The sequence below is a fragment of the Ranitomeya variabilis genome, chromosome 4 (genome assembly GCF_051348905.1).
Source record: "Ranitomeya variabilis isolate aRanVar5 chromosome 4, aRanVar5.hap1, whole genome shotgun sequence".
Taxonomy (NCBI): domain Eukaryota; kingdom Metazoa; phylum Chordata; class Amphibia; order Anura; family Dendrobatidae; genus Ranitomeya; species Ranitomeya variabilis.
The window spans coordinates 636373428-636913251 of NC_135235.1; the positions used below are offsets into that span (position 1 = coordinate 636373428).

General features: G+C 44.5%; 6 protein-coding genes, 1 long non-coding RNA gene and 1 pseudogene across 10 annotated transcripts; 7 read left to right on the forward strand and 1 right to left on the reverse strand.

The window, feature by feature from the left end:
- Nucleotides 1-18296: 18296 nt before the first annotated feature.
- LOC143768151 (uncharacterized) lies at nucleotides 18297-123212 on the reverse strand. The gene is given in 14 exon segments (XM_077256838.1): nucleotides 18297-20472; nucleotides 27197-27287; nucleotides 27944-28041; nucleotides 28125-28248; nucleotides 28331-28510; nucleotides 28640-28786; nucleotides 57855-58513; nucleotides 104141-104818; nucleotides 106562-106652; nucleotides 114292-114389; nucleotides 114473-114596; nucleotides 114680-114859; nucleotides 114989-115138; nucleotides 122924-123212. Coding segments are annotated over 13 exon segments (3300 nt in total). The 5' UTR covers nucleotides 115067-115138; nucleotides 122924-123212; the 3' UTR covers nucleotides 18297-19720.
- On the forward strand, nucleotides 40524-49367 carry LOC143767335 (uncharacterized). Its single transcript, XR_013213696.1, has 3 exons — nucleotides 40524-41202; nucleotides 47270-47412; nucleotides 49069-49367. It is a non-coding gene; the product is annotated as an uncharacterized LOC143767335 (long non-coding RNA).
- Nucleotides 123213-123358: 146 nt separating the features above from the next.
- Nucleotides 123359-128308, forward strand: LOC143767321 (oocyte zinc finger protein XlCOF29-like). Its single transcript, XM_077255562.1, has 5 exons — nucleotides 123359-123416; nucleotides 123641-123790; nucleotides 123920-124099; nucleotides 125286-126464; nucleotides 126551-128308. The coding sequence occupies exons 1-4, from the start codon at nucleotides 123390-123392 to the stop codon at nucleotides 125298-125300; spliced, it is 372 nt and encodes a 123-aa protein (XP_077111677.1). The 5' UTR covers nucleotides 123359-123389; the 3' UTR covers nucleotides 125301-126464; nucleotides 126551-128308.
- A 17781-nt stretch (nucleotides 128309-146089) lies between these two features.
- LOC143767264 (uncharacterized) lies at nucleotides 146090-165551 on the forward strand. Its single transcript, XM_077255470.1, has 8 exons — nucleotides 146090-146146; nucleotides 146417-146478; nucleotides 155608-155758; nucleotides 158751-158930; nucleotides 159013-159136; nucleotides 159220-159317; nucleotides 159690-159780; nucleotides 162134-165551. The coding sequence occupies exons 3-8, from the start codon at nucleotides 155681-155683 to the stop codon at nucleotides 163351-163353; spliced, it is 1791 nt and encodes a 596-aa protein (XP_077111585.1). The 5' UTR covers nucleotides 146090-146146; nucleotides 146417-146478; nucleotides 155608-155680; the 3' UTR covers nucleotides 163354-165551.
- Nucleotides 165552-185233: 19682 nt separating this feature from the next.
- Nucleotides 185234-391817, forward strand: LOC143767207 (uncharacterized). 3 transcript variants are annotated; one of them, XM_077255344.1, is made up of 20 exons: nucleotides 185234-185287; nucleotides 185515-185664; nucleotides 185794-185973; nucleotides 186057-186180; nucleotides 213845-213942; nucleotides 216214-216363; nucleotides 216493-216672; nucleotides 216756-216879; nucleotides 216963-217060; nucleotides 223299-223588; nucleotides 239639-239695; nucleotides 239802-239940; nucleotides 240026-240324; nucleotides 240690-240888; nucleotides 242471-242575; nucleotides 242668-242804; nucleotides 242879-243085; nucleotides 250821-250904; nucleotides 252079-252326; nucleotides 252468-253308. In XM_077255344.1, exons 1-20 carry the CDS (start codon nucleotides 185261-185263, stop codon nucleotides 253052-253054), a joined length of 3483 nt encoding a protein of 1160 aa, XP_077111459.1. In that variant the 5' UTR covers nucleotides 185234-185260; the 3' UTR covers nucleotides 253055-253308. The 3 variants fall into 3 exon arrangements, with proteins under 3 accessions (XP_077111459.1, XP_077111461.1, XP_077111460.1); XM_077255345.1 differs by lacking the exons at nucleotides 185234-185287; nucleotides 185515-185664; nucleotides 185794-185973; nucleotides 186057-186180 and adding exons at nucleotides 212788-212875; nucleotides 213100-213249; nucleotides 213379-213558; nucleotides 213642-213765; XM_077255346.1 differs by lacking the exons at nucleotides 216493-216672; nucleotides 216756-216879; nucleotides 216963-217060; ... (9 more) ...; nucleotides 252079-252326; nucleotides 252468-253308 and adding exons at nucleotides 366478-366657; nucleotides 366741-366864; nucleotides 366948-367045; nucleotides 368209-368299; nucleotides 387111-391817.
- LOC143767212 (uncharacterized) lies at nucleotides 280309-319713 on the forward strand (annotated as a pseudogene). The gene is made up of 10 exons (XR_013213685.1): nucleotides 280309-280448; nucleotides 280578-280757; nucleotides 280841-280964; nucleotides 281049-281146; nucleotides 288921-289070; nucleotides 289200-289379; nucleotides 289463-289586; nucleotides 289670-289767; nucleotides 296465-296555; nucleotides 316287-319713. The product of XR_013213685.1 is annotated as an uncharacterized LOC143767212 (transcript).
- A 41654-nt stretch (nucleotides 391818-433471) lies between the features above and the next one.
- On the forward strand, nucleotides 433472-449288 carry LOC143767286 (uncharacterized). Its single transcript, XM_077255503.1, has 7 exons — nucleotides 433472-433638; nucleotides 433844-433993; nucleotides 434123-434302; nucleotides 434385-434508; nucleotides 434592-434689; nucleotides 435241-435331; nucleotides 445960-449288. The coding sequence occupies exons 1-7, from the start codon at nucleotides 433612-433614 to the stop codon at nucleotides 446787-446789; spliced, it is 1500 nt and encodes a 499-aa protein (XP_077111618.1). The 5' UTR covers nucleotides 433472-433611; the 3' UTR covers nucleotides 446790-449288.
- A 42294-nt stretch (nucleotides 449289-491582) lies between these two features.
- Nucleotides 491583-503979, forward strand: LOC143767246 (uncharacterized). Its single transcript, XM_077255443.1, has 7 exons — nucleotides 491583-491636; nucleotides 493741-493890; nucleotides 494020-494199; nucleotides 494282-494405; nucleotides 494489-494586; nucleotides 495121-495211; nucleotides 501991-503979. The coding sequence occupies exons 2-7, from the start codon at nucleotides 493819-493821 to the stop codon at nucleotides 503427-503429; spliced, it is 2004 nt and encodes a 667-aa protein (XP_077111558.1). The 5' UTR covers nucleotides 491583-491636; nucleotides 493741-493818; the 3' UTR covers nucleotides 503430-503979.
- The last annotated feature ends 35845 nt before the right edge of the window (nucleotides 503980-539824 follow it).

Genomic DNA, 539824 nt, shown 5'->3' on the forward strand with positions numbered 1-539824 from the left:
TGTGGGTGGTACTGTGTGTGGGCAGAGAAGATGTGCGGGGCTGTGTGCGCGTGTTCGTGTGTGTCTGTGTGTGTGTGCATGGGTGTTCGGGGGTCTGCGAGTGTGTGCGCGGCTGTGTCAGGCAACGTCCGATGAGACTACTAGTCCCATCCAGCTATGGAACAAATGGAGAAGAAAATCCAGCTTCCAAAAATATCAAAATTTATTGAAGATAAAATCCAAGATCCAAAAACATGGTTCACAGGAGAAGAAATGGCAGCATGCTACATGTTTCGAACACTAAGTTCTTTTTCAAAGCTGCTCACCATGCACCAGAATGAGGTTTAAATAACAGCTGTGACTCATCACAGTGAATCAATCCACCACCTGATGCAACAGTGAATATATACAATAAAAACGCAATAATATCACAAAAAAACAAAACACAGAAAAAATGTATAATGTGCACATATAAAAAAAACATATAATATAATAGAACAATGTAAATCTCTCAGTAATGAAACATAATTTCCTTGCGAGCATTTAAACCCATGGGATAGCAAGTGTTAAGGCAAAACATCCAATAAGCTTCACGCGTCATTAGCCGTCTTTTCAGATCTCCTCCTCTGGGTGTCATTCCAAGCTTCTCAATACCAACAACCCGAAGGAATGCAGTGTTTCTTTGGTGACTGGTGATAAAATACTTGGAGGCATAAGACACAGAGCGGTTATTATTAGTGAGAACAATAATATCAGTAATATGTTCTGAGATACGTGTCTTTAACATGCGAGTAGTGCAGCCTATGTAGCTTAATTTACATTTAATGCATGTTATCATATAAACTACATTCTTGCTATTACAATTAATAAATTGCTGAATTTTATGTTCTTGTTTATCACTGCTATCAGAAAAAGAATGCGTAACAGCAGAGTGGGCACATGTGCGACATTTGGAAGCGCCGCAATGATAAAAACCTCTATGATGTAGCCATGTGTGGGAGTTTTTACCAGACTTAAAAAGGCTGGGTGAGAGAATGTCAGACAAAGTAGTGGCTTTTTTTGCAATCACCTGACAGCCAGAAGACAAAATTTCAGAGAGGATCTCATCCTCGTATAAAATGGGAATGTTTTTCAAAATAAGAGACTTTATGTCGTTGTACTGAGGGCTATATTTAATAGAGCAAAAAGTTTTTTGATTGATATAATTTATTCTCCTTATTTTTTGGTAACAGCATATCGCTGCGTTTTTTTTGTTGTACTATGTTTTTAGCTCTATCAAGAGCCCACTTGGAATAGCCTCTTTTATCCAATTTTCTACAACACAAGTCAGTCTCTTGCTTTAAGATACTAGTATCATTACAATTCCTAGTTATTCTAGTGAGCTCACCCACTGGTATAGACTTTATTGTATGTCCAGGATGGCTACTGGACGCATGTAAAATGCTGTTGCCAGATAATGGTTTATGAAATGTAGAGGTAGTAATAACATGGCACACAGTGTCAAGTCCAAAAAAGAAATCACATGTGGATTATGACTGCATGTAAAGCGAAGATTGAAATCATTAGAATTAAGATGGATGAGAAGCTCTGGTATGGCAGATACATCGCCACTCCATATAATGAGTAAATCGTCGATGTATCTACCATACCAGAATATGTCCATAAGAAATGGGTTACAATCAGAATAAAGAAACAATTCCTCCCAGTATGACATAACCAAATTTGCAACGGATGGTGAATGTTTACCTCCCATGGAAACCCCTTGGCATTGGAGGAAAAACTGCTGATCAAAGGAAAAGTAATTATGAGTCATTAGGAAAAAGATAACCTGTATGATATAATTGCACAAATCGCTAGTGTAATTACTGTACTTATGCAGATGAAATTCAAGTGCTTGAATGACAATATTTTGTGGAATACAGGTATACAATGAAATGACATCACAACTTATCCATTGAAATCCATCACGCCAAACAGTATTGGAGAGCTGATGCAACACATCTCTTGAGTCTCTCAGGAAACCTGGCACTCTCACAACCAATGGCTGTAGAAGGGAGTCCACCCATTGACTTAGATGTTCTGTTAGAGAACCCATCCCTGATAATATAGGGCGCATCGGTGGAGGTGTAATACCTTTGTGTACCTTGGGTAAACCATATATTGTAGGTATAATGGGACAATCAACCTTTAGGTACTCGATATGTGCTCTGGTTAGAACACCCAATGCTGCACCATCATCAATCAAGCTGAACAGTTCCTTTTTATAAGCCGATGTGGGATCTGAAGGCAGTTTTCTATACGTTGTGCTGTCACTCAAAAGATTATACATTTGGTCTTTGTAAGTCAATGTGTCCATGACAACAATCAGGCCACCTTTGTCTGCCTTCTTTATAGTGATTTCATCCATCTTTTTAATTTCTTGGAGAGCCTTACGCTGTTTCCAATTTAAATTGCCTTTGTATGTTTTCTGTTGGACATATGTGTCTAGAGATCTCAAATCTCGTTCAATGACAGCTTGAAATCTGTCCATACAGTCCACTCTTGATTGAATGGGGTAGAATGATGGATTTTTTGTAATAAATTGGTCAGCTTGATTTACATCCCGAATTGAGGATGCACTAGAATCACTCAGATCATTCAGATTTTTCAGAAGGCATTGTTCATTAAACATAAGGTCACAAAATTCATTACTGACAACAGAAATATCCACACCGGCAGTTGATTCCTGTTTAAAAAAATGTCTTTTGACTGTCAAATTACGAATAAATCTATTGATATCCATCAATGTGTGAAATAAATCAAAACGTTGGTCCGGTGCATATTTAAGTCCCAAGGACAACACTTGCAATTGTTCAACTGAGAGATCACAGCTAGAAATATTTAAAATGTTAGAAAAATCACCTGAAAAAGATGTTACTTTCTGTTGCGGGTAGCCATGCGAGAATTTCCTGCGTTGTTTGCGGCCCCCGCGCCTCTTGCGTTTTTTGAATTGAATCTTCTTGGTCTACGGTAGTAGGTATTAGTATTGTCCATACTTTGATTGATATTTTCATTACCACCAGTTTCAATAGACCCATTATTCATAGAATCCATGTCTGAGGAGCTGAAAGAAACTCGGCGCTCAGATATATCAGAAGAATTAGTACGTTTCAGGATTGGGCGAGGGCTTTTATGTGCTTTTTGCCATCTGCCCCATTCATATACCTGATTTGTTTGATAATCTCTTAAGTCACGTTGAAATTTATTTTTCTTGCGACTCATGATTAAATCTTCTGATTTCGATAGAGATATTTTAATATTTTTTAATTCCTCATTAAATTTGATGGTGTCTTTATTTACCAAGCTAGTTTTAATGTCATTGATTTCTGACTGAATATTTTTCAGCTTAGTGTCCTCATATTTCATAATTAGTTGCATTAGCTGGATAGAGCAATTGCTTAGGATCATGTTCCATTCTTGCACAAACTGCTGTGAATATGTGGTGGTGGGAATTTTTTTTAATGCGCAATCCTCTAGGGATCATTTCTTTTTGAACATGATTATCCAGTGTAGTAAAATCCCACCACACTTTCATTTCATTTATCATCAGTTTTTCAAGCTTACTAACGTCTGTGCTGAAAAGGTCTGACTCAGACCCATCAATTGTGGAGGATAGATCCATTGAGAACAACTGAGCCGCTTTGCGAGCTCTTTCTGGACTTTCATTCATTTTGTAAAGATATTTCCAAAATACCCACAAACAAAAAAAAGGAAACAAAGAAAAATATATGCCTTAGAGCACAAAAATGTAAAACAAAGCAAACACTTGTTTTTACAGGCTCATGGTGTGCACGGTTTCCAAAACTGGACTATGACAAAAGTAAAAAAAAAAAAAAATTGACAAAACCAGCTCACCTACTAGGCATTTGTTGTGGGGAAGCCCGGATAACGTGCAGTCTTCACGTAAGGCAATGGAACAAATGGAGAAGAAAATCCAGCTTCCAAAAATATCAAAATTTATTGAAGATAAAATCCAAGATCCAAAAACATGGTTCACAGGAGAAGAAATGGCAGCATGCTACATGTTTCGAACACTAAGTTCTTTTTCAAAGCTGCTCACCATGCACCAGAATGAGGTTTAAATAACAGCTGTGACTCATCACAGTGAATCAATCCACCACCTGATGCAACAGTGAATATATACAATAAAAACGCAATAATATCACAAAAAAACAAAACACAGAAAAAATGTATAATGTGCACATATAAAAAAACATATAATATAATAGAACAATGTAAATCTCTCAGTAATGAAACATAATTTCCTTGCGAGCATTTAAACCCATGGGATAGCAAGTGTTAAGGCAAAACATCCAATAAGCTTCACGCGTCATTAGCCGTCTTTTCAGATCTCCTCCTCTGGGTGTCATTCCAAGCTTCTCAATACCAACAACACGAAGGAATGCAGTGTTTCTTTGGTGACTGGTGATAAAATGCTTGGAGGCATAAGACACAGAGCGGTTATTATTAGTGAGAACAATAATATCAGTAATATGTTCTGAGATACGTGTCTTTAACATGCGAGTAGTGCAGCCTATGTAGCTTAATTTACATTTAATGCATGTTATCATATAAACTACATTCTTGCTATTACAATTAATAAATTGCTGAATTTTATGTTCTTGTTTATCACTGCTATCAGAAAAAGAATGCGTAACAGCAGAGTGGGCACATGTGCGACATTTGGAAGCGCCGCAATGATAAAAACCTCTATGAGGTCCATCCAGCTATGCCTGCTACAGTGACAGCTAGCCGATGATGGGACAGTAGTAATCCCATCATCCGGCTACTGTGCAAAAAAAAACCAAAAACACATACACACATATACAAACAGTACATACAACATACAATACATACTCACCATACACCTAGTCCCCAAAGCCTTCGATCACCTGGAAAAAAAATAAAAAGACCAACAGTATACTCTCTGAACCGATGTAATCCATGTAATAACGAGTGTCCCACGACGATCTCCCATAGAGAGCTGTCACATCGGCAGACATGACCGCTCTTCAGGGGCTTTGGTGATACAGTGACAGGAGGTAATCCTCAACCTCTGCACTGTATCCCTCCACCGTGAGTATAGTATAGTTCATACTGTCACTTGCGGCACTGCTGCATGGGAAAATGATCACGCAGCGTTGCCGTAAAGTGAGAGCCTGAACTCAGGTAACCTCTTCAGTGATGCACTGCAGAAGCCATTGTCTCCTGTCAGTGCATCGCAGGAGGTCTATAGAGCAGTGACATCTCCTGATGTGACTGCTCTATAGGGGAGATCATCGTGGGGCACTCGTTATTAAATGGACTGCGTCTTACCAGGGAATATTTGTGGTGGTTTATTATTTTTTCTTTTTTTCAGGAGATCGAGGGCGTCGCATGGAATTAGGCATACAATAAAGATGGCAAAACTGTGTAGTGTTTTATTTCATTAAAACACTTTATTCTGGCTGTGTCTTTGTTTATTTAACCCTTTCACAACTATAGGATTAGTAACGGACAGGTGTCTTACTGACGCCTCGCCATTACTAAGCCGGCTTGATGTCACCTTACAATTCAAAGGTGGTATCAACCCCCCAACTATTACCCCATATGCCATATAGGGTAGTGGGAAGAGAGAGGCTAAGTGCCGGAATTGTCGCATCTTAGAGATGCACCATTTCTGGGGCAGCTGTGTGCTGGTGTTTGTAGCCAGGGGGGCCAATATCCATGGTCACTTCCTAGGATATGAATACCAGCCAGCAGCTGTCTGCATAGCCTTTTCTGGCTATTAATTATAGGGGGACCCCATGTCCTTTTTTATTTGGGGGGTCCTCCTATTTTAATGGCCAGTGAAGGCTAAATATACAGCTGCGGGCTGATATTCATAGCCTGGGAAGCTCCATGGGTATTTACCCCTTCCCAGGCTACAAACATCAGCCCCCTGTCGCTGGCTTTCCCTCTCTGGTGCAGAAAATAGCGCAGGAGCACACGCCTTTTTTTTTTTTTTTTAAATTAGACAGATATTGCGCTTAAGGCCGGGGTCACAGTTGCGAGAAACTCTCGCATCAATACCCAGCACTGCTGCGAGCAGCTGCATGTATTTCTATGTAGCTGAACGCTCCGGTCTGAGTGTCGGTGGCTGTGCCGGGCATTGAGGTGTGAGACTCGTGCGAGTTTCTCGCAAGTGTGACCACGGCCTAAAGGTACCGTCACACTAAACTATATCGCTAGCGATCCGTGACGTTGCAGCGTCCTGGATAGCGATATCGTTGAGTTTGACACGCAGCAGCGATCTGGATCCTGCTGTGATATCGCTGGTCGTTGCTGAAAGTTCAGAACTTTATTTGGTCGTCAGATCGTCGTGTGTTATGGTTACCCCAATGACCAGGGGAATAAAGATACAAAACGGACTAGCTCTCGGGTGATGGAAACTAAGGTCGACCGTGACCTGAACCTGACCCAACACTTACAGTAGCCGGGGGATGTACCTACGATGCCCTAGACACCACGCGCCAGCCGGAGATCTAACTACCCCTATAAGAGGAATATACAGGCCTGCCTTACCTCCAGTGAGGAACCCCAAAAGATGATAGTAGGCCCCCACAGATATTGACGGTGAGTTCAGAGGAAATGACATACGTAGGATGAACAGCAGATTTAGCACAGTGAGGTCCGCTTACTAGATAGCAGAAGGACAGGAAAGTGTTACTTCACGGTCGACCTAAAAATCACTATTCAAAAACACCATCCAGAAATTACTTTAAACTCCAGTGACAACTCATGCCACTGGAGTAGTAATTTTCTGTCCACAAGAGCTTCCAGCACTGAAGAGTCACATTGCAGATAGCTGGACAAAAATAGCAAAACAAGAAACAAAATTCAACTTAGCTGAACTGGAACTTGAGGCAGGTGAATGCAACAGAATGCTACCAGCACATTGTTGGCCGGCATGTGACTAACAGCCAAGCAGCCTTAAATAGGAAACTCCCCTAGAGGGTGGCGACAGGTAATCAGAGATGGAGGAAGGCACATAAGAGACACTACCATAACAGACCACCGGGGGAGCCCACAAACCGAATTCACAACAGTACCCCCCCCTTAAGGAGGGGGCACCGAACCCTCACCAGAACCACCAGGGCGACCTGGATGAGCACTATGAAATGCACGAACCAAATCGGGAGCATGAACATCGGATGCTGTCACCCAAGAATTATCCTCCTGGCCATAACCTTTCCACTTAACCAGATACTGAAGTTTCCGTCTGGAAACACGGGAGTCCAAGATCTTTTCCACCACATACTCCAATTCACCCTCAACCAACACAGGAGCAGGTGGATCAGCAGAAGGAACAACCGGTACCTCATACCTCCGCAATAATGACCGATGGAAAACATTATGGATATTAAAAGATGCTGGGAGGTCCAAACGAAAGGACACAGGATTAAGAACCTCCAGAATCCTATAAGGGCCGATAAACCGAGGCTTAAACTTAGGAGACGAGACCTTCATAGGAACAAATCGAGAAGACAGCCACACCAGGTCCCCAACACAAAGACGAGGACCAATACGCCGATGACGATTAGTGAACTGTTGAGTCTTCTCCTGGGACAACTTCAGATTGTCCACAACCTGTCCCCAAATCTGATGCATCCTATCAACCACAGCATCCACTCCAGGACAATCCGAAGACTCCAATTGACCGGACGAAAACCGAGGGTGAAACCCTGAATTACAAAAAAATGGAGAAACCAAAGTGGCAGAACTAGCCCGATTGTTAAGGGCAAACTCTGCCAATGGCAAAAAGTCAAGCCAATCATCCTGATCAGCGGACACAAAACACCTCAAGTAAGTCTCCAAGGTCTGATTAGTACGCTCAGTCTGGCCATTAGTCTGAGGATGGAATGCAGACGAAAAAGACAAATCGATACCCATCCTGGCACAGAACGTCCGCCAAAATCTAGACACAAACTGAGTACCCCTGTCAGACACTATATTCTCAGGAATACCATGCAAACGCACCACATTCTGAAAAAATAGAGGAACCAACTCAGAGGAAGAGGGCAATTTGGGTAAAGGTACCAAATGAACCATCTTGGAAAAACGGTCACAAATCACCCAGATGACAGACATCCTACGAGAAACCGGAAGGTCAGAAATAAAGTCCATAGAGATGTGCGTCCAAGGCCTCTTAGGAATAGGCAAGGGCAACAACAACCCACTGGCCCTAGAACAGCAGGGCTTGGCCCGAGCACAAACATCACAAGACTGCACAAACATGCGCACATCTCGAGACAAAGAAGGCCACCAGAAGGACCTAGACACCAAATCCCTGGTGCCAAAAATTCCAGGATGACCTGTCAACGCGGAAGAATGAACCTCCGAGATAACTCTACTGGTCCAATCATCAGGGACAAACAGTCTACCAAGCGGACAGCGATCAGGCCTATCCACCTGAAACTCCTGCAAAGAACGCCGCAGGTCTGGGGAGACAGCTGACAATATCACCCCATCCTTCAGGATGCCGGTAGGTTCGGAATCACCAGGCGAGTCAGGCTCAAAACTCCTAGAGAGGGCATCCGCCTTCACATTCTTGGACCCAGGCAGATATGACACCACAAAGTTAAATCGGGAGAAAAACAACGACCAGCGCGCCTGTCTAGGATTCAGACGCCTGGCCGACTCAAGATAAATTAGATTCTTGTGGTCAGTGAGGACCACCACCTGGTGTCTAGCACCCTCAAGCCAATGACGCCACTCCTCAAACGCCCACTTCATGGCCAGAAGTTCCCGATTTCCCACATCATAATTTCGCTCAGCGGGCGAAAACTTTCGGGAGAAAAACGCACATGGTCTCATTACTGAGCAGTCAGGATCTTTCTGCGACAAAACTGCACCTGCTCCGATCTCCGAAGCATCCACCTCAACCTGGAACGGAAGTAACACATCAGGTTGGCGCAACACAGGAGCGGAAGAAAAGCGGCGCTTAAGCTCTTGAAAGGCCTCCACAGCCGCAGAGGACCAATTAGCAACATCAGCACCCTTTTTGGTCAAATCAGTCAAAGGTTTAGCAATGGCAGAAAAACCCGCTATAAATCGGCGATAGAAATTAGCAAAACCCAAGAACTTTTGCAGACTCTTCAAAGAAGTAGGTTGCATCCAATCACAAATAGCCTGGACCTTGACAGGGTCCATCTCCATAGATGAAGGGGAAAAAATATATCCCAAAAAGGAAATTCTCTGAACTCCAAAACTACACTTTGAGCCCTTTACAAAAAGAGAATTAGCTCGCAAAACCTGAAAAACTCTCCTGACCTGTTGAACGTGAGATTCCCAGTCCTCCGAAAAAACAAGAATATCATCCAAATACACAATCATAAACTTATCCAGATATTCACGGAAAATATCGTGCATAAAGGACTGAAAAACGGAAGGGGCATTTGCGAGACCGAAAGGCATTACCAAATACTCAAAATGGCCTTCAGGCGTATTAAATGCGGTCTTCCACTCATCCCCCTGCTTAATCCGCACCAAATTATACGCACCACGTAGATCGATCTTAGTGAACCACTTAGCCCCCTTTATACGAGCAAACAGATCAGTCAGTAAAGGTAACGGGTACTGGTATTTAACTGTAATCTTATTCAAAAGTCGATAGTCGATACAAGGTCTCAATGAACCATCCTTTTTACCTACAAAGAAAAATCCTGCCCCTAGTGGAGACAACGAGGGGCGAATATGACCCTTTTCCAAGGATTCTCTGATATACTCCCGCATAGCAGTATGTTCAGGTACAGACAAATTAAACAAGCGACCCTTAGGAAACTTACTACCAGGGATCAATTCAATAGCGCAGTCACACTCTCTGTGGGGAGGGAGAGAATCAACTTTAGGCTCTTGAAAGACATCATAAAAATCTGACAGAAATGCTGGGATCTCAGAGGGAGTAGATGAAGAAATAGGAACCAAAGGTGCATCCCCATGAATACCCCGACATCCCCAGCTCAACACAGACATAGATTTCCAGTCCAAGACGGGATTATGAATCTGTAACCATGGTAATCCAAGCACTAAGACATCATGTAGGTTATATAATACAAGGAAACGAATAATCTCCTGATGGTCTGGGGTAAGACGCATAGTCACTTGTGTCCAATATTGTGGTTTATTGCTAGCCAAAGGTGTAGAATCAATACCCTTCAGGGGAATAGAAACTTCCAACGGCTCCAAATCAAACCCACAACGCTTGGCAAAGGACCAATCCATGAGACTCAGAGCGGCGCCAGAATCCACATAAGCATTCACAGTCACAGATGATAAGGTACAAATCAATGTCACGGACAAAAGAAATTTTGACTGCAAGGTACCTGTAGAAAAAGATTTATCAACCTTTTTATCAACCTTATTTATACGTTTAGAGCATGCTGATATAACATGAGCTGGATCTCCACAGTAGAAGCACAATCCATTTTTGCGCCTGTAATTTTGACGTTCGCCTCTAGACAAAACACGATCGCATTGCATATGCTCTAATGCCTTTTCAGAGGTCACCGCCAAATGGTGCACAGGTCTTTGCTCAGAAGACACCGCCATATGGTGCACAGGTTTTTGCTCAGAAGATACCGCCATATGGTGCACAGATTTTTCCTCAGAAGACCCCGCCATATGGTGCACAGATTTGCGCTCCCGCAAACGCCGATCAATCTGGATAGCCAATTTCATGGCATCATTCAGACCTGTAGGCACAGGGAACCCCACCATGACATCCTTCACGGCATCAGAGAGACCTTCTCTGAAATTAGCTGCTAAAGCGCACTCATTCCATTTAGTAAGCACCGACCATTTACGGAATTTCTGGCAGTATATCTCAGCTTCATCTTGCCCTTGGGAAAGAGCTATCAAGGCTTTCTCAGCCAAAATCTCCAAATTAGGTTCTTCATAAAGCAACCCCAAAGCCTGAAAAAACGCATCTACATTTAACAACGCAGGATCCCCTGGCGATAATGCAAATGCCCAACTTTGTGGGTCGCCGCGCAGTAGAGAGATAACAATTTTAACTTGTTGAGTCTGATCACCAGCAGAGTGAGATCTCAGAGACAAAAACAATTTGCAATTTTCTCTGAAACTCAAAAACCGGGATCTGTCTCCGGTAAAGTATTCAGGCAGAGGAATCTTAGGTTCAGACATTGGAGCACGTATAACAAAATCTTGTAGGTTCTGTACTTTTGTCGCAAGGTTATTCAAACCTGCAACTAAACTCTGTGGATCCATGTTTCAAATGGGTGTAACCCAAGCATTCAGAGGTTAAGAGGAGAGGAGAAAAAAAAAGGCTGAAGACTGCAGTTTAAGCAAGGAATACAAATGATCAAACTAAGGTGCACTTTCAAACACAGAAAAAAAAAAAAAAAAAACCTTTTCTCCTCCTTCCTGCTTTAGTGCATATTTTAACACATAGATTTTTTACAGGCCGGCCAAACTGTTATGGTTACCCCAATGACCAGGGGAATAAAGATACAAAACGGACTAGCTCTCGGGTGATGGAAACTAAGGTCGACCGTGACCTGAACCTGACCCAACACTTACAGTAGCCGGGGGATGTACCTACGATGCCCTAGACACCACGCGCCAGCCGGAGATCTAACTACCCCTATAAGAGGAATATACAGGCCTGCCTTACCTCCAGTGAGGAACCCCAAAAGATGATAGTAGGCCCCCACAGATATTGACGGTGAGTTCAGAGGAAATGACATACGTAGGATGAACAGCAGATTTAGCACAGTGAGGTCCGCTTACTAGATAGCAGAAGGACAGGAAAGAGTTACTTCACGGTCGACCTAAAAATCACTATTCAAAAACACCATCCAGAAATTACTTTAAACTCCAGTGACAACTCATGCCACTGGAGTAGTAATTTTCTGTCCACAAGAGCTTCCAGCACTGAAGAGTCACATTGCAGATAGCTGGACAAAAATAGCAAAACAAGAAACAAAATTCAACTTAGCTGAACTGGAACTTGAGGCAGGTGAATGCAACAGAATGCTACTGATACATTGTTGGCCGGCATGTGACTAACAGCCAAGCAGCCTTAAATAGGAAACTCCCCTAGAGGGTGGCGACAGGTAATCAGAGATGGAGGAAGGCACATAAGAGACACTACCATAACAGACCACCGGGGGAGCCCACAAACCGAATTCACAACAGTCGTGTATCGTCGTCTTTGACACCAAAAGCAACGATGCCAGCGATGTTTTACAATGGTAACCAGGGTAAATATCGGGTTACTAAGCGCAGGGCCGCGCTTAGTAACCCGATGTTTACCCTGGTTACCAGCGTAAAAGTAAAAAAAAAAAAAAACACTACATACTTACCTTCCGCTGTCTGTCCCCCGGCGTTCTGCTTCTCTGCACTGTGTAAGCACAGCGGCCGGAAAGCAGAGCGGTGACGTCACCGCTGTGCCCTGCTTTCCGGCTGGCGCTTACACAGTGCAGAGAAGCACAGCGCCGGGGGACAGACAGCGGAATGTGAGTATGTAGTGTTTGTTTTTTTTACATTTTACACTGGTAACCAGGGTAAACATCGGGTTACTAAGCGCGGCCCTGCGCTTAGCAACCCGATGTTTACCCTGGTTACCCGGGGACCTCGGCATCGTTGGTCGCTGGAGAGCGGTCTGTGTGACAGCTCTCCAGCGACCAAACAGCGACGCTGCAGCGATCGGAATTGTTGTCTGTATCGCTGCAGCGTCGCTAAGTGTGACGGTACCTTAACGCAGATTTTGTGTGTGTCTTTATTTAACTCTTTATGTACCATTTTATTATGTTTATTACAAAACATCTTGGCTTGGTATTATCTATAGATCTATCTATAGATAGATATATCTATAGATAGCTGGATAGATATATCTGGAGATAGATCAATAGATAGATGATAGATAGATCTATAGATAGATCTATAGTAATCCAAAAAACAGGATGTATCTATCTATAGATCAATCTATCATCTATTTGTGTGTAAACATTATTGTTCAATCGAGTATGTTAATGAAGAGGTTGGACAAGAAATGACATCACAATTCTTTTTTTTCTTTGTTAAATAATAGATCTTTATTTAGCTTACAAAAACGCACACAAATCCGCATAAAAAACGCATCAAATCCGTGCAGATTTTTTCCTGCGTTTTCTGCCAAGAGATAGAGTCTGAACAGAAAATGCCACAGGCAAATCTGCAACGTGTGCGCATACCCTTAACAGGTTTTATATAGATATTTATAGCAACAGTAGATACTCCACGAAGGGAGTGAGGGGGTGTAAATATACAGGCCTACAGTGTGAATATAGCAAAACAGTAATACAACAGGTGAAATAACGGATTAATTTATTAGTCTCCGGTTCTGGGACGATGGTGGCTGGAAAATCCCACGATGGCACAGTAGGTGGCGCGAGGAGTCCCTGAGCCGGTTCCGGTGTAGCACTGTCTCTGTACAATGGCATAGTATCCTGGTCTTCTTTCACATGGCCTGGAGATCCTGGAACGGAGTTGTCACAGGGTCCTTCTCCGGTATCACACAATCAACAGAGCAAGAGAATAGTGAGCAACTCCAAAGACCTTTATTTAGGCAAAAATACAAAAGGTCCATATACGATCCACCACACAAAAGATAAAATAGTCCAGAACACGAATGCAGTTCAGTAACAGGATAAAAGACCAACAATCCAGCAGCCAGAGGATAACATAGTCCATATACTCTTCTTTCTCTCTGAGATGCTGTGAACACATCATTCCACACAGGACTTATCTGTCTCTCACCTCCCTGATATTTTAAAAGTCCCCCTCCTCATTCACAGGTCAGGAGGGGGAAGGTCTCAGGGTCTTTGTTTCAACAAGCTAAGTCAACAGGTCATTAGCAAATTAGCAAACAATACAGTGCTGTAGGGGCTGATATCAGATGGCAGCAACAGCCATTCATCAATTAGCAAATAACTCCTTCTACAAGAGAACACCATGAAAATAAGTAAAATAGAAATATACACAAAAATGATACCCACATAGCATATCACACCATCACAGGAGTGTTAGTCGGTGGTGGGTCCGCTGCACAGCTGATGATGTACAAAGTCCCGGAATAGAGGCCGCGAGCTCACCGCTGCGAGCCCCATGCAAGGCCAGATCAAAGCTCCCAAAAGAGACGGCGGGAGTAAGATGCACTAACCGGTTAGCATTGTTAGGGTTGGGGTATAGCAGGGGGGTCACTCTAAGGAGAGGCACAGACTGTATGTGCGGGGGAAGGCATGCTGCAGAGCGGTTTATACATAAACACAATCCAATCGTGGATTAACCACCTCAAAAAACAGCATTACCTAACAAGCACCATACTCATAGTAGGTGAAAAAGAGGCATAGGCAAATATAAAAACATATCTACTTTATTGACAATTAATAAAACAAACAAGACAAGGATATTCATACAAGACTGATAGCAGGCAGAACAGGACCATATAATAACATACTAATGGGTAATCAAAGCCATCAAAATAAATCACCATATCATGTTTAAATCAGCCAATAAAGAGGTAAACATGCACAACTTTCATGCACTCTGTATAGATTATTACAAAAAGGGATTTTTATATAAAGCTTCCCACAGAACGAATTGTTACTTATATCTGATGGGAGCCAAAAAATCTCAAGATTAAATCTCCAACATAATAGTACTAGAAGGTGTCTAGTGCATCTAAGATAAAGTGCTCTTTCATATCCTCATTCCCAATGGCAATATTGACTCTCCCAAGCAGCATAACAATATTTAAAGGTGTCTAGTGCATCTAGAGTAAAATGCCACGACCTATCACTATTTTCAGTGGCAAATAGCACCAATCATAATTGACTAAGTCCTAAACGGCATATTACTTACATCAGTATGCTTTCCCGTCTGCGTGCTCCTCAGTCACCCCGACAGCGCCGTTTCGCCTCTGTGGCTTCCTCAAAATAGGGGCATATGTGTACGCTGTAAAAGGCATATGCCCTTATACCCCCGTCCACAGCTGAATCTTAATGTCGGCGTGTCCGGCATGTAATTGCGCATGCGCCGATGACGGACTTCCCCAGAGACAAATAGTGACCTCCTATCCTCCGCGCCTGGAACGCAAAGCGTGACACGCTCTGCGTCACCTAATTGAGCGGAGGAGGAGAGCACGGGGTTGTCCCCAATGGCGCATGCGTCAGCCGGGCAGCGAGATCTTACAATATACTACAGGCAATACTAAAAACGCATGGACAGTGGGCATTTTACAATGTGAACAAATAATACAAGAATCCCTAGCGTGAAGATGAACTAATAACCAAAACATAATATATATATACTTCTAAATAAATAATAGTGAACTGTGTTTGAATCCAATAAATTACAAACCTCATCAATATTATAAATACATTAATATAATAACAGTGGCAAAATAATAAATATACATAATATATAATCAATAAAGTGATACCGTGCCTATAATTCATATCATAATTATATAAACAACCAAATTACAAACCACATCCATATTATGAATAAAGCATACATAAAAAAATAGAAATGATCAGTATACATAACATATAATCAATAAAGTGATTCCGTGCCTATAATTCATGTCATACTTATATACCCAATACAAGGTACCCTACTATGACATCCATAATAAATATAATAAAATATATCAGTGAAATTATATAATAAATAAAATCCATAAAGTGATACTATGACTAAAAAAATACATATCATGATTATACACCCAAAAACAAGATACCACATTATGACATACTGTAATAAATAATATTTAAAAATGTCCCACTGGATTTATAACACACAGAATACATAATAAAAGAATTTAATTATTATATTCTTGTACAGATTGGATATCAGCTCAGGGAAGAATTCATTTCAATTAATCTTCACTTTTATTATTTCTTTATTATACAGAAATCCCTTTCCTCTATACGCATTACTTCCCTCAGATACGAATCCACCTAAAGCTAGAAATAAAATCAAAATCTCGCTGCCCGGCTGACGCATGCGCCATTGGGGACAACCCCGTGCTCTCCTCCTCCGCTCAATTAGGTGACGCAGAGCGTGTCACGCTTTGCGTTCCAGGCGCGGAGGATAGGAGGTCACTATTTGTCTCTGGGGAAGTCCGTCATCGGCGCATGCGCAATTACATGCCGGACACGCCGACATTAAGATTCAGCTGTGGACGGGGGTATAAGGGCATATGCCTTTTACAGCGTACACATATGCCCCTATTTTGAGGAAGCCACAGAGGCGAAACGGCGCTGTCGGGGTGACTGAGGAGCACGCAGACGGGAAAACATACTGATGTAAGTAATATGCCGTTTAGGACTTAGTCAATTATGATTGGTGCTATTTGCCACTGAAAATAGTGATAGGTCGTGGCATTTTACTCTAGATGCACTAGACACCTTTAAATATTGTCATGCTGCTTGGGAGAGTCAATATTGCCATTGGGAATGAGGATATGAAAGAGCACTTTATCTTAGATGCACTAGACACCTTCTAGTACTATTATGTTGGAGATTTAATCTTGAGATTTTTTGGCTCCCATCAGATATAAGTAACAATTCGTTCTGTGGGAAGCTTTATATAAAAATCCCTTTTTGTAATAATCTATACAGAGTGCATGAAAGTTGTGCATGTTTACCTCTTTATTGGCTGATTTAAACATGATATGGTGATTTATTTTGATGGCTTTGATTACCCATTAGTATGTTATTATATGGTCCTGTTCTGCCTGCTATCAGTCTTGTATGAATATCCTTGTCTTGTTTGTTTTATTAATTGTCAATAAAGTAGATATGTTTTTATATTTGCCTATGCCTCTTTTTCACCTACTATGAGTATGGTGCTTGTTAGGTAATGCTGCAGAGCGGGCCTGACAATTGGCGTCCGTCAGCAGAGAGGGAGTCAACCTTCTCAAGAAGCACATGCTGTGTCCCCGCCAAAAGCACGTGCAGTCTCTTTTATATAACCCCTGCCCCCAGCAGTCAGGTGCAAAGGTCTACTCCAGTCAGAAAGTGCTTCCCCCGGCAACATTGGTGACAGTCCCGACAGTTCCGGCCCAGACACGCAAGAGGGACCACTATTCTGGTCCATCTTCCTACAGCTGCACTCCTAAGAAAGTGGGTAATACTTGCTAGAGAGTCTGTGAAAGGGCACCCGAATGTCTGCAGTGTGTTCTTTTTCTTAGTTTTATAGCCCAGGCGAGGTCTCTGTTCAGTCCAGGGACAGGAGATAGGAAACACATGTCCTTACTCCTCCATAGCCAGGCCACGCTCCCATGAATAATTCCTTTTTTACCCCTAAAATGTTGTTTAAGCCTCAAGTTTTTACATTTTTAAAAGGGTTAGTAGGAAAAAATGGACCTCACAGTTTGTTGCGCAATTTCTCCTGAGTGCGCCAATACCGTTTATGTAATCAGAAAATACTTTTCCGGCACAGTGCTAATCTCAGAAGGGAAGGACCCACTAGTCACATTGACAGTGCCCCTGAGGTGCAGGAAAAGCAAAATTCCCCCATAAATGACCCCAAAACTATTTTATGGAAAAAAGACTTGTTTTTGCATCTCTATATTCTGAGTCCTATAACGATGTTATTTCTTCACTGACGCAGTTGTATGCTGGGTTGTTTTTTGGTGGGACAATAACACTTTTTCAGAGATACCATTTTTATTTACCCTTTTTATTTACATTTGACTTTTATTGCAATTTTTTCCACTTTTTTGGTGGTATGATGAAAAAGCAGGTTTTTTTGCCACTTTTTAAAAATAATTTTATTTACCGAGTTCACTGAAAGGGTTAAATAGTTTGACAGTTTTATAGGTCAGTCAAAAATTAGAAAAAATTGCCTACAGCACTCACATTGGACACTCAGGAACCCGGTTTTTCATACCTACAAGAAGATGCACAGCCCCAAACTACAAAGAGCTCGCTTGGAAAAAAGTGGAAAATAAGTAATAGACAGCTTGGGTGATGCAAATAAATCTTTTATTCTGCCATACGAGGTGCAACGATTCAACCAAATACAAGTCTTTGTTAAGCATACAAAATGGTGCAGACAGCTGGTTTAAATAACACTAGTAATCAAAAGAAAACCAATGAGAACATGTGAAACCGCTCCCCCACTGCAGTGTGTGTGTGTGTGTGTGTGTGTGTGTGTGTGTGTGTGTGTGTGTGTGTGTGTGTGTGTGTGTGTGTATATATATATATATATATATATATATATACACACACATACATATATACAAATATATATATATATACACATAGATAGATCTATCTATCTATCGCAGAACCTAAGTGTCGCAAAACTGTGCCATGTCCCAACCTTTCCAATGGTGTATCCGCATGTTTGTTGACCAGCCAACAATATAGCCAATGCAGAGACCCCTATGAGAAAGCAAATGTGAAAAGAGCGTCGGGGGGTCCCCTGGGAGATTGCACTCATATTAGTACTTTATTATGGAGAAGTCTCATTAATCATGACCTCTATATACACACATGTACATTGCTGGGAAACAATTTATGCATCCAGTTAGTAAATATTATGTGATATGCATGACATAAGCCATATTATACAGTATGCACATACACTTTATTTCATCTTGATAATAGATATCTTCACAGGTTGTATAAGATTAGTGATACCAACCATCAGGTATATCGAACTATTTTTCGATTCTTCATGTCATGATGAAAGTTTTGATTTATATTTTTGAATTTGAGAACTTTTTTGCTCTAGGGTGACATTATTCCTTCTTTATGTTCACCTCTTTATTATTTATGTTTAAATATTATATACTTGTCAGCACTTCTTCTTCGAACGTTATCCATGAATTTGATATAAAAGGGATACTGTGGTAATTACATAATGAAACTATGTACAACCTAGTTAATTTCTCTGTGAATTTCTTAATAGATTGATATCGATCGTGGCATTTAGGGGGTTGAAATGTCCAGGGCAGTGTGAGCATCGCTCATGGCACCGACAGCTGAGACTCGGCTTTCATTTAATCCGGTAGTTTACAGCAAGCGTGCGGACAATGTTACTGTGCCTGCATGATCGTCATGATGTAAATTTACGCCATTTTGCGGGAACCCTTTCCCGACCATGACGTAAATATATGTCAAATGCTGTGAAGGAGTTAATAATTGTTGCATGTGTATTATTTGGATACTAATTGCTTTTCAATAACAAATGGTCCTTGCCAATTGTATACATTTTCTAATAATCCTTTTGTGCTCTAAAATGCTTTCACTTTCATTTTTAGACAAGTGACTTTAGTAGAATATAACTTGAGTTTTTCCTTGTAAAAAGTATCAATAAAGTGTCTACTGCCCTTTATGAATTTGCTGATGTCTAAGATTTGTTCTCTGAATAAAACATTTTCCATAATTTGAACATGAAAATGTTTTTTCCCTTTATGAGTTCTCTGATGTCTAGCAAGATCTGACTTCTTGATAAAACAATTTACACATTCTAAACCTGAAAATAGCTTCTCTCCGGTGTCTTTTCTAATGTCTAAAAAGACCTGATTTATTGGTAAAATATTTGCATCACTCCGAACATGAAAATGGTTTCTTGAATATGACTTCTCCCATGTGTGAACTCTCTGATGTGAAATTAGATATGCTTTCCAATTAAAACATTTCCCACATTAAAGACATGAAAATTACTACTCCCCTGTGTGAATTCTCTGATGCGTAACAAGATTTGCTTTATAATTAAAACATTTTCCACATTCTAAACATGAAAATGACTTCTCACTCGTGTGAATTATCTGATGTGCAACAAGATTTGCTTTCCAATTAAAACATTTCCCACATTCTGAACATGAAAATGGCTTCTCACCTGTGTGAATTCTCTGATGTGCAACAAGACTTGCTTTCCAAATAAAGCGTTTCCCACAGTCCAAACATGAAAATCGCTTTTCCCCTGTGTGAGTTCTCTGATGTCTAACAAGTTTGAATTTTTCACTAAAACATTTCCCACATTCTAAACATGAAAATGGCTTCTCTCCTGTGTGAATTCTCTGATGTGTAACAAAATTTGTTTTTTGACTAAAACATTTCCCACATTCTGAACAAAAATAGGGCTTCTCCCCTGTGTGAGTTCTCTGATGTCTAGTAAGATTTGCTTTCCAGTTAAAATTTTTCCCACACTCTGAACATGAAAATGACTTCTCCCTTATGTGAGCTATTTGTTGTTTAACAGCTCTCCTGTGATTTTTCTTTTGTTTAATAGTCTTTGATGAAGCAGAAGAAAGGACTCCTTGAATAGGATCAGATGATATATCTTTGCTGTGAAGAGCTGGAAGTGTATCTAGGATAATGGTATGTTCTTCACATGTATCGGGTGTGATAACATGATCATCTGCTATGAAATTTGAAAATATCAGATTTCCCTCTGAACTCCCGGTACAGACATCTGCAAAGAAAAAGACTGATTTTATTATTTTTCATTAAGAGTGTCCTAAAATGATATTCATATTTATATTATATATTTTAAAACATATTCTTGCAACTTGTAATGCAATTCAATTAACATCTGACTAAAACAGTAGCCCAAGAAGTAGGGACTATTCGATTATGATGATAGGCCACGAGGTGGTTGCCTTTCAATTTTTCACTGTGGAAGATGTCTTCTCCATATGTTTATATTTCAGTGTGCACCTCACCAATCTTTTCCAGTTACATATTCAGTGGAGTCTTATAAAAAAGGCCTTAGGCATCATTCACGCTTCCTTTTTTGGTCATATTTGACAAATTACTTTTTTCAGAGACCGATGCATTTTCGGTACATGTGTAAGGTTTTACAATCTTGGTATCAACTGTTCTTTTTCCTTCTTAAAAAAATATATATATATATATATATATATATATATATATAAAATAAATAAATGTGCAGCATTTACATGATATGCGGATGGCATCTGAGTGCCTGGGTGGCATCCATTTTTTCCTCTCAGAGGTGCATTGGTAAAAAATGGGTGAATTTCATCTGTAAATCTGATCACAAATGGTCATGTCTGCTTGCCTTCTGGTGTTCAGCGATAGGCTGGGTTCAGGCTTGTGATCTAAAGTTTAACTCATCTGTTCCATGTTAAAAACAGAATTCATGCCCAAAACAGATCTGCTGCACAACTGATACAAATGAAACCAAGAGTGGCCTCACCCATGATTATGGGGTTTATTATGATTCCTTTTTTAGAATAAAAAAAACTAAGTTCTGTATGATGCATTTTTTTTTTCAATTCTAAAAACCTACATGGATAACAACAATTTCACCAACTTTATTCACACTAATTACAGATTAGTACCGTAATTAAAAACTAATATGTTCACTGTATTAAACAGGTTGTTACGATTACATGGTCATAAAATATGTCCATGTTTAATTGTTTTGCGCATTTATTTTCACAAGTAACTTTGTGGGAAAAACATCTCTGACAGTAACTTTTCAGCACTTGTAATAATATACTGGCATGTAGAGATAGATCTGTATGGATCAGTATATTACGCTTGCAAAGAAAAATGCTATTGAGATTCTAGGGTTGAGGAAATTCTCTATGACATAAAGGTGCAACCTATGGTGACTGTCTATCAGTGGAGTAACTAGAGTCCTATGGGCCCAGTTGCAAAATTTGGTCAAATCAATGGACCCCTGTAACAAGGTTATCCTTCCAGGCCAGTATCCTGTAATAGAGTCCCACATCATTTAGTAATACAATAAAAAATACAGTCATGACCAAAAGTGTTGGCACCATTGAAATTGTTTCAGAAAACAAGTATTTCTCACAGAAAATTATTGCAATTACACAAAATTGGAATATTGGACATAATTTAACCAAAACCTCCAAAATGGGACAGACAAAATTGTTTATATCTTTCCAAAATTGTTGGCAAACGACTTTATTTCAAGCATGTGATGCTCATCCAAACTAACCTGTGTCTTGTAACAGGTGTGGGCAATGTGAATCTTTGCATTCTGTGTCTGTGTGCCACACTAAGCATAGTGAACCAAAAGAGGAGTAGAGAACTGTCTGAGGACTTGAGAACCACTATTGTTTAACAATCTCAAAGTTACAAGTTCATTTGCAGAGATCTTTGGCCCTTTGTGCATGGTGCGCAACATAATCAAGAAGTTTAAAACCCATGGCACTATAGCTCATCTCCCTGAACATGGAAGGCAGAGAAAAATTGATGAAAGATTGCAACACAGTATTGTCTGAATGGGGGATAAGCAGCCCCAATCAAGTTCCAAAGAAATTCAAGCTGTCCTGTGGGCTCAGGGTGCATCAGTGACAGCATGAACTATCTGTCAAAATTTGAATAAAATATGCCAGGAGACCCAGGAGGAGCCCACTGCTGACACCGACATAAAAAAGCTAGACTGCAGTTTACCAAAATGTATGTGAGTAAGGCTGGTTTCACACTTGCGTTTTTGTCTGCAGCGTTTTTTGCACAAAAAACGCATGCGTTTTTTCCCCCTATACTTAACATTGAAAACGCATGCGGTTTTTTTGTACGCGTTTGGTCGCGTTTTCAAACGCATGCGTTTTTTTTCTGCATGCGTTCTTTTTCAAAAATGCAACCTGTAGTATTTTTTTGCGCGTTTTTTTTGCCGCGAAAAAACGCATGCGTTTTTTCGCGGCAAAAAAATGCATTGCTGTCTATGTAAACGCATGCGTTTTTAAGCACATGCGTTTGTTTGCGTTAAAAACGCATGCGTTTTTATAGAAAAAACCCAGAAAACAGACTGAAAAGCCACCCACCACCATCAAGGTGATAAAGGGATCCAAACCCTAACCCTAACTCTACCCCTAACCTCACCCCTAACCGTTTAATGAACCTTTTTGTGACAGTCATAGTGCCACGTATTTAAGTGCCACGTATCACTTATTTTAGTGCCACGTATTTCAATGCCACGTATTTCAGTGCCACGTATCACGTATTTCAGTACCACGTATTCAGTGCCACGTATTTCAGTGCCACGTACCACGTATTCAGTGCCACGTACCACGTATTTCAGTGCCACGTATTTCAGTGCCACGTATCACGTATTTCAGTACCACGTATTCAGTGCCACGTATTTCAGTGCCACGTACCACGTATTTCAGTGCCACGTATTTCAGTGCCACGTATCACGTATTTCAGTACCACGTATTCAGTGCCACGTATTTCAGTGCCACGTATCACGTATTTCAGTACCACGTATTCAGTGCCACGTATTTCAGTGCCACGTACCACGTATTCAGTGCCACGTACCACGTATTTCAGTGCCACGTATTTCAGTGCCACGTATCACGTATTTCAGTGCCACGTATTTCAGTGCCACGTATTTCAGTTACGTTTAGGGGTTAGGGGTAGGGTTAGAGTGACCAGGACATTCTTCTAATAAAAAGCTACCCCTAACCCTAACTAATTCTACTATTAGTGGATTTTCTAGTTGATTTTTTCATGGGAAAAAAAAACAAAAACGCATGCGTCTAAAAAACGCGGCGTTTTGCCGCGATTACATGCGTTTTTTCACCACATGCGTTTTTTCAAAAACGCATGCAGATCAAAACGCAAGTGTGAAACCAGCCTAAGCCAAATTCCTTCTGAGAAAGCGTCTTGTGGACAGATGAGTCCAAGATAGGGCTTTTTGGTAAAGAACTTCATTCATTCTACTGCTTACTGAAAAAACGAATGAGGTCTAGAAAGAAAAGAACACAGTACCTACAGTCAAATATGGTGAAGGTTCAAAGATGATTTGGGTTTGTCTTGCTGTATTTGGCACTGAGTGCCTTGACAGTCTGCAAGGTATCATGGAATCTGAAGATTACCAAAATAATTTGGGTTGCAATGTAGTGCCCAGTATCAGAAAGTTTGGTTTACATCCTAGGTTATGGTTCTTACAGCAGGGCAATAACCCCAACTATACTTCAAGAAGAACTCAGAAATGGATTGAAATAAATTGCTGCAGAGTTCTGAAGCAGTCAGCAATGAGTCCGGATCTAAATCTCATTGAACACCGGTGGAGAGACCTTAAAATTGCTGATAGAAGAAGGCACCCTTCCAGTAGGAGATACCTGGAGCAGTTTGCAATGGAAGATTGGTCCAAAATTCCAGTTGAGAGGTGTAAGAAGCTTGTTGATGGTTATAAGAAGTGATTGATTAACGCTATTCCAAAGCGTGTGCAATCAAATATTAAGTTAAGGGTGCCAACAATTTTGTCTGGCCCATTTTTGGAGTTTTGTGTGAAATGATGTCCAATTTGCCTTTTTTTTATCTGGTTTTTTTTGTGCTGTTCGAATACACACAAAGGACATAAACGTGTAATTGCCATAATTTTCTGGGTGAAATACTTCACTTTCTGGAACAACTTCAAGGGTGCCAACACGTTAGTCTATGACGGTAAAAAAAAAGAGGCTGAAAAAAGAAAGCAATTGCGAAGAGGGGAAGGAGACATGTGATGAAAGAATAGGGCAGGCAGCAAATGGAAGTAGAGTCATGGGCTGCATGCAATGGGCATGCCGACATCACCTACTGGCCTCTGATAGGCTGACGGCCACTATAGCTATTGCAGCACAAAGAGCTGGTGGTTCTAGGAGCCACAGCACATTTCAGCTGAATGTGCAGGTGAGAACAGCTGGGCTGGCGTTGGCAAGCCCCTCTAGTGCACAAGGCCGACCGCAGTCACACCCTTTGTGACCACAATCCTTACGCCTCTGCTGATAATATTTCTGTCTTCAATATCAGGAGTCCTAAGTTAGTATCCCCATTACTAACAAGCTTCAAAAGTATATTTAGATACATGCACTAAGCACAGAGTTCAGTTTCAAACAGTACTGTGAATACAGAAGTACCATATATACCCGAGTATAAGCTGAGATTTTAAGCCCATTTTTTTTAAACTGAAAGTGCCCCTCTCGGCTTATACTCGAGTATACACTGTGTGCAGAATTATTAGGCAAGTTGTATTTTGATCACATGATACTTTTTATACATGTTGTCCTAATCCAAGCTGTTCAGGCTTGAAAGCCAATTACCAATTAATTAAATCGGGTGATGTGCATCTCTGTAATGAGGAGGGGTGTTGTCTAATGACATCAAAACCCTATATAAGGTGTGCGTAATTATTAGGCAACTTCCTTTCCTTTGGCAAAATGGGTCAGAAGAGAGATTTGACGGGCTCTGAAAAGTCCAAAATTGTGAGATGTCTTGCAGAGGGATGCAGCAGTCTTGAAATTGTCAAACTTTTGAAGCGTGATCACCGAACAATTAAGCGTTTCATGGCAAATAGCCAACAGGGTCGCAAGAAGCGTGTTGGGCAAAAAAGGCACATCTCTTTGAAATATTTTAGATTTCGTTTCTTGAACCCCTTTCTCCCATATAGCAAATTAAGTATCAATCTCTGTTTTAAAACATTCCATCTCCCTGACCAACATTTCTGATTTCAATATCACTTGGGTCTTCTCAATTTCTTCCTCAAGCTCCTCTATATTTTTCTCATTCATTTATATCAACAATTCCATCAACATTTTTGAACAGGCGTTACAAGCTTCCTCCCATTTTGCTTTAATTGATTCATCTTCAACTGGAAAAGATGGTAATACCCGCACCTTTAGGCCTCTTGGAATCAGATTTTTCTGGAGATAATTTTCCATAACATTTTTTTTATTCCAGCAAACTCTTAGGGCTTGTGCACACGCTGCGGATTCCACTGCGGAATTTTCCGCAGCGGAATTGATAAATCCGCAGTGCAAAACCGCTGCGGTTTTTACTGCGGATTTATCGCGGTTTCTAGTGCGGTTTCCGCTGCGGGTTTACACCTGCAGTTTTCTATTGGAGGTGTAAACCCGCAGCGGAATATGCACAAAGAATTGACATGCTGCGGAATATAAGCCGCTGCGTTTCCACGCGTTTTTTTCCGCAGCATGTGCACTGCGGATTTAGTTTCCCGTAGGTTTACATTGTACTGTAAACTTATGGGAAACCGCTGCGGACCCGTAGGTTGCAGAAACGCTGCGGTTCCGCAGCATGTGCACATACCCTTAACCTTTTCCTTAATAAAAATGTAAAAGAGTTTTTTGTCTCCTGAACTTGCACATTTTCTGATGTCTTTTCATGTACCTCCTCACTTTTAAAAATCAAACTTGCTTGAGAAAGCCAAGGAGTCCCTTGCTCTAATATCCATGACGCCCCTCCAAAAAATTCCCAAACTGAGGCACACCGCTGGACGCACCCCGGAGCACGTTTCGCCGCTCTATAGCCTTGCTTTCTCAAGGGGAGGTGAATATTCATCACCTTAATGAGTGGTACCACCTGACCGCTCACACAGGACGAGCTGCCGGCGCTGAGAGCAGGCATCGCGGGAGTTGGGTGAGTATTTCTCTTTAAGCGGGCGGGAGGTGACACCAAACTTTAATTTAACCAAAAAAAACAAAAACTTGATCTTTCATCCCTTCTCTCCTGCTAGCGCTGCTTTCAGCCGAGCAGGAGAGAAGGAATGAATGCCGGCTTCAGCACCACACGCAGGGGACAGCGCTTACTGTAGCGCTGTCTCTCCTACCGCGGTACGTGCACACGGAGGAGAGTGCACACTGTTCTCCGTGTGCGGGACGCTTTGCGGACCGTGCTGCCGGAGAAAAATGGACATGTCTACGTGTTTTCAACACGGACACACGGTCCGTGAAAACACGCAGGCAAGTGCATAGACCCATTCATTTGAATGGGTCTACGTGTGTCAGTGTCTCCGGTATGTGAGAAAACTGTCACTACACGTACCGGAGACACTGACGTGTGAAAGAGGCCTAAGATAGCCAAATCTAAAAACCCCACTCGAACTTTCAAAAATATTAAGCTTTAATATTTATGAGTCTCTTGGGTTGATTGAGAACATAGTTGTTGATCAATAATAAAAATAATCCTCTGAAATACAACTTGCCTAATAATTCTGCACACAGTGTATACGGTATATATTTTTCAAAGGCCCAGAAGAATGTTATAGCTGTGGAGGAGAGACGTCTGTGTATAATAGTGTATTCCTTTTTTAACTGCTAAATCTTTGCTTATAAAATCTATTATTAAAAATTCTCTGTGAACATAACTCAAGCCAGTGAATGAGTAAAATCTGTAACAGTCTGCATTTAATGGTCACTACTCACCTGTACGGTTAGCTATAGGAATCTCCTCTTTACACCACTCATCACCCCTCACATATGTCTCCATAGTATTTTCACATTTCACATATTTACCCTAAAAAATAAAAATTGTAAAATTCACAGACAGATAAAGACGTTTGGTGAAATGATGTTGAAGAACGGAAAACATCAAACAGCTGCAGGAAGAGACCTGCAGCAAAAAAGATCATCAATTAACCACAAATGATAGCGAAATTACCACATAGCTGCAGGTCTGTATAAATCCAACCAGTCCTCTCCACCAAGTATAAAACATACACCGAATGGCCACATTACTAAAGACACCCATCTAGTAGGGTGCTGGATCTACTAACACTTAGCATGTTAAAGGAGGCAGAAGTCAAGAGATTCAAAGAATCCGGAAACGTAAAAAGGCCTAGAGTAGGGTTCTTAGTGGAGTGACAGGCCACACAACTGCACCAATTCAAAAAATTATTTAACATTAATTTGAATGTTGTTCATTTCTGTATTAAAATAAGGCCTCCTAAGGCCAAGATCTTGAACCTTAAAGAGACCCTTCTATCCTTTATGACAACAGAACCCCCCCTAAGGCTAGGAGTTTCAGTTTCATATAGAGAAGCTCCAATCATAAAACGGCCGATGTCTCTAATTAGTTGGGTATTTAGTGTATAATACTGGTGGATAAAACAAGACCTTCACAGCCTTCTACTCATCATAGGGGAGATCTCATCATATCTTCTCTCCATCTACCTGATAATCCTGAGGAACATCGAGATCTTCTTGTTTACAGTCCTGTGGAAGAAGAGGACGGGGACATCTCTCTGGTGTTGTCCTCCTACTGGATAGAACTGGAGGAAACACATACAGGGACTGAATTCATTCTTTACATACAGATAATTATAGGCCGTGTGTATTTAGTCCTGTCTATTACCTGGTGATGTGAGGGGCTGGGGAACCTCCATCATGACGTCCTTGTACAGATCTTTGTGTCCTTCTAAATACTCCCACTCCTCCATGGAGAAATAGACGGTGACATCCTGACACCTTATAGGAACCTGACACATACAATGATACCGTCATCCCCCGATCCCTCCATAGCGTTACTGTATAATGTCCCAGCATTCCCAGCAGTGTCACCTCTCCAGTCAGCAGCTCAATCATCTTGTAGGTGAGTTCTAGGATCTTCTGGTCATTGATATTCTCATGTATCAGGGGGTGAGGTGGAGGCCCCGTGATTGGGCTCAGGGGTCTTCCCCATCCCTCAGACACAGGGTCCTGACAGCGCTCACTAGAGGTCTTCTTCACTACTGTGTAATCCTGGTTATGGAGAGACACATTAATAAACCTCACTACAGACATTCCCAGAGTCCTCACCTCTCCAGTTCTGTCCGTCTGTTATTCCCATAGATAAGAATGATGTAATGTGACGTCATCAGAATCTCTCACCTCTCCAGTAAGCCGGAAGAGGATCTCTAGGGTGAGGTGTAATATCCTCTCCGCCATCTTGTCCCTGTCCCTCTCCATCCTTGTAGGGTCACTCAGGAGAATTCTCTTATATAGAAGATCTCCACTGAGAGGATCCGATATTGTAGGGACCTGAATGGGGAGAAGATGACGATGTAACATCATCAAGATCCAATGTAAGAAACCTCCGGAGCTGTTACCGGCGTCACATGATCACTACATCCAGTCACGGCCCCGTCCTGCCCCCGGTATAACACACAGTCCCATTATAGTCACATACAGAGATTTATCACAGGCTCAGCACTGAGGGGGTTAATGTCCCCTGCACCCAGTAATGGGGAATCTCCAGCACCTACCTCCACCTGCAGAGCCGCACACCACATATATGGCTGTTCTGTGCGCACAGGACCTGTGATGAGGTCACAGGAGGGGAGGAGTCAGGGGTCACATGATCAAGGGCCTCAGTGTCTGCAGGACTCTGCTGTGCTGGTTGCAGGGCCGGACTGGGACTAAAATTCAGCCCTGGCATTTGAAGTTACACAGGCCCACTTGTCACATGGTGACTGTATAATATCTTTGTACACTTGTAGGCAGGGCCGGTTTTAGGCAAAGTTTAAAATGGGTCCCCAAATGCTAACATATTGCACATCACACAGAAGCCTTTCTGTTGTATTTACATACGCTGAGTTCAGGCCGCTAAACGAGTTTGATCGACAATACTGAAGTTGTTCAATGCTTGTTTCCCGGCCTCTTTCCACCAGCTGAGGAATAATGATGAGACAGAACGATCACTAATAGATCACCATACAGTATCATGTTTTCAGCAGCACATCTACAGTTTACACTGGCAATGTGCTGCTGACAACAAGGCTTTTTGTTCCAGCAAAAACAATCCGAATATGCAGCATTTTACTTGTTTAGTAAAATACACCCCATAGTCCTCCATATATTATAATGTGCTCCATAGTCCTCCATATAGTATAATACACTCCCTATAGTCCTCCATATATTAAAATACACTGCTCAGTCCTCCACATAGTATAATACACTCCTCATAGTCCTCCATATAGCATAATACAATCCTCATAGTCCTCCATATAGCATAATACAATCCTCATAGTGCTCCATATAGTATAATGCACCGCCACAGTCATCCATGTAGTACAATTCACTTCCCATAGTATAATGCACCCCATAGTTCTTCATATAGTATAACGTATTCCCCATAGTCCTCGATACAGTATAATGCAGCCACCCCAGAGTATAATGCAGCCACCCCAGAGTATAATGCAGCCACCCCAGAGTATAATGCAGCCACCCCACAGAGTATAATGCAGCCACCCCACAGAGTATAATGCAGCCACCCCAGAGTATGTAACCCCCATAGAATATAATACAGCCCACCTCCCCATAATATATAATGTAGCCCCCCATAGAATATAATGCAGCCCCCCATAGTATATAACGCAGCCTCCCCCATAGAATATAATATACCCCCACAATAGTATATAACACAGCCACATAGTACATAACATGGCCTCCCCCATAGAATATAATATACTCCCCATAGTATATAGCAAAGCCCGCATATTATATAGCACAAACCGCATAGTATACAGCACAGCCTGCATAATATAGCACAGCCCGCGTAGTAGATAACACAGCCCACACAGCAGTATTCAGCACAGACCACACAGTAGTATACAGCACAGCCCACGTAGAAGTATACAGCACAGTCCACACAGTAGTATACAGCACAGCCCACAGAGTAATATATACAGCACAGCCCACAAAGTAATATATACAGCACAGCCCACAAAGTAATATATACAGCACAGCCCACAGAGAACTATATACAGCACAGCCCACAGAGAACTATATACAGCACAGCCCACAGAGAACTATATACAGCACAGCCCAGAGTACTATATAAAGCACAGCCCAGAGAGTACTATATACAGCACAGCCCAGATAGTACTATATACAGCACAGCCCAGAGAGTACTATATACAGCACAGCCCACAGAGTACTATATACAGCACAGCCCACAGAGTACTATACACAGCACAGCCCACAGAGTACTATATACAGCACAGCCCAGAGTACTATATACAGCACAGCCCACAGAGTACTATATACAGCACAGCCCACAGAGTACTATATACAGCACAGCCCACAGAGAACTATATACAGCACACAGTAGTATACAGCACAGAGCACAGCCCACAGAGAACTATATACAGCCCACAGTAGTATACAGCACAGAGCACAGCCCACAGAGAACTATATACAGCCCACAGCAGTATACAGCACAGAGCACAGCCCACAGAGAACTATATACAGCCCACAGCAGTATACAGCACAGAGCACAGCCCACAGAGAACTATATACAGCCCACAGTAGTATACAGCACAGAGCACAGCCCACAGAGAGCTATATACAGCCCACAGTAGTATACAGCACAGAGCACAGCCCACAGAGTACTATATACAGACCACAGTAGTATACAGCACAGAGCACAGCCCACAGAGTACTATATATAGCACAGAGCACACAGTAGTATACAGCACAGAGCACAGCCCACAGAGAGCTATATACAGCCCACAGTAGTATGCAGCACAGAGCACAGCCCACAGAGAACTATATACAGCCCACAGCAGTATACAGCACAGAGCACAGCCCACAGAGAACTATATACAGCCCACAGAGTACTATATACAGCCCACAGTAGTATACAGCACAGAGCACAGCCCACAGAGAACTATATACAGCCCACAGTAGTATACAGCACAGAGCACAGCCCACAGAGAACTATATACAGCCCACAGCAGTATACAGCACAGAGCACAGCCCACAGAGAACTATATACAGCCCACAGTAGTATACAGCACAGAGCACAGCCCACAGAGTACTATATATAGCACACAGCCCACGGTAGTATACAGCACAGAGCACAGCCCACAGAGAACTATATACAGCCTACAGCAGTATACAGCACAGAGCACAGCCCACAGAGTACTATATACAGCCCACAGTAGTATACAGCACAGAGCACAGCCCACAGAGTACTATATATAGCACACAGCCCACCGTAGTATACAGCACAGAGCACAGCCCACAGAGTACTATATATAGCACAGAGCACACAGTAGTATACAGCACAGAGCACAGCCCACAGAGAGCTATATACAGCCCACAGTAGTATACAGCACAGAGCACAGCCCACAGAGAACTATATACAGCCCACAGCAGTATACAGCACAGAGCACAGCCCACAGAGAACTATATACAGCCCACAGTGGTATACAGCACAGAGCACAGCCCACAGAGAACTATATACAGCCCACAGCAGTATACAGCACAGAGCACAGCCCACAGAGAACTATATACAGCCCACAGCAGTATACAGCACAGAGCACAGCCCACAGAGAACTATATACAGCCCACAGCAGTATACAGCACAGAGCACAGCCCACAGAGAACTATATACAGCCCACAGCAGTATACAGCACAGAGCACAGCCCACAGAGAACTATATACAGCCCACAGTAGTATACAGCACAGAGCACAGCCCACAGAGAACTATATACAGCCCACAGCAGTATACAGCACAGAGCACAGCCCACAGAGAACTATATACAGCCCACAGTAGTATACAGCACAGAGCACAGCCCACAGAGAACTATATACAGCCCACAGCAGTATACAGCACAGAGCACAGCCCACAGAGAACTATATACAGCCCACAGCAGTATACAGCACAGAGCACAGCCCACAGAGAACTATATACAGCCCACAGCAGTATACAGCACAGAGCACAGCCCACAGAGAACTATATACAGCCCACAGCAGTATACAGCACAGAGCACAGCCCACAGAGAACTATATACAGCGCACAGTAGTATACAGCACAGAGCACAGCCCACAGAGAACTATATACAGCCCACATCTCTTCTCTTCCTCCCCTCCCCTCCTCCGAGAATGGCCCCACAGTCCAGAAAAAAAAAAAAACTCTCCTCACCTCTCCTCGTGCCCAGCGTTGCTTCCTGGTTCCTGCTCCTGTCTCAGCAGCTGCAGTCTGCCCGGGACACAGCAGGTGTGCGATGATATGACATCATCGCGCACCCGCAGTGTCAGAGGCAGAGCGGGGAATGATGGGAGAGGAGCGTCTGTAGACGCTCTCTCCTCCATCATTGCATTCAACTGTACCGGCGTCTATACGCCGGTATAGTTGAATGCGACGGCGGGGGCGGCGGATTGAGCGGCCCACCACTGGCACCGGCCCTTCTGGCATTTGCCAGAAGTGCCCTATGGCCAGTCCGGCCCTGGCTGGTTGTCATGGTGCTGGATGAGGGGAAGTTTCTGTGTGGGGTCAGGAGGGGTTTACAGGGTGGATGTAGCAGAGCCGTGTGTGTACGACGTGTACGGAGCGGAGCTGTGCGTTTTTGATGTGTACGGAGCACAACCGTGTGTTTAAGTGAGCAGAGCTTATGTGTATAATGCGTGCAGTGAGCCGTGTGTGTATAATAATGTGTGAGTACTACGTGTATTGAGCTGATGGGCTAGTAAGGACCCAGCAGTTATGGTGAACATCAGCACAAATGACAAAGTTAGTGGTAGGTGGAGGGTCCTATTATTTCAGGGAATTAGGCCAGGTTCACATTGCGTTAACAGCAGCCCGTTCAACGCATGCGTTAACGGGCTGCTGTTAACGCAAGGGCCGATATGTCGTCGCGCTAGCGCAGATAGAGCTAGCAGATGCTCTATCTGCGCTAGCGGTGACGGACCCGGAAACGCTGCAGCCCACGTCCCAGGGTCCGTCACTCACTGACAGCACATCGCTAGCGCACGTCTAACGGACGCCAAAAACATAATGTGAACCTGGCCTTAGGCTGAAAGCTTAAAAACAATGTGTCAACACAATTTTGTAGTGTGTGTGTGTGTGTGTGTGTGTGTGTGTGTGTGTGTGTGTGTGTGTGTGTGTGTGTGTGTGTGTGTGTGTGTGTGTGTGTGTGTGTGTGTGTGTGTTATACTCTGTGGGGATTGCATTATACTCTTATCAAGGACTACAGGGAGTGCATTATACTATATGTATTGTATGGGACCTGCATTATACTGTATCGAAGACTATCTGTCCCCATCATTCTTGGTCTAATGAAACTCAGAAACAAGCGTCGAATGACTTCAATATTGATTGTCGATCACATGTTAAGTGGCCAGTGTGGTAGTCGTGGCGGGGGGCTGTTGTGTTCCACACCCTGTCACCCATCATAGAAAACAATGTCCGGTCTGATGTGTGGTGTGGGAGTATTGTACAAAACTCACGTTTTGCACAAAAAGAAAAAAAAGAGCATGAACCGCACCTCCAAAAATCATACGTTGATCTAAAGCCCCTAGGCAAAAATTTATAACTGAACATGAAGTTTTCAGTTTAACATTCTGATCAGACTGCATGAAGCCCACTGCCACGTCACGTAGTGGGTCCTAACGCCCTAACGGAGCGGAGCCGTGCGGCGACCACCGCCAAAGCGGCAATGCACCAGCAGGGGGCAGACGGCCTGTTGCCCCACAGTACCCATGCTGCAAGACTGAGCCCCCATGACTCCAGACCGCACCGCCCCACCAGCACAAAGCCACAGCAACAATGGCTGCCACACAGCACCAGCACCAAAATGAAAGGAGCACTGAAACTCACCTTCCTCCAGCTCTTCAGTGAGAGCCAAAATGGGCTAGACTCCTTACTTTGCAGTCTCCTGCAAATTAAAATCACCTGTGCCAAATGGGAGGAGTGCTGGTCCAAGAAAGAGACTAGAACATGCTTTGCACAAAAAGAAAAAAAAAGAGCATGGACCGCACCGCCAAAAATCATACGTTTATCTAAATCCACTAAGCAAAAATTTATATAACTGAACATGAGGTTTTCAGTTTAAGGCCGGGGTCACACTAGCGTATTGCAATATGCAATATGCTAATGACCCTCGGGTCCTGCTCTGTTGCGAGCAGGAGCCGAGTGTTATGTGTCTGTGCTCCGAACCTCTCGCAGAGACCGGATCGGAGCACAGCTGCGGAGGAGGCGGAGAAATTAATTCCTCCATCTCCTCCATTGCCGGGGTTCGCGTTTAACGCACATCACTCTGATGATATCCGAGTGGTGTGTGCTGTCTCACTCGCACCCATAGGCTTATATGGGTGCGAGTGAGCCGACTGTCGGCCAAGTGTCCGTGAAAATCGCAGCATGCTGCAATTGTCTCGGACCGAGGACAACGTCCGACAAAAAATCGGCTGTGGGATCTGCCCCCTAGCTTAACATTGGTCCAAGTGCAATGCGATTTTTAATCGCATTGCACTCGTCCGTTTAAGTCACCAGTGTGACCCCGGCCTAACATTCTGATCAGACTGTATGAAGCCCATTGCCACGTCACGGCAAACCTCGTAGAGGGTCCTACCTCCCTAACGAAGCGGAGCCGTGCGGCGACCACCACCAAAGAGACAATGCACCAGCAGGGCAGACGGCCTGTTGCCCCACGCACGTTTGAGTTCGCAGATCCTGCTGATTCCATAGTCCCGTCTCCGGACGATATCACACTGAGGAACAGTCAGCATATTCTGCTTTAACAGTGTAACTTTGCTTGATAACAAATAATCCATGGCAGTTTCAGTACAGCACAAGTTCATGTTTTAAGCCTGAGCTTTCCCTCTTAATGCTGGCTCCTGTAGCCTCTGAGATGCTTGTCCTGGCTCTGCGGTCCCATGTTCAGCCTGAGGTTTCCTTCTCAATGCTGGCTCCTCTAGCCTCTGAGATGCTTGTCCTGGCTCTGCAGTCCCACATTCAGCCTGAGTTTTCCCTCTCAATGCTGGCTCCTCTAGCCTCTGAGATGCTTGTCCTGACTCTGCAGTCCCATATTCAGCATGAGTTTTCCCTCTCAATGCTGGCTCCTCTAGCCTCTGAGATGCTTGTCCTGGCTCTGCAGTCCCACATTCAGCCTGAGTTTTCCCTCTCAATGCTGGCTCCTCTAGCCTCTGAGATGCTTGTCCTGACTCTCCAGTCCCATATTCAGCCTGAGTTTTCCCTCTCAATACTGGCTCCTCTAGCCTCTGAGATGCTTGTCCTGGCGCTGGGGTACCCATATTCATATGCTCATTTTCCGGTACTGGTTCCCACTCTGGCTCCCCTTCACTGGGAGATGAAAAAGGTTCTTCTGTGCTGATTCGAGCCATAGGCCCCGGATTCTCTAAGGCAGGTGCAGCACCCCAAATGACCGGTTGCTGCAGTGATGTTGTTTTTCCTTTGGGAAGGTAGTGTCATGCTCCGAGGCAATGGAGTTCTCTTCACCAGGTAAGGCACACACATTCAACACATTCTGAATCCAAGCCAGGAGGGGGAGCTCAAGACCCGGATTCAGGGGAGCTTCCCTATGCTATATGTATCCTGATCTGGAGGAGGAGCTAGAACAGTCTGGGAGAGAAACAAGTAGAAGGAAGTCTGGAACTGAGTGCAGACAGAGAGGCCTGGCAGCCACAAGGGAGCTGCAACCTCTGGAAGGAGGAAGGACCTGAAGGGTTGTTGTATGTGGAGTATCCATAGAGCTGAAGCGTAGTAGCCGGGAACCTGGAGCCCGAGGCTTTTGTGGGACTCTAGGACACAGAGCAGAACCGGAGGGCACGACACTCCACGTTACCTGCCCGCACCACTCCTGAGACGCAGCAGCACCTGAGGAGCCTGGGGCATGTTAGAGTCCTTGTAAAAAGGCTCAAGCTGCCCGTCGTGCAGGTACCCAGGACAGGGGGAAACTGGAGGATCGTGTAGGAAGCTTCAGGCAGCAGGGATCTCACCTTTAATGGCACTAGTTGGAAAAGGCTCATGGACCTCTACTGGAGAAGAGTACCCTCTATTGCCTCTGAGCCGGCTGGACCACCATCACCCGTGCCTGGTACCCTGGACTGTGGCCAGAAACTTGCAGTAAACCAGATAAAGACTTACAACTTGTCTCCTCCATTTATTCATCGGCATTCCATCATCTCTGCCACACACTATAGGACCCCTGGGGACCCCGCTTCACCTGTGGGAAGTGTAACACACGTGCTGCCTCAACATCCCCTAAGGGACCCCTTCAAAGCAGCGTCGGTCCTACTACTGACTGAACTCCACAGGTGGCGTCACGACAAACTTTGAACATTTTCCCTTTTAACTTTGAGCTCCAGGGCGACGGACCAGGTCGCAGCCACCGTGACATTCCCTTTAGCAGCCGACCAGACCTGGTACCGAGTACCCCACTGCCCTGACTTGGCAACTCACAGGGGTCCCCAACCTGTAGCTTGGGAGCCACATGTGGTTCGCGGTCCCATGAATTGTGGCTTGCGACTGTCTGCCAGCTTGGTGCATTGTATCCAGATTTAGTAAACTGGTCTGAAGTGCAGATCTCAAAATGGTGAACTTTGTGAGTAGCCCTGCAGAGAAGAGCAGATCTGGGTATACATCTACTGGTTTCGGGGGTTTAGAGATAATTTAAGTATGGTATGCTGGAGACAGGATGATACTACCGGTCAGAGGAGGTGCTTCAAGCTGGATGTGACTGTGTTGAGAGTGTGTGATGGACGAATGCTGAATGGGAGTTTGGTGGGAACCCCTGGATCTTGGTATACTGCGTCAGGGTGATTTGTGTGGAAAAGATTTGGTTATCATTATACCAGTAATGGTTGCTTTGGTTGCTATTAAAGTGAGGTGGGACAGTAACTGGATTTGGCTCACGACCCTCTTGCAGAGCTAAATGTGGCTCTCAAGGTCAGAAAGGTTGGGGACCACTGCTCTAAGGCATACTATCGGACGATGTGGCTGCCGACTGCATTCTACTTTTCCCAAGCGTTCTGTGCCTTTCATTCACCAACACTTTCTTAATGTTACAACTGTTATACACTACTATACACTTCCCCCACTGACTGACTGAGAATCAGGAAGTGTCCCACTGACAAACTCACTCTTACCCCTACCAACTTGGAAATTCCCTATTTTAGCTATTCCTACACTGGCACCCTAGTTTGGCTGACTCTGTTGCGCCACGCAATTTTCACTTTTCGAGCCTCAAGCCCTCAATCACAAATCCTTCCAATGGTTCTTCTTGAGGCAGCTTTCTAGAGCCGCTCCTCCTGGCTTAGGCTTTGCTACTTTGTAAGAAAGTCCTTACTGCGAGGTGGAAGAGGCGGAAAGACACTGTAGACAATTCTTCCTTTTTAAGCCAAAGCTGCACCTAGATCACGCGAAGTCATTATTGCCCTCTACTCCTCTTTGGTCAGACCTGGAATACAGTGTTTAGTTTTGGGTACCACATTTTAAAAAAGACATCAACAAACTGGAGCAAGTTCAGAGAAGAGCAACCAGACTGGTGACCGGTCTGCAGACCAAGTCCTATGAGGAACGTTTACAGGATTTGGGAATGTTTAGCTTGCAAAAAAGAAGACTGAGAGGAGACTTAATAGCTGTCTACAAATATCTCAAGGGCTGTCACATTGTAGAAGGATCATCTTTAGCGCTGCAGAATATATTTGCGCTATATTAAATTATTATTATTATCTTTATTCTAATAAAGGAAACAACAAGGAAAGACTAGAAGCAATGGGATGAAACTGAATGGGAGGAGACACAGATTAGATATTAGAACTTTTTGACTGTGAGGGTGATCAATGAGTGGAACAGGCTGCCACGATAGGTGGTGAGTTGTCCTTCCATGGAAGTCTTCAAACAGAGGCTGGACAGACATCTGCCTGTGATGATTTAGTGAGTCCTGCTTTGAGCAGGGGGTTGGACCAGATGACTCAGGAGGTCCCTTCCAACTCTATCATTCTATGATTCTTTCTTTTTAAGCCAAGGCTGAAGTGTATTCAGAAATACACAACAGAACAGTTCACAAAATTCAATGACACAGAGCATGCAGGCACGCACAGGTGACCAGATAAGCAAAGTAATGCAGGCACGCACAGGTGACCAGATAAGCAAAGTAATGCTGGGATATATGGTGGTGGTCTGATGGTGTGACCTGGCGGTAGACTTGCATTGTTGTGGCTTCAAACAACAGTATCAGGGGCCTTTTTATACATCGTTTATACAAGGAAAGCTGCACCTTGCAGAAAAGGAACTATACATGATGATAACTTCATACTGCAGAGAAAAACATGTGTTTTAGAACAAAGAATATAATGACTCAATGTGACAACATTCATGAATATTTCCCCGAACTACATTAAAAACTATAAATCTCCATGTTCCTCTTAGCCAATTTCATTACTCTTATAACTCTTCACACACTGAGAGCTCTTGATTCTGCTTTCTATCTTAATTTAACTTATATACTACTCAGGAGTAGAGATGGTCGAACCCGAACAGTAAAGTTCGGCGTCTGTACCGAACACCTACTGTTCAGGCCCGGACACTGAACACGGACTTCACCAGGAAGTCCGTGTTACTGTTCGGGTTTGGCTGCCTGAACACCGGGTGTTTGTCATGCTGTCATGTGCATGACAGCGTGGCAAGCCCCACTTCTGATCGGTGGTGAAATCATCCCCTCCAGTGAGAGAGTCGCGGTTCCCACGCTGTCGAAAGACAGCGTGAGTACTCAGCTGTAGTAGGAGGTATAAAGTTTACCTCTGGTCACTGGTGTCACCTGATGGGACTACAGGTCCCATCATCCAACACCTGCTGCCGCTAATAACAGTGAAAGCAGGAGCAGATGAAGGGGGTATTAATCTATTCATCAGCCACTCCTGCTCTGTAAATAAATAATTAAAAAAAAAACCCTGTATTTTTGCTAACCAGCCAGGCAAAACTCACAGCTGGGGGCTGCAACCCTCAGCTGTCAGCTTCAACAAGGCTGGTTATCAAGAATAGAGGGGTCCCCATGCAGTTTTTTTAAATTATTTAAATGATTTAAAAAACGGTGTGGGGTCCCCCCATTTTTGACAACCAACCTTGCTAAAGCAGACAGCTGGGGATTGGTATTCTCAGGTTGGAACGGGGCCATGGATATTGGCTCCCCAGCCAAAAAATAGCAGCCCGCAGCTGCCCAGAGAAAAGGCACATCGATTAGATGCGCAAATTCTGGCGCTTTGCCCTGCTCTTCCCATTTGCCCTGTAGCAGTGGCAAGTGGGGTTCATATTTGTGGGGTTAATGTCACCTTTGTATTGTCAGGTGATATCAAGCCCACGGCTTAGTTATGGAGAGACGTCTATAAGACACCTATCCATTGCTAATCCTATAGTTGTATGGTAAATAAAGACACAGCCAGAATAAAGTCCTTTATTTGAAATAATACTAAACGGTTTTCCATTTTTATTTAAATGCCTAATTCCACCAAAGCCCTTGTTCTCCTTTATTAAAACTAAAATAAAAAAACAGCAATATACCATACCTGTCCGTCATTCTGTCCCACGCTGTAATCCATGTCTGGGGGATAAACAGTTTTCAACCTGGATGGTGCTAAGATGCGGCGATCCAGGCTGAGAACCACTGGTGAATGAGCTGCTGCAAGTGCAGCCTCAGAGACTGGTTGTGATGTGATCGAGGTTACTTCTGGTCAGTAAGGCTCTGTTCCCAGCCGAATTGAACTGCTGTGACTTCGGTGACATGCCTTCTATCACCGTGAGAGTTTTTCTCACAGTGCTAGCGGGGATCTCATCGAAGTCACCGCAGTTCAGTACGGCGGGGAACGCAGCCTCAGCGACGTCACCGCTAGTCACTGAGGCTGCGCAGTTCTGTCACCAGTGGTTCTCAGCCTGGATGGTCGCATTTTAATACCATCCAGGTTGAAAACTTTCTCCCTCATGCATGGGACAGAACGACAGACAGGTATGGTATATTGTTGTTTCATTATTTTTGGTTTATTACTGGAGATCGAGGGCTTCTCCTTGTCTGTAATTTGAATATCAAGTACGACTCCCTATTTAATAGATTTCTTCTCATATCTCCACCTCTAAACGGATAACCACTTTTTCTATACCTATAACCAGACAAGGATTCCGCAAGGTCTGAATGTGCGACAAGACCTCATACTCCAGTACAATTTATAACATGGTTTTTTTCTTGTTTTTTTTTTCTTTTTTCTTCTTTCCGTGTTTGATATTTTTTTCAGTCTGGATATGCATTGCTATAAGAGTCTGTCTCATTCATGATATTGATTATTTTGTGTCTGCATGTTGTCTTCTCATGATTTATTGTTTTTATTTTATATGGTACATGCATGTTGTTGAAGTGCTTTCACAAAGAGTTAAATCTGCTCACCTTGTGATTTAATTAACAATTAGCACTGTTTGCTCTAAGAAAGCCTCCAGTCTGACAACCAATACTAACCATGATTAAGACTGGACTGTCAAAACGCATCTGTTGATAGCTCTCTGTGATCTATATGGTTTTGCTGTATTGTGCCTGTTTTTATGAATTTTTTCCATTAAAGACGAAGTTTTATATTTTTCTACACTGGAGTATCATTTTTCTTCATTCTTTGGATCTTGCTCGCCCAAGTCCAGGCTGTTCCGTGCGTGGAAAGAGATGCAAATGGTGAGGTGACTTTTCCTGTTCCATATTCCTTTTTTTATACATAACTTTTGGATAGCGTTTAGCATTTGTCAACACAACTTGCTTTGGTGAATTAGACAAAACTATAAGAAAAACATGCAACTTCCAATTCACAGACTTTTTATTTTGAGATGATGTTCTGTTCCCATACCTTTGTTATAAGCGCGGGTTTGCTCCTGTATCTACGCAGTAAGCTCAGTTTTATGTTAATACTCAAGAAAAAAGAAGTGTGTACAAAAAATGGCCAGGATCACCATGAATGAATATCAAATATTAGAAGCAATTCATTTTATTAAAGCATGATTACACAGGATCACACAAACAAGGTACAAAGCGCATGTTAAAAACAATTAAAAACCATTGAAGGTATAAACCATAACACCTGAAGGACCGGTTAGGTACCTTACAGCTATCTCCACTGTGTGCACCAGACATTCCAAAATAATGCAACATTGAACAAATGAAGATCAACCAATAGTCTAAATGAAGTAAATTACCCAAAACAACAGACAGAATATTCCAGTCCAGTGGCTAAAGCTGCACTGAGAGAACCTTAATAGATCAAATGCAAAACAATGAGCTCAGTTGAACTATAGGTTTAAATATAAGGACTATAGCATATGGTAGAAGCCATTTAGGAGTAAAAGAAGAAGGCAGCAAAAAAGCCTGTAGATGTATGCGGAGATACAAATACCCGGTCACAGCATGGAGAGAGGAACCCTACGCATATCGCCCTAAGCATGACTTCCTCAGGGGAAAGAGTCTTTTATGCAAGTAAGCTCAGTTCTGGTATTGTATATATGTAGATATGTAGCAAGCTTTTTCTGTTATTTATGCAGTAAGTTTGGTTCTATTCCCATATCTATGTAGTAAGCTTGGTTCTGTTGCTGTATCTACGTAGCTAAGTTTGTTGTTCCCATTTTCACTATGAAAGGAGTGATGTAGTGATTTGGACTCTAAGGCTACTTTCACACTAGCGTCGGTATGGGGCCGTCGCACTGCGTTGGCCCGACGTACCGACGCATACTGTGCAAGCGCCGCACAACGGGGGCAGCGGATGCTGTTTTTCCACGCATCCGCTGCCACATTGTGAGGTGCGGGGAGGTGGGGGCGGAAATGGCGGACCGTCGGCACAAAAAAATGTTACATTAAACGTTTTTTGCTGCCAGCGGTCCGCCACAACACTACGCAACCGTCGCACGACGGTTGCGACGTGTGTCAATATGTCGCAATGCGTCGCTAATGTTAGTCTATGGTGAAAAAAACGCATCCTGCAGACGACTTTGCAGGATGCGTTTTTTCGCCAAAACGACGCATTGCGACGTATGCAAAAAAACGCTAGTGTGAAAGTAGCCTAAGAGGCATCCCTAGTGGCAGTATTTATATATGCTAGAATACAGTTTCCTCTTCACTGTCTTTAAAATATTGGAGGTATGCTTTTCTGTGACTGTGCTTACACACCACAACTCTGCTTAAGGCCTGTCCCACACGTCCAGATAATTCCGGTACCGGAAAAATCGGTACCGGAGTTATCCGTGTCCGTGAGCTCACGTGGCACATCAGTGTGGCACACGTGCGGCAGCCGTGTGCCGCCCGTGTGCCCACTGGGTACCACACGGACCGGGCAGGAGACAGCGCTACAGTAAGCGCTGTCCCCTGCTTTGGGTGCTGAAGCCGCCATTCATTTCTTCTCTCCAGCAGCGTTCGCTGGAGAGAAGAAATGAAAAATCATTGTATTTTGGGTTTTTTTGCGGTAGAAATAAAGATCTTTGTTTACCCCCCCCCTCCCACCCCCTGTGCACCCGACCGCTGGAAAGAAAATACTCACCCGGCTCCCTCGAAGCGTCCTCTCCGCGCCGCAGCTTCTCCTGCATGAGCGGTCACGTGGTGCCGCCCATTACAGTCATGAATATGCGGCTCCACCTCCCTCTGCTGGAGAGAAGAAATGAATGGGGGCTTCAGCACCACGCTGGGGGGACAGCGCTTACTGTAGCACTGTCTCCTGCACGGCACAACGACGGCACACGGACAGCATCCGTGTGCGGTACGTGTTTTACACGGACCCATTGACTTTAATGGGTCCATGTGATCCGTGCGCTCCCACGAACACTGACATGTCTCCGTGTTTTGCACGCGGACACACGGTCTGCGAAAACACGCTGACATGTGTAGAGACACATTGATTTTAATGTGTCTACGTGTGTCAGTGTCTCCGGTACGTGAAAAAACTGACACCTCACGTACCGGAATCACTGACGTGTGAAACTGGCCTAACCATGCTAAATTTTACAATTTTGACCAGTGTCACTTTATGTGGTAAAAACTCTGTGATTCTGAGATTTTTTTCATGATGATAAATTTAAGCCGATATTTTTTGTGTTTATTGGTGAAAAGATCCGAATTTTGGAAAAAATGTTTAAAGTTTTGCAATTTTCAAACTTTAAATTTTTATGCCCTTGAACCAGATAGTTATATCACAAAAAATAGTGGTAGCACATATCTACTTAACATAAGTATCATTTCTGAAACAATTTTTTTTGTCATGAAGTTAGAAAGGTTTAAAGTTGATCAGCAATTTCTCAATTTTCCAACAAAATTTACAAAACCAATCTTTGTAGGGACCACCTCACATTTGAAGTGACTTTGAGGGGCCAATATGACAAAAAATACCCAGAAGTGAAACCATTTTAAAACTTCACCCCTCAAAGTGCTCAAAACCACATTCAAGAAGTTTATTAACCCTTCAGGTGCTTCACAGGAATTAAAGCAATGTGGAAGGAAAAATAAGCATTTTACTTTTTTCCCCACAAAAATGTTGGTTTAGCTGCAAATTTTGCATTTTCACAAGGGTAACAGGAGAAAATGGACCATATAATTTGTTGCGCAATTTCTTAATAAGCCAGTACCCCATATGTGGTGGAAAACTACTGTTTGTTAGAAGGGAAGGAGCGGCATTCGATTTTTGGAGTACCAAATTGACTGAAATAAATTGCAGATGCCATGATGCGTTTGCAGAGCCCCTGATGTGCCTAAACAGTGGAAAACCCGTCGGCTATGTGCACAGGAAAAGTGGTGCACAATTTTCTGCACAAAATCCGCATCTCCTGGCAGAATCCGCAGCCGCGGATTTGCCGCGGTTTTTATGCGGATTTTGTGCTGAATTGATGCGGATTTTGTGCGGATTTTCTGGAGTTTTTGCCACTGCGGATTTCTATCATGGAGGGGTCCAGAAACGCTGCAGATCTGCACAAAAGAAGTGACATGCACTTCTTTTAAATCCGCAGCAATCCCGCACTGATTTTTCTGCACCATCTGCACAAATTTTTTTTTTCCATTGATTTACATTGTACTGTAAATCTGAGTGCGGATCTGCAGCGTTTCTGCGTGGAAAAATCTGCTGCGGATCCGCAGCAAATCTGCATCGTGTGCACATAGCCAAGGTGACCTAATTTTAAAGACTATACCCCTCAAGGAACATATCTAGAGGTGTGGTGAGCACTTTGATCCCACAAGTGCTTTACAGAATTTTATAACATTGAGCTGTGAAAATATAAAAATACATTTTTCCCTAAAAAATGTTGGTTTTGCCCAAATTTTCCATTTTCATAAGAGTAATAGGACAAAACGGACAATAAAATTTGTTGTGCAATTTCTCCTGAGTACACCGATACCCAGGGTCGGACAGGCCTGGTGGGATATTGGGGAAATGCCCGGTGAAAGAGAGAATAGGTCGCGGGGGCCCTTTAACCCATTACTTGCCAAATTAAAATTTTTACAAGTACGGATTTTTCAGAAAAGAGCGTCCCAATATTCATTTAAAAATGACAATGACATGATTTCCTATTTTGAAAACATTCACTTTACAAACACAACACAAAAAAATTGGACCTAATTATAAAAATTACAAAATCTTAGTTGCTAGAAGCTAAAGATTAGGCATCCCAAAAAAAGGACATTGGTAGATAATGGGTTAAAAGCAAGTCCAAAGTTTTTGCAGAGCCTGACGCACGTACCTTGAGCTCTGACTCTGACCACAGCGAAGCTCCCACTGCCTCACATGGTCAGGATTCAGGAGGATGGACGTTGACATTCTTTGTGGGCAGTGACACACACCACGCTCTGCTTTCCCGCTGTCTTTCTCTGTTGCTGGCTATAGCAGTGGTGTAAGGTGACACACGGTGTGCTCTCTCGTCTCCCGCAGTCCTGCCCTGTAATGTCGGCTGTGTGGTGGCACCCTCCCTGGAGGCGCCGGCTACAGCTCTCTCACCCTGCTTGGGCTGCTGCCTGCTTCTAAAGTGTGAATAAAATAAATTCTGGGTGAGTGTTCCCAAATGTGTATGTAAATGAATATATGTATATTCCTGTATGTGTATGTATATGCCTGTGTGTGTATCTATATGCCTGTATGTGTATATACCTGTATGTATATGCCTGTATGTGTATGTATATGCCTGTATGTGTACACACTTGCGAGAAACTCGCACGAGTCTCACGTCTCAATACCCGGCACTGCTACCGGAGCGCTCATCTGCATAGAAATACATGAAGTCGCACACTCCGGTCCCGAGTGCCGGCAGCAGTGCCGGGTATTGAGACGCAAGACTCGTGCAAGTTTCTCGTAAGTGTGACCCCAGCCTATGCCTGTACACAGTATGTGTCACGGGTGTGTCAGATGCTGCAGACAATCGCTCTGCATCTGGCTGCAGAAGGTCTCTGCGTTTGGCTTTGCAGACACCTTCTTAATCCTTCTGACTCTTGTACCCAGTGGCAACCTCCCTCTGGCTCTAATTGACACACCTGGATCTGGGTGTTTATAGACTCCCAGTCTGCTTCTGGGAATCGCTGGTGATATTCACATTTCTCACTTGTGAAGGCTTGTAGCTATAGTAGTCCGCTATCTTCCTCTGGTGCTGTTGAAGGACGTCTGGTGTTTCCTCTCTGAGTTTTCTCAAGATAAGTGTTCCCATTGTTCATCTGCATATGCATTTCTGTGTGTGTGTGTCTTTGTTCATGCCGCTGTGTTTGCATATGCATATGCATTTCTGTGTGTGTATGTCTTTGAGTGTTTGCATGTCTCTGTGTGTCTGCATATGCATTTCTGTGCGTACATGCGTCTGGTGTTTTTATGTGTGCATTTCTGTGTGTGTATGTCTTTGAGTGTCTGCATGTGATTGTGTGTGCTTGTCTCCCTGGGTGTGCTTGTATATGTCTACATGTGCATTTCTGTATATATGTGTCTTCACACTTGTGTATGCATGCTTCCCTGCTTGTGTGTGTGTGCTCACGTGTCCACATTTCTGTGTGTGTCTGAGCGTGAATTTCTGTGTGTGTGAGCATGACTGCGTGCATGTTTGTGTGCATTTTTGTGTGTGTAAGTGCACTGCACTTGCTTGCGTGTATATGTGTGTGCCCCATTTCGGCAAGTGTGTGTGTCTGCGGGTGCATGCCTGCGAGTCTTCGTGTGTATATGTGTGCTTCTGCATGTCTATGTGTTTTTGTGCTCTTCCAAAGATTTATTCTAATTGGGGAGAGTTGGAGGAGACATTTTAGGAGACAGTATCTGGAGAATGTGTGAAGAAACAGTATGGTGAAAGAGGGGAGGGGGGAATGGGTGTGGGAAAAAAAAGTTGGATGCATGAGGAGACATTATGGAGAGTGGGAGGAATGTATGAGGAGACAGCATGGGGAGAAAAGTGTGAGAGGACACAGAACAGAGACTAGGTAGTGTGGGGAGAGGCATATAGATGAGGCAGTATGGGGGACAGTGTGCGGGCACTGCAAGGACAGATCAGTATGCTGAAGAGAGGTAGTGTGATGAGGGAGCACATTATAGAGACTGGACAGTATAGGGGAGACACCGTGTGAGAGGACAGCGTGAAGAGGAGACCCAGTATAGAAAATAGAGAACAGTGTGGAGGGCATGTACCATAAGAGGGTAAGTGTGGGGTTCATATTTTTTGCAGGGGGCATTGTGAGAGTTAGTAGTCTATACAGCGGCTTGGTGTAGATATTTTTAATCAGGAGAATTATAATGACTGCTATTTTTAAGGGCATAGTGTGGGGATGTGCTGCAGAAGAGATGGAGATGGAGGTCTGCGGAGAACAGCTGTGTATGAGAAGAGTCATCATGGAGTCTGGACAAGATGTAGATGAAAAGAAAGACAGCGACTCTAATCAGAGAAGACATCACAGGTAAGATACCTCGATGTAAATGTTTATATGTGATTCTGCCTGCATCTCTTCAGTGCTGTGGTTCCTGTAAGGTCCACAGTCTGATGATGACTGATGACAACAACTCCCAGCATCTCGATTGTTAAGGACATACTGGGAGTTGTAGGTTCATGTGATACAAACGTATATGGGGCTGATCTGACATTGCAATTGATGTGCCACGTACTGATGGTGGTTCAGATGTTGTATCCATGTACTGGCATGTTTGTGCGTGCCTGTGTATCTGGAATTATATGTATTTTTGAAAGATGCATGTATGTAACAATGCATTGTGGTGTGTAAAAACATTCATATGTTCACATGTACTAAATATATTAGGGCTCTTTCACATGTGTTAGGGAATTCCATTTGTCTTTCCATGTTTAGGAACAGACAAGTGAAATATGCTAACATTGACATAGCTGTTACTGTAAGGAGCGGGTTCATGAGCTGAGCCTGCTCCATACCTGGCAGATGTCAATGTGATGAGATATCTGCATGTAACAGCAGACAGGTGTCTTGAATTTTTGGACATCTGGATTGAGGCCTCGGACACTGGAATCATCAAAACTGACGTATATAGAAAACCGACGGCTACAAATTCGTATCTCCAGGCTGATTCTGCACATCTTGCCAGTACTGTCCGCGGCATCCCTATAGGTCAGTTCTTAAGGGCTAAGAAAATCTGCTCTGATCAATTGAGTTATGACAAACAAAGTATAGAACTGACCAGGAGATTTGAAAATCGAGGATATAGCCGCAGGATGATAAAAAGAGGACAAAGGAGGGCGGAAGCAGTTTCTCGTAATGATCTTTTGTATAATAATCAGCCTAAGAAGAAGGAGGATAATAAACAAGTAAGATTCATCTCTACATTCAATGGCCAATGGCGTAATGTGCAAGAGGCAATTCAACAACACTGGAAAGTGTTGTTTACTGATCCCATTCTGAGAAAGATTTTACCGACATCTCCCCAATGTGTCGCAAGACGTTCTGCCAATTTTAAAGACCTATTAGTGCATAGTCACTACGAGTCAAAAGGAGCTCCGGGTACTAAACCTTTATCTTGGGGCTTTTTCCCATGTGGCTTATGCAAAGCCTGTGGGAATTTGGATAAATCCAAAAAATTTGGTAATTTTGATGGATCACGACAATTTGACATTCGTAGGCATCTTACCTGCATGTCCAGAGGGGTTGTCTATCATGCTCTCTGCCCATGTGGGAAAGTATATATAGGCCTGACCACGAGAGAACTAAAAATTCGGGTCAGAGAACATGTCTTAGACATAGAAAAAGCTGCTACAGCAAAGGATGATGTTTTGTTAAAAACACTCCCGAGGCACTTTAAAAGGTATCATAAGTGCAATCCTCGTGGCCTGCGAATAAAAGCTATTGATCAGGTGGACTTGGGAGTGAGGGGTGGAGACATTAAGAAATCCTTGGCGAAACTTGAATGCCGCTGGATATACCGTTTAGGCACTTTAAGTCCGGCTGGACCTTATGAGAATATGGGTTTTTCTGCATTTTTATGATTGGCATCCTTTTTAGTAAAGGGTAGGGGAGTTAATTTAGAACTGATATTTATATATTTATATAAGCTGATTTTAACATTTTTCTTTTCATTTTCATCATTTTTAGCCCTATTTATGTGAGTCGTTGTCCATATTAATGGAAGGGTATAAGAAGACAAATGGATCAATCTTCTGGTCATTATATTACTATTTTCGTGCCCTATGGAGGAAGAAGGAAATATGAAGGAGGATTCTAGGACTTATTATCCATTTTTTTCATATCCGTTTTTTTTATTTATATCCGGTTTTTTATGTATAATTGTATTACGGGATTAGATATGTGTGTATAATGGATGTTTTTACAGGAAATGATAGAGTCTTTTATGTATGTGTATATCTTAATGTATAGGTTTTGGCACAGCAATAATATTTATTTTTGCACTGTATTATGGTAATTTTTAATGTTATTATAATATCGGAATAATTAGTTCACAATTATAGCCTTATATCTATAGCGATAAGCACTAATTGCACTTTAGGCATTTCTAATTGCACTTTCTAGAAGGTACTAAAATGAAATGGTATGGAATGTTATATTATTTATATTATATATTTATATATTATTTTATACGTACATATGCACTTTATACACATAGATTTGCTTTTTTCAGGAGGTACCAAAATGATATGGAATATTATAGTATCAATTGCACTGTATTTATATATTTATGCACTGTTTATGCACATTTCTCGTAATATGAGATATTGCGGCAGTAAATTAGCACAAGTGCAATTTAATACAGTAGGGATATACACATATGGAAGAGGCACAAAGCATTATAGAATTTTATTGACACTAATATAGCCGCTATGTTGAGATTCTTAATGAAGAACATCACTTGTTTTATTTCCTTTTCTTTCTCCTCTTTTAATTTTTCTTCTCCCTTATGGCGCTGTTCTGTACATAAATCCTTTTCAAAGTGCCGGTGGGCAGTGCGCATGCGTGCCGGCCCCGGGCTCCGTCACTTCCGGTAGACGCTTTCACACTGACACTGACACGCAAATGATAGCGTGCGGGTCATTGAGCGTCGGCCTGAAGGGATGACGTAGGAGACGGGGAGGACACGTAATGCGCCGCTTGGCCTGACCGGCGCTAGGCATTTCTGATAGGACACGGCCCATATAAATACACGGCCTCCCCTCACCTTGACATGCCCCCGGAAGAAGCTGGCGGCGAAACACGCGTCGGGGTGAGGGGACGCCAGGACCATCCACGCTATAGGTAAATACACTGCTTAAAATTTAAAGTCTAGAATGTTACATGTTATGTTATAGCCCATCATGCTCCAGGCCTTACTGCACTTTAATACAGAGAGGTAGCGTCTGCAGATATTGGCCTGTATGTTAATTATAACACAGGCTTTTCATGCTACTGATAACACAGGCTTTTTATGCTACTGATAGTGCATGTTCTGGGACTTACAAGTGTTTGGGACTTTCTTTATGTGAATACCTTGTGTGGGGAATTTTTCTTTATGTATACCTGGCGTCCTCGAGACGGTATTTTGCTTTTTATTGTGGTTTTTTATATATTGTCACATGTGACTTAATAAAAATATTGATTTTATACATATATACTTTTTTGTGGGATCTCTTCTTTGTCCCTGGAATGAACTAGATGGGATTTGGTTGTATAAGTTATTTGAAGTGCCCCCTTTAATTTTTTAGGACTTTAGTTGATTTATAATGTAACAGCAGTGATCAGAGCTTGCCTTGATTGCTGCTGTTTTAGGTATTTAAATGCCCTTGTCAATAAGTGACAGCGCCATTTAGATGGCCAGTCCCTGCACTCACCAGCTCCCATCAGCCCCCTGGGACCCAGTTGTGGGTTGCTTATGAGTGTCACATGTTGCTGCCATGTTAATCATTTAATAAAACCCAGCCTGAGGTCGGGCTACTTGGACGATGTCACAATCACAGTGCCGGGACGCTATTACAGCATTTTCACTTTGTAGTTAGGGGTGACCCTGTCACAGGAAGAGACTGGCAGAAGGGAGAATAAAGCTTAATTTTCTGCCTGTAGCCAATGCCTTTCCATTATGCCAGCTAACCAGGTTTTAAACCCCATTTACTTGCAGATTAACCCTATATCTGCAGATAAATAGCGTTTCTGAAGGTGGCAAGTTGCCCTTAAAGAGACTCTGTCAGTACAGAATGACTGTTCAAACTAAGTCCTGCTGCTCGGTGCTTCACGGCAGGGCCCATCATGAAAATTCACCTCCCCACCTGTTTGTATTCCATCATTCTCCAGCCCTCACTAATTTGATTGACAGCTCTGGCTTCATAGAGTTAGAGAAGGATGGAGAACAAGCAGGTGGGAAGGTGAATATAAATGATTGTCCGCCATGATAATCTGAGCTTCTCTGCCTTGTTTGAATAGTCATTCTGTGCTGACAGAGAACCTTTAAAGAGGTGTCCAATACACCTGAAGGATTTCACTCGGACTCATAACATTGTATATAATGCACCCAGCATTATACATGAATATATCAGTATAATGTCGGCAGAGCGAATCCACTGTGGGATATAAGCAGCGGGCATCCCGCAGTGGACTCGCTAGTGTGAAATTACCATAAAGTTGTTATCCAGGGATTTTGTTACAGGGAATCTGTCACTGATTTCATAGTGTCCTAACTAAGGGTAACAGACTAGTGACAGATCCCCATAGCAGAATGCCAGGTCACTTAGTTGTACCACAAATCTTGTATTGGAAGCTCCAGCACACAATGATGAGTCCTGAATATTCATGAGTTCCTGACTTTCTCTGCCCCCCGCTAATTAAGTTTTTAAAAAACATACCTGTAAATCAGGGGCCGGGTGTAGAGAAAGCCAGGAGCTCAGGAACATCAGGACTCATCATTTGCTGCTGCCAGAAACTTATTTTCCTAATGAGGTATATTACAAATATGTTTAACATCCCTGTCCTTATATTATATAACTGTTATACTGTGAAGCGCTGCGGAATATGTTGGAGCTATATAAATAAAGATTATTATTATTATTAGCGTGGGCATTTAGAGTTAGTTCCCTTGGTGGGCCCTAGGTACCCCAGTCCGACCCTACCGATACCCCATATGTGGTGGAAAACTACTGTTTGGGTACACAGCAGTGCTCGGAAGTGAATGAGAGCCAACTGAGTTCTGGAACTCATTTTAGGCTGGAATAGATTGCAGAAGCCATGTCACATTTGAAGAGCCCCTGACATGCCAAAACAGAAGAAACCTTCAAAAGTGATCCCATTATATAAACCTCAGCGAATTCATCTAGGGTTGTAGTGAGCATTTTTAACCTTCAGGCAATTCACAGAATAGTATAACATTAGGCCGAGCAAATGGAATATTACCAATTTTTCCATTAAAATGTTGCTTTGGTCCCAAGTTTTAATTTTTCAAAATGGATAATAGGAGCAAATGAATGGCACAATTTGTTATGCAAATTCTCCTGAGTGCATCGATACGCCGATATCGATACGATATGTGGGCAAAAGCTACTTTCGAGGCACAGTGCAAAGCTCAGAAAGGAGTAAGTGCCATATTGGAGTTCAGATTTTAATAGAATGCTAAAAGGGTGCCATGTCACATTGACAGAGCTCCTGAGGTGCCAGAACAGCAGAAACCCTCGATAAGTGACCCCATTTTACAAACTACACCCCACCCCCCAATTAATTCATCTAGTGGTGCAATGAGCATGTTGATACCATATACGACTCACAGAATTTTATATCATTGGGCAGTGAAGAAAGTATAATAAATATTTACCACTAAATGCTGTTTTAGTCCCAAGTTTTTAATCTTTAGAAGGGCTAATAGTAAAAAATGGACGTCACTGTTTGTTGTGCATTATTTCCTGAGTGCGCCAATACCCTACATGTAATCGGGAAATACTTTTCAGGCACAGTGCAAATTTCAGAACGGAAGGACCCACTGGAAGAGCCCATGAGGTGCCAGAACAGCAGAACCCCCCATATATGACCCCATTTTACAAACTACACCTCAATGAATTAATCTAAGGGTACAGTGAGCATATTGACACCATGAATGTGCCACAGAATTTTATACCAGCAGTGAAGAAAAAATAATTAAATTTTTACCACAAATATTTTGTTGTAGCCCCAAATTTTTCATTTTCACATGGGGAAATGGGGAAATATATCACCAAAATTTGTTACACAATTTCTGCTGATCGTGGCAAGACCTCATATGTGGCTGTACAGTTCTGCTTAGCTAACACGGCAAGAGGCGGGAAGGAAGGCACGCTATTTGACTTTTGGAGAACAAATTATTGTAGAATCGTTAGCGGACTCCATATATAGAGCCACTAAGTGCCAGAAGAGCAGGATCCCCCCTCCAGTGACCCCATTTTGGAGATTACACCCCTCTAGGAATTTATCTACAGGTGTAGTGATGATGTTAACTCCATGGTAGCAGTGGATGTTGGCGAGGGAAAATTGCAAATCTGCTAGTCTAGTTACCAGTACATTGTAGTGCTCATACATTGTGCCCAGCTTGTGCTTCTGGAGACATGCACCCAAAAATGAAGCGAGCTCTAATCGCTATAGAAATGCCAAATATGTGGACGCTAAATGTGATTTAAGCACACTGGGGCTCAGAAGGGATTGGGAGTGTAAAATTTACTGGATTTCTTTTGGGGGGCGAAGAGCCATAGGGCTTTCCCAGAGCCTTTGTACTAACAGTACTATGGTAGTGAGGCAGTGACTGGTATCATATGTAGGGGTCAGTGTGTGTTCCCCCCAGGAGGTGCACAGAGGCATATTGAGGCCATGGGAGTGCTTTGCAGTTACAGGCATAGCTGTGATTGCAACGCAAAATAAAAGTAAATGTTGATCTTGGGCAAGCTATGTGCTCAGGGAGATATAAGTAAAACCTGCTCTGGGCTTTTGTGTGTTTTGAAACAGACTACAGATGGTAGTTGTGCAGTCCGTTTCATTTCCGGCCTGGGTTTTCTATGTGGCCCATGGCCACAGATTCCAGTTAAAAACCCTGCAGTAAAGGGTTTGGGTGTGTCAGGGTCAGTGTCAGTTTTGATTTTGCCAGAGTGCAGAGCAGAATACTGCAGAGCTCCACCTGTGTGAGGCAACACAGGCAAGTGGAGCAAAACAGCCAAGGTAGCTGAAATGCCTGGCACCCACAGCATACACAGGGGTGTAGCCACCCATGGCAACCAGTCTCGGAGGTGGATTGGCGTGTTTATTTGGCTGCAATCTGACGGACTATCTTGTTTCCCGGGTGCCATCCGGAGGATATCGTGTGCTGTTTTGCTGTGAGCTGAGCATTAAAGAGACTTTTGTTTTGAACTTTGCTGGGTCACTGCCTCATCACTGCTCAGTGTGGATACCGCTGCATCACATGGTATATTTCCATTAACAAATAATGGACCATTTTGGATCACATTTATCCTGTGCTCTACACTGAGCTCTTTCATCGGAGTAGACATCGCCGAAAGACATGATTCAAATGAAACCCCCGAGGGAGCCATTTACTATAATGAGGCAGCAGATATTCTCTGTACTCCTATTAAGAAAATTCTAGAAATATTTTACAGATACAAGTAGATTGAAGGTAGTGGCATCATGTGACAATTCCAGCTGTGACATCATGTGACATTCTATCTGACTATATAAATTTGGACAATACAAGAAGAAACTCCCAAGTCATATAAGAAAAATAAAAAAAAATGGAGTGCGGACTTCATAAATAAGAAAAGTAAATTTTATTAATCACAATCAATAATTAAAAAGAATATACACTCACCGGCCACTTTATTAGGTACACCTGTCCAACTTCTTGTTAACACTTAATTTCTAATCAGCCAATCACATGGCGGCAACTCAGTGCATTTAGGCATGTAGACATGGTCAAGACAATCTCCTGCAGTTCAAACCGAGCATCAGTATGGGGAAGAAAGGTGATTTGAGTGCCTTTGAACGTGGCATGGTTGTTGGTGCCAGAAGGGCTGGTCTGAGTATTTCAGAAACTGCTGATCTACTGGGATTTTCACGCACAACCATCTCTAGGGTTTACAGAGAATGGTCCGAAAAAGAAAAAAAATCCAGTGAGCGGCAGTTCTGTGGGCGGAAATGCCTTGTTGATGCCAGAGGTCAGAGGAGAATGGGCAGACTGGTTCGAGCTGATAGAAAGGCAACAGTGACTCAAATCGCCACCCGTTACAACCAAGGTAGGCCTAAGAGCATCTCTGAACGCACAGTGCGTCGAACTTTGAGGCAGATGGGCTACAGCAGCAGAAGACCACACTGGGTACCACTCCTTTCAGCTAAGAACAGGAAACTGAGGCTACAATTTGTACAAGCTCATCGAAATTGGACAGTAGAAGATTGGAAAAACGTTGCTTGGTCTGATGTGTCTCGATTTCTGCTGCGACATTCGGATGGTAGGGTCAGAATTTGGCGTAAACAACATGAAAGCATGGATCCATCCTGCCTTGTATGGAGCATCTTTGGGATGTGCAGCCGACAAATCTGCGGCAACTGTGTGATGCCATCATGTCAATATGGACCAAAATCTCTGAGGAATGCTTCCAGCACCTTGTTGAATCTATGCCACGAAGAATTGAGGCAGTTCTGAAGGCAAAAGGGGGTCCAACCCGTTACTAGCATGGTGTACCTAATAAAGTGGCCGGTGAGTGTATAAGAGGTGTACATAAAGAAGGAAACATGAAAATTGTATGCTCAGATATACCGGGTCTATCACATGGGAGTGCCTATTGACATTTACTATAGTAGTGATCCTATGGGGAAGTATCTACAAGCGAGTCAGACAAATATATATACGGTGCATCCATAACATATTGCACAAGCAGTGTAAATGCGTGACTCATATAAGTGTAACCCATATGATAACTAAATCCCCATGCTCACAGTGCCATGGTTATCGTTATCACCTGACCGCACATTACCTGATCATGTGTGACATATCACCATAGAGATAGCGGTGACATGACGACAAGGTCCTATAATATCAAAATAAAAAATATATACAAAATAAAAGATAAAAGAAAAAAGGAAGGGAAAGAACCAGCAGAAGAAGAAAAGAAAAAAATACATTTAATTGTCATGCAAGTAAAAGAGAAATGAGGGGAGACAAAAAAGATGCGGATATCAAACCAACCCACAGTACTACATACTTCAAGTCATCCCGTCTCGCTAATGTCCCATAAATGGTGTTCTAAAATTAAAAAACAAACCATTAAAAACATACGAATGTAAGAAGCAAGCCAGGATATACAAATAGCATTATAATAAACATTCAAGAATATTATATCCCTTTGGATAAAGAGAATGCTATTCATTCTGGATGCGGGGATACCAAATATGAATTGCTTTTCAATAACAAATGGTTATTGGTAACTGTATACATTTTCTAATAATCATTTAGTGCTCTATTTAGTGCTTTATTTATGTAGCACCATTGATTCCATGGTGCTGTACATGAGAAGGGGTTACATACAAATTACAGATATCACTTCCAGTAAGCAAACTAACAATTACAGACTGATACAGAGGGGTGACGACCCTGCCCTTGCGGGCTTACATTCTACAGGATGGTGGGCATGGAGACAATAGGTTGCTTTCCCTTTCATTTTTAGACAAGTGACTTTACTAGAATATATCTTGAATTTTTCCTTGTAAAATATCAATAAAATGGCTACATCCCTTCATGAATTCTCTGATGTCTAACAAGATTTGTTCTCTGAATAAAACATTTTCCACAATTTAAACATGAAAATGGCTTCTTTCCTGTGTGTCTTTTCTAGTGTCTAAAAAGACCTGTTTTATTAGTAAAATATTTGCATGACTCTGAACATGAAAATGGTTTCTCCCCCTTGTGATGTGCAACTAAAACCAATTTCCTCCCCCTTGTGATATGCAACTAAAACCAATTTCTTTAAAAAAAAGTCCCACAATCTGAACATGAATATGACTTCTCCCTTGTGTGAACTCCCTGATGTGAAACTAGGTACCGTATATACCTGAGTATAAGCCGATCCGAGTATAAGCCGAGGCACATAATTTTCCCACGGAAAACTGGGTAAGCTTATTGACTTGAGTATAAGCCGGGTATGCATTGTCCCCCTCATCCCTGTCCTGCTATGTGTGGCTCCCCCTGCTGTATGTATGGCTCGGCATCCTCCCCCATACTCCCCCGTGTATGCATGGCTCCCCCATACTCCCCCGTGTATGAATGGCTCCCCTGTGTATGCGTGGCTCCCCGTACTCCCCCCGTGTATGCATGGCTCCCCCGTACTCCCCTGTGTATGTATGGCTCCCCCCGTACTTATACAAGTATGCATGGCCCCCCGTACTCCCTCGTGTATACATGGCTCCCCCGTGCTCTCCCATGTATGCATGGCTCCCCCATCCTCCCCTTGTATGCATGGCATGGCTCGGCTCCCCTGCCCTCCCCCATCATACTCGCCCGCTCCTGGCGCGGTCTCTGCACTTCCCTGCTTCTCCGTTGTCCCAGGGCCAGCAGCTTCTTCCTGTGCGGAGCGGTCATGTGGTACCACTCATTAAGGTAATGAATATGCGCTCCATGCCTATGGGAGTGGAGACGAGTACATATTCATTACCTTAATGAGCGGTACAACGTGACCGCTCTGCGCAGGAAGAAACTGCCGGTGCCCGGACAACAGAGATGCAAGGATGGAAATCCAGCGACGGAGGGTGAGTACTGATGTCTGACTCGTGTATAAGTAGAGGGGGACATTTTCAGCACAAAAAATGTGCTGAAAATCTCGACTTATACACGAGTATATATGGTATGTTTTCTGATTAAAACATTTCCCACAATTTAAACATGAAAACTACTACTCCACTGTGTGAATTCTCTGATGTGTAACAAGATTTGCTTTTTAATTAAAACATTTCCCACATTCTGAACATGAATATGACTTCTCCCCTGTGTGAATTTTTTGATGTGCAACAAGATTTGCTTTACAATTAAAACATTTTCCACATTCTGAACATGAAAAAGGCTTCTCCCCTGTGTGAATTCTCTGATGTGGAACAAGATTTGCTTTCCAAATAAAACATTTCCCACATTCTGAACATGAAAATCGCTTTTCCCCTGTGTGAGTTCTCTGATGTATAAAAAGATTTGTTTTACGATTAAAACATTTCCCACATTCCGAACATGAAAAAGGCTTCTCGCCTGTGTGAATTCTCTGATGTGTAACAAAATTTATTTTTTGACTAAAATATTTCCCGCATTCTGAGCATGAAAATGGCTTCTCCCTTATGTGAGCTATTTGTTGTTTAACAGCTTTTCTGTGATATTTCGTTTGTTTAATGGTCTTTGATGAAGCAGAAGAAAGGACTCCTTCAGCAGTATCAGATGATAGATATTTGCTGTGAAGAGCTGGATGTGTATCTAGGATATTGGCATGTTCTTCACATGTATCGGGTGTGATAACATGACCATGTGCTATAAAATTTGAAAATATTAGATTTCCCTCTGAACTCCTGGTACAGTCATCTGCAAAGAAAAAGACTGATTTTATTATTTTTGTTTGTCTTAAAATTATATTAATATTTATATTATACTGTATATTTTATAATATATGCTTACAACTCAGGCTGGTTTCACATTTGCGGTTGTGTCGGCAGCGTTTATGCCGCATACTTCCGCATGCGTCGTCTTTTCAGATCTTTAACATTAGGGACGCAGGTACATGCGATTCGATGCTCAGTGTCATGCAGGCCTGCAATGCTGCTTACATGCAGGCTATGCAGCAGAGTCGGTATTTTCAGCAGCCAGTGGTGGCATTTGCACCTGTGCCAACAATGGCACGCTTGACCTCAATGCTGAGCTCTGCTGCATACCACTGCACAGCCACCACCATTCCAAGCACTGCCGGACACCACTACAGTGCCACCACCATGCCGAGTGCTGTTGGACAGCCCACCGCCACCACCATTTCAACTGCTGCTCCTGCTTGGACATCCTCCACTGCCACCAGCATGCAGCAGCAGCACCTGGACCATGACAGGTCGGCCACCATCACCAGGTCCCATCTGCAGCAGCAGCACCAGGACCCTTGTATGGCCTTCACCAGCACCAGCAATCAGCAGCAGCACACGGATCCTGGCATGGCCTTCGCCACCACCAGCATGCAGCAGCAGCACACGGACCCTGGCATGCCCTTCACCACCACCAGCATGCAGGAGCAGCACACGGACCATGACAGGCCAGCCACCATCACCGGGCCACAGGAAATGAGCACACCGAGGCTCCCAGACCACAGCGTCGATCCCAAAAAGGGAAAAAATAGAAACTGCGGACTATCGCAATCCCTCCCCCCTCACCTCCCAATGTGTCTGTGATGTCAGGTTAATCTCGCCTTTTCAGTGTGTCTGTCCCATCCCATGCCTCCAGTACCATCCCTGAACTCCCTGACCCCAATACTTTAATCGCCCCTTCTCCTGCAACTCCTGCGTCGTCTTCAGCCAGCCAGGCCTCACAGTTATATACCCCCCAGTTCCGTCACTCTACCCCAAGCCGCTGCAGTTAAAAAAAAAAAATTATGTTAAAAATAAATGTATTTCTTTTTCACAAAATACTGTTTGGTTCTTTGTGTATTTCGCTGCCGGCAACACACACCGTGCGCCTACTAAACACACTTTGCCGTACACTTTGTGTTTTTTACACCTCATAGCTCCAGGAGTGAGTCAAGTAGAACACTGCAGCTTTGCTTCTTGCGTTTGGTATGGAGCTATGAGTTGTCATACACTAATATGACTTGTATTTTGTCCATAATCTCTTCAGTCTGCTTAATCTATGTGACGCAGAGTGAAGAGACAATGGAGGTAATACAGGGCATATCTATACTCACCTGAGCAGCTGTCAGAAATAGTGAATTCAGGATGCTCAAAACCCTGCATCCTGAACTCACTATTTCTGACACCTGACCTGGTGAGTATAGATCTGCTTTGTATAACCTCCATTTTTGCTTTAGTCAACATAATCTATTTCACACAAACTGAAGAGACGATGGAGGTCATACAAGGCATATCTATACTCACCTGGAAAGGTGTCAGAAATAATGAATTCTTGATGCTGGGTTTTGTGCATTATGAAATCATTATTTCTGACATCTGACCTGGTGAGTATAGATCTGCTTTGTATTATACCTCCATCTTCTCAGTCTGCGTGCAATAGATACAATGCAGAGGAGATGCAGGATGTAATGACATCAACTACCATACCATTGACATCATAAGTGGTTTTTAGAGGAAAGACATAGGAGACTCTGTACAGGTATAAAAACATGTTGATTATTAACAACAAACATTAGTAACATTTAAAACATGACTGGTACAGACCCAAACCCAACAGAAAATTTTACACAATATCATCTTGCCATGCCACACGTCCAATGTCAGAAACAAAGTAGGCAGCAAATTGGCCATGTGGGCAACTTTAACAGTTGTCCACAGAGGGTGATGCTGGTAATCTGGCAATGGGTTTGCAACAGGTTCATCCAGTTCAATGTTGGGTCGCTCCTTAGCCATTATGTAATTGTGGAGAACCACACAGGCTTTGACAACCTCATCAACGGTCTCCATTTTTAGATTAATGGCTGTCCCAAAAATGCACCATTTTGACACAAGAATCTCAAAGGTACACTCAACTGTTCTTCGGTCCCTGGTCAGTCTCTAGTTATAAATCCTTTTAGTGTGGTTCAAGTCCCGACTGGAATATGGCTTCAGTAGGTTTTCACACATCTGAAAGGCCTCATCCCCAACCATAACAAAAGGCATTGGTGGGCCTTGAGTGTTGGGGAGAGGTCGTGGTAGGGGAAAATTAAAATTTTTGCCATACAAACGTCGGCCCATATCCGAGTTCTTGAAAGTCTGGGAGTCATTGCCACGGCCAAAAGCTCCAATGTCCACGGCGATAAAGCGACAGTCCGCATCTGCTATTGCCATGAGCACTACTGAAAAATATTTCTTGTAGTTAAAGTATTCCGATCCAGATCTGGAGGGTTTGGTAATCCGTATGTGCTTTCCATCCACTGCTCCTAAACAGTTGGGGAAATTACACTCTCCAGAATTTGTCGGCAATTTCCATCCACATGTCCGCGGTGGGTAGGGGGATAAATTCATCCCGGAAAACGTTTCACAAAGCCCGGCAGGTGTCCGCAACTATTCCAGAAAAGGTGGAAATTCCAAGCCGGTACTGAAAATGGAGCGATGATAGCCAGGAATCTGAAAAAAATAAATAAATAAAACAAATTACGAATAATTCTATTTATGATGGGGTTTTGCTAAACACATAAAGGAAAATACAAATAATACATGGCAGAACAATAATAATTATGACAGGCGTTTGTTTAGAATTATTACGTACCTTAATGTGACCAGGAGGCGTTCCTCTGCAGGAATCGCTCTACAGAGTGTGAGGCAGTGACCCCTGTTACTGCTAGGGGGTGCTGTATGTGCTCTGCAGAATGTGCATGGAAGCATAGTGAGGCCATGAGGGCGTACTACAGACACAGGTGTGGCTGTAATTAGAATAGTGAAGCAGTGACTGATTAAAAAGCCCTGTAGTAGTGGCAGAGGTGTCAGTGTGTTCTTGGAAGCAGACAGGGCAGTTGTCTGCAGAGCTCTCTCTGTGTGGAGTAACACAGAGGCTAAAGGAACCAGAGAGACTGACACCCTGCGTCTTGGGCTGTCTTATGTGTACCCAGCTGCACTCCAGAGGATAAAGAATGCAGTGCACTGAGTGAGTACAGAGACTTGTTACCGGCATGCGGTCACCCATGGAAACTGGACAGAGGGAAGTTCGGCCTGTGTATTGACTGCATCATATAGCCATGCATTATTAATGGACTGTATGAAGAAGCTGTATACTATATTGACTGTGTGAAGTAACACAATAAAAGAATGTTTTGTTTGAACTTGCTTGGGTCACTTCATGGTCCTACCGCTGCATCACAGGAGCTTGGTGTCCCGACTCCGGATTGCTCCTTGGACACGACCAAGCAAATTCCAAAAGGTCTCTTGAGACATCCTGGTATTTTCCTCCCAAGACCTCCTACTCTCCTCCACACTTATTCATTCCTCACACAACCGCCTCCAAGATTTCTCCCGAATATCCCCCATCCTCTGGAATTCCATGCCTCAACACGTCCGATTATCCACCACCTTGGATCCTTCAGGCGGAACCTGAAAACCCATCTCTTCAAGAAAGCCTACAGCCTGCAATAACCATTCTGCCGCCTCGCCATCGCCAGAGCCGCCGCCTTGCCCCCTACCTTCTGCCTCTTCCCCACTATCCCATAGAATGTAAGTCCGCAAGGAAAGGGTCCTCTCCCCTCTGTACCAGTCTGTCACTGTAAACTTGTATACTGTAAACGATATCTATAACTCTGTATGTAACCCCTCTCTCATGTACAGCACCATGGAATTAATGGTGCTATATAAATGAATAATAATAGTAATATTCCGGGAATTTGTCCGGGTTGGCATTAAGCTCGCCATAAAGCGTGTGATAGGCGCCACTGCTCTCCCAGAGTTCAATAATGGGGTGTCTCCAATAACGCTGACGCCGTGTTCTTCTCTGTCTTTCTCGATTTCTTTGTTGCTCACAAGCAAACGCATAGGCAAGAAACAGCTTTATACTTAAATCCAGGTTGAAATAAAAGCTCTCCATGCGAAGATCCATCGTGACACAGGATACAGTAGCAAAGCTGTGAAGATTTCCGCTGTCCAAGAGTCTATATAAAGACATCCCATAACACACGTCCACTGTTGTCCCATTGGCGGTGTCTGTTTATCTACATTTTTCTCAAGTAAAATTTTCCACCATGCGCACAAAAAATGCAAGCGCACGAAAAACGCATGAAAAAGCATGTAAATGCTGCATTTTTTTGACCACATGCGTAAGCTTATGCATCTAAAAAACGCTGCGCTTGTACGCATTTGCATGCTGTTTATCGTGCATTTCACGTTGCGGCATAAACGCTGCAGATTCTACCGCAAATGTGAAACTAGCCTCACACAGTAGCCCAAGAAACAGAGACTAATCGATTATGTTGTTAGGACACTAGGTTGTTTTCTTTCAGTTTTTCACTGTTGAAGCTGTCTTCTCTGTAGGTTTATATTTAAATGTGCCCCTCACCAATCTTTTCCAGTTACATGTTCAGTGGAGTCCAATAAAGGAGGCCTTAGTCCTCAATCACACATACTTTTTTGGTCATATGTGAAGAAAATGACTTTTTCAGCGAGCCAGATGTATTTGCTGGAAAACGGGAAAAAAATTCCAAATGCAGTGAAATTGCCATTATGATTCTCCAGGTCATTACGAGTTCGTTGATGCCAAACATGTATAGTTTCTTTTTTAAGTGGCAAAAAAAAAACAAAATTTGTAAATGGGATTGGTCTAGGTTCGAATAGGTTTCCTTTTTTAGAATAAAAAAAAAGTTCTGTATGATGCATTTTTTTTTTCATTCTACATGGTGAGTAGTGTTGAGCATTCCGATACTGCAAGTATCGGGTATCGGCCGATACTTGCTGTATCGGAATTCCGATACCGAGATCCGATATTTTTGTGATATCGGGTATCGGTATCGAAACAACATTAATGTAAAAATGTGTAAAAGAGAGAATTAAAATAAAAAATATTGCTATACTCACCTCTCCGACGCAGCCTGCACCTTACCGAGGGAAGCGGCAGCGTTCTTTGTTTAAAATTCGCGCTTTTCTTTCCTTTACGTGAGTCCCGGCTTGTGATTGGTTGCGTGCCGCCCATGTGACCGGGACGCAACCAATCACAGCAAGCCGTGACGTAATTTCAGGTCCTTCAGGATTTTAAAATTACGTTCCGGCGTTGTGATTGGTTGCGTCGCAGTCACATGGGAGACGCAACCAATCACAGCAAGCCGTGACGTAATTTCAGGTCCTTAAGGATTTTAAAATTACGTCCCGGCTTTGTGATTGGTCCGCGTCCCGGCAACATGGCCGCCATTAACCAATCACAAGCCGTGACGTCACGGGAGGCTGGACACGCGCGCTTTTTAAAATGGGCGCGTGTCCAGCCTCCCGTGACGTCACGGCTTGTGATTGGTTGCGCCGCGGTCAACCAATCACAAGCCGGGAGGCTGGACACGCGCCCATTTTAAAATTTTAAAATGCGCGCGTGTCCAGCCTCCCGGCTTGTGATTGGTTGACCGCGGCGCAACCAATCACAAGCCGGGACGTCACGGGAGGCTGGACACGCGCCCATTTTAAAAAGCGCGCGTGTCCAGCCTCCCGTGACGTCACGGCTTGTGATTGGTTAATGGCGGCCATGTTGCCGGGACGCGGACCAACCACAGCAAGCCGTGACGTAATTTCGTCACGGCTTGCTGTGATTGGTCCGCGTCCCGGCAACATGGCGCCGTGACCAATCATAAGCCGGGACGTCACTGGAGGCTGGACACGCGCGCTTTTTAAAATGGGCGCGTGTCCAGCCTCCCGTGACGTCCCGGCTTGTGATTGGTTAATGGCGGCCATGTTGCCGGGACGCGGACCAATCACAGCAAGCCGTGACGTAATTTCGTCACGGCTTGCTGTGATTGGTCCGCGTCCCGGCAACATGGCCGCCCTGACCAATCACAAGCCGGGACTTCACGTAACCAAGTAAAAGCGCGAATTTTAAACAAACAACGCTGCCGGTTCCCTCGCTGAGGTCCAGGCTGCGTCGGAGGGTGAGTATAGCGATATTTTTTATTTTAATTCTTTCTTTTACACATTTATATGGATCCCAGGGCCTGAAGGAGAGTTTCCTCTCCTTCAGACCCTGGGAACCATCAGGAATACCGTCCGATACTTGAGTCCCATTGACTTGTATTGGTATCGGGTATCGGTATCGGATTGGATCCGATACTTTGCCGGTATCGGCCGATACTTTCCGATACCGATACTTTCAAGTATCGGACGGTATCGCTCAACACTAATGGTGAGCCATTTATATGGATACACCTAAATAAAATGGGAATGGTTGGTGATATCAACTTCCTGTTTGTGGCACATTAGTATATGGTAGGGGGAAAACTTTTCAAGATGGGTGGTGAGTAGGGTTGAGCGACTTTCATTTTTTTAAGATCGAGTAGGGTTTTGGGAAACCCGATTTTGTCCAGAGTCGAGTCGAGTGCAGTCGGCCGATTATCGCTAAAAGTCGGGGATCGACCGAAACACGAAACCCAATGCAAGTCAATGGGGAAGCATAGTCGGCAGTGAGTGGAGGCCAGGAAAACACCTACAGTGCCCATTTTAATGCCAAAAACATCCATTCTTGTTTCTGAAGCTTGCCAATCTTAATTAACTGTATAATAATAGTTGGGCATAGGGAATTGGGGGAAAGTTGTGGGGGGAGTAGGGCTGGCTCAAGTTTTTCGTGGGCCCAGGAAATGCGGACTACGTCACGGCGGTGTTGCAGGGAAAGGTAAGTATTTAAACGTTGCAAGTGCTGTGATCCTGAGCAAGCAGGGGGGGGCCCACTCGTTCGCATTGGCACTGGCACAGGGCCCCTCAAAGTACGGCGGTGTGTTTGCATGGCGGGGGCGCCTCCCACCAGCAGCGACACTTTTGCGTACTCTGAGGGGCCCTGTGCCAGTGACGTCGCCAACGAGTATGCCCCCCCACCTGATGAAGGAACCTGCACTTTCATCTGCACCTTCCTCTTTGTCCCTGTGTAAGGTGGTATAACATGCGGGAAGGGGAACCTTACTTTCAGCAGGGTCAGATTCTGGCTGTGTAGAGTACAAGGGGAATGTAGTGGTCTAGGTCAATGTACCAGCAGACTCATTTAGCAGTGGCTGGGCAATGGGCAGGATGAGGAGGAAACAGATATAGGGCCAAAGAATAAAGTAGGCTAAATGCAGTTCAAAATTGGTAACAGGACTAAACAGGCGGCATTGCTTTGTTCAGTGGAGTAGCAAACCCAAGAGCAGCAGACACTGTTTCAAGGGCCTAACCACACTAGTAGGCCAAATGCAGTTTAATATCTGATAGTATAGGGCGAAAGCCAGAATGTGGAAGCTCAGCTTTGTTCAGTTGAGGACAACACCAGGGAGGGGCAGACACCTTTAGTAGGCCGGAAAAGCCTATTGCATTTTTTAAAATGGTAATTTGGAGCAGAAGGTTGAAGCTCAGCTTTATTTAGTTGAGGACAACACCAGGCAGGGGCACACAGACAGACACCTTTAGTAGGCCGGAAAAGCCTATTGCATTTTTTAAAATGGTAATTTGGAGCAGAAGGTTGCAGCTCAGCTTTATTTAGTTGAGGGCAACACCAGGGAGGGGCAGAAGCCGTTAGTAGGCCCTAACCACCATTTTGTTTTTTAAAAACCACTTAATGAGAGCCGGAAGGTTGAAGCTCAGCTTTATTCAGTTGAGGACAACACCAGGCAGGGGCACACAGACAGACACCTTTAGTAGGCCGGAAAAGCCTATTGCATTTTTTAAAATGGTAATTTGGAGCAGAAGGTTGAAGCTCAGCTTTATTTAGTTGAGGGCAACACCAGGCAGGGGCACACAGACAGACATCTTTAAGTAGGCCGGAAAAGCCTATTGCATTTTTTAAAATGGTAATTTGGAGCAGAAGGTTGAAGCTCAGCTTTATTCAGTTGAGGACAACACCAGGCAGGGGCACACAGACAGACACCTTTAGTAGGCCGGAAAAGCCTATTGCATTTTTTAAAATGGTAATTTGGAGCAGAAGGTTGAAGCTCAGCTTTATTTAGTTGAGGGCAACACCAGGGAGGGGCAGAAGCCGTTAGTAGGCCCTAACCACCATTTTGTTTTTTAAAAACCACTTAATGAGAGCCGGAAGGTTGAAGCTCAGCTTTATTCAGTTGAGGACAACACCAGGCAGGGGCACACAGACAGACACCTTTAGTAGGCCGGAAAAGCCTATTGCATTTTTTAAAATGGTAATTTGGAGCAGAAGGTTGAAGCTCAGCTTTATTCAGTTGAGGACAACACCAGGCAGGGGCACACAGACAGACACCTTTAGTAGGCCGGAAAAGCCTATTGCATTTTTTAAAATGGTAATTTGGAGCAGAAGGTTGAAGCTCAGCTTTATTTAGTTGAGGACAACACCAGGCAGGGGCACACAGACAGACACCTTTAGTATGCCGGAAAAGCCTATTGCATTTTTTAAAATGGTAATTTGGAGCAGAAGGTTGAAGCTCAGCTTTATTTAGTTGAGGACAACACCAGGCAGGGGCACACAGACAGACACCTTTAGTAGGCCGGAAAAGCCTATTGCATTTTTTAAAATGGTAATTTGGAGCAGAAGGTTGAAGCTCAGCTTTATTTAGTTGAGGGCAACACCAGGGAGGGGCAGAAGCCGTTAGTAGGCCCTAACCAAAGTTGAAGGCCAAATGCAGTTTAATTTCTGATACTATAGGCCGAAAGCCAGAAGGTGGAAGCTCCGATTTAGACAGTGGAGGACAATTTGAATTAGGGACTGCAGACAGACTTAGTAGGCTGTCCCCTGTGGACCATGCATCCAACACATTAACCCATTGCGCCGTAATGGACACGTAATCTTCCGTGGCCATGCCTACAGGTCCATGCGTCTGTTGTCAGGTGCACCTTTGTACTCACAGATTGCCAGAGTGCATGGACAATGCGGTCTTCTACATGCTGGTGGAGGGTTGGGATGGCTTTTCTCGCAAAAGAAGTGTCGACTGGTTAGCTTGTAGCGTGGTACAGCGTAGTCCATCATGGCCTTATTAATAGAAAATAAAATATATAACTAGGCTCTATGAACTTTTAAATAGGTTCCAGGGGTACACGGGCAGCATTGGTGTGGTCAGTGGAGGAGTATTGCAAGTAGGGGCTGCAGACAGGCTATCAAAGGCCTAAAATACCAAACAGTAGGCACTCATGGCAGTTTTACATCGGTTACATGGATACACAGGCAGGCACTCCAGGCAGCATTGTGGTCAGTGGAGGAGTATTGCAAGTAGGGGCCGCAGACAGGCTATCAAAGGCCTAAAATAACAAACAATAGGCTCATTGCAGTTTTACAGCGGTTACATGGATACACAGGCAGCTAGGTGGTGAGTGGAGGAGTATTTAAAGTAAGGACCGCAGACAGGCTATCAAAGGCCTAACATAACAAACAATAGGCTCATGGCAGTTTTACAGCGGTTACATGGATAGACGGGCAGGCAGCTTGGTGGTGAGTGGAGGAGTATTTAAAGTAGGGACCGCAGACAGGCTATCAAAGGCCTAACATAACAAACAATAGGCTCATGGCAGTTTTACAGCGGTTACATGGATACACGGGCAGGCAGCTTGGTGGTGAGTGGAGGAGTATTTAAAGTAGGGACCGCAGACAGGCTTCAAAGGCCTAACATAAGAAAATGGGCTGGCTGTAGGCACTTTATAATTGGTTCCAGGGGTACACGGGCAGCAGTGGTCTGGTCAGTGGAGGACTAGTGGAAGGAGGGACCGCAGACAGGCTTCAAAGGCCTAACATAAAAAAATGGGCTGGCTGTAGGCACTTTATAATTGGTTCCAGGGGTACACGGGCAGCAGTGGTCTGGCCAGTGGAGGACTAGTGGAAGGAGGGACCGCAGACAGGCTTCAAAGGCCTAACATAAAAAAATGGGCTGGCTGTAGGCACTTTATAATTGGTTCCAGGGGTACACGGGCAGCAGTGGTCTGGCCAGTGGAGGACTAGTGGAAGGAGGGACCGCAGACAGGCTTCAAAGGCCTAACATAAAAAAATGGGCTGGCTGTAGGCACTTTATAATTGGTTCCAGGGGTACACGGGCAGCAGTGGTCTGGTCAGTGGAGGACTAGTGGAAGGAGGGACCGCAGACAGGCTTCAAAGGCCTAACATAAAAAAATGGGCTGGCTGTAGGCACTTTATAATTGGTTCCAGGGGTACACGGGCAGCAGTGGTCTGGTCAGTGGAGGACTAGTGGAAGGAGGGACCGCAGACAGGCTTCAAAGGCCTAACATAAAAAAATGGGCTGGCTGTAGGCACTTTATAATTGGTTCCAGGGGTACACGGGCAGCAGTGGTCTGGTCAGTGGAGGACTAGTGGAAGGAGGGACCGCAGACAGGCTTCAAAGGCCTAACATAAAAAAATGGGCTGGCTGTAGGCACTTTATAATTGGTTCCAGGGGTACACGGGCAGCAGTGGTCTGGCCAGTGGAGGACTAGTGGAAGGAGGGACCGCAGACAGGCTTCAAAGGCCTAACATAAAAAAATGGGCTGGCTGTAGGCACTTTATAATTGGTTCCAGGGGTACACGGGCAGCAGTGGTCTGGTCAGTGGAGGACTAGTGGAAGGAGGGACCGCAGACAGGCTTCAAAGGCCTAACATAAAAAAATGGGCTGGCTGTAGGCACTTTATAATTGGTTCCAGGGGTACACGGGCAGCAGTGGTCTGGTCAGTGGAGGACTAGTGGAAGGAGGGACCGCAGACAGGCTTCAAAGGCCTAAAATAACAAACAATAGGCTCATGGCAGTTTTACAGCGGTTACATGGATACACGGGCAGCTTGGTGGTGAGTGGAGGAGTAGTGCAAGGAGTGTCTGTCCCAGTACTCCCAAAATATAAATAGATGTTAATGTCTCGCAAAGCAACCAAAACAAAAAAAAAGGTGGCATACTTAGGTACAGGGGTGGGCTCATCTGCTGAGTTTCTGACATAGTAATTTGGCAGTAACTATTTAATGGTGCCAATATAGGACACAGACACAGACTACTTTAAGTTGCATCATAGATGTCTACAAATTTGTATTGTCAGTGCCAGACATTGAATGATGTCAGCGAATAGACTAAAGATTGGTGGAGCTGTGCGACATAATTTTGCATGTGGTAGAGCACATTTTGAGCTGGGGTAGGGGGGAACTCTCTAGAGGCCGGCGGGACCGCCCCAGGGCCCCTCATGTTACAACGGTGTGTCTGACGTTGGGTGCGCACCACCACCGCCAGAGACACTACATTGTACTATGAGGGACCCAGTAGCAATGCCGTCAACCAAAAGCGAGCACACCCACCTCTTCAGACAAACAGCAGTCTCACGGGTGCTTGCGCCAAGTCGCGATACCACGGCCCCGTGTGGGGAGTTTGGCCATTTAGGGAGGTGTAAACATGTCGTATGCTGTACAATCAGCTGCAGCAAATTAGACATTAGAAAAGTAATTCACAGGCAAGAGCCTTTCATAGGAAAGCTAGGTGTCGGCCGGGCAAGGTGGGGCAAAAGATTTCGAAATCCAGTTGTGGTTCATTTTAATGAATGTTAGATCGTCAACATTTTGGGTAGCCAGACGAGTCCTTTTTTCGGTAATATTGAACCTGCAGCACTGAATACTCTTTCTGATAGGACACTTGCTGCCGGGCAAGCAAGCTCCTGCAATGCATATTCTGCCAATTCTGGCCAGGTGTCTAATTTGGAGGCCCAGTAATCAAATGGGAATGACGGTTGAGGGAGAACATCGATAAGGGATGAAAAATAGTTAGTAACCATACTGGACAAATGTTGTCTCCTGTCACTTTCAATTGATGCAGCAGTACCTGTCCTGTCTGCGGTCATAGCAAAATCACTCCACAACCTGGTCAGAAAACCCCTCTGTCCAACGCCACTTCTGATGTGTGCACCCCTAACACTCCTAGTCTGCTGCCCCCTGGAGCTCGTGTGAGAACGATCACGTGCGCTGTGTGCTGGGAATGCCTGAAGCAAACGGTCAACAAGAGTTGATTGTTTGGTTGCTAATATTAGTTCCAAGTTCTCATGTGGCATCATATTTTGCAATTTGCCTTTATAGCGTGGATCAAGGAGGCAGGCCAACCAGTAATCGTCATCGTTCATCATTTTCGTAATGCGTGTGTCCCTTTTTAGGATACGTAAGGCATAATCCGCCATGTGGGCCAAAGTTCCAGTTGTCAAATCTCCGGTTGTGATTGGTTGAGGGGCAGTTGCAGGCAAATCTACGTCACTTGTGTCCCTCAAAAAACCAGAACCCGGCCGTGACACGCAACCAATTTCCTGTGCCCCCGGGAAAGGTTCGGCATTAAAAATATACTCATCCCCATCATCCTCCTCGTCCTCCACCTCCTCTTCGCCCGCTACCTCGTCCTGTACACTGCCCTGACCAGACAATGGCTGACTGTCATCAAGGCTTTCCTCTTCCTCTGGTGCAGACGCCTGCTCCTTTATGTGCGTCAAACTTTGCATCAGCAGACGCATTAGGGGGATGCTCATGCTTATTACGGCGTTGTCTGCACTAACCAGCCGTGTGCATTCCTCAAAACACTAAAGGACTTGACACATGTCTTGTATCTTAGACCACTGCACACCTGGCAACTCCATGTCTGCCATCCTACTGCCTGCCCGTGTATCCTCCCACAAATAAATAACAGCACGCCTCTGTTCGCACAGTCTCTGAAGCATGTGCAGTGTTGAGTTCCACCTTGTTGCAACGTCTATGATTAGGCGATGCTGGGGAAGGTTCAAAGACCGCTGATAGGTCTGCATACGGCTGGCGTGTACAGGCGAACGTCGGATATGTGAGCAAAGTGCACGCACTTTGAGGAGCAGGTCGGAGAACCCAGGATAAGTTTTCAATAAGCACTGCACCACCAGGTTTAAGGTGTGAGCCAGGCAAGGAATGTGTTTCAGTTGGGAAAGGGAGATGGCAGCCATGAAATTCCTTCCGTTATCACTCACTACCTTGCCTGCCTCAAGATCTACTGTGCCCAGCCACGACTGCGTTTCTTGTTGCAAGAACTCGGACAGAACTTCCGCGGTGTGTCTGTTGTCGCCCAAGCACTTCATAGCCAATACAGCCTGCTGACGCTTGGCAGTAGCTGGCCCATAATGGGACAACTGGTGTGCAACAGTGTCATCTGCCGATGGAGTGGTTGGCAGACTGCGTTCTGTGGAAGAGCTGTAGCTTCTGCAGGAGGACGAGGAGGAGGAGGAGGAGGGGGTGCGAACGCCTACAGCCAACTGTTTCCTAGACCGTGGGCTAGGCACAACTGTCCCTAAATTGATGTCGCCTGTGGACCCTGCATCCACCACATTCACCCAGTGTGCCGTGATGGACACATAACGTCCCTGGCCATGCCTACTGGTCCATGCATCTGTAGTCAGGTGCACCTTTGTACTCACAGATTGCCTGAGTGCATGGACGATGCGCTGTTTAACATGCTGGTGCAGGGCTGGGATGGCTTTTCTGGAAAAAAAGTGTCGACTGGGTAGCTCGTATCGTGGTTCAGCGTACTCCATCAGGGCTTTGAAAGCTTCGCTTTCAACTAACCGGTAGGGCATCATCTCTAACGAGATTAGTCTAGCTATGTGGGCGTTAAAACCCTGTGTACGCGGATGCGAGGATAAGTACTTCCTTTTTCTAACCAGAGTCTCATGTAGGGTGAGCTGGACTGGAGAGCTGGAGATCGTGGAACTTTCGGGTGTGCCGGTGTACATGGCAGACTGAGAGACGGTTGGAGACGGTATTGTTTCCGCCGGTGCCCTAGATGCAATATTTCCTCCTACAAAACTGGTGGTTCCCTGACCCTGACTGCTTTTGGCTGGCAAAGAAACCTGCACAGATACTGCCGGTGGTGCAGAAAATGGTGGCCTTACAGTGACGGAAGGGATGTTGCGTTGCTGACTAGCTTCATTGGCCGAGGGTGCTACAACCTTGAGGGACGTTTGGTAGTTAGTCCAGGCTTGAAAATGCATGGTGGTTAAGTGTCTATGCATGCAACTAGTATTTAGACTTTTCAGATTCTGACCTCTGCTTAAGCTAGTTGAACATTTTTGACAGATGACTTTGCGCTGATCAGTTGGATGTTGTTTAAAAAAATGCCAGACTGCACTCTTCCTAGACTCGGATCCCTTTTCAGGGATTGCAGACTGAGCTTTAACCGGATGGCAACGCTGTGCTCCAACAGGTTTTGGCTTTGACACGCGTTTTGGGCCAGATACGGGCCCGGCAGATGGAACCTGTTGCGATGTTGATGCCTGCTGCGGCCCCTCCTCCACCTCCGCTTCTGAACTACTGCCGCCTGCACCCTGTTCCCCCAATGGCTGCCAATCGGGGTCAATAACTGGGTCATCTATTACCTCCTCTTCGAGCTCGTGTGCAACTTCGTCTGTGTCACTGTGTCGGTCGGTGGTATAGCGTTCGTGGCGGGGCAACATAGTCTCATCAGGGTCTGATTGTGGATCTGTACCCTGAGAGGGCAATGTGGTGGTCTGAGTCAAAGGAGCAGCATAGTACTCTGGCTGTGGCTGTGCATCAGTGCACTCCATGTCAGAATATACTTGTAATGGGCATGGCCTGTTAAATGTTTCACTTTCTAAGCCAGGGACGGTATGTGTAAAGAGCTCCATGGAGTGACCCGTTGTGTCGCCTGCTGCATCCTTCTCTCTTGTTGTAGTTTTTGCTGAGGAGGACAAGGAAGCGACTTGTCCCTGACCGTGAACATCCACAAGCGACGCGCTGCTTTTACATTTACCAGTTTCGGAAGAGGAGGCAAAAGAGCTAGAGGCTGAGTCTGCAATGTAAGCCAAAACTTGCTGTTGCTGCTCCGCCTTTAAAAGCGGTTTTCCTACTCCCAGAAAAGAGAGCGTTCGAGGCCTTGTGTAGCCTGACGACGAAACTGGCTCCACAGCTCCAGACTTAGGTGGAATATTTTTATCCCCACGACCACCTGATGCTCCACTACCACTACCATCATTACCAGCTGACAATGAACGCCCACGACGACCTCTTGCACCAGACTTCCTCATTGTTTTAAAATCTTAACCAAAGTAACTTTATTTGTTGCTGTCAAACAACTTACACGGTGAGCTATAACTTCAGTATGATTTCAATATCCCTTAACAGGTTGGTGAGACCACAAGGAAAATCAGGCACAATGTTACACACTCTGTTTTCTGTGGCACAAAATCACAGAGATGACACACACGCAGGACTGTCACTCAAGCACTAATGTCAATATTAATCTCCCACCTAATTTATTTTTTTTTTTTTCTCAGGGAGACTTTAGAAACCAAATAATATAAAAAAAAAAAAAAGGCTTTCTATGGCCCACAATTAGAGAGAGAGAGGTGGCACACCCAGGAGTCAAGACTGGCGCACAAGCTGAAAGGGCAATATTACTCTCCCACTGTTTTTTTATGTTTTTTTTTTTTTTTTCAGGGAGACTTTAGAAACCAAATAATATTAAAAAAACCAAAAAAAAAATAGCCTTTCTATGGCCCACTGAATGAGAGAGAGAGGTGGCACACCCAGGAGTCAAGACTGGCACACAAGCTGAAAGGGCAATATTACTCTCCCACTGTTTTTTTATGTTTTTTTTTTTTTTTTCAGGGAGACTTTAGAAACCAAATAATATTAAAAAAAACCCCAAAAAAATAGGCTTTCTATGGCCCACTGAATGAGAGAGAGAGGTGGCACACCCAGGAGTCAAGACTGGCACACAAGCTGAAAGGGCAATATTACTCTCCCACTGTTTTTTTATGTATTTTTTGTTTTTTTAAGGGAGACTTTAGAAACCCAATAATATTTAAAAAAAAAAAAAAAAAAAAAAAAGGCTTTCTATGGCCCACTGAATGAGAGAGAGAGGTGGCACACCCAGGAGTCAAGACTGGCACACAAGCTGAAAGGGCAATATTACTCTCCCACTGTTTTTTTATGTATTTTTTGTTTTTTAAGGGAGACTTTAGAAACCCAATAATATTTTAAAAAATAAATAAATAGGCTTTCTATGGCCCACTGAATGAGAGGGAGAGAGGTGGCACACCCAGGAGTCAAGACTGGCACACAAGCTGAAAGGGCAATATTACTCTCCCACTGTTTTTTTATTTATTTATTTTTTTTTTAAGGGAGACTTTAGAAACCCAATAATATTTAAAAAAAAAAATAAATAGGCTTTCTATGGCCCACTGAATGAGAGGGAGAGAGGTGGCACACCCAGGAGTCAAGACTGGCACACAAGCTGAAAGGGCAATATTACTCTCCCACTGTTTTTTTATTTATTTATTTTTTTTTTCAGGGAGACTTTAGAAACCAAATAATAAGAAAAAAAATAAATAAATAAATAGGCTTTCTATAGCCCACTGAATGAGAGATAGCACACACAGCAGTGGCACACAAGCCCTGACTGAGGCCAATATTTTTCTCCCACTGATTGATGTAGTGTTTTTGTGTTGAGGTAGATTTTAGAACACAAATCAAGGAAAAAAAAAAAAAATGCTTTCTATGGCCCACTGAATGAGAGAGAGGTGGCACACCCAGGAGTCAAGACTGGCACACAAGCTGAAAGGGCAATATTACTCTCCCACTGTTTTTTTATTTATTTATTTTTTTTTTCAGGGAGACTTTAGAAACCAAATAATAAGAAAAAAAATAAATAAATAAATAGGCTTTCTATAGCCCACTGAATGAGAGATAGCACACACAGCAGTGGCACACAAGCCCTGACTGAGGCCAATATTTTTCTCCCACTGATTGATGTAGTGTTTTTGTGTTGAGGTAGATTTTAGAACACAAATCAAGGAAAAAAAAAAAAAATGCTTTCTATGGCCCACTGAATGAGAGAGAGGTGGCACACCCAGGAGTCAAGACTGGCACACAAGCTGAAAGGGCAATATTACTCTCCCACTGTTTTTTTATGTATTTTTTGTTTTTTAAGGGAGACTTTAGAAACCCAATAATATTTAAAAAAAAAAAAAAATAGGCTTTCTATGGCCCACTGAATGAGAGGGAGAGAGGTGGCACACCCAGGAGTCAAGACTGGCACACAAGCTGAAAGGGCAATATTACTCTCCCACTGTTTTTTTATGTATTTTTTGTTTTTTAAGGGAGACTTTAGAAACCCAATAATATTTAAAAAAAAAAAAAAATAGGCTTTCTATGGCCCACTGAATGAGAGGGAGAGAGGTGGCACACCCAGGAGTCAAGACTGGCACACAAGCTGAAAGGGCAATATTACTCTCCCACTGTTTTTTTATGTATTTTTTGTTTTTTAAGGGAGACTTTAGAAACCCAATAATATTTAAAAAAAAAAATAAATAGGCTTTCTATGGCCCACTGAATGAGAGGGAGAGAGGTGGCACACCCAGGAGTCAAGACTGGCACACAAGCTGAAAGGGCAATATTACTCTCCCACTGTTTTTTTATGTATTTTTTGTTTTTTAAGGGAGACTTTAGAAACCAAATAATATTAAAAAAAATAAAAAAATAAATAGGCTTGCTATAGCCCACTGAATGAGAGATAGCACACACAGCAGTGACACACAAGCCCTGACTGAGGCCAATATTTTTCTCCCACTGATTGATGTAGTGTTTTTGTGTTGAGGTAGAATTTAGAACACAAATCACGGAAAAAATAAATAGGCTTTCTATGGCCCACTCAGTGAGAGATGGCACACACAGGGATGGCACTGTAGCAGAAATGCCAATCTTAATCTCCCACAAAAAAAACAAAAAAAAAACAGGGACTGTCCTACAATTACTATCTCCCTGCAGTAATCTAAGCCAGGTATGGCAGGCAGCAATAGGAGTGGACTGATGCACAAATTAAATAAAAAGTGTGGACAAACAAAAAAGATAGCTGTGCAGAAAGGAAGGAACAAGAGGATATGTGCTTTGAAAAAAGCAGTTGGTTTGCACAGTGGCGTACACACAGCAATACAGCTATCACGGAGCCTTCTAGGGCAGCCCAATGAGCTACAGCGCTGAGGGGAAAAAAAAAAAAAATAGCTTCCACAGTCCCTGCACACCGAAGGTGGTGTTGGACAGTGCAAATCGCTGCAGCACAAGCGGTTTGGTGGTTAGTGGACCCTGCCTAACGCTCTCCCTGCTTCTGACGAAGCGGCAGCAACCTGTCCCTAAGCTCAGATCAGCAGCAGTAAGATGGCGGTCGGCGGGAACGCCCCTTTATAGCCCCTGTGACGCCGCAGACAGCAAGCCAATCACTGCAATGCCCTTCTCTAAGATGGTGGGGACCAGGATCTATGTCATCACGCTGCCCACACTCTGCGTTCACCTTCATTGGCTGAGAAATGGCGCTTTTCGCGTCATTGAAACGCGACTTTGGCGCGAAAGTCGCGTACCGCATGGCCGACAAGCACAGGGGTCGGATCGGGTTTCATGAGACGCCGACTTAGCCAAAAGTCGGCGACTTTTGAAAATGATCGACCCGTTTCGCTCAACCCTAGTGGTGAGCATGGCACTGTGGCACCCCAGGAGTACGGATGCCACAATGGTATTGCCTTCCTCACGCGGGAGGTGATGTCATGCCTGGAAACAAGGAGGGATCCCTTAATCAGGCAATACTTACATGCAACACCGTCCTGACTCCAGATTAGAAGGGGAGCTCTAAAACCGGTTTCAGGAGAACTTCCCTATAAAATTCTGGCCTGGGGGAGCGGTTAGACAATCTGCTAGGGACAGTGAGAGGAGAGGCAAAGCACAGGAGCCTGGGATCTGGAGCTGCGACTGGGCTCACCCCAGAGGAAAGTGCCAAGAGACCAGACACTGGGGTTCATGGTGGTGTGGGAATTGCAGACCCAGTCACTGAACCCAGAGGGCAGGAGATTACAAGTTTACTGTCCCATCTAACACCGGCAGGTACCACAGCAAGTCAGGAGCCTGGGGCTGCCAGAGAGAGGACAGTGCCCATGAAAGGTTCAGGCTGTCAGCCATACAGGTTGAGAATACAGACACTGAGAGGACTCGTGCAGTACTTCAGGCAGCAAGGGTCAGATACACAGCGCAGAGGGAAGGCCTCCAAACCTACCTGGCTAAGTGGGTCCCAAGCTGTTTCCAGGCCGGCCGGACCCCACCATCACCTGTTACCTGTACCCTGGACTGTACCTGTAGTCTACCAGTAAAAGGTAAAGGAAACTGATATCCCTGTGTCCTGCAATTATTTCCTGCACCCCACCGTCAATCATCCCTCTTACCAACTACACCGGGAGCCCTGGGGCACAAGCTCTACCTCTGGGGAGCTATACCAACTCTGCTGCAATACCATCAGCGGATCCCTTTAAGCAGTGTCGGGCCCCCCCTGGCCGAATAGCACAGGTGGCATCACGAACATAATACATTAGACTTTATTCCCATTTCCATTAACCCCTTTTTACTGGATGCCCAGGAAAGAGCGCGAAAGGAAGATGCGCTCCATGCTCTGCGGTGTGCTGATGAAAAGCAGGAGGCCCCAGGCTTGAGAAACGGAAGGAGCACCGTCCAGATCGCCGGTGGAGCAGCCACTCACACAGATAACGGAACGCAGGGCCTGGCTGAGGTTAACTAGGGCAGAAGGAACATGTCCAGCCCGGGTGGAGATGCAGCGCCAGCGGCAGACGCAGCCCCCATAGCGCTGCAAGATTCAGTGGCAGATACAGCCGCAGCCCCCATAGTAGAGCAGAATCCGGCAGCAGGTGCAGCCGCAGCCTCCAGGGTGCAGCAAGATCTGGCAAACGCTGACGCAGTGCCCACAATGCTCGGACCTGACACCCATAATGTGGTGGTGCACCATCTTGGGTGTCAGGTCTGAGCTGTCCTACATGAACAGTTTCCTGGAAAGTGGATTGGTCATCGTGGGCCAGTTGAATGGCCACCAAGGTCTCCCGATCTGACCCCCTTAGACTTTTATCTTTGGGCAGGGCTGCCACTAGGAATTTCAGGGCCCCATACTAGCAAAATTTTCAGGGCCCCCTTGAGACTCAGCCCAGGCTCCACCTCAGCTCAGCCTCCACCCCTCGAACTGTTCACAGTCCCACAGCTCTCTATTTGAAAAGCTCCACTTCTCACCAATCACACATTAACAGTTCCCATCACCAGATCACACATATAGCTAGCAGCTTTTGTTTTGGCCAAAAGATTTTTCTAATCTGCCACCATGACAAGGTAGACTCTTATGGCTGGGCCCTACTCTACAATAACCTATTAAAAATTTGTTAAAATATGCAATACAATTTAGGTATATTTTTATTTATTTTTCAATTTTTAAAATGACCAATATCACATCCAAAGGGGCAAATACCACACCATGACCAGACACCATATTACCACCACATAGTGACCTATAATACCACATACAAGGAACAAATACTGCCACACCATGTCCAGATCACATATTACCACCACAATCACCGAATAATAGCACATACACGGAACAAATACCACCGCACCATGTCCAGATCACATATTACCATCACATGGTGACCAATAATACCACATACAGGGAACAAATATCACCACACCATGATCAGACAACATATATTAACACCACAGTGACTAAATAATAGCACATAAAACAAACAAATACCGCCACACCATGGCCGGACAATATATTACCTACCACATAGCGACTGAATACTGCAATACTGATCATTAATAAAAAAAAACACAATACTATCATCATAAGTGCCATTATACACAAGAGATCTGTACTTAGTATGCAGTGTCTGTGTACAGGTAACACACTGACTCACCAGTGACATCTTTAGGTGAAGTCCTTCAGCCTCGCTTTCCATCTTCATCCAGCACAGACCGCCATCACGTCTTCCAGCCAGGACTCATCTCTGCAGGAAATAACAGTTATCTAGAGCTCCACTTGCAGAACACATTGCTTAATTTTTTCCTGACTTCCGCACTACACCAGATGAAGAAAAAAAGGCGACCTAGTGTCGCTCTGCACACTAACAGGACCGCCCCCCCATTTAAAACAGTATCCTCAAAAAATAAAATAAATACATCACGGCAGTAATAATATCCCTTAATTAGCCCCTATGGTAATAATATCCCCCATCCTGGCCCCGTGTATCTCATTCCTGGCTCCAGCCATATGTTCTCACATCCTGCCCTCATGAGTATCCATTCTGCCCCCATATGATCTCCCAATCCTGCCCCATCTGTCCCATGATCCTGACCCATCTGTCCCATGATCCTGCCGCCCCATCTGTCTCCATCGTATCCATTCTGCCCCGTGATCCTGCACCATGTGTCTCCATCTTGCACCATGATTCTGCACCATCTGTCTCCATCCTGCACCATATTCCTGCCCTTTATAACTGCCACATTTGTCTCCATCATGTTCCCCGTGTCTCCCAGCCTGCCACCCTGTGTCTCAGATCCTGCTCCCGTGTCTCACATTCTGCCGTGTCTCACATCCTGCCCCCTGTCTCACATTCTGCCCCGTGTCGCACATCCTGTCCCACTGTCTCACATTCTGCCCCCCGTGTCTCACATTCTGCCCCCCATGTCTCACATTCTGCCCCGTGTCTCACATTCTGCCCCTGTCTCACATTCTGCCGTGTCTCACATTCTGCCGTGTCTCACATCCTGCCCCATCTCACATTCTGCCCCGTGTCTCACATTATGCCCCGTGTCTCACATTCTACCCCATGTCTCACATTCTACCCCGTGTCTCACATTCTGCCCCCTGTGTCTCACATTCTGACCCGTGTCTCACATTCTGCCCCCTGTCTCACATTCTGCCCCCTGTCTCACATTCTGCCCCCTGTCTCACATTCTGCCCCCTGTCTCACATTCTGCCCCTGTGTCTCACATTCTGCCCCATGTGTCTCACATCCTGCCCCGTGTCTCACATTCTACCCCCTGTGTCTCACATTCTACCCCATGTCTTACATTCTGCACCGTGTCTCACATTCTGCCCCGTGTCTCACATTCTGCCTCGTGTCTCACATTCTACCCCCTGTTCTCACATTCTGCCCCCTGTGTCACATATTCTGCCCCGTGTCTCACATTCTGCCCCGTTTCACATTCTGCCCCCTGTCTCACATCCTGCCCCCTGTCTCACATCCTGCCCCGTGTCTCACATTCTACCCCGTGTCTCACATTCTACCCTGTGCCTCACATTCTGCCCCGTGTCTCACATTCTGCCCCGTCTCACATTGTGCCCCATGTCTCATATTCTGCCCCGTCTCACATTCTGCCCTGTCTCACATTCTGCCCAATGTGTCTCACATCCTGCCCCCTGTGTCTCACATCCTGCCCCATGTCTCACATCCTGCCCCGTGTCTCACATCCTGCACCCCTGCGTCTCACATTCTGCCGTGTCACACATTCTGCCTCGTGTCACATTCTGCCCGTGTCTCACATTCTGCCCCGTGTCACACATTCTGCCCCGTGACACAAATCCTGCCCCCATGTCACACATTCTGCCCCGTGTCATACATTCTGCCCCCTGTGTCTCACATCCTGCCCCATGTCTCACATCCTGCCCCCGTGTCTCACATTCTGCCCCGTGTCTCACATTCTGCCCACCCGTGTAGTTTCCATCCGGCCCCCTGTGTTGTTTTCATTCCTGCCCCCTGTGTTTTCATTCCTGCCCTCTTGTCTCCCATCCTGCCCTCATGTCTTCATCATGCCTCGGGCTTGCCGCATTCAGTAAAAATTTAAAAAACACCTTTCTTCTTACCTGGCCGCTGTCCAGCGCCAACGTACATCCCAGGCATTTCAGCGCGGAATCGCCGGCGAATGACAATGACGTCATACGCCTGTGACGCATGCGCTGACATCAGCTGTTGGCCTCCGATTGGCTGGTGGCTTTAATTATTGCCTTGCGGGCCTGCAAGGCAATAGAGGAGACTGAACCTGCATCTGACACTACTGACAGAAGCCTGTTGCTGCTGGGGCCCGGGCTCGATGGGCAGATGAGACGGGGCCCGATGCGGGCCCCCTCTGCCCACTGGGCCCCATACGCCAGTCAGGGCAGTAATGCCCTGATGGTGGCCCTGTCTTTGGAGTCATCTGAAGGCAGTTGTCTATGCTGTGAAGATACGAGATGTGCAGCATCTGAAACAACGGCTACTAGAAGCCTGTGTTATCATTTCTTCTGCGGTGTTGCTATCTGTGTCAAGAGTGGGAGAAGAGGTTTGCACTGACAATCCAACACAATTGGCAGCACTTTGAACACATTTTAGAGAATGTCAGAGAATGGGTAAAATCTGTAACTCTCTATATTTAATTGAATATGAATGACCACAATGGCGCTCCTGACTAGCCTCTTAAACCAGCTGCAGCTAATAAAACCAATCCAATTGTCACTAAAAATGAAATAAAATATTAAATTGCGAACCTGTGCTTAGGAAAACGTATTGGGATTATCAAAGTGCAAATCAGGAGGTACTGAATTTACATTTAGGAAAATATATCCACCTGCATTGGAACTCTAGCTATATGTGTGCGCTCTGAAGCCTGACATTTTCAATAAATATACATGCCTAATTGTATTCTTGCATGAAGGAACTGTAAGGCTACTAACCCTATTCTGTGCAAACTATCACTATAGGTTGAGTGGTGTCTATACATATTACTCTAGAATGCCTGTCAGGGGGAGCACTTAGATAATCCCAATACCTCCTCCTAAGCACAGGTTGTTTTTTCCGCAGCATGTCAATTCTTTGTGCGGATCTGCAGCATTTCTGCACCCATTGACTTGTATTGAGTCGGGCACTTCCGCAGCAAAACCACAGATATAAAAAAGATCTGCGGTTTAGCTGTCGGTGAAATGCTGCAGGTCGGGAGGGGGGAAGAGTGTGGGCGGAGTGTGGGCCGAGACTGTGCGTGTGTGTGCGGGGTCTGTGCAGGACCGTCGGGGGTCTGTGCGGGCTGCCAGGGGTCTGTACAGGCCTGTCGGGGGTCTGTGCGGGCCTGTTGGGGGTCTGTGCGGGCCTGCCGGGTGTCTGTGTAGGCCTGCCGGGGGTCTGTGTGGGCCTGCCGGGGGTCTGTGCAGGCCTGACGGGGGTCTGTGTGGGCCTGCCGGGGGACTGTGTGGGCCTGCCGGGGGTATGTGCGGGCCTCTTGGGGGTCTGTCCGGGCCTGCTGGGGGTCTGTGCAGGCCTGCTGGGGGTCTGTGTGGGTCTGCCGGGGATCTGTGTGGGCCGCCGGGGGTCTGTGCGGGCCTGTCGGTGGTCTGTGCGGGCCTCTCAGGGGTCAGTGCGGGCCTCTCGGGGGTCTGTGCGGGCCTCTCAGGGGTCTTTGTGTGTGTGTGCAGGCATCGTCCGATGGGACAACAAGTCCTATCGGGCTATGCCTGCTACAATGACAGTGATTGACACATTAGACAATGATGGGACAGTAGTAGTCCCATCATCCGGCTAATGTGTTGAATGTAAAAAAACCCCACAAACATACATACTACATACAACATACTACATACATACATACTACATACATACATACTACATACATACTATACATACAACATACATACATACAACATACATACATACAACATACATACTACATACAACATACATACAACATACTGCATACATACAACACACATACAACATACATACTACATACATACATACACCATACTACATACATACATACAACATACATACTACATACAACATACAACATACTACATACAAACATACTACATACATACTACATACATACAACATACTACATACAATACATTCATACATTACATACAACATATATGTAAAACATATAGTACATATAACATAGAGTACATACTCACCATCACTTGTCACTTTGTTCCCCGAAGCCAGTGTCACCTGTAAAAAATATTAAAATAATAAACAAACAATATACTCCCTGATCTGCAGAAATCCAATAAAAATGAGTGTCCCATGACGATGTCCCGTGGAGAGCAACAGCATCAGCTGATGCAACCGCTCTCCAGGTGTCAAGTCGGACACTGTCCAGACCAGGTCGTCTGACAGACAGCGGTAATTCCGCGTTTGACCACTGTTTGCTCATTGGCGTCGGCTAGTTTTCGTCTGGCTGCTCCGGGGTTAATTTATCTGATCCTCGGATTGGAAGCTGGGCCATGCCCATTTCCTTTAAATGGTTCTCCTGATCTTTGGGCGCGCCGATTATAGCTTCTGTCTTATCCATAGTTATCTCGGTCCGGAGTGGAGAGCTGGTTGTTGGAGAATCGTGCTGGTGGTGTATTTTCCTTTGTCTTATTTACTCCTTCCTATATTTGCATTTATTTTGCCCTGCACCTTTATAGTGTATTCCTGATTGACTGCGGCGTGGTGTATATTTTCCTTTATCCTTGTTTGTTATAACTGTGGGTATTGGTCTATTGCATTCACTGGGTGGTGGGCAGTGGTGTTCAGTCTAGGGCTGAATCAAGAGTTAGGGTGAGGGTGGAGGCCTGAACATGCACACCTTCAGTGTAAACTTCAGGTAGAGGGTCAGACAGGGTTTCCCTAGTCTGAGGGAAATTGCAGGGGCCCGGGTTATTAGCTCTCGCCCTCCTTGTATCCCTGTGACATTATAATCGGCCTAACAAAAAAAAAGGGGGTTCCTTTTTTTTTCTTTTCTCTGTGTTTTGTCATGGATCCCATGACTTCTATAACCCGCCAGTTGGAGGCGCTGTCCCTACAGGTCACTGAGTTGAAGGGAGCAGTGCAGCAACAGGGACTAGCAGTATCTAATATACAGGCTGGAGCGACAGGAGGAGTTAATGAGCCCAAGTTTCCTTTGCCTGAAAAATTTGCTGGGGAACGCAGTAAATTTGTTACTTTTCGTGAAGCTTGCAAACTGTATTTCCGTATGCGCCCGATCTCCTCTGGTAATGAGGCTCAACATGTGGGCCTGGTGTTGTCATTATTAAGCGGGGATCCCCAAACATGGGCATTTTCGTTGCCGTCTGATTCTGTTGCATTTAACTCAGTGGAGAGTTTCTTTTCTGGTCTAGGACACATTTACGACGATCTAGACAGAATGGCTCTAGCAGAATCTAAGTTACGCACTATTTGCCAGGGGGAGCGTGTTGCAGAGGATTACTGTTCTGAATTTCGCCGCTGGGCGGTTGACACTCAGTGGAATGAGCCAGCATTGAGGAGTCACTTTATTCATGGAGTTTCTAATAGGGTTAAAAAAGCCCTTCTGATGTATGAGACTCCTGCTTCATTAGATTCCGCTATGAGTCTTGTTGTCCGCATTGATCGCCATTTGCGTCAGGGGAATCATGAGACGCCGCCTGTGGGTGAAGGTTTAGTTTCACGTGAGGTTGCTGCAGGTGAGCCCACGGAATCTATGCAAATCGCAGAGGTGTCACATGTTAAGAATCGTACCCCTGTACTCAGGAAGCAGGGAGCCTGTTTTTTTCTGCGGTAAAACTGGTCATTTTATTAATATCTGTCCTCTGCTGTTAAAGAAAAATGCAACGGCGGAAAACTTCTGAGCTCAGAGGGTGTGGAGGAGTCCAATCTGAGCTTATGTATATCCTCCATGATGATTTCTCAGTGCATGCTCCCTGCAAAAGTTGTTGTTGCTGGCAGATACCAATCACTATTTTTGTGGATAGTGGTTCCGCCACAAATATCATTGATGAGGAGTTTGCGCGCACTGCTGGTTTTAAGATTGAAAAACTGCCTCATCCTATCCGTGTGGTCACCATCAATTCTGCTCCTCTTCCACAGGGGGAGATTACTGAGTTCGTGGCTGAGGTTAAACTTCACATTGGGGTTCGTCATTTCGAGCAGGTCACATGTAAGGTGCTCAAGAGTCTTCCGGCACAATTGGTTCTGGGTTTTCCATGGTTGTCTACACACAACCCGGCGATTGACTGGAAAACTCAGGACATAATCCAGTGGAGTGATTTCTGTCAGGAGTATTGCCTGGCCACATGTGTGTCCGCTGTGACTTCAAGCGTTCCTGAGTCACTTCAGGATTATGCGGATGTGTTCTCTGAGAAGGGTTGTTCAGAGTTGCCGCCACATCGCTCCTATGACTGTTCTATCAGGTTTAAACCAGGGGCCAAGTTGCCTAAAGCAAGGATGTTCAACATCTCCGGTCCGGAGAGACAAGCGCTCAAGGATTACATTTCTGAAAGTTTGAGCAAAGGGCACATAAGGCCGTCATCCTCGCCGGTGGCAGCAGGGTTCTTCTTCGTGAAGAAGAAAGATGGCGGATTACGCCCGTGTTTGGATTTCAGGGAGTTGAACCAGATTACGGTTCGTGATCCATACCCTATGCCACTGATACCTGACTTGTTCAACCAGGTGGCAGGTGCTAAGTGGTTTACCAAGCTTGACCTCAGGGGGGCGTACAACCTCATAAGAGTCCATCAAGGTGATGAGTGGAAGACGGCTTTTAATACCCCTGAGGGTCATTTTGAAAATTTGGTGATGCCTTTTGGGTTAACTAACGCACCTGCAGTGTTCCAACATTTCATCAATGATGTGTTCTCGCATGTTTTGGGGAAATTCGTTATCGTGTACCTAGATGACATCCTCATATATTCTTGCGACCGTGATGCTCATTTAGATCATGTCAGGCAGGTGTTACAGCTTCTCAGAGAGAATAAGCTGTATGCTAAACTTGAGAAATGTGTATTTTTTGCTCAAGAGTTGCCGTTCTTGGGTTATATTGTGTCTGCTTCTGGTTTTAAAATGGATGCCGCTAAGGTGCAAGCGGTGCTGCATTGGGAACGTCCTGATAACCTGAAAGCTAGGGTTGAGCGACCTTCACTTTTATAGGATCGGGTCGGGTTTCACGAAACCCGACTTTTTCAAAAGTCGGGTCGAGTGAAATCGGCCGATCCTATAAAAAAGTCGGGGTCGGGGTCGGCCGAAACTCGAAACCCAATGCAGTGCATTGGGTTTCCAATGGTTCCCAGGGTCTGAAGGAGCGGAAACTCTCCTTCAGGCCCTGGGATCCATATTTAAGTGTAAAATAAAGAATTAAAATAAAAAATATCGCTATACTTACACTCTGACGGGCCCTGGTACTAACCGGGAACCTGCCTTCCTTAGAATCAGCCTTCCAGGACCTCGCGGTGACGTCGCGGCTTGTGATTGGTGCGCGGCCGCCCATGTGACCGTGACGTCACCGGAGGTCCTGGAAGGGCTGATTCTTAGGAAGGAAGGCTGCCGGAACGAAGCCGAGGGTGAGTATATACCTATTAGGTATATACTCACTCTTGGACACGCCCTGCGTCGTTCCGGCAGCCTTCCTTCCTAAGAATCAGCCCTTCCAGGACCTCCGGTGACGTCACGGTCACATGGGCGGCCGCGCACCAATCACAAGCCGCGACGTCACCGCGACGTCACCGCGACGTCACCGCGAGGTCCTGGAAGGCTGATTCTAAGGAAGGAAGGTTCCCGGTTAGTACCAGGGCCCGTCAGAGGGTAAGTATAGCAATATTTTTTATTTTAATTCTTTATTTTACATTTAAATCTGAATTCCGATACCAATTCCCGATATCTTAAACATATCGGGAATCGGTATCGGAATTCCGATTCCAGATTCAGAAGATCGCCGACTTCATGGCCGACCCCACACAGGGGTCGGGTCGGGTTTCATGAAACCCGACTTTGCCAAAAGTCGGCGACTTCTGAAAATTGCCGACCCGTTTCGCTCAACCCTACTGAAAGCACTTCAGCTGTTCCTTGGGTTTTCTAACTACTATAGGAAATTTATCAAGGATTTTTCTATCATTGCTAAACCGCTAACTGACATGACTAAAAAGGGTACCAATTTCTCCGTTTGGCCTGAGGCTGCTGTTTGCGCATTTGAATTTCTCAAGAACAGTTTTGTTTCAGCCCCCATTCTTGTGCAGCCAGACGTATCTAAACCCTTTGTCGTGGAAGTTGATGCGTCTGAGGTTGGTGTGGGGGCGGTACTATCTCAAGGCTCATCCTTGAGTGGTTTGCGTCCGTGCGCCTATTTCTCCAAAAAACTGTCGTCCGCTGAACGTAACTACGATATCGGCAACAGGGAGTTGTTGGCTATTAAGTTATCCTTTGAGGAATGGCGACACTTCTTGGAGGGGTCGGTACATCAGGTCACTGTTATTACCGACCATAAGAATCTGCTGTATTTGGAGTCTGCCAAGCGTCTGTCTCCCAGGCAGGCTCGCTGGGCATTGTTTTTCACGCGGTTCAACTTTGTTGTCACTTACAGACCAGGGTCTAAAAACACTAAGGCGGATGCTCTGTCCAGGTCTTTTCCGGGGGGAGAACCTCGGGAAGATCCAGTACCCATCCTCCAAAAGGGTGTTGTGGTTTCGGCTCTCACTATCGAGGTTGAGGCTGAGATTGCCGAGGCTCAGGAGGAGGTACCATCTGAGCTTCCCATGAACAAATCTTTTGTACCGCTTCATCTCCGCCTAAAGGTGTTGGCGGAGCATCATGATACTGTCCTGGCTGGCCACCCAGGGGTTAGAGGTACTTTGGAGTTGGTGTCACGTCGGTTTTGGTGGCCCAAAATCCGACAGGACGTGGTCTCATATGTGTCAGCTTGCACCACGTGCGCTAGGGCGAAGACGCCCCGCTCCCGTCCTGTTGGCACACTACTTCCTCTGGAGGTACCTAGTAAGCCATGGATGGAAATCTCCATGGATTTCATCACTGATTTGCCTCCCTCAGCTGGGAACACGGTCATTTTGGTGATTGTGGATCGGTTTTCAAAAATGTCGCACTTTGTGTCTTTGCCTTCTTTACCTAACGCTAAGAATCTTGCTCAGGTGTTTGTGCAGGAGGTGGTCAGGCTTCATGGAGTTCCGTCTGACATCGTGTCAGATAGGGGTACTCAGTTTGTAGCAAAATTTTGGAAAGCATTTTGCTCACGGCTGGGGATCAAGTTGTCTCATTCGTCTGCGTTTCATCCCCAGTCAAATGGTCAGACCGAGCGTATGAACCAAAATTTGGAGCAGTACTTGCGCTGCTTTGTCTCTGATAACCAGGAGGAGTGGTCTACCTTTCTTCCTTTGGCTGAGTTTGCCATCAATAATCACCGCCAGGAGTCGTCTGGGGAGTCTCCGTTTTTTTGTGTTTACGGGCTACATCCTCAGTTTTGTACGTTGAGTCAGAGAGGCTCTTCCGGCGTTCCGGAGGAAGACCAGTTAGGAACACAATTGTCATCAGTCTGGAGGAGAGTGAAACAGCACCTGTTGAGTGTGGGTGCTAGGTACAAGCGTGTGGCTGACAGTAGGCGTGTGCCAGGTCCGGGCCTGAGTGTGGATGACTGGGTGTGGTTATCCACAAAAAACATAAGACTCAAGATACCATCCCTTAAATTGGGTCCACGGTTTATTGGTCCATTTAGGGTCACCGCTGTCATTAACCCAGTAGCGTACCGACTGGAGCTTCCTACGGTGTATAAAATACACAACGTGTTCCACAGGTCTCTTCTTAAGAAGGTGGTGGGTTCTGTGGACGCGGCGCCTATGCCACCTCCAGTCTTGGTGGATGGTAACCTAGAATTTGAAGTCTCCAGGGTGGTTGACTCTCGTGTGGTGCGCCGCACTTTACAATATTTGGTACACTGGCGTGGTTATGGGCCTGAGGAGAGGTCCTGGGTACGAGCCTCGGACATTCATGCGGATCGGCTGGTCAGGTGTTTTCATCGTCGCCATCCGGACAAGCCGGGTCCTATAAGCTGTGAGGGCCCTGGGGTCCCTCGTAGAAGGCGGGGTACTGTCATGTCGGACACTGTCCAGACCAGGTCGTCTGACAGACAGCGGTAATTCAGCGTTTGACCACTGTTTGCTCATTGGCGTCGGCTTGTTTTCGTCTGGCTGCTCCGGGGTTAATTTATCTGATCCTCGGATTGGAAGCTGGGCCATGCCCATTTCCTTTAAATGGTTCTCCTGATCTTTGGGCGTTGCCGATTATAGCTTCTGTCTTATCCGTAGTTATCTCGGTCCGGAGTGGAGAGCTGGTTGTTGGAGAATCGTTGCTGGTGGTGTATTTTCCTTTGTCTTATTTACTCCTTCCTATATTTGTATTTATTTTGCCCTGCACCTTTATAGTGTATTCCTGATTGACTGCGGCGTGGTGTATATTTTCCTTTATCCTTGTTTGTTATAACTGTGGGTATTGGTCTATTACATTCACTGGGTGGTGGGCGGTGGTGTTCAGTCTAGGGCTGAATCAGGAGTTAGGGTGAGGGTGGAGGCCTGAACATGCACACCTTCAGTGTAAACTTCAGGTAGAGGGTCAGATAGGGTTTCCCTAGTCTGAGGGAAATTGCAGGGGCCCGGGTTATTAGCTCTCGCCCTCCTTGTATCCCCGTGACATTAGGGGTTCCAGGAATACAATGACGAAAGATATCCTTCTGCATTGTATTCCTCCGCCACTGTAAATAGTCCCTAGTCTCACTTCTGGCACTGCTGTGTGAGAAAGTTCCCACGCAGCAATGCCATAAAGTGAGACCCTGAACTGAGGTAACCTCAGTGATACACTGCAGGAGCCACTGTCTCCTGTCAGAGTGTCATTGGAGGTCTATAGAATGGTGACATCACCTGATGTCACTGTTATGTACGGGAGATCGTCGTGGGACACACGTTATTAATTGGACTGCGTCGGACAGGGAGTATACGGTTTATTATTTTACGTTTTTTGCAGGCGATCAAGTATGGTAAGTATGGTTAAATTAAGAATGATAAAATACTTTTTTCTGGATGTGTCTTTATTTTTTTTAACTCTTTCACTACTCTAGGATTAATAATGGATAGACGTCTTATTGACGCCTCTCCAATATTAACCGGGCTTACTGTCACCTTACAATAGCAAGGTGACATTAACCCCTTATTACCCCATATCCCACCGCTACTTGGGAGTGGGAAGAGAGGGGCTAAGTGCCAGAATTGGCGCATCTTACAGAATTATTTGTAGCCGGGGGCAATATCCATGGCCCCTCTCTAGGCTATGAATATCAGCCCGCAGCTGTCTGCATAGCCTTTCTGGCTATAAAATATAGGGGGAACCCATGTCATTTTTTTTTGGGTCCCCATATTTTAATAGCCAGTAAAGGCTATGCAGACAGCTGCAGGCTGATATTCATAGCCTAGAGAGGGGCCATGGGTATTACCCCCTTTCCAGGCTACAAATATTGGCCCCCGGCCGTCGGCTTTCCCCCACTGGCGCAGAAAATTGCATGGGAGCCCACACTATTTTTTTTTTATTTAATTAATATCTATGGATATATTGATCTATAGATATATTTATAGATAGATATATCTATAGATACATAGATGTATCTATCTATCCATATATCTGGCTGTTTGTTTTTTTCTCATAGAGTTGTATTAGCGCCGGATTGCGCCTGATGGTCACACGTTTCATCCGTTTTTTGCCGGATCCTTCAGAAAAGCTGTTTCTGGCAGATGGAGAAAACGTACAGAAGAACGGTTTTTCTGTCTGGTGAAAAAACGAACAGCGACGGATCCGGCAAAAAATGTATGAAACTGAGATATGAAATGAAGAATCCGGCCTCCGAATCCGGTTTTTCATGCATTTTTTCTATTGAAATCATGCACATCTTTCATTCTCTCTCTCTAAAAAAAAACTGGATCAGTTGCACCAGTTTTTCACTATTTGCAATAGATCCGTTTTTTCAAAAATTCGCCGGATCCTGCCTGATGGATAGATGTAGATAGATATATGGATAGTTAGGCTACTTTCACACATCAGTTTGTTTCAGTCAGGCAGAATCCAGTGAATTTGTGGAAAAAACTGATCCGTTGCAAATAGTGAAAAACAGATGTAACTGATCTGTTTTTTAGAGAGAACGGAAAATGTGCATGATTTCAATGGAAAAAAATTCATGAAAAAACAGATTTGGATTCATCATTTCACATCTGTTTCATACATTTTTTGCCGGATCCGTCGCTGTGCGTTTTTTCACCGTACAGAAAAAAATTTCCTCTGTATGTTATCTCCGTCCGGCGGACGGCAAAAAACGGACGAAACATGTGGCCATCTGGCGCAATCCGGTCGCTAATACAACTCTGAGAAAAAAATGGTTCCGGTGAAAAAAAATGGATCCGCTTTTTTCAAAACTCGCCGATTTGTTCCTGATGGCAAAAACCTGATGTGCAAAAGTAGCCTAACTATCAGTAAATCTATCTACATCTATCTCATTCCTTCTGTCTATCTATGTATCTATGTACGTATCTATCTATCTATCTGTCTATCTATGTGTGTAATGGAGTGTGGGTTGGACAAATGTAAAAGAGGAGGTTGGACAAGACATGACATCACAAATCTTTTTTTTGTTCAATAATACAGTACATCTTTATTTAGCTTTCAAAAACGCATACAAAACCAGGTCAGGCTTGTGCGGCAGGCAGTTGCCAGGTGCTACTCCAGGGTGGTGTCTGGCTGTGGCTACTGATCCCACTTGGAGAACAGGAACACTAGGACAGGTGTGGGCATCAGGCAGGACTAGCAGATGAGCATGGATGAAACTCAGACGAGTAGGCTGGCATGGCTGAGACTCAGGGCTGGCAGAGACACAGGACTGGCAGGAACGGCAGAGACACAGGGCTGGCAGGCACGGCAGAGACACAGGGCTGGCAGGAACGGCAGAGACACAGGGCTGGCAGGAATGGCAGAGACACAGTGCAGGTTGGTGTGGCGTATGAAGGAACAGGTAGGGACCTGTTCACACAGGAGGTGCAGGTACGGATATGAAGTATGAAGGAACAGGTTGGGACCTGTTCACACAGGAGATGCAGGTATGGTAACAAGCCAGCAGGAAAGGACTATGAAGGAACAGGTTGGGACCTGTTCACACAGGAAGAGAACTGCAAGGCTGCGGATAGGAGCGGTAGAGCAGCAAGAGATAGCGCAGCAGCAAAAGCTAAGCAGAGCGTAACTGCAAGGAATGCGGAGATGAGCTGCAGCAAGAGATTTCTGCAGCAGCAGGAGCGGAGCAGAGTAGAACGGAGCAGAACAGCAGGAGTGCGGAGCAGAGGCAATGCCACAGAGAGACAAGGGTAGAATCACAAAGTGCAGAGCCAAGAGCGGAGTGAAGAAAGAGTGCAGAGCCAAGAGCAGAGTGAAGGCACAGAGTGCAGAGCCAAGAGCAAAGCAAAGGCACAGAGTGCAGAGCCAAGAGCAAAGCAAAGGCACAGAGTGCAGAGACAAGAGCAGAGCAAGTCCCAGAGTGCAGAGCAAAGTCACAGTTTGCAGAGTAAGAAGCAAAGCAAGGTCGCAGAGTGCGGAGCCGAGAGCAGAGCAGAGAGGCACTTCAGGGAAAGAAACCACAGGCAAGGAGACAGAGGTAGGACAAAGTTCAGACAAGGTAATGGAACAAGACAAGGTATAAGAACAAAGACACAGGGACCAGGATATTCTGCCTCCTGGAGGGCGGACAGACCAAAACAAGGCAAAGCAAGGACACAGACACTGAGACCAGGAGATGCAGCCTCCTGGAGGGCAGACCAGGAAGAACAAGGCAAAGCTAAGGAGTAGAGCCTCCAGAGAAGGATAAACACAGAGCAAGGCCTGGCAGCTCAGAAGCAAAATACTAACTGAGTTAACACATTGCACAGGCCCAGTCCACAGGGTGGAGGTGTCCTAAATACTGGAGGCCTCTTGGTAATTGGTCAGGAACAGATTAGACAGGTGCGCCCTGATTCTATAAGAACCAGAGAGTTCTGGCGCCGCCCCCCTATGCACACAGCCATGAAGCATGCAGAGAGCAGAGGCACAGAATATGGAGCTGGCAACAAACAGAAACCACAACATGATCTGGAGCAGTGGGTAAGATAGTGCGAGAGATGAGAGGCCATGCCATGATGCCAGCAGAGTTGTTACAATTTCTAAACATTTGATATGTTTAAAAGAACTGAAAATGCTCATTTGTTGAATTTGCAGCACATTCACTGCACATTCACTGAACAAAAAAGCTATATAACTCCAAAACATCCTAACAGGCCAAGTTACATGTTAACATAGGACCCCTTCTTTGATATCACCTTCACAATTCTTGCATCCATTGAACTTGTGAGTTTTTGGAGAGTTTCTGCTTATATTTCTTTGCATGAAGTCAGAATAGCCTCCCAGAGCTGCTGTTTTGATGTGAACTGCCTCCCACCCTCATAGATCTTTTGCTTGATGATACTCCAAAGGTTCTCTATAAGGTTGAGGTCAGGGGATGATGGTGGCCACTCCATAAGTTTATCTCATATTATGCCCATAGCAGCCAATGACTCAGAGGTATTCTTTGCAGCATGAGATGGTGCATTGTCATGCATGAAGATGATTTTGCACCTGAAGGCACGTTGCCTGCTTTTTATACCATGGAAGAAAGTTGTCAGTCAGAATCTCTATATACTTTGCAGAGATCATTTTGACAGGAACCTTAAAGGGTCCTACCAGCTGTTTCCCCATGATTCCGGCCCAAAACATGACTCCTCCACCTCCTTCCTGACGTCTCAGCCTTGTTTAGATATGGTGGCCATCCACCGTCTATCCACTACTCCATCCATCTGGAACATGCAGGGTTGCTCGACACTCATCAGTAAGCAAGACTGTTTGAAAATTAGTCTTCATGTATGTCTGGGCCCACTGCAACCATTTCTGCTAGTGAACACTTTTTAAGGGTAGCCGAATATTAAGTTTATGAACCAAAGCAAGCCTTTGAAGGATCCTACACCTTGAGGTTCGAGGGACTCCAGAGGCACCAGCAGCTTCAAATATCTGTTTGCTGGTTTGTAATGGCTTTTTAGCAGCTACTCTCTTATTCCGATAAATTTGCCTGGCAGAAACCTTCCTCATTATGCTTTTATCAGCACAAACACATCTGTGCTCAGATTCAGCCACAAATCTCTTAACAGTACGATGATCACGCTTAAGTTTTCTGGAAATATCTAATGTTTTCATCCCTTGACTAAGGCATTGCACTATTTGATGCTTTTCTGCAGCAGAGAAATCCTTTTTCTTTCCCATGATACTTGAAAACTGTGGCCTGCTTAATAATGTGGAACATCATTTTTAAGTAGTTTTCCTTTAATTAGAATCACCTGGAAAACTAATTATTACATGTGTTTGTTTAAGATTGATTTCAGTGATCCATTGAGCCCTGAGACACAATTCCGTCCATGAGTTTATTTGAAAAACAAAACAATTAAATCTTTATGACATTAAAATCCAATTTGCATAATAATTTGGAACACGGTGTAGTTTAAACTGTATCCATTGGCAAAGTGGGAGCCAATGAAGAGATGTGCAGAGCGGAAAGGCAGGAGTAGAGTGGGGAGAGGTGGATTAATCAGGCAGCAGTGTTAAGGATGGACTGGAAATGTAATTTTCATTGTTCCCATTGAATGCATATGACTTTCTATAATTTTATTACACTTTTTGTGAGGTTAAATTAACAAAAAAATAGTACAGTGATGATCAAAAGTTTAACAATGTTTTTAATTTTTGACTTTCAAGCTCCATATTTCACCATCCACAACAGTTTCGAATGTGAGACTACCATCATTTTATAGACAATCATCTTGACTACACTACCGTTCAAAAGTTTAGGGTGACCCAGACAATTTTGTGTTTTCCATGAAAACTCATACTTTTATTAATCAAATGAGTTGCCGAATGAATTTAAAATCTAGTCCAGACATTGACAAGGTTCGAAAAAAAGATTTGTATTTGAAACAATAATTTTCCCCTTCAAACTTTGCTTTCGTCAAAGAATGCTCCCTTTGGCATTCTAGCAGTTAATTTGCTGAGGTAATCTGGAGAAATTTCACCCCATGCATTCAGAAGCCCCTCCCACAAGTTAGTTTGGATTGATGGGCACTTTTTGCGAAACATATGGTCAAGCTTCTCCCACAACAGCTTAATGGGGTTGTGATCTGGTGACTGCCCTGGCCACTCCATTACAGACAGAATACCAGCAGCCTGCTTCTTCCCTAAATAGTTCTTGCATAATTTGGAGGTGTGGTTTGGGTCATTGTCCTGTTGTAGGATGAAATTGGCTCCAATCAAGCGCTGTCCACAGGGTATGGCATGGCATTGCAAAATGGAGTGATAGCCTTCCTTATTCAATATCCCTTTTACCTTGTACAAATCTCAGACACTCTTCCAGCATCTTTTCAGTTGTTCTACGTCTCACAAATTTTCTCCTGTGTGATCCAAACACCTCAAACTTGGATTCATCTGTCCATAACACTTTTTTCCAATCTTCCTCTGTCCAATGTCTGTGTTCTTTTGACCATATTAATCTTTTCCTTTTATTAGCCAGTCTCAGATATGGCTTTTTCTTTGCCACCCTGCCCTGAAGGCCAGCATCCCGGAGTCGCCTCTTCACTGTAGACACTGACACTGGCGTTTTGCGTGTACTATTTAATGAAGCTGCCAGTTGAAGGCCTGTGTGGCGTCGATTTCTCAAACTACAGACTAATGTACTTGTCTTGTTGCTCAGTTGTGCAGCAGGCCTACCACTTCTCTTTCAACTCTGGTTAGAGCCAGTTTGTGCTCTCCTCTGAAGGGAGCAGTACACACCGTTGTAAGAAAACTTCAGTTTCTTGGCAACTTCTCGCATGGAATAAATAGCCTTAATTTCTAAGAACAAGAATAGACTGTCGAGTTTGACATGAAAGTTCTTTTTTTCTGGCCATTTTGAGAGTTTAATGGAACCAACAAATGTAATGCTCCAGATTCTCAACTAGCTCAAAGGAAGGTCAGGTTTATAGGTTTTCTAATCAGCCAAACTGTTTTCAGCTGTGCTAACATACTTGCACAAGAGTTTTCAAGGGTATTCTAACCATCCATTAGCCTTCTTACACAGTTAGCAAACACAAAGTACCATAAGAACACTGGAGTGATGGTTTTCAGCTAGAATAGTCATTAGCCACATTAACAACGCATAGAGTGTATTTCTGAATCATTTAATGTTAGCTTCAGTGGAATAAACTGTACTTTTCTTTAAAAAAATAAGGAAGTTTCTAAGTGACCCAAAACTTTTGAATGGTAGTGTACATCATACATAAATTTTACTTGCAAGAATTTATAATATGATAAGTTTTGCAGATTCTTGCCATGTCACTGCATTGATTCTTCCCGTGTACCAGAAAATACAACTTGTTCTCATGTTCCATAATAGCTCAATGTTTTATTAGGTTGATTCCCAAGCGAAAGGTCACTGGTTCAAATCAAAGAGCAATCATGAATAAGATTTTTAAAGAAAATAAAACAGCATCATCCAGCTCATCGATAGCTGTCTCGGCCAAGAAAATTGCTAAACTGCATCATGTCAGTGCTGTGACAGTTGTAAGAATATGAAATGAAGTCTGTTCAAAAGCAAAGAGGTGGACGTCCTGGCAAAATATCAGTGTTGCAGCAGCACAAAAACCTTGAGATTGGAGAAGAAATGGTTCAAGGACAATGAAGTAGAGGTTCTGGATTGGCCCCCACAGTCCCCAGACTTCAACCCGATGGAACACTTGTGGGTATACTTGAAGAAAAAACTGCATACATACCCAAGTGACTTGACCAATATGCACCAACTTTGGGAACATGACCTGGGATCAGACTTTGGTCGAGACATGTTTGAATCTGAATGAAAGCAAGTACAGAAGGATTCAGGCAGTGATGAAAGCCAAAGGTGGATTTACAAAATAGTAACATTAAAAATTCTTATGAGCAAAACAGTAACAATGCAGCGACATGACAAGTATCTGCATATGCTAAATAGCTCCAAGTCAAATTTATGTATGAGATGGCTAAGAGTATTGTCTATGAAATGATGGTAGTCTCACATTTGAAACAGAAGTGAGATATGGAGCCTGAAAGTCAAAAGTTCAAAACATTGCTTGTCACTGTAATTCTGGAAAATGTGTATTTTTTCTTTAAACACCACTCACCATTCAGTATAATTAACATGACACTTTTTTGTCAGCTGATAATGAGAAAACAAAACTCATTTGGATTTTATTTGTTTTCCACTTTTTTATTAGTTTTTTCCTCATAATTTTTAGAAACTCATAGCTGTTTTCTGTAGACAGAGTTGTGTGCGGGCTTATTTTTTCAGGACAGGCTTTAGGTTTAAATGGTGCCAATTTGCTGTACAATATTACTTTTTGATAACTTTTTATGAAAATTCTTGCGTCGGGAGATAAACATGCAATTCTGGCATTCATTTTTGTATTTTTTTGCATTCTCCATGCGCGATAATCCATGTGAAACACTTTTCGAATGATTGACACATAGGTGAGTATTTTAGAATCTGCTTTTTGATAACAGACGTTTATTGGCAATTACAGACATTTAATACTCTACCATACCTCCCAACTTTTGAAGATGGGAAAGAGGGACAAAGTTTGCGGCAAATTTTAGGCAACGCCTCTGACCACACTCATTCATTATTAGCCACACCCATATCCACGTACCAACCACACCCATTTAGCACTGCTGATCACACTGTTTCATATACAATAATTATAAACAAAAAAATATGGCCACACAGTGCTCCATACTGTATAATGGCCACACATGATGCCCCATACTGTATAATGACTGCACATGATGCCCCATACTGTATAATGACTGCACATGATGCTCCATACTGTATAATGACTGCACATGATGCTCCATACTGTATAATGACCGCACATGATGCTCCATACCGTATAATGACCGCACATGATGCTCCATAATGTATAATGGCCACACATGATGCTCCATACTGTATAATGACCTCACATGATGCTCCATACCGTATAATGACCACACATGATGCTCCATACCGTATAATGACCGCACATGATGCTCCATAATGTATAATGGCCACACATGATGCTCCATACTGTATAATGACCTCACATGATGCTCCATACTGTATATTGGCTGCACATGATGCTCCATACTGTATACTGGCTGCACATGATACTCCATACTGTATAATGACCGCACATGATGCTCCATACTGTATAATGACCGCACATGATGCTCCATAATGTATAATGGCCACACATGATGCTCCATACTGTATAATGACCTCACATGATGCTCCATACTGTATATTGGCTGCACATGATGCTCCATACTGTATACTGGCTGCACATGATACTCCATACTGTATAATGACCGCACATGATGCTCCATACTGTATAATGGCCACACATGATGCTCCATACTGTATAATGACCGCACATGATGCTCCATACTGTATAATGACCGCACATGATGCTCCATACTGTATAATGGCCACACATGATGCCCCATACTGTATAATGACTGCACATGATGCCCCATACTGTATAATGACTGTACATGATGCTCCATACCGTATAATGGCCGCACATGATGCTCCATACTGTACAATGACCGCACATCATGCTCCATACCGTATAATGACCGCACATGATGCTCCATACCGTATAATGACCGCACATGATGCTCCATACTGTATAATGACCGCACATGATGCTCCATACTGTATAATGACCGCACATGATGCTCCATACTGTATAATGGCTGCACATGATACTTCGTACCATATAATGGCCACACATAGCTACTCCGACACACGCGGCTGCGCTCCGTACACTTTGCACACGGCTCCGCTCCGTACACACGCGCTCCGCTCCAGACACCTCGTACACACACTGCTCCGCTCCAGACACCTCGCGCACACACGGCTCCGCTCCGCACACCTCGCGCGCACACACACGGCTCCGCTCCGCACACCTCGCGCGCACACACGGCTCCGCTCCGCACACCTCGCGCGCACACACGGCTCCGCTCTGCACACCTCGCGCGCACACACGGCTCCGCTCCGCACACCTCGCACACACACGGCTCCGCTCCGTACACCTCGCACACACACGGCTCCGCTCCGCACACCTCGCACACACTGCTCCGCTCCGCACACCTCGCACACACACGGCTCCGCTCCGCACACCTCGCACACACGGCTCCGGTCCGCACACCTCGCACACACACGGCTCTGCTCCGCACACCTCGTACACACACGGCTCCGCTCCGCACACCTCGTACACACACCTCGTACACACACGGCTCCGCTCCGCACACCTCGTACACACTCGGCTCCGCTCCGCACACCTCGTACACACTCGGCTCCGCTCCGCACACCTCGTACACACTCGGCTCCGCTCCGCACACCTCGTACACACTCGGCTCCGCTCCCCACACCTCGTACGCACACGGCTCCGCTCCGCACACCTCGTACGCACACGGCTCCGCTCCGCACACCTCGTACGCACACGGCTCCGCTCCGCACACCTCGTACGCACACGGCTCCGCACACCTTGTACGCACACGGCTCCGCTCCGCACACCTCGTACACACTCGGCTCCGCTCCGCACACCTCGTACACACACGGCTCCGCTCCGCACACCTCGTACACACACGGCTCCGCTCCGCACACCTCGTACACACTCGGCTCCGCTCCGCACACCTCGTACACACTCGGCTCCGCTCCGCACACCTCGTACACACACGGCTCCGCACACCTCGTACACACGGCTCCGCTCCGCACACCTCGTACACACTCGGCTCTGCTCCACACTGTACACCTCCTGACCCCATACAAGGCATTACTTACCTCCTGCAGGACCATGTGGCAAGGTGGCAGCAAGTCCTGCAATCCACGGAGGTCCCGATCTGCCGATCATGTGACCGCTGACTCCTCCCCTCCTGTGACCTCATCACAGGTCCTGTGCGCAGAAAGCAGGCAGCCATACGGAAGGGTAAGGAAGGGCCCGGGGCATGGGTTAACTATACAAGGGGGCGTGTCGGTCCTGCTGTCTGTGCCGCGGGATTAGAGTGTCCCGTGCGGGAGTGCGGGGCAGAGGCTGAAAACCGGGACAATCCCGCACAATGAGGGACGGTTGGGAGCTATGCTCTACATTGCTGTCCTGTTGGTCTTGTATGACGTGTTACTTTAGATTGAGTGTAACTGCTGTACATTTTCTGATATAATTTATTGATAAGATGATTCATTACCTTCATGACTGAGTAATTTTCAGTTTTTGTACTTTCAATTTTTATTACCCTTCTTATAAAAGTCATAATTTTTTCATCAACATAGCCATATGAGGGGTATTTTTTGTGGGTCAATATTAAACTTGTTGTCATGTTCCTGGGTTCTAACATTTGAGTTTGTGGTTTGTGGTCGGCTTCTCTGTACGCTGAGCCACAGCAGACACACCTTTTCTCTAGGTGTTCAGGTTCTGTTTTTCTGGCTGCAGCCTCTTTAGCAGAACACTGGTGTTTTCATTGGTATGCCCTATCACCTTTCAGGTGCAGCTTTATATTCTTTCCCCCTAGTAGCATTTAGTCTCATTTGGATGTTAAGCCATTCTACTATAGTTTATAGCCAGTCAGTGAAATTCCAGCTAGGGTTAATCTCTTTGCTCTTTCCATTCTTTGCTCTGCACTTATCTTCTGTTTCTTTTAGAAAATAGGCGGCATATTATCTAACAGTACACACCTTATTTTGTATTTCGTGGTTTATTTTACTCACTCTGGAATCTTTCATTTTTTTCAGCACTTTCCCTTTTGTAGATAATTCACACTTTGCTCTGCCCTCCAGTTCCTTAGGGCTCTTTCACACGTCCTGATATTTCCGGTACCGGAAAAAAACGGTACCGGAGATATCCGTGTCCGTATGTCCGTGTGCTCAAGTGGCACATACGTGCGGCATCCGTGGGCTGCCCGTGTGCCGCCTGAGGACCACACGGACCGTGCAGGAGAGACAGCGCTACACTAAGCGCTGTCCCCCCCGCATGTGGTGCTGAAGGCAGAATTCATCTCTTCTCCCCCAGCGTTCGTTGGAGAGAAGAGATGAAAGATCTTTTTTTTTTTTTTTTGGGGGGGGGAATAAAGTTTGCATGTGCGTCCGCGTCCCCCCCCCCCCCCCCTCAGTGCGCCGCCTGGCCCCTTGCTGCAGAAATACTCACCCGGCCAGCTCCTGCGATGTCTCCTCTGTCCTCTCAGCGCCGGCAGCTTCTCCTGTGTGAGCGGTCACGTGGGAGCGCTCATTACAGTCAGTGAATATTCCCTGACTGTAATGAGCGGTACCACGTGACCGCTCACACAGGAGAAGCTGCCAGCGCGGAGAGGACAGAGGAGACATCGCGGGAGCTAGGTAAGTATTTCTGCGGCAAGGGACCAGGCGGCGCACTGAGGGGGGGGGGGGACACATGGAAACTTTATTTTTCACAAAAAAAAAAAAACTTGATCTTTCATCTCTTCTCTCCGGAGGGGGAGAAGAGATGAATTCCGCCTTCAGCACCACAGCGGGGGGACAGCGCTTAGTGTAGCGCTGTCTCTCCTGCGGGCGGTACGTGCACACGGAGGAGAGTGCACACTGTTCTCCGTGTGCACGTGTGCTGTCCGTATTGTGGTCCGTGCTGCCGGTAGAAAACGGACATGTCGACGTGTTTTCAGCACGGACATACGGTCCGTGTGAAAACACGCACATGTGCATAGACCCATTCATTTAAATGGGTCTACGTGTGTCAGTGTCTCCGGTACGTGAGAAAACTGTCACTACACGTACCGGAGACACTGACGTGTGAAAGAGGCCTTAGGAGGAGTGTAAAGCCCTTTCAGGACTTTGTAAGGACTTTCAGGCAGTGTAAGTCAAAGACTTCTAGTCTGTGGCTAGGGCTATATCTGCTCACGCAGGAACCACTGGGGACTGTTGGGTCCGGAACTCTAGTCTTTACATGAATCGGCAAGGTCAGTTCCTCTTTGTAGCTTTACATATCATCCCAAGTGAGTAGCTACACTAGCATAACACTTGTATAGTTCTTTTTTTTTATTTAAGTGGATATTTAAAAAAAAATAAAAAAAAAAAAAAAATTTGTTACCATTTGCTGAGAACCATAACATTTTATTGATACAAATTTGAGATATGTACAATGTTTTTGTCACTTTGTTGCATTGTTTTAGAGAAGTGCAGATAAAAATATAATTATAGCAATTCAATTTTTTATGGCATTATTTGCATTATTATAATGCAATAATTTGATAGCTCAGACTTTTATGGATGCAGTGATATCAAATATGCTTATTGTTTTATTTAAAACCAGGAGAATGGAGAGGACCATGAATTTTATTTTGTTCTGTAAACATTTTTTTTTACTTTATTTTGAACCTGTGATCATTTGATCACTTACTCTATATACCTGCAGTATAACTGATGCTCTCCTATGAAGCTCAGCAATAAGCCATATGATGGCAGCGATAGGGGCTAATGGCACCCTATGATTTCATCATTAGCAAATTCCATTGATTGAGTGAGACATATACCGTATTTTCCGGCGTATAAGACGACTTTTTAACCCCTGAAAATCTTCTTAAAAGTCAGGGGTCGTCTTATACGCCGGGAATCGCCTTGTACGCCGGGTGTATATGGTGGGTGGGGGGGAGGGAGTGGTCCTGATGACGACGAGGGGGCGTCTCACAGGAAAGTGAGTATCCCCCATTACCTTATTGTAGCGCTGCAGCGTGGGGTCTCTGTGCTGGGAGCGGCGGCTGCTGTGCTGTGGGGCGGCGGCTCCTCTTCTGCAGTGTGGGGCCTCTGGTGCTGTGGGGCGGCGGCGGCGTATCTTCATGCAGTCGGGGCTCCTCCGGCATCTCCTTAAAGCTGGAGGCCCCGCCGGCAACTCCATCGGTGCCTCCGGGAAAATGGCCGCTGCTCAGATTCAGATCTCGTGTCCCGAGATTTCGGGACGAGATCTGAATCTGAGCATGCGCAGCCCCCAGCGGCCATTTTCCCGGAGGCCACCGCATCGCACCTATTGAGCTGCCTCCGGGAAAATGGCCGCTGCTCAGATTCAGATCTCGTCTCCCGAGATCTCGCGACGAGATCTGAATCTGAGCAGCGGCCATTTTCCCGGAGGCCCCCGCATTGCAGCGATGGAGTTGCCGGCGGGGCCTCCAGGCTTTAAGGAGATGCCGGAGGAGCCCCGACTGCATAAAGATACGCCGCCGCCGCCACCCCACAGCACAGAGGCCCCACACTGCAGAAGAGGAGCCGCCGCACCACAGCACAGCAGCCGCCGCTCCCAGCACAGAGACCCCACGCTGCAGCGCTACGATAAGGTAATGGGGATACTCACTTTCCTGTGAGACGCCCCCTCGTCGTCATCAGGATCACTCCCCCCCCCCCAAAAGGCACATATTCACCGGCCCTATAAGACGACATAGGGTGTATAAGAAGACCCCCGACTTTTAAGAAGATTTTATATTTTAACTGGTAAAGTTGGGGGGTCGTCTTATACGCCCAGTTGTCTTATACGCCGGAAAATACGGTAATTGGTTAAATAGTAGCGATCAGATCTAGCACTGGTTGCTGTTCTTCCAATAAGATGCTGGCTGTTTGACACAGGATGTACTATTAAGAGATTAAAATAAAAATGTAATAGCTATATCGCTGTGATTTTTCTGATGAGCAATAAGATGTGCTTTTTCTATAAAACATTTCTCACATTCTGAACATGAATATGGCCTCTCCCCTGTGTGACTTCTGTGATGTCTAACAAGATGTGTTTTTTGGTTAAAACATTTGCCACATTCTGAGCATGAATATGGCTTCTCCCCTGTGTGAATTCTCTGATGTCTAGCTAGATCTGATTTCCATTTAAAGCATTTCCAACATTCTGAACATAGAAATCCTTTCTCCGCCGTATGACTTCTCTGATGTGCAACAAGATTTGATTTCTTATTAAAACATTTCCCACATTCTGAACATGAATATGGCTTCTCCCCTGTGTGAATTGTTTCATGTGTAACAAGATTACATTTCTTATTAAAACATTTTCCACATACTGAACATGAATACGGCTTCTCCGCTTTATGACCACTTTTATGTTCAACACCTAGTCTGTTATTTATGTTTTGCTCAACAATACTTGATGAGTCAGAAGATAAAACCTGTAGAATATGATAATATGATGAATTGTTACTCTGAAGGACTGGTGATATATCTGGAATAATGGCATAATCTTCATATGTATTTGTGACACCATGATCACCTGCTTCGTAATCTGAAAATATCAGCTGTCCCTCTAAGCTCATGGTACAGTTATCTGCAAAGAACAAAATTGATTTTATTAGTTTTCAATAACAGTGCCTAGAATTAATATTATTAATGATAATACATGTTATATATTTTACAAAATTTCTATATAAATATTTATATACAAATTGTAGTAAGATTCAATTATCAACTGTTTTACCTCTTCTTAATTAGCGACTTAATATATTCTGTTTTGCAATTTTAAAATATTTTACATTTTTCCGTCAACATAGGTAAATGAGGATGAAGGAGACCATTAATTTTATCATACAATGTATTGAAAAATGATGGGGAATGTAAATGGGGCGAAGTGGTGAATAAAAGCAATTCCGCCATTGTTTTGGGGATTTGTTTTTACAGCATACATTATGCAGTAAAATTAACCTAGCAACATGATTATTTGAGGACAGGACTAGAAACATTGAATTGTTTTGTAAGCGAAGCTCTATAAGTGCTTGTTTTTTTATAGCCAATTTTGTGATAAATACAACATTTTAAATGCTTTATATTGCATTTTTTGGGGAAACATGGCTACCAAAATTAGCAATTTGTGCATTTATATTTTATGCTTTACAGAGTTTAATGTGTACTAATTCATTTTATATATCATACTTTAACAGACATGACTATCCCAAATATGTATGTTTTTTCTTTATTTTTGAATTGGGAAAACATTTATATTATTTTTCTTTTTTAAACACTATTTTGTTTGTTTTATTTATACCCCCTAAGGGACTTGGACATGCACATTCATCCTCTTCCTCCAGATCACCAGGAATTTGATATTCAACAGATTACTGATTCTAGAAGGGTCAGAGGTTCTCTACAAAATTGAGTTAGCTGGATGGGCTGTTGAGAAAGGAGATCAGAGAAAAGATCCCAGGTTCTGTCAATGTTGACCACTTAACATAGAGGTTTCATTGGAAAATCTTCAGACCCTTGTCCAGAGGAGGTTCCACGGGCAATAAAATGCTTTTCCGGTTTGCAACATGTTCTTTTTAAAAGGGTTTTCCACTACTCAGACAACTCATCAATTAGTATATTTCCCCCTTGTATAATAAAAATAAAAGTGCTCATCCATCTTTCCATCAGCTCCGACCAGCTTCCTTGTCCCTGCTTAAGAAAAGCATCTCCACAGCATGATGCTGCCACCACCATGTTTGACGGTTGGAATCGTGTTTTCAGGGTGATGTGCAGTATTAGTTTTCCATCACACATTTTGCATTTAGCCCAAAAGGTTCTACTTTTGTCTCATCTGACCACAGCACCTTCTTCCATATGCTAGCTGTGTCCTCTACATGGCATGTTGACCAAAGTAGAACTTTTGGCTCTTCCTTAGCAAAAGATCAGAAATAATTAACCTCTCACACATAGAATCATGCTCCCTTCTCTGTGGATTCGCACCATCACATAAAGATTTACAGATTATTTCTGACCCCCTTGCCTGTCCCTTTGTCTCCCTTCACGTTAGCCTTCCAATGATTCACTTTATTCATGCAGGAAATATAAAAATACACACAGACACCATCACTGAGCTTGATACCATTGTGGAATTTTTGGTATTTTCTACATTACTGTGATTGCTACTACAACATATTATATATATTATAGTTTAAAGTTAGAATATATCGGGGCCAGAGAATTTCTGCCATAAAAACACTGTAACATTCCCTAAAATATACACCACATAATTATGCCAGCCAGTGACTAAGTTGAATCTGTAACTTCTTTGCATTTGGTGATTACTTCTCACCTGTGTGGTTATATGTAGGAATTTCCTCTTTACAGCGCCCATAATCCCTCACATATGACGCTGTAGTATTAATATGGGGCAGATCTTTACCCTGTAACAAAGATTGTAAAAGTCACAGATGGATGGAGAAGTCACAAGAAGAATACAGATCATAAATGAACATGATGACTAAACATGACAACAGTAACTGCACATAACTGCAGGCCTCCTGTATAAATCCGACCTGTTGGCTCCTAATTCTAACCAGCAGTCTCCATAACCAGAAAATCGTGAGAAGATTCAGACAACATCTAATGTCTAATCAACTTTATCCTGTCATCTCCAATAGGTATAAAACATAAACTATATGGCCAATGCTATGCTATGCCAATCTCTATGCTAGAGACACTCATCTAGCAGTGTGTAGGATCTCCATGGGCATTTAGAACGTCAGACAGGATAGTAACGAGGTTTTATTATTATTTTCTCACCCTAAGTTTATTATAACTTGAGGTCTGGAACATAATAATAAACAATTCAATTAGCATCAAATGATTTGAATTTGACAGTTCCAGCCAGTAGCGTAGCTATCGGAGGGGGCAGAGCGTGCGGGCGCCCCGGGCCCGGTGCTCTGAGGGGGCCCACCCGGAGCTACGCTACTGTAACTGTATCAGCGCGTACAATTACATTCTGCGGCAGAGCAGGGAGAATCGATCTCCCTGCTCTGCCGCTATGGGGCCCCTGAGCAGGCGGGAGGGCCGGTGCCAGCAGTGGTCCCCCGCCATCATCGGAAGATCAGCTGTGCTGGCATTTAGCCGATACAGCTGATCGCATTGATGGGAGAAGGAGCGCTGCGCTCATTCTCCCATCATCCCCTGTCAGTGTCGGCGTCTGACGTCGCCGACACTGACAGCGGGCACGATGACGTCACTGTCCGGTGCCCACTGTCAGGAGATCAGCGGGAGCAGCGCAGGAACCAGGAAGAAGAGAAGTAAGTATTTATTTATTTTTTATGGGTGCCTCTTATTACAGGAGCTGCCTATGGGGGGCTGCCTTATTACAGGGTCTGCCTATGGGGGGGCTGCCTTATGACAGGGTCTGCCTATGGAGGGGCTGCCTTATTACAGGGTCTGCCTATGGGGGGCTGCCTTATTACAGGGTCTGCCTATGCGGGGGCTGCCTTATTACAGGGTCACACTCTGGGGGCTGCCATATTACAGAGTCTGACTATGGGGGGCTGCCTTATTACAGGGTCTGCCTACGGGAAGGCTGCCTTATTACAGGGTCAGACTATGGTGCCTGCCTCATTACAGGGTCTGCCTATGGAGGGGCGGCCTTATTACAGAGTCTGACAATGGGGCGCTGCCTTATTACAGGGTCTGACTATGGGGGCTGCCTTATTACAGAGTCTGACTATGGGGGCTGCCTTATTACAGGGTCTGACTATGGGGGTTGCCTTATTACACCTTACCACACCTTATCACACCTCACCACTTGTTCACTTGACCCCATCCCATCCCACCTCCTCCCCAACCTCACCACCACACTAATCCCATCCCTAACCCATCTCTTCAACCTTTCACTAACTTCTGGTACCTTCCCCTCTGCCTTCAAACATGCCACAATCACACCTATCCTCAAAAAGCCATCCCTTGACCCAAGCGCTATGTCCAGCTATCGCCCCATATCTTTGCTCCCATTTGCTTCCAAACTCCTTGAGCAGCACGTCCATGCTGAACTTTCCTCTCACTTTGCATCTAACTCTCTCTTCGACAACCTACAATCTGGCTTCCGTCCCCACCATTCCACTGAGACTTCCCTGACCAAAATTACTAACGACTTACTTACAGCCAAAGCTAACAGACAATTCTTTATACTCCTCCTCCTAGACCTGTCCTCTGCCTTCGACACAGTTGACCACTGCCTCCTACTACAGATCCTCTCTTCCTTTGGGGTCAAAGACCTTGCCCTATCTTGGATCTCCTCATACCTTGACAACCGCACATTTAGCGTTTCTTACTCCCATACTACCTCTTCATCTCCCCCCTCTGTTGGAGTCCTCCAAGGCTCTGTCCTAGGACCCTTACTCTTTTCAATCTATACACTCGGCCTGGGACAACTCATAAGGTCCTATGGCTTCCAGTACCATCTATATGCCGATGACACTCAGATCTACCTCTCGGGCCCAGATGTCACCTCTCTGCTCTCCAGTATCCCAGAGTGTCTATCAGCGATATCCTCCTTCTTCTCCTCTCGCTTCCTCAAGCTCAATGTGGACAAATCTGAACTCATTATCTTTCCTCCATCACGCATATCTTCCCTACCTGATCTATCTATCAAAATAAATGAAATCACACTTTCCCCTGTCCCCAAAATCCACTGCCTCGGAGTAACCCTTGACTCTGCCCTGTCCTTCAAACCGCACATCCAAGCTCTCGCCACCTCCTGTCGCCTCCAGCTCAAAAATATTTCCAGAATCCGTCCTTTCCTCAACCCACACTCTACCAAAATGCTCGTGCATGCCCTAATCATCTCCCGCCTCGACTACTGCAACATACTCCTTTGTGGCCTACCTTCTAACACTCTCGCACTTCTCCAGTCCATCCTTAACTCTGCTGCCCGACTAATTAATCTCTCTTCTCGCTACACTCCTGCTTCCCCTCTTTGTAAATCCCTTCACTGGCTCCCAATTTCCCAGCGTATCCAGTTTAAATTACTAACACTGACCTACAAAGCCATCCATAACCTTTCTCCTCCGTATATTTCCACACTAATCTCTCAATATCTTCCCTCACGTAATCTCTGGTCCTCCCAAGACCTTCTCCTCTCCTCCACGCTTATTCGTTCCTCACCCGATCGTCTCCAAGACTTCTCCCGAATATCACCCATCCTCTGGAATTCAGTGCCCCAGCACTTCCGGTTAGCCACTACTTTTGGATCATTCAAAGGAAACCTGAAAACCCACCTCTTCAAAGAAGCTTACAGCCTGTAAAGACCACACGGCCACCTCAACACCATTGGAGCTACTGCAACCCTCGACCTACTGTCTCCTTAATCCTGTAGAATGTAAGCCCGCAAGGGCAGGGTCCTCTCCCCTCTGTACCAGTCTATCATTGTTAGTTTTGTTTGCTGTAAGTGATATTTGTATTTTGATGTAATCCCTTCTCATGTACAGCACCATGGAATCAATGGTGCTATATAAATAAATAATAATAATTACAGTTTCTGACTATGGGGCTGCCTTATTACAGGGTCTGACTATAAGGGCTGCCTTATTACAGGGTCTGCCTATAGCGGTGCTGCCTTATTACAGGATCTGACTATGAGGGTGCTGCCTTATTACAGGGTCTGACTATGGGGGTGCTGCCTTATTACAGGGTCTGACCATGGGGGGCTGCCTTATTACAGGGTCTGACTATGGGGGTGCTGCCTTATTACAGGGTCTGACTATAGGGCTGCTGTCTTATTACAGGGTCTGACTATGGGGGTGCTGCCTTATTACAGGGTCTGCATAAAGGGTTGTTGCCTTATTACAGGGTCTGCCTATATGGGGGTGCTGCCTTATTACAGGGTCTGCCTATGGGGGCTGCCTTATTACAGGGTCTGCCTATAGGGGTGCGGCCTTATTACAGGGTCTGCTGTTATGACCTGGTGGTTAAGAGGCCACACTGAAATGACCTGGTGGCTAAAACGCAACATGGGACGAGCTCTGAGGAGGTGGTATCTCTACTGACCGCAGTCCCTAATCCTAACAACAACACTAGTAATAGCCGTGGGATGTTCCTGACTCTCCCTAGACACCTCTTCACAGCCTAAGAATTAACTACCCCTAAAGAAGGAAATAGAAAGCTATCTTGCCTCAGAGAAAACCCCAAAAGGAAAGATAGCCCCCCACAAATATTGACTGTGAGTGGAGAGGGAAATGACATACACAGAAATGAAATTAGTTTTCAGCAAAGGAGGCCAATACTAAACTTGATAGACAGAGAGAAAAGGATACTGTGCGGTCAGTATTAAAAACTACAAAAATCCACGCAGAGTTTACAAAAATGAACTCCATACCGACTCATGGTGTGGAGGGGCAAATCTGCTACCCCAGAACTTCCAGCTAGCCTGAATATGACATAGCGACAAGCTGGACAAAATGAGACATATTTGCAAAGCAATAGAGTCCAAAGCAAATGGACAAACAAGAACTAGCAGAAACTTATCTTTTGCTGACAAGGACAGGCCATATGAGAAATCCAAGGAGAGAACAAAATCCAACCTAAGACAATGACAGCTGGCATGAACTAAAGCCCAGAGCAGATTTAAATAACAAACCCAGGCAAGGCGATCAGTGAATGCAGCTGCTACAGCCACCTAAAGGAGCAGCAGTTCCACTCGAAACCACCAGAGGGAGCCCAAGGGCAGAACTCACAAAAATACCATTAGCAACCACAGGAGGGAGCTCCAGAACGGAATTCACAACAGTCTGCCTATGGGGGGCTGCCTTATTACAGGGTCTGACTATGGGGGCTGCCTTACTACAGGGTCTGACTATGGGGGCTGCCTTATTACAGGGTCTGACTATGGGGGTGCTGCCTAATTACAGGGTCTGACTATGGGGTGCTGCCTTATTACAGGGTCTGACTATGGGGGTGCTGCCTTATTACAGGGTCTGACCATGGGGGGCTGCCTTATTACAGGGTCTGACTCTGGGGGTGCTGCCTTATTACAGGGTCTGCCTATAGGGTTGTTGCCTTATTACAGGGTCTGACTATGGGGGTGCTGCCTTATTACAGGGTCTGCCTATAGGGTTGTTGCCTTATTACAGGGTCTGCCTATATGGGGGTGCTGCCTTATTACAGGGTCTGACTATGGGGGTGCTGCCTTATTACAGGGTCTAAGACTAAATTTAATACACCGCACACTCTAAAAGTATCATATGAAAAAAGTGAATTTATTGAAGTGCTTTTAGATATACTATTCAACAATGCAAAGTTGCGACCAGAAGTCAAACTGACAACGTTTCGACTCTTCCCGAGTCTTTGTCAAGAGGTCGCTTAGCAAGGTGAATAGTGGTGTGGTACGAAAGATATCCTTGTAGCGTATAGATAATCTTGCATAATATTTAATTTATAATAGACGGATAGCCCTGCTTAGTGGTACTGTAGATACAATCTGTCAGAGCCGGTAAGGGTACTTTATGGTATAGTAGAGGCCCAGAATCAATTGCGATAGTCCTATTGTGCCACAGGATAAAATCTTGCGTTGCTGTTAATGTGGGACTATTATAAGATTTCTCTGACAATAAATAGGTAGCATTAGCTACAATGAGGTTACAGATGGAAGACCTCTTATAGTGCACCTAGTAAGAGACTCCACCTGAGGGTACTCTGGTCGTGGCAGGGACAGGACTGTCCAGTTAACAGGGGGGCTGGAGGTAAGGGGCCTCTGATGGCGCTTGTGGTATCAGCGGCGCTCCTGCGCCTTGCTGTGTGGGCAGGTCGCAGGAGCGCCGCTGATACCACAAGCGCCATCAGAGGCCCCTTACCTCCAGCCCCCCTGTTAACTGGACAGTCCTGTCCCTGCCACGACCAGAGTACCCTCAGGTGGAGTCTCTTACTAGGTGCACTATAAGAGGTCTTCCATCTGTAACCTCATTGTAGCTAATGCTACCTATTTATTGTCAGAGAAATCTTATAATAGTCCCACATTAACAGCAACGCAAGATTTTATCCTGTGGCACAATAGGACTATCGCAATTGATTCTGGGCCTCTACTATACCATAAAGTACCCTTACCGGCTCTGACAGATTGTATCTACAGTACCACTAAGCAGGGCTATCCGTCTATTATAAATTAAATATTATGCAAGATTATCTATACGCTACAAGGATATCTTTCGTACCACACCACTATTCACCTTGCTAAGCGACCTCTTGACAAAGACTCGGGAAGAGTCGAAACGTTGTCAGTTTGACTTCTGGTCGCAACTTTGCATTGTTGAATAGTATATCTAAAAGCACTTCAATAAATTCACTTTTTTCATATGATACTTTTAGAGTGTGCGGTGTATTAAATTTAGTCTTAGTGTTTGGGACACTCCAGTCCTCTACACCAGCACCTCGCCTTATCTTAACCCTAGTGCACACCAATCTTTTCTTCATTTATTACAGGGTCTGACATGGGGGTGCTGCCTTATTACAGGGTCTGCCTATAGGGGTGCCTCCTTATTACAAGGTCTACCTATGGGGGGCTGCCTTATTACAGGGTCTGACTATGGGCGCTGCCTTATTACAGGGTCTGACTATGGGGGCTGCCTTATTACAGGGTCTGACTTTGGGGGCTGCCTTATTACAGGGTCTGCCTATAGGGGTGCCACCTTATTACAGGGTCTGCCTATGGGGGGCTGCCTTAGTACAGGGTCTGACTATGGGGGCTGCCTTATTACAGGGTCTGACTATGGGGGTGCTGCCTTATTACAGGGTCTGACTATGGGGGCTGCCTTATTACAGGGTCTGACTATAGGGGTGCTGCCTTATTACAGGGTCTGACTATGGGGGTGCTGCCTTATTACAGGGTCTGCCTATGGGGGGCTGCCTTATTACAGGGTCTGACTATAGGGGTGCTGCCTTATTACAGGGTCTGACTATGGGGGTGCTGCCTTATTATAGGGTCTGCCTATAGGGTTGTTGCCTTATTACAGGGTCTGCCTATATGGGGGTGCTGCCTTTTTACAGGGTCTGCCTATGGGGGCTGCCTAATGCTATAGAGTCTGCCTATAGGTAGTGCATTATACTATATTGTGGACTATTTGGTGCATTATGCTACTATATATGGAGACTAGCTTGGGAGCCATCATACAGTATGGAGATTACAGTGGGGGTCATTATACATTGTTGGAGCCATCAAACAGTTTGAAGGCTACTAAGAAGTCAGTATAGTGTGTGGGTGGTGCTATACAGTGAGGGAGCATCATGCTGTGTATTGGAGAGCAGTACAGGGGGGGAGACTGGGGACATTATTAAATGTAAAGTGGGCACTTATTGTTATAGGGGAACTTAGGTTACTGTGGCTATCAAAGGGTACACAGCGCAATATTACTTTCTAGGGGGCAAAATATAGGCACTGTTTTCTAGGGCACTTGCACTTGCACCTGGCATTACTATATTATAGAGGGTTGCTTTAGAATTTAGAGGGCACAGAGAATCACACAGCAGGTGCAGTAATAGGGACACATACGGCAGCAGCGGCTCAGTATTGGGGTATCAGGGGCAGTAATAGGGTCACTTACGGCAGCAGCAGCTCAGTATTGGGGTATCAGGGGCAGTAATAGGGACACATTTGGTTTTTTTTACTTTTACGATGGTAACCAGGGTAAACATCGGGTTACTAAGCGCGGCCCTGCGCTTAGTAACCTGATGTTTACCCTGGTTACCCGGGGCCTTCGGCATCGTTGGTCGCTGGAGAGCGGTCTGTGTGACAGCTCCCCAGCGACCACACAACGACTTTCCAACGATCACGGCCAGGTCGTATCGCTGGTCGTGATCGTTGGAAAGTTGCAGAGTGTGACAGTACCCTTAGGTAAATTCTAATCACCTGAAACCGATTCATTCATCTCTAAACACTTGTGTATAAAACAAGACTGAGCTAATTATTGGCTATTCAGTGTATAATACTGGTGGATAAAACAAGGCTAAACACAAGACCTTCACAGCCGTCTACACATCATGGGGGAGATCTCATGACACCTTCTCTCCATCTACCTGATGATACTGGGGAACACTGAAATTTTCTTGTTTACAGTCCTGTGGAAGAAGAGGATGGGGACATCTCTCTGGTGTTGTCCTCTGACTGGATACAACTGTAGGAAACACATACAGGGACTGAATTCATTCTTTACATACAGATAATTATAGGCCGTGTGTATTTAGTCCTGTCTATTACCTGGTGATGTGAGGGGCTGGGGAACCTCCATCATGACGTCCTTGTACAGATCTTTGTGTCCTTCTAAATACTCCCACTCCTCCATGGAGAAATAGATGGTGACATCCTCACACCTTATAGGAACCTGACACATACAATGATACCGTCATCACTCCAATCACTCCATAGCGTTACTGTAAAATGTCCCAGCATTCCCAGCAGTGTCACCTCTCCAGTCAGCAGCTCAATCATCTTGTAGGCGAGTTCTAGGATCTTTTGGTCATCGATGTCATCATGTATCACGGGAGAAGGCGAAGTACCTGTGACTGGGTTCAGGGGTCTTCCCCATCCCTCAGACACAAGGGTCTGACAGCGCTCACTAGAGGTCTTCTTCACTACTGTGTAATCCTGGTTATGGAGAGACACATTAATAAATCTCACTACAGACATTTCCAGAGTCCTCACCTCTCCAGTTCTGTCCATCTGTTACTCCCATAGATAAGAATGATGTAATGTGACGTCACCAGAATCTCTCACCTCTCCAGTAAGCCGGAAGAGGATCTCTAGGGTGAGGTGTAATATCCTCTCCGCCATCTTGTCCCTGTCCCTATCCATCCTTGTAGGGTCACTCAGGAGAATTCTCTTATATAGAAGATCTCCACCGAGAGGATCCGATATTGTAGGGACCTGAAAAGGGAGAAGAGGACAATGTAACATCATAAAGATCCCAAGGAAGAAATCTCCAGAGCTGTTACCAACTTCATGTGATCACTACATCCCGTCCTGCCACAGTATAACACACAATCCAATGTAATATTTCAAGAAAACAAGACCCAAAGTTATAAAGTGCAGGGAACATCCACAGAGATCGGGATGGCAGAATGCAGGATGGCAGCAACAGTTAATGATAGAACATTAATATCTCTTGATAGTGACAAAATGGAGCAACGACCATAGTGGAGACTGTACAGTAACCGAGCAGCGAGCCACGTCAAGAGAAAAAAGTGATCCAATCTAATCCAGTACAGAGAGATAACACTGTTATACAGCTAAATTGGTTAAGAGATGAAAACTGTTGAACTTAATTACTCTTGCTGTGCTGAAAACAAATATGATGCTTATATTTGCTGACTGGCTTTAATTTTCAAGATTCAAATGAGGTTTTAATTACTTATGACACCTTTCATGCAGGCTTATAAAAAAATTATGTATCTATTGTTTCATCTTCATTATTGCATTGTTAGTAGCATACCTCCCAACTTTAGGGGAAGGGAAAGAGGGACAAAGTCAGCAGCGCGCGTAGCGCGCCGCGGCAAATTTTAGGCCACACCCATTTCACAACTAGCCACGCCCCAACCACACCCATTTAGCACTTCTGATCACAATGTTTCGTTAACAATAATTATGAACAAAAAAATATGGCCACACACGACGCTCCATACTGTACAATGCAGCACAGCCCCATAGAATATAATGCAGCACAGCCCCATAGAATATAATGCCGCACAGCCCCATAGAATATAATGCAGCACAGCCCCATAGAATATAATGCAGCACAGCCCCATAGAATATAATGCAGCACAGGCCCATAGAATGGAATGCAGCACAGCCCCATAGAATATAATGCAGTACAGCCCCATAGAATATAATGCAGCACAGCCCCATAGAAAATCTCGCAGTACGGATGCCATACGGATTACATACGGAGGATGCCATGCGCAAAATACGCTGACACACCCTGACTACGGATCAATATTTTGGGGACATTTCTCCGTATTACGCCCGTAGTACGGCCGTATAATACGTGGCGTATTGTCTTACGCCGAGTGTGACGCCGGCCTTAGGCTGGTATAATTATTATAGGGGCCAAGTCCCTTTTGTATATATATGCAGCACTCATGTTACTTCGACAGCGCTGCAGCCAATCAGCGACTCATGCCGTCAACTCTGGGTGAGAAACTGAGTTAAGTGATTGGCTGCAGACAATAACAGACACTAGGAGCAGCGGCGGCAACTCAGAGGTGGACCTGGGGAGAGGGAGTAACACACACAGTGAGGCCGGGGGACGGGCGAGGGCCCCTTTTATCATAGTGGAGCGACAGCTCGTACACGGTCGGCTGCAGGTCTTTTCTACCGTCCAGACCTCCACTTGCTGTCAGTGAAGACTGATTTCCCTTTTAATCATCCAGAAGCTGAAAACAGCAGCGGTTCCGTTACAACTGCATCCAGTGCGATCATTTCCCCTGCACTGACACATTGTAGCAAACAGTCAGCCTGCTACAGCTGGAGGAGATTCAGGTCTCCAGTCACTGACAGCAAGCAGAGTGGTGAACAACACGTGCAGACATGATGCGGCAGCATCCCAGATCTCCGGGCCTGCTGGCACCTGTAGTCCCACCAGAGCCACGCATGCCCAGCCCTGAGCCTCACCTCCCGGCCGTTCTCCTGCCCCACCAGCCCGGCCGCCGCCTGCTTGGCCATCCCGCTCTCATCCAGGCCGAGGCCCTTGACATGGCTGTGGGTGGCGATGCGCTGAGTCTTCGTGGTGCTCTTCACCTCCTCGATCTTCATGGTGCCGGGAGCGGACGGCGGAGCTGGGGTCAGTGCGTGCAGCTCCTCACAGCGTGCGCGGGAATGTGCGCCCGCCCCGTACAGCGGGTTACCATGATGCGGTTACCAAGGCCGCAGCAAGAAACGCCCACCGAACCGACATGCTGCGTCCTGATTGGTTGCTATGGCTTGGATTCCGCACACTGAGATTGGACAATTAAAATGCCAATCTGTAATTTCAGTCAGCAACTTCCGCTTCCCGAGTGGGCGGGGCTGCTTCACCGGCGGCCGCAAATTCGGGATTTTAAATGCCCGAAGCGGGACAGCGGGACCCCGGTGCCAAAGCGGGACTGTCCCGCTGAAATCGGGACGGTTGGGAGGTATGTTAGTAGCTAGTCTATTAAATTATCTATTTAGTCTATTAAGCCTTCAGTATTCTATCATCTTAGGGTGACTAATAAAAAAATGCCAAATCAGTTACAATGACGTAATCTTAATTACAATTGCATCACTTACTTTTGTTAATTTTTTTAGCATATTGACATGTTTCTATATGCTTTTTTCAGATATGCCTCTTTCTTGAATTAACAAAGCAGATAGTTTTTGTTACATATACAGAGAAGTCACTTTTGTGTCACAAAGGCGAAAGTTGACTACCATGATAAGGAAAGCCTACAACCTGTATTTTGGCTGCTGAATAGGTGATCAGGACAAAATTTGGGCTTCATACATATGCCGCAAAAGATGCGCATCATATTTTATCCAGTGCTTGCATGGAAAGAGGCAATCTATGCGTTTTAAAGTCCCAATTATCTGGAGAGAGCCAACCGATCACACTATCAAATGCTATTTCTGCATGGTGCCCCTCATTAGGAAAGGAGTTTCAACGAAGAAGAGGTGGACTTTACAGTATCCAAACATTTCATCTGCAATACGCCCAGTACTAGATACAGAAGAATTGCAGGATCCCAAAGCACCAGAAATATTTTCAGTTGAGTCAAGTGAGGAAGAAGAGGGTGCTTGGTGTCATGAAACATCTTCCTCTCCCGACCCAGACTTTCTGTCAGCAACCTCAACTGAAACACACCTTATAAAACAAAGTGAACTGAATGATCTTGTTGGAGATTTGGATCTGCACAAGAGTAAGGGTACTGTCACACTCTGCAACTTTCCAACGATCACGACCAGCGATACGACCTGGCCGTGATCGTTGGAAAGTCGTTGTGTGGTCGCTGGACAGCTGTCACACAGACCGCTCTCCAGCGACCAACGATGCCGAAGGCCCCGGGTAACCAGGGTAAACATCGGGTTACTAAGCGCAGGGCCGATGTTTACCCTGGTTACCAGTGTAAAAGTAAAAAACAAACAAACCGTACATACTCACATTCCGGTGTCCTTCAGGTCCCTTGCCGTCTGCTTCCCGCTCTGACTGAGTGCCGCCGTAAAGTGAAAGCAGATCACACGGTGACGTCACCGCTGTGCTCTGTACTGCCTTACGGCCGGGAGTCAGTCAGAGCGGGAAGCAGACGGCAAGGGACCTGAAGGACACCGGAATGTGAGTATGTACGTTTTTTTTTTTTTCTACTTTTACGCTGGTAACCACGGTAAACATCGGGTTACTAAGAGCGGCCCTGCGCTTAGTAACCCGATGTTTACCCTGGTTACAAGCGAACGCATCGCTGGATCGCTGTCACACACAACGATCCAGCGATGACAGCGGGAGATCCAGCGACGAAATAAAGTTCCAAACGATCTGCTACGACGCACGATTCTCAGCAGGGTCCCTGATCGCTGCTGCGTGTTAGACACAGCGATATCGTATGGATATCGCTGGAACGTCACAGATCGTACCGTCGTAGCGATCAAAGTGCCACTGTGTGACAGTACCCTAAGACTGAGCTCTTAGGTTCCAGACTACATCAGTGAAATCTCCTAGTGGGCGGTTTGGATTTCTTTGTTCTGTAACCGAGATAAAGATCTTGTGCAATACTTTTTCATGAAGGGCAATCTTGTTGAATACAACAACATCGTCAGTCTATCTTAGTCTCTGAAAATAAATCATAATCCAGAGGAATATAGGCTCTTCATTGATTCGACCAAAACAAGCCTAAAAGTCAGCTTACTGTATAATGGCAACGTGCTACCTTCAATTCCAGTCAGTTGTCCAGTCCACATGAAAGAAACCTATGAGAACATGGGACAGCTGTTGAGGTGCATGAACTATAACCTACATTTATGGTCCATCTGTGGTGACTTAAAGGTGGTCGCCCTCTCACTTGGTCTCCAGGGTAGACACACAAAGTGCTGGTTTCTGTGTGAGTGGGAGAGTCGTTCAAGAGAATATCACTACATTAAAAGAGGCTGGCCTCTCCGACATTTACTTCAGCCAGGGAGTAAAAATGTCCTGTATTCAGTACTTGTTGACCCACGCAAGATTTTGTTACCACCATTGCATATAAGGTTGGGCCTAATGATCAACTTTCTAAAGGCAAGGGATAAAAATGCAAAAGCATGCAAGTATTTCATTGATAAATTTCAAAGGTTGAGTGAAGCAAACATAAAGGAAGGAGTCTTTATTGGACTTCAGCTTTATAAGTTTTTTCAAGATGAGGAGTTTTTCCTTTTGTTGCAGGACAAAAAAAAGACTGCATGGATAACATTCGCATTAGTTGTGACTAGTTTTATTGGAAACTCAAGAGCAGATAACTATGAAGAGTTGGTGGAAAATCTCCTGAAAACATATAAGTATCTTGGCTGTAACATGTCCTTAAAGCACAGTGAGAGATTTCACCAAGATATTGCGGCTATGGATAAAAGATATCAAGGAAATTGGAATCCATCAATGCTTGAAGATTACTGTTGGACAATTCTAAGAGATAATCCAAATCAGGAGTACAAGACACACGCAAAAGTTGTCACTGAAATAGGACCAAATTTTGTAGTGCAATTTCTGTAACTGTATATAATTCACAATTCTGTTTAGACATGTTTTAGTTATTTGAATTGTTGCTATATTTAGGTCTATAAATAAATATAGGAAAATTGGCATAACAAAATATATACCATCTTTATATTTGCAAAAATAATAATGTTTCAAAGTACTGAAACTTTTATGCATTAATTGTATGTAGAAGCAATAGGAAAACTCTTTAATATCGTAGAAACAAGAGCCAACTAAATTTTCATTGTCAAATTTGAATTCAGGAGGTCAAAATCATTAAGAAATAGCTCATTCCATACCTGAACACGACAACTTTTGAAAATATGTAGAACAGTGTATTCTGATATAGCGACACAGAAGGGAACACGTTCTGGCCTGTGCCCAGTAATGCGGAATCTCCACATACCTCCCCTTGGAGAGCCACCACTAGATTTTTTGGCTTTAGCATAATTCTAGTGTGCTAGAGGACTTGGGTCCCCTTGTCCACTAGGATTTAGCTTTCTTATGTAGGGCAGGTTACAGTGATGATTGAATATTTGGGAACCTTCAGAATTTTCCATATTTCTGTATAGATTTGACCTAAAACTACACAAGATCTTCACACAAGTGATAAAACTAGTGTAGGGATTCACTTTCAGTCCGCAGGTAAAGTAATGTTCACACATGCACGGTGTTTCTTGTCTAAACAGGAAGGTTTATTAACTCCATAAGCTTCCAGCAGAAAGTAATAACAAAGCTTCCATACAGCAGTATTAGAAAATCAAGCAGTTCAGCTGCACAATATTCAAAGTACAATACTCAGCCTCTAGCAGACTCTAAACAACATACACAGGTCCTCCAAATTGCATCCACAAATTCAAATACCAGAGGTGTTTGCTCCTCTACTTCCAGACAAGGAATCAATAACTCAGCTGCCCTTTTAAACCAGCTGCACCTCCTTGACTGGAAGGTGGGAATAACCCATCTCAACTAATCATTCCTAAAAAACCTGGGCCCATATATTGGCCCTATTAACCCTCTCAATACCTCCTATCCAGCATTCTGCCAGCTACGTGTCTACACCAAGCAAAGTGAAGAAAATAAAAATAATAACTCAACAATATTAGAATTCTTATTGAGGAAAATAATCCAATATGACATTTGTGATCCTTTAGGATGAGTAGATACATAATTTGAAGGTGTAATTAGAATCTGATGTTTCCACTCAATGAGAGGACAACCTGGTGTGAATGAGGGACCTTTTTATTTTAAGAACAGGTATCTCTCAAAGTCTGATCTTTACAAAGTGTTTGTGGAAGTTTATGGTAGCATTGAAATGAGGCGATTGCAGAGTAACTCGGACGAAAAGTTGCTCATACTCATCGGATTGGAAATAGTTACCAAGCTATCTCTAAAGAGTTTGGACTCCACCAATCAACATTCAGACAGACTGTGTACTAAAGATGGATATTCAAGACCATTATTACCCTCTTCAGACTAGGGCATACATAAAAATCATGGAGCCCCATAGCCAAAGTCCTACTTAAGCCCCTCCACAAGCCCCCCGCCCCCCTGGAAAAAAAAAATGGATGGAGTAGGCAGGGTCATACCTTCAAACTTTTAAAACCAGGAATTGCACCATGTATTGCACCAGGTACAGTACAGTATGCCAATACTGAAGCCCTTTGGTCTTCTCACCCACTACTATACCCCTATAATGGCCGTTATAGAGAATAATGTCAGCAAAAATGCCCCTTCCATATTGCATGATACCCCCTCAGTGAATTCCCACAACAATTTCATTCCACATGCATGGTATAATGACAGCACAGTGCTCCCTACAAATTATGATGCTGCCACAGTAATCCCAAAACAGTAAAATATCTTCCACAACATGATGCCCATAAAGTGCCCTCGGCACAGTATAATGAATCCACAGATCCCCTATATATAGCATATACCCCACAGGCAGTATGAAGGCCCCCACAGTGCCACACACAGAATGATATCTCCCACAGTCAGTGTGAAGGCCCGTTACAGAACCCGCACACAATGTAATGTCTTCCACAAATCCCATGGCAGTGTGAGGGCCCCTTCACAAAGTATAATGTCAGCCATAGCCCCCCAAAAGTATGGAGACTCACACACAATATGATGTCCCCTACAACCACAACATGTAGTATGAGGCCTACCAGAATCCTCCCTACGCACAATATCATATCCCCCACATATCTGACCGGCAGTGTGAGGCGCCACACACAGCCCCTCACATAACATGAGAGCCCACACAGCCCCACACACGGTATGTTGTTCCCCACAGATCCCACAAGCAGTTTCCCCCAAAGTATGAAGGCTCTCAGACACAATACTAAGTTTCCTACATCCCCAGCATTCAGTATGAGAGGGTGGTAGGATTGTAAGGAGAAAGCTACTGGTCATTGCTGCCCAACTGCAGTTTGCTAAATTGTACCAGCCAGGAGGCTATGAATAATGTTTAGTGAACAGAGAAAACCAAAACAAAACTTTAAAGTTTATATGAGAAGAGTTATGTTTGGAGAAAGAAAAACACTGCATTACAGCATAGCAACCTCATATCGTCTGAGAAATACGATGGTGGTGGTACCATGGTTTGGGCCTGTTTCGCTGCATCTGGGCCAAGATGGCTTGCTGTCACTGATGGAACAATAAATTCTGAATATAGTAAGTAAATTCTATAGGAAAACTGGATATCTGCCCAGAAACTGAATCTCAAAGGAATGTGTATCAGGCAGTAAGACAATAATCAAAGGCACAAAAATTGATCTACAAAGGATTAAGAACAACGATAAAGTTTTGAAATGGCCAAGTCACAGTCCTGACCTTAGTCCTATAGAAATGTCGAAGGAAATGAAGCCAGCACTTCACGGGAGAAAACTTCCAGTATAACAGAGGTGAAGCTGTTTTGTAGGGAGGAATTAGCTAAATTTCCTCTAAAATTATGTGCAGGACTAATCAGCAATTACCAGGAATGGATCCACACCAGATACTGAGAGGAACAGGTCACGTACTTCTGCCACTCACAGACGAGGGACATTAGATCATCTTCTGAAATAAAATGAATTACAAAGTCTAATATATTTTACTCATTTCTTCTATTTGGTTCTGTTTATTCTGAAGACTTGTGGGAAAATCTGACGTATTGTTAAGTCAAATTAATTAAGCAATAATTGACAATTCTGAAGGGTTCACAAACTTTACGCATCACTGTATATCCTAGTGGTCAGAGAGACCCGGGCCTGTAGCCCTCTAGAATTCAGCCATTTACCCCTCTGTCACACAGTCCCCTGCTCCCTCATTACCTGTCACCAGTGCAGACTTCATCTTTTGCATGTGGTCACTTCCTGCAAATTCTAGATTGACTCCCCCCTCCATGTGACTGATCACATGACCGTGACCTCATCCCAGGTCCTGTGCACAGAACAGCCATATATGTGGTGTGCGGCTCTGCAGGTGGAGGTAGGTGCTGGAGATTCCCCATTACTGGGCGCAGGGGGCATTAACCCCCTCAGTGCTGAGCCTGTGATAAATCTCTGTATGTGACTATAATGGGACTGTGTGTTATACCGGGGGCAGGACGGGGCCATGACTGGATGTAGTGATCATGTGACTCCGGTAACAGCTCCGGAGGTTTCTTACATGGGATCTTTATGATGTTACATCGTCATCTTCTCCCCATTCAGGTCCCTACAATATCGGATCCTCTCAGTGGAGATCTTCTATATAAGAGAATTCTCCTGAGTGACCCTACAAGGATGGAGAGGGACAGGGACAAGATGGTGGAGAGGATATTACACCTCACCCTAGAGATCCTCTTCCGGCTTACTGGAGAGGTGAGAGATTCTGATGACGTCACATTACATCATTCTTATCTATGGGAATAACAGATGGACAGAACTGGAGAGGTGAGGACTCTGGGAATGTCTGTAGTGAGATTTATTAATGCGTCTCTCCATAACCAGGATTACACAGTAGTGAAGAAGACCTCTAGTGAGCGCTGTCAGGACCCTGTGTCTGAGGGATGGGGAAGACCCCTGAGCCCAATCACAGGGCCTCCACCTCACCCCCTGATACATGAGGACATCAATGACCAGAAGATCCTAGAACTCACCTACAAGATGATTGAGCTGCTGACTGGAGAGGTGACACTGCTGGGAATGCTGGGACATTATACAGTAATGCTATGGAGGGATCGGGGGATGACTGTATCATTGTATGTGTCAGGTTCCCATAAAGTTATAGAAAAAACGTGTGCACTACTGTGTATATGGTGCTAAGGTAGGTTCCCACACCTTAATATAATCAAGAAAAAAAACCTAGCACTCAACTTTGATGCGTTTTGTGAAATTTCCAAATAGAGCCTCGCATCGTATCCCATTCATCCATTCGTACCACCCATACGCTTATATTCTGCACAGGTCCATACGAAGACACTGGCATCTACTAACAGAAGCCTACTCTACCATTCAGGAATTCAATAATCCATTCCTTCCTTGCTTTAAGCGCCCTCCTAATCTAAAGGATGCATTAGTCAGGGCTGATGTAGGATCCAATAAATTATCCTCAAAACAACGCTTTCTACAGAATCCCCGCACAGGAACATTTCCATGCCTTAACTGCTCACAGTGCCACAATGTCCTCAAGGGTTCCACTTTTCATCATCCTCGTTCTGGGAAAATATTCCACATTCCAGATTATTTCACTTGTACCTCCTCATGGGTAATCTACCTGATTAAATGCCCATGTGGCCTCCTATACATAGGAGAGACCACACAACCTATACGCGATCGGATTTCCAAACACAAATCCACAATTCGCTGTAAACAACTTCTACTTCCCATCCCATCACATTTCAACACTCAGGGTCACAACGTCTCACAGTTACGTTTCCAGGTGATTGAACACATCCCCCCTATGAGACGAGGTGGAGATCGGGTAGCTCGCTTAAAGCGTAGAGAGGCCTTCTGGATCCACACTTTAGAGACCCTCCACCCCTTGGGTCTCAATAGGGAGTACGATCTGGCCTCATTTATCTGACAATTAGCTCAATGTTTTGTATAACATCATTTATCCATAATTGAACGGACATTAGTGATCTCAATGATAGAGATTGGTGACCAAATATATTTGATGTATTATTTTTCTCCCAGTGACTGCTTTCTATGTTTTTACCCCTTACATATTATAAGTTTGACAGTATTTATCATGTGTACCATTATCCCGGATTACCCTGTAAGTTCTCTCACAGGTAGTATTTGTACTGTTATACACTTGCATTTTTGCGCTATATGTGCCATATCCTTAATCCATATCTCTGTCTATTACTAGAGCCGTCTGTATTGAAGTCACTGCTACCACTCTATGACTGCACTGGATCAAGCTCTTTCACCACCTCTAGCACACGTATGGCTGAATCCGGCACTGAATATGGCATGTACAGCGGAGTCCTGTCTCCACTCACTGGATCTCCGTTTAGGCACCACCCCCTCTCTCCATTCACGTCGGTACTATCGGCTGTCTCAACCAGCGGAACCTATTTGACCGCAGCATGTTCCCTTGCACAGGAACACTGCGGCACGTCACTTCCGCCGTCCCTTACCATGCAGGCACAACAGGCTGCACAGCCACGCACTGGCTTTGATGGACACTTCCTCATTATGAGGTCACTTCCGGTTTTACGAGCGCTGTTTGTATTGGAGCAGAACATCATTAGGACATTCCCCGGGCTTATTTAACAGCGGTCAGTACACCCCCACATCAGACCAGCGGCGGACACCGCGTCTGATCACTGCACATGTTGCCAGGTCTCCAACAGGTAATTAACTCTTGAGCTATGTCACACCATTCCTATTCAGCTCCTTTGTTTTAGCGCTCACCCCATGTATGCTCTCCTTTTGTCCATAGTATTCATACCAGCCCAGCGCTTTGGTAAGGTACTCATTCAGGGTATACTTCACACCTCAGCACCTTTAAGTCACTAATCCACCTTTATGTGACCCACAGGCGCTGCATGTTTATGTGCCCTGAGACTCCTTTTGTCTCTTTATGCCCAAGCCACAGTTAAGTACGGTACGTGTCTCACATCTTCATTTTCTATTGTCTCATGGACTGATAAGTGCCTCAATAGTCGTTGGTTCCTCTTCAGCATGTCTATATGTTTTCTCATGCGACCCGTGATCACATGGATGCTGTACTATTTTCTAGTTACAAATTTTGTATATACTTTTGTTGTTCACATTATTTGTTATATTGTTATTTTGGTTTTTTTCCACTGGTAGTTACTGATGAAGGTCCGTATGAGGGACCGAAACGTTTGTTGGGTACTACAATAAAATTTCACAAAACGCATCAAAGTTGAGTGCTAGGTTTTTTTTCTTGATTAGGTTCCCATAAAGTGTCAGGATGTCGCCGTCTATTTCTCCATGGAGGAGTGGGAGTATTTAGAAGGACACAAAGATCTGTACAAGGACGTCATGATGGAGGTTCCCCAGCCCCTCACATCACCAGGTAATAGACAGGACTAAATCCAAACGGCTTATAACTTATCTGTATGTAAAAAAAATGAACTCAGTCCCTGAATGTGTTTCCTACAGCTCTATCCAGTAAGAGGACAACACCAGAGATATCCCCGTCCCCTTCTTCCAAAGGTCTGTACACTAGAAAATACCAGGTAGATGGAGAGAAGGTGTCATGAAATTTTCCCAATGACTTGCAGAAGGCTATGAAGGTCTTCTGAATACACTTAATGGCTAGTTAATTACAGATATTCGCCCTTTTATGATTGAAGCTTCTCTATATGAAAAGGAGATGTTTTATACTTGATGGAGATGACAGGATAAACCTGATCATAGACATTAGATTTTGTTTGGATCTTCTCTCTTTTCTGGTGATGGAGACTGCTGGTTGGAATTAGGAGCCGACAGGATGAATATATACTGGAGACCTGCAGCTATTTGATCTTTTCTGTTATTCAAAATCCTTTCCCTAAACGTCTTTATCTGTCTGTGAATTTTACAATATTTGTTTTAGGGTAAAGATGTCAAATGTATTAATACTACAGAGACATATGTGAGGGGTGATGAGCGGTGTAAAGAGGAGATTCCTACAGATAACTGCACAGGTGAGTAGTGACCAGTAAATGCAGAGAGTTACAGATTCAATGGCTCGTGGAATCATATGCTGATTTCTTTTAGGGCATTTTCATACAAAGTTTTTAATAGAGATTTTATACTTAAAGATTTATCAGTTATACAAAGAATACACTATTTTACCCAGACATATATCCTCCAAAGCCATAGCATGATTGTATGCCATTGCAAAGTATATACTTCTTATATATTTTCTTTTCAAGCATAATATACTGGTCTATACAGATATTTCTCTACATGCCAGTATATTATAAGTGCTGAACAGTTATTGTCTAAGATTTTTCCAGATAAAGTTACTATTGAAAATAAAGGTGCAAATCAATCACAGTAAACATTGAAATATTTTGTGATTCTGTAATTGTAACACAACCTGTTAAATACAGTTACCATATTATTTTTGGACATCTGTAATTGGTACAATTGTTTTTATCCATTTTGGCTTTTAGAATGGTAAAAAAAAGCACAACAAGCAGAACTTAAAAAAAAAAAAAAAAAAATCAAACATAGTAGAACCTAGACCAACCCCATAATGATCAGTGAGACCACTATTGGTTCCATTTCCATCAGATTTGCAGCAGATAAGTTTTGGTCATGAATTCTGTTTTTAAAATGGAATAGATGAATGAAACGCTACAACACAATTGTGATCCCAGCCTACGACTGACCACCAGAAAAATAGTAAATATGACTGTGTCACGACCGACAAGGTAATGTCTGGCTAACGACACAACTTACTCCTACAACGGGATGGAATGGGTGAGGAAGGCCCTATCCGTAGGGAATGAGGGATGGGGACACCTGAACTTCAACCTGAGCATGTCCATAAACTTCCTTAAAGCCCTAAGCTGCCGTCACGTGCCTAGTCCCTGATTATCACCTCACTAATGGCTGGCTAGTGCACTCACCACTGCAGATTATAAAAAAAACAGGGAGAGTGACAAACCACAAGACAGACAGATAGAGGCGAATTTATACTTAACAACTGTCTCTGCTGCAAAGCACCACATAGCAGAGGGTAAGGCACCAGGACAACGAACTCCATGAAAACAGCGGACTCACTACTGCAACCAGAGAGCTCTGTACTCCAGGCTTGGTCAACATAGAATGCTCTATCACTGACAATCAGCTGATGAGTCATGTGGCTCTTTAAAGAATGGTGGGAGTGGTCACCACCCACATCAGCTGACTAGCAACAAAGCAGCTGCCAGCAAGGGGAAACTGACATTAACCCTTGCTGGCCGAAATGAAAAAAGCGAGATTTAAATGATGGCAGAACCAGAGCTGCCACGAATCCAAAACAGAATTGTGACAGGCTGTTTTTGATCCGATTTACAGAACAAACTAATTCATTTTTACCAATGGGTCTATGAATAAAAATGGATAGCACTCAAATAGCACTTAAGTGCTGTCCATTTGTCACTCAGCAGATGATATGAGAAGGTTGAAAAAGCATTTATATACAGTATATTTTTTAGTAAGTAAAAACAAAAAAACACATAATAACCAGATAGTAAAACTGACACATGACCAAAAATGGATCTGACTCCCTGAAAAAAAGTAATTTTTTTATCACATATCACTACAGGAAATAAGTATGTTTTATTAAGGCCTAAGGCCACGTTTGTGATACTCCACTGAACAAGTAAGTGGAAAAGATTGGTGAGGGTCACATTGATATATGAACCTATGGAGAAGACAATTTCAACTGTAAAACATTGAAAGAAAACAATTTTTGGGCTACTCTTTTAGTCAGTTGGTAATTAAATTACATTACAAGCTTTAAAATATATAATGTAAATAATAATATAATTTTAAGGAACTCTTAACCCCTTAGTGACAGAGCCAATTTGGTACTTAATGACCGAGCCAATTTTTACAATTCTGACCAGTGTCACTTTAAGAGGTTATAACTCTGGAACGCTTTATCGGATCCTGCTGATTCTGAGACTGTTTTTTCGTGACATATTGTACTTCAAGATAGTGGTAACATTTCTTCGATATTACTTGCGATTATTTATGAAAAAAATGGAAATATGGCGAAAATTTTTAAAATTTTGCAATTTTCAAACTTTGTATTTTTATGCCCTTAAATCAGAGAGATATGTCACAAAAAATAGTTCATAAATAACATTTCCCACATGTCTACTTTACATCAACACAATTTTGGAAATAATTTTTTTTTTGTTAGGGAGTAATAAGGGTTAAAAGTTGACCAGCAATTTCTCATTTTTACAACACCATGTTTTTTTTAGGGACCACATCACCTTTGAAGTCATTTTGAGGGGTCTATATGATAGAAAATAACCAAGTGTTACACCATTCTAAAAACTGCACCCCTCAAGCTGCTCAAAACCACATTCAAGAAGTTTATTAACCCTTTACGTACTTCACAGGAACTGAAACAATGTGGAAGAAAAAAATGAACATTTAACTTTTTTTTGCAAACATTTTACTTCAGAACCATTTTTTTCAATTTTCACAAGTGTAAAAACAGAAATGTAACCACAAATTTTGTTGTGCAATTTTTCCAGAGTACGCCGATACCCCATATGTGGAGGTAAACCACTGTTTGGGCGCACCGCAGAGCTTGGAAGTGAAGGAGCACCTTTGACTGTTTCAATGCAGAATTGGCTGGAATTGAGATCGGACGCCATGTCGCGTTTGGAGAGCCCCTAATGTGCCTAAACAGTGGAAACCCCCCACAAGTGACACCATTTTGGAAACTAGACCCCTTAAGGAACTTATCTAGATGTGTGGTGAGCACTTTGAACCCCCAAGTGCTTCACAGAAGTTTATAACGTAGAGCCGTGAAAATAAAAAATCGCATTTTTTCTACAAAAATGATTTTTTGCCCCCAAATTTTTATTTTCACAAGGGTAACAGGAGAAATTAGACCACAAAAGATGTTGTGCAATTTCTCCTGAGTACGTCGATACCCCATATGTGGGGGTAAACCACTGTTTGGGCGCACCGCAGAGCTTGGAAGAGAAGGAGTGTCGTTTTACTTTTTCAATGTAGAATTGGCTGGAATTGAGATCGGACACCATGTCACGTTTGGAGAGCCGCTGATGTGCCTAAACAGTGGAGACCCCGCACAAATGACACCATTTTGGAAACTAGACCCCTTAAAGAACTTATCTAGATGTGTGGTGAGCACTTTAAACCCCCAGGTGCTTCACAGAAGTTTATAACGTAGAGCCGTGAAAATAAAAAAATCGCATTTTTTCTACAAAAATGATTTTTTGCCTCCAAATTTTTATTTTACCAAGGGTAACAGGAGAAAATGGACCCCAGAAGTTGTTGTACAATTTGTCTTGAGTACGCCGACACCCCATATGTGGGGGTAAACCACTGTTTGGGCGCATGGCTGAGCTCGGAAGCAAAGGAGCGCCATTTGACTTTTCAATGCAAAATTGACTGGAATTGAGATCGGACGCCATGTCGCGTTTGGAGAGCCCCTGATGTGCCTAAACAGTAGAAACCCCCCAAAAGTGACCCCATTTTGGAACCTAGACCGCCCATGGAATTTATCTAGATGTGTAGTGAGAACTTTGAATGCCCAAGTGCATCACAGAAGTTTATAATGCAGAGTCGTAAAAATAAAAAATATATTTTTTTTAACAATAAAGATTTTTTAGCCCCCAAGTTTTTGTCCTGAGTATGCTGGTACCCCATATGTGGGGGTAAACCACTGTTTGGGCGCATGGCAGAGCTCGGAAGGGAAGGAGCGCCATTTTGGAATGCAGACTTTGATAGAATTGTCTGCGGGCGTTATGTTGCGTTTGCAGACCCCTAATGTACCTAAACAGTAGAAACCCCCCACAAGTGACCCCATTTTGAAAACTAGACCCCCCAAGGAACTTATCTAGATATGTGGTGAGAACTTTGAATGCCCAAATGCTTCACAGAAGTTTATAATGCAGAGTAGTGAAAATAGAAAATATTTTTTTTTTCCACAAAAAAGATTTTTTAGCCCCCAAGTTTTTATTTTCACAAGGGTAACAAGAGAAATTGGATGCCGATACTTGTTCTCCAATTTGTCCTGAGTATGCTGGTACCCCATATGTGGGGGTAAACCACTGTTTTGGCACACGGCAGAGCTCGGAAGAGAAGGAGCGCCATTTTGGAATTCAGACTTTGATAGAATTGTCTGTGGGTGTTATGTTGTGTTTGCAGAGCCCCTGATGTACCTAAACAGTAGAAACCCCCCACAAGTGACCAAATTTTGGAAACTAGACCCCCTAAGGAACCTATCTAGATATGTGGTGAGAACTTTGAATGCTCAAGTGCTTCACAGAAGTTTATAATGCAGAGTAGCGAAAATAAAAAAATATTTTTTTTTCCCACAAAAAAGATTTTTAGCCCCCAAGTTTTTATTTTCACAAGGGTAACAGGAGAAATTGGACCCCAAAAGTTGTTGTCCAATTTATCCCGAGTACGCTGATGCCCCATATGTGGGGGTAAACCACTGTTTGGGCGCACGGCAAAGATCAGAAGGGAGGGAGCACCAATTGACTTTTTTAGCGCAAAATTGGCTGTCGTGTTTGGAGACCCCCTGATGTACCTAAACAGTGGAAACCCCCAAATTATAACTCCAACCCTAACTCCAACACACCCCTAACCCTAATCTCAACTCAATCCATAATCCTAATCACAACCCTAATGATAATCACAACCCTAACCCCAAAACAGCCCTAATCTCAACCCTAACCATAACCCTAATCAAAACCCTAAATCCAACACACCCCTAACCCTAATCCCAACCCCAATCCCAACCCTAACCCTAATCCCAACCCTAATCCCAAACGTAACCCTAATCCCAAACGTAACCTAATCCAAACCCTAACCCTAATCCCAACTCTAACCCTAACTTTAGCCCCAACCCTAACCCTAACTTTAGCCCCAACCCTAACCATAACTTTAGCCCCGTCGTCACAAAAAAAGTTCAATGTAACCTTTTTTTTGTACGTCGTGTCTGCCATTTCCGCGCATGTGTGGCCGTAACTCTGCCCCCTCCTCCCCAGGACATAGACTGGGCAGCGGATGCTTTGAAAAACTGCATCCGCTGCCCACGTTGTGCACAATTTTCACAACATGCGACGGTACGTCTGGCCGACGCATTGCGACCGCCCCGTAGAGACGCAAGTGTGAAAGAAGCCTAAGGCTACTTTCACACTAGCGTCGTACTCGGCCCATCGCAGTGTGTCGGGCCGACGTACCGACGCTAGCGTTGTAAGCGCCGCACAACAGATGCAGCGGATGCTGTTTTTTCAACGCATCCGCTGCTCCATTGTGAGGTGCGGGGAGGCGGGGGCGGAGTTCAGAAATGGCGGACACGTCGCACAAAAAAGTTACATGTAGCTTTTTTTGTGCCGACGGTCCGCCAAAGCATGACGCATCTGTCGCACGATGGATGCGACGTGTGGCAATCCGTCACAATGCGTCGCTAATGCAAGCCAATGGAGGAAAAACGCATCCTGCAAGCACTTTTGCAGGATGCGTTTTTTCTCCAACTACGCATTGCGACGGAACCCAAAAAACGCTAGTGTGAAAGTAGCCTAACCCTAACCCTAGCCCTAACCCTAAATTTAGCCCCAACCCTAACCCTAACCCTAGCCCTAACCCTAGCCCTAACCCTAAATTTAGCCCCAACCCTAACCCTAGCCCTAACCCTAGCCCTAACCCTAACCCTAATTTTAGCCCCAACTCGTCTCTCCTGCCGGCCGACAGATGGCAGCAGATGGCGGGCGCACTGCACATGCGCCCGCCATGAGGAAAAAGCCGGCCGGCAGGAGGAGACAGAAGAGGACCCAGGGACACCGGGTGAGTATGATAGGGTCCCCGAATCCCCCTATTTCTCTGTCCTCTGATGTGCGATCACATCAGAGAACAGAGAATTACAGATCGCTTTTTTTTTTTTTTTTTGCGGTCGCCGGTAAACTGTCAATTACCGGCGATCGCAAAACAGGGGTCGGTGCAAACCGACCCCGATCATGTTCTTTGGGGTCTCGGCTACCCCCGGCAGCCGAGACCCCAAAGATCTTCCGGGCGGCGGGCGCACTGCCCATGCGCCCGCCATTTTTTCCCGGAAAAAAAATGGCGGCGCCCATGGGGGAGCCACGAGGAGCACCGGGGGAGATAGGTGAGTATTGGGGGCTATCGGGGGCCATCGGGGACCCTATTTCTCTGTCCTCCGATGTGCGATCACATCGGAGGACAGAGAAATTAAATGGCAAATCGCGTTTTTTTTTTTTTTGTTGCGACCGCCGGTAAACGGTTAATTACCGGCGATCGCAACTCGGGGGTCGGTAAAAACCCCCCGAATCATGTTCTCTGGGGTCTCGGCTACCCTCGGCAACCAAGACCCCAGAGAAAATCCGACTCTGGGGGGCGCTATTCACTTTTTTAAGTACCCTTAGCGGCCGCCGTTAAAAGGCGTATCGGCGGTCGTTAAGGGGTTAAATAAAAATAATAAAATCAGTTTTATTCTTGGCAGATGAATGTACCAGTAGCTCAGAGGGAAATCTGATATTTTCATATTTTACAACAGATGATCATGTTATTCCACCAGATTCATGTGAAGCACATGCCGTTATTCTAGATATACATAAAACTCTTCACAGCAAATATCTATCTGCTGATCCTATTCAAGAAGTCCTTTCTTCTGCTTCATCAAAAACCATTATACAAAAGAAAAGTCAAACAAAAGCTGTTAAACAACAAATAGCACACATAGAGGAGAAACCGTTTTCATGTTCAGAAGGTGGGAAATATTTTACAGAAAAATCACATCTTGCTATACATCAGAGAAGTCACACAAGGAAAAAGCCATTTTTATGTTCAGAATGTGGAAAATATTTTAATCAGAAATCAAATCTTGCTAGACATTGGAAAGTCACATGGGGAAAAGCCCTATTCTTGTTCAGAATGTGGGAAATGTTTTAGTCAAAAAACAAATTTTGTTACACATCAGAAAATTCACACAAGGAATAAGCCACTTTCATGTTCGGAATGTGGGCAATGTTTTAATAGGAAAGCAAGTCTTGTTGCCCATCAGAGAATTCACACAGGGAAAAAGCCATTTTCATGTCCAGTATGTGGGAAATGCTATTGTAGGAAAGCAAGTCTTGTTGCACATCAGAGAATTCACACAGGGTAGAGGCCATTTTCATGTTCAGAATGTGGGAAATGTTAAAGCGATAAATCCAATCTTGTTAGACATCAGAAAATTCACACAGGGTAGAAGTCATTTTCATGTTAGCAATGTGGAAAAAGCTTTAATTTTAAAACAAATTTTGTTATACATCAAAGACTTCATACAGGGGAGAAGCCATTTTCTTGTTCAGAATGTGGGAGACAATATAGCGAGAAATCCAGTCTTGGTAAACATCAAAGAATTCACACAGGAGAAAAGCTATTTTCATGTTCAGAATGTGGGAAATATTTTTATACAAAAACTAGTCTTAACCATCAGGGAATTCATACAGGGGAAAAACCATATTCATGTTCAGAATGTGGGAAATGTTTTAGTTGGAAAGCAAGTCTTATTAAACATCATTTCATCACTTCATACAGGGGAGTAGTCATTTTCATGTTTCGAATGTGGGAAATGCTTAAATTGGAAAACATATTTAGTTTCACAACAGATAATTCACACAAGGGAGAAGCCATATTCTTGTTCAGATTGAGAGACATTTTTAAAACAGAGAATTCACACAGGGGAGAAGCCATTTTCATGTTCAGTATGTGGGAAATGTTTTAGTTGGAAAACAAGTATTATTAAACATCAGACAATTCATACAGGGGAGTAGTCATTTTCATGTTTCAAATGTGGGAAATGTTTAAATTGGAAAACAAATTTAGCTTCACAACAGAGAATTCACACAAGGGAGAAGCCATATTCATGTTCAGATTGAGAGACATTTTTAAAACAGAAATCAGTTTTAGTTGCCCCTCAGAGAGCTCACATAGGGGAGAAACCATTTCCATGTTCAGAGTATTATAAATATTTTACTGATAAAACAGGACTTTGTAGACACTAGAAAAGTCACACATCAGAGAAGCCATTTTCATGTTTAGAGTGTGAAAAATGTTTTATTGAGAAGTCACATCTTGCTACACATCAGAGAACTTACATAGGAAAACAAAATATTTGCACGTACAAATTGTGAGAAATGTTTTGATATATTTGGAAAAAATTTTTTTGTAGACATCAGAGAACTCATGAAGTGAAGTTGCCTTTTTATTGATACTTTGTACAAGAATAAATTCAGGTTATATTCCAGTAAATTCACATGTATAAAATTGATTGGAACGCAATTTATAGCACTAAATGTTAATAGAAAATGTAAACAATTACCAAAGATTATTTGTTATCAACATAATACACATGCATAATATCAAGAGGGTTGTGGCACATAGGTGCCATCACGGAAAAACATACCTCCAATCTTTTAACCCCTTACCGACTTTGGACATACCCCATAAGTCATGGAAGGGAATGACTTACCGACCTTGGACGTACTGGGTACGTCATGGCAATTTTGTTCACACGGGAGTTGTGGGTGATCACTGTATGATGGCAACATTTACAAGGCATGGAAAGAGAGGGGGCTCCCTCTCCCATCCGATTGGTGTCCTGCGACGTCATTGCGATGTCCCAATCGTTGCCATGGTGACCCGAGGTTGATATGACGACATCCCAGTCACCAGGCTATGGGAAGAGGGACTAAGTAAAAAAGTAGAAATAAATCGTAAAAATATAATAAAATAAGAAAATTATATATATATATATATATATATATATATATATATATATTTGTACTCATAAATTTGTAATTTTATGTAAAAAAAAGTACACACTTGGTATCAACGCGTCTGTAACGACCGCCCATAAAACTGTCAAGGTACCGTCTCACTATACGATTTGCCAATGATCACGACCTGCGATACGACCTGGCCGTGATCGTTGGTAAGCCGTTGTGTGGTCGCTGGGGAGCTGTCACACAGACCGCTCTCCAGCGACCAACGATGCCGAGGTTCGCTGGTAACCAGGGTAAACATCGGGTTACTAAGCCCAGGGCCGCGCTTAGTAACCCGATGTTTACCGTGGTTACCAGCGTAAAAGTAAAAAAAAACAAACCGTACATACTCACCATCTGATGTCCGTCAGGTCCCTTGCCGTCCGCTTCCCGCTCTGACTGAGTGCCGCCGTACAGTGAGAGCAGAGTGCAGCGGTGACGTCACCGCTGTGATCTGCTCTCACTTTCCGGCCGGCAGACAGTCAGAGCGGGAAGCGGACGGCAAGGGACCTGACGGACATCAGATGGTGAGTATGTACGGTTTGTTTTTTTTAACTTTTACGCTGGTAACCACGGTAAACATCGGGTTACTAAGCGCGGCCCTGCGCTTAGTAACCCGATGTTTACCCTGGTTACAAGCGATCGCATCGCTGGATCGCTGTCACACACAACGATCCAGCGATGGAAGCGGGAGATCCAGCGACGAAAGAAAGTTTCAAACGATCTGCTACGACATACGATTCTCAGCAGGGTCCCTGATCGCAGTAGCGTGTCAGACACAGCGATATCGTATGGATATCGCTGGAACGTCACGGATCGTACCGTCGTAGCGATGAAAATGCCACTGTGTGACGGTACCCTTACACTCGTTAAGCTCGTTAAGCTCTTCAGTGCACACTGTAAAAAAAAAATGGAACAAAATACTATTCTTTTTCATCATACTGCCAAACAAAAGGTGGAATAAAACATGATCAAAAGGACAAATGTAAATGAAAATGGTATGGCTGAAAATGACATCTTGTCTCGTAAAAAACAAGCCACCATACAGCTCCATCAGTGGAAAAATAAAAAAGTTATAGCTCTCACAATAAAGTAATGCACTAATAATTATTTTTTCTATAAAATAGTTTTTATTGTGTAAATGCACTAAAGCATAAAAAAATGATATAAATGTGGTGTCGCTGTAATCGTACTAACCGAAGAATAACGCTGCCTTATCAGTTTCACCACACTCAGAACGGCATAAAATAAAACAAGTGATCAAAAAACAATAAAGTCATCTAATCACTTACAGCTGTGCTCAAACGTTTACATACCCAAGCAGAATTTTTGCTTTCCTTGGACTTTTTCGAGAGAATGATAACACCAAACCTTTTTCTCCACTCACGGTTAGTGGTTGGGTGAAGACATTTATTGTCAAACTCCTGTGTTTTCTCTTTTTAAATCATAATGACAACCCAAAACATCCAAATGACCCTGATCAAAAGTTCACATACCCTGGTGATTTAGGCCTGATAACATGCACAGAAGTTGACACAAATGGGTTTGAATGGCTACTAAAGGTAACATCCTCACCAGTGACGTGTTTGCTTGTAATCAGTGTGTGTGTGCACAAAAGCTGAGTGAGTTTCTGGGATCCAGACAGAGATTCTTGCATTTTTCATCCAGCCACTGACGTTTCTGGATTGTGATTCATGGGGAAAGCAAAAGAATTGTCAACGGATCTATGGGAAAAGGTATTTGAACTGTATAAAACAGGAAAGAGATACAAAACGATATCCAAGGAATTGATCATGCCAGTCAACAGCATTCAAACTCTGATTAACAAATGTAAAATCAGGGGCTCTGTAAAAACAAAACCACGGTCAGGTAGACCAACAAAAATGTTATCCCCAACTGCAAGGAAAATTATTCGGGATGCAAAGAAAAACCCACAAATAACATCAGCTGAAATTCAGGACTCTCTGAAAACTAGCGGTGTGGCTGTTTCAAGATGCAAAATAAGGAAGCACTTGAACAAAAATGGGCTGCATGGTTGAGTCACCAGAAGAAAGCCATTACTGCGCAAATGCCACCAAGTATCTAGCCTACAATACGCAAAACAGCACAGAGACAAGTGTTAAAGCTTCTAGAACAAGGTGATTTGGAGTGATGAGACCAAAATTTAACTTTTTTGCCACAACCATACACGTTATGTTTGGAGAGAGGTCAACAAGGTCTATGATGAAAGGAACATGATTCTCCCGCCAGGGCCGTGGGGTACCTGGTACCGGGTCCGGTGTTCACAGGGGGATGTCATCGTGGTGACCCGGTCAGTGGCCCTAGGCGCCCATGTAAAAAGGGGAAATTAAATAAAGTTTATGTTCGTGACGCCACCTGTGGTGTTCAGTCAGTGGGGACCGACGCTGCTTTAAGGGGTCCACTGGGGTGATGTTATGGCATCTAGATGGTAAAACTTCCCACAGGTGAAGTATATCCCCAGGGATCCCGGTGTGTAGATGGAAGATGGTGAATGGTGCAGTAAAGAACGAGGACACAGGCTTGCAGTCTCTTTTCCTGGTTTACTGAAGACTTCAGGCAGTCACAGTCCAGGGCACCAGATCACAGGGCAGGCAGGGCCTGGCCGGTTTGGAAGCGAATCCAGAGTTCCCTTTACCAGGTGGATTTAAAAGCCTTCCTCTAGCGTGGTGGTGTCGTAGTCCCTTACTGTCTATGGCTTCAGATAAGGTCCTCACATTTCTTCTCTCTGTCCCCCTTACAGGATAGGACAATGTGTGTGTATGACAGGTAACTCGAGCCTTTTTCAGGGACTCTATCATGCCCCGGGCTCTATGTGTTACTGTGTCTTCAGGTGTGTGTGTGGTGGACAGGAAACTTGCAGTTAGCTGTCCTGCTGGTTTCTGATGTAAGTCTTAGAGTCTTAGTGGTCTGGCTACTGGTTATCTGCGCTTTGCCAGGGAGACAGTCTGCTCGCTGCTGTCCTCCCCCTGGTGTCACTCTCCTGTGCTTTGCTCTCCTGCACGCTCACTGAACAATGTTCGGCTTTCTGTATGTCTCTTTCTTTTGGAGCTGTAGTACTTGCAGCCCCTTTGTACCTTCTTCCTGCCTCAGACTGCTCCAGACAGCTTCCTGGCACTATTTGTCTAACTTTCCCTCCAAAACAACAATATACAGTACAGACCAAAAGTTTGGACACACCTTCTCATTTAAAGATTTTTCTGTATTTTCATGACTATGAAAATTGTAAATTCACACTGAAGGCATCAAAACTATGAATTAACACAATTGGAATTATATACTTAACAAAAAAGTGTGAAACAACTGAAAATATGTGTTATATCCTAGGTTCTTCAAAGTAGCCACCTTTTGCTTTGCACACTCTTAGCATTCTCTTGATGAGCTTCAAGAGGTAGTCACCGGAAATGGTCTTCCAACAATCTTGAAGGCGTTCCCAGAGATGCTTAGCACTTGTTGGCCCTTTTGTCTTCACTCTGTGGTCCAGCTCACCCCAAACCATCTCAACTGGGTTCAGATCTGGTGACTGTGGAGGCCAGGTCATCTGGCGTAGCACCCCATCACTCTCCTTCTTGGTCAAATAGCCGTTACACAGCCTGGAGGTGTGTTTGTGGTCATTGTCCTGTTGGATGGTCCAATTAAACGCAAACCGGATGGAACAGCATGCCACTGCAAGATGCTGTGGAAGCCCTGCTAGTTCAGTATGCCTTCAATTTTGAATAAATCCAACAGTGTCACCAGCAAAGCACACCCACACCATCACACCTCCTCCTCCATGCTTCACGGTGGGAACCAGGCATGTAGAGTCCAAACTTTTGGTCTGTACTGTATATGCATATGAAGGGGAGTCACCTAGGAATGGGATCAAAAGCTCCCCCTTGTGGCCTGGAGTGTGAACATGTGTGTATTGTGGTTACCTGATAAAAGATATCCTTCATCGCTTTCAAATGTAACATCACTCTCCCCGTGAGGAAAGCAATGTTACTGTGACAACCAGGCCCTGGGGCGCCACAAACACCATTCCTGCTGTAAAGCACGGAGGTGGACTGCTCATGTTTTGGGTATGTGTGAGCTACAAAGGCATAGTAAACTTGGTCAAAGTTGAAGGAAAGATGAATGCAGCACGTTATCAGCAAATACTGGAGGCAAATTTACACTCATCAGTTTGGAAGCTGTGCATGGGACATACTTGGACGTTAGAACATGACAACGATCCAAAACACAAGGCGAAGTCGACCTTTCATTGGCTACAGCAGAAGAAAGTGAAGGTTCTGGAGTGGCCATATCAGTCTCCTGACCTCAATATCATTGAGCCACTCTGGGGAGATCTCAAGCGCGCAGTTCATACTAGACAGCCGAGGAATTTACAGGAACTGGAGGCTTTTTGCCAAGAAGAGTCGGCAGCTTTACCATCTGAGAAAATAAAGAACCTCATCCACAATTACCACAGAAGACTTTAAGCTGTTTTTGATGTTAGAGGGGGCAATACATGGTATTAAGAAATGGGGTATGTGAACTTTTGATCAGAGTCATTTGGATGTTTTGGGTTGTCATTATGATTTAAAAAGAGAAAACACAGTAGTTTGACAATGAATGGCTTCACCCAACCACTAACCATGAGTGGAGAAAAAGTTTTGGTGTTATCATTCATATTCTCTGAAAAAAGGCCAGGAAAGCAAAAATTCTGTGGGGGTATGTAAACTTTTGAGCACAACTGTATATACAATATACTAGCTATTGAACCCGTTCTACGCCCGGGTGGCGAGCATTTATATTGGTATATGGTCTCCATCCTGGTATGTGCTGCTCCCATCTTGCTCTCCCATCCTGTCATGTGCTGCTCCATCCTGCGCCCCCATCCTGTCATGTGGTGCTCCCATCCTGCGCCCCCATCCTGTCATGTGCTGCTCCATCCTGCATCCCCATCCTGTCATGTGCTCCCATCCTGCGCCCCCATCCTGTAATGTTCTCCCATCCTGCGCCCCAATCCTGTCATGTGCTGTTCCATCCTGCGCCCCCATCCTGTCATGCTGTTCCATCCTGCGCCCCATCCTATCATGTGCTGCTCCATCCTGCGTCTCCATCCTGTCATGTGCTCCCATCCTGCGCCCCCATCCTGTGATATGCTGCTCCATCCTACACCCCCATCCTGTCATGTGTGTGCGCCCCCATTCTGTCATCTGCTGCTCCCATCCTGTGCCCCCATTCTGTCATGTGCTGCTCCCATCCTGTGCCCCCATTCTGTCATGTGCTCCCATCCTGCGCCCCATCCAGTCATGTGCTCCCATCCTGCACCCCCATCCTGTCATGTGTGCGCCCCCATTCTGTCATGTGCTGCTGCCATTGTGCGCATTCTGTCATGTGCTGCTCCCATCCTGCGCCCCCATTCTGTCATGTGGTGCTCCCATCCGGCGCCCCCATTCTGTCATGTGCTGCTCCCATCCTGTGCCCTGTTGTGAACTCTATTTTTGGGCTCCCTCTAGTGGTCACAAGCGGTACTGTGTAGTGTTGTCTTTCTGCAGGTTGGCTGCATCAGCTGGTTCGTTATCCTTGGCTGGTTTCCTATTTAGCTCACCTGGATACTCAGTTCCTTGCCTGCTATCAATGTATTCAGTGCTCTTCAGATTCCTTGTGACTACCTTGCTCCCAGTCTCTCCAAGACAAGCTAAGTTTTTGTTTGTTAATTTTTTGATTATCAGCATTCATCATGTTTCTTGTCCAGCTTGCAAAAATGTGATTTCCTCGCTTGCTGGTTGCTCTAGGGGACTGAGTTTCTCCCCCCACACCGTTAGTTGGTGCGGGGGTTCTTGAAATCTCAGAGTGGATATTTTGGAAGGGTTTTTTACTGACCGCATAGATTCCCTTTTCTATTTTCTGCTATCTAGTATTAGTGGGCCTCATTTGCTGAATCTGCTTTCACCCCTGTGTATGTGCCTTCCTCTTACCTCACCGTTATTATTTGTTGGGGGCTTCTATATCTTTGGGGATTATTTCTCTGGAGGCAAGAGAGGTCTTTCTTTCTCTCTAGGGGTAGTTAGTTCCTCAGGCTGGCTCGAGAAGGCTAGAATTTTTAGGCACGTTCACCAGCTACTTCTAGTGTGTTTGGATAGGTTCAGATTTGCGGTCAGTCCAGTTTGCCACCTCCCTAGAGCTTGTCCTATGTTTGTTACTTAGCTGGAGTAATTTGTGATCCTCAACCACTAAGGATCATAACAGTGCCCCCATTCTGTTGTAATGTACTGCACCCATTCTGCCTTTTCCTGTTTCCATTCTGCCATATGTTGTTCTCATCTTTCTCTCTCCGGCTCTACTGCCCGAGTGCGGCTGTGCTGAGTGCGGGCGGCTGTGCGTGGCTGTGCTGAGTGCGGGCGGCTGTGCGTGGCTGTGCTGAGTGCGGGCGGCTGTGCGTGGCGGTGCTGAGTGCAGGCGGCTGTGCTGAGTGCGGGCGGCTGTGCGTGGCTGTGCTGAGTGCCGGCGGCTGTGCTGAGTGCCGGCGGCTGTGCTGAGTGCCGGCGGCTGTGATGAGTGCGGGCGGCTGTGCGTGTCGGTGCTGAGTGTGGGCGGCTGTGCGTGGCGGTGCTGAGTGCGGGCGGCTGTGCGGGGTGGTGCTGAGAGTGCGGGCGGCTGTGTGTGGCGGTGGTGAATGCGGGCGGCTGTGCGTGGTGTGGCGGTGGTGACTGCGGGCGGCTGTGTGTGGAGGTGGTGAGTGCGGGCGGCTGTGCGTGGCGGTGGTGAGTGCGGGCGGCTGTGCGTGGGGATGCTGAGTGCGGGCGGCTGTGCGTGGCGGTGCTGAGTGCGGGCGGCTGTGCGTGGCGGTGCTGAGTGCGGGCGGCTGTGCGTGGCGGTGCTGAATGCGGGCAGCTGTGCGTGGCGGTGCTGAGTGCGGGCGGCTGTGCGTGGCGGTGCTGAGTGCGGGCGGCTGTGCGTGGCGGTGCTGAGTGCGGGCGGCTGTGCATGGCGGTGGGGAGTGCGGGCGGCTGTGCATGACGGTGGGGAGTGCGGGCGGCTGTGCGTGGCTGTGGGGAGTGCGGGCGGCTGTGTGTGCTGGTGCTGAGTGCGGGCTGCTGTGCGTGGCGGTGCTGAGTGCGGGCGGCTGTGCAAGGTGGTGGTGAGTGCGGGCGGCTGTGCATGGCGGTGGTAAGTGCGGGCGGCTGTGCGGGGTGGTGCTGAGAGTGCGGGCGGCTATGCGTGGTGGTGGTGAGTGCGGGCGGCTGTGCGGGGTGGTGCTGAGAGTGCGGGCGGCTGTGCGTGGCGGTGGTGAGTGCGGGCGGCTGTGCGTGGCGTGGCGGTGGTGACTGCGGGCGGCTGTGTGTGGCGGTGGTGAGTGCGGGCGGCTGTGCGTGGTGGTGGTGAGTGCGGGCGGTGCTGAGAGTGCGGGCGGCTGTGCGTGGCGGTGGTGAGTGCGAGCGGCTGTGCGTGGCGGTAATGAGTGCGGGCGGCTGTGCGGGGTGGTGCTGAGAGTGTGGGCGGCTGTGCGTGGCGGTGGTGAGTGCTGGCGGCTGTGCGGGGCGGTGGTGAGTGTGGGCGGCTGTGCGTGGCGTGGCGGTGGTGACTGCGGGCGGCTGTGTGTGGTGGTGGTGAGTGCGGGCGGCTGTGCGTGGCGGTGGTGATTGCGGGCGGTGCTGAGAGTGCGGGCGGCTGTGCGTGGCGGTGCTGAGTGCGGGCGGCTGTGCGTGGCAGTGCTGAGTGCGGGCAACTGTGCGTGGCGGTGCTGAGTGCGGGCGGCTGTGCATGGCGGTGCTGAGTGCGGGCAGCTGTGCGTGGCGGAGCTGAGTGCGGGCGGCTGTGCGTGGCGGTGGTGAGTGTGGGCGGCTGTGCGTGGCGGTGGTGAGTGCGGGCGGCTGTGCGTGGCGGTGGTGAGTGCGGGCGGCTGTGCGTGGCGGTGGTGAGTGCGGGCAGCTGTGCGGGGTGGTGCTGAGAGTGCGGGCGGTTGTGCTGGGCGCTGAGTGCTGGGCGCCTGAGCAGGCGGAGAGACCGGCGCGCTGTGGGGGTCAAGTGCCGGAGTCGCCGCTTGCTCAGGCCCCCGGCACTTGCTATATTTACCTGTCCTCCGTTCCACTGCTGCGCGCCTCTCTGTCTTCCGGGGTCCTCTGTCTGTGACTGTTCAGTCAGAGGGCGGCGCGCATTAAGTGCGTCATCGCGCCCTCTGAACTGAATATCGCAGGCAGAGGAGGTGAGGACGGAGTAGCGCTCATCGGTGGAACGGAGGACAGGTAAATATTGCATACTCACCCTCCCGGCACTTCCCTGCTTTTCCGTTGGAGATCGCGGTGTGCGTTCAGTGCTTACGCATACCGCGATCTCCTGGGAGCGTCGCTCTGTGGGGTCCAGACTGCGCCGGCGCTTGCGCAGTCTATAAAGGCTTCGGACAGAGTGACGCTCTCAGCGTTATATTATAGATAAGGGGCCCATATAATGTTCCATACAGTATATATATATATATAGGCTCAAACATTTCTCCATACAATATAATGGCCCTATATATTGCTCCATACAGTATAATGTCCCAATATATTGCTCCATACAGTATAAAATCCCCATATATTGCTCCATACAGTATAATCACCCATATATTGCTCCATACAGTATAACGTCCCCATATATTGCTCCATAGAGTATAATGTCCCCATATATTACTCCATACAGTATAATGAGCCCCATATATTTCTCCATAAAGTATAAAGGCCCCATATATTGCTCCATACAGTATAATGGGCCCCATATATTGTTCCATACACAAAAATGGTGCCCATATATTACACTATACAGTATAAGGGCCTCATATATTGCTCCATATAGTATAATCGGCCCATATATAATGTCCCAATATATTACTCCATACAGTATAGTGGGCCCCATATATTGCACCATAAATTATAGAGGCCCCATCTATTGCTCCATACAGTATAATGGCACCATATTGCGCCTTTCACCACAGGTCCGGTCTCTTCAGCATCTTCTGATCCTCTGCTGTGCTCAGCACAGAGGGCGCGCTGTAGTGACATCATTGCGCCCTCTGTCCTGAGATGTCAGAGTCAGAAGATGCTAAAGACACTGGAGCTGCAGGAATTCGGGGAATGAGGAGAGGTATTTGAAGGGGGACCTGGCTGCATCACAGTACAGCAGACATGGAGCAGTTCGCTGTGCACGGCCATGTCTGGTCTGTTATACTCACATGATGCAGCAGGCGGCTGGCCCTGTACAGCGGTGGAGGAGCGGGCAGGGGGACATCTGCCTCACTTTCCCTGCATGTGTTCCGGGGTGTATTGCAGTGCCTGCTTACAATTTTTGGAAGCCCTTACAAAAGTGCATATGCTTTACCAGTCTAGGAGTCCCACTGCTTCCAAATGGGAAAAATGTTTTCTGAGGCCATCCTCTATGTGTATTTCAGGGTGTATTGCAATCCCCATTGTTAGGCCTTGCACTTACTGACTTACTGCATAGGCTTCACCAGTCTACGAGTCCCACTCCTTACAAATGGGAAACATTTTCAGAAATCTCATCCACACGATTCCTTATTCTTTTTTTCTCTTTACTGAAATGGAAAACTGCTGCATTTTTGAAAGAAGGAGCAATTTTTTGGCCCTTTGAAAGCAATGAGAGTGCAAAAACATTTTTTTTTATTTGCCTTATATACAAATCAGTATACTGGAAATAATGTTTCCTAGCCTTTTTTCCTGTAAAATCTATTTTATCTTTGGTTTGGTATGTTTTATTATTCATCCGTAATACTCTGAACAATTGCATTGTTCCCAGCAGCAACCTGGGAGTCAGAGATGCGTCAAGGTGTTCCACCTCAGTGATTTTCCTGCTCTCCCAGACATCCTGAGAGGGCCCGCCTGAAAAATGCTTGAGTTTCCCACTGACTTCCATTGTGCTCGTTACGCGAGACGGGTACTCATTACGGAATTACGAGTAACGAGCATCCAAGCATTTTAGTGCTCGCTCATCACTGCTGGTGATGTGTTCAAAATGTACTTCACCTTCTGCATGTCAGAAGAACAATGGTGCCTGTGTCCGATAACATCGAATTTCCACAGAAGAAGCGAAATTAATCCAAGCGTTGAAATCTTGTCCAAGTGAACAGACTATTTTTTGGGAGGAGCCATTGTAGAAATCTGATGTGTGTCATGTGACCCCCTGACTCCTCCCCTCCTGTGACCTTATCACAGGTCCTGTGCCCACAGAACAGCCATATATGTGGTGTGCGGCTCTGGAGGTGGAGGTAGGTGCTGGAGATTCCCCATTACTTGGCGCAGGGGACATTAACCCCTCAGTTGCGCACCATTTGATTAGCATGACCAAATTTTATTATCCATAAAAAAAGTCACTTTCTCTCTGAGCATTGTAACAGAGAGTTAGGAATTGTAGTTTTAAAAAATTACTTGAAGTGATGTTGTTCGGCATATTTGATACCTTAATCCTGTATTTGTCAGGTGTCAACGTATGTGTTTCCCTTCCCTCTGTGTTTTTACTGCCCTCTCTACATTTTCAGGCCTGTTGATCCTAAAGGCGACCTGATGAATTTCAAGACTTTACCTCCTCTCTCCAGCCTTGGTGAGTCTACATTGGCATACCTACTCCTTTTGTATCCACCGTGATTAGATGCATCCCACTCAACGTCAAAGGCCTTATCTCAAATGTTAAGCGATGTTTGACCTTAACTGAAATCTGATCCCTAAAAGCAGACATTGTGCTCCTTCAGGAAACTCACTTTAATAAATTAGGTTACTTTAATTTTGCTCTCCATCATTTCCCCACAATTTTCTCTGCCACACAAGGTAGGAAAAAAGTTGGTGTAGCCATTCTTTTTTTGAAGAACGTGCCCTATACAAGTTATCTCCTCTTATTTGGATCCTGATGGAAGATTCATAATATTGGAAGGCACTCTTAGAGGGAATCCTCTTATACTGTGCAACATATATGCTCCTACTACTGCCCAAATCAAATTTCTCAACCAAGGTATTCTTGAGATTTCACGTCTCCCACCTGCAGCCATAATCTTAGAAGGGAATTTTAATATGATGGTCTCCAAAACTATGGACAGATCTGCCTTGTCTGCTAACCCACCATCTCCATCCCAAATTCATATTTCTAGGGAATGTTATAAGCTCATTAGGAAATACTGTCTATATGACTTATGGAGAATTAATTATCCAGGAGACAGGTTGCTCTCCTTTTTTTCACCACCTCATAGTACCCATACGTGTATAGATGACTTTTTCGGGAACACCCCTATGCTTTGTATACTAACAGGTGTGGGAATGGGACCCATAACATGGTCGACGGTGCCCCAATAGAAATTTCACTAAAGATCTCTTCATTATATACCCGATCCTACTACTGGAGACTTAATGAGACATTATTAAAAAAGCCTCATCTCAGAGAGGAGCTTCGCTTTAATTTAAAAGAATTCTTTGAACTTAATGTAGGTTCAGTTTAATCAGAAACAACATTATGGGAAGCTCACAAAGCAGTCTTGACAGGATAATGTATAGCCATGAGCTCTAGACGTAAGAGAGACTTGAAAATTGAAACAAGCTTTGACTTCGGAATTAAGGCCTCTTGAAGCAAATATGATCTCTAGTACTTCCAGAATAACACTTAAACGACTTCTAGACATTAGGGCTCAATTAAAAAAAACTTAACTTTGAAATGTGTAGACAAACTTCTCTATACACAACAAAGATATTATGGAAAAGCCAATAAACCCCACATGCTACTAGCTAAACAACTTAGGGATCATACAGAACAGGCTACCCCTCATGCCTTATGTGAGGGGCAATTATTTATTCAGGGGCTGAGCATAGGAGATATTTTTTATTTATGGAGTAGTGTAATGAAATGTTTATTTTTAATGGCACCATGTTGGTATGTGCTGCTGAAGAGGTAGAAAAAGGAAGTCTGCAGAGACTAGCTCTGGTCCTGAAATCTTATCATGGCATCTCTGCTATATGGAGACAAAAGGGATAGGAGCGAGAAGATTTAATCTATAAAGGATCTGGATGTAAATGTTTATTTGTGATACTGCCTGTGTCTCATCAGCACTGTATTTTCTATAAGGTCCACAGTCTGATGATGGTTGGTAACAACAACTCCCAGTATATCCTTACCATTTTTATGGACATACTGGGAATTGAAGGTTTATGCCATACAAATGTATAAGGTGCTGACTTGACATTACAATTAGAGATGAGCCACCTCCCTAGTGTTCGGGTTCGGTTCGTCGAACAGGGACGTGTTCGATGAACTGTTCGTCGAACGTTCGATGAACACCGTCGAACCCCATTGAAACCAATGGCAGGCAAACACAAACACATACAAACACAAGGAAAACACATAGAAAACACCTTAAAAGGTGTCCAAAATCTGACAAACTGCTCAGAAGACACAACAAACACATGGAAAAGTCACAACTACATATAGTCATATGAAAAGAAAAGAGGTGGGGGAGTAAAAGGAGGAGGAGACACAGATATAGGCATGTCATGCCCTTCTAAAATCAAGAAAGGCTGGAGTAAAAATCTAAACTCACTCTACCAACACCCAGACGTCTTGACAAAAAAAATAAAAAAAGAAATATCTTTAGGTAGAATGGCAGCGAGTCCATCCAGAACACTTTCCTTAGAAGACGTAGTGGCACCCTCGTTGGAGTTGTGCCAAAAAATGAACCCAATACATTCAGACTAATCCACCATTTGTCATATCCAAGGGACAGGTCAGTAAACGACAACATCGACGCGGAACTAAGTACAGTAGTATGTACTGTACCTCCTTTGACGAGGCAATCAGGCGGGTCAAGAAGTTGGTAAGGGGCACCCTAATGGCCAAAACAGACATTGAGGGGGCGTTCCGGTTACTACCTGTGCCTCCAAATAGTGTCCTCCCATTGGGCGGCTTCTGTGAAGGAGCATACTACATAGATCGCTGTTTGCCCATGGGGTGCTCCATATCCTGCTCACTATTTGAGGCGTTTAGTTGCTTCCTCAAATGTGTCATCATGAAAGTTTGTAAGGCGGCACATATTATCCATTACCTCGACTTCTTATGCCTGGGCCCAAAAAATTCGCCACAGTGTGAACGTGGTAGTCCACCTGTGCCTGTGAGAAGAAGAGAGCTGGAGGGAGAGTGGACACCCCAGAGCCGAGGGGTTAGATTGAGAAAGAAAGAAGGCGGTGTAGCTTGCTTCATGGGTGAGGTACTCTGCTGAGTAGCAGAAATTGCTACTAGGCCCAAAAGGATTTCCTGGGCCAGATGCCATTACAAAATAGTAGTTAGATAAACAGGCGGTGTAGCTTGCTTCATGGGTGGGGTACGCTGCTGAGTAGCACCAAATTCTACTAGGCCCAAAAGGATTTCCTGGGCCAGGTGCCGTTAAAAATAGCACTTAGGTAAACAGGCGGTGTAGCTTGCTTCATGGGTGGGGTACACTGCTGAGTAGCACTAAATTCTACTAGGCCCAAAAGGATTTCCTGGACTAGATGCTGTTACAAAATAGTAGTTAGGTAAACAGGCGGTGTAGCTTGCTTCATGGGTGAAGTGCGCTGCTGAGTAGCACCAAATTCTACTAGGCCCAAAAGGATTTCCTGGGCCGGATGCCGTTAAAAATAGTACTTAGGTAAACAGGCGGTGTAGCTTGCTTCATGGGTGGGGTACTGTGCTGAGTAGCACAAAATGCTATTAGGTACAAAACGATTTCCTGGGCTAGATGCAGTTAAAAATTAGTAGTTAGGTAAACAGGCGGTGTAGCTTGCTTCACGGGTGGTGTACGCTGCTGAGTAGCACTAAATTCTACTAGGCCCAAAAGGATTTCCTGGGCTAGATGCCGTTACAAAATAATAGTTAGGTAAACAGGCGGTGTAGCTTGCTTCATGAGTTGGGTACGCTGCTGAGTAGCACTAAATTCTACTAGGCCCAAAAGGATTTCCTGGGCCAGATGCTGTTAAAAATAGTACTTAGGTAAACAGGCGGTGGGTGGCTGGGCTACTCTGCTGACTAGCAGACACTGAAGCTTTGGAGCCGACCTTTGAATCCCAGGCCATAGTATGAGTAAACAACTCTGCAGACGACCCCACCCACCTGGAATTGACGATGGCAATGTCATGTAAAACTCGGCAAGGGGACTAAATAAAACAGTCTCCATTTTGTTCAAAAAATTCGGCCACAGACACCACTTAAGTGGCATCAATTTCGCCAGAGTTTTTTAAAACGGTCGGTGAGGTGATTTTCAAAAATCATCAAGCTTTTAGTCTCCCCAAGATGACACAGGGGTAGAAAAGTCCTTGCGGATCCAGGATTTGTTCATCTTGATGAACTTTAGTCTGTCTACATTGTCTCTGGACAGCCGCGTGCGCTTATCTGTCAGCACACCACCAGCAGCGCTGAACACACGTTCAGAGAGAACGCTGGCTGCGGGGCACGACAAGATCTCCAAGGTGTGAGTGGCGAGCTCAGGCCATTTTTCAAGATTGGAAGCCCAAAATGAGCAAGGGTCCAGTTCCACAGTCATGGCATCGATGTTAACTTGGAGATACTCTTGTACCATCCTCTCTAGGCGTTGGCTGTGCGTCATACTTCTTGTCTCCTGTGGCCTTGCAAAGGATGGTCTAAAAAAATCTTGAAACGATTGGAAAAAATTGCTGTTACCACCAGATACGATGTTACTGTTACGGTTAGAGTGATGACTCGATAGTCCCACAGTTGGCAAGTTAGAACTCAGCGATTGACTACGTGCACCACTGGTGTTTTGTGGAAAAGCAGATGTTAGATTCTGTAACAGTCTCTGCTGATACTCCTGCATGCGTAAATCCCTTTCTATGGCAATTTTTTCGCCAAATTTGCTTTTGTACCGGGGATCCAAGAGTGTGGCAACCCAGTAGTCGGCATTACTTTGGATTCTGACAATCCGAGGGTCATGTTGCAGGTAGTGCAGCAAGAAGGCACTCATGTGTCTTGCGCATCCAGGAGGACCAAGTCCTTGTTGTCTTGGTGGTGGCGAGGTGAGAATCATGCTTCATTCGTCTGCCCTCTCCCCCCAACCTCGCACAACAGAAATTTCATGAAGGTCTCCCTCATCTGATGAGTCTTCCATGCCCAGCGCCAGTTCGTCCTCCACTTCTTCCTCGCCTCCTGCACCTTCCTCAACAGTTTGGCTGCTACCATGCGCCCTCGGTAATTCCTCTCCCCAGCCTCCAATGCCAGCCACCTTGGTGCTGCCAACCTTCTTGACCTTGGAGATATGATCCCTTCCGCATACGACTCCTCCTGTTCCTCCTCCTCCTCTTGTTCCACCACCTGACTCCGAACACTGTGTAAGGTGTGCTCCAGCATGTAAATCACCGGAATGGTCATGCTGATAATGGCATTGTCAGCACTAAACATCTTCGTTGCTATTTCAAAACTGCAGAAGGGTGCATAGGTCCCTGATCTGAGACCACTCCTGCAGCGCCCCACCTCTTGAGCTCATTGGCCCAGGCTATACGTCATAACGTATTGCACCAGGGCTCGTCGGACAGTGCAGACACTGCTACTAGGCCCAAAACTATTAACTGGATTAAATGCAGTAAAAATCGAGATACACAGGCGGTATAGTTTGTTTCACAGGCTGGCTACTCTGCTGACGTGCAGACACTGCTCCTAGGCCCTAAACTATTAACTGGATTAGATGCAGTGAAAATAGCGATACACAGGCGGTGTAGTTAGTTTCACAGGCGGGCTACTATGCTGACGTGCAGACACTGCTACTAAGCCCAAAACCCCAAAACGATTTACTGGATTAGATGCAGTAAAAATTGAGATACACAGGCGGTGTAGCTAGCTTCACAGGCGGGCTACTCTGCTGACGTGCAGACACTGCTCCTAGGCCCCAAACCCCAAAACGATTTACTGGGTTAGATGCAGTAAAAAATGAGATACACAGGCGGTGTAGCTAGCTTCACAAGTGGGCTACTCAGATGACTATCAGACAATGCTACTAGCCCAAAAGGATTGGCTGAGCTAGATTACACCAAATGCTGTGACTAACACTTGCACAGCACTGGCTCAGACCTGCCTGGCAAACAGTGCTATGAACTGCTGCAACCTACCCTGAAAAGGGCTGATATTACAACTAGACCCGACTCCTCCCGACTCCCTAAACCTATCTCTCTGACAATTTGCTCCAAAAAAACACTCTTAGTCTGTATAGCGCCCACAGCAGCAGCGGTGCCGTCTAACACTAAGCTGCAGCAGTGAGCAGCTCAGATCTATCCCCGCCGCCCACTATACACTGAAACAGTCCATTAACAATGATAAACAGTTTTAATGTGCAAATCAAGCTAGGCTTTTGGTGAACGAACAGTTATCGAACAGAAACTCGAACAGCCGAATTTTAAGCAAATTGTTCGGGTTCGTGGAACGAATCAAACACCGCCCAAAACAGCTCGAATTTGAAATTGGCGAACAGTTCGACTCGAACACCGCTCATCTCTAATTACAATTGATTGCTGTACTAAGATTGTGTACTGGTGGTGTTTCATTCGCTGCATTCATGTACTGATGTAGTCTGGTGCTGCAATTATGTACTGAAGGTGGTTCTGGCACTGCAGTCATGTGCTGATGGTGGTTCAGATGCTGCATTCATGTGCCGACAGTGGTTCTGATCTTGTACACATATAGCAATTAGTGATGAGCGAATATACTCGTTACTCAAGATTTCCCGAGCACGCTTGGGTGTCCTCCGAGTATTTTTTAGTGCTCGGAGATTTAGTTTTTATTGCCGCAGCTGAATGATTTACATCTGTTAGCCAGCATAAGTACATGTGGGGGTTGCCTGGTTGCTAGGGAATCCCCACATGTACTTATGCTGGCTAAGAGATGTAAATCATTCACCTGTGGCAATAAAAACTAAATCTCCGAGCACTTAAAAACACTCGGAGAAATCTCGAGTAACGAATATATTCACTCATCACTAATAGCAATCCATAACGTATTGCATGGCTATGTTAACCTTAAGTGTCAAAACTTAAAGATTTGAGATTATGATTAGGATTTGTCAAGTTTCTTCTCCAAAACCTCAATTTAAGTTAGCATGTGTTGACACTGATTTTTTTTAAAACAGAAACTGAGCAGAATCTCTGAATCCTTTTTAAATACTCAATTTGGTTTTGATGATGTATTAATGTAATCATGGTGGTTCTGGTGATGTATTCATGTAAATACCCCTTTAAAAAATTGCGGCAGTTGGGATCAGTTCAGTATGGCAATACTGCTCTCTTGGACCCAAAAATATTGTGCACCCTTGATATAGTGGTTATTTGTCCCTGGTACCTTCAGTTTTGGTGATGCTGAATTCAGTGTAGGTGACCATTATACTGTAAGTGGGTCATTATTTATGCAGATCCAAAGCTGGGTTAATAGGATCACTACCTGTACACCTCGCTGGGAACAGGTACCTGAAGCAGGTTATCTGATGAAGACCAGACATGGATTATGAATACATAGTAAATAAGACATAGATGTCAGTGTTGGATATCTACTGTATTTGGGCCGCAAGACGTTTCCCTGTTTGCCTCCACTGGTATATAGGTGTCAAACGCAGGGGCATCAATGCTTTGGCTTTATGCAGCCACTAAGTCTGTACTGCATAGCTGAGACAAGGTAAAACAATATTTAATTCATTTTTTTCTATTATAAATCTAGTTTTTCAGAATCCATGGTTAAATCCGTGATCAGGGAGCATATTCAAATCTGTGCATAAAATTGCCAAAGGTTTGGTAGTTGGTATCCCACATCACATCTGAGTCATGTGAGTCATGAGTAAGTGGTGTTCATGACTAACTGGTGGCAGCGATAGTGGTGGTCTTGGCAGTGACTGAGACGTCAATGAAGTTTACGGAAGATTTATTTAGATTTTTTTTTTCACTCGTATAGCACCGTTAATTCCACAGTGCTTTACAAATATTATCGCACTGTCCCCATTGGGGCTCACAATCTAGATTCCCTATCAGTTTTTGGAGTGTGGGAGGAAACTGGAGTACCCGAAGAAAATTCAAACTCCTTCAAGCATGAATCTTTAAGCAACTTATTCAGCTGCTGATTCCGAGAAAAATACTGCTTGTTAACCCCTTCAAGACCTACGACGTATCGGTAGATTATAGGTTGTGTATTCCCCTTTGATGCAGGCTCCGGCACTGAGCTCGCATCTTTTCAGGCAGATGACAGCTGATTTGATCAGCTGTCATAAGCCCCTAGCAGCCGCGGGTGGAATAGTGATACACCCACGGCTGCTTGCATGATAAATGCCGCTGTTAACTTGTGAGCGCCCTGGAAGTGCATCATAAGACCCACCCATCGACTAAGGCTACTTTCACACTAGCGTTGGTACGGGGCCGTCGCGCTGCGTCAGCCCGACGTACCTACGCATACTGTGCAAGCGCCGCACAACGGGGGGGCAGCGGATGCTGTTTTTCCACGCATCCGCTGCCCCATTGTGAGGTGCGGGGAGGTGGGGGCGGAGTTCCGGCCGCGCATGCGCTGTCAGAAATGGCGGACCGTCGGCACCAAAAAACGTTACATGTAACGTTTTTTGCTGCCGGCGGTCCACCACAACATGACACAACCGTCGCACGACGGTTGCAACGTGTGTCAATACGTCGCAATGCATCGCTAATGTTAGTCTATGGGGAAAAAACGCATCCTGAAGACGACTTTGCAGGATGCGTTTTTCGCCAAAACGACGCATTGCGACGTATGCAAAAAAACGCTAGTGTGAAAGTAGCCTAATCTGTCACATGAGTGCAGACAACCAGGGGTCTGTAGAAGACCCCTGCGCTTGTCAGTTTTGATCTGCTATGAACGCCAGCCTGTGATTTTTGCTTAAGCCCTGCTATGTGTAGCACAAGCGATGAGAATATCACAGCTTCAAGACTCATAAGGAAACTATTGAAACAAGTAAAAAGTGTAAAAAAAAAAGTTGTAAAAAATATAAAAGTTTTGGTATCGCTGCTTTCAGAAAAGATCTACCATAAGATAAAAAGAATTAATCCAAATGGTGTGATGAGAAGAAAAAAAATCAAACCACCAGAATTTTTCAGTCCCTTTTTTAAAAAAACAACAAAAAAAACCCCTTGGATTATTTTTCCATCATTTAAATAAAAAAATAACCTATACATGTTTGGTATCTGGTATCTGCGAACTCGTAATGACCTGGAGAATCATAATGGCAGGTCAGATTTAGCATTTAGTGAACATGATTAAAAAAAAAAAAGCAATTGTGGAATTGCGCTTTTTTTTTTTTTTTTGCAATTTCACAGCACTTGGAATTTTGTTTCCCATTCTCCAGTTCAGTATATGGTAAAATCAATGGTGTCATACGACTATATTGATGAAAAAAAAAAAATTTGACCTGGGAACAAGGGGAGCAAAAAAAAAATAAAAATGCAAAAACGGAAGGCTGCACAAAATAAAACAATAGTAATACTCACGTGGAAGAATCCTCTCATCTCCCATTTGAACAATACCTGGGTCCTTTGTCAGCCTTTGTAAATTGTGATCTAATATATAATTCCTGCATCCAATGAATGGCCTAGATAGTGCCAGTCCTTATGAGAAAAGAGTCCTTCAAGTTTCTCCTTATTATCTCCAGTAATTGTAATATTTAAATGGAATCTTTATGATTTTACATCGGCTTATGTTCACCTCATTCAGGACCCAACAATATCGGATCATCTCAGTGGAGATCTCCTATTTGAGGAAATTTTCTTGATTGACCCGTTTAAAAATGGATTTCGACAAGAACAAGATGGCGGAGAGGATATTACACCTCACCCTAGAGATCCTCTTCCGGCTTACTGGAGAGGTGAGAGATTCTGATGATGTCACATTACATCATTCTTATCTATGGTAATAACAGATGGACAGAACTGGAGAGGTGAGTTTAAGGCAGCCAAGGCGGTAGTCATGGCAATGAGCTGTAATGTTTCCACACCCTGGCGCCTCCCAAGTGAACCATAATGTCCCTTCTGCGGTGTGTGCAACGTATGCAGCAGAACACTCACTTTTATTGTCAGAGTCCCTTCGCTTCTGTCACCCAGTCTTCAGCTCCATGGGGCCTCACAAAAATCTCTGGAGACAGTGTCCATTCTTAACAAGTTAACTTTACTTGACAGTAGGGTTTTCAATACAAATACGACACAATGTATACCAGGTACGGACTGGGGCTGAAATTCAGCCCTGGCATTTTAAATCACACAGGCCCATGTTGTCCCTGTCCCCATGAACCAGATGGGATGTATTACTAATATTACCCTGGATGTAGATTTTTTACAAGACAAATATGTCTAATGATACCCGTGGCCTACTGGGGTAAGTGGCAGAGTCAGTGACTTTGTGCTCCATCACAGCTCTTAACAGTATGGGTGTCTTGAGAACACCGATTCTGTTAACAACATAACAGACAAAGCAGCCCATGACTAGACAGGCCCTTCTGGCATTTGCCAGAATTGCCAGATGGCCAGTCCGGCCCTGGTGTATACAGAGTGTCATTTCCTAAGCCTTCCCTGCCTTCCCGGCAACCTCTGTTCTTCCTGGCAATCACTGCCTCTCTTCTGGCAATCCTTGCCTCTTTCCAGCAATCACTGCTCTTTCCTGGACAATCCCTATCCTGTTCCAGCAATCACTGCTCTTTCCTGGGCAATCCCTGTCCTGTTCCAGCAATCACTGCTCTTTCCTGGACAATCCCTGTTCTGTTCCAGTAATTACTGCTCTTTCCGGACAATCTCTGTCCTGTCTGTGCCTTTAGGTCCACCAGCTTCTTGCCATTCACCTGGTCCGTCTTTGAATTAAAGGGTAACAGGCTCAGCGTCTCAGCTTTACATAATCCCTGCAGTAAGCTTCGGATCCTCCTTGGAACGGTTCTGTTTATGCTGGTGACCGCCTGCACCACACTCAGCCTGTGGCCCCTTCTTTCTGAAGCAACCTTATCCCCACAGCTGTCAGACTGTCCCTGTTCACTGCTACATCTCAACTTGCCCTGGGAATGGCTGCCTAGGCTCTGCTCACTTACCAGGAAGTGTCTTCTCTATATCGCCACTGCTATGCACTACACTATTCTGTAACTTCTCCCAGTCTGGAAAACCCCTATGCTGCCTTTACCTAAGCTAAGGCCGGGGTTCACATTAGCGTTTCATTCCGCAGCATGGTGCTGTACCTCCGCATGTGTCCTGCATACCTATCTTTAACATTGTGTACGCAGGGACATGCGTTGTATGCGGATGTGTTCGCGTTCGTCGTTTTTAAGTGCCCTCCGAACACAACATGTTGCATTTTCTTGCATTCGGCGGGCACGTCAAAACGACGCATGCGGACGCATCCGCATACAATGCAGGTCCCTGTGTACACAATGTTAAAGATAGGTATGCAGGATGCATGCAGAAGTAGGCGGAGCTTAAAGAAAGAAGTCCGCAGCACCACGCTGCGGACTGAAACGCTAATGTGAACCTATCCTAATACTCTTATTCCCTATCTCTAGTATGCACCACTAATCTAGTCCCACTATTGTCCCTAAGCTTGTAAACAGTCCATATCAAATACCGTATTTTTCGGACTATAAGGGTATGTGTCCACGTTCAGGATTGCATCAGGATTTGGTCAGGGTTTTTCATCAGTATTTGTAAGCCAAAACCAGGAGTGGGTGATAAATGCAGAAGTGGTGCATATGTTTCTGTTATACTTTTCCTCTAATTGTTCCACTCCTGGTTTTGGCTTACAAAAACTGATGAAAAATCCTGACCAAATCCTGATGCAATCCTGAACGTGGACACATACCCTTAGACACACTTTTTTCCCCAGACATTTTTTTGGGAAATCGGATCAGAGTGCGTCTTATAGTTGGAATATACTTACAAATACCCTGGCGGCGGTCCCGGTCCGATGCTGCCACCTCACTTCCCCGGCTGGTGCGGCTCTCTGTTGCGGCGGTGGCCTGTTGGGCGGCGGCGGTGCTTTGTGGGATGGGGGTGGCGGTGACGGTGGTCTGTGGGGCGGCGGGACTACGCCGGCATTTCCGGAATGCCCGGAGGCCCGCGCAGATCCATTCCTGCGATGCGGTGGCCTCCGGGACAATGGTCGCTGGGGCAGTGCATGCTCAGATTCAGACCTCGGCAACGAGATCTCGTCTCCCGAAATCTCGGGACGAGATCTCGTTGCCAAGATCTGAATCTGAGCATGCGCCCCCCCCCCTGGCGGCCATTTTCCCGAAGGCCACCGCATCGCAGGAATGGATCTGCGTGGGCCTCCAGACATTCCCGAAATGCCGGTGGAGCCCCGCCGCCCCATCCCACAGAGAACCGCCACCGCAGCCCCACAGGCCACCGCAGTCCCACAGAGCACCCCAGCCCCGCAGCGCACCTGTCGCAAAATGCTGGCGGAGCCCCGCCACACCACAGAGCAACACCACAGAGCAGCATCATCGCACCAGCCTGGGATGAGATTTCCCAGAGGTCACTGCACCATCCTGGACCACCGAACAACCCCTGTGACCACTCTTCCACCTGTGCCGAAACCCCTCCCCGGTAAGCTGAATTTGGACTGTTAGACGAACCCCCATTTGACACTTTTTTTTCCCTATTTTCCTTCTGAAAATTTGGGGTGCGTCTTACGGTCCGGTGCGTCTTATAGTCTGAAAAATACAGCAACATTACAAGAACATATTAGCATAGGTAAACAGCAAGGTGCCACACGTAATCCATATGAACAGGGTCCAAAGAGGAGGCATGCGACAGCCTTGGTTACCTTCTTACATGAGGATAATGTCTGTAGTGAGATTTATTAATGTGTCTCTCCATAAACAGGATTATACAGTTGTGAAGAAGACCTCTAGTGAGCATTGTCATGACCCTGTGTCTGAGGGATTGGAAAGACCCCAGTGCCCATTCATGGGGCCTCCAGCTCACCCACTGATTAATTATGACATTAATGACCAGAGGATCCTAGAACTCACCTTCCAGATGATTGAGCTGCTGACTGGAGAGGTGACACTGCTGGGAATGCTGGGACATTATACAGTAACACTATGAAGGGATCGAGGGATGACAGTATCATTGTATGTGTCAGGTTCCTATAAGGTGTCAGGATGTCGCCATCTATTTCTCCATGGAGGAGTGGGAGTACTTAGAAGGACACAAAGATCTGTACAAGGACGTCATGATGGAGGTTCCCCAGCCCCTCACATCACCAGGTAATAGACAGGACTAAATACACACGGCCTATAATTATCTGTATGTAAAGAATGAATTCAGCCTCTGTATTTGTTTCCTTCAGTTCTATCCAGTGAGAGGACAACACCAGAGAAATGTCCCCGTCCTCTTCTTCCAAAGGTCTGTAAGAAAGAAAAGGCCAACATTTCTCTGGATCATCAGGTAGATGGAGAGAAGGTGTCATGATATTTCCTCAGTGATTTGTAGAAGGCTATGAAGGTCTTGTGCTGAGTTGTGTTTTATCCACTGAACTGCCGATTAATTCAAGATTTTTGATCCTTTTATGATTGGATGTTCTTTATATGAAAAGGAGATGTTTTATATTTGCTGGAGATGCTAGGATGAAGCTGATCATAGATATTACATGTTGCCTGGATCTTTACAGTTTTCTGGTTATGGAGATTGCTGGTTAGCATTAGGAGCTGATTGTTTGGATTTATATAGGAGACCTGCAGCTATTAGTTATTTCCTGTTCTTCAAAATAATTTCATTAAACATCTTTGTCTGTCTGATTTTTTTTTTTTTAATTTTTAGGGTAAAGATGTGAAAAGTATTAATCCTACAGAGATACATATGAGGAATGATGAGCGGTGTACAGTGGAGATTACTACAGGTAACCACACTGGTGAGTAGTGACCACTAAACGCCAAGTTACAGATTCTACTCACTCAGTGGCTAGTGGAATCATATGCTGATTTTTTTTTTAGGGCATTTTCATAGAGAGTTTTTAATGTAGATTTTATATGTAAAGATTTAGCAGTTATACAAAGAATAAACTATTTTACACAGAAGTCTCTCCTCCGCAGCCATAGCAGGCTTCTAGGCTATTACAAAGTGTATACTTCTGTATTCACAGTACTGTTTAAAACTGGACTCTGAGGTAAGTAGATGTCTCCAAGGGTATGTGTCCACGTTCAGGATTGCTTCAGGATTTGGTCAGGATTTTATGCAGGTAAAATCCTGACCAAATATGCACCTGAGGTCACTGGCAGGTCACCTGCGTTGTCCTTGAGTTTTTTCTGCAATGTAAGGACATGCTGCGTTCTTAAAAGACGCGCCGCATGTGAGTTTTCTCGGGTGTGCCGCATGCGTCTTTTACTGCATAGTGGAGACGGGATTTCATGAAATCCCATCCATTATGCTGTAACATCTGGACGCTGCGTTTTTTATGCATGCTGCTCAATGCTGCGTCAAGAACGCAGCGTTTCCTGAACGTGGACACATACCCTAAGGGTATGTGCACACGTCAGGATTTTGTCAGGATTTTGTCAGGATTTTGTCAGGCTTTTCCCTCAGGTTTTGTAGCCAAAACCAGGAGTGGGTGATAAATGCAGAAGTGGTGCATATGTTTCTATTATACTTTTCCTCTAATTGTTCCACTCCTGGTTTTGGCTACAAATCCTGATGAAAAATCCTGACAAAATCCTGACAAAATCCTGACAAAATCCTGACGTGTGCACATAGCCTCATAGTGATGAGCGAGTTTTCTCGTTGCTCGGGTTTTCCTGAGCACGCTTGGGTGGTCTCTGAATATTTGTGAGTGCTCTGAGATTTGGTTTTCATCGCCGCAGCTGCATGATTTGCGGCTGCTAGACAGCTTGAATATATGTGGGGATTCTCTAGCAACCAAGCAAACCCCCACATGTATTCAGGCTGGCTAGCAGCCATAAATCATGCAGCTGCGTCAACAATAACTAAATCTCCAAGCAGTCACAAATACTCGGAGACCACCCGAGATTGCTCGGGAAAACCCGAGCAATGAGTATACTCGCTCATCACTAATCTCTAAACATACTTTTGAAACTTGTCTGTAGTGGGGAATATCAACTTGGAACTCCTGATATGGAAAGCTGAAATAATACAATTTCATCAGCCAAACACCTCAATAGCATTCTTCTTTGCAAGCATAATATACTGGTCCATACAGATATATCGTTACATGTCAGTTTCTTATAAGTGCTGAAAAGTTATTGTCAATTTTGTTTCCCACAGTTACTTTTGACAATAAAGGTGCAAAACAATTACAGTAAGCATGGACATATTTTGTGACCCTGTAATTGTAACAATCTGTTCAATATAGTGAATATATTATTTTTCGACATCAGTAATTTGTGTGAATAAAACTGGTGCAACTGTCTTTATCCATGTAGGGTTTTAGAATGATAAAAAAAAATGCATTGTACAGAGCTTTATTTTTCATTCTAAATAAGGACATAATAGAACCTAGAAAGACCTCATAGTGATAGTGAGGCCACTCTTTGTTCCATGTGCATCAATTGTGCAGCAGATCAGATTTGGTCATGAATTCTGTTTCTAAAATGGAACAGACAAATAAAACTCTGGAGCACAAGTGTTAACCCAGCCTACGACTACCATCAAAAGGAAAGTAGATGTGATTTTGATCAGATTTACAGAAAAAATTCACTCATTATTACCAATTGGTCTCTAAAAAAACCTATATACTACCCAGATGCCATCCATGTGTCATCTAAGTGCTGTCCATTTTTCATTCAACAGTTGATGCGACAAGCTTTGAAAAATCTTCATATACTTTTTTTTTTTAAATAAAAAGAAAAACAGATGATACCCAGATTGTAAAAACTGACACATGGACACAAAATAGATGTGAGTTGCTGAAAAGGGTAATTGTTCTCACATATAACCAAAAAGTATGTGTGATTGAGGCCTAAGGCCTCCTTCATGAGACTCCACTTAAAATGTAACTGGAAAAGATTGGTTAGGGGCATATTGAAATATGAACCAATAGAGAAGACAACTTCATTACTGAAGAACTGACAGAAAACAACCTAGCAACCTGAGATGATCGATTAGTCCTTGCTTTATTGGCTACTGTTTTGGTCACTTGGTAATTGAATTGTATTGCAAGTTGTAAGGAAATGTTATAAAATATATAAAGATTAGTATAATTTTAAGGTGGTTTTTATGAAAAATAATAAAATCAGTCTCCTTTTTGACAGATGACTATACTGGGAGTTCAGAGAGAAATCTGATATTTTCAGATTTTATAGCAGATGATCGTGCTATCACACTCGATACATGTGAAGAACATACCATTATCCTAGATACACATCCAGTTCTTCACAGCAAAGATCCATCATCTGATCCTATTAAGGAGATCGTTTCTGCTTCATCAAACATCACTATACAAAAGAAAAGTCACAGAAGAACTGTTAAACAGCAAATGGCACACATAAGGAAGAAGCCATTTTCATGTTCAGAATGTCAGAAATGTTTTACAGCAAAATGGCATCTTGTTACACATCAGAGAATTCACACCGGAGAGAAGCCGTTTCCTTGTTCAGAATGTGGGAAATGTTATAGTGAGAAAGCTAAACTTGTTACACACTTGAGAATTCACACAGGGGAAAAGCCTTTTTCATGTTCGGAATGTGGGAAATGTTTTAATTGGAAATCAAATCTTATTATACATCAAAGAATTCATACAGGGGAGAAGCCATTTTCTTGTTCAGAATGTGGGAAATGTTATAGGGAGAAAGCCAAACTTATTAATCATCAGCGAATTCACACAGGGGAGAAGCCATTTTCTTGTTCAGAATGTGGGAAATTTTATAGTGAGAAATCCACACTTATTAAACATCAGAGAATTCACAGAGCGGAAAAGCCATTTTCATGTTTGGAAAGTGGGAAATGTTTTAATTTGAAAACAAATCTTGTTACTCATCAGAGAATTCACACGGGTGAGAAGCCGTTTTCTTGTTCAGAATGTGGGAAATGTTTTAATCCGAAATTTCACATAAATGACAAAACATTTTCTTGTTCAGAATGTGAGAAACATAAAAAATACAACCTTGTTAACCATCACAGAACTCACTCAGGGGAGAAGCCATTTTCATGTTCAGAATGTGGGAAATTTTTTAATTTGAAAAAAAGCCTTGCTGCACATCAGAGAATACACACAGGGGAGAAGCCATTTTCATGTTCAGAATGTGGAAAATGTTTTACTCAGAAATCAAATCTTGTTCCTCACGTGAGAAGTCACACGGGGGTAAAACCATTTTCATGTTCGGAATGTGGGAAATGTTATACTAGTAAAGCAAATCTTGTTAAACATCAGAGAATTCACACAGAAGAGAAGCAATTTTCATGTTCAGAATGTGGTAAATATTTTAATAGTAAATCAAATCTTGAAACACATCAGATATTTCACAAAAGGTAAAAGACATATTCAGATTCAGATTGTAGGAAACTTTTTAAACAGCTCTGTTTTAGTTGTACTCACATTGGGGAGAAACAATTTCCATGATCAGAGTGTTGTAAATACAGTTAGGTCCAGAAATATTTTGAATTTAAATGAAACAACTGAGATGCAATTGAAGTGTAGACTTTCAAGTTTATTTACAGAGGTTGAAGAAAAAATCCTGTCAAATGTGGAGGAAGTGCAACCATTTTGTTATGTTAGAGTAGCAACTCACTCGGGAAAAATAGGTAACAAACTAAAAACTGTGACTTGCCCTGCCGATTCCTGTACAGGCTAGAGATCCATACTCACAGTCTGTAATGGTTCCTGCATGAGGTATAGCCCTAACCCCACACTAGAAGATAGCAGCTCGGACCTATGCTGCCTGAAAGGCTGTTGAGTGTTTCACGTTCCTTCTAAAGAACCGGCGGTCAGAGCAGATTGTATATTACCTATAAAAGGGAAAGTGCGCTGAAAAAAGGAAGGATTCCACAGTGAGTAAAGAAAACCACGAATGCAAAATAAAGTCTAAAGTTTGTACTGTTAGTTTATATGCCGCCTACTTCCTAAAAAGAAACTGAAGGAAGGTGCAGTGTAAACAGTAGCTGAAATTTCACTGACTGGCTTTAACCAACAACAGAATGGCTGAACATCAACATGAAACTATCACCCGCAAGGGGAAAGAAATTAAAGCCGCACCTGAAAGGTGATGGGGCAGACAAACAAAAACACCTGTGTTATGCTAAACAGATTGCACCCAAAATAACTGAACCTAAACACCTTAAGAAAGGTTGTATCTGCTCTGGCTCTGTGGAAAGAGAATCCAACCACAAAACACAGGCTCAAAGGTTCGAACCCAGGCGCATGACATATTTTTCTACAAAGTCTCCTCATTTAATAAATAACATGTAAATTTTTAATACTTTGTAGAAAATCATTTGCAGCAGTAACTGCCTGAGGTCTGGAATGCAAGGACTTCACCAAACGCTGGGTTTACTCCTTTGTGTGCTTTGCCAGGCCTTTACTTCAGCTGATTTCAGTTGTTGCTTGTTTGTGGATTTTTCTGCCTTAAGTTTTATTTTAAGCATGTGGGTTGAGATCTGGTGATTGACTTGGTCATTGGAGAATATTCCACTTCTTTGCCTTAAAAAAAATTCTGGATTGTCCTAGCAGTATGTTTTTGGCCCTGTGAAGCGCCGTCCATTCAACCTTGCTGCATTTGATGGAATCTGAGCAGAAAATATAGCCTTATACATTTCAGAATTCATCCAACTGCTTTTTTCTTCAGTCATATCATCAATAAACACTAGTGACCCAGTGCCATTGGAAGCCATGCATTGCGATGCCATCACCCTGCCCTACCATGTTTTACAGAGGATGTGGTGTGCTTTAGATCATGAACCCTTCCAAGCCTTCACCATACTTTCTTCTTTCGATCATTATAATACAGGTTGACCTTAGCTTCATGTATCCAAAGAATGCTTTTCCAGAACTGAGCTGGATTATTTAGATTTTTTTTTTGCAAAGTCTAATCTGGCCTTTCTACTTTTAAGGCTGACTAATGGTTTGCACCTTGTGGCATCCCCTTTGTATTTGCTTTCGTGAAGTCTTCTCTTTATGGTAGACTTAGATAGTGAAACACCTAGTTGCTGGAGAGCATTCTTCACTTGGATGGATGTTGTGAAGGTTTTTCTTCACCATGGAAAGGATTCTGCAGTCATCTACTACTGTTGACTTTAGTGGACATCCAGGCCTTTTTGTCACCGATGCATGCTTTATTTTTTTGCAGACTGTACCAAACTGTTGATTTACACACTCTTAACATTTCTGCTATCTCTCCTTTGACTGCCTAGAAAAATGGAGAATACAGAGTCCCTTTTACTAAATACAAAAATTTTTTTAGTGAAAAAGTACTTTAAAAACTTAGATATCGAGGAAATGTACAAAGAGTCAATAAAAAGAGCCCTGTTGCAGGGCAAGAATTACTGTCTATCCATAAAAGAGCAAGGGAAATTTAAGTTTGAGGCTTACTCAATAGTAATAGTGGAAAATAGTGCCATTAGTGATGCTCCTTAGTGTACCAATCACTACAATACTCCTTTCATGGTGTCCATAGATTAGGATACCCCTCCTCATAGTAGGAAATGCCTAAAGATGCCCCTTCTAGTATGATGTCCCCATAACACTGGTCAACAGCATTTTTGGTGCCAAAGATATTTCATCGAATTTAGGGTATTTTTGGGGTGCTGATTCTGAATATGTCATCAGTTTTGCCAGATTGGCTCAAGTTTTTGAGATTTTTGGTATCTTATTTATAGCACTTGTTGGTAAATGCGACGCATCATCTCATTAATTTCTTTGGATTAGTACTTGAACTGAGCAGTTCTCAATATAGTTTTGTGTTAATTAGTGTTCTAAAAGTTTGTTCATAGCTTGATTTTTGCACTAACTTTATGTTGTTGTCTGTTTTCCAGTGAAAAGCATGAACTCATCAAGAAGAAGTTGTCTTAACGATCCAGACTCATTCTGTTACATTTGTGGTGAATACACACTGCCAAAACATAGAAGAAACATAACAGACTTCGTAAAAAAAGTGTATTTTGCCTATTTTGGGGTTATGCTTGGGGACCAAGACAAGTTTTGGGCACCACACATAGTGTGCAAAGCATGTATCGAATTATTACGAAAATGGAGCAAAGGACAAAGAAAAAGCTTCAAATTTGGTGTTCCAATGGTGTGGAGAGAGCCAAAAAATCATCATGATGACTGTTATTTATGGTAAACACTGGTACAGGCACATCTTCACAATGAGGGACAGGCCTTCTTGCAGATTCCATGTTACTCCCATTTTCGTTTCTTATGCTTATTGAATCCTTGCACTTGCACTGCACAGAAATAACAGTCATCATGATGATTTTTTGGCTCTCTCCACACCATTGGAACACCAAATTTGAAGCTTTTTCTTTGTCCTTTGCTCCATTTTCGTAATAATTCGATACATGCTTTGCACACTATGTGTGGTGCCCAAAACTTGTCTTGGTCCCCAAGCATAACCCCAAAATAGGCAAAATACACTTTTTTTACGAAGTCTGTTATGTTTCTTCTATGTTTTGGCAGTGTGTATTCACCACAAATGTAACAGAATGAGTCTGGATCGTTAAGACAACTTCTTCTTGATGAGTTCATGCTTTTCACTGGAAAACAGACAACAACATAAAGTTAGTGCAAAAATCAAGCTATGAACAAACTTTTAGAACACTAATTAACACAAAACTATATTGAGAACTGCTCAGTTCAAGTACTAATCCAAAGAAATTAATGAGATGATGCGTCGCATTTACCAACAAGTGCTATAAATAAGATACCAAAAACTTGAGCCAATCTGGCAAAACTGATAGCATATTCAGAATCAGCACCCCAAAAATACCCCAAATTCATTAAAATATTTTGGACACCAGAAAAAATTTTTTTTTTTGTTGACCTGTGTAATCAATTACCTTACATGTTCTGCCCCTACAGTTTTCACCACCGTTTGATGCCCCACTCCCCTCCATGGTTTATTTTCCCACACACTGTGATGCTCTCACAATGGATGTTGATGAAGAAAATAGTCAATATAGCTATTATAATCTATAAATTGACAATATTGCTCATTTCTAAGTTTAGCTGTAGAAATGTTTTGATAAGTTTACCTAGGACGCAGACTTCTTGCCTGTTACTGCAGTGCAATGTTGACTCGCTTATAAGCATGAGAACAGTATGTTCTATTCATCATAAAAGGATGCTTGAAAATGTGAAATTGTTTATGCATCACTTCATTATTTCGATTGTTGATAATAAGCAAAATTATTTTGGTTTGGGTGTATGCAAAAGCTTCATGGCTGTAAGCCAGAATTTTGACTTTAAGGGACTCTGTCACCGGTTTTTTTGGTACAAAATCTGAAAGCAGCATAGAGATAGAAACACTGTTTCAAGAGATGGGAGAATTAATCTGTTGCTAGCTCTACATTTAAAAAAAAATCAGTTTTTATAAGTAGGAGATAGTTATTAGAGGGCCAGTAAAACTTCTACCATATAGTCATCCATATTCTTGAGCTCTGATTGGCCGCTCTCTGCCTATACACAGTGTAAATAGAAAGCTGTCAGTCACTGCTGTGGGTGGGGATATACAGAGCTCAGCATTCAGAGAAGTGGTAGATTTGCAGCAGATTTGATTTGATCAAAACTGCAGTACCCAGAAAAGTAAATGATTACTGTAATTGGGGTCTATCTTCTTATCATATTGCTCGCAGATTGGGTAGCAAACTCCTGGTGGCCGATTTCCTTAAAATACTGCACTTTTTAGATAAGACAAGACCTTTCAAAATGGGGTCTTCTTGCGCACATATTTTTCTCTTTTGTATATGTATTTTTTTATTGTAACTTTTATTCTAAATAAATATTGTTTTATTCAAATCGCCTATGAAGTCTGGATCTTTGTTAGTGGAGCGCCCCCAGACGCAGGCAGGGCCGCGGGGTACTCGATACTGGGCCTCTCTATCTCAGTTCTGGGGTTGTCACGGTGGCTAAACCCGGTCCGTGACCCTGCTAAGGGGCGTCCAATGAAAGGTGTGATGATGGTGCGTGGTGCAGGTCGCGATGAAAAACGAGGACACAGGGTTGCAGTCTCTTTACCTCTTTACTGAAGGCTTCAGGATCCTCAATCCAGAGTACTGCTAACAGGGCTGGCTGAGACCGGCCGGTCCGAAGGCACATCCAGAGTTCCCTTTGCAAGTGGAAATCAGTGCCTACCTTCTAGCGCCTGTGTGTTGTAGTACCTCCCTGCTGAGCACCACGGGATAGTCTTCACAACTGTTGTGTCTGTTTCTGATGTTCTTTCTCACAACTCGTATCTGTTCTGATGTTCTTCTGCGTCCCCCAGATGATATGGATAGGACGCACCCGTATGACGGGTAGGCTTGGAGTTCTTCCGGGACCCTAGCGTCGCCCCTCTCCCACAATTGCCCCCTATGTCTTCTTAGGTGATTTAGGTGAGACAGCCAACCTAAAATTAACTGTCCTGCCGCTGTTTGAAGTATTGCTTGGAGCCTAATACTTCCTCGGCGTTCCAGCCACCGGCTACGCGCCTCAGTAGGATGTTGCCTCGATCTTACGGCACGACTCCTACTGGCTTTATCTCCTTTTTGCTGCGATCTCGTTTCTCACTTCTCCACAATAAACCTCGCTTCTTTTCCTTTCTTAGGATGCCACCGCATTCAAGTGCAGGCTCGGCTCCGTAACGTTCTGTTCTGTTCGCTAGGTCACTGTCAGGATCCCACCCCTGACAGAGACCCCCCTGAATCTTCCCCCGCAACACCCTCTGCCACAGGATGTTGCCTGGATCCAACCCAGTCAGCTTCTGACTAACTTCCTATCCAGCCCCCAGTTTTACCAGATTGTGAGGAGTGGCCTAATGCATAGAATTCTTTGCTCCCCCTGGTGGCCAGAATGTGAAGTGTAAAGTGTGACTGTGATACCTGGTCAGGTGAACTCCTTAAGTGCCATCAGACGTACCATCACTCCCCTTAGCGGCGGAGCGTCAGTACTGCAACGACCAGGACTCTGGGGCGCTGCACTAGTAATACACATTTTCATAACGATGCCCCCACAGTCTCATCATGCACTGTGATGCCCCATACAGTGTCCCTCACATACATTGATACCCCCACAGAGTGAAACTCATACACATTATGATGACAATCCAGTGCCCACAATAAGGTATAAGGATGATACAATGTCACAATACAGTAAGGCCACCACAGTGCCCCCCAATACAGTATGAGGCCTCCACCTTTCTCTCCATTGCAGTATGACGCCTATATAGTAGGATGCCCTCACAGCGAGTCAAGATAGGCATCAGGTTTATTTAAAAAAATAGATATATCTCAAAGTCTTCTCTTCACAGCACATTTCTAGAAGTGTATCGTGACAAGAACAAAAGAGATTTCTGAAGATCTCAAAAGAAGAGTTGCTGATACTTATAGTTTTGTAACCTTTTCCAAACTGATCTCTAAAGAGTTTGGACTCCACCAATCTACAGTCAAATTTTTAATAAAAGATCGAAATGTAAGACCAATATTATACTCTCCAGGTATTAGTGTACATAAAAATCATAACAAAAGTTCTAAATGGGGCCCCCTCCACAAACCCCTAAAAAAAATATATTCACCGGGGTAGGCAGGGTCCTACCTCCTAACTTTTAAAATCAGGGAGCGGTAGGCACATAGTAGCTATGCCAATACTGAAGCCCCCTATAGTGTGCTCACTACCATAACCCTTGCATGGCTCTTATAGTGTATAATACCCTCAAAAATGCCTCTCCCATAGGGCATGAATCCCCTACATTGAATTCCCACAATTTTACTCCAAAGTCGCCCAACACGCACAGTGTGGACACTACAGTGCTTCCAACAACTTATGATGCTGCAACAGTAACCCCAACACAGTATAATACCACCCAATGCATGAGGCTCCTAAAGTGCCCACCACACAGTATGATGGCCCCACAGCTCTCCTATATGTAGCATGAGGCCTGCACAGCCCCCTATGCACAGTGTGATGGTTCCCACAGGCAGTAAAAAGGCCCCCACACACAATATATCTCCTATAGATCCCACCGGCAGTGTAAGGGCCACAACACACAGTCCCCAATAAAGTATGAGTGCTCCAAACACTATATCTTGTTTCCTAGGTATTATGAGGGCTCCTATACACAGTATAATGTCACCCACAAAGTATGAGGCCCTGCACAGCCTCACATGTAATGTCCTGCAGAGATCCCACAACACACAGTATAAAGTTGCCCACATCCCCTCACAAAGTAGGAGAGTCCTCAGACCCAATCCAAAGTCTTCTAGAGCCCAACATTCAGTATGATGGCCTCCACAACCTCCTATACAGTATGTGGTCTTCCACACATAATAAGATGACCCTACAGCCCTACATGCAGTGATACCTCAGCAACGTATGAGATCCCCAACATACAGTTTGATAGCCCTGCAGCGCCCAATTCCCCCTACACACACACACACTCACAATGGTGTACATAGTAGTATTGTAAGAAGAATGCCACTTGTCATTGCTGCCCATCTGCAGATTGCCAGCTGTATAAGCCAGACGCCTATTGGAAGAATGTTTTGTAGACAAACGAGACCAAAATAGAGCTTTTTAGTTTATATGAGAAGAGTTATGTTCAGAGAAAGAAAAATGATGCTACTTTACAGCATAAAAAATCTAATTCCATCTGAGAAATAAAATGGCGTTAGTACCAGTTTTTCTGCATCTGAGCCAGGACAGCGTGCCATCAATGAATTATGAATTTTATCAGTGAATTCTAATGGAAAATGTCATGACATCTTTCCAGAAACTGAATTTCAAGAGAATGTAGCTCTAGCTGCAAGACAACAACTCAAAAGTGCACAAATCATTCTATAAAAGAAGAATAAAAATAACATTTTGGAATAGCAAGTCAAAGTTTTCATCTGAATCCTATAAAAATGTTGTAGAAGGGAATGAAGCGAGCACTTCATGGGAGAAAACACCAATGTAACAGAGGTGAAGCTGTTTTATAGGGAAGAATTGGCTAAAATTCCTCCAAGCCGACGTGCAGGACTAATCCACAATTACTGGAAGCGTTTAGATGCAGTTATTGCTGCACAAGTCGGTCACACCAGATACGGAGAGCAAAGGTTTACAAAGTTTTGCCACTCACATATGTGAGAGCAGGAATAATTTATCCAGACTCCATTTTGGTTATTCTACATGCATTTCCTCTTATGTGAAATAGCATCTGAGCCAGTATGTATGTTTTGAAATAAGGAGTTTCAGGATTTATTTTGTCTTAGAGACGAGATAACACATAGCAAAATAAAAAGTAAGAGGTACCAAACTCTTCAGCTGCATGTAGACAGTATTAACTTTAGCCAATGAGATGCATGTATGCTAATGCCATCTGAGCAAAATATATTGCTACAATGTATGTCCTGAATATGCCTATATAAACACTGACCTATGATGTAATAAAGAGAGATCTGCCATGATGCTCAATGTATAAGTGTGGCTCTTCCGTGCACGTTTTTACATTTTACAATTTAATTTAGAGCAGGTAGTGATGCCACTTAGTGTGCCAATCACTACATCGTGTCCATAGATTATGATGCCCCTACACATAGTGTAACACCGCCTAAATATGCCCCTTATTGTATGTTGTACCCATAGTAATTTACCTTACACATTTTGCACGTACAGTTTTCAGCACATGCACAGATATGTGCCCCTATGGTTTATTTCCCCATACAATATGATGCTCTCACAGTGCCAAGATTGCTTAGTTAATTATTTTTGTTCTTCTAAGTATGAATGGGTACTGCACTGCTCATTTCTATATTTATCTGCAAAAGTATTTTGACCAAGGATGCAGACTTCTTTTCTGTAACTGACTCGCTTAGAACGGTGAGAACAGTATGTTGATCTATTTTGCTTAAAACGATCCTTGAAAACTTAGCATTGTTCATGCATCGCTTCATTGTTTCAATTGTTGATAATGTGTAAAATTATTTCGCTTGGGTGTGCGGAGAAGTTTCATGTCCGTGAGACAGAAATTTGACATAAAGGGAATTTGCACCAGGCACAAGATGTGACAGCAGCATAGAGATAGAAACACTGATTCAAGAGATGGGAGAATTACTGAGCTGCTTGCTCTAGATTTTAGAAAATGATGGTTTTATCAGCAGGAGGGCTAGTAAACCGGCTATCAAGTAGTAATCCATATTTTAGAGCTCTGATTGGCAGAGAGCTAAATAGAAATAAACAGTAAGCTGTAAATAAGTGTTGTGTTTGGGGTTATACAGAGCTCAGCATTCAGAGAACTAGTAGATCTACAGCAGAGAAAACAGTGACTTTATCAGAAATGCAGCAAAGTAAATGACACATCACTGGAATCGGTATTCCCCTTATATATCATTCTGCTCTCAGATTGGGTAGCAAGAACTTTTTGACAAATTGCCTTTAAATTCTGCACTCTTTAAATAACAGTGCAGACCTTTCACCATGGGGTTTCCGTACGCATATATTTTTGCTATCTCTTTTGTATATGTTTCCCTTTTTAATTGTAACTTTTATTCTAAATATGTTTTGTTTTATTCAAATCTCCTCTGAAGACTGGATCTTTGGAAGAAATAAAAATGTTCATATCAATGCCTGTAATAATTATAGGGGATAACTCAGGAGACTCTTTGCGTGGAACAAGACAACTACAGGACACAGTTTTATAAGTGGTAAAGTCTATATTATGACACGGTGATGCAAACAGGTGCAGTGAGAAACTCAAGTCCACAACACTTGGTGCAAATAATAAACGCAGCTTAGCAGTCTATAGGAAACTTCAGAGCAAAATGCAATCAAGCAGAAAGTCTATGAAGCAGTTATTCTTGTGGATACTTGACAAGAATAAATCCTTGTCTTAGTCCAGACACAGATAGATATGCTTATAGGCAGTTCAAATCATATCTTAGCTCAACCAGGGAGGCCTAGTTAATAGTCTCAGGTTAATGCAAAGCAGCAGCAGCTTACATGTCCAGCAAATGCAGGTGGAAGTAAACACGAGCAGCAGATGAAGGAGGATTACTGGAAACTGGTGTATGCAGCAGGAACTCAGAGCAGAGAAGCAGGATCACTACACAGGTTCACAGGAGCAGGTGTATAGCCAGGGAGTAATCAGAGATCAGGAGCTGGATGCAAGGCAGAATACTCTAGCACAGCCTGAAGGCTGGGGTGGAGTTTTATAGCAGGAAGACACAGTGCACATGAGACCAAAGACGCCATCTTGGAAAAGGGCAGTAATGCACAAAAGGTAAAAAATGTTCAGAGACCTGACATTACTCCCTCCTTAGAAGCGGCCTCAGGACGATCCTGGACCTGGTTTCTCAGGGAATCTCTGATGAAAACGAGAAATCTTCTGTTGGGCATTGATGTTTTCCACAGGTTCCCAAGAGTCTTCCTCAGGGGGATATCCCTGCCATCTTATCAGATATTGGAGCCGATTCCTGCGTATCCTGGAATCAATAATTTCCTCCACCACAAATTGTTCTTGCCCATCAATCACCACAGGCTGCGGAGGTGGCAAAACACGTCCCTGGAAGGTATTAGGAGATACAGGCTTTAGTAAAGATACATGAAAAACTCGGTGTACCTTCATTATCCTAGGCAGCTTCAGCCGGCAGGCCACAGAGCTCACAATATCGTTGATCTTGAAAGGGCCAATGAATTTCTGTCCAAGTTTTTGTGAAGGAATGTTTAACTTCAGATTCTTAGTTGCTAACCACACGGAATCTCCTACCTTGAACATGGGTGCAGGTTTATGGAATCTATCAGACGATCTCTTATAACGTTCTGGAGCTGTGGTCAGGGATTCCTTCAGAACCTCCAGATTTTGTCTCATTGCAGTCAGCCTTTCCTCCACTGCCGGAAGTGGAGAATTAATTGGAGACCTAGGTAAAATACACGGATGATAACCCAGATTGGCAAAGAAAGGTGTAAATTTAGTGGAGGCGCTCTGAGAATTATTATATGAAAATTCGGCTAACGGCAACAACTCCAACCAATCATCCTGGAGATGGCTGACATAGCATCTTAGATATTGTTCCAGCATCTGGTTGGTACGCTCAGTCTGACCATTTGTCTGGGGATGGTAAGCAGAAGAGAGACAGACATTAATATTGAGTGCAGAGCAAAACCCCTTCCAGAATCTTGAAGTGAACTGTACTCCACGGTCAGAGATGATCTCATCCGGAACCCAGTGCAACCAAAAGACATTCTGTATAACCAAGTTCACTGTATGTTTAGCTGATGGGAGGCCGGTGCACGGAACAAAATGAGCAGCTTTAGTCAGGCAATCAACTACCACCATGATTGTAATCATGCCCCCTGATGTAGGCAGCTCCACAATAAAGTCCATTGATATAGACCCCCAAGGGCGCGACGGAACAGGTAATGGTTGTAGAAAACCCGTAGGTGCCACATGAGGAGTCTTGTAACGGGCACATACCTCGCAAGAGAGAACATAGTCCTTGGTATCCTTCAGGCAAGTAGGCCACCAGAAGAATCGGCTCAGGAGCTCTTGTGTCTTCTGTACTCCCCTGTGACCAGCCAACTTGGAGTCATGTACCAACTTGAGGATCTGCAGACGGACGACCTCCGGGACGTAGATACGTCAATCTCTGAACCACATGCCACCCTTAACCCCTTCATGACCCAGCCTATTTTGACCTTAATGACCTGGCCGTTTTTTTTTGCAATTCTGACCAGTGTCCCTTTATGAGGTAATAACTCCAGAACGCTTCAATGGATCCTAGCGGTTCTGAGACTGTTTTTTCGTGACATATTGGGCTTCATGTTAGTGGTAAATTTAGGTCGATAATTTCTGCATTTATTTGTGAAAAAAAAAGAAATTTGGCGAAAATTTTGAAAATTTTGCAATTTTCACATTTTGAATTTTTATTCTGTTAAACCAGAGAGTTATGTAACACAAAATAGTTAATAAATAACATTTCCTACATGTCTACTTTACATCAGCACAATTTTGGAAACAAAATTTTTTTTTGCTACGAAGTTATAAGGGTTAAAATTTGACCAGTGATTTCTCATTTTTACAACAAAATTTACAAAACCATTTTTCTTAGGGACCACCTCACATTTGAAGTCAGTTTGAGGGTTTTATATGGCTGAAAATACCCAAAAGTGACACCATTCTAAAAACTGCACCCCTCAAGGTGCTCAAAACCACATTCAAGAAGTTTATTAACCCTTCAGGTGTTTCACAGCAGCAGAAGCAACATGGAAGGAAAAAGTGAACATTTAACTTTTTAGTCACAAAAATGATCTTTTAGCAACAATTTTTTTATTTTCCCAAGGGTAAAAGGAGAAACTGGACCACAAAAGTTGTTGTCCAATTTGTCCTGAGTACGCTGATACCTCATATGTGGGGGTAAACCACTGTTTGGGGGCACGGCAGGGCTCGGAAGCGAAGGAGCGCCATTTGACTTTTTGAATGAAAAATTGGCTCCAATCTTTAGCGGACACCATGTCGCGTTTGGAGAGCCCCCGTGTGCCTAAACATTGGAGCTCCCCCACAAGTGACCCCATTTTGGAAACTAGACGCCCCAAGGAACTTATCTAGATGCATAGTGAGCACTTTAATCCCCCAGGTGCTTCACAAATTGATCCGTAAAAATGAAAAAGTACTTTTTTTTCACAAAAAAATTCTTTTAGCCTCAATTTTTTCATTTTCACATGGGCAACAGGATAAAATGGATCATAAAATTTGTTGGGCAATTTCTCCTGAGTACACCGATACCTCATATGTGGGGGTAAACCACTGTTTGGGTGCACGGCAAGGCTCGGAAGGGAAGGAGCGCCATTTGACTTTTTGAATGAAAAATTATCTCTATCGTTAGCGGACACCATGTCGCGTTTGGAGAGACCCTGTGTGCCTAAACAGTAGAAACTCCCCACAAGTGACCCCATTTTGGAAACTAGACCCCCAAAGGAACTAATCTAGATGTGTGGTGAGCACTTTGAACCCCCAAGTGCTTCACAGAAGTTTATAACGCAGAGCCGTGAAAATAAAAAATCATTTTTCTTTCCGCAAAAATAATTTTTTAGCCTGCAATTTTTTATTTTCCCAAGGGTTACAGGAGAAATTGGACCCCAAAAGTTGTTGTCCAGTTTCTCCTGAGTACGCTGGTACCCCATATGTGGGGGTAAACCACTGTTTGGGCACACGTCGGGGCTCGGAAGGGAGAGAGCACCATTTGACTTTTTCAACGCAAGATTGTCTGGAATCAATAGTGGCGCCATGTCGCGTTTGGAGACCCCCTGATGTGCCTAAACAGTGGAAACCCCTCAATTCTAACTCCAACACTAACCCCAACACACTCCTAACCCTAATCCCAACCCTAACCCCAACACACCCCTAACCCTAGTCTTAACCCTAATTCCAACCCTAACTCTAATTCCAACCCTAACCCTAAGGCTATGTGCCCACGTTGCGGATTTGTGTACGGATTTTTCCGCACTGTTTTTGAAAAATCTGCAGGTAAAACGCACTGCGCTTTACCTGCTGATTTACCGCGGATTTCCAGTGTTTTTTTGTGTGGATTTCACCTGAGGATTCCTATTATGGAGCAGGTGTAAAACGCTGCAAAATCCGCACAAAGAATTGACATGCTGCGGAAAGTACAACGCAGTGTTTCCGCGCTGTATTTTCCGCACCATGGGCACAGCGGATTTGGTTTTCCATAGGTTTACGTGGTACTGTAAACGTGATGGAAAACTGCTACGAATCCGCAGCGACCAATCCGCCAAATCTGCACCATGTGCACATAGCCTAATTCTAACCCTAATTCCAACCCTAGCCCTAATTCTAACCCTAACTCTAACGCTAGTTGTAACCCTAACCCTAATTCTAACCCTAATTCTAACCCTAACCCTAAGTGCAACCCTATCCCTAAGTGCAACCCTAAGTGCAGCCCTAAGTGCAGCCCTATCCCTAAGTGCAGCCCTATCCCTAAGTGCAGCCCTATCCCTAAGTGCAACCCTATCCCTAAGTGCAACCCTATCCCTAAGTGCAACCCTAAGTGCAACCCTATCCCTAAGTGCAACCCTAAGTGCAACCCTATCCCTAAGTGCAACCCTAAGTGCATCCCTAAGTGCAACCCTATCCCTAAGTGCAACCCTATCCCTAAGTGCAACCCTAAGTGCAACCCTATCCCTAAGTGCAACCCTAAGTGCAACTGTAAGTGCAACCCTAGCCCTAAGTGCAACCCTAAGTGCATACCTAAGTGCAACACTATCCCTAAGTGCAACCCTAAGTGCATCCCTAAGTGCAACCCTATCCCTAAGTGCAACCCTATCCCTAAGTGTAACACTATCCCTAAGTGCAACCCTATCCCTAAGTGCAACCCTAAGTACATCCCTAAGTGCAACACTATCCCTAAGTGCAACCCTATCCCTAAGTGCAACCCTAAGTGCATCCCTAAGTGCAACCCTAAGTGCTTCCCTAAGTGCAACCCTATCCCTAAGTGCAACCCTAAGTGCAACCCTATCCCTAAGTGCAACCCTAAGTGCAACCGTAAGTGCAACCCTATCCCTAAGTGCAACCCTAAGTGCATCCCTAAGTGCAACACTATCCCTAAGTGCAACCCTAAGTGCATCCCTAAGTGCATCCCTAAGTGCATCCCTAAGTGCAACCCTAAGTGCATCCCTAAGTGCAACCCTATCCCTAAGTGCAACCCTAAGTGTATCCCTAAGTGCAACCCTAAGTGCAACCCTAAGTGCATCCCTAAATGCAACCCTAAGTGCAACCCTAAGTGCATCCCTAAGTGCATCCCTAAGTGCAACCCTACCCCTAACCCTACCCCTACCCCTAACCCTACCCCTAATCCTAACAGAAAAACAAAAATAAATATATTTTCAGTATTTTATTATTGGTCCTACCTATGGGGGTGATAAAGGGGGGGTTATTTACTATTTTTTTTATTTTGATCGCTGTGATAGAACCTATCGCAGCGATCAAAATGTGCAAAGAACGAATCTGCCGCCCGGCAGATTCGGCCGGCGCACTGCGCATGCGCCCGCCATTTTCCAAGATGGCGGTGCCCATGCGAGAAGACCGAGGACACCGGGAGGGACACCGGGACTAGGTAAGTATGGGGGGGGGTGCGATCGGACAGCGGGGGGGCAGAGGGGAGGGCGGGGGAGGGTCGGATGGGAGAGGAAGGCGCTTAGGACAGGACGGAGGGGTACGGAACACTGACGGCGGCTGCAGATCGCCACCGTCAGTCGGTGGGGTGGGCAGATCGGGGTCTCCAGCCATGGCAGATGCTATTGCAGCATCGGCCATGGTTGGATTGTAATATTTCACCATTTTCATAGGTGAAATATTACAAATTGCTCTGATTGGCTGTTGCATTTTCAACAGCCAATCAGAGCGATCGTAGCTACGGGGGGGCGAAGCCACCCCCCCTGGGCTAAAGTACCACTCCCCCCTGTCCCTGCATGTCGGGTGAAATTGGAGTTAACCCTTTCACCCGGCCTGCAGGGACGCGATCATTCTGTGACACAGCATATGCGTCACAGGTCGGATTGGCACCGACTTTCATGACGCATACGCTGTGTCACAGGTTGGGAAGGGGTTAAAGACAAGATTAATATCCACAGGTGGGTTGGCCAGAAATACATCACCTTCATAGGCCTCCCTGCACTCCTTCCACAAGTCCTGATCGTGGATAACCCCGATGAAATTGGCATCAGATAGAATGGTCTTGGACGGGGCTCCAGCATCCGCAGCATGGATTCGGGATAAAGCATCAGCCTTCCCATTACGAGAACCTGGACGGTACGAGATAACAAAGTTAAATTGATTTAAAAATAAGTTCCAACAAGCCTGACAAGGAGAAAGACATCTAGCGGATCTAAGGAACTCTAGATTGTGATGGTCAGTTAGCACTATGATCTGTTGTGCAGCTCCTTGCAGATGATGCCTCCATTCCTTGAAAGCCGCAATAATAGCCAGCAATTCCTTGTCTCCCACATTGTAATTCTTCTCTGCTGAGGTTAGTCTACGGGAAAAGAAAGCACAAGGATATAGCAGACCCTTCTCTCCAGTTCTTTGGGAGAGAATAGCCCCCAAAGCATTATCAGAAGCATCCACCTCCACAATGAAAGGAAGTGTTGGATCTGGGTTTATCAACAACGGTGCTGATGTGAAACAGATCTTAAGCCGAACAAAAGCTTCTTGAGCCTGTGATGACCACTTAAAGGGCTTTTCCTTCTTTGTCAAGGAAGTAATGGGACGGACAATATCAGAAAAATTTCGAATGAAGCGTCTGTAGAAATTTGCAAAACCAATAAAACGTTGGACCACCTTAACGTTCTTGGGTACCGGCCAATCAAGGATAGCCTGAATCTTACCAGATTCCATGTTCAGCCCCTGGGGAGAGATGATATAACCTAAGAACTGTATCTCAGAACGATGGAACTCACATTTCTCTGGCTTAATATACAGATGGTTCTCTTTCAGACGTCTTAAAACAGTTTTGACATGTTGTTCATGTTCCTGTAGAGAGTCAGAAAAGATTAGTATATCGTCCAAATAGATCACCAAAAACTGGTCCAACAAATCTCTGAAAATGTCATTAGCAAGGTGTTGAAATGTTGCAGAGGCGTTACAAAGCCTGAAGGGCATCACAAGAGATTCAAAGTGTCCATACCGGCATCTGAATGCTGTCTTCCACTCATCCTCTGGACGAATACGCACCAAATTATAAGCCCCACGAAGATCCAGTTTAGAGAACACCTTAGTATGGCGGACTCTTTCCAGTAATTCGGGAATCAGAGGCAAAGGGTAATGGTTTCATACGGTTACCTTATTGAGTTCTCGATAGTCAACACAGGGTCTCAGGGTCCCATCCTTCTTCTTTACAAAAAAGATAGGTGCCCTTGCTGGTGAGGAAGAAGGACGTATGAAGCCTTTGGCCAGATTTTCATCAATATACTCTTTTAAGGCTTGAAGCTCAGGTGCCGCCAAAGGGTATACGTTACCAAAAGGAATGGCTGCTCCAGGAAGCAGCTCAATGGGACAGTCATAATGCCTGTGTGGAGGAAGCTGATCTGTATTCTTCTTGTCACAGATGTCAGAGAACTCTTTATAAGCTGGAGGTAAAGAAAATACCTGTACATGTGGTTCCGTAGTTGTGGACTCAGGGACAGCTTCTGTTAACGCTGAGTTGCTCCTTGTTGGGAGGATAATCTCCTTGGTCTCCCAGTTGATAATTGGGTTCTGAGAACGCAATCAAGGAATGCCTAAAATCACAGGAAAATGAGGAGAAGAAATTAGCAAGAAAGAAAGTTGCTCCTGATGATTAGGCTCCAACAAAATTTCAAGGGGTACGGTCTCCTGATCCACAGGCCCAGAGATTAAAGGTGACCCATCCACTGTTTCCATGGTAATTGGAGAGGCTCTTTGCTGAATTTTAATACCATGTTCCTTGGCAAAAGCAATATCCATGAAATTGCCACCTGCACCAGAGTCAATCATAGCTGAACTGGAAATCCACTGTCCTGAACACAGGATCTTAATAGGGAGGGACAGTGAGAGTTATTTTCCTTCAGCTCCTTGGGGGGTGAAGTCATAGAAAGTGAATGGAATACAGCGTTTAAAGGCAGGCTACATTCAGAGATGTCAGATTCATCATCAAAGTTGTCATACTCCCCTACTGCTGCTAGCACCTTGTTAGGCCATCTAGGACACTTAGGACAATTGATCAAGAAGTGGTCAGACTGCCCGCAGTAGAAACATAGACTTTCATGAAGGCGATGCTCCCGGCACTCATTGATCTCGCGCCTCTGAACGGAATCAATTTGCATGGGCACCTCCTCCACCTCCCGAGAGGTTTTACCTGCAGGCTCTTTGGAAGGAAGGGAAAAGTTAGACACACGGTTATATGCAGCAAATTTCTCCTGCCTACGCTCAGTAAGGCGAATGTCTATGCGCACACAATGCTGTATAAATGTCTCTAGCTCTTGTGGTGACTCAGAGCGGGCTAGTTCATCTTTTACAATACTAGACAGACCCCTTTTAAAAATAGGCTATTGTTCATAACTGTCCCAATTGGTATCTACCGCCAATCTCCTGAATTCAGTGGCATACTCAATAACAGAACGTTTAGCCTGGCGTAAAGACAACAAAGCAGATTCAGTGGTTGCATGACGATTAGGGTCATCAAACATTAATGCCATAGCGGCCAAGAAATCATCCAAGTCATTTAACTGTGGGTCACAAGACTCAATCATCGGATTCGCCCAGGCAAGCGCTCGTGAGGTCAGTAGCATTATTACACACAATACTTTGGATCTATCAGTAGGAAAACGGTCAGCATGCACATCAAAATATAGCATACATTGATTCACAAAGCCACGAAATTTGTCGCGATCACCATTAAATCTGAATGGGGGCAACTTAGGCGGGCTAGCTGGTGGCGGTTGCCCAGAGGGTAAAGTCACTTGTGCAGCTATTTGAGTGCTTATGTCCTGAAAAGCCCGTCCATACTGGGACTCTATGCCAGCAAGTTTGTTTTCCTGGGCTGCCATGCGGTTGCTCAAGTCCTGCAAAGTCTGTCCAAACACTTGTTGATTGAGTTCAAAGCTTCCAAACTTCTTTTGCAGACCTTCCACATCTTTCTGCAGTGATCTAATTATGGAAAACACCTGCTCTAATCTGCTTTCTGCAGTCATTGTTCCAGCAGTCTCCTTTTTTTTTTTAGGCTAGAGTATCCTGTAATAATTATAGGGGATAACTCAGGAGACTCTTTGCGTGGAACAAGACAACTACAGGACACAGTTTTATAAGTGGTAAAGTCTATATTATCACATGGTGATTCAAACAGGTGCAGAGAGAAACTCAAGTCCACAACACTTAATGTAAATATTAAACGCTGCTTAGCAGTCTATAGGAAACTTCAGAGGAAAATGCAATCAAGCAGAAAGTCTATGAAGCACAGTTATTCTTGAGGATACTTGACACAAATAAATCCTTGTCTTAGTCCAGACACAGATAGATATGCTTATAGGCAGTTCAAATCATATCTTAGCTCAACCAGGGAGGCCTGGTTAATAGTCTCAGGTTAATGCAAAGCAGCAGCAGCTTACATGTCCAGCAAATGCAGGTGGAAGTAAACACGAGCAGCAGATGAAGAAGGATTACTGGAAACTTGTGTATGCAGCAGGAACTCAGAGCAGAGTAGCAGGATCACCACACAGGTTCACAGGAGCAGGTGTATAGCCAGGGAGTAATCAGAGATCAGGAGCTGGATGCAAGGCAGAATACTCTAGCACAGACTGAAGGCTGGGGTGGAGTTTTATAGCAGGAAGACACAGTGCACATGAGACCAAAGATGTCATCTTGGAAAAGGGCAGTAATGCACAAAAGGTAAAAAATGTTCAGAGACCTGACAATGCCCCCACAGTCTCCTCACATACAAGTGCTTCTTACAAAATTAGAATATAATCAAAAAGTTAAGTTATTTCAGTTCTTCAATGCAAAAAGTGAAATTCATATATTATATAGGGTCATTACAGAGTGATCTATTTCAAGTGTTTATTTCTGTTAATGTTGATGATTATGGCTTACAGCCAATGAAACCCCAAAGTCATTATCTCAGTAAATTAGAATACTTTAACTCCTTTGCGACATGCGCCGTACTAGTTCGGCACATGTTGCTTACCTCCCTTTGATGTGGGCTCCTGCGGTGAGCCCGCATCTTTCCCGAGACATGTCAGCTGTTTTGAACTGCTGACATGTGCCCGCAATCGCGATTCACCCTCAGCTATTAACCCGTTATATGCCGCTGTCAAACTCTGACAGCAGCATTTAATGCGTGCTTCTGATCATCGGGCCAGAAATCCGCCCACCAGTGACCCCCGTCATGTGATCGTGGGTCACCGGTGGGTTGGTATGAAAACCAGAGGTCTCCTGGAGACCTCTATGTTTGTCACTGCCGGCTTGCTGTGAACACTGCCCAGTGGTCGGCGCTCATAGCAAGTGAGTAATTCAGCTACATATAGGTGATCTATCACCTATATGTAGCAGAGCCAATCGGGTTATGGCAGCTTTTAGTCTCCCATGGAGACTATTGAAGCATGCCAAAAGTAAAAAAAGAAAAAAAAGTTTTTAAAACAATAAAAAATATATAAAAGCTTAAATCACCCCCCTTTTGCCCCATTCAAAATAAAACAATAAAAAAAAATTAAACCTACATATACTTGGTATTACCGAGTTCAGAATCGCCCTATCTATCAATAAAAACAAAGGATTAACCTGATCAGTAAATGGCATAACGAGAAAAAGGTAAAACGCCAGAATGACTTCTTTTTGGTCACCGTGACGTTGCATTAAAATGCAATAACTGGCCATCAAAAGATTGTATCTGCACCAAAATGGTATCATTAAAAACATCAGCTCAGCACGCAAAAAATAAGCCCTCGCCTAACCAGAGATCACGAAAAACGGAAACGCTGCGGGTATCGGAAAATGGCCCTTTTTTTTTTTGTCTCAAAGTTTGGAATTTTTTTTTCAACACTTAGATAAAAAGAGCCACAATTTTACCCCACACACACAGTATGGTGACACAACAGGGCTTCCAACAACTTATGATGCTGCCACAGTAACCCCAACACAATATTAAACCTCCCACAACATTATTCCCTTTAAGTGCCCATCGCACAGTATGATGGCCCAACAGCTCCCTTACATGTAGCATGATTACCAGACAGTTCCCTATACACAGTATGATGGGGACGTTCAACCATCAAAAAAATTCTATCAAGTTTCTTGATTCAAAACTAATGGATATAGAGTATGAAGTGATTCTAGCTTCCACTTATAGGGAAAAAAAATGCAAGAAATACAATTCTACATGCTTACACTATCCTTGTAGGTGAACTCACTAGGGCCAAATGTAATTGCAGTACTGAACAATTGTATTGTCACGAATCAAAACAGATTGAACAAAGACTAATATAAAAGGCGTTAAAAAAATAGATGCTGGATAGAGCTAATAAAATGATGCATAAAAAACTACCGTAGATTTAAAACACCTGATTCTCTCACCAACAACATTACAGAACAAACCTCTAGAATTTTAGCTTTACAGCATAGCAACCAGTTTTCTAAAATCAAAAACATTTCTCAAAAATCTTCCTATTTTGGAAATAGATGAGAATACTGGAAGAATATTACATGAAGGAGTTTGTGTGGTGCCTAGACGAGCTCTATCATTGGGCCAGAGTATGTCACCCAGTTCTCTAATTACTCTAAGAGCCAAAACCAATTAGTTATCTACCAAAGGTTTCTTTTAAGTGTGGATCTAAAGGTAGCGATAGTTGTGCATATGCCAAAAAACTGTCAAACATTTAGCAACTCCAGAGATGGTACACACTTTCAAATCAAATAATTTATGAATTGTCATTCAACATTTGTGGTTTACATCGTAGAATGCTCAGAATGTAACCTAAAATATGTAGGCACTACATGTCGATTAAAAATTCACTACCAAGAGCATCTGTATGATATCAATAACTACAAAAATACCAACAAAAGAATATCACAAGCTTCAAAACAATGTAGTAATCGCATAATTGCAATACATCATCCTTGAAAGTATATGCTAAAGAACATTACCATGTTTCATAATGTCCATTACTTCTATTTTCATCAGTGCTTTGTTCAGTCATGGGTTATCCCATTATCCCCTTATCTTCCCCCGCCTATGCCCCCCTATGTAATCTTACCTCTCCCCCTCTCTGACCACCATCTACTAACATTCTCTTCCCTATCTTCTTCACCTGCCCCCATGTCCAGCAGCTAGATCACTCCCATAGGAGCTTCACACACTTATCCGACACTCCAACTCTACTCTACTGCTGTCCTCCATATCTTCACTCCACGATGCAGACAATGTTTTCTACAATGCTACACCCACATCAGCTATTGACTCAGTTGTCCCCAAATCAATAGACAGACCTGACACACCAACCTCACTAAAAAGCTTTGGCAATTGTCCTGGGTTGCAGAGCGGCAGTGAAAGAAAACACATTCACAGGAAGACTGACAACCTCAAGCAGTTATTTACATCCACCCTGTAAACCCCTCCTGGCCCCACACAGAAACTTCCCCTCATCCAGCACCATGACAACCAGCACAGCAGAGTCCTCAGGCCCCTGATCATGTGACCCCTGACTCCTCCCCTCCTGTGACCTCATCCCAGGTCCTGTGTCCACAGAACAGCCATATATGTGGTGTGCGGCTCTGCAGGTGGAGGTAGGTGCTGGAGATTCCCCATTACTGGGCGGGGCAGGGGACATTAACCCCCTCAGTGCTGAGCCTGTGATACATCTCTGTATGTGACTATAATGGGACTGTGTGTTATACCGGGGGCAGGACGGGGCCATGACTGGATGTAGTGATCATGTGACGCTGGTAACAGCTCCGGAGGTTTCTTACATGGGATCTTTATGATGTTCCATCGTCATCTTCTCCCCATTCAGGTCCCTACAATATCGGATCCTCTCAGTGGAGATCTTCTATATAAGAGAATTCTCCGGAGTGACCCTACAAGGATGGATAGGGACAGGGACAAGATGGCGGAGAGGATATTACACCTCACCCTAGAGATCCTCTTCCGGCTTACTGGAGAGGTGAGAGATTCTGATGACGTCACATTACATCATTCTTATCTATGGGAATAACAGATGGACACAACTGGAGAGGTGAGGACTCTGGGAATGTCTGTAGTGAGGTTTATTAATGTGTCTCTCCACAACCAGGATTACACAGTAGTGAAGAAGACCTCTAGTGAGCGCTGTCAGGCCCCTGTGTCTGAGGGATGGGGAAGACCCCTGAGCCCAATCACAGGGCCTCCACCTCACCCCCTGATACATGAGGACATCAATGACCAGAAGATCCTAGAACTCACCTACAAGATGATTGAGCTGCTGACTGGAGAGGTGACACTGCTGGGAATGCTGGGACATTATACAGTAACGCTATGGAGGGATCGGGGGGATGACTGTATAATTGTGTGTGTCAGGTTCCTATAAGGTGTCAGGATGTCGCCGTCTATTTCTCCATGGAGGAGTGGGAGTATTTAGAAGAACACAAAGATCTGTACAAGGACGTCATGATGGAGGTTCCCCAGCCCCTCACATCACCAGGTAATAGACAGGACTAAATACACACGGCCTATAATTATCTGTATGTAAAGAATGAATTCAGTTCCTGTATGTGTTTCCTACAGTTCTATCCAGTAAGAGGACAACACCAGGGAGATGTCCCCGTCCTCTTCATCCACAGGACTGTAAACAAGAAGATCTCGATGTTCCTCAGGATCATCAGGTAGATGGAGAGAAGGTGTCATGAGATCTCCCCTATGATGTGTAGAAGGCTGTGAAGGTTTTGGGCTTATTCGTATTTTATCCACCAGTTTTATACACTGAACGGGCAATTTAGAGACATCGGCCTTTTCTTGATAGGAGCTTCTATGTTTGGATATTAGACCAAAGACCCTATTGTGCAGCATAAAACAAAGAGTTTAGTTTCAGTGTGAATTCACATTAGTATGGCAAAATAGATCAAGCTGAGTGACTTCCAATGTGGCTCTGTCTTTAGGACTAGATTAGCCAGGGACTGTTTTGCAGAACTGGGATTTTTACATACAAACGTGATAAATGTATTCTAAGGGTGTTCTGATCGAGAGAAAGCATTAAATGGATAGAGATCCTGAGGACGTAACCAACTCGTGGGGAAGGGATAAAGAATTGTTCCGGTGATCAGATGCTGCACAGTCATGCAAATTAGCACTGGTGTCCAACTAATTCTCCATAAATACTTGTCGTTACTTAGCTCCAATGGTTATTTTACAGCAGGCGACTAGTTTCAGTGCTATGACTGTGTAAAGGAAATAGGAAAAAAAAATTCAGTTATCTAAAGAGCTCAAATATTATATCACTGAACAGCGGAAACATTGGTCAGACGAAGCTAGTTTTTTAGTGCACCATACTGATGGAAGGGTCAGAATTTGGTGCACGCAGGCTTCTACAGTTCAGGCTGGTGGTGGTGAAATACATTTATATGAAAAAGTTTGGGCACCCCTATTAATCTTAAGCTTAATGTTTTATAAAAATGTTTTTTTTTTTGCAACAGCTATTTCAGTTTCATATATCTAATAACTGTTGGACACAGTAATGTTTCTGCCTTGAAATGAGGTTTATTGTACTAGCAGAAAATGTGCAATCTGCATTCAAACACAATTTGACAGGTGCATAGGTATGGGCACCCTTATCATTTTCTTGTTTTAAATACTCCTACCTACTTTGTACTGACTTACTAAAGCATTTTTTTTTGTTTTGTAACCTCTTTGAGCTTTGAACTTCATAGCCAGGTGTAGGCAATCATGAGAAAAGCTACTTAAAGTGGCCACTTGCAAGTTGTTCTCCTGTTTGAATCTCCTCTGAAGAGTGGCATCATGGGCTCCTCAAAACAACTGTCAAATGATCTGGAAACAAAGATTATTCAACATAGTTGTTCAGGGGAAGGATACAAAAAGCTGTCTCAGAGATTTAACCTGTCAATTTCCACTGTGAGGAACATAGTAAGGAAATGGAAGAACACAGGTACAGTTCTTGTTAAGGCCAGAGGTGGCAGGCCAAGAAAAACATCAGAAAGGCAGAGAAGAAGAATGGTGAGATCAGTCAAGGACAATCCTCAGACCACCTCCAGAGAGCTGCAGCATCAACTTGCTGCAGATGGTGTCACTGTGCATTGGTCAACTATACAATGCATTTTGCACAAGGAGAAGCTGTATGGGAGAGTGATGCGAAAGAAGCCGTTTCTGCAAGCACGCCACAAACAGAGTCGGCTGAGGTATGCAAAAGCACATTTGGAGAAGCCAATTTCTTTTTTGAAGAAGGTCCTGTGGACTGATGAAACCAAGATTGAGTTGTTTGGTCATACAACCAGATGTAAATCATTCAGCTGCTGCAAGGAAAACTAAATCTCCGAGCACTAAAAAATACTCGGAGGACCCCCGAGCGTGCTCGAGAAATCTCGAGTAACGAGTATATTCGCTCATCACTAATGATAGTGGTAAAATATATTTGATATGACCTATGTTTATTTGTGAAAAAAATCATAAATTTGGTGAAAATTTTTAAACTTAATTTTTTTCCTTTTGGTTGATCAGCTCACTCAGCTGTACACACAGGTAGACACAAGAACACTGTCTCTTTAAGAACTTCGTTTAGTTTATTATATGAAAAATAAAGATGTGGGCACCACCATAGATAACAGACCAATTACCGGGGGGTGCTACTAATGCGCCTAAGACATGAAATGCACAAAAAAACAGAAGAAGCGCAAATAATGTGCAGACACAACCCGTAAATAGTGAAAAAAGGCTTTATTGAAAAGACAAAGTGCTTGAAGTCATAAAAACATTAACAACATATAAAAAGCATACCCAAGTCTACACCCCTTTTATATAGGGGGATGTGTTCAAGCAGGCTCAAAAGGGAATAAATAGCCCCAAACGGTTTAGCTACTCCAGTGAGTAAAAATCATCCAATGTATGTGCAAAGTACAACCAAGAGCTCAAAATGTAGGGAACCCTTTTACATATAATGACCATATTGCACATAATGAGCGTACATTTTAGGTGCACATAATAAGAGTACCTGCACAATAGAGAAAACTCTATGGGTCAAACATAGATCAATAATAGAAAGACGTAGGTGTCCCACATTAGGCCCGTGGTATATATAGATTTCCCTTTGTCAGGACTTCCCCTGACGAAGCTACTTTGATTAGTGACACGCGTTGGGACCAGGCAGGCTCTCTTACTCCAGTGAGTGGCAAGTATAATCTATATATTTTTCTTTAATGGCACATACCACGGGCTTAATGTGGGACGCCTACGTCTATTTACGGGTTGTGTGTGCATGTTATTTGCGCTTCTTCTCTTTTTTTTGTTTATTATATGTTGCATAAACCAAGGTGAAGTAACACTGGAGTTAGCCTCTCCAGTCACACTGAACAATGACTGCCTCTAGAGGCTGACTATTTAAGCTTCAGACCACACCCTGGTAGACAACCTCCCACCCGCTCTATGGTTGCCCACAAAAACCCAACTCCAACAAAATAGCTACTTAAGCCCTTGCAACACTTAATATGCTGGAGTAAAAACTTCTGGGTTTTACATCACTGAAGCCTTTAGCCTCAGCAAAACATACCTCCAGTCTAGCACCTTGCCATGGACTTTATCACAGACCTTAAATCAGAGAATCATGTCACACAAATTAGTTAATAACATTTCCCACATGTCTACTTTACATCAGCATTATTTGTTAAACAAACTTTTTTTTGTGTTATGAAGTTATAAGGGTTAAAATTTGACCAGTAATTTCTAATTTTTACAACAAAATTTACAAAACCATTTTTTTATGGACCACATCACATTTGAAGTGACTTTGAGGGGCCAATATGACAGAAAATACCCAAATGTGATACCGCCCTAAAACTTTTATACCTCTAGGTGCTCAAAACCACATTCAAGAAGTTTATTAACCGTTCAATTGCTTCACAGGAATTAATGGAGTGTGGAAACAAATAATAAATATTTAAACTTTTTTTCACACAAATTTTCCTTTAGACCCAACTTTTTTTTTACCTTCACAAGGATAACAAGAGAAAATGGACCATACAATTTGTTGTGCAATTCTTCCTGAGCATTTCGATACCCAATATGTGGGGGAAAACCACTGTTTGGGCGCACGGCAGGGCTCGGAAGGGAAGGAGCTTTTTGAATGTAAAATTTGCTGGCTTAATTAGCGGACGCCATGTCGTTTTTGGAGTGTAACTGATGTGTCTAAAGAGTGGAAACCCCCAACAAATGACAGCATTTTGGAAACTAGACCCCCTCAGATAACTTATCTAGATTTGCGGTGAGCACTTTGAAACTCCTGGTGCCTCACAGAAGTTTATAACTTTGAGCGGTAAAAATAAAAAATAAAAATCACATTTTTCCCACAAAAATGTTTTTTTACTTCCAAATTTTGCATTTTCATAAAGGTAACAGAAAAATGGACGCCAAAATTTGCTGTGCAATTTCTCCTGAGTGCAACGATACCCGATACGTGGTCTAAAATTATTTTTGGGGCACAGTGCAAATCTCAGAAGGGAAATAGCGCCATATTACAGTGCAAAGTTTGCTGCAATAGTTTCAGGGTACCATGTCATATTGGCAGAGCCCCTGAGGTGCCAGAACAGCAGAACCCCCACCCATAAGTGACCCCATTTTAACAATTAAACCTCTCAATGAATTAATCTAGGGCTGCAGTGATTATAATGACACCACAGGTGTGTCACAGAATTTTATACCACTGGGCACTGAAGAAAAAAAATTTACATTTTTACCACAAATATTTTGTGTTAGCCCCAGATTTTCCATTGACAATGGCATCAGAGGGGTTAAACGTCAATGATTGGTGCTTGCACCGATCAAGGGCGTTGCTGTAGGGCATCAGCTGTCACATAGAGCTGACACTAGCACCCGATCGTGGTGGCTCTCAGCGTGAACCCGCGTGATTGCGTCGTTTACCTATATGGCGGTTTGCTGAAATGCAGCTCCCGTAGCAGTGTTTTAAAGCATAAAAGCGTGCTGTTACCTTATTTAATTTGCAGCAACTGTGAGAAGCTATTCGTCATGGGCCAATATTCCCTGCGTAACCTTTCATCACCTGGTTGAATGTATGAACAGACATAATGCTGAGGTTCTGAAGGGTAAAGGAGATCGAACGTGTTACTGGATGGGTGTCTCTAATAATGTGGTCATTCAGTGTATATTTTATACTTGATGAAGATGACCGGATCAGACAATAGATCTTGTCTGGATGTTCTTGCATATTTTCTGTTTAGAATTAGGAGCCAGCAGATTGGATTTATACAGGAGACCTACACCTATTTAATCTTTTTTATTCTTTAAAATCATTTCACCAAATGTCCTAATTTGTTTGCAATTTTTACAATTTATATTTTAGGGTGAAGATCTGCCCCATATTAATACTACAGAGACATATGTGAGGGGTGATGAGCGGTGTAAAGAGGAGATTCCTACAGATAACCGCACAGGTGAGTAGTGACCACTAAATGGAGAGAAGTCACAGGTTCTACTCCATATGTTTAAGTTTTTAGGGTATTGTCACACAGATATTTTACATGGATTTAACGCATAAAGATTTAGCATAAATACTGTATTGTACATAACCTTGTACAGATGTCTCTCCTTCTGAGCCATAACAAGTTTTTGGGTTGTTACAAAGTATACTGATCAAAAAAATAAAGGGAACAATTAAACAACACAATGTAACGCTTAGTCAATCACACTTCTGTGAAATCAACCTGTCCAGTTGTTCACCGATTGTGAATCAAATTCTCTTGCTGTTGTGCAAATGGAACAGACAACATGTAGAAATTATAGGCAATTAGCAAGACAACCCCTATAAAGAAGTGGTTCTGCAGGTGATGACCACAGACCATTTCTGTGTTCTTATCCATTTTGGCTGTTGTTTTGGTCACTTTTGCATTTTGTCATTGCTCTCACCCCTAGAGGTAGCATGAGGTGGTGTCTACAACCTACAGAAGTTGCTCAGATAGTGCAGCTCATCCAGGATGGCAAATTAATGCGAGCTGTGGCAAGAAGGGTAGCTGTGTCTGTCAACACAGTGTCCAGAGTATGGAACAGATACCAGGAGACAGGCCAGTACACTAGGAGATGTGAAGGGGGCCGTAAGAGGGCAACAACCCAGCAGCAGGACCGCTATCTCCTTTGTGCAAGGAGGAACAGGAGCAGCAGTGCTAGAGCCCTGCAAAATTACCGCCAACAGGCCAGTAATATCATGTGTCTCCTCAAACTGTCAGAAACAGACTCCATGAGGGTAGTATGAGGGCCACACTAACACAAGTGGGTGTTGTGCTTACAGCCAAACACCGTGCATGGCGATTGGCATTTGCCAGAGAACACGAAGATTGGCAGATTCGATATTGGCACCCTGGGCTCTTCACAGATGAGAGCAGGTTCACACTGAGCACGTGACAGAGTCTGGAGACTTTGTGGAGAACCTTCTTTTGCCTGCAACATCCTCCAACAAGACTGGTTTGGCAGTGGGTTAGGTATGGTCTGGGGAGGCTTTTCTTTGGAGAACCGCACAAACCTCCATGTACTAGCCAGCGGTACGTACCCTGACTGCCATTAGGTACTGGGATGAGATCCTCAGACCCATAGTGAGACCATAAGCAGGAGCAATGGCCCTGGGTTCCTTCTGATGCATAACAATGCTAGGCCTTATGTGGCTAAAGTGTATTAGCAGTTCCTGCATGATGAAGGCATTGATGCTATGGACTGGCCTGCCCTTTCTTCAGACCTGAATTCAACTGAGCACATCTTGGACATCGTTCCATTCACCAACGTCAAATTGCACTACATAATGTCCAGGAGTTTACTGATGGTTCAATCCAGGTCTGGGAGGAGATCCCTCAGGAGAGCAGCCACTGCCTCATCAGGACCATGCCGAGGCATTGTAGGTAGGTCATATGGGCACGTGAATGCCACACACACTGCTGAGCATCATTTCCTTGTCTTGCGGCATTTCCCCTGAAGTTGAACTAGCCTGTAATTTGATTTTCCATTTTGATTTTGAGTATCAATCCAAAGCCAGACCTCCATGCGCTATTAATTTTGATTTACATTGATCATTTTTATGTTTTATTGTTCTCAACGCATTATACTATGCAATGAATAAAGATTTGCAACTGGAATATTTTGTTCAGTGAAATCTAAGATTTTAAATTTTCGTGTTCCCCTTATTTTTTTGAGCTGTGTATATACTTCTGTATTCACAGTACTGTTTATAGCTGGGCTTAGTGTATTTCTCTAGTGGTAGTTATAGAGGTCTGGGAGTGTATGAGGTGGACACATAATGGTACTGACTTACAGGCACTTTTAAGATTTTCCACTGGAAAATTCACAATAAGAGATTGGTGACAGGCACACTAAAACATGAACCTAGTAGTTAGGTTGAACAGAGAAAAAAGCATCTGAAATCATGATCTAGTGACCTAACATGATAAGCTGTAAGTCTCTGCTTTGAGGTATATTGCTGCTGCCATTGTCTTAATTTTTTTTGGGAATCAGATACATTTTTATTAATTAACAAACTATAAACATCAGACAAAGTCAAATTGTCAAAAGTGAACAAGTACAGATACTACAAAATATCTCCCTCCCCCTTCCCCCTATTAATGTACACAAACAGCATTTTAACAGTAATATACAGTACATTAATATAACATACTTTCTGGGTTCATGACCTAGGACTTTCCAAAGTCTGTCTCCCACCAGCTTCGTACAATCTGTCTGGCGTCCTAAATACTGTATGGAGTACATATATTTGTGAAAGTCTGGCCGGCTCGCTTAGTGACACTTTGGGTATATATTCCAATATTTCCTCCAACTTATCCTCCTCTATCCTTCCCACCTCTACTTCCCATTTCTCCTTTGCTTTGATCGGGTATCTTTGTAAGAAGGTAAACAGTAGGTCCCTGTAAATATTCGACACAACTCCTCTTATTCCCTCTTTTACACATATATAATCTACAAGGATATCCGTTTGGACCGACATATCAACCACTCTGTGCTATGTAAGCATGATGAAACTGTCGATACTGAAACTTACAGACCTCCGGTAACCCATAGGTCTCCTGTAATTTCTCAGAGGATAACAGACCTTGCCCATCCCGTAGTCATTGTTTTAATTGATAATTCTTCTTACAATTTGTTTAAAAAAATTATAAAAGTATATTAATATATTATTAGTAACACAATTATTTTGCAAGGAAATGTTGAAAAAATAATTCCATTTTACTTATGGCAGATGACAATTTTGTCACACCAGGTAAACATGAAGATCCTGCCATTATCCTTGGTATACCTCCAGATCTTAACAACAAAAAGCTATCATCGGAGCCATTTCAACAGATCCTATACTCTGATTCATTTCAAACTGTTAATGCTAATAAAAATGGCGGAAAGGATGTTGAACATCAAAGAACCCTCACAAGAAAGAAGCCATTTTCATGTTTAGAATGTGGAAAATGTTTCATTCAGAAACCACACCTTGTTGAACATCACAGAATTCACACAGGAGAAAAACCATTTTCATGTTTAGAATGTGGAAAACATTTTAATTGGAAAGCAAATCTTGTTAAACATCAGAGAATTCACACAGGGGAGAAGCCATTTTCATGTTCAGAATGTGGAAAATGTTTTCTAGAGAAATCACATCTGGTTACACATCAGATATTTCACACAGGTGAGAAGCCATATTTATGTTTAGAATGTGGGAAATGTTTCGCTCAAAAATCAGACCTTGTTAGACATCAAAGAATTCACACAGGGGAAAAGCCATTTTCATGTTCGGAATGTGGAAAGTGTTTTAATCAGAAATCAATTCTTGTTACACATCAGAAAATTCATACAGGGAAAAACCATGTTCAGAATGTGGGAAATGTTTTATAGAGAAATAACACATTTTAAAACATCAGAATTTTCAAAAAGGGGAAAGGCCATATTTATGTTTAGAATGTGGGAAATGTTTCACTCAAAAAGCAGACATCGTTAGACGTAAGAAAACTCACACAGGTGAGAAGCCATTTTCATGCCACTAATATGTGAAACTATTTAACCAGAAATTGGCTTTGGTGGCACATTAAAAAATGTAATATGGGAGAAGGCATATTCGTGTGCAGAGAATTTGCAAAGCCAAATGTCAAAGAAAATACACTTTAAATTAGCCATTTGTTTGACCAAGAAAAAAGACTCTCGTCTACATGAGAAGGGAAAAGTAATTTAGAGTACTAAATAATGATCATGAAATCAATGCCATTACTAATAATGTCCAGCTCACCATGGTCGACATACTTGGAGACTCGGAGCACGGAACCGCTGTGTCAGGGCACGGAAGAATCAAGAAAATGATGAGGAATCCAGCTCAACGAGATAGTGAAAAAAACCTTTTCTTTATTCACTTGGAAAATGTGTTCAGTGGAGGATAAAAACATCAGCAATTACAGAGAATAAAATGCAATATCAACGCGTTTCTGGTGACCAAGCTCCCTTAGTGCATGATATAGTGTGATATGAGTGGCGCTGCAGAAATAAAGATCAATTCGCCAATGGTAAAGTAACTTTTTTTTATTCCACAACATATTTTGACACTGGTCTGGCATCTTTCTCAAGTGTAAAACTAATTGTATAATAATAATTTTATTTACAGTATATAGCAGCATATTCCGCCGCACTTTATAATTAATCAGGGACATGTACAGACAATAAAAACAATACAAAGGTTGTTACACCCGAGAGACCTGTCCAAGCCTCAGCCTTGCCGTCCTCCCCAGAGTTATGCACATTGACCAGGTGAAGATGGCCAAGCATTGTCAGAAGGCCCAATGTGTCATGGGAAGGTGCTTCTATTGTGGCAGTCCACTCCTGCCCAGGGAGACCAGGAAACTCCGGAGCCTAGGGTCTGTTGGAGAGGTCACTCTGGGTGAGAATCACTCCTCTCCATAACTGACGTTGTCAGTATCCGTTTCCTGTGGTAACATCCATTTTGGACCAGTAACAAATACTGATTCAATATCTACAGGATCTATTGGTGATTTTTTTGGTGGATGGAAAACCTCTTTTCGAGACTACTCTTTTCATGACCGAGCCTCTGGAACTTCGTAAAGGAATGCTACACTCGGAGAAGATTCCTCTCTTATGTGCTGTCGGGTTTGTCTCACCCTCTGCTTCTCAGTCTGCCATGGCTGCGAAAACATGAGCCTGATTGGGATTGGAAATATGGAGAGGTACTTCTTTGGGGACAGGAGTGCCTCGAGAGATGTCTATTTCCCATTCGTTCTGCTCAACATCTGGTTTCTTCATCTAATTTATCTGGCTTGCTTGTGGTATATTGGATGTATGCTAATGTCATTGACAAAAAGGAACCTGAGACGCTACCACCTCATAGGCCATATGACTGCCCTATCGACCTTATACCAGGCACTTCTCCCTGAGGCGGAATCTACCCCCTGTACCAGGCTGAGATCTGGGCCATGTCCAAGCATATTAAAGACAATCTTGCCAGGGGATTTATCCAGAAGTCTTCTTCCTGGCTGGAGCAGGATTCTTTGTAAAGAAAAAGGACGGTTCACTTTGACTCTATATCGATTTATTGGGGTCGTAACCAAATTATGATCAAGAATAAATATCCTCTTCCTCTCATTTCTAAGTTATTGATGGCCTTAAAGGTTCCAAAGACTTTATGAATCTCGACCTCCAAGGAGGGGGACAACCTGCTCCGAATATGCCGTGGAGATAAATGGAACATGGCCTTTAATACCCACAATGGCCACTATGGGTATTGTGTAATGCCATTTGGACTCCGCAGTGCCCCTTCAGTCTGTCAAGAACTGGTGAATGGCATCTTCCGAGATCTCTATATATGTGTGGTAGTTTACTTAAACGATATTGTGGTGTTCTCTCCCGATCTGCTTTCACACCAAAGGGATGTTTGCCAGGTTCTGCAGAGACGGTTTCTCAGATTTGCAAATTACTACCACCACATTCCGTATTATTCCGCATTTTTCCTCTCAGACTGCTCCTATTTCTGCATGGGGCCAATCCTAAGATATGTCAGAGTCAGAGAACGCCTTTGTGTCTGAAACAGTCCTTCTCAGTTTCTGTGCTGCATTATCTAGACAATAACAAGCAGTTCTTTCTGGAGGTGGATGCTGCTTCATCAGGGGTCAGAGCCGTTCTTACCCAGAAATCTTCTTACGACTGCATGGTGACCTGCGGCTTCTTTTTCAAAATCTTCTCCGCTCTAGAACGCAACTACTCTGGCTTTGGACGAGGGGCGATTCTTGCTTAAAGGAGCGATGCATCCGGTGGTTATCTACACTGTCCACAAGAATCTAGTCTATCTGCAGTGCGCACAGCGGCTTAATCCATGACAAGCCTGGTGGTCTCTGTTCTTCTCCCGCTTCAACGTTACTCTCTATTTTCATCCAGCTAATAAGAACGCCAAGGCTAATGCACTCTCTAGATCTTTTTCTGTCTTCCGACCAGGAGGAGGAGCCTCAGTACATCATTGAGCCCTCCAAAATAATTAAGGTCACTCTGTGCCGGAGCTGCGGCAAGAAGACAAGAGGACGTCATCTGATGAAGATAGGAGGCGCTGGAGCGGTCTGCGACGCCCATCGGACCCGGACCGCAGCGGGACCGCCCCTGGGTGAGTATAATATAACCTTTATTTCAAATCTTTCAGGTTACATCGGGGGCTTATCTACAGCATTACAAAATGCTGTAGATAAGCCCCTGATGCCGGTGGCAGCAGCTCATATACGATTTTGGGGGTGACAGACTCCCTTTAATCTGCAATACCTGGTCATTGGATTGAGGATAGTAGGCCGAAGAGAAATCCAAAGTGACATGCAGTAGCTTGCAGTTGGCCCTCCAGAAGTGAGAAGCAAACTGGATGCCTCTATCTGAGACAGTATTTAGCAGTAGACTATGGAGGCGGAAAATATGTAGAATAAACCTATATGCGAGCACTGGAGCAGATGGGAGAACTGACAGTGGAGTGAAATGAGCCATCTTGGAGAAATGATTCACAACCACCCAAATGACGGTACACCCTTCCGATACTGGAAGATCAGTGATGAAATCCATTGCAATATGCTGCCAGGGAGCAGAAGGTATGGGCAAAGGAAGTAGCCGACCAGTCAGAAGCTGTTTCAGAGTTTTGTTCTGGGCTCAAGAGGGACAAGCAGAGACTAAATCTGCAATATCCTTGGCAGGGTCAGCCACAAATAATGTTGGGAATTGAGAAGTGTTTTCTTCTGTCCAGCATTCAGCAACATAAGTTTTTCCGGAAGGTAGCCAAGTCAATTCCAACAGGTGTACTTTGTCTGCCGTTTTGAGGGCAGAGCAAAGTACTGCAGTGCGCTGGCGCCGGGCCTCTCTGACCTTTCCCGGCGCCTGCGCACTGCAGTACTTTGCTCAGGTGCTGAGGGGGGCTCTGCCGACATTTTGAGAAAGGCCAGAGCCCCCCGGCAGTTCATCCATGCTTTCCTGTGCGACGGACTTTGGGAAAATGGCCGCCGGGAGGCGGTGCCTGCACAGATAGAGATCTCAGCACCAAGATCTTGGGAGATGAGATTTCAGCGCTGAGATCTCATCTCTCGAGATCTTGGTCCCGAGATCTCCATCTGCGCATGTGCCGCCTCCCGGCGGCCATTTTCCCGAAGTCCGTTGCAAAGGAAAGCATGGACGAACTGCCGGGGGGCTCTAGCCTTTCTCTAAATGTCGGCAGAGCCTCCCCGCAGCACCAGAAACACAAGCATCCCCGGAGACACCCCCTGCAGCACAGGAGCCCCCCGCATTACAGGACACCTGCACACCCCCTCATCCCAGCCTGCAGCAACGCTCCACTCCTGCCTCCTCTAGCAGCGACCTTGGGACTCCCCTTCACCTCAGCCACCACCCCCAGTAAGCAATAAGACGCATGGATTATAAGCAGCACCACCAATTTATTAAAAAAAAAGTTGTTTTCCTCAAAATTTGGGGTGCATCTTATAATCCGGAGCGTCTTACAAAGCAAAAAATATATAGCCCATATATTCTCCTGGCTCCAATAATATATACACTTGAAACTAGAAGTTTACATACACTATATAAAAAGACACATATGCATGTTTTTCTCAATATCTGACATGAAATCAGAATAAATCTTTCCCGTTTTAGCTCAATTAAGACTACCATAATTATTAATATTTGTCAAATACCGGAATAATGAGAGGGAATGTTTTAAGACATTTTTATTACTGCAAAGTCTTTTTATCTGGTTTCAGGTGTGATTTTCAAATTGTCCACACTTGTTACTTGCCACAGGTGAGTTTGACAAGCATCATACATTTGAAACCAAGTTGTCTAAAGGGAGTTTAGACAACGCGCAGTAATGCTTTTCGGCTTTGCCCACAGTTGGGCAAAGCATACTGCGCGTACGCGAACGAAGATTGCATCGCGCACGCGCGAACTATGGAGGACAAGTAATCTAATTCTCGAACATATTGCGGACAACAGGGACAGATGGGGTGGAGAAATGAAGATTAAACGCCGCCCATGGGACCGGAAAAAAGGCATTTACATATCCCGCCAATTTGAGGTGACAGGTTCCCTTTAACCCACAATTTTAGAAAGGTGCAAACAATTTTGTTCCGCCCATTTTGGGGGTTTTGTGTGAAATTATGGCCAATTTGTTTTTTTCTCTGTTTTTTTTGTGTGTTATTCCAATACACATAAAAGGAACTAAACGTGTATAACAAAAAATATGTAATTGCAATAATTTTTGGAGAGAAATACATAATTTTCTGGAACAATTTCAAGGATGCCAACACTTTTCGGCCATGACTGTATAAATATGTTTATATATTTCTCCTTTGTTAGAATTATATATATGTATGTGTGTGTGTGTGTGTTTATATATGTGTTTTAATAAAACAGTTTGAGAACTACGGGCTGAATTTTCATTTCTACAATTTAAATTTTGGTGTGAGATTAGTGAAGAGTAACTGCGGGTTGGATTTGTATCAGGGTGTGTACACACATTGCGATTTGTTGGGGAAACAATCTGCAGCAAAGTCCTCACATGTAGAGCTGCACTAAATCGTTCAGGTCTCGCTGACAATTTCTTTTATGTCTTCAGCAACAACCTTTAAAGAAAAAACAAAACAAAAAACTGATACTCGCTTACACGACTTGGCTTTTCATGTGACCCATACAGTCTGATTAGTTGTCCAGGTCATAACATTTTTTTGGACACCTTGTTTTTTTTTTTTTTTAAAGAGACATAAGTTGCTTTTTGCTGAGGATCTGACTGCTGGTGTCCCTACTGTTCCATAGGAGAGGCTCGGGCAGAGGTCACATTACATATTTTACAGAGGGGTAAAAGTACTCCTCTTACAAATTTTGAGGAGTATTTTTTAGCCAAGGAGTACATAATTTGCAGTAACTCATATTTAGAGTACATGGATAGGATTACAATTGGTGGAGAAAGGTTGAACTTGATGGAACTAGGTCTTTTTTTCAACCTATGCAACTATGTATCCATAATACAGTTTCATCTCATCAATAGTATCAAGCATGAGTAGAGAAAACTTGTTTTCACCGGACAACCCCATTATTACCTATCCTATCCAGCAGAATGTGGCCCTTGTCATCCATCCTATCTGGCAGAATGCAGAACTTATCATCTATTCTATCTGGCAAAGTGCAGCATGTATCACCCTATCTGACAGAATGCGGCACGTATCACCCATCCTATCTGGCAGAATGCGTTACGTATCTCCTGTCTGGCAGAATGTGGCACTTCTCACTAATCCTATCTGGCAGAATGCGGCACTCATCACCTATCTTATCTGGCAGAATGCAGCACTAATCACCCATCCTATCCGGCAGAATGCGCCACTTATCATCCATCCTATCTGGTGAAGTGTGGCGCGTATCACCCTATGTGGCAGAATGTGTCACGTGTCACCCATCCTATCTGGCAGAATGCGTTACGTATCGCCTATCTGGCGGAATGTGGCACTTCCCACTTATCCTATCTGTCAGAATGCTGCACTTATTACCTTTCCTATCTGGCAGAATGCAGCCCTGATCATCCATTCTGTCTGGCAGAATGCAGCCCTCATCACCCATCCTATATGGGAGAATGTGGCACTTATCATCCATCCTGTCTGGCAGAATGTGGCACTTATCATCCATCCTGTCTGGCACAATGTGGTACTTATCACCCATCCTGTCTGGTAGAATGTGGTTGTCATGATCCAGGTCGGGATTTACTTCTTGCTTCTCTTTCCCTGGCCTGGTCATGGAGGGGTTTTCTTTTCTGCCTCTCTTTGGTTCTTGGGTGTCTATTTATTGGTGCTATTTCTGGTTGCCTGTGTCAGTGATTGTTCATGCTTCCAGGATAGAGCAGCTGACCCATATACCCTGGTGATCCTTCTGCTCTTCCCTATCCCTGACTTAGTGTTCGTCTGGTGGTTTTCTTTACAGTGTATGACTCGGCCTGATCTCTGTACCCCACCTCTTGCTTTCCATCTCTGATACCTCGTTCCCCGACCGGATTTGACTTCTGGCTTGTACCCTGACTCCGTCTTATGTCTCTTGTTTTGGATACCGCTCTCCCATTTGGCTCTGATTTCTGGCTTGTCTCTGACTTCGTTTATTGCTGTTACCTCTGGTACTTCTGCTCCTGACAGTTTCTGACTCTGCTCGTCTGACCACTTTTCCTACCTGTGACACCTGTGCGGCTGTTCAGTGTTGCTACACTGTGAGTGTGCAACCTCTCTTCCCTCACCAACACCCCCTGGTGCAGGTTGCGCTAAACTGCACTGCAGCAGCATCACAGTGGCACTTATCATCCATCATATCTGGCAGAATGTGGCACTCATCACCTATCCTATCTGGGAGAGTGCGGCACTTATCGCCCATCCTGTCTGGCAGAATGCGGCACTCATCACCTATCCTATCAGGCAGAATGCACATACTCTGTCTGACCTCCATTCTTGCTCTATGGGGATCTGAAACGATGCACTCTTGTTTTTTTTTCGGCAGCCACATTGATATTGAGAGGAGTAATGGTCAGACATCCAGCCTGCTGCTCTATTCCAAGACAGGGATAAAGATTCACCATTTTCCCAATCAGGGCGGGTCGGACACTCAGTGATCAGCAAATTATCACCTATCTCATGGATAGGTGATATCTTGTTTTCACTACACAAACCATAAAAACCCAATCCCTACAATCATTACAATCATTTGGCTGACCGTTTTCTCTCCACTGTCACATACAGAAATGCTTAGCCAAACCTTCTTGTGTTCTCTATTAGGCTACTTTCACACTTCCGTCTTTAGTCCTCCGTCGCAATCCGTCATTATGGGCAAAAAACGGATCCTGCAAATGTGCTTGCAGGATGCGTTTTTTGCCCATAGACTAGTATAAGCGACGGATTGAGACGGATGGGCACACGTCGCATCCGTTGTGCGATGGATGCGTCGTGTTTTGGCAGACGCGACGCACAAAAAAAGTTCAATAACTTTTTTTGTGCGACGTGTCCGCCATTTCCGACCGCGCATGCGCAGCCGGAACTCCGCCCCCTCCTCCCCGCTCATCACAATGGGCAGCGGATGCGTTGTAAAACTGCATCCGCTGCCCACGTTGTGCTAAATTTAGCTCAACGTCCGTCGGTACGTCGAGCTGACTGTTTGCGACGGCCCCATACCGACGGAAGTGTGAATGAAGCCTTAAGGTACCGTCACATTAAGCAACGCTGCAGCGATATCGACAACTATGCCGATCGCTGCAGCGTCGCTGTGTGGTCGCTGGAGAGCTGTCACACAGACAGCTCTCCAGCGCCCAACGATGCCGAAGTCCCCGGGTAACCAGGGTAAACATCGGGTTACTAAGCGCAAGGCCGCGCTTAGTAACCCGATGTTTACCCTGGTTACCATTGTAAATGTAAAAAAAAAACAGTACATACTCACCTTCTGATGTCCGTCAGGTCCCTGGCCGTCTGCTTCCCGCACTGACTGTGAGCTCCGGCCGGCCGTAAAGTAAAAGCAGAGCACAGCTGTGACATCACATTGTAAAACATTGCTGGCATCGTTGCTTTTGTTGTCAAACACGATGATACACGCCGATCTGACGACCAAATAAAGTTCTGGACTTTCAGCAACGACCAGCGATATCACAGCAGGATCCAGATCGTGCTGCGTGTCAAATACAACGATATCGCTATCCAGGACGCTGCAACGTCACGGATCGCTATCGTTATCGTTGCAAAGTCGTTTAGTGTGAAGGTACCTTTAGAGAGCAGATGTCAAGTTCCTCTTCTGGTGGCTTATCTTCTTCTTTTGTTAAGTAAATACATGTACAATAAGCTGCACACACTCTGTACTAATTGTATATGTCACTGACATCTATATACCTATCTATTCTATTTGAATTTACTGTCTATAATCCATCTATTCTAACCTGTCGGCTCCTGCTGTGATTTTACACTATGAGGCTGCTGAATTGCCAGGTTTTCTTCTATCTATCTATGTAAAATATGTACAATATATATATATATATATATATATATATATATATATATATATATATATATACTAGATGGTGGCCTGATTCTAACGCATCGGGTATTCTAGAATATGCATGTCCACGTAGTATATTGCCCAGTGACGTAGTATATTGCCCAGTGACGTAGTATATTGCACAGCCAACAGCCACGTAGTATATTGCCCAGTAGCGTAGTATATTGCCCAGTGGCGTAGTATATTGCACAGCCAACAGCCACGTAGTATATTGCCCAGTTACGTAGTATATTGCCCAGCCACGTAGTAGATTGCCCAGCGATGTAGTATATTGCCCAGCGACGTAGTATATTGCCCAGAGACGTAGTATATTGCCCAGCGACGTAGTATATTGCCCAGCGACGTAGTATATTGCCCAGTGACGTAGTATATTGCCCAGTGACGTAGTATATTGCCCATTAACTTGGCACACACGTGATGAAATGCAAGTGAGGTTTAATTCAGGAGAGTACATACAATAGACGTTTCGGTCATAGACCTTCATCAATGTGACACTCAGGACGAGCGGTGGATACCGCGTCCAGACACCATACCTGCAGTGCCACATTTTGGCGTTTATACTGAGCTGTACCTGATGACTAAACGGGGTTAATCTCCTAAAATCCATTTACAAGTTATCTCTTTAAGAGAGGTACATTGATGAAGGTCTATGACCGAAACGTCTATTGTATGTACTCTCCTGAATTAAACCTCACTTGCATTTCATCACATGTGTGCCAAGTTAATCTATAACGATATATGGTTTGGGCACCTACTTGTGCACCACCCTTAATAGTAGTGCCTACGGCTATCTTTCATGTAGTATATTGCCCAGTGACGTAGTATATTGCCCAGCCACGTAGTATATTGCCCAGCCACGTAGTATATTGCCCAGCGACGTAGTATATTGCCCAGCGACGTAGTATATTGCCCAGCGACGTAGTATATTGCCCAGCCACGTAGTATATTGCCCAGCCACGTAGTATATTGCCCAGCGACGTAGTATATTGCCCAGCCACGTAGTATATTGCCCAGCCACGTAGTATATTGCCCAGCGACGTAGTATATTGCCCAGCGAAGTAGTATATTGCCCAATGACGTAGTATATTGCCCAGTGACGTAGTATATTGCCCAGTGACGTAGTATATTGCCCAGTGACGTAGTATATTGCCCAGTGACGTAGTATATTGCCCAGTTACGTAGTATATTGCCCAGTGACGTAGTATACAGCACAGAGCCACGTAGTATATTGCACAGCGACGTAGTATACAGCCACGTAGTATATTGCCCAGTGACGAAGTATATTGCCCAGTGATGTAGTATATTGCCCAGCCACGTAGTATATTGCCCAGTGACGTAGTATATTGCCCAGTGACGTAGTATATTGCCCAGTGACGTAGTATATTGCCCAGCCACGTAGTATATTGCCCAGTTACGTAGTATATTGCCCAGTGATGTAGTATATTGCCCAGCCACGTAGTATATTGCCCAGTGACGTAGTATATTGCCCAGTGACGTAGTATATTGCCCAGCCACGTAGTATATTGCCCAGTTACGTAGTATATTGCCCAGTGACGTAGTATATTGCCCAGTGACGTAGTATACAGCACAGAGCCACGTAGTATATTGCACAGCGACGTAGTATACAGCACAGAGCCACGTAGTATATTGCCCAGCCACGTAGTATATTGCCCAGCCACGTATGTCACAGGTTAAACAATAAAAAATAAACATATACTCACCTTCTGAGGGGCCCCTTGTAGTTCTGTCGCTTGTGTTTGGTTCAGGCGGCAGCTTCCGGTCCGAGGGTGTGATGACGTCGTGGTCACATGACTGTGATGTCATGGCAGGTCCTTCTCGTGCAGGCGCGCAGGGCCTGTGATGACGTCGCGGTCACATGATCGTGACGTCATGGCAGGTCCTTGTCGCACACCAACCTTAGCACCGGAACCTGCCGCTTGCATGGACCGGTCACCGAAGCGTCGGAAAGGCGGCGGAAGGTGAGTATATAATAATTTGTTATTTTTTTTTTTATTTATTTTTAACATTAGATGTTTTTACTATTGAGGCTGCATAGGCAGCCTCAATAGTAAAAACTTGGTCACACAGGGTTAATAGCGGCGGTAAGCCTGGAGTCACACTAGTGAGTTTTACGGATGTAAGAGCGCAGAAAATACGTCCGTAAAACTCGCCAAACAAACGGCACAATTATTCTCAATGGGGCTGCTCCTATCAGCCGTACATTACGCATCCGTAATATACGGTCTTGTACGGCCGTAGAAAATCGCAGCGTGCTGCGATTGTCAGCGTATTGCGCAAAAAATACGTCAATTAAAGTCTATGGGGGCGAGAAAAATACGGATTCCACACGGACCAGCAGTGTGACTTGCGAGAAATTCGCAGCGGTGTTAGTGAAAAGCCGGTAATTCAATTGTCGGCTTTTCATTTCTCCTTCCCAAACCCGACAGGATATGAGACATGGTTTACATACAGTAAACCATCTCATATCCCCCTTTTTTTTGCATATTCCACACTACTAATGTTAGTAGTGTGTATGTGCAAAATTTGGGCGCTGTAGCTGCTAAAATAAAGGGTTAAATGGCGGAAAAAAATTGGCGTGGGCTCCCGCGCAATTTTCTCCGCCAGAGTGGTAAAGCCAGTGACTGAGGGCAGATATTAATAGCCAGGAGAGGGTCCATGGTTATTGGCCCCCCCTGGCTACAAACATCTGCCCCCAGCCACCCCAGAAAAGGCACATCTGGAAGATGCGCCTATTCTGGCACTTGGCCACTCTCTTCCCACTCCCGTGTAGCGGTGGGATATGGGGTAATGAAGGGTTAATGCCACCTTGCTATTGTAAGGTGACATTAAGCCGGGTTAATAATGGAGAGGCGTCAATTATGACACCTATCCATTATTAATCCAATTGTATGAAAGGGTTAAAAAACACACACATTATTAAAAAGTATTTTAATGAAATAAACACACAGGTTGTTTTAATATTTTATTGCTCTCTCAATCCACCGGAAGACCCTCGCTTGGCAAAATAATAAACCCACAATATACATACCCTCTGATGAACTGTCACGTCCCACGAAGTAATCATCTGAAGGGGTTAACTCATTTTACAGGCAGGAGCTGCGCTAAAGCACTCGCTCGTGTCTGTAATCCCCGGCAAATGAAGGAAAGCTGAGTGATCTGTACTTACATTGAGTCGTGGTGAGGCGCCCTCTGGTGGATGTTCTCATGAACTGGAGCCTTAGAAAAGTTCCCACGCTCGAGTTCATATGAGTTCATCCACCAGAGGGCGCATCACCGCGACTCAATGTAAGTACAGATAACTCAGCTTTCCTTCATTCGCCGGGGATTACAGACACGAGCGAGTGCTTTAGCGCAGCTCCTGCCTGTAAAATGAGTTAACCCCTTCAGATGGATTACTTCGTGGGACGTGACAGTTCATCAGAGAGTATGTATATTGTGGGTTTATTATTTTGCCAAGCGAGGGTCTTCCAGTGGATTGAGAGAGCAATAAAATATTAAAACAACCTGTGTGTTTATTTCATTAAAATACTTTTTAATAATGTGTGTGTGTGTTTTTTAACCCTTTCATACAATTGGATTAATAATGGATAGGTGACATAATTGACGCCTCTCCATTATTAACCCGGCTTAATGTCACCTTACAATAGCAAGGTGGCATTAACCCTTCATTACCCCATATCCCACCGCTACACGGGAGTGGGAAGAGAGTGGCCAAGTGCCAGAATAGGCGCATCTTCCAGATGTGCCTTTTCTGGGGTGGCTGGGGGCAGATGTTTGTAGCCGGGGGGGCCAATAACCATGGACCCTCTCCTGGCAATTAATATCTGCCCTCAGTCACTGGCTTTACCACTCTGGCGGAGAAAATTGCGCGGGAGCCCACGCCAATTTTTTCCGCAATTTAATCCTTTATTTTAGCAGCTACAGCGCCCAAATTTTGCACATACACACTACTAACATTAGTAGTGTGGAATATGCAAAAAACAGGGGGATATGAGATGGTTTACTGTATGTAAACCATGTCTCATATCATGTCGGGTTTGGGAAGGAGAAATGAAAAGCCGGCAATTGAATTACCGGCTTTTCACATATATCGCGCAGAATTAAATATAAATACAGAATATATATATATGTGTCTCAATGACATATATATATATATATATATATACAGTCCATGAGACAAGAGTCAGACGGCACTAGAAGCGTGCAAAATTTCTCAGTCTTGAGTAGATTAACCACTGTTGTGCAGGGAACACGAGCTGATTGGGTATATGGTGCTCAGCATGGAATAATATACTAGATATTCATATAAAGTAAAAGACAAATGCGGCACTCACCCTTTAGTTGCTATGCTTGCGTGTTCTTTATTGGATAAGAAAAAATTAATCACAAACGTCCATTAGGACTACAGATGAGCGAGAGGGTGCGGGAGTGTGGACGACGGCCGTTTCGCACCAAATGTGCTTCGACGGGTCCTGGACCCGTCGAAGCACATTTGGTGCGAAACGGCCGTCGTCCACACTCCCGCACCCTCTCGCTCATCTGTAGTCCTAATGGACGTTTGTGATTAATTTTTTCTTATCCAATAAAGAACACGCAAGCATAGCAACTAAAGGGTGAGTGCCGCATTTGTCTTTTACTTTATATGAATATATATATATATACTGTATATATGTTTTTCCGAACATTTGAGCACATAAATCCATTAGATGTCGGTTTTGCAAGCCTGCGAGAAAATATCGCAGTACGGATGCCATACGGATTACATACGGAGGATGCCATGCGCAAAATACGCTGACACACCCTGCCTACGGATGACATACGGATCACTATTTTGGGGACTTTTCTGCGTATTACGGCCGTAAAAAACGGACCGTATTTTTATACGCTGAGTGTGAGGCCGGCCTAACGGAGTGAGTTACCTGCGGCATAACGTGGTCCGTTACCGCTGGCATTAACCCTGTGTGAGCCGTGACTGCGGGGAGTATGGAGCGGGCGCCGGGCACTGACTGCAGGGGAGTAGGGAGGGACTAATCGGACTGTGCCCGTCGCTGATTGGTCACGGCAGCCATGACAGGCAGCTGGCGAGACCAATCAGCGAATGAATATCCGTGACGGAAGTTGCCGACAGAAAGACGGAAGTACCCCTTAGACAATTATATACTGTATATAGATGTGTGTGTGTCACTGACTTCTATATATCTATTTATTCTATGTGTATATATCTATTCTAATCTAACCTGTCAGGCTGCCGTCACACTATCAGTATTTGGTCAGTATTTTACATCAGTATTTGTAAGCCAAAACCAGGAGTGGAACAATTAGAGGAAAAGTATAATAGAAACATATGCACCACTTCTGTATTATCACCCACTCCTGGTTTTGGCTTACAAATACTGAGGTAAAATACTGACCAAATACTGCTAGTGTGACGGCAGCCTCACTCTGTGATTTTCCTGTATGCAGCAGATGAATTGCCGGCTTCTCAAAGGACACCGGTGCTGAAAAATCAGACAGCACTCGCATCATCCGAGTGCTGTGCGATTTTTTTTTCCACAATCATACTTTTTCCACAAAAATGATCTTTTCACCCCCAAGTTTAATTTTTGCAAGGGTAACAGGACCGCTCCTGGCACTTAGTGCCGGGTGTCAGCTTTGACAATCAGCTGACACCCGGCCGTGATCAGCGTGCTCCGCCAGGGAGCGCCGCTGATCGCATGTGACGTACTATTCTGTCCATGGGAATTAAGTCCCAGGTCACATGGACGGAATAGTACGTCAGATGGCAGAGAGGGGTTAAAAATGATTTACTTCAAAGAATCATTTGTGATCCCATGCGGTAATATATGTATACTTTTTTTTTCTACACGCCCTGCCCAATAGCTGTGGTATGATCAGATCAGTACACAGCAGGGGCACATTTAAAAGATTATCTCAGCACAGGAACATTAAGGGCTTGTTCACACTTTGCAGATTTTGCTGCGGATTTTTCCGCAGCGGATTTGGAAAAACCGCAGTGCAAAAACCGCTGCGGTTTTCACTGCGGATTTTCCTGCGTTTTCATCTGCGGATTCCTCTGCGGGTTTTCAACAGCACTTTCCTATTGGTGCATGTTGAAAACCGCTGCGGAATCCGCAGAAAGAAGTTACATGCTCCTTCTTTTTTTCTGCAGCAATTCCTCGCGGTTTTTAAAGGGATTTTCCGCAATGTGGGCACAGCGGTTTTTGTTTTCCATAGGGTAACATTGTACTGTACCCTGCATGGAAAACTGCTGCGGATCCGCAGCAAAAAACGCAAAGTGTGAACATAGCCTTAATATGAACACATCCAATTGTGGAAGAAGTTATTATTATTCCAAGCTCTATTGATTAAATTATTTTGTTCATGGAGAACCCCTTTAATTCCCAAAGGCGATCTGGTCTGTAAGGAATCAATCCACCATGTTCAGGAGTATCCTCCGATGAGCTCTTCCGTGACAAGGTTTGTTAACTTGTTCAATAACCTTAATTTTGCATGAGGTTATATCTCCACGAGTCATGATGCAGTTATGACCACCAGGTCCAGAATTAAAACACTAATAGGGAACCTGGTCCTTTAGTCCACTAGGATTTAGTTATCTTATACAGAGCAGGCTAAATCTCTAAATCTCAGTGGGCAAAATGACCTGGTCCTTTAGAGCAGACTAAATCCTAGTGTACAGAAAAACCTGCTCCTTTAGCTCACTATGTCTAGTATTAAATCACTCACAGGTGCCTGGTCCTTTAGCCGACTGGGATTTACCTTTCTCATAGAGAGCAGTCTAAATCCAAGTGGTCAGAAGGTCCTGGTCCTTTAGAGCGGCCTAAATCCTAGTGTACAGAAGGTCTAGTATTAAAATACTCACAGGTACGTGGTCCTTTAGTCCACTGGGATTTACCTTTCTCATAGAGAGCAGGCTAAATCTTAATGGGCAGAAGGACCTGGTCCTTTAGCCAACTAGCTCTAGCAGTAAAACAGTCACAAGGACTTGGTCCTTTAGCCCACTGGGATTTAAGGTTCTCAGAGAGAGCAGGTTAGATCCTAGTGGGCAGAAGGACAGGCCCAGTATTAAAGCACTCACAGGGATCTGGTCCTTTGATCCACTGGGATTTATCTTTCTTATATCAAGCAGGCTAAAACCAAAACTTTGTGGTAGAACAAATGGTGTAATTCAAAAGTACAATTTGTTTCTCAAAATATAAGCCCTCAACGGCTACGTGGATGCAAAAATAAAAAAAAGTTATGGCTCTTGAAAGAAGGGGAGGAAAAAAAAAGGAAAATCGCCAGAGAGTTAAGGGGTTAAAACACACCTAAACACCTGCATAGAAAAAATGCGTCGTCTGATCCACAAAAGTGATAACCGGTAAATGAAATGTGACGTGGATGTGATCAGTGCAGGATATTGTAGAAAAGGAAATTTAAAGATAACATTTTGGTGAATGAATCTCGGTGATCCGACTCCAGGTCTCGTCCGCAGCTCAGTATTACTGCGAGATATAATATGGAGGATCCGGATATATAACTATTTACAGTAAGTGTCTGTCGGCCATTAGCATGTTACATAAGGAAAGGTCCTGGTCCATCTGCCCACTGGGGGTCAGTCACAACCCCACATATATGGCCGTTTGGTGGGAGACAGGGAAATCCTAATGGACAGCAGGACCTGGTGCTTTAGCCACAACCTGAGGAAGAGACCCCTCCCCTTCCTGTGACATCATCCCCTCACATGGACACATATGCATGACGTCAGCAGAGGTCCTTTAGCTCATTTGGATATAGCCTCTATTCTATACAGCTCTGGCAAAATTTAGAGACCACTGCAAAATGTTCAGTTTGTCTGATTTTTCTCTTCATAGGTATATTTTTGAGTAAAATCTAAATTATTCTTTTATTCTATAAACTTCTGACAACATGTCTCCGAAGTTCCAAGCAATACATTTTGTATTTTTTTCTGACAAAGAAAAATGGTCAAAATAAAAAAAAAAACAAATAATGCAAAGAAAACAAGTTCATAATCATTTACAAACAACAATACCAAAGTTTTTAGGAAGAGTTAAGAAATCAATATTTTGTGGAATAACCATGATTTTTAACCCCTTACTGACATCGGACGCACTAATACGCCGATGTCAGTATCCCCTGCTTGGATGTGGGCTCTGGCGGTGAGCCCACCTCAAAGCCAGGACATGTTAGCTGTTTTGAACAGCTGACATGTGCCCGCATTAGGCGTGGGTGGAATCGCGATCCACCCGCCTCTATTAACTAGTTAAATGCCGCTGACAGCGGCATTTAACTAGCGCATCAGGCCATCGGGCCAGAAATGAAGACCTCTATGGTTGTTGATGCCAGATTGCTGTGAGTGCCACCCTGTGGTCGGCGCTCATAGCAATGATGTAATTCACCTACATAGGAGCGATATGATGATCGCTCCCATGTAGCTGAGCCAATCGAGTTATGCCAGCTTCTAGCCTCCCATGGAGGCTATTGAAGCATGGCAAAGGTAAAAAAAAAAAAGTTTTAAAAAATATGAAAAAAATAAAAAAAAATATAAAAGTTCAAATCACCCCCCTTTCACCCCATTCAAAAAAAAAAACAATAATAAAAAAAATCAAACATACATATATTTTGTATCGCCGCGTTCAGAATCGCCTTATCTGTCAATAAAAAAATGGATTAACCTGATCGCTAAACAGCGTAGCGAGAAAAAATTTCAAAATTCCAGAATTACGGTTTTTTTTTGGTCGCTGCGACATTGCATTAAAATGCAATAACAAACAATCAAAAGAACGTATCTGCGTGAAATTGTATCATTAAAAACGCCAGCTCGATTCGCAAAAAACAATCCCTCATCCGACCCCAGATCACAAATAATGGAAACCCTATGGGTATCGGAATATTGCACAATATTTTTTTTTACCACTGAGATAAAAAATAACCTAGTCAGGTGTCTATGAACTCATAATGACCTGGAGAATCATAATATCAGGTCAGTTTTAGCATATAGTGAACCTAGCAAAAAAGCCAAACAAAAAACAAGTGTGGGATTGCACTTTTTTTGCAATTTCACCGCATTAGGAATTTTTTTCCCGTTTTCTAGTACAAGACATGGTAAAACCAATAATATCGTTCAAAAGTACAACTTGTCCCGCAAAAAACAAGCCCTCACATGGCCAAATTGACGGAAAAATAAAAAAAGTTATGGCTCTGGGAAGGAGGGGAGCGTATAACGAAAATGCAAAACTGAAAAAAGGTCCGGTCATGAAGGGGTTATTCACAGCTTTCATGCTTTCCACCAGTCTTTCACACTGCTTTTGGCGCAAAAAGGTAAGCAGTTCTTCTTTGTTTCAGCTAGGCATTAAAAGGCATCAACCACTAAGGACTCTCAATTCTAAATATTTTTCTGTCTCCTGGCTAACACGGAACCAAGATTATATATCTTTACTATATCAGAAAGTAATGTGTATCATGTGACCCCCTGACTCCTCCCCTCCTGTGACCTCATCCCAGGTCCTGTGCGCACAGAACAGCCATATATGTGGTGTGCGGCTCTGCAGGTGGAGGTAGGTGCTGGAGATTCCCCATTACTGGGCGCAGGGGACATTAACCCCCTCAGTGCTGAGCCTGTGATACATCTCTGTATGTGACTATAATGGGACTGTGTGTTATACCGGGGGCAGGACGGGGCCATGACTGGATGTAGTGATCATGTGACGCCGGTAACAGCTCCGGAGGTTTCTTACATGGGATCTTTATGACGTGACATCGTCATCTTCTCCCCATTCAGGTCCCTACAATATCGGATCCTCTCAGTGGAGAACTTCTATATAAGAGAATTCTCCTGAGTGACCCTACAAGGATGGATAGGGACAGGGACAAGATGGCGGAGAGGATATTACACCTCACCCTAGAGATCCTCTTCCGGCTTACTGGAGAGGTGAGAGATTCTGATGACGTCACATTACATCATTCTTATCTATGGGAATAACAGATGGACAGAACTGGAGAGGTGAGGACTCTGGAAATGTCTGTAGTGAGATTTATTAATGTGTCTCTCCATAACCAGGATTACACAGTAGTGAAGAAGACCTCTAGTGAGCGCTGTCAGGCCCCTGTGTCTGAGGGATGGGGAAGACCCCTGAGCCCAATCACGGAGCCTCCACCTCACCCCCTGATACATGAGGACATCAATGACCAGAAGATCCTAGAACTCACCTACAAGATGATTGAGCTGCTGACTGGAGAGGTGACACTGCTGGGAATGCTGGGACATTATACTGTAACACTATGGAGGGATCGGGGGGATGACGATGTGATTGTATGTGTCAGGTTCCTATAAGGTGTCAGGATGTCACCGTCTGTTTCTCCATGGAGGAGTGGGAGTATTTAGAAGGACACAAAGATCTGTACCAGGACATCATGATGGAGGTTCCCCAGCCCCTCGCATCACCAGGTAATAGGACTAAATACACACGGCCTATAATTATCTGTATGTAAAGAATGAATTCAGTCCCTGTATGTGTTTCCTCCAGTTCTATCCAGTGAGAGGATAACACCAGAGAGATGTCCCCGTCCTCTTCTTCCACAGGACTGTAAACAAGAAGATTCCAATGTTCCTCAGGATTATCAGGTAGATGGAGAGAAGGTGTCATGAGATCTCCCCTATAATATGTAGAAAGCTGTGAAGGTCTTGTGTTCAGTCAAGTTTTATCCACCAGTATTATACACCAAATGGCCAATTTATTAGACACATCGACCTTTTCTTGATAGGATCATCTATGTTTGGATATTAGACCAAAGACCCTGGAGTGCAGCCTAAAATGAAGAGATTAGTTTCAGTGTAAATCCAGATTTGTAGGGAAAATCAAGCAAAATGAGCGACTGTGAATGTGGCATTGGCATTAGAACTAGTGATGAGTGAATTTGTTCAGAAAACGAATGCCAAACATAAATTCGGGACGAATATGGCACATTTGGATTCGTGATCGGAAACACAAGCAAAATTGTATAAAATCTGTAACAAGTAAAAGTGCAGGGAAATATTTGCGTTGCCACAAAAGTATTACTTTAGCAACGAAAATGGTGGTGTATCATGAGCGTTTGGCACGTGTTTGAAGAGGGGAGGGGGTTTGCAGAGCTCAGAGGCATGGTGTTCGTGTAAACAGTCATTTGTTCCCCCCTAACTTTATGTGTGCACATAGCCGCTAGCCAATCAGGGCACAGGAAACACCCACAATGTCTTGACACAACTGTTTGTGTCATTAGCTGCTGAAATCACATGTCCCTCTCCATATAAAAAGCGGACATCTTATTTTAGCGCCATTTTTACACTGTAATATGGCAGAAAGGCTGCTCCTGATGTTGGTACTGTTAGCAGCAAAAGTTTAGCTAGTTAGTTAGGTGGTTATAGATCAGCCAGACAGTGTAGCTAGATAGTGTCCACTGTGGCTGTTCATTTACTTTCCAACACTTTTTTTTACTTTGACCATTACAGAGGTCCACAGACAAAGCCAGCAGGGCACATGTCCTACAAGTGTGTTGTGCACTCTTTTTGTGCTGTGGTCATATGAAACTATCTGCAGACCTAATGCACATTAAAAAAAAATTATAATTTTTCAGTTGCAAAAAGTTAGATAACCCGCGGTATCCCACTTTGTCATTTTGTTGGGTTGAAATTAAGCTGTAGAGGCCTGATCCAGAGGCCACAAAAACTCTTCTGTTCCTAGTGTCATACAGTATGGAATCTGACTTTCAAATAGTTGCTAGCATCTAGTGTGTTATAGAGGCCTGATACAGAGGCCACCAAAAAATTATTCAGTTCTTAGTGTCATACCGTAGGGGACATCTCACATTCAAATAGTTTGTAGCATCTAGCGTGTTATAGAGGCCTGATACAGAGGCCACAAAAATGTATTCAGTTCTTAGTGTCATATAGTAGGGAACCTGACTTTTAAATAGTTTGTAGTGTGAGACAGTGACTGGTGTCCCCTAGGATGCTCTCAGAAGCGTATTAGATCCACTGGAGTGCCTTGTGGTCACAGCCGGATGCCTGTGAGTCACAAGGCAGAATAAAAGTAAGCATGAACCTGGTCAAGTTATGTGGCCAAGGAATTGTTCAGGAAAACCCGGTATGGGCTTTTATTTTTGAAACGGACTGCAGGAAGGTAGTGGGGCCGGTCCGTTTCCTCTAGGTCGGACCTTAAAAGTGGCCCATGGCCACAGATTCCAGTTTAGAGAAAAAACCTGCAGAAAGAGTTTGGGTGTGTCAGTTTGGAGTTTGCAACCTGTAAAGCAGTTGGCTCTGCAGAAACTCTGTCTGTGTGAGGTAGCACAGGACCAGCAGAGCAAACTCCTGACACCTTGCAGTGTGATGCGGTGGTGCACTTGCCCTCGGCAACCGGACACATTTATGAACAGTTTTGTCTCCTGGCTGCGATGCGGAGGATACCGAGTGCTGTACACTGCGTGAGTTTTGACAATTAAGCACGTTTTGTTGTAAACTTTTCCTGTGGTCTCTGTCTGTCACACTGACCCAACCCCGCTGCACTACAGTAGCATATCTTCTTTGTCATACAGGCCTCATACACACTCAAGCAATTCTTTTTTTCTGTGACTAACCGAAACGTCACCATGCCATTGGGCAATAAAGTCCACATTTACCACATTTTTTGTGCAGTTTTCTCATTTTTTTTTACTATATCGCAAAAAGGACACTAGGATCTGTGTTTGAAAAGTGCTGAGCCTGTGATAAAACTCTGTGACTATAATGGGATTGTGTGTTGTATCGGGGGCAGGACGGGGCCATGACTGGATGTAGTGATCATGTGATGCCGGTAACAGCTCCGGAGATTTCTTACATGGGATCTTTATGATGTTCCATCGTCATCTTCTCCCCATTCAGGTCCCTACAATATCGGATCCTCTCAGTGGAGATTTTCTATATAAGAGAATTCTCCTGAATGACCCTACAAGGATGGATAGGGACAGGGACAAGATGGCGGAGAGGATATTACACCTCACCCTAGAGATCCTCTTCCGGCTTACTGGAGAGGTGAGAGATTCTGATGACGTCACATTACATCATTCTTATCTATGGGAATAACAGATGGACAGAACTGGAGAGGTGAGGACTCTGGAAATGTCTGTAGTGAGATTTATTAATGTGTCTCTCCATAACCAGGATTACACAGTAGTGAAGAAGACCTCTAGTGAGCACTGTCAGGACCCTGTGTCTGAGGGATGGGGAAGACCCCTGAGCCCAATCACGGGGCCTCCACCTCACCCCCTGATACATGAGGACATCAATGACCAGAAGATCCTAGAACTCACCTACAAGATGATTGAGCTGCTGACTGGAGAGGTGACACTGCTGGGAATGCTGGGACATTATACAGTAACGCTATGGAGGGATTGGGGGGATGACGGTATCATTGTATGTGTCAGGTTCCTATAAGGTGTCAGGATGTCACCGTCTATCTCTCCATGGAGGAGTGGGAGTATCTAGAAGGACACAAAGATCTGTACCAGGACGTCATGATGGAGGTTCCCCAGCCCCTCACATCACCAGGTAATAGACAGGACTAAATACACACGGCCTACAATTATCTGTATGTAAAGAATGAATTCAGTCCTTGTATGTGTTTCCTCCAGTTTTATCCAGTGAGAGGACAACACCAGAGAGATGTCCCCGTCCTCTTCTACCACAGGACTCTAAACAAGAAGATCCCAATGTTCCTCAGGATCATCAGGTAGATGGAGAGAAGATGTCATGAGATCTCCCCTATAATATGTAGAAAGCTGTGAAGGTCTTGTGTTCAGTCAAGTTTTATCCACCAGAATTATACACCAAATGGCCAATTTATTAGAGACATCGGCCTTTTCTTGATAGGATCATCTATGTTTGGATATTAGACCAAAGACCCTGGAGTGCAGCCTAAAACGAAGAGATTAGTTTCAGTGTAAATCCAGATTTGTAGGGAAAATCAAGCAAAATGAGCGACTGTGCATGTGGCATTGGCATTAGAACTAGTGATGATTGAATTTGTTCAGAACACGATCGTGAAACATAAATTCGGGACGAATATGGCACATTTGGATTCGTGATCGGAAACACAAGCAAAATTGTATAAAATCTGTAACATTCAGTAGAAATGCGGGGAAATATTTGCGTTGCCACAAAAGTATTTTCAGCAATTTAGCAAAGATAATAGTGGTGTATCATAAGCGTTTGGCACGTGTTTGAAGAGGGGAGGGGGTTTGCAGAGCTCAGAGGCATGGTGTTCTTGTAAACAGTCATTTTTTCCCCCCTAACTTTATGTGTGCACATTGCGGCTAGCCAATCAGGGCCCAGAAAACACCCACAATGTCCTGACACAACTGTTTGTGTCATTGGCTGCTGAAATCACATGTCCCTCTCCATATAAAAAGCGGACATCTTGTTTTAGCGCCATTTTTACACTGTAATAGCGCAGAAAGGCTGCTCCTGATGTTGGTACTGTTAGCAGCAAAATTTTAGCTAGTCAGTTAGATGGTTGTATGTCAGCCAGACAGTGTAGCTAGATAATGTCCACTGTGGCTGTAAATCTACTTTCCAACACCTTTTTTTACTTTGACCATTACAGAGGTCCACAGACAAAGCCAGCAGGGTTGTGCACTCTTTTTGTGCTGTGGTCATATGAAACTGTCTGCAGACCTAAGGCACATTAAAAAAAAAAATTATAATTTTCAGTTGCAAAAAGTTAGACAACCCGCTATATCCCACTTTGTCATTTTGTTGGGTTGAAATTAAGCTGTAGAGGCCTGATCCAGAGGCCACAAAAAACTCTTCTGTTCTAGTGTCATACAGTATGGAATCTGACTTTCAAATAGTTGCTAGCATCTAGTGTGTTATAGAGGCCTGATATAGAGGCCACCAAAAAATTATTCAGTTCTTAGTGTCATACCGTAGGGGACAGCTCACATTCAAATAGTTTGTAGCATCTAGCGTGTTATAGAGGCCTGATACAGAGGCCACAAAAGAATTATTCTGTTCCTAGTGTCATATAGTAGGGGACCTGACTTTTAAATAGTTTGTAGTGTGAGGCAGTAACTGGTGTCCCTCAAGATGCCCTCAGAAGCGTATTAGATCCAATGAAGTGCCTTGTGGTCACAGCAGGATGCCTGTGAGTCACAAGGCAGAATAAAAGTAAGCATGAAGCTGGTCAAGTTATGTGGCCCAGGAATTGTTCAGGAAAACCAGGTATGGGATTTTATTTTTGAAACGGACTGCAGGAAGGTATTGGGGCCGGTCTGTTTCCGCTAGGTCGGACCTTAAAAGTGGCCCATGGCCACAGATTCCAGTTTAGAGAAAAAACCTGCAGGATGGGTTTGGGTGTGTCAGTTTGGAGTTTGCAACCTGTAAAGCAGTTGGCTCTGCAGAAACTCTGTCTGTGTGAGGCCGGTTTCGCATGTCAGTGCCTCCGGTACGTGTTGTGACAGTTTTCTCTCTTACCGGAGACACTGACACACGTAGATCCATTCAAATAAATGGGTGTATGCAGATGTCAGCGTGTTTTCACAGACCGTGTGTCCGTGTGCAAACACGCTGACATGTCCGTTTTTGTGCAGCTGCACGGATCACACGGACCCATACAAGTCAATGGGTCCGTGTAAATACCTATCGCACACGGATGCCGTCCGTGTGCTTTTTTTTTTTAAGTCATAGGGTTAAAATTGAAAAAAATTGTTTCAATACATCGACAGCACACGGATGTACCACGTGAGGACATGGATATCTCTGGTACCGATTTTTCCGGTATAGGAAATATCTGGATGTGTGAAACCGGCCTGAGGTAGCACAGAACCAGCAGAGCAAACTCCTGGCACCCTGCAGTGTGACGCGGTGGTGCAGTTGCCCTCGACAACCGGACACATTTATGAACTGTTTTGTCTCCTGGCTGCCATTCGGAGAATACCGAGTGCTGTACACTGCGTGAGTTTTGACAATTAAATACATTTTGTGGTAAACTTTTCCTGTGGCCACTGTCTGTCACACTGACCCAACCCCGCTGCACTACAGTAGCATATCTTTTTACTATATCACAAAAAGGACACTTGGATTGGTGTTTGAAATGGTGTTGCACTATTGTAAGGTAATCTTTGGTGCTGCTCCAATGTGTGTATATGTGTGTATATATATATATATATATATATATATATATATATATATATATATATATATATATATATATATATATATATATATATGTGTGTGTATATATATATATATATATATATATATAGATCAAAAAAGAAGCAGCACTCCATTTTTCAAAAAGGTGCAGGATTTATTCAAATCCACATGTCAGTGCGACGTTTCAGCTCTATTGAGCTTTTCTCAAGCAATGGCTTGAGAAAAGCTCAATAGAGCTGAAACGTCGCACTGACATGTGGATTTGAATAAATCCTGCACCTTTTTGAAAAATGGAGTGCTGCTTCTTTTTTGATCTATATTGAGTGAGGACGACCAGTGGACGGGTTGCCTGGAGGCTTTGCACCTAGAGATAAGTTGTACCAGTGTGCTGTTCCTTTTTTTATATTTATATATATATACTAGCTGTACTACCCGGCTTCGCCCGGGTTAATGACTGCTGTTAGCAAAATAGAATGTGTTAACAAAAATTTATTCTGCACACAAAAACCACAAAACAAATAGATAGAAATGTAATTATTAAAAGGCAAAAACTAAGCAAATAGAAGCATTTCACAACATATATTAGCTTTGTTATACTGAGAATGTCTTTGTTGCCTATATTAACCAATCAGAGCTCAGGTTAATTAACTGTAGCAAAATAGAAGCTGAGCTGTGATTGGTTGCTATTGGCAGCCTGATAAATCCCCAGCCAACAGGAAGCCCTCCCCCCTGGCAGTATATATTAGCTCACACATACACATAATAGACAGGTCATGTGACTGACAGCTGCCGTATTTCCTATATGGTACATTTGTTGCTCTTGTAGTTTGCTTATTAATCAGATTTTTATTTTTGAAGGACAATACCAGACTTGTGTGTGTTTTAGGGCGAGTTTTATGTGTCAAGTTGTGTGTGTTGAGTTGCGTGTGGCGACATGCATGTAGCGACTTTTGTGAGATGAGTTTTGTGTGGCGACATGCGTGTAGCAACATTTTGTGTGTTGAGTTGCATGTGACAGGTTAGTGTAGCAAGTTGTGTGCAGCAAGATTTGTGCATGGCGAGTTTTGCGCGTGGCGAGTTTTATGTGTGGTGCATTTTGAGTATGTGCAAGTTTTGTGTGAGGCAACTTTTGCATGTGGTGCAACTTTTGTACATGTGGCAATTTTTCTGTGTGTGCAAGTTTTGCATGAGGTGAGTTTTCCATGAGGTGAGTTTTGCACGTGTGGCGAGTTTTGCGTGAGCCTAGTTTTGCATATGGCGAGTTTTGCATGTAGCGAGTTTTGAGTGGTGACTTTTGTGTTTCGACTTTTATGTGGCGAGGTTGGTGTGTGTGTGTGGTGAAATGTGTGCTGAGGGTGGTATATGTGTTCAAGCACGTGGTAGTGTGTGGCGCATTTTGTGTTTGTGTTCATATCCCCGTGTGTGGTGAGTATCCCATGTCGGGGCCCCACCTTAGCAACTGTACGGTATATACTCTTTGTCGCCATCGCTCTCATTCTTTAAGTCCTCATTGTTCACATCTGGCAGCTGTCAATTTTCCTCCAACACTTTTCCCTTCACTTTTTCCCCATTATGTAGATAGGAGCAAAATTGTTTGGTGAATTGGAACGCGCGGGGTTAAAATTTCACCTCACAACATAGCCTATGACGCTCTCGGGGTCCAGACGTGTGACTGTGCAAAATTTTGTGGCTGTAGCTGCGACGGTACAGATGCCAATCCCGGACATACACACATACATACATACACACATTCAGCTTTATATATTAGATATACCTGTATGTAATCTCCTGTATATAGTATATACCTGTGTGTCATCTCACCTATATATAGTATATATCTGTGTGTCATCTCCTGTATATAGTATATACCTGTATGTCATCTCCTCCTATACATAGCATATACCTGTGTCATCTCCTCCTGTATATACTATATACCTGTAGGTAATCTGCTCCTGTATATAGTATATACCTGTGTGTCATCTCCTCCTGTATATAGTATATACCTGTATGTCATCTCCTCCTGTATGTAGTATGTACCTGTATGTCATCTCCTCCTCTATATAGTATATACCTGTGTGTCATCTCTCCTGTATATAGTATATATCTGTGTGTCATCTCCTCCTGTATATAGTATATACCTGTGTGTCATCTCCCCTGTAAATAGTATATACCTGTGTGTCATCTCCTGTATATAGTATATAGCTGTATGCCATCTCCTCCTGTATTAGCCCTCGTTCACACGTTATTTGGTCAGTATTTTTACCTCAGTATTTGTAAGCTAAAATGGCAGCCTGATAAATCCCCAGCCAACAGTAAGCCCACCCCCTGGCAGTATATATTAGCTCACACATACACATAATAGACTGGTCATGTGACTGACAGCTGCCGGATTCCTATATGGTACATTTGTTGCTCTTGTAGTTTGTCTGCTTATTAATCAGATTTTTATTTTTGAAGGATACCAGACTTGTGTGTGTTTTAGGGCGAGTTTCGTGTGTCAAGTTGTGTGTGTTGAGTTGCGTGTGGCGACATGCATGTAGGGACTTTTGTGAGATGAGTTTTGTGTGGCGACATGCGTGTAGCAACTTTTTGTGTGTCGAGTTGCATGTGACAGGTTAGTGTAGCAAGTTGTGTGCAGCAAGTTTTGCGCATGGCGAGTTTTGCGCGTGGCGAGTTTTATGTGTGGTGCCTTTTGAGTATGTGCAAGTTTTGTGTGAGGCAACTTTTGCATGTGTTGCAACTTTTGTGCATGTGGCAATTTTTCTGCGTGTGGCAATTTTTCTGCGTGTGCAAGTTTTGCGTGTGGCGAGTTTTGCACGTGTGGCGAGTTTTGCATGTGGAGAGTTTTGCGCGTGGCGAGTTTTGAGCGGCGACTTTTGTGTTTCTACTTTTATGTGGCGAGGTTGGTGTATGTGTGGTGAAATGTGCACTGAGGGTGGTATATGTGTTCGAGCACGTGGTAGTGTGTGGCGCATTTTGTGTGTGTGTTCATATCCCCGTGGTGGTGTGATTATCCCATGTTGGGGCCCCACCTTAGCAACTGTACAGTATATACTCTTTGGTGCCATCGCTGTCATTCTTTAAGTCCCCCTTGTTCACATCTGGCAGCTGTTAATTTGCCTCCAACACTTTTCCTTTCATTTTTTCCCCATTATGTAGATAGGGGCAAAATTGTTTGGTGACTTGGAAAGCGCGGGGTTAAAATTTCACCTCACAATATAGCTTTGACGCTCTCAGGGTCCAGACGTGTGACTGTGCAAAATTTTGTGCCTGTAGCTGCGACGCCTCCAACACTTTTCCTTTCACTTTTTCCCCATTATGTAGATAGGGGCAAAATTGTTTGGTGAATTGGAAAGCGCGGGGTTAAAATTTCACCTCACAACATAGCCTATGACGCTCTCGGGGTCCACACGTGTGACTGTGCAAAATTTTGTGGCTGTAGCTGCTACGGTTCAGATGCCAATCCCGGACATACATACATACATACATACATACACACACACACACATTCAGCTTTATATATTAGATATATATATATATATATATATATATATATATATATATATATATATATATATATATTGTATTATACACACACATCTACATTTGAGTTTTTTAGTTTTACATCTTTGTTTGCTGGCAATTAGCCAAATACACAAGTCCTTCAGCAGCCTTATCTCATGGGTTAAATTACCAAACAAACCTTATAGTTTTTCAAATGCTTCTTCAGTGTATATAATGTAGCCTACAGTAGTCAAAATATCACTCTATTCAGGTTCTTGAAGGAGCAGCTTACTATTTCTTACTATTATTAGAAAATGACGTCTTCTGGAAAGCCAGGCCTTCTTCTCTGCAAGAGATGTCTGAAGTTTTACAAAAACCTGCGCAAGCACCTCAACAATGTATGCCTGAAAACCTCTAAGGCAGAGATCAGCAATGAAGTCAAGAATGCGAAAAGGAACATGCACAGGGTGGCCCAGTCCCTGTCTGTTGTGCCTTATGACAGTCTCAATTTCGGAAACAGCCAATTTACAAATGCCCAGGACTTCTTCACAGAATTTTTGGAAAGTCGTGGTTGCATTGTGACAGGAAAACCTTCTGAAAGGTATGTAGATCTTTCTTCATAATATTTCAGGGTTTTCTAACATTTACCTATTGACTACCTATCCCAATTTTACGCATGTAATTTGATTTTTAGCTATATAGATATTTTTATGCAATATATATCTTAGTTGAGTGCCATCAAAATTTCTGACAGACATGCCAACACAGTGCCAAAAAGTCTACCCCTACCCATCTAAGTAAGCTTCACACTTTATACTTTTATTTTTCTGTCAATATAGACATATAAGTGCTTGTTTTGTTTTTTTTTCATGGGACGAGTTGCACTTTTACCGCATATTGTGCTGTAAAATGGGGAAAAAATTCTAACTGTGGTAAAATAGCAAAAAAAGTGCTATTACACAATTTGTGTGTGTGTTTTTTTTTTTAGTTTATTCACAGTGTTCACTATATGGTAAAACTAATATGTTGGTGTGATGCCCCAGGTCGGTATGACTTTGTAGATATCAAAAATGTATACTTTTGCTGTTACGTAAGTGTTGAAAATAATTCTGAAGTTTTTAAAGACAAAGAATTGTGCTTTGTGGCTAGGGCTGATGTTTTTAAATATACCATTTTTAGGTAGGTATGGTCTTTTGATCACCCATTATTGCAGTTTATTGTAATGTTGTTGCAACCAAAAACAACCATAATTTTGGCATTTTTATATATACATATACACCGTCGCAACACACACACACACACACACACACACACACACACACACACACACACACACACACACACACACACACACACACACACACACACACACACACACTGTATACGCCGTACGCACCACACACACAAACACACACTGTATACACCGTACACACCACACACACATACACACTGTAGACACCGAATGGTTCACTGACTGCCGCAATCTTTGTACAGGCGGAGCTCATGCGCAGTTTTATTGTGACCGCCGTTATCTGTCTGCACAAAGATGGCGGCAGTCTGACACAGGTCAAAGAAGAGATGACATGAGAGGAGAAGACGGCAGATGGGGGAGACAAAAAGAGCACAGGGATATAAGAGACAGAGCACAGGGGTGAGACAGCTCCACGGGACAGCACTTGAGGGGAGAACACAGCACAGGAAGGAGAGAGACGGCAGACAGGGGGATAGCACATGGGGTAGACAGGTCAAAGAAGAGAGCACTGACAGGAGAAGTCAGCACATGGGGAAAGAGAGAGTGGATAGGTGGGTGAGCACATGGGGGGGGAGAGATTCTCAACACTGCAAAGCCTGCCCCCATCGTGACATTACTGCCCTCCCAATGCGATAGCTTCGGGCCTCCATCTAGTATAATATAATAAAATACTAATATAATATAATGTAATAATATAATACTAATATAATATACCGGTAATACATTAATAATGAAATATAATAATATAATGTAATTATAATTAAGAATATAATAATTATATAATATAGTGTAATCTAATAATAATGTAATCATAATATAATTTGGCAATATAATATAATTTAATATAATAACAATAATATATACATATAATATAATATACTATATAATATTTTAATATATTATAATATGATATAATACAATTAATATAATAATAAAAATATAATTGTATAATTATTATATAATATATAATACATAAGATAATATAATAATATTATGTAGTGAAATGATGAAATTCTACTCGTAAATCAGATGCCTCAAACCCCTCCTTTGCAATTGGGTCAAAACTACAATGGTTGCCAATATAATGGCCCTACAGGCACCACCATAGTGGTAAAGGGCCTTGACCAACCATCCAAGTAGTCTACAAAGTTCTATATGTTCTTGTATAAATCGTGTTTATTAAAGCGAGTAAACAATACATAGACAAAGTAGAATAAGAGCACAATCGGTCTAATTAATAGTGGAGCGCCCCGTTAGGGCAGTGGGGTACTCGGTACCGGGTCCGGTCTTTACAGGGGGATGTCACGGTGGCTGACCCGGTCCGTGGCCCTGGGACGTCTGTGTAAAAGGGAAAGGTCTTTAAAGGGATAAAGTTTATGTTCGTGACGCCACCTGTGGTATTCGGTCAGGGTGACCGATGCTGCTTTAAGGGGTCCTCTGGGGTGATGTTATGGCAGCTAGATGGTATACCTTCCCACAGGTGAAGTATGTCCCCAGGGCTTCCCAGTGTGTAGATGGTGGATGGTGAGAGGCGCAGAGAAAAACGAGGACACAGGGTTGCAGTCTCTTTACCTTTACTGAAGACTTCAGCATTCACAGTCCAGAGCACCAGACCACAGAGCAGGCAGGGTCCGGTCAAGTCCAGAGTCCCCTTGTCCAGGTGGAGAATAAAAGCCTTCCTTTGCGCTGTGTCCCTTACTGCTAAGCTTCACATAAGGTCCTCACAGATGTTATCTCTCTCTGTGTCCCCCGGATAGGATAGGACAAAACCCGTATGACTGGTGACTTGAGCCTGTTTATAGGATCTCTTAGATAACCCGGCTCTGTGGGGTGTAACCGTGCCTCCTGGGTGTAGGTGCGGACAGGTAACGTGCAATTAGCTGTCCTGCCGGTCTCTGATGTCAGGCGTGGAGGTCCTCACAACCTCGGTGTTCCGGCTACCGGTGTTTCTGCGCCTCAGAAGGAGGCAGCTTGCTCAGGGCTGATCCCCTTCTGGTATCCTCTCCTGTGCTTCCTCTCCTGCACGCTCGCTGCAAACAATCCGGCCTTCAATGTCTCTTTCTGGGAACTGCAGCTCTGAGGGCATGCACATCTCCATTGACCCTCTGTCCTCCTCAGACTGCTGTCTGGAACTAACTGAGCTGAGCTCAGCCAGCAACTAACTAACTTTCCCTACAGACTACCAGTGTTATATATATATAGAGAGAGAGAGAGAGAGAGACCTAATAAATAGGCAGGAGCTCCCCCTGGTGACCTGGAGTGTGAAGTGTTGCATGTTTGTGGTACCTAGATGCAGTTGTCCTTCCTTGCCTCCAAAGTAGTATCACTCTCCCCTGGAGGAAAGCAACACTACTACGATGACCAGGACCCTGGGGCGCCGCAATAGAATCATACCTATATTTCTGGCATAAGGTTAATGACCTATCATTTTCAGGGCCTTTATTGGCCAGAGCCAAGATTATCTCTTCTTCTGTTTAATAACATTAGTTATTATTATTATTATAATAATCAGTAAGAGAACCAATCATAACTCCAAAAACTAAGTTACATATATTGGTATAAATCAAAATATGCAAAGTAAAAAAATTTTAGGAAAAGAAAGGAGGAGATGAGTGAAGAGAGGAGGGAAAGAGAAGAGAAAAGGAGAGAGATAAAGACAAGAAGGTATATTGTATGAAATTGGGTATGAACGGATTGGATTCCCCCCCTCCCGAGCGGGTCCATATCCCCAACTAACAATGGGGAAGAATAGTAAGTTATTTAAATCAGTTGCAAATTATGAAGGCAAGTTAACCCCTTCAGGATGCGGCCCTTTTTCGTTTTTGCGTTTTCGTTTTTCGCTCCCCTCCTTCCCAGAGCCATAACTTTTTTATTTTTCCGTCAATATGGTCATGTGAGGGCTTATTTTTTGCGGGACGAGTTGTACTTTTGAACGACATCATTGGTTTTACCATGTCTTGTACTAGAAAACAGGAAAAAAATTCCAAGTGTGGTGAAATTGCAAAAAAAGTGCAGTCACACACTTGTTTTTTGTTTGGCTTTTTTTCTATCTTCACTATATGCTAAAACTGACCTGTTATTATGATTCTCCAGGTCATTACAAAATCATAGACACCAAACATGTCTAAGTTATTTTTTATCTAAGTGGTGAAAAAAAATTCAAACTTTGCTAAAAAAAAAAAAAAAAAAAAAAAAAAAAAAAAGCGCCATTTTCCGATACCCGTAGCGTCTCCATTTTTCGTGATCTGGGGTCAGGTGAGAGCTTATTTTTTGCATGACGTTTTTAGTGATACCACTTTTGTGCAGATATGTTCTTTTGATCGCCTGTTATTGCATTTTAATGCAATGTCGTGGCGACCAAATAAACGTAATTCTGGCGTTTCGATTTTTTTTCTCGCTACGCTGTTTAGCGATCAGGTTAATGTTTTTTTTTTATTGATAGATCGGGCGATTCTGAACGTGGCAATAACAAATATGTGTAGGTTTGATTTTTTTTATTGTTTTATTTAGGATGGGGCGAAAGGGGGGTGATTTAAACTTTTATATATTTTTTTTATTTTTTTCATATTTTTAAAAACATTTTTTTTTAACTTGTGCCATGCTTCAATAGCCTCCATGGGAGGCTAGAAGCTGGCACAACTCGATCGGCTCAGCTACATAGCAGCAACCATCAGATCGCTGCTATGTAGCTGAAATGCAGCTTGCTATGAGCGCCGACCACAGGGGGGAACTCACAGCAGGCCGGTATCAGTAACCATAGAGGCCTCAAGGACCTCCATGGTTACTGTCCTGACACATCGCCGACCCCTCGCGGCCGGAAGCGGTAGTTAAATGCCGCTGTCAGTGTTTGACAGCGGCATTTAATAGGTTAATAGCGGCGGGTGAATCGTGATTTCACCCGCCGCTGTTGCGCGCACATTTCAGCTGTACAAAACAGCTGACATGTCGCGACTTTGATGTGGGCTCACCGCCGGAGCCCACATCAAAGGGGGAGACACGACATGCCCAGTAATAGTACGGCGCATGTCGTTAAGGGGTTAAATCAAGTGAACAGTGTCCAGAATATACAAACATCTGAGGCCACTTCAAATGTAAGTCAGTATCTAGATAACCAGAAGTCTAATTCTGGGTTTTCCCTAAATGCGATCCAGGGAGCCCAAGTATTGTAAATTTTTCAGGATCCTCAGTAGTCTGGTTTATCAATCGTTCCATTCTGTAAATATCATTACGTTCCGCAACAAATTCAGAACGTGAGGGAAATTTCTTTTGTTTCCAGTACCGAGGGATCAAGTTCCTAGCAGCCGCGAGGAAGTGTCTGAGGAGATTCATCTTAAACCTGGATATCGGCAAGTCACATAAGGACAAAAGAGCTACTTCTACTGTGGGTCGAACCTTACGAATAGATAATTTATTATAGAGATCAAAGATTGACATCCATAATTTATACGCGGGCAATCCCACCAGATATGGACATATGTTCCTTTTCCTTCTACGCATCTCCAGCATGTATCTGGAATCACTGGTAACATGGCATGCACCAAGGAAGGGCATCTATACCACCTTGATAAGATCTTATAGCTCCTCTCCTGCGACACAGAGCACCACGCGTTCCTAAATGTAAATCTTGTCTCTCTCGAGATAGAGATATCCCCATTAAGGTCACATTCTAAGTTAACCCACTTCTTACTGTTCCCACTGTGATATAAGTCCAAGATGCAAGTTCCTATTGATGCACGGCTATAAACCGTAAAATCTGGTAATCCAATTCCCCCCATTTGCTTAGATCTGCTTATTAAAAAGTATGATGTACGTGGTCTAGCATGTGACCAAACAAATCGGGTGATTGCCTTCTTAAGGCTACGTTCACATTTGCGTTGTTGGGCGCAGCGTCGTCGACGCATACCGACGCATGAGTCATGCGCCCCTATCTTTAACAGGGGGGGGCGCATGGACATGCGCCGGTATGCGTTGTACTGCGTTTTACGACGCATGCGTCATATAGACACACAAGACAGGGCGCAGGGGACGCTACTTGTAGCGTTTTCCCTGCGCCGAAAGTCCCGATCTGTAGGATCTTATGACAACGCATGCGTCTCAAAACGCTGCGTTGTGTACATGCGTTGTTTGTTGCGTTGCGTCGCCGACGCTGCGCCCAACAACGCAAATGTGAACATAGCCTAAGACGAGAAAAAAAAGAAGCAGGTAAGTATAATGGAATTGTTTGGAAATAGTATAGAAGGCGTGGCAGTAAGTCCATTTTAATTACACTAACTCTACCAAACCAAGACAGCTGAAGTCTGTGCCACCTCTCTAGATCCAATTCCGCTTTATGTAGAGCAGTTTTAAAGTTTGCGTCATATAACCCAGAGACTTTAGCTGTTATTTTGACTCCTAAATATGTAAGCGAATCAAAACGCCATTTGAAGGGCAAAGAGGTACGCAACTGATCCACCACAGGTGATTGTAATGATATATTTAGGATCTCAGATTTATGCGAGTTCATTTTAAAATTGCTTAAGAGACCAAACCTATGTAACTCTAAAATAATATTCGGTATGCTGGTTACCGGGGAGGTGACATATAAAAGAATGTCATCTGCAAAAAGTGCCAGTTTATGTTCTTCTGATCTTAATTTAATTCCCTTAATGGAGCGGTTGTTGCGTATTGCGGTGGCCAGGTATTCCATCGTTAGGATGTGCAAGAGGGGGGAAAGTGGACATCCCTGCCTCGTGCCATTCCCGATTAGAAATGCATTAGAGATGACGCCATTAACTTTTACCTGTGCGCTGGGAAAGGTATATAAAGCCAAAATCTTATGGAGCATGTTTTCCCCTAAACTGATCCCTCAAGGCCTGAAACAAAAATTCCCAATGCACCCTGTCGTAGGCTTTTTTAGCATCAATCGACAGGATGCACGTGGGGTCTCCCTCTCTTCCTGCCCGATCTATTAATGAAATGGTCCGTATGGTGTTGTCTCGCGCCTCCCTCCCTGGGACAAAACCAACCTGGTCTTGATTTATTAGGCTTGGGAGAAGGGGACCTAATCTTTTTGCAATCATTTTTGCATATATTTTAATATCTAGATTTATCAAAGATATTGGGCAATAGTTATTACACAAAGAGAGGTCCTTGCCAGGTTTTGGTAGCACTGTAATGTGAGCGGTAAGGGCCTGAGGAGGAAAGGAACCTCCTGAAGAGACAAAGTTGCATACCATAAGGAAAATTGGGCTCAGCGATGTAGAGAACCATTTATAAAAACCAGCTGAGTACCCATCCGGGCCAGGACTTTTGCCCTGTTTTAGATCCTTAATGGTTTCAGACACCTCCTCTAACGTAAAATCCCTTTCTAGATCCAGCAACTTATCTACTGGTATGTGAGGTATGTTATTCTGTTGTAAATATGCGTTGATTTTGCTCTGGAGTGAAGGTGTTGACATGTCTCTGTAATGTCCAGCTATGTTATACAAAGCTTTGTAATAGTCGCTAAAACCCAAGAGGATGTCCCTAGTGTTATGTACCTTCCTTCCTCCTTTATTTTTAATGAAAGGAATAAATGTGTTTGGATTACGTAGGTTAATGGTTCTGGCCAAAAACTTGCCGCTTTTATTTCCAAATTGGTAAAAACGGTTCCTGAGCCGTTCTCTAAGGCATCGTAACTTTTGATCTAGTGGGGCGAGCAACTTTTGCCTTGCTGTAGAAAGATGTGCGAATGTACCAGCATTAAGGTCTTGTTTATGCTGTGTTTCTAATTTATGAATTTGATCTGATAGTTTAGTTATTTCCGCAATTCTCTCTTTTTTCAAACGGGCACTGTGCGAAATAAGTACACCCCTTATTACACTTTTTAAGGCTTCCCATTTTATAGAAGGAGATGTGGAATCTTCATCGTGGTCTGTTATAAAATTAGAAATAGTTTTTTCTACCTCGGACTTACATAATATGTCTTGAAGTAAATTCTCATTTAGATGCCATGAGAAGCCTGATTTTGCACTTGGATGTAACAAAATTGAAAAATATATTGGGGTGTGATCTGACCACCGTATCAAACCCACCTCAGCCTCCACTGGTAGATCTAATAGATTATGTGAGATAAAGAAATAATCTATTCTGCTATAAGTGTTGTGTATTTGTGAGAAAAAGCTATAATCCCTAGTGTCCGGGTGAAGAACCCTCAATATGTCCACCAGTCTCATGCCATACTCCTGTTTTCTTATTTGACTAATGGAAGAGGAGGAGTATGAAGTCTTACCCGAGGAGACGTGGGGATGTTGAAGTCACCTCCTAGTATCACAGGAGAGGAGCCAGCGAACTCCCCAAGGCGTCTTTTGCACTCTGCCCCGAATTTCTGTTGTCCTTGATTTGGAAAATATACGTTAGCTATGACCAACTGACGCGCAGCCCATGACATTTTTAAAAAAAATATATCTATCATCTGGGTCTATTAAGGAATTCAAAACCTCAGGCATAAAAGTTTTATGAAAAGCTATCGATACTCCCTTGGACTTGGCATATGGATTTAGAACTATGATACCATTTGGGATAATATTTTCAGATACATTGCGGTATAACTCCAGTTTTAAAATGGGTCTCCTGGAGCACTAAAACCGAGACTTGCTGTCTATGGCTTGTAAATAGAACCTGTCTTCTTTTTTTCAGGAATATTTAGCCCCTTGGCATTAAAGTAGGAGAACTTGATTTTATCCATAATCTAGATATTCCAGGATATAACGAATTTTCAGAAACCCGCCCGAGGAAGGGACCCATGGACCCATGGGATTATAAGATGTTTAGGTGAGAAGAAGGATAAGACAAGAAGGAAAAGAAGAGAGAAGAGAAGTATAGAGTAGAGAGGAAAAAAGGTAAAGAAAGAAAGGAACATGTCAATAGTTACAGTGGAGCCAGTGCTCCATATTTCTTGCATCACTGAAGTAGATTTTGGTATCGCACTACCCAAGAACTTCACCGGGAGAAAGGAAGCCTAGAGTGGACTATATACCCTCCCCCCCCCCCCCCCCCCCCAATCTCAAAAAATCACAAAAAATCATACAGATTGGTCAACTCTACTAATTGGAAATATTACAAGTCAACTCTACTAATTTTAAATTTTACAAATGTATATAAAATCATGAAATATTCTTGTGGATGCTTCAGTACAGAATTAAAACCGTTTTTTTTATGCTATTGATCTTGTCTGGGTTGAGATCACCTTCAGCCTGATCCTAGCAAAGAAAATGATTTATACAACTGCAAATCTATAACCCTCTAAGACCTGTATTATCTGTACGTAAGATACTGGATATTTTAAGATGAAGTGTAAACAAAATAAATCTATGCAATGATTGCAGAACATCTATGTCGCACATAACATAGAAAGAATAAAGTCTATTCTATATCATGCCTCCAGGTGAAGATGGTTCCATCTGTGTTCAAGATTAACGCGACAAGGAACTCGGACAAAAGTAAGAAGTCCTCATGTCAGATCGGATGAAACTCGTTTGTTGTCACGTTTTTTGGTCTGCTGAACTGTAAGCCATCTTGGTGGTTCTTCTAGGAGCATCGGACTCAGAGGCCACTCCGGAAGATCTATCAATGGGAGTTCAAAAGTTCCCAGAAAATTGGTCAAATTACCCATCCGTCTAAAGGAAGCCGTTTTGCCTCCCTTGAAGGCAGTTAGATGGAAGGGGAACCCCCATCTATACGGGATGTCTCTCTTTTTAAGTTCAGCTAACAACGGTTTCAGGGCTCTATATTGTAGCAGTGTGAGTCTGGACAGATCCGATAGGATTAAAATTTGATGGCCTTCAAATCGAAGGATCTCTCTTTCTCGAGGCCATCATAATGGATTCTTTAATTCTGTAATAATGAGTTCTACAGATGACATCATGAGGGCGTGTATCAGAAATGGGTTTGGGACCCAGAGATCTGTGAATCCTGTCAAAACCAATAGCATTGCCCTCTTTATCGTCTAGTATATCTAGAAAAATCTTCTGAACTGTGCGATCTAGATCAGAAGGACCAATAGACTCTGGTAGACCACATATGTGAATATTATTGTGCCTATTGTGATTTTCAAGGTCTTCCATGCCAGATGAGAGTTCTTCCAGTTTAAGAGTGTGGTCTATTATAATGTCTCTGTGTGCCTGTAATTCTCGAGAAATGTCTTCCTGAGTTTTTTCCACGTCTTCAATTCGTGTGGTAAATTCCTTCTGTAAGTTGTGAATTTCTTGCTTATATGAATTTTCGAGTCTACAAGCAAATCCTTCAAGATCTTTTTTTGTAGGGAGACCTTTTATATACTTGCTTAATTCTGCAATATTCATTTCTTCCGTATCTGTGTTGTCCTCCTCAAAATCATCAGCAAGCTTTGTAGGCGAACTGCGTGCACTCATTGATTCCGTAGAGGGAGAATTGTCTCGATTAGTGACATGTGTCATTGTGGACCTTGTATTTCTGGCCTGGGGAGTTGAGTTTAAGTAACGTTTCATGTCCTCCAAAGTGGTTTGCTTAATTGAGTTTGCTTTCTGTTCAATGGTCCGTCTGGTTTTACCCATAGATTCCTGCAGCTAATGTTGTCTATATGTGAATTGGATGGAACATGGGGGAGTGAAGCAGTCACTCCATGGAGTCTAGCCCCTCATCAGCAAGCCCATCTCGGGCCAAGCTCCTGCGTGTCTCAGTATTTATTGGGGACGTGCACAGAGTCCCGTAAGATGACCCACAAGAGAATGTTATTGTAAATGGAGTGAAATTCTAATATTATTCCAGATTCCATCACAAGATGTCACCAGAATCCCCTTAATACTTATTCCAATATATTTATGTAGAATCATACAGTCTGGTGTTCACTGGGGGATCCAGAGAAATTCAACAGAGTTAAGTAGGGTTAATAGTGATTGTATGGTAAGGGAATAAAGTCAGTAAGACATCTAATAAAGTCTATAGAAGTTGATTGCAAATAGCCCCAGATCCAAGCTTTGAGCACAAAGATGAGTTGCCCTTTCACGGGTTGGTCTCTTAAGATGGCGGCAGTTATCTATGGCTGGAAAAGTCCTCCAAGCTAGGGCGCAATGGCAGGAGTTATCACAGACTCCGGTTTCTCTCCGTCTAAGCCTTCCCGGGTCTCCCCTTCACAATGCCCAAGTCCGCACCAGGCTCCAGCAGAAGATTTGCCCATACAGGACCCAGTAGGGTAGGTGTCATGATCTCTGCAGGCAGAGATCATAGCAAGCCTATAGAGGGACAAGCTCTCGGAAGATGGAACTATACTGACCATGAACTAAGCCTGCCGCGCAACTAGAAATAGCCAGGTAGCATTTCCTATTTATTGCTAGATGCCCAGCTCTGGCCTAAGACCTAAATAGCTAGCAGAGGGAAATATAAGACCTGGCTCACCTCTAGAGAAATATTCCAAAGAAGACAGTAGCCCCCCACATATAATGACGGTGAGTTCAGATGAAACAACAAACGCAGCAGGAAAATAGTCTTAGCAAATTTGAGCTCCGCTTACTAGATAGCAGAAGACAGATAGTATACTTTCATGGTCAGCAGAAAAACACTAACAAAACACCATCCAGAGATTACCTTAAACTCTGGCATTAACTCATAACGCCAGAGTAGCAATCCCTGATCAACGAGAGCTTTCCAGACACAGTAACAAAACTTCAGCTGTGAACTGGAACAAATAGGCAAAACGAAACATGGACAAAAGTCCAACTTATCTAGTAGTTGTCAGAAGCAGGAACAAGCACTGAGAGGCATCAGATAACATTGTTGACCGGCAAGAAACCACCAGAGAAATGAGCTTAAATAGCGACACCCACTACTGATGGAACCAGGTGAAACAGGAAAGAGGATGACAAGTCCAATTCCACAAGCGGCCACCGGGGGAGCCCAGAATCCAAATTCACAACAGTACCCCCCCCTCAAGGAGGGGGCACCGAACCCTCACCAGATCCACCAGGGCGACCAGGATGAGCCCTATGGAAGGCACGAACAAGATCAGAAGCATGAACATCAGATGCATTGACCCAAGAATTATCCTCCTGGCCGTAACCCTTCCAGTTGACCAGATACTGGAGTCTCCGTCTGGAAACACGAGAGTCCAAAATTTTCTCCACAACGTACTCCAACTCACCCTCAACCAACACCGGAGCAGGAGGCTCAACTGAAGGTACAACAGGTACCTCATACCTGCGCAATAACGACCGATGAAAAACGTTATGAATGGAAAAGGACGCAGGGAGGTCCAAACGGAAAGAAACAGGATTAAGAATCTCCAATATTCTATAAGGGCCGATGAACCGAGGTTTAAACTTAGGAGAAGAGACCCTCATAGGGACAAAACGAGAAGACAACCACACCAAATCTCCAACACAAAGCCGAGAACCAACACGACGATGACGGTTGGCAAAACGCTGAGTCTTCTCCTGGGACAACTTCAAATTGTCCATAACCTGCCCCCAGATGTGATGCAATCTCTCCACCACCGCATCCACTCCAGGACAATCCGAGGATTCCACCTGACCGGAGGAAAATCGAGGGTGAAACCCCGAATTACAGAAAAACGGGGACACCAAGGTGGAAGAGCTGGCCCGATTATTGAGGGCGAACTCTGCCAATGGCAAAAAAGCAACCCAATCATCCTGATCAGCAGAGACAAAACACCTCAGATATGTCTCCAGGGTCTGATTAGTCCGCTCGGTCTGGCCATTAGTCTGAGGGTGAAAAGCAGATGAAAAAGACAAATCTATGCCCATCCTAGCACAGAATGCCCGCCAAAATCTAGACACAAATTGGGTACCTCTGTCAGAAACAATATTCTCAGGAATACCGTGCAATCGGACAACATTCTGAAAAAACAGAGGAACCAACTCAGAAGAAGAAGGCAACTTGGGCAGAGGAACCAAATGGACCATTTTAGAGAAACGGTCACAGACCACCCAGATGACAGACATCTTCTGGGAAACAGGCAGATCTGAAATAAAATCCATCGAGATGTGTGTCCAAGGCCTCTTAGGAATAGGCAAGGGCAACAGCAGTCCGCTAGCCCGAGAACTACAAGACTTGGCCCGAGCACAAATGTCACATGACTGCACAAAGACTCGCACATCTCGTGACAGGGAAGGCCACCAGAAGGATCTTGCCACCAAATCCCTGGTACCAAAAATTCCGGGATGACCTGCCAATGCAGAAGAATGTACCTCAGAGATGACTCTACTGGTCCAATCATCCGGAACAAACAGTCTATCAGGCGGACAACGATCCGGTCTATCCGCCTGAAACTCTTGCAAGGACCGCCGCAGATCAGGAGAAACGGCCGACAAAATTACTCCCTCCCTAAGGATACCTGTGGGTTCAGCATTACCAGGAGAGTCCGGGTCAAAACTCCTAGAAAGGGCATCTGCCTTAACATTCTTAGAACCCGGTAGGTATGACACCACAAAATTAAAGCGAGAAAAAAATAAAGACCAGCGCGCCTGTCTAGGATTCAGGCGCCTGGCAGTCTCAAGATAAATCAAATTTTTGTGGTCAGTCAATACCACCACCTGATGCTTAGCCCCCTCTAGCCAATGGCGCCACTCCTCAAACGCCCACTTCATGGCCAAAAGCTCCCTATTCCCAACATCATAATTCCGCTCTGCGGGCGAAAATTTGCGAGAAAAGAAGGCACAGACAGATTAAACAAACGACCCTTTGGATATTTGCAACCCGGTATCAAATCTATGGCACAATCGCACTCACGGTGCGGAGGTAACGACCCAAGCTTGGGTTCGTCAAAGACGTCTTGATAATCAGAGAGGAACTCAGGGACTTCAGAGGGAATGGACGACGAAATAGAAACCAAAGGTAAGTCCCCATGAATACCCTTACATCCCCAGCTCAACACAGACATTGCTCTCCAGTCCAAGACTGGATTGTGAGACTGCAACCATGGCAATCCCAGTACCAAATCGTCATGTAAATTATACAGCACCAGGAAACGAATAATCTCCTGGTGATCCGGATTGATACGCATGGTTACTTGTGTCCAGTATTGTGGTTTATTATTAGCCAATGGGGTGGAGTCAATCCCCTTCAGAGGAATAAGAGTCTCCAAAGGCTCTAAATCAAAACCACAACGATTGGCAAAGGACCAATCCATAAGACTCAGAGCGGCGCCAGAGTCAACATAGGCGTCCGTAGCAATGGATGACAAAGAGCAAATCAGGGTTACAGACAAAATAAACTTAGACTGAATGGTGCCAATGGAAACAGACTTATCAAGCTTCTTTGTACGCCTAGAGCATGCTGATATAACATGAGTAGAATCCCCACAATAGAAGCACAATCCATTCTTCCGTCTAAAATTCTGTCGCTCGCTCCTGGACAGAATTCTATCACACTGCATACTTTCTGGCGTCTTTTCCATAGACACCGCCAGATGGTGCACAGGTTTGCGCTCCCGCAGACGCCTATCAATCTGAATAGCCATTGTCATGGACTCATTCAGACCTGCAGGCACAGGGAACCCCACCATAACATCCTTAACGGCATCAGAGAGACCTTCTCTGAAAGTTGCCGCCAAGGCGCACTCATTCCACTGAGTAAGCACAGACCATTTACGGAATTTTTGGCAGTAAACCTCAGCTTCGTCTTGCCCCTGAGATAGTGCCATCAAAGTTTTTTCTGCCTGAAGTTCCAAATGAGGTTCCTCATAAAGCAAGCCCAAGGCCAGAAAAAACGCATCCACATCGCGCAACGCAGGATCCCCTGCTGGCAATGAGAAGGCCCAATCTTGAGGGTCACCCCTGAGCAAGGAAATCACAATCCTAACCTGCTGAGCAGGGTCTCCAGCTGAACGAGACTTCAGGGACAAATAAAGCTTACAATTATTTCGGAAATTCTGGAAGCTAGCTCTATTCCCTGTGAAGAACTCCGGCAAAGGAATTCTCGGCTCAGATACTGGAGCATGTACCACAAAATCTTGTAAATTTTGTACTTTCGTGATGAGATTATTCAAACCCGCAGTTACACTCTGAAGATCCATTATTGTCAGGTGCACACAGAGCCATACAGAGATTAGGAGGAGAGAGAGAAAAAAAACTGCAGCAAGGCAAACTGGAGGAAAAAAAAAAAAAAAAATTCCAGCAGACTTCTTATAACTCTCCTTTCTCAACCTGGGTCTTTAACACTTTATGGGCCGGTCAAACTGTCATGATCTCTGCAGGCAGAGATCATAGCAAGCCTATAGAGGGACAAGCTCTCGGAAGATGGAACTATACTGACCATGAACTAAGCCTGCCGCGCAACTAGAAATAGCCAGGTAGCATTTCCTATTTATTGCTAGATGCCCAGCTCTGGCCTAAGACCTAAATAGCTAGCAGAGGGAAATATAAGACCTGGCTCACCTCTAGAGAAATATTCCAAAGAAGACAGTAGCCCCCCACATATAATGACGGTGAGTTCAGATGAAACAACAAACGCAGCAGGAAAATAGTCTTAGCAAATTTGAGGTCCGCTTACTAGATAGCAGAAGACAGATAGTATACTTTCATGGTCAGCAGAAAAACACTAACAAAACACCATCCAGAGATTACCTTAAACTCTGGCATTAACTCATAACGCCAGAGTAGCAATCCCTGATCAACGAGAGCTTTCCAGACACAGTAACAAAACTTCAGCTGTGAACTGGAACAAATAGGCAAAACGAAACATGGACAAAAGTCCAACTTATCTAGTAGTTGTCAGAAGCAGGAACAAGCACTGAGAGGCATCAGATAACATTGTTGACCGGCAAGAAACCACCAGAGAAATGAGCTTAAATAGCGACACCCACTACTGATGGAACCAGGTGAAACAGGAAAGAGGATGACAAGTCCAATTCCACAAGCGGCCACCGGGGGAGCCCAGAATCCAAATTCACAACAGGTAGGTATGGGGCATATAGACCGTGCTGTGCGGTCAGCGTCAGGGAGCAGGCGGGGTCCCTTTTTACCTCTGCTCCGTGTTCTTTGTGGAGCAAGCGGGGATCCTCGTCTGAGGCTCTCTCCACAGTGTCCTCCTGCTGCACTGTCGGTGAGACTCGGAGCCATCCCGTCAGGACCTCCTGTGCTCTCCTGCGCTGTTCCACAGGTGTGCGGTGGAGAGCGCGGTCTCTAGGATGGCCGCGCGCCGGGCTGTCAGCACCAGTCTCTCCGGTCCTGGGGTCGCCCTCCAGAGAGCCCCTCCATCCCAGGTCCTTCCTGGTGCAGTAGAAGTACTGGGTAAACCGTGGGTGCTTGATAAAACCTTTAATCTCCACTTGTTTATGGAGCTCTCCACCATCCGTCCTTCTCTCACGGTTGCTGCTTCCCCCCCGTTCTATATGTTCTTAATCTTATTTATAGATGAATTAATGCAGATTTTGTTTTTCTTTTTTAGGCCATCCACTGAAGAAGAACAGCCTATTAGTCTTCCTCCTGTGGTTGAAGAAGCTAGGTAAGAACTATGTACCAGATTTCTAAAAACATTTGTAACAGCTTTACTATCAGTAAATGAAGCTTCTGGTGTCAATAATCACCCTCATTTTTCTTGCCTCTTCCAGTTCAAGTGCCAATATGCCCCTGCGGAAAAAAATTAATGTGGTCGGGTTTCACAATAAGCACAACTTAAAATCCTCACTTTTACTGAGTTTTAAAAACTATTTGAATGGAAAATGTTCAGAATCGACCATAAAGCCGATGGTAAGTGTGATTTTATCAGTTTGCGTGTATTTGATGAATCCTTACAGATGTGAACCCTAATGTATGATCATTTGTTTAATTTTAGATACAAATCGTTTCCCGCTTTCTCTATTTTGTAAACTCGGAAGAGATCTCTGTGGACTTTTTAAAGAACTTGAGGGCTACCAAAGAATATTTTGTTTCCCTGGAAAGCTTGAAGACGAATGAAGAAACGGTTAAAAAGCATATTGGTCACCTGCGGAGTTTTATACGTTTCATACTCTCAGAGAACTACCCCAGTGGCCTCGACGAAGAAACAAAAAATGCAGTTGGCCCCTTTAAAGAGACTCTAAAGGTCATAGAAAATAAATTAAACCAGAAGCTTGCTAAAGGCAGAAAGAGGGGGTAAGTAGCTCAAGTTTATACTACACCTGCAATTTGAATTTCTACGGTCATGGGGATGGAAAATGCCATAAAAACAACATGGGAAAGGAATGGTGGATTATGAGAGTCTAGATTTAATTACTTGTGCTGCCATGCAAGGTTGAAACAAAGTAATGTTTAGCTCTTAGAAGCTCAGGCAAATCCCCCATTTCCATTCTATCAAATCAAAACATCCTAACTTGCTAAAATGAGGTCATAATCACAGATGCGCTAAGGCTTCATTATGGGATCGGTAAAAGAGAACCCCTAGAAAACAAGATCTGTCGAATGATGGAAACAAAGAATGCTAAATGTATCTCATGGGCTAATACTTTTATCACCCACAGATTGGAATCCATGTCTCCCACCATGGCTGATTGTCGCAAAGTTTTGACAGTGGCCAAACCTAACGTGACCGATATCTTTACACGAGCACAATTGAGTAAGAAGTTGAGTGATAAGGAGAAGACCCTGGCATGTTACTACCTTCAGGCTGTTCTTATCTATAAGCATCTACGTAACCCTTCTGAGGCCAAAAATCTAATGGTAGGCTTAATATAATTATCCAAATTAGTTGCTGACATATGCTGCTTCACCATATGTTATGTGGAGGGCCCCCATGGGGCCGTGGGTTACTCCGTACCGGGTCCTTCGGTTCACAGGGGGATGTCACGGTGGCTGACCCTGTTCATGGCCCTGGGACGTCCATGTAAAAGGGAAAGGTCTTTAAAGGGGACATGTTCGTGACGCCATCTGTGGTTTTCGGTCAGGGTGACCAACGCTGCTTTAAGGGGTCTGCTGGGGTGATGTTATGGCAGCTAGATGGTATACCTTCCCACAGGTGAAGTATGTCCCCAGGGCTTCCCGGTGTAGATGGTGAATGATGAATGGCGCAGTGAAGAACGAGGACACAAGGTTGCAGTCTCTTTACCTTTACTGAAGACTTCAGCATTCACAGTCCAGAGCACCAGACCACAGGGCAAGCAGGGTCCGGCCAGTTTGGAGGCAAGTCCAGAGTCCCCTTGTCCAGGTGGAAATCAGTAGCCTTCCCTTGCGCTGCAGTGTTGTAGCTCCTTACTGCCTAAGGCTTCACATAAGGTCCTCACAGATGTAATGTCTCTCTCTCTGTCCCCCATATAGGATAGGACAAACCCGTATGACTGGTGGCTTGAGGCAGTTTATAGGGACTCTAGCACGCCGCAGCCTCCATAGGTTGCTACCGTGCCTCCTGGGTGTAAGGCGGATAGGTAACTTGCAATTAGCTGTCCTGCCGGTCTCTGGAGCGAAGCATAAAGGTCGTTACTCCCTCAGTGTTCTGGCTACCGGGATTCTGCGCCTCAGAAGGAGGCAGCCTGTGTAGGGCTGGTCCCCTTCTGGTATCCACTCATTTGCTACGACTGCCTTCATGCTCGCTGCAATACAGTTCTGCCTTCGATGTCTCTTTCTGGGAGCTGCAGCTCTGAGGGCATGCACAGCTCCGTGTCCTTTCTCCGTCATTCTCTGACAGGATCCCACCCCTGTCAGGGACCAACTAACTGAGCAGAGCTCAGCCAGCAACTGGCAACTTGTTTTACCTATGTGGGGAGTGTCCTAATAAATAGGAGCAGAAGCTCCCCCTGGTGGCCTGGAGTGTGAAATGTGTTGCATGTTTGTGATACCTGGATGCAATTATCCTTCTTTGCCTCCAAACGTAGCATCACTCTCCCCGAGAGGAAAGCAATACCACTGCGACGACCAGGACCCTGGGGCGCCACAAATGTATTTCTATGTTCCTCCTCTTATAGGTAAAAGAATGGATTGAGAGGCAGCACGGTGGCTCAGTGGTTAGCACTGCAGCCTTGCAGCGCTGGGGTCCTGGGTTCAAATCCCAGCAAGGACAACATCTACAAGGAGATTATATGTTCTCCCCGTGTTTGCATGGGTTTCCTCCGGTTTCCTACCACACTCCAAAGACATACTGATAGGGAATCTAGATTGTGAGCCCCATCGGGGACAGCGATGATAATGTCTGTAAAGCGCTGTGGAATTATTGGTGCTAGATAAGCACAGCATAATAAATAAAATAAATATTACTGACAGATGCTGTTTCACCATATCTTATGTATTTTCTATGTTCCTCCTCTTATAGGTAAAAGAATGGATTGAGAGGGAGCAATTAGATGTTGATGGACAGGTAGTAACAGTTGTAAAGACAAAAAAAAATATTTTTATACTGCAGGATGAAGATGAGCAGGTAAATGTTACAAACAACTCATAATGCTGTGCTGTACTTCAAGGTTTTGCCATTGGCAATCGTATCTTTAACACAACATTTCTCTTTGACAGAATTTCCATACATATTTCCAGAAGATTAGGCCAACTAATCAGCCTAAAGATATAAATATGGTGCCTGAATTCTTTGTGTCCTGCAAGGGACAGCGAATCATGAATTCCGGCAAAGACATGGAGCGCCTCCAGAAGAAGTTAGTAATAAATGATGCCCTCCTCGTCTTCTCTGCCAAGCATTTACTATTACTAACAAATGTTTTATCCGTAGGTATCAGCTGCCCATAATATCATGGAGGATGGCAATAAAAGTATACAAAAATTGGGCTGAAGAAAGTCTTTCGCAGGTGGAAAGAGACCAGGCCAACGCATATGTGCACTTTGTGACCAGACCAGACATCGTGGATACATCTCCATTGGCTGCAGGGATGTTAATAGTGGCTACGCTGAAGGGAGACGATCAAGCAGGAACCTCCGAGTAAGAAGCCTAACAGGCATTCCCTTATAGTATATATGATTCCTACCAAATTCTTGGTTAAGTAGTCTAGTAGATAACAACACCTTTAACCCCTTAAGCCCCAAGGGTGGTTTGCACGTTAATGACCGGGCCAATTTTTACAATTCTGACCACTGTCCCTTTATGAGATTATAACTCTGGAACCCTTCAACGGATCTTGGCGATTCTGACATTGTTTTCTCGTGACATATTGTACTTCATGATAGTGGTAACATTTCTTCGATACAACTTGCGTTTATTTGTGAAAAAAAACGGAAAATTGGCGAAAATTTCACAATTTTCCAACTTTTAATTTTTATGCCCTTAAATCACAGAGATATGTCACACAAAATACTTAATAAGTAACATTTCCCACATGTCTACTTTACATCAGCACCATTTTGGAACCACATTTTTTTGTTAGCGAGTTATAAGGGTTAAAAGTTGACCAGCAATTTCTCATTTTTACAAAACCATTTTTTCCAGGTCACCACCTGACAGCACACTGGAGGACGTCCTTCTTATCCATGATGGGACAGGAAACACGAGAGGTTAAAAGGACCCTCCCCCTACCACCCTTCAGTGTTTTTCCTGTCCCATTATGGATAGGAACGGCGAGAGGAGCTACCGTTCTGTGCGGGGGGATTGTGGATCGGGGGGCTTTGCCTCACCCTTCCCTCCATGAGGCACCCGCTGGCCGACACCCGCCCGAGGGTCCCTCTGCCTACCAGTGTAGCGCTGCTCCTGGTATGAGGATCGCTTCCCCCTGCCGGGGGCTCTCGATCCTTCCGTCACGCCCCCTGGTGCATGCGATCCTGCCGGTTGCCTCTGCGGATGTCGGCGTCTCCATGCGGCCGGCATGAGGAAGCAAATCGTCGCTGCACCATCCTCTCTTTCCGGCCGCGTCACTTCCGGTTTGCGGCTGAGGGGGGCGGGCGGCGTCTCCGAAACAGGAAGCGGTAGTGAGCGCAGGAGCGCTGTACAGATGAACAGACGAGCAGAAATATAAGGTATGTGCAGTAAGCGATCTCCGGTGCATCATGGAGGACGCAGCTAGAGAAGGGCAGGAGTCCACGGCGCTAGTGAGTAGACCAGGGGACCGGTATTATGGACATTTAAAAAAAAAAAAAAAAAATGGGGCATTATCCTGGAGTTTTGTTATTTTTCTATAGGCGGCCTCATTACCAGAAAAACCGTTAAAGAAGCCTGGCAAAAGCAAAAAATGTCCTATTTGCGCAGCCAAACTGAAAGATACCTGGCAGAAACCCCTATGTGAAGCGTGCACCTGCAGAATCATAGGAGAGGAGCAGGCTTCTCTTATGTCAAATATGAGAGCCATGATAAGAGAGGAGGTCCAGGCTTCTGTATCAGGTCTGGCACTACCTCAAGCCTCACCTTCAGAGAGACCGAGCAAAAGGCAGAGGGTCGATTACTCTTCAGGAGATTCGTTATCTGCTGTATCGGATATAGAGGAGGAAGAGGAGAGCAGAGACCCCCCACAGAGAGGGAGAAAATACTTATTCTCTGCGGCAGACACAGGAGAACTGTTGGAGGCTGTGCGGCATACTATGCAGATTGAGGATCCACAACCATCTTGTTCAGTTCAGGACGAAATGTTTGGTGGCTTGCGCTCACAGACTGCAAAAGTGTTTCCAGTAAATTCCCATATCAGATCCATGATTTTGGATGAATGGGAGGAGGCGGAGAAGAGATTGACTATCCCTAAAGATTTCCGACTCCGCTTGCCGTTTGACCCGGATGAAGTTAAAGAATGGGTCGATATACCTAAAATAGACATTCCATTGGCTAAAGTGTCCAGAAGAACCTCAATCCCTTTTGAGGACTCTTCCAATCTAAAAGAGCCCATGGACAGAAAGGCAGATGGACTTTTAAAAAGGACCTGGGAGAGTTCTTCGGCGGTTATCGGAGCTAATATCGCAGCAACATCAGTGGCTCGCTCCATGGACCTGTGGCTAAATGATCTTCAGGATCAATTAATAGCCAAAACTCCTAGAGATACTATCATGAAATCTCTGCCTCTGTTAAAATTGGCAACCGCCTTTTTGGCAGACGCGTCCGCGGAGACGGTTAGGTTCGCGGCTAGAGGTCAATCTCTCTCTAATGCAGCCAGAAGAGCTATCTGGCTCAAAAACTGGTCGGGTGATATGCACTCCAAAAATAAATTGTGTTCCATACCCTTCTCTGGGGGCAGGGTCTTCGGACCGGTCCTCGACGATATATTAGAGAAAGCCTCAGACGTAAAAAAGGGGTTCCCCGAAGAAAAGCCTAAAAAATTCCAGCCCTTTCGGAGACCCCGCTATAATCAGAAACAGGATTACAGGGGTAAAGGGAAGCAAGGTAGATGGAGCTACCAGAAAGGGGGAGACAGTAGACCCAAAACCAAAGACTCGAGTTACTCAGGACCGAGGTCTAGCTACCATAGGAAATGACGCCATCAGAGTAGGGGGTCGTCTAGCCGGATTCCTAGAAGGTTGGAGGGGAATAACAACGAGTCCTTGGGTGTTACAGGTGGTGTCCCAGGGGTACAAAATCGAATTTTCCTCCCTTCCGCCCGAAAGATTTCTGGTGTCCAGCACACATCTAAAATCATCATCCCCCATGTGGTCGGATATACAGGACCTCCTAAAAATGGCGGCAATTGTTCCGGTCCCCTCCCAAGAAGAGTACAGAGGTCATTACTCGAATCTCTTCTCAATAACAAAACCATCGGGAGAGTCGAGAACGATAATAAATCTGAAGCACCTAAACAACTGGGTGGTATACAAAAGATTCAAAATGGAGTCAATTCGGTCTACCATTCCTCTGTTGGAAAGGGGTATGGTGATGTGCACTCTAGATCTAAAGAGTGCATATTACCATGTTCCCATTTACCTAAACCACCAAAAATTCCTGCGGTTTGCGGTAAACATGGAAGGGAAGATCTATCACTTTCAATTTCGCTGTCTCCCCTTCGGCCTGGCGTCGGCTCCCAGGGTTTTTACAAAACTTATGGTAGAGGTAGTCGCATATCTGAGAAATCGGGATGTGATGGTAATCCCTTATCTAGACGACTTTTTGATAGCGGCAGAGTCAGTAAACCAGCTCAGGGTCAACTGTCAGTTCCTCATCTCCACACTAGAGAGTCTCGGTTGGATTATAAATTGGAAGAAATCGGATCTAATACCGAAATCCAGAATAAAATTCCTAGGAGTCATGCTCGACTCAGAAACAAGAATGTCCTACCTTCCGGAAGACAGGCTAAAGGGTATAATAAAAAAAGTCCATCATTTCTCCCGAGGCCGAAATACGATCAGAGACGGGATGAGAATACTGGGATTGATGACGGCCTGCATCCCTTGCGTGAGATGGAGCCAGTTTCATTCCCGACAGCTTCAGCAGGGAGTTCTGAGGAGCTGGAACAGGAGGCAAAATTCTCTAAATCAAAGACTGAATCTTTCTTTTCAGATCAAGAGGTCTCTGGTGTGGTGGACTCTCTCCAAAAATCTCCGGGTAGGAGTGTCATGGCTTCAAACCCCAAGTGTGTCAGTCACGACAGACGCAAGTCAGGAAGGTTGGGGAGGTCATGTCCTAGGAAGATATTTCCAAGGTCGTTGGGAAAGAAAGGACAGCAAGAAGTCATCAAACCACAGAGAGTTGCATGCGGTTTGGAAGGTCCTAACGGCGGCACAACATTTGCTGAAGAACAAGCATGTAAAAATCTTCTCGGACAATACGACGACTGTAGCCTTCCTTCGACATCAGGGGGGCCCAAGACATCTGGCATTACAAGATCTGGCGGAACAGATCTTAAAGTGGGCAGAGAAGTCGGTGCGGTCAATCTCGGCTGTACATCTGGAGGGATCCAAGAACCAGTTGGCAGATTTCCTGAGCAGGAAAAGTGTATCCCCTACAGAGTGGGAACTGAACAGCGAAGTATTCAGGGATCTTTGTCATCGTTGGGGGAAGCCGACTGTGGATCTATTTGCTACAAAGCAAAACGCAAAAGTCGAAACCTTTTACTCCCTAAACCCCTGGGAAAGTCCAGCTGCGATCGATGCCCTGTCACAACCCTGGAGCAACGGTCTTCTCTATGCGTTTCCGCCTCTAGCATTGATTCCAAGGACACTCAGGAAAATTTGCGAGGACGAGGCCAAAGTCATCCTCATAGCTCCTCACTGGCCGAAACGAAGTTGGTTTCCATTGTTAAAAAAATTGTCAGTGGAAGAACCTCTCCTGTTACCAGTAAGAGAGGATCTTCTTCTACAAGGTCCAGTTCTACACCAGAACCCAGGAGCACTTCAGTTGGCAGCATGGATCCTGAACGGAAGATCTTGAGAGCAAAAGGTCTTTCAGATGACGTCATTTCTACCCTTCAAGCCAGCAGAAAGCCGGTGACATCTGCAATCTACACAAAAATATGGAAAACATTTTGTGGATTCTGTGGGGAGATGACAGTTGATACTGACCATCCAGATATCCCGAAAATTCTTGATTTCTTGCAGTCAGGATTTCAAAAAGGTCTTAGACCAAGTACATTAAGAGTCCAGATAGCGGCCCTAAGTACATTCTTTGATTTTTCTCTATCTACCCACCCCTGGATTAGTAGATTCTCTAGAGCAGTCCAGAGGCTAAGGCCATTCATTAGGAAATCAGTCCCGCCATGGGATCTTAATCTGGTCCTGAATTTTCTGTGTGATCAGTCCTGGGATATAACTGGAGACATAGATATTAACAAACTCTCTCTTAAAACCGCGTTTTTAGTTGCGATCACATCGGCAAAAAGATTGGGGGAACTACAGGCTCTTTCGGTACAGAACCCGTATTTACAGATCTTTGATGATAAAATAGTACTAAGGCTAGATCCGGCCTTTCTCCCTAAGGTCGTCTCCGATACTAATATGAATCAGGAGATTGTTTTACCGTCATTTTGCCAATTCCCTAAAAACCAAAAAGAAAGATTTTTTCATAACCTTGATGTAAGAGAGTCAGTACTCAGGTACCTTGATCTATCTAGACCCTGGAGACAGGACAATAACTTGTTCGTTCAGTTCAGGGGTTCAAATAAGGGGAAAAAAGCGTCTAAAGCGACTATCGCACGGTGGATAAAATCTACAATTGATTTAGCCTACAAAGCTAAAGGTTTGAATTCCCCGGTTAATCTTAAAGCCCACTCATCTAGGGCCATGGCCACATCATGGGCGGAGAAAGGGGGAGCTACGGCAGACCAAATCTGTAGAGCTGCATCATGGTCTAATCTTAGTACCTTTTCTAAACACTATAAGTTAGATGTAGTTTCGCCTCAGTTGGCCTTTGGTAGAAAGGTACTTCAAGCAGTGGTCCCACCCTAAATACCATTCTCCTTTGGTATTTCTCCAGTGTGCTGTCAGGTGGTGACCTGGAAAACAGTAATTAGACTTACTGGTAATTGTATTTCCAGGAATCCATCCTGACAGCACTGTTAGTTCCCTCCCTATTGTTTGATCTTTATACTTATGTGATGTAACATTTGTATGATTGATTATTTTGTTGTAATAAAACTTGTTTTTGCATCCATCCAGATGTGTTACTTTGGAAAAACACTGAAGGGTGGTAGGGGGAGGGTCCTTTTAACCTCTCGTGTTTCCTGTCCCATCATGGATAAGAAGGACGTCCTCCAGTGTGCTGTCAGGATGGATTCCTGGAAATACAATTACCAGTAAGTCTAATTACTGTTTTTTTAGGGACCACATCTCATTTGAAGTCATTTTGAGGGGTCTATATGATAGAAAATAACCAAGTGTGACACCATTCTAAAAACTGCACCCCTCAAGGTGCTCAAAACCACATTCAAGAAGTTTATTAACCCTTCAGGTGTTTCACAGGAATTTTTGGAATGTTTAAATAAAAATGAACATTTCATTTTTTTTCACACAAAATTTATTTCAGCTCCAATTTGTTTTATTTTGCCAAGGGTAACAGGAGAAAATGGACCCCAAAAGTTGTTGTGCAATTTGTCCTGAGTACGCCGATACCCCATATGTGGGGGTAAACCACTGTTTGGGAGCATGGTAGAGCTCGGAAGGGAAGGAGCGCCGTTTGACTTTTCAATGCAAAATTGACTGGAATTGAGATGGGATGGCATGTTGTGTTTGGAGAACCCCTGATGTGCCTAAACATTGAAACCCCCCACAAGTGACACCATTTTGGAAAGTAGGCCCCCTAAGGAACTTATCTAGATGTGTGGTGAGCACTTTGACCCACCAAGTGCTTCACAGAAGTTTATAATGCAGAGCCGTAAAAATAAAAAATATTTTTTTTCCATAAAAATTATTTTTTAGCCCCCAGTTTTGTATTTTCCCAAGGGTAACAGTTGAAATTTGACCCCAAAAGTTGTTGTCCAATTTGTCCTGAGTACGCTGATACCCCATATGTTGGGGGGAACCACCGTTTGGGCGCATGGCAGAGCTCCGAAGGGAAGGAGCGCCATTTGGAATGCAGACTTAGATGGATTGGCCTGCAGGCGTCACATTGCGTTTGCAGAGCCCCTAATGTACCCAAACAGTAGAAACCCCCATAAGTGACCCCATATTGGAAACTAGACCTCCCAAGGAACTTATCTAGATGTGTTGTGAGAACTTTGAACCCCCAAGTGTTTCACTACAGTTTACAATGCAGAGCCGTGAAAATAAAAAATCTTTTTTTCCCACAAAAATGATTTTTAGCCCCCCAAATTTTTATTTTCCCAAGGGTAACAAGAGAACTTGGACCCCAAAAGTTGTTGTCCAATTTGTCCCAAGTACGCTGATACCCCATATGTTGGGGTAAACCCCTGTTTGGGCGCACGGGAGAGCTCGGAAGGGAAGGAACACTGTTTTACTTTTTCAACGCAGAATTGGCTGGAATTGAGATCGGACACCATGTCGCATTTGGAGAGCCCCTGATGTGCCTAAACAGTGGTAACTCCCCAATTCTAACTGAAACCCTAATCCAAACATGCCCCTAACCCTAATCCCAACGGTATCCCTAACCACACGCCTAACCCTGACACACCCCTAACTCTAATCCCAACCCTAATCCCAACCGTAAATGTAATCCTAACCCTAACTTTAGCCCCAACCCTAACCCTAACTTTAGCCCTAACCTTAGCCCCAACCCTAACCCTAGCTCTAACCCTAGCCCTAACCCTAGCCCTAACGGGAAAATGGAAATACATTTTTTTTAATTTTATTATTTTTCCCTAACTAAGGAGGTGATGAAGGGGGGTTTGATTTACTTTTATAGCGTTTTTTATAGCGGATTTTTATGATTGGCCGCTGTCACACACTAAAAAGACACTTTTTATTACAAAATATATTTTTTGTGTTACCACATTTTGAGAGCTATAATTTTTTCACATCGCGTTGCTCCGAGGGTCTCAGGGAAGCCCGCAGGGAGCCCCCTCCCTGCGCGATGCTTTCCTATACCATATATATCATATATCATGTTTGATCGCAGTGTGCCGGGGGTTAATGTGCCGGGGGCGGTCCGTGACCGCTCCTGGCACATAGTGCCGGATGTCAGCTGCGATAGTCAGCTGACACTCGGCCACGCTCCCCCTGAGAGCGCGGACGATCGCATATGACGTACTATCCTGTCAATGGGAATTAAGTCCCAGGTCACCTTGACGGGATAGTACGTCATATGGGATTAAGGGGTAAACAGTTTTTCATAACATAACTGTCTTTTTTTAACTTCACAGATGTACATTGCCCAAGAGGAGGAGGATCAGGAGAGAAGAAGACAGTGAGGGACAAACCGATGAGAAGGAGACAGAAGGCGCTGGGTAGGAGACCTAATACACTTTATGATGCCCCCACTATTAAATTCCTCCACAGTACCATCCACACACAGTATGATGATCGAACTGTACCCCTGTCAACTACCCTGGCAATGAATTGTGACCCCAGCAAAGTGTAATCCCCAAATGTGACCACCATAAAACCCTCCATGCAGTACAAGGGCCTACGTACAGTATAATCACCCCTACTATCACTGCACATAGTATAATGACCCCCACACAGCCCTCCACACAGTGTGATGGACCCCACACAAACCTTCACACTGTATATTTGCTTGCATACAATATAGTGGCCCTCAAATAGGCCTCCATAAAGTATAAAGGCTCCCTCATAGCCATCCACATATTATAATGCCCTCCACAAAGCCTTTCAAATATTATAATGGCCATACATACCTTATGGAAGGCTAATGGGCCCTACAAAGTCCCCCATATAGTATAATGCACCCCTCATTATCTTCGATATAGAATAATGCTTCCCCATAGTCTACTAAATATTATAATGCACCATCCATAGTCCTCCATATAATTTAATGTAATCTCTAGATAATATTATGTAATCTCCATAGTACTCAATATAGTATAAAGAAGCCTCTATAGTTCATCATATAGTATAGTGTAGCCTTTATAGTTCATCATATAGTATAATGTAGCCTTTATAGTTCATCATATAGTATAATGTAGCCTCTATAATCCTCCATGTAGTATATTGTAGCCTTTTTAGTTATCCATATTGCATAATGTAACCTCTATAATCCTCTGTATAGGATACAGTCTCTTTAATCCTCCATATAGCATAATGTAGCAGCTGTAATCCTGCCAATAGCATAATGAGGCCCTATAGTCCTGTCCTCCATAGAATAATGTGGCCCGATAGTCTTGTCCTCGATACCGTAATATGGCCCTACAGTCCTGTCCTCCATAACATAATGGGGCCCTATAGTCAATAATAGTTAATATATTTAATTTTGTACTTAACAAAAATTGATTATATAATTAATACATTTTAATACAAATAAAAAAATTGCAGCACCTTCCCTTTAAGTAATTATGCCTTTTAGCATATGATTAATTCCAAATTCTTGGTTGAGTAGTCCAGTGAGGAACAACACCATTTTCAGTATATTATAACTTACGATCTTTCTTTTTAACTTTACAGAAGTTCCATTGGCATCACAGGAGAAGAAAGCAATCAGGGACATTCTGATGCGGAAGAGACAGTTCAACAGACTGCCAGTGCTCAAAAAGAGTTCCATTTCAACAGACTAATTAAAAAGTACCCTGTAGGAGTAGACAATCAACCACCATCCCTGCCCACCTGCAGTCGGTACACAGAGCGTTTTGCAAAGTACTGTCAGGATAAATGGAGGCGGGACCAGTACAATTTAAGGGTTTCAAATGCTGTCGGTAAGGTTTTTTTTCATGTATTTTTTTATCTCTTATTTTAATTTGAAATCTGTCTAGTATAAGATATTGTACTCTTTGGGATGTGCTGCCTGAATATTTTATGTTTGCTGAATATTTTCCAGTATTGTTTTTTTCTTGTAGATTTTTTCAGGCATTTCCCCAAAGAAGAAGATCTAAAGCGCTATCTGACTAAACAGCACTGGACGTCCAATCTACCTGGCCTAGAAGATGTCCAACGTGGATGGAAACCTAAACCAAAAAGAGGGGATCTTGAGCACGTTGTCAAACTTCAAGAATTGGTGAAATCTCAAAATTGGAAAGGCCTAGTAATTACAAATGGTCGAAGTAAAGGTGAAGGACTGCACACAACTCATGCTTTTACGAAAGGAGACATAATTTGTGACTACCATGGAGTTCTTATAGAAGGACACGGGGCTGAAAAACGACAGGCAACTGTGCGTGAGCACAAATGTTATATGTTTTTCTTTAATATTGGTGAAAAGGTGTGGTGCTTTGATGCCAGGGAGGCTCCATGCAGTTGTCACCCGGACATGCCCTCAACATTTGGGCGAAAGATTAATCATTCACCGAAAAATTACAACGTGAAACCTGTCCTTAAATATATAATTGATGATAGCACCCCATCAATGCTTTTTGTGGCTAATTGCAATATCAAACCAGGGGCAGAACTATTGTACGATTATCGAGTGAAACAGAATCAATTTTGAGAAGCTTCAAATGTCTCATGGCTGACCACGTGACTTTATGATATTTAGAAAAGCATTTTAGTGTATGTTCTCCCCGTGTTTGCGTGGGTTTCCTCTGAGTACTCTGGTTTCCTCTTGCACCCCAAAGACATAGTGATAGGGAATCTGGATTGTGGGACCCAATGTGGACAGTGTTTTGGATTTATTGAAAGCGCTGTGGAGTTAATAAGGCTATAGAAGTCAATAAATATTATTATTATTGTCATAACCAATAAAATTAATTATTTTCCTTTTACCGTTTTCTCAGTGGTGTTATGTTTAAACTAGTTAGGCCCTATGATATGGTGCTATTTTGAAGTTACTATCTTGTCATCGTGTACTTTTTATCTTTTCTTAACTCCTTCACGACCTTGGCTGCCTCCCTCCCTTTTAGACGAGCTCGCGCTCTGAGCTCGCATCAACCCCCACAAGTCAACTGATCTGATCATCTGACACGTGAAGCTAACAGCATTGATCGGATCACTGCTAACCCTTTAGGATTTTGTCTTTAACCCCTTAACGACCGCCGATACGCCTTTTAACGGCGGCCGCTAAGGGTACTTAATCCACAGCGCCGTTAATTAACGGCGCTGTGGAAAAAGTGAATAGCGCCCCCCAGAGTCGGATTTTCTCTGGGGTCTCGGTTGCCGAGGGTAGCCGAGACCCCAGAGAACATGATTCGGGGGGTTTTTACCGACCCCCGAGTTGCGATCGCCGGTAATTAACCGTTTACCGGCGGTCGCAACAAAAAAAAAAAAACGCGATTTGCCGTTTAATTTCTCTGTCCTCCGATGTGATCGCACATCGGAGGACAGAGAAATGTGGTCCCCGATGGCCCCCAATAGCCCCCCAATACTTACCTACCTCCCCCGGTGCTCCTCGTGTCTCCCCATGGGCGCCGCCATCTTTTTTCCGGGAAAAAATGGCGGGCGCACGCGCAGTGCGCCCGCCGCCCGGCACCCGGATGTTCTTTGGGGTTTCGGCTGCCGGGGGTAGCCGAGACCCCAAAGAACATGATCGGGGTCGGTTTGCACCGACCCCTGCTTTGCGATCGCCGGTAATTAACAGTTTACCGGCGACCGCAAAAAAAAAAAAAAAAAAGCGATCAGTTATTTCTCTGTCCTCTGATGTGATCGCACATCAGAGGACAGAGAAATAGGGGGATTCGGGGACCCTATCATACTCACCCGGGGTCCCTGGGTCCTCTTCTGTCTTCTCCTGCCAGCCGGCTTTTTCATCATGGCGGGCGCATGCGCAGTGCGCCCGCCATCTGCTGCCATCTGCCGGCCGGCAGGAGAAGACAAGTTGGGGCTAAAATTAGGGTTAGGGTTAGGGTTAGAGTTAGGGTTAGGGTTAGGGTTAGAGTTAGGGTTAGGGTTGGGGCTAAATTTAGGGTTAGGGCTAGGGTTAGGGTTAGGCTACTTTCACACTAGCGTTTTTTGGCTTCCGTCGCAATGCGTCGTTGGAGAAAAAACGCATCCTGCAAAAGTGCTTGCAGGATGCGTTTTTTCTCCATTGGCTTGCATTAGCGACGCATTGCCACATGTCGCATCCGTCGTGCGACGGATGCGTCGTGCTTCGGCGGACCGTCGACACAAAAAAAACTACATGTAACTTTTTTGTGCGACGTGTCCGCCATTTCCGACCGCGCATGCGTGGCTGGAACTCCGCCCCCGCCTCCCCGCACCTCACAATGGGGCAGCGGATGCGTTGAAAAAACAGCATCTGCTGCACCCGTTGTGCGGCGCTTACAACGCTAGCGTCGGTACGTCGGCCCGACACACTGCGATGGGCCGAGTACGACGCTAGTGTGAAAGTAGCCTTAGGCTTCTTTCACACTTGCGTCGGTACGGGGCGGTCGCAATGCGTCGGCCCGATGTGAAAATTGTGCACAACGTGGGCAGCGGATGCAGTTTTTCAACGCATCCGCTGCCCAGTCTATGTCCTGGGGAGGAGGGGGCAGAGTTACGGCCACGCATCCGCGGAAATGGCGGACGCGACGTACAAAAAAAAAGGTTACATTGAACTTTTTTTGTGACGACGGGGGCTAAAGTTATGGTTAGGGTTGGGGCTAAAGTTAGGGTTGGGGCTAAAGTTAGGGTTAGAGTTGGGATTAGGGTTAGGGTTTGGATTAGGGTTGGGATTAGTGTTACGTTTGGGATTAGGGTTGGGATTAGGGTTAGGGTTGGGATTAGGGTTAGGGGTGTGTTGGATTTAGGGTTTTGATTAGGGTTATGGTTAGGGTTGAGATTAGGGCTGTTTTGGGGTTAGGGTTGTGATTATCGTTAGGGTTGTGATTAGGATTATGGATCGGGTTGAGATTAGGGTTAGGGCTGTGTTGGGGTTAGGGTTGGAGTTAGAATTGGGGGGTTTCCACTGTTTAGGTACATCAGGGGGTCTCCAAACACGACAGCCAATTTTGCGCTAAAAAAGTCAAATGGTACTCCCTCCCTTCTGAGCTCTGCCGTGCGCCCAAACAGTGGTTTACCCCCACATATGGGGCATCAGCGTACTCGGGATAAATTGGACAACAACTTTTGGGGTCCAATTTCTCCTGTTACCCTTGTGAAAATAAAAATTTGGGGGCTAAAAAAATCTTTTTTGTGGGAAAAAAAATATTTTTTATTTTCACTACTCTGCATTATAAACTTCTGTGAAGCACTTGGGCATTCAAAGTTCTCACCACATATCTAGATAAGTTCCTTGGGGGGTCTATTTTCCAAAATGGGGTCACTTGTTGGGGGTTTCTACTGTTTAGGTACATTAGGGGACTGCAAAGGCAACATAACGCCCGCAGACAATTCTATCAAAGTCTGCATTCCAAAATGGCACTCCTTCCCTTCCGAGCTCTGCCGTGCGCCCAAACAGTGGTTTACCCCCACATATGGGGTACCAGCATACTCAGGACAAATTGGACAACTTTTGGGGTCCAATTTCTCTTGTTACCCTTGTGAAAATAAAAACTTGGGGGCTAAAAAATCTTTATTGTTAAAAAATATATTTTTTTTATTTTCACGACTCTGCATTATAAACTTCTGTGATGCACTTGGGCATTCACAGTTCTCACTACACATCTAGATAAGTTCCATGGGGGGTCTAGTTTCCAAAATGGGGTCACTTTTGGGGGGTTTCTGCTGTTTAGGCACATCAGGGGCTCTCCAAACGCGACATGGCGTCCGGTCTCAATTCCAGTCAATTTTGCATTGAAAAGTCAAATGGCGCTCCTTTGCTTCCGAGCTCAGCCATGCACCCAAACAGTGGTTTACCCCCACATATGGGGTGTCGGCGTACTCAAGACAAATTGTACAACAGCTTCTGGGGTCCATTTTCTCCTGTTACCCTTGGTAAAATAAAAATTTGGAGGCAAAAAGATCATTTTTGTAGAAAAAATGCGATTTTTTTATTTTCACGGCTCTACGTTATAAACTTCTGTGAAGCACCTGGGGGTTTAAAGTGCTCACCACACATCTAGATAAGTTCCTTAAGGGGTCTAGTTTCCAAAATGGTGTCATATGTGGGGGGTCTCTACTGTTTAGGCACATCAGCGGCTCTCCAAACGTGACATGGCGTCCGATCTCAATTCCAGCCAATTCTACATTGAAAAAGTAAAACGACACTTCTTCTCTTCCAAGCTCTGCGGTGCGCCCAAACAGTGGTTTACCCCCATATATGGGGTATCGACGTACTCAGGAGAAATTGCACAACAACTTTTGTGGTCTAATTTCTCCTGTTACCCTTGTGAAAATAAGAATTTGTGGGCGAAAAAATCATTTTTGTGAAAACAAATGCGATTTTTTTTATTTTCACGGCTCTACGTTATAAACTTCTGTGAAGCACTTGGGGGTTCAAAGTGCTCACCACACATCTAGATAAGTTCCTTGGGGGGTCTAGTTTCCAAAATGGTGTCACTTGTGGGGGGTTTCCACTGTTTAGGCACATTAGGGGCTCTCCAAACGCGACATGGCGTCCGATCTCAATTCCAGCCAATTCTGCATTGAAACAGTCAAACGGTGCTCCTTCACTTCCAAGCTCTGCGGTGCGCCCAAACAGTGGTTTACCTCCACATATGGGGTATCGGCGTACTCAGGAAAAATTGCACAACAAAATTTGTGGTTAAATTTCTGTTTTTACACTTGTGAAAATTAAAAAAAATGGTTCTGAAGTAAAATGTTTGCAAAAAAAAGTAAAATGTTCATTTTTTTCTTCCACATTGTTTTAGTTCCTGTGAAGTACGTAAAGGGTTAATAAACTTCTTGAATGTGGTTTTGAGCAGCTTGAGGGGTGCAGTTTTTAGAATGGTGTCACACTTGGTTATTTTCTATCATATAGACCCCTCAAAATCACTTCAAAGGTGATGTGGTCCCTAAAAAAAACATGGTGTTGTAAAAATGAGAAATTGCTGGTCAACTTTTAACCCTTATAACTCCCTAACAAAAAAAAAAATTGTTTCCAAAATTGTGCTGATGTAAAGTAGACATGTGAGAAATGTTATTTATTAACTATTTTTTGTGACATATCTCTCTGATTTAAGGGCATAAAAATACAAAGTTTGAAAATTGAAAAATTTTAAAAATTTTCGCCATATTTCCATTTTTTTCATAAATAATCGCAAGTAATATCGAAGAAATGTTACCACTAACTTGAAGTACAACATGTCACGAAAAAACAATCTCAGAATCAGCGGGATCCGATAAAGCGTTCCAGAGTTATAACCTCATAAAGTGACACTGGTCAGAATTGTAAAAATTGGCTCGGTCATTAAGTACCAAATTGGCTCTGTCACTAAGGGGTTAATCAATGACAGCCAGCAGACGGTAATCTAAAATGTCCAATTGTCCAGCGCAATGTAACCAAAGATTTTATTACTACGACATAATAGTGGTGTATTATATCATAATAGTGGTGTATTATATCATAATAGAGTATTATGCCCTACTATGACATCATGGTGGGGTATGATGATATCACAATGGGGTATTATGACATCCCAGAGGGGTTTTATGACATCACAATAGGGCAGGGGTCCCCAACTCCAAGCCTCGAGGGCCGCCAACAGTGCAGGTTTTCAGGATTTGCTTAGCATTGCACAGGGGTTGGAATCCTCACCTGTGCAGATGATCACATTACCACCGATGCAATACTAAAGAAATCCTGAAAACCTGCACTGTTGTCGGCTCTCGATGCCTGGAGATGGAGACCCCTGCAAAAAGGTATCATGCCATCATAGTGGTGTATTATGACATCACAATGGGTATAATGACATGGTGGGGTATTATGATATCACAATGGGGTATTATGACACCAAAATGAGGTATTACATCACAATGGGGTATTTCGACATCATAGTGGGGTATTATCATACAGTGAGGTACTATGACTAGTTATGAGCAAACGTGCTCGCCACTACTCGGTACTCGCCCGAGTATCATTGTGCTCTGTGTACTCGGCGAGCACCTAGTATTTCCAGGATTATTCGGCGGGAGCTCACGTCTCCTCCTTTAAATTTTGGCGCTTTTTAGAGCGCCAATCAGCACGCAGGGATTATCTTCCATGCACTGTAATACCGCAGCCATCTTTGTTGTGGTATTACAGTGACTGGCTGGCCGCACAGCATCATCAGGTCTATAAGAGACCTGGCGCCGCCCTGCTTGCCGCATTCTGCTCCGGACTCAACTAGTGTAGGGAGAGCTGCTGCTGAGATAGGGTCAGATTCTTACATTTATTAGTTAATGTGGGTCTACCATTGTTCAATCCACAAATCCTGATAAACCAACTGTAATAATTATAGGGGATAACTCAGGAGACTCTTTGCGTGAAACAAGACAACTACAGGACACAGTTTTATAAGTGGTAAAGTCCATATTATCACACGGTGATTCAAACAGGTGCAGAGAGAAACTCAAGTCCACAACACTTGGTGTAAATATTAAACGCAGCTTAGCAGTCTATAGGGAACTTCAGAGGAAAATACAATCACGCAGAAAGTCTATGAAGCACAGTTATTCTTGATGATACTTGACACGAATAAGTCCTTGTTTTAGTCCAAACACAGATAGATATGCTTATAAGGCAGTTAAAGCAATGTCTTATCTCAACCAGGAAGGCCTGGGTGATAATCTCAGGTTTAAGCACAGCAGCAACAGCTTACATGTCCAGCAAATGCAGATGGAAGTAAACACGAGCAGCAGATGAAGGAGGATTAATGGAAACTGGTGTATGCAGCAGGAACTCAGTTGGACCTCCTTAACGTTCTTGGGTACCGGCCAGTCAACGATAGCCTGAATCTTACCAGATTCCATGCTCCGCCCCTGGGGAGAGATGATATATCCTAAGAACTGTATCTCAGAACGATGGAACTCGCATTTCTCCGGCTTAATATACAGATGGTTCTCTTTCAGACGTCTTAAAACAGTTTTGACGTGTTCTTCATGTTTCTGTAGAGAGTCAGAAAAGATTAGTATATCGTCCAAATAGATCACCACAAACTGGTCCAACAAATCTCTGAAAATGTTACTAGCAAGGTGTTGAAATGTTGCAGGGGTGTTACAAAGCCCGAAGGGCATCACAAGATATTCAAAGTGTCCATACCGGCATCTGAATGCTGTCTTCCACTCATCCCCTCTACGAATACTCACCAAATTATAAGCCCCACGAAGATCCAGTTTAGAGAACACTTTAGGATGGCGGACTCTTTCCAGTAATTCGGGAATCAGAGTCAAAGGGTAACGGTTTCGTATGGTTACCTTATTAAGTTCCCGATAGTCAACACAGGGTCCTGTTGTGAAATTGGATTCTGGGCTCCCCCGGTGGCCACTTGTGGAATTGAACTTGTGTGCATCATCCCCTCTGTTCACCTGCTCCTATCAGGATGTGGGAGTCGCTATATAACCTTGCTCCTCTGTCAGTTTCTTGCCGGTCAACAATGTATTCAGAAGCCTTCTGTGCTTGTTCCTGCTACTAGACAACTCCCAGCTAAGTTGGACTTTTGTCCTTGTGTGTTTTTGCATTTTGTTCCTGTTCACAGCTGCTGTTTCGTTACTGTGTCTGGAAAGCTCTTGTGATCGGAAATTGCCACTCTGGTGTTATGAGTTAATGCTAGAGTCTTAAAGGAATTTCTGGATGGTGTTTTGATAGGGTTTTCTGCTGACCATGAAAGTGTCCTTTCTGTCTTCCTGCTATCTAGAAAGCGGACCTCGATTTTGCTAAACCTATTTTCATACTACGTTTGTCATTTCATCTAAAATCACCGCCAATATATGTGGGGGCCTCTGTCTGCCTTTTGGGAAAATTTCTCTAGAGGTGAGCCAGGACTGTCTTTTCCTCTGCTAGGATTAGGTAGTTCTCCGGCTGGCGCTGGGCATCTAGGGTTAAAAAACGTAGGCATGCTACCCGGCCACTTCTAGTTGTGCGGCAGGTTTAGTTCATGGTCAGTATAGTTTCCATCTTCCAAGAGCTAGTTCTCATATATGCTGGGCTATGTTCTCTCGCCATTGAGAATCATGACAGTTTGACCGGCCCCAAAAGAGGGTTAAATTACTGGCTGAGAAAGGAGAGAAAAAAGAAGTCTGCTACAATTTTTTTTTTTTTTTTTTTTCTCTAGTTCTGAGTGTGCTCTTAATTGAATCACTTGCTAGTCTGCCTATACTGCAGCCTTCCTCTATTTCTCTCCTTCTAATCCTTGAATGGCTCTGTGTTCACCTGTTTCAAATGGATCTTCAGAGTGTAGCTACAGGTTTGAATAATCTCGCCACAAAAGTACAAAATTTGCAAGATTTTGTTGTTCATGCACCTATGTCTGAGCCTAGAATTCCTTGGCCTGAATTCTTCTCGGGGAATAGATCTCACTTTCAAAATTTTAAAAATAATTGCAAATTGTTTTTGTCCCTGAAGTCTCGCTCTGCCGGAGACCCTGCACAGCAGGTCAGGATTGTTATTTCCTTGCTCCGGGGCGACCCTCAAGACTGGGCTTTTGCATTGGCACCAGGGGATCCTGCGTTGCTCAATGTGGATGCGTTTTTTCTGGCCTTGGGGTTGCTTTATGAGGAACCTCACTTAGAGCTTCAGGCGGAAAAGGCCTTGATGTCCTTGTCTCAGGGGCAAGATGAAGCTGAAATATACTGCCAAAAATTCCGCAAATGGTCTGTGCTTACTCAGTGGAATGAGTGCGCCCTGGCGGCGATTTTCAGAGAAGGTCTCTCTGATGCCATTAAGGATGTTATGGTGGGGTTCCCTGTGCCTGCGAGTCTGAATGAGTCCATGACGATGGCTATTCAGATCGATAGGCGTCTGCGGGAGCGCAAACCTGTGCACCATTTGGCGGTGTCTACTGAGAAAACGCCAGAAAATATGCAATGTGATAGAATTCTGTCCAGAAGCGAGCGGCAGAATTTTAGACGAAAAAATGGGTTGTGCTTCTATTGTGGTGATTCAACTCATGTTATATCAGCATGCTTTAAGCGTACTAAGAAGCCTGACAAGTCTGTTTCAATTAGCACTTTACAGTCTAAGTTTATTCTATCTGTGACCCTGATTTGTTCTTTGTCATCTATTACCGCGGACGCCTATGTCGACTCTGGCGCTGCTTTGAGTCTTATGGATTGGTCCTTTGCCAAACGCTGTGGGTATGATTTGGAGCCACTGGAGGCTCCGATACCTCTGAAAGGGATTGACTCCACCCCATTGGCTAGTAATAAACCACAATACTGGACACAAGTGACTATGCGTATTAATCCGGATCACCAGGAGGTTATTCGCTTTCTGGTGCTGTATAATCTGCATGATGTTTTGGTGCTGGGATTGCCATGGCTGCAATCTCATAACCCAGTCCTCGACTGGAGAGCTATGTCTGTGTTAAGCTGGGGATGTAAAGGAACTCATGGGGACGTACCTTTGGTTTCCATTTCATCATCTATTCCCTCTGAGATTCCTGAATTCTTGTCTGACTTTCGTGACGTTTTTGAAGAACCCAAGGTTGGTTCACTACCTCCGCACCGGGAGTGCGATTGTGCCATAGACTTGATTCCGGGTAGTAAATACCCTAAGGGTCGTTTATTTAATCTGTCTGTGCCTGAACACGCTGCTATGCGAGAATATATAAAGGAGTCCTTGGAAAAGGGACATATTCGTCCTTCGTCATCTCCCTTAGGAGCCGGTTTTTTCTTTGTGTCTAAGAAAGACGGCTCTTTGAGGCCGTGTATTGATTATCGACTTTTGAATAAAATCACGGTTAAATATCAATATCCGTTACCACTGCTTACTGATTTGTTTGCTCGTATAAAGGGGGCCAAGTGGTTCTCTAAGATTGATCTCCGTGGGGCGTATAATTTGGTGCGAATCAAGCAGGGGGATGAGTGGAAAACCGCATTTAATACGCCCGAGGGCCATTTTGAGTATTTGGTGATGCCTTTTGGTCTTTCAAATGCCCCTTCAGTCTTCCAGTCCTTAATGCATGACATTTTCCGCGATTATTTGGATAAATTTATGATTGTGTATCTGGATGATATTCTGATTTTTTCGGATGACTGGGACTCTCATGTCCAGCAGGTCAGGAGGGTTTTTCAGGTTTTGCGGTCTAATTCCTTGTGTGTGAAGGGTTCTAAGTGTGTTTTTGGGGTTCAAAAGATTTCCTTCTTGGGATACATTTTTTCCCCCTCTTCCATCGAGATGGATCCTGTCAAGGTTCAGGCTATTGGTGATTGGACGCAACCCTCTTCTCTTAAGAGTCTTCAGAAATTTTTGGGCTTTGCTAACTTTTATCGTCGATTTATTGCTGGTTTTTCTGATGTTGTAAAACCATTGACTGATTTGACTAAGAAGGGTGCTGATGTTGCTGATTGGTCCCCTGATGCTGTGGAGGCCTTTCGGGAGCTCAAGCGCCGCTTTTCTTCCGCCCCAGTGTTGCGTCAGCCTGATGTTGCTCTTCCTTTTCAGGTTGAGGTCGACGCTTCTGAAATCGGAGCTGGGGCGGTGTTGTCGCAGAGAAGTTCCGACTGCTCCGTGATGAGACCTTGTGCTTTTTTTTCCCGTAAATTTTCGCCCGCCGAGCGGAATTATGATATTGGGAATCGGGAGCTTTTGGCCATGAAGTGGGCTTTTGAGGAGTGGCGTCACTGGCTTGAGGGGGCCAGACATCAGGTGGTGGTATTGACTGACCACAAAAATTTAATTTACCTTGAGTCTGCCAGGCGCCTGAATCCTAGACAGGCGCGCTGGTCGTTGTTTTTCTCTCGGTTTAATTTTGTGGTGTCGTACCTACCGGGTTCTAAGAATGTTAAGGCGGATGCCCTTTCTAGGAGTTTTGAGCCTGACTCCCCTGGTAATTCTGAGCCCACAGGTATCCTTAAAGATGGAGTGATATTGTCTGCCGTTTCTCCAGACCTGCGGCGGGCCTTGCGGGAGTTTCAGGCGGATAGACCTGATCGTTGCCCACCTGGTAGACTGTTTGTTCCTGATGATTGGACCAGTAGAGTCATCTCTGAGGTTCATTCTTCTGCGTTGGCAGGTCATCCTGGAATCTTTGGTACCAGGGATTTGGTGGCAAGGTCCTTCTGGTGGCCTTCCCTGTCACGAGATGTGCGAGGCTTTGTGCAGTCTTGTGACGTTTGTGCTCGGGCCAAGCCTTGTTGTTCTCGGGCTAGTGGATTGTTGTTGCCCTTGCCTATCCCGAAGAGGCCTTGGACGCACATCTCGATGGATTTTATTTCGGATCTTCCTGTTTCTCAGAAGATGTCTGTCATCTGGGTGGTGTGTGACCGTTTCTCTAAGATGGTCCATCTGGTTCCCTTGCCTAAGTTGCCTTCTTCTTCTGAGTTGGTTCCTCTGTTTTTTCAAAATGTTGTTCGTTTGCATGGTATTCCTGAGAATATCGTTTCTGACAGAGGGACCCAATTCGTGTCTAGATTTTGGCGGGCATTCTGTGCTAGGATGGGCATAGATTTGTCTTTTTCGTCTGCTTTCCATCCTCAGACTAATGGCCAGACCGAGCGGACTAATCAGACCTTGGAGACATATTTGAGGTGTTTTGTGTCTGCGGATCAGGATGATTGGGTTGCTTTTTTGCCTTTGGCGGAGTTCGCCCTCAATAATCGGGCCAGTTCTGCCACCTTGGTGTCCCCGTTTTTCTGTAATTTGGGGTTTCATCCTCGATTTTCCTCCGGTCAAGTGGAATCTTCGGATTGTCCTGGAGTGGATGCTGTGGTGGAGAGGTTGCATCAGATTTGGGGGCAGGTGGTGGACAATTTGAAGTTGTCCCAGGAGAAGACTCAGCTTTTTGCCAACCGCCGTCGTCGTGTTGGTCCTCGGCTTTGTGTTGGGGACTTGGTGTGGTTGTCTTCTCGTTTTGTCCCTATGAGGGTTTCTTCTCCTAAGTTTAAGCCTCGGTTCATCGGCCCGTACAAGATATTGGAGATTCTTAACCCTGTGTCCTTCCGTTTGGACCTCCCTGCATCCTTTTCGATTCATAATGTTTTTCATCGGTCATTGTTGCGCAGGTATGAGGTACCGGTTGTGCCTTCCGTTGAGCCTCCTGCTCCGGTGTTGGTTGAGGGTGAGTTGGAGTACGTTGTGGAAAAGATCTTAGACTCTCGTGTTTCCAGACGGAGACTCCAGTATCTGGTCAAATGGAAGGGATACGGTCAGGAGGATAATTCTTGGGTCACTGCCTCTGATGTTCATGCCTCCGATCTTGTCCGTGCCTTTCATAGGGCTCATCCTGATCGCCCTGGTGGTTCTGGTGAGGGTTCGGTGCCCCCTCCTTGAGGGGGGGGTACTGTTGTGAAATTGGATTCTGGGCTCCCCCGGTGGCCACTTGTGGAATTGAACTTGTGTGCATCATCCCCTCTGTTCACCTGCTCCTATCAGGATGTGGGAGTCGCTATATAACCTTGCTCCTCTGTCAGTTTCTTGCCGGTCAACAATGTATTCAGAAGCCTTCTGTGCTTGTTCCTGCTACTAGACAACTCCCAGCTAAGTTGGACTTTTGTCCTTGTGTGTTTTTGCATTTTGTTCCTGTTCACAGCTGCTGTTTCGTTACTGTGTCTGGAAAGCTCTTGTGATCGGAAATTGCCACTCTGGTGTTATGAGTTAATGCTAGAGTCTTAAAGGAATTTCTGGATGGTGTTTTGATAGGGTTTTCTGCTGACCATGAAAGTGTCCTTTCTGTCTTCCTGCTATCTAGAAAGCGGACCTCGATTTTGCTAAACCTATTTTCATACTACGTTTGTCATTTCATCTAAAATCACCGCCAATATATGTGGGGGCCTCTGTCTGCCTTTTGGGAAAATTTCTCTAGAGGTGAGCCAGGACTGTCTTTTCCTCTGCTAGGATTAGGTAGTTCTCCGGCTGGCGCTGGGCATCTAGGGTTAAAAAACGTAGGCATGCTACCCGGCCACTTCTAGTTGTGCGGCAGGTTTAGTTCATGGTCAGTATAGTTTCCATCTTCCAAGAGCTAGTTCTCATATATGCTGGGCTATGTTCTCTCGCCATTGAGAATCATGACAGGGTCCCATCCTTCTTTTTTAAAAAAAAGATAGGTGCCCCTGCTGGTGAGGAAGAAGGACGTATGAAGCCTTTGGCCAGATTTTCATCAATATACTCCTTTAAGGCTTGAAGCTCAGGTGCCGCCAAAGGGTATACGTTACCAAAAGGAATAGCTGCCCCAGGAAGCAGCTCAATGGGACAGTCATGCCTGTGTAGAGGAAGCTGATCTGCATTCTTCTTGTCACAGATGTCAGAGAACTCTTTATATGCTGAAGGTAAAGTAAATACCTGTACAGGTGGTTCCATAGCCGTGGACTCAGGGACAGCTTCTGTTAAAGCTGAGTTGCTCCTTGTTGGAAAGATAATCTCCTTGGTCTCCCAGTTGATAATTGGGTTCTGAGAACGCAACCAAGGGAGGCTTAAAATCACAGGAAAATGAGAAGAAATTAGCAAGAAAGAAAGTTGCTCCTGATGATTAGGCTCCAACAAAATTTCAAGGGGTACAGTCTCCTGATCCACAGGCCCAGAGATTAAAGGTGACCCATCCACTGTTTTCATGGTAATTGGAGAGGCTCTTTGCTGAATTTCAATACCATGTTCCTTGGCAAATGCGATATCCATGAAATTGCCACCTGCACCAGAGTCAATCATAGCTGCACTGGAAATCCACTGTCCTGAACACAGGATCTTAATAGAGAACAGTGAGAGTTCTTCTCCTTCAGCTCCTTGGGGGGTGAAGCCATAGAAAGTGAATGGAATACAGCGTTTAAAGGCAGGCTACATTCAGAGATGTCAGATTCATCATCACAGTTGTCATATTCTCCTACCGCTGCTAGCACCTTGTTAGGCCGCTTGGGACAGTTGATTAAAAAGTGGTCAGACTGACCGCAGTAGAAACATAGACTTTCACGAAGGCAATGCTCCCGGCGCTCATTAATCTCGCGCCTCTGAATGTAATCAATTTGCATGGGCACCTCCTCCACTTCCCGAGAGGTTTTACCTGCAGGCTCTTTGGAAGGAAGGGAAAAGTTAGAAATACAGTTATATGCAGCAAACTTCTCCTGCCTACGCTCAGTAAGGCGAATGTCTATGCGCACACAATGCTGTATAAATGTCTCTAGCTCTTGTGGTGACTCAGAGCGAGCTAGTTCATCTTTTACAATACTAGACAGACCCCTTTTAAAAATAGGCAATTGTGCATAACTGTCCCAATTGGTATCTACCGCTAATCTCCTGAATTCAGTGGCATACTCAATATCAGAACGTTTAGCCTGGCGTAAAGACAATAAAGCAGATTGAGCGGTTGCACGGCGATTAGGATCATCAAACATTAATGCCATAGCGGCCAAGAAATCATACAAGTTATTTAACCGTGGGTCACGAGACTCGATCATCGGATTTGCCCAGGCGAGCGCTCGTGAGGTCAGATCCAAAGTATTGTGTGCAATAATGCTGCTATCAGTAGAAAAACGGTCAGCATGCACATCAAAATATAGCATACATTGATTCACAAAGCCACGAAATTTGTCGCGATCACCCTTAAATCTGAATGGGGTCAACTTAGGTGGGCTAGCTGGTGGCAGTTGCCCAGAGGGTAAAGTCGCTTGTGCAGCTATTTGCGTGCTTATGTCCTGAAAAGCCCGTCCATACTGGGACTCTATGCTAGCAAGTTTGTTTTCCTGGGCTGCCATGCGGGTGCTTAAGTCCTGCAAAGTTTGTCCACACACTTGTTGATTGTGTTCAAAGCTTCCAAACTTCTTTTGCAGACCTTCCACATCTTTCTGCAGTGATCTAATTATGGAAAACACCTGCTCTAATCTGCTTTCTGCAGTCATTGTTCCAGCAGTCTCCTCTTTTCTGGCTAGAGTATCCTGTAATAATTATAGGGGATTACTCAGGAGACTCTTTGCGTGGAACAAGACAACTACAGGGCACAGTTTTATAAGTGGTAAAGTCTATATTATCACATGGTGTTTCAAACAGGTACAATTAAAACTTAGCCTTTAATACATCACATAAAATATGGACTTATGATAAATACTGACAATAAAAGGGAAAAAAGGGGACCAGTGAATAAATTGTGCCCTAAGCCCAACACAGGATAGGAAGACTGATACACATAAACACACAAGGTTTAAAAATTGACTGCACCATTAATTGAAGGTCATATGACCAACCATGGACCAGAAGGTTGCAACTAGTCCTGAGGTTTATGTGTATCAGTCTTCCTATCCTGTGTTGGGCTTAGGGCACAATTTATTCACTGGTCCCCTTTTTTCCCTTTTTTTGTCAGTATTTATCATTAGTCCATATTTTATGTGATGTATTAAAGGCTAAGTTTTAATTGTATCCAATCGCTATAGCTCCTGTACATTTTTCTTTTGGATTACTTACCCAGCTGGCTTGTTTCAAACAGGTGCAGAGAGAAACTCAAGCCCACAACACTTGGTGTAAATATTAAACGCAGCTTAGCAGTCTATAGGGAACTTCAGAGGAAAATGCAATCATGCAGAAAGTCTATGAAGCACAGTTATTCTTGAGGATACGTGACACGAATAAGTCCTTGTTTTAGTCCAAACACAGATAGATATGCTTACAAGGCAGTTCAAGCAATGTCTTATCTCAACCAGGAAGGCCTGGGTGATAATCTCAGGTTTAAGCAGAGCAGCAACAGCTTACATGTCCAGCAAATGCAGATAGAGGTAAACACGAGCAGCAGATGAAGGAGGATTACTGGAAACTGGTGTATGCGGCAGGAACTCAGAGCAGAGTAGCAGGATCACCACACAGGTTCACAGGAGCAGGTATATAGCCAGGGAGTCACCAGAGTCAGGAGCTGGATGCAAGGCAGAATACTCTAGCACAGACTGAAGGCTGGGGTGGAGTTTTATAGCAGGAAGACACAGTGCACATGAGACCAAAGACGCCATCTTGGAAAAGGGCAGTAATGCACAAAAGGTAATAAAAATGTTCAGAGTCCTGACACCAACAGTCCTTTTTAGGGCTAATTCGGTGGTACATAGATTGCAGTGCTAGGTAGGCAGGGGAGTCTATGTGCACATATCCACATCAGTGCAAGGCCTGCAGGCACTGTATGTGAGTATATAGATCTCACTGCATACCTCAAAAAGCTCCATTCCTGTCTGCTGCTGCGTATTTTATATACAGTGCCTTGCGAAAGTATTCGGCCCCCTGGAACTTTTCAACCTTTTCCCACATCATGCTTCAAACATAAAGATACCAAATGTAAATTTTTGGTGAAGAATCAACAACAAGTGGAACACAATTGTGAAGTTGAATTAAATTTATTGGTTATTTTAAATTTTTAGAGGAGCATTGCACGGCGAATAAGCCTCCTTACCTTGACAAGCCAGCTGGTATGTCACTCTCCATAAGGAGAAACGTTACCCCTTAGACCCCAGTCCAGAGCCTCTCACCTAGCCAAATCAGTTTTCATGCTTCGCACTGACGAGGGCCAACAGCCCGAAACACCGTGTCTGCGAATTGAGATACTGATTTGGCTTTTATCCTAAGTCATATTGCACGACTCGTTAAAGGGTTGATTGTGACTTGTAGGATCGCTACTTCCAATAGGTGGCGCTATAGAGTTAAGTCCTCTTTTTTTTCAGCAGAGGCAATTTGCATATTTAAATTCCCAGAGGAGCATTGCACGGCGAATAAGCCTCCTTACCTTGACAAGCCAGCTGGTATGTCACTCTCCATAAGGAGAATTGTTACCCCTTAGACCCCAGTCCAGAGCCTCTCACCTAGCCAAATCAGTTCTCATGCTTCGCACTGACGAGGGCCAACAGCCCGAAACACCGTGTCTGCGAATTGAGATACTGATTTGGCTTTTATCCTAAGTCATATTGCATGACTCGTTAAAGGGTTGATTGTGACTTGTAGGATCGCTACTTCCAGTAGGTGGCGCTATAGAGTTAAGTCCTCTTTTTTCAGCAGAGGCAATTTGCATGTGGAAATTCAAAAACTGAAAAGTGGGGCGTGCAATATTATTTGGCCCCTTTACTTTTAGTGCAGCAAACTCACTCCAGAAGTTCATTGTGGATCTCTGAATGATCCAATATTGTCCTAAATGTCTAATGATGATAAATATAATCCACCTGTGTGTAATCAAGTCTCTGTATAAATGCACCTGCTCTAAGATAGTGTCAGGGTTCTGTTTGAAGCACAGAGAACATCATGAAGACCAAGGAACACAACAGGCAGGTCCGTGATACTGTTGTGGATAAGTTGAAAGCTGGATTTGGATACAAAATGATTTCTAAAACTTTAAACATCCGAAGGAGCACTGTGAAAGCGATCATATTGAAATGGAAGGAGTATCATACCACTGCAAATCTACCAAGACCCAGCTGTCCCTTTAAACTTTCATCTGAAACAAGGGGAAGACTGATCAGAGATGCAGCCAAGAGGCCCATGATCACTCTGGATGAACTGCTGAGATCTACAGCTGAGGTGGGACAGTCTGTCTATAGGACAGCAATCAGTCGTACACTGCACGAATCTGGCCTTTATGGATGAGTGGCAAGAAGAAAGCTATTTCTCAAAGATATCCAAAAAAAAGTGTTGTTTAAAGTTTGCAACAAGCCACCTGAGAGACACACCAAACATGTGGAAGAAGGTGCTCTGGCCAGATGAAACCAAAACTTTTTGGCAACAATGTCAAACGATATGTTTCGCGTAAAGGCAACACAGCTCATCAACCTGAACACACCATCCCCACTGTCAAACATGGTGGTGGCAGCATCATGGTTTGGGCCTGCTTTTCTTCAGCAGGGACAGGGAAGATGGTTAAAATTGATGGGAAGATGGATGGAGCCAAATACAGTACCATTCTTAAAGAAAACCTGTTGGAGTCTGCAAAATACCTGAGACTGGGACGGAGATTTGTTTTCCAACAAGACAATGATCCCAAACATAAAGCAAAATCTACAATGGAATGGTTCACAAATAAACATATCCAGGTGTTAGAATGGCACTGTATTTATATGTAGCTGCAGGTATCCGTGGCAATTTTAGTTTTTTTTCCAGCTTATAACTGCTCATTTTTATTAGAAAGCAATCCATAGCCCCCTTTTTTCTACATTTATTTGCTTGGTCACGCTGCAGACTATAGCCAGGTCATTGCAATACAAGAGCATGAAAATCTTAACAACTTAGATTTTTTTTTCTCTCCCAGGCATCAGATGTGTGTGTGCATAAAAATCTGGCCTTTTTAGGGTATAATAATATTTTTTGGAGTGTCTTACAACATTTTAGAACACCATTTTACTGCCCCAAAAATCTGTAGCTGGCCCAAAAATATTTAGCTACAGTTCTTATATTTATCACTGTTATTTGTACGCCACACGCATCGCATATCATTGCGTAAAATATCTTGCAATTTTAGTAGTCCAATTTTTTTTTTAAGGCCCCGTCTCACATAGCGAGATCGCTGCCGAGTCACTAGTTTTGTGACGCAACAGCGACCTCAGTAGCGATCTCGCTATGTGTGACGCGTACCAGCGATCAGGCCCCTGCTGTGAGATCGCTGGTCGTGTCGGAATGGCCTGGACCGTTTTTTGGTCGTTGAGGTCCCGCTGACATCGCTGAATCGGTGTGTGTGACACCGATCCAGCGATGTCTTCACTGGTAACCAGGGTAAACATCGGGTTACTAAGCGCAGGGCCGCGCTTAGTAACCCGATGTTTACCCTGGTTACCAGCGTAAATGTAAAAAAAAACAAACACTACATACTCACCATCTGATGTCCATCAGGTCCCTTGCCGTCTGCTTCCTGCTCTGAGTGCCGCCGTACAGTGAGAGCGCAGCACAGCAGTGACGTCACCTCTGCTCTCACTGTACGGCGGCTCAGTCAGAGCAGGAAGCAGACGGCAAGGGACCTGACGGACACCGAAAGACGAGTATGTACTGTTTGTTTTTTTGGTAACCAGGGTAGACATCGGGTTACTAAGCGCGGCCCTGCGCTTAGTAACCCGATGTTTACCCTGGTTATCCGGATGCTGCAGGGGGACTTCGGCATCGTTGAAGACAGTTTCAACGATGCCGAAGTCGTTCCCCTGATCGTTGGCCGCTGGAGAGAGCGGTCTGTGTGACAGCTCCCCAGCGACCACACAACGACTTACCAACGATCACGGCCAGGTCGTATCGCTGGTCGTGATCGTTGGTAAATCGCTATGTGTGACGGGGCCTTAAGTGTCATAGCTTACTTATTGACACAATTTTGGTGGGCCCCAAAAAATCAAGGCCACATTTTAATCAGTCTGTTATCTCCATCAGACGCTTGGTGTATCTGTGGTGTCAAAATTCTCGCTTTGCAGGAATATGTTGCATTGTTTTGTCTGCTAGCCTTGGTCTACTCATTATTTAGTGGTCAAAAATAAAAAACAAACAAATTTAAACTGTTACCTTTGTGAGACGCCCGGTGTATCTGTGGTCTCCAAATACTTGCTTTTCATCCATACTGATCACACAAGTTTTCTCCAAATTAATCCATTTCTATTGAACTTTTAAAATATTTCAGTAGTCCATTTAAAATGGGCAAGGGACGGGGAAGTGGATGTGATGCTGATGGTGCATGCAGAGGATGAGGCCGTGGCTAAGCTGAAAGTGGGCCACAACAAAGACCCACATCTTCTCACTCGACCTTCCTGTCCCAGTTTTTAGGGGACCGCAGCACACCATTATTGAAGCCAGAGCAGTGTGAACCGGTTGTTGGTTGGGTAGCGGATAATGCTTCCAGTCACTTAGCCACCACCACCACGTCTTCCACATGGTCAAGTCTGAGTAGCCGTGAGTGTGGACCGCATATTACTCACCCTGATCCTCCTTCATCCCACCATGCCGAGTGCCCTGAGACCACTGATCCTACACTTGGACACTCCGAAGAGCTGTTCAGTTTTCCCTTTAAAGATTTGGGACTCTCGGCCGGTCAACTTGAAGTGGGGCCAGATGAGATCACATGTAGCGATGCCCAAAGATTTGAACAGCCACGGTCACGAAGGCAATGGTGGGAAAGTGTCACAAGAGGTGGGCAATGATGAGACACAATTGCCAGAAAGTCAGGAGGAGCAGGGAGCAGATGTGGAAGACGAGGTGGTGGATGACATAGTAACTGACCCAACCTGGCAGGAGGACATGCAGAGCGAGGACAGCAGCCCACATGGGGAAGGAGGCATATCACCCCATCAGGCAGGAAGAAGCAGTGTGGTAGCCGCAGACAGAAGGCGAGCATCCGTTCCCCGTAACACCAACATGATGGACGTTGCCATTCCAACTGTTCAATGAGAGAAGCTCAGACAGCATCTGCCTCACTTCCTATCAAGACCACCAGTTTTACCTAATTGTGAAGAGTGCCCTAATAAATAGGAGCATAGCTCCCCCTGGTGTACTGGAGTATGAAGTATGTTGTGTGTTGGTGTTACCTGGAAGTGAGATCTCCTTTATTGTCCCCAAACGTAATATCACTCCCCCCTAGAGGAGAATGATATAACTGCAACGACCAGGACCCTGGGGCGCTGCACATACAACGACGGATGGTGCGATCTGACACTGATGTTCCTTGAGCTTGAAGTTCCACCTTTAATCTGTTTAGAAGTTTTTCTGGGCTATTTTGTTGTTATTCGTATTATCCGTCTCTTTGATTTGTCATCAATTTTCCTCCTGCGGCCACGTCCCAGGAGGTTGGCTACAGTCCCATGGATCTTAAATTGAAGGAACATTAAGCTTGGAGATGATTTTATAACTTTTACCTTTAACAAGATTGTCTATAATTTTCTTTCTGATCTCCAGAGACAACTCTTTCCTTCTCTTCCTCTGGTCCATGTTGAGTGTGATACACACCATGTCACTAAACAGCACAGTGAGTATCTGTAGCCCTATATACAGGCCCACTCACTGATTCCAAGATTGTAGACACCTGTGATGCTAATTAGTGGACACACCTTGATTTAACATATCCCTTTTGTCACATTCTTTTCAGGGGTACCATCATTTCTGTCCAGGCCTATTTCATGAGTTTTATTTATTTTTTTAATTCTGTGGAAGCATAGTTGAAAATCGATGTCTGACTTTCATTTGTTCATTTTCATAGATTTTTAATTTATTATTACTTTTGTCAGATTCAAGTTATTTCTGTGACCATTGTGGGTTTTTCTGTCATTAAACGAGGGGTACCAACAATTTTGAGGACATGTGTATCTATTCTATTTTGATGATTCATGCTGTGATTTTACTGTCTGTGTCTCTTTGCTGTGCAATTTTTTTCTTCCACTTGTTGACTTGCATTAGTGAGTCTTGGCCATTTTACGCAGCCATACACAGCATGCTGGAATTTTTTTCCTCACCCCAATTCCACGAGAGGAAAAACTTGCAGATGAACATTGCCTGATTGAATAACAGTTACAAGTGCAATGCGATTCTTTCTCACACTGCACTCACCGACTTTATATGCAGATGTCAGTAAACCCATATATAGAAGATCTCCACTGAGAGGATCCGATATTGTAGGGACCTGAATGGGGAGAAGATGACGATGTAACATCATAAAGATCCCATGTAAGAAACCTCCGGAGCTGTTACCGGCGTCACATGATCACTACATCCAGTCATGGCCCCGTCCTGCCCCCGGTATAACACACAGTCCCATTATAGTCACATACAGAGATTTAGCACAGAATATCTCCAATTCAGCACCAAAAACACAAAACAAATCTAAGAAAAAAAAGTCTCAAGAATCTTATTATGTCTATTGAAAAAAGCAACAAAAAAACCCTTAATATTTTCAGTGCTGAAGAGGTTAATGGTGCCTGTGTCCGATAACACCTAATTTCCACAGTAGATACGAAATTCAAGTGTTGACATCTTGCTCATGTGAATTTGTGACTGTTTTCTTGAAGGAGCCATTATTAAAATGTGATCTGTACCATGTGACCCCTGACTCCTCCCCTCCTGTGACCTCATCCACCCAGGTCCTGTGCGCACAGAACAGCCAAATATGTGGTGTGCGGCTCTGCAGATGGAGGTAGGTGCTGGAGATTCCCCATTACTGGGCGGGGGACTTTAACCCCTTTCAGTCTCAAGTTATTTTAGGTTGATTTCGGTCACTAAATTCTAATATCAATAACTTTTTTTTTTTTCACTTTCTCTCTGAACATTGTAACATACGACACATATCACCTCTCGGGACAATACACAGTATATCAGGGTACAAGAAGTGATAAGCTCTTCCTTAGATCCATCTGACCCCACCCTGACCTCCCCTTACAAACTCACCACCACCGCTTTACCTGCCGCACAGCCCGCCTGTGTTATTCTGGAGTTATTCACTCCCTTCACAGGTGAGAACTTTCTCAGCAAACACCTGTCAGATATAATAGAGAAGGCTCTATCTCTGTCAGTGACCTCAGATATAATGGAGGAGGCTCTATCTCTGTCAGTAACCTCAGATATAATGGAGGAGGCTCTATCTCTGTCAGTGACCTCAGATATAATGGACGAGGCTCTACCTCTGTTAGTGACCTCAGATATAATGGAGGAGGCTCTATCTCTGTCAGTGACCTCAGATATAACGGAGGAGGCTCTATCTCTGTTAGTTACCTCAGATATAATGGAGGAGGCTCTACCTCTGTTAGTGACCTCAGATATAATGGAGGAGGCTCTATCTCTGTCAGTGACCTCAGATATAACGGAGGAGGCTCTATCTCTGTTAGTGACCTCAGATATAATGGAGGAGGCTCTACCTCTGTTAGTGACCTCAGATATAATGGAGGAGGCTCTATCTCTGTCAGTGATTTCAGATATAATGGAGGAGGCTCTATCTCTGTCAGTGACCTCAGGTATAATGGAGGAGGCTCTATCTCTGTCAGTGACCTCAGATATAATGGAGGAGGCTCTATCTCTGTCAGTGACCTCAGATATAATAGAGAAGGCTCTATCTCTGTCAGTGACCTCAGATATAATGGAGGAGGCTCTATCTCTGTCAGTGACCTCAGATATAATGGAGGAGGCTCTATCTCTGTCAGTGACCTCAGATATAATGGAGGAGGCTCTATCTCTGTCAGTGACCTCAGATATAATGGAGGAGGCTCTATCTCTGTCAGTGACCTCAGATATAATGGAGGAGGCTCTATCTCTGTCAGTGACCTCAGATATAATGGAGGAGGCTCTATCTCTGTCAGTGACCTCAGATATAATGGAGGAGGTTCTATCTCTGTCAGTGACCTCAGATATAATGGAGGAGGCTCTATCTCTGTCAGTGACCTCAGATATAATGGAGGAGGCTCTATCTCTGTCAGTGATTTCAGATATAATGGAGGAGGCTCTATCTCTGTCAGTGACCTCAGGTATAATGGAGGAGGCTCTATCTCTGTCAGTAACCTTAGATATATGGAGGAGGCTTTATCTCTGTCAGTGACCTCAGATATAATGGAGGAGGCTCTATCTCTGTCAGTGACCTCAGATATAATGGAGGAGGTTCTATCACTGTCAGTGACCTCAGATATAATGGAGGAGGCTCTGTCTCTGTCAGTGACCTCAGATATAATGGAGGAGGCTCTGTTTCTGTCAGTGACTTCATATATAATGGAGGAGGCTCTATCTCTGTCACTGACCTCAGATATAATGGAGGAGGCTCTATCTCTGTCAGTGACCTCAGATATAATGGAGGAGGCTCTATCTGTCAGTGACCTCAGATATAATGGAGGAGGCTCTATCTCTGTCAGTGACCTCAGATATAATGGAGGAGGCTCTATCTCTGTCAGTAACCTCAGATATAATGGAGGAGGCTCTATCTCTGTCAGTGACCTCAGATATAATGGACGAGGCTTTATCTCTTGTCGGTGACCTCACATATAATGGAGGAGGCTCTATCTCTGTCAGTGACCTCAGATATAATGGAGGAGGCTCTACCTCTGTTAGTGACCTCAGATATAATGGAGGAGGCTCTATCTCTGTCAGTGATTTCAGATATAATGGAGGAGGCTCTATCTCTGTCAGTGACCTCAGGTATAATGGAGGAGGCTCTATCTCTGTCAGTGACCTCAGATATAATGGAGGAGGCTCTATCTCTGTCAGTGACCTCAGATATAATAGAGAAGGCTCTATCTCTGTCAGTGACCTCAGATATAATGGAGGAGGCTCTATCTCTGTCAGTGACCTCAGATATAATGGAGGAGGCTCTATCTCTGTCAGTGACCTCAGATATAATGGAGGAGGCTCTATCTCTGTCAGTGACCTCAGATATAATGGAGGAGGCTCTATCTCTGTCAGTGACCTCAGATATAATGGAGGAGGCTCTATCTCTGTCAGTGACCTCAGATATAATGGAGGAGGCTCTATCTCTGTCAGTGACCTCAGATATAATGGAGGAGGTTCTATCTCTGTCAGTGACCTCAGATATAATGGAGGAGGCTCTATCTCTGTCAGTGACCTCAGATATAATGGAGGAGGCTCTATCTCTGTCAGTGATTTCAGATATAATGGAGGAGGCTCTATCTCTGTCAGTGACCTCAGGTATAATGGAGGAGGCTCTATCTCTGTCAGTAACCTTAGATATATGGAGGAGGCTTTATCTCTGTCAGTGACCTCAGATATAATGGAGGAGGCTCTATCTCTGTCAGTGACCTCAGATATAATGGAGGAGGTTCTATCACTGTCAGTGACCTCAGATATAATGGAGGAGGCTCTGTCTCTGTCAGTGACCTCAGATATAATGGAGGAGGCTCTGTTTCTGTCAGTGACTTCATATATAATGGAGGAGGCTCTATCTCTGTCACTGACCTCAGATATAATGGAGGAGGCTCTATCTCTGTCAGTGACCTCAGATATAATGGAGGAGGCTCAGTCTCTGTTAGTGACCTCAGATATAATGGAGGAGGCTCTATCTCTGTCAGTGACCTCAGATATAATGGAGGAGGCTCTGTTTCTGTCAGTGACTTCATATATAATGGAGGAGGCTCTATCTCTGTCACTGACCTCAGATATAATGGAGGAGGCTCTATCTCTGTCAGTGACCTCAGATATAATGGAGGAGGCTCAGTCTCTGTTAGTGACCTCAGATATAATGGAGGAGGTTCTATCACTGTCAGTGACCTCAGATATAATGGAGGAGGCTCTATCTCTGTCAGTGACCTCAGATATAATGGAGGAGGCTCTGTTTCTGTCAGTGACTTCATATATAATGGAGGAGGCTCTATCTCTGTCACTTACCTCAGATATAATGGAGGAGGCTCTATCTCTGTCAGTGACCTCAGATATAATGGAGGAGGCTCTATCTCTGTCAGTGACCTCAGATATAATGGAGGAGGCTCTATCTGTCAGTGACCTCAGATATAATGGAGGAGGTTCTATCACTGTCAGTGACCTCAGATATAATGGAGGAGGCTCTATCTCTGTCAGTGACCTCAGATATAATGGAGGAGGCTCTATCTCTGTCAGTGACTTCATATATAATGGAGGAGGCTCTATCTCTGTCAGTGACTTCAGATATAATGGTGGAGGCTCTATCTCTGTCAGTGACTTCAGATATAATGGAGGAGGCTATATCTGTCAGTGACCTCAGATATAACGGAGGAGGCTCTATCTCTGTCAGTGACCTCAGATATAATGGGGGAGGCTCTATCTCTGTCAGTGACTTCATATATAATGGAGGAGGTTCTATCTCTGCCAGTGACCTCAGATATAATGGAGGAGGCTCTATCTCTGTCAGTGACCTCAGATATAATGGAGGAGGCTCTATCTCTGTCAGTGACCCCAGATATAATGGAGGAGGCTCTATCTCTGTCAGTGACCTCAGATATAATGGAGGAGGCTCTATCTCTGTCAGTGACCTCAGATATAATGGAGGAGGCTCTATCTCTGTCAGTGACCTAAGATATAATGGAGGAGGCTCTATCTCTGTCAGTGACCTCAGATATAATGGAGGAGGCTCTATCTCTGTCAGTGACCTCAGATATAATGGAGGAGGCTCTATCTCTGTCAGTGACCTCAGATATAATGGAGGAGGCTGTATCTCTGTCAGTGACCTCAGATATAATGGAGGAGGCTCTATCTCTGTCAGTGACCTCAGATATAATGGAGGAGGCTCTATCTCTGTCAGTGACCTCAGATATAATGGAGGAGGCTGTATCTCTGTCAGTGACCTCAGATATAATGGGGGAGGCTCTATCTCTGTCAGTGACCTCAGATATAATGGAGGAGGCTCTATCTCTGTCAGTGACCTCAGATATAATGGAGGAGGCTCTATCTCTGTCAGTGACCTCAGATATAATGGAGGAGGCTCTATCTCTGTCAGTGACCTCAGATATAATGGAGGAGGCTCTAGCTCTGTCACTTACCTCAGATATAATGGAGGAGGCTCTATCTCTGTCAGTGACCTCAGATATAATGGAGGAGGCTCTATCCCTGTCAGTGACCTCAGATATAATGGAGGAGGCTCTATCTCTGTCAGTGACCTCCGATATAATGGAGGAGGCTCTATCTCTGTCAGTGACCTCAGATATAATGGAGGAGGCTCTATCTCTGTCAGTGACCTCAGATATAATGGAGGAGGCTCTGTTTCTGTCAGTGACCTCAGATATAATGGATGAGGCTTTCTTTAAAAATCCCTTGATAAAGTGTAAGATGTTCTCTCTCTGCCTCACAGAAATGGAGTATTTTCTTTTTTCCTTATTGAAAACAGAAGACTCTCGGTCAGACTACTATAGTGGATTCTCTCTTCTTTCCCATTATCTTCCTGACAGGACTGACTTCTCTCCTCACGTCTCTGACTCCTCTCTGTTCCTGTCTCACTTCTCGGGGTTGATGGTTGAGATTAGAAGCTGTCTCTCCACTGAATGTTTTCTGATGGGACCCCAGTTATGTACGATCTGCTGGTATAACCGTCTCTGTTCAGCCTGCTGTAGTCTGGCAGCTCCACTGTAGGGGTTATAGAATAAAAAATGAAGCATAGTTTTTCTTTTTTTCCTTGTTATGCCATTCAGTTTGTAGGATAAAATGATGCAATTCTGTGCATTTCTAATGTACTTTTTTTTGCCTAAAATAATCTTGGGTAAAAATAGGTTAAATTGTGATTTCTGTATATTTTATTTTCTTATACATAAAACTTCTTACTTTTACTCAATATTTAATAGAGCGATTACAAGTCTTTGATCATTTTGTAATTATGTAGTGTATGATCCCTCCTTGTAATGTCATCCATGTAGGACTATGGGCAAATATGTATATACAACTGTAGTAATAAAGGAAGATGTCCTCCTCATTGTGTATTTAGTTATTTATGAACCTGGTACCTGTAGTGTTAGTGATGTTGAATTCATTGTAGGTGACGGAAACCTGAATGAGCTTTATGGAAGATGAGTCTATGAGCAACATATTCATCTGCCGACTCCAATGAATAAACTGCTTGCTACTGTATATGGTCTAAAATATATATGTTTTATCTGTAGATAAATGTGCAGGAAAACTCTCAGAATACTGTAAAATAATATTTATAGTGATGCTCACACTGACGATCCCTTGCAGCTCCTATTCCAATGCTGCTTGGGTCAGTTGGGTCAGTTTCTATAATTTTTACTCTTACATGTGATCAATACAGACAATTTGTGGCTGAGTCCTTACGAGAAGAGAGAATGATTCTTAATGCTTCATTTTATTACCTCCAGTAATTGTATTTTTACATAGAATCTTTATGATCTCTATGATGTTACATCGTCATCTTCTCCCCATTCAGGTCCCTACAATATCGGATCCTCTCAGTGGAGATCTGCTATATAAGAGAATTCTCCTGAGTGACCCTACAAGGATGAATAAGGACAGAGAGAAGATGGTGGAGAGGATATTACACCACACCCTAGAGATCCTCTTCCGGCTTACTGGAGAGGTGAGAGATTCTGATGACGTCACATTACATCATTCTTATCTATGGGAATAATAGATGGACAGAACTGGAGAGGTGAGGACTCTGGAAATGTCTGTAGTGAGATTTATTAATGTGTCTCTCCATAACCAGGATTACACAGTAGTGAAGAAGACCTCTAGTGAGCGCTGTCAGGCCCCTGTGTCTGAGGGATGGGGAAGACCCCTGAGCCCAATCACGGGGTCTCCACCTCACCCCCTGATACGTGAGGACATCAATGACCAGAAGATCCTAGAACTCACCTACAAGATGATTGAGCTGCTGACTGGAGAGGTGACACTGCTGGGGATGCTGGGACATTATACAGTAACGTTATGGAGGGATCGGGGGGATGACGGTATCATTGTATGTGTCAGGTTCCTATGAGGTGTCAGGATGTCGCCGTCTATTTCTCCATGGAGGAGTGGGAGTATTTAGAAGGACACAAAGATCTGTATAAGGACGTCATGATGGAGGTTCGTCAGCCCCTCGCTTCACCAGGTAATAGACAGAACTAATTCCATACTTCCTATAATTATCTTTGTGTACAAAAATGAGTTCTCTCTCTGTATTTGTTTCCTCCAGTTCTATCCAGTAAGAGAACAACACCAGAGAGATGTCCCCGTCCTCTTCTTCCACGGGACTGTATACAAGAAGATCCCAATGTTCCTCAGGACCCTGAGGTAGATGAAGGGAAGGTTTTATGAATTTTTCCCTATGATGTGTAGAAGGCTGTAAAGGTCTTCTGTTCATTCTTGTTTTATCCACCAGTATTCTACAACGAATGGCCAATTTATAGCGACACCAGCCCTTTCTTATTAGGAGCTTCTATGTTTGGAAATTAGACCAATGACCCCGGAGTGCAGCATAAAACGAAAAGATTATTTTCATTGTGAATCCACATTAGGCACATTTATTAATCCTACCAGTCTTTTCCTTATGTAAATTTTCCTCCGTAGTTGAGAAGACAAAGTATGTAGTATGAATATTTATTATAATGTCTTGTCTTCAGTTATGTTTTATCAACCAGTATTATACACTGAATGACTCGTTGAGTGAAATATCAGGAATTAATCTATAGTTATGTAACACTCTTTAATCCGTTCTCTGTAGGCAGGGTGTCTGTTAACTCTCACCTTGCTATGGTGCAGTGCTTCAACGCAGGATTGGACACTGACTGTGAAGGGCTCCTGTGCAGGACTTATGTCTGCCCCCCTTTTATCAAGCTGTGCATCCTAGTGTTAGAACAGACACCACTTAAAACCATAAATAGCTATATGCTGAAGCATATATTAACCAGAGAGAGACACACACAGGAGTTCTCCCAATATTTGAGAAGGAAAATCTACATGGGTAGAAAGTGGAACAAACACAGTATCTGAGCAACCTGTTGTGCAAATGGGTCACCCAACCCCCTGGGGCCTCCCTACGCTACTGGGCCCATGTGCAGCTGAACCTGCTGCACATGTAATATGTCCAACCCTATCGTTAAAAACGCCTTGGGGGGGTGACAGCAGATGATTTCCTGACAGATGCCTCACCAGACACAGTGAGAACATGTAAAAATTGGGGTCCTTTTTCCAGTGCCAATGCAAGAGGAAGGTTTAAAAATCCAGAGTCCTCCTACTGTACTATAATAAATTCAAGTTCCTGAAGTTCAAATTATTCAAGATACAATCCATAATATCAACCTTAAACCTGCTTTACCTTACCTGCACTGTTTCATAACAGTAGTAGACTGTTATGATCCTGGTGGCAAGGATCGCAAACTGACCTGCTAAGTAACAGAAATCCTTAGGACAAGTTCTGGGGATGTGGGAGCTATACTGACCGCAACCCTGATTCTATCAATACACACTATAGGCAGCCGTGGAGCGTTACCTAAAATCCTAGACGCCTCGTCACAGCCTGAGAAACTAGCTACCCCTAGAGAGAAAGCAAGCCTCACTTGCCTCAGAGAAATCACCCCAAAGTTTTAGACAGCCCCCCACAAATAATAACGGTGAGTTAAGGGGAAAACACAAACGTTGAAATGAAAACAGGTTGTTTAGCAAATGAGGCCCGCTAACACTAAATAGACAGAAGACAGCAAGGGATCTGTGCGGTCAGTATAAAATGCTATAAAAAATAATCCACGCAGAGATTACAAGAACCCCCACACCGACTCACGATGTGAGGGGCGCAACTCTGCACCCCAGAACTTCAGCAAGCGAGAATATTACATATAAGCAAGCTGGACAGAACTGATCATATACAGAGAAACATTTTCAAGGAAATAATGAGCAAACATGAACTAGCAAGACTTAGCTTCTCAGGAGGAGACAGGTCACAAGGAAAGTCCAGAGAGATCAGAACCAGTACTGAATACAACGACAGCAGGCAAAAAGTGAAGGTCCAGGTGGAGTTAAATAGAGGCCAGACTAGCAGAAAACGAGGCAGCTGGATTCCAGCTACAGACTCGCAGTAAGGACTAAAGGCCACCAGAGGGAGCCCAAGAACAGAACTCACACAATACCACTCATGACCACAGGAGGGAGCCCGAGAACGGAATTCACAACAGTAGACCTAAAAGACACCTATTGTCACTTTTGCCTCTTCATAGATTATCAAGGGTTTCTGTTTTAACAGAGGGGTTGTTATCCACTTCCAGGTACAGTCGCTACCCTTTGGAATCCCTTTGGCCACTCAGCATTGTTGAAAGCAAAAGTGCATTTAAATAACACAGGGTTCATAGTAATACTGTTTTTGATCAAAAATAGCATAAAAGCCATCCCACCATCGGCAAGGTGACCCTGATCTGGATGGTCCTACACTGTCTAATATTTAAAAACCTTACTATGTAGACCATCTTGATCAGGGTCACCTTGCCAATGGTGGGATGGCTTTAGTGCTATTTTTGATCAAAAAAAGTGTTCCTAAGAACCGTAGATTATTTAAATGCTCTTTTGCTTTTTACTTACCGTATATACTCGAGTATAAGCCGACCCGAGTATAAGCCGACCCCCCTAATTTTGCCACAAAAAACTGGGAAAACTTATTGACTCGAGTATAAGCCTAGGGTGGAAAATGCAGCAGCTACCGGTGAATTTCAAAAATAAAAATAGATGCTCCATACTGTTCATTATGGCCCCATAGCTGTGCCATATAGTGCTCTGCACCATTATTGCCCCATAGCTGTGCCATATAGTGCTCTGCACCGTTCATTATTGCCCCATAGCTGTGCCATATAGTGCTCTGCACCATTATTGTCCCATAGCTGTGCCATACAGTGCTCTGCACCATTATTGCCCCATAGCTGTGCCATATAGTGCTCCGCACCGTCCATTATTGCCCCATAGCTGTGCCATACAGTGCTCTGCACCATTATTGCCCCATAGCTGTGCCATATAGTGCTCTGCACCGTCCATTATTGCCCCATAGCTGTGCCATACAGTGCTCTGCACCATTATTGCCCCATAGCTGTGCCATACAGTGCTCTGCACCATTATTGCCCCATAGCTGTGCCACACAGTGCTCTGCACCATTATTGCCCCATAGCTGTGCCATATAGTGCTCTGCACCATTATTGCCCCATAGCTGTGCCATATAGTGCTCTGCACCGTCCATTATTGCCCCATAGCTGTGCCATATAGTGCTCTGCACCATTATTGCCCCATAGCTGTGCCATACAGTGCTCTGCACCATTATTGCCCCATAGCTGTGCCACACAGTGCTCTGCACCATTATTGCCCCATAGCTGTGCCATATAGTGCTCTGCACCATTATTGCCCCATAGCTGTGCCATATAGTGCTCTGCACCGTCCATTATTGCCCCATAGCTGTGCCATATAGTGCTCTGCACCATTATTGCCCCATAGCTGTGCCATACAGTGCTCTGCACCATTATTGCCCCATAGCTGTGCCATACAGTGCTCTGCACCATTATTGCCCCATAGCTGTGCCATACAGTGCTCTGCACCATTATTGCCCCATAGCTGTGTCATATAGTGCTCTGCACCATTATTGCCCCATAGCTGTGCCATATAGTGCTCTGCACCATTACTGCCCCATAGCTGTGCCATACAGTGCTCTGCACCATTATTGCCCCATAGCTGTGCCATACAGTGCTCTGCACCATTATTGCCCCATAGCTGTGTCATATAGTGCTCTGCACCATTATTGCCCCATAGCTGTGCCATATAGTGCTCTGCACCATTATTGCCCCATAGCTGTGCCATATAGTGCTCTGCACCATTACTGCCCCATAGCTGTGCCATATAGTGCTCTGCACCATTGCCCCATAGCTCTGCCATATAGTGCTCTGCACCGTCCATTATTGCCCCATAGCTGTGCTGCTGCTGCAATAAAAATAATAAAACACATACTCACCTCTCTTGCAGCTCCTCGGCGCCATCTTCCCGGCGTCTCCCTGCACTGACTGATCAGGCAGAGGGCGGCGCGCACACTATATGCGTCAACGCGCCCTCTGACCTGCACAGTCAGTGAGGAGAGACGCCGGGAAGATGGAGACAGCGCCCGGCGTGTGGAACGAGGACAGGTGAATATGCGATACTTACCTGCTCCCGGCGTCCCGCTCCTTCCCCCGGACAGCTGGTCTTCGGTGCCGCAGCTCTTCACCGGCACCGCTTCATTAGAGAAATGAATAGGCGGCTCCGCCCCTATGGGAGGTGGAGCAGCCTATTCATTTCTCTAATGAGCGGTCCCACGTGACCGCTCAGGGGAAGAGGCTGCTGCACCCGGAGACCGTGGGACGGGCAGGGGGAGCGACAGGAACGCCGGGACTAGGTGAGTATGCCTCAGCGCCTTCTCCCCCTCACCCGCCGACCCCACCGCCGACCGTGACTCGAGTATAAGCCGAGGGGGCACTTTCAGCCCAAAAATTTGGGCTGAAAATCTCGGCTTATACTCGAGTATATACGGTATTTAGTTGTAGCAGAGTTTATGATAATTTTGCTTCTTATGGGTTTTATATGCTTTATGGCCAATGTGAACATGCGTTTATTTGCTGCATGTATACCAACTTAAACCAAGCTTCAGTTTTGTGCTTTTACTCAATATTGTTGGACTGGGGTGCTGAGGGCCAAACAGTAACATTGACTCTAAAGGTCCACTCTTCAGTTACATGCAAATATTACATTCCCCTCAGTTATAAATTTAATTATGCTTCTATATAATAATAAATTGGGTATTTTATGAATTGAATGATGAGATGAGTCAGTACAGGGAGAATCAAGTGAAATGTGCCAACTACTGCCCACAAATAGAGCGTGGGCCAGTCCAAGCCTGCTCCTCGGGTATTTTATAAAGTCATATATGAAATATCTGTTCACATAAGGGGAAGGAACATAGGTTCTGATTCATTAGGATTGTCCATTTTTAGTCTTATTGAGGGGCTGCAGGAATAAGATTAACTGAATTGATTAACTGGCGCATCTTATTAGTGTAGACTAGAGTGACAATTCTGGCATAATGTATGCCACCACTTTTGATGAATTTGTCGGGTGGACAACAAAATGGTAGTCTCATAAATAAAACGTCATGGGTGGAGAAGGTCGAGACCCCTCACGCTGGAGATGGAAAAAATCTCTATATATTTCTCAGCACAAACGATCCTTTGGCCACCAAGATCCACCCTTCTTCTACAGCTTGCTCAGCCAATCATTCTTTTCTTCTACTTACCTTCCAGGTTGCAAAGAGCTCTAATCCAAGGCAATATATCAAAATGAATATGATGTATTCTGCAGTGAATCTGTTTGTCCCCTGCTGTTATACCATACCCTTCTTTCAAGGGACCTCACATATACAATTATAGCATGAAATGAAGATTTCATTCTCATCATATAGTGGTTATTTGTGACTCTGGTACCTTCAGTCTTGATGATGCTAAATTCAGTGTGGGTGACTGTCAGAAGCGGGGTTTTTAGTTATACAGATCCAAGGATGGAGGCATTGGATAACTGACTGTTTCCCCTGCTGTGAACAATTAATTGAAACAGGTTATCTGACAAAGAGCTGACATGGAGTGTATATACATAGTAAATAACACATACAGTGCCTTGCGAAAGTATTCATGTATATATGCTTCAAACATAAAAATACCAAATGTAAATTTTTGGTGAAGAATCAACAACAAGTGGAACACAATTGTGAAGTTGAACGAAATGTATTGGTTATTTTACATTTTTGTGGAAATTCAAAAACTGAAAAGTGGGGCGTGCAATATTATTCGGCCCCTTTACTTTCAGTGCAGCAAACTCACTCCAGAAGTTCATTGTGGATCTGTGAATGATCCAATGTTGTCCTAAATGCCTAATGATGATAAATATAATGCACCTGTGTGTAATTAAGTCTCCGTATAAATGCACCTGCTCTGTGATAGTCTCAGGGTTCTGTTTGAAGCACAGAAAGCATCATGAAGACCAAGGAACGCAACAGGCATGTCTGTGATACTGTTGTGGAAAAGTTTAAAGCTGGATTTGGATACAAAATGAGTTCCAAAACTTTAAACATACCAAGGAGCACTGTGCAAGCGATCATATTGAAATGGAAGGAGTATAATACCATTGCAAACCTACCAAGACCCAGACGTCCCTCTAAACTTTCATCTCAAACAAGGAGAAGACTGATCAGAGATGCAGCCAAGAGGCCCATGATCACTCTAGATGAACTGCAGAGATCTACAGCTGAGGTGGAAGAGTCTGTCCATAGGACAACAATCAGTCGTACACTGCACAAATCTAGCCTTTATGGAAGAGTGGCAAGAAGAAAGCCATTTCATAAAGATATCCATAAAAAGTGTTGTTTAAAGTTTGCAACAAGCCACCTGGGAGACACACCAAACATGTGGAAGAAGGTGCTCTGGTCAGATGAAACCAAAATCAAACTTTTTGGCAACAATGCCAAACAATATGTTTGGCGTAAAGGCAACACAGTTCTTCACCCTGAACACACCATCCCCACTGTCAAATATGGTGGTGGCAGCATCATGGTTTGGGCCTGCTTTTCTTCAGCAGGGACAAGGAAGATGATTAAAATTGATGGGAAGATGGATGGAGCCTAATACAGGACCATTCTTGAAGAAAACCTGTTGGAGTCTGCAAAAGACCTGAGACTGGGATGGAGATTTGTCTTCCAACAAGACAATGATCCCAAACATAAAGCAAAATCTACAATGGAATGGTTCACAAATAAACGTATCCAGGTGTTAGAACGGCCAAGTCAAAGTCCAGACCTCAATCCAATCGAGAATCTGTGGAAAGAGCTGAAAACTGCTGTTCACAAACGATCTCCATCAAACCTCACTGAGCTTAAGCTGTTTGCCAAGGAAGAATGGGCAAGAATTTCAGTCTCTCGATGTAAAAAACTGATAGAGACATACCCCAAGCGACTTGCAGCTGTAATCGCAGCAAAAGGTGGTGCAACAAAGTATTAAGTTAAAGGGGACAAATAATATTGCACTCCCCACTTTTCAGTTTTTGAATTTCCACAAAAATGTAAAATAACCAATAAATTTCATTCAACTTCACAATTGTGTTCCACTTGTTGATTCTTCACAAAAAATTTACATTTGGTATCTTTATGTTGGAAGCATGATATGTGGGAAAAAGTTGAAAAGTTCCAGGGAGCCGAATACTTTCGCAAGGCACTGTAGCTATCAATATTGGATAACAATTTGGTCCAGTACCAGTATGCCTCCCCAATCTGTGGGTAAAATTGAAAAAGTTTTGGTAGCTGGCAACCCACAATCACATCCGAGTAATGAGTGTCACGAGCGAGTGACGTTCGTGGCAAATTGGTAACCTCAATGATGTGCATGGTAGTTACTTAGACATCAATGAGGTTTATGGAAGATAGATTCATCAGCAACATATTCAGCTGCCGACTCTAAGGAAAATACTGCTTGTTAATGTGTGGGGTGATAACTGAATAGGCTTTGTAAGTAAATGTAAAAAAAACCTTTCAGAATGCTGCATAAAAAAAGTAATACATTGAAGAACCATGTCATCTAACATTTCTATACTCCCTTGGTACTTTCTCAGTCGCTCTACATCCTGATCTAATATATAATCCATGCATCCAATTAGTGGCCTAGACAGTAATAATCCTTATTTTTATATAGCGCTAACATATTCCTCAGCGCTTTACAGTTTGCACACATCACGAGCACTGTCCCCGATGGGGCTCACAATCTAAATTCCCTATCAGTATGTCTTTGGAATGTATGAGGAAACCGGAGAATCCGGAGGAAACCCACGCAAACACAGGGAGAACATACAAACTCCTTGCAGATTTTGTTCTTGGTGGGATTTGAAGCCAGGACTCCAGGGCTGCAAGGCTGCAGTGCTAACCACTGAGCCACCGTGCTACCCACAGCCAGTCCTTATGGGAAAAGACGATGCTCCTTCATGCTTCTAGTGGGGGTCTGATTTCACAACGGCTTATCTTCACTTCATTTAGGTCTCTACAATATTGGATCCTCTCAGTGGAAATCTTCCATATAAGAGAATTTTCCTGATTGATCCAACAAGGATGGGTAAGGACAGGAACAAGATGGCGGAGAGGATATTACACCTCACCCAAGAGATCCTCTTCTGGCTTACTAGAGAGGTGAGAGATTCTGATGACGTCACATTACATCATTCTTATCTATGGGAATAACAGATGGACAGAACTGGAGAGGTGAGGACTCTGGAAATGTCTGTAGTGAGATTTATTAATGTGTGTCTCCATAACCAGGATTACACAGTAGTGAAGAAGACCTCTAGTGAGCGCTGTCAGGCCCCTGTGTCTGAGGGATGGGGAAGACTCCTGAGAGCAATCACTGGATCTCCGCCTCGCCTCCTGATACATGAGGGCATCAATGTCCAGAAGATCATAGAACTCGCCTACAAGATGGTTGAGCTGCTGACTGGAGAGGTGACACTGCTGGGAATGCTGGGACATTATACAGTAACGCTATGAAGGGATTGGGGGGATGACGGTATCATTGTATGTGTCAGATTCCTATAAGGTGTCAGGATGTCATCGTCTATTTCTCCATGGAGGAGTGGTTGTATTTAGACGGACACAAAGATCAGTACAAGGACATCATGATGGAGGTTCCCCAGCCCCTCACATCACCAGGTAATAGACAGGAATAAATACACACGGCCTATAATTATCTGTATGTAAGGAATGAATTCAGTCCCTGTATGTGTTTCCTCCAGTTCTATCCAGTAAGAGGGCAACACCAGAGAGATGTCCCCGTCTTCTTCTTCTACAAGACTGTAAACAAGAAGATCCCAATGTTCCTCAGGATCATCAGGTACATGGAGAAAAGGTGTCAGGAAATCTCCCCAATGATTTGTAGAAGGCTGTGAAGGTCTTGTGCTCAGTTAGTTATACACTAAGCAGGCAATTTGTTTGAAACATTGGTCCTTTTCTGATTGGAGCTTCTTTAAATGAAAATGAGATGTTTTAACCCCTTAATCCCATATGACGTACTATACCGTCGAGGTGGGGTGGGCCTTAATTCCCGGTGACGGGATAGTACGTCATACGCGATCGGCCGCGCTCACGGGGGGAGCGCGGCCGATCGCGGCCGGGTGTCGGCTGCATATCGCAGCTGACATCCGGCACTATGTGCCAGGAGCGGTCACGGACCGCCCCCGGCACATTAACCCCCGGCACACCGCGATCAAACATGATCGCGGTGTACCGGCGGTACAGGGAAGCATCGCGCAGGGAGGGGGCTCCCTGCGGGCTTCCCTGAGACGATCGGTACAAGGTGATGTACTCACCTCGTACCGAACGTCTTCTCCCTGCAGGCCCCGGATCCAAAATGGCCGAGGGGCTGTATCCAGGTCCTGCAGGGAGCACTTCCGGGTCGGAGCAGGCTGCAGATGAAAGCTGCAGCCTGCTCCGATGAAAGTATGATCGCAGATCTGATAGAGTGCTGTGCACACTATCAGATCTGCGATCTGTGATGTCCCCCCCTGGGACAAAGTAAAAAAGTAAAAAAAAAAATTTCCACATGTGTAAAAAAAAAAAATAATAATTCCTAAATAAATAATAATAAAAAAAAAAATATTATTCCCATAAATACATTTCTTTATCTAAAAAAAACAAACAAAAACAATAAAAGTACACATATTTAGTATCGCCGCGTCCGTAACGACCCAACCTATAAAACTGGCCCACTAGTTAACCCCTTCAGTAAACACCGTAAGAAAAAAAAAAAAAAAAACGAGGCAAAAAACAACGCTTTATTACCATACCGCCGAACAAAAAGTGGAATAACACGCGATCAAAAAGACGGATATAAATAACCATGTTACCGCTGAAAACGTCATCTTGTCCCGCAAAAAACGAGCCGCCATACAGCATCATCAGCAAAAAAATAAAAAAGTTATAGTCCTCAGAATAAAGCGATGCCAAAATAATTATTTTTTCTATAAAATAGTTTTTATCGTATAAAAGCGTCAAAACATAAAAAAATGATATAAATGAGGTATCGCTGTAATCGTACTGACCCGACGAATAAAACTGCTTTATCAATTTTACCAAGCGCAGAACGGTATAAACGCCTCCCCCAAAAGAAATTCATGAATAGCTGGTTTTTGGTTATTCTGCCTCACAAAAATCGGAATAAAAAGTGATAAAAAATGGTCACGTGTCCGAAAATGTTACCAATAAAAACGTCAACTCGTCCCGCAAAAAACAAGACCTCACATGACTCTGTGGACCAAAATGTGGAAAAATTATAGGTCTCAAAATGTGGAGACGCAAAAACTTTTTTGCTATAAAAAGCGTCTTTTAGTCTGGTTTCACACTTGCGTTTTTATCTGCATGCGTTTTTTAAAAAAACCGCATGTGTGAAAAAATGCATGTAAACGCGGTAAAACGCATGCGTTTTTATAGAAAAACACAAGAAAACAAGAAAAAAACAAAAAACCCTAACCCTACCCCTAACCCTACCCCTAACCTGAAATACGTGGCACTGAAATACGTGGCACTGAAATATACGTTTATATACGTATATAAGTGCCACGATATTTCAGTGGCCACGTATTTAAGTGCCACGTATTTAAGTGCCACGTATTTACGTGCCACGTATTTACGTGCCACGTATTTTTCAGTGCCTGAAATACGTGGCACTGAAATATCGTGGCACTGAAATATCGTGGCACTGAAGTATTTACGTGCCACGTATTTTTCAGTGCCTGAAATACGTGGCACTGAAATACGTGGCACTGAAATACGTGGCACTGAAATACGTGGCACTGAAATATTGTGGCACTGAAATATCGTGGCACTTAAATACGTGGCACTTATATACGTGGCACTTAAATACGTGGCACTTATGACTGTCAGAAAATGTTCAGTAAACGGTTAGGGGTAGGGTTTCAGGTAGAATTGGGGAGTTTCCACTGTTCAGGCACATCAGGGGCTCTCCAAACGCGACATGGCGTCCAATCTCAATTCCAGCCAATTCTGCGTTGAAAAAGTAAAACAGTGCTCCTTCCCTTCCGAGCTCTCCCGTGCGTCCAAAAAGGGGTTTACCCCAACATATGGGGTATCAGCGTACTAGGGACAAATTGAACAACAACTTCTGGGGTCCAAGTTCTCTTGTTATCCTTGGGAAAATAAAAATTTGGGGGGCTAAAAATCATTTTTGTGGGAAAAAAAATATGTTTTATTTTCACGGCTCTGCGTTGTAAACTGTAGTGAAACACTTGGGGGTTCAAAGTTCTCACAACACATCTAGATAAGTTCCTTGGGAGGTCTAGTTTCCAATATGGGGTCACTTGTGGGGGGTTTGTACTATTTGGGTACATCAGGGGCTCTGCAAATGCAACGTGACGCCTGCAGACCAATCCATTTAAGTCTGCATTCCAAATGGCGCTCCTTCCCTTCCGAGCTCTGTCATGCGCCCAAACAGTGGTTCCCCCCCACATAGGGGGTATCAGCGTACTCAGGACAAATTGGACAACAACTTTTAGGGTCCAATTTATCCTGATACCCTTGTGAAAATACAAAACTGGGGGCTAAATTTCATTTTTGTGAAAAAAAAAAAAAATTATTTTCACGGCTCTGCGTTATAAACTGTAGTGAAACACTTGGGGGTTCAAAGTTCTCACAACACATCTAGATAAGTTCCTTGGGGGGTCTAGTTTCCAAAATGGTGTCACTTGTGGGGGGGTTTAATGTTTAGGCACATCAGGGGCTCTCCAAACGCAACATGGCATCCCATCTTAATTCCAGTCAATTTTGCATTGAAAAGTAAAATAGCGCTTCTTCCCTTCTGAGCTCTGCTATGCGCCCAAACAATGGTTTACACCCACATATGGGGTATCGTCGTACTCAGGACAAATTGCACAACAACTTTTGTGGTCTAATTTCTTCTCTTACCCTTGGGGAAATAAAAAAATGGGGGTGAAAAGATCATTTTTGTGAAAAAATATGATTTTTTATTTTTACGGCTCTGCATTATAAACTTCTGTGAAGCACTTGTTGGGTCAAAGTGCTCAACACACATCTAGATAAGTTCCTTAAGGGGTCTACTTTCCAAAATGGTGTCACTCGTGGGGGGTTTCAATGTTTAGGCACATTAGGGGCTCTCCAAACGCAACATGGCGTCCCATCTCAATTCCAGTCAATTTTGCATTGAAAAGTCAAATGGCGCTCCTTCCCTTCTGAGCTCTGCCCTGCGCCCAAACAATGGTTTACACCCACATATGGGGTATCAGTGTACTCAGGACAAATTGCACAACAATTTTTGGGGTCCAATTTCTTCTCTTACCCTTGGGAAAATAAAAAATTGGGTGTGAAAAGATCATTTTTGTGAAAAAATATGATTTTTTATTTTTACGGCTCTGCATTATAAACTTCTGTGAAGCACTTGTTGGGTCAAAGTGCTCACCACACATCTAGATAAGTTCCTTAGGGGGTCTACTTTCCAAAATGGTGTCACTTGTTAGGGGTTTCAATGTTTAGGCACATCAAGGGCTCTCTAAATGCAACATGGCGTCCCATCTCAATTCCAGTCAATTTTGCATTGAAAAGTCAAATGGCGCTCCTTCCCTTCCGAGCTCTGCCCTGCGCCCAAACAATGGTTTACACCCACATATGGGGTATCAGCGTACTCAGGACAAATTGCACAACAATTTTTGGGGTCCAATTTCTTCTCTCACCCTTGGGAAAATAAAAAATTGGGGGTGAAAAGATAATTTTTGTGAAAAAATATGATTTTTTATTTTTACGGCTCTGCATTATAAACTTCTGTAAAGCACTTGTTGGGTCAAAGTGCTCACCACACATCTAGATAAGTTCCTTAGGGGGTCTACTTTCCAAAATGGTGTCACTTGTGGGGGGTTTCAATGTTTAGGCACATCAGGGGCTCTCCAAATGCAACATGGCGTCCCATCTCAATTCCAGTCAATTTTGCATTGAAAAGTCAAATGGCGCTCCTTTGCTTCCAAGCTCTGCCATGCGCCCAAACTGTGGTTTACCCCCACATATGGGGTATCAGCGTACTCAGGACAAATTGTACAACAACTTTTGGGGTCTATTTTCTCCTGTTACCCTTGGTAAAATAAAACAAATTGGAGCTGAAATAAATTTTGTGTGAAAAAAAGTTAAATGTTCATTTTTATTTAAACATTCCAAAAATTCCTGTGAAACACCTGAAGGGTTAATAAACTTCTTGAAAGTGGTTTTGAGTACCTTGAGGGGTGCAGTTTTTAGAATGGTGTCACACTTGGGTATTTTCTATCATATAGACCCGTCAAAATGACTTCAAATGAGATGTGGTCCCTAAAAAAAAAATGGTGTTGTAAAAATGAGAAATTGCTGGTCAACTTTTAACCCTTATAACTCCGTCACAAAAAAAAATTTTGGTTCCAAAATTGTGCTGATGTAAAGTAGACATGTGGGAAATGTTATTTATTAAGTATTTTGTGTGATATATGTCTGTGATTTAAGGGCATAAAAATTCAAAGTTGGAAAATTGCGAAATTTTCAAAATTTTCGCCAAATATTCGTTTTTTTCACAAATAAACGCAAGTTATATCGAAGAAATTTTACCACTAACATGAAGTACAATATGTCACGAGAAAACAATGTCAGAATCGCCAAGATCCGTTGAAGCGTTCCAGAGTTATAACCTCATAAAGGGACAGTGGTCAGAATTGTAAAAATTGGCCCGGTCATTAACGTGCAAACCACCCTCGGGGCTTAAGGGGTTAAAGTTGGTGGAGAGGAAGGGATAAAGCTGATCATAGACATTAGGGTACCGTCACACATTGAAATTTCCATCGCTACGACGTTACGATTCGTGACGTTCTAGCGATATCGTTACGATATCGCAGTGTCTGACACGCAGCAGCGATCAGGGATCCTGCTGAGAATCGTACGTCGTAGCAGATCGTATGGAACTTTCTTTCGTCGCTTGATCACCCGCTGACATCGCTGGATCGTTGTGTGTGACAGCGATCCAGCGATGTCTTCGCTTGTAACCAGGGTAAACATCGGGTAACTAAGCGCAGGGCCGCGCTTAGTAACCCGATGTTTACCCTGGTTACAAGCGTAAACGTAAAAAAACAAACCGTACATGCTCACCCGTCGGTGTCCTTCAGGTCCCTTGCCGTCTGCTTCCTGCTCTGAGTGCCGGCCGGAAAGTGAGAGCAGATCACAGCGGTGCTGCGATCTGCTCTCACTGTACGGCTGCACTCAGAGCAGGAAGCAGACTGCAAGGAACCTGAAGGACACCGACGGGTGAGTATGTACTGTTTGTTTTTTTACGTTTACGCTTGTAACCAGGGTAAACATCGGGTTACTAAGCGCGGCCCTGCGCTTAGTTACCCGATGTTTACCCTGGTTACCCGGGGACTTCGGCATCGCTCCAGCGCCGTGATTGCAACGTGTGACCGCAGTCTACGACGCTGGAGCGATATTCATACGATCGCTGCGACGTCACGGATCGTGCCTTCGCAGCGATGAAAATTTCAATGTGTGACGGTACCCTTAGATGGTGTGTAGGATGCAGTGACACACAGGAGACAGAGCAAGGGTTAACAGGTTCTTTTATCAACAACAGTATAACAGCAGGGGGGTAATATATGAATGCACTGATGCAGGGGAATGAAAGTACTGCAGAAAACAAAGATTTTAACTTATCAGTCTCTGGGCCTTGGAGGAAGGTGGCTGGAAAATCTCTCGGTGGGGCCGCAAGCGGCACGAGATGTCTCCGTTCCGGTCGCACAGAAAGCTGATGCACTGTCTCTTTGTGATGGTGAATCCTCCTGGTCCTTCAGCACATGGTCTCCTGGTCCGGACACAAGAAGCTGTACTGGTGCAGGTCCATGGCTCAGCGGATGGAGAAAACAGTTCAGTAATCGAGGCCACAGAAGAAGTACACAGTTCAGCGGTCACAGACGCAGTCCAGCTCTCAGCGGACACCGCAGGGATGTTGCTGAGCGGTGCCTTCACGGTAGTCAGGAGAACAATAATGAGCATTCTGTACTAGTCACTGTACGGTGTGGGAGTCTCCCTGGATTGTGTGACGTCCAACGGATGAGTTTGCTACCCGGGTAAAGCAGCACGGACAGCTGGCGTGGGTCAGTCGAGAAGGAGTCGACCATCTCTGTACTGACATGCTGGTTCCCCGCCAAAAGTCCCGTCTTCCCGCGCACAGAGCTATATATGTCAGATCCGCCCCCACCAGTCAGGTATCCTGAACTGCTCCAGTCAGAAATTTCTCCCCCCCCCCCCTCCCGGAATAATGGTGACAGTCTCAACGGTTCCAGCCCAGACATGCAAGAGGGACCAGTAGCCTGGTCCACCTCCCTACAGTTGTCTGGATCTTCTCTCAATTTTCTGGTTATGGAGCCAGCTTGTTACAATTAGGAGCAGGCAGATTGTATTTATACAGTAGATCTACAACTATTTGATCTTTTCTATTCTTCAAAATCATTTCACCAAACATTTTTACCTGTCTGTGAATTTTGCAATTTTTGTTTTAGGGTAAAGATGTGAAATGCATTAATACTGCAGAGACACATGTGAGGGGTGATGAGCGGTCTACAGTGGAGATTTCTACAGATAACGGCACAGGTGAGTAGTGACCACCAAACGCAGAGTTACAGATTTTTCTCGTTCACTGGTTGTAGAATCATATGCAGATGGTTTAGAGTATGTTCACAGAGTTTTTAATCTAGATTTCATACATAACGATTTAGTAGTCATACAAAGAATATACTGTTTTACACAGATGTCTCTCCTCCGCAGCCATAGCAGGCTTCTATGCTGTTACAAAGTATATATTTCTGTTTTCAAAGTACTGTTTAAAACTTTACTCTGTGCTCAGTAGATGTCTCTAAATATACTTTTGAAGCTTGTTAGTAGTGGGGATTCCAACTTAGGACTCCTTATATGGAAGGCTGAAACAATACAAGTCAGGTATTACAATAGAGAATTTCCACAGCCTAAGAACCTCAATAGCACTTTTCTTTGCAAACATAATATATTGGTCCATACAGATATAAAATACTGGCATGTAGAGATATGAGTGTTGAAAATTTGTAATAGATTTTTTACCACAAAGTTATTTTTGAAAATAATCGTGCAAAGCAATTACAGTAAACATATTTCTTTATCGCTTCACTGGGGGACACAGATAACCATGGGTGAATGCTGCTGCTGTTAGGAGGCTGACACTATGCAAAAAGAAAAAAAGGATAGCTCCTCCCCGGCAGTAAACACCCACCGATAGGCACCAAGTACCTCAGTTTGTGCTTAGTGTCTGTAGGAGGCGGACCTGGATCTGTCCCAGATCCGCAGCTAATCCTTTTTTCTTTACAGGTACAACGGTTTCTCCATCCGTTCCTCTCTCTCTCAGACTAGAGGGAGCTGCAGAGCCCGCCCTTTCTTTTTGAAATTCGCATCCTTTTCACTATTTCTCCCTTACTTCCCGGACCCACGGTCACTGTTCGCTGCGCTCATAAGTGCCGTTTCTCTGCAAGTACCAGCGCCTTGCTTACATTCTGTCAGGGCGTGTTCCTTTCGTCAGGGACATCTCTCCCCGGCACATTTACTTTCAGTTTCATTTCGGGCGAGATGTCCACGCCCCCTCTTTGTGCGCGCTCTCTCGGTGTGTCCTCGAGCCAATCAGACGTTGTACTCTATAAGGGCATGCCCTCCATTACCGCCCGTCCTATCACATTGGCTCCTCAGTTAAGCCACACCCTCCCCTTCATCACGAGGTTTCCTGCGTTCCTCCATCTTGGAAGCTGCGCAGCATCTCATGCATCGCTCTCTGCCTGGACGGATTTTTGGCTCAGGGGACACAGCTAACCTCTGTCTGCTGCAGTTCGTTGTACTGTCCTTCTTTTCTATACCCCTGTGCCTTTGGCTAGCCCCCTCCGCAGTATCTTCCTTAATACCACTCTATCACAATAGCGCACCAGGCTCTACATATGTCCAACTCTGCAGGGGCATCTCTTTCTAGGCCCACTATAATTCATTACGCCTGCGCACGTTGTAAGAAAAAGTGGTCCTCACACCAGTCGTCATTTCTCTGTCAGTCCTGCAGTCCTACCATGTCTGCCCTCTGACTCCCGGGATAAGTGCACTCCCCCTCCCCCAGAGTGGGCCGTTGCCATGTCTCAGTCGGTCTCTGACCTAACTAAGTTATCCCAGTCTCTGGTCCAGGCGCTTCAACGACTTCCACAGCTATCTGTAGCCACCAGTGCTCTGAACGTCTCTCATGGCGATTCGCACGCACCTGATATCGACCTTCAAAGAGGCAGACCAGCTAGCCGTTCTAGAAAGAGGACTCTGTCTGGCTCCTCATCCAGCTCTCCGGGTCCCTCCGCAGCACCGAAGCTGCTCTCCTCTGCCCCTCTTCGGAGGAGGATATTGGGTCGGATATAGATTCACAGACTTCCAGGTTGCAGGCCGTGGTTGATAGTCTTATCTCGGCTATTTCTCAAACCCTCAAACTTAAAGAGGACAAGGTTCCTTCCCAGGAACCTTCCGTCTCTTTCAAGTGGGTAAAACGTCCCTCCCGCTCCTTTCCCAACCACGAGGAGTTTGAATCTACTCTGTCGAAGCACTGGGAGCAACTCGAAAAGCGCTTTCCGGGAAGAAAACATTTAGACGTCCTATACCCCTTTAGCGCTGATCTTCTTGGCAAATGGGCAGAGTCCCCCAAGGTGGATCCGCCGGTTTCTCGTCTTTCCTCTAAGACGGTTCTTGTTATGATCCGGTGACTTTGGAGCCGCATGAACTTTCTCTGGAGTAGGTGGAAACTGTACTGATCGCAAAACCTGAACTAACACCGCAACTAGAAGTAGCCATGGGGTGTGCCTAACAAACCCTAGACACCTCGACACAGCCGGAGGACTAAATACCCCTATAGATGGAAATAGGAATACTACCTTGCCTCAGAGCAGAACCCCAAAGGATAGGCAGCCCCCCACGAATATTGACTGTGAGTAGGAGAGGAAAGACACACGGAGGCAGAAAACAGGATTCAGCAAAAGAGGCCGCTCTAGATAAATAGGGAAAGATAGGACAGAATACTAAGCGGTCAGTATTAAAACCCTTCCAAAAATATCCACAGCAGATAATACAAAAAGTTCCACAATCTAACTAAATACATGGAATGTATACAAAAAAAACACTGAATAGCACAGAATTATTAAGCACACAGCATGTGTGCCACAGAAACAAAACCAGACACTTATCTTTGCTGATTTGGCAGAAGGAACCAAACCAGGACCAAAACCTCCCAACAACCATGGACAACTGGCAAGGACTAATGAATCCTGCACGCCTAAATACCCCAGTCAGAACTGCAATCAGCAGATACACCTGACCAGGACTGCAACTCAGGGACAACTGCATTACCACCTACAACCACCAGAGGGAGCCCAAAAGCAGAATTCACAACAGGACCCCCCCCCTTGAGGAGGGGTCACCGAACCCTCACCAGAGCCCCCAGGCCGATCAGGACGAGCCAGATGAAAAGCATGAACCAAATCAGCAGCATGGACATCAGAGGCAAAAACCCAAGAATTATCCACCTGGCCATAACCCTTCCATTTGACAAGATACTGAAGCCTCCGCCTCGAAAAATGAGAATCCAAAATCTTCTCAACCACATACTCCAACTCCCCATCAACCAACACAGGGGCCGGAGGATCAACAGAGGGAACAACGGGTACCACATATTTCCGCAATAAAGATCTATGGAAGACATTATGGATAGCAAAAGAGGCCGGAAGCGCCAATCGGAAAGACACCGGATTAATAATCCCAGAAATCCTATAAGGACCAATAAACCGAGGCTTAAACTTAGGAGAAGAAACCTTCATAGGAACATGACGGGGAGACAACCAGACCAGATCCCCAACCTGAAGCCGGGAAGCAACACACCGACGACGGTTAGCAAAACGTTGAGCCTCCTCCTGAGACAACACCAAATTGTCCACCACATGAGCCCAAATCTGCTGCAACCTGTCAACCACCGAATCCACACCAGGACAGTCAGAAGGCTCAACCTGCCCAGAAGAAAAACGAGGATGAAAACCAAAATTACAAAAAAAAGGCGAAACCAAAGTAGCCGAACTAGCCCGATTATTAAGGGCAAACTCGGCCAATGGCAAAAAGGCCACCCAATCATCCTGATCAGCAGACACAAAGCATCTCAAATAAGTCTCCAAGGTCTGATTAGTTCGCTCGGTTTGGCCATTTGTCTGAGGATGAAATGCAGAGGAAAAAGGTAAATCAATGCCCAGCCTAGCACAAAAGGCCCGCCAAAACCTAGAAACAAACTGGGAACCTCTGTCAGACACAATATTCTCCGGAATACCATGCAAACGAACCACATGCTGAAAAAACAACGAAACTAAATCTGAAGAGGAAGGCAATTTAGGCAAAGGCACCAAATGAACCATCTTAGAAAACCGGTCACAAACAACCCAGATAACCGACATCCTCTGGGAAACCAGAAGATCAGAAATAAAATCCATAGAAATATGCGTCCAGGGCCTCTCAGGGACCGGCAATGGCAAAAGCAACCCACTAGCACGGGAACAACAAGGCTTGGCCCGCGCACAAGTCCCACAGGACTGCACAAAAGAACGCACATCACGTGATAAAGAAGGCCACCAAAAGAACCTACCAACCAAGTCTCTGGTACCAAAAATACCAGGATGACCAGCCAACAAAGAACAGTGAACCTCAGAAATCACTCTACTAGTCCATCTGTCAGGAACAAACAGTTTCCCCACTAGACAACGATCAGGTCTGTCAGCCTGAAATTCCTGAAGAACCCGTCGTAAATCAGGGGAAATAGCAGAAAGAACAACCCCTTCTTTCAAAATGCCGACCGGTTCAAGGACCTCAGGAGAATCAGGCAAAAAACTCCTAGAAAGGGCATCAGCCTTCATATTCTTGTAACCCGGAAGATACGAGACCACAAAATCAAAACGGGAAAAAAACAAGGACCATCGAGCCTGTCTGGGATTCAGCCGCTTGGCAGACTCGAGGTAAATCAAATTCTTATGATCGGTCAAGACCACAATACGGTGCTTAGCTCCCTCAAGCCAATGTCGCCACTCCTCAAATGCCCACTTCATAGCCAACAACTCCCGATTGCCGACATCATAATTGCGTTCAGCAGGCGAAAATTTACGGGAAAAGAATGCACACGGTTTCGTCAAGGAACCAACATGATCCCTCTGGGACAAAACGGCCCCTGCGCCAATCTCAGAAGCGTCAATCTCAACCTGAAACGGAAGGGAAACATCCGGTTGGCCCAACACCGGAGCAGAAGTAAATCGACGTTTAAGCTCCTGAAAGGCAGAAACAGCCGCAGAGGACCAATTCGCCACATCAGCGCCTTTTTTCATCAAATCGGTCAAGGGTTTAACCACGCTGGAAAAGTTAGCAATGAAATGGCGATAAAAATTAGCAAAACCCAAAAATTTCTGAAGGCTCTTTACGGACGTGGGTTGAATCCAATCATGAATGGCCTGAACCTTAACCGGATCCATCTCAATAGATGAAGGAGAAAAAATAAAACCCAAAAAAGAAACCTTCTGCACCCCAAAGAGACACTTAGACCCCTTCACAAACAAAGCATTGTCACGAAGGATCTGAAATACCATCCTGACCTGTTCCACATGAGACTCCCAATCATCAGAGAAAATCAAAATATCGTCCAAATATACAATCAAGAATTTATCAATATAAGTCCGGAAGATATCATGCATGAAAGATTGAAAAACAGATGGAGCATTAGTGAGCCCGAACGGCATCACAAGGTATTCAAAATGGCCTTCGGGCGTATTTAACGCAGTTTTCCATTCATCACCCTGCTTAATACGAACAAGATTATACGCCCCCTGAAGGTCAATCTTCGTAAACCAACTAGCCCCCTTAATCCTAGCAAACAAATCGGAAAGCAGAGGTAAAGGGTATTGAAACTTGACCGTGATCTTATTCAAGAGGCGATAATCAATACAGGGTCTCAAGGAGCCATCCTTCTTAGCAACAAAAAAAATTCCCGCTCCCATTGTTGAAGAAGATGGCCGAATATGCCCTTTCTCCAAAGACTCCTTAACATAACTCCGCATAGCGGTATGTTCCGGCACAGACAGGTTGAAGAGTCGGCCCTTAGGAAACTTACAGCCTGGAATCAAATCAATAGCACAATCACAGTCCCTGTGTGGTGGAAGAGAACTGGACTTGGGCTCATCGAATACATCCTGAAAATCAGACAAAAACTCTGGAATTTCGGAAGAGGAAGAAGAGGAGATGGACATTAAAGGAACATCATTATGAACCCCCTGACAACCCCAACTAGTCACAGACATAGACTTCCAATCCAACACAGGATTATGTACCTGCAACCACGGAAAACCCAACACAATAGCATCATGTAAATTATGCAATACCAGAAATCGACAATCTTCCTGATGGGCTGGCGCCATGCGCATGGTCACCTGTGTCCAAAACTCGGGCTTATTTTTAGCCAAAGGTGTAGCATCAATGCCCCTTAAAGGAATAAGGTGCTGCAAGGGAAAACCACAACGCCTGGCAAACTCAAGGTCCATTAAGTTCAAAGCGGCGCCTGAATCCACAAACGCCAAGACAGAAAATGATGACAATGAGCAGATCAGGGACACCGATAACAGAAATTTAGGTTGTACAGTACTGATGGTAAATGAACTAGCGATCCTCTTTGTCCGTTTAGGGCAGACTGAAATGACATGAGAAGCGTCGCCACAATAACACAACCTATTCTGACGTCTGAGTCCTTGTCGTTCTGTCCTAGACAGAATCCTAACACACTGCATTGGCTCAGGACTCTGCTCTGAGGACAACGCCACAGCGCGCACAGTTCTGCGTTCCCGCAAGCGCCGATCAATCTGAATGGCCAAAGACATAGAATCACTCAGACCGACGGGCGTGGGAAACCCCACCATAACATCTTTAACGGATTCAGAAAGACCCTTTCTGAAAATTGCAGCCAAAGCATCATCATTCCATTTAGTCAACACAGACCATTTTGTAAATTTCTGACAATACAATTCTGCCGCCTCTTGACCCTGAGATAGGGCCAACAAGGTCTTCTCCGCTTGATCCACAGAATTAGGTTCATCATATAATAGTCCTAAAGCCTGAAAAAAGGAATCTACATTAAGCAAAGCCGGATTCCCAGATTCCAGGGAAAATGCCCAATCCTGTGGATCACCACGCAGCAGGGAAATGACGATTTTAACCTGCTGAATAGAATCCCCAGAGGATCGAGGTCTCAAAGCAAAAAACAGTTTACAGTTGTTTTTAAAACTCAAAAATTTGGACCTGTCACCAAAAAACAAATCAGGAGTAGGAATCTTCGGCTCTAAAACAGGAGTCTGAACAATATAATCAGAAATTCCCTGTACCCTAGCAGCAAGCTGGTCTACACGAGAAGCTAATTCCTGAACATCCATGCTAACACAAGACTCCTTAGCCACCCAGAGAAAAAGAGGGAAGAAAAGGCAAAGCAAACTGCAGAAAAAAAAATGACTCGACACCTTTCTTCCCTTCTTCTGAGATGCATTTAACTCATAGTGGGCCAGTTGTACTGTTATGATCCAGTGACTTTGGAGCCGCATGAACTTTCTCAGGAGTAGGTGGAAACTGTACTGACCGCAAAACCTGAACTAACACCGCAACTTGAAGTAGCCGTGGGGTGTGCCTAACAAACCCTAGACACCTCAACACAGCCGGAGGACTAAATACCCCTATAGATGGAAATAGGAATACTACCTTGCCTCAGAGCAGAACCCCAAAGGATAGGCAGCCCCCCACGAATATTGACTGTGAGTAGGAGAGGAAAGACACACGCAGGCAGAAAAACAGGATTCAGCAAAAGAGGCCACTCTAGCTAAATAGGGAAAGATAGGACAGAATACTAAGCGGTCAGTATTAAAACCCTTCCAAAAATATCCACAGCAGATAATACAAAAAGTTCCACAATCTAACTAAAGACATGGAATGTATATCTGCCACTCCAGAGAATCCAACAAGAATGAGAAAATACTGACACAATCTAAGCTGGACAAAAAAAAACACTGAATAGCACAGAATTATTAAGCACACAGCATGTGTGCCACAGAAACAAAACCAGACACTTAACTTTGCTGATTTGGCAGAAGGCAGAAGGATCCAAACCAGGACCAAAACCTCCCAACAACCATGGACAACTGGCAAGGACTAATGAATCCTGCACGCCTAAATACCCCAGTGAGAACTGCAATCAGCAGATACACCTGACCAGGACTGCAACTCAGGGACAACTGCATTACCACCTACAACCACCGGAGGGAGCCCAAAAGCAGAATTCACAACAGGTTCTGTCCTTACCGGATGGTGCATCTCTTAAAGACGCGACAGACAGGCAGATCGAGGCACTAGCCAAATCAGCCTTTGAGGCATCTGGTGCATCCCTCTGCCCCAATTTCACCTCCACCTGGGTGGCAAAAGCCATCTCCGCCTGGGCCAAGATACTTCGCCGAGGCATCTTGGCTTCGGCTTCTCCGGATGAGCTAGCCGAATTGGCAGACCAGATTGGTCACGCTGGCAAATACATTTTGGCTGCCTCCCTGGATGCGGCATGCTGTTCTGCCAGAGCAAGTAGCAGCATAGTGGCTATACGCCGCATCCTTTGGTTGAAGGCATGGAGCTCAGATACTACTTCCAAAAGGTCCCTCACCAACTTAGCCTTCCAAGGCTTCAGGCTCTGTAGAGCTCGGCTAGACCAGAAAATTTCGGACGCTACTGGGAGCAAAAGCACCTCTCTCCCTCAGTCTAGACCCAAGCGTCTTTTCAACAGAAAGGGCTCTCAGCCCTTTAGGTCCTTTCGCCCATTTCCAGCTTCAGAATCCTCTTCACAGTAGGAGCATCCCTCTGCCTCAGGTTAATGAAGGAATCCTTCTTACAAACCTCCCAGCTGCAGGCCTAAAGGCCGATCCTCAACGTTCTTTGGGTCCCGTTCCAACAGGTTCCGTTCTAAGTGATGGGTTGCCCCCACCTGGAAGTCTTTCCAGGGTGGGAGGCAAGCTTCTTTCCTTCAGGGATGCCTGGTTGTCGGTGGTCAGCAATGCCTGGGTCAGGGAGATCGTTACCTCCGGTTACAAGATCAAATTTTCTTCCCTCCCAGAAAGTCGCTTCTTTCTTTCTCATCCACCAAAGCAGCTGTCCCAATTACCCGGCTTCCTTCAAGCTGTCTCTTTTGTGGTCGCCGCTGGTGTAGTCGTTCAGTTCCGTCAAACGAACGATTTTCGGGGTTTTACTTGAATCTCTTCGTAGTCCCGAAAAAAAAGACGGTTCTCTCCGTCCGATTCTGGCCTTAAAATTGCTGAATTGTCACGTTCGACTCTGCCACTTCAGGATGGAATCCTTATGATCGGTGATCGCCGCCATGGAGCCGGGGGAATTTCTCTTGCTCGGTAGACATTCAGGATGCATATCTTCACGTTCCTATTTGTGTGCGGCACCAGAGATTCCTTCGGTTTGCGATCCAGGACGATCACTACCAATTCACAGCCCTTCCCTTCGGCGTGGCGTCTGCCCCCAGGGTCTTCACCAAGGTCATGGCGGCGATCATGGCTATCCTTCGTTCCAGGGGGATTACCATTATCCCTTACCTGGACGATCTGCTTATCAAGGGCTCATCCTACCGAGACTGCGCTCGAAGTCTCCAAATCACTCTGGACATCCTTACCTGCCTCTGCTGGATCATCAACCGGGACAAATCCTCTCTAATTCCCTCCCAGCAGCTGACATTCCTGGGCATGGAATTCAACACCTACTCGGCTCAGGTCTTTCTCCCGAAGGACAAGTTTGCCGTTCTCCGCAAGGGAGCCCGATCTCTAAGGCGCCCAATCCCCCGTTCCCTACGATTTTGTATGGGAGTCCTGGGGAAGATGGTTGCCTCCATGGAAGCCATGCCTTACGCCCAGTTCCACACTCGTCCCCTCCAGCTGTTCCTTTTGTCCACCTGGAACAGGTCCACTACCTCCCTAGACTGTCCCTTTCGTCTGCCTCCCCAAGTAAGGCAGTCTCTATCTTGGTGGACTCAGTCCTCCTCAGTCCTGAAAGGGAGGTCCTTTCTCCCCCTTCGGTGGCAGATCATCACTACTGACGCCAGTCTCCTCGGGTGGGGCGCTCCAGCGCAAGGTCGCTGGGGCGCCCTGGAAGCCCTTTTTCCATCAACCTTTTGGAGATCAGGGCAGTCTTCCTTGCCCTACTCCACTGGCAGTATCTCCTGACAGGCAGACCAATCCGCATCCAGTTGGACAACACCACGGCGGTGGCGTACTTGAACCACCAAGGCGGGACTCGCAGCAATCAGGTGATGGCGGAAACGGCAAAAGTTATGCGTTTGGCAGAACATCACGTTCCGGCCATATCACCCGTTCACATTCTGGGGGTCAAAAATTGGGCAGCCGATTTCCTAAGCCGCCAGGGCCTGGCATCAGGCGAGTAGTCTCTCCATCCCTCGGTCTTCAATCAGATATGTCAACGTTGGGGCACTCCGGACGTTGATCTTATGGTGTCTCGGATGAACCACAAAGTCGCTCGGTTCGTAGCCAGGTCCCGGGATCCTCTGGCCATCGGCTACGACGCTCTGGTAATTCCATGGTCCCAGTTTCAGCTCCCTTACCTGTTCCCTCCTCTTCCCTTTATCCCAAGGGTGATAAAAAAGATAAAGTCAGAGGGGATTCCGGTTATCCTGATAGCGCCAAACTGGCCAAGGCGTCCTTGGTATGCGGAACTCGTGAACATGCTCTTAGATACCCCCTGGAGGATCCCAGACCTTCTCTCACAAGGTCCCCTCTTCCACCAGAGTTCTCAGTCTCTGAGTTTAATGGCATGGCTGTTGAGGCCACGGTCCTAAGGGAGACCGGTTTTTCTCACCAGGTCATTCAGACCATGATCAGAGCTAGAAAACCAGCTTCTTCCCGCATTTACCACAGGTACTGGAAGGCTTTCTTCCAATGGTGTGAGACAAACCATGTTTTTCCGATGTCTTTTTCCCTTTCAGACTTTCTTGGTTTCCTTCAAGTAGGAAACCTGTCTGCCCTCAGTACCCTCAAGGGTCAGGTCTCCGCTTTGTCCATCCTTTTTCCGAAGGATCTGTCTTCCATCCCTCAAGTGAAGACCTTTCTCCAAGGAGGTGCGCATCTTGCTCCTCCATTCCATTCGCTGTTGGAACCTTGGGATCTCAACCTGGTTCTGGGTGTTCTACAGGCTGCGCCCTTTTAACCCCTTCAGGACATTTCTTTTTCCCCTCTTTCTTGGAAGGTGGCCTTTCTAATTGCTATCACATCAATTAGGAGGGTCTCCGGGTTGGCAGCTTAATGCTGCCGCTCTCCGTTCTTGATTCTTCATCAGGACAAGGTAGTTCTCAGACCTGTCCCTTTTTTCCTTCCCAAAGTGGTATCTGCTTTCCACATAAATGAGGACATCATTCTTCCCTCATTTTGCCCTTCCCCGGTTCATCCTCTGGAGAAGTCTCTTCACAAACTGGATGTGGTCAGGGCCATTCGGGTCTATCTTTCTAGAACTGCCCCTTTTTGCCAGTCTGATTCCCTGTTTGTCATCTCTGAAGGTCGTCTGAAAGGCCTTCAGGCTCCCAAGTCCATGATCTCTCGTTGGATTCGTTCAGCGATATTGGAAGCCTACAGCGTTCACAAAAAGAGGCCCCCTCCGGGGGTGCGAGCCCACTCCACCAGGGCTGTCGGAGCTTATTGGGCTGTTCGTCAACAGGCTTCTGCCTTGCAGGTCTGCAAGGCCCGCAACCTTTACGAGGTTCATACCCAGGCCTCGTCTGATGCAGGCTTTGGTAGGAAGATACTGCAGGTGGCGGTTGCACACCGGCCGACCTGAGTCGTTTCTCCGGGTTTCTTTGTTTTTTCTCCCCACACTATTTTGGGACTGCTTTTGGACGTCCCACGGTTTTCTGTGTCCCCCAATGAAGCGATAAAGAAAGAGGGATTTTTTTGTACTTACCATAAAATCTCTTTCTTGGAGCCTTCATTGGGGACACAGCACCCTCCCTGCTTGTTTCTTGTTTTCTTGTACCGTGTTTGGGTCTAAGCGCCCTTGGTCGAGTTGGTACTTATACGTTCTGAGTTCTGGTCGCTTCTCCTACTGCTTTTTTCACCAACTGAGGTACTTGGTGCCTGTCGGTGGGTGTATACTGCCGGGGAGGAGCAATCCTTTTTTCTTTTTGCATAGTGTCAGCCTCCTAGCAGCAGCAGCATACACCCACGGTTATCTGTGTCCCCCAATGAAGGCTCCAAGAGAGAGATTTTACGGTAAGTACCAAAAAATCCCTCTTTTGTGACCATGTAATCGTAACAACCAGTTCAATAATAATTTTTATAATAATTTTTATTTCTATATCACCAACATATTCCGCAGCACTTTACAATTTTAGAGGGGACATGTACAGATAAAAAAAGACATTACAGAATAAACATAACTCAGATACCAAGAGGAGTGAGGGCCCTGCTCCAAAGCTTACAATCTATGAGGAAATAGGGAAGACACGAATGATAAATGGTAAAATGTGCTTATACTGTACGATACAGCTATAATATATTAAGAGGATGGAGGGTGTGTGAACAGATGCTATGAGGATCATGATTTTGAAGAAAACATTTTTAGGGGCCAAGCGGAATCTACTATATAATTGTCTAAGGGGTACTTCCGTCTGTCTGTCTGTCCTTCTGTCTGTCACGGATATTCATTGGTCGCGGCCTCTGTCTGTCATGGAATCCAAGTCGCTGATTGGTCGTGGCAAAACGCCCACGACCATTGCCCCGTCCAATCAGCGACGCGCACAGTCCGGAAGAAAATGGCCGCTCCTTACTCCCCGCATTCACTGCCCGGCGCCCGCATACGCTGTCCGGTCACTGCTCACACAGGGTTAATGCCGGCAGTAACGGACTGCGTTATGCCGCGGGTAACGCACTCCGTAACCGCTGCTATTAACCCTGTGTGTCCCCCATTTTTTACTATTGATGCTGCCTACGCGGCATCAATAGTAAAAAAAATGTAATGTTAAAAATAATAAAAAAGCAAAAAACCTGCTATACTCACCCTCCGTAGTTCGCCGAGCCGCTGGCGCCGGCCGCCATCTTCCGTTCCCGGCGATGTATTGCGAAATTACCCAGAAGACTTAGCGGTCTCGCGAGACCGCTAAGTCTTCTGGGTAATTTCGCAATGCGTCCTGGGAAAGGAAGATGGCGGCCGGCGCCAGCGGCTCGGCGGAGCTTCGGTGGATCCCAAGCGTCGGTAACCGCTTCCTGGATCCAGGCGCCAACGGAAGGTGAGTATATAACTATTTTTTATTTTAATTCTTTTTTTTTAAACAGGGATATCATGCCCACATTGCTATATATGTGGGCTGCGCAATATACAATGTGGCCTGCGCAATATACTACATGGGCTGGGCAATATACTACGTGGGCTGCGCAGTATAATACGTGGGCTGTGCAATATACTATATGGGCTGCGCAATATACAACGTGGGCTGCGCAATATACAACGTAGGCTGGGCAATATACTGCGTGGGCTGTGCAGTATACTACGTGGACTGCGCAATATACTACATGGGCTGTGCAATATACTACGTGGGCTGCGCAGTATAATACGTGGGCTGCGCAATATACTATATGGGCTGCGCAATATACAACGTAGGCTGGGCAATATACTGCGTGGGCTGCGCAATATACAACGTAGGCTGCGCAATGTACTGCGTGGGCTGTGCAATATACTACGTGGGCTGCGCAGTATAATACGTGGGCTGCGCAATATACTATATGGGCTGCGCAATATACAACGTAGGCTGGGCAATATACTGCGTGGGCTGCGCAATATACAACGTGGGCTGCGCAATGTACTGCGTGGGCTGTGCAATATACAACGTGGGCTGCGCAATATACAACGTGGGCTGCGCAATATACAACGTGGGCTGCGCAAACTGCATGGGCTGTGCAATGTACTGCGTGGGCTGCGCAATGTACTGCGTGGGCTGTACAATGTATTGCGTAGGCTGCGCAATATACTACGTGGGCTGTGCTATACACTACGCATACATATTCTAGAATACCCGATGCGTTAGAATCGGGCCACCATCTAGTAGTTAGATAAGTGAGGTGAGGCGATAGGCCAGTCTAAAGAAATACATTTTTAAACCACGCTTAAAACTGGGTTTAGGGAATTAATTGAAGTGCATTTCATAGAATTGGCGCAGCACACGAGAATACTTTGTCTTGAAGACAGGAATGGGAGGTTCGGATTATTGAGGATTTTAGTTTTTTTTTTTTAAGCAATAATTTTTAGGGATTTTTAAAATATATATGGAAATACATTCAAAAGCATTTTCTTAGCTTACAGATTCTTAATTTCAGTTTTTGATTATCACATTACAATTTGTAAGGTAAAAATACAGACTAAACAACACATAAACTCCCCCCTTACCCTCCCTCTTCCCAGACATGCAGGAAATAGTTGTATTTTTCTTGAGTGCACCTCTCCTTTCTTTACGTACATCTTCTTAATCCCAAACCATTATAGAATATTTAGTTTGCATTCATAATTTATATTGCTTCTTAACCAGTGTCCCTACCACTTATTCCATCAACATTCAGATCAGCTATTTTCAACTTCCCCAATGTTCCTCCCATGTCCTCCAATATGTACCAACTGGTCTGTTTAAAGGGTTTCACAATTCCCTGAAGTTTTGTTGTATAATGTTTGAGTAAAAAGCTTTTCCACTTTGTCATGAGTAATTTTATACTCTTTTTCTTCTTACGTTCTGCTTCCAGCTATTCTAAGTGAAATAAAGTCATCATTTGACATATTATAACTTTCCGAATTGGAATGGAATCATTCAACCAATCCTTTAAGACAATCTTATCAGACAAATTAAGCGGAACACTGGAGTTAATGTTTCCCTCCCTTTTTGTTGTGTGGCTCCATCTCCCTTCCAGTAATGGAAAAGGAACGATAACGGGTGCAATTATATATTCCCAATGCGCAAATTTTCCATCATCTGTTTTGTCTTTCAAGAATTCTTGTACTATAGGGAAGCCCCATAGTCTGTGTAGTAAATCAGACTCTCTAAGTTTACATTTTGGACAATGTACCAGGCGATCCCTCATTGTTCTAGATACTGGTATGTTGAAGGCTAGTATAGCTCTATGCATAATCCTACATTGTGTGTCTCTCCAAACTTCACTCAAAATATTTTTCCACACTGCCTGCCAACCTGCTAGTATTATTTCCTCCAATTTCCTCACTTTCTATTTTTTTTGCCCAAGATCTAAATGTTTGCTCTATGTCCATTTTCCCAAGGATGTCTTTTAAACCTTTGTATTTTGTGGATATATTGTGTGTGCCTGCTCGGTCAAATAATAGATTATCCATTGCATTCCTTCTTGTTTCTTCCCTCTCATTTATCAAATGTGTCATAATCGTTCCTTTTATTTGTCCAAATTGTAGGAATTGTTGTTCACTTAGCTTGAATTTTGATATTATTTCCTCCCTACTTAGAAACCTATTTTCTTCTTCATGCCGTAGATTAGCAATTTTATGGATCCTTTTCACCCTCCATTCCTGAAATAGTTTGTTCTCTGCTATTTGTTGGAATGCTGGATTTCCCCATATGGGTAAATCTCTCGATTTTCCATTATAATTCTCCTAAATTCCTACCATGTGGCTATTGTGTCTCGGTACACTATTGGATTTTTAATTTGTTTAGGCATTAGGTTTTTTGGCGTGTGTAATAAGGCGACTAAGTTCCACGGGTATGCATGCGATTTTTCCAGGGTCATATCAGAAAACCCAATAGTGTCTTTAACCAATCTACTATATGACGGGAAATACATGCTAAGTTATATCCTCTTATGTCTAGGAAGTCTCCCCCTTTTCCTTGGATGTCATCAGTTTACTCAGTTTTATATGGGGTCTTCGACCTTTCCAGATAAATTTCCTAATAGCTGAATATTTTTTCCACATTCACATGGTTTAGGAGTACAGGGATGGTCTTTAATGGATACATGAGTTTTGAGAAACTAAAAAGTGAATCCTGCCCAAAAGACTGAAAGGCAAATTTTGCCACCTTTCTAATTCCTGTTGGATTTTGGAGATAACTGGAGGAAAGTTTAAATTATATATTGACTTTGGTTTTCTACCCAGCTTGATGCCCAAATATGTTACATGTGCTTTGTATATCGGAATACCGCAAATTTCCTTTTTTACCATACTACTTCTGCCTATATCTGTTAAGTGGAGAATTTCACATTTGCTTTTATTTAGAATCCCGAAAACCTACTAACATTTTCCATAAGATCTAGGACCCCTGGGAGATCTCTTGCCACCTCAGCCATGTAGAGTATTATATCATCTGAAAAGTACGAGGCCCTAAGCTTCATGTCCCTTATTGATATCCCTTCAAATACTTCATGTTCTATGTATTGCCCCAGGGGTTCTAGTGCCAGGTCAAATATAAGCTTGGACAAAGGACATCCCAGGCGTGTTCCCTTTTCAAGTGGGAAATTTGCCGATAGATGACCCGGGTGTCCGACTCCCGGGTATTACCGCCGCTACTCACCTTCGTCGCTCCGCTCCTGGCTTCCAGCGCGTCGTTCCTGCTTCTTCTGCTGTGACTGCTGTTCCTGGTCACTCTTCTTCCGGGTCCCGGCGCGCGTCTCTCTCTTCCTCCTCGGCGGTCCCGGCTGCTTCCATCTCTGCTCGTCTCCGCTGTCCTACTTCCGGGAGGTGGTGCGCTCGTTCTCGGCGGATCCCTCCTCCACGTCCTGCTGCCCGCACTGCTAGGTGGTGAGCAGCGTCTGCGCAGGTGCACAGACTTCTGCAATAGACGCACTTCTCCAGTCCTGGATCTTCTGTTCCCGGATGTTTTGATCCAGAGAACCTTGGCAGCCAATCCTGGTAAGGCCCACAGTATTTCTAGCCACCTCCCCTACTAGGAGGTGCCTGAGTGTCATTTGCGTTAGCTTTTGCCTCCGGCCACCTTCCTCTCTCAGTATTGCACCTCCGTGCTAGCTTTGTGTACCTTACTTTGCCTTGCGCTCTTTGTGTCGCCATTTACTCAGCTTCTCTTGTTTCTCTCCCTTTCTACAGTTCAGTCTCTGGTCCAGTGTTCCTTCTAATACAAGCCTGACGTACCTAACTCCTGGTCCTGCTGTTGGTTTCACCTACCTAGCTCCTGTGTTTTTGTTTAGTACCCTTCCTTGTTCCCTTCTCCTGAGCCGTCCCTCTTGGTGTCTGCAACTGTGGATTGGCGGCCTCTGGGCCTGCGCCTGACAGCCCCTGTATAGGGGTTGGTTAACTCTAGGTCTGCTCGCCCGGGGGTTTGTCCCTTCCACGGTCCAGAGGGTCCACTCTCGTTCTAGCCTTAAAAAACGTAACACCGGGTAATACTGCTGTAGGAAACACTGCACACAGCAGCAAGGGAGCTGAGCAAAGCACCGGGTTACTAACCAGGTAACAACCAGGACCTGAATCATGTTACAGAGTAGGAGGTGGTCGGTGGCGGAGCCAGATGCCGGGGTGCAGAAAAGGGATAAACACGAGAGTGGTGAAACAAGCTAAGATCGGAGCCAGGAGATCACAAAGTACCAAAGGAGTGAGACAGGGCATTTTCAGAACTTGAAGCCAGAGGTCAGAAATCCAGAAGAACAAACAAACAGAGTAATGCTCGGAGAGCAAGGAAAACAATTGCAAACCAGGCACACACACCAGGGGTCAGGCACACAGACTAGAACAGAAAGTATAGCTGACAGCGAATCCTAGTCTGGAGTGAGTATAAAGACCCCTCCCAGATCAAAAGGGAGGCCAGCAAAATTAACCCTGAGAGAACAGGACATTAACCATGTCCTAACCATGACACCGGGATTTGAATTCTTTCTGCGGGTTTAGCATACAGGGCTTTTATAAAATGTCTGAAATTCCCCACTAGCCCAATTTTGTCCAAAACTTGTCCTACCCAATTCCACTTCACCTTATCAAAAGCCTTCTCTGCATCTAGTGTAACCAGAGCCGGCTCACCTCGACTGTTTTCTCTTTTATTTATTACATCTATGGCTAACAGTGTACATCTTACATTTGTGACCGAATTCCTACCTTTCACAAAGCCCACCTGTGCCGGTGTTTGCCATGAGTTTGGATATTATTTTAATATCCTGGGTTATCAAGGATATAGGTCTATAGGATGCTGGGTCCTCCACGTTTTTCCCTTCCTTTGGTATTAGGCTAATATGAGCCACATTAGTGCCCACCAACAGATCCCTCCCCCTGTAACAATATGTTATACCATACAGTCAAAATAGAGGTTATTTGTTGGGTCATGGCTTTAAAAAAAAAAAAAAAAATCGCCCATGAACCCATCCAGTCCTGGTGCTTTTCCAGCTGACAATCCCCCAATGGTACTCTTCACTTCTTCCTCTGTAATGGGAGCATTCAACATAGTTAACTGTGGCTCTGTGACATTAGGCATGTTAATTTTTTTTAAGAAAATCTCCACCCCTGTTTGTGCCCTTGGCCTCCTCCAAATATAAATTAGCATAGGTTGAATTTATTTCCCTGGAGTTATCTACCATTAAGCCCTCTCTAGTCTTAAGCGTTAATCTATTACTCTTTCCCCTTCCTACACTTTGGCAAGTTTGCTAATAGCTTTCCTGCCTTATCTCCATATCTTCTCAACTCAATTTCCATTTGCGTCTTTCTAAATAATTCTCTTTTTTCCGCCCATTTGTCAAAACCTCTTTTGGCCTCCCTCTTGGTTCCATTTGCATCAATTGTACAGCAGATCAGTTTTGGGCATAAATTATGTGTAAAAAGAAGGGGCTTCCTCCACAAAATATCAAACCTTATGGTTATCAAAAGGGGGAAACCTCCTTACACCTCTATTGAGGTCCGATATTAACTATTATCACCAAACTTGACTATTAATAATTAATATCCACTAAATATGCCTCAACGTTATGTTTTCCTTATACTATATACTAGCTGAGACAAGACAGTGTAACAATAAAGGATATTTATTGCACACACACAAGTCTGCAGTCTATAACATACATATATATTTATACCCAAGCTGGCGAGTATAAATATATATATATACACACAAATATACGGATATCACAACTCTGATACAGTAATATCTACAGTATGCAGTGATATCCCAACAGTATCACACAGTAATGACCAACAATATCCAGTAATATCACAACAATAACACACAATATAAAAACCCACAATTAACTGCCCGATTACCCAAATCACACATACAATATCAGCCCTCCCACCTACGGCTAGCTAACCCTAATGCCTAAGAGGTTACAGGGCCTAGAAGAAAAGGGGTTACAGATATACTCCAGCACCGTGTGGATCCATGATCATTCCAGCATGCAGGCACAGCAAAAAAAGAGAGACCCACATGGAGTTGGCCCTTTTATGTGACCAGCTAAAAGAGGTGTGTTCAGCCCCTGGTGTGTGAGATGAGGTCACGGTCTATTGTCCACTAAGATACACCCCCTCAGTCCTAAATGAAACTTGTTTTTCCAGCTCATGGCAGCTTTGTTTTACAGCAGGCTGGAGGGGGGGGGGCTTTGCTCCGTGTGGTATACATGTGAGGGATATACCCAAAACATGAACTAAACACATCTCTATGTAAAGATGTACATTTTGGGGGCACTTCCCTTCTACATTATGTTTCTAAAATAGAACAGATGAGTTAAACTTTAGAACGCAAGTGTGAACCCAGCCTATGACTGATCAGATTTACAAATCAAACTCACCTATTTTTACCAATGAATCTCTGGGAAAAAAAAACAGCTACGACTCGCATGCTGTACGCATCATCTTCACTCAGCAGTTGATATAAGAAGGTTAAAAAGACATATATTTTTTTTATTTTTACAAGAAAAAAACAGATGACACCCAGATTGCAAAAACTGGCACATGGTCATTGACTCATAGGAAAAAGTCATTTTTCTCAGTTATCACTAAAAAAAATGTATGTGTGATAGAGGCCTACGGCCTCCATTATGAGACACTACTGAACATGTAACTGGAAGAGATTGTTGAGGGGCACACTAAAATATGAACTTATGGATTAGAAAACTTCTGCAGTGAAAAAAAAAAACAACAAGGATGTTTGCAAGGAGAAGTTTTAAAATATATAATATAATTATTATAGCTTAAATGCACTTTTAATAAAAAAAATAATAAAATCAATCTTATTCTTGACAGATGACTGTACCAGGAGTTCAGAGGGAAACCTGATATTTTCAGATTTTATAGCAGATGATCATCTTATTAAACCAGATACATGTGAAGAACATGCAATGATCCTAGATATACATCCAGCTCTTCACAGCAAAGCTCTATCATCAGATCCTATTCAATGGGTCGTTTCTCCTGCTTCATCAAAGGCCATTAAGGAAAAGAAAAGTCACAGAAAATTTGTTAAACAACAAATGGCTCAGGTAGAGGAGAAAACGTTTTCATTGTCGAAAGGTGGGAAACGTTTTACAGAGAAATCACATCTTGTTACAGGTCAGAGACGTCACACAAGGGAAAATCCATTTACATGTTCAGAATGTGGGAAATGTTTTAGTCAAAAAATGAATTTTGTTACACATCAGAGAATTCACACAGGGGAGAAGCCATTTTCATGTTTAGAATGTGGGAAATGTTTTAGTCAAAAAACAAGTCTTGTTACACATCAGAGAATTCACACAGGTGAGAAGCCATTTTCATGTTTAGAATGTGGGAAATGTTTTAGAGCTAAATCACGACTTGTTACACATCAGAGAACTCACACAGGGGAGAAGACATTTTCATGTTTAGAATGTGGGCTATGGTTTAATTGTAATTCAAGTCTTGTTAGACATCAGAGAACTCATACAGGGGAGAAGCAATTTTCATGTTCGGAATGTGAGAAGTGTTTTAATAGGAAAGCACATCTTGTTATACATCAAAGAATTCACACAGGGGAGAAACCTTTTTCATGTTTGGAATGTGGAAAGTGTGTTAATTGCAGAACAAGTCTTGTTCAACATCAGAAAATTCACACAGGGGAGAAGCCATTTTCTTGTTCAGAATGTGGGAAATGTTTTAGTCAAAAAACAAGTCTTGTTACACATCAGAGAATTCACACAGGTGAGAAGCTATTTTCATGTTTAGAATGTGGGAAATGTTTTACAGCTAAATCACGACTTCTTACACATCAGAGAACTCACACAGGGGAGAAGCCATTTTCATGTATAGAATGTGGGCTATGGTTTAATTGTAATTCAAGTCTTGTTAGACATCAGAGAACTCATACAGGGGAGAAGCAATTTTCATGTTCGGAATGTGGGAAGTGTTTTAATAGGAAAGCACATCTTGTTATACATCAAAGAATTCACACAGGGGAGAAACCTTTTTCATGTTTGGAATGTGGAAAATGTTTTAATTGCAGAACAAGTCTTGTTCAGCATCAGAAAATTCACACAGGGGAGAAGCCATTTTCTTGTTCAGAATGTGGGAAATGTTTTATTTGGAATTCACATCTTGTTGCACATCAGAGAATTCACACAGGGGAGAAGCTGTTTTCATGTTTAGAATGTGGGATATCATTTAATTGTAATGCAAGTCTTGTTATACATCAGAGAACTCATACAGGGGAGAAGCCATTTTCATGTTCAGAATGTGGGAAGTGTTTTAATACAAAAACACATCTTGTTGCACATCAGAGTATTCACACAGGGGAGAAGGCATTTTCATGTTCAGAATGTGGAAAATGGTATAGCCATAAATACTATCTTGTTATACATCAGAGAATTCACACTGGGGAGAAGCCATATTCATGTTTGCAATGTGGGAAAAGTTTTAATTGTAAATCAAATCTTGTTACACATCAGAGAAGTCATACAGGAGAGATGCCATTTTCATGTTCAGAATGTGGGAAATGTTTTTATAGAAAAGGGGGTCTTGTTGCGCATCAAACAATTCACACAGGTATAAAGCTGTTTTCATGTTCAGAATGTGGGAAATGTTATAGAGAGAAATCCAAGTTTGTTAGACATCAGAAAATTCACACTAGAGAAAAGTCATTTTCATGTTCGGAATGTGGGAAACATTTTAATCGGAAAGGAAATCTTGTTAGACATCAGAAAATTCACACAGGGGAGTAATCATTTTTATGTTTAGAATGTGGGAAATGTTTTCATTGAAAAACAAATCTAAATTCACATCAGAGAATTCACACAAGGAAGGAGCCATTTTGTAAAGATTCTGAGAGCAGAATAGAGACAAAGACACTGATTCAAGAGATGTGTGAATTACGGCACTAATTGCTCTAGATTTTATAAAATCATAGTTTTATTAGCAGGAGGTTTTCATTAGAAGACCAGTAAACATGCTGTAACCTGTAAGTGACCACCTGGTTCTTCACTAGAGCCCTGATGATGTGGGTAGACTTGAGCTGCAGGTGGTGCCAGGTACCACTCTAGTATAGGCCCCGGTACAGTAGCAGCTGACCCCAAGGAGACAGGGACAGAGGTTCGGACTCTGAGTAGCTGGTAGGAGTGGAGCTGGTTCACAGGGTGATGTGACGGCTACTGCAACAAGTTCAGGAGTACTTCACTGAAGGTGAAGATAGGGACAGAGGACTGACTTAGGTACAGGAACACATGTACTGGTTCAGACAGGGCAGGTCAAGGAGCGGTAAGGGCCTAGTGGGTTTGGGTATCAGGATCAGGTACAGACAGGGCGTACAGTATCAGGCTCACGTAGAACTGATATAGAGAACCTAACAACAGTGAAGCAATGCACAAATACAATGTACTAATGTTGCTCATGCACCTCCCTATAGGCATGGCCGTTGCAGTGAGCATGTCCGCATCCCTTCCGGGAGGAGGAAGGGAGATTGTGCAGGGATGCCGGCACTGACATTACACCAAGTAGTCATTCATATTCCAGAACTCTGATTGGCAGCTCTCTGCCTATGCACAGTGTGAACAGAAAGCTGTCAATAACGTGTGGGGGGATACACATAGTTAAGTATTTAGAGAACTGACAGATGAGACATGAGAACAGTGTGTTGATGTATTAAGCATAAAATGATCCTTGAAAACTTAAAATTACTTATGCATCTCTTCATTGTTTTTATTGTCGTTAATGTGCAAAATTATTTTATTTGGAGTGTGTGCAGAAGCATCATCGCTGTGAACTAGGATTTTGACTTAGAGAACCTGTCAGCAGGATTTAGCTTTAGAATTTAATATCACTATTACTCTGATTAAATCAATACCACTGATGAAGGAATCTGATCAGCGGTTCTTGTTTAATCATGGTCTTAAGTTTTCTTCTGATGACACCTTAAAATGGAAGTGGCACATGTGCAGATTAAGATGTCGACTCATTGAAGACGTCATTGAGCCAAGATCTTAATCTGTGCATGGGCCGCCTCAGGTGCCAATTTATTGAAAACCAAAAATACGGCTGTAGAATCCAACTGAGCACGTGCCAGCATGCTGATGATGTCAGTAGTGATGCAAAATTTAAAAATGGAAGCCGGGCACTGAAGAATCAGTGACCTGTAGGAACAGAAGAGGCATGCGAAGGGGCCGTGCAGAAAAAGATCCACCCACTTCAGGCCCCCTGATGCACAGAAAACGTCATCAGAATAAAACTTAAAGGGCACCTGTCACCCCGTTTTTTCAGTATGAGATAAAAATACTGTTAAATAGGGCCTGGGCTGTGCATTGCAATAGTGTATTTTGTGGACCCCGATTCCCCACCTATGCTGCCAAAATACGTTACCAAAGTAGCCGTTTTCGCCTGTCAATCAGGCTGGTCTGGTCAAAAGGGCGTGGTGTCTTCCCCCAGATCTTGCTTAGTTTTCCGTTGGTGGCGTAGTGGTTTGTGCATGCCCAAGGTCCCGAATCCACTGCACAGGGGAGTTAAAAGAGCGCGATGTGCACTATTTCATTGGTGTTCGGTGGGGGCGGCCATCTTCCTTTGGCCGCGCGTGCGCAGAAGCGGCGCTCTGCTGGCCGCGGCTTCAGGAAAATGGCCGCGGGATGCCGCGCGTGCGCAGATGGAGATCGCGGCGGCCATTTTCCTGAACCAGAGTTCGCATCTCGGCTTCAGGAAAATGGCCGCCGCGATCTCCATCTGCGCACGCGCGGCATCCCGCGGCCATTTTCCTGAAGCCGCGGCCAGCAGAGCGCCGCTTCTGCGCACGCGCGGCCAAAGGAAGATGGCCGCCCCCACCGAACACCAATGAAATAGTGCACATCGCGCTCTTTTAACTCCCCTGTGCAGTGGATTCGGGACCTTGGGCATGCGCAAACCACTACGCCACCAACGGAAAACTAAGCAAGATCTGGGGGAAGACACCACGCCCTTTTGACCTGACCAGCCTGATTGACAGGCGAAAACGGCTACTTTGGTAACGTATTTTGGCAGCATAGGTGGGGAATCGGGGTCCACAAAATACACTGTTGTAATGCACAGCCCAGGCCCTATTTAACAGTATTTTTATCTCATACTGAAAAATGGGGTGACAGGTGCCCTTTAAAACCACACGTTCACACAAAGTACAAGTAACAGTGGCTAAAAGTAAATGCACTTTACCATTTACCCCATCTGTGCTGTCATTTATAGTTTCATTGTTTCCTGTCATGTACAGGTGCATCTCACAAAATTAGAATATCAAAAAGTTAATTTATTTCAGTTCTTCAATACAAAAAGTGAAACTCATATATTATACAGAGGCATAACAAACAGAATGATGTATTTCAAGTGTTTATTTCTGTTAGTGTTGATGATGCTTACAGCCAATAAAAACCCAAAAGTCACTATCTCAATAAATTAGAATACTTTATAACACCAGAATGAAAAAATGATTTAAAAATCCAAATTGTTGGCCTACTGAAATGTATATTCAGTAAATGCACTCAATACTTAGTTGGGGCTCCTTTGACATCAATTACTGCATCAATGCAACGTGTCATGGAGGCGATCAGTCTGTGGCACTACTGAGGTGTTATGGAAGCCCAGGTTGCTTTGATAGAAGCATTTAGCTCGTCTGCATTGTTGGGTCTGGTGTCTCTCATCTTCCTCTTGACAATACCCCATAGATTCTCTATGGGCCTAAGAGGTCAGATGAATTTGCTGGCCAATCAAGCAAAGTGATACTGTTGTTTGTAAACCAGGTATTGGTACTTTTGGCAGTATAGACAAGTGCTAAGTCTTGCTGGAGAATGACATTTCCATCTCCAAAAAGCTTGTCGGCAGAGGGAAGCATGAAGTGCTCTGAAATAAACTGGTAGACGGCTGCGCTGACTTTGGTCTTGATAAAACACAGTGGACCTACACAACCAGATGACATGGCTCCCCAAACCAACACTGATTGTGGAAACTTCATATTAGACCTCAAGCAGCTTGGATTGTCTATCTCTCCACTCTTCCTCCAGACTCTGGGACCTTGATTTCCAAGGTCTAGAGTGAAGTATCCACAATCAATGATGGTTTCGGGAACCATGTAATCTGCTGGTATAGGTACACTGTGTTTTATCAAGACCATAGTCAGCGCAGCCATCTACCAGGAAATTTTAGAGCACTTCATGGTTCCATCTGGTGACAAGCTTAATGGTGATGGAAATGTCATACTCCACAGGACTTAGCACCTGTCCACACTGCCAAAAGTACCTGGTTTAAAAACAACAGTATCACTGTGCTTGATTTGCCAGCAAACTCACCTGACTTTAACCCCATAGAGAATCTATGGGGTATTGTCAAGAGGAAGATGAGACACCAGACCCACCAATGGGTCTGCCAGTTTTGATTTTTTTTTTACTCAATACGCCGTTTAGCGATCAGGATAATCCATTTTGTATTGATAGATTGGGCGATTCTAAACTCGGCGATACCAAATATGTGTAGGTTTGATTTTTTTGTATTGTTTTATTCTGATTGTGGGGGATAGGGGGGTGATTTAAACTTTTATTTTTTTTATTTTTTTAAACACATTTTTTTTAACTTTTGGCATGCTTCAATAGACTCCATGGGAGACTAGAAGCTCAATCGCCTCTATGTAGCTGAATTACAGCATTGCTATGCAAATTGTCTCTTCAGGGTGGCGCTCATAGCAATCCATCATCAACAACCATAGAGGTCTCAAGGAGACCTGTGGTTGTGATGGTAACGCACTGATGACCCCCGATCACGAGACAGGTGTCAGCGGTGTGCGTATTTCTGGCCCGATGGCCGGTAGCTCTTGTTAAATGCCGCTGTCAGCGTTTGACAGCGGCATTTAACTAGTTAATAGGAGCGGGTGGATCGCGATTCAGCTGGCGCCTATTGCGGGCACATGTCAGCTGTTCAAAACAGCTGACATGTCACGGCTTTGAGGTGGGCTCACTGCCGGAGCCCACCTCAAAGCGGGGGATACTGCCAGCTGACGTACTATTCCGTCAGCTGGCAGAAAGGGGTTAAAATCATTTTTTCAAGCTGATGTTATAAAGTATTCTAATTTACTGAGCTAATGACTTTTGGGTTTTCATTGGCTGTAAGCCATAATCATCAACATTAACAGAAATAAACACTTGAAATAGATCACTCTGTTTGTAATGACTCTATATAATATATGAGTTTCACTTTTTGTATTGAAAGCTGAAATAAATTTACTTTTTGATTATATTCTAATTTTGTGAGAAGCACATGTACATGTTGTTCCAGTCACACTGTTGGTTCCTTCTTAGTATGGTGTATACTATTAAAGGGTTTTAAAAATTAGTACTAAAGGAACAAAACCTACAAGAAACAAAATGAGCAAAAAACTCTGCTGTAACTAAATAAGTAAAAAGCAAAAGTGCATTTAACCCCTTCACCCCCGGAGCTTTTTTCGTTTTCGTTTTTCGCTCACCTCCTTCCCAGAGCCATAACTTTTTTATTTTTCCGTCAATATGGCCATGTGAGGGCTTATTTTTTGCGGGACGAGATGTACTTTTGAACGATACCATTGGTTTTACCATGCCGTGTAACAGAAAACGGAAAAAAATTCCAAGTGTGATGAAATTGCAAAAAAAGTGCAATCTCACACTTGTTTTTTGTTTGGCTTTTTTGCTAGGTTCACCAAATGCTAACACTAACCTGCCATTATGATTCTACAGGTCATTACGAGTTCATAGACACCAAACGTTGTCTTTTATCTAAGTGGTAAAAAAAAATTCCAACGTTTGCTACAAAAAAAAAAAAAATTGCGCCATTTTCCGATACCCGTAGCGTCTCCAATTTTCGTGATCTGGGGTTGGGTGAGGGCTTATTTTTTGCGTGCTGAGCTGGCGTTTTTAATGATACCATTTTGGTGCAGATACGTTTATTTGATTGCCCGTTATTGCATTTTAATGCAATGTTGTGGCGACCAAAAAAACGTAATTTTGGCGTTTTTATTATTTTTCTCACTACGCCATTTAGCGATCAGGTTAATCCTTTGTTTTTATTGATAGATCGGGCGATTCTGAACGCGGCGATACCAAATATGTTTAGGTTTGATTTTTTTTAATTGTTTTTATTTTGATTGGGGCGAAAGGGAGGTGATTTGAACTTTTTATATATTTTTTTATTTTTTTTATATTTTTAAACACTTTTTTTTTATTTTGGCATGCTTCAATAGCCTCTATAGGAGGCTAGAAGCATGCACTACACGATCGCCTCTGCTACATAGAGGTGAAGCACAGATCACCTCTATGTAGCAGAAATGCAGGGTTGCTTTGAACGCCGACCACAGGGAGGCTCTCAAAGCAATCGGCCATCAACAACGATAGAGGTCTCAAGGAGACCTCTGGTTGTTATGACAATGCACCGATGACCCCCGATCATGTGATGGGGGTTAGCGGTGCAAGCACTCCCGGCCGTGCGGCCGGGAGCACTATTTAAATGCTGCTGTCAGCGCTTGACAGCGGCATTTAATTAGTTAATGGGCACGGGCGGATCGCGATTCCGCTCGCACTCATTGCGCGCACATGTCAGCTGTACAAAACAGCTGACATGTCGCGGCTTTGAGGTAGGCTCACCGCCGGAGCCCACCTAAAAGTGAGGGTTCTGCCAGCTGACGTACTATTCCGTCAGCTGGCAGAAAGGGGTTAAATAACTCAGTGCTCTTAGTAATTCTGATATTGATCAAAAATAGCATAAAAGCCATCCCACCGTCGTCAAGGTGCCCCTGATCGGGACAGAACCTACACTATCTAATATTAAAAACCTTACCATGTGTCAGAGTTGACTTCAGTGTGTGAATAAGGGTAGACAAAAGGACCAATCTATGGACACCAGTCTGGGGAAGCTTTTAAATGTAATTACCAGCTCATGTGATACCATCACCATGTGATATTTCAATTTTCTTTTTTAATAAATTTGCAAAAATGTCAACATTTCTGGGGTTTTTTCAGTCAAAATGAGGATCAGAGTGTACATTAATGTGAAAAAATTAAGTTTTTTGAATTTACCAAATGGCTGCAATGAAAGAAAGAGTGAAAAATTTAATGGGGTGTGAATACTTTCCATACCCACGGTATATCCATCACACCAAGACAGAATAATATGACATACAATGGACAAATACCGCTAAATCATGACCAGATGATATATTACTACCACACAGTGACTGAATAGTGCCACATGCAAGGGAGAAATATTGCCACACCATGACCAGAACATATCTTACCACCACATAGTGTCAAAATACTACAATAATGATCATTAGTTAAAACCACAAAATTAGGAACACTAATGTTACCTCCAGTGACTTTTTACACAGGAGCTCTGTATATAGTACTATCGTGCAAGTGTACAGGTAATAAAATGATCCCCAGTGACATTATAAAACGCTCAGTATATAGTTTATAATGTACAGGTAATATAGTGATCACTGATGCGATTATACACAGCATCTGTGTATATAGTGCATGATGTGCAGGTAATACAATGATCAATAGTGACATTAAACACAGGAAATCTGAAAACCGTGTTTAATGTACAAGTAAAACCGGGATCATCAGTGACATTCTACACAGGAGCTTTGTATGTAGTACATAGTGTACTACAGATAACAACACACTGACTCATCAGTGACATTATACCCAGGAACTCTGTATACAGTGTCAGTGTACAGGTAATACAGTGATCATCGGTGACATTATACACAGGAGATCTGTATATGATGCCAGTGTACAGGTAATACTGTGATCGTCAGTGACATTATACACAAGAGCTCTGTATATAGTGTCAGTGTAAAGGAAAGTGACATTATAGACAGGAGCTCTGTATATAGTATAATAGTGTACAGGTAATTCAGTGATCACCAGTGACATTATACACAGGAGCTCTGTATATAGTGTACAGTAAGGCTACTTTCACACTAGCGTTTACCTGATCTGCGGCAGGCTGCGTACTTCCTCTGTGAAGCCCTGCCCTCGGCCGCACCTCCGCCGCTAGCTCCGCCTACTTCTGCATGCGGCCCGCATGCGACCTCCGTACCTATCTTTAACATTAGGTACGCAGGTCGTGCGGCTGTATGCGGATGCTGCCGCATGCGTCGGAAGTGCGGCCGAGGGCGGGGCTTCACGGAGGAAGTCCGCAGCCTGCCGCAGATCAGGTAAACGCTAGTGTGAAAGTAGCCTAAGTGTATCAAGTGTTGTGAATTAGACTTTTTTTGGCTCCCTCTTGTGGTTACTATTGATATGACTCTGGGATTTCCTTCCCTCAGTTTGCACCCAGCTGGGTCGTTACTTCAGGGGTGTTGCTATATAAACCTCCTGGAACCTTAGTCCAGTGCCTGGCATCAGTGTTATCAGACACATTCTGTTTGCTCCTGTTTGCTGGTCCTGGTTCGTGCTAAATTAAGCTAAGTCTGCTTCTTTGTTTTTTGGGTTATTTGTTTGCTATCATTTTTTGTCCAGCTTGTACTAAATGTGATTCCTGACCTTGCTGGAAGCTCTAGGGGGCTGGTGTTCTCCCCCCGGACCGTTAGACGGTTCGGGGGTTCTTGAATTTCCAGTGTGGATATTTTTGATAGGATTTTTTACTGACCATATAAGTTATCTTTCTATATTCTGCTATTAGCTAGTGGGCCTCTCTTTGCTAAATACCTAGCTCATTCTTATGTTTGTCTTTTCCTCTTACCTCACCGTTATTATTTGTGGGGGGCTTCTATCCAACTTTTGGGGTATTTCCTCTGGAGGCAAGAAAGGTCTTTATTTTCCCTACTAGGGGTAGTTAGCTCTCCGGCTGGCGCGAGACGTCTAGGATCAACGTAGGAACGTTCCCCGGCTGCTGGTATTTGTGGTGCTAGGATTAGTTATATGGTCAGCCCAGTTACCACTGCCCTATGAGCTGGTTTTCTGTATTTACCGACTTATCATTATTCCTGAGACCCTCTGCCATTGGGGTCATAACAGTATGCCAGGCCAACATTGAATGTTTAAAGCATCGTGTGGTGGTCTTGACTGATCACAAAAATTTGATGTATCTCGAGTCTGCTAAACGCTTGAATCCTAGACAGGCCCGCTGGTCATTGTTTTTCTCCCGTTTTGACTTTGTGGTCTCGTATTTACCAGGTTCAAAGAATGTGAAAGCTGACGCTCTTTCAAGGAGCTTTGTGCCTGACTCTCCTGGAGTCACAGAACCTGTCGGTATTCTTAAAGAAGGAGTTATTTTGTCAGCCATTTCTCCTGATTTGCGACGTGTGTTGCAGAGATTTCAAGCTGGTAGACCTGACTCTTGTCCACCTGACAGACTGTTTGTTCCTGATAAGTGGACCAGCAGAGTCATTTCCGAGGTTCATTCCTCGGTGTTGGCAGGTCATCCGGGAATTTTTGGCACCAGAGATCTGGTGGCTAGGTCATTTTGGTGGCCTTCTTTGTCACGGGATGTACGGTCATTTGTGCAGTCCTGTGGGACTTGTGCTCGAGCTAAGCCTTGCTGTTCCCGTGCCAGCGGGTTGCTCTTGCCCTTGCCTGTCCCGAAGAGGCCTTGGACACATATTTCCATGGATTTCATTTCTGATCTCCCGGTGTCTCGGGGTATGTCTGTCATCTGGGTGGTATGTGATCGCTTTTCAAAAATGGTCCATTTGGTGCCTTTGCCTAAGCTGCCTTCCTCTTCCGATCTGGTTCCTGTGTTCCTTCAGAATGTGGTTCGTTTACACGGCATTCCTGAGAATATTGTGTCTGACAGAGGATCCCAGTTTGTTTCTAGGTTCTGGCGATCCTTTTGTGCTAGGATGGGCATTGATTTGTCGTTCTCGTCTGCCTTTCATCCTCAGACTAATGGACAAACTGAGCGAACTAATCAGACTCTGGAGGCTTACTTGAGGTGTTTTGTTTCGGCAGATCAGGATGATTGGGTGACCTTCTTGCCGTTGGCTGAGTTTGCCCTAAATAATCGGGCTAGTTCCGCTACTTTGGTTTCGCCATTTTTCTGCAACTCTGGTTTCCATCCTCGTTTTTCCTCGGGACATGTGGAGCCTTCTGACTGTCCTGGGGTAGATTCTGTGGTGGATAGGTTGCAGCAGATCTGGAATCATGTGGTGGACAACTTAAAATTGTCACAGGAGAAGGCTCAGCGTTTTGCCAACCGCCGCCGCGGTGTGGGTCCCCGACTTCGTGTTGGGGATTTGGTGTGGCTGTCTTCTCGATTTGTTCCTATGAGGGTCTCCTCTCCTAAATTTAAGCCTCGCTTCATCGGTCCTTACAAGATATTGGAAATCCTTAATCCAGTGTCCTTTCGCTTGGATCTTCCGGTTTCGTTTGCCATTCACAACGTGTTCCACAGGTCTTTGTTACGACGCTACGTTGTGCCTGTGGTTCCTTCTGCTGAGCCTCCGGCTCCGGTGTTGGTTGAGGGCGAGTTGGAGTACGTGGTGGAGAAGATCTTGGATTCTCGTCTCTCCAGGCGGAGGCTTCAGTATTTGGTCAAGTGGAAGGGTTATGGTCAGGAGGATAATTCCTGGGTGGTTGCCTCTGATGTGCATGCAGCCGATTTAGTTCGTGCCTTTCACGCTGCTCATCCTGATCGCCCTGGTGGTCTTGGTGAGGGTTCGGTGACCCCTCCTTAAAGGGGGGGTACTGTTGTGAATTAGACTTTTTTTGGCTCCCTCTTGTGGTTACTATTGATATGACTCTGGGATTTCCTTCCCTCAGTTTGCACCCAGCTGGGTCGTTACTTCAGGGGTGTTGCTATATAAACCTCCTGGAACCTTAGTCCAGTGCCTGGCATCAGTGTTATCAGACACATTCTGTTTGCTCCTGTTTGCTGGTCCTGGTTCGTGCTAAATTAAGCTAAGTCTGCTTCTTTGTTTTTTGGGTTATTTGTTTGCTATCATTTTTTGTCCAGCTTGTACTAAATGTGATTCCTGACCTTGCTGGAAGCTCTAGGGGGCTGGTGTTCTCCCCCCGGACCGTTAGACGGTTCGGGGGTTCTTGAATTTCCAGTGTGGATATTTTTGATAGGATTTTTTGCTGACCATATAAATTATCTTTCTATATTCTGCTATTAGCTAGTGGGCCTCTCTTTGCTAAATACCTAGCTCATTCTTATGTTTGTCTTTTCCTCTTACCTCACCGTTATTATTTGTGGGGGGCTTCTATCCAACTTTTGGGGTATTTCCTCTGGAGGCAAGAAAGGTCTTTATTTTCCCTACTAGGGGTAGTTAGCTCTCCGGCTGGCGCGAGACGTCTAGGATCAACGTAGGAACGTTCCCCAGCTGCTGGTATTTGTGGTGCTAGGATTAGTTATATGGTCAGCCCAGTTACCACTGCCCTATGAGCTGGTTTTCTGTATTTACCGACTTATCATTATTCCTGAGACCCTCTGCCATTGGGGTCATAACAATCAAGATGGAGAATGAATGGAGAAGTGATCATGTATGGGTGCAACTATCTCTATTTTATTCTTAAGGTAATTTCCAAAGTGTTGGGAAGATGTGCTAAGGGACTGGACTCAGCTTTCTAGCAAGTGCCAGCCCTGAACTTCTGAGTTATGAGACCCTAGCATGCAAAGTGGAATCTCGCATCAGTCTGCTGCCCTATTAACAGTGAAAATATGTGAGCAAAATCAGCTCTGCTACATCCTTTACGAAGCGGTTACGCAATGGTAATATCATTAGATTGGTTACTGATGGGTAACTTCTTAGTAAAGGATGCAGCAGTGCTGGTTTAGATGAAGGCATGAGATCTCATGATAACAGGCGATATCTCATGCTTTCTCTCTGAGGGGGCCATGGAAGGTTGTGGGATCCTGCAACCTGGAAATTCAGGTCTGACTTTTTCTGGAAAGTCAGGTCTTTTAAGGCAGCTTTTTTCAATACATGTTATTAATTGCTTTCTCACCTCCACTCCCATAATTGCCCTCTCCATCTCCTCCATCATTGCCTATTCCACCACCTCTGATTGTTTTCTCCCCCACTACCCACATCCTTGCCCATTCCAACACCTCCTTCATTACCTCCTGCCCTACCATCCCCATCGTCCGTTCCACCACCCCCACCGTCATTGCCTTCTCCCCCACCACCTCTATCATTCATTGCTTTCTCCCCCATCATTGCACTTTCCACCTCCTCCATCATTGCCCTCTCCCCCACCTATACATGCACCTCTCTGCAGACACACACACACAGAGCACCACTCACTTCTCTGTCCATTCCCCAGCAACATCTTTGTCGACGGCAGCTTCCTCTCAGGCACAGCCGCACGCTGAATGATGACATCATCCCTGCAGCTCCGCTGCCATTTTCTCCGGTAGGCGTCGGAGCTGCAGGCATCGCTTCCTGCCCGCCACACATAATGGCAATCTGGCCAGGGGCCCCCCAGAGCCTCGGGGCCTGATAAACAGACCAGATTGCCCTCAGTGTTGGCCACCTGCAATGGCCCCACTACACCTCTGGGCCGCCACAGGCTGCACATGCGGTATGTTAGTCATGGCCTGTGGATAGCACTGCCAGCTATTACAGTGAAATGAATATTCACCACTGCCTCCTTCTGCCTCCTGTCTCTCACTGCTGCTCTGCTGGCACCAGGCGGGCCCCCCGATTCACGGGCCCCATAGCATCTGCCTGGTGTGCCGCTATTAGCGACACAACACTGGCTGGGGGCTCCTGGGGCAGCGGGGGCCCTAGGCAGTTGCCGGCCTTGTATGCCAGCAGGTGTCAGTGCCTGGGCCCACTGGAGAATCCTCAGGTTCTCTGGTGGGCCAGTACGACTCTGGTTAGTAATGACGGCTCCTGGCACCTTCATCGATATTGATGATCTAAGTCATCAGTATGACAACCCCAGAAAACCACTTAAATGTTTTATTCTTTTAATTATTACCTCATATCATGGTGTGGCGCACTGGAGCTAGAACCTAGTACTGGACCACTCTGGGACTGGCACACGCTGGTATGGGGGAATTTGGGAATGGCATACACAGGTATTGATAACTAAACCAAAGAGCAAAAAAACCCTTAAAAATATATTTTATTATAATTATTAAAAACAAGTGTTCAAAAAGCAACCCAAGTGAGGGTAATGACAAGGAATCAGGGAAGAGGTCTGTCAATACAGATAATATTGGGTTAAATCTATCTCCTCTTGGTAGGCCCGGAGATCTGTTGGCCTACCTGTGCCCCCACTTATGCCAATCTGCTTCTTGGCTGGTGGGAGGACACGAAGGTCTTCAAGGATGAGGATGTCCCCACATTCAATATTGGGGCCACTATATAAATAACATCCTCGTCCTTTGGACAGGAGGTCATGACTCCTTGCAACTTTTGTCCAGAATCTAAATGACAATCAGTTAGGCTTAAAATTTACCTATGAAGTGGAGATAAGATTGCCTTTCTAGATGGTTTGCTATCCGTGCAAACACATGGGTCCCTTAGAACATCAATTTATGGTAAACCTACGGCAACGACCTGCTCTACAATGGCAAAATTCTTCAATAAGTCACAAGACCTTAAAAATAGATTCAGATAGATTGTGGATATCCTAAACCAAATAGTTGATACAGCTTACCATAATGCACTGGGCAACAATAGAAAATCACCATTGACCCCAAAAGTAGAATCTGAAACAGATATTCTAACAAGATTGATGGGTACTTACGATGACCAACAACCTAAGATCATGAATATCCTCAGGAGACACTGGGACATTCTTAAAACCGACTCAGACATCTCAAAATGGATAACATCCAGTAAATCTGTGACATATAGAAGAGGCAAATCCATAAAAGATCACCTTGTGCATAGTCACTTCACTTCCCCAAAAAATGAAGGAACATACCGTAATTGGAGAATAGGTCGTTTGGCCATTATAGCTTTTGCCGCAATATTACACCTTCCAATACATTTTCTAGCTTAGTAACAAATTGAACATATAGAAGCAGACAATTTGCAGATTGCAAAACCTCCGGAGTAGTCTACTTATGTACCTGTATATGTCCCAAAAGCTATGTCGGAAAGACAAAAAGACAGATCTCAGGAATAAGAGAGATACACCACTTGCTCGACACATCAATTCACAACACGGTGGGGACATAGGAGCTATCACCTTTAGGACAATAGAGGTGGTTGCCCCCTCTATTCATCAAGGAGACTGGGATAGGAAAACCTTGCAAAGGGTAAGTAGATGGATCGTCTGGTTAATGACCGTTTGTCCGGGGGGGAGCTTAATGAACAAATGAGCTTCTCGAGCTTCATTTAGCCACGATGGTTACGTGTTAGTACTATGATAGGAAACAATATGCAGGTTTGGTTGATTGTTACCGTAATAAAAATGCTACGATCTATAAACCCCTGAGAACATCCTTATTCATGGGAAGATGACACCCTCAGGTGGGAGTAGGGACCCATTAAGGATACCATTGGCCACTATTATGGTAACCCTGTTCCTGGTGGTTTATATATTTATATACATATTGGTATCAAAATATTTCCATCTTATTACATTAGAGATAAATTATTCTTTATGACCATATGATGTAAGTGGTTATCTTGGTCAAACCCTAAAAAACTCCCCTCTCCCAAAAACACTTCCTAATTTTTTCATGTACAGTATATATTTACCAGTATAGTGATTACCTAGCATGTGAGGTGGTTTTCCCTTTGCATTTAATCAGTCTCAATACAATGGTTCTAAATGAGGGCTAATTATAAGCCACTATAGAATTATGTCAAAGTAATGTGACCTGACATCAGTGACACATAGACTGTGTAGCGCAGGACAGTAATTAATATATATGCGCCAGACAGTCTAAAATGATGATGCAATATATACAGTATAAGCTGATTTTCTGCAGTGTCAGCGAGGAGGTGGAGGGAGCGCTATGCAATCTACCACTCAAGACAGGGCAGATATTATGTCACCACAAGGATATGTACGCTACCGGGAGCGTCATTGTGGAGTTGGTGGAACGCATATGCGTTCTACCACCCCAGACGCTCTCTCAAGCGGGAAACAGCGCCAAACTGAACATTGCATTCAGAGTTTATGCATTTCTGGACACAATCAGGTGGGTAATTTGTACAGGTGCCCTGGTATAAATAAGTACAGGGACCTGACACCCGTGGCACAGAGACTATCTGGGAGGGGTGGATTGACACCCTCATTCAGCTCATGGACCTATGAAGGTTCCCCTCAACATCTAGTCCCCTGATGAAACCCCAAGGAAAGGAAAACTGGGAGAAACGCATTGACAGGTAGACCAACAGATCTCAGGGCCTACCAGGGGGAGATAGTTTTAACCCAATATTGTATGTACTGACAGACCTCTTCCCTGATTCCTTGTCATTACCTCACTTGTGTTGTTTTTTGACCACTGGTTCTTTTTAATAATTATTAATAAAACATATATTTTTAAGTGTTTTTTTGCTCTTAGGTTTTGTTGTCTTTTTTACCCTTTTCTGGTTTATAAATTGTGTGGTTTTACGACATACATAGGTATTAAGCATCTGGGACTGACATACATGGGCATGGGGCATCTGTGACTGGCACACAGGTATAGGGTCATTTGTGACTGGCATGCACTGGTATGGTGCATCTGGGACCTGCACACACTGGTATGGGGCATCTGGGACCTGCACACACTGGTATGGGGCACCTGGGACCTGCACACACTGGTATGGGGCATCTGGAACCTGCACACATGGGTATTGAGCATATGAGACCTGCACACACTGGTATGGTACATCTGGGACCTGCACACATGGGTATGGAGCATCTAGAACTGGCAAACACTGGTATGGTGCATCTGGGACCTGCACACAATGGTATGGTGCATCTGGGACCTGCACACATGAGTATGGGGCACCTGGGACCTGCACACACTGGTTTGGTGCATCTGGGACCTGTACATACTGGTATGGTTTATCTAGGACCTGCACACACTGGTATGGGGCATCTGGGACCTGCACACACTGGTATTGGGCATCTGGGACCTGCACACATGGGTATAGGGCATCTGGGACCTGCACACATGGGTATGGGGCATCTGGGACCAGCACACAATGGTATAGTGCATCTGGGAGCTGCACACATGGGTATGGAGCACCTGGGACCTGAACACACTGGTATGGTGCATCTGGGACCTGCACATACTGGTATGGGGCATCTGGGACCTCCACACACTGGTATGGGGCATCTGGGACCTGCACACACTGGAATGGTGCATCTGGGACCTGCACACACTGGTATAGTGCATCTGGGAGCTGCACACATGGGTATGGAGCACCTGGGACCTGAACACACTGGTATGGTGCATCTGGGACCTGCACATACTGGTATGGGGCATCTGGGACCTGAACACACTGGTATGGTGCATCTGGGACCTGCACATACTGGTATGGGGCATCTGGGACCTGCACACACTGGTATGGGGCATCTGGGACCTGCACACACTGGAATGGTGCATCTGGGACCTGCACACACTGGTATGGGGCACCTGGGGCATGCACACACGGTATGGGGCATCTGGGACCTGCACACACTGGTATGGGGCACCTGAGACCTGCACACGCTGGTATTGGGCATCTGGGACCTGCACACATGGGTATAGGGCATCTGGGACCTGCACACATGGGTATGGGGCTTCTGGGACCTGCACACACTGGTATTGGGCATCTGGGACCTGTACACATGGGTAAGGGGCTTCTGGGACCTGCACACACGGGTATGGGGCATCTGGGACCTGCACACACTGGTATGGGGCATCTGGGACCTGCACACACCGGTATGGAGCATCTGGGACCTGCACACACTGGTATTGGGCATCTGGGACCTGCACACATGGGTATAGGGCATCTGGGACCTGCACACATGGGTATGGGGCATCTGGGACCAGCACACAATGGTATAGTGCATCTGGGAGCTGCACACATGGGTATGGAGCACCTGGGACCTGAACACACTGGTATGGTGCATCTGGGACCTGCACATACTGGTATGGGGCATCTGGGACCTGCACACACTGGTATGGGGCATCTGGGACCTGCACACACTGGAATGGTGCATCTGGGACCTGCACACACTGGTATGGGGCACCTGGGGCATGCACACACGGTATGGGGCATCTGGGACCTGCACACACTGGTATGGGGCACCTGAGACCTGCACACACTGGTACTGGGCATCTGGGACCTGCACACATGGGTATAGGGCATCTGGGACCTGCACACATGGGTATGGGGATTCTGGTACCTGCACACACTGGTATTGGGCATCTGGGACCTGTACACATGGGTATGGGGCTTCTGGGACCTGCACACACGGGTATGGGGCATCTGGGACCTGCACACACGGGTATGGGGCATCTGGGACCTGCACACACCGGTATGGAGCATCTGGGACCTGCACACACTGGTATGGGGCATCTGGGACCTGCACAAACGGGTATGGGGCACACACTGGTATGGGGCATCTGGGACCTGCACACACTGGTATAGTGCATCTGGGACCTGCACACATTGGTATGGGGCTTCTGGGACCTGCACACATGGGTATGGGGCATCTGGGACCTGCACACACTGTTATGGGGCACCTGGGACCTGCACACATGGGTATGGGGCATCTGGGACCTGCACACACTGGTATGGGGCACCTGGGACCTTCACACACTGGTATGGGGCATCTGGGACCTGCACACACTGTTATGGGGCATCTGGGACCTGCACACACTGGTTTGGGGCATCTGGGACCTGCATACACGGGTATGTGGCATCTGGGACCAGCACATACGAGTATGGGGCATCTGGGACCTGCACACACTGGTATTGGGCATCTGGGACCTGCACACATGGGTATGGGGCATCTGGGACCTGCACACATGGGTATGGGGCATCTGGGACCTGCACACATGGGTATGGGGCTTCTGGGACCTGCACACACGGGTATGGGGCATCTGGGACCTGCACACACTGGTATGGGGCATCTGAGACCTGCACACACGGGTATGGGGCACCTGGGACCTGCACACACTGGTATGGGGCATCTGGGACCTGCACACACTGGTATGGTGCATCTGGGACCTGCACACATTGGTATGGTGCATCTGGGACCTGCACACACTGGTATGGGGCATCTGGGACCTGCACACACTGTTATGGGGCACCTGGGGCCTGCACACATGGGTATGGGGCATCTGGGACCTGCACACATGATTATGGGGCACCTGGGACCTGCACACACTGGTTTGGTGCATCTGGGACCTGTACATACTGGTATGGTTTATCTAGGACCTGCACACACTGGTATGGGGCATCTGGGACCTGCACACACTGGTATTGGGCATCTGGGACCTGCACACATGGGTAGAGGGCATCTGGGACCTGCACACATGGGTATGGGGCATCTGGGACCAGCACACAATGGTATAGTGCATCTGGGAGCTGCACACATGGGTATGGAGCACCTGGGACCTGAACACACTGGTATGGTGCATCTGGGACCTGCACATACTGGTATGGGGCATCTGGGACCTCCACACACTGGTATGGGGCATCTGGGACGTGCACACACTGGAATGGTGCATCTGGGACCTGCACACACTGGTATAGTGCATCTGGGAGCTGCACACATGGGTATGGAGCACCTGGGACCTGAACACACTGGTATGGTGCATCTGGGACCTGCACACACTGGTATGGGGCATCTGGGACCTGCACACACTGGTATGGGGCATCTGGGACCTGCACACACTGGTATGGTGCATCTGGGACCTGCACACACTGGTATGGGGCACCTGGGGCATGCACACACGGTATGGGGCATCTGGGACCTGCACACACTGGTATGGGGCACCTGAGACCTGCACACACTGGTATGGGGCATCTGGGACCTGCACACATGGGTATAGGGCATCTGGGACCTGCACACATGGGTATGGGGCTTCTGGGACCTGCACACACTGGTATTGGGCATCTGGGACCTGTACACATGGGTATGGGGCTTCTGGGACCTGCACACACGGGTATGGGGCATCTGGGACCTGCACACACGGGTATGGGGCATCTGGGACCTGCACACACCGGTATGGAGCATCTGGGACCTGCACACACTGGTATTGGGCATCTGGGACCTGCACACACTGGTATTGGGCATCTGGGACCTGCACACATGGGTATAGGGCATCTGGGACCTGCACACATGGGTATGGGGCATCTGGGACCAGCACACAATGGTATAGTGCATCAGGGAGCTGCACACATGGGTATGGAGCACCTGGGACCTGAACACACTGGTATGGTGCATCTGGGACCTGCACATACTGGTATGGGGCATCTGGGACCTCCACACACTGGTATGGGGCATCTGGGACCTGCACACACTGGAATGGTGCATCTGGGACCTGCACACACTGATATGGGGCACCAGAGACCTGCACACACTGGTATTGGGCATCTGGGACCTGCACACATGATTATAGGGCATCTGGGACCTGCACACATGGGTATGGGGCTTCTGGGACCTGCACACACGGGTATGGGGCATCTGGGACCTGCACACACGGGTATGGGGCATCTGGGACCTGCACACACCGGTATGGAGCATCTGGGACCTGCACACACTGGTATGGGGCATCTGGGACCTGCACAAACGGGTATGGGGCACCTGGGACCTGCACACACTGGTATGGGGCATCTGGGACCTGCACACACTGGTATGGTGCATCTGGGACCTGCACACATTGGTATGGGGCTTCTGGGACCTGCACACATGGGTATGGGGCATCTGGGACCTGCACACACTGTTGTGGGGCACCTGGGACCTGCACACATGGGTATGGGGCATCTGGGACCTGCACACACTGGTATGGGGCACCTGGGACCTTCACACACTGGTATGGGGCATCTGGGACCTGCACACACTGTTATGGGGCATCTGGGACCTGCACACACTGGTTTGGGGCATCTGGGACCTGCATACACGGGTATGTGGCATCTGGGACCAGCACATACGAGTATGGGGCATCTGGGACCTGCACACACTGGTATTGGGCATCTGGGACTTGCACACATGGGTATGAGGCTTCTGGGACCTGCACACATGGGTATGGGGCCCCTGGGACCTGCACACATGGGTATGGGGCATCTGGGACCTGCACACACTGGTATGGGGCATCTGGGACCTGCACACACGGGTATGGGGCACCTGGGACCTGCACACACTGGTATGGGGCATCTGGGACCTGCACACACTGGTATGGTGCATCTGGGACCTGCACACATTGGTATGGTGCATCTGGGACCTGCACACATTGGTATGGTGCATCTGGGACCTGCACACACTGGTATGGGGCATCTGGGACCTGCACACACTGTTATGGGGCACCTGGGGCCTGCACACATGGGTATGGGGCATCTGGGACCTGCACACACTGGTATGGTGCACCTGGGACCTTCACACACTGGTATGGGGCATCTGGGACCTGCACAAATGGGTATGGGGCACCTGGGACCTGCACACACTGGTATGGGGCATCTGGGACCTGCACACACTGGTATGGTGCATCTGGGACCTGCACACATTGGTATGGGGCTTCTGGGACCTGCACACATGGGTATGGGGCATCTGGGACCTGCACACACTGTTATGGGGCACCTGGGACCTGCACACATGGGTATGGGGCATCTGTGACCTGCACACACTGGTATGGGGCACCTGGGACCTTCACACACTAGTATGGGGCATCTGGGACCTGCACACACTGTTATGGGGCATCTGGGACCTGCACACACTGGTTTGGGGCATCTGGGACCTGCATACACGGGTATGTGGCATCTGGGACCAGCACATACGAGTATGGGGCATCTGGGACCTGCACACACTGGTATTGGGCATCTGGGACCTGCACACATGGGTATGGGGCATCTGGGACCTGCACACATGGGTATGGGGCTTCTGGGACCTGCACACACGGGTATGGGGCATCTGGGACCTGCACACACTGGTATGGAGCATCTGGGACCTGCACACACTGGTATGGGGCATCTGGGACCTGCACAAACGGGCATGAGGCACCTGGGACCTGCACACACTGGTATGGGGCATCTGGGACCTGCACTAACTGGTATGGTGCATCTGGGACCTGCACACATTGGTATGGGGCTTCTGGGACCTGCGCACATGGGTATGGGGCATCTGGGACCTGCACACACTGTTATGGGGCACCTGGGACCTGCACACATGGGTATGGGGCATCTGGGACCTGCACACACTGGTATGGGGCACCTGGGACCTTCACACACTGGTATGGGGCATCTGGGACCTGCACACACTGGTTTGGGGCATCTGGGACCTGCATACACGGGTATGTGGCATCTGGGACCAGCACATACGAGTATGGGGCATCTGGGACCTGCACACACTGGTATTGGGCATCTGGGACCTGCACACATGGGTATGAGGCTTCTGGGACCTGCACACATGGGTATGGGGCACCTGGGACCTGCACACATGGGTATGGGGCATCTGGGACCTGCACACACTGGTATGGGGCATCTGGGACCTGCACACACGGGTATGGGGCACCTGGGACCTGCACACACTGGTATGGGGCATCTGGGACCTGCACACACTGGTATGGTGCATCTGGGACCTGCACACATTGGTATGGCGCATCTGGGACCTGCACACATTGGTATGGTGCATCTGGGACCTGCACACACTGGTATGGGGCATCTGGGACCTGCACACACTGTTATGGGGCACCTGGGGCCTGCACACATGGGTATGGGGCATCTGGGACCTGCACACACTGGTATGGTGCACCTGGGACCTTCACACACTGGTATGGGGCATCTGGGACCTGCACACACTGGTATGGGGCATCTGGGACCTGCATACACGGGTATGTGGCATCTGGGACCAGCACATATGGGTATGGGGCATCTGGTACCTGCACACATGGGTATGGGGCATCTGGGACCTGCACACACTGGTATGGGGCACCTGGGACCTGCGCACACTGGTATGGGGCATCTGGGACCTGCATACACGGGTATGTGGCTTCTGGGACCTGCACACATTTGTATGGGGCATCTGGGACTTGCACACATGGGTATGGGGCATCTAGAACTGGCACACACTGATATGGGGCATCTATGACCTGCACACACTGGTATGGGGCATCGGGGACCTGCACACACTCGTATGGGACATCTGGGACCTCTATACACGGGTATGGGGCATCTGGGACCTGCACACACGGAAATGGGGCACCTGGGACCTGCACACACTGGTATAGGGCACCTGGGACCTGCACACATGGGTATGGGGCATCTAGAACTGGCACACACTGGTATGGTGCATCTGGGACCTGCACACACTGGTATGGGGCATCTGGGACCTGCACACACGGGTATGGGGCATCGCTTGGGGTATGTCTCTATCAGTTTTGTACATCGAGAGACTGAAATTCTTGCCCATTCTTCCTTGGCAAAGAGCTCGAGCTCAGTGAGTTTTGATGGAAATCGTTTGTGAATAGCAATTTTCAGCTCTTACCACAGATTCTCGATTGGATTGAGGTCTGTACTTTGACTTGGACATTCGAACACCTGGATACGTTTATTTGTGAGCCATTCCATTGTAGATTTTGCTTTATGTTTTGGATCATTGTCTTGTTGGAAGACAAATCTCCGTCCCAGTCTCAGATCTATTGCAGACTCCAACAGGTTTTCTTCAAGAATGGTCCTGTATTTGTCTCCATCCATCTTCCCATCAATTTTAACCATCTTCCCTGTCCCTGCTGAAGAAAAGCAGGCCCAAACCATGATGCTGCCACCACCATGTTTGACAGTGGGAATGGTGTGTTCAGTGTGATGAGCTGTGTTGCCTTTACGCCAAACATATTGTTTGGCATTGTTGCCAAAAAGTTTGATTTTGGTTTCATCTGACAAGAGCACCTTCTTCCACATGTTTGGTGTGTCTCCCAGGTGGCTTGTTGCAAACTTTAAACAACACTTGTTATGGATATCTTTATGAAATGGCTTTCTTCTTGAGACTCTTCCATAAAGGCCAGATTTGTGCAGTGTACGACTGATTGTTGTCCTATGGACAGACTCTCCCACCTCAGCTTTAGATCTCTGCGTTTCATCCAGAGTGATCATGGGCCTCTTGGCTGCATCTCTGATCAGTCTTCTCCTTGTTTGACATGAAAGTTTAGAGGGACGGCTGGGTCTTGGTAGATTTGCAGTGGTATGACACTCCTTCCAATATGATCGCTTGCACAGTACTCCTTGGGATGTTTAAAGTTTTGGAACTCATTTTATATCCAAATCCGGCTTTAACCCCTTTACCACCAAGGGTTGTTTACACGTTAATGACCGGGCCAATTTTTACAATTCTGACCACTGTCCCTTTATGAGGTTATAACTCTGGAACGCTTCATCTTATCCCGGGGATTCTGACATTGTTTTCTCGTGACATATTGTACTTCATTATAGTGGTAACATTTCTTTAATATTACCTGCGTTTATTTGTGAAAAAAAACGGAAATTTGGCAAAAATTTTGAAAATGTATCAATTTTCCAACTTTGAATTTTTATACAATTAAATTACAGAGATATGTCACACAAAATACTTAATAAGTAACATTTCCCACATATCTACTTTACATCAGCACAATTTTGGAGCCAACATTTTTTTTTTGTTAGGGAGTTATAAGGGTTAAAAGTTGACCTGCAATTTCTCATTTTTACAACACCATTTTTTTTTTAGGGACCACATCTCATTTGAAGTCATTTTGAGGGGTCTATATGATGTAAAATACCCAAGTGTGACACCACTCTAAAAACTGCACCCCTCAAGGTGCTCAAAACCACATTCAAGAAGTTTATTAACCCTTCAGGTGTTTCACAGGAGTGTTTGGAATGTTTAAATAAAAATGAACATTTAACTTTTTTTACACAAAAAATTTACTTCAGCTCCAATTTGTTATATTTTACAAAGGGTCACAGGAGAAAATGGACCCCAAAAGTTGTTGTACAATTTGTCCTGAGTACGCCGAAATTTTTTTTTTTTTTCCCCACAAAAATTATTTTTTAGCCCCCAGTTTTGTATTTTCCCAAGGGTAACAGGAGAAATTGGACCCCAAAAGTTGTTGTCCTGAGTACGCTGATACCCCATATGTGGGGAAAAACCACTGTTTGGGCGCATGGCAGAGCTCGGAAGGGAAGGAGCCCCATTTGGAATGCAGACTTAGATGGAATGGTCTGCAGGCGTCACGTTGCATTTGCAGAGCCCCTAATGTACCTAAACCGTAGAAACCCCCCACAAGTGACCCCATATTGGAAACTAGACCCCCCAAGGAACTTATCTAGATGTGTTGTGAGAACTTTGAACCCCCAAGTGTTTCACTACAGTTTATAACGCAGAGCCGTGAAAATAAAAAATCCTTTTTTTTTCCACAAAAATTATTTTTTAGCCCCCAGTTTTGTATTTTTCCAAGGGAAACAGTGTAAATTGAACCCCAAAAGTTGTTGTCCAATTTGTCCTGAGTACGCTGATACCCAATATGTGGGGGGAACCACCGTTTGGGCGCATGGCAGAGCTCGGAAGGGAAGGAGCGTCGTTTGGAATGCAGACTTAGATGAAATGGTCTGCAGGCGTCACATTGCATTTGCAGAGCCCCTTATGTACCTAAACCGTAGAAACCCCCCATAAGTGACCCCATATTGGAAACGACCCCCCAAGGAACTTATCTAGATGTGTTGTGAGAACTTTGAACCCCCAAGTGTTTCACTACAGTTTATAACGCAGAGCCGTGAAAATAAAAAATATTTTTTTTACACAAATTATTTTTTAGCCCCCAGTTTTGTATTTTCCCAAGAGTAACAGGAGAATTGGACCCCAAAAGGTGTTGTCCAATGTGTCCTGAGTACGCTGATACTCCATATGTTGGGGTAAACCCCTGTTTGTGCGCACGGGAGAGCTCGGAAGGGAAGGAGCACTGTTTTACTTTTTTAATTGGCTGGAATTGAGATCGGACGCAATGTCGCATTTGGAGAGCCCCTGATGTGCCTAAACAGTGGAAACCCCCCAATTATAACTGAAACCCTAATCCAAACACACCCCTAGCCCTAATCTCAACTGTAACCCTAACCAAACCCCTAACCCTGACACACCCCTAACCCTAATCCCAACCCTATTCCCAACTGTAAATGTAATACTAACCCTAACTTTAGCCCCAACCCTAACTTTAGCCCCAACCCTAACCCTAACTGTAGCCCTAACCCTAGCCCTAACCCTAATGGGAAAATGGAAATAAATACATTTTTTTAATTTTTTTATTTTTCGTAACTAAGGGGGTGATGAAGGGGGGGGTTTGATTTACTATTTATAGCGGGTTTTTTAGCAGATTTTTATGATTGGCAGCCGTCACACACTAAAAGACGCTTTTTATTGCAAAAAATGTTTTTTGCGTTACCACATTTTGAGTGCTATAATTTTTCTATATTTTGGTCCTCAGAGTCATGTGAGGTCTTTTTTTTTGCGGGACGAGTTGACATTTTTATTGGTAACATTTTCGGGCACATGACATTTTTTGATCGCTTTTTATTCTGATTTTTGTGAGGCAGAATGACCAAAAAACAGCTATTCATGAATTATTTTTTTTTTTGGGGGGGGCGCTTATACCGTTCCGATTTTGTTAAAATGGATAATGCAGTTTTATTCTTCGGGTCAGTACGATTATAGCGATACCTCATTCATATCATTTTTTATGTTTTGACGCTTTTATACGATAAAATCTATTTTATAGAAAAAATGATTATTTTTGCATTGCTTTATTCTGAGGACTATAACTTTTTTATTTTTTCGCTGATGATGCTCGTTTTTTGCGGGACAAGATGACGTTTTCAGCCGTACCATGGTTATTTATTTCCGCCTTTTTGATCACATGTTATTCCACTTTTTGTTCGGCGGTATGATAATAAAGCGTTGTTTTTTGCCTCTTTTTTTTTTTTTTTTACGATGTTCACTGAAGGGGTTAACTAGTGGGACAGTTTTATAGGTCGGGTCGTTACGGACGTGGCGATACTAAATATGTGTACTTTTATTGTTTTTTTATTTAGCTAAAGGAATGTATTTATTGGAACAATTTTTTTTATTATTAATTGTTTAGGATTTTTTTTTTTTTACATTTTTACTTTGCCCCGGGGGGGGGGGGGGGGGGGGCATCACAGTAAAGTGACAGATCGCCGATCTGACACTTTGCTGTGCACTGTGTCAGATCGGCGATCTCACAGCACAGCAGGGAGGCTTCCCGGCGCCTGCTCTGAGCAGATGCTGTGAAGCCACCTCCCTGCAGGACCCGGATGCAGCCCCGCGGCCATTTTGGATTCGTGGACTGCAGGGAGGAGACGCTCGGTACAAGGTGAGCACATCGCCTTGTACCGATCGTCTCAGGGAAGCACGCAGGGAGCCCCCTCCCTGCGCGATGCTTTCCTGTACCGCCGGAACACTGCAATCATGTTTGATCGCAGTGTGCCGGGGGCATTCCGTGACCGCTCCTGGCACATAGTGCCGGATCTCAGCTGCGATAGTCAGCTGACACCCGGCCGCGATCGGCGCTGCCGTGAGCGCCGCCGATCGCGCTGGACGTACTATTCCGTCCTTGGGAAGTAGGGTCCACCCCACATGGATGGAATAGTACGTCCGATGACAGAAAGGGGTTAAATTTCTCCACAACAGTATCACAGACCTGCCTGTTGTGTTCCTTGGTCTTCATGATGCTCTCTGTGCTTCAAACAGAACCCTATTCAGTAATAGATAAACTTGTCACACACAAATCACTAGGTGCAGTGAAGATTTAATGAAATAAAGTACATACAGTAGACTTTTCGGTCTGTTTTGACCTTCATCAATGTACCTCAATGGAGTACTTATAGAGTATATGGGTCATATAGTGGGAATAGAGATTCCCCTCCGTAAAGGACTGTCCGGGTATGCCGGGAATTAGCACAAAGTCTTGGTTGGTTCGTGGGTAGCGGACGCAGTATCCACTGCTAGTTCCGTGCTCACTACTTTACTTTATTTCATTAAATCTTCACTGCACCTAGTGATTTGTGTGTGCCAAGTTTATCTATTACTGAATACGGCTTCGGCACATACTTGAGCACCACTGATTAGTTGTGCCTACGAGATTTGTTTCTCAAACAGAACCCTGACACTATCACAGAGCAGGTGCATTTATACGAAGACTTGATAACACACAGATGGATTATATTTATCATTATTAGGCATTTAGGACATTTGATCATTCAGAGATCCACAATGAACTTCTGGAGTGAGTTTGCTGCACTGAAAGTAAAGGGGCCGAATAATATTGCACTCCCAACTTTTCAGTTTTTGATTTTCGACAAAAATTTAAAATAACCAATAAATTTCGTTCAACTTCACAATTGTGTTCCACTTGTTGTTGATTCGTCACCAAAAAATTACATTTGGTATCTTTATGTTTGAAGCATGATATGTGGGAAAAGGTTGAAAAGTTCCAGGGAGCCGAATACTTTCGCAAGGCACTGTATGTGTTATTTAATATGTATATACACTCCATGTCAGCTCTTTGTCAGATAACCTGTTTCAATTAATTGTTCATAGCAGGGGATACAGGCAGTTATCCAATGCCTCCAGCCTTGGATCTGTATAACTAAAAACCCTACTTCTGACAGTCACCCACATTGAATTTAGCATCATCAAGACTGAAGGTACCAGAGTCACAAATAACCACTATATGATGAGAATGAAATCTTCATTTCAAGCTAGTATTGTATATGTGTAGTCCCTTGAAGGGGGGGTATGGTATAACAGCAGGGGACAAACAGAGATTCACTGCAGAATACTTCATATTCATTTTGATATATTGCCTTGGATTAGAGCTCTTTTCAACCTGGAAGGTGAGTAGAAGAAAAGAATGATTGGCTGAGCAAGCTGTAGAAGAAGGGTGGATCTTGGTGGCCAAAGGATGTGCTGAGAAATATATAGAGATTTTTTCCATCTCCAGCATGAGGGGTCTCGACCTTCTCCACCCGTGACGTTTTATTTATGAGACTACCATTTTGTTGTCCACCCGATACATTCATCAAAAGTGGTGGCATACATTATGCCAGAATTGTCACTCAAGTCTACACTAATGCGCCAGTTAATCAATTCAGTTAATCTTATTCCTGCAGCCCCTCAATAAGACTAGCGTATAAATGGATAATCCTAATAAATCAGAACCTATGATCCTTTCCCTTGTTTGAGAAGACATTTCATATATGACTTTATAAAATACCCGAGGAGCAGGCTTGGACTGGCCCAATCTCTATTTGTGGGCAGTAGTTGGCACAATACACTTGATTTGGCTCATACAACGACGGATGGTGCGATCTGACACTGATGTTCCTTGAGTTTGAAGTTCACCTTTAATCTGTTTAGAAGTTTTTCTGGGCTATTTTATCATTTGTATTATCCGTCTCTTTGATTTGTCATCAATTTTCCTCCTGCGGCCATGTCTAGGGAGGTTGGCTACAGTCCCATGGATCTTAAATGTCTGAATAATATGTGCAACTGTAGTCACAGGAACATCAATCTGCTTGGAATTGGTCTTATAACTTCTACCTTAACATGTTTGTCTATAGTTTTCTTTCAAATTTCCTGAGGCAACTCTTTCCTTCGCTTCCTCTGGTCCATGTTGAGTGTGATACCAAACAGCACAGTGAGTATCTGTAGCCCTATATACAGTACAGGCCCACTCACTGATTCCAAGATTGTAGACTCCAGTGATGCTAATTAGTGGACTCACTTTGCTTTAACATGTCCCTTTTGTCATATATTATTTTCAGGGGTACCATCATTTCCATCCAGGCCTATTTCATGAGTTTTATGTTTTTAAAAATTCTGTGGAATCATGGTTGAAAAGCAATGTCTGACTTTCATTTGTTCATTTTCATAGATCTTCTATTTATTATTACTTTTGTCAGTTTCAAGCCATTTCTGTGACCATTGTGGGTTTTTCTGTCATTAAAAAAGGGGTACCAACAATTTTGACCACGTGAATATCTATTCTATTCTGATGGTTCATGCTGTGATTTTACTGTGTCTCTGTGCTGTGCAGTTTTTTTCTTCCACTTGTTGACTTGCATTGGTGAGTCTTGGCCATTTTACGCAGCCATACACAGCATGCTGAGATTTTTTTTCCTCACCCCAATTCCACGAGAGAAAAACCTCGCAGATGAACATTGCCTGATTGAATAACAGTTACAAGTGCAATGCGATTCTTTCTCACACTGCACTCACCGACTTTATACGCAGGTGTCAGTAAACCCATATATAGAAGATCTCCACTGAGAGGATCCGATATTGTAGGGACCTGAATGGGGAGAAGATGACGATGTAACATCATAAAGATCCCATGTAAGAAACCTCCGGAGCTGTTACCGGCGTCACATGATCACTGCATCCAGTCATGGCCCCGTCCTGCCCCCGGTATAACACACAGTCCGATTACAGTCACATACAGAGATTTATCACAGAATATCTCCAATCCAGCACCAAAAACACAAAACAAATCTAACAAAAAAAAGTCTCAAAAATCTTATTATGTCTACTGAAAACAGCAACAGAAAAAACTCCTTAATATTTTCAGTGCTGAAGAGGTTAATGGTGCCTGTGTCCGATAACACCTAATTTCCACAGTAGATACGAAATTCAAGTGGTAACATCTTGTCCATGTGAATTTGTGACTGTTTTCTTGAAGGAGCCATTATTAAAATGTGATCTGTATCATGTGACCCCTGACTCCTCCCCTCCTGTGACCTCATCCACCCAGGTCCTGTGCGCACAGAACAGCCAAATATGTGGTGTGGGGCTCTGCAGATGGAGGTAGGTGCTGGAGATTCCCCATTACTGGGCGGGGGACTTTAACCCCTTTCAGTCTCAAGTTATTTTAGGTTGATTTCGGTCACTAAATTCTAATATCAATAACTTTTTTTTTTCACTATCTCTCTGAACATTGTAACATACGACACATATCACCTCTCGGTACAATATTCCTTTCACGGCCATCACACAGCACAGTACATCAGGGTACAAGAAGTGATAAGCTCTTCCTTAGATCCATCTGACCCCACCCTGACCTCCCCTTACAAACTCACCACCACCGCTTTACCTGCCGCACAGCCCGCCTGTGTTATTCTGGAGTTATTCACTCCCTTCACAGGTGAGAACTTTCTCAGCAAACACCTGTCAGATATAATGGAGGAGGCTCTATCTCTGTCAGTGACCTCAGATATAATGGAGGAGGCTCTGTCTCTGTCAGTGACCTCAGATATAATGGAGGAGGCTCTATCTGTCAGTGACCTCAGATATAATGGATATTCTATGCAGCGTTTGCTGCATAGAAGATATGAATAATAGTGTTTAAAAGAAAGATCTATCTGTCCGCCGCCCTCCCACCCCCTGTGCGCCCCCCCGCTGTTCTGAAAATACCCGCTTCCCTCGTTTGCTGTCGCTGCTTCCTGTCCTGGCCGCACCTTCTACTGTATGCGGTCACGTGGGGCCGCTCATTTACAGTCATGAATAGGCGGCTCCACCCCTATGGGAGGTGGAGCCACATATTCATGACTCTAATCGGAGGCCCCACGTGACCACATACAGTAGAAGGTGCGGCCAGGACAGGACAATGCGAGGGAGGCGGGTGAGTATTTTCAGAACAGCGGGGGGGCGCACAGGGGGTGGGAGGGCGGGGGACAGATAGATCTTTCTTTTAAACACTATTATTCATATCTTCTATGCAACAAACGCTGCTGCAAGGAAGATATGAATGGCGGCTTCAGCACCATGTGGGGGGGACAGCGCTTACTGTAGCCCTGTCTCCTGCACGCCACAGGGACTGCACACGGAGAACGTCCGTGTGCGGTCCGTGTTTTACACGGTCCCATTGACTTTAATGGGTCCGTGTAATACGTGCGCTCCCACGAACACTGACATGTCTCCGTGTTTGGCACACGGAGACACAGTCCGCAAAAAATCAATGACATCTGCACAGATGCATTGATTTTAATGGGTCTACGTGTGTCAGTGTCTCCGGTACGTGAGGAAACTGTCACCTAACGTACCGGAGCCACTGACGTGTGAAACCGGCCTTATATATAGTATCAAACCTTTTATCCCAGCCTCAGAAACTTGATTTGGGGTGTGGACCAAGTTCAGGAAAACACCCACTGATTGATACAGCCTTGTTAACATTGATGCAAGAAAGAAAGAAAAGAAAAACAAACAAAAAAAACAAACAACCTTTACACTCTCTCTATGATATCATTCAATCCATTTGGAAATAATGTTCCCAAACGATATATCCAACGTTTCTTTCCTATTTAAAAGAGCATTCCTGTTTGCAACTCCAGAGGGTATCTGCTCCACTGGAGTTACTTTTATGTTAAAAATTTTATTATGTTTAAGTAGCAGATGCCTTGAGAGACTATGTTTTAAAAAGCCGTTTTTTGCTCTACTGTATTTCTGTGGCCATTAATGCGGGAGCGCAGTGTCTGTACAGTGCGTCCCACATATTCCAAACCACAACTGCATGTGCAACAGTCTCTCAAGGCATCTGCTACTTAAACATACTAAAATTTTTAACATAAAAGTAACTCCAGTGGAGCAGATACCCTCTGGAGTTGCAAACAGGAATGCTCTTTTAACCCCTTCCTGACATCCGACGTACTATCCCGTCGAGGTGGGGTGGGCCCGTATGACCGCCGACGGGATAGTACGTCATAGCCGATCGGCCGCGCTCACGGGGGGAGCGCGGCCGATCGCGGCCGGGTGTCGGCTGCATATCGCAGCTGACATCCGGCACTATGTGCCAGGAGCGGTCACGGACCGCTCCCGGCACATTAACCCCCGGCACACCGCGATCAAACATGATCGCGATGTGCCGGCGGTGCAGGGAAGCATCGCGCAGGGAGGGGGCTCCCTGCGGGCTTCCCTGAGCCCCCCGCAGCAACGCGATGTGATCGCGTTGCTGCGAGGGTCTTACCTCCCTCCCTGCCTGCTCCAGACCCGGATCCAAGATGGCCGCGGATCCGGGTCCTGCAGGGAGGGAGGTGGCTTCACAGACGCCTGCTCAGAGCAGGCACTGTGAAGCAGCCTGTACTTCTCGCAGATCGGTGATCTGTCAGAGTGCTATGCAAACTGGCAGATCACCGATCTGTATTGTCCCCCCCTGGGGCAAAGTAAAAAAGTAAAAAAAAAAATTTCCAAATGTGTAAAAAAAATTAAAAAAAATATTCCAAAATAATGAAAAAATATATATATATATTATTCCCATAAATACATTTCTTTATCTAAATAAAAAAAACAAAACAATAAAAGTACACATATTTAGTATCGCCGCGTCCGTAACGACCCCACCTATAAAACTGCCCCACTAGTTAACCCCTTCAGTAAACACCGTAAGAAAAAAAAAAAAAAACGAGGCAAAAAACAACGCTTTATTACCATACCGCCGAACAAAAAGTGGAATAACACGCGATCAAAAAGACTGATATAAATATCCATGGTACCGCTGAAAACGTCATCTTGTCCCGCAAAAAACAAGCCGCCATACAGCATCATCAGCAAAAAAATAAAAAAGTTATAGTCCTGAGAAAAAAGCGATACCAAAATAATTATTTTTTCTATAAAATAGTTTTTATCGTATAAAAGCGCCAAAACATAAAAAAATGATATAAATGAGATATCGCTGTAATCGTACTGACCCGAAGAATAAAACTGCTTTATCAATTTTACCAAACGCGGAACGGTATAAACGCCTCTCCCAAAAGAAATTCAGGAATTGCTGGTTTTTGGTCATTCTGCCTCACAAAAATCGGAATAAAAAGCGATCAAAAACGGTCACGTGTCCGAAAATGTTACCAATAAAAACGTCAACTCGTCCCGCAAAAAACAAGACCTCACATGACTCTGGAGCAAAATGTGGAAAAATGATAGCTCTCAAAATGTGGAGACGCAAAAACTTTTTTGCTATAAAAAGCGTCGCTGGTTTCACACTTGCGTTTTTGTCTGCAGCGTTTTTTGCACAAAAAAACGCATGCGTTTTTTCCCTATATTTAACATTGAAAACGCATGCGGTTTTTTTGTACACGTTTGGTCGCGTTTTCAAACGCATGCGGTTTTTTTCTGCATGCGTTAATTTTCAGAAATACAACCTGCAGTATTTTCTTGGTGTTTTTAAGCACATGCGTTTGTTTGCGTTAAAAACGCATGCATTTTTATCGAAAAAAAACAGAAAACACACTGAAAAGCCACCCACCACCATCAAGGTGATAAAGGGATCCAAACCCTAACCCTAACTCTACCCCTAACCTCACCCCTAACCGTTTAATGAACATTTTCTGACAGTCATAGTGCCACGTATTTCAGTGCCACGTATTTCAGTGCCACGTATTTCAGTGCCACGTATTTCAGTGCCACGTGTTTCAGTGCCACGTATTTCAGTGCCACGTATCACGTATTTCAGTGCCACGTATCACGTATTTCAGTGCCACATATTTTAGTACCACGTATTTCAGTGCCACGTATTTCAGTGCCACGTATTTCAGTGCCACGTATTTCAGTGCCACGTATTTCAGTGCCACGTGTTTCAGTGCCACGTATTTAAGTGCCACGTATCACATATTTCAGTGCCACGTATTTAAGTGCCACGTATTTAAGTGCCACGTATTTAAGTGCCACGTATTTCAATGCCACGTATTTCAGTGCCACGTATTTCAGTGCCACGTATTTCAGTGCCACGTATTTAAGTGCCACGTATCACATATTTAAGTGCCACGTATTTCAGTGCCACGTATTTCAGTGCCACGTATTTCAGTGCCACGTATTTCAGTGCCACGTATTTCAGTGCCACGTATTTCAGTGCCACGTATCACGTATTTCAGTGCCACGTGTTTCAGTGCCACGTATTTAAGTGCCACGTATCACATATTTAAGTGCCACGTATTTCAGTGCCACGTATTTCAGTGCCACGTATTTCAGTGCCACGTATTTCAGTGCCACGTATCACGTATTTCAGTGCCACGTGTTTCAGTGCCACGTATTTAAGTGCCACGTATCACATATTTAAGTGCCACGTATTTCAGTGCCACGTATTTCAGTGCCACGTATTTCAGTGCCACGTATTTCAGTGCCACGTATTTCAGTCACGTTTAGGGTTAGGGGTAGGGTTAGGGCTAGGGTTGGAGGTAAAGTTAGGGTTGGGGCTAAAGTTAGGGTTGGGGCTAAAGTTAGGGTTGGGGCTAAAGTTAGGGTTAGGGTTTGGATTACATTTACGTTTGGATTAGGGTTGGGATTAGAATTATGGGTGTGTCAGGGCTAGGGGTGTGGTTAGGGTTACCGTTGGGATTAGGGTTAGGGGTGTGTTTGGGTTAGGGTTTCAGGTAGAATTGGGGAGTTTCCACTGTCCAGGCACATCAGGGGCTCTCCAAGCGCGACATGGCGTCCAATCTCAATTCCAGCCAATTCTGCGTTGAAAAAGTAAAACAGTGCTCCTTCCCTTCCGAGCTCTCCCGTGCGCCCAAAAAGGGGTTTACCCCAACATATGTGTTATCAGCGTACTCGGGACAAATTGAACAACAACTTCTGGGGTCCAAGCTCTCTTGTTATCCTTAGGAAAATAAAAATTTGGGGGGCTAAAAATCATTTTTGTGGGAAAAAAAAGATGTTTTATTTTCACGGATTTGCGCTATAAACTTTAGTGAAACACTTGGGGGTTCAAAGTTCTCAAAACACATCTAGATAAGTTCCTTGGGAGGTCTAGTTTCCAATATGGGGTCACTTGTGGGGGGTTTGTACTGTTTGGGTACATCAGGGGCTCTGCAAATGCAACGTGACGGCTGCTGACCAATCCATTTAAGTCTGCATTCCAAATGGCGCTCCTTCCCTTCCGAGCTCTGTCATGCGCCCAAACAGTGGTTCCCCCCCACATATGGGGTATCAGCGTACTCAGGACAAATTGGACAACAAATTTTGGGGTCCAATTTATTCTGTTACCCTTGTAAAAATACAAAGCTGGGGGCTAAAAAAATCATTTTTGAGAAAAAAAATATATATATTTTCACGGCTCTGCGTTATAATCTGTAGTGAAACACTTGGGGGTTCAAAGCTCTCAAAACACATCTAGATAAGTTCCTTAGGGGGTCTACTTTCCAAAATGGTGTCACTTGTAGGGAGTTTCAATGTTTAGGCACATCAGGGGCTCTCCAAACGCAACATGGCGTCCCATCTCAATTCCAGTCAATTTTGCATTGAAAAGTCAAATGGCGCTCCTTCCCTTCCAAGCTCTGCCATGCGCCCAAACAATGGTTTACACCCACATATGGGGTATCAGCGTACTCAGGACAAATTGCACAACATTTTTTGGGGTCCAATTTCTTCTCTTACCCTTGGGAAAATAAAAAATTGGGGGCAAAAAGATCATTTTTATGAAAAAATATGATTTTTTATTTTTACGGCTCTGCATTATAAACTTCTGTGAAGCACTTGGTGGGTCAAAGTGCTCACCACACATCTAGATAAGTTCCTTAGGGGGTCTACTTTCCAAAATGGTGTCACTTGTAGGGAGTTTCAATGTTTAGGCACATCAGGGGCTCTCCAAACGCAACATGGCGTCCCATCTCAATTCCAGTCAATTTTGCATTGAAAAGTCAAATGGCGCTCCTTCCCTTCCAAGCTCTGCCATGCGCCCAAACAATGGTTTACACCCACATATGGGGTATCAGCGTACTCAGGACAAATTGCACAACATTTTTTGGGGTCCAATTTCTTCTCTTACCTTTGGGAAAATAAAAAATTGGGGGCGAAAAGATCATTTTTGTGAAAAAATATGATTTTTTATTTTTACGGCTCTGCATTATAAACTTCTGTGAAGCACTTGGTGGGTCAAAGTGCTCACCACACATCTAGATAAGTTCCTTAGGGGGTCTACTTTCCAAAATGGTGTCACTTGTAGGGAGTTTCAATGTTTAGGCACATCAGGAGCTCTCCAAACGCAACATGGCGTCCCATCTCAATTCCAGTCAATTTTGCATTGAAAAGTCAAATGGCGCTCCTTCACTTCCAAGCTCTGCCATGCGCCCAAACAATGGTTTACACCCACATATGGGGTATCAGCGTACTCAGGACAAATTGCACAACATTTTTTGGGGTCCAATTTCTTCTCTTACCCTTGGGAAAATAAAAAATTGGGGGCGAAAAGATCATTTTTGTGAAAAAATATGATTTTTTATTTTTACGGCTCTGCATTATAAACTTCTGTGAAGCACTTGGTGGGTCAAAGTGCTCACCACACATCAAGATAAGTTCCTTAGGGGGTCTACTTTCCAAAATGGTGTCACTTGTAGGGGGTTTCAGTGTTTAGGCACATCAGGGGCTCTCCAAACGCAACATGGCGTCCCATCTCAATTCCAGTCAATTTTGCATTGAAAAGTCAAATGGCGCTCCTTTCCTTCCGAGCTCTGCCATACGCCCAAACAGTGGTTTACCCCCACATATGGGGTATCAGCGTACTCAGGACAAATTGTACAACAACTTTGGGGGTCCATTTTCTCCTGTTACCCTTGGTAAAATAAAACAAATTGGAGCTGAAATAAATTTTGTGTGAAAAAAAGTTAAATGTTCATTTTTATTTAAACATTCCAAAAATTCCTGTGAAACACCTGAAGGGTTAATAAACTTCTAGAATGTGGTTTTGAGCACCTTGAGGGGTGCAGTTTTTAGAATGGTGTCACACTTGAGTATTTTCTATCATATAGACCCCTCAAAATGACTTCAAATGAGATGTGGTCCCTAAAAAAAAATGGTGTTGTAAAAATGAGAAATTGCTGGTCAACTTTTAACCCTTATAACTCCGTCACAAAAAAAAATTTTGGTTCCAAAATTGTACTGATGTAAAGTAGACATGTGGGAAATGTTACCTATTAAGTATTTTGCGTGACATATGTCTGTGATTTAAGGGCATAAAAATTCAAAGTTGGAAAATTGCAAAATTTTCAAAATTTTCGCCAAATTTCCATTTTTTTCACAAATAAACGCAAGTTATATCGAATAAATTTTACCACTAACATGAAGTACAATATGTCACGAGAAAACAATGTCAGAATCGCCAAGATCCGTCAAAGCGTTCCAGAGTTATAGCCTCATAAAGGGACAGTGGTCAGAATTGTAAAAATTGGCCCGGTCATTAACGTGCAAACCACCCTTGGGGGTAAAGGGGTTAAATAGGAAAGAAACGTTTTGGATATATCGTTTGGGAACATTATTTCCAAATGGATTGAATGATATCATAGAGAGAGTGTAAAGGGTTTTTTTTGTTTGTTTGTTTTTTTCTTTTCTTTCTTTCTTGCATCAATGTTAACAAGGCTGTATCAATCAGTGGGTGTTTTCCTGAACTTGGTCCACACCCCAAATCAAGTTTCTGAGGCTGGGATAAAAGGTTTGATACTATATATAAGTGTAATTGAATTTTATACTAGTAGGATTTGTACTGTGTTTTTATGATACCTGAAGAAGGATATATACTGTATCCGAAACGCGTTGTATCTCTTCTATTTTAAGTTATGAAATAAAAAAATATAAAATATCATCTTTGGATGCGAGTCCTGGAAAGCGCTGCCATTCATGGGCTGGATGTGCTTTTCTTGAATCAGATATAATAGAGGATGCTCTGTGTCTGTCAGTGACCTCAGATATAATGGAGGAGGCTCTGTCTCTGTCAGTGACCTCAGATATAATGGAGGAGGCTCCATCTCTGTCTGTGACCTGAGATATAATGGAGGAGGCTCTATCTCTGTCACTGACCTCAGATATAATGGAGGAGGCTCCATCTCTGTCTGTGACCTCAGATATAATGGAGAAGGCTCTATCTCTGTCAGTGACCTCAGATATAATGGAGGAGGCTCTATCTCTGTCAGTGACCTCAGATATAATGGAGTTGTCTCTATCTTTGTCAGTGACCTCAGATATAATGGAAGAGGCTCTGTCAGTGTCTTCATATACAGTATAATGTAGGAGGCTCTATCTCTGTCAGTGACTTCAGACCTCATATAATGAAGGAGGCTCTCCCTCTCCTCTGGCATTTTCCCCTCCTCCTTCAAACACTCTATCATTACTCCATTACTAAAAAAAACCCACCCTCGACCCATCCTGCACAAACAACTACAGAACGGTCTCCAACCTCCCCTTCATCTCGAAACTCTTGGAGCGCCTGATCTACTCCCGCCTTACCCGTTACCTCTCCACTCATTCCCTCCTAGACCCTTCACAGTCCGGTTTCTGCCCATTACATTAGACAGAAACTGCACTCAAGGTGACCAATGACATTCTGACAGCAAAATGTAACAGTGACCACTCTCTGCTCATTCTTCTCGACCTTTCTGCAGCTTTCGACACTGTTGACCACCCTCTCCTACTCTCTAGGCTCCAGTCACTTGGCATTAAAGACACTGCTCTCTCCTGGTTCTCCTATCTTTCTGAATGCTCCTTCAGTGTTCTATTCTCTGGTTCCTCTTCATCTCCTCTTCCTCTCACTGTTGGGGTACCTCAGGGCTCAGTCCTTGGCCCCCTTCTCTTCTCCCTCTACACAGCCCCAATTGGACAGACCATCAGCAGATTTGGCTTTCAGTACCATCTTTATGCTGATGACACACAACTATACACGTCATCCCCTGACCTTACCCCCGCTGTACTACAGAACGCCACTGAGTGTCTGTCTGCAGTCTCCAATATCATGTCCACTTTCTATCTGAAACTCAACCTCTGCAAAACTGAACTTCTTCTGCTCCCGCCTTCTACCAACCTCCCTAAATCTGACATTTCCCTCTCCGTGGGTGGCACCATAATAACACCCCGGCAGCAGGCATGCTGTCTGGGTGTTATGTTTGACTCCGATCTCTCCTTCACCTCCCATATACAATCTATTGCCCGCTTGTGCCGCTTACACCTAAAGAACATCTCTAGAATCCGCCCTTTTCTCACCATGGAGACAACAAAAACCCTTACTGTCGCCCTGATCCACTCCCGCCTGGACTACTGTAACGCTCTATTAATTGGCCTCCCCCTTACTCGACTTTCCCCTCTCCAGTCTATCCTTAATGCAGCAGCCAGGGTTGTCCATCTGGCTAATCGTTACTCAGATGCATCCGCTCTTCGCCAGTCATTACACTGGCTGCCCATTCATTACAGGATACAATTCAAAGTTCTTGTTCTCACCCTCAAAGCTCTCCACAGTGCGGCACCCCCCTTACATCTCCTCCCTCATTTCGGTCTATCGGCCTAGCCGACTGCTACGCTCTGCAAATGACTTTCGACTAACCTCTGCACTAATCCGTACCTCCCACTCCCGACTCCAAGATTGCGCCAATCCTCTGGAATGCTCTACCCCAAGATAGTAGGACCATCCACAACTTGCATAGTTTTAGGCACTCCCTCAAAACACATTTGTTCAGAGCTGCCTACCACATTAACTAAGCAAGGTCATTTTATATTTGTGTGTGTGTGTAGCCCATTCACTATCTCCATCTATTCCCCACCCCCTGAAGATGGCTGGACCATCATTGTAAATATATCATTGTAAATACACACCTGTACTTTGCATCTCCCCCACCTCATTGTAGATTGTAAGCTCTCACGAGCAGGGTCGTCTTATTGTGCTTTATTATTGTATTGCTAACATTGTTACCTATGATTGTTTTTCAAAACTGTTAAACTGTAAAGCGCTGCGGAATATGTTGGCGCTATATAAATAAAGATTATTATTATTATCTTTGTCAGTGATCTCAGATATAATGGGGGAGGCTCTATGTCAGTGACCTCAGATATATTAGAGGAGGCTCTGTTTCTGTCAGTGACCTCAGATATAATGGATGAGGCTTTCTTTAAAAATCCCTTGATAAAGTGTAAGATGTTCTCTGCCTCACAGAAATGGAGTATTTTCTTTTTTCCTTATTGAAAACAGAAGACTCTCGGTCAGACTACTATAGTGGATCCTCTTTTCTCTCCCATTATCTTCCTGACAGGACTGACTTCTCTCCTCACGTCTCTGACTCCTCTCTGTTCCTGTCTCACTTCTCGGGGTTGATGGTTGAGATTAGAAGCTGTCTCTCCACTGAATGTTTTCTGATGGGACCCCAGTTATGTACGATCTGCTGGTATAACCATCTCTGTTCAGCCTGCTGTAGTCTGGCAGCTCCACTGTAGGGGTTATAGAATAAAAATTAAGCATAGTTTTTCTTTTTTTCCTTTTTTATGCCATTCAGTTTGTAGGATAAATAAATTGATAGTGCAATTCTGTGCATTTCTAATGTACTTTTTTTTGCTTAAAATAGTCTTGGGTAAAAATAAGTTAAATTGTGATTTCTGTATATTTTATTTTCTTATACATAAAACTTCTTACTTTTACTCAATATTTATTAGAGCGATTACAAGTCTTTGATCATTTTGTAATTATGTAGTGTATGATCCCTCCTTGTAATGTCATCCATGTAGGACTATGGGCAAATATGTATATACAACTGTAGTAATAAAGGAAGATGTCCTCCTCATTGTGTATTTAGTTATTTATGAACCTGGTACCTGTAGTGTTAGTGATGTTGAATTCATTGTAGATGACGGAAACCTGAATGAGCTTTATGGAAGATGAGTCTATGAACAACATATTCATCTGCCGACTCCAATGAATAAACTGCTTGCTACTGTATATGGTCTAAAATATATGTATTGTATCTATAGATAAATATGCAGGAAAACTCTCAGAATACTGTAAAATAATATATATAGTGATGCTCACACTGACGATCCCTTGCAGCTCCTATTCCAATGCTGCTTGGGTCCTTCGTCAGTTTCTATAATTTTCACTCTTACATGTCATCAATACAGACAATTTGTGGCTGAGTCCTTACGAGAAGAGAGAATGATTCTTCATGCTTCATTTTATTACCTCCAGTAATTGTATTTTTACATTGAATCTTTATGATCTCTATGATGTTACATCGTCATCTTCTTCCCATTCAGGTCCCTACAATATCGGATCCTCTCAGTGGAGATCTTCTATATAAGAGAATTCTCCTGAGTGACCCTACAAGGAAGAATATGGACAGGGACAAGATGGCGGAGAGGATATTACACCTCTCCTTAGAGATTCTTTTCCAGCTTACTGGAGAGGTGAGAGATTCTGATGACGTCACATTACATCATTCTTATCTATGGGAATAACAGATGGACAGAACTGGAGAGGTGAGGACTCTGGGAATGTCTGTAGTGAGATTTATTAATGTGTCTCTCCATAACCAGGATTACACACTAGTGAAGAAGACCTCTAGTGAGCGCTGCCAGGCCCCTGTGTCTGAGGGATGGGGAAGACCCCTGAGCCCAATCACGGGGCCTCCACCTCACCCCCTGATACATGAGGACATCAATGACCAGAAGATCCTAGAACTCACCTACAAGATGATTGAGCTGCTGACTGGAGAGGTGACACTGCTGGGAATGCTGGGACATTATACAGTAACGCTATGGTGGGATTGGGGGCTGACAGTATCATTGTATGTGTCAGGTTCCTATAAGGTGTCAGGATGTCACGATCTATTTCTCCATGGAGGAGTGGGAGTATGTAGAAGGACACAAAGATCTGTATAAGGACGTCATGATGGAGGTTCCCCAGCCCCTCACATCACCAGGTAATAGACAGAACTAAATACATACTTCCTATAATTATCTTTGTTTAAAAAAATATGTTCTCTCTCTGTATTTGTTTCCTCCAGTTCCATGCAGTAAGAGGACAACACCAGAGAGATGTCCCCGTCCTCTTCTTCCACGGGACTGTATACAAGAAGATCCCAATGTTCCTCAGGACCCTGAGGTAGATGAAGGGAAGGTTTTATGAATTTTTCCCTATGATGTGTAGAAGGCTGTAAAGGTCTTCTGTTCATTCTTGTTTTATCCACCAGTATTCTACAACGAATGGCCAATTTATAGCGACACCAGCCCTTTCTTATTAGGAGCTTCTATGTTTGGAAATTAGACCAATGACCCCGGAGTGCAGCATAAAACTAAAAGATTATTTTCAGTGTGAATCCACATTAGGCACATTTATTAATCCTACCAGTCTTTTCCTTATGTAAATTTTCCTCCGTAGTTGAGAAGACAAAGTATGTAGTATGAATATTTATTATAATGTCTTGTCTTCAGTTATGTTTTGTCAACCAGTATTATACACTGAATGACTCGTTGAGTGAAATATCAGGAATTAATCTATAGTTATGTAACACTCTTTAATCCGTTCTCTGTAGGCAGGGTGTCTGTTAACTCTCACCTTGCTATTGTGCAGTGCTTCAACGCAGGATTGGACACTGACTGTGAAGGGCCCCTGTGCAGGACTTATGTCAGCCCCCCTTTTATCAAGCTGTGCATCCTAGTGTTAGAACAGACACCACTTAAAACCATAATTAGCTATATGCTGAAGCATATATTAACCAGAGAGAGACACACACAGGAGTTCTCCCAATATTTAAGAAGGAAAATCTACATGGGTAGAAAGTGGAACAAACACAGTATCTGAGCAACCTGTTGTGAAAATGGGCCACCCAACCCTCTGGGGCCTCCCTACGCTACTGGGCCCATGTGCAGCTGAACCTGCTGCACATGTAATATGTCCACCTCTACCCAAAATGCTAAATATTTGTCTTCAATTAAAAATTATGTTTAATTATCCCTTCCTACACTCAGCAAACTAGTGCAGTACTGCTGTCAGTCAATGCTACTGTGCGGTGGGAGCACACCCACAGCAGTGCGACTGACATGCCAGCGAGCACAGGGTGAAGGAGAAGAGGAACAACATGCCGTTGTTTTTAAACAAATACATATAGTATTTAGAGATAATACAGGCCTCATTATAGAGATTGCTAGGAGGCTGATGAATCACTGCTTTTAGTTTTAAATCATGATATCAGATTCCATTTAATAGATGCAAAAAATGGGAACTTTTTTAATAGAAAAATTTGTTTGTGTCACTTTATTCTGCGAACCCTAATAGTTTTATTTTTATGTCGATGAAGCTATGTAAGGGTTCCTTTTTTAAGTGGTGAGCTGTAGTTTCTGCTGATACTATTATTGGTTGAACAAGATGCTTTCACTGCTTTTTATTGCTTTTTGTTCTCGCTACAGTGTTTTCAAATGACATATTTTCTTAGGGTACTTTCATATTGTGATCTTGCTCATGTTCAGTGGTTCCATTGGGGCTTGCGTCCAAACCCCTACGCAAAATGGGATTCGGTCATATGACCCATCTTGGACTGGAAATCCCTGTCCTAGCTCAATACACAGTCTCAAGATGAGATTAAGGCTATGTCTCCACGGTACGGATGGGCGGCGGTCTTGCCGCAGCGGCGAAGCCGCTCGGCGCTAAGCCCCGCCCCCTTAATGGGACGCGATCATGCCGGATGTGTTAACTCTTCACATCCGGGATGATCGCTCTCTCCCATAGGGCCCTGTGATATGCCTTGCGGGGACGTTGCGTCCCCGCAAGGTGTACGGGCATGCTGCGATCTGAAAAGACGCGCAGCATGTCCGTAGTCGCAGGGCCGCCGCGTGCGGGTTTCCACGCATAGTGGAGACAGGATTTCATCAAATCCCCTCCACTATGCTGGAACATCTGGACGCTGCTTTTTTGACGCTGCAGCTCTGCGCAGCGTCAAAAAAGCAGCGTTTCCTGACCGTGGAAACATACCCTTAAACAGGTTTATTTTAAGTTATTGTATGGTGAAAAAAGCAGGATGTTGTGAGCCATGCCTTTCTAAAGTTCTAGCTCCATATAGTTTAAAGGGAACCTGTCACCACCCCCCCAGGCGTTTTTAACTAAAAGAGCCACCTTGTGTAGCACTAATGCTGCATTCTGTCAAGGTGGCTCTTTTAGTTGGGGTCCCTTCCTACGCTAAAATAATAGTTTTTATACACCTGCGCTGTAAGTGTTTTTTCGGGCATGCGCAGTTTGCCTTGCCCTTCGACTCCTTCAACTTACAGAGCAGGCACCGGGAACATTAATGGAGGAAGTGGAGGCGGCACACGGAGGACCTGAGTGATGGCTGGGAGGCGTTTGTGTCCGGGGGAAAAGACATGCCCCCCCCCCGGACAAACTTACAGGTATGAGGGGCAAATTATAAAAACAAATATTTTAGCGTAGGAAGGGATCCCAACTAAAAGAGCCCCCTTGACAGAATGCAGCATTAGTGCTTCACAAGGTGGCTCTTTTAGTTAAAAACGCCTGGGGGGGTGACAGGTTCCCTTTAAAAGCAGATGATTTCCTGACAGATGCCTCCGCAGACACAGTATGCTTAGCTGCCACATCATCAGCTGTGTTCTATATCTTGTCAGGCAGTGTTTCTTTTGGGTCCTGCCTTTTACGAATTCTTAGCAAAAATGGTGGATGAAAAGAAGGGATTTCCTTCAGGATTTTTTTGGACAAAATTTAAAAAATTCCATTTGTCCTCAAAAGAAAATATTTTTTAAATAAAAAAAGAAAATATATTAGTTGGAGGAGCCCCAATGAAAAAGAATAGGGGCTTTATTTTCGAGCGTCTTTCCTTCAAAAAAGAAAAAAAAACGAAACATTACCTACAATGAAAACATATACCAGGTAGAGGGAAGATTAAATCTCTTTCTTCTTGCTTTGAGGAAAATCCAACAGCTTGATTCTGGATATCTTGGGAAAGGATTGAAATTAGAATTCCTACCCACTATTTCCCCCAAAAAATTTTGAGTTGACATTCACTTGGAGAATAGGTAGCACTGGAGGGTGAGGTGTGAGAACATGTAAAAATTGGGGTCCTTTTTCCAGTGCCAATGCAAGAGGAAGGTTTAACAATCCAGAGTCCTTCTACCGTACTATAATAAATTCAAGTTCCTGAAGTTCAAATTATTCAAGATACAATCCATAATATCAACCTTAAACCTGCTTTACCTTACCTGCACTGTTTCATAACAGTAGTAGACCTAAAAGACACCTATTGTCACTTTTGCCTCTTCATAGATTATCAAGGGTTTCTGTTTTACCAGAGGGGTTGTTATCCACTTCCAGGTACAGTCGCTACCCTTTGGAATCCCTTTGGCCACTCAGCATTGTTGACATCAAATGTGCATTTACATAACATAGGGTTCTTAGTAACACTGTTTTTGATCAAAAATAGCATAAAAGCCATCCCACCGTCGGCAAGGTGACCCTGATCGGGATGGTCCTACACTGTCTAATATTAAACACCTTACCATGTGGACCATCCTGATAAGGGTCACCTTGCCAATAGTGGGATGGCTTTTATGCTATTTTTAATTAAAAACAGTGTTACTAAGAACCGTAGATTATTTAAATGCACTTTTGCTTTTCACTTATTTAGTTGCAGCAGAGTTTATGTTCATTTTGCTTCTTATGGGTTTTATATGCTTTATGGCCAATGTGAACATGCGTTTATTTGCTGCATGTATACCAACTTCAACCAAGCTTGATTTTTGTGTTTTACTCAGTATTGTTGGACTGGGGTGCTGAGGGCCAAACAGTATCATAGACTCTACGGGTCCATTCTTCAGTTACATGCGAATATTACATTCCCATCAGTTATAAATTTAATTATGCTTCTATATAATAATAAATTGGGTAGTTTATGAAATGAATTATGAGATGAGTCAGTACAGGGAGAATCAAGTGTATTGTGCCAACTACTGCCCACAAATAGAGAGTGGGCCAGTCCAAGCCTGCTCCTCGGGTATTTTATAAAGTCATATATGAAATGTCTCCTCACATAAGGGAAAGGAACATAGGTTCTGATTCATTAGGATTGTCCATTTATACGCTAGTCTTATTGAGGGGCTCCAGGAATAAGATTAACTGAATTGATTAACTGGCGCATCTTATTAGTGTAGACTTGAGTGACAATTCTGGCATAATGTATGCCACCACTTTTGATGAATGTGTCGGGTGAACAACAAAATGGTAGTCTTATAAATAAAACATCATGGGTGGAGAAGGTCAAGATCCCTCACGCCGGAGATGGAAAAATTTTCTATATATTTCTCAGCACAAACGATCCTTTGGCCACCAAGATCCACCCTTCTTCTACAGCTTGCTCAGCCAATCATTCTTTTCTTCTACTCACCTTCCAGGTTGAAAAGAGCTCTAATCCAAGGCAATATATCAAAATGAATATGATATATTCTGCCGTGAATCTCTGTTTGTCCCCTGCTGTTATACCATACCCCCCCCCCCCTTCAAGGGACCTCACATATACAATTATAGCATGAAATGAAGATTTCATTCTCATCGTATAGTGGTTATTTGTGACTCTGGTACCTTCAGTCTTGATGATGCTAAATTCAATGTGGGTGACCGTCAGAAGCGGGGTTTTTAGTTATACAGATCCAAGGCTGGAGGCATTGCATAACTGCCTGTATCCCCTGCTATGAACAATTAATTGAAACAGGTTATCCGACAAAGAGCTGACATGGAGTGTATATACATAGTAGATTGAAGTTGAATGAATTTTATTGGTTATTTAAAATTTTTGTTGAAATTCAAAAACTGAAAAGTGGGGCGTGCAATATTATTCGGCCCCTTTACTTTCAGTGCAGCAAAATCACTCCAGAAGTTCATTCTGGATCTCTGAATGATCCAATGTTGTCCTAAATGCCTAATGATGATAAATATAATCCACCTGTGTGTAATCAAGTCTCCGTATAAATGCACCTTCTCTGTGATAGTGTCAGGGTTCTGTTTGAAGCACAGAAAGCATCATGAAGACCAAAGAACACATCAGGCAGGTCTGTGATACTGTTTTGGAGAAGATTAAAGGTGGATTTATATACAAAATGAGTTCCAAAATTTTAAACATCCCAAGGAGCACTGTGCAAGCAATCATATTGAAATAGGATTATCATACCACTGCAAATCTACCAAAACCCGGCCGTCCCTCTAAACTTTCATCTCAAACAAGGAGAAGACTGATCAGAGATGCAGCCAAGAGGCCCATGATCACTCTGGATGAACTGCAGAGATCTAAAGCTGAGGTGGGAGAGTCTATCCATAGGACAACAATCAGTCAGACACTGCACACATCTGGCCTTTATGGAAGAGTGGCAAGAAGAAAGCCATTTCATAAAGATATCCATAAAAAGTGTTGTTTAAAGTTTGCAACAAGCCACATGGGAGACACACCAAACATATGGAAGAAGGTGCTCTGGTCAGATGAAACCAAAATCGAACTTTTTGGCAACAATGCCATACAATGTTTGGCGTAAAGGCAACACAGCTCATCACCCTGAACACACCATCCCCACTGTCAAACATGTTTGTGGCAGCATCATGGTTTGGCCCTGCTTTTCTTCAGCAGGGACAGGGAAGATGGTTAAAATTGATGGGAAGATGGATGGACCCAAATACAGGACCATTCTTGAAGAAAACCTGTTGGAGTCTGCAAAAGACCTGAGACTGGGACGGAGATTTGTCTTCCAACAAGACAATGATCCAAAACATAAAGCAAAATCTACAATAGAATGGTTCACAAATTAACGTATCCAGGTGTTATTATGGCCAAGTCAAAGTCCAAACCTCAATCCAATCGAGAATCTGTGGAAAGAGCTGAAAACAGCTGTTCACAAACGACTTACATTAAACCTCACTGAGCTCGAGCTGTTTGCCAAGGAAGAATGGACAAGAATTTCAGTCTCTCGATGTACAAAACAGATAGCGACATACCCCAAGCGACTTGCAGCTGTAATCGCAGTAAAAGGTGGCGCAACAAAGTATTAAGTTAGAGGGGTCGAATAATATTGCACGCCCCACTTCTCAGTTTTTGAGAAGTTTTGGAGCTTGCAACCCACAATCACATCCGAGTAATGAGTGTCACGAGCGAGTGACGTTCGTGGCAAATTGATTACCTCAATGATGTTCATAGTAGTTACTTAGACATCAATGAGGTTTATGGAAGATGAATCTATCAGCAACATATTCAGCTGCCGACTCATAAGGAAAATACTGCTTGTTAATGTGTGGGGTGATAACTGAATAGGCTTTGTAAGTAAATGTAAAAAAAAACTTTCAGAATGCTGCAAAAAAAAAGTAATACATTGAAGAACTATGTCATCTAGCATTTCTATACTACCTTGGTACTTTCTCAGTCGCTCTACATCCTGATCTAATATATAATCCATATATCCAATTAGTGGCCTAGACAGTAATAAAATGTACTTTTATATAGTGCTAACATATTCCTCAGCGCTTTACAGTTTGCACACATCACCAGCACTGTCCCCTATGGGGCTCACAATCTAAACTCCCTATCAGTATGTCTTTGGAATGTGGGAGGAAACCGGAGAAACCCAGAGGAAACCCACGCAACAGGGGGAGAACATACAAACTCCTTGCAGATTTTGTCCTTGGTGGGATTTGAAGCCAGGACTCCAGCGCTGCAAGGCTGCAGTGCTAACCACTGAGCCACAGTGCTGCCCACAGCCAGTCCTTATGGGAAAAGACAATGCTCCTTCATGCTTCTCCTTATTATTTCCAGTAATTAGAATGTTTATATGGGGCTCTGTATTATTTCACAACGGCTTATCTTCACTTCATTTAGGTCTCTACAATATCGGATCCTCTCAGTGGAAATCTTCCATATAAGAGAATTTTCCTGATTGATCCAACAAGGATGGATAGGGACAGGGACAAGATGGCGGAGAGGATATTACACCTCACCCTAGAGATCCTCTTCTGGCTTACTAGAGAGGTGAGAGATTCTGATGACGTCACATTACATTCTTATCTATGGGAATAACAGATGAACAGAACTGGAGAGGTGAGGACTCTGGAAATGCCTGTAGTGAGATTTATTAATGTGTCTCTCCATAACCAGGATTACACAGCAGTGAAGAAGACCTCTAGTGAGCGCTGTCAGGACCCTGTGTCTGAGGGATGGGGAAGACCCCTGAGAGCAATCACGGGATCTCCACCTCGCCTCCTGATACATGAGGACATCAATGTCCAGAAGATCCTAGAACTCACCTACAAGATGATTGAGCTGCTGACTGGAGAGGTGACACTGCTGGGAATGCTGGGACATTATACAGTAATTCTATGAAGGGATCGGGGGGATGACGGTGTCTTTGTATGTGTCAGATTCCTATAAGGTATCAGGATGTAACCGTCTATTTCTCCATGGAGGAGTGGTTGTATTTAGAAGGACACAAAGATCTGTACCAGGACGTCATGATGGAGGTTACCCAGCCCCTCACATCACCAGGTAATAAACAGGACTAAATACACACTGCCTATAATTATCTGCATGTAAGGAATTAATTCAGTCCCTGTATGTGTTTCCTCCAGTTCTATCCAGTAAGAGGACAACACCAGAGAGATGTCCCCGTCCTCTTCTTCTACAAGACTGTAAACAAGAAGATCCCAATGTTCCTCAGGATCATCAGGTAGATGGAGAAAAGGTGTCATGAAATCTCCCCAGTGATTTGTAGAAGGCTGTGAAGGTCTTGTGCTCAGTTAGTTATACACTAAGCAGGCAATTTGTTTGAAACATTGGTCCTTTTCTGATTGGAGCTTCTTTAAATGGAAATGAGATGTTTTAAACTTGGTGGAGATGAAGGGAAAAAGCTGATCATAGACATTAAATGGTGTGTAGGATGCAGTGACACACAGGAGACAGAGCAAGGGTTAACAGGTTCTTTTATCAACAACAGTATAACAGCAGGGGGATAATATATGAATGCACTGATGCAGGGGAATGAAAGTACTAAAGAAAACAAAGATTTTAACTTATCAGTCTCTGGGCCTTGGAGGAAGGTGGCGCCCCAAGCGGCACAAGATGTCTCCGTTCCGGTCGCGCAGAAAGGTGATGCGCTGTCTCTGTGCGGTGGTGAATCCTCCGGGTCCTTCAGCACATGGTCTCCAGGTCTGGACACGAGAAGCTGTACGGGTGCAGGTCCGTGGCTCAGCGAATGCAGAAGAGTAGTCGAGGCCATAGAAGAAGTACACAGTTCAGCGGTCACAGCCGCAGACGCAGTCCAGCTCTCAGCGGACACCGCAGGGATGTTGCTGAGCGGTGCCTTCACGATAGTCAGGGGAACAATAATGAGCACTCTGTACTGGTCACTGTACAGTGAGGGAGTTTCCCTTGACTGTGTGACGTCCAACGGATAAGTTTGCTACCTGGGTCAAGCAGCAAGGATAGCTGACGTGGGTCAGTCGAGAGGGAGTCAACCATCTCTGTACTCACATGCTGGTTCCCCGCCAAAAGTCCCATCTTCCCGCGCTCAGAGTTATATATGTCGGATCCACCCCCACCAGTCAGGTGTCCTGAACTGCTCCAGTCAGAAATTTCTTCCCCCTGGAATAATGGTGACAGTCCCAACGGTTCCAGCCCAGACACGCAAGAGGGAACGTTAGCCTGGTCCACCTCCCTACAGTTGTCTGGATCTTCTCACAATTTTCTGGTTATGGAGCCAGCTTGTTACAATTAGGAGCAGGCAGGTTGTATTTATACAGTAGATCTACAACTATTTGATCTTTTATATTCTTCAAAATCATTTCACCAAACATTTTTACCTGTCTATGAATTTTGCAATTTTTGTTTTAGGGTAAAGATGTGAAATGCATTAATACTACAGAGACACATGTGAGGGGTGATGAGCGGTCTACAGTGGAGATTTCTACAGATAACGGCACAGGTGAGTAGTGACCACCAAACGCAGAGTTACAGATTTTTCTCGTTCACTGGTTGTAGAATCATATGCAGATGGTTTAGAGTATGTTCACAGAGTTTTTAATCTAGATTTCATACGTAACGATTTAGTAGTTATTCAAAGAATACACTATTTTACACAGACGTCTCTCCTCCGCAGCCATAGCAGGCTTCTATGCTGTTACAAAGTATATATTTCTGTATTCACAGTACTGTTTAAAACTGGACTCTGTACTCAGTAGATGTCTCTAAATATACTTTTGAAGCTTGTTAGTAGTGGGGATTCCAACTTATTTGTAAAGTCAAAATACAGACTAAACAACACATAAACTGCCCCCTACTCTCCCTCTTCCCAGACATGCAGGAAATAGTTGTATTTTTCTTGAGTGCACCTCTCCTTTCTTTAAGTACATCTTCTTAATCCAAAACCATTATAGAATATTTAGTTTGCATTCATAATTTATATTGCTTCTTAACCAGTGTCCCTACCACTTATTCCATCAACATTCAGATCAGCTATTTTCAACTTCCCCAATGTTTCACCCATGTCCTCCAATATGTACCAACTGGTCTGTTCAAAGGGTTTCACAATTCCCTGAAGTTCTTTGTTTATATAGTGTTTAAGTAAAAAGCTTTTCCACTTTGTCATGAATAATTTTATACTCTCTTCCTTCTTACGTTCTGCTTGCAGCCATTCTTAGTGAAATAATGTATTTATTTGAACTATTATAGCTTTCTGATTTGGAAAGGAATCATTCAACCAATCCTTTAAGACAATCTTATCAGACAAATTAAGCGGAACACTGGAGCTAATGTTTCCTTCCCTTTTTGTTGTGTGGCTCCATCTCCTTTCCAGTAATGGAAAAGGAACGATAACGGGTGCAATGATATATTCCCAATGCCCAAATTTTCCATCATCTGTTTTGTCTTTCAAGAATTCTTGTACTTTAGGGCAGCCCCAGAGTCTGTGTAGTGAATCGGACTCTCTAAGTTTACATTATGGACAATGTACCCTGCGATCCCTCATTGTTCTAGATACTGGAGTGTTGAAGGCCAGTATAGCTCTATGCATAATCCTACATTGTGTGTCTCTCCAAACTTCACTCAAAATATTTTTCCGCACTGCCTGCCAACCTGCTAGTATTATTTCTTCTAATTTCCTCACCTTCTATTTGTTTTGCCCAAGATCTAAATGTTTGCTCTATGTCCATTTTCCCTAGGATGTCTTTTAAACCTCTGTATTTTGTGGATATATTGTGTGTGCCTGCTTTTTCAAATAATAGATTATCCATTGGAATCCTTCTTGTTTCTTCCCTCTCATTTATCAAATATGTAATAATCGTTCCTTTTATTTGTCCAAATTGTAGGAATCGTTGTTCACTAGGTTGAATTTTGATATTATCTCCTCCCTACTTAGCCACCTGTTTTTTTCTTCGTGCAGTAGATTAACAATTTTATGGATCCCTTTCACCCTCCATTCATGAAATAGTTTGTTCTCTGCTATTTGTTGCAATGCTGGATTTCCCTATATGGGTAAATCTCTCGATTTTCCATTATAATTCTCCTAAATTCCTTCCATGTGGCTATTGTGTCTCGGTACACTATTGGATTTTTTACTTGTTTAGGCAATAGGTTTTGTAGGGTGTGTACTAAGGCGACTAAGTTCCACGGGTATGCATACGATTTTTCCAGGGTCGTATCAGAAAACCCAATAGTGTCTTTAACCAATCTACTATGTGACGGGAAATACATGCTAGATTATATCCTCTTATGTCTACCATATGTTTCCCTCCCCCTTTTCCTTGGATGCCATCAGTTTACTGAGTTTTATACGGGGTCTTCTACGTTTCCAGATAAATTTCCTAATAGCCGAATATATTTTTCCCACGTCCACATGGTTTAGGAGAACAAGGATGGCCTGTAGTGGATACACGAGTTTTGAGAAACTAAAAGGTGAATCCTGCCCAAAAGACTGAAAGGCAAATTTTGCCACCTTTCTAATTCTTGTTGGATTTTTGAGATAACTGGAGGAAAGTTTAAATTATCTTTTGACTTTGGTTTTCTACCCAGCGCTTCGGCACCAGGCTTCAGCAGAACAGGTTTGCAAGGCCGCAAGCTGGTCTAGTTTGCATACCTTTTCCAAACAGTACAATATCCACACTGAGACTTCGTCAGACGCAAGTCTGGGTAGAAGGATTCTTCAGGCAGCGGTAGTTCACTTATAGCCGGCAGATACCTGGATGTTATACCGGTGAGTTAATTCCCCACCCAGGGACTGCTTTAGGACATCCCACAGTCCTGTGTCCCCCAATGAGGCAAAAGAGAAATAGGGATTTTTGTGTTACTCACCGTAAAATCCTTTTCTCCGAGACGCTCATTGGGGGCACAGCTCCCTCCCTGATAGCCAGATGTCTCTTTTTTTGTTTCATTTTTGTCTGACTTTTTCAGTCAGTGGGGTTATTTCTAGACATGTTGTTTCTGTATTAATGCTGATATGTTTCCTTTTTTTCTCCTACTGCTTTTGCACCAAACTGGGTTCGCCTGCGGCCAGTGTCAAGGTGTATACTGCGGAGGAGGAGCTAAACTTTTTTTATGTTTACTTAGTGTCAGCCTCCTGGCGGCAGTAGCATACACCCACAGTCCTGTGTCCCCCAATGAGCGTCTCGGAGAAAAGGATTTTACGGTGAGTAACACAAAAATCCCTATTTCCCTTCCTACCCTTTGCCAAGTTTGCTAATAGCTTTCCTGCCTTATCTCCATATGTTCTCAACTCAATTTCCATTTGCGTCATTCTAAATAATTCTCTTTTTTCCGCCCATTTCTCAAAACCTCTTTTGGCCTCCCTCCATTCTTATCTAGCTTCTGTTGTTTTTTGTTGTTAAAAGTGCAAGGACTTCTTCCTTAATTGCCTACTAAATTCCTCATATTTAGTATTTATTTTTTTAATGTATGCACATTTGCTATTAGTTTCCCTCTCAAGACCGCCTTTCCTGCTTCCCAGTATGTCTGTGATTTCAGATCAACCGTCGAATTGTGGTAAGAATACTCCTCCCACCTTTGTTGCAATATCACTTTAAATTGCTAGTCTCTAAGGAATGAAGATTCCCATCATCTCATGTAATCTGTTCCCTTTGGAAATTGCTCATGTAAATTTAGAGATATCGGCTCATGATCCAAAATAACCATTTCCTCAATTTTGGTTTTTTTGCATCTGTCTAGTAGCCCTCTACTCACCAATATATAGTCCATTCTTGACCAAGTTTGATGTGGGTGGGAAAAGTGCGTAAATTCTCGTTCATTCGGTGATTCCATTCTTCAAACATCTGACAGATATGTGTCGTTTATTAACTCTGGCAATAGAGGTGGTTTCCCACTAGTTTTTCCCTCTTGTCTTCACGTGGCTCAATGCATCTTCCTCTATGGTGTGTGTGTTGCTGTAATCTCCTCCACATATCATTTTCTGTGTTGTGTTTTGCAGTATGTTAGAACCTAATTGCTCACAAAAGAGGGATTTTTGGTACTTACCGTAAAATCTATTTCTTGGAGCCTTCATTGGGGGACACAGGACATCCGTGGGTGTATGCTGCTGCTGCTAGGAGGCTGGCACTATGTAAAAAAAGAAAAAAGGCGTAGCTCCTCCCTGGCAGTATACACCCACCGACAGGCACCAAGCACCTCAGTTAGTGCAAAAAGCAGTAGGAGAAGCGACAGAACTCATAATAGTACAAGTACCAACTCAACCAGGGCCTCCAGGCCCCAAAACACGGTACAAACAAGTAGGGAGGGTGCTGTGTCCCCCAATTAAGGCTCCAAGAAAGAAATTTTACGGTAAGTACCAAAAATCCCTCTTTCTTTATCGCTTCATTGGGGGACACAGGACAACCGTGGGACATCCAAAAGCAGTCCCAGAAAAGGGTGGGTTGAAAGGAAATGAGAAAAGGTCTCAGGTCGGCCGGTGTGCGACCGCCGCCTGCAGTACCTTCCTACCAAGAGCTGCATCGGATGAGGCTTGGGTATGAACCCGATAGAACCTCGTAAACGTGTGCAAAGACGACCAGGTTGCGGAATTGCAAACTTGCAAGGCGGAAGCCTGGTGGTGAACAGCCCAAGAAGCTCCGACAGCTCTGGTGGAGTGAGCTCGCACCCCCGGAGGAGGACGTGCCTCATGAACACGGTACGATTCTGAAATTGCCGAGCGAATCCAGCGCGAGATAGTGGATTTAGACCCTTGAAGGCCCTTCCGACGACCTTCAGAAACGACAAGGAGAGAATCTGATTGACGGAAGGGAGCGGTTCTAGAAAAATAGACCCGGATGGCCCTGACCATGTCAAGCTTGTGAAGGGACTTCTCCAAGGGATGAACCGGAGAAGGGCAAAATGATGGAAGGACTATGTCCTCGTTGATGTGGAAAGCCGAGACCACCTTGGGAAGGAATTCGGGAACCGGTCTAAGAGCGACCTTATCCTGATGAAGAATCAGGAAGGGGGAACGGCAGGATAGGGCTGCCAACTCGGAGACCCTCCTAATAGATGTAATGGCAATGAGGAAGGCGACCTTCCAAGAGAGAACGGAAAAGGGCACGTCCTGAAGAGGTTCAAAGGGAGCAGCCTGAAGAGCACCAAGGACCAGGTTAAGGTCCCAAGGTTCCAAAGGAGGACGGAAGGGAGGGGCGATATGGAGGAAAGGTCACTCTGGAAGAGGATCGACAGAGCGGACACTTGTCCCTTGAGTGTGCTGAGGGATAAGCCCGAATCGAGACCAGCCTGGAGGAAACCGAGAAAATTCGGAAGAGAAAAGGACATTGGAAAAACTTCATTAGTTTCACACCACCGGAAGAGCGCTTTCCAGTACCTATGGTAGATATGGGAAGATGCCAGTTTTCTGGCTCCAATCATGGTCTGTATGACCTGGGGAGAGAGACCAGAGTTCTTCAAGACTGCGGCCTCAACGGCCATGCCATTAAACTCAGCGACTGAGAACTCTGGTGGTAGAGAGGTCCCTGCGAGAGGAGGTCTGGCCGATCCGGGAGTCTCCAAGGAGTATCGGCAAGCATGTTTACGAGCTCAGCGTACCACGGCCACCTTGTCCAGTCCTGCGCTATCAGTATGACTGGAATCCCTTCCAACTTGATCTTCTTTACCACCCTTGGAATCAAGGGGAGGGGAGGGAACAGGTAGGGAAACTGAAACTGGGACCAAGGAATTACCAGAGCGTCGTGGCCGACAGCAAGAGGGTCCCGGGATCTGGCGACAAACTGAGGGACCTTGTGGTTCATCCGGGACGCCATAAGGTCGACGTCCGGCATACCCCAGCGAAGGCAAACTTGGTCGAAGACTGCGGGGTGGAGAGACCACTCGCCCGCTGCTAGACTCTGGTGACTGAGGAAGTCGGCTGCCCAGTTTTCGACCCCGGGGATATGAACGGCTTATATGGCCGAAAGAAGAAGACTGCCAGTGGATTAACGCAAGGAAGATTGCCCTGATCTCCAGAAGAGTGATGGGAAGGAGAGCTTCCTGGGTGGACCAATGGCCCTGAGCCCTGTGATGACGGAAGACTGCTCCCCACCCAAGTAGGCTGACATCGGTGGTGATGACCGAAGCGACCGGGGAGCTGGGCGTTTGAGAAGACGGACCGCCTTGAGGAGAACTGAGAACTTGTCCTCTGGGAGGAAGACCCGAGCTAGGTTCGTGTCGAACACCATGCCCAGGAAGGACAGTCGTTGGGACGGAATCAGAGAGAACTTGGTCCGGTTGATAATCCAGCCGAGACGGATCTGGGTGTCCAGAGAGACCTGGAGACTGTGAGCACAGTCTAGACGAGAGGACCCTTTGATCAACAAATCATCCAGGTAGGGGATAACGAGGATCCCCCTGGAACGAAGGAGGGCCATGATTTTGGTGAAGACCCTGGGGGCAGACGCTAAACCGAAAGGAAGGGCCGTGAATTGGTAGTGATGGTCTTCGATTGCAAACCGAAGGAATCTCTGATGCAGTACGCAGATGGGGACATGAAGGTGTGCATCTTGAATGTCGACCGAGCAGAGGAACTCCCCGGGTTCCATGGCGGCGATCACTGACCGAAGGGATTCCATTCTTAAGTGGCAAGGTCGGACGTGGCGGTTCAGAAGCTTCAAATCCAGGATAGGGCGAAGAGACCCGTCCTTCTTTGGGACTACAAAAAGGTTCGAGTAGAACCCGGAAAAACGTTCGTCGGAAGGAATGTGAACTACGACTCCGGCGGCAACCAGAGACGTTACGGCTTGAAGCAACCCAGGTAAATGGGACAGTTGCTTTGGGGGAGGAGAGAGAAAGAAGCGATTTTCCGGGAGGGTAGAAAATTAGATCTTGTACCCGGAGGTAATAATCTCTCTGACCCAAGGCGTCGCTGATCACTGACAGCCAGGTGTCTTTGAAGAGAAGAAGCCTGCCTCCCACCCTGGAAAGGCTCCCAGGTGGGGGCGACCCGTCACTTGGAATGGTATCTGTTGGAACGAGGACCGAAAGGTCTGGGAGGTGGAGCCCTGGATCTCCACATGGGAGCTGGCTTGTAAGAGGGTTTTCTGCGTTCACCCGTAGTAGCGGGTCGCTCATGTTGCGATGAGGAATCCGAGGCTGCAAATGGACGAAAGGGCCGAAATGTTTGAGGACCCTTTGGGTTAAAGAAGCGTTTTGGCTTGGACTGGGGGAGAGAGGTACTCTTGCCCCCAGTCGCGTCTGAGATAATTTGGTCCAGACAAACACCAAAAAGGCTGGAACCTTGAAACGCCAAGTTGGCGAGAGACTTTTTGGAAGTAGCATCTGCATTCCTTGCTTTCAGCCAAAGAATGCGGCGAATAGCGACAATGTTGCTGCTTGCCCTGGCCGAACAGGCTGCTGCATCTAGGGAGGCAGCGAGAAGGTATTTCCCTGCGTGGTTAATCTGGTCTGCGAAGTCAGCCAGCTCGGTAGGGGAGGCCGTAGCCAAAATGCCCCAATGGAGGATCTTGGCCCAGGCAGAGATGGCCTTAGCCACCCAGGTGAAAGCAAAGCTGGGACAGAGGGAAGCGCCCGTTGCCTCGAAAGCTGACTTGGCCAGTGCCTGAATTTGTCTGTCCAATGCGTCCTTAAGGGACGCGCCATCCGGTAAGGAGAGAACCGTCTTAGAAGAAAGACGGGAGATTGGCGGATCGACCTTGGGAGACTCAGCCCACTTAGAAAGAAGATCGGCACTAAAGGGATAGAGCACATCCAGATGTTTTCTACCCGAAAAACGCTTTTCGGGATGTTCCCAGTGTTTAGACAGGGTAGACTCAAACTCATCATGGGTAGGAAAGGAGCGAGAGGGACGCTTCACCCGCTTAAAAGAGACAGAGGAATCCTGGGAGGGAGCCTCGTCTTGTTTTAGTTTGAGGGTTTGCGAGATAGCCGAAATAAGGCTATCTACGACAGCCTGCATGCTAGAAGCCTGGTCTGAATCATAGTCAGAACCGGACTGGGAATCCACATCGGACCCAATGTCCTCCTCCGAAGAGGGGAATTGGGAGGAGGAGGGCAGTTTGAGCGCTACGGAGGGATCCGGAGAACTAGACGAAGAGCCAGAAAAAGTCCTCTTTCTAGAACGGCTGGCTGATTTGTCTCCCTGTGGTTCAGGGTCAGGTGCGACCGACTCACCATGGGAGACGGTTGGAGCAATGGTGGCTGTAGGAAGCTGTGGAAGACGTTCAAGCGCCTGGACCAGGGACTGAGACACCTTACTCAAATCAGAGACCGACTGCGAGATAGTAATGGCCCACTCGGGGAGGGGGAGTGCCCCCATCCCGAGAGTCACAGGCTTCCTGCGGGGTAGACATGGCAGGAGGACTGCAGGCCTGGCAGAGAGGCGATGATTGGCCTACTGACCACTTTATCTTGCAACGAGCACAGGCGTAGTGAGTTATGGTAGGTTTGGTAAGGAAGGCTCCAGAAGAGTTGGACATAAGGAGATTCTGCAGCGCTATACTACAAAAAAGACTAAGGGACCTACAGTGGTATTGATAATACCAAGGGAGGGGCCAATATAGCGTCGCAATCCTACCGCAGAGCAGAGTTATGTGTCCCCCAACACACGATGTCTCCTGTGCACGGAGCTGTAGAGGCAGGAAGTGCCAGCGGTGAAGAAGGGGCGGAGCTGTGCTGTGAGGAATAAGCCAAGGCTCCTGATAGGGCCGCACCAAAAGGGAAAGGTGTGCCCGAGATGTAAGAGCCATCCTGAGTGGAGGAGGGAAAGAGCACCGAAAAAGCGCGCCCGAGGAGGGGGCGTGGCCTATCGGGCGTGGCCGGCCGCAGAGGTGAAAATGAAAGTAAAAAAGCCGGGACTCTGTGTAAGGGTGAGAGCGCTGCAATCTAGTAGGGGGAGGGGGAGGATACTGCTGCGGTAAAGCGGCTGCCGCTGAAGCGCTGGTACCTGCATGTCCGGTTCCACAGGTAGTGGGGAGAGAGGATCGTCCAGGGGCCCGTTGAGAGAGGGGTAGCTGGATATGGAATCCTTCGTCCAGAAGACGGTCTCGACCCCAAAGACAAGGGGGTGGGTCACCGCTGGTAACCACCGTATTCCTCTCAGCCCTCTCCGAGGAGAGGGGTGAGGGGGACTGTTTTGGCAAGCACCGCCACCATAAAAGCCCTGGAGCACCTGGGAGGGTGACAGGGGATAATGTCCTACCGGCGGTCTGAGAGCTGCGATGCGGACGACACCACACTGCTCGCTCAGCCACCCTCCTGGGGAGGCAGGGTGGGAGATTGCACCCTGAATCCCTGATTGCTGTATCTGAAAAAGAAAGCCAAAATCGTTAATAAAAACAACAAAACCTGTAAAGGAATTCAAGGTTAGCAGCGGATCTGAAGATCCAGGTCCGCCTCCTACAGACACTAAGCACAAACTGAGGTGCTTGGTGCCTGTCGGTGGGTGTATACTGCCAGGGAGGAGCTACGCCTTTTCCTTTTTTTGCATAGTGTCAGCCTCCTAGCAGCAGCAGCATACACCCACGGCTGTCCTGTGTCCCCCAATGAAGCGATAAAGAAATGGTTTTTGGTCCTTGTTGGGCGCATATATATTGATTACTTTCTTCCCTCCCCCTGTGATCCATGCACCTCTCCCACCCACATTTTTTTTCATCCTAAATAGTGATGAGCGAGTATACTCGATGCTCGAGTTTTCCTGAGCACGCTCGGGTGGTCTCCGAGTATTTGTTGGTGTTCAGAGATTTAGTGTATGTTGATTCAGCTGCTTGATTTACAGCTACTAGCCTGCCTAAGTACATGTGGGGGTTGCCTGGTTGCTAGGGAATCCCCACATGTAATCAAGCTCGCAAATCATCTAGCTGAGGCAAGGAAAACTAAATCTCCGAACACTGACAAAGACTCGGAAACCACCCGAGCAACGAGTATATTTGCTCATCACTAATCCTAAACATATCTTCATTTCTCAGATGTGTTTCCAGCAATAATGCAAAATCTTCTTTTAGTTTCTTTAAGTGCCGCAGAACCATCATTCTTTTAGTCGGGGCTCTAAGCCCCTTTACATTCCAGGATACAATGTGCAAATTATGATATTTTCCTTTTTGGATTGTATGTTAGGTGCTCACACCAAATGCTCACAATTTCTTTCTGTCTTACATTGTGTTCCTTCATGTCTCCACTTTGAACAAAAAATAAATTAACAACCAACATCCAACAACAAACAATAGCATCCTCTCTTCTGCGACTTCCTTTTTTCTGGCTTATTCTCCCCACAAGCTCCTCCCCCGGCAATACTTGTTTCATTAAACAACCTCTATGTTCTTTAAGTCATCACCCCCTCAAGTGAATCCAAATACAGTGGGGCAAAAAAGTATTTAGTCAGTCAGCAATAGTGCAAGTTCCACCACTTAAAAAGATGAGAGGCGTCTGTAATTTACATCATAGGTAGACCTCAACTATGGGAGACAAACTGAGAAAAAAAAATCCAGAAAATCACATTGTCTGTTTTTTTATCATTTTATTTGCATTTTATGGTGGAAAATAAGTATTTGGTCAGAAACAAAATTTCATCTCAATACTTTGTAATATATCCTTTGTTGGCAATGACAGAGGTCAAACGTTTTCTGTAAGTCTTCACAAGGTTGCCACACACTGTTGTTGGTATGTTGGCCCATTCCTCCATGCAGATCTCCTCTAGAGCAGTGATGTTTTTGGCTTTTCGCTTGGCAACACTGACTTTCAACTCCCCCCAAAGGTTTTCTATAGGGTTGAGATCTGGAGACTGGCTAGGCCACTCCAGGACCTTGAAATGCTTCTTACGAAGCCACTCCTTCGTTGCCCTGGCAGTGTGCTTTGGATCATTGTCATGTTGAAAGACCCAGCCACGTTTCATCTTCAATGCCCTTGCTGATGGAAGGAGGTTTGCACTCAAAATCTTACGATACATGGCCCTATTCATTCTTTCATGTACCCGGATCAGTCATCCTGGCCCCTTTGCTGAGAAACAGCCCCAAAGCATGATGTTTCCACCACCATGCTTTACAGTAGGTATGGTGTTTGATGGATGCAACTCAGTATTCTTTTTCCTCCAAACACGACAAGTTGTGTTTCTACCAAACAGTTCCAGTTTGGTTTCATCAGACCATAGGACATTCTCCCAAAACTCCTCTGGATCATCCAAATGCTCTCTAGCAAACTTCAGACGGGCCCGGACATGTACTGGCTTAAGCAGTGGGACACGTCTGGCAATGCAGGATCTGAGTCCATGGTGGCGTAGTGTGTTACTTATTGTAGGCCTTGTTACATTGGTCCCAGCTCTCTGCAGTTCATTCACTAGGTCCCCCCGCGTGGTTCTGGGATTTTTGCTCACCGTTCTTGTGATCATTCTGACCCCACGGGGTGGGATTTTGCGTGGAGCCCCAGATCGAGGGAGATTATCAGTGGTCTTGTATGTCTTCCATTTTCTAATTATTGCTCCCACTGTTGATTTCTTCACTCCAAGCTGGTTGGCTATTGCAGATTCAGTCTTCCCAGCCTGGTGCAGGGCTACAATTTTGTTTCTGGTGTCCTTTGACAGCTCTTTGGTCTTCACCATAGTGGAGTTTGGAGTCAGACTGTTTGAGGGTGTGCACAGGTGTCTTTTTATACTGACAACAAGTTTAAACAGGTGCCATTACTACAGGTAATGAGTGGAGGAAAGAGGAGACTCTTAAAGAAGAAGTTACAGGTCTGTGAGAGCCAGAAATCTTGATTGTTTGTTTCTGACCAAATACTTATTTTCCACCATAAAATGCAAATAAAATGATAAAAAAACAGACAATGTGATTTTCTGGATTTTTTTTCTCAGTTTGTCTCCCATAGTTGAGGTCTACCTATGATGTAAATTACAGACGCCTCTCATCTTTTTAAGTGGTGGAACTTGCACTATTGCTGACTGACTAAATACTTTTTTGCCCCACTGTAGGTGAGCCCTTGGGCCTCCAGACTCATTAAAGTGTCCTTCTCCCTGATTTATTCCCTCCAGAGTACATTACTTATCTGCTTCAATGTCCACTTCCTGGAGTTTCCTATGATACTGGAGCGATCTTTGTCTTTGGGTCTGTGGGCTCATCCTCCTGTTTTTGGATTCCTCTTCTCTCTCTGTACTTTGGTCTCTTCTCCCCAGTTGCGGTGATTTCCTGGCTTCTGTTTCATCATGCCCATTTTTCCCCAGCAGCATCAGTTCGTATTCTTCTACGTCTTTCGGATTTTTGAAGTTTTTTTTTGTTGAGCCATCTGTTTGTTGTACTTTCAATATGGCTGGGTACAGTAACTGGAACTGTATATGGTTTTTAAATAGTCTGGAACAACATTCACTGAATATTTTATTAACCTCTATGGAATAGTCATTGAAAATGATAATTTTGTGCCCTTGAAAAGTTAACGGCTCTCTGTGGCGCCTGAACGCTCGCAGTATGTTCTCCTTATCCTTTAAGTCCAAGTACTTGGCTATTGCTTGCCTTGGTCTCTGGTTTGTCTCTGGCGTATTGTTCGATCTTTGCGGGCCTATTTTATCTGCCCTTTCTACCCTTCTTTGAGAAGCTATTCCCAGAGCCTCTGGTAGATCATCTTCAAATATTCTCTGAAGTTGTCTGGGCTTGATAGTTTCTGGGAGTCCAACTACCCTTAAGTTGTTTCTGCGCGACCTGTTTTGCAGGTCTTAAATCCGATCTATCAGAATATGGACTTGCTTCTGCAGTAAACTGATGTCTTTATCAGCTTGTTCATTTACAGTGGGCCAAAAAAGTATTTAGTCAGTCAGCAATAGTGCAAGTTCCACCACTTAAAAAGATGAGAGGCGTCTGTAATTTACACCATAGGTAGACCTCAACTATGGGAGACAAACTGAGAAAAAAAATTCCAGAAAATCACATTGTCTGTTTTTTTATCATTTTATTTGCATATTATGGTGGAAAATAAGTATTTGGTCAGAAACAAAATTTCATCTCAATACTTTGTAAAATATCCTTTGTTGGCAATGACAGAGGTCAAACGTTTTCTGTAAGTCTTCACAAGGTTGCCACACACTGTTGTTGGTATGTTGGCCCATTCCTCCATGCAGATCTCCTCTAGAGCAGTGATGTTTTTGGCTTTTCGCTTGGCAACACGGACTTTCAACTCCCTCCAAAGGTTTTCTATAGGGTTGAGATCTGGAGACTGGCTAGGCCACTCCAGGACCTTGAAATGCTTCTTACGAAGCCACTCCTTCGTTGCCCTGGCGGTGTGCTTTGGATCATTGTCATGTTGAAAGACCCAGCCACGTTTCATCTTCAATGCCCTTGCTGATGGAAGGAGGTTTGCACTCAAAATCTCACGATACATGGCCCCATTCATTCTTTCATGTACCCGGATCAGTCGTCCTGGCCCCTTTGCAGAGAAACAGCCCCAAAGCATGATGTTTCCACCACCATGCTTTACAGTAGGTATGGTGTTTGATGGATGCAACTCAGTATTCTTTTTCCTCCAAACACGACAAGTTGTGTTTCTACCAAAAAGTTCCAGTTTGGTTTCATCAGACCATAGGACATTCTCCCAAAACTCCTCTGGATCATCCAAATGCTCTCTAGCAAACTTCAGACGGGCCCAGACATGTACTGGCTTAAGCAGTGGGACACGTCTGGCACTGCAGGATCTGAGTCCATGGTGGCGTAGTGTGTTACTTATGGTAGGCCTTGTTACATTGGTCCCAGCTCTCTGCAGTTCATTCACTAGGTCCCCCCGCGTGGTTCTGGGATTTTTGCTCACCGTTCTTGTGATCATTCTGACCCCACAGGGTGGGATTTTGCGTGGAGCCCCAGATCGAGGGAGATTATCAGTGGTCTTGAATGTCTTCCATTTTATAATTATTGCTCCCACTGTTGATTTCTTCACTCCAAGCTGGTTGGCTATTGCAGATTCAGTCTTCCTAGCCTGGTGCAGGGCTACAATTTTGTTTCTGGTGTCCTTTGACAGCAATTTGGTCTTCACCATAGTGGAGTTTGGAGTCAGACTGTTTGAGGGTGTGCACAGGTGTCTTTTTATACTGATAACAAGTTTAAACAGGTGCCATTACTACAGGTAATGAGTGGAGGAAAGAGGAGACTGTTAAAGAAGAAGTTACAGGTCTGTGAGAGCCAGAAATCTTGATTGTTTGTTTCTGACCAAATACTTATTTTCCACCATAATATGCAAATAAAATGATAAAAAAACAGACAATGTGATTTTCTGGATTTTTTTTTCTCAGTTTGTCTCCCATAGTTGAGGTCTACCTATGATGTAAATTACAGACGCCTCTCATCTTTTTAAGTGGTGGAACTTGCACTATTGCTGACTGACTAAATACTTTTTTGCCCCACTGTATATCCTCCAGCCTTGCTATTCTGCACTCTACTTCCTCTATTCTCACTTCATGTTGTGAGATGTCATCTTTATGATCCATCAATGCCTGCATTTTCTAGGGAGATCCTGGATCTCTGGCGTGAGGTGTCTGATTTTCAGTCTGTTCTTTGTAGTTTATATTGCTGATTGCTGAAGCCTGCCTGTGTCTCCCATCAGCTGGCCAGCTTCTCTTGGTGCTTTGTCCTCATCTCTCACGAACTTCTCCTGTTGGATGTTTGCAGAGATTTCATCCTCCCTCAGCTATAGCTGATGGCTGGAAGGCACACTGAGAATCTTCAGGTGGACATTTTGGATATCATGCATCTCACATGTCATGCCTCTCATGGAGGTTTTACTGCCACTGCGAAGGAGATAGGGTTCAATGGGATGGCTAATCTGCTTCTCACTGCTCTGTGCTTTTGATTCTTGGTTTTCTTATCAATTTTTAATGCTCTGAGGGGGTGAAATCTGCCGGGGCTGTGCGGAGCTCTCACTTCTCACTCCTGTATAGCCAGGGCTTGAACCAGGAAGTCGCTACAAACTCAAGGATTTTAGTTTTAAATAATTAACTAAACAGGGGGCACAGGTAGGGTGGTAGACTGAGACGAGGGGGGAGATGTAGGGTGGGGCTAAACCATGGAGAGCTTTGTGGATGAGAGAGATAACTTTATATTAAACTCTGTATCAAATGAGCAAACATAAGCGGGTGAGTGATCAAATTTTGGAAGCTAAGGAAAGATCTGGGTCGAATGTGATCCCAAGACAGCAGAATGTTGCTTGGGAGTACTGGTGTATCCACACATGGAAATGGCAATATCAGGCTTAGGTAGGTTAATGTAGGGAGTATACTCAAGTACCGTATATACTCGAGTATAAGCCGAGATTTTCAGCCCACTTTTTTGGGCTGAAAGTGACCCTCTCGGCTTATACTCGAGTCAGAGTCGGCGGGGTAGATGGGCAGGTGAGCGGGAGCGGCGGCTGTCACATACTCACCTGCCCCTGGCGCTGTCCCTGCATGTCCCATGGTCTCCGGGCAGCTCTTCCTGTGTTCAGCGGTCACGTGGTACCGCTCATTAAAGTAATGAATATGGACGCATATTCATTACTATAATGAGCGGTACGTGACCGTTGAACACAGGAAGATGCCACCGACTCCCGGAGACCATCTGACAGTGAGACGCTGCCAGGGACCGCGTCGGGAGCAAATGAGTATATCGGGGGAGCATTGCGCGATAGTCACCTTCCTCGTTCCACGCACTGCTCTGTTTTCCATCCTCTGCACTTACTGTTCAGGTCAGAGGGCGCGATAACGCGACTAGTGCGCGCTGCCCTCTGCCTGAATAGTCAGTGCAGAGCATGAAAGACAGAGCGGCGCGTGGAACGAGGAAGGTGACTATCGCAAGTGCCGGGGGTCTGAGCGAAGAGAGGTGAGTGTGATTTTTTTTAATTTTAATCTCAGCAACAGCATATGGGGCAAATGTGTGGAGCAGCTTATGGGGCCACTATGTATGGAGCATCTTATGGGGCCACAATGTATGGAGCATCTTATGGGGCCACAATGTATGGAGCATCTTATGGGGCCACAATGTATGGAGCATCTTATGGGGCCATAATGTGTGGAGCATCTTATTGGGCCATAATGTGTGGAGCATCTTATGGGGCCATCAACCGTTATGCAGCATTGTATGGGGCAAATGTTTCTATGGAGCATCTCATGGGGCCATTATTAACCTTTGTGCAGCATTATATGGGGAGTATTTTAATATGGAGCATCTTATGGGGCCTATCATAAACTGTATGGAGCATTATATGGGGCGTATTTTGTATGGAGCATCTTATGGAGCCATCATGGACTGTATGGAGCATTATATGGGGCTCCTGGTTCAATATGGATATTCAAAAACACTTAGGCCTTGTTCACACTATCCTTTTTTTGCTGCGGATTTTTCAGGTCCTGATTTGAAAAAACCGCAGTGCAAAACCGCGGTGGTTTTCTCTGCGGTTTTCTGTCCTTTTTCTACTGCGGATTCCACTGCGGGTTTCCAGCTGCACTTTCCTATTGGTGCAGGTGGAAAGAATTGACATGCTACTTTTTTTCTGCAGAAAATCAGCGCGGATTTTCAAGCCGAAAAAAGGAAAGTGGGCACAGCAGTTTTGGTTTTCCATAGGGTAACATTGTACTGTACCCTGCATGGAAAACGTCTGCGGATCCGCAGCTGCAAATCCGCTGCGGATCCGCAGCAAAAACCGCATCGGGTGAACATAGCCTTTACCTACTGATGTCTCAATTAATTTTACTTTTATTGGTATCTATTTTTATTTTTGACATTTACCGGTAGCTGCTGCATTTTCCACCCTAGGCTTATAATCAAGTCAATAAGTTTTCCCAGTTTTTTGTGGCAAAATTAGGGGGTCGGCTTATACTCAGGTCGGCTTATACTCGAGTATATACGGTAGTTCAGTTTTTGACAGATTCATAGTCAGGACATGAGAGGAAGAGGATTGGAGCCAATGATGACTTCAAATTCTTTATGCATTTCTGTGTTGTTCATAGCGCATATATTGTGGAAATTGGGGGTGTCCGGAGCTGGGTGACAGTTCTTGACAGAGCATGAAAGAAGGTTTTGGTCAGAGAGCAGGAGAGGGGAGTTAGTAAAGTAATGCACTGAGCAGATCTGGGAGAAGATGAGGTCCAGCGTATTTCAGTCTTCAAGCATAGGAGAGTTAGTAAGCGGTGCAAGGCTGAAGGAGAATGTTAGCGATAAAAAGTGGGATGCAGACGTGAGAGGGGTTCACCAATGGGGATGTTAAAGTCCCCCATGATGAGAGTGGGATATCACAGGACATTCCCAGTTCAATACAGTTATCATATTTTTGGACAACTGTAATTGGTGAAATTGTTTTTATCCATATAGCTTTTTCAACAGTGTTTTTTTTTTTAAATGCATCATGCAGAACTTTGTTATTAATTTTCAAAGAGGAAACATGATCGAACCTAGACCAACCCCATAATGATCCTAGAGATCACTCTTGGTTCAATTTGCATCAATTGTACATCAGATCAGTTTTGGGCATAAATTATGTTTCTAAACTAGAACAGATGAGTTAAACTTTAGAACACAAGTGTGAAGCCAGCCTATGATTGACCAGTATAAGGTAAGTAGACATGACAGTTTGTGATCAGATTTACAAATCAAACTCACCCATTTTTACCAATGGATCTCTGAAAAAAAAAAAAAAAAACAGATACGACTCCCATGCTGTACGCATCATCTTCACTCAGCAGTTGATATAAGAAGTTTTAAAAGACATATTTTTTTTTATTTTTACAAGAAAAAAACAGATGATACCCAGATTGCAAAAACTGGCACATGGTCATTGACTCATAGGAAAAAGTCATTTTTCTCAGTTATGACTAAAAAAATGTATGTGTGATTGAGGCCTACGGCCTCCATTATGAGACACTACTGAACATGTAACTGGAAAAGATTGGTGAGGGGCACATTAACCCCTTTCTGACCTCGGACGGGATAGTAGGTCCGAGGTCAGAAGCCCCGCTTTGATGCGGGCTCCGGCGGTGAGCCCGCATCAAAGCCAGGACATGTCAGCTGTTTTGAACAGCTGACATGTGCCCGTAATAGGCGCGGGCAGAATCACGATCTGCCCGCACCTATTAACTAGTTAAATGCCGCTGTCAAACGCAGACAGCGGTATTTAACTACCGCTTCCGGCCGCCCGGATCGCATCGCCGACCCCCGTCACATGATCCGAGGTCAGCGATGCTTCAGCATTGTAACCATAGAGGTCCTTGAGACCTCTATGGTTACTGATCCACGGTAGCTGTGAGCGCCACCCTGTGGTCGGCGCTCATAGCACACCTGCATTTCTGCTACATAGCAGCGAAAATCAGATCGCTGCTATGTAGCAGAGCCGATCGAGTGGTGCCAGCTTCTAGCCTCCCATGGAGGCTATAGCAGTATGGCAAAAGTAAAAAAAAAAAAGTAAGAAAAAAATAAAAAAAAATATAAAAGTTTAAATCACCCCCCTTTCGCCCCAATCAAAATAAATAAAAAAAATAAAAAATCAAACCTACACATATTTGGTATCGCCGTGTTCAGAATCGCCCGATCTATCAATAAAAAAAAGCATTAACCTGATCGCTAAACGGCGTAGTGAGAAAAAAATTCGAAATGCCAGAATTACGTTTTTTTGGTCTCCGCGACATTGCATTAAAATGCAATAACGGGCGATCAAAAGAACGTATCTGTACTGAAATGGTATCATTAAAAACGCCAGCTAGGCACGCAAAAAATAAGCCCTCAACTGACCCCAGATCACGAAAAATGGAGACACTACGAGTATCGAAAAATGGCGCAATTTTATTTTTTTTATTTTTTTTTAACAACGTTTGGATTTTTTTTCACCACTTAGATAAAAAATAACCTAGTCATGTTAGGTGTCTATGAACGAACTCGTACTGACCTGGAGAATCATAATGGCAGGTCAGTTTTAGCATTTAGTGAAGCTAGCAAAAAAGCCAAACAAAAAACAAGTGTGGGACTGCACTTTTTTTGCAATTTCACCGCACTTGGAATTTTTTTCCCGTTTTCTAGTACAAGACATGGTAAAACCAATGATGTAGTTCAAAAGTACAACTCGTCCCGCAAAAAATAACACGGCCAAATTGACGGAAAAATAAAAAAAGTTATGGCTCTGGGAAGGAGGGGAGTGAAAAACAAACACGGAAAAACGGAAAATCCCAAGGTCATGAAGGGGTTAAAATATGAACATATGGATTAGACAACTTCAGCAGTGAAAGGAAACAACCAGGATGTTTGCAAGGAGAAGTTTTAAAATATATAATATAATTATTATAGTTTAAATGCACTTTTAATAAAAAATAATAAAATCAATCTTATTCTTGACAGATGACTGTACCAGGAGTTCAGAGGGAAATCTGATATTTTCAGATTTTATAGCAGATGATCATCTTATTAAACCAGATACATGTAAAGAACATGCAATGATCCTAGATATAAATCCAGCTCTTCACAGCAAAGCTCTATCATCAGATCCTATTCAATGGGTCAATTCTTCTGCTTCATCAAAGGCCATTAAGGAAAAGAAAAGTCGCAGAAAATTTGTTAAACAACAAATGGCTCAAATAGAGGAGAAAACGTTTATATTGTCAAAAGGTGGGAAACGTTTTACAGAGAAATCACATCTTGCTACAGATCAGAGACGTCACACAAGGGAAAAGCCATTTACATGTTCAGAATGTGGGAAATGTTTTAGTAAAAAAACAAATTTTGTTGCACATCAGAGAATTCACACAGGGGAGAAGCCATTTTCATGTTTAGAATGTGGGAAATGTTTTAGTCAAAAATCAAATTTTGTTACACATCAAAGAATTCACACAGGGGAGAAGCCATTTTCATGTTTAGAATGTGGGAAATGTTTTAGTCAAAAAACAAATTTTGTTACACATCACAGAATTCACACAGAGGAGAAGCCATTTTCATGTTTAGAATGTGGGAAATGTTTTACAGCTAAATCACGACTTGTTACACATCAGAGAACTCACACAGGGGAGAAGCCTTTTTCATGTTTAGAATGTGGGAAATGTTTTACAGCTAAATCACTACTTGTTACACATCAGAGAACTCACACAGGGGAAAAGCCATTTTCATGTTTAGAATGTGGGATATGGTTTAATTATAATTCAAGTCTTGTTAGACATCAGAGAACTCATACAAGGGAGAAGCAATTTTCATGTTCGGAATGTGGGAAGTGTTTTAATAGGAAAGCACATCTTGTTATACATCAAAGAATTCACACAGGGGAGAAACCTTTTTCATGTTTGGAATGTGGAAAATGTTTTAATTGCAGAAAAAATCTTGTTCAGCATCAGAAAAGTCACACAGGGGAGAAGCCATTTTCTTGTTCAGAATGTGGGAAATGTTTTTTTTGGAATGCACATCTTGTTGCACATCAGAGAATTCACACAGGGGAGAAGCTATTTTCATGTTTAGAATGTGGGATATCATGTAATTGTAATTCAAGTCTTGTTATACATCAGAGAACTCATACAGGGGAGAAGCCATTTTCATGTTCGGAATGTGGGAAGTGTTTTAATAGGAAAGCACAGCTTGTTATACATCAAAGAATTCACACAGGGGAGAAACCTTTTTCATGTTTGGAATGTGGAAAATGTTTTAATAGCAGAAAAAATCTTGTTCAGCATCAGAAAAGTCACACAGGGGAGAAGCCATTTTCTTGTTCAGAATGTGGGAAATGTTTTTTTTGGAATGCACATCTTGTTGCACATCAGAGAATTCACACAGGGGAGAAGCTATTTTCATGTTTAGAATGTGGGATATCGTGTAATTGTAATTCAAGTCTTGTTATACATCAGAGAACTCATACAGGGGAGAAGCCATTTTCATGTTCAGAATGTGGAAAGTGTTTTAATACAAAAACACTTCTTGTTGCACATCAGAGAACTCATACAGGGGAGAAGCCATTTTCATGTTCAGAATGTGGGAAGTGTTTTAATACAAAAACACTTCTTGTTGAACATCAGAGAAGTCATACAGGGGAGAAGCCATTTTCATGTTCAGAATGTGGGAAGTGTTTTAATACAAAATCAGTTCTTGTTACACATCAGAGAATTCACACTGGGGAGAAGCCATATTCATGTTTGCAATGTGGGAAAAGTTTTAATTGTAAAACAAATCTTGTTACACATCAGAGAAGTCATACAGGAGAGATGCCATTTTCATGTACAGATTGTGGGAAATGTTTTTATAGGAAAGAGGGTCTTGTTGTGCATCAAACAATTCACACAGGGATAAAGCCGTTTTCATGTTCAGAATGTGGGAAATGTTATAGAGAGAAATCCAAGCTTGTTAGACATCAGAAAATTCACACCAGAGAAAAGTCATTTTCATGTTCGGAATGTGGGAAACATTTTAATTGGAAAGGAAGTCTTGTTAGACATCAGAATATTCACATAGGGGAGTAATAATTTTTATGTTTAGAATGTGGGAAATGTTTTAATTGAAAAACAAATCTAAATTCACATCAGAGAATTCACACAAGGAAGAAGCCATTGTGTAAAAATTCTGAGAGCAGAATAGAGACAAAGACACTGATTCAAGAGATGTGTGAATTACGGCACTAATTGCTCTAGATTTTATAAAATCATAGTTTTATTAGCAGGAGGTTTTCATTAGAAGACCAGTAAACCTGCTGTGACCTGTAACCTGTAAGTGACCACCTGGTTCTTCACTAGAGCCCTGATGATGTGGTTAGACTTGAGCTGTAGGTGGTGCCAGGTACCACTCTAGTACAGGCCCCAGTACAGTAGCAGCTGACCCCAAGGGGACAGGGACAGAGGTTCGGACTCGGGGTAGCTGGTAGGAGTGGAGCTGGTTCACAGGGTGATTTGAAGGCTACTACAACAAGTTCAGGAGTACTTCACTGAAGGTGTCCTTCAGTGTTCAGGTGTACTTCACTGAAGGGACAGAGGACTGACTTAGGTACAGGAACACATGTACTGGTTCAGACAGGGCAGGTGAAGGAGCGGTAAGGACCTAGTGGGTTTGAGTATCAGGATCAGGTACAGACAGGGCAAACAGATTCAGGCTCACGTAGAACTGATATAGAGAACCTAACAACAGTGAAGCAATGCACACATGCAATGTACTATTGTTGCTCATGCACCTCCCTATAGGTATGGCCGTGGCAGTGAGCATGTCTGCATCCCTTCCGGGAGGAGGAAGGGAGATCGTGCAGGGATGCCGGCACTGACATTACACCAAGTAGTCATTCATATTCCAGAACTCTGATTGGCAGCTCTCTGCCTATGCACAGTGTAAACAGAAAGCTGTCAATAACGTGTGGGGGGGATACACAAAGCTCAGTATTTAGAGAACTGACAGATGAGACATGAGAACAGTGTTTTGATGTATTAAGCATAAAATGAAAACTTATAATTACTTATGCATCTCTTCATTGTTTTTATTGTTGTTAATGTGCAAAATTATTTTATTTGGAGTGTGTTCAGAAGCTTCATGGCTGTGAACTAGCACAAAACTCAAAAACCATACAATAGTTTTGTGGCCAGGAGTGCAATTGTATACCTCCCCCAGTAACAATGTCCAAATCTATGGAACAGTTCAGGGAACTCCAAAATACATATAGCACAAGAGAACGGAGTAATGAAATCCCCAAAATCATTCATAAAATAATATAAATTTTATTTTGACCAATAATAACAAGTTATATCAAAATACAAAATAGGCACGTAGCCAAAAATGGGGTGTAGAGGAAACATATGGTATGCTTAGGGAATATGAGGGAGCAAAGAAGTTTACATCCCGGGTTTTGCCAAAAACGATATTATAATCACATTAAGGACTTATGGAATCATTCCATAGTCCCAGATACCTCAGTAACTTGTCCATGACAATATAAATATAAAGTGCCGAAATGCAAATGAACATGAACGCTAACAAAAACCAAGCGGCTTACCCATGCAAATGGATGGTTCCCTCAAGTTCCACAAGCGGCCCCCTGACGCACGTTTCGCGGTCTGCTTTTTCAAAAGGGGTATGTCTATTGGTCGCTCTTGTGAGTTTAAATGGGGAATAAACCGGAAGTGTACCTGGCGCATCGGCGCACGCGCACTCGAAATCTGGCTCACATCTCCCTAGCAGCCGTCATTGCTGCACGCGCATAGGGCGGAAGTCCGCCCATTGACGTCACATTGTATGCGCGCGCAGCTGTATCAGATAGCCCCACAGGAGGAGGGAGGTAAAGATTCGGAATGCGCGTGCGCACAGCCGGTGGCCATATTACCGAAGACCACAGAGGTCGCCATCTTGCTAAAGATATTTTTAAGGGGACAACATAAAAAACATATATGCAAACATCATAGTGCCAGCGTGAATTGAATTATAGTGCAAAATTTAGCGCTGGTGCGATACAATATTGAAACAGCACAATATAGAATACAACACCTAAATATAGTGCATTGGTAATAAAAACCCCACATATATGTGCATACGGCCAACGGCCATATTACCGAAGGCCACATAAGTCACCATTTTACCATGGATATTACAGAAACAACATGATGTAGCACTATAGTGCCACTACAGTGAACAACAGTGATAATGATGCGAATGGCACAATGACACTGATGTAAGGACAATTAGTCAAAATACCATATTGAATACGAAAATACAATAAAGTGCATACACACAGGAAAATTATTAAGCAAAACGTAACAAATAACGCGAGTGATGACGCAATAGGAAGTGGAGTCTCCTTCGTCCATAAGAAAAACATGAGATGTTAACCTCTGTAGTCCGGCAGGTAGAAACACGGCCAAGGGCCAAGGCCCGATATTGTAGCCCCATATAATAAAGATAGCTAAAACAAAGAACAACGAATATTAAAAATCATTAAAAACAAAGATATAGAGGAGAGACATGGGGAAGAGGAAAAGCCAAAAAATAAAAAATAAAAGTCACCGGTGAGGACAAATATCCACACCAAAGTCTCAAAAACAGAAGGTGAGGAAGTGGTGGAACATAATAACTCAAATCCTAAGACATCATAAGAAGGGGACAAAATGCGAGCAAACAGATCAGATAACAATGGCAAAGGATACTGAAATTTGACCGTGATTTTGTTTAGAAGGCGATAATCAATACAAGGTCTCAAGGAACCATCCTTCTTAGCCACAAAAAAGAACCCCGCACCAAGAGGGGAGGAGGAGGGGCGAATAAGTCCTTTCTCCAAAGACTCCTTTATATAACTCCGCATAGCAGCATGCTCCGGCACTGACAAATTGAAAAGTCGTCCCTTAGGAAACTTACTACCAGGAATCAAATTTATAGCACAATCACAATCCCTATGAGGAGGTAGAGAACGGAGTTTGGGCTCATCAAATACATCCTGGTAATCTGACAAAAACGCAGGGACCTCAGAAGGAGTGGATGAAGCAATTGACACCACAGGAGCGTCGCCATTAATTCCCTGACAACCCCAACTTGACACAGACATTGCTTTCCAATCCAGGACTGGATTATGAGTCTGCAACCATGGCAGGCCCAACACGACAACATCATGCAAATTATGCAATACAAGAAAGCGAATCACCTCCTGATGAACAGGAGTCATGCACATGGTCACTTGTGTCCAGTACTGAGGTTTATTCGTAGCCAATGGTGTAGAATCAATTCCCCTTAGTGGAATAGGGAATTTTAAAGGCTCCAAAACAAAACCACAGCGCCTGGCAAATGACAGATCCATAAGACTCAGGGCAGCACCTGAATCCACAAAAGCCATAACCGGGTAAGATGACAGGGAACAAATCAGGGTAACAGACAAAATAAACTTGGGCTGTAAAGTACCGATGGTGACAGATTTATCAATCTTTTTTGTGCGCTTAGAGCATGCTGAGATAACATGAGCTGAGTCACCACAGTAAAAGCACAACCCATTTTGCCGTCTATAATTTTGCCGTTCACTTCTGGTCAGAATTCTATCACATTGCATAGACTCAGGTGTCTGTTCAGAAGACACCGCCAAATGGTGCGCAGGTTTGCGCTCCCGCAGACGCCGATCAATCTGAATGGCCAGAGTCATTGACTCATTCAGACCTGCAGGCGTAGGGAACCCCACTATGACATTCTTAATGGCTTCAGAAAGACCTTTTCTGAAATTTGCAGCCAGGGCACACTCATTCCATTGAGTAAGCACCGACCATTTCCGAAATTTCTGGCAGTACACCTCTGCATCATCTTGCCCCCGAGAGAGGGCCAACAACGCTTTTTCAGCCTGGTTCTCAAGATTAGGTTCCTCATAGAGCAATCCAAGGGCCAGAAAAAACGCATCCACACTGAGCAACGCAGGATCCCCTGGAGCCAATGCAAAAGCCCAATCTTGAGGATCGCCACGCAAGAAAGAAATAATAATCTTAACTTGCTGAACAGAATCCCCAGAGGAACGAGGTTTCAAAGAAAGAAACAACTTGCAATTGTTCTTAAAATTCAGGAACCTAGATCTATCTCCAGAAAACAACTCCGGAATAGGTATTCTAGGCTCTGACATAGGACTGTGCACAACAAAATCCTGAATACTTTGTACCCTTGCAGCAAGATGATCTACACTGGAGGCTAAACTCTGGATATCCATATCAGCAGCTGAACTCAGAGCCACACAAAGATTAAGAGGAGGAGAAAAGCCAGACACACAGCAGCTAGACACACGGCAGCAAAAAAAAAAAATATATCTCCAAGCTTCTTTTCTCCTGCTTCTGCCATGCAATTAACACTTTATAGGCCGGCTGTACTGTTATGATCCTAGTGGCAAGGATCGCAGGTCGGACTAGCTAAGTAACTGAACAGACTACTAGCTCTGGGGAAGTGGTAACTAGATTGACCGCAACCTGATCCTATCCGCAAACAACTATAGGCAGCCGTGGAACGTACCTAAAAAATCCTAGACGTCTCATCACGGCCTGAGAAACTGACTATTCCTGGAGGGAAAGTAAGTCCTCACTTGCCTCAGTGGAAGACCCCAAAGATATAGAATAGCCCCCCACAAATATTAACGGTGAGTTAAGGGGAAAGCACAAACGCAGAGATGAAATCAGATTTAGCAAATGAGGCCCGCTAATACTAGATAGCAGAAAATAGGAAGGAAACTGTGCGGTCAATAAAAAACCCTATTCAAAATATCCACGCAGAGATTGCTCGAGCCCCTGCACCAACTAACGGTGCGGGGGAAGCAACTCCGTACCCCAGAGCTTACCAGCAAAAAGAAATCACATGTTAGCAAGCTGGACTAGACTCATCATACACAGAAATCATATTGCAGGCAGATGAGCAAAAAATATTCAAACAGAACTTAGCTTATCCTGAAGAGGCGGAAAACGAGATAATCAGGAGTAATCAGAATAGCACTGAATACATTGACAGCCGGCAACAAGTGGAAGAGACGCAGAGCTAAATAGGAGCCTCCCTGGTGAATAACGAGGCAGCTGATCCAGCAGACCCGCAGGATAATAAACCAAACCACCAGGGGGAGCCAAAAAACCAAAGTCACACAATACCATCTGTGACCACAAGAGGGAGCCTGAAAACGGAGTTCACAACAGTGCCACACGCAAGGGAGAAATACTGCCACACCATGAACAGAACATATGTTACCACCACAGAGTGTCCAAATACTACAATAATAATCATTAGTAAAAACAACAAAACTAGGAACACTAATGTTACCTCCAGTGACTTTTTACACAGGAGCTCTGTATATAGTACTATCGTGCAAGTGTACAGGTAATAAAATATGATCCCCAGTGACTTTCTAAAACGCTCAGTATATAGTTTATAATGTACAGGTAATATAGTGATCACTGGTGCGACTATACACAGGATCTGTGTATATAGTGCATGATGTACAGGTAATACATTGATCAATAGTGACATTAAACAGGAAATCTGTAAACAGTGTTTAATGTACAAGTAAAATAGGAATCATCGGTGACATTCTACACAGGAGCTTTGTATGCAGTACATAGTGTAGTACAGATAATAACACACTGACGCATCAGTGATATTATACCCAGGAACTCTGTATACAGTGTCAGTGTACAGGTAATACAGTGATCATCGGTGACATTATACACAGGAGGTCTGTATATACTGCCAGTGTACAGGTAATACTGTGATTGCCTTGCCAGTGACATTATACACAAGAGCTCTGTATATATTGTCAGTGTAAAGGAAAGTGACATTATAGACAGGACCTCTGTATATAGTATAATAGTGTACAGGTAATTCCGGGAAGATGTGCTAAGGGACTGGACCCACCTTTCTAGCAAATGCCAGCCCTGAACTTCTGAGTTGTGAGACCCTAGCATGCAAAGTGGAATCTTGCATCAGTCTGTTGCCATATTATCAGTGAAAATATGCGAACAAAACCAGCTCTGCTACATCCTTTAGGAAGCGGTTACTCAATGGTAATATCATTAGATTGGTTACTGATGGGTAACTGCTTAGTAAAGGATGCAGCAGTGCTGGTTTAGATGAAGGCATGAGATCCCATGATAACAGATGATATCCCATGCTTTCTCTCTGAGGGGGGCCATGGAAGGTTGTGGGATCCTGCAACCTGGAAATTCAGGTCTGACTTTTTCTGGAAAGTCAGGTCTTTTAAGGCAGCTTTTTTCAATACATGTTATTAATTGCTTTCTTCCCACCACTCCCATAATTGCCCTGTCCATCTCCTCCATCATTGCCTTGTCCCCCCCACCCCCATCATTGCCCTTTCCACCACCTCTGATTGTTTTCTCCCCCACCACCCACATCATTGCCCATTGCACAACCTCCATCATTCCCTTCTCCCCCACAACCCCCATCATTGCCTATTCCACCACCTCTGATTTTTTTCTCCCCCTCTACCAACATCCTTACCCATTCCACCTCCTCCATCATTGCCTCCTTCCCCGCCACCCCCATCGTCTTTTCCACTACCACCACCAGCATTGCCTTCTCCCCACCACCTCTGTCATTCATTGCTTTCTCCCCCACCACCCTCATCATTGCACTTTCCACCTCCTCCATCATTGCCCTCTCCCCCACCTACACATGCACCTCTCTGCATGTTTCCCCGCAGACACACACACAGAGCACCACTCGCCTCTCTGTCCGTTGCCCAGCAACATCTTTGTCGACGGCAGCTTCCTCTCAGGCACAGCCGCACGCTGAATGATGACATCATCCCTGCAGCTCCGCTGCCATTTTCACTGGTAGGCAGCGGAGCTGCAGGCATCGCTCCCTGCCCTCCACACATGATGGCAATCTGGCCAGGGATCCCCCAGAGCCTCGGGGCCAGATAAACAGACCAGATTGCCCTCAGTGTTGGCCACCTGCAGGGGCCCCACTCTACCTCTGGGCCACCACCAGCTGCACATGTGGTATGTTAGCCACAGCCTGTGGATAGCACTGCCAGCTATTACAGTGAAATGAATATTCACCACTCTACATGCCCATAGGGGCGTGGGCAAGAGTGAATATTAATTTCTCTTTAGCAGCGGGGAAAGGCTTCTGCCTCCTGTCTCTCACTGCTGCTCTGCTGGCACCGGGCGGGCCCCCCTGATTCACGGGCCTTATAGCAGCTGTATGGTGTGCCGCTATTAGCGACACGACACTGGCTGGGGGCTCTTGGGGCAGCGGGGGCCCTAGGCAGTTGCCGGCCTTGTATGCCAGCAGGTGTCAGTGCCTGGGCCCAATGGAGAATCCTCCAGTTCTCTGGATTCTCCAGTGGGCCAGTACGACTCTGGTTAGTAGTGACGGCTCCTGGCACCTTCATCGATATTGATGATCTAAGTCATCAGTATGACAACCCCGGAAAACCACTTAAATGTTTTATTCTTTTAATTATTACCTCATATCATGGTGTGGCGCACTGGGGCTAGAACCTAGTGCTGGTCCACTCTGTGACTGGCACACGCTGGTATGGGGAAATTTGGGAATGGCATACACCGGTATTGATAGCTAAACCAAAGTGCAAAAAACCCTTAAAAATATATTTTATTATAATTATTAAAAACAAGTGTTCAAAAAACAATCCAAGTGAGGGTAATGACAACGAATCAGGGAAGAGGTCTGTCAGTACATACATATAATATTGGGTTAAATCTATCTCCTCCTGGTAGGCCCGGAGATCTGTTGGCCTACCTGTGCCCCCACTTATGCCAATCTGCTTCTGGGCTGGTGGGAAGACACAAAGGTCTTTAAGGATGGGGATGTCCCCACATTCAATATTGGGGTCGCTACATAGATAACATCCTCGTCCTTTGAACAGGAGGTTATGACTCCTTGCAATTTTTGTCCAGAATCTGAACGACAATCAGCGAGGACTTTCATTACCGTGAATAAAAGAAAGCATACCTAAAATCAGTTCGCCCATGTCCCCTAGAGCGAGACATGCACGCAAATAGTAACATTATAAAAGTAACTGGTAAATCATGGTACAGACTTATCACACCGAGCTGGTGGAAGGTGAACAGCTCACCCAGGGGAGAGATAGAAAGAGGAGGAAATAGAGGGGAGAGCCCACGTAGGTGGGGCTCAAGAAAAGAAATATAAAATGAGAACACGAAAAGAAAAGAAGAGTAGCTTAGTAATCGACTGTAGAATAGACAGGTGTATTCAGGTAAACAGGTCAGGGAAACGAGCAGAATCTTTAAATAGAATCCATTCAGTCCAGATACCTAAAAAGGAGACCCTTGTCTGTGAAAGGTCTGCATCAATTTCCTCCATCCTAAAGATGGTTTCAAATTCTGAAAACCACTCCACAACATCGGGGGGAACCGGGTCTCGCCATCGGCGGGGGATCACCGTCCTAGCATCCTAGCAGCCGCTAGGCAAAATTTAAGGATGTCCTTTTTTTGGGATCCCACCGAACCGGGAATCATGGAGAGCAATGCCATCTCCGGAGTACTGGTGATGTGCTTGCCTGTGATCAAACCATAATTTCGGAACACTTGGTCCCAGAATGTTCTAATCAAGGAGCAGCCCCACCAGATATGCAAAAGGGACCCAATGCCATTTCCACACCTCCAGCAGCAGTTTGAAATTGAGGGAGAAAATTTGTGTAACCTGTCAGGTGTGAGGTACCACCTATATTGCAGTTTATACCCCTTCTCCGAGGCCTCACTGGAACTCGGGAGTTTATGGTTCATCAGGAAGCAACGCTCCCATTCCTCATCCGACAAAGTCCGCCCTAAATCCTTCTCCCAAGCAGACTGGAAATAGAGCCTTGCGTCAGAGTCAGGTGTTGAAAAAATTGAGTAGAGGGAAGAGATTCCCCTGCTCGGGGCGTCTCCACCGGCAAACAACAGTTCCAAGGGAGAGAGTCTACAGTTCGAACCCCTTGGCAAATTCAAAGAGGCCAGGAAGGACCGGACCTGCAAGTACTCCCACCAAAGAAGTTTAGTGGAGGGAGATTGGGTTTGGAGGGAACAGAGGGTGGGAATCTCGCCACGCTGTAAGATATCACCAACCCGTATGTCATCCTCGTATTTCCATCCCATGAAGGCTTTTCTGTGAATGCCCGGAGGAAATGCCGGGTTGCAAAAAATAGGTGTAAGAAGGCTGGCCCCAAGAGGAGCGGACCCCTTCACACCACTGCAGTGCCATGCCCTCATAGCCTCTGAGGTTAGGAAGGAAAATCTCCCCCATTGAAGAGCATATTGCTTTGGGATCCACTGAAGATAATGAAGAGGCAAATCGGACCATTCTTGTTCCAACTCTACCCATTTTTTAAATTTAATTTTATATTTCCAGTCCAAGAGGCGAACTAATATGGCCGCCCTGCAATAGTTTCGGAGGTTGGGTAGACCCACCCCACCAAACTGGCGTGGCTTAGATAAAACCTTGTAACTCACCCTCGGTGTTTTCCCCTTCCAGATAAAACGGGAAATCAAGGACTGTATTTTAATAAAAAACGATTTATGTGGCCAAATGGGAATCGCCTGAAAGATATAAAGAAATCTCGGCAGGATATCCATCTTAACCACCTGAATCCTACCGAGCCACGACAGCCTCAATGGGCAGTAAGACTCCAGAAGGAGTTCAAAATGACCTGATGGTTCAAAGAAAATAATTGAAGAGGATTCGAGGTGAGGTTCACCCCGAGATATGAAATCTGATCCTGTTGCCATCTAAAGGGGAAGGCCCGCTTCAAGGAAGCCACCACGGAAGAAGATAGAGAAATGTTTAGGACCTCAGTTTTGGAGTAATTAATCTTGAAGTTACTTAAATCCCCGAAGGATTCGAACTCCTTCATAAGCACTGGAAAAGAGACGACTGGGTTAGAGACGAAGAGGAGGATGTCGTCGGCAAATAGGGCCGTTTTATGGTTAGAGTTTCCAACCTGAATCCCTGAGATACTGTCATTAACTCGGATAGCCTTAGCCAAATGCTCAATAACTAAAACATATAATAGGGGCGACAACGGGCAGCCTTGTCTAGTACCGTTCTGAATATAAAAACGATCGGACAAAGATGCATTGACTCTAACACAAGCTGAGGGTTTTGAATATAATGACATAATTTTCCCCAGGAAATTGGATTGTAAGCCAATATGGGTCAGGGTCTCCCGTAGAAAGTCCCAATGGACTCTATCAAAGGCCTTTTCCGCGTCAATAGACAGAAGACAAAGAGGGCACTTTTGCATCTTGGTTCTCTCAATAAGGAGAAGAGACCTGATAATGCTGTCCCGCGCCTCCCGGCCCTTGACAAAGCCCACCTGATCAAGGTCAATAATAGATGGGAGAAGTCCCGACAATCTGTCAGCCAATACCTTGGCAAATAATTTTACATCAACGTTGATCAGGGAGATTGGCCTATAACTCCCGGCCAGCAGGGGATCTTTATTAGGCTTTGGCAGAACAGAAATATGAGCCTCTAGGGACTGGGGGGTAAAGCTATTCTCCTCAGAAATCGCATTAAAGGTGAGGACCATTTGGGGAAGCAAGTCAGATAGAAGGGATTTATAGAATAAGGGAGTGAACCCATCCGGCCCAGGACATTTAGAGGTGGACGTGGATTTAACAGCTTCTGACAGCTCCTCTGGGGTTACGTCCTTTTCCAGGACCGCCAAATCCGCCTCAGGGAGGGACGGGACCTTGATCCTATTCATATAAGAGTTCATTTTATTTTTCAACGTGGTGGGATCCAAGTCAGCGTACCTGCCCCTAATGTTGTACAGGGATTTATAGAACTTTTGAAAGACCTCTAGGATCTCCTCATTACTATGGACCAGTTGGCCCTTATCATTTTTGAGTGATGAGATAAGGGTGGGACCCGATCTGGGATGAAGCAGTCGTGCTAGAGGGCGCCCACAAACATTAGCTCTTTTGTAGAAAAACCCTTTAGTTCTTTCCTTGTCACCCATAAACCGTCTATCCAGCAGGCCTTTAAGTTCAAGCCTTTTTGTAGTGAGCTCGACCAAAGTCTCAGAGGACCTCGAATTCTTATGCCTGCTTTCCAGGGTCTGAATTTGTGACAGCAAAGCGTCTATTTCCGCAGTCTGAAGTTTTTTGATTCTAGCCCCATGTTTGATTAAGGTGCCTCTCATGATGCACTTCAGTGCTTCCCATTTAATTGCCTGAGGTGTGGGATCTGACGCATGAGTATGGGCGAACGCTGCAATGTCAGATTTCAAATCACTCAAACAGGTGGTGTCTCGTAAAAGGTTGCCATTCAATTTCCATGAGAATTTTTTCATAGCCAGCCCGGGTATCTCCAAGGATAGAAAAATAGGGCAATGATCCGATTGAACCATATTACCAATCTTGGCATCAGGCCTCCAAGATAAGACCCCCCTGCTGACCAGAAAAAGGTCAATTCTGCTGTAGGAGTTATGTGGAGTAGAATAGAAAGTATAATCCTTACCTCTAGGATTGAGGATTCTCCAAACATCTATCAGATGTAGTTTAAGTAAGAATTTTTGTAGGGCTCTCACCTTTCTCGATGGGACCGCCCCCCGACCAGAGGAGGTATCTAGTTTGGGATCAAAGACAAAGTTAAAATCACCACCTATCACAACCTGGCCCTCCGCAAATGAAGACAGTTTCAACAATAGAGACTTGCAGACCTTAGGCTGTTCACGGTTCCGGAGATACCAGTTAACTAGGGTCAGGATCCGTTCAGCAACTTTAACTTTCATAAAAATATAGCGTCCCCCTTCATCTATGACCTTGTCTATCAATATGATATTTAAATTCTTACAAAAGGCTATTGAGACACCTTTTGTCCTCGATTCGGGGTTGGAACTATGGGACCATCTATCATAAAGTTTACCCCCGACAACTGGTATCCGGTCAGCTCTAAAATGAGTTTCTTGAAGAAAAAGTATCTGAACCCCTAGCTTGTGCATATCTGAAAGTACGTGGCTTCGTTTTTGGGGAGTATTGAATCCCCGTACATTTAGGGAACCAAATTTTAAGGAACCCATTTTTCAATAGAACGTCGAGTACCCAACCTTTAGGCCCCAAAAGGGGGTTATCCTGCCACCTGAGAGATTAGAGCAGAAAACAAGACGCAGCAAATTAGAAGAAAAAGAAGAGAAAAAGAGTAGGCAAATATAGAAGAAAAAAGGAATGTAGCAGTAAATTGTACCCCTGAGGGAGCTGAAAATTAAAAACTCTTACTTAAGATATGGGGTATAGTCGTTTCACGAATATCACGGTTTGGACCAACCGTATAACCCCTTAATGGGTCGTGTCCTTTCCACTGAAGAAAGGAAGAAAGTCAAAACAATGTATAACAAAATAAATCATATACCGACGGATTCGATAAACAATATAACTGTATAACACACCATGTTCCCCTGTGGCATAGGGCCCATATCCTGACCAACGGGATAAGGCCAGTCAGGGAATTGTAGGCCCGGATCCTCGAGGTTCAGAAGGGAGAGAAATGAACGATGCTCCCTGGGGTGAGATAAGGACACCATCTGGGTTCCCTGCCGAACCTGAAGGCGGAACGGATATCCCCAAGAATAGGGGATCTGGCTCTGGCGAAGGAGGTTAAGTAGAGGTCGCAGAGCTCTCCTCTTTTGGAGGGTTCTCCGTGACAGATCCGAGAGGAACTGTAATTGGCAATGTTGGAAACGGATCTCCTGGGTCTTTCTGGAACAGTTGAGGATTTCTTCCTTCACTTGGTACCTATGAAAACGACAAATCACGTCTCTAGGCAGACCTCCATCCTCAGGGGGAGGACCCAGCGACCTATGAGCTCTGTCAAATTCAATACCCAACTCTGGGGCAGTGTTCCTAACGGAGTTGAACAAAGCTTGAAGAGTCGCAGTTAGGTCACTGGCTTGGACTGATTCCGGTAGACCCCTCACTCTCAGATTTTGCCTTCTCTCCCGATTCTCCAAGTCCTCCATGTGGTCTAGAAAGCTCTCAAAGGTGGACGTCTGGGCTGACAGTTTATCCTCAAGGGCTAGGATCTTGCTGGAGAGATTTTCCACAGTAGTGTCAGTAAGTGTGACTCTGCCCGCTAGAGCTGAGACGTCCCCTCTCAGGGCCATTGTTTCAGCTTTAAAGGAGTTCTCCACCCTGGAGATAAAGCCCTCAAGTTCGTCTTTAGTTGGAACGTTGCTTATACGGGCCTTAAAAGCTTCCCACATGTCTGGGTCAGGGCTATCTTGTGGCCGCGTATTTGGTAAAATAGGGGAACCACTGGGGCCTCCACTGATGGTCGGCTCCACTCGTCGCTCACCCCCTGTGGCTTCTGTGGGGTGATTTAGTAGAGGGGGGAGATAACCTGCTCCACAGCCCGGTTTCTGAATAGAGAGTTGTTGAAGCACCCCCTGTGCAGGTGTAAGTGGCCGAGGTGACAGGCTAGGAGGCAGCTGAGTCTCCTGCAGCACAGGCCACTCAGTTTGGGAGGGGTAGAGATCAGCTCTCTGTGTCCAGGACCTCACCGCTTCTCCCTGTTTGTACAGTTCCATGATCCGAGCCCCCACCATCCTCCCTCTCCCCTGCGGTACCTTCATTTGAGACCCCCTGCAGGGGAGCCTCCAGGGGCCTCTACTGAGTAAACAGTCTGGTGACAGACGCTCTGGAAACCTCAGTGCAGGCCTGCAGTGTCTCCTTCTCTCTCTGTTTGTTTTTTGCCTCATGTGTAGTGCTGCAGGGCTTGGGGGAGGGATCAGCCATCTTAGGATCAGTGCATCTCCAAGGCCCCTTCCCAGAGCTTCTTAAAAAGCGAGATATACTTGCAGAGAACTCCACAGGGGGTCCAGAAGGGGTGTTGGGGCGTGCAGGCTTCCGTTTAGCAGGCATAGACTCCGGTAAAGTCAGTTTCTGGGCTGTTGCAGGGCTTTATTCGGCTGGGGAAGCAGGAGCTCAGGGATTAGCAGCCTTCCTCCATTATGGCCAGGACACGCCCCCGGAACTATCACCTTTAGGACATTAGAGGTGGTTGCCCCCTCTATTCATCAAGGAGACTGGGATAGGAAAACCTTGCAAAGGGAAAGTAGATGGATCTTCTGGTTAATGACAGTGTATCTGGGGGGGCTCAATGAAAAATTGAGCTTCTCAAGCTTCATTTAGCCACGATGGTTAAGTATTAGTACAATGATAGGATCTATAAACCCCTGAGAACATCCTTAATCATGGGAAGATGACACCCTGAGGTGGGAGTAGGGATCCTCTAAGGATACCATTGGACACTACAACCCCTGGCAAAAATTATGGAATCACCGGCCTTGGAGGATGCTCATTCAGTTGTTTAATTTTGTAGAAAAAAAGCAGATCACAGACATGGCACAAAGCTAAAGTCATTTAAAATGGCAACTTTCTGGCTTTAAGAAACACTAAAAGAATTCAAGAACAAAAAATGTGGTAGTCAGTAATGGTTACTTTTTTTAACCAAGCATAGGGGAAAAATTATGGAATCACTCAATTCTGAGGAAAAAATTATGTAATCATGAAAAACAAACAAGCAAAAAAACACTCCAACACATCATAATATTTTGTTGCACCACCTCTGGCTTTTATTACAGCTTGCAGTGTCTGAGGCATGGACTTAATAAGTGTCAAACAGTACTATTCATCAATCTGGCTAGAACTTTCTTTGATTGCTGTTGCCATATCAGCTTTGCAGGTTGGAGCCTTGTCATGGACCATTTTCTTCAACTTCCACCAAAGATTTTCAATTGGATTGAGATCCGGACTATTTGCAGGCCATGACATTGGCCTTATGTGTCTTTTTTCAAGGAATGTTTTCACAGTTTTTGTTCTATGGCAGGATGCATTACCATCTTGAAAAATAATTTCATCATTCCCAAACATCCTTTCAATTGTTGGGATAAGAAAAGTGTCCAAAATATCGACATAAACTTGTGCATTTATTGAAGATGTAATGACAGCCATCTCTCCAGTGCCTTTACCTGACATGCAGCCCCATATCATCAATGACTGTGGAAATTTGCATGTTCTCTTCAGGCAGTCATCTTTATAAATCTCATTGAAATGGCACCAAACAAAAGTTCCAGCATTATCACCTTGCCCAATGCAGATTCGTGATTCATCACTGAATATGACTTTCATCCAGTAATCCACAGTCCAGGATTGCTTTTCCTTAGCCCATTGTAACCTTGTTTTTTATGTTTAGGTGTTAATGATGGCTTTTGTTTAGCTTTTCTGTATGTAAATCCCATTTCCTTTAGGCGGTTTCTTACAGTTCGGTCACAGACGTTGACTCCAGTTTCCACCCATTCGTTCCCCATTTGTTTTGTTGTGCATTTCCTGTTTTGGAGACATATTGCTTTAAGTTTCCGGTCTTGACGCTTTGATGTCTTCCTTGGTCTACCAGTATGTTTGCCTTTAACAACCTTCCCATGTTGCAACATTGCGTGATGATTTACCCTGTTTTAAGAGTTTGATAATTCTCTCCTTTGTTTCAACTGACATCTCTCGTGTTGGAGCCATGATTCATGTCAGTCCATTTGGTGCAACAGCTCTCCAAGGTGTGATGACTCCTTTTTAGATGCAGACTAACGAGCAGATCTAATTTGATGCAAGTGTTATTTTTGGGTATAAAAATTTACAGGTTGATTCCATAATTTTTCCCCTATGCTTGGTTAAAAATAGTAACCATTACTGACTACTACATTTTTTGCTCTTGATTTCTTTTAGTGTTTCTTAATGTCAGAAAGTTGCCATTTGAAATGACTTTAGTTTTGTGCCATGTCTGTGATCTGCTTTTTTTCTACAAAACTTCAGTGGATTTTATCAGTGACCAGTTTACACCAGTTCAAAGCAATACGTATCACATGGCTTTAGATTTGCGAACCCTAAACAGGCCAGACTTCCCTTGTCCAGTTTCCCTGGGCGACCGCACGCCATCTCGCAGTCTCTAGAAGTCTCCATACACACAGCCTCATATGTTGCAGTCACTACACACGCCAGCCCTCCTCTGACTAGTTCTCGTGGGTGTCCTGCATCGCTGTATCACAGTCTCTTTACAGACTCTTTACTGTCAGTCGTACACAGTTCAGGATATCCTCCAGATAGCAGCCGGGCACCATATCCACCTGTTTGCAATCGTTGCACATGCTAGTCCTCTTTCGGGCACAGGACATCCACCTCCGGGCACAGGACTGTCCACATCCGAGACCAGTACCATGGATGGCTTGCATCTCTGTGTACGCTGCGGGTGCCAGGCTATTCAGCTGCCCTGGGTGCTGGCTCTGCTGGCCTGTGCCTCCATGCACTCTGCAGACCAGCACACACCAGACTGACACTGACGTGCACCTCGCACACCTGACCTGACACACCCAAACCCCTTACTGCAGGGTTTTTAAACACACAAACCTGTGGCCCTCAGCCACCTGGAAAACCCGGACCGGAAATCTGTGACTCTCATGCACACTCATGGACTTTATCCTTCTGCATGCACATTCTGGGGAGAACAAACAGCACCCCCTAGCTGTATCAGAGGCCACAGCCTCACACCTGGTATAAATAAGTACAGGGACCTGACACCCTTGGCACAGAGACTATCTGGGAGGGGTGGATTGACACCCTCATTCAGATCATGGACCTATATAGGTTCTCCTCAACATCTAGTCCCCTGATGACCCCAAAGGAAAAGGGGGAAAAACGCATTGACAGGTAGGCCAACATATCTCAGGGCCTACCGGGAGAAGATTGTTGTGAATTCTGCTCTTGGGCTCCCTCCGGTGGTTGTTGGTGGTAGTGCAGTTGTCTTGGGGTTGTAATCCAGGGTAGGTGTTTCTGCTGATTGCAGCTCTATTAGGTATTTAGGTGTGCAGGATCCATGAGTCCGTGCCAGTTGTCCATTGTACTTGGAGGGATTGCATCTCTCTCTGGCTCCTCATGCCCTGCTGCTGGTTTTTTGTTTCTGTGCACACATGCAGTGTGCTTTGCAATTTAGTGCAATTCATTGTGTTTTTGTCCAGCTTAGACTTTGTTTGGATTTTTCAGTCATGCTGGATTCTCAGGAGATGCAGATATACTTTCTATGTCTTTAGTTAGATGTAGAATATTTGTATTATCTGCTGTGGATATTTTTAGGATTTTAATACTGACCGCTTAGAATTCTGTCCTATCCTTTTCTATTTAGCTAGAAGTGCCTCTTTTGCTAAATCCTGTTTTTCTGCCTGCGTGTGTTTTTCCTCTTATACTCACAGTCAATATTTGTGGGGGGCTGCCTATCCTTTGGGGTTCTGCTCTGAGGCAAGATAGAATTCCCATTTCCATCTATAGGGGTATTTAGTCCTCCGGCTGTGTCGAGGTGTCTAGGACGTGTTAGGTACATCCCACGGCTACTTCTAGTTGCGGTGTTAGTTTAGGGTTTGCAGTCAGTACAGGTACCACCTACTCCTGAGAAAGTCTCTCATGCGGCTCCAAGGTCACCGGATCATAACAGAAGATAGTTTTAACCCAATATTATATGTACTGACAGACCTCTTCCCTGATTCCTTGTCATTACCCTCACTTGGATTGTTTTTTGACCACTTGTTCTTTTTATTAATTATTAATAAAACATATTTTTAAGTGTTTTTTTGCTCTTTGGATTAGTTGTCTTTTGGACGCCTTCCTGGTTCATTCATTGTGTGGTGTTACGACATACACGAGTATTGAGCATCTGGGACTGGCATACACGGGTATGGGGCATCTGGGACTAGCACACACAGGTATAGGGGCATCTGGGACTGACGCTGTATTGCCAAGTTTTTAGCACTAAGGTTCTGATACGGCTTTAAAGAAAGCTACTACTTGCGATATAACGCAATTTTATTTTAAAGTACAAAATTAAAGGAATAGTATGATTGATTAGAATGATTGTGTACACTTTTGTATATTTTAACATACCAAGGTTAAGTACTTATAAAGATTAACTACATATACTTACATCATCACCAAGGGGCTTTTAAACATAATCTTTCTGGAATGTCAGAGAAACAACACCAAGACAGAGAACCCCTGCAAAATTCACAACACTGCACGCGCGTCCCCACTTTTGCAGGTATCACAACACTGTACATGTGTAAGTACAGGACCCCAGTTTATGCTTCTGTCTTAGTGATTTTTCCTCTGGTCTTATAGAGATTTGCACTATGTGTAACTCAGGTTTCACCCTGCCCTTCAAGTGGGCAGCCTTCAAGATAGGATGAAACTGAGATACCATGGAAACATCAGACAATGAGCAATAAACCCTTAGAATATAAAAAGCTACAAGGATTAGATAACTCCACCACAGACCAGGTTAACATAAACTTTCATGTTTTACAATGGCAAACAGAAACATAGAACTGTTTGTGAGGTGAAAGGGCTTCAGAAAATAAGTAAACAGTTCTTAAGATTGTGTCACTATGAGCAGTGTCTGTCTGTCTGTATATGTATGACCAGAAATGCTGCTCTGTAATGGTCTGAGTGCATTCTGTATATTTCAATATGGACTCAAAATAGCCATTTTTATATTCACACTACACACACAGAGGTATAGGGGCATCTGGTACTGACACAGGAATGGGGCATCTGGGACTGGCATGCACTGGTATGGGGCATCTGCGACTGGCACACATGGGAATGGGGACATCTGCAACTGGCACATGGGTATGGGGCATTTGGGACTGGCACACGGGTATGGGCGCATCTGGGACTGGCATGGTATGGGCATTTAGGGCTGGCACACATGGGTATGGGGCACCTTGGACTGGCACATACAGGTATAGGGGCATCTGGGACTGGCACAAATGGGTATGGGGTTTTTGGGACTGGTACAAATGGGTATGGGGCATCTGCGACTGGCACACAGGTATGGGGGAATTTGGAACTGGCACACATGGGTATGAGGCATCTGTGACTGGCACACATGAGTATAGGTGCATGTGGGACTGGCACACATGGTTATGGTTCATCTAGGACTGGCTCAAATGGGTATGGGACATCTGGGACTGGCACACACTGGTATGAGGCATCTGCAACTGGCACACATAGGTATGGGGCATCTAGGACTGGCACACATGGGTATAGGGGCATCTGGAACTGGCACACACTGGTATGGGGTATCTGGGACCTGTACACATGGTTATGGGGCATCTGGGACTGGCACACATGGGTATGGGGCATCTGGGACTAGCACACATTGGGTATAAGGCATCTAGGACTGGCACAAATGGCTATGGAGCATCTGGGACTGGCACACACTGGTATGAGGCATCTGTAACTGGCACACATAGGTATGGAGCATCTAGGACTGGCACACATGGGTATAGGGGCATCTGGAACTGGCACATACTGGTATGGGGTATCTGGGACCTGTACACATGGTTATTGGGCATCTGGGACTAGCACACATGGGTATGGGGCATCTGGGACTAGCACACATGGGTATAGGGGCATCTGGAACTGGCACACACTGGTGTGGAGCATCTGGGACTGGCACACACGGGTATGGGGCATCTGGGACTGGCACACATGGGAATAGGGGCATCTGGAACTGGCACACATGGGAATAGGGGCATCTGGAACTGGCACACACTCGTGTGGGGCATCTGGGGCTGGCACATGGGTAAAAGGCCGGGCATCTGGCACATTTGGGTATGGGGCATCTGGGAAAGGCACATATGGGTAAAGGGCATCTGGCATGGCACATACGGGTACGAGGTATCTGGGACTGGCACACACAGGTATAAGGTAGACTCCTTTTCACTGTGTAGAAGTACACGTCATGTAGCTGGATGTAATGGTGACACTGCAGAGAAGCAGCTCCCTCAGCAACAGTGACCTCTCCACTCCTCACACACTGGGTGTTGTCTTTGCAGACCTCACATTATATGACCGGCCCCCACTGTTCACACTCAGCTCAGCAGCACTCACACACTGACTTCAGTCTCCATGGTAATAGAACCAGGAAGCTCTAAGCAGGAGGGGTGGGGCTTCAGTACAGCTCCGCCTCTTCAGCGATGTGTCACTGATAGGTCATTTGAAATATTGCAGTGCAGGAAATAGCTTTGGTGCCACAATACATTTCAGTTACAAATGGCTGAATCCCACCTCTGAGGCTCTGGCTTTTCCATTTTCTGGGACACCCCTGCTTATTTTAACAAGCGGTTCCACAGAAACCAGGGGAACCGCCTGAAACCCAGCACTGGGATATGGGTGACTATATACAGAGCTCAGCGTTCAGAAAACTGGCAGATCTGCTGTAAATAAATGTGATTTTCTCAAAACTGCACTACCTATCAAAGGAAATTTTACGTTACTAGAATCAGGGTCTCTCTCCCTACATCATGCTGCTCTCCGATTGGGTGGCAAAAACCTGGTGACAGTTTACCTTTAAATACTGCAATCTTAACAGGTCAGACCTTTCACCATGGAGTCTCCCTGCGCACATATTTTTGTGATCTCTTTTTTTATATGTTTCCCTTTATAGTTGTAACTTTTATTCTAAATAAATTTTGGTCTAATCAAGTCACATGTGAAGTCTGGATCTTTGCTAGGAATACAGATTTTCATATCAATGCCCCCAAAGTCTCCTCACACACTGTGGTGCCTCACAGTGTCACTTGCATACATTTTGATACCCCCCGACAACATGCCACCCTAGTGCCACACAATACAGTAAGACTCACGAAGTGCCACAATGAAGTAAGACCACCACAGTACCCCAATACAGTATGAGGCTTCCTCCTTTCTCTTCAATACATTATGATGCCCCTCAGTACAGTAGACTGCCCTCACAGTGAATCAAGATAGGGACCAGTTTTATTTAAAAAAAAAAAAGTCTCTCAAAGTCTTAGCTACACAACACCTTTCTGGGAGTGTATCATAGCACAAACAAAAAATATTTCTGAGGACCCCAGAGGAAGAGATGCTGATGGTCATGAGGTTGTTACAAATCTATCTCTAAAGAGTTGAGACACCACCAATCTACATTCACATAGACTTTATGTAAAAGATGGAAATTGAAACCCAATATTACCCTCTCCAGAAGGTGGTGTATATAAAAACCATGGAGCCCCATAGCAAAAGTCCTTGTTCTGTCCTCACTAAATGAGGCAAGCTCATGTAGCTATACAGGCAGATAAACCACTATAGGAGACTGTGGTTGAGTCTGTGCTTTTATTGAATGTGATAGTATATTGACACGGTGAAACTAGAAATAATCATAATGCATACAATCAGTGCATGATACAGAATAAATACATATTACACATGTTATACATTGTGCATGAAGGTTTACAAAACTAGTAACTGACCCAAGGGTACGACTGACTAAGCTAGGCTAACATTAGAGCAGAAATTAACTACCGTATATACTCGTGCATAAGCCGAGATTTTCAGTACTTTTTTTTGTGCTGAAAAAGCCCCCCTCAGCTTATACAAGAGTCATTGTCCAGAAAGCCGGAGGGGGAGGGGAGCAGCGGCAAGAGCCGGCTGCTGTGACATCATACTCACCCTCCTCGCGCTGTCGCTGAATGTCCCTGCATCTCCGTTGTCCAGTTGCGGCAGCTCTTCCTGTGCTGAGCGGTCACGTGGTACCGCTCATTAAGGTAATGAATATGCATGCATCTCCACTCCCATAGGCGTGGAGCGCATATTCATTCCCTTAATGAGCGGTACCATGTGACCTCTCAGCACAGGAAGAGCTGCTTCAACTGGACAATGGAGATGCAGGGACATGCAGCGATGGCACGAGGAGGACAGGGGGAGCTGAACCATGCATACAAGGATGGACAGGGGAGCCCAGCCATGCATACAAGGATGGGAAGGGGAGCCCAGCCATGCATACAAGGATGGGACGGGGGAGCCCAGCCATGCATACAAGGATGGGATGGGGGAGCCCAGCCATGCATACAAGGATGGGACGGGGAGCCCAGCCATACATTCAAGGATGGGACGGGGGAGCCCAGCCATGCATACAAGGATGGGACGGGGGAGCCCAGCCATGCATACAAGGATGGGACGGGGGAGCCCAGCCATGCATACAAGGATGGGACGGGGGAGCCCAGCCATGCATACAACGATGGGAGGGGGGAGCGCAGCCATGCATACGAGGGGAGCGGGGGAGCGAAGCCGTGCATACAAAGAGGGGAGCGGGGGAGCCATGCATACAATGGGGAGCCACACAGGACAGGACGGGGGAGCCACACATAGCAGGACAGGAATGAGGGGACAATGCAAGACAGGCTTATACTCAAGTCAATAAGCTTACCCAGTTTTCAATGGCAAACTTAGGTGCCTCGGCTTATACTCGGGTCAGCTTATACTCTAGTATATACGGTATATAAAGCATAAATACATACCGGCAATGCAATCGCAAGGGGAATGTAATGGAGTTATTTGTTGAATGCAGGGTGAAAGAAAATTGAGGCTGAGCTACCATAATGCATTGCAAAGGGGAGGGGAATCAGACCTAAGAACTAGAAAATAGGACTGTAAACATGACTGGCCGCTAGAGGGAGCCAAAAACACTACAGACAAAATAAACATAACTAATGAATAACCCATAACACATGATACCCCCACAGTGATTTCCCCTTACAATTTCACCCCACAGTTGCCCCCACTGACAGTATGATGACACCACAGTGCTCCCCACATATTGTGATTCCACAGCCCTCCAATGCATAGTATGATGGTCCCCACAAGGAGTACGAAGGCCCATACATTGCCAAACACCGTACAATGTATTCCACATGCAATATGAGGAACCCCACAGCACCCACGCCCAGTAAGAAGGCATCCATATACATTATGAATTCCACCACAGATCTCGCAGCCAGTGTGAGGGCCCCCACACACAATAGAATGTCACACACACAAACCGAACAAAGTATGAGGGCTCCCCACACAATATGATGTCTTCTACAACCACAACATGCAGTATTAGTGCTCCCTCAGTCCTCCACTAAACATGACGACACCTACACACAATATGATGTCCCCTACAGATCCCACAGGCAGTGTTAGGGCTCCCACACAGTATAATGTCACCCACAGATCCCCCACAAAGTAAAAGGGCCCCCACATCCCCACACTCTATATGTTGCTGTTAGTATAAAGTTGGATTGAGCTGACGGTACGCCGCAAGGCTTGATACCCGGAGTCCCGGTTCCTTTGCCTTAGGAGGCCTTCCCAATGTTGTTGCCGAAGTGTCCCGGGGGCCCAAAGTGTTTAACTTGAAAAAAAATATTGTTCAAAGCAGGCAACCACTCCTGAATACTCCAGCTAGGGATAATGGAATAGTACTCCTTTTCTATTTTATTGTTTGTTGGAACTTGGTCCATTATTAAGAGGGGACCCAGTTGAACACAAAGTCTTGTCTAGAGGGTGGATCCAGGATAGCCAGGTAGCGGGAACAGAAGTCTTGAGCAGGAGCTCCCTTACATCCAGTTTCCAAGGAAACTGAGCTACCCTTAGGGAGGAAACACTCTGCAAGTATCTGTAGTGTAAACGTGTCCGTGTCCATCATCACCGTGGAAGTGCCTTTGCCTGTGAAATAACATCAAGGAAAACATGTTACGTGGCGCTCCCTGTGTCTGAATGTGTTGATAAGTAAAGAGGACTTTGAAAGTAAAGGCTGGTGTGGCTGTCTCACTCTCAAGAACAAAAGAATTGGCGCAGAGGTAGGTAAATCAAAAGTGAGTATGAAAATCTACCTACTGAAACACTGCACTACACACACACACCCAGGGACCCAAAGGTCCCCTTATTTCTGTAGTGGGCTGGGGTGCCGATCTATTTGCACATCTAGTAACATACCAAAGGGAGACAAAAATGCATGCAAAAACACGTACAAAAACGCAAGGGAAAAATGCACAGTTGGCTGAGGTGCGGAATTCATACAGAATTTCAGCTGCGTGAAATTCTGAACAAACACTAAACGTGGAAACGTAACCTTAATTTGCATTAAAAAAAACACAGCAAAAAAACCTCATAAATAGATACACAAATAGAAAGATAATTTCTAGACACATTATAACATTGCATCCTTTAGTGTCTGTGTGTGGAACTTATCCGGCAGCTTACTTTGATTAAATAAATTTAAAAAATGGCGTGGCGTTCCCCCCCTATTTTTGATAACCAGCAAAGGTAAAGCAGACTTCTGCGGGCTGGTATTATCAGGCTGGGAAAGTCCTTGATTATTGCCCCTTTCCCAGTCTAAAACTACCAACCCGCAGCCATCCCAGAATTGTTGAATCACATGAGCCGATTCTGGTACTTTGCCTTGGTTCTTCCTGATTGTCCTGGCGCGGTGGCAATAGAGGTAATGTTTTTGGAGTTGATTTCAGCAGCTGGCTGATATTAGGCCCTGGGGTTAGTAATGGAGACATGTCAGTCAGACACCCCCATTACTAACCTAGTAGTAAATAGAATTTGAAACAAAAAACGATCCCATCAATTGCCCTCTTTCACCAATTTATTAAAGAAAAAGAAAAAACCTCCCACGCATGTCCGCCGTAGTCCATGGATTGCCATGGGGTCCCACGTCGTCCAAAACTTATGGAGCCTCGGACTGAGAATGAAGCTTCATAGGTTTATCAGCAGACACTGTCAGGTGATTATATATATATATATATATATATATATATATATATATATGTACAGTATATATACACCAAACACGTATAGTTGCAGGAATAGAAAATGGTCAAATAAGTTGCAATAGTAAAGTGCAAAAAAAGTTTTAGTTACTAGTCCAACTACAGTATTTGAGTGCAGCAACTAGATTGCTTCATAGATGTATGTACAGTACAGGTCTATGAATAAAGTGCAAAGTTCTCTGAATTATTACTAAAGTGGTGCAAGATAAATGAAGCAAGTACTGAAATCATAGTAGGCAGTATAATCATATGCGAGGGATAACACTTCAGAGGAAAAATAAGCACATAATAGTTAACCAAAGTGGTACAAGGTAAGTGAAGCAAGCACTTGGACAGGCAGGCAGGCAAGTACTGAAAGAAAAGTGGGCAGTATAATCATATGCAGGAAGTAACACTTCAAAGGTAAAATAAGCACATAATAGTTAACAGCGGACCCCGTGACACGCGTTTTGCACAATGGCTTCTTCAGAAAGGGTATATGGTGAATGGACAGGTACGGTGGGGAAAAAAGGATTTAGTCAGCGACCAATTGTGCAAGTTCTCTCACTTAAAAATATGAGCGAAGCCTGTAATTGACATCATAGGTAGACCACAACTATGAGGCTATGTGCACATGTTGCGGATTCGTGTGCGGACCGTTTTTTTAAAATCCACAGGTAAAACGCACCACGTGTTACGTGCGGACTACCCGCGGATTTACCACGGATTTCCTGCTTTTTTTTTTGTGCGGATTTCACCTGCGGTTTTACACCTGCGGATTCCTATAAAGGAATAGGTGTAAAACGCTGCGGAATCCGCACAAAGGATTGACATGCTGCGGAACAGACAGCGCAGCGTTTCCATGCAGTATTTTCCGCACCATGGGCACTGCGGATTTTGTTTTCCATAGGTTTACATGGTACTGTAAACCGAATGGAAAACTGCTGCGAATCCGCAACGTGTGCACATACCCTGAGAGTCAAAATGAGAAAAGAAATCCAGAAAATCACCTTGTCAGAGCTCACTGATGCTGAATTGAGTAGTGCCGAGCATGCTCGCTCATGACTACTTGTCATCATTGATGGAACAATGAATCCTGAATTATTTTATCAATAAATTCTAAATGAAAATGTCACGACGTATGTCCAGAAACTGAATTTGAAGAAAATGTGGGTCATGCAGCAAGACAACAATCCAAAGAACACAACTCTTTCTACAAAGGAATGGTTAAAGAAGAGTAAAGATAAAGATTTGGAATGGCAAAGTGAAAGATCAGATCTGAATCCTATAGAAATGATGTAGAAGGAAGTTAAGCTAGTGATTCATGGGAGAAATACACCAAAATAACAGAGACAAAGCTGTTTTCAGGGAGGATTTGACTGAAATTCCTCCAAGTCGATGCGTAGAACTGTCAGTGATCAACTGGGAGATCCCGCAGGTCTCTCCCCTGTGTTACCAGGTAATCACGGACAAACGCTCCGCCGCATCTAATTGTCAAGACAATTACGCAATAACTATTGGCTGATGATTGATGAACGAGGCCGTGAGTGCTTTTGCTACTAGGCCGAATATTAGGGAAAGCACAGTGAGCGTACAATATATACACATCAGATTCCAACTCATGGAATATATGTATATATTCTGGTATGGTCACTGACAGGGCTTACTAGTAACCCCAGAAAAAATTCAATCCGTCCAATAGGTAATCCAGATCAGGCAGTCTCTTAAACTTTCAAATTGTATTACAAAAATTCTTTAAAATAAGTAATCCATTCAGCATAGAAGTCCCAAGCCCCTAATGTGGGAAGCGTTCACTTACAATATAAGTTAAATAAAAAAAATAATATAAAACACACATACGTATACACTCTAAAGCCTGTTGAGGAGGGGACCACCATAGAAAACTTTTAAATAGGGAATCGTGGCAGATCTATATGTTGCACCTTCAGAGATGAATATTAAACAGGATTTGACATATCAATATGTATACATTTCTGAATTTATTGCAGCCTTTAATTTTTTTTTCATGTCTATCGTGTATGTGTGTTTTAATTATTTTTTTATTTAGCTTATATTGTGAGTTAACTAAATAATGGATATTTCTCAACGGGTGAAGCATACCATTAGTGATTATGTGATAACAATCACATAACTAGGGTAAGATGTGGTGGTATATAAGGGTATGTTTCCACGTTCAGGAAACGCTGCGTGTTTGATGCTGCGCAGAGCCCTGCGATTCCGGACATGCGGTGCGTCTTTTAAGATCGCAGCATGGCCGTTTACCTTGCGGCGATGCTGCGCCGCCGCAAGGTAAAACACAGGGCCCTATGTGTGGGGTGCGATGATGCCAGATGTGTGCAATGAACACATCCTGCATCATCATGTCTCAGAAGGGGGCGGAGTGGGTTTGCCGCTCCGTCCAAACCGCCGGCCATCCTGAACGTGGACACGTACCCTGTTATGGTTCTCAATGGCAAGAGAACATAGCCCAGCAAACATAAGTACTAGCTCTTGGAAGGATGGAAACTAAACTGACCATGAACTAAACCTGCCGCACAACTAACAGTAGCCGGGTAGCGTTGTCTACGTTTTTTATCCCTAGACGCCCAGCGCCGGCCGGAGGACTAACTAATCCTGGCAGAGGAAAATATAGTCCTGGCTCACCTCTAGAGAAGTTTCCCCGATAGGCAGACAGAGGCCCCCACATATATTGGCGGTGATTTTAGATGAAATGACAAACGTAGTATGAAAATAGGTTTAGCAAAATTGAGGTCCGCTTACTAGATAGCAGGAAGACAGAAAGGGCACTTTCATGGTCAGCTGAAAACCCTATCAAAATACCATCCTGAAATTACTTTAAGACTCTAGTATTAACTCATAACATCAGAGTGGCAATTTCAGATCACAAGAGCTTTCCAGACACAGAAACGAAACTACAGCAGTGAACTGGAACAAAATGCAAAAACAAACGAGGACTAAAGTCCAACTTAGCTGGGAGTTGTCTAGCAGCAGGAACATGCACAGAAAGGCTTCTGATTACAATGTTGACCGGCATGGAAGTGACAGAGGAGCAAGGTTAAATAGCGACTCCCACATCCTGATGGAAACAGGTGAACAGAGGGGATGATGCACACCAGTTCAATTCCACCAGTGGCCACCGGGGGAGCCCAAAATCCAATTTCACAACAGTACCCCCCCCTCAAGGAGGGGGCACCGAACCCTCACCAGAACCACCAGGGCGATCAGGATGAGCCCTATGAAAGGCACGGACCAGATCGGAGGCATGAACATCAGAGGCAGTCACCCAAGAATTATCCTCCTGACCGTATCCCTTCCATTTGACCAGATACTGGAGTTTCCGTCTGGAAACACGGGAGTCCAAGATTTTTTCCACAACGTACTCCAACTCGCCCTCAACCAACACCGGAGCAGGAGGCTCAACGGAAGGCACAACCGGTACCTCATACCTGCGCAACAATGACCGATGAAAAACATTATGAATAGAAAAAGATGCAGGGAGGTCCAAACGGAAGGACACAGGGTTAAGAATCTCCAATATCTTGTACGGGCCGATGAACCGAGGCTTAAACTTAGGAGAAGAAACCCTCATAGGGACAAAACGAGAAGACAACCACACCAAGTCCCCAACACAAAGCCGAGGACCAACCCGACGCCGGCGGTTGGCAAAAAGCTGAGGTAGTGGACAACTTCAAATTGTCCACTACCTGCCCCCAAATCTGATGCAACCTCTCCACCACAGCATCCACTCCAGGACAATCTGAAGATTCCACCTGACCAGAAGAAAATCGAGGATGAAACCCCAAATTACAGAAAAAAGGAGACACCAAGGTGGCAGAGCTGGCCCGATTATTGAGGGCAAACTCCGCTAAAGGCAAAAAAGCAACCCAATCATCCTGATCTGCAGACACAAAACACCTCAAATATGTCTCCAAGGTCTGATTCGTCCGCTCGGTCTGGCCATTAGTCTGAGGATGGAAAGCAGACGAGAAAGACAAATCTATGCCCATCCTAGCATAGAATGCTCGCCAAAATCTAGACACGAATTGGGTTCCTCTGTCAGAAACGATATTCTCCGGAATACCATGCAAACGGACCACATTTTGAAAAAACAGAGGAACCAACTCGGAAGAAGAAGGCAACTTAGGCAGGGGAACCAAATGGACCATCTTAGAGAAACGGTCACACACCACCCAGATGACAGACATCTTCTGAGAAACAGGAAGATCCGAAATAAAATCCATCGAGATGTGCGTCCAGGGCCTCTTCGGGATAGGCAAGGGCAACAACAATCCACTAGCCCGAGAACAACAAGGCTTGGCCCGAGCACAAACGTCACAAGACTGCATAAAGTCTCGCACATCTCGAGACAGGGAAGGCCACCAGAAGGACCTTGCCACCAAATCCCTGGTACCAAAGATTCCAGGATGACCTGTCAACGCAGAAGAATGAACCTCAGAAATGACTTTACTGGTCCAATCATCAGGAACAAACAGTCTACCAGGTGGGCAACGATCAGGTCTATCCGCCTGAAACTCCTGCAAGGCCCGCCGCAGGTCTGGAGAAACGGCAGACAATATCACTCCATCCTTAAGGATACCTGTAGGTTCAGAGTTACCAGGGGAGTCAGGCTCAAAACTCCTAGAAAGGGCATCCGCCTTAACATTCTTAGAACCCGGCAGGTAGGACACCACAAAATTAAACCGAGAGAAAAACAACGACCAGCGCGCCTGTCTAGGATTCAGGCGTCTGGCGGACTCAAGATAAATTAGATTTTTGTGGTCAGTCAATACCACCACCTGATGTCTAGCCCCCTCAAGCCAATGACGCCACTCCTCAAAAGCCCACTTCATGGCCAAAAGCTCCCGATTCCCAACATCATAATTCCGCTCGGCGGGCGAAAATTTACGCGAGAAAAAGGCACAAGGTCTCATCACGGAACAATCGGAACTTCTCTGCGACAAAACTGCCCCAGCTCCGATTTCAGAAGCGTCGACCTCAACCTGAAAAGGAAGAGCAACATCAGGCTGACGCAACACAGGGGCGGAAGAAAAGCGGCGCTTAAGCTCCCGAAAGGCCTCCACAGCAGCAGGGGACCAATCAGCAACATCAGCACCCTTCTTAGTCAAATCAGTCAATGGTTTAACAACATCAGAAAAACCAGCAATAAATCGACGATAAAAGTTAGCAAAGGCCAAAAATTTCTGAAGACTCTTAAGAGAAGAGGGTTGCGTCCAATCACAAATAGCCTGAACCTTGACAGGATCCATCTCGATGGAAGAGGGGGAAAAAATATATCCCAAAAAGGAAATCTTTTGAACCCCAAAAACGCACTTAGAACCCTTCACACACAAGGAATTAGACCGCAAAACCTGAAAAACCCTCCTGACCTGCTGGACATGAGAGTCCCAGTCATCCGAAAAAATCAAAATATCATCCAGATACACAATCATAAATTTATCCAAATAATCACGGAAAATGTCATGCATAAAGGACTGAAAGACTGAAGGGGCATTTGAAAGACCAAAAGGCATCACCAAATACTCAAAGTGGCCCTCGGGCGTATTAAATGCGGTCTTCCACTCATCCCCCTGCTTAATTCGCACCAAATTATACGCCCCACGGAGATCTATCTTAGAGAACCACTTGGCCCCCTTTATGCGAGCAAACAAATCAGTCAGCAGTGGCAACGGATATTGATATTTAACCGTGATTTTATTCAAAAGCCGATAATCAATACACGGTCTCAAAGAGCCATCTTTCTTAGCCACAAAGAAAAAACCGGCTCCTAAGGGAGATGACGAAGGACGAATATGTCCCTTTTCCAAGGACTCCTTTATATATTCTCGCATAGCAGCATGTTCAGGCACAGACAGATTAAATAAACGACCCTTAGGGTATTTACTACCCGGAATCAAATCTATGGCACAATCGCACTCCCGGTGCGGAGGTAATGAACCAAGCTTAGGTTCTTCAAAAACGTCACGATATTCAGTCAAGAATTCAGGAATCTCAGAGGGAATAGATGATGAAATGGAAACCACAGGTACGTCCCCATGCTTCCCCTTACATCCCCAGCTTAACACAGACATAGCTTTCCAGTCAAGGACTGGGTTATGAGATTGCAGCCATGGCAATCCAAGCACCAACACATCATGTAGGTTATACAGCACAAGAAAGCGAATAATCTCCTGATGATCCGGATTAATCCGCATAGTTACTTGTGTCCAGTATTGTGGTTTATTACTAGCCAATGGGGTGGAGTCAATCCCCTTCAGGGGTATAGGAGTTTCAAGAGGCTCCAAATCATACCCACAGCGTTTGGCAAAGGACCAATCCATAAGACTCAAAGCGGCGCCAGAGTCGACATAGGCATCCGCGGTAATAGATGATAAAGAACAAATCAGGGTCACAGATAGAATAAACTTAGACTGTAAAGTGCCAATTGAAACAGACTTATCAAGCTTCTTAGTACGCTTAGAGCATGCTGATATAACATGAGTTGAATCACCGCAATAGAAGCACAACCCATTTTTTCGTCTTAAATTCTGCCGTTCACTTCTGGACAGAATTCTATCACATTGCATATTCTCTGGCGTCTTCTCAGTAGACACCGCCAAATGGTGCACAGGTTTGCGCTCCCGCAGACGCCTATCGATCTGGATAGCCATTGTCATGGACTCATTCAGACCCGCAGGCACAGGGAACCCCACCATAACATCCTTAATGGCATCAGAGAGACCCTCTCTGAAATTCGCCGCCAGGGCGCACTCATTCCACTGAGTAAGCACAGCCCATTTACGGAATTTCTGGCAGTATATTTCAGCTTCGTCTTGCCCCTGAGATAGGGACATCAAGGCCTTTTCCGCCTGAAGCTCTAACTGAGGTTCCTCATAAAGCAACCCCAAGGCCAGAAAAAACGCATCCACATTGAGCAACGCAGGATCCCCTGGAGCCAATGCAAAAGCCCAATCCTGAGGGTCGCCCCGGAGCAAGGAAATCACAATCCTGACCTGCTGAGCAGGATCTCCAGCAGAGCGAGATTTCAGGGACAAAAACAACTTGCAATTATTTTGGAAATTTTGAAAGCAAGATCTATTCCCCGAGAAAAATTCAGGCAAAGGAATTCTAGGTTCAGATATAGGAACATGAACAACAAAATCTTGTAAATTTTGAACTTTCGTGGTGAGATTATTCAAACCTGCAGCTAAACTCTGAATATCCATTTTAAACAGGTGAACACAGAGCCATTCCAGGATTAGAAGGAGAGAGAGAGAGAGAAAGGCTGCAATATAGGCAGACTTGCAAGAGATTCAATTACAAGCACACTCAGAACTGAAGGGAAGGGAAAAAAAAAAAAAAAAAAAATCTTCAGCAGACTTCTCTTTTCTCTCCTTTCTCTGTCAATTAATTTAACCCTTTTTTGGGCCGGTCAAACTGTTATGGTTCTCAATGGCAAGAGAACATAGCCCAGCAAACATAAGTACTAGCTCTTGGAAGGATGGAAACTAAACTGACCATGAACTAAACCTGCTGCACAACTAACAGTAGCCGGGTAGCGTTGCCTACGTTTTTTATCCCTAGACGCCCAGCGCCGGCCGGAGGACTAACTAATCCTGGCAGAGGAAAATATAGTCCTGGCTCACCTCTAGAGAAGTTTCCCCGATAGGCAGACAGAGGCCCCCACATATATTGGCGGTGATTTTAGATGAAATGACAAACGTAGTATGAAAATAGGTTTAGCAAAATTGAGGTCCGCTTACTAGATAGCAGGAAGACAGAAAGGGCACTTTCATGGTCAGCTGAAAACCCTATCAAAATACCATCCTGAAATTACTTTAAGACTCTAGTATTAACTCATAACATCAGAGTGGCAATTTCAGATCACAAGAGCTTTCCAGACACAGAAACGAAACTACAGCAGTGAACTGGAACAAAATGCAAAAACAAACGAGGACTAAAGTCCAACTTAGCTGGGAGTTGTCTAGCAGCAGGAACATGCACAGAAAGGCTTCTGATTACAATGTTGACCGGCATGGAAGTGACAGAGGAGCAAGGTTAAATAGCGACTCCCACATCCTGATGGAAACAGGTGAACAGAGGGGATGATGCACACCAGTTCAATTCCACCAGTGGCCACCGGGGGAGCCCAAAATCCAATTTCACAACAGTACCCTAAGGTTGTTTTTTGTTCAGGAAGATATGCAAAGATTAAGAACTGCTGGTATCAAAAGGCCGATTGGACACTCGGATGCGGTTTATAGAGTAAAAGGAAAGAAGTTATTACATTTTATATTATCTGAAAAATAGGCAGTGTTCATAAAAAAAATATATACAAAAGATTTTACAAAATTGGAACAAAACAATACAGAATATACAATTAACATAAAATAAGAAAGATTAAAAAAAGAAATGCACTAAATCCATGGTGGCAGGAATGACGTTTCTTTATGGAGGAAAGTGCTCCAATTAGGGGAATGGAACACTCTCATAGCGAACTGTGTCTTCCAGAAATGAACACTGATTATAATTCGGTATTTGCATTTATTAAATAAAGGTCACTCCCACATACCTCCCTTCGGTGACCTATATGGGGGCTGATCATGGGATGTGGCTAGGTCTTTAGAAAATTATGGGATCCCCAAGTTTCAGGATATCTTCACCCCTGAAGGTCCCAGGACAGAGATGTTAGTACCATATTTCCAGTCATGATTTTAGCTTTCCATCAATAGGAAACATGGCATATATTTTGTCATCTGTCAGATTTTAATTTAGAGACTGCCCAGTGATGTAAGTCAATGCGTTATGTTCACCACTTCTTCATGACATCGAAAATATTTCTGCTGGTTAACTATAGAGCACAAAAAACAATATTTATTACAGGACACTTTTGTAATGAATATTGGTTGTAATTGTTCAATGTTGCTTTGAACAAAGGAAGTCTTTACCTGTGAAGGTGTTATGTTTGTACTTCTCTGCCTCTTGAACATAGGGATCCTAAACTATGCCTGCCCCCCAGCAGATATACTGCTGTAATTACCTATTCACAGCAGGAGGTCCTAGTTCAATAGGCATCGAAGTGCCCTCTCTTTTCCACTTAAGCAGTTATAATTATCCAATATGTTCGATGTGAAAGTGATACGGCCCCTCTCCAGAGACGGCTTTATAGATGCATAGTGACATACATAGTTAGCAAGGCCGAAAAAAGACATTTGTCCATCCAGTTCAGCCTATATTCCATCAGAATAAATTCCCAGATCTACGTCCTTCTAAAGAACCTAATAACTGTAAGATACAATATTGTTACGCTCCAGGAAGACATCCAGGCCTCTCTTGAACCCCTCAACTGAGTTCGCCATCACCACCTCCTCAGGCAAGCAATTCCAGATTCTCATTGCCCTAACAGTAAAGAATCCTCTTCAATGTTGGTGGAAAAACCTTCTCTCCTCCAGACTCAGGGAATGCCCCCTTGTGATCGTCACCTTCCTTGGTATAAACAGATCCTCAGAGAGATATTTGTATTGTCTCCTCATATACTTATACATGGTTATTAGATCGCCCCTCAGTCGTCTTTTTTCTAGACTAAATAATCCTAATTTTGCTAATCTCACTGAGTACTGTAGTTCCCACAACCCCTTTATTAATTTTGTTGCCCTCCTTTGTACTCGCTCTAGTTCCATTATATCCGGTGCCCAGAACTGTACACAACTCCATATGCGGTCTAACCTGGGATTTGTACAGAGGCAGTATAATGCTCTCATCATGTGTATCCAGACCTCTTTTAATGCACCCCATGATCCTGTTTGCCTTGGCAGCTGCTGCCTGGCACTGGCTGCTCCAGGTAAGTTTATCATTAACTAGGATCCCCAAGTCCTTCTCCATGTCAGATTTACCCAATGGTTTCCCTTTCAGTGTGTAATGGTGATATTGATTCCTTCTTCCCATGTGTATAACCTTACATTTATCATTGTTAAACCGCATCTGCCACCTCTCGGACCAAGTTTCCAATTTATCCAGATCCATGTGTAGCACTATACTATTTTCTCTTGTATTGACTGCTTTACATAGTTTTGTGTCATCTGCAAGTATCGATATTTTACTGTGTAAACCATCTACCAGAGCGTTAATAAATATGTTTAACCCCTTAATCCCATCTGACGTACTCTACCGTCGAGGTGGGGTGGGCCTTAATTCCCACCGACGGTATAGTACGTCATACTGTTTAATGCGACATCGCGACTTAAGTCGCGGTGATCGCATTAAATTGCCGGTGCCATCTTACCTGGATGAAGATGGCGCCGACATCCCCGGGCCTGGCTCCGCCCCCCAGGCCTCTGGATCGCTGTGATTGGCTATTCAATTCTGAACAGCCAATCACAGCGTTCCTCATTGTTTCATCCAATCGGAGCGGCTGAAACAATGAGGTCGCAGGCTAGGATCGAGTACCGATGTACTCGATCCTAGGGCCGGTGCCTGGCAACGCCAGGCACCGGCACAACCCCCCCGGATTGGCGCGATCGCCGATCGTATCGATCGCGCCAATCGCAAGGCACAGCGGCGGTATTACCGCCGCTGTGCCCTGCTGTACTGGCCTGGATCGGTGCTGCAATAGCACCGATCGTAGGCCAGAGCCTAGTGCAGGCCCAGCAGGGCCTGCAGGAGCTGATTGGCGCGATCAATGCGATCGACGATCGCGCCAATCACAGGGCACAGCGGCGGTAATACCGCCGCTGTGCCCTTCTGTACCGTACGCCCTGCTCCCTGCTGTCCCCCGGTGTAGCGGCCTGGATCGGTGCTGCAATGGCACCGATCACAGGCCAGTGATTAGTGCAGGCCCAGCAGGGCCTGCAGGTGCTGATTGGCGCGATCGATGCGATCGACGATCGCGCCAATCACAGGGCACAGCGGCGGTCACGTTGTGACCGCTGTGTGTGCCCTGCTGGTGACCTGGCAGTGACCTGCCTAGGATAGGAGAGATCCAAGGCAGTTGCCATGGTCACCAAGCCCTGCAGGGATTGGTGGGATCGATGTTATCATTCGATCCCACCAATGACAGCTCACAGCAGCGGTGTGACCGCTCTGTGACCTGTCTGTCACCTGCAGGTGACCTGTGTGACCGCTCTGCAGGGGTCCTCACTCTAGCTGAGGGACTCCTGCTGAGCGGTCACACAGCCAGATCCTGTCTTGCTGGGCCTTGTGGTGCTACAGAAGCCTGTAACACCACAATCCCCTGCGATACAAAAAAAGCGAAAGAAAGAAGAAAGAAAACCAAAGAAAGAAGAGAGACTACAAAAGGTAAGTGCTAACAGCCCCTACCCGGTCTCACTTCACCCCCCCATCCCCCCTCCATCCACCCCCCCATCCCCCCCTCCATCCACCCATCCCCCCCTCCCCCCTTCCCCCCCCTTCCCCCCTCTTTTTTACCCCCTCCGTCCCTCTTTGCGTCGCCGCCGTGCGCACTTTTAGCAGCCGCCGAGCGTTGATTGGTGACGCAGTTCCCTTGCCTTCCTTTTCTTTTTTTTTCATCACATCTCCGGGCGCTCACCCCGCCGCGTCTAACCCGTGCTTTCCTTTTTTTTTTCCCCACATCTCCGTGCGCTCACCCCGCCGCATCTAACCCGTGCTTTCCTTTTTTTTTTTTCCCCACATCTCCGTGCGCTCACCCCGCCGCGTCTAACCCGTGCTTTCCTTTTTCTTTTTTTTTTTTTTTTCCCCACATCTCCGTGCGCTCACCCCGCCGCATCTAACCCGTGCTTTCCTTTTTTTTTTCCCCCACATCTCCGTGCGCTCACCCCGCCGCGTCTAACCCGTGCTTTTTTTTCTTTTTTTCTCACATCCCTGTGCACGCACCCAGCAGCCGCTGAACTTTGATAAGTGACGTGGTTCATTTATCAGAGCTCTCGTGCCTGCGTTTTTTTTTTTCACATCCCCGTTCACACACCCAGCAGCCACTGAACTTTGATAAGTGACGCGGTTCATTTATCAGAGCTCTCGTGCCTGCGTTTTTTTTTTTTCACATCCCCGTTCACACACCCAGCAGCCGCCAAACTTTGATAAGTGACGCGGTTCACTTATCAGAGCTAGGGCCTGCTGTTTTATACTTTTCTTTCACAGGTATTTTTTTTTTTTTTCCTTTAGCTTTTTCTTTTCAGAGTAGTTTGCACCAAACACTATCCCCCCACACTTACACAGTTACCAATAAAGTGCACCCAAGCACCACACTTACAAAAAAAATGTCCCGCTCATCTCGTTCGTCCCAACAGTGCTATTCAGCGGAGGAGGCATATTCTTTCCTTGCCTCCGACACTGATAGCGAGGGAGAGGATCCCACTTTTCTTTATTTTTCTGATTCTTCCTCATCCTCTTCCCACTCCTCATCTTCCTCCTCCGGCCCTGCGGAACCGCCACGCAGACGCCGCAGGACAGAAGATGAGGCTAGGCCCATCGTTGATGAAGATGAAGATGAAGCGCCCACCATTGCTGAAGACGAACCAGCGCACCCCACTGCGGACCCCATATGGACCTCGCCACCTGAAAATTACGAGCCACTGATTCCTGATTTTGTGGCAGAATCAGGAATCAAGTTTGACACCACCGGCCTCACAGAACTAGACTTTTTCAAAGTCTTTTTCTCTGAGGCTTTCGTCAACCTCATGGTGGAGCAAACTAATCTGTATGCTCGGCAATTTTTGGACCAAAACTCGGGTTCATCATATTCTAACTGGTCTCCTGTAGACGCAGTTGAAATGATGCAGTTTTGGGGCCTGGTCCTCCACATGGGGATCCTGAAGAAGCCTGAACTTCGGCAATATTGGAGTGTGGATATTTTATATAACACTCCAGTATTCCGAATGGTCATGACCCGGACGCGCTTTGAGGCCATCCATAAGTTCCTGCATTACAACGATAATGCACGGTGTCCCGCACGTGATGACCCCAACTTTGACCGTCTGTTCAAAGTTCGGCCGGTCATCGAACACTTCAACAAAAAGTTTGCAGAAGTGTACGTGCCTCAAAGGGACATCTGCGTGGATGAGTCCTTAATTCATTTTAAGGGGCGGCTTAGATTCCGTCAATACCTGCCCAGCAAGAGGGCCAGGTACGGAATCAAACTCTACAAGCTGTGTGAGAGTACCTCGGTACACCCACAGCTTTAGAGTCTACGAAGGGAAGGACAGCAGGATTGAACCGCCTGAGTGTCCTTCTATCCTGGGAGTGAGTGGGAAAATTGTGTGGGATTTGGTGCACCCACTGCTGGATAAAGGTTATCACCTCTATACCGATAACTTTTATTCCAGCATCCCACTCTACAAATCTCTCTTTGCGCGAGGTACCGCAGCTTGCGGTACTGTCCGCAAAAATCAGAGAGGCCTCCCGAAGACGCTACTTGGGCAGATTCTCAGAAAAGGCGAGAGCAAAGCCCAATGTAGCGACCACCTGCTGGTTGTCAAGTACAAGGACAAAAGGGATGTCCTTCTGTTGACCACCATACACGGTGATGGCAGCGCCCTCAGCACTGTACGGGGTACCTCTGCACAGGTCTGCAAACCCGACTGTGTACTGGGGTACAACAAAAACATGGGGGGCGTTGATCTCTCCGATCAACTCCTCCAACCATACAGTGCTTTGAGAAAGGCCAGGGTGTGGTACAAAAAGCTGTCCGTGCACATCGTACAAATGGCAATGCTCAACGCTTTCCTGCTGTCACGATGTGCACGCAACACCGATACGTCGTACCTTCATTTCCAGGAGGTAGTGGTTAAGGCCCTGATGTTTGGCACGAGGGAAGGAGCGGGCTCCAGTACTTCTGGAACTGAAGGTGCACGTGTCGTACCAGGCCAGCATTTTCCTGGGGTGGTCCCGCCAACTGAAAAAAAAGGTAAGCCGCAAAAAAGGTGCCGAGTGTGCTACAAAAGAGGAATTCGAAGTGACACCATCTATCAATGCGACACCTGCCCCGACAAACCTGGCCTGTGTATGAAGGATTGCTTTAAATTGTACCACACCTCCATGCACTACTAATTTACTTTACAGAATAATTCCAAAGTTGGCACATCTAGGTAAGTTCTCTGGGGGTCTACTTTCCAAAATGTTGTCACTTGTGGGTTTTTTTCCTGTTTAGGCACATCAGGGGCTCTGCAAACGGAACATGACGCCCGCAGACGATTCCATCAAAGTCTGCATTCAAAAACGTCAGTACTTCCCTTTCGAGCCCCAACGTGTGCCCAAACAGTTTTTTCCCACATGTGGGGTACCAGCGTACTCAGGGCAAATTGGACAACAACTTTTGTGGTCCAATTTCTCCTTTTACCCTTGGGAAATTAAAAAATTGGGGACTAAAAGATCATTTTTGTGGGCAAAAAATAGGATTTTTTATTTTCCCGCACGGGCGGTATAAACTTTAGTGAAACACTTGGGGGTTTAAAGTTCTCACCACACATCTAGACAAGTTCCTTAGGAGGTCTAGTTTCCAAATTGGGGTCACTTGTGGGGGATTTCCACTTTTTAGGCACATCAGGGGCTCGTCAAATGGAACGTGACGGCCGCAGAAGATTCCATCAAAGCCTGCGTTCCAAAACGTCACTACTTCCCTTCCGAGCCCTGACGTGTGCCCAAACAGTAGTTTTCTCCCACATGTGGGGTACCAGCGTACTCAGGGCAAATTGGACAACAACTTTTGTGGTCCAATTTCTCCTGTTACCCTTGGGAAATTAAAAAATTGGGGACTAAAAGATCATTTTTGTGGGCAAAAAATAGGATTTTTTATTTTCCCACACGGGCGGTATAAACTTCTGTGAAGCACTTGGGGGATAAAAGTGCTCACCACACATCTAGATAAGTTCCTTAGGGGATCTAGTTTCCAAAATGGGGTCACTAGTGGGGGGTTTCCACTGTTTAGGCACATCAGGGGCTCACCAAACGCGACATGGCGTCCAATCTCAATTCCAGCTAATTTTAGCTTGAGAAAGTCTTATGGCGCTCCTTCCCTTCTGAGCCCTGCCATGCGCCTAAACAGTGGTTCCCCCCCACATATGGGGTATTGGCGTACTCAGGACAAATTGGACTACAACTTTTGTCGTCCAATTTCTTCAGTTACCCTTGTGAAAATAAAAAATTGGGGACTAAACCATCATGTTTGTGGAAAAAATAGGATTTTTTATTTTCACGCACGGGCGGTATAAACTTTGGTGAAGCACTTGGGGGATAAAAGTGCTCACCACACATCTAGATAAGTTCCTTAGGGGGTCTAGTTTCCAAAATGGGGTCACTTGTGCGGGGTTTCCACTGTTTAGGCACATCAGGGGCTCACCAAACGCGACATGGCGTCCAATCTCAATTCCAGCTAATTTTAGCTTGAGAAAGTCTTATGGCGCTCCTTCCCTTCTGAGCCCTGCCATGCGCCCGAACAGTGGTTCCGCCCCACATATGGGGTATTGGCGTACTCAGGACAAATTGGACTACAACTTTTGTGGTCCAATTTCTTCAGTTACCCTTGTGAAAATTAAAAATTGGGGACTAAACCATCATGTTTGTGGAAAAAATACGTTTTTTTATTTTCACGTACGGGCGGTATAAACTTCTGTGAAGCACTTGGGGGATAAAAGTGCTCACCACACATCTAGATAAGTTCCTTAGGGGGTCTAGTTTCCAAAATGGGGTCACTTGTGGGGGGTTTCCACTGTTTAGGCACATCAGGGGCTCACCAAACGCGACATGGCGTCCAATCTCAATTCCAGCTAATTTTAGCTTGAAAAAGTCTTATGGCGCTCCTTCCCTTCTGAGCCCTGCCATGCGCCCAAACAGTGGTTCCGCCCCACATATGGGGTATTGGCGTACTCAGGACAAATTGGACTACAACTTTTGTGGTCCAATTTCTTCAGTTACCCTTGTGAAAATTAAAAATTGGGGACTAAACCATCATGTTTGTGGAAAAAATACGTTTTTTTATTTTCACGTACGGGCGGTATAAACTTCTGTGAAGCACTTGGGGGATAAAAGTGCTCACCACACATCTAGATAAGTTCCTTAGGGGGTCTAGTTTCCAAAATGGGGTCACTTGTGGGGGGTTTCCACTGTTTAGGCACATCAGGGGCTCACCAAACGCGACATGGCGTCCAATCTCAATTCCAGCTAATTTTAGCTTGAAAAAGTCTTATGGCGCTCCTTCCCTTCTGAGCCCTGCCATGCGCCCAAACAGTGGTTCCGCCCCACATATGGGGTATTGGCGTACTCAGGACAAATTGGACTACAACTTTTGTGGTCCAATTTCTTCAGTTACCCTTGTGAAAATTAAAAATTGGGGACTAAACCATCATGTTTGTGGAAAAAATCGTTTTTTTTATTTTCACGTACGGGCGGTATAAACTTCTGTGAAGCACTTGGGGGATAAAAGTGCTCACCACACATCTAGATAAGTTCCTTAGGGGGTCTAGTTTCCAAAATGGGGTCACTTGTGGGGGGTTTCCACTGTTTAGGCACATCAGGGGCTCACCAAACGCGACATGGCGTCCAATCTCAATTCCAGCTAATTTTAGCTTGAAAAAGTCTTATGGCGCTCCTTCCCTTCTGAGCCCTGCCATGCGCCTAAACAGTGGTTCCGCCCCACATATGGGGTATTGGCGTACTCAGGACAAATTGGACTACAACTTTTGTGGTCCAATTTCTTCAGTTACCCTTGTGAAAATAAAAAATTGGGGACTAAACCATCATGTTTGTGGAAAAAATACGTTTTTTTATTTTCACGTACGGGCGGTATAAACTTCTGTGAAGCACTTGGGGGATAAAAGTGCTCACCACACATCTAGATAAGTTCCTTAGGGGGTCTAGTTTCCAAAATGGGGTCACTTGTGGGGGGTTTCCACTGTTTAGGCACATCAGGGGCTCACCAAACGCGACATGGCGTCCAATCTCAATTCCAGCTAATTTTAGCTTGAAAAAGTCTTATGGCGCTCCTTCCCTTCTGAGCCCTGCCATGCGCCCAAACAGTGGTTCCGCCCCACATATGGGGTATTGGCGTACTCAGGACAAATTGGACTACAACTTTTGTGGTCCAATTTCTTCAGTTACCCTTGTGAAAATTAAAAATTGAGGACTAAACCATCATGTTTGTGGAAAAAATACGTTTTTTTATTTTCACGTACGGGCGGTATAAACTTCTGTGAAGCACTTGGGGGATAAAAGTGCTCACCACACATCTAGATAAGTTCCTTAGGGGGTCTAGTTTCCAAAATGGGGTCACTTGTGGGGGGTTTCCACTGTTTAGGCACATCAGGGGCTCACCAAACACGACATGGCGTCCGATCTCAATTCCAGCTAATTTTAGCTTGAAGAAGTCAAATGGCGCTCCTTCCCTTCTGAGCCCTGCCATGAGCCCAAACAGTGGTACCCCCCCACATATGGGGTATCAGCGTACTCAGGACAAATTGGACAACAACTTTTGCAGTCGAATTTCTCCTGTTACCTTTGGGAAAATAAAAAAAATGTTGCTAAAAGATCGTTTTCATGACTAAAAAGTTAAATTTTCATTTTTTCCTTCAACATTGCTTTAGCTCTCATGAAGCACCAGAAGGGTTAATAAACTTCTTGGATGTGGTTTTGATCAGCTTGAGGGGTGCAGTTTTTAGAATGGTGTCACTTTTGGGTATTTTTTGCTATATAGACCCCTAAATGTGACTTCAAATGTGAGGTGGTCCCTAAAAAAAATGGTTTTGTAAATTTTGTTGTAAAAATGAGAAATTGCTGGTCAACTTTTAACCCTTATAACTCCCTAACAAAAAAAAAATTTGTTTCCAAAATTGTGCTGATGTAAAGTAGACATGTGGGAAATGTTACTTATTAAGTATTTTTTGTGACATATCTCTGTGATTTAAGGGCATAAAAATTCAAAGTTGGAAAATTGCAAAATTTTCAAAATTTTCGCCAAATTTCCATTTTTTTTGCAAATAAACGCAGGTAATATCAAAGAAATTTTACCACTATCATGAAGTACAATATGTCACGAGAAAACAATGTCAGAATCGCCAAGATCCGTTGAAGCGTTCCAGAGTTATTACCTCATAAATGGACAGTGGTCAGAATTGTAAAAATTGGCCCGGTCATTAACGTGCAAACCACCCTCGGGGCTTAAGGGGTTAAGAGAATAAGTCCCAACACCGACCCCTGCGGTACCCCACTGGTCACAGCGACCCAGTTAGAGAATGTACCATTTATAACCACCACCTGCTTTCACATTTTCCCCTAGACCCAGTATTCTCATTTTGTGTACCAACCTTTTGTGTGGCACGGTATCAAACGCTTTGGAAAAATCAAGATATACCACGTCCAATGAATCACCTTGGTCCAGTCTATAGCTTACCTCTTCATAAAAACTGATCAGATTAATTTGACAGGAGCGGTTCCTCATAAACCCATGCTTTCTCATTGAGACAATCCAGAATAACATCCTTCAGAATCCCTTCAAATATTTTACCAACAATAGAGGTTAGACTTACTGGCCTATAATTTCCAGGTTCACTTTTAGAGCCCTTTTTGAATATTGGCACCACATTTGCTGTGCGCCAGTCCTGTAGAACAGACCTCATCGCTATAGAGTCCCTAAATATATGAAATAATGGCTTGTCTATAACATTACTTAGTTCTCTTAGTACTCGTGGGTGTATGCCATCTGGACCCAGAGATTTATCTGTTTTAATCTTAATTAGCCAGTTTCGCACCTCTTCTTGGGTTAGGTTGGTGACCCTTAATATAGGGTTTGCTTTGTCTCTCAGCATTTCACCTAGCATTTCATTTTCCACCATGAATACCATGGAGAAGGTGGTGTTTAATAATAATAATAATAATAATAATAATAATAATAATAATCTTTATTTTTATATAGCGCTAACATATTACACAGCGCTTTACAGTTTGTACACATTTTCATCGCTGTGCCCGATGGGGCTCACAATCTAAATTCCCTATCAGTATGTCTTTGGAATGTGGGAGGAAACCGGAGTGCCCGGAGGAAACCCACGCAAACACGGAGAGAACATACAAACTCTTTGCAGATGTTGTCCAAGGTGGGATTAGAACCCAGGACTCTAGTGCTGCAAGGCTGCTGTGCTAACCACTGCGCTTAATATATTAGCTTTTTCCTCGTCATCTACAACCATTCTTTCCTCACAATTTTTTAAGGGGCCTACACTTTCACTTATGATTCTTTTACTATTGATATAGATGAAGAACAGTTTGGGATTAGTTTTACTCTTCTTACATCGTTGACAAGGACTAATCAACAATTACCCTATAAGTCCAGGTGCACTTATTGCTGCACAAGGGGGTCACACACTTTTACCACTCACAGACATGTGATTTTGGATAATTTCCCTAAATAAAAAAAATTACAAAGTCAAAATTGTTTTACTTATATCTTTTATTTGGTTTCTGTTTATTTTTTGGGAAAATTTGATGTAGTTTTACATCAAATTAATTCAGAAAAATTAAAAATTTTGAAGGGTTCACAACCCTTGAAGCACCACTGTATGTTCTAGTGGTCAGAAAGATCGGTCTTTTTGTCCACTAGGATTCAGCCATTTACCCTTCTCACATACATCCCCTGCTCCCTCTACCTATCAGCAGCGCAGATGTCTTCCAGCATCTTCTCCCACATTGGGCACTCCCACTTCCTCAAAGGGAAACACTTGAAGTCCTCCCCTCCATGACTGATCACATGACTGTGACCTCATCCCAGGTCCTGTGCGCACAGAACAGCCATATATGTGGTGTGCGGCTCTGCAGGTGGAGGTAGGTGCTGGAGATTCCCCATTAACCCCCTCAGTGCTGAGCCTGTGGTAAATCTCTGTATGTGACTATAATGGGACTGTGTGTTATACCGGGGGCAGGACGGGGCCATGACTGGATGTAGTGATCATGTGACGCCGGTAACAGCTCCGGAGGTTTCTTACATGGGATCTTTATGATGTTACATCGTCATCTTCTCCCCATTCAGGTCCCCACAATATCGGATCCTCTCAGTGGAGATCTTCTATATAAGAGAATTCTCCTGAGTGACCCTACAAGGATGGATAGGGGCAAGGACAACATGGCGGAGAGGATATTACACCTCACCCTAGAGATCCTCTTCCGGCTTACTGGAGAGGTGAGAGATTCTGATGACGTCACATTACATCATTCTTATCTATGGGAATATCAGATGGACAGAACTGGAGAGGTGAGGACTCTGGGAATGTCTGTAGTGAGGTTTATTAATGTGTCTCTCCATAACCAGGATTACACAGTAGTGAAGAAGACCTCTAGTGAGCGCTGTCAGGCCCCTGTGTCTGAGGGATGGGGAAGACCCCTGAGCCCAATCACGGGGCCTCCACCTCACCCCCTGATACATGAGGACATGAATGCCCAGAAGATCCTAGAACTCACCTACAAGATAATTGAGCTGCTGACTGGAGAGGTGACACTGCTGGGAATGCTGGGACATTATACAGTAACGCTATGGAGGGATCAGGGGATGACTGTATCATTGTATGTGTCAGGTTCCTATAAAATGTCAGGATGTCGCCGTCTATTTCTCCATGGAGGAGTGGGAGTATTTAGAAGGACACAAAGATCTGTACAAGGACGTCATGATGGAGGTTCCCCAGCCCCTCACATCACCAGGTAATAGAGAGGACTAAATACACACGGCCTATAATTATCTGTATGTAAAGACTGAATTCAGTCCCTGTATGTGTTTCTTCCAGTTCTATCCAGTGAGAGGACAACACCAGAGAGATGTCCCAATCCTCTTCTTCCACAGGACTGTAAACAAGAAGATCTCGATGTTCCTCAGGATCATCAGGTAGATGGAGAGAAGGTGTCATGAAATCTCTCCTATGATTGTACAGAAGGCAGTGAAGGTCTTGTGTTAAGTCTTGTTGTATTCACCAATCAGGGGTGTAACTACAACAGGTGCAGGGGTTTTAATCGCACCCGGACCCTGGAGCCTAGGGGGCCCTAAAAGTCCCTTTGGCCTATAGAAAAAGACTATTGCTATTAAAGATTTAAAATATTTGGGGGCCCCGTTGGAGCTTTCGCATCGAGGCCAATGAGTTTCAAGTTACGCCACTGCCACTAATATTATATGTTTTATACCGGTGGAGATGTCAGTGGTATGCTTAGAACTTGTCATTGAATGTTGTCTGAACATTAGATGTTGTCTGGATCTTCTCGCAATTTTCTGGTTATGGAGACTGGTGGTTAGAATTAGGAGCCAACAGGTTGGATTTATACAGGAGACCTGCAGCTATATGATAACGATTGCTGTCATTTTTGGTCATCATATTTATTTATGATCTTTACTCTTCTTGCAACCTCTATGTTTATCTGTGACTTTTACTATATTTGTTTCAGGGTGAAGCTCTGATTCTTATTAATACTGCAGGGACATATGTGAGGGGTGATGAGTGGTGTAAAGAGGAGATTCCTACAAATAACTGCACAGGTGAGTAGTGACCACTAAACTCAGAGAAGTTACAGATTCTTCTCAGTCAGTGTCTGGTGCATTTATCGTTGATTCCTTTTGTGTTTGTTAACACAGAGCTATTTTATGGGTATTACAATGTTACAAAAATAGATCACATAATGGAACCCAGACAGACCTCTTAGAGGTTATTAGTAGTGATGAGCGAATATACTCGTTACTCGAGATTTCCTGAGCACACTCGGGGGTCCTCTGAGTATGTTTTAGTGCTCGGAGTTTTAGTTTTTCTTGCCGCAGCTGAATGATTTACATCTGTTAGCCAGGCTGAGTACATGTGGGGGTTGCTTGGTTGCTAGGGAATCCCCACATGTGCTTAAGCTGGCTAAGAGATGTAAATCATCCAGCTGCGGCGAGGAAATCTAAATCTCCGAGCACTAAAAATACTCGGAGGACACCCGAGCGTGCTCAGGAAATCTCGAGTAACGAGTACATTCGCTCATCATTATCCAACGTGACAGGTCGTCAATTAATGGCTTTCTTTTGCTTTCATTTTTATTAGTTGTGCAGGAAATCAGTTTTGGACGTGAATTCTGTTTGTTTGTTCCTAAGATGTAACACAAATAAAAGTAAAAAATGAGCAAACCCTAAGACAGGCCACCAAAAAAGTTTAGTTTTGATCCAATTTGTAGACCAAACTTTCCATTTATTGGGCCAGTGAAAAAAAAACCTGATAGTTCTCAGATGCCATCCATATGCCACCTGTGTGCTGCCTTTTATTCACTGTATATAAGAAGAGACACAAACTCGGGTATTAAGACTGCGAAAGGCAGAAGGCATCAGCCTGGATTTAGACAGTCTGAGAATCCCAGCACAATAATGCAGATGCAAAGCTTATATGACGCGTGAATGTCATAATACAATATATATATCCAAATGAATACTTCTTACAGTACGGAAACAAGGGAAAGGACCAAGTAGGAGTGATGGATGGGAGCAAAATAAAATCACAAAATTTAATCCTGTATACAAGTATGTACAACATGAATAATAATACTGTATGAAAGTTTGTGGTGGTCAAAATGGAAGCTTCTCCGAAGTAGACATGTGCGGATAATGTGATAAGTCACAAGGCAGTAAATGTTCAATAGCTCTGTAAGGTTAGTAAGTAGTATATTATATTATAGTAATATCTTATCCCTATACAGTGAGCCAGCACTGAAATGTCCCTTAGGGCTCATACCCATTTGTGCGAGAAACGGACAAGTGCAATTTGATAAAAAATTGTATTGCACTCGGACCAATGTTATTCAATGGGTGACATCTCACCTGCGATTTTTTTTTCCTCAGGTGAAATCGGACTGAGAAAAAAATCGCAGCATGCTGCGATTTGCTGCGTATCTTGGACGAGACTTGCCAATGCAAGTCAATGGTTGCGAAAAAAAAAACGCACAACACTTGCACCATGTGAGTGCTGTCCGTTTTTTACGCACCGGTGTCCTTTGAAAAGCCGATAATTCATATGCCGCTACTGTAAAAATCACACTGACCGGTTATAATAGAAAAGATGGAATAGATATATATCTATATATATAGTTGTCTAATGGTTTTTCCGTCTGTCTGTCTTTCTGTCTGTCTGTCCTGGAAATCCCGCGTCTCTGATTGGTCGAGGCCACCAGGCCTCGACCAATCAGCGACGGGCACAGCATGACGACGATGATGTCATAATGGAAATCCCGCGTCTCTGATTGGTCGAGGCCGCCAGGCCTCGACCAATCGGCAACGGGCACAGTATCGACGAAGATGTCATAATGGTTGCCATGGCGACGATGATGTCATAAAGGTTGCCTCGACCAATCAGCGACGGGCACAGTCTGCCGCGAATTCTGGAATCATCATTGTCCATATACTACGAGGACATGCATATTCTAGAATACCCGATGCATTAGAATCGGGCCACAGTCCAGTATATCTATATCTATATATACATACATGTCAGTGACACACACACATATACAGTATATATGTATTTATATTACATAGAGAGATAGATAGAAGAAAAGCCGGTAATTCATTTGCCGACTTTTGCAAAATCACTGCAGGAGTCGACAGGATAGAAGAGATGGATTTCATACAGTAAATACATATAGAATAGTTAGATATATAGATGTCAGTGACAAGTACAATTAGTACAGTGTGTGTGCAAATTACTGTACATGTATTTAATTAATAAATGATTAGTTTAAAAACAAAAATGGTGTGGCCTCCCGCACAATTTTCAAAGCCAGCAGAGAGAAAGCCAGCGACTGGGGGCAAATGTTTATAGCCTGGGAAGGGGGTAATACCCGTGGAGCTTCCCGGGCTATTAATATCAGCTCACAGCTGCATACTTAGCCTTTACTGGCTATAAAAATAGGGGACTCCCAAAAAAATGACTTGGGGTCCCCCTATAATTAACCCCTTTCTGACATCAGACATACTAACCTCCATTTGCCCTGGGCCCGTATGCCCATAGACAGGATAGTATGTCACAGGCGATCAGCCGTGTTCACGGGGGCTGTACCGCTGATCGCGGCTGGTTGTCAGCTGATTCTCACACTAAGTGCCAGGAGCAGTCATGGACCGCTCCCGGGACTTTAACCCCAGAACACTGCGATCAAACATGATCGCAGCATTCCGGAGCCGGCAGTGGGGCTGACAGCCACTCTGCCCTTGGATTGGTGACCCCGCGGCGTGCCGATTGCTGCCATGGGGACCACGACATCTAGGACTCCAGAGCTGAGAGACTTCCTGTCATGCGCAGTGCATGTCAGGAAGTCTCTCAGTGTCAGTGTACAGAAGCTGCAGCGCTGACAGCTTTTATAGCATGCAGATCTGCATGCTATAGAAGCGATCAGCCTGCAGAAAATGATTGTCCCATAGTGGGACAAACTGTAAAAACAAGAATGAAATTTAATTTTTTTTTTTTTTTTAAGAATTGTAAAAATTGAAAAAAAAAAAAAAAAAAAAAAAAAAAAATGAAAAAATCAATATTTATTCCATCAATAAATATTTGAATAAAAAAAAAAATCTAAACAATAAAAGTACACATATTTGGTATTTTGGCCTCCGTAATGACCCGACCTATAAAACTGTCCCACTAGGTAACCCCTTTAGTGAATACCATTATCCCCTTTCTGACATTAGACGTACTATCCCGTCGAGGTGGTATCGGCCCGTATGACCACCGACGGGATAGTACGTCTAACGCGATCAGCTGCGCTCGCGGGGGGAGCGTGGCTGAATGCGGCCGGGTGTCAGCTGACTATCACAGCTGACATCCGGCACTATGTGCCAGGTGCGGTCATATTAACCCCCGGAACACTGCGATCAAACATGATCGCAGTGTTTCGGCGGCATAAGGAAGCATCGCGCAGGGAGGGGGCTCCCTGCGTGCTTCCCTGAGACCCTCGGAGCAACGCGATGTCATCGCGTTGCTCCGAGCATCTCCTCTGTCCTCGTCCCTGCAGGTCCCGGATCCAAAATGGCCGCAGGGCTCCTTCCGGGTCCTGCAGGGAGGTGGCTTGCAAGCGCCTGCTCAAAGCAGGCACCGGGAAGCCTCCCTGCAGTGCCTGTCAGATCGCTGATCTGACACACTGCTTTGCGATTTGACACTATACTGTGATGTCCACCCCTGGGGCAATGTTATAAAGTTAGAAAAAAATATTTACATGTGTAAAAAAAAAAAATATTGTTCCAATAAATACATTTCTTTATGTAAATAAAAAAAAAAAACAATAAAAGTACACATATTTAGTATCGCCGCATCCGTAACGTATAAAACTGTCCCACTAGTTAACCCCTTCAGTGAACACCGTAAAAAAAAAAAAAAAGAAAAGAAACTAGGCAAAAAACAATACTTTATCATCATACTGCCAAATGAAAAGTGGAATAACACGCGATCAAAAAGACGGATGTAAATAAACATTGTACCACCGAAAACGTCATCTTGTCCTGCAAAAAACGAGCCGCCATACAGCGTCATCAGTGAAAAAAAAAAAAAGTTATAGCCCTCAGAATAAAGCAATGCAAAAATAATTATTTTTTCTATAAAATAGTTTTTATTGTATAAAAGCGCCAAAACATAAAAAATGATATAAATGAGGTATCGCTGTAATCGTACTGACCCGAAGAATAAAACTGCTTTATCAATTTTACCAAATTGGGGAATGGTATAAACGCCCCCCCCCCCCCAAAAAAAAAAAAAGAAATTCACAAATTGCTGGTTATTGTTCATTCTGCCTAACAAAAATCGGAATAAAAAGCGATCAAAAAATGTCATGTGCCGAAAAGGGTACCAATAAAAACGTCAGCTCATCCCACAAAAAAACAAGACCTCACATTACTCTGTGGACCAAAATATGGAAAAATTATAGCTCTCAGAATGTGGTAATGCAAAAAATATTTTTTTGCAATAAAAAGCGTCTTTTAGTGTGTGACAGCTGCCAAACATAAAAACCCGTAGTAAATGAAGCCCCCCATTATCACCGCCTTAGTTAGGGAAATATAATAAAATTAAAAAATGTATTTGTTTCCATTTTCCCATTAGGGTTAGGGTTGGGGCTAAAGTTAGGGTTGGGGTTAGGATTACGTTTACAGTTGGGTTAGGGGGTGTGTCAGAGTTAGGGGTGTGGTTAGGGTTGGGATTAGGGTTATGGGTGTGTTGGGGTTAGGGTTGGGGTGGGATTAGGGTTAAGGGTGTGTTCGGGTTACGGGTTTGGTTAGGGGTGTGTTGGGGTAAGGGGTGTGGTTAGGGTTGGGATTAGGGTTGGGGGTGTGTTGGGGGTTAGGGTTGAAGTTAGAATTGGGAGGTTTCCATTGTTTAGGCACACCAGGGGCTCTACAAATGCAACATCACGTCCAATCTCTATACAATTCTGCGTTGAAAAAGTAAAATGGTGCTCCTTCCCTTCCGAGCCCTGCCGTGCGCCCAAACAGTGGTTTACTCCCACATATGGGGTGTCAGCGTACTCAGGACAAATTGAACAATAACTTTTGGGGTCCAATTTCTCCTTTTACCATGGGAAAATACAAAACTGGGGGCTAAAAAAATCATTTTTGTGGAAAAAAAGATTTCTTTATTTTCATGGCTCTGCATTATAAACTTTAGTGAAATACTTGGGGGTTCAAAGTGCTCACCACAAATCTAGATAAGTTCCTTGGGGGTCTAGTTTCCAAAATGGGGTCACTTGTGGGGAGTTTCTGCTGTTTAGGTACATCAGGAGCTCTGCAAATGCAACGTGATGCCCACAGACCATTCCATCAAAGTCTGCATTCCAAAACGCCACTTCTTCCCTTCCGAGCTCTGCCATGCGCCTAAACAGTAGTTTTCTCCCACATATGGGGTATAAGCTTACTCAGGACAAATTGGACAACAACTTTTGGGGTCCGATTTCTGCTGTTACCCTTGCGAAAATACAAAACTGGGGGCTAATAAATCATTTTGGTGAAAAAAATATGATTTTTTATTTTTACGGCTCTACATTATAAACTTCTGTGAAGTTTGGGGGGTTCAAAGTGCTCACTACTCATCTAGATAACTTTCTTAGGGGGTCTACTTTCCAAAATGGGGTCATTTTGGGGGGGTTTCCACTGTTTCGTCACATCAGGGGCTCTCCAAACGAGACATGGCGTTCCATCTCAATTCCAGCCAATTTTGCATTGAAAAGTCAAATGGCACTCCTTCTCTTCTGAGCTCTGCCATGCGCCCAAACAGTGGTTTACCCCCACATATGGGGTATCAGCATACTCAGGACAAATTGTACAACATTTTTTGGGTCCAATTTCCCCTGCTACCCTTGGGAAAAAAAAAAATTGGGGGCGAAAAATCATTTTTGTGAGAAAAAAATCATTTTTTTATTTTTACGGCTCTACATTATAAATTTCTGTGAAGCACTTGGGAGTTCAAAGTGCTCACCACACATCTAGATAACTTACTTAGGGGGTCTACTTTCCAAAATGGTGTCACTTTTGGGGGGTTTCCACTGTTTAGGCACATCAGGGGCTCTCCATACGCGACATGGCGTCCTATCTCAATTCCAGCTAATTTTGCATTGAGAAGTCAAATGGCGCTCCTTCCCTTCCGAGCTCTGCCATGTGCCCAAACAGTGGTTTACCCCCACATATGGGGCATCGGCGTACTCAAGACAAATTGTACAACAACTATTGGTGTCCAATTTCTCCTGTTACCCTTGGTAACATAAAACAAATTGGATCAGAACTAAATTTTTTGTGAAAAAAAGTTAAATGTTCATTTTTTTTTAAACATTCCAAAAATTCCTGTGAAACACCTGAAGGGTTAATAAACTTCTTGAATGTGGTTTTGAGCACCTTGAGGGGTGCCATTTTTAGAATGGTGTCACACTTGGGTATTTTCTATCATATAGACCCCTCAAAGTGACTTCAAATATGATGTGGTCCCTAAAAAAAATTGGCTGGTAAAAATGAGAAATTGCTGGTCAAATTTTAACCCTTATAACTCCTTAAAAAAATGTTGGTTCCAAAATTGTGCTGATGTAAAGTAGCATGTGGGAAATGTTACTTATTAAGTATTTTGTGTGACATATCTCTGGGATTTAAGGGCATGAAAATTCAAAGTTGAAAAATTGCCAAATTTCGGTTTTTTTCACAAATAAACTCAAGTAATGACAAGGAAATGTTACCACTAACATGAAGTACAATATGTCACGAGACAACGTTGTCAAAATCACCGGGATCCGTTGAAGCGTTTCAGAGTTATAACCTCATAAAGGGACAGTGGTCAGAATTGTAAAAATTGGCCCGGTCATTAACATGCAAACCACCCTTGGGGGTACAGGGGTTAAAAAAAAAAGCCAAAACAATGCTTTATCATTATACTGCCAAACAAAAAGTGGAATAACACGCAATCAAAAAGACAGATATAAATAATCATGGTACCGCTGAAAACATCATCTTGTCCCACAAAAAAACAAGCCGCCATATAGCTCCATCACCGGAAACATAAACAAGTTATAGCTCTTAGAATAAAGGGATGCAAAAATAATTCGTTTTATATAAAATAGTTTTTATTGTATAAAAACTCCAAAACATAAAAAAATTATATACCCGTATATACTCGAGTATAAGCCAACCCGAGTTTTAAGTCGAAACCCCTAATTTTGCCACAAAAAAGTGGGTCTCCTACACTGAAAAGGGTGCCAAAAATTAGAAGGAACTGAAATACCCCTTTAAAGAGACATAATGGAGGGCCTCATAAAACATTTTTTTCCCATTATCAGGGAGTGAGTATTGTAGACTACTAATGCCCATGCACTAAGAAAAATTTACCCCTGGGGGATACATATATAAATATATATATATATATATATATATATATATATATATATACACATATATATATATATATATATATATATATATATTCACACACCGTATATACTAGAGTATAAGCCGAGACCCCTAATTTTACCACAAAAAACTGGGAAAACTTACTGACTCGAGTATAAGCCTAGGGTGGGAAATGCAGCAGCTGCCGGTAAATGTCAAAAATAAAAATAGAAAATTAATTGAGACATCAGTAGGTTAAGTGTGTTTGAATATCCATATTGAATCAGAAGCCCCATTTAATGCTCCATAAAGTTCATGATGGGCCCTGTTATGACCCCAATGGCAGAGGGTCTCAGAAATAATTTCTAAGTCTGCAAACACAAAAAACCAGCTCATAGGGCAGTGGTAACTGGGCTGACCATATATCTAATCCTAGCACCACAAATAACAGCAGCCGGGGAACGTTCCTACGTTGGTTCTAGACGTCTCGTGCCAGCCGGAGAACTAGCTAACCCTAGAAGGGAAAAGAAAGACCTTTCTTGCCTCCAGAGAATAGACCCCAAAAGTTGGATACAAGCCCCCAACAAATAATAACGGTGAGGTAAGAGGAAAAGACAAACATAAGAATGAGCTAGGTATTTAGCAAAGAGAGGCCCACTAGCTAATAGCAGAATATAGAAAGATAACTTATATGGTCAGCAAAAACCCTATCAAAAATATCCACACTGGAAATTCAAGAACCCCCGAACCGTCTAACGGCACGGGGGGAGAACACCAGCCCCCTAGAGCTTCCAGCAAGATCAGGAATCACATTTAGTACAAGCTGGACAAAAATGAGAGCAAGCAAATAACCCAAAAAACAAAGAAGCAGGACTTAGCTTAATTTTGCACGAACCAGGACCAGCAGATAGGAGCAAACAGAATGTGTCTGATTACAACGATGCCAGGCACTGGACTAAGGTTCCAGGAGGTTTATATAGCAACACCCCTGAAGTAACGACCCAGCTGGGTGCAAACTGAGGGAAGAAAATCCCAGAGTCATATCACTAGTAACCACAAGAGGGAGCCAAAAAGTCTAATTCACAACAGGGCCCCATAAGATGCTCCATATTAAAATATGCCCCATATAATGCTGCATAAAAGGTTAATGATGGCCTCATAAGATGTTCCATAGGATATTATTCCCCATATTCTGCTCCATAAATTATGCCCCATATAATGCTGCACAAAGGTTGATGGCCCCATAAGATGCTCCATAGAATAATATACCCCATATAATGCTCCATAAAGGTTGATGGCTCCATAAGATGCTCCATAGAATAATAGGCCCGTATGCTGCTGCTGCGATTAAAAAAAAAATTACATACTCACCTCTCGTCGCTGGGTGCGAGTGCTAGTGTCCTGAGCAGGAGGGGACACTGGCACGCTATGGGGGCCAGGTTCTGGTGTCGCCGCTGGCTCAGTCACCCGGCACTTGCGATATTCACCTGTCCCCACTAACCAAATCCTGGTGCCGTGTCTGCTTCTCAAATGGTCTCTCCGGTGCTGGCAGCTTGTTCCTGTGTTCAGTTGTCACATGGCACCGCTCATGAAAGTAATGAATATGCGCGCCACGCCTATGGGAGTGGAGTCGCGTCCATATTCATTACTTTAATGAGCGGTACCACGTGACTGCTGAACACAGGAAGAGCTCAAGCTTGCAATACACATCAAGGGTCCTCATACTTGCGAGTCCACTAACATTAAAAACGGTTCACAGAAAAGGACATCAATTCAAAAAACCTCACAGAAAAGAAAACAGCCTTACCAGCACCAGTTCAGATTACCACTACCAGGATGCAGCAGACTTCCCATGATAAAGGCATTATGTGTCATATTTTTATTCCACATTTTTTCATTTTTGTTGCAGGATGCAGCCAGGCCCTTTAGTTTTGGTTGGGTGAATTGGAGCATCTGTCTTGTGATAGGTTTGTGAGTGACTGTTTTCATCAGTATTTTGCACCTGTGCTGCCCAACCTTTATCATGGGGGTCTGCAGCATCCTGCTGGTTCATTGGTAATCTGACCTGGTGTTGGTAAGGCTGTTTTCTGTTCTGTTTTTTAAATTTGTGTTCTTTTCATGATAGGAGAGTGGTGAACCTATGTCGCTGGGTAAGGTGATGATGTGTCCATTCAGTGCTAGGAAGCAAACGTACTACCTCAGCTGCATGGTTTTCTGAAGTATGTTCCAATCTCCACTTGTGGCTACTGTCTGAATTTCCATAACACAACAACCCACATTCAGACTTAACCCTACCATAGGCTAGGTATCTGTTTGATGATAATGGTTTCAGACGGCGCAATAAAAAATCTGACCAGTCACGTTGGCAAATTGCCAACTTATTTGATTCTATATGCAGCTTTGTGTTTGCATTGTGGACCGAGCAAGAGCAAGGCACCATTTTACTTTACCACACAGTACTGCACAGTTATGAATATGTCAAGAGCTTATCACAGATGGTGAGGGAGAGGATGACAGACTTTTCTTATACTAATTTGGCAGTGTGTGGGTTAGTAAACAACCTTAGAAAATGGAGGAGGATCTGAGCTGGTGCTGTGCTAGTTCATGAGAAACACTATGTGACCATTGCTGGGGAAATGCCCCCCTGTGGGATTTCGGATAAAAAGGAAAGTTCAATGCAAAAAAACAGATCAGCTCAACTTTATTAACTACAGAAACTTAGTCACAAGCGTTTACTTATTTTTTTTGCATAAAGGTGTCCGTAGCCTTCAATGTAGGTGAGTAATAAAAGAACCAGAGACTGGCAAACATGGCTTACAGAAGACACTTCTGCAAATTCTTTTTCAGATCCCACTGTTCTCCCATATTTGTAGATTTGTAATGGCAGTCAATGTTTCTGTTGCCTTATGTCACATATCAAAATGTATTTCTTATATGCTGTCTCTCCCTTCTGTCCTGCTTTGTTCTGGAGTGCATCTGTCAGGGAGGGTATGAGACGGACACCACCTTACAGCACTGACTTAGTGACCCATTTATGTAACTTCACTTAATATGTAACTGGCAATAATTGGTGACAGGTACAGTGACAAATGAAGCTATGGAGAAAACAATTTCAACAGAGAAGTGGAAAATTAAAAGGACATAAGCTGGGGGCTTAAGATCATAATGTAATAGTCCCTTTTTTATGTTTTAGTCTAAAAATGAATTTCCTTACAATATAATTGGAAATATTAAAAAATAATATCAAAATACAATCGGAATGCAGTGTTACTGAAAAATAATAAAATCAGTTTTATTCTTGGCAGACGACTGTACCAGGAGCTCAGATGGACATCGCTTATATTCAGATTTTACAGCTGATGATTATGGTATCACAACAGATACATGTGAAGAAGATGCCATTATCCCAGATACACGTCAAGGCCTTCACAGTGAAGATCTATCACCTGATCCTTGTCAACACGTTTTATCTTCTGCTTCATCAAATAGCAATATGCAAAGCAAAAGAATGGCTGTTGAGCATGACATATTTCACACAGAAGATAAGACATTTTTGTGCTCAGAATGTGGAAAATGTTTTAATAGGATATCACATCTTGTTACACATAAGAGAATTCACACAGGGGAGAAGCCATTTACATGTTCTGCATGTGGGGAATGTTTTAATCAGAAATCAAATCTTGTTAGACATCAGAAAAGTCATACAGGAGAAAAGCCATTTTTCTGTTCCGAATGTGGGGCTTGTTTTAATCGGAAATCAACACTTGTTAGACATCAGAGAACTCACACAGGGGAGAAGCCATTTTCATGTTCAGAGTGTGGAAAATATTTTCATAACAAATCATGCCTTACTGGGCATCAGCGAACTCACACAGGAGAGAAGCCATTTTCATGTTCAGAATGTGGGAAAGGTTTTTTTCAGAAAATAAATCTTGTGTTACATGAGAGAATTCACACAGGGGAGAAGCCATTTTCATGTTCAGAATGTGGGAAATGTTTTATTCAGAAAACAAATCTTGTGATACATAAGAGAATTCACACAGGGGAGAAACCATTTTCATGTTTAGAATGTGGGAAATGTTTTAACACAAAATCCAACCTTGTTACACATGAAAGAAGACACAAAGCCAAGTAGCTATTTTATTTTTATTTTTTTTCAACATTTTAAGGACATGTGTGAGACAAAAATACAAGTTATAGTCAGGTAAATTCACATGTCTACAAGCAAAAGATAAAAACCTAGAACATTTGATTATTAGAACACTTTTACAATTATCAATGATTATATGTTATTGAAAACCAACTCAAACCAATATAATGCACCTGTATATGAGCTATGTATATCAAATTTTAAACATTTATATATATTGTATGCCTGCATTTTAAAAGGGTTGTTCAGTGTCGCTCTCATCTGTTCAATTTGTCATCAACTATTGATCGACACTACTACACATGATAAGTACAGTTACAAGGGAAAGCATCCAATACCCAGTTTTTAGATGAGACTCTATTGTTGCCTCTTAGTATGCCACCCACTACAATAGCTCTTTCATATTGTCCACACAGTATGACACCCCCATGATACCCATCCACATCTTATAACTTCTCCAAAGACGCTCCGACATGCAGAGAACTATGCTCACCCCAGTGCAATCCTCCACACAATATGATGTTCCATATTGTATTTCCCTGCATAGTGTGATGCCTCCTTATATCCTACACATAGTACAATGTCTCCCACAGTGCCCCTGACATTTATTATATTCTCTCAGTGATAATATGATGTCCCCAGAATGCCTCTAAATGATGTTCATAGAGTGCCCTCCAACACAGTTTGATGAGCCAATACAATATGAGATAGACACTGTACACCCCAATACATTATAAGGCCCTCAATAAAGTATAAGGCCACCATTCCCCTAAAACACAATGATGCCCCAAATTGCCCAAAATAAAGTATGATTTCCCTTGTAGGGCCCCCACTACAGTATGGTGCCCCAGCATAAAATGCACCGACACACAAAAAAAACCCATCTATCATTACTCCATTCTGTGCTGTACGCTGACCAATTCTCTGCAGCAGATGTGATCTACTGATATCTTTACAACTACTGCACACAGATGCACAGGCTGAATGGCGGAGTAAGAAACTGACGGATCCGTGCGCCACCATTGTATTAACTTGTATCTACATCCTGTGGGCGCAGAAGCCACTGAAATTTGGATCCCACACTGGGCTAATAACAAAGGGTTCTCCTGGTTAACATGCCATATAGCAGCCACCTGGCTTGCCGCCATTGTCAGACCATGGCAGCAGAGCACCAGACTAATCATTACTGATCATTATTAAACATCTGATTTTAAAACTTCGATCCTAGTACTTGGATCTATATATCTTAAAGGGGTGTTCTCGAGATGAATGTCCAGCAACGCAGTGCTTGTGGCCATTGCATTAATGCTTAGCAGCGAGGCGATTTGCACCACTCTTCTGAACTGTGGCTTCTCCCATCCTCACAGCAGAAGCAGCTTTGTTTCTTCAGCATGTGAGAAGTGCAGGGGAACTAAGGCTTATCGGAACCCTGCTATCTGACCAGCTCCAGAGCAAAGCTAGCAGACTATAAAACAGGGCGCTAATTTGCACTGCATTCTTTTTGCTTTGATAACAGGATACTCTGAGACTGCAGGATAGCCAATAACCAAGTGTTGCTGGTTTACCATGACAGAGAGGAACCAGAAGACCGCAACATCTGATTTCTCCTACTCCTGCACTGATTAGAAGCACTTCACCTGCATATTAAACTGTGTAAATTTATTTTAGCAGTGCAGGGTTTACTGTGGTCAGTTGAAAGCTCCTGGAGTTTTAAGGCTATCAGCTGTACACTGCCACTCCCATCTCCTGTATAAACTGGGTTCTGTATAGCACTCATTGTCAAAACTAGCTTATGCTGCATGGCTGGAGGTTGTTGTTGGTTATTACTGAGGAAGGGGTTTGATAGATTTATCTGTGACTGTTGCTAGGTTTTGAGTATGCGCTAACTCCCTTTCTTCTCCTACTTTGGTTTAACTCCATCCTCCTCTCCCCAGTGCATTCCTCTGTTATATGTGTGAGCATATTTGTATATTTGGTATTTTTCATTATCTCTGTTCGTATTACCTTGTTAGTTTGGTTCGTGTATTATGGCACACTACTACTCCTCTCTTCCCTTTTGATAAAGCAAATGTGAAACGCGCATCAGGGGGTGGATTTGGCTCATCGGCACCTTGTTCCTCCTTCCATCAAGGGTAAGCATTTGAGCGGTTAAGGGCACTTTTTCTCCATCCTGTTTGGGCGTAATGTCACTATGGCAGTCCTAAGGAATTTTTCAAGATAGGTTTTTTCTTATGCATGTGTGTCAGCATAATTACAATATTACATTGATGTCTGAGCCTGGTTACAATCATATATTGCTGACATGATATATTGATATATCTATGATTTAAAGTGCTTCTACTCTAATAGCATGATGATGTTTATTATCTTTTAATGCCTTGGACCCATTTGTCTTTACTAGGGTCATATGTCCTGTGGTTGTGCTTTTTTAGCTACATTGCTGTATTATTACATGAAATAAAGAATTGTATTGATTTTTATAAATTGTGTATAGAACTAAATTTTTTCAGGTTTCATAATATTTGGAGTGTACCCCTATTATCCTTCTACTCACATGGGGGAACATAAATATCTACTTAGATTAATGCATTTTCATTTATATGGTACCCATGTCATTTCTGGGTGTTCTGTCCTCACTAAATGAGGCAGGCTCATATGTAGCTATACAGGCAGCTAAACCGCTATACCGGAGTCCAATAAGGAGACTGTGGTTGAATCTGTGCTTTTATTGAACGTAGTAGTATATTGATGCGGTGAAACTGTAAACAATCATATACATACAATCAGTGCATGGTATAGCAGAAATAAGTACTAAACATGTTGTACATTATGCATGAACATTTACAAGGCTAGTAACTGAACTAGGAGTACAACTGACTAAGCTAGGCTAAAGATGTAGGATGAGCTATCATAATGCTTTGCAAAGGGGAGGAGAATCAGTCATGGAAAATAGAAAAAACAGAACTGTGAACATGACTCTGACCGCTAGAGGGAGCCAAAACACTACAGACAAATAAAGGTATGACTATATCAGTTACTGTATACTGGCTACTGAGAAAACTGCAAATTATGCAAACAGATAATCAGAGGTAACAAATTAGATGGCGGAGACAGAACGCTGGCAGTTTGATTATAATATGAAAATCAATGTAATACACCTGTATATGAGCTATGTATATTAAATATTAAACATTTATATATATTGTATGCCTGCATTTTAAAATGGTTGTTCAGTGTTGCTCTCATTTGTTCAATTTGCCATCGAATATTGACTGACCCTGCTACACATGGAGTACAGTTACAGAGGAAGCATCCAACACCCAGTTTTTAGATAAGACCCTAGTGTTGCCTCTTAGTATCCCACCCACTACAATAGATCTTTCATATTGTCCACACAGTATGACACCCCCATGATACCCATCCACATTGTATAACTCCTCCAAAGATGCTCCGACATTCAGAGAACTATGCTCGCCCCAGTGCATTCCTCCATACAATATGATGTTCCATGTAAGAGGAAGAACAATATCAGATATACCTTTCTCATGTCAGTTCCAGAACTACCTGGACTGTCACTAATGTTGCAGGGGGGGGGAAATTTTCAGACAAGGACAGACCCTTGCATGTGACTGCGGTAGGCGGGGCCGGGTTAAAAAGCACTGCACACGGAAAAAGAGCCAGAGCCGAGGCGGGAAAGCTAAGTGGACAGTCGGGTGCAGTAATAGTGGCGACTGCAGAGCACCCCTTGAGCCCAGGCCAACTTAACAGATCCCCTGCGTACGGGGCTACTGTAAGTGGACGACAGGCTGACAGTTTCCTGCTAGCTTCCATGCCAGGAGGCAACTCTGAGTTGAGACCAGTGACTGTAATGTGCGCGCAGCACAGTGAGGAGGCAGGTGATTAGGCCAGAGCCCCTTAGCCAGGTACCTGTATACACCGCGGAGCGAGGCTTCATTCCGGTGGTACTTCTTACTGGACTGAGCACAGCATTTGGGAGTGCAGGAGCACTCCACATTCTTCAAAGACCAATCACCCGCTTCGTTGATTGGAATCCCGTCCTCTACAGACACCTCTGCAACTTCATGCGTGCCGCTGTTGTCAGTGCCACCGTTGGAGAACCGAGTTTCTGCAATCAAGAAAACTACAGACTGATAAGTTTATTTGCCTTTGTTTCTTCCTATTGAACTACCGTTCGTTCTTGATCTGTCCCTTCCAAGCTCCCAGTTCTGCCCTTCTCCCTTACACACTTCCACCGTCCCTATACTCCCTGCGAGGAGAATACGTGTTGTTAATAAACCTGTTAACTCTTGATATGCCTCCTGTCCGTGACAACATCTCACGTTCCTGCGATTTCCACATTCCACATTGAATTTCCCTGCATAGTGTGATGCCTCCATATATCCTACACATAGTACAATGTCTCCCACAGTGCCCGACATTTATTATGTTCCCAAGTGCCCACAATAAAGTATGAAGCCCCCAGAATGCCTCTAAATGATTATTATAGTGTGCCCTCCAACACAGTTTGATGAGCCAATACAATATGAGACAGCCACTGTGCACCCCAATACATTTTGAGGCCCTCAATAAAGTATAAGGCCACCATTCTCCTAAAACACAATGATGCCCCAAATTGCCCAAAATACAGTACGATTTCCCTTGTAGGGCACCCAGGGCCGGATTTAAGAGGTGGGTGGCCCGGGGCCCATTTTGAAGGGAGGACCATTTTTCAAGGTGTTGCACTATGTAATGCAAAAACACAAAATGAAAGGAACGCAAGTTTATTTACAAAAATCATTTACACAGAGTAATTCAGGTAAAATCATTCATTTTTTACAATCCAGACACGTTCCTTGATTTTCGTGCTGCAAAATCACTAATGATGTCACTAAAGTCCAATTCACTCAATATATCTGACTCGATGCTCATGATAGAAAAATGTACAAATCGTTCCTGCTTCATGCATGTCCTTAATCGGTTTTCAACTAATTTGAGTTTTGGAAGGAAAGCTCACCACTGCAGTTTGTTACCATCAAAATTAGATATATCCTTAGAGCTATCTCAATATTTTGGAAAGTGTCCTGCACACCTATTTCCATGATAAGCTTGTACATGAAAAGTTCAGTGCTGATATCTTTTGGCTCCTTGTCTCTGAATAAATTGGCAAATGTTACAAACTGACACAGTTCATCGATAAATGTAATGTCCAAGCCATCTGAATAAGACCTGACGAGTTGCTCTGCTGTGGCCTTAAAGGGCCACTGTCACCCCCCTCCAGCCGTTATAAACTAAAAGAGCCACCTTGTGCAGCAGTAATGCTGCATTCTAACAAGGTGGCTCTTTTAGTTTTAGGTTCAAGTATACCCCAAAAAAAGCGATTTGATACTTAGCCACAATTCCTGTCTCTAGCCAGGGAGGCGGCTCCTCACTCCCCCGCTCGAAACGCTCCTCTGCCATCACTCACATCTTCTTGGTCTTTCTGTGCCGCCCCCTCAGCACTGTTTACGTTTTCAAACCGGTTCCTGCGCTGTGTAGTAATGTTCTGCGCAGGCGCAGTAAGCTCTGGCCATCTGCCGTCCAAGCCAGGCTTGCACACTGCGCCTGCGCGGCAGTGCGGCCACCCACCTTTGGAATCCCAGCCCCGCACTGTGTTATGCATTATGCACAGTGCGGGGCTGGGATTCCAAAGGTGGGTGGCCGCACTGCCGCGCAGGCGCAGTGTGCAAGCCTGGCTTGGACGGCAGACGGCCAGAGCTTACTGCGCCTGCGCAGAACATTACTACACAGCGCAGGCGCCGGTTTGAAAACGTAAACAGCGCTGAGGGGGCGGTGCAGAAAGACCAAGAAGATGTGAGTGACGGCAGAGGAGCGTTTCGAGCTGGGGAGTGAGGAGCCGCCTCCCTGGCTAGAGACAGGAATTGTGGCTAAGTATCAAATCGCTTTTTTTGGGGTATACTTGAACCTAAAACTAAAAGAGCCACCTTGTTAGAATGCAGCATTACTGCTGCACAAGGTGGCTCTTTTAGTTTATAACGGCTGGAGGGGGGAGACCGTGGCCCTTTAAGCTTGTCTGAAGACAGTTCTTTCAGATGGCTAAAAAAGCTAAATTTGCTTGATATATCTTTATATGCTTGAAGATGTTGGTCAAGAGAAGTGATAAACTGGTCAATGATAGGCAAGAAAGTTTCTGTTCTGTATTTTTCAGAAGGGCTCAGTTGTACTTCTTCCGTATGGCCATAATCCAATGGATTGAGACACGTTTTGGAGCCTGTGTCGAGTTATCATCTGAACATACTCAGATGAACCAGACAGCTCTTCACCTTGCTTCTCATAATTTTTGAATGAGTCACACTTTGATGTGACATAGTTTTTTAAGCTGGTCAGTGGATTCTGACGCAGGTCAGGTGCCATGACTGCCGCTCTGCACCAGCCACTGAGATGTAGGACCATAGCCAGGCCCCTACACTTTCAATGGTTTCTCTTTTGTTAAATATTCCTTATCATTAGAAACTGTTCACAGCAAAAAGATGTGTATTTTACATGTTGTGAGATATTTATCCCTATATTGGTGGGAGGCCCCCGCTTGGTGGGTGGCCCAGGGCCCGGGCCCCTTGGGCCCCCCCAAATCCAGGCCTGAGGGCACCTACTACAGTATGGTGCCCCCACATAAAATGCACCGACACACACAAAAAAAACATCTAGCATTACTCCATTCTGTGCTGTATGCTGACCTATTCTCTGCAGCAGATGTGATCTACTGATATCTTTACAACTACTGTGCACAGATGCACAGGCTGAATGGTGGAGTAAGAAGCTGACGGATCCATGCTCCACCATTGTATTAACTTGTATCTGCATCCTGTGGGCGCCGAAGCCACTGAAATTTGGATCCCACACTGGGCTAATAACAAAGGGTTCTCCTGGTTAACATGCCATATAGCAGCCACCTGGCCTGCCGCCATTGTCAGACCATGACGTAAGGGGTACACGTGACTCACGTGCACCTTTATAGCCAACCTATTTAACCCTCAATTTTCTGACAATCTTCTACAGCCTAGAAAAGTTCCCCCCCAAACAAATAAGACACGAGACTTCAATTGGAATAAATGGCCACAGCAGCCTTTATTAAACATTAAATTACAAACAATTCGACAATATCCCCACTGGAGGGATGGTCCTTGAAGCCCCAATATAAGTACACTGCAGATATGCAAATTCCACCTTGGCCTCCAGGTTTAGTCTTATCCCCAGCCGCTATGCACCAGCTCGTAAGTAGATAGTGACTAATCCAGCCAAACCAAAACAGATTAACAATCCCCTTAATCATCCCTTCCACGGGATTATTTACCCCGTCCACTCGAAATCAACCCAGGGGGAGTCCAGGACCACTAGAGATCCCCCCTCCAATCCGCCATTCCCCGATTCCACCAACTTCGAGGACCTCTCCCACACGCCATGAACTTAAATGTTCTGACTTCTTAAACATTTATGTCCCTCCAAACTTTTAAGCCTGTTTCAATACCCTCCCGCATGGCCAAGCACCACATGTCAGTGCCAACAGCATTCAAATGAACATCATCCGTTCTCCAAAATTCCCCCGTACTAGACTCCAAGTCCACATGGCGTGCCACTACGGCACCGTGTCTTGCCATAAAACGAGACACCACCCTATTTACTTTAATTCTCACTGTGTTTACCCCTTCGATGGAACGAGCACCCCACCAGACCTTCCTAGGGATAATATCCGACCAAATAGCCAGCAATTTTGGAAATATCACCCACAGCCTTAACATATAAAATTTAACGTCCTTGATTAACTCTCTACAAGGCCTCTTGCCCAAATCATTCCCGCCCAGATGTACAACCACTACATCTGGTGCTCGGTCCAAATGCACAAAATGGTGAAACTCAGGTAAAAATTGACTACAAACCATTCCGTGTTTGCCGATCCAACGCAGAATCGCCGTCTCCCGCGAGAAACCCAGCTGACACCCATCCTGACGAACCGTTGCCTGCATCACTGCCCATAAAACGAAAGAATGGCCCATTATCCAAATAAGCCATAGCCCGCAGCCTAAAACAAAATAACAAAATTGTTAAGCTGTAAAAAACATTAACACAATGTATCATTAAACCAGATTTTTGTGGATATAAGACTTAAACCTCACCGATTCCCACCGCCCAATCCTCTTCACCATTTCCTCCCCCAAACCCCTCCTTGCCACCTCTGTGGCCGCACCGATCCTAAAAGAATGTCCACGGTAATCCACCGGTGAGATGCCCCCCAATTCCAAACAACGCTTGAATACCGCAATAAACTGAAAGCGTGATAAAAATTAACCGTCTGCATGGACCAAAAAAGGATTATTCAACACACCACCTCTCCCCCCCCCTAAAATCATTTACACCGCACTGGACACAAAGGGGAACCTGCAACTCCGAACAACACAACTTTACAACCCTTTCCACTCACATCCGTTTTGGAAGACCGAATAAACACCAGCACTCTATCACTATAAACATCCAAGTCCTCCCTCAACACACCGCCCTTCTTTGACTTGGAGGAGCTAACCAATTCCCCCAAGCGAAAGGCTCCAAAGAAGGCCAAAGCAAAAGCCGCCTTAAAGAGATCCACCTCCCACTGTGATGAACACACTCCTGACAACTGATTACCCAAAACTAATAAAGCTTCATAAGAAACTGGACGTGTCCTATTCACCACTCTCCATCCCTTTCTCCAACCTTTTAACGCTTGAAGCACCAAAAGACTTATTCACATCTCTAAGACATCTAACCTTGAAACCAAAAGCAAGACCTGCTAATAACTTTTTCAATTTAGACACTGACCAACCCGATTCCCTGCAGTGCCCAACCAGCAACAACAATCTGCTCTCATCCGCCATCCCTTCACCCAAAGATACCCTCCAATCTTCCCAAGTACTCCAGGCCTGAACATACTGCCTCCATGACCTAACCAACAATGACTTGGTAAGCAAATGCCCTACTGCCCGCAAGGAAGACTCCACAATTCAGCTGGACATTTCATGCCGGCTGAATCCACTTGAGGTGCCAGCTCCCGAAAACGATCCACCTGTAAATGAGAAAGAACAACAATGACAGGATTAAACACCACTGACCTGACTTCAGCCACAACCCATAGGTTAAAAGATAACACCCAACAAGAACAGACGTTGTAACACTTTCACTTCAAAGGAAGCCGATGATAACGAATTTATCGCCGTCACCACCCCTTCCAGCACACATGGAAAACGAATCTTGCTATTTCTCACTCTTCTGCCCCATAACGACAGTGCCACTACAATGGGAAACAAATGAAGCAAAACCTGATTTGACAACAAACCCCGCTCCCTCCAAAAACCAGGCCATTTCGCCAACAACCAACTGCCATGAAAAAACAAGCCAAAGACGCGTTCATCCACAATATTTATGAGCAAACCCAAAGTATCAGCATCCACTTCCGGCTGGATTCAAATAGATTTTCCATTATATTTCTCCAAAAAGATTGCCCATACCATCAAATCCTCCTGCAGTTCTTTTTTCAATCTAATGAAATTAATCGGTGATCTCGCACCCGCTATCACCAACGATAACCTTTGACAAAATGGCCGGCCCATCGACATTATTCTGCAAGTGAAATTCAGCTTGCCCAGCAGAGATTGCAAATCACGTAACGTTATTTTCTTTGCACCACTTGCTCTGGACACCTCCTCACGTAAAGCGGTCACCTTCGCTTCAGGTAATCTACACACTCCTTTACCCTTCATATCAGCCCACACAAACAAACAGCTCCTCATTACATCAGGAGGTCCATGGACAGAATAATACACAGGACACTGCCTATATCCAACCCCATCAGGGATACTACTCCTCTCATCATCCTGATTATTCAGTTAACTATCATCTTAACTCACAGCCTGATGGCAGCTTCAGGGGGCCTGCCCCTCCCTCCCAAGACTGGCAGTCTATTCTGGCAACTCTACCATCTAAAGAGGACTTTAAGATCCTCATTAGTGAGGTCAAAGACATATGCAGGGCAGAAATAGCCAACGTGAGATGAGATTTACAACACTTAAATGGGAAGATTGAGGCCATGGAAGAGGAACATGACACCACAAGAAAACACATGACAGAAATTCACCAGCTAGTGTCCTCACAACAACAAGTGATGGAGGAAATGCAGTCCCACTTGGAGGATTTGGACAATAGGGGACGCAGATGCAACATACGTGTGAGAGGAGTGCCTGAGGTGGAGATCTCTGAGTCTCCTGATCTGATCCTGCAGGACATCTTTAATAACATTCTGGGTGCACCTCCAACCAATATAACTAAGTTGGACAGAGCACACAGGGCGCTACAGCCTAAGAACATGTCTACTCAACCCCGAGATATTATATGCTGTGTTCACGACTTTACTACTAAAGAATTGATCATGTCCAAAGCCAGGACCCGGAACCAGACCCCCTTATTTCGGGGAACAGAGGTTCAGCTCTTCCCTGATCTCTCCCGCATAACCCTGCAGAAGCGGAGACACCCCAGGCCCCTCTTGCTAATACTCCAGGAACACCAAATTAAGTATAGATGGGGGTTCCCATTTGCCCTGACAGCCAGGAAAGATGGAAAGTCCGCGACTCTGCGTACCCCTGCTGATGTGACAGCCTTCTGTACAACCCTGGAGATCCCGGCGGTCAACATTCCACCATGGGTCCTGCATGTACCTGGGGCTCCCCCTTCACCGGTGTGGACCAAGTTGGGGGGAGGAAGGCGCGGGGCGCGTGGGGGAGGTGGGGGGAGAGGTGGCCGTGCCCCGTCTTCCCCCCCGTACCCGTTGACTTGACTTTTAGTTTAGGCTTGTTTAGAACAGGCCGCATATTCTCTTTTTCTCTAAGCCTCCCTTACTGATTGGCCCCTCTGCCTTCTGGCCTGTGACGCTGGAAATGGGACATCCAAACCCCACCGGGGGATGGACACAATGCTGCCTCTGTGTGTCTGGAGCCGCATCATTTACTGAAACAATTGAAGCAGGTCACCCGGGAAGGCAGGTGGCGGGGGCTTCGCCAAGGCCACTTCGGTTGCTTCCCAGTTACCCCTTTCTTTACATTGGAGGGGCGGCTGGCTGGAGATAGACCGGCTCTCTCGGATTCGGAGACTTCCACCTATCCTAGGGCTTCCCTGGGACTGATATTGAGACCGACTTTTTCTACCACTCTGGCCCTCCGAGCCAAGAGTGGGTTTCCTCAGGGGATCCCTCTCCAGGTTAAACCCCGGGTATTGTTCTCAATTGTTTTTCTATGTTTTTTCACTTTTTGGATATGTAATTTACTGACTGAGTGTCTATGTCTTCCCTTTTCCTTGTTGTTCTTACCCTACCCAACCACCCAAATTTTGTTTCCACCCTCGGTTCGATCCTTGACAGCCTTCATCTGGTGGACCAGCCGCGCTGAGACAACCTCTATGTTAACTTACACCTTCAAAGGTAACGGTCCCGACACCTGCACTACACTCTACTTAATGCAACTAAGATGACACGTATTGTATCTATTAACATGCGGGGTCTTAATTCTCCCTGCAAGAGGAAATTGCTGTTACAGGAGCTGCGCTCCACTAGGGCAGACGTGGCTTTCATCCAAGAGACCCATTTTGACTCTACAGGCTCATTTAAGTTTGCAGCCCACTTATATCCCCAACAATATCTAGCAAGCACGAATACTAAGAAAGGGGGGGTTGCAATCCTGATTGCAAAAAATTGCCCTATACAAGTCACTGGAAATCACTCTGACCCTAAGGGACATTATGTGATCCTGGAGGCACAGGTGGGGGGCTCACCTCATATTCTCGCTAACATTTATGCCCCGAACGAGGGACAGATTCGCTTTCTGAGGGGGGTATTTTCACTCGTAGGGGGGCTTCCTCATGCGGCGACTATAGTAGGTGGAGATTTCAATCTTCCATTCTCTAAAACATCTGACAGGCTTTCTCTTGGGGGGGTTCCCGCCCTCTGACTCTGTAAAGAAGCTGTCTTTGGGCTTCCGGAGGATTATAAGATCTGAGGTTCTCTTTGACGCATGGAGGGTGGCACACCCTGGAGAGAGGGCCTTTACCTTCTTTTCACACCCACACCAGACCCATACCAGGATGGATTACTTCTTTGTAAACTCTGCTATTCTTAAGAGGCTGGGGGGGTGGAACTGGGCTCCATTACCTGGTCAGATCATGCTCCTGTGATCATGGAACTTGAGGGAGCCCATTCTCGACCTAGATTTGGCCACTGGCGCTTAAATGAATCTTTACTCAAGGACCCCAAAGTCAGGGCCTCACTGCATAAGCAACTGGAGGAATTCTTCCAGCTCAATACGGGCTCAGTCTCCTCCCTGGGAATTCTGTGGGAGGCACATAAGGCAGTGATGAGGGGCCATTTTATTAGGGAGGGTGCCAGGGCCAAGAGATCCGCGGGGGTCCAGAGGGCACATTTGACTTCTCAACTAAAGCTTCATGAGAGGACACTCGCTGAATCTCCCTCTCTGGCCACTTTGAAAGAGGTGGTCAGACTAAGGGAAAAATTAAAAGATCTGGCGGTGGCGGGGGCGGAGAAGCTGCTAACTTTCTCTAGACAAATTCTATGAAAGGGGCAATAAGGCACACACCCTCCTGGCACGCCAGCTGAAGGAACGCTCCGCGGCTTCATCTCCTCAGGCCTTGCGGGACGCTGCAGGGGTGACGCATTATCACCCTGATGCCATAGCTGATATTTTTTATAATTTCTACAAAAAATTGTACAATCTTGGTCCCCCATCGGCTGATGGATCCCAGGGTTCAGGGGCTATTGAAGACTATCTTGCTACCTTAGGTAGAGGAGGTTTTGGAGTCCCTGCCCATGGGAAAATCACCTGGCCCTGATGGTCTGACATAATTTTACTATAAGACATTCGCCAAAACACTTCTTCCTCACTTGGCCTCATTATTTAACTCCTTCTTGCAAGGCGACCCAATCCCGTCCACAATGCTACATTCCCACCTCATCCTCCTTCCAAAGCTGCCCAGGGACCCCTTGGGCTGTGCAAACTACAGGCCAATAGCCCTTTTGAATACGGATTTGAAGGTGTTCACCAAGCTACTGGCCTCCAGACTTAATAAATGGCTACCCTCGATTATTCATAAAGACCAAGTAGGCTTTATTCCATGCCGTCAAGGGGGTGATAACACCAGGAGTGTTGTGGACTTGGTGGACATCTCAAACCGAAAGAAATTGCAAACACTAGTACTGAGCCTTGACGCCGAGAAGGCTTTCGATCGCCTCTCCTGGCCATTCCTTTTTAGTACGATGCGGGTCTTTGGCATCTCGGGCGGATTTCTGTCCGCGCTGAGATCCCTATACAATCACCCTACAGCAGCCATAAAACTCCCTCTCTGTACATCCAAACCATTCACTTTATCGAATGGCACCAGGCAGGGGTGCCCTTTGTCACCTCTCCTGTTTGCCCTCTGCATAGAGCCCCTGGCAGCGTCCATACGACGGGACCCCAATATTTCTGGGGTGATGGTTGGGAGTAAATCTTTTAAGATCGCACTATTTGCTGATGATGTCCTATTGACGCTCACTAATCTCCACGTGTCTCTTCCGAACCTCATGAGGGCTTTGAGGAGATATGGGGACTTATCTGGATATAAAATCAATTCCAGCAAAACGGAGGCTATGCCGCTTAACATCCCCCCTGAGGTATGGGACCACCTACGCCTGAATTTTAAATTCAGGTGGAAACAGGATGCTGTGAAATATCTGGGGGTGAATATTACATCCTCATATGAGACCCTCTACAAACTAAATTTCCCCTCCCTCTTTAAAGAATCAAAAGCCCGCCTGACTAAATGGCAATCACTCCCTCTCTCGTGGATGGGTCGGATAGCGGCGGTAAAAATGAGCCTTTTACCCAGATTGATCTACGCCTTTGAGACCCTCCCAGTTGGAGTTCCGGTCTCGGAATTGAAGTCCCTTCAGGCGGCTATTATTAGGTTCATATGGCAACAAAAGCGCCATAGAGTGGCTAAGGAGGTTCTCACAGCTCATAAGACCAGGGGAGGGCTTTCTGTGCCAAATATTCTTAATTACTACTGGGCTACTCACCTGAGGAGAATCCCCTGCTGGACATCCCTATGGGCCTACAGCAAGTGGAATGAAATAGAGAAATTATGGCTTGCCCCAATACACCCTAACTCTCTTTTATGGTCGCCAGCACAATGTAAGTCCTTTCCGCCCCTTTTAGGCCCCATGCAGTTCACCCGTGACATTTGGAATACCTGCACACGGAGATTCGCCCTCATGTCACCTTGCTCCCCCCTTGTGTCCTTCATCTATCATCCACAGCTCCCAAGCAGTTTAGAGTCTCCTATGGTTCACACTTGGCTTAAAGCGGGCCTATTTAGATTTGCGGATATTATAGATGGGGAGACCATGGAGATTCACTCCTTTGATTATCTTAAGCAACATTTCTCGATTTCCAACAGGGAATTCTTTCAATACCTACAAATCAGAGATTTTGCTAACTCCCTATATGGTAAAGCGGGAGCTTCGATCCCCACGGATTTCGAGAAAATTTGCAGGGGGGGCGTGAACACCAGGGGTCTGATCTCAGAAATTTATAACCTTTTATCGGATCCACGGGATGGGTCTGGTGAATATTTTCTATACATGTGCAAGTGGGAGGCCGCCCTGGAGCGGCGTATTTCTCCCCGAGAGTGGTCTGTCATTTGGAGGAATGCCGCAAAATCGTCAGTGTGTACTCTCTATAGAGAAAATATCTATAAGATACTAATGCACTGGTATCACACTCCAGAGTTTCTGCATGGACTGAATCCCTCTGTCCCTCCCTCCTGTTGGAGATGTGGAGGAAGCACTGGGTCCCTCATGCACATATTCTGGTCATGCCCAAAAATTGTGCCTTTTTGGGGTCAAGCTAAGTCTCTCATTGACAAGGTATTGCATACAGATATAGAACTAAACCCGCTGGTGCTTCTCCTGGGTCACGGGGCGCCGGGTATGGGCAAACTTTCCAATAGATTATTGCAACATATCCTTACGGCGGCCAGATGCCTGATTGCGCGTTTTTGGAGGCAGCCGAGTCCCCCTTCGCTTCAGATCCTCATTAGACGGATCATGGATGTCAGAAGGATGGAACACCTTACAGCCTTACTAAATGACTCGGTGGTGCGCTTCCAGGCAATATGGTCCCCGTGGGATTATTATTATGCAGCGGGATCCGACCTGTAGTGCGGCTGAGTTCGGATTTGATTAGTCGATTTAACTGAGGTTTTTCCCTTTTTTTTTTTTTTTTCTTCCCCTCCCCTCCTTCTACTCCTTACTGTCTTGTCTTGTCCTTGTCATTTACGTCTTTGTAAAATTAAGGTCATTTATAGCCTTACATCGTTTATATCATTTATTATTCATGCACACTATACAGAAACTAAATACTTGTATGACCCTGTTTTGTTATACCATGTTTAATAAAATAAAAATTTTATGGTTAAAAAAAAAAAAACAGACATAAACATCACTCCTTGCCACATCATCCAAGCATACTGTATCCTCTTTCTCTTTTCCCCCATCCCCCGCTTGACCCAAAACCACATTAACCCCTTCATGACCTTGGGATTTTCCATTTTTCCGTGTTCGTTTTTTGCTCCCCTTCTTCCTAGAGCCATAACTTTTTTATTTTTCTGTCAATATGCCCATGGGAGGGCTTATTTTTTGCGAAACAAGTTGTACTTTTGAACGCATCATTGGTTTTAGCATGTCGTTTACTAGAAAGCGGGAAAAAAATTCCAAGTGCGGTGAAATTGCAATTCCACACTTGTTTTTTGATTGGCTTTTTTACTAGGTTCACTAAATGCTAAAACTGACCTGCAATTATGATTCTACAGGTCATTATGAGTTCATAGACACCAAACATGTCTAGGCACTCTGTTATCTAAGTGGTGAAAAAAAATTCCAAACTTTGCTAAAAAAAAAAAAAAAAAAAAAAAAATTGCACCATTTTCCGATACCCGTAGCGTCTCCATTTTTCGTGATCTTGGGTTGGGTGAGTGCTTATTTTTTGCGTGCCAAGCTGGCGTTTTTAATGATACCATTTTGGTGCAGATACGTTCTTTTCATCGCCCGTTATTGCATTTTAATGCAATGTCGCGGCGACCAAAAAAACGTAATTCTGGCGTTTCGAATTTTTTTCTCGCTACGCTGTTGAGCAATCAGGTTAATGCTTTTTTTTATTGATAGATCGGGTGATTCTGAACGCGGCGATACCAAATATGTATAGGTTTGATTTTTTTTTTATTGATTTATTTTGAATGGGGCGAAAGGGGGGTGATTTAAACTTTTATATTTTTTTCAACTTTTTTTTTTACTTTTGCCATGCTTCAATAGCCTCCATGGGAGTCTAGAAGCTGGCACAACTCGATCGGCTCTGCTGCATAGCATGGCCCAGTATAGAGGTTGAGGAAAAATTGGGGACTGTGCTCTAGATAACTGTTATTTTCTGCAGAGACTAGTCCTGGCTGGAAGAAGTGATGGCGGTCTGAACTGGATGAACAAGAAAAGGGAAGATGAAGGACTTCAACTAGAGACGTCACTGGGGAGTCAGTGTGTTACTTGTACACTTACGCTATATACTGTATACTATATACAGAACTCCTGTGTATCATGTCACTAGTGATCATTGTATTACCTGTAAACTGACACTATCTACAGAGCTCCTTTGTATAATGTCACTGGTGAATCCTGTATTACCTGTACACTGACACTATATACAGAGCTCCTGTGTATAATGTCACTGGTGATCACTGTATTACCTGTACACTGACACTATATTCAGAGCTCCTGTGTATAATGTCACTGGTGATCCATGTATTACCTGTACACTGATGCTGTACACTATATGCTGTATACAGAGCTCCTGTATATAATGTCACTGGGGATCCCTGTATTATAATCGGGCCCTGTATTATAATTGGGCCCTGCATCGGATTATAAGATGCACTTTTTTCCCCAAAATTTGGGGGGAAAATGGGTGGGTGTCGTATAATTTGAATATACCTTACCGGCAGGGTCCCAGGGACACTGCTGGAGGAGACAAGCGTGGTGCATTGCAGCAGGCCGCAGGCTGGGATGAGGAGGTATTTGGAGGTGCGACACTACGGGTGTTCGATGGTGCGGGGGGTTCCGCTGACATTTTGTGAAAGCCTGGGACCCCCGCACTTCTTTGGTTTACATTGGACTCTGGGAAAATGTCTGCTGGGGGCAGCACATGCACAGATAGAGATCTCGGCACCAAGATCTCGGGAGATGAGATCTCAGCGCCAAAATCTCCATCTGCACATGCGCCGGCCCGGTGGCCATTTTCCCAGGGTCTACCACAAAGTAAACCATGGAAGTACGGGGGCTTCGGGCTTTCACAAAATGTAGGTGGGGCCCCAGCACCACTGAACACCCACAGCATTGCAAATCTGAACACCCCTTTCTCCCAGTCTATGGTGCGCAGCATCACCCCACTCCTGCCTCCTCCAGCAGCGACCCTGGGACCCCACTTCACCGCATCCACCACCCCCGGTAAGCAATAAGACCCATGGATTGTAAGAGGCACCATCATTTTATTAAAAAAAATGTTTTTCCTAATTTTCTCTTCAAAATTTGGGGTGTGTCTAATAATCTGGTGTATCTTATAAACCACACAATACGGTATCTAGCTTGGATATCCAATAGTTGGAAGGCACAGAGGAATCATGGAGGATGCTGATACGGTCAGCAAGGTACTTCTTCAGCATCTTCCAAAACTTTTCCCTCCTTTTCAGAGTACCCTGCACATCAGGGCCTGGGCACTGGCAGGGTCTGAGAAAACTGTCCCAGACCTTTGAGAGCGTTCCCCTGCCTCTGCTGCATCCGATGTGTGTCTTCCAAGTCTCCACTCCTTGGTTGTCCAAGGAACTGTGAGCTCTGCCGCCACTGTACATCTCTCCTTGTAGCATGGGTCTAGAAGGGTGACCAACCAGTAATTAGTGTTAGCCAAAATGTGTACAATGTAAGGGTAACAATAAAGGCACTGGAGCATAAACTTAGCCATGTGTGCCAAACTGCCAACATCCAAGACTTCCCTGCCCCCAAGAGGGCGACTGTCCATGTTGTCATCCTCGTCTGCCCTCTCCTCCTTGTCTTCATACTATCCATGCTGAACAGACAGGATGAAGGTGGTGTGGGTACTACCGTATGTAGCGCAGGGAATCAGCTCGTGTTCCTCCTCCTCACTATCACCCAATATGCATTGAAAAGATGAGATTAGGCTGGCATGTGTAGCATTACCCAGTAGTTTCTTCGTTCATCTCAACTTTCTCCGCCTGCAAAGCCTCCTCTTTAATTGTAAGCAGTGAGCGTTTCAGTAGACAGAGAAGCTGGATGTCAGGACTCTGTATTCCCTGTTCATCTTGGGTGCTTTATAGCTCTTTTTCAAGATGGCATCTGCTGCTTCGCTCCTACTCACGTGATCCGCCTTCTCTGTCTTTATAACCCTAGTTTGCCTTCCAGTTCATACTTGTGTACTCTGTTTGAATTCCTGGATCTGTGCTGCAAGAGATTCCTCCTCTCCAGAAGATCTGGTTCAGCCATTTCAGCAAACCTTTTTCAGCTACAGTGGTGCACCTGCTACAAGCTGTGTGTATGCATCTCTCTGCATCTGCCTCAGTCTGCCTGCTTAGGACACGTAAGCTCGGCCTGCTTCAGCTAATCTGGTTTGTGTAAGGAGGTGACAGAAAACCTCAGTGCTCCCTCTCTCCTATATGTCGGGCATGAGTGCCCCTGTGCGGTGCCCTGATGGTGCCCTACATTTCACTGTTCTATTAATGCTGTATGTATTATGTGATGCTCTTTTATCTCATGTCCTTGTATTGTATATACTGTGTTGTAATGAACATGTTTACAGCAAGGGTTACCCTGGTAGGCTGGGTCAGCAGCCTCCCAGGAACAGGAAGCTCCTGTCCCCAGTAGTGATGGGAAGTCCGGCTCTTTTTGGTGATCCAGCTCACTCGGCTCTGCTCACCAAAAAGAGCCGGCTCTTTTTGGCTAAAAAAAACGGCTTGTAAGAGTCATGTCGGTCTGGTAGTCGGGGGCAGGTATATCTCGCCCAGGTATTTGTCCTATATGAATTAGACCGCTCAGTATCTGCAGGATACTGATGGGTTAATAACTGCAGGAATAAAAGATGACCAGCTGGGGGTTTTGGGCGTCAGCCTGGGGCACACAGAATGCCTGTCTGTGTGAGACAAACGTGAGTGAGAGCTGTGCTCATGAACTGTGTAATGTTAGCTGGGTGGGAGAAGCCCCCCCAGTTGTTAGATAGCAACGTATTTGTTTAGTTAGTGCCGGACAGGCTAGGATTTATGTTTATGTTTTGATGATTGCTTTCACTTTAATAAATCTGACCTACGGTCAGTCTACTCAGAATCCTGCTGTACGCCTCAGAGTTTAATGCACAAACCAAGTGACCTTTGACCCCAGCAAAGGCGATCCCGGAGTGTTTTGTCACAGGCTCTTCTTGCATATTTCCCTACTGTAATAATTATAGGGGATAACTCAGGAGACTCTTTGCATGGAACAAGACAACTACAGGACACAATTTTATAAGTGGTAAAGTCTATATTATCACACGGTGATTCAAACAGGTGCAGAGAGAAACTCAAGTCCACAACACTTGGTGCATATAATAAACGCAGCTTAGCAGTCTATAGGAAACTTCAGAGTAAAATGCAATCAAGCAGAAAGTCTATGAAGCACAGTTATTCTTGAGGATACTTGACACAAATAAATCCTTGTCTTAGTCCAGACACAGATAGATATGCTTATTAGGCAGTTCAAATCATATCTTAGCTCAACCAGGGAGGCCTGGTTAATAGTCTCAGGTTAATGCAAAGCAGCAGCAGCTTATATGTCCAGCAAATGCAGGTGGAAGTAAACACGAGCAGCAGATGAAGGAGGATTACTGGAAACTTGTGTATGCAGCAGGAACACAGAGCAGAGTAGCAGGATCACCACACAGGTTCACAGGAGCAGGTGTATAGCCAGGGAGTAATCAGAGGTCAGGAGCTGGATGCAAGGCAGAATACTCTAGCACAGACTGAAGGCTGGGGTGGAGTTTTATAGCAGGAGACACAGTGCACATGAGACCAAAGACGCCATCTTGGAAGAGGGCAGTAATGCACAAATGGTAAAAAATGTTCAGAGTCCTGACACCTACTTTTATCACTCCATTCCCTTAACTATAAAGCCTGGGCCTCATTATACACCTGTACAGGTGTCTAGTGAAGGATTTTTAGCATTGCCATGTTCTCAGACTGTAAGCTCTTGGGAACGGTCCCTCACTCTTAGGCCGGCGTCACACTAGGCATATGAAAATACAGTCTGTTTTTTACGGCCGTAATACGCAGAAATAATCGTGAAATAGTGTTCCGTTTGTAATCCGTTGGCAAGGTGTGGCCGCATATTTTGCGCATGTAATGTTGTGTATGTAATCCGTATGACATCCATACTGCGTTTTTTCCACGCAACCTGACAAAATGGACATTTAATGGTTTTGAAGCCTGAAATTAATTTAAATCAGCATCAGCAACCCTACTTAAGGCCTCTACAACAGGTGGCACCCTCCCATATGGCCATTTTGTGGTTGTGCATCTGTTGGTGTGTTGTGTAAATGTTTGCACCATGTCTGACCTACTGCACTTCACCCCAACTCAGCGGGTGTTATTTAACTGGGTCTTGTCGCGTCGGTTTGAGCAGCCATACCCTGTGATTGTTGATCCGCGAAGGAGGAGAAGATTGTGGGTGCATCCTCTTTTGACCCAACGCCTCACTAAAGGCTATTTTCAGAGGCTCTATACAGCTCTGCGTGCACATCCTGATAAGTTTTACCTATACTGTCGAATGACAATACGAACATTTGATATCTTGTTGGAGACAGTACGTCCAGTGTTATGGACCTGGTGGTTAGGAGCACCTGGAACGACCTGATAGTCAAACTGCAAAATAGGACAAGCTCTGGGAAGTGGGAGCTCTGCTGACCGCAACCCTAATCCTATTATCACACACACTAGAATTAGCCGTGGATCGTGCCTGACTCTGCCTAGACGACTCTTCACAGCCTGAGAGGTAACTACCCCTAAAGAGAAATACAGCCTCACCTTGCCTCAGAGAAATTCCCCAAAGGAAAAGGGCAGCCCCCCACATATATTGACTGTGAGTTAAGAGGAAGGCACAAACACAGGAATGAAACAGGTTTCAGCAAAGGAGGCCAGTCTTACTAAATAGACAGAAGATAGATAAAGGGATCTTTGCGGTCAGCACAAAAAACTACAAAAAGCCACGCAGAGAGAGCAAAAAACCCCCGCACCGACTCACGGTGCGGTGGTGCCACTCTGCCACCCAGAGCTTCCAGCTAGCGAGACAATATCATGATAGCCAGCTGGACAGAAACTTAGCAGATACTAAGAAATATATTCAGCACACAAATGAACAACAAATGAGCTTAGCAGGGACTTAGCTTCTGCTGAAGTAGACAGGTCATCAGGAGATCCAAGAGAGATCTGAACCAGTACTGATACATTGACAGCTGGCATCAAGTAACGATCTGAGTGGAGTTAAATAGAGGAACCAGCCCAGTCCTAAACGATGCAGCTGAGGAAGCCACTTCAAGACCAGCAGTTCCATTTTCAGCCACCAGAGGGAGTCCACGGAAAGAACTCACAGAAGTACCATTCCTGACCACAGGAGGGAGTTCGAGAACAGAGTTCACAACAGTCCAGGACTCACGTATCAGGACACCAGGATGCGAAAAAGCATATCCGCAGAGGAGCGTCTTCTCCTTACTTTACGGTATGTATTAAAAATCCTCACTTACTGTATGTTGATGATGCTTTTTTAAGGGTTGTTTGCTAGCAGCTATTTGAAAATATATGTGTTAATTAGGGCAAAAGCACATTCAAAATATGTATTTGTAATGCTACTTATGTACCCTAGGTAAATATAGATTAATTTCAATTATATTCCTATTTTTGAATCTACAACATACTTGTGCTTTTTCATGTTTTGTGTAAACTATTGTTACCTACCTAATATTAATTTTTCTGTCCTTTCAGCTTCCTGTCAACTGGATTGTTGCGGGACTACACCTGGAGTTTCTCATTGGGCGGTCCACGATTTCTGGCATTGTGCGCACAACATGTAGTGAAGTATGGGCTAAACTCCATGAACTTGTCATGCCTGAGTCAAAACTGGATGGCCTGTGGGTTCAATGACACTTGTGACTTCCCACACTGCATTGGAGCCCTGGATGGGAAACATATCAGGGTGCGTAAGCCCCCGAACTCTGGCTCACAATTCTACAATTATAAGCAGTTTTTCTCTGTAGTTCTGTTAGCTGTAGTTGTCAGTAACTACAGGTTTATAATTGTAGACATTGGGGCCTATGGCCGAACTGGAGACTCTAGGGTCTTCAATTCGTCTAGAATGGGTCGGCGGCTACGTGACAACCAGTTACATCTCCTACCACCGCAACAACTCCCAGGCTCCACTGCAGAAGCATTGCCTTTTTTTTTGTTGGTGATGAGGCGTTCCAACTGACCAGACACGTCATGAGGCCTTATCCCCGGCGCAACCTGGACCACCGTCGGAGGATATTTAATTTGCGCCTTTCTAGGGCGCGGAGACTGGTGGAGTGCGCCTTTGGTATTCTGGTGGCCAAATGGCGTGTCCTACAGACTGCCATACAGCTCAGTGAGGCTACAGTCAATGAAGTTATCAAAGCAATTTTTAATAATTAATTGTAATTGTGCCTTGGAACTGTGATTTGTTGTGTTTGGACTGTACTTTATTGCAAGGACTGTGCTGCGCCATTTGCCACTAAAATCCGCCGCCATTACAGCGCTGAGGAGAGCGCAGGAAGAGAGGAGGGGCGTGGAGTGGGCGTAGGTAAGCTGGAGAGCGCGAACAACAATGGCCGCCCAGTCTAAATATTTCTGTGTCCTGAGGACGTGTCCGTCAACAGCCGAGGTCCGCCTCCTGATCCTGTTTGGAGGGTGGAGACCATGGAGACGGGGCCGCCCACGAAAGAGACCGCGGGAAGAGGACATTGGAGAAGGAGAAAAGATGGCGACACCGAGGACGCCGCGTGGGACTGACCCGATCCAGCCTGAGGCTGCGCCACTTGACATAGCCCCAGACGCGCCAACGTTGCGGGGATTGACCCTCACGGGGCCACCGATGGGCCGACCCCCCTTGCCACCGTCCGAGGAGTGTGTCGCGGCAGCCGAGGCCCGACGAATAGCACGCCGCTTGGAGGCTGATGCCCGCGTGCTCGCTCGGCAGGGTCAGCCCACGGAGATCCGTCTGTCTCCATTGTCCCCGACTCCTCCCAACCAGGCCGCGGCTGGAGGTACGCTGCAGGCAGAGGGCATGAGGATCTTGCCGGAGGCCGAACACCTGCGGCACCTGATGACGGCGTGGCGGAGCCGGCCCCAGCCTGCAGTTCAGGTTGATCTGACCAGCGTTGTGGAGACCCCATCGTCCCACTGGGGTGTAGTGGTCTCCTTTAACCCCCGGTATGGAAGAGGGGTTATACAGGAGATCGGGGAGCCGCTACAAGTTCACGTGGACCGGGAGGAGGTGGAACGTTGCGGTGGAAGGTTCGCTCGCGACCTGGAGCCAGGTGATGCCGTAACTTATACCAGGTGGAGGAGAGCAGCAGGTGAAGCTGGCTGGATGGCGCGGGGCGTCCAGCGGTGTGTCGCGCTCCAGGCCGCTGCTGCAAACCCCGAAGATGAACCTCCCGCTGAAAAGACAACGGAACCTGACCTTGCGGAGCAGCGGGGGACCCGGACCCACCATGTACCCTGGGGGCGTGCCGGATCCTCGGTGAAAAGAACATCCCGGCGTGGGATCCTGTCGTTGTTGGGGCGGGACTCGATCCTTGAACCAGCAGGACGACCCGTTGGTCTGGTGAGGCCCGGGAGGAAGCCACCTTCCTCCCCGAAGAACGGGTAAGCATGCCCGCTTTAAATATGTATATAGTTACTGTTTCCTGTGTTGCTGCTAAACCCGTCCAGGGTTAACTCTTAAAGGGATCCCTTTGTTGACCCGGGATCCCTATTGTTTCTGCTGTTTGGTTTGTTTTTCTACCTTTTGTTCCGTTATCAAGAACTGCCGCAATCATGAACAGTGCATGATACAAACTTTTTGTACATAGTTTGCACCTTATTAAAGGTGCTCCCTACTGGTTTTACTTAAAGAAGGACTCTTTGTGAAGATACCACACTGGAACCTTTGCTGAGTAAGGACTGGTAGCTTGAGAAGATATGCTACCTCATAGAGACTTGATCCCCTCTTAAAGGGGTGTTCATATGTTGCACTTGAGAGAATCGTATTGCTTTAAGACTGAGAAATAGCAATAATGCTTTGGTAAAGAAGAAGTGATGATAATGTTTGTGAGAGAAAGTTATATGTATCCAACTAGTTAATTGTAAAGAAATGCTGATGATGTTCCCTGAAAGAAAGTGAAAGCTAGAAGAAGGACGCAGTGGGCCCATAGGGATAGACGAAGTGTCCAGCGTGCATGTTAGTGAGAAAAATAATGAGAAGGTTGATGTTCTATAGAAAATGTTTAATAATGTTGATAGATGATGAGGATAGAAGGTAAACCCTGAGTCCTCCTAGGAGCCATATAGAGATGGCTCAGTGCTCTTAAAATTGAAAGTAATGTTATGTTCTATACTGTGTATAGTAGTGGAAAAGACAGAAGGCTCGGGCTGAAAGGAGCGGTCCTGTGAGAAAGGAGAGGCAGTAGGTCTGGTGCCGTTAGGACAGGCGGTCCCGCAGATTTAAAGAAGGAGAATGTGAAAGTTAAATTGCCTTATAATGTGATTATAAGAAGGTCTTTAAAGGATTTAGAGTGTACATCCTTAAGGGCAATGTTAAACTATTGTTCAACAAATTTTGCACTTAGTAGAATACCCGGTTGGGTAACAGGAGCTATTTATAGCATGTTGCTATAATATTTAACCATGTTTGTAACGTTCAAGTGTCCTTACCTCCCATAAAGGGAAGCCTGTTCAAGTATACTTATTGTTATTGCACTCAACAAAACTGTATGTCTTTTTGCTAACTTGTATTGTTGTTTTCTTCCCAGTCCCGGAGTACTGTGTTTCACCAGGGGGGGGAGTGCAGCGCCCCAGAGTCCTGGTCGTTGCAGTACTGTGGCTCCGCCGCTATGGGGAGCTATGGTACGTCTGATGGCACTGAAGGAGTTCGTCTAACCAGGTATCACAGACACCAATACATTTCACAGCCGGGCCTCCGGGGGGAGCTAAGGGTTCTATTCACTAGGCCACTCCCCACCATAGTGGGTAAACTGGGGGTCAGGCAGGAAGTTAGATCAGAAGCTGACTGGGTTGGAACCAGGCAACACCTTGTGGCAGAGGGTGTTGCAGGGGAAGATACAGTAGGGTCTCTGTCAGGGGTGGGATCCTGACAGAGGCTTGGCAACTTGAACGAACGTAACGGGACCGTGCCTGCTCAGCATAGCGGCGGTGCCCAAGGAGGGACCAGAAGCGAGATAGATTGTGCTGAGTGAGAAACGAGATCATAGCAACAGGAGAATACCAGTAGGAGTCGTGCTGTAAGACCGAGGCAACATCCTACTGAGGCGCATAACCGGTGGCCGGAACGCCGAGGGAGTATTATAATATCCAGCTTCAAGCAATACTCTAAACAGCGGCAGGACAGTCAGTCTAAGGCGGGCTGTCTAACTTAAATCACCTATGCAGTCTTGGGGGGCAACTTGTGGAGAGGGGCGACTCTAGGGTCCCGGAAGAGCTCCGAGCCTACCCGTCAAACGGGTGCCGTCCCAACCAGAACATCAGGGAGGGACGGAGGATTAGCAGAACATCATCTAATCGAGTTGTGAGGGAACTTAAGAAACAGACACAACAGTTGTGGGGACTTTCCGTAAGCACAGCAGGGAAGGACCACAACACATAGCGCAAGCAGGAAGGCACAGATTTCCACCTGTGAAGAGAACTTTGGAGGTGCCATTGGACCGGCCGGACTTGCGCAGCCTGGTGAACCCTATTCCGGACTGAGGACCCAGAGATCTTCAGTAAAGAGGTAAAGAGACTGCAACCTGGTGTCCTCGTTATTTACCGCGACCTGCACCCCACAACTGCACCGCTACAGCCACTACCATCATCCATCATATCTACCACTGACTGTGCGCCCCTCGGCAGGGTCACGGATCGGGCCTAGCCACCGTGACAACCCCAGAGCAGAGACTCAGAGGCCCGGTACCGGGTACCCCTCGACCCTGCGGCAGTGGGGGCGCTACAGATGCGTAAAATATGGCAGATAGGAGTTGCCCCATAGAAAATCATTGGTCCGTGTGCTATGCGTATTTTCTGCGCCTCTCATAAGTCCGTAAAACTCGCTAGTGTCACGCCGGCCTTAGTCTGTATTGCTGACTTGTGATATTTTCTAAAATCCATGTATTCAACTGTTCTAATTGTCCACCCCGTAATGCTCTTGACTGCTTATGCAGCGGAGTTGGGGAGAATGAAGCCTGCAGCGAGCGGCCCTGGACCTCAGCGAGTGACAGTGCACTGCTCGCTAAGCGCAGCAAGGACCGGGGCCCGCTCTCTGCAGGCATCTTTCTCCCCGGCTCCGCTGCATGATTGGTCGCATGGATTACAGTGAGGGACATTTAAAACAGGTGAGTATAAGGTATGTTTCTTCGGTCCGTATCGGCAGCGCTGGGAACCATGATGAGGGCAGCGTTCAGCATTCGGTGCTTGGGAACAGAGAAAATTGTGCACTGATTCCCAGGCTCCGATACGTGTTGCACGGATGGCATCCATGTGGGGTATGTGTCACACGGACTCATTGACTTGAATGAGTCCGTGTGATCCGTGCTGTCGTCCACGACACACAGTCTGTGTAAACACAATTACATGTGCGCGGACTCATTTATTTCAATGGGTCTGTGTGTGTCACTGTCTCCAGTACGTGTGGAAACTGTCACCACACGTACTGGAGATACTGACGTGTGAAAGAGCCCATTTTTTTAAAAATATAAACCTGTCCACAAAAGTACAATCTATTTAAATCTAAAGTTTACATGATCTGTAAAAACTATAAATGAAAAAAGTTATTTAATGCCAGAATTGTGGGGTTTGGGTGAGAATTGAGGTTGAGGGTGGATGAACATTTATGTGATATTAGAAATAGGAGAGATACACCAGTTGCCTGCCATATTAATTATGTACATCGTGGCCATGTTAGTGATATCACCTTCACTATGGGTGAGCTGATTAAACCAAGTATAAGGGTACCGTCACACAGTGGCATTTTTATCGCTACGACGGCACGATTCGTGATGTTCTAGCGATATCGTTACGATCTCGCAGTGTCTGACACGCTACTGCGATCAGGCACCCAGCTGAGAATCGTACGCCGTAGCACATCGTTTGAAACTTTCTTTCGTCGCTGGATCTCCCGCTGTCATCGCTGGATCGTTGTGTGTGACAGCGATCCAGCGATGCGTTCGCTGGTAACCAGGGTAAACATCGGGTTACTAAGCGCAGGGCCGCGCTTAGTAACCCAATGTTTACCGTGGTTACCAGCGTAAAAGTAAAAAAAAACAAACCGTACATATTCACATTCCAGTGTCCTTCAGGTCCCTTGCCGTCTGCTTTCCGCTCTGACTGTCTGCCGGCCGGAAAGTGAGAGCAGATCACAGCGGTGACGTCGCCGCTGTGATCTGCTTTCACTTTACGGCGGCACTCAGTCAGAGCGGGAAGCAGACGGCAAGGGACCTGAAGGACATCAGATGGTGAGTATGTACGGTTTTTTTTTTTCTACTTTTACGCTGGTAACCACGGTAAACATCAGGTTACTAAGCGCGGCCCTGCGCTTAGTAACCCGATGTTTACCCTGGTTACCAGCGAACCTCGGCATCGTTGGTCGCTGGAGAGCGGTCTGTGTGACAGCTCCCCAGCGACCACACAACGACTTACCAACGATCACGGCCAGGTCGTATCGCTGGTCGTGATCGTTGGTAAATCGTTATGTGAGACGGTACCCTAAGAGAAGGTGATCTTGACAAAAGAGTCCTTAAACGGGAGGCTGAATGGATATTTCGTTTACAGTCCCGCTCCCCGAAAGGACTCAGTAAGTGTCTTTCCTATACTTGCTTTATTTAAAAAGATCTAAGGATGCCTGTTTTTTGTCCTGACCCTATAATCATATTTTATGATACGAATATGCTGCTGAACCCAATATTTATGCATATTTCTACATGTTCCCTATTGAGGGTTAATATCTTAATATCCTAGACTGACTCTCTCTCTATATTTTTTCTTCTAACTTGTATTTTTTTGTCAATGCTCCCTTTAAGTATATATAAAATGTAATATGTAATAAGACTCAAGGTTGAGTGTATATACACTCACCGGCCACTTTATTAGGTACACCATGCTAGTAACGGGTTGGACCCCATTTTGCCTTCAGAACTGCCTCAATTCTTCGTGGCATAGATTCAACAAGGTGCTGGAAGCATTCCTCAGAGATTTTGGTCCATATTGACATGATGGCATCACACAGTTGCCGCAGATTTGTCGGCTGCACATCCCAAAGATGCTCCATACAAGGCAGGATGGATCCATGCTTTCATGTTGTTTACGCCAAATTCTGACCCTACCATCCGAATGTCGCAGCAGAAATCGAGACTCATCAGACCAAGCAACGTTTTTCCAATCTTCTACTGTCCAATTTCGATGAGCTTGTACAAATTGTAGCCTCCGTTTCCTGTTCTTAGCTGAAAGGAGTGGTACCCGGTGTGGTCTTCTGCTGCTGTAGCCCATCTGCCTCAAAGTTCGACGCACTGTGCGTTCAGAGATGCTCTTAGGCCTACCTTGGTTGTAACGGGTGGCGATTTGAGTCACTGTTGCCTTTCTATCAGCTTGAACCAGTCTGCCCATTCTCCTCTGACCTCTGGCATCAACACGGCATTTCCGCCCACAGAACTGCCGCTCACTGGATTTTTTTTCTTTTTCGGACCATTCTCTGTAAACCCTAGAGATGGTTGTGCGTGAAAATCCCAGTAGATCAGCAGTTTCTGAAATACTCAGACCAGCCCTTCTGGCACCAACAACCATGCCACGTTCAAAGGCACTCAAATCACCTTTCTTCCCCATACTGATGCTCGGTTTGAACTGCAGGAGATTGTCTTGACCATGTCTACATGCCTAAATGCACTGAGTTGCCGCCATGTGATTGGCTGATTAGAAATTAAGTGTTAACAAGAAGTTGGACAGGTGTACCTAATAAAGTGGCCAGTGAGTGTATATATATATATATTTTATATATCTGAATATCTTAACACTGGCATAATGGAAATTGATATATTTATATACGTGGTTAATTGATAAAGATATAATTGATAAGTGGGTTTCAGTTCTTACTGTCACCTCTGTCTCTTCTCTGATACGTCGCTGGTTATCAGCATTTTATGTTATTTTCTTCCTTGAAGCGCATTAGGAGATACGATATGTGCTTCAAGATTACTAACTTAGGCAGGTATGTATGTTGGAGCGCATACCTTGGCCTGGTGACCGGAAGTGCTATGTCTCGTAGTACACCAGACACCCGTAGACCAATGAGCGCTGGTGGAAATGACGTTTGTGTTCCATGTAGTGGAATGCATATCTCTAACAGCGACCGGAAGTGATGTTATTCATTTCGGCAGGGACGCACGTGTGCTCGGTAAGTGCGCGCTTTTGGTGATGGAGAATTACCGGGATCAGGGAAGGTTGGTTGATATAATACGGAGCATATGATTAGAACCCAGTTAATTTAGCAGAATATCATGTGGGCGTAGCTTATTATGGCATTAGCGTAGCAGGGGGTATTTAAATCCACCCTCTGACAGCCGGCATTTGTCATAATCCATCATGGCATCCGGCATCTATATTGTGATACCTCCTGATGAATCGTGTTACTGACTGGGAAATGCGTCGGATGGGCATCTGATTCATGCGGAGTATACTCCTAGCTATTTTATTATGCTTATTGAATAGCTTTTTGGGCTAGTTCTACTTATTTGGCATTCATGTTGCTGGTATGACAAATATATTTAATATATTTACTTAAATCTGATTTAACCAATACTATAATTTGTCCTCTAAATCATGTGTGATGGTCACCCATTGAGGAGATGCATCTGAGCCCATGGTGATTGGGGCGCCAAAATCATCCTTTAGCGTGACAACCTCCACAGATAGGTAGGGGCAATCTAGGCCTAGTGTAGGGTATCTGCAGGTTAGTTTAACGTTAGGTCGCATATTTTTGGTATATATGGTATATACCTTTTTTCACTGGGTTGGTGTTTTTTATTGAATTATAAAAGGTTAAATTTTAAATGGAAATATATGTTCACACATAAATTTAGATTTCCTTGAATATTTTTTATTGTTTGGCGTTTTGGTCACCATGGCACAAAAAATGCATTAAGAAGCAATCAAAGCATCATATGTACCCCAACAATTAATATATATAAGTCCGAGATGTTTTGGAAAATTGCAGCTCATGTAATGTTTGTGTTATGAATTTCTCAATTTTTTCACCCAAATAAAATAAAATAAAAAAACAAAAACACAAGCCCACGCATTTTTTATTTTCCCACTGACAAAGTCAGAGTTACAGCTCTTAGGCCTCTTGCACACATCAGTGTCTCCGGTACGTGTGCTGACAGTTTCCACATGTACCGGAGACACGTACACCCGTAGACCTATTCAAATGAATGGGTCTGTGACCATCAGTGTTTTCCAAGGCCCGTGTGTCCCACACGTATAAATGTCCATTTTTTCCCTTCAGAACGGGCGGCAAAACGTCCCGCACACGGAGACGTCTCGCACACGGAGAACACACGTGGATGTCATCTGTGCGACACGCATCAGGGAAGAAGGGGTACAGTAAGTTGTATGGTAAATAAAGACACAGCCAGAATAAAGTCCTTTATTAGAAATAAAACAAAACACAGTTTTACTTTTTTATTTAAAAATAACAAACACCGTTATACTCACCGAACGCCTAATTCCACCGAAAACTAAGTAAAAAGCCCCCTCCTGCTGTCATTGATCTGAATTGAATATACAGCCCTCCAATTGCAACGTCCTCGCACTACTTAGCCCATAATCAAGCATAATATGAGCCCCATATTTTTGAGCTACCTTGTTTTCACTTGCATTGAATTCGCAAGTGTGACCCCGATCTAACTCATCATTCTCCCCTGCTTCTGCTGATCGCCGGCAGAGCAGGGGAGAATGATGAGAGCCGTGCTCCACACTTGGCACCGGGGAACAGTGCTTAATGTAATGCTTCTTCCCTGCCAGCCATCTGTATGGTACTGATGTGGCACATGGGCGGCTCAGGGTTGCCACTCGTGTGCCGCAAGTATTACACACATGGACACGGATATCTCCTGTACCATTTTTCTGGTACCAGAAATAAATGGACGTGTGAAACCAGCCTTAGAAGAAGGGAAGGGAAAAATGAAAGAGCAGAAAAATCCCAGTAGCATTCCATGATTGTGTGGCACCCCAGGAGTTCGGGTACCACAGTGGTGTTGCCCTCCTCTTGGGGAGGGTAATGCCATGCCTGGAGACAGGGCCGGCTCCAGGTTTTTAAGGGCCCCGGGCGAAAGAGTCTCAGTGGCCCCCCCTTAACACATACCACAACTCATGGTGCACAGATACAGCAGAGAAATATAGGTATAGTACAATGCCAGATTTCACTTCTTACATGAGTGATAGAAATTGTAAATTCTACAATACCATACAGCAGAGGGGCTTTATATAAGTCAACCCCTAATATGTCAATTTTAGTGACCTACTCCCTCTTCCTCAGTTACCAGTAGGCATTTTATTGTTAGCTGAACTTGCTGCAAAGAAAAAACTGCATACATTGAATATGACAATTTTTTTATGGAAAACTTTTTAAACTAAACATTAGAAAGTATTAAAGTAGAACACTTGTAAAAGTGCAAAATGGGTTGCGGAATTACAAAACATCAGTATTCGTGGTCCTATTGTTTTGAATTCACTGTCGCTTTGTAGTGCTGATGGCTGACCCCAGTAATTGACATGTGCAAAAATGCAGCTTAAGAGCTATAAAAACAAGACAACAAAAAAAAAAATAAACCAGTAGTGCAATTCGGTGGCAAACCAAAGATTTGATTTGAAAATTGCTAAAAAGCTTTTCTCCTGTTTTTTTCAGCAGCAAAACAACGTATAACTTAATTCAAATCTACACATTCTGCTTCTTGTGACTCAATTGAAAGAATTGCCAATGCATTTAACCTTTCTTGAGACATCTGGAACCTGAGGAAGTTTTTAATGAGCTTCAGTTTACTGAAGCTTCTTTCAGCTGACGCAACTGAAACGGGCACTGTTAGCAGGAGCTTCAATGCCAATACCAGTTTTGGGAAGGCCAGGTTCAGTGAGTTAGAAAAGAGATATTGCAGTGTTTCCTGTGGAGTTAGATGATCAGGCAGCCTCCTAGCCAGTCTCTTCAATTCCTCCAACAGAATCTCTCCATCAACTGCTGGATCAGCAAAGTTTAAAAATTGCTGTTGTAATGTCGGCAAGTCAGTGGCTGCTTTTTTTGTGTCATTGAGAAATCCAAACTTGGCCATGAATTTTTTTAAGAAAACGAATCTTGGAAAAACTCCACTTCTCACCTATCACACATTAACAGTTCCCATCACCAGATCACACATATAACCGGCAGCTTTTGTTTTAGCCAAAAGATTTTTTAAGCCGCCACCATAACACGGTAGACACTTTTGGCCAGGCTCTACTCTACTGTAACCTATTAAATATTTGTTAAAATATGCAATACAATTTAGGTACCGTATTTTCCGGCGTAAAAGACGACCCCCAACTTTTCCATATAAAATATAGAGTTTGGGATATACTCGCCGTATAAGACAGGGGTCATCTTATTCGCCGGGTGTCATCTTATACAGTGTGCAGTTATTCATGTAAATAAAAAGAATTAAAAAAAAAAATGGATATACTTACCTTCCGACAGCCCCCGGAGTTCTCCTGGCTCTCAGCGGTGCATGCGGCGGCTTCCGTTCCCAAGGATGCATTGCGCGAAGTACCGGAAATGATGTCTCCTCTCCTCCAGACCCTGGGAACAATCCAGGACCGTTCCCTGCACACGCCATACCAGGCGTATAAGATGACCCTCGACTTTTGAGAAGATTTTTAGGGGTTAAAAAGTCGTCTTATACGCCGGAAAATAAGGTATATGTTTAAATTTTTAAAATGACCAATAGTTCAATGACAAGGAACAAATACCGCTACACCATGTCCAGACCACATATTACCAACCACAGTGATTGAATAATATCACATACAAGGAACAAATACTACAACATCATGACCAGACCACATATTACCACCAGTGACCAAATAATATCACATACAAGGAACAAATACCACCGCACCATGACCAGACCACATATTACCACCACAAAGTGACCAAATAGCACATACAAGGGACAAATACCACACCATGTCCAGACCACATATTACCACCACATAGTGACTGAATACTACAATACCGATTAGTAATAAAAAAAACCCACAATACTATCACCATAAGTGCCATTATACACAGTTGATCTGTGCTGTAAGTGTCTATTCAGGTAATGCAGTGATCAATGGTGACATTATACACAGGTCCTCTGTATATAGTATACAGTGTATAGTGTGTGTCATTGTATAGGTAACACACTGACTCACCAGTGACGTCTCTAGGTGAAGTCCTTCATCTTTGTTTTTCATCTTTCATCCAGCACAGATCGCCATTACGTCTTCCAGCCAGGGCTCGTCTCTGCAGGAAATAACACAGTTATCTCGAGCTGCGCTTGCAGAACACATTATTTAATTTTTCCCAACTTCTATATTACACCACATGAAGAAAAAAAGACGACATAGTATCACTCTACACAGTAACAGGACCGCCCCCCCATTTAAAACAGTATACTAAAAAAATTAAATAAATACATCACTGCAGTAATAATATCCCTTAATTAGCCCCTATGGTAATAATATTCCCCATCCTAGACCCCGTGTATCTCATTCCTGGCTTCAGCCATATATTCTCCCATCCTGCCCTCATGAGTATCGATTCTGCCCCATTATGATCTCCCCTTCCTGCACGATCTATCTCCAACCCTGCCCCGAGTGTCTCCAATCATTCCCCCATGTCCTTCATCCTGCACCGTGTCTCCAATGATGCCCGTATCTCCATTCTGCCCCCTATGTCTCCAATCATGCCTCCGTGTCTGCAATCCTGCCCTATGTCTCCATTCCTGCCTCATCTGTCTCCAATCCTGCCCCCAGTGTCTCCAATCCTGCCCCCAGTGTCTCCAATCCTGCCCCATCTGTCTCCAATCCTGCCCCCAGTGTCTCCAGTCATGCCCCCAGTGTCTCCAGTCATGCCCCATGTCTTTCATCCTGCCCAGTGTCTCCAATCATGCCCCGTATCTCCAGTCTGCCCCCTGTGTCTCGCATTCTGTCCCCACATCCAGCATTCTCCTCCGTGTCCAGCATTCTGCTCCCCACAGCCACGTAGTATATAGCACAGCCACATAGTATATAGCACAGCCCATGTAGTATATAACAGCCACGTAGTATATAACACAGCCATGTAGTGTATAGCACAGCCCACATAGTATATAGCACAGCCACGTAGTATATAGCACAGCCCATGTAGTATATAGCACAGCCACGTAGTATATAACACAGCCACATAGTATATAGCACATCCCTCATAGTATATAGCAGCCATGTAGTATATAACACAGCCACATACTATATAGCAATGTGGGCACCATATCCCTGTTAAAAAAAAATTAAAATAAAAAATAGTTAGATACTCACCTTCTGGCGGCCCCCGGATCCAGCCCAAGCCTTAGTGATGCTCCCGGCAGCTCCCGCTCCCAGTGATGCTTTGCGACAATAACCTGTGATGACGGAACCATCTCGCATGATCAGATTTCATGAGAGATGTTTCTGATGAAGGTCTTATGACCGAAAACGTTTGCACAAATAAACAAAACTTTCACGTTTATCTTGCAAATGAATCTCTGAGTGCCAAGTGCTTTATTATTTACTGACGGGTTGGAAACCTTACTTGTGCACCACTAAAGAACCTCGAGTGCCGTGTGCTACTTGTATACCTACATCATCTGGGGTCATTTCGCAAGGCATCACTGGGAACGGGAGCTGCTGGGAGCATCGCGAGGATCGGGAAGGCTGCGGGGGTCGCCGGAAGGTGAGAATAGCACGATTTTTTATTTTTTAAATTATTTTTAACATTATATCTTTTTACTATTGATGCTGCATAGGCAGCTTCAATAGTAAAAGGTTGGTCATACTTGTCAAAATGGGCCCCCCGTCTCGCTAGGGCTCCGGCACTTGCCCGGGTGTTGACGCCGGCCCTGCCTGGAGACAGGAAGGATCCCTTTGGCAGGTAATCTTACATGCAACACTTTCTGACTCCAGGCCAGAGGGGGAGCTCTAAACCCGGTTTAAGGGGAACTTCCCTATATATATCCTGGTCTGGAGGAGGTTGACAGTTGGTAGCAGACAGTGAAGGAGCACTGTTGTGAATTCCGTTCTCGGACTCCCTCCTGTGGTCATGAATGGTACTTTGGTGAGTTCTGTTCTTGGACTCCCTCTGGTGGCTTTGAGTGGAACTGCTGGTCCTTGAGGTTGGCTTTTTCAGCTGCCCTCGTTTATTGCTAGGCTGGCTTCCCTATTTAACTCCACTCAGATCGTTACTTCATGCCAGCTGTCAATGTCTCAGTATTGGTTCAGATCTCTCTTGGACTTCTCTGATGACCTGTCTACTCCAGCAGAAGCTAAGTCCCTGCGAGTTCATTTGTTGTTACTGCTGTCTGAATATATTTCTTAGTACTGCTTAATTCTAGTCCAGCTTGCTATCATGATATTTCCTTGCTAGCTGGAAGCTCTGGGGGTGCAGAGTTGCAACTCCACACCGTGAGTCGGTATGGAGGTCTTTTTGCATACTCTGCGTGGTTTTTATAGTTTTTTTGTGCTGACCGCATAGTTCCCTTTTCTATCCTCTGACTATTTAGTGAAGACTGGCCTCCTTTGCTAAAACCTGTTTCATTCCTGTGTTTGTGACTTTCCTCTTAACTCACAGTCAATATATGTGGGGGCTGCCTTTTCCTTTGGGGAATTTCTCTGAGGCAAGGTAAGGCTTCTATTTCTATCTTTAGGGGTAGTTAGCTCTTAGGCTGTGAAGAGGCGTCTAGGGAGAGTTAGGTACGCTCCACGGCTATTTCTAGTGTGTGTGATAGGAGTAGGGTTTGCGGTCAGCAGAGTTCCCACTTCCCCAGAGCTTGTCCTTATTTCTAGTTTAACTATCAGGTCATTCCGGGTGCTCCTAACCACCAGGTCCATAACAGAGCACAGAAGGACTTAGTAGCTAGAGGAGGGCTGCGACTGGGCCCCTCTAAGCTGATCGCAGAAACCAGGCATGGTGAACCCGAGGCTGTGAGGAACTACAGGCCCCACGGCAGAACCGGAGGGCAGGAAACTAAAAGAGACTTGCCCACTTATACCTGAGGTACAGCAGCAATCAGAGCCCGGAGTCACTGTGGACAGAGACCCCAAAGAGACGGCTCAAGTTGCCTACCGTGCAGGTACTATCCTGGACAGGGGAAAAAGAGGACCTTGTTAGACAACTACAGGCAGCAAGGGACTACAAACCAGCGTATAGTGGAAGCATACCTCCCAACTTTTGAAGAAGGGAAAGAGGGACTGAGCTTGCGGCGCGTGTAGCGCGCTGCGGCAAATTTTAGGCCATGCCTCTGACCACGCTCATTTCACAACTAGTCACAACCATATCAATGCCCCAACCACACCCATTTAGCACTGCTGATCACTGTTTCATAAACAATTATAAACAGAAAAAAATATGCCACACAGTGCTCCATACTGAATAATGGCAACACGTGATGCTCAATACTGTATAATGGACACACAGTGCTCCATACTGTATAATGGCCACACATAGTGATCCATACTGTTTAATGGCCACCCATAGTGCTCCATACTGTATAAGGGCCACACATAGTGCTCCATACAGTATAGTGGCCACACATAGTGCTCCATACTGTAAAATGGCCACACATGATGCTCCATACTGTATAATGGCCACACACAGCGCTCCATACTGTATAATGGCCCCACAAGATGCTGCGTACAGTATACTGGCCCCACATGATGCTTTGTACAGTATAATGGCCTCACATGATGCTTTGTACAGTATAATGGCCCCACATGATGCTGCATACAGTTTACTGGCCCCACATGATGCTGCATACTGTATAATGGCCTCACATGATGCTGATAGGGAAATCAGGGACCACCTTAATGTGGCCTATAATTCACATATGGGATTCTTAGGAATATGTTCTGACATGTCCGAGACTTTGTACTTAATCATACCTGCTCACAACGTGATCACTGATCACCTTCGATGATTAAGTCTATGGACAAGGGTTAGGCCTAATAAAGATAAGACTTAGACCCTTAGGGTACTGTCACACAGTGCCATTTTCATCGCTACGACGGCACGATTCGTGACGTTGCAGCGTCGTATAATTATCGCTCCAGCGTCGTAGACTGCGGTCACACGTTGCAATACACGGCGCTGGAGCGATAATTTCATGACATATTTGCGATGTAGAAGCCGTTGGTTACTGTGCGCACATCGTATACAACCTGTGTCACACGATGCAATCATGCCGCCACAGCGGGACACTAGATGACGAAAGAAAGTTTCAAACGATCTGCTACGACGTACGATTCTCAGCGGGGATCCGGATCGCAGTAGCGTGTCAGACACAACGATATCGTAACGATATCGCTAGAACGTCACGAATCGTGCCGTCGTAGCGATCAAAATTGCACTGTGTGACAGTACCCTTAGCCCCTTTCATAGATAAACCTAAGTTACCCCTTGTGTCATAGTCACCTTGCTCAGAGATGTCCTTATTAGGAATTAGACCTGATGAATTATAGGATGATTTCATATGTAATAAACAGCTGATTGGTGGATAGAATGTATACGCCTACTCAAATGTGTATATAACCGAATGTTATTTCCTCCAATAAACATGGTCTGATCAGATACCACATCTGTCTGTGTCCATCACTCCGGAGAACTCACTCATTTGGCAGCCATCCAATATCCCTAAAAGGGTCTGACTTGCAGACCACCCCAACAATGCTTTGTACAGTATAATGGCCCCACATGATGCTGGGTACAGTATAATGGCCCCACACGATGCTGGGTATAGTATAATGGCCGAAAATAGCAATTGGATACTGTAAACTGTACCCATTATCGGGCAATGGGGCACTTCATTTCACTAGGGTTTCCCTCCCCCCCTTTTTTTGTATTTTTTCAAGATTTTATTACATTTTTAAGGAACCTATTAAAGTTTAAGTTTTACAGTATCCAATTGCTATTGTCGACTTGATTCCTGTTGGATTACTCACCTCGCTTGATTATTGTATAATGGCCCCACATGATGCTGGGTGTTATGATCCGGTGACCGTGGAGCAGCATGAAACTTTCTCTGGAGAAGGTGGAACCTGTACTGACCGCAAACCCTGAACTTAACACCGCAACTAGAAGACACCTCGACACAGCCGGAGGACTAAATACCCCTATAGATAGAAATGGGAATACTATCATGCCTCAGAGAAAAACCCCAAAGGATAGGCAGCCCCCCACAAATATTGACTGTGAGAGGAGAGGAAAAACACACGCAGACCGAAAACAGGATTTAGCAAAGGAGGCCACTTTAGCTAAATAGAAAAGGATAGGACAGAATACTAAGCGGTCAGTATTAAAACACTAAAAAATATCCACAGCAGAAAATACAAAAATTCCACCATCTAACTAAAGACAGGGAATGTATATCTGCATCTCCTGAGAATCCAACTTGCCTGAAATTCCTGAAGAACCCGTCGTAAATCAGGGGAAATGGCAGAAAGAACCACCCCTTCTTTCAAAATGCCGACCGGTTCAAGGACCTCAGAAGAATCAGGCAAAAAACTCCTAGAGAGGGCATCAGCCTTAATATTCTTAGAACCCGAAAGATACGAGACCACGAAATCGAAACCGGAAAAAAACAAGGACCATCGAGCCTGCCTAGGATTCAGCCGTCTGGCAGACTCGAGGTAAATCAGATTCTTATGATTGGTCAAGACCACGATACGGTGCTTAGCTCCCTCAAGCCAATGTCGCCACTCCTCAAACGCCCACTTCATAGCTAACAACTCCCGATTGCCGACATCATAATTGCGTTCAGCAGGCGAAAACTTACGGGAAAAGAAGGCACACGGTTTCAACAAGGAACCAACAGAATCCCTCTGAGACAAAACGGCCCTTGCCCCAATCTCAGAAGCGTCAACCTCAACCTGAAACGGAAGAGAAACATCCGGTTGACGCAACACCGGGGCAGAAGTAAATCGGCGCTTAAGCTCCTGAAAGGCAGAGACAGCCGCAGAGGACCAATTTGTCACATCAGCGCCTTTCTTCGTCAAATCGGTCAAGGGTTTAACCACACTGGAGAAGTTAGCAATGAAACGGCGATAAAAATTAGCATAGCCCAAAAATTTCTGAAGGCTCCTTACGGATGTGGGTTGAATCCAATCATGAATGGCCTGAACCTTAACCGGATCCATCTCTATAGATGAGGGGGAAAAAATGAAGCCCAAAAAAGAAACCTTCTGAACTCCAAAGAGACACTTAGACCCCTTCACAAACAAAGCATTATCACTAAGGATTTGAAATACCATCCTGACCTGTTTCACATGAGACTCCCAATCATCGGAAAAAATTAAAATGTCATCCAAATATACAATCATGAATTTATCAAGATAAGTCCGGAAGATATCGTGCATGAAGGACTGAAAAACAGAAGGAGCATTAGAGAGCCCGAATGGCATCACAAGGTATTCAAAATGACCTTTGGGCGTATTAAACGCAGTTTTACATTCATCACCCTGCTTAATACGGACAAGATTATATGCCCCCCGAAGGTCAATCTTAGTAAACCAACTAGCCCCTTTAATCCTAGCAAACAAATCGGAAAGCAGAGGCAAAGGGTATTGAAACTTGACAGTGATCTTATTCAAGAGGCGATAATCAATACAGGGTCTCAAGGAACCATCCTTCTTAGCAACAAAAAAAAATCCCGCTCCCAACGGTGAAGAAGATGGCCGAATATGCCCTTTCTCCAAAGACTCCTTAAAGGGACACTGTCACCTGAATTTGGAGGGAACAATTTTCAGCCACAGGGGCGGGGTTTTTGGGTGTTTGATTCACCCTTTCGTTACCCGCTGGCTGCATGCTGGCTGCAATATTGGATTGAAGTTCATTCTCTGTCCTCCGTAGTACATGCCTGCACAAGGGAATCTTGCCTTACTCAGGCGTGTACTACGGAGGACAGAGAATGAACTTCAATCCAATATTGCAGCCAGCATGCAGCCAGCGGGTAAGGAAAGGGTGAATCAAACACCCAATAACCCCGCCCCTGTGGCTGAAAATTGTTCCCTCCAAATTCAGGTGACAGTGTCCCTTTAACATAACTCCGCATGGCGGTATGTTCAGGTACAGACAGGTTGAAAAGTCGACCCTTAGGAAACTTACAGCCTGGAATCAAGTCAATCGCACAATCACAGTCCCTATGCGGTGGAAGGGCACTGTGTTATGACCTGGTGGTTAAGGAGCAACACTGATATGACCTGGTGGTTAAAGAGCAACATGGGACAAGCTCTGAGGAGGTGGCATCTATACTGACCGCAGTTCCTAATCCTAACACCAACACTAGAAATAGCCGTGGGATGTTCCTGTCACTCCCTAGACACCTCGTCACAGCCTGAGAACTAACTACCCCTAAAGATGGAAACAGAAAACTATCTTGCCTCAGAGAAAACCCCCAAAGGAAAGATAGCCCCCCACAAATATTGACTGTGAGTGGATGACATACACAGAAATGAAAACAGATTTTAGCAAAGGGGGCCAATACTAATCTAAATAGACAGAATAGGAAAGAATACTGTGCGGTCAGTATTAAAAACTAAAAATCCACGCAGAGTTTACAAAAATGATCTCCACACCGACTCACGGTGTGGAGGGCAAATCTGCTTCCTCAGACCTTCCAGCTAGCCTGAATATATCATAATGACAAGCTGGACAAAAGAAACATAACATAAGTTGAGCAATAAAGTCCACAGCAAATGGACAACCAAAGAACTAGCAAAAACTTATCTTTTGCTGAAATGGACAGGCCAAAGAGAAATCCAAGGAGAGATCTGAATCCAACCCAGAACATTGACAGCTGGCATGAACTGAAGACCAGAGCCAGGTTAAATAGCAAAGCCAGGAGAGGCGATCAGTGAAAGCAGCTGCTACAGCTAAACTCAAGGAGCAGCAGTTCCACTCGAAACCACCAGAGGGAGCCCAAGGGCAGAACTCACAAAAGTACCATTCACAACCACAGGAGGGAGCCCAAAAACGGAATTCACAACAGCACTGGACTTGGGCTCATCGAATACATCCTGAAAATCAGACAAAAACTCTGGAATTTCAGAAGAGGAAGAAGAGGAGATTGACATCAAAGGGACGTCATTATGAACCCCCTGACAACCCCAACTAATCACAGACATAGACTTCCAATCCAACACAGGATTATGTACCTGCAACCACGGAAAACCCAGCACGATAGCATCATGCAAATTATGCAACACCAGAAATTAACAATCTTCCTGAAGGGCTGGCGTCATGCACATGGTCACCTGTGTCCAAAACTGAGGCTTATTTTTAGCCAAGGGTGTAGCATCAATGCCCCTTAAAGGAATAGGGTTCTGCAAAGACTGCAAGGAAAAACCACAATGCCTGGCAAACTCAAAGTCCATTAAGTTCAAGGCGGCACCTGAATCCACAAACGCCATGACAGAAACTGAAGACAATGAGCAGATCAAGGACACAGATAACAGAAATTTAGGTTGTACAGTACTGATGGTAAATGAACTAGCGATCCTCTTTGTACGTTTAGGACAGACCAAAATGACATGAGAAGCATTGCCACAATAAAAACACAACCTATTCAGATGTCTGAATCCTTGCTGTTCCGTTCTAGACAGAATCCTATCACACTGCATTGGCTCAGGCATCTGCTCTGAGGACGATGCCACAGCGCGCACAGATCTGCGCTCTCGCAAGCGCCGATCAATCTGAATGGCCAAAGACATAGAATCACTCAGATCAACAGGCGTGGGAAACCCCACCATAACATCTTTAACGGATTCAGAAAGACCCTTTCTGAAAATTGCCGCCAAAGCATCATCATTCCATTTAGTCAACACAGACCATTTTCTAAATTTCTGACAGTAGAATTCTGCCGCTTCTTGACCCTGAGACAGGGCCAACAAGGTCTTCTCCGCTTGATCCACAGAATTTGGTTCATCATATAATAATCCTAGAGCCTGGAAAAAGGCGTCTATATTAAGCAAGGCCGGATTCCCCGATTCCAGGGAAAATGCCCAATCCTGAGGATCGCGACGCAGCAGGGAGATGACAATTTTAACCTGCTGAATGGAATCACCAGAGGTTCGAGGTTTTAGAGCAAAAAACAGTTTACAGTAGTTTTTAAAACTCAAAAATTTGGATCTGTCACCAAAAAACAAATCAGGAGTAGGAATCTTAGGTTCTAAAACCGGAGTCTGAACAATATAATCCGAAATACCCTGTACTCTAGCAGCAAGCTAATCTACACGAGAAGCTAATCCCTGAACATCCATGCTAGCAAAAAACTGCTCAGCCACCCAGTGGTAAAGAGGGAAGGAAAGACAAAGCAGACTACACAAAAAAAAATGGCTCAACACCTTCCTTCCCTTCTTCTGAGATGCATTTAACTCATTATTGGCCAGTTGTACTGTTATGATCCGGTGACCGTGGAGCAGCATGAAACTTTCTCTGGAGAAGGTGGAACCTGTACTGACCGCAAACCCTGAACTTAACACCGCAACTAGAAGTAGCCGTGGGATGTACCTAACAATCCTAGACACCTCGACACAGCCGGAGGACTAAATACCCCTATAGATAGAAATGGGAATACTATCTTGCCTCAGAGAAAAACCCCAAAGGATAGGCAGCCCCCCACAAATATTGACTGTGAGAGGAGAGGAAAAACACACGCAGACTGAAAACAGGATTTAGCAAAGGAGGCCACTCTAGCTAAATAGAAAAGGATAGGACAGAATACTAAGCGGTCAGTATTAAAACACTAAAAAATATCCACAGCAGAAAATACAAAAATTCCACCATCTAACTAAAGACAGGGAATGTATATCTGCATCTCCTGAGAATCCAACTTGACTGAATAAATCCTTACACAGTCTAAACTGGACAAGAAAAAACATTCAATAGCACTGAACTGAAAAGCCCACAGCATGTGGGCTGCAGAAACAAAAACAAGAACTTATCTTTGCTGATTTGGGCCGCAGGGCAGGAGAAACCAGACAGAGATGTGAATCCTCCAAGTACAATGGGCAACTGGCAAAGAGTAATGGATCCTGCACACCTAAATACCTAGTAGAGCTGCAATAAGCAGAAACACCTGCCCTGGATTACAATCCAGAGACAACTGCGCTACCACCAACAACCACCGGAGGGAACCCAAGAGCAGAATTCACAACAGCTGGGTACAGTGTAATGGCCCAACATAATGCTGGGTACAGTATAATGGCCACACATGGTTACCCCACCCATCATTGCCCTCACACCCCCATCATTGCCTTCTTCATCACTACACACACATCTTTTAACGCTCTCCCTCGCAGCAGCCGGCAGCTTCCACTCCCACGGCGCTGAATGATGTTATCCAGCCGTGCAGCACCACTGACTACTCACGTCGCTGCAGCTCCGGTACGCCACTGATAAAGAGCTCTCCGTGTCTCCTGTGCCAGTCAGTGTCAGAGCGAGGAGCAATATCTGCTCCAATCCGATACAGCTAGTGTCTGCTCTGTATACCTCGTACACATGCGGCTCCTCTTCGTACTCCTTGCACACATGGCTCAGCTCCGTACACCTCGTACACACACGACTCCACTCCGTACTCCTTGCACACATGGCTCAGCTCCGTACACCTCGTACACACGCGGCTGCGCTCCGTACACCTCGTACACACACGACTCCTCTCTATACACCTTGCACACGTGGCTCTGCTCCGTACACCTCGTACACACGCGGCTCTGCTCCATACACCTTGTAAACACGCGGCTCCACTTCGTACACCTCGTACACACGCGGCTCCGCTCCGTACACCTCGTACACACTCAACTCCGCGCTGTACACCTCGTACACACATGGCTCCGCTCCATACACCTTGAACACACACGGCTCTGCTACATCCACACTGTAAACCCCTCCTGACCCCACACAGAAACTTCCCCTCATTCAGCACCATGACAACCAGCACAGCAGCGTCCTGCGGACACTGAGGCCCCTGATCATGTGACCCCTGACTCCTCCCCTCCTGTGACCTCATCACAGGTCCCGTGCGCACAGAACAGCCATGTGACAGACACTCTCTGGATCTTCTGCTTTCTGGGCTGGTTCCTCATGTAAGTCCTATTAACCCCTTAATGACCGCCGATACGTTTTTTTTTTTACTGAACTGAGATATAAGAGAATAGCATAGTGTCGGCACGGTCCAGATCTGTTTAACCCCTTAATCGAGACTACCGTACACCATATAATTGGTTAACAGAGTGTGACTTCTCCCTCTTTGTCCCCATCGGCACACTGAGATCATGATTGTGTGGCCCTGATGTTTGCCATCATGACCAAATAACGGCCTTAAAGTCTTCCATCTATAGTGGTCTGTTCAGAAGTTAGCGACATTTAGGTGGTAAAAACAACATTTTTCCTTCCTGTTATGTAACTTTGCCTTAATTCCTGAAAATCACCTGAAGGGTTAATAAACTACCTGACAAGTTTTTAATATGTGGGGGGTGTTGTTTTAAAATAGTATCACCTTTGGAAGTTTTCCAATATATCGGAGCCCCAAAGTCACTCCAAACCTGGATAGGTCCCTCAAAAAAACAAGTTTTGAAAATTTCCTTGAAAAAAGTAAAAATTGCAATCTCATTTTTAAACCTCCTAAAAGGCTAACAAAATCAAATAACATTTTACAAACAGTGCTGATGTAAAGCAGACATGTGTGAAATGTTATTTATTAATGTTTTTCTGTGGTATTACTATCCGGATTAAAGGAATAATTTATTCAAAGATTCAAAATTGCTAATTTTGTACATGCTTGTTAAATTTCTGATATTATTTATAACTAAACACAAAACACATCAACCTAAATTTACCATTATCATAAAACATAATGTGTCATGAAGAAACAATCTCAAAATCACTGGGATTTGTTGAAGTGTTCCAGAGTTATTACCACTTAAAGTGACACTGGTCAAATTTAAAAAATTAGGCCCGCTCAGTAAGGGGTTAAACAAGCCAGGAGAAGATCCTGTCGGATCTGTGATGTGAGATCCATCAGCTGTCGGCACAAGCAGCGTTTCATAGGAAGATCATGGAAAGGGAGTTGTGGTGTGAATACGCACCTGTTGCCATGTTCTGGGGTCGGACACCTTTTTTTAAGCCGCTGTCATATCCCTTGGGGGTTCCTTATGTAGTGATTGTCACTACATACATAGTATGTATGTATATAGTATACATGTGTGTGTCATCTCCTCCTGTATATAGTATATACCTGTATGTCAGGTATGGATGTGCGGAGGTTGTTTGTTTCTTTCCCTTTGTTGCTGTTACTTGTGTCATTTATTATCTTTATGTCACGTATGTATATTGGTTCTGACATAAGGGATCTTGTTGTCATGTGACACTGTATTTCAGTGTGGGCCTGGTGTTGTCATCCTCCTCCCCCTCCTTCCCCTCTCCCTCCTCCTCCTTCTTCTCCTTCTTCTTCTTCTTCTTCTTCTTCTCCTTCTTCTCCTTCTTCTTCTTCTCCTTCTTCTTCTTCTCCTTCTCCTTCTCCTCCTCCTTCTCCTTCTCCTCCTCCTTCTTCTTCTTCTCCTCCTCCTTCTCCTTCTTCTCCTTCTCCTCCTTCTCCTCCTTCTCCTCCTTCTCCTCCTTCTCCATCTCCATCATCGCCGACCACATGGCCGATCCCACACTAGGATCAGGTCGGGTTTCATGCGACTTTTGAATTTGTCCGATCCGTTTCGCTCAACCCTACTGAGGAGACAACAATGACTTTTTGAATTAATTTTTACGAAATATTAAAATTTACTCCCCTTTCACAAACACATAATAAATTGCCGTTACACAAATTTGTTGGTGAAGGTTCCTAAGTAACATTATTGGAGCTCCTATTCTTATAGTGAGCCCCTGCGATGACATCCAAGAGACCCCAGAGACTTCAGGAACTGCAGTAGGGACATTCCGGTTTGTTCACTCTCCATGACTGGCCTATTAACCCCTATCAGCTCATAGCATGCACTAGTAAACTTCCAAGTTCATATCACTGAAGCTAATAACCTCAGTGAAACATATCTCCCCTCTAGCACATAACCAGTGACCCTCTTACAATGTAAAGAAGAAAACTAAATACTGTAAAATATGTTTCCATTATTATCTCCAGTAATTTTATTATTACACAGGATCCTTCATGATGTTACATAGGCTCATCTTCTTCTCATTCAGTTTTCTACAATATCGGATCCTCTCTGTGAAGTTCATCTATAGAAGAAAATTTTCCTGATTTACCCATCAAAAATAAATATGGGCAGAGAAAAGATGGCGGAGAGGATATTACACCTCACCCTAGAGATCCTCTTCCGGCTTACTGGAGAGGTGAGAGATTCTGATGACGTCACATTACATCATTCTTATCTATGGGAATAACAGATGGACAGAACTGGAGAGGTGAGGACTCTGGAAATGTCTGTAGTGAGATATGTCAATGTGTCTCTCCATAACCAGGATTACACAGTAGTGAAGAAGACCTCTAGTGAGCGCTGTCAGGACCTTGTGACTGAGGGATGGGAAAGAATCTGGAGACCAATCACAGGGCCTCCACCTCACCCCCTGATACATGAAGACCTCAATGACCAGAAGATCCTAGAACTCACCTACAAGATGATTGAGCTGCTGACTGGAGAGGTGACACTGCTGGGAATTCTGGGACATTATACAGTAACGCTATGGAGGGATCGGGGGATGACGGTATCATTGTATGTGTCAGGTTCCTATAAGGTGTCAGGATGTCGCCGTCTATTTCTCCATGGAGGAGTGGGAGTATTTAGAAGGACACAAACATCTCTACAAGGACGTCATGATGGAGGTTCCCCAGCCCCTCACATCACCAGGTAATAGACAGAACTAAATACACACGGCCTATAATTATCTGTATGTAAAGAATGAACTCAGTCCCTGTATGTGTTTCCTCCAGTTCTATCCAGTGAGAGGACAACACCAGAGAGATGTCCCCGTCCTCTTCTTCCACTGGACTGTGAACAAGAAAATCCCAATGTTCCTCAGGATCATCAGGTAGATGGAGAGAAGGTGTCATGAGATCTCCACTATGATGTGTAGATGGCTGTGAAGGTCTTGTGCTCAGTCTTGTTTTATCCACCAGTATTATATGTTTTATATTGTGTAATGAGAACGGTGGAGATATCTATCAATAGCTCTAATCAGGGCCGGACTTGCCATTGGGCAATTCTGGCACATGCCAGAAGGGCCTGTCTGGTCATGGGCTGCCTTGTCTGCTATGTTGTTAGCAGAATCAGTGCTCTCAAGATGCCCATACTGTTACCAGTTGTGATGGAGCACAAAGTCTCTGACTCCGTCACTTACCCCAGCATGCCACGTGTATCATTATAAATATTGGTCTTGTAGTAAATCTTGCTTTCCTCCATCCACGATATTGTTAATATATTCCTATCTGTTGCTTGGAAACGGGACAACATGGGCCTGTGTGATTACAAATGCCAGGGCTGAATTTTAGTCCCAGTCCGTACCTGGCTCTAATCCTGCTGTGTCTTCTCCATCTGTCTCTGACTTTTACAATATTTGTTTCAGGGTGAAGATCTGCCCCATATTAATACTACAGAGACATATGTGAGGGGTGATGAGTGGTGTAAAGAGGAGATTCCTACATATGACCACCCAGGTGAGTAGTAACCACTAAATGCAGAGAAGTCACAGATTCTTCTCAGTCATCAGCTATGGCTGCTTTATCGGTCTTGTAGTCGGGCCTTATTACAATAGTGTGCTCACCATTTTGCCTCTAGACCACAACATTCTCCTCCTTCCAAAACTGTTCAAATTTCCTTGTGCGTTGTTGAAACCCTTTTCTATAGAAGATAGAACCTGGAGGATACACCTACCCCCTGGGATAAAAAGACGCTAACCCTAACCTGGCCAGATTTGTAAACTACAAAGCCAAATGACAGCGTACGTAGAATGTGCTGACAAGTTAGAAAATCACTTGAAGAAAAATATGATGTGGAAGGTAATGATGCTGTTGGCTTCCTAGATCCCTGATATCTTATTGGATGAATCTACGTTCTTTCCCTTCTGGGCTGCTGAATTTGCTCATATGGTCCCTACATGACCAAGTTCAGTCTTTCTGGCCAAACTTCACTTTTATGATCGACTACATTAGATGAGCAGTGAGGGCCAAGTGTGAATTTATGTACAATAACAACAGAGTTTTCCTTTATCCTAACTTTTCAATTTCTTTTAAAACCAACTAACTTCAAGGAAGATTGTGATTAACTACATAAAAAACATTACACATGTGCCATGATATATCTCTAAGCTGTGTGTGGTAGATGGCTGTAATATACATTTATTCACATCTCTTATCACAAAAATGATCCAGCAATATTGATGTGCATCACATAACATCTAATTCCGTCCATTACACTATCAAGTCCCACAGGAAGTGAACAGAAAAGCACAAATTCAAAATATCATAAAATCATCTTTTATTAAATAATTTGAGATGTAAACTAACTACAATTCACCAGACTAAAAACCTATTACCTCAGATGTGAGGGACTATCAATTTCTTTTAAAACCAACTAACTTCAAACAGGATTGTGATTAACTACATAAAAAACATTACACATGTGCTATGATGTATCTGGAGCGCCCCCACGTAAGGGCAATGGGGTACTCGGTACCAGGTCCTTCGGTTCGGGGAATGTCATGGTGGCCCGACCCGGCCCGTGGCCCTTTGAGGGGCGTCCAGTGATGACAGGACAAGAGTTTATAGGGATAGTGTTCGTGACGCCACCTGTGGTATTCGGTCAGGGTGAATACACCAAAAATAATTGGGACGGAGCATATATTAAATATTAAACCAAGAGAGACCAAAATGCCCCTAAAATATAACTTTTAATTAGATAAGGTAAAAATGATAGGGATAGGATGGGCAACTGACTGATAAGTACCATTTTTTGTACTGCCCTTCTTTATGACCACTATCAAACTATTGATTATCTATATCTCTGCAAATCTTTTTCAATATATGATTTATAACGTGAATTTATATAAGAGTCACTTGTGAGCATGATTGTGACTTTATATTTGTCAATATACAGCGGATGCTGTCACTTGATAGCTTGAGCTTAGAGTAAAAAACAGTGTCGTTTCTTTATTATCCTTTTTTTGTGATATGTTGTAAATTGTGGCAGGAACTAAGTATCCATACAATACTGTTATTTATGATATATCTGATTGCTAACGAAAATAGCCACTAATTTCTCATTCATTTCATTTATTTTTGTGTGTTATACTGCTGATATTTATCAGCGAGTGTTTGGGAAAAACTTTATCTTCATTACTAAGTGATAATATAGAGCTCAAGATACGGCACATATAGATCAATCATTGTTAAGAGTGTATCCTAATCTCTGCTCACAGACGCACCTTAGCATTAAGGCACTAGGACTCCCATCCTTTGGAGCCCTAGGACTCTGAAAAAGTGGTATATGAAATACTGATATATACCTATGCAGGTGTTATTTTTAAGCACTTTTTAAAGCACATTAGCACTTTAAAAATATTGGTGTTGGTGTTGGTGTTTCTTTGTTAGTCCCCCTTAGGGTCTTAAGGGAGAGCCGTCGTCGAGTGGGGGCGCCATGTCGAACTTAGGGTGCCAACCTCCGCGGTAAGGTAGGGTGAGTAAGGGAGAGAGCACCCCCCCACCTATATACCTCTATCCTTTTAGTGTTAAGTTTATATTGTTAAATTAACCATTGTCTCCTGACCCATAAGGTCATTTTTACCTTATCTAATTAAAAGTTATATTTTAGGGGCATTTTGGTCTCTCTTGGTTTAGTATTCGGTCAGGGTGACCGACGCTGCTTAGGGGTCCGCTGGGGTGACGTGATGGCAGCTAGATGGTATACCTTCCCACAAGTGAAGTATGTCCCCAGGGCTTCCCAGAAGTGTAGATGGTGATGTGGACGATGTAAGGCGCAGTAAATAACGAGGACACAAGGTTGCAGTCTCTTTACCTTTACTAGAGGCTTCAGCATCCACAGTGCAGAGTACCGGATCACAGGGTAGGCAGAGTCCGGCCGGTCCGAAGGCACATCCAGAGTCCCCTTATCCAGGTGGAAATCAGTAGCCTTCCTACTAGCACCTGTGTGTTGTAGTACCTCCCTGCTGAGCAACTCGGTAAGGTCCTAACAACTATTGTAGATGTTCTAGATGTTGTTTCTTCCTCTCTGTCCCCCAGATGGTATGGATAGGGCAAACCCGTATGACTGATGGTCTGCAGCTTGTTTATAGGGACCCTAGAGATGCCCCGACCCCCACAATTTGCCACCGTGTCTTCTTAGGTATTAAGGTCGGGCAGCCAACTTGGAATTGACTGTCCTGCCGGTCTCTGAAGTAAAGCGTAGAGTCAATTACTCCCTCGGTGTTCCAGCCACCGGCAACGTGCCTCAGAAGGAGGCAGCCTTTACAGGGCAGAACTCCTCCTGGTGTTATCTCCTTGTGCTGTGACTTCGTTTCTCACCCTCTACAATATAATTCTCTTCGTGTCCTTTCTTAGGATGCTGCCGCACGTGGGGCAGGCGCAGCTCTGTAACTTTCTGTCTTGCTAGGCCTCTGTCAGGATCCCACCCCTGACAGGGATCCTCTGTCTGCAGCTCAGATGTTCCTCCTTTCCCCCTGTCTGCCTCACAGGAACTCACTGGGTCAAACCCAGGCAGCGTCTGTCTAACTTTCTATCCAGCCCACCAGTTTTACCCTTCTGTGAGGAGTGCCCTAATAGATAGGAGCAAGGCTCCCCCTGGTGGACTGGAGTGTGAAGTGTAGTGTATGGTTTGTGATACCTGGAAAGATGAACTCCTTTAGTACCTTTAGATGTAATATCACTCCCCCTGGTGGAAGAATGACATTACTGCAGCAAAAAGGACTCTGGGGCGCTGCATATCTCTAAGCTGTGTGTGGTTGATGGCTGTAATATACATTTATTCACGTCTGCAGGAGATGTGTTGGCATGGCTCGAGCCCTGGTTTAATGGATTCCCTCCACGTCATAAATTAAATTTTGTTTTCAATCCTAAGGAATTCAGATTACTGCACAATCTCTCCTGAAATGGGTAGCACTGATACTTTCTCTGCCCCTCTGGCCAGGACTTATAGCAGCCCTAATAGTCCACCATTAATGAGTTTGATTGTGTTGGGATTGGCCGCCCTCATGTATGTCTGTAACTCCCTGATAGTCTTTAAAAAAAGGCTCCATTTTCTCTGCCAAATGCCCAAGATCTAAATTCAAGACACCTCAGCTCTGCAATATTATACATAGTTATCTTTAAATGTATAATTTTCCTTGAAACTCATTTGACAGAAAGTAATGGCCCTTATGATAGTTTAGATTGTCAAGAGCCACTGAGCCACATACTCTAATTACTCCTGAGAGGTTTCACCTATACATTCTCATTTTTTTAACTGAAGAAGACTTATGTTCGATCATTTCAGTAGATGTTTTATTGTGTCACCCTTTAACGCCTTTGTGTAGACTTACACAAAGATGCTTAGGCTAGGACCACGACATTACCTGCTGTTCTGTGAGAAGGCAAGAAGAATAGTTAAATAGTTGGGTCTGGGAGCTGAGCACAGAGGACTGAACCAGAGTAGAACAAGGCTGTATCTGTCAGTTTCCAGCAATATGCTTCGAGCTTTAGTAGGGTGTTATGCTTTCTAATTGTCTGAAGCAGGTAGCAGATTATTGCAGCTCTACAATACACACCCATACTGCCAGACTGGATGGTACTACTGGTCCCAGCAACCCTAATCTCAGTGGCTGGACAGAGCCTGCACCATCCAGTGCTCCTGGTTTGACATCTCCTCCATTACCAGAGCTGCCTTCAGAATGAATAAGGTGGTGTCTGATGACAGAAGCAGACAGCACAGGTGATGATCCCAGAGAAAATATGACGCACCATTTGCAGATGCCCTAATATAACAAAACTAGATGGTGGCCCGATTCTAACGCATCGGGTATTTTAGAATATGTATGTATATAGCAGCCACATAGTATATAGAACAGGCCACGTAGTATATAGGAGCCATGTAGTATATAGCAGACAAATACTACGTGGCCTGTGCTATATACTATGTGGCTGCTATATACATACATACATATTGTAGAATACCTGATGCGTTAATGGAGGCCACGCAGTATATAACACAGCCCAAACAGTGTATAACACAGCCCACGCAGTATATAATACTGGCCACAGAATATATAGCACAGCCCACGCAGTATATAACACAGCCCACATAGTATCTAACACTGGCCAGGTAGTATATAGCAGCCACGTGGTATATACCACAGCCCATGTAGTATACAGCAGTGTGGGCACCATATCCCTGTTAAAAAAAATAATTAAAATAAAAAATAGTTATATACTCACCTGCCGGGATCCAGCGAAGCTGTGCCGATGCGCGCGCAACTGCCGCCATTTTCCGTTCCCAAGATGCATTGCGAAATTATCCTGATGACTTAGCGGTCTCACGAGACCACTAAGTCTTCTGGGTAATTTCGCAATGCATCTCTGGGAACGGAAGATGGCGGCTGACTACGGAAGGTGAGAATAACAGGTTTTTTGTTTTTTCATTATTTTAACATGACATCTTTTTACTATTGATGCTGAATAGGCAGCATCAATAGTAAAAAGTTGGGGACACACAGGGTTAATAGCAGCGTTAACGGAGTGCGTTACCCGCGGCATAACGCGGTCCGTTAACGGTGGCATTAACCCTGTGTGAGCGCTGACTGGAGGGGAGTATGTGGGCGCCGGGCACTGACTGCAGGGGAGTAGGGAGGGACTAATTCTCGGCCGGACTGTGCCCGTCGCTGATGGTCGCGGCAGCCAGGACAGGCAGCTGGCGAGATCAATCAGCGACGCGGAATTTCCGTGACGGAAGTTGCCGACAGACAGACAGACAGAAAGTACCCCTTAGACAATTATATAATAGATAGCAGAAAACCAGAGCAGTAGAAATCCCCATAAATTAACTCTATTTTGGAAATTCTAACTAATCGATAAGAGTAGTGACTATTTTGATTCCACAGGCACTTTCTGGAAGTTAGCAAGCAGTGGATGATGGCGAGTGAAAATTGTACATTTGCCATTTTATTACCCAATGTATAGTGTCCATATTGTGCCCCATGTGTGGTGAACGCACAGTAAATAAAGTGGGTTCTTGTCAAGATAGTAATGCTAAATACATGGATGCTAAATGTGATATGGGCACACTGCAAGGCTCAGACGTGAGAGGGAAATTTGACTTTGCAAGAGCCGATATTGCTGGACTGGTTTATCCAAGCCATGTTGCCTACCAAGAGCTTTTGAGCCACTAATAATGTGGAAACCTCTGTTTTTCCATTGACAGATGAAAGACCTGAGTGGGGACTTTGTGAGATGAGTAGAAGTTTTTATTGGTATTATTTTCACCAACATACTATTGTTTGGTGTCTTTTTATTCCATATTTGGAAGGCAGAATGAACAATCAGTTCCACACCATTCCCCACTGGTTCATGCTATGCTATTAGACTGTGAACTGTTGTATTGGTGAATAGTTCAATATCTACTATATAATTGTCTAAGGGTCACTTCCGTCTTTCTGTCTGTCTGTCCTTCCGTCTGTCACGGATATTCATTGGTCGCGGCCTCTGTCTGTCATGGAATCCAAAATGGCCACGACCAATCAGCGACGGCCACAGTCCGACGGCAATATGGCCGCTCTTTCCTCCCCGCAGTCAGTGCCCGCTCCATACTCCCCTCCAGTCATCCAGTCAGCCCTCACACAGGGTTAATGCCAGTGTTACCGGAGCGCGGTGTAACACACTCCGGTTACCCAGCTATTAACCCTGTGTGACCAAGTTTTTACTATTGATGCTGCGTATGCTGCATCAATAGTAAAACGATCTAATGTTACAAATAATAATAATTAAGAAAAAAAACGTTATTCTCACACTCCGACGTCGCGTCCTGTCCGCCGGCAGGTTCCGGTGCTAAGGATGCTATGGGAGAAGGACCTGCCATGAAGTCACGGTCATGTGACCATGACGTCATCACAGGGCCTGCGCGCCTGCACGAGAAGGACCTGCCATTACGTCACGGTCATGTGACCGCGACTTCATTACAGGGCCTGCGCTCATAGTCATACTAACCCTGGGACTGGCGGGCTGGGCAATATACTACGTCGCTGGGCAATATACTACGTGACTGAGCAATATACTACGTGGCTGGGCAATATACTACTTTGACATGCATATTCTAGAATACCCGATGCGTTAGAATCGGGCCACCATCTAGTTATTACATAACTTTCCATTTTTACTGTCAGATGTAGTAAAAATGTTAGAAAATATAAAAGGATATTTTATTCAAAAATAATAATTTGTTTTATTCTTGGCAGATGACTGTACCAGGAGATCAGAGGGACAGCTGACATCTTCAATTTTTAAATTAGATGATCTTGAGATCCCACAGGATACAATTGAAGTGAATGCCTTTGCTCAAGATATATCATTATCCCTTCACAGCAAATATCTGTCGTCTTCTCCTTCGAGACAGGTCCTGTCTTCTGATTCATTACCAAATACTAAGGATAATCAAAGTCACAAAATAAGCATTAAAAAACTAATTGCTCCTAAAGCAAAGAAGCCATTTTCACATTCAGAATATGGAAATAGTTTTCCTCTCAAAAAATCTTTTAAACATCAAAAAATTCTCACAGCTGAGAATGGATTTTCTTGTTCCAAGTCTGAGAAATGTTTTAACCAAAAATCAGATCTTGTTAGTCACAAGAGAACTCGCACAGAGGAGAAGACATTTTTATGTTCAGAATGTGGGAAATATTTTACACAGAAATCAAGTCTTGTTAAGCACCAGAAAACCCACACAGGGGAGAAGCCATTTTCCTGTTCAGAATGTGAGAAATGTTTTAACAAGAAATCGAATTTGGTTAACCACCATAGAATCCACACAGGGGAGAAGCCTTTTTCCTGTTCAGAATGTGGGAAATATTTTACCCAGAAATCAAATTTGGTTAAGCACCAAAGAATTCATACAGGGAAGAAGCCTTTTTCCTGTTCAGAATGTGGAAAATGTTTTAACCTGAAATGGAATCTTGTTATACACCAAAGAACTCACACAGGGGAGAAGCCATATTCATGTACAGAATGTGGGAAATGTTTTAACCAGAAATCAGATCTTGTTACTCACAAGAAAACTCACACAAAGGAGAAGCTGTTTTTATGTTCAGAATGTGGGAAATATTTTGCAAAAAAATCAAGTTTTGTTAAGCACCAGAGAACTCACTCAGGGAAGAAGCCCTTTTCCTGTTCAGAATGTGAGAAATGTTTTAACCAGAAATCAGATTTGGTTAACCATCAGAGAACCCACACAGGGGAGAAGCCCTTTTCCTGTTCAGAATGTGGGAAATATTTTACACAGAAATCACATTTTGTTAAGCACCAAAGAATTCATACAGGGAAGAAGCCTTTTTCCTGTTCAGAATGTGGAAAATGTTTTAACCTGAAATGGAATCTTGTTATACACCAAAGAACTCACACAGGGGAGAAGCCATATTCATGCTCAGAATGTGGGAAAAGTTTTAACCAGAAATCATCTTTGGTTAAGCACCAGAGAACCCACACAGGGGAGAAGCCATTTTCCTGTTCAGAATGTGGGAAATGTTTTAACCAGAGATCAGCTTTGGTTAAGCACCAGAGAACTCACACAGGGAAGAAACCTTTTTCCTGTTCAGAATGTGGGAAATTTTTTAAGCATAAATGGTATCTTGTTACACACCAAAGTTCTCACACAGGGAAGAAGCCTTTTTCATGTTCATAATGTGGCAATGATAAATCATATTTTGTTAGGCACCAGAGAATTCAAATTGGTGAGAAGCCTTTTACCAGTTTAGAATGTGGAAAATGTTTTGTGATTAAATCATCTCTTCTTTGTCACCAAAAAATTCATTCAGGGGAGAAGCTTTTTTCTTGCTCTTAATGTGGGAAATGGTTTACACGGAAATCAACAACAGAGAAACCCTTTTTCATGTTAAGTATATTGAAATGTTTTAACCAATTTTTTTCTTCTTAAAGGGAAGCTGTCACCCCCAAAATCGTGGGTGAGGTAAGCCCACCGGCATCAGGGGCTTATCTACAGCATTCTGTAATGCTGTAGATAAGCCCCCGATGTATCCTAAAAGATGAGAAAAAGACGTTAGATCATACTCACCCAGGGGCGTTCCCCACTGCGGTCCGGTCCGATGGGTGTCGTGGTCCGGTCCTGCGCCTCCCATCTTCATCAGATGACGTCCTCTTCTGGTCTTTACGCTGCGGCTCCTGCGCAGGCGTACTTTGTCTGCCCTGTTGAGGGCAGAGCAAAATACTGCAGTGCTCAGGCACTGCAGTACTTTGCTCTGCCCTCAACAGGGCAGACAAAGTACGCCTGGGCAGGAGCCGCAGCGTGAAGACCAGAAGAGGACGTCATCTGATCAAGATGGGAGGCGCCGGACCCGGACCAGCAGCGGGAATGCCCCTGGGTGAGTATAATCTAACATCTTTCTCTCATCTTTCAGGATACATCAGGGTCTTATCTACAGCATTACAGAATGCTGTAGATAAGCCCCTGATGCCGGTGGGCTTACCTCACCCGCGATTTTGGGGGTGACAGGTTCCCTTTAAAGAGGTTGTACGCTACTAGGACAACCCCTCATCATTCCTCATGTTTGGTATAATTAAAATAAAAACACTCATACTCACCTTCGGTGCCGGTGCCATTCTAGTGGTGTTAGCACTTGTGTTCCCGGGGCTTATGTGAGATTGTTACATCACATGAGTCCTATGTCCAAGCAGCGCCGGCTTCACTGTCCCCATCTTCGGACGTATTGCCCATCAACAGGAAGCCAGGGCTGCGGCTGTTCTTTGACTTTTTCGTGATGTTCGATTTGTCCGAAGGTGAGGACAGTGACGCCAGTGCTGATTGGGAGCATGGTTGGCACTCCTAACTTCAATATAATCCTACAAATAATGGGAAGCAGATGCCAAGTACTGAAAAAAATATCAAAATATACATTTTTATTCAATTTTCATTTAAAATAATAGTCAACGGAGTTACAGATGCAAAATATACATGCTTATTACAGGTCAGTATTAGCCTTATTACAGGAAGTCCATATAATAATTAACCAAAAGTGTAATACTATTAAAGTGCATTTATATGGGAAAACAATATGCTCGATCTATATCCTATAATTTATGATACTCAAATGGACCAATAATAAATATGCCATTCCAAATAGTAACTTTCCATACAAATGACTCATTCATATACAGTGCTGCATGAATACTTAGTGCATGATAACACATGAGAGAATAACTGCATTAACTGACATACTTATAAAGTGCTTAGTGCGTAGTCAAATACTAGTGGATTTGTCATATTGCATAGTGCATAGTAGATTCTAAGATCCACCAGTATATAATGCAGTGCTACAGATAAAGTGCATAAGTGTTTATAGCAGCAAGTTGTAATAATAAATGAGCTAGATTGAAGGCCACATATGAAGATAACCAGGGAAAGCAAATAAGAAAGGCACCAGTGTGCATACATGACCAGTAGTGCAGTCCAGAGTCCCAAAACACGTTTCGTAACATCATAACATCCCTTTACACTGTCATTGATAGTGGGAAGGGATGTGAGGCAGTTAAGAAGATGACCTGATACCATTAGAACAAATAAATTTTGTTACTGAGGTGATAAAGTTCATTTTAACACATAATTATTTAAAACTAGAAATAGACACGATGTCTTTTAAGGCCTCGTGTCACCCACGATACCGCGCTCCAACTTCTGGTTTTAACCCAGGGCTCCTCCATGTTCAGCCATTACACCATCCGTTTCCGGACTCTAGCCTCTGAGTTGGAGTGGCCGGATAAAGTTTTTATCCCTGTCTTCTGGAAGGGGTTGGCTGATCATGTAAAGGATGCTCTGGCCATTAGGGAGATTCCTGCCACACTGGAGGAGTTAATTTCTGTCTCCACTCGCATCGACCTTCGTCATTCCGAGCGAGGGTTGGATCGAGCCTAGTGTTGGCAGAGGTTTCGGCTGGCTCCAAACTTTGCCAGGCATCTAGACTCCAGCCCAGGTTTTGGAGCCGCAGGACGCCATGGAGATTTCTTGAGCGTTTTCCAAGTCTCGTCCTGCTCGAGTACCTCCCATCTGCCATGTTTGTAGGCAGTCTGGTCATTATGCCAACAAGTGCCCCCAGCGGCAGGGAAATGACCGCATCTTGTGTGCAGCTTGCATGGATTCCGGGGCAGAGGATAATTTTACGTCCTCTTCCTTTGCCCTACGGTACGCAATAACCCTGATCATGCTCTCCAGTCCTGTTAAAGTTAAAGTGGTTAATGGTTCTACGTTACCCACTCAGATCACCCTTCAAACCATTCCCCTTTCTCTCTAGGTTTCTCCAAGACATCAGGAGTTAATCTTGCTCATCATTCACGAGGGTATCGATGAGGTAACATAGTAACATAGTTATTAAGGTTGAAGGAAGACTTTAAGTCCATCTAGTTGAACCCATAGCCTAACCTAACATGCCCTAACATGTTGATCCAGAGGAAGGCAAAAACACCCCATGTGGCAAAGAGTAAGCTCCACATTGGGGAAAAAAAATTCCTTCCTGACTCCACATACGGCAATCAGACTAGTTCCCTGGATCAACGCGCTATCAAGGAATCTAGTATATATAACCTGTAACATTATACTTTTCAAGAAAGGTATCCAGTCACCTCTTAAATTTAAGTAATGAATCACTCATTACATCATATGGCAGAGAGTTCCATAGTCTTACTGCTCTTATTAAAGAATCCGCGTCTGTTATTATGCTTAAACCTTCTTTCCTCCAGACGTAGAGGATGGCCCCTTGTCCCTGTCTCAGGTCTATGATTAAAAAGATCATCAGAAAGATCTTTGTACTGTCCCCTTATATACTTATACATTAAAATAAGATCACCCCTTAGCCTTTGTTTTTCCAAACTAAATACCCCCAAGTGTAATAACCTATCTTGGTATTGCAGACCCCCCAGTCCTCTAATAACCTTGGTTGCTCTTCTCTGCACCCGCTCTAGTTCAGCTATGTCTTATACACCGGAGACCAGAACTGTACACAGTATTCTAAGTGTGGTCGCACTAGTGACTTGTATAGAAATAAAATTATGTTCTCCTCATGAGCATCTATGCCTCTTTTAATGCATCCCATTATTTTATTTGCCTTTGTAGCAGCTGCCTGACACTGGCCACTAAATGTGAGTTTGTCATCCACCCATAAACCCAGGTCTTTTTCATTGACAGTTTTTCCCAGAGTTTTAGAATTTAGCACATAGTTATACATCTTATTACTTCTACCCAAGTGCATGACCTTACATTTATCCCCATTAAAGCTCATTTGCCATTTATCAGCCCAAGCTTCTAGTTTGTCCTCCTCTGTATTAATTACCCTGCAGAGTTTAGTGTTATCTGCAAATATTGAAATTCTGATCTGTATGCCACCTACAAGGACATTAATAAATATGTTAAAAAGAAGAGGGCCCAATACTGACCCTGTGGTACCCCACTGCTAACCGCGACCCAGTCCGAGTGTGCTCCATTAATAACCACCCTTTGTTTCCTATCCCTGAGACAGCTCTTAACCCACTTACACATATTTCCCCTATCCCCATTGTTCTCATTTTATGTATCAACCTTTTATGTGGCACCGTATCAAAAGCTTTTGAAAGGTCCATATACACTACGTCCACTGGGTTCCCTTGGTCCAGTCCTGAACTTACCTCTTCATAGAAATTGATCAGATTAGTCTGACAGGAACGGTCCCTAGTAAACCCGTGCTGATACTGGGTCATGAGGTTATTCCTCTTCAGATACTCCAGTATAGCATCCCTTAGAATGCCCTCCAAGATTTTACCCACAGTAGAGGTTAAGCTTACTGGCCTGTAATTTCCAAGTTCAGTTTTTGTCCCCTTTTTGAATATTGGCACCACATTTGCTATACGTCAGTCCTGTGGTACAGACCCTGTTATTATGGACTCTTTAAAGATTAAAAATAATGGTCTATCAATGACTGTACTTAATTCCTGCAGTACTCGGGGTTGTATCCCGGGCCGGAGATTTGTCAATTTAAGTGATTTTTAGACACCGCCGTACTTCCTGCTGGGTTAAGCAGGTGATATTTAATGGGGATTTTTTATTATCACTGATCATATTGTCTGCCATGGGATTTAGCATATTGGCTTTTTCCTCATCCTCATCCACCATTTCACCCAGACTATTTTTAAGGGGGCCAATACTATCATTTTTTAATTTCTTACTATTTACATAGTTAAAGAATATTTTGGGATTATTTTTACTCTCTCTGGCAATGAGTCTCTCTGTCTCAATTTTTGCTGCCTTGATTTGCTTTTTACAGAATTTATTTAATTTTTTGTATTTATTTAATGCCTCATCACTACCTACTTCCTTTAATTCTCTAAATGCTTTCTTCTTGTCCCTTATTGCGCCCCTTACACCTCTATTTAGCCATATTGGTTTCCTCCTATTTCTAGTATGTTTATTCCCATACGGTATATACTGTGCACAGGTCCTATCCAGGATGCTAATAAACGTCTCCCATTTTCTTTGTGTACTTTTATGTCTCAGGATATAGTCCCAGTTAACTGCACCAAGATCCTCTCTCATCCGTTGGAAATTTGCCCTCCTGAAGTTTAGTGTCCTTGTAACCCCTCTACTACACATCTTATTAAAGGATACATAAAAACTTATTATTTTGTGATCACTATTCCCCAAGTGTCCCCCAACCCTTATATTTGATATGTGGTCTGGCCTGTTGGTTAATATTAGGTCTAGCAGTGCCCCTCTTCTTGTTGGGTCCTGAACCAGTTGTGAAAGGTAATTGTCTCTCATAGTTGTCAAAAACCGATTACCTTTACTGGAACTGCAGGTTTCTGTTCCCCAATCTATTTCAGGGTAGTTGAAGTCCCCCATAATAATGACTTCTCCTTGAGTCGCAGCTTCATCTATTTGCTTTATGAGGATATTCTCCGTTGCTTCCATTATTTTTGGAGACTTATAACAAACCCCTATCAGTAATTTATTATTTTTTCCCCCTCCCCTTATCTCCACCAACAGGGACTCTACATTTTCATTAGATTCACCTATATTATCACACAGGATGGGTTTTAAAGATGATTTTACATACAGAAACACCCCTCCCCCTCTCTTATCCATTCGGTCATTTCTGAACAGACTATAACCCTGTAAGTTAACAGCCCAGTCATGGCTCTCATCCAGCCACGTCTCATATCCCCACCATGTCATAATTATGCTCCAACAACATTAATTCTAATTCTTCCATTTTGTTGGCGAGGCTTCTTGCATTAGTATACATGCCTTTTATGTATCTCTCTGTACCTCTATTCTTTCTTAAATTATTAACTGTTCTAACCCCACCCCCCATGACACCGACACCCCCAACTTCCCTATTTGTGCCCAGGTCTCTATCTGCACTATCTTCCCCTCCTATAAAATGAATACTCTCCCCCAATCCCTAGTTTAAACACTCCTCCAACATTCTAGACATTTTCTCCCCCAGCACAGCTGCACCTTCCCCATTGAGGTGCAGCCCGTCCTTAGCGTAGAACCTGTAGCCAACTGAGAAGTCGGCCCAGTTCTGCAGGAACCCAAACCCCTCCTTCCTACACCAATTCTTGAGCCATTTATTAACCTCCCTAATCTCCCGTTGCCTCTCTGGCGTGGCACGTGGTACAGGCAGTATTTTGGAAAATACCAGGTTGGAGGTCCTTGCTTTCAGCTTGCAGCCTAATTACCTGAAATCATCTTTAAGGACCTTCCACATACCTTTTAACTTTGTCATTTGTGCCAATGTGCACCATGACCGCTGGGTCCTCACCAGCTCCTCCCAGTAATCTGTCTACCCGATCAACGATGTGTCAGACTCGAGCGCCAGGTAGGCAGCACACCGTTCAACAATCCCTATCTGTTCCCCTAATAATATAGTACCCCACTACCAGCACCAGTCTGGCCTTCACTGCGCTCCTATTTCTCTCCTTACTGGAGCAGTCACTCCTCCGGCTTTCAGAGGACATACCTGGCTGCAGCAGTGCTACCCCTGTACTGGCATCCCCCTCATCTGCCAACTTAGCAAACTTATTGGGGTGTGCCAGATCAGGACTAGCCTCCCTGGCACTCTTCCCTCTACCCGGCCTTCTAACTCACCCAACTTGCTGCTCCACTGTCCTGCAGCTCCATCCAACCATCCCCCCTCATCTTTCCCATTGAGCATCTGCTCATTGAGCAGAAGACTCCTTTCCATATTGTCAATGGATCTCAGTGTTGCCAGCTGCACATTTAGATCCAGAATCTGGGCTTCCAAATGCACACGTGCTGACATCTCGCACAGCAGTATGCACCCTCGACCGGATATAAGATAATATATCCACCATAGAGGGAAAGTAGAGGAATTAGGGTATGTTGTTGGTCCACCGTGGATAGTTGGGGTGCTACTCTAATGACCAGGGACCCGTGCTGGTTGTGCTACAATAGGTATAATGACTTGGTTATGATGATTTTGATTTTAATTTTGCAAAAAGCACTGTTTTGGGAGGATGTGCTGGTTCACTTACTTGTTGTCCTGTCAGTTTGATAGAATATAAACAGATTCCAGATCGAGTCTTTGCACTGAATATGGTGTGGTTTGATAGCTGTTAATATTAATTAATGCAGTGCTCAATTTGGTAAGCTATGGACAGGGCTAGGATTTGCCTGTGGTATGTGTGTGGCCAAAATAGCATAATTATACCTATTGTAGCACAACTAGCACGGGTCCCTGGTCATTAGAGTAGCACCCAACTATCCACGGTGGACCAACAACATACCCTAACTCCTCTACTTTCCCTCTATGGTGGATATATTATCTTATGGGCACATTAAGTAAGTGGATTTATGCATAGAACATTTAAATATATTAAATAAATATATATAATATCTGGATCTAATTGGTTCAGTACATTACAGGTTATAGCACCCAGTCGGGGCAGTACGACTATAATACCCACAGACTTACCACCCACCGCCTATGTTGACCTTCCCACACACAGTGGATATTCGCAGTATCACATCCGCTTATGTAAGTACAGTATCTGTTTATCCAAACTGCTAATTCTTTCTTTAACTGTAATTAGCGCGGTGATGACATTTTTCAGCTGTTGAGCGGCTATCATATTACTCAACATGATCATCTGTTTCGTGCGGAGACATTGTAGATGCCTATCCCTCAGGACAGCCACCCACATCACTGTGTCTTCCCTGGTCGACAGTATGACCAACTGCTGAGTCTCAGGTGCCCAGTACATCCTACACGCTTCGACCACCTTTTTACAGGCCTCACACACCTTCACTGGTACAGGCTTCTTGCACCTCTTCGGGTACCTCTATCACGCACTTGAAGATCGAGAGCTGCTCACTCTCTTCATGGACGGATGGACAGAAGGCCCTCGTTTGGCCACGGACTTTTCCATCAAGACCTCTGCCACAAACAGGTGACTGTCTTGTTCTGCTTTTAGGGCCAACTCTTCCTCCACTTTACACTCTTCCAGACCCCTGGCCAGGACGGGCATTGGCAGCTCCACCTCGTTACCACTCTGGCACCGCCGCTGTAAATCTGCGACCACCATCTGCTCCTTTGGCAGAAGACCACTTAAAGAATCTCTGAGCACTTCCACCTCTTCCCTTAAGGCCTTATTCACACTTTGCCACGTTGACAGGTGACCTCTGAGCTCAGAGACTTCCTTCTCCAGCTCATCCACCCTGTGCTCAGTTGCTTGTCTCAGATGCCTTAACCTGGCCTGTAAATCTGTCACCTTTTTCTTCTCATGAGACAACTCATTGGCGAGATCCTGGACCTCCTGCGCTTTCTTCTCTCTGAGCTGACCCTTGACTACCGAGAGCTCAGACTCCAGGTGATGCACCTGATCCAACTGTGCGCAGTTGGTGGCTTCCATACTCGACATCTTCACCCTCTCATTCGCCAGCTGTTGACAGACCTCCTCTAGTTGTCGGGTGACAGCAGTCGAATTCTCCTCTTTATCAACCTTCTCAGAGGGTGCAATTTGTTCGGCCCCTTTGCCTCTTTTACATCTCCGGCGATGGGAGGAAGACTTGCCACTTGTACCCAAGTCAGCTTTACTGCACTCTTTTCCGCTTTCGTCACCGTCTGAATGGGAGTCACCACCACCCAATCGGTCATCCTGGAACCAGCAGAACCCATTTCTAACAGTGTCGAACCCCAATCCTGGAGTTTCCCCATCTTCAACGGTCACACCTTTGGTCACCTCTGCCAAGTCCCAGAGTTGGTGAGACCCACACTTCCGTTCGGTCATACTTTCTGGTATGGCTACCACAGTATTCCTGACTTCACCTTGTGGAGCACTGTCGTTCCATTGTGTCAGTGCTTCTTCAGCACACCATTGTACTCAGCCCTAACGGTTGCTACTGGCAATGACCCGTCACAGTCACCCCCGGAGTCTGTCTCACACCCCACAACATGGTGAACCCTCCAGTTGCTTTCTAACCAGGTGTCAGCTCTACAAGTTTTTTTTACCACATCACTAACAGTCATTTTGGGGTACCCGTCAGGTGACATCATGTCCGTAAGTTGGGCAGACGCACCCTTCCCACTGGTCAACCCGACATCTGACCCGTCAATTTTAGGAGGTATTACTGCTTTAAGGTATGCCCCTGCAGCAGTAGAGAGACTTCCATCCTCCTGCTGTAGAGGAACGTCCTCCTCCCACAAGACTGAGAACAGCCTAGAGTCCCGGCCTACTTTCACCGGGCAGGTTAAGTTTGGGACTATGGCGGCCTCAAGATTTGTATGGCCCCTGGCCGTCTCGAGTTGCACCCAGGCCACTGAATAAACCTTAGTGTCCCCATGGATGCAGGTGACCTTGATCTTCCTCTCGGACATTACAAACGTATCTTCCACAGCCCTTACTTGGGTCACCGAGCTCCCCAAATCGACCAGACCAAACACGTCCTCTACATCTGCGTTCAACTCCAGAACAAACCCACGTAGCCTCTCACCAGGAGGGTAGTTCTTATGGCAGATTGGACACATATAGTACAATTGTCCCTGGCAACCGTCCATCTGTGCCACCCCTTTAACTTCAAGAGGCTCTGCCCCTTTTTGGGTAACTACCACTTCCCGGGACTCCTTATTGGCCAAGCAATCCACAACACAGCATGAACCTACATAGCAGTCCAATGGTACATTCGTCGCCGCCTCTTTCTTTTCCACCACCCCTATTTGGGTTACCACCCCCTTTTGGGACTCTGCCCCCTTGTTACCGCCCCTTTTTTGGGACACCACTCCTTCCCTGGGGTACACCCTGTGGACTCCCCATGATACTATCACGCCCCAGTTCGCACAGTACACCAATATGCCTCTGGGCTTGCACTGGCCCTGTAAGAGCTTGCATGATCTGGACCAACAATGTTTTTATGACCCAGAAACAAAAAAAAATTGGAGTTTGCACACAATTTATAAAAAATACAAAATGTTTTATTGAATAACATACATCTACAATAAAATACAAATGTTTGAAAAAAAGGAACATATGACCCTAGTTGTAGCACTTAGGATCCAAGGCATATAAAGAGTAAGTAATTACCACCATGGAAATGTAAAGAGACATTATATAGCAAAGGTATTCCTTTTGTGACAAAGCAAACACGAAACGCGCGTCAAAGGGGGTGCGCTCGGCTCCAGGGCATCTAATACCTACACCATGGGTAAGCATTAAATCTTTAAGGATAAATATAAAAGTTCTTTTGTGCATATATACTGTCACTATGACACTCACGGGAGATTTTTTCCCAGATGAATTGACTTATTTCATTATGCACTAATACAGAATTATGATTATTATACTATATTAAGCTCAAATGTGGGGGCTTCTATGTGATTATATTTTGCTATATAATGTCTCTTTACATTTCCATGGTGGTAATTACTCTTTATATACAGTGCCTAAAAGTAGTATTCAACCCCCTGCAGATTTAGCAGGTTTAATAAGATGCAAATAAGTTAGAGCCTTCAAACTTCAAACAAGAGCAGGATTTATTAACAGATGCATAAACCTTACAAACCAAAAAGTTTTGTTGCTCAGTTAAATTTTTATAAATTTTAAACATAAAAGTGTGGGTCAATTATTCTTCAACCCCTAGGTTTAATATTTTGTGGAATAACCTTTGTTTGCAATTACAGCTAATAATCGTCTTTTATAAGACCTGATCAGGCCGGCACAGGTCTCTGGAGTTATCTTGGCCCACTCCTCCATGCAGATCTTCTCCAAGTTATCTAGGTTCTTTGAGTGTCTCATGTGGACTTTAATCTTGAGCTCCTTCCACAAGTTTTCAATTGGGTTAAGGTCAGGAGACTGACTAGGCCACTGCAACACCTTGATTTTTTGCCTCTTGAACCAGGCCTTGGTTTTCTTGGCTGTGTGCTTTGGGTCATTGTCTTGTTGGAAGATGAAATGACGACCCATCTTAAGATCCTTGATGGAGGAGCGGAGGTTCTTGGCCAAAATCTCCAGGTAGGCTATCCATCTTCCCATGGATGCGGACCAGATGGCCAGGCCCCTTGGCTGAGAAACAGCCCCACAGCATGATGCTGCCACCACCATGCTTGACTGTAGGGATGGTATTCTTGGGGTCGTATGCAGTGCCATCCAGTCTCCAAACGTCACGTGTGTGGTTGGCACCAAAGATCTCGATCTTGGTCTCATCAGACCAGAGAACCTTGAACCAGTCAGTCTCAGAGTCCTCCAAGTGATCATGAGCAAACTGTAGATGAGCCTTGACATGACGCTTTGAAAGTAAAGGTACCTTACGGGCTCATCTGGAACGGAGACCATTGCAGTGGAGTACGTTACTTATGGTATTGACTGAAACCAATGTCCCCACTGCCATGAGATCTTCCCGGAGCTCCTTCCTTGTTGTCCTTGGGTTGACTCTTCGGACAAGCCTGGCCTCGGCACGGGAGGAAACTTTCAAAGGCTGTCCAGGCCGTGGAAGGCTAACAGTAGTTCCATAAGCCTTCCACTTCCGGATGATGCTCCCAACAGTGGAGACAGGTAGGCCCAACTCCTTGGAAAGGGTTTTGTACCCCTTGCCAGCCTTGTGACCCTCCACGATCTTGTCTCTGATGGCCTTGGAATGCTCCTTAGTCTTTCCCATGTTGACCATGTATGAGTGCTGTTCACAAGTTTGGGGAGGGTCTTAAATAGTCAGAAAAGGCTGGAAAAAGAGATAATTAATCCAAACATGTGAAGCTCATTGTTCTTTGTGCCTGAACTACTTCTTAATACTTTAGGGGAACCAAACAGAATTCTGGTGGGTTGAGGGGTTGAATAATAAATGACCCTCTGAAAAAACTTTTCACAATTTAAAAAAAAATAAACAAAGAAATAACATTCTTTTTTGCTGCAGTGCATTTCACACTTCCAGGCTGATCTACAGTCCAAATGTCACAATGCCAAGTTAATTCCAAATGTGTAAACCTGCTAAATCTGCAGGGGGTTGAATACTACTTGTAGGCACTGTACCTTGGATCCTAAGTGCTACAAGTAGGGTCATATGTTCCTTTTTTTAAACATTTGTATTTTATTGTAGATGTATGTTATTCAATAAAACATTTTGGATTTTTTATAAATTGTGTACAAACTCCCAATTTTTTGGTTTCTGGATAATATTTAGGAGTACACATTTACTATATCCAATTACATTGTCTCATAAAAGAACTTATTTTAAAAAATGTCAGGTTTTGTTCCACATGGCACCCATGATTTTTTCTGTGAGTCTAATTGTAATGTTTTTATGACACCTCACCAGCTCCTGCAGGCACTACCACAGCTCCCGCTGCAGTCACAAACCACCAGCACCTCCAGGTGCTGATCACAAGCCAGTGCAACTGCAGCTCTCGCTGCTGCAGAACCTCTTCCTGCAACTGCAGCTCCTCTCCACAAGGCTCTGCATAGCTCCACACTGCAGACTTCGTGGACCGGCCGATCCACAGCAAACTTCGTAACCCCGCTGAGTTACAGCAATCACATCTACACGTGCTTTCTGGTCCGTTGCCCGCAGTCTAGCACCAAATATGCGATAGCACTACCTGAGTCTGTTGGGGAAACTCACTTGGCAACGGGAATTAAAGCACTCAGGCACGGTTTCTCCACATAAACAGTCTATCCGGTTTATTAATCATCATAAACTGCACCACGAACAGTTCATTATTTACATCAATGGAACACATTAACCACCGACAGTCTGTTCCAATGGCAGATACTACTTTGCCCGTAACCCCCTTTTATCTGGAGTTACTTTACGGGAGCTCCTGCTCCACACACTGACTCCTGTCAGTCCTGGTTCCCACGGAAAAGCTGCCTCACTGGGGTCACCGTCCTTGTGACCAGGGCACCTCAGATAGTCCAGACCTGCAGTAGGAACTGTAGCTTCCCCAACCAGTAGCCGTCCCAGGCCAGTCCCAGGCACCTCCAACACACAGGCCCATACACTCTGAACCATGTGACCCACATCCTGGTCCATTACATAGTTGTAACCACTCCCATAGGTGGGAGGTGTGTGTGGCTAGTTCGACCCGCCCAGCTCTCAAACTATCCCTGCAAGCCTCCCTCTAAAACTAAGCAAATATTTGTGCGACTACAGGTCCCAGAACATTACTGGCTTACAGCACAGACTTTCTACCGGCCATTTACAATCCTGCCAGACTTTGTGTCATCACCAAAGTTACACCCGCAACTGCCATGCATTCTTATAGGCTCAATACGCCTCCATGCGTATTATGAAGAGACCGTGCAGTTCCCCTACCTGTAACGGGTCACTGCATCACACTCCCCTGATTATGATTTTGAGAAATATCATAATCAATCCTCAACTCATTCTCTCACCATTTGTATCACATTAATGTTTTATTCTGAAAACCTAGTATCAACACCTGTGTTGAATGTCATCTGATTTTTCAAAACTAATGTAAACATAAAAACTAAATCAGAGTTATATTTTTCTGTTTTAACGTCTCTCTTAAAATATCATCTTCCTTTTTCATTTCTGTCTTTATATTTTTATAAATTCTCTTAATTTTACACATAATAACTATTTGCTACATTATACACAGCAAAACTATAATAAATATAATAACAGTAGGATTAGATAATACATTTCCTGCTGCCATTTTCGCTGAAGATTGTGACCAACTAGTTACTGATTTTCCTAAATTTCTCCACCAAGATGCGCCTGACATACTTGTCCATTCATATTCAATATCATTTAAATTCCCTTGCTCATGTCTGAATACTATTTCAGCTTCTTTTAATTGTTTTGTTAACAAATGTAACAATCCCTTGTCTTTCTTTATCTCATTTGTCCACATATTACAGGGAAAATTATTTATTTGGGACAAATTGAACTGTATTGGAAGGATTTTTAGATTTCTTGAGCCTATTGATGTAATATTAATACTTCCTTCCTTCTTTGTGAGAGTTTTCACATTTCCCTCAATACAATATAAACCTATTGTCAGATTTTCAGCATGTGCACAGGATGAAAAGAATGCAGAAAACACTTCTTTTTCTGACATAACTTGGAAACAAGTCTTATTAGCGCTTATTGGTGTCATCAAGTCATGTATCGTGTGTACATTCTCAACTCTGGCATGACATGAGGTATGATTATGGCAACATGAATGATAAATGACTTTATCCTGTCCAGATAGACACATTACCTAAAGGTGCCTTCACACTGAACAACTTAACAACGATAACGATAGCGATCCGTGACGTTGCAGCGTCCTGGATAGCGATCTCGTTGTGTTTGACACGCAGCAGCGATCAGGATCCTGCTGTGATATCGCTGGTCGGAGCTAGAAGGCCAGAACTTTATTTCGTCGCTGGATCACCCGCTGACATCGCTGGATCGGTGTGTGTGACACTGATCCAGCGATGTCTTCACTGGTAACCAGAGTAAACATCGGGTTACTAAGCGCAGGGCCGCGCTTAGTAACCCGATGTTTACCCTGGTTACCATTGTTAAGTAAAAAAAACAAAACACTACATACTTACATTCTTGTCGCGTCCCCTGGCGTCCACTTCCCTGCGTCCCCCAGTGTCAGCGCCGGCCGGCCGTAAAGCAGAGCACAGCGGTGACGTCACCGCTCTGCTTTCCGGCCAGCGCTTACACAGTGCAGGGAAGCTGAAGGCGAGGAACGCGACAGGAATGTATGTAGTGTTTTTTTTTTTACTTAACAATGGTAACCAGGGTAAACATCGGGTTACTAAGCGCGGCCCTGCGCTTAGTAACCCGATGTTTACCCTGGTTACCCGGGGACTTCGGGATCGTTGGTCGCTGGAGAGCTGTCTGTGTGACAGCTCTCCAGCGACCAAACAGCGACGCTGCAGCGATCGGCATCGTTGTCTAGATCGCTGCAGCGTCGCTTAATGTGACGGTACCTTTAGAAACAAAATTTAAGCATGAGGAAATGTCCAATTGTTCAGTGTTTGTGCCATCAAATGCAAAACCTGTGTACTGTAATTGATAATACAGCAATTGTGTATGACTAACTGGAATTCCCAGAACAGTTATAGGAACCAGGGTTTCTTCTCTTCCCGACACTGGAATCAGTGATGTTCCTACACAAATAACCTGGTCACATCCTAACCACTTATTTACCCACAAATCTGTATGATTTAACGCAAAATTATATTCTGTAGGCAAATTTCTCTTTAATCCTAAAGGTGTAATTCCACTTTGTAATGCTTCTGCAATCATTTTCAGATTGGTGGAATATTCAATCTGAATTTCTAATTTTGGCCACTTGAGATTCCTGTTCACTTTCTATTAAAGCTAAAGTAGCATCTGGTAGATGTGATACAGAAGATCCCAGTACAGTAGCAGTGTTCAACACCATCTTTTCAAGGACTTGATTCAAACTTTTTCTAACAACCCTGCTGGCATCACTGCATGACCTCCCATCCCCCACCTGCATTACACTCAAACTCACTTCTCTGGGCCTTGTTGTGACCTCTCGGCTGCCAGCTCCATGCTGTGTGCCTCATGTCTGCTGTTTGCTCTGTGCATGCTCTGTCTGTGTGCATAAGGGGCGGCGCCGGCAACTCCTGTGTCTTTTTGAGTCTGTGTGCACCTTGCTAAGGTGTCCCCGGCCAATTGCCATGAGGCTTCCTGTATTTAAGAGATCCCCACCCATTGGTGGGGGCCTGTGCAACTTACTCCCTCAGTCAGTTCTTAGCTGCTGATGTGCCAGGCCCTGTCTGTTACTCTTGTGTCTGCCACCCAGGGGGTGTTGTACCCTGGTCTGTGTAGCCACCTGTGGGGCTTAGTACCCTGGCCTATGTCCGCCACCAAGAGGTGCGTCATACCCTGGCTTGTGTCCATGTCTCTGTGCCTTGTCCTGTTCCTGACTTTGTCTTAGCCTAGTCCTGTTCCTGTGGCCATATCCCTGCCTTGGTTTCCTTTCCCTGCTGTGCGTACTCTGTGTCTAGCTTTGCTCTCCTTTTGGCTCTGCTCTCTGCGACCTTTCTTTGCTCCTTGCTCTGCATTGTTACCTTGCTCTGCTCTCTGTGGTTTTGCTCTGGGCTCTGCACTCTGACTTTGCTGTACTCTCAGCTCTGCACTGACTTTGTTCTGCTCTCAGCTCTGCACTTTGTAACTTTGCTCTGCACTCTGACCTTGCTCTGTACTCTGTGGCTTTGCTCTACGGCTCCGCTCAGCTGTCGCTCTGTGGCTCCGCTCCTTGCGGTTCTACCTGGCTCCGCTCCTTGCGGTTCTACGTCTCTTGCTCTTGGCTCTGCCTCCTGCGTTTCAGCATGTGGCTCCACCTCCGGCTCTTGGCTCCACCTCCAGAGTTTCTGCATGTGGCTCCACCTCCTGCTCTTGGCTCCGCCTCACGTTTCTGCATGTGGCTCCGCCTCCTGCTCTTGGCTCCACCTCCCACGTTTCTGCACTTGGCTCCGCCTCCTGTGTTTTTGCACTTGGCTCCTCCTCCTGGCCCCGCCTCCTGCATCTCTGTTCTTGGCTCTAGCTCCTGTGCTTTCACTCTGCATCCGCTCTTGCGGTCTTTCTCTACCTATTCTTAAGTCCTCCTGTCTGAACAGGTTCTTACCTGTTTTACATACCTGCCTGCAGACCGGTCCCTACTGGTTCTTCCAGTGTACCAGCCTTGTCCGCCTGTCCTGCCAGAGAGTCAGCCGTACCTGCCTACCTACCAGAGAGCCAGCCGTGCCCGCCTGCCAGTGTCTCTGTTGTATCTGTCCGCCTGCCTGTGTCCCAGCCGTGCCCGCTTGCCTATGTTCCGTTCTCCGGTGGGATCAGCAGCCACAGCCAGACACCTCCCTGGAGTAGCACTTGGTAGCTTCCTGCCGCACAAGTCTGACCTCACCATCAGAGGCTCCAGCGAATACCAAGGAAGCTACTTAGTTACACCCCTTCCATGGTAGTCTGGTCTGTGGTCCAGTGGGGCCACACCCCCGCATGCCCGCGCCAACCAGTCTGGGCGCGAGCGTGACACTTTTCTGAATCTTTACCTCCAATATACTCAATATTTTCTAGATCTGATTTAAGTGTATGAATGTCCATTGTGTTAAATAGACTTCTCACTGTTCCTAATCCCCCCAAAATACCTTCTAACACTCCCATCTTACTTCTAACCTGTATTGAAGTTCTTTTCCCAAACCATTGTTCTAGTCCCTTTTCCATGTTAATGAGATGTGATTGACACTGGGGATATCTTGTTAAAAGTCCATATCATAGTCATAAACACTCCATCTCGCAATAGAGGTTTAGATTGGAATTGGTTGATTTGGAAAGGAGTAGATGGTTGAAATCTTGTCTGTGTCCATACATTACCTACTGCTGACAATACATTTACATCTTTCCATTGTTTGTAGTTATTTGTCGTTAAAACGCAACATTGGTAAAGTCCAGAATCCTTAGGAGATGGATTATCTTCAGAAAAAATAAAATTCTTACTCAACCATCTCACATTACCAGATTGACCTCTATGGGTAACATTCCTTGGACCATTTGAAAAACTTCCCCAAAATAATCTATCTTTGGTCCATGTTAACAGAGATTCCGCATTTTAATAATAAAGGAGACACATTTTCTTGACTACGTACTGCTTGTGGGCTAAACCTTACTTCTGGAGCAATAGTATTTGTTACTGTAAAAACTACAGATACCTGTATTAAATAATGCTTATTTCGTATAATTAATTATTCAGGACTCTTTACCAGATGCAATACTCTTAAAGAAAATCTCTTGATATTTCTCATAAAAAATATAGTGGTTTATTGGATTGTTCACCAAAAAGCATCATTGCAGCAAAACATAAAATATGTGAAATAGTTACGAAGAGTTTGTTCATATCAAAGTTTGTTCCCCATCTTTCCTGAGATTCTGAATGGTAAATGGCGTCTGTCTCTGTCATGGAGCATGGTAGAAGCCAACGAGAAACACATGGCTAACTCACGTACCAGCTGTTCATTCCATTTGTGTGATGTCTGAAGTTCATAGAGTGAAGAAGCCCCCAAGTGACAGCATCTCCCTCCTATGAGCTGTACAGTACAGACCAAAAGTTTGGACACACCTTCTCATTTAAGGATTTTTCTGTATTTTCATGACTATGAAAATTGTACATTCACACTGAAGGCATCAAAACTGTGAATTAACACATGTGGAATTATATACTTAACAAAAAAGTGTGAAACAACTGAAATTATGTCTTATATTCTAGGTTCTTCAAAGTAGCCACCTTTTGCTTTGATGACTGCTTTGCACACTCTTGGCATTCTCTTGAATTCTCGTGTTAATTCATTGTTTTGATGCCTTAAGTGTGAATGTCCAATTTTCATAGTCATGAAAATACAGAAAAATCTTTAAATGAGAAGGTGTGTCCAAACCTTTGGTCTGTACTGTATATATGTCCCATACAGCATGTGTTCTCTCTATATGGTGTTAACTTTTACTCTGAGCTAAATATACAAGAATAGCATAGCATGTAATGTCAGCTAAAGGCAATTTGCTCAGTACAGAACTGAGTGTAATAATAAGTCATTAATCAATATTTAACAACCTGTACTTGTTATCTGGAAGTTTCATGTGTTTACCCAATCCTCATCTCCTTCTGTAATAGAAAGTAATGAAGGATCCAAAATTTTCCCCAAAAGTTGTGTCCTTAACCAAAAATGTTTTGGCTTTTACAGCTTTCCCTTTTGTGATCATATCATTTATAATATCACTTGATCACTCAGCTTTCTCTTCACCTCTTATCTCTATATTCCAGTATAACATCTGTAGGATTGCATTCACATGTGCCTGTCTTATTATAATGTATTGTGATGCCACGATCACTAACGGGTTGGGGAACACTCGCTTGGCAGCGATATAACACACACAGCAAGACCGTATTTCCTTTAAAAGTTCAATTGGGTTTAATGATCGTTAAACCCCAGCTGCACAAACACAAAAATAACAGATCCGACAAAACAAAGAAGAGCGTTCAAACATCGCACTACTCCATCAGGACCGTAGCCATACTCGATAGAGTCCAATATTTAGGTGCGCTCTGGAGGCAAACATACACAGTCTGGATTACCTGCTTGACAGCATTGCAGGTTTTTCACCGGTTGGCAATATCCAGGCTCGCTCTGGAGCCAAACACACACAGTCTGGATCACCTGCTTGACATTCTTGCAGGTTTTCACCGGTTGGCATTACCCGAGTCCTGACCTTCAGAGAAGCTGCCTTACGGGGATCACTGACTTGCCTGGCATGCACACATCTGTCAGTTCCAGACCCACCAAAGGAAGGTAGCTTCCCCAACCCAGATAACCGTCAGTCTCTGTTGGCACATGTCTCCACAATGTGCTTCCCAGGAATCCGGTCTACACACAGGACCTTCCAAGCAGAGACAGACAGACCATGTGACCACACCATGGTCACATTATATACTTGTAACCACTCCCAAATGTGGGAGGTGTGTGGTTAGTCAGACCTGCCCAGCTCTCCGACTAACCCTGTAAGCCTCCCTTTAAAGCTGCGTGGGCATTGCGGCCAGCCACCTTTGGAATCCCCGCCCCGCACTGTGCATAATGCATAACACAGTGCGGGGCGGGGATTCCAAAGGTGGCTGGCCGCAATGCCCGCGCAGGCGCAGTGTGCAAGCCTGGCTGGGACGTCAGACGGCCAGAGCTTACTGCGTCTGCGCAGGACACCAGTACACAGCGCAGGCGCCGGTTTTGAAACTATAACAGCGCTGAGGGGGCGGCGCCGAAAGCGCAGGAAGATTGGAGTGACGGCAGAGGAGCTGGTCAAGCTGGGGAGTGAGGACCCGCCTCCCTGGCTAGAGACAGGAATTGTGGCTAAGTATAAAAACGCTTTATTTGGGGTATACTTGAACCTAAAACTAAAAGAGCCACCTTGTTAGAATGCAGCATTACTGCTGCACAAGGTGGCTCTTTTAGTTTATAACGGCTGGAGGGGGGTGACAGTGGCCCTTTAAGGCTGTTACATTCATTGACTGGCTCTCTGACCGGCGACCTCTGAGCTCCGTCACCTTTCTCTAAGGCACTCACACGTAACTCAGCAGCCTGTCTCCGAAGCTCCTCTTGCTTCAACCTCGCTTCTACTGTCTCCTTGATCCTCCTTAACTTGCTTTTCCTATCCTCTGGATTGTTTGGGCTTCCATCACGTGAGGAGGTATCTACTTCAGGCCCTACTTCTTTGGTGGCTTCCTCCACTCCTACACCCTTAGACTCAGCACCATCAGTTTCAGCCCTCTCTTGCATATCGGAGTACCCCAGCTCCTCTGCATCAGGTCCGTTGGAGCCTTCACCATCTTCCATCACCTTACCTTTTCCTGTCATCGCAGACGCAGGCCTCTGACAGGACTGTTCTTTGTGACTGTTGTGGATTCGCGCTCCATCAGCACTCTCCAGGTTTTCCTTTCACTCAGCACCACCAACTGACCTGTCATCCGACTCCAACCTAGTGGTTGCTAGGGGCAACATGAATGCATTTATCTCCCTTGTACAGTATGGAAGAGTCTCCATCTTGAACAAAAGCACAAGACACTGCCTTTCCTTTATTCAAATCTTCACAAGGTGCAACTGGTACAACCACTTTGCGCCCTTTTCGTCACCAGCAACGGGAGGTAGTTTGCCGTTTGTACCTGAGTCGGCCTTACTGCTCTTTTCCGCTGGCGTCACCATCTGAATGGGAGTCACCACCACCCGACTGGTCATCCTGGAACCAGCAGTCCCCACTTAAACGGGTCATATTTTCTGGTATGGCTGCCACCGCCATCCTGACTTCACCCTGTGAAGTCCTGTCGTTCCCCTGTCAGTGCTTCTGACAACATAATATCGACCTCAACTCTATCTGGCAATGACATGTCACAGTCACCCCCAGAGTCTGTCTCACACCCCACAACATGTTGAACCCTCCAGTTGCTTTCTAACCGGGTGTCAGCTCCACACGTTTTATTTACCACATCACTAACAGTCATCTTGTGGTACACGTCAGGTGACATCATGTACGTAAGTTGGGCAGACGCACCCTTCCCACTGGGCAATCCGACATCTGACCCATCAATTTTGGGAGGTATCACTGCTTTTAAGTACGCACCTCCAACAGCTGAGAGAGCACTCCATTCTCCTGCTGTAGAGAAGCTCCACTCAACCAAAAGTCTATGAACAGCCCAGAATCCCAGCCTATTATCACCGAACAGGTTGAGACTATAGCAACATCATGGATTGCACTGACGGCCGTCTCGAGGTCCACCCTGGACACTGGATAGTCCTTTGTGCGCCCATGGATGTAGGTGACTCTGACCTGCTTATTGTGTATTACAAATCCCTCGGATGCAACTTTCACTAGCATCACTGGGCTTCCAGAATCGACCAGACCGAATATCTCTCTGCAATCATCAGCAGGGCACACCCCCATAAACTCTTGCCCGGTGGAGAGCTCATATAACAGACTGGACACACATAGTGCCCTTGGCCCTGGAAATAGTTCGTCAGTGGCACCCCTTCGGGATGCTCCGCCCCCCTTTTGGGTAACTACCATTCCCCGGGACTCCACCCTTTTTGGGTCACCACCCCCTTTTGGGACACCACCCCTTGTAGGGACACCACCCCCTTACTGGGGTACACCCCGTGGACTTAAACCCCAGTGGCACAAACACAAATAAAACAGCCTTCAGACCCAGCAAAACAAAGAAGAGTGTTCAAACATGGCACTACTCCATCAGGACTGTAACCATACTCGGTAGAGTCCAATATTCAGGCTCGTTCTGGAGTCAAACACACAGTCTGGATTATCTGCTTGACAGCGTTGCAGGTTTTCACCGGTTGGCATCACCTGACTTTCAGAGAAGCTGCCTTACAGGGATCACTGACTTGCCTGGCATGCACACATCAGTCAGTTCCAGACCCACCAAAGGACGGTAGCTTCCCCAACCCAGATAGCCGTCATGGTCTCTGTAGGCACGTCTCCACCATGTGCATCCCAGGAATCCAGTCCACACACAGGACCTTCCAAGCAGAGAGAGACAGACCATGTGACCACACCATGGTCACATTATATACTTGTAACCACTCCCAAAGGTGGGAGGTGTGTGTGGTTAGTCAGACCCGCCCAGTTCTCGACTAACCCTGTAAGCCTCCCTTTAAAGCTAAACCAATACTTGTGGGACTACAGGTCCCAGAGCAACATTATCGGCTTACAGCATAGAGGATCTCCTCTGTGATACATACTGGCCATTTACAATAATGCCGGACATTGTCTCACTATCATAGTTATGCCTACGCCTGCCATACCTTCCCATGGCCTCCATACGCCTCCGTGCGTATACTGAGAACATGCAGTGCCCCCTAGCTGTAACAGAGGTCACTACATCACAGTATATAATCTTCTTGTAACTGTGTAAACCTAGTCTTAGGTCCTATGGTAGCATGTAATATTATGTCAGTGTCGTGTATGAAGTGTAGCTCAATACAGTATTTTACACCATAACCCATGCAAATGTTTCCAGTAATATCTACTGAATAGTCCGATATGTCTTCATCTATTAGGTTTTGTAGACTAGATCCTCTTGGTTTCCATGAATGTAGAGTTCTTTTGAAAGGTTAATTCACTTCACTAGTTTTTGTTTTATGAGGTAAAATATTTTCTGCGTAGATCACAGTTGAAATAGTACAAAGTAGCAGAAATGTGATTCCCATCAGATAGTAAGTTTTCCTGGGAAATGTCTTTTTCTCCTGAAGGATTGGTGTTGAATCCCTTCCATCATGGACATGGTGTTTCTTATTCCAACTCTCATTGTAATCAATTTCTTCCTAAAAGAAATGCAGTATCATTATTTTGCAACATACAATTTGCATTGATCGACATGTAGCCACACTCTTTGTTGTCTTCTGGTATATTTAACCAATTTATTTGCTCATTGCACAAGAGTCATAACTTGTCCCATGGTTTCGATGATCTCAAAGGGACCTTCCCAATTACTTTCCCAAGGTCCACTCTTCCTGAAAGATGTAATCATCCCTAGAGCCCTTTTCTTGAATTTGGATTCATATGGTGGCCCCATTCTCTGCATTTTTGATGCAGCATGTGCAAGAATTGTTTTCAAGTTTTCCTGCAACAATTGCAACCATTTGGACCTTGCAACAACATCTTTTGAGGTGTGGACAAAAATAGTTAATGTGAGAAAATCAATGGCATTTTTCTTCCTGTCGTTAGATCAAAAGGAGTAAATTGAGTTGTGGAAGAAGTTGTTCCTCTCACACTCAACAGTACAAAAGGTACAGCATCAACCCAAGTATTGCCTTTGTCCAATAACATCTTGGCAATTCTGGATTTTATTGTTCTATTTCATCCTTTCCACAATACCAGCGGACTGTGGATGGTAAGGTACATGGAACTGTTGTTGTACCCCTAGAATAGTACAAACTGCTTGCATGATTTTTCCTGTAAATTGACTTCCTTGATCAGAGGAGATAATTCTTGGTATCCTCCAAGTACAAAAGACATGATTAACTAATGCTCGAGTAGTCTCCGTGTATTTGTGAGTGATGGGAGATTTAGTTTTTGAAGCAGCTGCATGATTTATGGCTGCTAGCCAGCCTGAGTACATGTGGGGGTTGCCTGGTTGCTAGGGAATCCCACGTGTTCAAGCTGTCCAGCAGCCGCAAATTATGCATCTGCGTCAACAAAAACTAAATCTCCAAGCACTCACAAATACTCGGAGACCACACTAGCATGCTTGGGAAAACCCGAGCAATGAGTATACTCGCTCATCACTAGTTCTTACATATGGTCTTGAGATTGATGTGGTTGGAGATTCACAGGGTATGAGAGATCTGTCTGAACAGGAGTTAGGTCGGCTTATATACTATTTTGACCCATAGACTTACCTTGGTTTCTATTTTTACTGTCTCATAACCACATATGGTGATCTGCTGCTATGTTCGAAGCTTCTACCATATTACATAGTAACATAGTTATTAACCCCTTCCCGACCCATGACGCCTATGTGGCGTCATGGAATGATCGCGTCCCTGCAGATCGGGTGAAGGGGTTAACTCCTATTTTACCCGATCTGCAGGGAGAGGGGGAGTGGTACTTCAGCCCAGGGGGGGTGGCTTCACCCCCCCGTGGCTACGATCGCTCTGATTGGCTGTTGAAAGTGAAACTGCCAATCAGAGCGATTTGTAATATTTCACCTAAAAAACTGGTGAAATATTACAATCCAGCCATGGCCGATGCTGCAATACCATCGGCCATGGCTGGAAAACCTGAAGTGACCCCCCCCCACCCCACCGATCGCCCCCCCAGTGCTCCGTTATGGGGTCCGGTCCCCTCCGTCCTGTGCTCCGCTCCCCCGTCCTCCTGCCCGCTCCCCCCCTGCTCCTATGTCACCCCCCGGTGCTCCGACGCCCCCCCCGTGCCCCGATCTCCCCCCCCCTTATACTTACCGAGGCTCCCGGTGTCGGTCCGTCTCCTCGCTGGGCGCCGCCATCTTCCAAAATGGCGGGCGCATGCTCAGTGCCGAATCTGCCGGCTGGCTGATTCATTACAGGTACATTTTGATCGCTGTGGTAGGTTCTAACACAGCGATCAAAATAAAACAATAATAAATAAACCCCCCCCCTTTATCACCCCCATAGGTAGGGACAATAATAAAATAAAGAAAATATTTTTTTTTCTTTTTCCACTAGGGTTAGGGTTAGAACTAGGGGTAGGGTTAGGGGTAGGGTTAGGGTTACGGGTAGGGTTAAGGTTAGGGGTAGGGTTATGGCATGTGCACACAGAGCGGATCGGCCGCGGATCCGCAGCGGATCGGCCGCGGATCCGCAGCGGATCGGCAGCGGATCCGCAGCGAATTGGCCGCTGCGAATTCGAAGCAGTTTTCCATCAGGTTTACAGTACCATGTACACCTAAGGAAAACCAAATCCGCTGTGCCCATGGTGCGGAAAATTCCGTGCAGAAACGCTGCATTGTATTTTCCGCAGCATGCCAATTCTTTGTGCGGATTCCGCAGCGTTTTACACCTGTTCCTCAATAGGAATCCGCAGGTGAAATCCGCACAAAAAAACACTGGAAATCTGCTGTAAATCCGCAGGTAAAACGCAGTGCCTTTTACCTGCAGATTTTTCAAAAATCGTGCGGAAAGATCTCACACGAATCCGCAACGTGGGCACATAGCCTTAGGGTTAGGGTTGGAATTAGGGCTAGGGTTTGAAATAGGGTTAAGATTAGGCTTGTGGTTAGGGTTACGGATAGGGTTAGGGGTGTGTTGGGGTTACAGTTGTGGTTAGGGTTGGGATTAGGGTTACGGTTGAGATTAGGGTTAGGATTAGGGTTGGAATTAGGGTTACGGGTGTGTTGCGGTTAGGGTTGTGGTTAGGGGTGTGTTGGGGTTAGGGTTGTGATTAGGGTTATGGCTACAGTTGGGATTAGGATTAGGGGTGTGTTGGGGTTAGTGTTGAAGTTAGAATTGAGGGGTTTCCACTGTTTAGGCACATCAGGGGTCTCCAAACGCAACATGGCGCCACCATTGATTCCAGCCAATCTTGCGTTCAAAAAGTCAAATGGTGCTCCCGCCCTTCCAAGCCCCGACGTGCGCCCAAACAGTGGTTTACCCCCACATTTGGGGTACCAGCGTACTCAGGACAAACTGGGCAACAACTGTTGGGGTCCAATTTCTCCTGTTACCCTTGCAAAAATAAAAAATTACTTGCTAAAACATAATTTTTGAGGAAAGAACAATTATTTTTTATTTTCACGGCTCTGCGTTATAAACTTCTGTGAAGCACTTGGGGGTTGAAAGTGCTCACCACACATCTAGATAAGTTCCTTCGGGGGTCTAGTTTCCAAAATGGGGTCACTTGTGGGGTGTTTCTACTGTTTAGGCACATCAGGGGCTCTGCAAATGCAATGTGACGCCCGCAGACCATTCCATCAAAGTCTGCATTTCAAATGTCACTACTTCCCTTCCGAGCCCTGACGTGTGCCCAAACAGTGGTTTACCCCCACATATGGGGTATCAGCGTATTCACAACAAACTGGGCAACAAATTTTGGGGTCCAAATTCTCCTGTTACCCTTGTGAAAATAAAAAATTGCTTGCTAAAACATCTTTTTTGAGGAAAGAAAAATGATTTTTTATTTTCACGGCTCTGCGTTGTAAACTTCTGTGAAGCACTTGGGGGTTGAACGTGCTCACCACACATCTAGATAAGTTCCTTGGGGGGTCTAGTTTCCAAAATGGGGTCACTTGTGGGGAGTTCCTACTGTTTAGGCACATCAGGGACTCTGCAAACGCAACCTGATGCCCGCAGAGCATTCCATCAAAGTCTGCATTTCAAAACGTCACTACTTCCCTTCCGAACCCCGACGTGTGCCAAAACAGTGGTTTACCCCCACATATGGGGTATCAGCGTACTCAGGAGAAACTGGACAACAACTTTTGGGGTCCAATTTCTCCTGTTACTCTTGCAGAAATAAAAAAATTCTGGGCTAAAAAAATATTTTTGAGGAAAGGAAACACATTTTTTATTTTCACGGCTCTGCGTTATAAACTTCTGTGAAGCACTTGGGGGTTCAAAGTGCTCACTACACATCTAGATAAGTTCCCTTGGGGGTCTAGTTTCCAAAATGGAGTCAATTGTGGGGAGTTCCTACTGTTTAGGCACATCAGGGGCTCTGCAAACGCAACGTGACGCCCGCAGAGCATTCCATCAAAGTCTGCATTTCAAAACGTCACTACTTTCCTTCCGAACCCCGACGTGTGCCAAAACAGTGGTTTACCCCCACATGTGGGGTATCAGCGTACTCAGGAGAAACTGGACAACAACTTTTGGGGTCCAATTTCTCCTGTTACCCTTGGGAAAATAAAAAATTGTGGGCTAAAAAATCATTTTTGAGAAAAGAAAAATTATTTTTTATTTTCATGGCTCTGCGTTATAAACTTCTGTGAAGCACTTGGGGGTTCAAAGTGCTCACCACACATCTAGATTAGTTCCTTGGGAGGTCTAGTTTCCAAAATGGGGTCACTTGTAGGGGAGCTCCAATGTTTAGGCACACAGGGGCTCTCCAAACGCGACATGGTGTCCGCTAACGATTGGAGCTAATTTTCCATTCAAAAAGTCAAATGGCACGCCTCCCCTTCCGAGCCTTGCCGTGCACCCAAACAGTGGTTTACCCCCACATATGAGGTATCGGCATACTCAGGAGAAATTGCCCAACTAATTTTAGGATCCATTTTATCCTGTTGCCCATGTGAAAATGAAAGAATTGAGGCTAAAAGAAATTTTGTGTGAAAAAAAAGTACTTTTTCATTTTTGCGGATCAATTTGTGAAGCACCTGGGGGTTTAAAGTGCTCACTATGCCTCTAGATGAGTTCCTTGGGGGGTCTAGTTTCCAAAATGGGGTCACTTGTGGAGGAGCTCCAATCTTTAGGCACACAGGGGCTTTCCAAACGCGACATGGTGTCCGCTAACGATGGAGATAATTTTTCATTCAAAAAGTCAAATGGCGCTCCTTCCCTTCCGAGCCTTACCATGTGCCCAAATAGTGGTTTACCCCCACATGTGAGGTATTGGTGTACTCAGGAGAAATTGCCCAACAAAATTTAGGATCCATTTTATCCTGTTGCCCATGTGAAAATGAAAAAATTGAGGCTAAAATAATTTTTTTGTGAAAAAAAAGTACTTTTTCATTTTTACGGATCAATTTGTGAAGCACCTGGGGGTTTAAAGTGCTCACTATGCTTCTAGATAAGTTCCTTGGGGGGTCTTGTTTCCAAAATGGGGTCACTTGTGGGGGAGCTCCAATGTTTAGGCACACGGGGGCTCTCCAAAAGCGACATGGTGTCCGCTAAAGATTGGAGCCAATTTTTCATTGAAAAAGTCAAATGGCGCTCCTTCCCTTCCGAGCCCTGCCGTGCGCCCAAACAGTGGTTTACCCCCACATATGAGGTATCAGCGTACTCAGGACAAATTGTACAACAACGTCCGTGGTCCAGTTTCTCCTTTTACCCTTGGGAAAATAAAAAAATTGTTGCTAAAAGATCATTTTTGTGACTAAAAAGTTAAATGTTCATTTTTTACTTCCATGTTTCTTCTGCTGCTGTGAAACACCTGAAGGGTTAATAAACTTCTTGAATGTGGTTTTGAGCACCTTGAGGGGTGCAGTTTTTAGAATGGTGTCACTTTTGGGTATTTTCAGCCATATAGAACCCTCAAACTGACTTCAAATGTGAGGTGGTCCCTAAAAAAAATGGTTTTGTAAATTTTGTTGATGAGAAATCACTGGTCAAATTTTAACCCTTATAACTTCCTAGCAAAAAAAAAAATTGTTTCCAAAATTGTGCTGATGTAAAGTAGACATGTGGGAAATGTTATTTATTAACTATTTTGTGTCACATAACTCTCTGGTTTAACAGAATAAAAATTCAAAATGTGAAAATTGCGAAATTTTCTACATTTTTGCCAAATTTCCTTTTTTTTCACAAATAAACTCAGAAATTATCGACCTAAATTTACCACTAACATGAAGCCCAATATGTCGTGAAAAAACAATCTCAGAATCGCTAGGATCCGTTGAAGCGTTCCTGAGTTATTACCTCATAAAGGGACACTGGTCAGAATTGCAAAAAACGGCAAGGTCATGAAGGGGTTAAGGTTGAAGGAAGACTTTAAGTCCATCTAGTTCAACCCATAGCCTAACCTAACATGCCCTAACGTGTTGATCCAGAGGAAGGCAAAAAAACCCATGTGGCAAATAGTAAGCTCCACTTTGGGGAAACAAATTCCTTCCCGACTCCACATACAGCAATCACACTAGTTCCCTGGATCAACGCCCTATCAAGGAATCTACCATATATATCCTGTAACATTATACTTTTCCAGAAAGGTATCCAGTCCCCTCTTAAATTTAAGTAATGAATCACTCATTACAACATCATATGGCAGAGAGTTCCATAGTCTCACTGCTCTTACAGTAAAGAATCCGCGTCTGTTATTATGCCTAAACCTTCTTTCCTCCAGACGTAGAGGATGGCCCCTTGTCCCTGTCTCAGGTCTGTGATTAAAAAGATCATCAGAAAGGTCTTTGTACTGTCCCCTCATATATTTATACATTAAAATAAGATCACCCCTTAGTCTTCGTTTTTCCAAACTAAACAGCACCAAGTGTAATAACCTATCTTGGTATTGCAGACCCCCCAGTCCTCTAATAACCTTGGTCACTCTTCCCTGCACCCACTCTAGTTCAGCTATGTCTTTCTTATACACCGGAGACCAGAACTGTGCACAGTATTCTAAGTGAGGTCGAACTAGTGACTTGTATAGAGGTAAAATTATGTTCTCATGTGCATCTATGCCTCTTTTAATGCATCCCATTATTTTATTTGCCTTTGTAGCAGCTGCCTGACACTGGCCACTGAATATGAGTTTGTCATCCACCCATACACCCAGGTATTTTTCATTGACGGTTTTGCCCAGAGTTTTAGAATTAAGCACATAGTTATTCATCTTATTACTTCTACCCAAGTGCATGACCTTACATTTATCCCTATTAAAGCTCATTTGCCATTTATCAGCCCAAGCTTCTAGTTTACATAAATCATCCTGTAATATAAAATTGTCCTCCTCTGTATTGATTACCCTGCAGAGTTTAGTGTCATCTGCAAATATTGACATTCTACTCTGAATGCCCCCTACAAGGTCATTAATAAATATGTTAAAAAGAAGAGGGCCCAATACTGACCCCTGTGGTACCCCACTGCTAACCGTGACCCAGTCCGAGTGTGCTCCATTAATAACCACCCTTTGTTTCCTATCCCTGAGCCAGCTCTTAACCCACTTGCACATATTTTCCCCTATCCCCATTATTCTCATTTTATGTATCAACCTTTTGTGTGGCACCGTATCAAAAGCTTTTGAAAAGTCCATATACACTACGTCCACTGGGTTCACTTGGTCCAGTCCGGAACTTACCTCTTCATAGAAGCTGATCAGATTAGTCTGACATAAACGGTCCCTAGTAAACCCGTGCTGATACTGGGTCATGAGGTTATTCCTCTTCAGATACTCCAGTATTAGAAGAACACTAGTAACTTATGGAATATGCATATTAGATATTTGCACATTACCTAATTTTGAAATACTTAAGTGTATAGCTTTTGACCTTTGGGAACCATTTACTATTTCCAAATAGCCATATATTGACACTTCTCACAAAAGCCCTATAGTTCTAACATACAGAGAACAGATGTATTGGCCAAAATCCTCAGAATAAGGGTATGTGCACACGTCAGGATTTTATGCAGAAATTTCCTGAACAAAATCGGAGATTTTCTGCATAAAATCAGCTCTCGTTTTTCTCGCGTTTTACTCGTGGTTTTTGTGTGGATTTTTCACATTTTTTTCCGGAGCTTCCCAAAGCACTAAATAACGGGAAATCCGCAATAAATCTGCAAAATTAATGAACATGCTGCGTATTTTGCCGCAACTCATTTTTATCGCGGAAAAATACGCAGCATGTGCACAAAAATTGCGGAATGCATTCAAAATGATGGGATGCTTAATGTATGCGTTTTTGCTGCGAAAAACCGCAAAAAATCTGGAACGTGTGCATATACCCTTACTCAGTCACTCATTAACCAGAGTATCTGCTTGCTTGTCAGACTCTGGATATGTTAAATAATCTATATTTTTTATTATTGAAATACTAATATTTTACACCCCCAATGCTAAAAGCAGAAATACATGTGGGACAGTATTTGAGGGCTTGACAAAATGGTTCAGATAATGAAAGTTTCAGGAGAGAGTGACATGAACTCTTTAACCCCTTACTGCCATCAGACGTCCTATTAGCCGATGGCAGTATCCCCAGCTTTGATGTGGGCTCCGGCGATGAGCCCACCTCAAAGCCAGGACATGTCAGCATCGCCTGTTGCAGAGCCGATCAAGTTGTGGCAGCTTCTAGCCTCCCATGGAGGCTATTGAAGCATGGCAAAAGTAAAAAAAAAAAAATTTTAAAATCTGAAAAAAATTAAAAAAATCTAAAAGTTCAAATCACACCCCTTTCCCCCATTCAGAATAAAACAATAAAAATATCTACCTACACATATTTGGTATCATCGCACTCAGAATCGCCCGATCCCTATCTATAAAAAAAAGAATCACCTGATTGCTAAATGGCGTAGCGATAAAAAAAAAGTCAAAATGCCAGAATTATGTTTTTTTGTTGCCACGACATTACATTAAAATGCAATAATGAGCGCTCAAAAGAACGTATCTGCACCAAAATGGTATGATTAAAAACATCAGCTCGGCACGCAAAAAATAAGCCCTCAACCGACCTAAGATCCCGAAAAATGGAGACGCTACGGGTATCGGAAAATTTGCACAATTTTTTTTAGCAAAGTTTGGGATTTTTTTTCACCACTTAGATAAAAAAAAACCTAGACATGTTTGGTGTCTATGAACTTGTAATGACCTGAAGAATCATAACGGCAGGTCAGTTTCAGCATTTAGTGAATCTATCAAAAAAGCCAAACAAAAAACAAGTGTGGGATTGCACTTTTTTTTGCAATTTCACCGCCCTTGGAATTTTTTTACTGTTTTCTAGTACATGTCATGGTGCAAACAATGGTGTTGTTCAAAAGTACAACTCATCCCACAAAAAACAAGCCTCACATGGCCATATTGACGGATTGGCTCAGGGAAGGAGGGGAGCGAAAAATGAAAACGCAAAAATGAAAAAGCTCCGGGGGTTAAGGGGTTAAAAGATTTACCGCTAGAGGTTACCCCAAAAAAGTTTTGTATAAGGCATTTAATAAAACAAAATCATCAAAGAGATAAGAAAGAAAAGGAGAATTCTATCATTCGATCCATAGGGACCTATGATGACCAAAGCCCAGAAGCTATAAACATACTGGGCAGGTACTGGCCTATCTTGCAGGCAGATCCTCATTTGAAAGATATACAGTGGGGCAAAAAAGTATTTAGTCAGTCAGCAATATTGCAAGTTCCACCACTTAAAAAGATGAGAGGCGTCTGTAATTTACATCATAGGTAGACCTCAACTATGGGAGACAAACTGAGGAAAAAAAATCCAGAAAATCACATTGTCTGTTTTTTTATAATTTTATTTGCATATTATGGTGGAAAATAAGTATTTGGTCAGAAACAAAATTTCATCTCAATACTTTGTAATACATCCTTTGTTGGCAATGACAGAGGTCAAACGTTTTCTGTAAGTCTTCACAAGGTTGCCACACACTGTTGTTGGTATGTTGGCCCATTCCTCCATGCAGATCTCCTCTAGTGCAGTGATGTTTTTGGCTTTTCGCTTGGCAACACGGACTTTCAACTTCCTCCAAAGGTTTTCTATAGGGTTGAGATCTGGAGACTGGCTAGGCCACTCCAGGACCTTGAAAATGCTTCTTACGAAGCCACTCCTTCGTTGCCCTGGCGGTGTGCTTTGGATCATTGTCATGTTGAAAGACCCAGCCACGTTTCATCTTCAATGCCCTTGCTGATGGAAGGAGGTTTGCACTCAAAATCTCACGATACATGGCCCCATTCATTCTTTCATGTACCCGGATCAGTCGTCCTGGCCCCTTTGCAGAGAAACAGCCCCAAAGCATGATGTTTCCACCACCATGCTTTACAGTAGGTATGGTGTTTGATGGATGCAACTCAGTATTCTTTTTCCTCCAAACACGACAAGTTGTGTTTCTACCAAACAGTTCCAGTTTGGTTTCATCAGACCATAGGACATTCTCCCAAAACTCCTCTGGATCATCCAAATGCTCTCTAGCAAACTTCAGACGGGCCCGGACATGTACTGGCTTAAGCAGTGGGACACGTCTGGCACTGCAGGATCTGAGTCCATGGTGGCGTAGTGTGTTACTTATGGTAGGCCTTGTTACATTGGTCCCAGCTCTCTGCAGTTCATTCACTAGGTCCCCCCGCGTGGTTCTGGGATTTTTGCTCACCGTTCTTGTGATCATTCTGACCCCACGGGGTGGGATTTTGCGTGGAGCCCCAGATCGAGGGAGATTATCAGTGGTCTTGAATGTCTTCCATTTTCTAATTATTGCTCCCACTGTTGATTTCTTCACTCCAAGCTGGTTGGCTATTGCAGATTCAGTCTTCCCAGCCTGGTGCAGGGCTACAATTTTGTTTCTGGTGTCCTTTGACAGCTCTTTGGTCTTTACCATAGTGGAGTTTGGAGTCAGACTGTTTGAGGGTGTGCACAGGTGTCTTTTTATACTGATAACAAGTTTAAACAGGTGCCATTACTACAGGTAATGAGTGGAGGAAAGAGGAGACTCTTAAAGAAGAAGTTACAGGTCTGTGAGAGCCAGAAATCTTGATTGTTTGTTTCTGACCAAATACTTATTTTCCACCATAATATGCAAATAAAATGATAAAAAAACAGACAATGTGATTTTCTGGATTTTTTTCCCTCAGTTTGTCTCCCATAGTTGAGGTCTACCTATGATGTAAATTACAGACGCCTCTCATCTTTTTAAGTGGTGGAACTTGCACTATTGCTGACTGACTAAATACTTTTTTGCCCCACTGTAATTGTCTCATATCCATCAGTGTCCTGTCAGAGAGGTCCCAACTTACGCGAGCAACTGGTGCAGAGCCAATTTACATTACACCACAAGCACAGGGTAAATGGTCTAATCAATTACAAATAGGCTGTTATCCCTGCAATTCTTCCCAATTTTGTACACAGATGCCCAGAATTAAAGAATTTACAAATCTCCATGACAATCGGGAATTCAATATCAGAGACAGAATAAAGCATGAAAGGAGTTATTTACACAACAGAATGCTCTGCACAAAGTTATACATTGGAAAAGCAAAAAATGAATTCAGGAGGATCTAAAAACACATTAGCACGATCAACAGCAAAGCCAATATCCGTACACGCTGTAAACGCGCAGCTCCAATCACATGGCTCCGCTCCGTACACGCAGCTCCGCTCCGTACATGTCATACACACACAGCTCTGCTCAGTACACCCCGTACACACACAACTCCTCTCCGTACACACACAGCTCCGCTCCGTACACCCTGTACACACACAGCTCCTCTTCGTACACCCCGTACACACACGGCTCTGCTCCGTGCACCCCTTACACACACGGCTTTGCTCCATACACCTCGTACACATATAGCTCCGCTCCATATACCCAGTACACACAGCTCCGCTCTATACACCTCGTACACACATAGCTCCGCTCCGTATACCCCGTACACACAGCTCTGCTCCATATACCTCGTACACACACGGCTCTGCTCCGTACACCTCGTACACACGGTAACGCTCTGTACACACGTGTCTCTGCTCTGTACACCTCGAACACATGCAGCTCCGTTCCGCACACCTCGTACACACGTGGCTCCGCTCCGTACACCTCATACATACGCGGTAACGCGCCATACTCCTTGTACACACACAACTCCGCTCCGTACACGTCGTAAACGAGCGGCTCCACTCTGTACATCTCGTACACTTGCGGCTCCACTCTGTACATCTTGTACACTTGCGGCTCCGCTCTGTACACCTCGTACTCATGGGGCTCTGCTCCTTACACACTCAGTTCTGCTCCATACACCTCGTACACACGAGGCTCTGCTCCATACGCCTCGTACACACATGGCTCCGCTCCGTACACCTGCAGCTCCGCTCCGTACACCTCGTAAACGCGCGGTTCCGCTCTGTACACCTCGTACACTTGCGGCTCCGCTCAGGGCCGGCTCCAGGTTTTCATGGGCCCTGGGCGAAAGAGTCCCGGTTGGCCCCTTTAACACATACCACAATTCATAATGCACGGATACGGCAGAGAAATATAGGTATAGTACAATGCCAAAGATTTCACTTACTTCTTACATTACATGAGTGATATCTATTGTGCATTCTACATTAGCTCAGAAACCAGACAGTGTAGTCCTCTATATAGAATAATGAGCCCCATATATTGCTCCAAACAGAATGAGCCCCATATATTGCCCCATACAGTATAATGGCCCCATATAGTGCTCCATACAGTATAATTGGCACCACATAGTCCTCTATACAGAATAATTAGCCCCATATATTGCTCCAAACAGAATAATGAGCCCAATATTATGCTCTATACAGAATGAGCCTCATATAATGCTCCATACAGTATAATGGGCACTGCAGAGTACTCCATACAGAATGAGCCACATATATTGCTCCATACGGAATTGACCCCATATAATGCTCCATACAGTATAGTGAGCCACATATAATTCTCCATACAGTATATGATGGGCCCCATCTATTGCTCCATATATAACGGGACTCATATAATGCTCCATACAGTTTATGATCGGCCCCATACAGTATACTGAGTCCCATATATTGCTCCATACAGAATGGGCCCCATATGATGCTCCTTACAGAATGGGTCCCATATAATGCTCCAAAAATAATTGGCCCCATAAGATGCTTCATGTATAATGGGCCCCATATAATGCTCCATATATAATTGGCCAAATAAAATGCTCCACTTATAATTAGTCCCATAAGATGCTTCATATATTATTGGCCCCATATACTGCTCCATATGTAATTGGCCCCATATACTGCTCCATATTGAAATGGCCCCATATAATGCTCCCTATAGAATTGGCTTCATAAGATACTCCATATAGAATTAGCCCCATATAATGCTCCATATATGGGCCCCTTCTGATGGTCCCCATATATTGCTCCAAATATTAAAAAAAAAAAAATGAAATACCGTACTCACCTCTCGTTGCTTGACGCTGTTCTGCTCTGGACTTCTCACCGTCTCCCTGCTCTCTGTGCTGCGACTGCTGAGGCCGAGGGCGCGCACTGGTGACGTCATCGTGCCCTCTGACCTGAACGTCACAGTCAGAGGATGGAAGACGCTGCAGCGCTGGAACCGGGAGAGGTAAGTATCGCAAGTGCCGGGGCCCGGAGAAGGCGGGGGGTCCATTTGCGGGGGCCGGCACTATAGCGCGCCAGTGTCCCTGACGGCGAGTGGGCCCCCTGCCTGCTCGTACACACGCGGCTCTGCTCCGTACACACGCGGCTCCGGAGCGTACACCTTGCACACATGTGGCTCCGCTCCGTACACCTCGAACACATGCGGCTCTGCTCCATACACCTCCTGCTTCATACACCTCGTACACACACCTCTGCTCCGTACACACGCGGCTTCGCTCCGTACACCTCGTACACACGCGGCTCTGCTCTGTACACCTCATACACACACGGCTCCGTTCCATCCACCTTGTACACAAGCGGCTCTGCTCTGTACACCTCATACACACGCGGCTCTGCTCCGTACACCTCGTACACACGTGGCTCTGCTCTGTACACCTTGAACACACATGGCTCCGCTCCGTACACCTCGTACACACGCAGCTCCGCTCCGTACACCTCGTACACACGTGGCTCTGCTCCATACACACGCAATTCTGCTCCGTACACACACGGCTCCACTCCATATACCTCGTACACACACAGCTCCGCTCCTTAC

Bases quoted from the DNA above. Each gene is read 5' to 3' on its own strand.
- LOC143767321 (XM_077255562.1), top strand. From the start codon at position 123,390: ATGTGGTGTGCGGCTCTGCAGGTGGAG. The intron at 123,417-123,640 runs GTAGGTGCTGGA...CTCCCCATTCAG, and splicing joins GTGCGGCTCTGCAGGTGGAG to GTCCCTACAATATCGGATCC. The intron at 123,791-123,919 runs GTGAGAGATTCT...CTCCATAACCAG, and splicing joins TCTTCCGGCTTACTGGAGAG to GATTACACAGTAGTGAAGAA.
- LOC143767286 (XM_077255503.1), top strand. From the start codon at position 433,612: ATGTGGTGTGCGGCTCTGCAGGTGGAG. The intron at 433,639-433,843 runs GTAGGTGCTGGA...CTCCCCATTCAG, and splicing joins GTGCGGCTCTGCAGGTGGAG to GTCCCCACAATATCGGATCC. The intron at 434,303-434,384 runs GTGACACTGCTG...TGTATGTGTCAG, and splicing joins TTGAGCTGCTGACTGGAGAG to GTTCCTATAAAATGTCAGGA.
- LOC143767264 (XM_077255470.1), top strand. From the start codon at position 155,681: ATGGATTTCGACAAGAACAAGATGGCGGAGAGGATATTACACCTCACC. The intron at 155,759-158,750 runs GTGAGAGATTCT...CTCCATAAACAG, and splicing joins TCTTCCGGCTTACTGGAGAG to GATTATACAGTTGTGAAGAA. The intron at 158,931-159,012 runs GTGACACTGCTG...TGTATGTGTCAG, and splicing joins TTGAGCTGCTGACTGGAGAG to GTTCCTATAAGGTGTCAGGA.
- LOC143767207 (XM_077255344.1), top strand. From the start codon at position 185,261: ATGTGGTGTGCGGCTCTGCAGGTGGAG. The intron at 185,974-186,056 runs GTGACACTGCTG...TGTGTGTGTCAG, and splicing joins TTGAGCTGCTGACTGGAGAG to GTTCCTATAAGGTGTCAGGA. The intron at 213,943-216,213 runs GTAGATGGAGAG...CTCCCCATTCAG, and splicing joins ATGTTCCTCAGGATTATCAG to GTCCCTACAATATCGGATCC.
- LOC143767246 (XM_077255443.1), top strand. From the start codon at position 493,819: ATGGGCAGAGAAAAGATGGCGGAGAGGATATTACACCTCACCCTAGAG. The intron at 494,200-494,281 runs GTGACACTGCTG...TGTATGTGTCAG, and splicing joins TTGAGCTGCTGACTGGAGAG to GTTCCTATAAGGTGTCAGGA. The intron at 494,587-495,120 runs GTAGATGGAGAG...TATTTGTTTCAG, and splicing joins ATGTTCCTCAGGATCATCAG to GGTGAAGATCTGCCCCATAT.